Below are 478,440 nucleotides of genomic sequence, written 5' to 3'. Positions count from 1 at the left end.
CCCAAGGGCCTTAATTGGGCATTCATGTGAGTCTGTATCCTCCTCTCAGTATCTTACACTCTTAATTCCATATACCACACTCTCCTTTATTCAAAGCTTACCTGCCAATTCTATGTCACCTTATAATGCTTAGTGGTATCTTAAATGGTCAATTTAATTACTGATTTCTAAGTTATTTCATTAACTATTAATTACCTCTACATGGTTTGAAAAGCAACAGAGAACTTATGAATTACTTGCTCAATTAAAAATACATACTAGGGGTGTCTGGATGGCTCAGTCATTTAAGTGACCAGCTCTTGATTTCGGCTCAGATCATGATGTCAGGGTCTTGAGATTGAGCCCCACATCAGACTCTGTGCTGAGCATGGAGCCTGCTTAAGATTCTCTCTCTCTCCCTCTGCCTCTCCCCGCCCCCAACCCCCACCTCCGACTCTCGTGTACTCTCTCTCTCAAGAAAACCCACAAAAACCCAACCAACCAACCAAACAAATAAACAAACTAAAAAACATTCTAAAGAACAAAAGGAGAAGGATTTCAAAGGTGCAAATTTTGGTGATATTCTCAGTCAAGTGTTTTTTTGCTGTCCCTCAAATCATACCACATAGACAGCCATCATATGGTCTTGTGCTTTGCCCAGCTTGATTACTTCAGAACCATTTATAACACAGGACACATGTTCTTACACTTTACAAACCTGGAGAGGGGAGGAAAGTCAGCAGAGAGGAGTACATCTAATTCCTAGGAAACCCTGTGTCTCATAACCCATCTATTCACAAAGATGGCAGTTCTCTCTAGCCTATCCATCTGTATGTCCTAGTATTGGCATTAAATACTTAAAGCACAAAACACATCTCATTTTCAATTTTTCAGCTGCAGAGGGATTGACTACACTATCGCTACCAAGAGCAAAGCCCAGAGTCCAATTAGGAGACCTTTATTTTCATTATGTTTTCACACCTTCAAATCAAGCCTTTTTTCTCTTACCCGGATTTCCTCTTTTGCCTGTTTCTCTCTTTGCATAGTTTGTCATAACACATGAAGAAAAAACATTTAAACTCAGAGAGATAAATGGATGGTAATCATTATAAATGACTGATGAGAGTTGAAGCCATTCAGTCTGCTTATTTGAACATGCAAAGGCATTTCTCTCTCCTGAAATACCACACTGAACAGACAGGAGTGTATTCGGATATAATTTCATGTGATTACCCTATAATAGGAGCTCCTCGCCACAATTCTCTATCAGGTGTTGTTAAGCACACAAACTGCCTACCAATAAATCCTGTCCATCAAATCTTTTTCTTCCTTCCTTCCCTCCTTCCTTCCTTCCTTCCTTCCTTCTTTCTTTCTTTCTTTCTTTCCTTCTTTCTTTCTTTCTTTCTTTCCTCTTTGCAGGCAAAGGCTGGCAACATTGCCTACCTATTAAAATGTCAAGAAATGAAAATCTTAAGTTGAAAGAGAAGAATCTGGAAGAATCTTTATCACAAAAATTTGTCCTGTATCAAATGTATTTCCTCCCTTCGGAAAAACTATCTAACAGGCCAGAAAAAGTAGTAGTAAAAGGCAAAATTAAATAATTAAATACAGAAGCAGAAACATAAGTTGGTATTATGGACTTATTTGGCAGCTCAATTAACCAATTAATGTTTTTAACTAATACTGAAGAGAGCACAGCCCAGCTTGAGAAGACTGATTTAACAACTACTTTTATAGGGCGCCTGGGTGGCTCAGTCAGTTAAGCGTCTGCCTTCAGCTCAGGTCATGATCCCAGGGTCCTGGAATCAAGTTCCGCATCGGGCTCCCTGCTCAGTGGGGAGTCTGCTTCTCCCTCTCCCTTTATCCCTCCCCACTGCTTATGCTCTCTCTCTCTCAAATAAATAAACAAAACATTTAAAGAAAATTACTTTTAAATTACTTTGATCCAATATTTACTCCTGAAGCAGGGATTCTTATCCTGAAACCTTGAATGTACTTCAGGGTCCTGTGAATTCTCAGAAATTTGGGGGTGTTCTTATGTATATTGGGTTTTTTTTTCCCCTCTGAGAAATGATCTGTAGTTTCTGTCAAATTTTCAAAGGGGTCTAGTCTAAGAATCAGTGTTCTTACAAGATTCTTTAAGGCATATGGAAAAGTTGGATACAATGATTTCAGTTAAACCTTGGTGTTTGTGAGATCACAGATGTGCATTTGAGGTATCTTTCTCTGGAAGACAATGAGATCAGGCCTGTCTGGATAGTTGCAACAAAACCTGATGGGAAAATCAGAGAATAGCTGAGAATTGGAGAATAGCAAGCCCCTTGTATGAACTATGGTAACACTCAATGCTATACCCAAATCATCATCATCATCGTCACCATCATCATCATCATCTCAGTAACTTCAGGTAATAAACATTTACTTCTCATTCGCACAAAGTCCGATTCCTGCTCAACAGGCAGCCTTCCATGGGGTCACTCAGGGACCCAGGATCTGCATCCTACGGCTCTGTCGTCTTGTATGGTCTTGGATTCCTCTGTTAAAACCTCGGTATCTTGCCAGTAGGTAACAGAGGAGAGAGAGGACATGGAGGATCACATGAGGTTTGGACATCATTTTACCCACATTCCTAAGGCAAAATTCAGCCACATGACCAAACCTAACTATAAGGGAGGCTGGAAATTGTAGTCTAGCTGTATATTTAGGGGGGTAGAAAAAATGACTTTTGGTGAACACAATAGCATTTCTGCCCTATGCTCTTAAATGAAGCAATAGGACCAGGACCAGGAAGAGGTTGGAGGTGAAGAAGACATGCTGCTTCAGATACTGGGAAAGTCCATTGTCATCGGCAGACACATGTACTTCACCAACAGTAAGCAGTAGGGGCAGGAGGTGGAAGAGTGTTCAGAGGAGAGGCCAGGCATAATGGCATAATACTTAGGAGCAAAAATGCTCAGAATGCCCGGCATGGAGGCAGGAGGAATTTGGGAATCCAGTGATCCGTAGCAGAGCCCGAGTCACCTAATGAGTATTCAGGAAGACCCAGGGCTAGGAGTGGAGGGTAAGAGCCCGGTCAGGCATCTCTACCTAGAGTGAGATAACCCAGAGCAGCGGGGTTACATTACAGGGGCGAGGGCTGCACACCAAGGTAAAGAGCCAGGACAGAATATTTGTGAGGTGACTCCTTCATGACCAGAATGCTGGACAAGAGCTATCTAAACTCCTCCTGACCGAGGTCAGGAATGGTCCTAGAGATGTGCAGAGCCTACGGACGGGGTTCAACTACCCCGAGAAGCTCACGGGAACCTGTCCAGGCCTGACACGATCCACCCTCAAATGTTACCAGTAACTTCATCCTCACAGACAACAACCCAAACTAACCCCAGCTTCCTCACAAACGTCCTGGGATGAAAAAGGGCAATGAATCAGTACAAACCCTTCAGAGAGCAGAGCAAATGCCTTATTAACAGCATGGGGTGGCAAACTTGCTTATAAGTAATAACTAGTAATTAAAAGTGACAGCTGACATGAACAAGACATACTTCTTGGGCTTCAATATATATTTAACCACTTAATCTTGACACAAATGTTTATTTGAAGGAGGTACCTTTATTACCCCAGTTTTACAGATTAAAAGCTGAGCAGGGAGGCTTATACGTAACTTGCTCAAGTGAGTGGCAGAGGTCTGGCTCCAGAGTCAGTGACCTTACCCAGTATGCATACTGCTTTCTGAGAAAGTCAAATCCGACCAGAATTTCAGATAACATTTTACTCACTTAGTGAAGGTGCCAGTGAGGACCCACCATGTAACGCTCCCCAGAAATCTCATCCACCATTTTGCTTCCAGAGAACTGCCCCATCCTTTTAGAATGAAGACTAAGACATGGGTATCCAAAGAATGTCTTGGACAGTTCACTGGAGGGGCTGTACTCTTAAGGAATGTGTGCTCTGGTGCAGTGATAAGCTTTGAAGTAAAATACGTCACGAATGAACAACTGCAAACTGTCAGCATTAGAAGGGCGACAGTCCTCCCCGTTTTAGTGCCGTGAGGTTGACTCGCTTGCATACTGTCCCTTAGGAATAAAAGCAGGTTGTCCTAAGGTCCACGATAAAATACTCGCCTCCTTACCTCAGGCCATTTTCTGTACTCAGCATACAGGATCATGAGGGTTAAAAGCCAGAAACTGCTGACAGTGATGTCACTGCATTCATTCTTAGGTTGCTAAAGGGACTGTGAAAAAGAAAAGGGTTCAACTTCACAGAACTTATTTTCTAGGAAATGAGAAATCCAATATCTTATATAACTAACCAGGAATTCTATTCATCCAGGCATTTATTCATTCATCCCAGCCTTTATCCTACCATTTATTCATCCGTCCACCCGTTCATCCAGTCAGGCATTAATTCACTCATTGGGAAATATCTACTCAGCCAAATTTGTGCTAAATTCTGGGTATTTTTAGCACCCTCAATCAGTAGTTTTTCTTTCTGTCTGGTTTTCAAATTGTGTTAATAAGCCCAGTGTATGGGATTCTAGTACATTTCATTATAGAATGACCATTATATTAAATATGTTTCAGGAATCATAATTAGGCCATTAGTTGTGGTAGAGTTTGCAGCTTCTATCCACTAATCCAAAGAAAAGAGTTCAGTGAGGAGTATTTCTTTTTTTGCTCAGGACCTCGTTTTTGGCCCTAAGCTGTATTTGTAGACCATATGATTAGTCTCCAGCCAAGTGTGGACAAGTCTTAGTCAACAGTAAATTGCCCTCTGTACCAAAGAAGTCCCCCAATATCTGCAAATGTCTATGAGAGCTATAAGGCCCTGGTTGTTCTTGTTGAGAAACACCCCACTGGGACAAAAACATGTACTCTCAGTTCTCTTGGAGGACGTGGAAAAAGGCTTTCTGAACTAGTTAGTGTTGTTTATGCAAACACTTTTGCTCTAAATAATTCTACCCCAGTGGCCCAGAGTTCTACTGGCTGTAAGAAGTCTAAAATGAGGTGCGCCTGGGTGGCGCAGTCGTTAAGCGTCTGCCTTCGGCTCAGGGCGTGATCCCTGCGTTCTGGGATCGAGCCCCACATCAGGCTCCTCCGCTGGGAGCCTGCTTCTTCCTCTCCCACTCCCCCTGCTGTGTTCCCTCTCTCGCTGGCTGTCTCTCTGTCAAATGAATAAATAAAATCTTAAAAATCTAAAATGATTTAGCTCAGCATTCGGTTCTGCATCACACAAGAACCTTATTTTCTGATGGTAGTAAAGGAGGGGACTACTCAGGAAAGCAAAGCACAATGTCAAGGTGCCAACATTCTGATATATTTATTCAAGTTTGTATTTGTGGGTGGAAAATTTTTCCATGCTACAAAGTTTTGTTAGAAGCAAGATGCTACAAATTAATAAATAATAGCTATAGTTATTGCCTACTATAAACAGAATAACAAACAGAAAATAAACAGACGCAACTACTTTGGTATACACAGACATTCAACTGTTTTCTGCTCTAGGACTGATATGAACACCACCATTTTAATTTCTTTATAGCATTTTCCCTGGAGATACAACTTTTTTTTGGAGATACATTTTCTTATTGTCCATTGTTTGTGCTTCTCTTACCAGTTCAGGTTTGTAGCATACCAAAGAATTACAGAAAACTGTTTTTCTACCAAAGGTGGGCTATTTGCTGCCATGTGGTCATTCATTTATTACAGTGAAAAAGAAGCGAAGTACAAAAATTAATGCGTGCTTGTGCACACACGGGTGTGTGTGTGTGTGTGTGTGTGTTGTCTAATGTGCGCTCAAGCCTGGGAATACTGGCTGGTATGAAAGGCTTTTAACTAGCTGGTCATCAAAATCATATATAATAGCCATTAAAAACTCACTTAGCTAGCAGCATGTAAATCACTGGGGTTGGTTACTCAAACACTAGACAGACAGATTTCTTGGATACTGTTTCCACTTGGGTTTTCCAGTTCATATGGTTCCAGCTGGCGGTACTCAAAAGTCACACGATTCATGTGCTTTCCGCTGGAGACCATGCGCACCACCGTGTTGTCACAGCCAATTTTCATTTGGGCTATAATTCATGAAAAAAGTAAAAGTTTCCCTGAAGGTTAGAAACCATACAAACCATTTCCATCGATAAGACCATTTAAACACAAAGAAAGCGAGGGGATGTAGCTTCCTCTCACATAGTCAAACCATGCACCTGCCATCAGGTGAAACATTGTTTTCATTTTTATTATATAATAACTGTAGAATACTGAAAGTGAACTCAGTTTTCCTCATGCGCAAAAACACTGTTAGCCAAATTAAAGGTGGCTGGAAAGAGGAATTAAAAAGAGAAATCACGGGGCGGGGTGGGGGGGAGGAAAAGAAAGAAAATCACAGGCCCAAAATGGTGTCCTTTAGACCAAGGTATGAAACTGGGGCTTCATACCTAATGTAATTGTAATTTCAACCTCCCCTGGAAGGGTAGCTTTAACCAGTCGGTCAGGAATTTTTCTATCAGTGTCAATGAGTCAGCTACAGGGGCCCTCTCCGTTCCCCAAAAGGAGGATGAGGCGATCCGCATGACAAGACACCTTGCTTTCCCCCTAAAGGAAAGTGGCCTTGTCTGGAACAATATTTTTCTTTTGCCAAATTTCTTGCCCCACCTTCTATAAAAACCTTCTATTTGGTACAATGCCTTGGAGACCCCTCTACCTGCTAGATGGAATGCTGCCCGATTCATGAATTGTTTAATAAAGCCAATGAGATCTTTAAAATCCATTCGGTTGAATTTTTGTTATTTAACAGAGGCGGTAAGATGTCTTTGCACTTTTCATGTTCTCCTACCTGCAAGGCTTCCCTGGTAAAGGCAGGGAAGGCAAGCCGGCCGTCTACACGGCACCTCTGCCCTAGCTCAGTGTTCTCAGCCGGAGCAGTGCCGCCCTCTAGGGACAGGTTGGAAATTTGCAGGGGCAGTTTTTAGTTATCTGAGGATGCAAGTGCCATTTAGTGGCCAGGGCTAGAGGATGGACGGAACTGCTGGATTTTATGTCGACTAAAAAAAAAAATCACCTGTTTATTATTTCCTGAGCCTAGATAATAACTCTGTTTACATTTAAGCAAAACATTATTTGCATAGTTTAGATATACACTAATATACTTGTTTTTGTTCTATTGCTCACCGCTACCTTTTCTCTCTCATTTTTTCAGTGCTTCTTATATGGAATGGCTTTTGATATCCTTACTTCTCTTAAATCCAATCTTATTCATTATTCATTTTTTTAAATTTTATTATTTGTCTAAGCATCTGGCAATGTTTATGTATTCTAGTGCAGATGTGACTGAACAATCGTACATTGAAACTCATAGTAGTTCTATCAAAAATTTCTTTTATTTCTCCACTGTCAAGCTGGTTCCTGAGGCGAGATTTATCTGCCCAACAATCATTTTTTCTGCTGTTTTAATTTTGTCTATTTCCCCCCCACCCTACCTGCTTTGTCTCTGTCAGGCCTACATCCTGAGAAACACCAGCATTATTATTGCATAACAGGTATTTCACAAACCTGTGCCTGGGTTCAAGAGAAGTGAAACAGCCAGGTATTTGAGGAAAGTCAATTTCGAGACATAACAAATATAAATCCTATAACTGTTTTTATATAAGTACCCGGGAGTCTAGGTTAAGCTTCTTTGAGGAGGTCCAAATTTAATTTTCTTTAAATGATTTGGAAGATTATTCTTTTTTTGATCTTACTCTAAACTTTAATATATATAACATGCTGCATTTGTTAATGTGTACCTGATTTACTTATTATCTGACATAACTGTGCCAAAATTACTCTGGCTTCAATTACCTAAATTTCAAGGCACAAGTATTCTTTACACCTTAATCTACTCTTCTTACCCAGAGCAAATGCATCTCCTCACAGGTGCCCCTCCTGCATGGAAGGATCCAGTGCTTCAGAGAACACAGTAAGAGGCGAGAAAAGCCACATGCACTGACAGTTTAAACCAGCAATTCCCAGCCACCCTCACCCCACCTGACCATCATCCAGTGGAAAATCCTCACTGATCGTTCACAAAGAATATGTGGTTCTGTTCGGCATGCTGTGCGTTCAACTGCTCTTTCATTGCCAGTGACCATTTTTAGGTTTCAGAATGTATTTCTGTTTTTGTACTGGTCTTTCAGAGGCTGGCTTTGCCCCTAGAAGTTGGGGACATCAGCAGTTCTGAGAATTTCTAATAAAGCATACCACTTTTTAATTTATGTACTATGAGTAATACACACGTATACATATATATGGAAAAGTTATTTAGATATTTCTCCATTACTTAAAAAAGATATTACTTCATTATCATACTCTTACTAAAATTGATGATACATCTATTCAAAGCATAGTTTTCGGTTAGTAAACTCTTTGGTCTCTAGAGGATGAAAGCAGACACCTTCAAGAAGGTGAGAGGGAAAAAAAAAAAAAGGTGGAAGGAGCACAGAATATAAAAACTGTCATTTTCACGGTTTTCTTAGGGCCAACCTTAAACACGCACCCTTCTTTCTTCAGTGGCTCCTCTCCCAGTGTTAGATATATTGGTAATGCCTTCTCAATACCGTACATATGCTCAAATGTAAAAATCCTTACATTGGCCCAAGGTGCAAACTCCAAGTGTTTTGGGTGGAACTTGCCTTCCATGTATAAAAAAATCTGAGGTGTTTTACTTAAGGAAGTATCAAGTTTTTTTAAGGAATCTTGACAGGCTGATAAATACTAATCAAAGAAATATCTCACCAGGGCCATGAAAGGAATAGCAGAGGTCAGCCAAAGGCATCATCTTGGAAGGGTCCAGCCCAGGTCCTCCCAGCAGCTCCACAAAGTCTCCTATTCCCCCACAACCTGCTGAGGGCTTCTAAGAGAATAAAGCAGCAGAGAAAGATATATTTCAACCAGTTACAGAAGTCAAACCATTTGACCAACCGCAAGTTGGTGAATTCACTCAATCAGCCACTGACATGTTGGCAGTGCCGTTTAATTGAACATCCGGGACTCCGGAAATGAAAAGACGTTTATAAGGAAAAAAATCATAAGAACTGCTTCTGCATCAGTTGAGTAATCATTTTTTTCAAACGTGTGTGCATTAAAAAAAAAATGTCATAATCTCAAGGACTGGAATGACGAAATGGGAATCTGTAAACTCCACATAAAATGAATGAAAATCGAATCTGAAAATGCTTTGCTTTTTAAATCATTTGGACATACATACAGAATTATTCGAATTTCTTAATGCATGCAGTCAGTATTTATAAATAGGGCTTTCATATCACTTTTTCCTTCAACTTACCTCTTTTCCTCTTCTTTAGAAAGGACTTCTCCTGCTCTTGGGACAATCCTTATCATTTCTACTAATGGGCATTTAGATGAGTTCTAAGAAAGGAGAAGCCTACTTCCGGGGCTCAAGGTAGGTAGAGATACCAGTGTCTTTCTCCTCCCAACTAAAACAAACTTATTTCAAGCTACTGAAAACCAGAACGTATTGCAGAGTGTAATCCACTGTAACTGTTGTAAGTGTAATCCACTTCCCTTCATCCTTTCCACCCTGCCTTGTCCACAGCAATTCCTACATTTCACTTTCCCACAAAAATAAAGCAGCCACTCTCAGTCCCGAAGGTTGCACTTTGGGCCGCCCATCTCGTGTGATCAGGGCTGCTGGCCTTGTCAGCATGGTCCCCTGTGCCCACAGGGCCCACACTTATAAGGGCCTTGTGCTTGGTTTAAGGATCTGCTGTCACATCCTGAAATTCCTAATAATGCTAAAATAAGGGCCTGCACATTTTCATCTTGCACTGTCCCCATGATTACATAGCCAGTTTTGCCTGGGATCTTCTTCACTGAGGCATACTACCGCGAGATCTAGTGCAGAGCGGCAAGGTGCTCAGAAGTGAACCAGGCAGACTCTGCCACATGGGGAACATCTGAAATAGAAAATGTTAGGGGCACCTGGGTGGCTCAGTCAGTTAAGTTTCCGCCTTCAGCTCAGGTCATGACCCCGGGGTCTTGGAATCGAGCCCCACATTGAGCTCCCTGGTCAGTGGGGAGTCTGCTTCTCCCTCTCCCTCTGCCCCTCCCCCTGCTTGTGTTTTCTCTCTCTCAAATGAATAAATAAAATCTTTAAAAAATAAAATAAAATAGAAAATGTTGAATACACACACACATAAACACACACATTCAAACATCTAGAAGACACTGAAATGCAACTACAACTAAACAACAAATTAGGAAATAATATGTAACACCAACGGTTTGGCTAATACAAGGAAGGGGTGGGGACATACGTTTTTTTTTAAGTGCCCACCATATCCTGGGTCCTATGCTTAGACGCTCTATACATAATTTCATCCAATAATGAAACAGAGGCTTAATTAGCCTTCCTGTGTACACAGCTTATGTTCTTGTATGAAGAGCTGAATGAGAGGTGAAGGAAAGAAACCTTAATTGCCTTTCCCTTCAGGAGAGGATGTCCAGGGGGAACGTCTCTCAAGACTAAACTTTCCACTTGGTTCTTCAGGTTCTAAATTTCAGCAGGAGGTGATGAAGGGAAAAAGGCAGGCCCCAGAGAGAGAAATGGGAAGTAAGGAAGTTGGGAAGAAGTAGGAGCTAAAATGAGGGGATCCAAACAGACACAAAGAAGTTGGATAAACCTGTTCCTTAACGTTCAATGACTTCGCTCTGCTCTTCCCAAACCTCGCAGCTATTCTTAGGAATGAGAAGCACCTCACTCCCTGCTGTGTTCAGCTGCTCAGTAGTGATCCCCTAGGTTTCTCTGTTGAGGTTCTAGCTCCCTGGACAATGCTGCTACCATCTCTTGCCTAGACTCTGACAATGGCCCTCCTTGCACCACTCTGGCTCCCACAGCCCATTCACCAGCCAGAACAGTCTTTACGTAATTGTCTCCCTCCCCCTGTGGACCCTGGTAATTAATTTGGTCATGAGGTCAGCAATTCCCAACCACCCTCACTGGACCTGAGCATAATCAAATGGATTATGTCACTTTCCTGCCTGTCCCCATTCAGTGGTTTCCCCACTGCACTTAGAATAAACTCAAACTCCTTCTTATGCCTTGCTGGGCTCTCCACACCCAGGCTCTGCCCTTCTCCCTGATGCTGTCCAATATCACCCCGGCTCTCCCTACCTTCCTACCTACCTTCCTTCCTTTTTTTTTTTTTTTTAAGATTTTATTTATTTATTTGACAGAGAGACAGCGAGAGAGGGAACACAAGCAGGGGGAGTGGGAGAGGGAGAAGCAGGCTTCCCGCTGAGCAGGGAGCCAGACTCAGGACTCAATCCCAAGACCCTGGGATCATGACCTGAGCTGAAGGCAGACACTTAACGACTGAGCCACCCAGGTGCCCCTACCTTTCTTTCTTTCTATTTCTAGAACCCAGCAAGCCCATCCCTCCCTCTGAGCCTCTGCATTACCGTCCCCTGTGTTCCCGGCTCTTCCAGTGGCTTCTGAATCCTTCCTACCTATCACTCACATTTTACTTCAAACGTCTCCTTCTCTGAGGTTTTCTTTCCTGACCACCTTACCTCAAGGAGCTCCCCCCACCCACTCCCTTGTCTATCACAGCACTCTGCCTCATCTTCTGCTGGGCACTTATCACTATTTCGAATGCATTACACTTCTGCTTATCTCAACCCACTAGAAAGCAGGTTCCATGTGAGAGGACCTGTGTTGCTTCTTGCTCATTTCCAGCATCTAGAATAGTGCCTTGCACATAGGAAGCACTCAAAAACTATTTTGTAAAAGAATAGATGCCTAAAACACTGCAGACTTCGACACTTTTTCAAGAGGAAACACCAAGATTACTCCTCACAGCCAAGAACAATTAAAGTGCAGCTCTCCCAACCTGGGATCACACTTGCCATGGTATACATCAGGACTGACATACAAACAATCTCAGGCCAAGAGGGCTATGCCAAAGACAGCTGCTTATTCTGGTCTTTATCAAAGGATTATTCTTCCACTAAGGCCCAATCAACCAAAAAAAAAAATAAATAAATAAAGGCACTGGCCCATGAAATTAGGGCTTCATGGAAATTAGATATACACCTTTTTTCAGTGCTCCTCCTATTTATTCGGTTTTCACTGAAATCTGCCTGATTAGGAACAATGACTGTCTTTGATGTCAGGAAATATATGAGATATCTTAACCTAGGAATATGAGAAAGTGAAAGGAAATGAGAATGACTCAGAGCAAAGCAGCTGGAAGTGCACCCCCCCCCCAAAAACGTGGTCAAGCTCAGCATTAATTGTAAAATCCATATAGAAGTTCATGGAAATAAAGATTGATGGAGACTCTCAACTAATATTTTCATGCAAAATATACTGAATTAAATGTAATGTAAAAAAGAGACGCCTGGGTGGCTCAGTCGGTTAAGCGTCTGCCTTCAGCTCAGGTCACGATCCCGGGGGCCTAGGATCCAGGTTTGCACTGGGCTCCCTGCTCAGCAGGTTCCCCGCTGCCTGCCGTTCCCCCTGCTTGTGCTCACTCCCTCTCTCTTTCTCTCTCTCTGACAAATAAATAAATAAAATCTTTAAAAAATGTAATGTAAAAGAAATCTTCAAAACTTTACTGTATTTTGTAACATAAAACTCCAATTTTGTATTTTATGCTACACTTAGCGTTCCTCCGTCACACAGCTCTGTCACCGAGATACTGCCTTCATGTCATAAAAAATTCCAATAATCAGAAAAACAGCTGTGTCGATGACTCACACTAGGTTCTGCTAGGAGAGAATTTTTGCAAAAGAGGCAAGTACAAGAGAGTTCAATTGTAATTATATGCCACAACTTTCCCAATTGAAAACATTTCTTATATCACAAGAGAAGTATTCAAGTAATCAGAAGGGGCACCTGAGTTTGCAACATGCAGCGTAAGGGAAATAGAAGGGGGCTTTCATCAAAGCAGCAAGGGCAAAGCACATGTGGGACTGACAGTCAACAGAAGGACATACGCCCGCAATTTGCTAATGTCCGCGTCTGCCCTGTATGCTTTCTCCTCCTCTGATAAAGCCGTGGCCTTAGTAAATGATTGGGAAGTAAGAAAGCAACTTACCTTTAACTGCAGACCATTTAAGTGTCCCAGGGTGAGATCCGATATTTTGATCACCACGGGATAAATTATGGAGAAGCTGCAGTTTCGACGCAGATGTGGGACAACCAGGGTAAACCTTCCACTGGGGGTCTGAGAAATCGCATTGCAGGCTTTGTGGAAAAACAAAATCACATTTTCACTATTTGGTATGCTGGGCTTTTACAGAAATTTATCCCATCCTTATTCTAGGCTCCTATTCATGGTCTAGGGCCTCGTGGCCTGGACAACAGGTATCATCACAAGGGCAATTTGGAGTCAGGAAGCAGTCAAGGAGATATAAGTCACCAGTGATGTATGGACATTGTCAGAAGGTCCCAGGCGGCAAGGGGCTTCTAATCTCAATCTCAAGGAGTTACCTTGTTTACAACAATCGTAAGACATACATTAATAATCAGTCAAACAACACTAGCTTGTAGAAGTTCTGGAAACACTTCATTAACTAGGGTCCAAGTTTGAGCTGTAAATCTAGAAAAATAAAAGCTCAAAGATAAGGCCAGAACTCAAACCCTGCCTGCCTGAAACCCTCGTTCACTGAACTTGGAACCATAATGATATTTTTTCTTTTAAAGATTTTATTTATTTATTCGACAGAGATAGAGACAGCCAGTGAGAGAGGGAACACAAGCAGGGGGAGTGGGAGAGGAAGAAGCAGGCTCATAGCGGAAGAGCCTGATGTGGGACTCGATCCCGGAATGCCAGGATCACGCCCTGAGCCGAAGGCAGACGCCCAACCGCTGTGCCACCCAGGCGCCCCCATAATGATATTTTTAAAATAATGAAGTCAATAAATAAAAAAACAGTTACAAAATAGTCTGAGAAAAATAGAAAGCAAGCTTATATCTGAATAAATATTTGCTGGGTGTTAAGTGGTAGATTGACTAAAAGGTAAAATATTTTTAAACATAGTGTTTAGCCCTATCTAAGACGTTCTGATTTGTTTTGTATCTCAAATCTAGACTTAAAATAAATTTATTCCCCTAGCTATGAAACTAGAAGTATCAGAGTTTTGCTGATCATGGGCCAAAGATTTCCGATTGACCAGAATAGGTAAGAACTACCTCTTCCTCCTTCCTATGTTTAAATTACACTTAATTTCAAAAAGAACTGAAATCCCTTCATGATTCTAGAAGATTTCTGACTTTTAACCACACAAAATATAGGAGAAACATTTCATGTTGCTTTCTAGAGTTATTCTGCTCCAGTCCTGAAAAATGGACTTGCGGGGGGGGGGGGCTTTTTTTTTTTTTAATAAAAATTGGAAGGTAAATCAATACATTATTCTTTGGCAGATTAGACCCCATTCTTCCACCATTTGAAGTGTTAATACTATTGTATGCAGCTAAAAATGAGTGATTTTTTCTTTCCCGATTAAAAAAATTTTTTTTTCTTTTAGTGGAGATAAACAATAAGCAGATGAATGAACTCATTTTGACTAGAATAACATGTTTTAGGCTTGGGCTGTTCAGCTTTACAGCATCTATGTGTATAACCAACAGAAATGAAGTAAGTTAGAGTGGCGTGCTCTGAATTAGAAAGCAATGTTGAGGTCCCTCAGTCCAACCCTCTGCTTAAGACATGAAATCTGTCTATTGCATCCCAGATAGAGCCTTTGCCTAAATATCTCTAAGATGGCAACTTCAGATCTGTTTCCTCAAGCTAATCCCAGATCAATGGAATGACTCAGAAGGATTAAAGTTCGTCACTGCATCCATTATAGTGCCTCAGAAGATCAGAAACAGACTAAAGAAAAAAAAAATAAAATTCTACTCACCAAAATTTAATATCCTATCTAGCTTGGGAAATAAATTAAAAACTGTGAATTGATTTTCAGAGTAATGAATAGGAAATATCCTTTAGGTCGTTTCTAATGACAAAAGACTTTCCGTTCAAATCATTCCTCACTTCAAATTTCTTAAGTCTGGTGTAATCCCACTACCTTTGAGAAGCATATCTGACACTCCCTCCAAGTCCTGCCTTTCCACTGAGAAGAGAGGGAGTCTACTTACGAAAGATGTTGGGATCTGTCTTTATGGTGAAGGTGAATCCATTTCCTGGTTCATGAACCCGGAAGAAGATCATGGCCACGTTCTGGGAAGATCTGATGCTCCTTCGGCTAAGACCACTGTCACAGAAATCTATGTACCTCTCAGTTGTGGCGAGAGGATGATCCTGGGAACTGGGAAACTTCTCCCCCTTGAGAATCCAACCATCAAATACCTTCCGACAGAAAACACAGACATAGATGATCATTCCCACCAACTCCTGAAGTCACAGTGTGCTGAAAGGGGGGTAAAGTTACCTAGCAATGAGCCTTCAGTCATAAGTTGGCAACTGACAACCTGAACTCCCTTGCCTGCTTGCTTTCCATCAGTATGTATTTTGACTATGAAGGTTGTTTGCAAGTATTACTATTAATGATTCTTTTCTTCATAAACCTTGAAGTATCCAAAGTAAGTAAACTTTGTTATACTCTATTTTATAATTTCAGCCTCCTTGATAAATGAAACTATAGACAATACACATTTTTGTCTTGGTCACATTTTCCACACACCCCATCTTCAGAAGAATTCCACACAAGCATAATTTGGATTTCAGCTTGTCTCTTCCTTCTCCTTAGTGACATATTAACAAAATATCTCAAAACTAGCAAAAGGAAAAAAACTGGAGCAGCAGGTTTCCCTACCTGCCAAAGGCTGTAATGAGCCCACTCACCTCATTTTGTAACTCTGATTTCATAGTAAACTATCAAGAACCACTTCAACACTCAGACAGCAAGGGCGGTTGTGCCACTTGGGACTTCTTTCCCTTCACTTTGTCAACGTTTGTGGTCAGATAAAAGGTCAGAGTCTACTGACAGGACTCTTAAAATCACCCAGGTCTCCAACTGAATGAGTCCAACCTAGTTCACGTTAGCAAACTCACCAGCTACGGACGACTTCACCAGACTAGTCGCCCTCTAAGGCGCCTGACGGGGACATTCTAATCACGACCAGTGTAACGGGACAGCGAAGCCCCAGCAGCCGTCCCCCGCCGACGGTCAGACTCAGCGGGACGACTGGGAGTGGGCATGTGGTAAGGCTGGGGGACTCGCCTCGCCTCCCAGCTGCCTCCGACGGCAGAGCCCTACCGCTTCCCAACCGGGTCACCGGGCACTGAGGACGGCCCCCGCGAGCCTGCAACAGCTCCACACAGACGCGGGCCGGCCTTCTCAGCTGCCGGGCCCTCTAGGCGGCCCGAGCGCCGGTGCCACTTAGCTTGTATCATTTTTCATCTAACACAGCGCTCCACGGCGCGAGTTCAAGTCTGGAAGCGCCGGTCCCGCGAGCGCACGGAGGGGAAGTTAAAGCACCGCAAGGGGGGAGGCTGCAGGCCCTCGGCTGCGGCGGCGAGGCTCGCTCCGCCGCGGGTCCGGGAAGCGCCTCTGCCGCTGGGGCACTAGCTCCACGCCCCGCAGCCCCACGCTGGGCACCCGCCCCGGCCCGTCCCCCCTTCCCGGCCTCGCGGCGGAGGGCGGGCGCGGCCCGGGTCGCCTCACCTTCAGGAAGTCGCCGCCCTGACAGTCGATGGAGACCAGGTCGTAGTGGATGGTGACGAACTCCTCGGGCTCGGCGATGAGGAAGGCGGCGCAGTGCAGCTGCGGCCGGTCGGCGGTGAAGGTGAACTGGCCCGGGAGGCTCAGCATGTCCAGGCACCCTGCGGGAGAGCAGTGGGGCCGGGCGGGCCCGGGCTGCGGCCACCGAGGCGCCCGCCCGGGGCAGCCCCTCTCACGTGCCCCGCTCCCGGGTCTGCGCGCCCAGCGCCCCGACTCCCCGGCCCGCCTCAGGCGCGCCTCTCGTCCCCAGCGGGACCCCGAGATGCCCTCCCCACCCCCGGCGATGCCCGGAACCTCCTGCCCTGGCGCAGAGCCCAAGCTCGCCACCTCCCCGCTGCCCGCGGACCGGCGCCGGCAGCCCCGACTCACGCAGAGCGCGGCGGTACACAGGCTCCCCCGCCAGCTCCCGCTTCAGGTTGGCGCCGAAGAGCAGGAAAGGGTCGTAGTCCGCCGCTTCCCGCAGCTGGCAAGGCAAGTGAGTCAGTCGGGAAAAGTTCAAGAGGTGGGAAAGGGGACTGGCAGCGGGGCACTCTCCCTGACCCGCAGCAGAGAGAATAAAGTGACGGGATACATCTCCCGCGTCCAGAGAAGAAAAGGTCTTAGACCCTTTCCATCAGACCAGGGTATCCCCAGGGGCTCAGGGAAGGACATAGAGACCGGGAGGAAGACCAGTCCAGGGGAAACCAGGAGAAAGAAGGGGCAAAAGATAGGGAAGAAAGAGCTAACCCCAACAAAGGCTGAGAGCTGAGGCAGCTTATCCACCCCCCAAGGCTGGACACACACACAGAAGATGTGATGGGTCAGTCTGGAGATCGCTCACCTCTAGGTACCGGTTCTCCCCTCTTAGAGCCATCAGGAAGATCAGAATGAAGTGACACTGAAGTTTGAAAGAAGGAGACATGCTGGCCTTGCTTCTGCAGCTGTTATGCTCGGCTCGGAAGGTCTCAGGCTTTGCTTCCCACACCTTCGCCCAGGCTGAGAGCTAGAAGCTGGTAGGGTCCCCTTGCTGGGTCTCTTTTATAGAGCAGTGAGGAGGGGAGGCTCTCTGTCCCTTAACTGATCTGAGCTCAGTAACCATGGGTTACCCTGTCTCAGTGACAAAGTGCGTGCTGATGACGAGGGTCCCCCTCTCAGCCACAAATTTTCAGAGTGGTCCAGCATTATTCACCAAGAATGATTTCAGGCACTTACAACTTACTGAACTAAACTGTGGGAGAGAGAATGAGGTAAGACTAGAGAATAGAGGAGGGCATTTTGCTGGATCTGCCAAATGCTGAATTATCTTCTCCTGTGGATATTTAGGGAATTCTTGGTGTTGAGAAGCAAAATGACAAAGTTACACACATGCATAAAATACCCAAACACATGTAACCTTATCATGCAGGCTTGTCACAGAACCTTGGATGGAATCATGCTGGAAACTATCAGAGAATACAGTATTCATGCAATTGCTCATGTCTCTCAGGAAGAAACGTGAGGTGTTTTTAGTTCCAAACAGAAGCTGAACAGAAGCTGAAGTCTGATTTTGCAGAAAATGGCAATGATGCAACTCAAGCTTTCTTTCAGTCCCTTCGTCTTTGCTTTATCCTTGTCCAGTTTCTTGTAAGCATTTCTCTAATGGAAAGCTAACTCAGGCATCTATGAACTTCTGGATTTTAGCCGAGCTTTGGCATTTAGCCCAAATGTATACATGGTAGGACACACTCCTGGGCCAGCTAACTGCGGCCATGACCTTGGCATCCATCTGAACCAGTGAGAGATGAAGTCATTCTATTTCACACCTCCAAACACTTAGATTAATTTAATAATCTGGTAGAAAGAAGTGTCCACAAGCTTTATTATAACTGCTTATCAGCAAAAGTACAGGGCTAAACAAATGACTTAGAGATATAGAAATAAGTATCTTTGCTGATTAGATAGACAACAGTTGCTTCCCCTTTATGTCAAAATTTGTGGGAAATATGGGGATGCTAAACTTTTGGCTTTCCAGTTTACGTGCTAAGCAAGGCAACTAAAAATTCTAAAACCATCATGTTGTTTTACCTCTCTCTGCTTGAAAGAAAGCATGATACTAGCTTGCTTTCTTAATTAAATTAGTACAAATAACAAGACCATAATACAAGTTTTCACTCAAGGAAATGGTTGTATTTTTGGTTTATAAATACTCAAAATTAAGCAGTAATTTACCTAGTGGTGTTGATATTTTCATATTTAAGACTGTTCGAGCTCTAAAGGGGCTGCCTCTTAGTTGTTTAACTGGGAGGCCTTCTTACCATACTCCAATTTTGGAAACAGTCCTCAGACCAGAGAGCCTGAAGGGGAAAGGTACCCAAAGGTCATGAATCCTGGCCACCATGTTCTTCTCCCCATCTTGGGACTGTTTAGACGTCTGAATTTCAGAGAGGGTATAAAGAAACCTGAGAGAAATAGTACAGTAGAAAAAAAATGGTTTAACACCAGCTTGCTTGGCCTCGAACATGCCAGGCCATCTTCAGGCCTCTCTCCCTCCCTGTTTGTGCCTCAGAAAGCTCAGGCACACTCATCCCACATGCCGTGGGCCCATTTTCCTTTTCTGTCAACCTAGCTATAGCCTTGGCTTGCTCCCAGGATTGAGCTCAGACTCAGCTTGGAGACTCCTGTTTATCCCACTTTGGGGGTCTGGCTTTGGTAGCATCACCATGGAGATGATCTTCTCCAATGTGCCCCTTCACACACACACACACACACACACACACGCACGCACACACACACACACACCCCAACAATGATGTTGCTAACATGCATTCATGTTTCCTCCTCAAGAAGTGCACGCAGGAAGAGCTGGGATAAATGAGGGCAGACATAGCAACAGATAGATAATATTGTATTTTATATAACAACCCACAAATTATCACATATCGATGAACTTTATTTCCACAAAATGTGTTGTGTTCATCAGCCTAGCAAATATTTACTAAGCCAGTAGAAATTGTTTCTTGGTTTTTGTTTTGTTTTTTTTTAATTAAGAGTAACAACAGGAGAAGATATTTGCAAATGATATCTGACAGGAGGTTAATATCCAAAATATATAAAGAACTCATACAAGGCAACATCAAAAAACTCCCAAACAATCCAAAACAAACAAACAATCTGATTAAAAAATGGGCAGAGGACGCCTGCCTGGCTCATGCAACTCTGGATCCTGGGGTCGTAAGTTCGAGCACCATGTTGGGTGTAGAGATGACTTAAAAATGAAATCTTAAAAAAATAATAAAATAAAATAAAATGGGAAGAGGAGCCGAATAGACATTTTTTCCAAAGACATACAGATGTCCAACATGCATACATGAGAAGAGGATCAATGTCACTCATCATTAAGGAAGTGCAAATCAAAATCCCAATGAGGTAGCACCTCGTGCCTACTGGAACGGTTAAAATCAAGAATACAAGAAACAACAAGTAGAGGATATGGACAAAAAGGAACCTTCATGCACTATTGGTGGGAATGTAAATTGGTATAGCCACTGTGAAAAATGGTATGGAAGTTCTTTAAAAAATTAAAAATAGAAATACCATATGATCCAATAATTCTACTATTGGGTATTTACCTGAAGAAAATGAAAACATTAACTTGAAAAGATATATGCACCCCATGTTTATTGAAATATTAAATATAATAGCCAAGACATGGAAGCATCCAAAGTGTCCATCAACAGATGAACAGATAAGGAAATGTGGTATATATACACGATGGAATATTACACAGCCATAAAAAGGAATGAGATGGTGCCAACTGATACGACATGGATAGACCTAGAGGGTATTATGCTAGATGAAATAAGTCAGCCTGAGAAGGACAAATACCATACGGTTCCATCAATCAATCAATCAATCAACCAATCAACAAACAAAAAACAGAATCAGAACTGTAAAATACAGAGAATGAACTGATGGTTGCCAGAGGGAAGCAGGGTTGGGTGAAATGGGTAAAGGGGATTCCTGTTATGGAATGAGTAAGTCATGGGAATAAAAAGCAGAGCATAATGAACACACTCGATGATACTGTAATAGTGATTTAACAGGACAGATGACAGCTATAGCAGTGGTGAGCAGAGCATAATGTATAAACTTGTCAAATCACTAAGTTGTACACCTGAAACTAATGTAACATGTGTCAACTCTACTCAAAAAAAAAAAAAGGGAGTAAGTAAAGTATAAAAACTAGAACCTATTGGGGGAAATTAAGAAGACTGAACAGGGGAAAAAGAGAAGCCAGGTAGCCATTCTCTATGAGCAAAAGGATAAAAAATGGGTGAAAGCAATGGGAGAGTAATTTGGATGAGACAGAAGAAAAGTTTCTGGAAAATAAGTAGGTCTATATCTGCAAACAAAAGATAAATTGGGGGCACCTGGGTGGCACAGCAGTTAAGCGGCTGCCTTCGGCTCAGGGCGTGATCCCGGCGTTCTGAGATCGAGCCCCACATCAGGCTCCTCCGCTGGGAGCCTGCTTCTTCCTCTCCCGCTCCCCCTGCTTGTGTTCCCTCTCTCGCTGTCTGTCTCTCTCTCTGTCAAATAAATAAATAAAATCTTAAAAAAAAAGAAGATAAATTGTTTTCATGGACTGATTTAGTCATTCAAAAAACTAGCTTAATATTTCAAAGCCAAATTCAACCAAATTGGTTATTTTGAAATACATTCTTAGTAAACCCAGAGTCCCTAGACATGCTAGTTTGAAATTATCTGCATATTCACCTCCATTCTCTGTACACATTTTTTTTCTCTCCATATTTTCTGAGACAACCTCTTTAATGTTGATGTTGATACAGTCCCCGATCAGTGCTTTTTAGGTCTTAAACTACTGCTGGGTGGGGTTAAGACGTTCTTTTTGTTAGGTAGGATTAAGACATTTTTTCTTTCACAAATCCTCAGAACAAACTGTCACCTGTGTTAAGTCTGAAGGTCAAGGTGGCCACACAATATAGATTCATATTCAATTCATGAACATGGGCAGTTGGGCGGGATTTTAAATTGTGCTGAGACTGAAGAGGCTCACCCAGACAATTTCTGAGTATGCAGAGGGGACTGTGTAGTCACCCACACGGTCTGTGGTGTGACTGTGACAGCAAGTGTAAACTTATGGAGAGGAGTCTATTCAGCTCCTCTTCCCATTTTATTTTATCGTCAACACGTTATACACTGAGGTATCAGGAAAAGCAGGGGATTACATAATCCCAAATCTCTTTCTATTCTAGGGTCAATCCCAAGACCCCCTTAAGTATTCCCTGATTGTAGCAGTAAACTTTTTCTTTTGTTAATCACTTTAACAGAGAACACCACTGATACATGCTTTAGAAGATCCTCCTTTTCCCTTTCCTGAATGATATGTTGAAAAGTTGAGAAATGGTACATATGATTGAGTTCTTTAAGAAATAAAGATGACATGGGGCACCTGGGTGGCTCAGTCGGTTAAGCGTCTGCCTTCAGCGCAGGTCATGATCTTAGGGTCCTGGGATTGAGCCCCATGTTGGACTCTCCCTCTCTCTCCCCCTCCCTCTCCCACTGCTTGTACTCTCTCTCTCGTTCACTTGTTCTCTCTCTAATAAATGAATAAAATCTTAAAAAAAAAAGAAAGAAAGATGACCGAATAAAACTCATTGTTAGCCAACAACAACAAAAAACTAATTTTTAGTTGCATTCAGGATGACTTGCTATTTGAATAAATTTGGCTATTTTTTAATGCAACTGCTTTTAATAGATAAGATTTATTTTTCAGATGTATTTGAGATCAGGAAGGAAGAAACTAAGCAAATACACTTGGGGAACTAGTATAAACCAACCTTTGAATGAAACCCTCATGTGTCAGTGATTTTCAACCCAAATCCATTATCTTGTTTTGTTCTACTTAAGATGACCAGCAGTGATATGTGGAATTTAAGAAACAAAACAGAGAATCAGAGGGGAAGAGAGGAAAAAAATAAAACAAGATGAAATCAGAGAGGGAGACAAACCGTAAGAGTCTCTTAATCACAGGAAACAAACTGAGGGTTGCTGGAGCGGAGAGGGGTGGGAGGGATGGGGAAACTGGGTGACGGACATTAAGGAAGACACATGATGTAATGAGCACTGGGTGTTACATGCAACTGATGAATCACTGAACTCTACCTCTGAAACCAATAATACATTATATGTTAATTGAATTTAAATAAAAATTAAAAATAAAAATGACCAGCAGTGAGTAAAGATTAGGACTTTGGGGGGTTGCAAGTGACTGATACCAAGTTTGAACTTAAGCAAAAAGGGGAACCATCAGGACGCACGGACATCCTGTACCCTGCATGGGCAGAGAACTGGAGACAAGGGTTTGAACTCCTAGTTTCCAGTCTCTCTGCCTCAGGCTGCCTTCCCCTCCGATGTGCAGTGTCTGTGGCAGCAAACTGGCCACCGACCATTTCTAAGCTCTACATGTTACCATTTGACAAATAAAAAAAAAATACCCTGAATCAATGTTCTCATCATCTCCAGTCCACACAATTTTGTGGGAAAAGGCTCAGAGCCCAGCGGATAGGATCCTATCATAACATAACTGCTCTCATGACAGCCATATGGATGGAGAAGGGAGAAGCAGTTTCCAGAAGGGATGCTGACTTCACAAAATAATAGGTATCTTCAAAAGACTGAAAAAACAAAACAAAACAAAAAACCCTGGTTTAATGACTTCTTTGATCATAAATTTTCTCATCTGTAAAATGATGATCTACAATGTGTATTATTTTAGATATTAAATATTATATGTCCCACACAAAGGAAAGCTGCCAAACAGTGATGATAGGAGAAAATGAGAGATTAAATGATCTGCCCACATTATCACCATGAGTCAGAAACAATGTCTAGACGAAAAAGATCTCTCTATCTCCAGCCAGGTAATTGACTTTTCTTTAAAGACAACAGCCCTGGAAATTAACCCCCAAAATTTTATTTTGTGTTTTAAAAATGACAACGCTAGCAGCACAAAGTGAGATGGCACAGCACAAAGCAAGATACCGTCAGGCCAATAAGCACAAAGGAGACTGGGGACCGTTCGTGTTTGTGCGTTGGCTTCCTTGACTTTGGAGTGACATTGTTATCTCAACTTCCTTCAGGCTTACTCCAGAATATGCCATGACTAACATCTAGCCAATAGATCATAATGAAATGCAATTTAATAATCCCTCACTGCATGCATCAAAGGGAAAAGTACAGCCGGGTCCAGGACCGTTGGTATGTTTGTCATTAGGTAGCGGTGACGCGCATGGGCACGTCACATCAGCCTCTTCTCTGACGGAAGAGAAATGAAGTGTAAAAAGTCTCTTTTCTTGGTGCCTTAAAATAAATCTAAAGGAGAAAAGTCTGCCTATTATGTGGAGTGAGAGGAGATGTTCTAAATACAGAAATCAGTAGGGTCAGCTGCAAGCTAGGCACTGGTGAGCTCTCTGTGGCGCCTTCTTAGCACACTTTTGTGAGACCCCTGCCCGTGGCCAGCTTGCTTCACCCCTCTGTCAACCCTCCCTGCCTTCGAACCCACCTTCCTTCCTCCCTCTTTCCCTCCCTCCTTCCTTTCCTTCCTTCCACAAACTGTGAGCAACAGACTGAGTTGCTCTACACTCATAGTAGTGTACGGATACCCTGAAAACCCTTTATCACATTTTATTATAACTTTTAATATCCCTGTCTTTGACTCTAAATGTAAACCCCTGGAAGTCTGGCCGGGTGGCTCGTCCTGTCCTGTTCTCAGCACGCGCACACGCGCACACACACGCGCACACACCCCTGGAACTCGTGGATGGTACCTAAAAGCAAATTGAATGGAGGGGCTTCTACACTTCCTACCAAGTTACAAATTAAAGAACTGTCCCCACTACGATATTGGCTGACCACATCCAAAAATGTGGCAGCAGCCACGTGATGAGAGTCAAATGGTAAAGCCCCAGGGAAAGGGAAGAGAGGAGGGTTGAAGCCGTCGGAGAGTTGGCTTTGCAGGACCACAGACAGCTGTGTGGTGTGGCAGTAAGAAAGGTAGGGGAAGCTGGAGGGACAGGGCTGGGCTCAGGTGGGGCACAAAGACTCGGTCATCATGACAAATAATTTTACAGTGCAATACATAATAAAATGAAAATTAAAGCCATGATGAACAAAATGTCAAAGCTTTAGATAAAGACGCCCTTGGTCTTAGTGATACTTCCTTTTGCCCGAGGCTCCATTCTGACCCAGCACAGCACTGTGGAGACAATACCCCAAAGGAGTAATCAAGAACTGTAGGGGTTTCATTCTGGTTTCCATGTGTGTTAGCTATAGAGTGGAAACAAAAGGGCTCTAGATTCAGGGTCTCAAGTCCCAGATCACTGGGAGTTTGGACAAGTTATTCCCTTCATCTCTAAGATGAGGAGGAAGTGGGTGTAAACAGTCAGCATCACAGCAAGAAACAGACGGCGCTCTCAAATGGGTCATTTTTGGGGAGTTTAATAAAAGGACTGTATACAAGGCAGGGGGAGGTGCAGCATTTCGGGACGAGAGAAGAGAGGAGTTATCTATCGCCCAGCCTCCGCGGCCACAGGAGGGTGAGAGAGGAGAGAAGGGGTCAGGGGAAGATGTCTAGCCTCAGAGGTTGGTGGGTCCCTAAGGTCCTGTGATAGCTTTAAAATTTGTCTGAAATCCTTTAATGGCCCTGATACAATGTGATGAAAAGGCCCTTTGCCTCTGTGAGCTTCCTCCCATAAACCCATAACCCAGTCTAATCACGAGTAAAACAGACAAATTCCAGTAGACAGGCATCCTACAATATATCTGATCTGTACTCCTCACAACTGACAGGGTCACCGAAAACAAGAAAAGTCTGAGAAACCATCGCAACCAATAGGACCCTAAGGAGAGATGACGACTAAGTGTAATCTCTTAAAAAATTAACTCTTTATTCTATTCATACCTAGTCATGCCTTGGTTTTCCCTCAGCCTCCTTTGCTCTGGCTTCCAGCTCTACCAGGCAGCAGCAACTTCCCTCACTTAGGTCATTCCTAATTTTACATCTGCTGATCGCTTCCATCACTCCCTGACTACTTTGCGTTTTTCAACACTTTCCTGTTTTCTTCATTTGGAACTCTTATTCCTTTGATTTTAGGTAAACTTGATTTTCTAAAAAAGCCAGACATATACTAACTTTGAAAACACCAAAAAAATGATCTAAGTACCAATTTTATTTCATAGTATTTCACCACACACACACACACAATTCTGAGGCGCGAAACTCAACAACTGACTTTGTCTGCATCTTAAACAGTGGAAGGGCAGAGTCAAAGAAAAGCTGAAAAGTTTTTTCCTTACAAAATCTTTTCTCTCTTTAAATTTGAAATATATGATTCTAAAGAAGCAAATCACTTGTAATTGGGGGATATACTAATTTGTACTTAAAGTTATTGGCTGTGCTTTAGGGAGGCAATATGATGTGGAAGACAAAGATACAAATCCTGAGATTTCAGGTTTAGGTTTAGAATACTTTTTTGGGAGCCCCCAGGTGGCTAAGTCAGGTTAAGTGTCCGACTCTTGATTTTGGCACAGGTCATGATCTCAGGGTCACGGGACTGAGGCTGGGTTGGTCAGGCCCCATGCTCAGCAGAGAGTCTGCTTCTCTCCCTCTGCCCTTCCCCCCGCTCATGTGAGTCGTCTCTTTCTCTAAAGTAAAATAAATAAATAAATCTTTTAAAAAATTGAATACTTTAATGTATGATGGGCAAAGGGATGTAGGCACATTCAGTCAGTTTAAAGGCATGAGGTGCTGGTACAACTGGATATCTGTATGGAAAACACACACACACACACAACTTGATCCCTACCTTACACCATACACAAAAATTAATTTGAGATGAATCACAGACATTGACATAAAAGCTAAAACTATGAAGTATACAGAAGAAAACATAGGAGAATATCTATGTAATCCCAGGACGGGCAAATATTTCTTAGGTGACAGAAAGCACGAACCATAAAAGACAAACTGGTAAATTGAACTTTGTTAAAATTAACCTTTCTGCTCATCAAAAGATACCATTAAGAAAATGAAAAGACATGCCACAGAATGGGAGAAAATACTGTGAATTCATATATCTGACAAACCAGTCATATAAAGAAAACAATTCTATTTTTAAAATGGGCAAATGCCGGACTGTCTGAATGGCTCAGTCCATGATGCGTCTGACTTTGGCTCAAGTAATGATCTTGGGGAGGTGGGGTGTCCTGGGACGGAGCCCCACATGAGGCTCCCTGCTCAGTGGAGAGTCTGCTTGTCCCTTCCCCTTCCCCCCAACTCCTGCACGTGTGCCCAAGCAGGCTCTCTCTCTCTCAAATAAAATCTTTAAAAAGTAAAATAAAATGGGTGAATGCCTTGAATAGTCACCTCACAAAGGAAGATATATAAATTGCCAATACACACATGTGAAGGTGCTTGGCATCACTCGTCAGCGGGAAATGCAAAATAAAACCACAGTGAAATACCACTTCACATCCACTGAAGAGCTGAATTAAAACTAAAAAACCCCTGATGACAGGTAGAGACTGGCGCCAGTTGGGTCCCTGGAGCATGGAAGCCCCACGCCCTTTCCCCATAGCTTGCCCTATGCATCTCTTCCAACTGGCTCTGAGTTATACCCTTTCATCATAAACCAGTAATCTCAAATTCACCATTCACGAAATGCAGTGTGAAGAGATCAAAGCTCATACTCAAAGAAACTAATGCAAAAGTCCTAGGACCAGTGCCTCTGGGCTCTCGCCAGGCTATTAAACTATTATGGCCTAAAGTAGAGACAGAGCAGTGCGCCCCTACCTGTGTCATTGTCCCAAATACGCAACCATCTGGAAAACTAGAACCGCACCAGGGTAAGAAAAATGAAAAAAGAAGACCTGGGTTATGTCACATTTTCCAGGTATTATTCAAGCCCACAGCTCAGTAAATACAAGGCTGACATAAAGATCTACTAATTTCCAACTTAAAAAGAAAACATTAGCTTTTTAAAAAACTGACATTAGGAAAAATGTAAAGTCAAACAAATTGTACTTATGTAATGGAAAAGTACTTGGCAATAAAGAAAAAAAAAGAACTACTGATCCATATGTCAGCACGGATGAATCCCAAAAAGTTACAATGATAGGGGGAAAAAAGAGTATATGCTGCGTGTTTGCAATGTTCTGGAGCTCAGACTTGGCAAAACCACTTTGTGGTGATAGAAATCAGAACACGGTTTGCCTCTGGGGTTGGGGATTGACTGGGCACAAGGAAACTTCTTGGGAGGAAGGAAATGCTTTATATCTTGATTGGGATGGGGGTCACATGGTATATACATTTGTCAAAACTCATGGAATTGTACAGCTAAGATCTGTGTATTTTATCACACATAGATTACACCTCAGTTAAAAACACTGAGGGATAAAATCATGGTGAAAAAATGCACGATACCTTCTAAAAGCTTCATGAGAGACACCGACACTTTTGTTCCCTAAGGAAGGCTACTGAGGTGTAACTAAGAGAGCTAAAGTAAAAAATAAGACAAATTAGAAAAAGGAAGAGGGGATGAGAGAACAGAGGAAACAGAACAGGAATGAAAAGGAGAAAGGGAGAAAGACAGGGAGGAAAGAGGTCTGGGGGTGCCCCTCATAGTCCTATCCCAGTGCTACCTTCTGAGATAGCACCAACATTTTTTGAATTGTAAAATACGTAAGGTGCAGAGAAGAGTGTGTTAAGTGTACATACAGAGTTTAAATGAGAATACTACTAAGTTGTATTACCATCCCTCTTCCTACCACTCAGTTTAAGAAACAGAACACTACCGGGCTCTACCCCGGAGGCATCCCCCTTACTCTCTGTCACAGGGACCAAGCGTTTATCCCTTACTTCCCTATGGTTGTGGGTCACCTAGATTTGTATCCCTAAGTGCTATACTGTTCCAGTTTGAAGGCTTCAGGAACAGGCATAAATTTAGTCTGTAAGGAAGCTTTTCCCAATCTCTTACCTAGAAGGGTAAAGTCTGGGTGCTGGTGTTCTGGAGCCAAATGGAAAAATCTGGAAGGGCTCTGCATTTGGGATTCAGTGTGCAAAAAGATCACTCATTTGTTCTGGTTTTGGTATGGTGCTAGAATTTCGAGAGGCTGGTGTCCATAGTACAGAGGCGCTCTGCAGAGAATGAACCTTCAAACTTTTTTTTTTTTTTTAAGATTTTATTTTTATTTATTCGACAGAGATAGACACAGCCAGCGAGAGAGGGAACACAAGCAGGGGGAGTGGGAGAGGAAGAAGCAGGCTCATAGCTGAGGAGCCTGATGTGGGGCTCGATCCCGTAACGCCGGGATCACGCCCTGAGCTGAAGGCAGACGCTTAACCGCTATGCCACCCAGGCGCCCCGAACCTTCAAACTTCTGGGGAGCGGGGGAGGGGGGATGGATAACAGGCTCAAGGACTGAGAAATGATGAGAAACTGCATCTTGAGATCTAGCAGCTTCTCCGAGGCTTTCAGCAGTGTTTATTTTGGTGCCTTCATCTCCTCCCCACTCCGTCCAGCACACCCGCCAGGCTCAATTTCAGCAGCAATCCCTTTGAGGGTGTTGGTCTGTAGCTTCCCCCACTGCTTGCCTTGACACTAGGCTTTCTCTAGCCTGAGCAGAGAGCCCAAAGTGGGTTTGGATCCCAGGACCCTGGGATCATGACCTGAGCCAAAGGCAGATGCTTAACCAACTGAGCCACCCAGGTGCCCTCTCACTATGGAGTCTTAAAGGTAATATCTCTTTGAGTCTAGGATCAAGAATAAACCAACAGCAGGGAGAAGATACAACAATTTATAGTCCTGGAGGAGAAACAAATCAATTACTTCTCATAAAGTCATGAACACTCAGAATTGGATGCGTCCCCCAGTATTCACTCATTGCCTTCTTGTCCATTTAGAAGAGAGCTTGAAAGGAAAAGAGTAAAAGCATGAGGCATGCTGACAAAGGAGTTGCTTTATTTATGAGGCTAAACGGTGGATTTTAGATTGCCACATACGGCATCTCATAGCACAACACGCCTGTCCGTGAAGACCTCTGGGTATTCTGAGAGTGAGAAGGGTCAAATTAATCTCAATGATGTGTCAAATTAGTGATCATATTAATTCCATATTGTCAGCTGCTCTTTGGCAGGTTTGATAAACCACATGTTAAATTGATTATGCAAATTATCATAGGTAAATTAAAACATCTGCTCCACATATCATCAGATTTCAAGGTGAAAGTCTTCCTGAAGGTGAGTTCTCAGTCCCATACTAAATGTGCCACGTCCTCTGGTTACACTGTGCATTGGTCTGCCAGCGTCTCTCTGCACCGGTATGTTTTTTTTTCTGACACCACACATCAGATGCTACATTTTCACAGCTCTGAACAATAAGCTAGTGTGATTTTTCATACGTAATGCAAGCTGACAGGACCCATAAAAATGAGAGTGAAAAGTATAGCACAACTATAAAAGATTTACCTTTTCATCTCATAAAAGGGTAAGTCATGAGGTCGCAAAGGAGCTACAGGGTGGACACAGTGGAAATCATCCCAGGAGAGGCCACCTGAATACACAGGCTCTGAGAACTGGAACCTTGTTTACTCACTTCTTCCTGTTAGTGAGACCACCTGGCCTTGCCCATGTTACTGGGCATTTGTTTTCTCCACTACCATCGCTTCGCATGGCACTTTCAATAAAGAAACATGAAGTAATACTCAAACTTTAGTTTTCCATAAGAATCAACTCAGGAGCTTGTTAAAATGGCAAAGATGATCATTTAGTAGGATGGGGGTGGGGGAATATAAAAAAACAACAAAACAAAATGGGGATACTGTAACATAGATGACCTTTGAAAACACTATGCTAAGTGAAATAAGCCAGACATAAGACAAGCATTGTACGATTCCACTTCTATGAGGGACCTATAAAAGGCAAATTCATAGAGACAGGAAGTAGAATAGTGGTTAACTGGGGTTGAGGGGAGGGAAGGAAGTTTTTGTTTAATGGGTATAGAGTTTCCACGTGGGATGATGAAAAAGTCCTGGAAATGGATGGTGGTGATGGTCGCTCAGCAATGTGAATGTTTGTAATACCACTGAATCATACACTTAAAAATGGTTAAAAGTGGTAGATTTCATTTTATGTGTATTTTACCACAATAAAAAGAAAGATGTAGCCATGAAGAAATGAGAATCGATGAGTTGTATTATTTAAAAATGGGGATAACAACTCCTGTTCCCTAGGTTGTTGTGAATATTGAGCGAGACAATATTTGAAAAGTGCCTAACGCCGGGTCTGGCGTGCAGCCAAAGTTCAGTAGATGGTGGTCCCACCCAAGGAAGACGCAACTGCTCCTTCCCGTCCACAGCAACACTGCACGGGGTGTTCTGGAGGGTGAGTCGTTACGTTCCAAGGCTCATGCAGCCCAGGCTTGATCAGATCAGCGACTTCCCAGTGCTCTGAGATGCCTTCAAACTGTCCAGGGGAAGGACCCCCCCCCCACCCCCCACAGGTTGTTCCACTACTTCTAGAGGAGGCTGATGGGCACTCCAGAAGATTCTCCCTGCACCACGGCTCCCATGAGGGAGAACACACCACTAGGATAACATTCTCATCTCCTGTGGTCCCTTGAGGGAGGCAAAACTGCCCAGCAACACAGCTGAGAAGAAGATGGCGGGGCGGGCAGGGGGGGCACACCCTGGGGACCCAGCTGACCTCAGGCTTCTTGCCTGGCTTCTCTGAGGCATCTACCAGCGACACAGGTCTTGAGCAACTGCTTGGATCTCACCTCATCTCTCTGTGCTGATGCCCTCTATTCTCCCTCCTTTGAACCACCTCAATTCTACACAAAACTTAGCAAATTGTTGACTCTTTACAAAACATATCTATAAACATTCTTTTAAAGAAAACTCCCACGGTTGCAAATAGCAGGAACTAAATTAAATTTGATTGCAAAAACACCTCTTTGTTTTCTCTTGGATTTAATATTGATGAAGCAAATATAATTTTGATTTCTAATTAGTTTTAGCTCCCACTGGTAAGGAGCTGCTTTGTTTAAGTCTTAAATATTACAAAGAATCATTAAAGGCTTTTCTTTTCCTGATTTTTATACTCTTATTTCCCAAACCCCACCAACAAAAAAAAAAATCAAGCTTCATTTCCTTTTTATTTTAAAACTGTTGATGAATAAATAAATGGCTTTTCTTTGAAAAGGGTAATAATGAAGCATTCATCTGTGGAACAAGGATAGTGGGAAGCTCAGTGGGGCTTTCTTTTTCTTTTTTTTTTTTTTAAAGATTTTATTTATTTATTTATTTGACAGAGAGACAGCCAGCGAGAGAGGGAACACAAGCAGGGGGAGTGGGAGAGGAAGAAGCAGGCTCATAGCTGAGGAGCCTGATGTGGGGCTCGATCCCATAACGCCGGGATCACGCCCTGAGCCGAAGGCAGACGCTTAACCGCTGTGCCACCCAGGCGCCCCGGGGCTTTATTTTTCTAATGAGAGTTTCATAAACAACCTTTACTCCTAACTGGTCACTATAAAGGCATAAAAATCTCATATTGTTGAAAGCCTGGGGAAAAGCTCAGAGAAACACTTTTCCTCCAACCTAACTGACTTAGGTCACCTAGGCTGTACCTGTAGGACATCAAAGGAACTGGTCGGTCTTGCACAAAACCAGATGAACAAGAACACAACCTCACATCAGTGTGAGGGGAAAAAAACAACAAAAAGAGTCAACATTAAATGCCTGAATTTACAACCTGCTGCTTTAAGATACGCAGACACAATACAAGTGACCTTTGAAAAACAACTGACATCTTGTGAAAAGATACTGGGAGGATTTGGGGTATAAATTATATATATATGAAATGAATGAAGAAAAAATAACTCATAATTTCCCCATCTAGAAATGGGAAAACGGGTTTTCCCAGAAAACCACTGTTACAGACCCCAACCCTATTTCTCTGTGTCTCTGCACGTGCATATGTGTGCATCTGAGTGTGTACGTACTGGTGTCAAATTTTATACACTGTGTCTTAGGTGTGCAAAAAAAAAAAAAACAGGAAAGAAAAGAAACTTTCTTTTTTCCCTATAAGTGATCTCATCTTGTTCTCAAGACTGCCACTTGCCTTTGGGTGCCAGGCTCCCACAATCGGTGGTCTCCCAATTCCAAAACCAGTGTTGTCAGATTCCCTGCCCATCTGGTCCTTTCTTCATTCACGCCATGGTTCAACCACACAAAGGGGCTGAAAGTGAGGATGCCTGCTATGAATTAAACGCTTTTATCCCCCCCCAATTCATACCTTGAAGCCCTAACCCCCAGTGGGATGGTATTTGCAGGTGGGCCTGTGGGGGGTGAGGAGGTGTATGTGAGGTCATGAGGATGGGGTCTGGATGATGGGATTAGTGCCCTTATAAGAAGAGGAGGAGAGCCCAGAGTGTGCTTTCTCTCCCTGGCCCAGTGAGGACATAAGGACGGAGGCCTGCCTCAGGAACCGAATCTGCAGCCACCTCGGTCGTGGACTTCCTGAGCTCCAGGACAGTGAGAGACCAGCGTGTGCTGTTGAAGCCATCCCATCCAGGCTATTTGTTACAGCCTCCTGAGCCGACTGAAACCACACCACGTCCTGGCTGTGCAGTTATTCACCTCCGGGTGGCTGGAGCTAATCTCTAGAGGGGTGATAATCCTCCCTATTTCTGCTGAGCTGTAGAGAGGACCAACTAAAGTAATATGCTGGAAGCTTTACAATGCTTCCAGGTACAAAGCAGAATCTAACAAATGCTGGTTCCTGTCTCCACTCTTTCTCTGCCTGACACACAGACTCCACGTAGCTGACGACTCTGTTCCTCTCTCAGGAGTTCACTGAATTGCCAAGGAGGAGCTCAGAGTACTTAACCATAAAGAGAATAAATCACTTTGAGTTTAAGGCATCAGTGTGTGTTCGGAGGGCTTTCCGGCCCCGAACAAATTGCTCCTCCTGAAATGCCACTGGCCCTGCAAAAAGCAGAAGTACCCCATCAACTGGGATCTGCCTGTCTCTTGGATTACTCTTTATTTGCTACCAGTGGGTTCATAGGTTTCGAACCTACTCCCGCTGACTTCAGAACAGCCTCTTGACCCCACCTCAAAACCACAAATGGCATATTACATATGTGCAAAAATACAAGTTAACATCAGTTATGTTTTGTAAGTTTGGGGATTCTTTTATGACTCTACTTAGGATAAAGGCAGAAACCATAGGTTTATACCAAAAAAAGAAAAAAAAAGGAATGAATATCTCTACCATAAATTAATATCTTAGGCAGAAAACACACTAATATAACTGAATCCACAACTGTATCTCCATCATAGATCACAAATCATCATTGAAAGGACCCAAAAGGGCCCCTTTAAAGACAGATCTGACTTCCTTTGCTTGTTTGCAGTTTCCGTAAGTGTGCAGACCTCAGCATCCCACTGTCTCCACAACTTCCAGCACAGAGCTCTTAACTTTGCAGACTCCTTTCTAGCTCTCTAGGCTGCTCCTGAATTAACCTGGGTATCCATTTCCACAGAAAGCTTGCCATGCTGCATTTTTTTAAAGAAGTGTCTCCTCTAGGGACGCCTGGGTGGCTCAGTCGGTTAAGCATCTGCCTTCAGCTCTGGTCATGATCCCAGGGGCCTGGGATCCAGTCCCCCACTGGGCTCCCTGCTCATCAGGGAGCCTGCTTCTCCCTCTGCCTGCCGCTCCCCCGGCTTGTGCGTGCTCTCTGACAAATAAATAAATAACATCTTAAAAAAAGAAAACAGTCTCCTCTAGTGGACTCCTGAACCATCCCCCAGATGGGCAGCGTATCTGGAAACTGTAGGAGCACACACACTCTTCTTCTCCCTAGATCCCCCCTCCCCCAAAGCGCACCTCTGACAATTGCTTAAAACTATCAGTGGTGAGTCAGACCGAGCGATCAATAGAACAGAGATCTGCTGTATTCAACAGAGCTATGAGCTGCCTTAGCTGACGGACTACTCAGGAATCCTCAGAGCTGTTTTCGGTCAGGAGCTTGGGAAAAAACTTCCTGCTACAGACTGAACAGGGGGGTTAATCCCAATTGCCTCCTGCCCTACACAACCGCATCTTCGGCTCTGTAGCCCAAAACCCACACGGTGAGATCTGTGCCTGCTTACTATGGAAATCAGGTGAGACTAGGATCTACTGTGCTTCCCAGCCCAGTTCAGGCCTGGCTCTGCTGTGCCCTTGGGTGTGTCATGTGCGGACCCCCACTTCCTCCTTTGTAAAATTCAGACTTGCACTCACACACTCGCCAGACCTGCTGAAGCAGAGGAATAAGAAAGGAGCTTGCTCAGCAACAAAGAGAGTCCCACCACTGCTCCGAAAAGGCTGGCAGCGTCCAGGCCGGACTTCACACATGACTCTGCTCTACAGGAGAATTTAGGAAACCCTGGATTGGGAGCTTGCTGGGTCTTCTCTAGCTTTCGGATTTCTCTGATTTACAAATGAAGAACTCCTCTGGGCAGAAGCAGCAGGTGTGTCTTGACCGCAAGTGCCTTGCCCTGTTACAGAAAGAGCAGGCCAGCAGCGGCTTTACGCAGTAACATCTCAGGGTGTGAGGCTCCAGATGCTGTTAGCACCATTTGCCTCTTCGCATAAAGCTGTACACAGGCCTTCTTCCTTCCCTTTCGTCAGCTTCTGGTGCCTTCTATTCATTGCACCTCTTTCCTTTAGCAGAAGGAGGTTGGCATCTCTTTCCCTGAATTAGTAATGAAGTTTCCAGGTGAAGAGGCCCCCCCCCCCACACCCACACGAGCCTCACTCAAGAAGTTTTTTCAGCAAAAAAAGTGCACTACGCATGTACTTTCTCCCTCCCATGTAACAAGCCGGGATGAATATATAATTCAAAGACCAACCTTCCCTGTGTGTTTGCACGTGTTGGGGGCACTGTCTAGCTAGAAGCCTGCATTCCGCCCTCGTGGCCCTGTAATTTGCTCTCTAGGGTGTCCATCAGCCAGGCGGACGGGTAAGCTCCTCCACCGCGGGTCAGACTCCAAGAGCGAAGGAAACACCGGAACGAGCTAAATAGCTTTTTTTTTTAATAATAATTTTTTATTATGTTATGTTAGTCACCATACAGTACATCCCTAGTTTCTGATGTAAAGTTCCATGATTCATTACTTGCGTATAACACTAAATAGCTTCTAACCCAGTAAGTGACGCTGGGAGGTTGCGGATGATAGAACCCCACGTGGACATGAAAAGAGCTCTTGTTTTTCACTCATCCCCTATCATTCTGGAAGGGGAACTGGCAGCTGTGTGTGGCTTTGCCGGTTTGCTACTCTCTGCACCAGAATTCAGAAGGAGAGCAGCGTGTCTAAGCGGCTTCCCCCTCCTGCCTCACCCCTTCTCTGTAGAGCCTCTGTTGTTATTCCATACAATACGACAGGAGGGACAAAGGATTCTCTCTCCCGCGCCCTGAAGACGTATTATCTCATTTTCAAAATGGGCTCCGGAGCCGCAGGCACACCACCACTCACATGTAATTCTGCCCAGTAAAGACTGCTCGGGAAGCAAGCAGGTTTGGAAACTTCAGGCATCCTTTGTGGCTTACACGTCCTCCTCCTCCGCACTGGGGAGATTACGCAGTTACAGTCCTTGTTTCCTTTGCAACTGAAAGACCAAAAAGCTCTAATTTATAGAGGTCTCTATTGTGTAAAAATGACAGTGAATGAGACCCTTTGTTTCAAAACAGAGGAGGCGGTTCTGACTCAGGTGCTTCTAAAGGATGCTTGAGGTCTTTGGAGATGGGAGCGCAGGACGCGGTCCTCCCTCTGTGCTCCCATGCGTGTTCTAACAGCCGAGGCATGTCAGCGCCCCGCCTTCTCCGCCCTGTCCTCGACCAGAGAGGCCAAGGGTGTGGGATGGGGAACACACACACACACACACACACACACATACACAGAGAGAGGCTTGGCGTCAGCAGAGCTCAGCCTGAACCCTGGCCTCACCATATCAGCTACCTATGACCCTGAGAAAGGTGCTTTACTGTTCTGAGCCTCGGTTTGCACATCTGTACAATAGTACTAATCCTCACCGCACAGGCCTGATGAGCAGATTCGGTGTCATGACACGGGCACAACGCAGGGACAAGGCCTGACCATCACAAATGTCAGTCCTCATCTCCCTGGATCCCCCCTTTGTACACCTGCCACTTCATAGGTTAAAATTCAAATCCTTATCTCATTTCTTCCTTCTCCAAATGCCCTTTGGGTTTCCTTGTATAATTTTCCAACAGTTCTCTTCAGGAGCCTGAGCCACCACCCGGGGGGGCCATGAACTTGCCCGAGCCCTTGAGGTGAATGACCTGGCAACGCAGGCTGCTTGTCTGAGAGTGGCTACGGAGGCCTAGCTTGTTACCAGGAAGGGATTTAAATGTCAAGGGAAGGGGCGCCTGGGTGGCTCAGTAGGTTAAGCATCTGCCTTAGGCTTGGGTTATGATCCCATGGTCCTGGGATCGAGTCCCACATGGCGTTCCCGCTCCATGGGGAGCCTGCTTCTCCTTCTGCCTGCCGCTCCCCTGCTTGTGCTCTCTCTCTCTCTGGCAAATAAACAAATAAAATCTTTTTAAAAACATGTAAAGAGGGGCGCCTGGGTGGCTCAGTCGTTAAGTGTCTGCCTTCGGCTCAGGGCGTGATCCCACCGTTCTGGGATCGAGCCCCACATCAGGCTCCTCCGCTGGGAGCCTGCTTCTTCCTCTCCCACTCCCCTGCCTGTGTTCCCTCTCTTGCTGGCTGTCTCTCTGTCAAATAAATAAATAAAATCTCAAATAAATAAATAAATAAATAAATAAATAAATAAATAAATAAATAAAAAACATGTAAAGAGAGAAGGATGGGGCAGCCTGACCTTTTGAGACTTGGAACTCCTCACCATTCACAATGCATTCAGTAAATCATTTTGAACACGTACTATCTACTAGGTATCATTCTAGATGCTGAGGAAAAGAGCAGTAAACAAGGCCAACTCAGGTCCACTCTCCTGGACCTCAGTCTGGTGAGGACAGACTCTCTTAGTCAGGCTGCAGTAATAAATACCATAGACAGAGGGCCTTAAACAACAGACATTTATTTCGCAATTCTGGAAGCTGGAAGTCTGAGATCAGGCTCGCAGCAAGGTTGGGCTCTGGTGAGAGCCCTTTTTCTGGTTTATAGACAGCCACCTTCTTGCTAGGTCCTCAGCAGAGAGAGAGAGAGAATCGCTTCTTTCCTGTCTCTTTTTGTAAGAGCACTAATCCCATCGTGAGGGCTCCACCTTCATGACCTAACTGCCCCCCAAGGGCCCCACCTCTAAATATCATCCCACTGGGAGGTGGGGCTTCAACACATGAATGGGGGAGGCACACACTTAGTCCACAGCAGACACTTTATGATCAACCACATAAACCAGATAATTCTGATACTAGAAGTGCAATGAAAATAAACCAAGAAATAGGACCAAGAGTGATTGGTGGAGGGTCCTTTGGAGAAGAGATCAGAACAGCCTCACTGAGGAGGTAACATCTGAACAGGGTTGAGAAAGATGACAAGGAGCCAACCACACCACGAGGACCTGGGCAGAGGGACAGAACAGCTTGGTATCCCTGACTGCACACCCACCCCCAGAGAGGGGCCAGGTGACTGGAGCTCAGGGGAAAATGATGTGAGGTGAGGGTAGAGAGGCAGGTAAGAAGCCAGATCGGAAGGGCTTAGTAAGCCAGGATAAGGAGCATGGGCTTTAGAATAATCTCGCCCAGAACGTGAAAGGACCTCAGAGATTCAAACACCACTTGCTTTGGGGCGCCTCAGACAAAGACAGTTACTGCACAGTTCACTTCTTGTGGTCAGCATCTTTGCTTTGGGTCCTAATGTCTTGCTCCCATTTCTATCAGTATAAGAAGAAAGCAGCAGAAAAGCCCGAAACCTGCACATACCTCCGAGAATCACAAACAGACTGAATGAGGACAGTTGCCCCAGCCACCGAGCATTTAGCCACTGTCCTAACTCACGATGAAGTCAGTAACAGGACACTCAGAGGAACAACAACCAGGAAACACAGACAGGAAGCTGGGAGAGAGAATTTCTAGTCCTTGTATTTACTGTGGAAATTTCTAAGAAAAGAAAATCATAAACCCGAGAGCTTTGCAACTCTTCAGGGGGAATCTTTTCTTTTCTATTTTGAAAGGCTGACTCTACTGCCTTGATCCACACACTGTTACTATGTGGAGAAGAGAGTTTCAATCTGGTCTCATCCGCCCATCCCCTCTCCCGCACCCCTCTCATCCAGCCCTTCTCTTGTTCTAGGACTGCTTCCCATCTGTTCCTCACGTATCTGCATCGGGGGGTGTTAAGCTTTACACTGAGTTGTCTCTGGAGTCTCTCTCCCCAGCCCCAGGGCTCCTGCTGGGGTGATGGGGTGCTTTCCAGTAGGTTCTGCAGCAGCTCCCCAGGGGAGAGGGGCTAAATGTCAGTCCCACTCACTCCCTCGGTCCTTGCCAGCTCCCCTGATGCGCTACCACTTTCATCTTTCCCCCCAAACGCATTGTCTGAATATTGGGAAAAACTGAACTTGGTTTGTATTTTCCTTTTTTTGGTCACCCACCAGATTGGATCATTCTATAGCAGAGGAGGACACCAGGTGAGTTCTACTTCTCACTCTTTCCAGAAAGAACAAGCTTCTCCACGCTCATGTATCTCAATCATCTCCCACTACTCCCAGTGACTTGCAGCTCTGGTCTGAGCCCGACAGCAGCCTCGGGGAGCTGTGAGCCAGAACCACCCAGCTAAGCGAAGAAATCACTCCTGACTTCGGACCCTCAGGAAATATGTGAGATCGTAAATGTTTATTTTTTAGGCTACTAAATGTTGGTGTGGTTTGTTACATAGCAGCAGACATCTACACAACACCTATCACCCCTCTCATCCGTACCTAACTTATCTGGGGTCCTAGAGACCAACACTTCTTAAATTTTAAAATGCATGCCAGTCACCTGGAGAACTGTGTTAAAAATGCATGTTCTGCGGGGGCGCCTGGCTGGCTCAGTCAGAAGAGCATGTGATTCTTGATCTCTGGGTCTTAAGTTCAAGCTCCACATTGCGGGGAGAGATTACTAAAAATAAATAAACTTAAAATTTCTCTTAAAGATTTTTTATTTATTTGAGAGAGTGGGGGGGGGGGGACATGAATGGGGGGAGGGGCAGAGGGAGAGGGACAGAGAGAATCCCGAGCAGACTCCCACGAGCAGGGAGCCCAACCCGGGGTTCGATCCCAGGACCCTGGGATCAGGACCTGAGCCAAAGGCAGACGCTTAACCCACTGAGCCACCCAGGCGCCTTTAAAAAAATTTTTTTAATGTGTGATAATGGCATTAAAAAAAAAAAAAGGTCCACATTTCCCCCTACAATAAACTTTTATAACTTCTGTAAGGAGAAATGGTAAAAGGCAGTTGTGAATTTCAGGGTAAAATCAGCGAATCCGTGTCACCCTGCTCTTCACGCCACAGTGCTGACATGCTGCCACAGTGCTGACATGCTGCCACAGGGCTGACGTGCTGCAGCACTTCCTCACGGCCCCCTCCCCAGTTTATCAGCGTAAGCAGTTTGCTCCAAAGCCCCCAAGCGCTAGGCACCGCTTGAGGCAAGCTAGTCCTATTCCAGGCAGACCCCCTCCTGAGAGTGATGCTTTTCAAAGAGGCTTTCCACTTTCTTTAGCCCTTGATGAGCACTCAGGAACTTCCTGACATCACAGGCCCACACAGGCGCTTGAAATCCAGCCAATGGCTGTGTAGTACGTTTCTTGCTGATTACTGTAACATTTAAATTGGGCACACTGACTGTAGTTGATGTACGGCTCCGGGTGACTATTTCTGCTCTGCGTTGCACAGAGTAAGTAGCATCCATCATGCTCAGATGCACGGCCTTTCGTGGAAGGTGGGCACGCATGTTCCAAGTTAGGCGAATTCCAATGAAGAAAGCATCGTATACATCATTACGCTGGGCAGCAGGTGGGAAGAAGCCTCAGCAGTGGATCAACCTCTAATGCTGATTGAAGGAAAATGTGCATTTCAAGAAAAAAAAAACCATAAAAGGTACTCTAAAACATTCACAAAATTTAAAACACAAAGTAAAAAACCTATTGGCAAAAAGGAAACTGGGATAATATGCATTGTTAGTGAAGATACAGAAAAAAGACTCACATGAAAATTCTGAGAGTATAAATTGGTAAGAAGTTTTTGGATGGAAATTTGACACCATAAATAAGAAATTTAAATATAAATATCTTTGACATAAAAAAATCGATTCCACTTTTAGGAATTAATCCTACAGATAGACTCTGCTATTGAATTTTGTTCCCTCACAATTCATATGTTGAAGCCCCAATCCTCGATGTGACTGTTTTAGGAGACAGGGGGTTTAAGACGGGCTTTAGATCTTCAGTCTAACAGTAAAAGATGTCTTCAGACATAGCCAAATGTTTGGGGTGGGGCAGCTGTCTTCCATTTGAAAACTACTGAGTTAGGCAAAGCCTTCTCTGATAAAACATCAAAAGCATGATCCATTTTTTAAAAATGATACACTTCAGGGCTGCCTGGGAGGCTCAGTGGGTTAAGTGTCTGACTTTGGCTCAGGTCATGATCTCAGGGTGCTGGACTGAGCCCCACATTGGTCTCCCCATGGAGCAGAGACTCTCCTTCTCTCTCTCTCCCTCTGCCTCTCCCTCCCCACCACTCGTGTGCTCCTTTCTCTCTCAAATAAACTCTTAAAAAATAATAAACTTGACTTCTTTAAAATTAAAAATTTCTACTCTGTGGAAGATAATGTTCAGAGAATGGAAAGGAAGAAAATATTCACAGAACACATTTTTGACAAAGGTCTTATAATCTAGAATATATAAAGAACTCTCATAACTCAAGAATGAAAATATAAACCACCCAAGTTTTTTAATGGGTCAAAGATTGGAACAGATATCTCACCAAAGAAGACATATAGACGGCAAACAACTATATGAAAAGTGTTCAACATCATTAGTCATTAGGAAAATCCAAATCGAAACCACAGGGAGACACCGCTTCATAAGTTTTAACTTAAAAGTCTATAATGGCTGGTTCACTGGGTGGAGTGAGCAACTCTTGATCTTGGGGTTTGTGAGTTCAAGTCCCACACTGGGTGTAGAGATTACTTAAAAATAAAATCTTAAGGGGCTCCTGGGTGGCTCAGTCGGTTGAGCGTCTGACTCTTGGTTTCAGTTCAGGTCAGGATCTCAGGGTTGTGAGAGCAGGCCCTGTGTAGGGTTCAGTGCTGAGCGTGAAGCCTGCTTATGATTCTCCCTCTCCTTCTCCCTCTGCCCCTCCACCCCCCACCCCAGCTCACATGTGTGCTCTCTAAATAAATAAATAAAGTAAGTAAGTAAGTAAAAGTTATAAATCTAAAAAAAAACAAGCAAACAAAAATCTAGGATACCACATTGCCCAGCAAGCCCCTCTTCGGTACAGGAGATATGAAAACTTACGTCCACACAAAAACTTGTAAATAGCAGATTTCATCACAGTCACTCAAAATTAGAAACAACCCAAATGTCCTTTTATTAGTTAATAGAGAAGTTGTGGTATATACGTATAATGAAAAAGACTATTCAACAATAAAAAAGAACAAACTACTGATACATACAAAATCAGCAACCTCAAATGTGTCACGCTAAGTGCAAAAAGCCAGACTCCAAAGTTATGTAGTGTATGATTCCATTTATATGACACCGGAAAAGGCAACTATCAAAGCAAGCCTGATGGATTAGTTGGGACGGAGAGGGTGGGAGGGGCAAGAAACAACCAGGACCCCCACCCCCACCCTTTTTCAATCCTGGGATGTTTCTTGTTTTTAAATTATCTTCCAATTAAAAAAAAGGTTTTAATGCAAGCTAATAAATGGACCGTCAGATGCCTCTGTGGCCAACGCCAAAGCACTCGCCTAACTTGCAAGATGCATTCATTTCCCAAAGTCGTAGCGTACCCACACGTATGAAAAGGGAGCCTCTAAAAGTGAAACTGCTTACGTGGACATCAGGGGTTTTAAAATGTTCTTGGGCCTTAACTTTCGATTGTTCTTTGACGGTACTTGATAACATGTGATGACCAAATTACTATCACTTAGGAATTTTTGATAGAGATTTTTGCCACTAACCCTTTAAAAAGATCGTTTCTTGGGGCGCCTGGGTGGTTCAGATGGTGAAGCCTCTGCCTTTGGCTCAGGTCATGATCTCCGGGTGTGGGGGTCGGCTCCCGGCTCTGCAGAGAGTCTGCTTCTCCCTCTCCCTCTGCCTGCAGCTCCCCCTGCTTGTGTTCTCTCTCTCTCTCTCTGTCAAATAAATAAATAAATAAATAAATAAATAAATAAAATCTTCAAAAAATAAAAAAAAAGACAGGTTCACTTAAAAAAGCATGTGCTTAACTTCTCCAATTTGTGGGTGCCATGACAGGTGCCCAGGTTAGAAAGAAAAGTAAGGCAGTACAGAGCTGAGGACGTCCTCTCGGAGAGAAAGACATTCTCATAAGCTGGCAGTAAGGGAGGAATAAAGATGTGGGAGCGAGAGTAGCAGGAATTTCCTAATAAAAATCAAGAGCGCAGCAGTATTTTCTGACCCGTGTTCACTGCTGAAACATCAGAAATTAGGTAAAAGTACAAAGAAAATATTAACATTGCTTATAATGCCGCCGTCACGGTGAACACCTTGGTGGGCTTCCTTTCAATCTTTTTTCAAGGGGTACATACCCAGCTGTTAGAATTTTGGTTGAGGGCTCAAGACAATAGGTGTTATAGTCTGAAGGAAAGTTGGAGAACACACTGCAAGACTTGTAAGAGATGGAAGAAAGCCCAGAGGGCAGACTCAGCTCCTCGCCGACCTCCAGGAGTGATAAACGTCAAAGATGCAGAGGCTGAGAGAAGGGTAGACGTTAGAGGAAAATTCCAGGGAGAGGTCACCTGAACACCGTGAGGCCCACACTCCTCTGCAAACCGCAAACCCCTCTTTCTCCTCCAGGGCTCAGGACGTCTCTTTTTAGTCTCAGAGGAAATCTTTTCCTCTGGGATAATTCCCTCTCTCGACATGTTCCTTGGAGGCACTTCACAAAATTGCCTCCATGGCTCAGTTTCTTAAAAACAAAAGTGAGGAAGGGAAGTGGTTTTCAGGCAACTGGTACTTTCCACCCCATCCCAGGCCTTGCCTTTGTAAGGGAGCCCTTCTCCTGACTGGGATAAAGAAAATGAAAAACTGCAAGTAGAAATGAAAGAGGACTTCAGCTACCTCATTTTAACCTTGCGCTTTCTGATGAAGTTCTTCCCGATGCATCTCTTACAAGGACTGGTCTCAGCCTGCAAGACCACGACCGCGTGACTGACCCCAGGACAATGACCGATTTGACCTTCACTGCCCGCCTGCACGGACCCGCCCACCTCTGTCCCGTATTTCCCTTCTATAAATCAGACAGTATTTTCAGCACTTTGGAGACAGCCCCTAAGACACTAGTCCGCTGTCTTGGAAGTGCTGGCCTCACTAAATTAATTCCTTTCTGGTTTCACCACCACGCGACTCTCTGCCTTTGGATTTGTCACTGGTGAATGGCCCAACCTGGTGTGTCTGAGACGCCAGGAGCCAGGTGCTCTTGTATCCCTGTGCCCTGCTATAGAAACAAGAACTTTAAAACTTACAAATTCATGCTGAAGCACTGTTTTAAAACCCATTTGGGACCATGCCAAATACTGAAGTTGGTATTATATAGTAGACGCGTCCCATCAGAGTAGATGTTCTTTGAAAACATAATGACTGCATAGCAGTCCATCTTCTTCTTCTTCTTCTTCTTCTTCTTCTTTTTTAAGATTTATTTACTTAAGAGAGAAAGAGCACTCACGTGAGGGGGGGATGGAGATGCAGAGGGAGAGAGAGCTCAAGCAGACTCCCCGCTGAGTGCAGAGCCCCGGGCCGGGCTCCATCTCACAACCCTGAGATCAGGGCCTGATCCCAAATCTGACTGAGCCACCCAGGCGCCCTGCAGTCTGTCTCTGGAAAAGAAACTCTCTGAGAAAGCTAGAGAAGTCAAGGGCTGAACAGCCTTTTCCCACTGCAAGCATCTGGCTGGTATCTCTTGTGGGCACCAGCTTGAGAGAGCAGGTTGGATAAAACCCACGAGCTGCAGACTCTAGGCCAGACCACAGATGTCTGCCGTGTCACCATTACCACGGTCTTCAACCTCATGCTACCACTTCCTGAGCGCTCGCTGCGTCCCGGGCACCTGCTATCTCATTATAACCCCTGGAGCTCTAGGTCTGACACTGAAGCCTGCGTAATAATCATCACCAGCAGAAGCTGCCCTCCCCCCTCCCCGCTTTGAGTCACTAGGACTGGGGTGGGGCCCGGGAATCCCAGTGTTGATGCTGGCCAGAAAAGTGAGGCGGAAAGAAGTTCAACGACTTGCCCAAGACCTTTGACCTGAGGTCGACTGGAACACCCTTTCCCTCCCCCTCCCCCAGGACCCTAGGGAACACTCTGTCCTGGTTTCTCCCACCTCTCTCGCCTCTTCCCCAGCCCTCTCTGAGCCTTATGTCTGTATTGTCTTACATTCTTCCAAAGGGAATATGCCAGCAGGACTATCTTACAGGTGCCTGCTTCCAAAATGACACTTCACTCTTTCCTCTTCACCCTAGAGTCAAGACCACCTCTATCAGCACCATCAGCATCACCTGGGAATTTGTTAGACATGCAGAATTTCAGGCCCATGGCCCAGACCTACTAAAGCTGAATCAGATCCCTAGGTGAGTCACACACACATTAAAGTCGCAACAGCTGCCGTTCTAGACACTTCTCAGTCAGATGTTGATCTGATTGTTCAAGTGAATCACCACAAAAGCAGTGATTTTCAACCCTGGTGGTGTTTAGAATCAACTGATGCTCGTTTAAAAATGCTGATGCCTGGGCCCCATCCCCAGACCAAATGAATCAGCATCTTTGTGGAAGATGGACCTTAGTCATATATATTTTTAATATATATGAATATAGATATTAAAGTGTGAGTGTAATGTCAAATTAGGATGCAAAAATCACTGTTTTAAAGATTGAAAAATTTATGGGAGAGTTTAGAAACCAACAAAACTGCTTTAAGTAAAAAGCAAATATGCATAAAATTATAAAATGGTTTCCCATAACATTCAGGATAAATTGCAAATTTGTCACCTTAGCACCAAATGCCCTTTCTGATTATGAGTCCTGTCGGCCTCTCCAGCCCCATCTCCTGCTATCCCACCGCTACAAGCTGGGGGCACCAAACCACTTGCATTGCCCTCAAAATGTCCCTTCGCTTCACACTTCCACGACTTTACCCAAATTCTCTTTAATTAACTTTCCCATTTCTTTCCCTTGTCAAAGACTCAACTCCAGGCTTCTGCCTCTGGAAGGCCTTCCTGGACCCCACCATTTCTAGCTATTTGTATTGCCAGCCACATTTCAAGGGCAGGGCCCCAATCAGACCTAGGCTACTGTCTCCTGTAAGTCTTGTCTTCCAATAAGAACATTGGGGAAGGGATGCCTGGGTGGCTCAGTCAGTTAAGTGTCTGCCTTCGGCTCAGGTCATGATCCCAGGGTCCTGGGATTGAGTTCTGCATCTGGCCCTTGCTCAGTGGGGAGTCTGCTTCTCCCTCTGCCTGTTGCTCCCTCTGCTTGTGCTCTCTCTCTGACAAATAAATAAATAAAATCTTAAAAAAAAAAAAAAAAAAAGAACATTGGGGGAATGTTAGACATTAGAATGTGCCAATGCAGGGACGACCCTTGAATATTGTTTCAGGTTGATTTAAACAGCAGCAAATGCACAGACCACTGCCTGTGGGCATAAGAAGTAATCAGTTTTGCCTCCTACAAACTTACTGTGGACGCCTAACACACACACACACACATACACACACACAAAAGAAAGCCAGCCCCACCCCCTCTTCACTAGGAAAGAGCTTTTGGTGCATGATGTAATCCTTACTCATTTGATACCTAATTTCACACATAAATTGCTTTTCCTCCCTATTGATTGATTTTTAGAAACAGCATGAAATGAACTTTTTTTTTTCATTTATTTCTCTATGTTGAGAATGTCCTTCCTTGAACTGGACAGGGAGAAAATTTTGAATTTACTTTTCATGTTTTGGTGACTCATTTTAGAATATACAAACTTCGGCCCAAATTAAAACAAAATGTTTAAAAGCCCCGGAGAAACGTTCAGATCTTCTCTTGCGTAAACACAGTGCCATCTTGTAAGAAAAAAGTCTGAACACCTCTGAAATATGTAGTCCACTTTTTTCTTCTCATTTCCCCCCAACCTTTCGAGGGACAGGAGTAAACACCAAGAGTATACATTTCTTCTCTTGAATGCTCTGACATCTAAATTCTCCCTGTCCTGCCTGCTCAGAACTGGCTTGAGAGAGACAAAAATATTACGTAAAGAAAAAAAATGGCAGGTCTTAGCACGAGGAAATCAACAACAGGCAGGTTCTTTCATCTGTTCACTTAAATATTTATTGAGCATCTCCTGTCTGCCAGGCTGGGGGACAGACACTTTCGCAAGAGAAATCACTCTCATCAGGCTTCTGATGATCTCTACCTTGGCGAATGTAGTGGTCAGTTCTCCGTTCCCACCTGACTCCTTCTCTTTATAGATTTTACCTTCTTTCCTTCTTCAAACACTTTCTTCTCGAGGCTTCTGAGGTACCACACTCTCCTGGTTTTCCTGCTATCTTTCTGACCATGCCTTTGCTGTAGGATTTGCTGGCTCCTTTTTCCTGACAGCAAACTGTTGGCCCTTTCATCTCTCCTATCTACGTTCTCATCCTAAGTGATCCCTCAGTCCTGTGGCTCAGCACCATCTATGTGTTAATGACTTCCACATCTGAGTCTCTAATTCCTCTCTTTGCCCAGAGCTCTAGACTCTCATCTACCCAACTGCCCACATAATATGTCCACTTGGATGTCCAATAGGCATTTTAAATGGAGCTATTCCCCCAAGGGTCCCCACCACAAAGCTGCTCCTCTCCCAGCCTTTCCCACTTACTAAATTTGCTTGACCAAAAATCTGAACGTTAGAGACTGTGTTGGGCTGCAAGTAACAGAATCCAACTTAAGCAGAGAGCAGTCATTCTTTTTTCACATAATGAGAGGACCAGAAATAGGCAGACCAGGGCCATGGAGGGCCTCCTCAGCGCCAAAAATGTCCCAGTTCTTCACTGTTTTCCTTCACTATCCTCATGGTTGCAAGCTGGCAACCTCACCTCCAGCCTCGCATTTACATTCCAACGGGAAGACAGGGAAAGAATTAACAAGGTGGAAGGCACAGAACCAATATGCAAACAACAAAACATTCCCAGAAATTCCCAGGAGACCTCTGCTTATGTCTCAGTGTCCAGAACTATGTTATAAGCTCCACATCAGCTGCAAGGTAGGCTGGGAAATAGAGCTGGGCACATTGCTACCCTGCACAAATTAGGCTTCTAATATATGGAAGAAAGGGAGAACAGATATATCCTGTACTTCCTCACCAGTCCACTGGCATGTCCTGTCACTCCCACCTCCAAAGCACTTAACAAATTGATATTAAAAACAAAAAAAACTGATCTCCATTGCTTGATTCTGGGGCTGAGACACCATTGTCTCTTGCTCAGAACACAAGGATAGCCTCCTAACTAGTCTCCCTCTTCTGCACTGGCCCTCTCTATGGCCCTTTCTTAACACAGCAGCCAGGGCTATGTGTTTAAAAGTATAAATATAGGGGCCCCTCGCTGGCTCAGTGGGTAGAGCATGCAACCCTTGACCTCAGGGCTGTGAGTTTGAGCCCCACAGTGGGTGTAGAGATGACTTAAAAATAAAATCTTAAAAAAATAATAAAAATAAATTTATAAAAAGAAAAAGTATACCTTTCATTACACCATTTTCTTTCTAAAAATCTCCAAGAGATAGGTCACTGTCTGGTTTCCCCCAAGCGGACAGTGAGACAAGGACTTGCATGCAAGGTGTTACGTGAGAGTGCAGACACACAGGGTGGGGGGATGCAGTGAGACAAAGAAAGGGAGGGAGCGCAGAGAAGGTGTGACAGCAAGGCAGCCTCCCGGGCAGGTGACTGAAGCTTAACCCCAGGGCAAGCACTAGGGGAGTCCTGTGGAACACTTGCCCCAGAATTAGGGGACCCAAGGGGCAAGGGAAGGAATTTACACAGCAGCCTTCAAGAGTTGCTGGCTTCAGCTCTCTTGGCTTAGATACCGAGCCCTGAGTGCACCCGCTCTCCTGACCCTCTCCTGACCCTCTCCTGACCGGTCTCACCGACAAAGCCAGCACTTTCTTCTGTGGGTCAGCCTTTCTGCTGACAGACCTGCACAACTTCTTCCATGTGAAGCAGAACCACAGATGGGGGGAGAGCCACTTAATTTCGTTAATAGGCTAAGGAGTTCCAAATACAATTTAAGGGTGATAAATGTCTCTTAGAAGTTTGCTAAGCTTTAGTCTCATTTGAAAGCTGCTAAATTTTGTGGTGCTTGCTCTCTGACAGATTTAAAAAAAAAAAAAAAAAAGCATAAACCTCCTTAGTAGTATAGGAAAATTTCCAGTACAGTATATAAGATTTAGAGTATTTAAATCAGTGTATTAAGGTACACATCATTTAATAATACTAGTAATTAATTATAGTATATTATATCTATAGATGGCATCACTGTAACTACAGGTCTGAAGACTATAGAGGAACAGGAAGCAAACAACTATGGCTATATTTCTGCCCTTAGATAAGCTTACTACTTATTTGTATTTTCCTTTCTTCTTCAGTTGTTCTACAAAGTAATCATTACAAGCAACTGTCAGAGCTGCCACCATGACCACGAATTCATTGGTTGGTCCTGCATTATCTTATCAACCAACTGGGGGTCCTTTTGGCACTAAAAGGAAAAAGAAAATTTCTAACTCCCAGGCCTTGAGGTTCATGACAACTGAAACTGCATTTTCCTTTTATTTACATTCAATTTTTTATTTCCCTTTTAGTATCTAAGGACAATTTCCAAGAGACCATATGCAGGTGGATTTAAACCAAGGACCAGTTCTAGATGAGTCTAGCCTTCTGCCCCAGGGCCATGTAATTCTGGCTTAGATCTAAACACCAAGAAGAGCAAATAGCATCTTAGCATCATGAGCTGCGGGTTCTGAAAATGCATTTACACAACTTCAAAGGTCAAGGACCAGGACTCGAAACACACAGAACAAAGCAGACTTTAAAGCCGATAGGGGGAGAGTAGGTGGCTCTACCATTTACCAACAATGGGAGTTTGCGCAAAGCATTTAACATTTTTTAATTTCCTTATTTATAAAATGGGAAGACTATCTCCCCAAGAAGTTGGGGGAGACATCAACACTTTGAAAAGTGCTTAGCACCAGGTTGCTAGATTTAGTAAATGAAAATGCAGGACATTCGGTTAAATGTGAATTTCGGATGAATAATGAAAAAATTGTTAAGTATGTCCCAAATCTTGGATGGAACAAACAATAGTTATCTGCAGCCTTACCTAGCACAACAGCAGACACAAAAAAAGAGGCACCTGATAAAGGGTAGATCTTAGAAGGATGACTGCATTATAGGGGTGGAAAGTAAAGCAAGGAGCCCATGGAAGAGGTCAGGCTTCAGAATGGGTGGGACTGTGAAGCATTCACTGGTCCTATGATTATTGGGTGCTGAGAAATATTTCTAAAAATAGTTCATTTCCTCCAGGAATTCTTGTTGCCCTCTCAACAGACGCCAACCATTAAAAGGCTGGAAATTTTAATTGATCAAGATCAACTTGATCAAAAACAATGATACATTTCACTTGAATAAATCAATGTGCCAAGTTTGACCTGCTGAGCCTTTTATCCCAAATCTTATATAATCCAGTAGCCAACTGTGAAGAATTACTGTGTTAAAAATTTTTTTACTGTAGGGGCACCTGGCTGGCTCAGTCGGTAAAGCATGTGACTCTTGATTTCACAGTCGTGAGTTCAAACCCCACAGTGGGCATAGAGATTACTTAATTTATTTTTATTTTTATTTTTTTTACTTTAAGGTTTTCCTATAGAGGGTAAAGGAGAAAAGCGTGTGTAGTTGCAAATACTGGAGTCTTAATACAGGGTTTGGACAAATAACGTCATGCAAGGATAACACACTCTGCTAAAGGCAATTCGAGGCGGCTGCATAACATCAGAGTAAAGGGTTTTGCTCAGAAGGCATGAGCCCCCGAACACTCCAGTGTAAGCCCTCATGTGTAGGCTTATTGAACTCTTGGCTATTCTGAGATGTGAACCTCTTTGCTACCCACCCTGTCACTGGCTAGACACACCCTTTCTGTCCCTCGCAATCAGCCTGTGCTGGTCTGACAAAGCTAAGGATTTGTCATTCACTAGAAAACTTGCCACCGCAGCATAAAAGACCCTGGGCTTCATTTCTGGCCCAATACGTGATATTAATTTTACAACAGGTAGACGAAGCTCTAGCTGTAACTCGTGCCACTAGTCATTAACTCTCCTTCCTAGTATAACCAGCTGTGTCTTGGCTGCACCAGGATGTTGCATCACTGAGGAAAGCCGAAATAGCATTTACGACCCTTGGAAGCCCCAGCCACAGGCAACATGGAGAAGGGGACACGCCTATGAACAGATGACCCTCCGGCGACATGGGGGTTGGGGTGCCGAGCCCCCCCCCCCCCGAAAATGCTGCCTACAGCTTATGACTTTCTGACTTCCCAGATACTCAACTGCTAATAGCCCGCTGTGGGCAGAAAGCCTACTGGTAACATCGACAGCAGACTGACACATGTTTTGCGTCTTCCAGGTATTATATACTATATTCTTCCAATAAAGTTCGCTAGGGAAACGCTGTGAGGGAAACGCTATGAGCAAACACACTCAGTCCTGCATGTGAAAGATCCACAGAAAGAGGCCCCCCGCGGCTCAAACCTGTGCTGCTCAGGGATCAAGGGCACACAGAGGACAAAGGCCTCCAGCGTTCGCTTGCCCTGGCCTGGAACCTCGGGACCAACGGCACTCTTGGCGGCAGCCAGAGGCGACGGTACAGAGAGGCTCTCCTTGGACGCCGACCTCATCCACCCTCCACCACACGCGACGGGACGCTGCGACTCACCGGGCGGAATCCCGTGAGCTGTCGCTGCAGGAGCATTTTCGGTGCCCCCCAGGGTGAGCTTCAATCTGTCCCCTTCCTGGCGAGAGGACTGGGGGGAGATCCCAATCCTGACGTTCATGTAACCCCAGCGGAGCGGGCATGGTAAACGGACGCTCCGGGGACGGACCACCGAACTCAGGGGGGAGAACACTTGTTCAAAATAAGCAGGCGCGGAAGCCTCGCCCCTTGCGTTGAAGGAGAACATGGCCTCCCCGCGCCCAGCCCACAGGTGACGCCTGTTCACCGCCCTCTCTTCAGTCCAGCGCTCTGGGCGCCTAGGGCAGGCTGCACGGGAGACCTTGCACGGGGGGGGGGGGTTTCTCCTCCCTAATCCCCGCTCCCCCCAAATCTAGCACTTCCGGTGTGTTCGCAAGTCAGCCACCAGACAACAACTACAGAGTCATATCAAAACACAGGTTAAAAAATAATAATAATAAATCAAAATAAATAAAACATAGATTAAAAAGAAGTAGAAGATGAAGAAAATACCCAACTTCGTACCTGTTCAGCCAGGGCACGGCTCTGTCAACAGGTGGTTATAATTAAACTCTACTCGTTTATACCCGGGGTTTCACCTACGCACACCTGTTCCCCAAAAGACCAGAATTACCAGCGACGAGAGGTTCAACTGGAAGGGCCTCTGTGTCTGTTTTTAATCATCAGGAGGAACAGGTGTGAGTTCAAACCCCAAGGTGCTGGCCCGAGGGCCCCCAAGGAAGGCCTGGCACCCACTGTGTGCATCAGATGAGAAAGCAGGGAGTGGCAAGGAGGAAGCCTTCTGTACCCCCACGGTGGGGAATATGAGTGGAAATTGCAGTCAGTTGCTAGGAAGGGGATGGCTGGGGAGAACGCTGAAAATAGAGTCTGTATAAATGGGATAGCAGTAGTACCTACCTAACAGAAAGCACTAAATGAATTAAAATATGTGCCTGCAACATAGTAAATGCTAGGTGGCAGCTATTGTTACCCTTACAGAAAAAAAAAATATGTGTACAATGTATGTAAGATACATAATATTACATATGTGTCCTTAAACATACATATACCTGACAGTATCAACGTGTGGTACACCTTATTTTTTTCACTTAACATATCCTAGAAATCTTTTTATATCAGCATATAAATCTAGCCCATTCACTGAAGTTGCATATTATCCCACTGGATGAATATACCTACATATAGGCAAGAAATATTTTTCAGGCATTTCTGTTATGCCAGGCCCTGTGTACGGATAACAGAAGAACCTTGCTCTTGGGAGCAAATCTTGTTATTATTTTTTTAAGCAGGCTCCAGGCCCAGTGTGGAGCCCAGTGCGGGGCGTGAACTCACGACCCTGAGATCAAGACCTGAGGTGAGATCAAGAGTCCGATGGGTAACAGACCAGGCGTCCCCTTGTTAGTTTTCTCAGATGGTGTTAAATGTATAGACTGCAGGGAACACTGGGGCTATTTTATGCTGGGTCTTCCTATACAAGAATACGCTTATGTCTTGTGACCACACTTTTCTGGGCCTCCTCTTTTCTAAATGTACTCTTTCCTCTCCAACGCTTAACATTTACCCCACCACTACCCCGCTGTGATCCAGCTACTCCTGTAATTTCAATCACTCCCCAAATCATATGTCTTGGCCTACATCTCTCTGCTAAGCTCCAGAGCCAGCTTCAACCGCCCGCTGGACCCCACTCCTACCTCACAATGTCGCACAAGCGCCTCAAGCTCAGTTAAGACCAAAGCGAAGCCCATGCCCCCCGCCCCCCCCGACCCCGCTCCCGCTGCGCTGACCATTCAGACGTCCAGCCCCACCCGCCGTCCTGCTGCCCTCACTATTTTAAAACATCAAATGAACTCACCCATTTCTCTCTATTCTTCCCCACCTCGGGCTTCATAATTTTGGTCTCTATCACCAAAATAGAGGTGGCTTCCTTACTGCTCTCTCTGCTTTCTGTTCTCCATTCCCATCTCCATTCTGCTGTCAGACGAGTTTATTGAAAATGCAAATTAATGCCCTCACCCCTGGGCCTTCACAAGTCCGACCCTGCCGACAAACCGACCAGAATGCTGTGCTCTCTCATTCTTCCTTGCCTTGGCACTCTGGGAATGCTCCTTCTGTCTACCCTTGAAGCTCAGTTCAGCTCTCTCCTCTTGGACGTTTTCCAGCACTTTCCCAACTTCCAACCTCCCCCCTCTGTCCTCTCCTACCACTGGAGCATCTCTTTGTCATTTTTATCATTTCTTTTAGCACACGTTCCTGTAATCAGGGTGGTGGTGGTGGTGGTGGTGGTGGTGGTTGTTTTCAGTCTGCCCATCTGTTCCCCGCTCTCCAGGCTTTGAATGAGTCCCTTGATGACAGATCTGATTTCTGGTCCATCTTTGCATTCTATAGCATTTAGCACAAGATCCAACACTATGAGGCAATGCTCAGAAATCTTTGCTGTTGGATGGACTAGTGAGCAAATGACCCAGAAGGGAAACTGTAAGATCTCCAAAGAGTTTAGCCTTGTTGAGTTTGTCTAAAGAATTATTTGATTACCTTTATTTCACACAAAAAATTTTTGTTTCATCAAATGGAGAAAGAGACAGACAACAGTCATTTCAAAGAATATAAAGAGTCTGAATTTGGAATTAAATATTTTCAGATTAAGCCACCGAAGTTATAAATGAAGTCAAATGGGTAACTCTTGCAGACTCTGTATATCTCAGAAGCATATTTAAATCATATTGGATCACAAATTAATTTACTTGGAAAATTCAGTTGGCAGGCAAAACTCTTAATAGAAAAGATATTTAAAATTGTAACATTATAATCTGATTCAAGAGATGAAAATGTTCTCTCTACATTCTTTGCTCTTGGGGTTCGAAACAAGTGGCTTCTACTTGGTTTGGGCTTGGCTTCAGCAGAGCTAGATGTTTCTTTTGGTACATGCTGCCCCTTAGTGTCCGACTGCATAACTGCATCTGGAAGCTCTCTAATTTCCAGAATATGCTGGAAATTACGTAGACTCCCGGCCCTTCAGGGGCTTATCTGTGATGTAAACCAGCCCCAGCCTCTGCCCTCCAGGAGCCTTTCAGAAACAAAGATAATGTCAGAAGCCTTAATAGGACCCTGTCATGCTAGCAACACAAATTTACAAGTGACACGAAATCCCAGGGTGGGCAGGAAACACACAAACGTTTATAGCACAGAAAGGTCATCTGGTAGCACTTTACAGATTCTATTAATTATTACAGTTTTGCTCTTTCCTTCTTTCTTTCTTTCTTTCTTTCTTTCTTTCTTTCTTTCTTTCTTTCTTTCTTTTCTTTCTTCTTCTTCTTTTAAGATTTTATTTATTTATTTGACAGAGAGAGAGAGCACAAGCAGGGGGAGCTGTAGGCAGAGGGTGAAGTAACAGGGAGCCTGATGTGGGCCTCAATCCCAGGACCCTGGGATCAGGACCTGAGCCAAAGGCAGACTGTTAACCGACTGAGCCACCCAGGCTCCCCTACAGTTTTTCTTTTCAATTTCTGGCATGAGTCATAACCCTTGCGGCTAAAAGGGTTACAAGTGTGCAAAAGAATTAGAGAAATGGAAATTTCAGATTGGGGGAGTTCATAAGGGCTATTTTGGAGGAAAAAAAAGCTAGTACAAATCCACAGGTAGGAGGCAAAAACAGTAGAGCTGTTTAAAGTGGGGACTTGACCCTGGGGCCTGAAAGAAAGGAAGTACATGAAAAATTGGCCATCATATTAACTGGGATTGAGCCTGCCACAAAAATCCTAGGAGGGTCTGCCTCTGGGGCCAAGGCCAGAGTTATACAGGAAGCCAAGTTGCCTCCTTGCAAAGTTTCCAGTTTTTGTCTTTTTATGTAACCTGATTCAAATGTTCTGACATTTTCATAGCAAGGACATGGACTAATCTACAATTATGTGGGGTACGAGGGAGGGATTACAAGAGGGCATAAGGAAACTTTTGGGGCTAATGGATATTCTCACTGTCTCTAATGTGGTGATGGTATATACACATATCAGAACTTATCAAAGTATACATTTTAAATATGTGTGGTTTTTGTATGTCAATTATAACGCACTATTGCTATTCAAAGAAATTTCCCAGAATCACATAACTAGATTATATCATGCTGAAGTTCAAACCCATGTTTGTCTGACAAAAAATAAAATTAAGCACCCATTTAAAAGTAGAATTAGAAAGACTACAGAAAGTAAATTTTTTTTTCAGCAAAAAAAAGTGACAATAGCAAAATAACCACACGTGTGCTATATTGGGAAAAAAATCTGTGTACATATAGAAAAGAAGGAAAATACAAATAGTTTTAATAGTTATTTAATGAATTATGGGTGGTTTTTAAAATTTTCAATGCTGCTGTTAAATTGTATTTTCAGAGGCACCTGGGTGGCTCAGTCAGTTAAGTGTCTGACCCTTGATTGTGGCTCAGGTCATGATCTCAGGTTGTGAGATGAGCCCCACATGAGGCTCCGGGCTGGGTGTGGAGCCTGCTTAATATTCTCTCCCTCTCCCTCTGCTTCTCCTTTACCCTCTCTAAAAAAAAAAAAAAAAAAAAAAAAGTATTTTCAATTTCATCAGTTGTTAGTTGTACAGTATTTAAAATTATAATTTACCTCCATATTAGGCAATGTCTTTTAAGGTATAATGTTAAATTTTATTTTATTTTATTTTTTTAAAGATTTTATTTATTTATTTGACAGAGAGAGAGAGACAGCCAGCGAGAGAGGGAACACAGGCAGGGGAAGCAGGAGAGGAAGCGGAGGAGCCTGATGTGGGGTTCGACCCCACAACGCCGGGACCACGCCCTGAGCCGAAGGCAGACGCTTAACAACTGAGCCACCCAGGCGCCCCATAATGTTGAATTTTAAAACTTAGCATATAAAATTCTAGATTCAAAATGATCATGTTATGTTTTTATAGATGCAAGAGAAGACAAAAGGAAATATGCAAAGATGTTAATAGGAGTTTTTACAGGGTGATTTTTCTTTTTTCTGCTTATGTTAGTTACTCTTGGTTTTAGTAAGTTTAAATCTTCAGTAATAGCTATACTTTATTTTTATAATCAAAAAAAATGAAATAAAGTGTTTTTAAAAACCACAGAGTTGACAACGCATTTGAACCACCTGAACATAGATTTTTGGCTGTAGTATCCACTGACATTCCTCAAGTACTTTCCGGTTTGCAAAGCCCTTTTGCACACACTATTAAGTAGCACATATTTGCCCAGTGCTGGACATTGTCTGTGGGAAATTATGTAATTCAGGACAAATGCCCAAATACTACTGAAAAATACATTACAGATTATTATTAAATACTAAACCAACCATAAGGTACATACATAACTGGACCTCCTTTTTCACAAGAGAAAAAGGACAACCTCAAGTTAATGCCCTTGAAGTTCCTTTTCCCTTGATAAATTTTTTTATTCCAAAATCAGTTTAAAGGGGCGCCTGGGTGGCTCAGTCGGTTAAGCACCTGCCTTCGGCTCAGGTCCTGATCTCAGGGTCCTAGGCTCAAGCCCCAAATCGGGCTCCCTGCTTGGTGGGGAGTCTGCTTCTCCCTCTCCCTCTGCCCCTCCCTCCCAATCATGCTCTATTTCTCTCTAAAAAAACAAACAACAGACAAACAAACAAAACAACCCCCCCCCCACAAAATCAGGTTAAGGATCAGCTGTGTGTTCACGTGTGTGAGCGGGCTGCCCTGCATGTTTCTCATCCTTCAGAAAACAATTAGGACAAGGACGTAAAGGGCAGAGGTCCCTCGAGGAACTCCTAGGAGAATGGTGACTACACACTTGTCCTCACCCTTGTAGTCCAAAAAACAGCCGTAGGGGACTGGCCACACATTTCTGTCAGGAAAGCCTGTCTCTGCTCCAGGAACTGCAGGGAGGAGACTTTCCCTCTCTTTCCCTTCAATGATGTCTCCTACATCCCTGAGTTCACTGCTGAAAGAAAGGTATTTCGTCTTGCTCTCTACCTCAGGACTAAAGCTGAGAGTCAAAAAGAAGAGGAATTATAGGGGCGCCTGACTGGCTCAGTCAGTGGAGCATGTGACTTGATCACGGGCTTTTGAGTTCCAACCCCACGCAGGGTGTGTAGATTACTTAAAAATAAAATCTTAAAAAGAAAGGGATGTCTGGATGGCTCAGTCAGTTAAGCATCTACCTTATCCTCAGGTCAGGATTCCAGGGTTCTGGGATGGAGCCCCACACAGAGCTCCTTGCTCAGCGGGGAGTCTGCTTCTCCCGCTGCCCCTCCCCCTGCTTGTGTTCCTTCTCTCTCTCTCAAAATAAATAAATAAAATCTTAAAAAAAAAAAAAAAAAGACTAGGGCATAAAATACATTGTGGCTTCTGCCTTGCTTCCTCTTGGATCATGTGCTCTGGGGGAAGTCAGTCACCACCACGGAGAGATCCGTGTGGCAAAGAACAGAGGCCTCCAGCCAACAAACCGCACCAACCTGCCAGGCATGTGACGAGGCTCCTTAGAAGAGGGTCTTCCAGCTGGAGTCGACTGCAGTATGACCTTCTGGGAAGCCCCGAGTCACAACCACAGCTACACAGCTCCCAAATTCCTGTCCCTAGATATTATATGAGACAATACATATTGTTTTTAAGCAAAATTTAGGGTAAATTGTTACAACACAATACACATCTAAAATAGCTTCTTAGTTAAGTCTTTTTTACATGACTCTTCAGAGAAAAGGTGCCATGTCAATTAACAGGTTCTATTAGAAGTTCTCAGGAATCAAAACGTAAGTGAGGAAATTCTCATATGTTGTTTCGGAATGGACAAACATGCTAAGCTCTTACAGGAGAGGGCACTGTTTCCTATTCTCTACGGCACCTTTCCCCACAAAACAGCAGTGAAAATTTAGAGGAAGTAACAATGGGTTCTCTGCAAGTGACCTCCCTGAACATCTTAACAGAGTTAATACAGGGCTTTAAAAAAATGTGCAGATTAACCAAAAATCACCTCAGATCCCAAAGTACCATTGCTTCGTCACTCCTCAGAGTCCTCTGAGCAACATCTGCTTAATAAAACTTCTCTTGATTATTCCCCAAGTTCTTTGAAGTACATTAGCACTGATTTCTCATTTGTCTGTTTTGGTGATACACAACCCAGAACTCCGAAAGCCTTCCACCAGCCCCTTCCCAGCTTCCCACGGGAGAAGCGGAGAGAGCAGTGCCCATCTCAGGGTCTTCCAGGACAAAGGTTCCTCCTTCCATTCTGCCTCCTCCAAAAAATGGCAACCCCACAAGTTTTCTGTTTCTGAAACCTGATCTGTAGCACGAGCTCACGTCCCCCTCTATCCTCTACCACAGAGGAGGTGAGAGTTCCTGGTGCAGACAGGACATACATACTGGACCGCACTGGCAATCGTTGCAGAGTCGAGCAGTGCAATGAACTGTCTGCAGGGCTTGTGGGCCACAGAGGGAGTTCTCTCAACCAGCCAATTCCGCAGTGTGGTTTTGGACATAGTTCATGGAACATTCCCCTCCAGCACGGTTTCCCTACAGCTCTCACAAGAGTCTTGAGAGCCACTCATGTTTATTTCAATGAGTTCCTTTTCTGCTTCAGCAGCTAGGCTCGGCTTCCATTGCTTGCCATTAAGAACCCTGAGTGATATCCCCCCATTCAAGGCGCTGCTGTGGGGGCGCCCGGCTGGCTCAGTCAGGACAGCACATGACTCTTGATCTCCGGGCTGTGAGTTCGAACTCACATTGGGTGTAGAGATTACTTACAAATAAAAAAAGTAAAAGAGAGACTTCTGCTAAGTTGATCACATCTTCAGGGAGCCCTGCCCTTGGTCCAGAAAGCGGCAGACTCTCCACAAAGAACTGGCCGGATAGACTGGATCTGCCAGGTTCAGGTGAAGTTACAAACCTATGCACAGTTGCAGAGCCTCATTATGGTTGCATCTTCCTAGACCACTAGATTGCCCGGAGTTTGGTGTTTGCCTCCCTGTGACTAAGGCTCCTCACTTTCAAGCAAAGCAGGATGGAGTCCTGGGTGTGAAGGTCCTGCATCATTTGTTTCTCTTTTGAGCTTTAATACATATGCCTCCAAAGGACTTGGACTCCAAGAAAGTTATTTACTCATTTTCAGGCCGTGAACTCCTCCTTTTCCCAGCAGCTCAGAAATAGACTGGTGGTGGAAAAAGTTGCTCAAATAGCCTAATCTTCGTCAACTCTGAGTACCCAAGTGCATATAATAATGATATATTCTGGGTGCCTGGGTGGCTCAGTCGGTAAGCGTCTGCCTTCGGCTCAGGTCATGATCCTGGAGACCCAGGACCATGTCCCACATTGGGCTCTCTACTCTGCGGGGAGTCTGCTTCTCCTCCTGACCCCCACCCCACTTGTGCTCTCTCTCTCTAATAAATAAATAAGTAAATCTTAAAAAAAAAAAAAAAAAGAGAGATTTCTCCTACCTTGATTTGGCTCCCAATTATAGGGACACCATATACTTTAATGTTTCCTTTTCTTTAGCCAAAGCAAACTATTTGGTTACAGTTGAATACTCCTCTAGATTTTTAAAATATTCTATGTGTCCACCAAGTTGAGACATTTCTCTTTAGAGTCTACTACCTTACCAAAAAGTTTCTTATGTATCATCCCTGTAAAGGAATGTGAGTTGAAAAACTCCCATACTTACCTATAAATGTAACTTATAGTTTTGAAATAAAAGTTCAGAGACCAATTCTGAAGAAATTGTTTTAGATTCTAGAATGATTAGCCCCCACCCTGCTTATCACTGTCCTTGGATGACGGCACATTGGATCGCAGATGGATCAGCCATTTCCCCTCACCTTACTCTTGGCCTGATGTTCCCTGAGCCAGTCCGGACCATGACTTGACTGGCGAGAGAAGATGGCAGAAGACTGAGAAGGAATGAAGGACTCTCGGAAATCCCTTGAGTTTCATATACTTCTGGAACTTCATTCTGATGGCTTCAAGAGAGAGGCTCCACCCTCTTTGTACCTGTCAGAAGGTAACTGACAAATTGAAATTGGTCCTGGCCATTCCATCCTTCAGCAAGCAACATCTTCACAGCTTCGAGTCCTGGATAGATAAGAACTTCCACTGAGCCCTTTTAAAAACTGGCTAAAGAAAACGGCAGGCAAATTTAACTAAAGATGTTCCTAGGAGCTCATGGACTTACAGTTTATTATAAACAATTTTTATTTTTTCTAAAAACCTTGGTAAGAAAGTTCCTGCAGAAGATTCTAGGTTTGATTATTAAAAACAAGAATGGCATGGATCAGGAAAATTTTCATGTACAGAATTTGTTTCAGAGAGAGAATGAATATATGGAAGCCCAGATTTCACTTGATAACACGCAAATCCTATATGGGTGGGTTGTATTTGACACTGTTTCCTATTCCTACCTTCCTGAAGCTTCTGTTCTCTTTGTTTCCATGATCTCTTATTATGCTGGTTTCCCTCCCACCTCTAACTCTTCTTCCTCCATGTCCTTTCCTCTGCATGAATCTTGCTTTCTAGTTTCTGCCCTTTAAATGTGAGCATTCTCCATTGCTCTATGTGGTCAATGTAGGCAATTTTAACTACTGTGATGGTTTTGTCTTCAAACTTTAAAATTTTAATTCCCAAGTCTATTTCCTCAACCCTGACCCGACACCCCTGAGAATCATATCAATACTATTTTACTCGCATTCACCTACAATATAGACCTACAACTTCTTGTGATACGCTGGTGTTTTGTATAGCCTAGCTATTTTGTATATCGTGGTGCCTAAATGGGGTATCTCTCAATCGGAGGCAGGGCCCTCAGATGTGGGGCAACCATTGGGTAGAAACCAATGGCACAGAAGGTGAAAGAATTCACCTGAGACAGACAAAAGAGAAGTTTACTGAATACACCACTAGGGAGAAGCTGAGGAGAGGCTGTCTGCAATGAGGCAGTGGTTGAGGGCTGTTCTTAAATGGGGAAGATGAGGGGCACCTGGGTGGCTCAGCTGGTTAAGTGACTGCCTTTGGCTCAGGTCATGATCCTGGAGTCCCAGGATCGAGTCCCAGGATCGAGTCCTGCATCGGGCTCCCTGCTCAGTGGGGAGTCTGCTTCTCCCTTTGACCTCCCCCTTCTCATGTTCTCTCTCAAATACAAAAATAAAATTAAAAAAAAATGGGGAAGATGAGGAGGTATGGCGACATACAGAATTTTCCCCTTTTTTGGAACTGTGCCTGTGTGCCTGGGTAAGTAGCCCATTAGTCAGTTGAGGGCCTATGGCTATTTTGAGCTGGGTCGCCAGGTGGACCTGGCACCTTCTACATTCCATTGCTCAAGCCTGTTTGCCTAAAAGCTGGCCTCTACATCTATCCCTTTTATACTTACACCCCTACTTACACTTCTAGGTTGTGAATTTTATTGCTCCTTCTTTGGACTTGAATTGGTTATAGGCTATACTAGTTAGCATGCATTTGTCAGCAAGTACTAGAAAAACAAAAGTACTTAAAACTTAATAAGGACATTTGTTATCTCACACCATAAGGGTTGATTCAGTGTTTCAGCGATGTCAGCAAGGACCCAAAATCTTCTGTTTGTCCTCTTCACCATCTTCTGTGTGCTGGTTCTCATCCCTGACTTGTCCCTGGTCACAAAGTGACTATCTCAAGTCCAGGCATTGTAACTTAGGATGAGCTGTGGAAGATTATTTGGAGAAATCCATCCATGTCTCCAGACTTTCTAAATTTTCTAAAATTATCGCTATATTCAGTCCACACAGTAGAAAAAGAAGTTTCTGAACTGTATCAGACTGGCCCTCCCCCAAAATTGCTTAAGCAATTTGGTGTTTTGGGAAATTGCCACTTGACTATGTTGAGGGAAGCTGCTAGAATTAGCCTTACACCAGTCTAATGGGGGATGGCTGTTGTTTGAACATATCCTTCCCTCTCTATAAAAACTCTCGGGAGAAATTTCCATGTGGTCATTGTGTTGAGACAGTCCTGATCTCCCTAAGCAATTATCTTATGGACATTGAATTGGCTGGCTGATAAGGTGTCCTCTTTTTCTTTAGCTGTTAGAAGGACTAGAGTCAAATCTGGGGCCCCTGAGGCCAAACACCTGACTTTACCACCTAATTATAAACTCAAATACCCACCACAGGGGTTATGCGGGAACGGCTAAACAAGTACAACACAGGTACCCATCAGAACTGACAGCAGTTACAAACAGTGAGCAGGGTCTGCCTCGATGGCCGGGCAGCTAACACAGACGGCAAAAGAGAGAGAGAATAAGAAAAAAAAAAATCTTGACTTATTTTTGTTTGACTCACAGTTGAGAGAGATCTGAGTTCAGAGAAATGGTCCATGATGATAAATGGGAATGACACTCTGCCTCAGAGTTGGGGAGCCAAAGGGACTAGAGGGGACTCTGGTCAATTGGACGGCCACGCCCGCTTAGGAACGGGGACTGCACCTGAGGATTCAGATGATTGCTGCCAGACTAGAATATGGCCCAGAGCTCCCAGGACTTCCACTACTTTCAGAAAAAAACCAGGAATTCTAATTTTTGAGAATGCCTGGATTTTAACTACAATTCAAAACAACAAACGAACACATGGAACCGAAAATAAACAGACAAAGCTGCAGGCCAATCCGAACAGTCGAGTTCAGCTGAACCCAGCCAGCTGCGACTTCTGCTTTCTGCGGTGTATTTTGTATTAATCTCACTCCACCCCTCCCCATTTTACGTTTCAGTCTTGTTTTTTCCTCTTCTCTCCTACTTAATTTCCAATTTTTTACTCTATTTTTTGTATTCTTATGTATTGCTTTAAATCCTGCCTGGGGCAGAGCAGAGTATAAATAAACAGACTGCAGGACACCCCCCCTCCATTGCACCATCAGCATCTCACCGCCCCAAGTCACACCAGACTGTGTCATTTGCACTCCAAGGCATCCTCACCCCTCTAGTCCATATGGGACCCTCCTTGATTTGCTGTCAACAGCAATTCCCCGACTCGCCTCACTGCATAAGTCAGAAACCTGAGGGTCAGGCTGTTTCTGGTCTCTTCCTCGCCTGTGACCAGGTGCCAGGTTTACCCCCTCAGTCTCCCACCCCCTCTCTCACACTAGGCAGTGCTACAGGCCCTTGTGGCATCTGGATGGAGTGACCCTAAGAGACGCGGACTCACCTTCTACACTCACTTCGATCTTCTTCAAAATCAGTCTCCCCCAGCTATCGGGGTGCACACCTGACCTCCCCACCTTCACCCCAAAAACAGTCCCTGCCATCTCTGAGTTAAATCTAAGCTCCCTGGGGCGCCTGGGTGGCTCAGTTGGTTAAGCGTCTGCCTTTGGCTCAGGTCATGATCCCAGGGTCCTGGGATCGATCCCCACATCAGGCTCTGTGCTCAGTGGGGAGTCTGCTTCTCCCTCTGCCTGCAGCTCCCTCTGCTTGTGCTCTCTTTCTCCCTGAAATAAATAAATAAAATGTTAAAAAACAAACAAACAAACAAAACCTAAGCTCCCTGAAGTGCTTCTGTCGGTCTCACCTGCTCCATCAGTCTCACACTGAACACTGCTCCTGGGACCCTCAGTTGCCCAGCTCAGGCATCAGTGCCCCACAGAAGCCTCCCTGTCATCCCTCAGCTCCTCTGAACACTCAACCAGCCCTCCCACAGCTCCTGCACGGCCTCAGGCTTTCCTCTATCAATGCACAGGAAGTAGATTAGAGGATAATAATAGGAACTAACATGAATGAACAGATACTCTGACCAAGCACTGTTCTAGGCAGTTTAAATGTACTCACTTCATCCTCGAAAAAAAAAATTTTTTTTAAGTAAGCTCTACGCCCTACTTGGGGCTCAAACTCACCAGCCAAGATCAAGAATCCCACGCTCCACCAACTGAGCCAGCCAGGTGCCCCATCATCCTCAAAAATCTTAACAGGAATAACTGGCCCTGGTTTACAGCTCTTTAAGCAAAGGCACCAAGAGGTTACAGAGCTTTCCCAAAGTCATCGCAGTGGCGAAGTGAGGATGTCAACCCAGGGCATCCGGCTCCAGAAGAACTTCATCTTCGCCACTAGGGGGCGCGCACACGGTTGGGAGGAATCTATCTCAAGCTGTTTCTTGAGAGGCTCAGCGCCCTCCCTCTCTGTTTACTCAGAGATTGATGGGCTCCAAGTCATAAATTACAGCAATTCCTGCCTTCCTTGGCGATAAGGAACATGCCTGCCACGCCCTGCATCTGAGCGATTCCCAGCCAGAGCTCCTCACTGCCCCAGCGCGGAAGGAAGACTGCTCCAAACTCCACCCCCGGAAATTTAGATAAGAGCGTTCTCCTTACCTCATCTCCCCAGAAGGCAACTGGAAGGTCAAAAGAAAAAAAAGGGAAGACTCTTGCTTCTAAATCTAGTAGTTGCGTTTGAGGGAGGAGGGCTTGGGGCCACAGAGAGTAGGGTTGGGGAGTACAAACAGGTGCAGAAAGCGGTTCCCGTGGGGCAGCCTCTCTAAAAGGTGCCTTTACCTTGGCCACAAAGAAACACACACACAAACACACAAAGAGCCAGCCCATGAACAGCCTGATGGAGGCTCAGAGCCCTGGGGTTCTGAGAGGCCCCTTGCCCTGCAATGCAGTTAGTTTCTTTCCCGGCTCCTGTGACCATCCTGGTTCCTGCTTGACTCTCACCTCACCTTGAAAGCTTCAGGGTTTCCTGTTCCTGTCTAGGCTGAAGGATCCAGAAGTACCTTCGAGGTACAGCTTGGGCTCCCTAGATCTGGTCAAGAGATTGAACTTAATCTCATGTCTTCCCAGACATGTCTTGTCATGTCTTCCCAGGTGCCACTCCCCAGAAGACACAGCAGCCCTGTGTGCCCCTCCTTGGGGCGGCCAGCACGCGGGGACTGCATAGACCATCAGTGCTGGGCTTAAGATCTCTCCTGGCCTAGAGAACCACTGCTCCAAAGGAGACAGAGGGGCAGACACAGCTCAGGAAATGTCCAAAACACACAACACCGTCTCGAAGGAAGGAACTCCATCATAGGTTCTGAAGACTGGAATGTTTCTCTTTCTGAAATAACTATTCTATCCCACCTGAAAATGAAAATTAAGAGGATCTACCCTGTGTCAGGGGACAATGAATGAATGAGTTGTGTCAAGTAGGTAATTAAAAAATGACACAAAAAGGCATACACGTGATTTATCACATGCTCTGACCAAGGTATACAAGCATCCCTCGACACATGCTGACATTCACACTCAGGATCTTGCTTTGAATAACCAACCCAACTCAACACCCCTGACACCGTGACGACGATGGAGGCCTGTGCTATGGCTGTGGCTGAGGCTACAGACAGGGGTGCTGCCACCCACGGTGCTATGGAGGATATGGATTCTCCCCTTCTACTGAAATTCTGCCCCGAGAGCCCAACAACTGAGGCCATGAAAGGATTCTCCAAATCTGACTACAATAACCAAACAAGATCATTCAGGACCAAACCAAGATCAAAAGCACTGAGCATCTGAGATTTTAGGAATATTTCTGACTTCATAATGGTCTCTTTCATGTCTCCTAGTTTCATTTATTTGTGCTTTTATAACTGTGAGATTTCTCTATTCCTTTTGTAATAAATTTTCTTAAGTTAAAACAGCAAAAAAGGAAAGAAGGGAAGGAGGGAGGGAGGAAGGAAGGGAGAAAGGAAAGAAGGAAGGGATGGAGAAAGGGAAGTTTAGAGTATGCAAACTGTAGAATTATAGAATGACGGGCATTCTAGGGAGATCAGAACGAATGTGTAGGAGCGAAAGGCACATGCGAAATGTCCACATTGCCAGGTCATGATAAATCCTGTCAGAGTGGAATTCTTAGGCTCAGCCAGCCAGATCCAGATGGTGGCTGGGCGGGTGGGGGTGGGGGGTCCTGTTCTCTGTTTTTCCCTATCTTTAGAAGCATATTAACATCACCATGAGGCAGCAAAGCCATAAGACTTTTACTGTTCTTAGCTGCTCCCCATAAGTGCGAAATGAACAGATACATAATCAGAGTTCTTGGGTCAACAGGGCCCTTTAATCCCCGTAGCATGCTTTTTCTATTAGCAAAATCCAGAGTGGGAACAACTGCAAACAGCCTGTTTTCCTCCACAAATACATTGCAAGGGGGAAAAAAGAGAAATTAAGAGACTTAAAAGACATTAACCAATTGCAATGTGAGCTTTATTTGGATTCCAATTATTTAAAAAACTAAAAAAAGAAACCAGTTAGAATATTTGAGACAAGTGGAAATTTGAACGCTGACAGGGTGCTCGTTATAAGAAATTGCCTTTTGTAAGGCATGATTTTTAAATTATCTTTTAGAGCACTGAAACATTTATAAGTGAAATAAAATGACTTCCAGGATTGGCTTCAGAATAAATGAGATGGGGAGGTGAATGGAGTAGAATTTAACAATAGTTAATGGTTGTTAGGACTGAGTGATGGACACATGGCACTTCCTTAAACAATACACCATCTGTGAGGGTACAAAATCCTCCATAATTAAGTTTTTAAGAAGTAAAAAGACAAGAAAAAAGAATTCTAGTTTTAATTAACACCCATTATTGAAAAATACTGTTTTCCTCGTTGCCCTGCAATTTTTTTTTTAACCACAAATTCTGATAAAGCAGTTATACTTTTAACAAAGTCTCCCATCTACAAAAATCTTTGGAGGGAAAATCTGTCAACGATAAGAACAAGACACAGCCCCCTCCAGGTGCCCAAGTGGCTTCTGAAAGAACTCAGAACACAAGGCTTGGCTACAACTGCTTTCTCCTGATTAAGTAATTAAGTCTACCCAGTGCTACATAGAAGCTATAATTAAACTCTTTTGTGTACTGAAGTCATTCACCCCAGGCTACACGGTGAAACTGGGGTGAGGAACTTGGAACTGAGCCAAGTTGCAGCAAAGTTGAGAATTAATCCTTCATCTGCAGGTGAGCTGGCCAGGGCCCAGGCTCTGAGTCCAAGCTCTTAGGTATCAGCTGTGGTGACCAAGACCACGCTCTCACATTCTCCATAAAAGAATGATAGAAAACTTTCCAGAATAAATGACATTTGAAAGAGAACAGAAATTTTCTGCAGCCCACCCGGAAAAGCAATTTAGATTTCCTCTCAGAGATAATACAAAGAGAAATGGGACCAAATTCCACACACACACACCCCCTCCCCCGCCAGAACCTTTCAAAGGTCACTGCCTTATTGGTGAGAAGGAGTGGGAGGAACATATAAAGTAAATAAAGGAGGAAAGACACAGCTTCATTTCTTCCAAGACGCTCAGTTTGGCCAATATTTAAGACTGGGAAAAAGGTGTTTACAGCAGAGCGGGTAAATAGACACTCACACACTGTTGACGAGTGTAAATTGACGCAACATCTCCAGAGGATAATTTATCGTGATCAAAATTACACATACCCTTTGACCAAGAAATTCTATTTCAAAAAAAAAATTATATTTCTAGTAATACAGTATATCCAAAGACGCTCCACCCTCAACAGTTCCCTCTCTCCTGAATCACACTCATTAGCATATTCTAAAGATAACAGAATCGCTCTCATTGCTTGCCCTGTCCCACAGCCTCCGCTCCCTTTTGCAATTAAACTTGCTATACGAGATCCTCTGTCATGACTGTGTCCATTTCCGTACGTCTCCTTCTTTCTTGAACACACCCGTTGTGGCTTCCTATTCCCACCATGTGATTCCCAGCGCCTGGGGATCTCGTCAAGGTCACCAGTGCTCTCCATGCAGTAAGATGCACTGGGTCACTTCTCTGTTCTTATCTTTTATTCCACGTCGTTCACCACTCTCTCCTGGACATCCTCCGCTTCCCTTCTTTGGACTTTCTTCCTTCCCCAGTGACCAGTCCTGTTCAGTCTCTTTAACTGGTTCTTTTTCTGCTCAAAAGCCAAGTGCCAGGGGCGCCTGGCTGGCTCAGTCAGTACAGCATGTGACTCTTGATCTTGAGGTTGTGAGTTCAAGCCCCATGTTGGGTGTAGAGATTACTTAAAAATAAAATCTTTTGTAAAAGGTGCAGCAGCCCTTTTTGCCCACCGGTTCTGTCCCCATACTTTAATAAAATCACCTTTTTGTGTGTGTGCACACACACGCACACAAATCTCAGAAGAAAAAAAAAAAGAGGTAAGTGCCAAAGTCCTCCAACTTAAGCCATTTCTCTATATTCTCTCCCCTAGGGCATCTCGCCAAGTCCTTTGCTTTAAAAAGCTAGTGGGGTGGATGGCTGGCTTAGTTGGTAGAGTGTGCGACTCCTGATGTTAGGGTCATGAGTTCGAGCCCCACTTTGGGAGTAGAGCTTAAATAAAGAAAAGAGAAATAAAAATGCTAATGATATGGCAAAGACTCAAACGTTTATCTCCAGCCCTGATTAAAAGAAAAAAAAAATCCAGATTCAGATATCCAAATGTCCTACTCAATAGTTCTAGATGGCTGTGTTAACAGGTATCTCAAACTCAAGATGCCATGGCTGGGGCGCCTGGGTGGCTCAGTTGGTTAAGTGTCTGCCTTTGGCTCAGGTCATGATCCCAGGGTCCTGGAATCGAGTGCCGCATCAGGCTCCCAGCATCAGACTCCCTGCTCAGTGGGGGGTGTTCTCCCTCTGCCTCTGGCCCTCCCCCCTCTCATGTTCTCTTGCATGCTCTCAAATAAATAAATATCTTTATTTAAAAAAGAAAAGATGCCACGGCCAAATAGTACTCTTGACTTTCACCCCCCAACTTGCTTACTCCTAATTATTTCACCGTCATCCATCAAGAAAAAATCTAGGCATGGTCTTCAATTCCTCAATTCTTTTCCTCACAACCGTCAACTTTTCATCTAAAACAGTCCAAATTAAGTTCCCGTCTCTCCATCTCTATCTTCACCCTAATTCAAGCCAACATCATCTCTTGGTTGGATTGCTGGAATTTCCTCACTGTTTTTATTTCCCCTCTTGCCCTTCTATGATCCATGTTCTATAGTAACTTTTCAAATTACCAGTAAAACAACCCTCTGGCACCCTACCTTGAATCAAAGTCAAACTCCTTACTCCCTTCCAAACCCTTTCAATGATCTCGCGCCTGCCTCTCTCCAAACTACCAGATCACATTCTCTTCTCCCCCTCACCCACCCGCATAAAGCCCTTGCTTGGGATCCTCTCATGGCTGGCTCTTTCTCGTCCTAATGTTGCAACTTAAGTTTCACCTCCTTAGAAACTGTCCCTGACCTCCTAATACAAAATTCTCTTAGCATTTAGCATCTCCTAGAATTTGCCAGTATTAGATATTTTTCTTAATTTCAAGCTCTCTCCAATTAAAAAGTGCACTCCATAGGAAAACGGTTCGTACCTATTTTGTTCTCCACAGTATCCTTCACTGCCCTGAACATGACTTGGCACACAGTGCACAGAAGACTATTGAACGAACAAGTATTCGAAAATATAGAAAGATATTCAAAGATCGCTTGCATAGCAATACAAGTATAGCAAAGAAACCGGAAACTACTGAAAAGCTAGAGGATTCCTTACAGTATAGGTATACAACAGTACAACTATTTAAAATAATGAAGTCAGGGGCACCTGGCTGGCTCAGTCAGAGATCATTTTGCTTAATCTCAAGGTCATGAGTTCAAGCCCCATGTTGGGCATGGAGCCTACCTAAACAAACAAAACCTAAAATAGTGAGGTCGATCTATAAATGCTGATATGGAAATAACGTCCAAGATGTGTTTAGATACACAGTGTGGTAGCCAGCCTCCAGGATGGCTCCCGATGGTCCTTGCCTGCTGGTAATTATGCTTTTATGTGGTCACCTTCTACATCGAACTGGAGCCAGTCTGTGTGACAGAGTATGCTGCCGAAGATTGTGTGTGGTTTCTGAGGCTAGGTTCTAAAAGACATTGCAGCTTCCCACTCGTTCTCTTGGAGCACTCGTTTTGGGGGAAGCCAATCTTCGTGTTATATGGTCATTCAAGCAGACCTGTGGGCAGGTGCACATGGAGAGGAATGGAGACTTCCCACCAAAAGCTGGCATCAACTTGTGAGCTCTGTGAGGGAACCACACTGGAAGCCGATTCTCTAACCCCAGTTAAGCCTTCTAATGACGGTAGCCTCATGAGATCCCAAGCCAGAACCTTCTGGCTAACTACTCCTGAATTCATGACCCGCAGAAACTGTGCATATTTAGTAAATTTTTATTGTTTTAAGCCTCTAAGTTTTGGGTAAGTTACTTTATATATACTTACACACACACACACACATACTATATATATATATATATTTATATATATATATACATACTTAATATATAGTATAATAAAACTCTTTTACTTAAAAATCATATTGGTATGCATGCTTATACATGTACACAAAGGGAGTAACTGGGTTCTGATAAAGTGGGTAGGGAGGGAATATGCGCTGTATCCTTTTATATTCTCATATTTACTTACTAGACCACTTACTACTTTTACAATTTTTACAAGTTTACTTTTTAAAATGTTTAAGCAAGGGGCACCTGGGTGGCTCAGTTGGTTGAGCGTCTGACTCTTGGTTTCGGCTCAGGTCATGATCTCACAGTTGTAGGATCGAGCCCCACGTCAGGCTCTATGCTCGGTATGGAATCTGCTTCAGATTCTTTCTCCCTCTCCCTTAGCCCCTCCCCACTCACGCTTTCTCTCGAATAAATAAAATCTTAAAAGGAAAATATTTGAGCAAAACAGTGTTCAGAGGGATAAACCATAATGATGGCCTTTCCCAAGCCTTCTTGTCTTTCATGTTTTCCTTGACTTTCTCCGACTCTCAAGATCTGATTTTGGAATAGGCTGATACTCTTTAAAGGCTTTCCGGTAGCCCAAGTACTGGAGGACTGGTGTTGTGTTTAGTATCACTGCATTTCACTGAGAACATCGACCCGTGACTACTGCTAACACAGGAATCCTCACGTGATTATTCGCATGTAATAAGCAATAATGTTGCAGTAACTGTTTGTGGCATGGAGAAACAAACCATTCACACTGCTGCTGGGTGCTGACGGCTTCCCTGGAGCTCACCCTGGAGCCTGCAGGCGGGGACAGTGGTTTCTGCAGGAGGGGATGGCTCACAACTCTAGTTGTGCCTCATTTCTCACCAATAAAGACAGAGCCTGGGAAATATTCCTCCAGATGACCAACTGGTTGGGGCAAGAGTAGCTCACACCCGAGCCAGCTCAGACTCTCCTTCATAAAGACAGGTGTGGTATGAGTGACTCCTATCACTTCCATTTAGAGAGAGACACCATCTCAGTGAAGTCCCTAGGCTTAAAAAAAATGTGGGACTTGATCTGTCAGCGTCTGTTTTTTTCTTTCAGAACTGGGGCTGGATGACACATGCCTCTGACTACTGGAATCAGGAACTTCTCTCGTAAAGAACACATCCCAACTCTGCAGCGCAGAAACCTAATTTTAATCAGTGAGACTGGGGGGGGCGGGGACGCACTTTACCTTTGATTCTGTAGCATAGTCCAATCCTCCCAAGGGCCTCCAGTGAGTTCCAATTCCAGGAAGAAACTGTAATCATTCAACTATGCATACTGATGAGATTACAGCCCCAGGATTTATGAGATCTTGATAACCAGGAAATTAGTCTGAAACTGCTGCTACAAACAGAAGTGACACCCCGGAAATATCCACAAAACAACTCCCAACCAGGCGGTTTAGCGTTAGTGCCGGCACAAATCCACATTCGCGTTCAAATTAAGAAGGCCCTCTCTTGAGTGGAGCCAGTGGAGTGCAAAATATTCAAATTTGCAGATCACCTTAAAAAATTTGGACCCCACTGGTGCCTGGGTGGGCCAGTCAGTTAAGGGTCCAACTCTTGGTTTCGACTCAGGTCGTGGTCTCATGGGCCATGGGATGGAGCTCTGTGCCCAGGGGGAGTCTGCTTCCGGATGCTTTCTCCCTCTCCCTCTGCCCCTCCCCCCGCTTGCTCGCAAGCACGTGCACACTCTCTCTCAAATAAATCAGTCAATCTTAAAAAGGAAAAGTTTGATGAAAAATGAGCCAACATCAACAACAACAACCCTCTTCCTCAGGGAACTAAATGATGATGATCCATACACGGACTACGACCTGGTCACTAAAAATGGGGAAGGGGCCCCTGGGTGACTCAGTTGGTTAAGCATCCGACTCTTGATTTCAGCTCAGGTCATGATCTCAGGATTCTGAGACTGAGCCCCGAGTGGGGCTCTGCACTCAGTGAAAGTCTGCTTAAGATTCTCTCTCTCCCTCTGCCCCTCCCCCAACTTTTGCATGCTCTTTCTCTAAAATAAATAAAATCTTTAAAAAAACATTTAAAAAATAATGAAGAAGATCCACATTAATGGATTTATAAGTTAACATATGTGTGTACATGTATATATTCATGTATTTATCTCGAGAGTATAATATACGTATATATTTTATAGATAAGTTATTATAAAAATTTGTTTCCTTTGGGAGATGAGAACGGGCATAGGTAGGAAAGAAAATTTTCATGTCATATGTTCTTGTTCAGTTTAATATACCAGCATTTATAAAATGCTGTATTATAAAAAAACCAGTATTATAAAAATGACTAATGAAGAAATGGCAAATACCAAAGTAAGTTTTTTCACTGGATCAGTCCATACACCACCTGCAGGGCCCCTGTGAGCCATCTGCTTCTGCCTCCTTTTCTTCTGTGCCCACCATCTTTTGCTTTCTTACCTGTAAAATGAAGACAACCTAAGCCTGCTATGAGACTCAAAGCAGAGAGTGAGGGGAAGGCAAGGTATAAACTGGCACTGAAGGGGAAAGGGGGTGGAGCAGAAAGGAAATCTCATTAGTCAGAGAGTAACAGTCGCAGTGCTCCGTGATATTTATGAGTGCACACGTGTGCCGAACATTACGTAACTCTATAAGGAAAATATCATTATCCTCATTTTACAGATAAGAAACTAAGGCACAGGGAAGGATCTTCCCTTAGCTCACAAAACAAGATATGATGGGGTCAGAGGTCAGCCTCGCCTGCCAGCTCAGGAGCCGCACTCTTAGCCACTCGGCTATGCTGCTTCAGTACAAATTAGAACAGTAAGATTTTGTTTCTAGTCAGATTAGCGAAATTTCAAAAGACAGATCAAATGTGGATAAACATTTCAGGAAACAAGTGCAAATGTACTATTCTGGTTAAAAGATAAATTATTGAAGGCAATTTGGCAAGAGTTACCAAAATTTAAAATGGTCATCTGACTTTTGACCTGGTCATTCTACTTCCACAAACTTATCCTAGGTAAACACTCGCAAAGATGTCTACACAGTCCAATGCAGCACCGTTTTAATGACAACAACAACAAAAACAGAAAGAGAGACTTCAGGAGACATTGCTAGGGAAATGACTAAAGACATCACAATAGATCCCCAAATTAAAGTCTATATCCATTAAAAATGGAGGTCAACACGTAGATACAGAATGGAAGAAATGCTAAAATGTTAAGTGAAAACAACTGTCATCAAGCAATATGTACTGCCTGGCCTTATGTATCTAAGAAATATGGTGTGAGCATCGCATTTCTTTTTATAGGAGTGATGCTGGGGCTTCCCTTTCCCCACACCCTCCCTCAAAAAAACCCACCAAAACACACAACGAAAAAATAAGTTGTTTAAAAAAAAAAAAAGGGTCGTGTGTTATTTATAAATCAATCGTTACAATAAAACGATTTCAAAAGTATCACAAATACAAGTTATGTAAATTCAGTCTGGAATAAGTATCCCCTAAATATATTATAAATCACATCTCTTTAACATTCTTTTCCAAACAGATGTAGTTCAAATCCAGTGAAAGCATTACAATTTCATATTGTGGCAAGTGAAAAAAAATGACAATAAATAATCCAACTATAATTTTGGAAAATACTAAGTGGTAAATAAATACCCCTCTTGCTTTGAAACATCTATGACTCAGACTACCCGAAGAGTCTGAGTCAGTACAAAGTTACACAACCTTTGTATTTCCATATTTAAAATCTTCAGTGTATATTCCTTGTAGTGAGAAGGACAGAGACAAAAGCTCAAAGGGCTGAGAAGTAACTGAAAGTCCTAATGAGACAACAAGCGGATCTCATTACAAGCTGTACGTAAAAGAGACATGCAGCAGCTGGCTTCTTCCCTAGCACCCAGACCAGTGGTTCTCAAGCCTGGGTGTTTACGAGCACCCGCAGCAGATGCTTGATAAAATGCAGGTTCCTGACTCAGACCCTGAGCTCTCTCATTCCTGAGCTGACAAACCTGCATTTTTACACAAGATCCACAAGGAGGTGGTAGGAGAACCCCACTGAACAGTCTAAGTCTAAGGTTCAATCCTAAGCGGCTGTCCCTGGTTGGAATGGAAGCGACCCTGACTCCGCGACCTTCTTCACCTCGTTACTTTCCTCAGCTGTCCAGTCCGTCCACGGGTCTGATCATCTCTGAGGACACTGGAGCTCTACCATGGCTGTAAGAGAGCCCGGACGTAAAAGAAAAGTAGTTTCAGCTAAGAACCGTGTCTTCATGCCAACACTAGTTCTTACCAGTCACTGAGGTGCTGTTTTTCACCGCCTTCTGAAAAGTCCGCTTCTGTTAGTTCCATTTCTGGGAGCACATGAGTAGAGGAATTCTACAGCTGACACCTGTGTTCATTTGGGGGACTTTCCTCATGCCAACAGGGAAGCTTCCAGCAATCCTGAGGGGTGCTACATACACATGGTACGTGGTGAGACCCACGCGGTCAGGGAACAACAGAAACATGCCTGTAACATTAAGCAGGCTCCAAATCCTCCTGTAAAACCACCAACGGAGATGCTGAAAACCTCAGTAAGAGGTTTTAACGCTGGTTGAACTTGAAGAGTAAGAGCTGGATTTCCTGGAGAACTTCTTTGATGTGAGGGATATCTGCATCTGCTGTACGGTACGCACACTTCGACAAAGGAGAGCGTTCTTCACATGATCCCTGAAGTCTTGAGAAACAAAGTAATAGACGAAGGGGTCAATGCAGCTGTTGAGGGTGGAGAGGCACAGGGCTGCAACGTACAGGGCGTACACGTGGCTCTGGCTCCTGGTTTTAATCAGGAAATAATGTACCACAAGCAGAAGGTTACTAGGCGTGAAGCAGATCAGGTACGTGGCCAGGACGGTGACAATGAGTTTGATGGCTCTCTGCCTCTTCTTTTCCGAGTTTTCATCCATAGCAGAAGATCGGAGAGTTCTGATCATTAGCACATAGGCCGAGGCTGTGAGGAAGGCTGGGAACAGAAAGACTCCGATGGCCAGAGAGAGGAAATAATTGAACATGTCCCCTACCAGCAGCTTCTCAGGCAAAACGTCGTGGCAGGTTGTGATGTTAAGGGCTGGAATGTACACAGTCTGCTTCATGACGTACAAGGGGATGGTAACCAGCAGAATCAGCAGCCATATCCCCAGTGAGACTCCAAAGGCAATGTTTGCCTTCTTCTTGGGGTGCACCAATGGATTCACGATGACCCAATACCTCTGAACACTGAGGCAGGTCATGAAGAGAATGGAACAGTACATGTTGCCATAGAAAAAGCCAATGAGGACTTTGCAAAGAGCTTCCCCATAAATCCAGTTATTGCCATGTATGTGATAAGCAATCTTCAAAGGGAACCAGATCACAGAGAGGAGGTCTGCCAAGGCTAGATTGGCCATGTAAATCACAGCAGGGTGCTTCTTCTTTGTTCGGAAAAGAAAGACCCACAGGGCCATGCCATTGCTTGGCAAACCAATCACAAATACAATTGTGTAGACAATTGGAAGAAAGACAGTAGTCAGTCTTCCAGTGAGGATGGAGGCAGAAAAGTCATCCACAGAAAAGCCTGTTTCCACTGTAACTCCTTTCCCAGTGACATGAGATGAGCTGTCAACCTTACCAATGAGACTTCTTCCTTTAGAGGTTCTATTGGTTCCTATGCAAAAAAGGCAAGGCAGACAAGTGTCATTACAGAGATCAATCTTTCAGCAGTCATTGTTTAAATAAAAGTACTTTAGGGGCTTCTGGGTGGCTCAGGTGGTTAGGTGTCCAACTCTTGGTTGCAGCTGAGGTCATGATCTCAGGGTTGTGACATTGAGCCCTGCCTCGCTCCATGCTCAGTGTGGAGTTCGCTTGAGATTCTTTCCCTCTCCTCCCTCTCTTTTTTGCCCCCATCCACGTGCACGTGCTCTCCCTCTCTCTCTCAAATAAATAAATAAAATCTTTAAATAAAAATACTTTAGGCAAAGACAGAGGAAGTATACAAAAGGCTTACAATTGCTTTCTTTGGGTGATGGGATTATTGGGTTTTGTTTCTTTGTGTTTTACAGGGTTTTTTTCCGGAAAGTTGTGGGGTACATGTGAAATACAACATTGATTTCTAGGACCCAAAAAAACTGACAGTATCTCAGTTTATTTTTACAAACGACCCACAGTTATTAGTTCATAACTGTTGTTACAATGGCCATCTATCTCATTCCGGCTGTGAGACAGGATCCAGCCTTGCCTGTCATTCCCCCTCCCAAAGTCTGACAGAGGGAGATTTCCAGAAACACAAGGGACAGGCCCTCTCCACTCACAAGGACAGCGCAAGCCATGGGCAGGGATTCCCTTGCTTCTGTGTGGCCTCCTGGAAGCCTTCCTACGGAGGCCAGCTGGCAGGCAAGTCTTCTGACCTCACGGTCGCTGAATGGGTCAGCGCACTATTTGTGTTCAGAGAAATTTGTGCTGACTTCCAAGCAAGTACCATGGCAAGCGTAACAATTTGTGCTGTCATTCCCATATTTGCATTAAACTTTAGAAACCATACACAAATGGCATACGCAGGCTACATCCTGCCTAACCAAGTGTTCACGGAGCTGCAGAAGAAAATGAGGGAGGGCACATGGGTGGCTCAGTCAGCTAAGCATCTGCCTTTGGTTCAGGTCCTGAGCTCGAGGTCCTGGGATCAAGCCCCGTGTGTGGCTCCCCGCTCAGCAGGGAGTCTGCTTCTCCCCCTCCCTTTGCCCCTCCCTCCTGCTCCTGCGTGCGTGCAGATGGCGCACACACTCTCTCTCTCTCTCAAATAAATAAAATCTTTAAACACTCCCTTCTTTAAAAACCAAACCAAATCAAATAAAGAAGAAAATGAGGGACAACTTGATGACACTAATTCTGAGAAACAGTAGGTCTTCACCATACGAAGAAAATATAGCAAATTGCATCACAATATGTCAGCGAGGAAGTTAAACTATTCACAAGTTTGTTTGAAAATTTTTATGCTTAGTCATTCCTTTTTCCTCTCCTAGGTTTGCACCCATGTTCAGCAGGATTGTTCACTTCTGGTGAGGTTTCCCTGTTAAGAACTAGCAGTGGAGGAGTAAAGGGTATGGAAGTCATTATTTCACCTTTTGTTCAGTGCAGTAGATTGAAAGGTAACCTCCAAAATGAGACGCCCATGTCCCAATCCCCAGGATCTGTGATCATTACCTTATTTAGAAAAAGGATCTTTTAACGCCTGGGTGGCTTAGTCGTTAAGCGTCTGCCTTCGGCTTGGGTCATGATCACAGGGTCCTGGGATCAAGTCCCACATGGGGCTCCCTGGTCAGCGGGGAGTCTGCTTCTCCCTCTCCCTCTGCTCCTCCCCCTACTTGTGCTCTGTCTGTCCTATCTCTCTCAAATACATAAATGGCATCTTTAAAAAAAGAAAGAAAAGAAGGAAGGAAGGAAGAATGGATGGATCTTTTGGGGGTACTTGGTGGCTCAGTCAGTTGAACATCTAACTCTTGATTTTGACTCAGGTCATGATCTCAGGGTCATAAGATCGAGTCCCACATCAGGCTCTGTGCTCAGTGGGGAGTCTGCTTGAGATATTCTCTCTCCCCCTCTCCCTCTGCCTCTCTCCCTGCTTGTGCACTCATGTGTATGTGTGTGTGTGCGTGTGTGTGTGTGTTTGTGCATGCACACATAAATCCTTAAAAAGAAAAAAGGACCTTTGTGGATATAATTAGGGATCCTGAGATGAGAAGATCATTCTGGATTATCCAGGTGGGCCCTAAATCCGATGACAAGAGGCTTTATAAGACAAAGGCAGAGGGAGACTTGAGAGAAACAGAAGAGAAGATGGAAAGGAGAAACACTATGAAAATGGAGGGAGAGGTTGGAACGACGCTGAGGAATAAGCCAGGGAACACCAACAACCACAAGAAGCAGAGGGAACCAGGAAGAGATTCTCACCGACAGTCTTCAGGCATGCTGACGCCTTGATTTCAGACTTTTGCCCCCCAGAACTGTGAGTGAATCCACTTCTGTTGCTGAAAGCCACCTGCTTGCACCGATCATGACGGCAGCCACAGGAGACTGAACACTTAGGATACACGCATCTCTTGTTCTAGCTTATTTCTTTTATGATGTTTTAAAAAGAATATGGATTCTTTTAAAATTAAAAATAATAAAATATTGCTACATATTACAGTGGTCCTCCAATACCTGACTAAAACCCACAGTAAGAAACACCCAGTTTTAACACGTATTATCCATAATGGAAAAATTTTCACAAAACAATTACCCTTACTACATGGGCTGCACTCTAATACTTTCTATTATATTTTATTTCATCCTTATAAAAAGCCAGTCATGACCCTCTACCCTGACTTCATGAACCACTTACCCAGGTTTTTCAAAACCAGTTAGCAGAGCGACCAATTCTGAGGCACCTCAAGAGGCCATTTCTTATAGACAGATGCGATGTCCGTGGAACTCTCCCCAGACCCAAAATGGCAAGGGTCCCTGTATGAGATTATAGGTTTCTTTAATCGTGGGATTGTGTCCTAATTTTTTTCTAGCTCCCACAGTCCCTGGCATAGCCCTGACATACAGCACGTGCTCAACAGCCCTGAGACAGATCAAGAAGCTCAGCGAAGGGGCTGAAGGAGACAAGGCAGAATCCAGAGCCCTCCCGCCCATTTCTTTAGCACCTGCTCCAGTCCTGCCCAAGCCAGCCAAGGACAGCAGCACCAGCCGGGCTGCTCCAGGGGCACAGCCCTACACAATGAACTCCCTTAATCCCAGTCCGTGCTCTTCCTAGGGCGCCTATCGTGCGTCCGACATTGCTTCCAGCACTTCAGTGTATTAACTCACTTCACTTTCACAACAACCTTGCGAGGGGGTGACTATTACCAGATCATCGCTGTACAGATCCATAAACCGATGCGCGAAGAAACTGAGTAACTTCCCCAAGGCTAAACAATTGTTAGGCAGGAGTCAGGATTCAACACCTAGCGGTCTGTTTCTAGAATCCACTTTTCTCACCGTTATACCACACTGTACCTCTGAGGCCCTGACTGAGTTTACATGCTGTGATCCATCCAGACCAAACTATGCCAGCTCCACACGGCAATGCACCTGAATCCAACTGCCAAGTTAATGGACATAAAGGAGACAACAGGACATATTAAATACGGCACGACTGGAGCCAGCAAAATCCAGAATGTGGAAACCCTGCTACAGGAGCAAGGATCTAATTTCTTCAAAATACAAATTACAAAGCAAAAATAAGAGATAATGAGGTGTAGAGGAGGGACTCTCAGATTAAAGACTTTAAAAGACCTATTAATCTATGTAATGTGTGGTCGGCCTTATTTGGATCCTGATTCAAACAACTATTAAAATAGTACTTAGAGAGGCACCTGGCCGACTCAGTCAGTAGAGCATGGTGTCTTGATGTCAGAGTAATAAGTTCAAGCCCCACACTGGGTGTAGGGCTTACTTAAAAAATTTTTTCTTGAGGTGGTGGGTGCCTGAGTAGCTCAGTCGGTTGAGCACTCTTGATTTAGGCTCAGATCAGGATCTCAGAGTCATGGGGTGGAGCCCACTCTACTTGAGATTTTTCTCTCCCCCCCTCTCTCTCTGCCCCTCCCCCTCCCCATGCACACGCTCTCTAATAAATAGAAACTTTAAAAAATTTTTATTAAAAAAATAGTACTTGTGACGCTCATGAGACAGAAATCTGAACACTGACTGAATATTTGATTATATTAAGAAATTATTTTTTAAGTGGTTATGTGGTTATGTTTAATAAAGAGATCTTCACCTTGTATGAATACATACTGAAATATCTTGAGATGAAATTGTATCTGGATTTATTTCAAAATAACACAAGGACTGGTACCTTCTGATACTTCTGGCGGGAATGTAAAATGGTACAGTCACTACGGAAAATAATCTGGCAGTTCCTCAAATGGCTAAACATAGAGCTGCCAGATGAGCCAGCAATTCCTACTCCCAGTACATACTGAAGACAAATAAAAACACATGTCCAGGGGCACCTGGGTGCCTCAGTTAGTTGGGCGTCTACCTTTGGCTTGGGTCACGATCCCAGGGTCCTGGGATAGAGCCCCACATTGGGCTCCCTGTTTAGCAGGGGGGTCTACTCCCTCTCCTCTGCCCCTCCCCCCGCTTGTGTCCTCTCTCTCTCAAATAAATAAAATCTTTAAAACAAAACAACACATGTCCACACAAACACGTGTACATGGATGTTCACAGCACTATTCATAAGCATCAGAAAGTGGAAATAGGGGCGCCTGGGTGGCACAGTGGTTAAGCGTCTGCCTTCGGCTCAGGGCGTGATCCCAGCGTTATGGGATCGAGCCCCACATCAGGTTCTTCCGCTATGAGCCTGCTTCTTCCTCTCCCACTCCCCCTGCTTGTGTTCCCTCTCTCGCTGGCTGTCTCTATCTCTGTCGAATAAATAAATAAAATCTTAAAAAAAAAAAAAAAAAGTGGAAATAACCCATGGGGTACCTTGTTGGCTCCGTCAGGAGAGTATGCGACTCTTGCTTGGGGTCCTGAGTTTGAACCTCACACTCGGTGTAGAGATTACTTAAAATTTAAGAAGTGGAAAGAACCCCAAAGTTCATCAACTGATGAATGGATAAATAAAACGTGGTACATGCATACAAGGGAATATTAGTTGGCAATAAAAGAAATACTGATACATGCCACAACACGGATGGGCCCTGCCTGTACTAAGGAAAAGATGACAGTCACACATTTGTCCTGAAAAGGCAAATCCATAGATAGAAAGTAGAATAATGGTTGTCAGGAGCTGGGGAATGCGGCAATTTGGGGAGTGATGACTAAAGGGGCGGGGTGGGGTGATGTGGGGTATTCTTTCAGGGTAATGAGAATATTCTGAAGTTGATTGTGGTGATGAATAAACAGCTCTGTGAATATTCTTAAAGTTATGGAATTGCAGACTTAAGGTGGGTGAATGGTATGGCAGTCAAACTGTATCTTAATAAAGCTGTTAAAAAATATCACAGGGAAGAAAGCAGGAAGCTAGGGCATAATTACTGACCTTGAATATGGGGTACACAGGATTCACTATTATCTACTTTCAGATGTTTAAAAATCTCTATAGTACCAAGCACGTATCAGGTCAGGAAGGTTCATGTAAACGGATCAAAATTTGTTTTAAGTAAGAATACTAAAATAAAAAGGGGAAAAAAGAGCAAGAAATACTTATTAAAAAAAAAAAAAAGGAAAGGAAAGGAATGGAGGGAGGGATTGAGAGAAATTCCCTAAGAATATTCTAACATACGACCTTGAATTGTCTCAATCAAAAACAACATTCATGTTAACTGTGCGCACTGTACCAGTCACAGAGCACATGGACAGCATGCTGTTTAACACTAAAAACATCCAGATGCTACTCAAAGATCCTCAAAGCCCTTTCAGCATAGTGCATAGACGTTTACCCCATACAACATTCTATACCAGTCACCAAGACTCACAGAACTTGTCCAGAACTGATACTCTCCCAGATCCCAACTATCTACCTACCTACCTACTTACCCGTATCTCCCACCTGTAAACCAGGTAAAATCTTTTTTTTTTTTTTAAAGATTTTATTTATTTAGGGGCATCTGGGTGGCTCAGTCAGTTAAGCATCTGCCTTTGGCTCAGGTCCTGATCCCAGGGTCCTGGGATCGAGCCCCACATCGGGCTCCCTGCTTAGCAGAGAGGCTGCTTCTCCTTGTCCCTCTGCCATTCCCCCCGCTTGTTCTCTTTGTCAGATAAATAAATGAAATCTTAAAAAAAAAAAAAAAAAAAGATTTGATTTACTTATTTGAGATAGAGGGCATGTGTGTACAAGTGAGCAGCGGGAGGCAGATGGAAAGGGAAGGATCTCAAGCAGATTCTGCACTGTGTGATGGGGGCCTCACTTCTACAACCCTGAGATTATGACCTGAGCTGAAACCAACAGTCAGATGCTCAACAGACTGAGCCACCCAGGTGCCCCCCCAGGTAAAATCATTTCTATTTCATAGTGGGGAAAAAATTATAAATGTACTTCTGAATTTTGAACACATAGGAAGGACTGGGTATAAAAGCATCCTAATTTATGGGCTATAATCAACAACATTTGCCCAAGTATGCAAGAATACATACCTGCAGATACTCAAGGCAGCGTCCCCCACCCCCACTGCAAGAGGAAATAAGCAGTGTTCATCAGCCCCTGTTCCTACCTTACCATATCCCCAGCTGGTCCCTAACATTAACAGTAGCCACTATACCTACTATTCAATAATACTGAAATGCAAAGATAACTACGATTTACTGTCAACTGAAAAAAGCAACCAACAGAACAACATGCTTCCATCTGTGTAACAAAATTATAATTTATATGCAAAATCTGAAATCTAGAAGGATATCCACCAAACCACAAATGATCATCTCTGTGAAGTAAAGTTGGGTGGGGAGGGGAGAACTTCCTTTTTTTTTACTTCACATGCCTCTATGTTGTTTGGATTTCTTTGTCAAGGGAGTGTAAATTGGTACAATCTTTCTGGAGGTCAACGTGGCAAAACATCAAAATTTAAAGTGTACTTGCCCCAGGACCTACCGATTTACTTATAGGCATTTGTCCTGCACGTATACTAGGTAAGGTGCACAGAAATACTGTATGTCCAAGCATAGTTACTGCAATATCGTTTATCAAAACAAAACAAAAATGTTAGTCTCAACAACCATTAAAAAGGAGACTCGTCCAGGGCGCCTGGCTGGCTCAGTCGGTAGAGCGTGCGACGCTTGATCTCCAAGTCAGGAGTCCGAGCCCAGTGTTAATCACAGAGATTACTTAAAATAAATAAACAAGTAAATAAATAAAATTAAAAGGAGATTCGCTCAATAACTTATGACATTTATACAATGAATAATATTCCCCCGTGTAAAAGTATGGACAGAGTTCCCTACAGCGACCATGAGCAGATAAGGTTAAAAAAATAAACCGTTGCAGAGTATATACAATAAAATCCTTCTATTGTTACAAAATATATACATTTGTCTGTAGAAGTCTGTTGAGGCTGGAAAGGAGAGAGAATGGGGGATTTTCACTGTTTTAAAACGTTTCTGATTTACTTTTGGGGAAACTGCATGGAAAAGTTTTAACTTGAAAACTACTACTTGTGGGGTGCCTGGGTGGGTCAGTCAGTTGAGCATCTGACTCTTGGCTTTGGCCCCAGTCATGGTCTCAGGGTTGTGAGATCCTGCTCTGAGCTCAGCAGGGATTCTGCTTAAGATTCTCTCTCTCTCTCTCTCTCTCCCTCTGCCCCCACCCCATTCTCTAAAATAAGTATATAAATCTTAAAACTACTACTTGTTCTTTGCTATTTTAAGCGCCCTTCTGTAGCCCACCCTCCCCACCAAACCAAGTACAGAGCAAGTACTTACGTTAACTCTTTCTCTACTATCCCCTCACCCCAAATCTATTTGTTTCAACCTGTGGGAACACAGGCTGAAAACTAAAAGCTTCAATGACCAGAAACCCCTCCCTAGGTACACATTAGTACATTTTCATGTGTTCTCTCAGGATGAGCTGTTTTCTTCTCAACACTTGCCTAGCTAATAAAACCATAAGAAAGTCAAACACAGACTTCACCAAAACATCATCTATCCAGGTTAATTAGTAACTACGCACAAGCAAGCAAGAAACCAAACACGAATTTAGAGTCCCATCTTCATATTCATTACAGTATCCTCTCTTATTACAAAACACTGGAAATACTCCATGTGTTTATTAACAGAAGACGAATTTAAAAATTATGATAAATCCTCCTAGACCATGTTGTAGAGTTTTAAAATGTTTTTTATTTAGGGGCGCCTGGGTAGCTCAGTCCATTAAGCCAGCGGCTGCCTTCAGCTCTGGTCATGATCCCAGAGTCCTGGGACAGAGCTCCACCCGGGGCTCCCTGCTCAGCTCAGCAGGGAGTCTGCTTCTCCCTCTGCCCCTACTCCCCACTCGTGCTCTCACTCGATCAAATAAATAAATATTTTTTTAAGAAATAAAGATTTTTTAAAAGATTTTATTTATCAATTTGAGAGACAGAGAACACAAGCAGGGGGAGGGGCAGAGGCAGAGGGAGAAGTAGGTTCCCCACTGAACAGGGAGCCCAAGGCAGGGCTGGATATCAGGACCCTGGGCTCATGACCTGAGCTGAAGGCAGGCGCTCAACCGACTAAGCCACCCAGGTGCCCAGAAATAAAGATTTATTTATTCCGGGGAGGGTGCAACGAGTTCGGGAGAGGGTGCCAAAGGAGCAAGAGGTGGGGCTTGATCCCAAGATCCATGAGATCACAACCTGAGCCAACACCAAGAGTCCACGGCTTAACAGACTGAGCCACCCAAGGTGCCCCACAAAAAGATTTTCTATGTTTGTGAGTACATATTTTACACATGGATTATGAAAGAATGGGAGAGGATACAAACAAAAATGTCAGCAATGGTTTACTTTGGGTACTGAAAATGATTTTTTAAAAAAGATTTTTAATTATTTATTTGTTAGAGAGAGAGAGAGAAAGAGAGAACACGTGAAAGAGCAAAAGTAGGGGGAGCAGCAGAGGGAAAGGGAGAACCAGGAACAACGCAGGGCTCTATCCCAGGGCCCTGAGATCACGACCTGGGCCAAAAGGCAGACCTTAACTGACTGAGCCACCCAGGCGCCCTGAAAATGATTTTTTTTTAAGTAGGCTCCACGCCCAGCATGGAGCCCAAAGCAGGGCTTGAATTCACTACCCCGAGATCAAGACCTGAGCTGAGATCAAGAGTAGGGCACTTAAAGAAATGAGCCCCCCAGGTGCCCCTGACTACTGAAATGATTTAATTAAACTCTTCTTTTTTGTGGGGTGCTTGGGGTGGAGCCTGCTTGGGATTCTCTCTCCCTCTCCCTCACAACCGTGCTTATTATTGCTCTCCAGAACTTGGTTAGATCACATACTACCTGCATAATTCATAATCAATTACAAAGAGGGAGAAGGAATCAATCAAGCCTCCAAAAGAAAACCAGAATGCATCATAGGGGACCTCCCAGGTTTGTGACATGGTAGAAAGAAGTGCCTAAAACAAGCTGACATAAACGCCCAACTGCCATCACCCTACCCGGCCACTCTGGGCAAGCCCACTCACTCCATTCCTCATTTGGTATTTACTGAGCTCCTATAGATGATAAGACTCTGCTGGACCATGGTGATGAAGATGACACTAGGGTCCCTGGCCTCCCAGAGTTTATGATCCAGTGGGGAGACAAATTAAACATATTTACACAAATAATTATCAATTACTGTGCGACAGGAATGCACACGGTCTGATGGAGTGTTTTCCTTGCTCCGAGCCCCAATTCAGTGGCCCCCTCTGTAAAATGAGAAGGGTGTATCCTTGGTGGAGTTGCCCTCCAGGAGTCAGTCTTTTGCCTGCGATCCAAAAAAAAAAAAACCTGAGAAGCAAATCAAACCCAGTATCTGCCCTGTAGCAAACCGAGGAGCACTTGTAAGGGTCAAGCTAAAAGAGTATGAGCAAAGAGGTACGCTAAGGGGCAGAAAAACTTTGGGGATGCTCTACCTCTTAATCATACTCGATTTGGTTTCAGGTTGGGAGGAAAGCTCCATCTACCTTAATGTCTGTCACTTAACTAACCCTTTAAGAAAGTTACCATGCAAAATGAACAAAAGTATGTGGAGTAAAACCCCCAAGGTGCAATATTAAATAGTTCTGGTTAACAAGTAACTTGATTTTTTGTTGTTGTTGTTGTTAAACAAGTTCACCATATTCTCCAGGAACCAGTGCCCCCCCCCCCCACAGCCCAGCCCCCTCAATTTGTAAATGACAGCAAGTCAAATGCTCAGGGCTATCTTCCAAAAGGGCTGTCTAAATCAGCAAAGCATTGGGTCATCTACACCTACATATTTTTTTAAACGTTTGCACATCCTTAGTTTTACCCCCAAAGTTTAAGTTTCCAACTTTAAATGACAGAGGCAAAACGGAAAGTGTTCACCACAATTTCAATGTTTCTGGTCATAAATAAAGGTCTTTATTTTAATGCTGACCAATAAAATGTATACAGTGGTGCAGTTTTCAAGTATATACTACAACATCCTTTTCTGTAACTCCAGAGGAAAAAGGATCACATTCTTCAGTCTAATTCAAATCCACAGTGATTTGCTCTTTTACAATGTTTTTACGAAAAAGATAAAAGCGACACACTGCCTTTTACAGCAGGTCGGCAAATTTCGCAAGGAAATGAAAACCTCCCTTTTAAGGCTACCCTGGCTGCTCCGAACAGCCTGACACCGGTTAGCAACGCAGAAGCGTGCTATCCGGCCAACGAGCCCCCACGCCCCCAGGAGGACAAGCTGGAGCACAGCCGGGGCTGCACAGCGGCGGAACCCAGCAGCCCGGCACAAGTTAGCACCTGAGCACCCCCGGACGGCTCCCGTGCTGTTCCACTCCCGGAGCTGGCAGCCTGGGGCATACACACCTCAGTGCCAGCCAAAGTACGTTACGTGTGGCACCAAAGGCCCGGAAACCCAGGGCCGTAAGGTCACCCCGCCGATAAAGGACACGGTCCAAGAAATCCCATTTGTAAAATCCGCGTGACGCGCAACTGGTCTAAAACTTGAGGCTGAGCGCTCATTACCCCCCAAACCCTGCGGGGTCCGGCCCTTCCAGGCCCGGGCCATCCGCAGTGCCGGAGGAGCTTCGCGCCCCGAGAGGTTTTGGAACTACGTGAGCCGACCCAGAAGAGGCTTTTCCAAAAGCTGAAGGGGGTCGCGAAAAAAGACGTAGATGTTTCCCTGGCCTCGGGCTCTCCCCCATTCCACACCGCTCTGAGCCAACTAACTCCAAGGGGTCCTGCGGGGCCAGCCCCTCAGTATGTGCGGAAAATTCCTTAGTTCACAAAGAAGCCAACCCGGGAGAAGGGAGGCTGAGCCCTCTAGGTACCCTTTAGACGCGAGCACTCCATTCCCTCCTCTTCCCTCCGCGGACCTCAGCCTCTCTCGGTTGTCCCAGCTAGTTGGCCCTCCCGGCGCAGGGATCCCCGTCAAAGTCGCCTAGCGGGGGATGCGGAAGGTGGTGGCAGCAACAGCAGAACACCCTTCGCGCACCTGCCCTCTTCCACCACCTGCCCGTGTGCCTTGGAACGCCGCTCCTTAGCTTCCAAGAGCCCTCCTTGACCGTTTCTCACCTTGGACGGTGCGATTACAGGAGACAGAGGCCGCCAGCAGGATGGCGCCCCCCAGCAGCCACGCCACGCTCATGCTTCGCATCCTTCCTGCAGCTCCGAATGCCCAGGAGGGCATTCGCCGCCACTGATTCGAAATCCGGAGACCTACTCGCGGCGGTCTCTCCTGCTCTAATCCAAGCCAGTCCGCGCGCCTTCCGGGAGAGGGTAAGTTTCAGTGAAACCTGAGCCGCTCGACGCACCTGCGCGAGGCCACGCCCCCCGGCTGGAACGCGCGGCTCGGCCCCGCCTCTGCGAACGTGGGACGCGCGGGTCCGGCTCCCGGCAGTCTGGCCCGGCGCGCGAGCCCCCACCTACGCGCTGCAGGTGCTCCAGCCGCTGGCGGGAGGGTGCGGGAGCCGCCCGCGGGCGGGGCTGGGCGGCTGAAGTAGCTGTATTGGAATGCAAATGACAGGAACGCGGGGACCGCGAGTTCTTTTAGACCCGGCCACGCCTAGACCTACCAGTACCCTTTAATTAGTGTTGGGGATCCAGGGTCTTCCGGGTCTTTCCCTCCCCTTTGATAAGTGGAAAAAAAAAAAAGGCCCGAGCTCATGGACTTTTTTGTCGCTAATTGGTAGAGGCTTCCCAGTGTAGCGGGCACTGGGGGGATAAGGGGTGAGTTGTTAGATTTTTTTTTCTGCTTTGGTGGGGTTTTTTTCTCTTTCTTTCTTTTTTTTTTTTTTGAAGGGGTGAGTTTTTAATCTGCGGAGACCAGGTGGATGGCTGCGGACACCAACGAAAGCGGTGGGGAGCAGGAAGGAGTCTCAGAGAGGGGTCAAGGTTCTGGAATTATGTTTCCGCTCTGCTGTTAACTAGCTGTGACCTCGAACAAACCTCTTCCCCCCCTTCTAGGCTCATTTCCTCGTCTGTGAGGTGGCGCGGGTGAGGTGATAGTTGGGACAGCTACCTTAAGCGCCAAGAGCTAATGATTTGGAACAGGAGTTTAATACCGACCGCAAGGCGCGCATTAAGTATGTTTATTATTCCCATTTTACAGATGAGTAAAGGGAGTTTAGAAAGGATGGATAAATTGCCCACAGTTATGCAGTTTATAGGCACAGTTTATAAACGCACACCACATTTAATGTCTAGTCTATGACTGCCACTTTCTATTAATCACTGCAGGATAAATGCTTCGGCCAGGGTCTCCCCCCATTCGGAGCTGGTAGTCCAAAGAAATATAAAAGAAGATAAAGGGGGTGGGGAGAAAAGGAGTGAGAATTTGGGGATGGATGCACAAGAGCCAGCATCATGCTGGTAATCCTTTTTACTTCCTTTGAAAAGTGAAATAAATTTTAAAGTTACCTGCTAAACTACTGGGTGATGGAAGGGCAGAAAAGAGAAACATTAGAATTGTCCTCAGATGTTTGAAGGATTAGCTCATAGAAGAGGATTAGGCAGGTTTCAAGTAGCTCCTGAGAGCAGAAATACATGGAAGCCACAGTGGGAGGCTGATTGTGGCTCAGTACAGAAAGAGATTTCTAGCAAGTCCCACTGGTCGCAGTCCTGAGAGCTGCCTGCTGAGATTGAGAGCCATATCACTGCAGGACTTGCAGCAAAAGACCAGGCCATCCGTGTGGCATGTTGGAAAGGGGAGTTCCCTCCCCAGGTGAGGGCCCAGATTGGGTGAGTCTAGGCAGCCTCTTGAGAGGCTTGAGCCCTGAGAGTCCACCATTCTCCTTAGAGGACTGAAGTTTGGGAAATCAGTTGCTGGTGACTATCGTGAATTTTTGAACAACCATAAACCAAATGGCCACACCTGTGAGTTTCTGAGATGGAGCTTACATCTGATAAGGGCCCTGTGTGACTTTTTTTTTTTTTTAAGATTTATTTATTCGACAGAGAGAGACAGCCAGCAAGAGAGGGAACACAAGCAAGGGGAGTGGGAGAGGAAGAAGCAGGCTCCTAGTGCAGGAGCCTGATGTGGGGCTCCACCCCAGAACGCAGTGATCACGCCCTGAGCCAAAGGCAGATGCTCAACAACTGAGCCACCCAGGCGCCCCCCTGTGTGACTTCTTACCCCACCGTGGGGCCACTGAACAGAACTAATGTAGGCTCCAGATGATTAGGGCAGACAAAACTGTATAAAATACGTTAGCCAGCTGTTCCAACCATATCCCCAATAAGACATCTCCCAGGTTAACTAAGTGGATGGTTATTGCATTCTGCCTCTTCCCTCCGTCCTGACAGAGGGGCTCGCAGGAGTAGGGAAATAAATGGTTGAAAATGAAGAGAAGCAAATGGCCCTGAACATGCCATGAGAATGGAATAACTGCTCCCTGAATAATAGGCATGGACTGCCTCTCAACACACATACAACCAAGAATGGCCGGGGAACGCTGTCCAGAATTCTTTTTTTTTTTTTTTTAAAGATTCTATTTATGAGGGAGAGAGACAGACAGACAGAAGAGACAGGGGGTGGGAAGGAGGAGAGAGATAAGGACAAGCAGACTCCATGATGAGCACAGAACCCCACACAGGACTCCATCTCAGGACCCTGAGATCATGACCTGAGCCAAAACCAGGAGTCAGACACTTAACTGTCTGAGCCACCCAAGCGCCCCCAGAATTCTTTTGACTGTCTGCCTTTCCGTAGCACACATCTAGGAATCTCTCGTTGTTATGTTTCCAGTTCTGTGAGGCATGTGATAAGAGCTGAGCCTTGAAATCATGTAACTGTGGGCAAATTCTGGTTTTTCCCCTTGCTAACATTTGTGTGACCTTAGAGAAATTACTTACCCTCTCTAAGCTTTAGGTTCTTTACCTATAAAATGGAGTCAATATTTTTTTTAGTTTAAAGGTGTCTGAGGATAATACAGTGACCAAGTTTGATGCCTGGTGAAAGCTTAACAGATGGGCTTTTTGTTTCCTTCCCTTCTCTCTGCAGTCTTCTTTACACCCCAACCTGCAACCTAGCTCTCAGGGTGCTGCCTCCAGGGCCACTTACCTCAGCTGATGCCTCCCTCCCTCCCAGGCCAAGCTGCCTTCTAGCAGCAGCACAGGGGTCGTCCTCATCCCATCCGGGGGACAGTTCTCATCATGAGGATCAGTCCTCTCCTAAGGGTCTCTCACTAGGGAAGACACTCAATCCCTATGATGTCCCTTCAATCTTTCCCCGGGCTCCATTTTGTTATCTATATTCTGGGGATGTCCATAGTACCTTTCTTGTAGGATGGTTGTGAAGATTTAGTTTGCTAAATGCCCATAAATGCTTCTTAGCGCAGTTGCTGGTATAGGGTAGATACTCAAGAGATTACTCAAGAATGGGCCAGGGAGAGTCTTCCTCTTTGCAGAGAACAATGCATAAAACTCCAGCTGCTCCAACTTAAATTTTCACTGGTATTTTATGTAAATATGCCTTGAATCATCAACATTTCAAAGAAAATATTTTACTGAGCACTGCTATGAGTTATCTCATGAGTGTGTTTTCTCCCAACTGCCTGATTAAATGAATTATATTATTTAAGTCTGCTTGCCCATGTCTTCCAGTGATTTTTTTAAAAGATTTTATTTATTTATTTGACAGAAAGAGAGAGCACAAGCAGGGGAAGCAGCAGGCAGAGGGAGAGGGAGAAGCAGGCTCTCTGCTGAGCAAAGAGCCCAATGTGGGGCTTGATCTCAAGACCCTGGGATCATGACTTGAGCCAAAGGCAGATGCTTAACCAACTGAGCCACCCAGGCGCCCCTCCAGGGATTTGTTTTTTTGATGTTGATGACTTCTTTGCGTGAAGGGCTTAGGGTACTGTATGATGCTGTGGAACAGTACGGAGAAATAAACACAGCCGATTCCAGAGAGCCTGGCTTCCAGGGATTGGGAAGTTTATGCAGTTTCCCACCCTCTAGTAGGAAAGGGATAGGCCAGACACTGAGGGAGAAGCCATTTCATTCAATCAATTCTACAACCATTTATCAAACTCATCAAATTCTTCATGGAGAAACAAAGATCTAGTCCCTGCACTTGGGTCCTGGCCAAATATAAATGGTGAAAAAGTTACATCCCTTCACTCATTCATTGAGCAAACACTTTGAACGAGGTAAGCAATGGCCTTCATTTGGTAAATCCTTTGCTCAATTCTGGCTTCAAGTTACTTAACCTAACTGTGAAATTTGACACAATTGTGTTCTCTCTGCTGGAATGCTATATGCACTTGGGCTCCAGGACCACTACTGTCCTGATCGTCTTCCTACTCACTGGCAACTCATAAGGAGTTCGTTCTTTTCTGATTCTCACTAGCCTTCCTGAATTCTCTACTCTGGAGTGCCCCTGATTTTGTCTTTGGACTTCTTTTCTTTTCAATATACACTCATTTCCTTTGGTGATCTAAACCAGTCCTGTGGTTTTAAATACCATCTATATGCAGACAACTCCCCAATCTGTAATCCTAGCCCAGATTTCTCCATTCCAGACACGTAACACACACCTTCAGCTCCTCAACATCTCCACTTAAACCTGACTATAGGCATATCAGGCAAAAGTCCAAATCTCAATTCCAGATTGACCTCACCCCTGTTAGAGTTTTCTCATCTCCTTAAATTGCACCTCCGTCCTTTCAGTTGCTCCGCTCAGAAATGCTGGAGTCATCCTTGACTTCTTTCTCATATTCCACATCTAATCTGTCAACAAATCATACCTTGAAAATACATCCAAAAGAGCATGCTGGTTCCAGTTACCATTGTTTTTCACCTGGATTCTTGCAATAGCCTTGTGACTTGTTTCCCTCCCTCTGACCCTCTACACAGTCTCCTCCCAATACAGCGGTCAGAGTGAACCTGTTAAAATGTGCATCAGATCCGATCACTTCCTTATTTCAAAAACTGAAGTAGTTCCCCACTTCCCTCTGAGTACAAACCAGAGTCTGTCAAGAGTGTATGCATCCTGCCTTCCTCTCCCCTCCCCCCTCCACACTCCCTTTTACAGCATCTCTCTTATTCCTCTCACTCATTCTGCTTCAGCCATGCCTGGAATACTTTTCCCGCAAACACCTGCACAGCTTTGGTCTTGACTTCTTTCAGGTATTTGCTACAACACTGTTTTCTCAGCCGGGCCTTCTAAGAACTACCTATTGCAAATTAAACTCCTGGAGCGCCTGGCTGGCGCAGTCAGTGGAGCGTGCAACTCTTGATCTCAGGGTTCTAGGTTTGAGCCCCATGTTGGGTGTAGAGATTACTTTAAAATAAAAGAATAGGGGTGCCTGGGTGGCTCAGTCGTTAAGCGTCTGCCTTAGGCTCAGGTCATGATCCCAGCGTTCTGGGATGGAGCCCCGCTTCCGGCTCCCTGCTCAGCGGGAAGCCTGCTTCTTCCTCTCCCACTCCCCCTGCTTGTGTTCCCTCTCTCGCTGCCTATCAAATAAATAAATAAATAATAATAATAAAATAAAATGAAATAAAAGAATAATAAAAAATAAATAAAATTACACTCCCACCCTCTGCTTGCCATCCTCCCTCCCAGGTTTATTTCCATCTCTGGCACGCAGCCCCAGTATGCCACTCTACATGCATTTACTTACATCTAGTCCCCCCACTGCGATGCGATGCAAACTCTATGACTACAGAGTTTGTTTCTTGTTTTTTGGGTTTTTTTTTACATTTTAGCTTGCAGAATTGTTTAAAAGATTGAGGAAGTAACACTATCGGAAGGTGGCAACAATCTCTTACACACTCATTGCTGTGATGTCAAATTGGTAATGAAGTCCCAGTTTAAATCACTCCTTAAAATACAGGGAGGCCAATGTCTCAAACACGGCAAAAGTCAGCTTTTAAAATGTAGAGGGACGGGGATTTTTATCTGTTCTCCCCACTGCTGTATTCCCAGTGCTAGAACTGTGTCTAGCACATAGAAGGAACTCAACACATACTTGTGTTTTTATATACTGCACACCTACTGCCTTTCACTCTGCTAAAATCTAGAATTTTTATCCACTGCACACCTACTATCATACTGCTATAACCTAGAACTGCGAAGATCCGTATCTCCGCTTCCATGGAGTTGATGGTCAAATGTGAAGAGAGATGCATAGGTAAGTATTGGGGGTGGGAGGAGAGGTAAGAGCTGCATCTTTGAAGGGCTGTGCACGCACATGGAATGACTCCTGCCTAGGGGAATCAGAAAAGGCTTTCTAAAGGAGAGGGCAGGGGAAGAGAGCCTTGAAGCTTGAATAGTTCACCAGGTAGATTATTTAAGGCTAGCTGCTATAGTAATAAATCTCTAAGTCTTAGTGACTCACTGCAATAGATGTTTATTTCTTACTCGCTTAAAGCCAAATCCAAGGCTCAGTTTGGTGGGAGTCTCTCTTCCAAGTGGGGATAAAGGAGCTGGGCTTCTCCCATCTTGGGACTCAGCCGTCTTCAACTGAAGGCTTCCAAGGTCACACAGAAGGAAATATGAAGGGTTGTGTGTACAAGGTTTCCACAGCCCTGGTCTGAGAGTGGTGCACAATCATTTCTATATTCCACTGAGCAGAACTCAGTCATATGGCCACAGCCCACTGCAAAAGAAGGCTGTGTGCCCAGAAGGAAGAGAAAAGGAGCTCAGTGAACAGCTAACAATCTGTTATTCCAGATATGATCGAAGTGTAGTGGAACACTTCAGTGGGAAACCAGTGTTATGTGAAGGAAAGTGGCTGGTGATAAAACTAGAAAGGTAGCCAGGACTTACCTATAAAGGGCGTTCCATGAAAAAGACTTTGGACTTTAATCCTCAAGCCACTGAAGACCGAATTATCCGTTCTCAATCCTATCTTCATAGCACTGAGATTGGCAAGATGGCCTTTCTGGGACCAAAAGAAAAGAATAAATTTGGTTGGAGTTGTAGATGGAAGAAACTGGGAGAGGAAAAGGGAAGAAAGGAGGGATGAACTCCTACCACATGTGCTGCCTAAGAGAGCAACTCAGCCCTTCCAATCAGCTGTTTCCATCTTTTTAATCACCATGTGGCATAATGGCCCTTCTCCACCCCTTGCCCCCATCACGTGCTTATTTCATGAAGTAAGCATAGATACAGGTGATGACCCGACTCTTTATGAGGGACTCTTTATGCCAGTTCCGCTCCCCACAGCGTTATTTGCTCAGAACAGTGACACTGACGCTGTACTTCCCATAACATCACACTAGTCTCAGTGATGTATCGTCCCATCACACTTCCAGTCCAGTCTGACATTCTTCCTAACTCCCGTCCTTAAAAAATTCCCCCAACTCGGGGCACCTGGGTGGCTCAGCCGTTGTCTGCCTTCCGGTCGGGTCATGATCCCAGGGTCCTGGGACTGACCCTGCATCAGGCTCCCTGCTCAGCAGGAAGCCTGCTTCTCCCTCTCCCACTCCCCCTCCTTGTGTTCCCTCTCTCGCTGTGTCTCTGTCAAATAAATAATTTTAAAAATCTTAAAAAAAAAATTCCCCCAATTGTTTCAATGGCAGAAAAAAAAAATCTAAAAAATTAAAACGCACACAAGGATCGTAAGCCTAGACAGTAGTTGGTCACAATGCCTGAAATTATCATTTGTAATTATTTCTCTGGGTCCAGAACCCCTTTCGGTAGCTGAAGGGCCTCCATTATCATTCTAGTCTTTGGCTACCATCCAGACCCCTCTGCTCCACTGCTGACAAGCTGAGATACAAATGGGGATGGAAGCATCCCTCAGCCTCCTCTTTATCATACTAGGAGGCTTCTAAGGACCCCTCCACCTCTAATTTATAAGTCAAAGTAAACACCTCAGACAGATGAGTTGAAAGCATGGGGAGCAAGGCCTTCTGGGACACAGCCCAGTGCAGGGCAGGAGTGGCCGGCTTGCCATGGGACAGGAGGGCGGTGCCAAAGGCGGACTTTGCCACGCGGCTCCTCTCCAGAGGCTCTCAGTGGCAGAAGGGAGTCAGAGCTCGCCTGGTCTGACCACCAGATGTGAAAACCACCCACCCAATTTCGAAGAAGCCTAATTGCTGACTTTTCTTGTAAAATCAGTCTCAACATCCTCTTTATTTATTTATTTTTTAAGATTTATTTATTTATTTTAGAGAGAGAGAGAGAGAGCGCGCAACAAAGCAGGGGCAGCAGCTGAAGGAGAAGGAGAAGCAGACTCCCCGCCGAGCAGGGAGCCAGACCCAGGCGGATCCTAGAACCCTGAGATCATGACCTGAATGGAAATCAACAGCCAGACACTCAACCAACTGAGCCACCCAGGCGCCCCCCAATATCCTCTTTAGATAAGTGGCCCAAAAAAGAAAAAAAAAAGACCTTTCAATTCCAGAATATAGTTATTTTCCAATTTAGTTACTCATAGACTAGTTCTCCCTTCTCTGCTTCCAGTTTTGACTGCAAGCTCTGCCCACCGCTTTCGGTGGTTCCCGAGCAGTTAATTCTTACGGTCTCATCTTAAAAAGAAAGGTTTCTCCTTTCTGATCACAAATGTAACACATGGTTATTAAGTTTATTGAAGGGGCACCTGGCTGGCTCAGTCAGTTAAGCGTCTGCCTTTCAGCTCAGGTCCTGATCCCAGGCTCCTGGGATCAAGCCCCACATCAGGCTCCCAGTTGGGCTCCCTGCTCAGTGGGGAGTGGGCTTCTCCCTCTCTCTCTGCCTGCAGCTTCCCCTGCTTGTACTCTCTCGCTCTATCTCAATTAAATAAAATCTTTTTAAAAAAATGTATTGAAAAGAGACTGGAAAGTACAAAAAGAAGAGAGGGAGGGGAGGGAGGAAGTGAGATAACTACTCTTGAATAGTTTGACAGCTTTCTACTTCGAGCTATCTTTTTAAAAACCAGGTTAAGATTATATTAACTGTTTTGCTACTTAGTTTTACTCACTCGACAGTGAACATTTCCCAAAATTGTTAGTCTTCCATAGCACCATTTAAAATTACTGCAGAATATGTCATTTTCTTATAGATCTTAATTTATTTGACCTGCTGAACAGCCAGATTCTTTCAGGTGTTTGCTGCGTTTTAGGTAACACAGAGAAAAGGACTCCGGAGTGGCTCAGTTGGTTAAGCGTCTGCCTTCGGCTCAGGTCATGATCCAGGGTCCTGGAATCAAGCCCCACATCAGGCTGCTTGCTCAGTGGGGAACCTGCTTCTCCCTCTGCCTGCCCCTCCCACCCCCCATGCGCGCTCTCTTTCTCTCTGACAAATAAATAAAATCTTAAAAAAAAAAAATCCATAAAGATAAACATATCCTAATAAATGCATCTCTTTCCGTAGTCTCAGACTATTTCTTCAGAAAAAAAAAAGTTTTTAGGGATGGGTGGATATGACACATCAAAGATTGTTTATTTTAGAAGCTTTTAATGATTACTATCAAATCGCCCTTCAGAAACAAAGCACTAATTTATAGTCCCATCAACAGTGTTATGAGCTGTCCATCTTCACCAGCATTAGGTGTTACTGTTTGTTGTTTTCTAAGTAAGCTCTCCACCCAATGTGGGTCTCCAACTCATGACCTCGAGATCAAGAGTCACACGCTCTAGGGACTGAAGCCGCCAGGGGCCCCGGGGGGTTACTGCTTTTAAAAATCTTTACTAATTTGATCATTCTGCCTTACCATTAACATTCCCATACTCAAGCCTCAGAGTAGGGAAAAAGATCTCTTACGGAGGTGAGAGAACCTAAGAGATGGGCAGCTGTGACTTCTAAAGCATTGTCTAAACAGGAAATCAGTAAGTAGCTGCACCTCTATGGAAATCTTTCTCAGCGGAGCTGCTTTAGGAGGGTGGCTACATTGCTGGAGGAGGGGTCCTGCTTCATAGTCCACAGCACTGATGAGCTCCCGGACAGGCAGCCCAGAGTGAGACGGCGGTCTCAGATTTCTTTTATGTGAAATGGTGATAGAACACTTCAAGCTGTGCATCCCACAGGTTGCTTGTGACAAGGAAAGAAGAAAATGTGCCTAAGAGTCCTTTGGAAACCACGGAAACACTATATATATATATATATATATATATATATATATATATATATATATATGCAGGGGATTGTGACTCCTGCTGTCACTGACCACAGTGAATGACATTATAGCTGATCCTATTGTTTTTAGACAAATGATCCCATAATCCCTAGTCAACTACAAGTCTTCTCTCTGCAGCCCAGCAGGATTTGGCCAACATCCTGGAGATCTGCTCGACTACTCCGGGTGAGAGGGGAGTGCTCAGAGCCACTTCCTAACCACCCAGGATCTCAGAGCTTCTGGAAGGAACTCTGTGTGCAGGAAAACAGATGTGTCAGAGAAGGAGCGGAGGACCAGTGTGCGCTCTCATCCCTGGGCCCTGAAAGCTATTTATTGTTGGTGTCAGGGACCAAGTCCCACCAAGGTCTTGGGAGGGAGGGGCTGGGGAGAGAAGCGGGGGCCCTCAAACAAGGCCAGATTTGAGGTCTCTCTCAGGTAACTCTGTCTCTAGGGACCTCCATGGACCTGTTCTCATCCAGACTCAACTGCCCCATCACTCCTTCAATCAGAAATGTCTCCGGCCTTTAGGGGTGCCTGGCTGGCTCAGTCAGTACAGCATGCAACTCTTGATCTTGGGGTTGTAAGTTCGAGCCCCACCCATGCTGGGTGTAGCGATGACTTTAAAATCTAAAACAGAACAAGAAAAAAAGAAAGAAGAAAGAAAGAAAGAAAAGAAAAGAAAGAAAAGAAATGTCTCCTGTCTTTAAAGAGTTATGTAGTAAGGAGGAATGGTCTTGGCCAGGGAGTCCAACGGGCCTGAGTTAAATCTCAGCTCTGTCACTTGTTCACCCTGGGTCTCTGTTCCTCGTCTACAAAATGGGGACAACACTACCTACCTTACAGGAACGTTGTATTCAAAGGACTAGAAGGCTTGGCCCAGGGGCCCTCCTCAAAGGTGCTTTGTTCTTGGTGGGGGATGGTATGAAGCTGTCGTTTGCCTGGAATCCCCGGCAAAACTGTAGAGAATGACAAAGGCCTGTGAAAGGCTGGCAAGGAGAGCGAGGAACTTAGGGCGTTTGGATTTGAATGCGAAAGATAGCGGGGGCCTCGCAGGCCGGGAGAGAAGAGCTCCGGCGGCGTCCGGCTCCCAGCAGCTGCCGCTCAGCCCTGGAAGCGCGGAGGAGGGAGGGTCTGGGCAATCTCGGGAGCGAGCGCGCGGCAATGATTCCCAGCTGCTCCCGGCAGGATGCAGAAACTAGTTCGATCCTGCTGTTTACCATTTGTGAGCTTCATTAGCATGTGAAGGAAGTGCTCGCAGAATGCCTGCCGAGCGTTTAGAGCCGCACAAACGCTGGCCCGCTGGGCGTGGGGGCAGGGAGGGCGAGGACCCCGCCGGCAGCCTGATTGCGGGGATCCAGACCCAGCTGAACTGCCAGACTCCACGAGGCCCTGACTCTCTTTCTGTCCCAGCTAAAGCCAAAGTCCATGCTAGTTACAAAACTCCCAAGTTCTCAGCTACCTCTGTGATTGATGCCGTATAGAAAGCATAGTGATTTTGGAAAGAAAAAATATATATATTGTAATAGGAATAGGTAACATGTTGAATTATTTATTTTTATTTTTTAAATTTTTATATATGGAACGCTTCACCAATTGGCCTCTCTTTCTAGCGCAGGGGCTGTGCTAATCTCCTCTGTGTCGTTCAAATTTTTAGTATATGTGCTGCCGAATCCAGCACCTGTTGAATTATTAACTCACTTTCACTATTTCTTATGAAATAGGGACTAATATCGCCCTTGTTAGAAATAACATGTATCAGAAGCACATCCAGACACAGATGCCAAACTCCTAACCTTACAGGGGCCGCATTCCTTTAACCACTATGCTTGAGTTACCAGAAGCTTCCCTGAATGCTTGCACTCTAAGAAGAATTTTACTTCTTAGGCGGAAGAAAATCAGGCCAATTTTGGCTTTGGAGCCCATGGATGGCAAGCAGGTGTATCCAGGGATTCAGGACTTGGTTCTCGAAGGCACTGCATCTGAGACTGTCTTGTCTTCCTCCTCTGAAAGGGAGAAAGATGGAGTGGAAGAGCGGGGAGTTTAAAGCACAGAGAATCCCAGCTTTGTCCTGCCGGCTCTGCCCCCCTGTTATGTGGCTACAGTTCAGCCCAGTTATTCTGAAATGAGACTCACTTTAGACATGCAAATGACTCACCCAGGAGTATGGGATCTTAGCGTCTGACTAGTTGAACTGTGGCTTTGAAGACCATCTGGGAGCCCGCTGTGTTCTGCCAGGAATACCTCCCGGGGTTGCAGTTGGAGCTAAAGAATGATCAGGACTACAAATGGGTTTGGAAAAGCGGAAAAGTACTAAAGGAACACTCAGTTTTATAAAGCGCCGAGTCCTGAATAAGTTGCAGGCCATTGAACCAGTCCACGCAATAGACAAGATTTTGCAAGGACTCTCCTCTGTTGGCCAGGGTAGACAGTCTTGGTCTAGAGCTGCTTCTGTTCCTGATCTCTGATTTCCAGTCTTTCTCTACTCCTCTCCCCTTGTGCCCTGCCCCCACCATCGACTGGGCCCTCTCCTGGGTGTGATCCTCTGCTGACTTTAGCCAAGGCCACTGTGGTCAAAGAGAAAAACAAGCCTGTGCCCCCAACAGTGAAGCGTGAGCGGGCAGAGTAAAAGCGTCAAAGGCACGGCAAGGTGAGGAGGGGGTGGAGGAGCCCGCAGAGGAGGGAGCTGTGAAGACACTGGGAGGAGAAGCCCAAGGTTTCACACGCCACAGAGGTGCCCACTGCAAACTCCTTATTGCTTCAGCGAGCAGCGGTCTCCGCAGCCAGCCTTCAAAGCTGCTGCTGGCTTGTCGGATGCTAAAAATCCCTCCTTCCAGAATGAGTCATTTCCATTTCCAAAGGGACTTTGCATTTCAGAATCACTGTGCTAGACAAAATAACTCGAGAGACAGCATGGCCTCATTGGTTAAGAGCTAGGCCTCCCCTGGGGAAAACTGCTTGGGTTTGAATCTCAACTTTGTCACTTAGGAGCTCTGGGATCTTGGGCAAGATAAATAATGAACCTCTCTGTGCCTGAGTTTTTCTTTACTGTAAAGCAGGGATAATAGTAATAGTACCTGGTTCTTGGATTATTATACAAACGACAGGTGTTAATCTTTGTGAAGTGCTCCGACCATGTTCTGGCACATAGTTTCTTTAAAGTTTTAAAATATGTATATATGATTATATATATGTATATATGATTACTTTCTGACTACATCTCCCTGCCTAGATGTAAGCGCCGAGAGCAGGGGCCCTGTGTGGGTTTCCTTGTCCCGTACACCAGCGATCAGCCAGCACAGCTTATGGTAAGCACGCAACTCTTTGGAAAAAGAGAACCTCCAAACTTCATTCCTGGACTCCAGCTACAGAAAAGAGGGTCTGGGGCCCCAGATCCACTTACCCAAGAAGTAAAAGGCCTCCTGTTAGCACTCAATAAAGCTGAAGTAACCCCAAGAGCTATGCCGTGACATAGTTCCCTGTTCTCAGACCCTGGGACTTCTCCTTGTCTTGACCACACAGGATATGGGGCCAAGATCTTATCTGACTGAAGGAAGCACTTGGTCTCTGAGTCAGGCCTCTGCTGCCCAGGTTCAGGTGTGAGCCGAGCGTCAGTTGCCTTGTCCTTGGTCTCTCATATTCCCCTGAGGAAGAACAATCCTCAAGCCCAGACAGCTCTGTACCTTGTGGGCAGAGGACCAGCCTCCCTCCCCCACTCTCCAGGCACCTGGACCCTTCTTCAGAAGTTTGGGCTGGATGCATCTATACCAGTGAGATAGCTACAGTCCAAAGTTTCTTACTGAAAACGTTGACATCTCCCCGTTGGCTCACAATGTGAACGGCATTTGCCAGGCCCTGCTTGGCCGCCTCTCCGATGGACAACTCTAGTTAGGCCCAAAGAAAAGCGAATCTGAGTCACCTTTGATGTAAACTCTTCTCTGTTGTGTGTAGTGCTGAGAAAGAATACAGTTGGCCCTTGAACAACACAGGTCTGAACTGTGCGGGTCCACTTATACACACAGCCCCAGGTCAGGCTCTCCGCTTCTCCATCTCTGTCTGCCCCTACCCTCCAACCCCAGCGCATGCTCGCATTCTCTCTCTCTCTCCCTCAAATAAATAAATAAAATCTTAAAAAAAAAAAAGATATATTCTAATTTCATAGGTTCTAGAATGTGGAAAAGTTGCATCTTAGAATTCATGAAAACAGTACCATTACTACATACAAGCAGCAGGAGGAAAAGATTAGCAGTCAGAAGAGAACATTCATATGTTCCACCAACAAATCCACCCACCACAGCCTCTGACCTCCCTCTCCTGACAATGGGTGAGCTGCCCATGCTCCCACCTGGGCCACCCCTGCACACATGCACTGGGTCCCCTCCCCTCTCCACAACAGAAACACATTGCCCAGCAGTCCTCACTCCTCTTCTCTGCATGAATAATTGTTTCCTCTCAGCTGGCTCATTTCCAGTGCCTAATGTTACGGAATGATGTCTTCCTTCTTGATCTTCCTCCAATTTCATTTTTAAAAGTATTTATTTATTTATTTATTCATTCATTCATTCATTTAAGTAATCTCTACACCCAACATGGGGCTCGAATTCATGACCCTGAGATCAAGACTCACAGCTCCTCTGACTGAGTTGGCCAGGCACCCCCCCGACAACAATTCCATAACTGCACTTTATGCAAAATTCCTTAAAAGAGATGTCCTCTCTTGTCATCTTCTCATCCTCTCTTCCCACATTTTTCCTTGAACCCTGATGGGAACACCAGGCTTCCATCCCCCCCTACTCCATCTAAACAGGATTCTGCCAAGGTCTCCGGTGACCTTCCATTGCCAAATCCAAGGGGTAGCCTGACTCCTTAGCTTATTCCCCTCTCAGCAGCAACTGACTTCCAAGACGCCACTCTCTCCTGGTTCTCCTCCTCCTCCATACACTGTCCTGCCCTGAGGACCAGACCTCTCCCCGCCTGCCCCCACTCCCGGGGTGACTTCACCCAGTCCCATGGCTTTAATTACCTGTCCTTACTTTAATAACTACCGTCCCCAGCTCTGGCCTCTCCCTTGAACTCAGGGGTCATGTATCCTAACAGCCACCTCAAATTAATATGTCCAAAATCAAGTTTTTTGAATTCCAACCTCAAGAAGTCCTCCTGTCTTAATAAATGGCAGTTTTCCCAGTGAGTCTGGCCCAAATCCTTGGAATCTGAATCATCCTCAACTACTCACTCTCTCTCACATCTAATCCACCAGCAAATCCTTTCAGACTTCAAAATATCTCTAGAATAAGGTCATCACACAAATTCTGCTTGCTAGTCCCAACTATCATCTTCCTTCACCGGGGCTGTCTCAACAGTCTCCTACTGGTTTCCCCGGCCCAGCCCGTCTCCTGCATTCTGTCCCCAAGCGACCCTTAAGAGCTACGCCAGACCCTGGCACATCTCAGCTCCCACTGTCCGATGCTACTACCCCAGGTGGAAGGAAAGCCAAAGCTTCCAGCAGGATCTAGTCCCTGGCTCCTCTGAGTTCCCCTTTCCCTTGATCGCTCTGCTCCAGTCGCGTTGGCTTCCTGGCTGTTTCTAGAATAGACTGAACACTCTCCCACTTCTGCCAGTTTCTTCTGAACACTCTCCCACTTCTGCCAGTTTCTTCTGCCCCCACTCATCTAATCCCCCCTCCCCCTTCAGGTATTGCCTCCTCACTCCATCAGAGCGGTCCCCCACAGAATAGCCCTCCCAACATCATTCTCCCCCTTTCCCTGCTTTCCTTCCCTTTGCATGTCACCCCCTCACATTTTGTGTATCTATGTTTTTCCCTTGGCTGTGTCTGTGGCCCCCATTTGAATGTGAGCTTCGTGAAGTCAGGGATTTAATTCACTGCTGTGACCTCAGCACCTCAGATCCCATCTGGCATGTGGAAGGCACTCTGTGAAGATTTATGGAATGACTTCTGATGCTGAAGAAAACTTTATGCAGAAAGGTTAAGAGCATGACCATTTTTCCTAGTCTTTTCTATAACAAGGTCACTGGGAGATAAAAGAAAGATATATGCATAAGTGTTTCTTGGAAATTGCCTGAAAACACAGAAAACAGCTGCCTTGTTAATCTTGCAGAAGGATCGGTTCTGAAGGCATCTATGTGTTCATGGCCTGAGAGTGCTTGTGCAACTGAGGAATCTGGCCAGGCTTCAGCTGGGTCGCTGAAATAACCCAGCTGCTGTCCTCTGCCAAGGATCTCCTCATTCTCGCCGCTCACCCCACCCCTGCCCTCTTCATCTCACTGCCTGTAGGGGCCTGACCATCCTTGCTCAACTTCTCTCTCTCATGCCCCAACAGTTCTCCCTCTATGCACCCTCAGCTCCTTCTCCAGACCCTTCTTAAGCCACTTATAAGCCTATATGGCACACATCTGTGCCTGTCTGTCCCCTCCTCACCAACCCCCACCCCCACCTTGCCTCAAAACTGTGAAGCATCTGAAGGCTGGGGTTGTGTCTTATCATGTTTGTATCCCTAACCTCAAACACAGTGCCTGGCACATTGTAGGTGCTCAAGAACTGTTTGCTGAATGGCTGAATGAACTCTCCATTTTCAACAGGCTGGGTGTTTCAGTTTCTCCAACACACATTGAGCTCATTGCTGGCAAATTTACGTGCCCTCCAAACAGCATTCCCCACCCCCTTATTTCTACACACACACACACACACACACGCGCGCACACACACACACACACACACACACACACACACACACACGTCTACCGTTCAATAGCTAACTCTTAGTTAAGCAGAATGTCTTCGCTCGAAAAACATTTGTCAGGGCACCTGGCGGGCTCAGTCAGGGAAGCATGCAACTCTTGATCTCAGGAGTTCGAGCCCCATGTTGGCTGTAGAGATTACTTACCTAAATAATTAAAGCTTAAAAAAGAAGATGTTAAAAAAAAGCGGTTACCGTCCTACTGTCTCTTTACATCGTTCTGGTACTATACCTGGCGGTTACTAACAATGAGCTGGCGGTCGATTTATTGGCTCAAGGTCTATCAAATATCCTTTTCTTCATGAGGCCTTTCTTTGTAATTCTAAGCAGTGCACCTCTTTCCCCTGCCCCAGGATGCACAGCGGGGAGCACTGGTTTCAGGGAAGGCAGTAGGACCGGGCGTGTGTAAGAGCCCGGCGACCCCGTTTCCTGGTGCAAACCCAGGTTTTCCTACTTACTGGCTGCCTGACCTTGGCAGGCAGTCACTTTGTATCAGAGAATCTGTCCCCTCTTCTTTACTAGAGGCTTAGTAAGAACCTCCTTCTGAGGGCTGTGGGGAAGATGACATGAGATACCCCATCTTAATAAAGTACGTAGGTCATGAGCACGAAGGGGAGCTGTTACTCTCTCACAGTTCAAGCCTCTGATAGGATTCATCACTTCATGAAATCGTGTGCTGCTGTATTTTCTAATTCTGCCATATATGTAAATTATCTCTAAAAGGACAGTTCCCGCTCCTGGAAGGCATGGGTCATGAACAAATAGTAGGCCGAGAATAAACATGGAGGAATGAAGTTGTTCCAATTATATGAGTTAATTCGTGGGCTCCTGAGGCTGTTTGGTTTGTTTTTTACTACTTGGGAGGTCTGTTTCTCAAACTGGGATTAGGGAGGAGGGGGCAGGCCTTTCACCGAGGATTCTGGGTCCCCGTGATTGTAGGTACCTGGAAGTCACCAGGCTGCCGGCCCGGTCCGGTGAGGGGGAGTGTGCAGGGACGCCTTGGCCCGGAGCTGCCTTTCTCCCTCCTGCTCGGTGGGAACACTGACTGAAAGCGGGGCTGCCCGGCGTCCGCCCACAGCCACTGCGGCCTCTGCCCCGGTGCCGGCTGGGCCTTTGTCTGCACGACCTCCCGTAAGCTTTTCATCTGCATTTCCGCATTTGCCGAGTGAGCAGGCCGGTAATAGTCCCACCTTGTGGGGTGACCATAGACGCTGAGCGGCATGGGCCTGGCACAGCTAAGTGCTCAGTATGTGGCTATTGTCTTCATGACAACGTCTTTATTCCTTTGCTCCAGCTCTGGGGCCGGTCTCGGAGCAGGCCACCGGGGGACCTGCTTGAACACTGCCAGACCTCAGAAGGGACCCTCTGGAGGGTCACATGGGGGTTTTATAACTATGGAAGCTTGTTCCTGCTCTAGCCCAGGAGCCTCCGCCCATCCGGAGAGCGCCCAGACAGCTCTCAATACTCTTCCATCAGGGAGCCGCTGGGGCACCAGGAAATGCCAAACTTCTTAATGCTCTTATTTTATTTGTATTCTTCAAATTAACCTGGCATGGGAATCAAAATTTTAGAGTAGTGGGAGCTCTGGGGGCAGGATCTCTGAGAAGTGATTAAAGGCACAGGCTTTGGGGTCCGACTGAAGCTAGGCTGGGAGCCTGGAGCTGCCCCTTTGGCGGGGGGGGGGGGGGGGGGGGGGACGGACCTGGGAGCAAGGACCCAAGCTCTCTGGCTCTTGCTGCTCAGACTGGGAGTTCATTAGACATGCAAAATCTCATAGCCTCACCCCCAGACCTACTGAAGCAGGATGTGGATTTTAACAAGATCCACAGGCAGTTCATAGCACTTTAAAGTTTGAGAAGGGATGATGGAACCCCCCACTCTTCCTGAAAAATGAATGAGTGAATCAGGTCCAGGACTATTTCCTACTCATTCTCTGCGGCACACCCAGGACGGGCATATTGTGTAAAACAGGTGCTCGACGACAATAAATCAACGACTTTATCCCATCCCACTTCCTCATGTTACAGATGAAGAAATTTATGCTTAAAGTCCTTAAGTTATTTGCCTAAGTCACCCACATCTGTATGTTCCCCATCTGGGGGCACGACAGGTGCAGTCTCCTCTGTAGACGTGTTTACTTTCGACACCCCCCCATATAGAGCAGTGCTCCAGAAGACCGCCCTTCTGAATTAGAGGTGGAGTGAGTGCTTTTGTTTTTCAGAACTAACATATTTAGAATGAACCCATTTGCCATAGAGGTTGCTTTCCATAGTTATGACAGGGATTTTGTTGTTAGTGCTGCCTACTTATTTATTTTATATGTATTTATTCTGGATAATATATGTAAATATTCCTATCTAATGGAACAGCATGTCTACTACTGTTGTTTCTACAACAGCTGGATATCTGCTCTCTTGGCTTAGCTTTGCTAAGATATCACTGTCTTCTAATTTATCTTTAGGTTACTGTTATCCCTATGCCCTGAGGTCTTTGTAGAACAGTGTGAATCTGTTTTTTCACTCATACAAAATAAGAACAACCCAACAACCAACAGTGCTAATACTAGTAAACCCACTGCCCACTTAATTTTCAATGTGGCACCAGAAGAAAGTGGTTCCTCCACCTCCCTGTTCTACACCCCGATATTTGGGAGATCTCTATTTTTGCAGCATATTCTCGATTTCAGTCATCAGATTTCTTACGTTATCCTGCTAAATTAAAAATAAATCACTTCCTTGTTTCTTTAACTACATTATGGGACCCAGAGGGAGAATAAAACATGGTGTGGGGAACAGGGAAGGGAAGCATCAGAGGAAGAAGGCAGATGGGAAAGAGGAAGAAGACAGGTAGGAATGAAGAAGAGACGTGCATGAGCAGAATACAAGGGAAAAGGCAGTGAATGCAAAGATATACTTTTAGTACAAGATTATTTTTATAGAATTATTTAACCATGTATAGTACGCATAAAAAGACTGGATGGAAATACACCAATGTGATAACAGTGGTTGCGGTAAGATTGGATTATTGTTCTTTATTCTTCCTGCTACATAAACTTATAATGCCCTGGGCAAGATGTGGTTCTCTACCCCATTGATATTGGGCGTGGCCAGATGACTTCCTTTGGCCAATGGAATGTGGGTGGTGGTTACATCATGCTAGTTTCAAGTGAAGACCTTAAGAGGCATCATACTTTTCTGCTCACCCTTTCGCCTTCTTGTTATCTTCCATGGCAAAAAAATATCTCCCGGAAGCTGCTGGTCTGAAAGATGAGCAAACATGCAGGAGCAGAACTAACCCAACTCAGCCAGAACTCAAGCGCAGCCAAGCCCGGCTGGGGACTTGGAGCCTCCATAGACCCAGGAAAGAGAAAATAAATGTTTGTTGTTGTAAACTCTTTTTTTTTTTTTTTTGTAAAGTTGCTTATGCAGCAAAGGCTGATTTATTACGATCATTTCTGAATGATGAATTCGTTGATTCTTAAAAAATATGTAATTAATTTATTTGACAGGCTGGGGGGCAGAGCATGAGCAGGGGAAGAGGCAGAAGAAGGAAAAGCAGACTCCCTGCTGAGCAGGGAGCCCGATGTGGGACTCGATCCAAGAACCCTGTGATCATGACCTGAGCCAAAAGCAGATACTTAACCGACTGAGCCATCCAGGTGCCCCGAATTAGTTGATTTTTATTTTCTACCTTATTATTTTCTGTATTTTTCAAGTACATGTGCATAAGTTTGCTTTACTTTTAGGGGAAAAGAATCAATAAAGCATGAGGAAACACGCATTTCCTACTAGGTCCTTCGCTATTATGATACGAGATGAGACTTGCTTGAACAGTACACGCAAGGAACATACTTCATAAGAGACCTCACAGACAACTTCAAAAACACGAGTATGCTCATTCCCATGCATTTTCTCTCCTATTCCTCTTTCTGCAGAGTTACAATTAGGTTCACATTTCTATTGCCTGAGCAGATATTCTTAGTGTCTTGAAAGAGCAGCTATTTCTGAGGTTGTGTTTGCGGATCTGATTACATCACGCATGACGGCAAGCTCAGGGGGCCTGGGAGATCGTCACCAGTTTGAGAGAATTAACAGAAAGGTAATTCTCTGTCAAGGGGTAATTCTTGAAGAACTCCTTCCTTTCCAATCAGCCTCTGGTCAGAGTAATTTTTTGCTTTATGGATTTTTCTCATTCATTTGGGCTGTAGTGGTGAGAGAATAAAATAAAAGGGTCAGGAAAGGAACCATCAAGGGATAGGATGGAGGAGGCAGATGGGGATGAAGAAAATGAATCAGAAGGCGGAAACTGAGGAGGAGGGGAGAAGTGGGAAAGAGGCCGTCGTTAACCGGGAGGATCTGGGGCAGCAGGCGGGAGGACCACGGTGGCTCCAGATGGTGGGTGGCTTGGCTGCTCCCTGTCCACACCTGCACTCACTGTCTACCCTGTAGTGAGCCAGCGCCACCAAGCCAGACCTGCCCCGACTTTCCAGCCTGACCTACCTCTCCCTCCCCGATCACGGCTTGGTCACTCTGTTTCCTGTCTCCCTGTTCCCCTCCAAAATTCCCTCCAGTTCTTCTCAGTCCTTCCAAATTCTGACCATCCGTCAAGGCCCCCCTCAACCCTCTTCTGCTCCCTGAGGCATCCCCAGCCCACCAATGTTGCCCTTCTCTGAACTCGGCTAGATCTCTTCCCTGAGTCTCCAGACTCAGGAATCTATCTCCCCCTCAGGGTCCAGCAGTATCTCAAATACGTCTGACTTTACCACCCCTACATCAGGAGGCAAGCTCTAGGAGGCAGGGATTTGGGGTTGGTTTGTCCACTGCTGTATCCCAGTGTCCAGAAGAGTGCTCGGCACCAAGCAGGCGTTCGGTAACCAGTAGGTGAATGAAGGAATTTATGAACGATGGCGGGAACAGCCAGGAGCACACAACTTGCTTCTATTGCATTGCTTATGAAGTTGCTTGGTTGTCTAATTTTCCCCGCTGACCTGCAAGATGCCTTTAGGATCAAGGACCCTGTGCTTTCATATTCCCCTGGGCTTTTAGCACAAAGCTGTGCACATAGGTGATTTATTCACTGATGGAGCAGCCAAGTCCCACAGCAGAACAAGCCTGTGACTAAAGCCATCTTCCTCAAACCCTAGGAACCACACACTAAGTCAAGAATAGCATTCCTATCTGCTAATTTTGAGCCTTGTTGCTATGTCAGTATAATATTTTCTTCTGTGTGTTTTGTTCTCATCATTTTTTTAATTTTTATGTCTTACGTACACATCTGGATCATAAGCAGGGTCTGAGTCTCACTTCCCTTTCCCCCCCTCCGGACCCGCCAGCACACCCTGAGCCCATAGGAGCCGCTCAGCGCAGGCCTGCAGTGGGCTTCTGACCCTGATTAAGGAGAAAGGCACGCAGAGCCGGAGGCCGCTGCCTTCTAGGATCCAAGCCCTTTGCCCCCCGGGGAGACTGAAAGCAGGGGCTGTGATGTGCTGCCAGGGACATCAGCCTTCCAGCAGCTTCCTCCCCAGCTGCGCGTCTGCTGTTTATCTGAGGGCCTGGCTTCAGGGCAACAAGACACAACAGGAAGCAAGCATCGAGAGCTGTTCCATGCCCCCCAGTTTGAGACACAAGAGCACTCCAAGTCAATGACGTGGGCCTCACTGGGAACTTTTTCCCACCGGGTGCTGTGGTGGGTGGAGCACTTTGTCTTCTGGCTTATTCGCTCTCTACACGGTGCTGTGGGAATGACTAAGACTCACATCATCGCTACATTAGGAAGCAATTATCTGAAAACAGATTTGTTCCCTGAGTCATCCAGTTTGTTTCGCTGGCGTCCCCCTCTCTCTCCTTTCAAAAATCACCCCAGCAGTCAAGAAAGCCGAACTTTCCATAGTGCCTCCTGCTGTGTTTGTCAGGAGATGACATACCTGGTTTAGATGGCTTAACGGAGTTACTACTTTTGCTTGCACTGCTAAGGCTGCCCTGTTCTAATCCTAGATTTATTTTCAAAAGAGGAATGGTTTTCACGATTAATTTGTTTGCCTTTCACTCCTTTGTGTGATAGATGACTAATAATGCTTTCATCAGCTCACCAACTACTTGGCTTGGTTTCTTTTTCTTCTTCTTTTCTCTTCTCTCTCTCTCCCTCCCTCTTCTCTCCCCCATTTTATTATTTTTTAAATTTAAAACATTTTTTTGAAGTAATCTCTACACCCACCGTGGGGCTCAAACTCACACCCCAAGATCAAGAGATGCATGCTCCCCCGACTGGATCAGCCAGGCACCCCTTCCATTATGTTTTAAAGATATGAATATTTGTTTTAAAGATACGAATACTTTTGGGGCACCTGGGTGTCTCAGTCCGTTAAGTGTCCGTCTTGATTCTGGCTCAGGTCATGATCTCAGGGTCATGGAGTGAGTCCCACATGGGGCTCCGCACTCAGCGTGGAGCCTGCTTGAGATTCTCTCTCCCTCTGCCACTCCCTAACCCCACATGCATGCGCGTGTGCGCGCACACACACACACACACATACTCTCTCTCTCTTTCTCTAAATACATCTTTAAACAAATAAAGATACGAATACTTTCATCTTATCTCGATAGTCTGTATGAGTTTCCTGTGGCAGCTGTAACAAATTACCATCAACTTTGAGTCTTAAAACAACAGAAGCATAATCTCTCACAGTTCCAGAGGGCAGAAGTCTGACATCAGTACTGCCTGCTGGAAATCAGGGTGTCAGCAGGGCCGTGTTCCCTCAGGAGGTGCTGCAGGAGAATCCGTTCCTTGCCTCTTCCAGCTTCTGGCGGCAGCCGGCGCTCCCTGGTGTGGGCCCCCATGCCCCCACCCCTGCAGTCTCTCCTTTGCAGTCACAGTACCTCCTTCTCTTCTGTGGGATCTTAATCTCCCTCTGCCTCTCTTGTATGAGGACACTCGTGAGCCATCAAGGGCTCACCTGGATAATCCAGGGTAATTTCTCCATGGCAAGGTCCTTCATTCACTCCTCTCTGCAAAGACTCCTTTGCCTTGTAAGGTACCATTTACAGGTTTCAGGGATTAGGATCTGATATCTTTTGGTGGTTATTATTCAACCCACTGCATTTTCAATTCCCCGCTCCCCACGATGCACAGGATATTTTGTAGCTACATGAAAAGGTTGGTGGAGGAAGATAATTTTAAATAAAGATGTATGCTTTAGCATATATATGGATACCTAGGACTCCATTAGAGGACTCCACATCTTTATAACCCGCAAATATACACAAGTGAGAACTATGCCCCACTGAATGAAAAATGCAGATCACAGAACGAGGCACAGAGTATGATTAAAGCCTTCTGAGAGGCCGCAGGTGCATGTATGCCCCCGCGCGCGGATGTGCGCCGGCGGGGAAGCGAGCGCCACGATGTGTTGGCTGGCGTTAGCTCTGAGGAAGGAAGCGCTGGGGGAGTGGTGAGGAAGAAAGAAGGGCTTTCACATTTTGTTCTCTCTCTGTATCCTTTGTGCCATTAATAAAATTAATGTGTTACTACTTCTGCAATAAAAAATGTGAAAGGAAGAAAAGAAAGTGATCAGAGGGGCATGGTGTGCCACAAGCTTTGTGGGAAACAGCCGGATGAGAAGAGAAAACAGAGGGGTTGGGCTAGTTTCCTGATGGAGACTCGCCAGCTCCAGAGACGACGATGCCTTGTTTTCTGCCAAGGTCATCAGCAGGAGGTTGGCAGTTAGTGGTGCCTTCATCATGAGCAAGGTCACCTGCCAGGCACACTGTCCCGAGTCTGAGGCGCTTCCTGATTTACAGCCTCACGGTGTTGTTTGTGTTACTGTGACGGCATTCCTGGGTGCAAGTCCTTTCCTGTGGAGCTCAGGTTGCTGTCCAACAGGTGGTCCCGCCGTCACCCAGGGCTCTCCGATGGCAGTTCATCTGCCCTGTGGCGATCTTCCGGCCAGATACCGGGAAGTGCTGCTTCTTGGGTTTATTCAACAGACATTAATTGACAACAAAGCTAAAGAGAGCACTTCTCTGCTCACCAAAATCTAACAGCTTTGGCAACTGGCATTGGATTTAAATTCCTGTGCTACACCTTCATATTCCCTGAGCTTTCCTTTCCTTGTCTGAAAAATGAGGATAATAATGGGGCGTCTGGGTGGCTCCGTCGGTGAAGCGTCTGCCTTCGGCTCAGGTCATGATCTCGGGGTCCTGGAATAGAGCCCTGCCTAGGACTCCCTGCTCAGCGGGGAGTCTGCTTCTCCCTCTCCCTCTGCCCCTCCCCATGCTGGAGCTCTCTCTCTCTCTCTCTCTCTGTGTCAAATAAAGAAATAAAATCTTTTAAAAAATGAGGCTAATAATATATTTACTTTAAAGGGGTTGTTAGGAGTAATAGATAATGTATATCAAGCACAAGTTTAAAATACTGAACGGGGATTTCAGCTGCTGTCCACTATGAAGAGGACAGCCTCTGGAGTCTGAGTTCAGCCACGTCAACTGCCTGCTAAACCAAACATCAGGAATCTCCAGGGGAACGTAACAGGTCCATAATCCTTACAGTTCAGAATTGTATTAGTCTGGGTTCTTCAGAGAAATAGAACCAATAGGGTATATCACAAGGAATGAAGGCTGAGAAGTCCCAAGACTGGCAGTCAGCAAGCTGGGGACCCGGGAGAGCTGAGGGTGTCGTTCCAGCCGAGTCTGAAGACCTGAGAGCCAGGGAAGCCAGTGACCTCAGTTCTAGTCTAAGTCCAAGTCCAAAGGAAAGGAAGACCGACCTCCCGGTTGGAATACAGTCAGTCAGAGTGATTATGTCTTACCTGCCTTACCCTGTGTTACCCTGACTTTTTGTTGTACGCAGGCCTTCAGGGGATTGGACGAGGGCATCTACACTGGGGACTCCAATCGGCTTTACACAGGCTACCAATTCAAATGTTATACTTCCACAAACACTCTCACAGACACACCCAGAATAATGACTGACTATCTGGGGCCCTGCGGTCCCAGCCAAGTCGACGCATAGAATTAACCATCACAACTACGTCCAGGTTAAAATCTGGACTCTTATAGCAGAAGGGGGAGGCGGGCAAGTTTGTTAAAATGAAGACTCTTGGGCTCTACGTGTGACCTACTGAATCAGAGTTGTTGCTCAAAGAAGTCTGTATTTTTAAGAAGTTCCCCAAAGGCTTATTTATGTGAGAGTCAAAGGACTGCTGCTTTAGATTCTCACCAGATTTGGCAATCTGGAAGGATGTTAGAATCACAACAATAATCACAGAGAATGGAATGTGGTATATACCTATGTGGAGGACAAAGACAGAAGGAGATGTAGATAAAATTAAACTTCCTTATAACTTACAGCCCACTGACAAATACTTGAGACAGGCAGAAAAGGACGTTCCTCCAGGAACTCCCAACTGTCCTAACGGTAATGTCCTGCTAGAGGAAAAAACAACCTTAGCTTGACAATAGCCAGGCCTCCAGGATCCTGTAAGTGTCCTTTAACATAGGAAAATCCTTTTGGAAACTTCCTGTGTCTCTACCCCTCCCAACTGAGAAATATACAGTCAATCGGTCCTCACCATCCCGGTGCAGCTTTCTGCCCATGGGTCCTGTCCCTGTGCTTCCAGAAAGGTACCTTTTGTGCACCTAAAATGTCTCAAGAATTCTTTCTTGACTCTTTGCTCCCAGACCCCACATCCAATCACATCATCTACCTGGTGGTATAAGAACTATTTTCAAATGGGAAGGGGGAGTTGATGTGGGATGTAAGTGTTGATTTCCCACAGGGCAGAACCACTCTGAGTACACAGTGCTCCAGGACGCACCCCCTCACTCGTCTGCACCTCAGAATACTGTCCCCAGCTTCTGTTCAGAGTCCAACTGACAAAGGACAGTACGGGATTGTTCCTATTCTTGAGTGAGTCATACTTTACTGCTGACTAATTCCCTTTCCTCTTCAAGCCTGCTTCCTTCCCACCTCCTGAGGCCTGAGGGGCTTGTTTGTCCCCCAAATCAAACTCATGCTCCACACATGGGTGCCTTTTTTTCTATATAGTACCAAGATCTCTCCCTTCCCCTGGCCCCACCACGTGTGCGTGCGCGTGTGTGTGTTTCTGAACTTTGGAAAGCTTTTATGTTCTATGTGATGTAAGGATCTCTTTTTTTCTCCCACAGAGAGTCCCACCTTTAAAATACATATGCTTATTTAATTTTTACAATGGATGTGAAATTGATGAAGTGTCACATGCTTACGAACAGTGGACATGAGTGTGCAACTTCATGAAGTTTTACAAAGTGAATATACCCATATACCAGAGCCCGGCTCAAGAAGCAGAACGTGACCAGGACACTAGAAGGCCCCCTCATGCTTCCTTCCAGTCATCAGTGCCCATCAGCGTCACAGCTGTTTTAACTTCTAGAGGATAGATTCATTTTGTCACTTTCTTTACTTTTGAATTTGATGTAAGTGGAATCGTGTTCTCTAGCTGCTTCTGCTCCTTTGGTCAAGGAGATGCCCCCTGTGGCTGCTGGTGGCTGTCCCTCCTCCCTGTCACTGCCCTCCACCGCATTTTCATGCGGCTATCCCACCCGTCATGTTATCCATCTGATTTTTAATGGGCATCTGAGATTCCAGTTTTTGGCTACTGCGAATAGTGTGAGGCATAGTTTTTACTACTGTGTCCTGGCTGTAAGCGGGGCTGTTAGATATTCAAGTTAAATAAAAAAAACAAAGACTACTTGTGGCAAATAATAGAAACCAATGAACATTCCACAGATTCCTCTGCTCACCCTGAAAATGGCTCCCAGGGTTGGAAGCAGGATGGGAGGGAGGGACAAAAAAGGAGAGTCCCCAGCAGAGAATGATTTACAGTTCCTGCGCCTGCCATCCCTATTTGCATCTCCAAGGCAACCCCATGCCGGTCCTGCTAGTTTGGCCTAAATCAGTAGCTTTTCAAAGCACCCGCTGTGCATCCAAATTGACCCATTTAGAGGCTCTATGATGGATTCATTGTTATTTGGCCAAGAGACCAAGGGAGAGGCTCCTCATCAGCCAGTCCAGTAGGAAATCTTACCAAGTGCTCTTGGGTGTTCTCACCTTTCCTTCAGGGGTCACCAGCATCCGGTTCCATAGGAGGCAAGGGTTGAGCTAAAGGACCCGAGGGTGCATCTAGTCCAATGCCTCGTTTTACAGGGTAGGAAACTGAGTCCCAGACAGCTGAAGTGCTTGAGATCACACCTAGAGTCAGGGGGTGAGCTGGGGTGATTTAGAACCACATCTTCAGCTTTTCCAAGGTTTTTGCTTGGTTCTGGTTTTGTTTTACCACATGGTGGTAGGACATGACTTTTCCATAGTATTTTGCTATATGATGCTTGCAGCCAACCAACCCAGACTCGTGGGAGAGTCAGGGGAGATTCCCAAAGGTGGTGCCTGATCTGTTGGCTGCAGTAGAAGAAAGTCAGCTAGTTAACACCTCCTCAGGTCAGGGCGGGCCGGCAGCTTCTGTTTGTGCCAGGCCCCACTCTCCACTCCCCACTCCCGTTTTCTCCCTCTTACAGGTACCCACTTATCACCAAGGTTTGAAGCCTTCTCCATATTTTCTAGGTACAAATAGTTTGGGGCTTCTAAAACCTGTGTCGTATTTCATAGGGCGTGCCCCACATGTTACTGTTTCCATAGTGATGGTCACCTTGGTTACTCCTGACCCTCACCACCACCAGTCATGATGCTAAACTGCCTCTGTGTCCCTAGGTTCTGTAAGATCACCTCTCTAGGATGTATACTCAGAAGTGGGTTTCCTGGGGCGCCTGGATGGCTCAGTCGTTAAGCGTCTGCCTTCGGCTCAGGGCGTGATCCTGGGGTCCTGGGATCGAGCCCTGCATCAGGCTCCTCCGCTGGGAGCCTGCTTCTTCCTTTCCCACTCCCCCTGCCTGTGTTCCCTCTCTCGCTGGCTGTCTCTCTCTCTGTCAAATAAACAAATAAAATCTTAAAAAAAAAAAAAGAAAATAGGGGCGCCTGGGTAGCGCAGTCGTTAAAGCGTCTGCCTTCAGCTCAGGGCGTGATCCTGGCGTTCCGGGATCGAGTCCCACATCAGGCTCTTCCACTATGAGCCTGCTTCTTCCTCTCCCACTCCCCCTGCTGTGTTCCCTCTCTCGCTGGCTGTCTCTCTGTCACATAAATAAATAAAAAAAAAATCTTAAAAAAAAAAAAAAAAGAAGTGGGTCTCCAGGTCAGGGGGCACGCATATACCTACTTGGAGTAAGTACCATCAGAGCGCTATGCTGGCTTATACGCCAGTATGGGGGAGCCAGTCTGCAGAGGGGGAAACAGTGTGCTGAGGCTGCATAAGCTTTTCTGGTTTTCAAATTTTTAAATTTTTAATTTTTTAAAAATGTTTTATTTATTTATTTGAGAGAGAGGGAGAGAGAGAGAGAGCACGAGCTGGGGGCAGAGGGAGAGGGAGAAGCAGGCTCCCCACTGAGCAGGGAGCCCAATGCGGGGCTCGATCCCAGGACCCTGAGATCATGACCTGAGCTGAAGGCAGATGCTTAGCTAACTGAACCACTCAGGCACCCTGTTTTTGTTTTTTCTTTAAAGTGAACTCTACACCCAGCATGGGGTTTGGACTGACGACTGCAAGATCAAAAGTCGCACGCTGTACGGACTGAGCCAGTCAGGCACCCCGAGAGTTCGCCAGCTTCTTAAAGGCTTTGTCATGGACGTGGCACATACAGTTCATTGGCAAGAAGTCATTGTGTGCCATTTAGCTGCAAAGAATCTGGGAAATGTGGTCCTGGGTTTGGCAGCTGCTTCCCAATGACAAATCAATTATGCAAGATGAGAAGGGACTTCCATGGGAAAAGGACCTCATACAGCTTTGGCTTCAACTCCGAGTGAGAAAGGAAACTGAGAGCTGGCTGCTGTTATATTCCACCCCTGAATACTTCAGCAGGGATCTCCTAAAATAGGGACACTCTACACAACCACAGTATCATTACTAGAACATTAACAATAATACCCTAATATCATTTAATATGCAGTCCACGTTCAAATCTCAAATTGTTACGTAAATAATTTTGGAAGTATTTCTTAAAACATGTAAATAAATGCACGTGGAGTCCCAGTTCTCCCACCACGTCCTTCATATTGTCTCCTCTTAGGCTCAGAGGATTGTTATTACTATTTTATTTACTTATTTATTTCAAGATTTATTTATTTATTTGTCTATTTCAGAGAGAGACAGTGAGCGTGAGGGAGAGGGAGAGAATCTGAAGCAGACTCCGCATTGAGTGCAGAGCCCGACATCATGACCCGAGCCACAACCGAGAGTCGGTCATTCAAACAACTGAGCCGCAGACGCTCCTTATTTATTTATAAGTAGTCTCCATAACCAGTGTGGAGCCCAATGCTGGCCTGAACTCCTGACCCTGAGACCAAGACCCTGAGACCAAGAGTTGGCCGCCTAACCAACTGAGCCACCCAGGCACCCCATATTATTGCTATTTTATATTTTTATTTTTTTAAAGATTTTATTTATTTATTTGAGAGAAAGAGCGACAGAGAGAGATAGTGAGGGAGAGAGTGGGAACAGGGAGGACAGGGAGAACCAGGGTCCCTACTGAGCAGAGAGCCCAATGTAGGACTTGAAACCAGGACCCTGGGATCATGATCTGAGCTGAAGGCAGACGCTTAACTGACTGAGTCACCCCAGGCGTCCCTATTATTGCTATTTGAAAAAAAAAAAAAAAAAAAAAAATTCACCCTGAAGTGCTGCCCAGGAAGCTGCAGTTTGCCACAACGACAGTAGGGGGCCCCACAAGCCCATTCTGCTATTTGCAAGCTCTGGTGAGTTTCCCTAGCCAAAAGTGGGTGCCCAGGTGTCTGGGTAATTCCCACTGTGTCACACGTGCACCTGTGATTTCAGGGTACACCCAGGAAACCATAATGTCACAAGTTTCCTTATGGGAAGTTATAAAGACTTCAAAGCAAATTTTATTTCATTAAAAAGTCAACTGGAGCCACATATCACTTTTTATGGGTGATTTTCAAAACTGTGCTATGAGACCAAGTAAACAAAAAACTATAATTCATTGAGTTAACTACTTAAAGGCAATGATGATGGTAATTTCAAAGATAGATATGCAAGTCAAATTTCCAGTAGCTTCCATAATTCAACCATTATATACCATTACATCAAAGTATACATGGACATGGTTAAAAGAAAAAAAAAACCTAGTTAAAAGGGTCTTTAAAAAAAATCAATTGTTTTCTCTCTTCTGTTTCTTTCCTCCTACTTTTCAGAAACAATCACTTTTTAAAAAAAGATTTATTTTTTTTAACAATTTTATTTATTTGATAGAGAGAGAGGACAAGTAAGCAGAGCAGCAGGGAGAGACAGAGGCAGGCTCCCCACTGAGCAGGGAGCCCAATGTGGGACTTGATCCCAGAACCCTGAGATCACGACCTGAGCAGAAGGCAGACAATTAACCAACTGATCCACCCAGGCACCCCCAGAAAAAAAATCACTTTTTAACAATATCTGGTCTTAATTCTTCTGGATGTTACCACCATAAGCTGCCTTTTTTTTTTTTTTAAAGCAGGTTCCATGCCCAGCACAGAGCCCAACATGGAAATTGAACTCACAACCCTGAGATCAAGACTTAAACTGAGATCAAGAGTCAGACACTTAAGTGACCTATTTCTATTTTTTTATTCTTAACTTCTAAAAGGTATCTATTAACTTCTAACAATGAGAGATTAGAATTTTGTTCACTTACACTACATCTTGCCTTTCCTCTCCCTCTGTTCTCAATTTTGTCCGTAGCCAAATTATTGCTTCAAATTATTTTAATTGGTTATATTCATAACTCTAAATAATATACTTAAAAAAGATTTTATTTATTTGAGACAGAGAAGGAGAGAAAGAGAGAGAGAGAGAGAGAGAACCAGTGGTGGGGAGGGACAGAATCAGACTACCCACTGAGCTAGGAGCCCAACCTGGCGCTCGATCCCAGGACCCTGAGATCATAACCTGAGCCTAAGGCAGATGCTTAACTGACTGAGCCACCCAGGCACCCCTAAATAATATACTTTAACTCTTATTTCTTATTCCATCCATTTTACAAACACCAGACTCCCCACAAATAGAAGGAGAATATTAACATCCCCATTCTTCCTACCTCCTCTCCCTCCTCCCAGCCTCTGCCACGTGTGCCTTCAATTTTACATTATCAAAGCTGACAACATTTTCATTCTGTTCTATAATCATCAAGCTGTCCTTGTTGGGTAGAGTCTAAAAGTTGAGAATCAGCGAACTGATAATATTATGTCTATGTAAATATTATTCACATAAAAGCCAAGTGCTTTGAGCAATGATTATGTTTCCCTCTTCATAGCTGTAATGTCATATTGCCTTGTGCTGCTATGAGTGAATATGTCTAGCATTAAGGTATCAAGGTTCTTCTGTCTCACATTCTATCAACTGCTCAAAATTATGCTATAATTTAGTTTGCCTCATATTAGGATTATCAATTTTTTGCACAGTTTTTTCCTTGGACTCCTAACTTCCTTTCTTAACGAAGAAGAAATATGCCTTTGCCACCAGTTTCCTCCTCTCACTCCCCACCCCCGGTTTCTTATGTTATATATTGCCTGGAATCCAGGCTGTATTTTTTTTTTAAAGACTGATTTATTTATTTGAGAGAGAAACGAGCAGAGGGGCAGAGGGAGAGGGAGAATCGCAAGCAGATTCCATGCTGAGCACGGAGCCTGATGCGGAACTCGATCCCACAACCCTGAGATCCCGACCTTGGGGGAAACCAAGAGCTGGCCACCGAACCGACCGTGCCGCCTGGCGCCCCCAGTCTGTTATTCTTAGTGGGGTTCTTCCCGAGGTCCAAACAGTAATTGGTTGCAGCTGACTTGGTTCCTCCCTTGTTTGTATTTCATATCTTTTTTTTCTCTTCCTTGTGTCTCTCCCTTTTTTACTGGAGCACATCCTCAAGCAAACTCATTTGAAATGGTATGTAGCAAGTGAACTTTATCTGCTTTAATTTTTTTCAAAAAGATTTTATTTTATTTTTATTTTAAGTAATTTGTACACCCAACGTGGGGCTTGAACTCCCATCCCGGAGATCAAGAGTCTCCCGCTCCACTGACTCAGCCAGCCAGATGCCCTGCAAATTCTGCCTTTCAGCATTCCATCTTCAGCCTCTTTCCCAGTGTTCCCGTTCTTACGTGCAGACTTCAGTTCAAACCCACTCTGGGCATCTGTCAGGCAGACAGGACCCACTGCCGTGGGGCCCTCCTGCACACACCCTGTACTTTGCTCCCTCGGTCTACACACTCACATCCTCTTTCCATCTCCCAGAAACTAGTTGCAATGTCTTAACTGCTGATGCCCAACCCATCCTTCACTGTCTTTGTGACTATGGATTTAGACTCTTTTACATTCTTTATCACCCAGCAGGATCTTGGGAAGGAAGGATGACAAATCTAAATGCTCAGAGCACTTCTGGAATCAGAACCTGTTTTTAATTTTATTTTTTATTTTTTAAAAGATTTTATCTATGTTTTTGTGACAGAGAGAGCGCAGAAGCAGGGGGAACGGCAGCCAGAGGGAGAAGTAGGCTCTCTGCTGAGCAAGGACCCCGATGCGGCACTCAATCCCAGGACCTCGGGACCATGATCTGAGTAGAAGGCAGATGCTTAACCAACTGAGCCACCCAGGTGTCCCTCAGAACCTGTTTCATGGGGCACCTGGGTGGCTCAGTCAATTGGGCATCTGCTTTCAGCTCAGGTTGTGATCCCAGGCTGAGATCGAACCCCGCGTCAGGCTCCTTGCTCAGCAGAGAGTCTGTTTCTCCCTCTCCCTCTGCCTGTCCCTCCCCCTGCTTGTGCTCTCTCTCTCAAATAAATAAATAAAATCTAAAAAAAAAAAAAAATAACCTGTTTAAATGAAGGCATACAAATGGCTAACAGACACATGAAAAACTGTTCAAAATCATTAGCCATCAGGGAAATTCAAATCAAAACCACACTGAGATACCACCTTACGCCAGTTAGAATGGCAAAAATTGACAAGGCAAGATACAACAATTGCTGGAGAGGATGTGGAGAAAGGGGATCCCTCCTACATTGTTGGTGGGAATGCAGGTTGGTACAGCCACTCTGGAAAACAGTGTGGAGGTCCCTTAAAAAAGTTAAAAATTGAGCTACCCTATGATCCAGCCATTGCACTACTGGGTATTTACCCCAAAGATACAGACGTAGTGAAGAGAAGGGCCATACGCACCCTAATGTTCATAGCAGCATTGTCCACAATAGCTAAATCGTGGAAGGAACTGAGATGCCCTTCAACAGATGACTGGATTAAGAAGCTGTGGTCCATATATACAATGGAATATTACTCAGCTATCAGAAAGCATGATTTCTCAACATTTGCTGCAACATGGACGGCACTGGAGGAGATAATGCTAAGTGAAATAAGTCAAGCAGAGAAAGACAATTATCATATGGTTTCTCTCATCTATGGAACATAAGAACTAGAATGATCAGTAGGGGAAGAAAGGGATAAAGAAAGGGGGGGTAATCAGAAGGGGGAATGAAGCATGAGAGACTATGGACTCTGAAAAACAAACTGAGGGCTTCAGAGGGGGGGGTGGGGGAATGGTATAGGCTGGTGATGGGTAGTAAGGAGGGCACGTATTGCATGGTGCACTGGGTGTTATACGCAACTAATGAATCATCGAACTTTACATCAAAAACCAGGGATGTACTGTATGGTGACTAACATAATAAAAAAATATTATTATAAAAAAATGAACACTGAAAAAAAATAACCGGTTTCATATACATTTGTTTTCCCTTGCCTTTTTGTTTGTTTTTATAAATACCAGAACTGTGTTTAACTCTATTTTGCTAAACAAACAAACACCCCCCCCAAAACCCGGAAACTATTGCCACATATTTGTATAACAGTTTTGCAAACTTCACTAGGTCCCTTGGATATTTAGGAATTACTGATTTATTAACTGATGGTTAAGGTTAAAAAGGAAATATACAAGCAATGTATGACTCCTACAAGTTAGAAGATACAGCCCTGATTATTTCTCAGAACAAGCCATTAGGGATCCACAAGCTTCCGGAAAGTGCACTCTATATAGAAAAATCTTTGCTCCCATCTCGATAAAGTTTATAATTTCCAAAAGCAGAACAGATACTTGTGTTTACACCCCCAGCTAAAGAGCAAAGCCAGTGAGGAATAAATAATGCCGCTTAGCAAAGTCATCATGATTCAGAGGCCCCTTTCGCTGTCAATTCTAATCATCTGTCTCTTTGAACAAAAGCCTGTCTTAGCAAGGTAGTCGTGACTGTAGAAAAATGGCAGTGTTCAGTCTCCCGCGGAGTATGTATACATTTCACGGACCTTACTTTTCTTGGAAGGACTGAGGATCAGTTAGAATTTTCTTATTTAGGTAAGGAATCTTACTTGAGATCCATTAGTTAGCCTTCTTACAAAAGCCACAAATAACATTATAAGAACAAATGTAAGCGATACAGAATAATAGTACTTGATCTCTTTAATTACACCAGCTGTCTACAGATAAATTAGCAGAGGTTTGTTAGTTCTCTGTAAGAACATCTCAATATCATGGGTTTTTTAAAAAGATTTTATTTATTTATTTGACAGAGAGAGAGCAAGAGAGAGATCGCACAAGCAGGGGGAGCAGGAGAGGGAGAAGCAGGCTCCCCGCTGAGCAGGACTCCATCCCGGGACCACGGGACCATGACCTGAGCTGAAGGCAGACGCTTAACGAACTGAACCACCCAGGTGCCCCTGAATATCATGTTTTTATATTGATAATCATCTTAACATAATGTTACACCCATTGTAAACTGTTGGAATGCCCACATTTTAATTGAGTTCTCCCCAGAGCCTGCTGGACCCACCTTTCCCTCTGTGGTTTGATTCCTTGGGCTCCAAACTGTACTTGGAGTGAACGAGAGAAGAGCCGGGGGGTTTCATAGGTCAAGGCTGGGATTTGACCCCACGGCGCAGGGCGAACTGTGAGAGTGCGAGCTTGGACGCGGTGCCAGCAGAGGAAAAGGGGCAAGGGAACAGAGTCATTACATGGCCTGTGGTGGCACAGATGTGCTGAGCTCAAACAAGAACGTGCCCTGTGGCAGTCAGAATACTGCAGTTTGTCCAGAAGAGAAGCCCTGGGTTAGGCTTCCTGGTGTCAAAGCTGGTCCCCTGCCCCCTCAAGACTGTCTCGTTAGCAAGTGTACTCCCTTCCCTGGGCCCACGGTCCTTCTCAGCACTATGGGAGTAGTAACAGTACTTAACCTCTGGGCCGTTGTGGGGTTGAATGAAGTCATGTGAAGTACTTGAGCCAGCACTCCATTATTCTTTTAGCCAGATCCTTCTCACCTTAGCAAGCTCACCCATAAATTAACTGGGATTGACACCCACAGAGGGTATGAGTGGGATAGAAACGCATGTCACTTTTTGAGGAATGTGGACATTGCATTGCCTGGAAAGGAAAGAAAAACTGGGCTGAGTGACGTAGACATTGTTTGAATGGCCTTTATCAGTGGAAAGGTACAAGCCCTGTCAGATGCTGGTTACGGAAGACCACGGATATCAGCTTCACTAAACCCTGCGAGGCTCCGTCTCGGACCGGAAGACCGAAGATGCCTTGTTGGTCCCTAGGCTATAACACCTCATGTCTCTCTCCTTTCAGAAAATTCCGTGCTGCTCTGCGGAAGGGGAAACTGACCCTTCAACAGTCAGTCACTCTTCTTTTTGGTCATTTGTGAGGATCTTAAGTACTGCTCAGGTCTTAATCCTGGAGCAAGGGGCCATTTTTAAAGGCTGTGTTCACAACAACGGTCTCCTCAGACAAGAATCACCTCTCTGCACACCCAATGTGGCTCCCGGCCAACTCTAGAAAGATACTCTGTATGAGGAAAGAAAACCAAGCAAGTGAACATAAATCAGCCCCTCACCCTAGACCCACGCAATGAACAAACCCAGGTTCTGGCTAGTTGCCAACACTTGCAAATTCTACAGTCTGGACTCTTTGGCCAAGAATTTTGTCTTCTGTCCTTTCGACTAATGGTGGGGGCTGGGGGTGCAATGTGTGCTTGCACACTCACGGTTTTCAACAGCCAGAGTGTGCGGGGACACAGAGAGACCCAGGATTCTGCACCCATCCTGAAAAGCTAACAGAGGGCCTCCAAGGTTAGAGTAACACCCTGAACAACCCACCGTCCACAACACACCAGAGGCCAACACACTCCTGGGAGGCCAGCTCATTCAAATGCTAAGTAAATGTTCCCTGAAAGAAACTGACCCCAGGCATGAGATTCTTTCCTAAGTTAGATCATCAGCAAAGTGGTTTAGAGAAAGCCAAGTGGCCTCTGGACATGAATGGGTGACCTTTCGAATAATATGTAGTTTGTGGGACAGAAACCCATTGCTTTAAAAACGAATCTTGGCAGAGCTTTCCGTGTTAGCGCTGTCTTACCTTGGCCTGAGTCCGTCAGATGCACAACCTGAAACCCTGTCCTTACCCCGCCACAGGCAGGTGGAGAGGGACAGAGAACTCAGGAGATCACTTTCAACAACAGCTAAGCAACAGCTGGGTGTGGAGCTCTTTGTGGTTGTCACAAAGCAGATCGGATTTTAGGTCCTTTTGATGCTTTGTCCTTTGTTTTACTTGAGAGTTTACCAAGTGCAAAGTGTGTGAAGTGTTATGTGAAACTAAACCTACATCCCAGGTCCTACCTGTCAGGAGTTCACAGTCTCCCCAAACAAAAGGTGCTATCTTCCCTCTCTTGCTTCCTCCCAGGTGGTTTTACTAAGTCTTAGTGGAACCAGGAAGGAGGATGAAACAAATCACATTCTATAGTGTGCGGTTTTTTTTTTTTAAATTTAATTAATTAATTTGAGAGAGAGAAAAAGAGAGCATGAGTGGGGGGAGGGGCAGAGGGAGAGGGAGAAGCAGGCTCCCTACTGAGCAGGGAGCCGGATGTGGGGCTTGATCACAGGACCCTGAGATCAGGACCTGAGCGGAAGGCAGATGCTTAACCAAATAAGCCACCCTGGTGCCCCCGGATTCAGTCTTTTTTCTTTTTCTTTAAAGAAAACAAGTTTTATTTTTATAATCAGAATGTTCTAATAAAAACCCGGATTCAGTCTTTAAAAAGAAGAAACTGAGAGTCCTGGGATCGAGCCTTGCATCGGGCTCCCTGCTCAGTGGGAGTCTGCTTCTCCTTCTCCTTCTCCCTCTTCCTCTGCCCTCCCCCTGCTCATGCTCTCTCTCTCTTTCTCTGTCAAATAAATAAATAAAATCTTTTAAAAAAATGAAGAAACTGAAAGCAGTTTATGAAAGTACGGTCTTTACATCCACATAATGCAACATCTGGAGGAAGAGAAACTATCTCTTCCTTTTAAAATCCAGGAAACTTCTAGGGGCACCTGGGTGGCACAGCGGTTAAGCGTCTGCCTTCGGCTCAGGGCGTGATCCCAGCGTTCTGGGATCGAGCCCCACATCAGGCTCCTCCGCTATGAGCCTGCTTCTTCCTCTCCCACTCCCCCTGCTTGTGTTCCTTCTCTCGCTGGCTGTCTCTATCTCTGTCAAATAAATAAATAAATAAATCTTAAAAAAAAAAAAAATCCAGGAAACTTCTTTCCCAGAAGTTTCTAGGATACCTCCCTTGGGTGTCATTGGCCTGACTCAGGGCACACACCTATTTCTGAATGACCCCTGGGTCCAGGGGACTGGATTACTTTCCAATTTACCAGGCCCACTTCTGGGTCTGGGGTTGGAGTCACCCTTCCTTGAAACACACAGGCTGTGTGGGGTGGGGAGAGCTTTGTGAAACTTGGTAAGAATCAGACAACTACTACGAAGGAAAAAAAAAAAAAAAGAGAAGAACAACAGATGTGGGGCTGGTGACCAAAACTACCTGCCACAATTTTCTGAGATAACCTGTCCGAACATTTTAACTGGTGTTCCTTACGCTGCCGGGCAGGGCAAGGAAGCCCGCACTACCAGCAGTATTTATCATATCTGACTACCTGCCAGGTGCTGTGTGTTACAGATACCTTCTCATTTGAACCCTTAAAACTGTGTGTGGGATGCATGTATTTTGCTCCCATTTTATAGATGAGAAAGCCAAGGCCCGGGGCGCCTGGGTGGCACAGCGGTTAAAGCGTCTGCCTTCGGCTCAGGGCGTGATCCCAGCGTTATGGGATCGAGCCCCACATCAGGCTCCTCCGCTATGAGCCTGCTTCTTCCTCTCCCACTCCCCCTGCTTGTGTTCCCTCTCTCGCTGGCTGTCTCTATCTCTGTCGAATAAATAAATAAAAAAAAAAATCTTAAAAAAAAAAAAAAAAAAGAAAGAAAGCCAAGGCCCGATGAACGTCAGTGACTTGCCTGAAGACTCAGGACTAGTCAGGGTGGGGATGAAACTCACAATGTGGGCCCTGTGTGTGTGAACACTTAGCTACTAGCCGCACTGCTTCCCTGTGCACCCACCACTGAACCAACCTCACAGCTTGCTGGGCCTTCCCTGCTTCCGGCCTTTAGCCTCGGTTCCCCTCTACAACCCACTCCTGGGTCCGCGGTGCCACCTTGTTGTGTCCCCAACAGCCCCTGCTCTGAAATGTGGGACTCTTCCTTTTGCCTTTGTTGCTCACACCATCCTCCTTCCCCATCAAAGCCTCTCTTTGACCCTGTGGTTACCACGTGTCCCTTGTCTCCTGCCCATCTTCCTAGCCTGTCAGCCCTCCTGCTTCCTTTCCTTGTCTAACTGGTTCAGACTCCATGGCAACCATCTCACTGACCCCTCTCACGCACCCCTCCATTTCCTGACACCCGGTCCACCCAGGGTCCCGGCCTTGCTAATCCCCACCCATGAACACTTCCCTCCTGAAATTCCTGCACTGGAGTGTCTTTCTTCATGCCGTGGGAGAAAAGTCATCATTACTGTTTCCAGGTCCAGCTGGATGCTTGGGGCGCTGGTCGGGAGGCTCTCATAAGCCCCTCCCCTGCCGCTGTCCCTCCCAGCACAAGATGAACACTGGGCCTTCTGCTTTAGTGAGAAGTGGGGGCCTCAGGGGTGAAGTCGCCCCGAGCAAATGTCACCCCAGCCCCGGCACACACACATTCACACCAGGCAGGAGCTGGGTGACCGGCAGGCTTGGCTGAGAAAAGGCCTGGGGCTGTGATGTTGGGGTGCTTCTCACTTAGGAATCTAGCAAACAGATTCTAAGGCATACGGTTCCCAAGAGAAACAACAAAAATAAAAGCCCAGAGAGCGACTCCTCCACTAGGTCACTAAACCTTGACGCTGGGCAGGTGGTGAGAGCTGAGGCCTGGAGCCAAAACGGGGCCCTGAGGGAGGTCACAACACCAGAACAGCCAAGCATGAGGAGCATTAGAAGCAGGGAGAGTTGGAGGAGCTGAGTGGGGACGCCTGTGGCATTTTTCCAGGGCCCGGGCCTGCGATGCAGGTTCGTTTAAGGGCAAGAGCAGCGCAGGCAGTCTTCCTCAGGTCCATTCTGTGTTCTCCTCAGGGCGTGTCTTCCCTCCTCAGAGGAAGCCACAGTCCTCTGGATTTTCTCACCCCTTCAAAGCTTCCTCCTTCCGTAGGTCTGCGTTCTTTTTCTTTTCACAAACCTGTTAAGAGCTTTTTCACGCTAAAATACGTTATAATCTCAATTCAACTCTGTCTCTTTTCCAGCACCTTCTCTCCTTCCTGTGAGAGTGGTCCCCAGGAGCTGCTGACCTTCTCTCCCCCAGGGCCTCCCCATTCCTACCTAGCTGCCACTGCTCTCACAGGTGCAGCAGATGGCACACCCCGAGTTTCCTGGCCCAATCCAACGCCTTTTCCTGGATGGCATCCTGTCTGAATCCTCTAGAGCGCCTGACACTTCTCTTGGAAACTTGTCCACCTTGGTTTGATCATAGCCCTGCCTTCTGGTTTTCCTCCTTCCTCGCTGAGGACAGGTCTCCCTTAATGGATTTTCCTTTTCCTTCTACGGACTTTTTTTTTTTTTTTTAAAGATTTTATTTATTTATTTATTTATTTGACAGAGAGAGAGAGAGAGAGAGCACAAGCAGGGTGAGCAGCAGGCAGAGGGAGAAGCAGGCTCCCCGCTGAGCAAGGAGCCCAATGAGGGCCTCGATCCCAGGACCGTGGGACCACAACCTGAGCTGAAGGCAGACGCTTAACCAACTGAGCCACCTAGGTGCCCTCTACTGACTCTTAAATGCTCACGTCCCCCGTCAAATTCTGGCCCTGAAACTCTCTTTTCTGCTCTACATCCCCTTCCCCTACAATCTCATTCACTTCAATGGTTTCAACTCACCCATACGCTGAGGACTCCCTTCATCTATTTCCTTCAGCCGCAGGGTTGGGATCAGCATGCAAAATTTAAGGGAGTGCTAAAAAATCTCAGTAATCACACCAAATAATATGTCAATATAATATTGTAAAAAATCAAAAGTAATCCCCAAAAATTCACAACGGGCAAAATACCAGCATTTAAATAATGATAGGATCAGTTAATAGTGCTGTATGGAGCCACATCAGAGCCTGAGGTAGAAAGAAAAATCAGTATACTGATCCCCAGTCACCCTAGTGACCCCCCAGATTAGTGGGTCTCAACCACAGCGGGGCATTAGGATCCCCTGGAGAGCTTTTCCTGGGGGAGATAAAAATTCACACAAGTTCACCCTTTAAAAGCATATAGTTCAAAAAAAAAAAAAGCATATAGTTCAGTGGTTTTTAGTATATTCATAACGTCGTGCAATCATCACGACTGGTTCCAGAATGCGTGTGGTAGTCGTTTTTGTGATTTTTCTAGGTTTCATTTTAGAACTCTGACTAGAGAGTAAGCGAACACATTGCCCACCGACTGATCGTGTCCGTCACCACCACCGTCTTTGAGAGAGGGTGCCGCTGGCGGCCAGCTGTGGTGTGGGAGACTGTGGCTGACAAGACTCACACTAGCCCGTGACTTGCCCTGTCTTCCTCCATGGCCTCCGAGCAGTGAGTGGAACACTGGGCTCGTGTCCAAGCTGCACTTCGCAGCTTTGACTTTTACCCTTCAATGTAACTGATGACTTTGTTCCAAAACAAAATAACCACGTCAATTCTGCGTTAGAACATGGCCACCCCTTATTCTATTTTTATGAATAAAATCCTACTCTGCTCTTTCTTAATTACTTCCTTTAAAAAAAAAGATTTTCTTTATTTATTTGAGAGAGACAGAGTGAGAGATCATGAGCAGGGGGGAGGGGTGGAGAGAGAAGCAGACTCCTCACTGAGCAGGGAGCCTGATGTGGGATTCGATCCCAGGACCCTGGGATTATGACCTGAGCTGAAGGCAGACGCTCGACCAACTGAGCCCCCCAGGCGCCCCTTTCTTGATTAATTCTAACAAAGCTTGAGTTCCTCAGGCTTGCTCTTCCTTATAAATTAATCTAATGATATTCTGCAGTCTAAACTTTAAAATTTCAAGTCTTCCTAATTAACTAGTAAACCAAAAAAAGTCTCAGAAAGAGGATGAGAGGATATTGCCTATTCTCTATAGCTGCAGAGAGATGCCAATCCTGTATCTTCAAACTAATTCCAAGAATATTATCCAATAAATTGTCCAATTGACAGCATTTACAGGAAATCCCTCTTGTTCTGTTCAGTGTAGACATGTAGGGATTGTTTATAACTATTATCAAGTTGTGTTTGGATGTATTATTTGAACAAGGGGGGGTCTTATGAGATACTGTAACTTCAGAAATTTCTGTCATGGCCTTTCACCTCTCAGTTGAGGCTTGTAATAGGCTGTCTTACTTGATAATTTGCTGCGCTGGTAATGAGGTTGTAATTGACATGTGTTTTCCTAAATGGTCTGAAGATGTTTGTAAGATTTATTTGCCACACTAGTCTCACTGGCATGTCCCTCTTCTTCAGCATGAGTGGAGGTGGTAGAAACCTATGATTCTGCTAACATTCTTATGTAAATAAAGAGTTTGAGAGCCTAGGTCTCCTGTAAATGTTTTCTTCCTGTGGCTGCCTGTGATTTCCCAGGAGTCTACATCACACCACGTACTTCAGAGCCAGCTCCAGTGATTCTCCAAGACAGGACCTGATTGCTTAGGTGTCACCGTCCCACTTTGCCTGTAATAAAGCCAGCCTCTCTTTCCGTGGCCCTCTTTGGCTCTGTCACGTGTCTCTGCCACATGTCTCCGCAGTGATGACGTGTGGTCGCTGCTCCTGTCTGAGCCGCAGTCCAGAGGCACATGCATTTCCGTACGAGGAATCCCTCTGGTCTCTTCAGAAGTGAGACCCTCTACTTGTCCCAAAGTCGTTTCTTCAACAAAGTCACAACATCAAGCCAAACTTTAAGGAAGAGGCAGAAATGGCTTCTGATGGGCCAGAGGACATGAAACTTTTCAGGACGCTCACAGGAGGTCGCTTGCCCCTATCGCCATCTTTTCCCTTTTTTTCAATCCTACTTCCAGCAAGCCTGATTCTGCCTCTGCTGTCCAGCTCCCAGCAGACCAGTCAGGGGCTGAGAAGGAGCAGTGCTGCCGCTGCAGGCTCTCGACCTCACCCCTAGGTTTAGGAGGAGGAGACAGGAGAACTAGCAAAAGCAGTAGCCAGAGCCCGTGACTTCCAAGAGGCCGACAACCATGCCGCTGGAAGCAGGGCCTTCTGCCGCCTCGACGGCAGCGATGCCAGAGAGACTAAGGTAGCCGAGCTCTTGAGGACGCTGCCGAACCACGAGAAAAGGGTTAAACCGTGTTCCACGTACTGTGTGAAAACATTTCAGGAGGGCTCAAGTGAGTGTGGGATTAACAGACGGAGTCGATGCTCTCAGTGCCCTGCTTGCCTTCCTTGGACCTTGCTGACTCTCCTCTGGCTGACTGCCAACCGCCTATCTGCGCACCGATAGGTTTTTCCGAAACCAGAACATCGCTTCCCTAAATGTGGTCCCGCACAGAGCTCCAGAAGTGCCAGGGAATGACCACCCTCGACCCTAGGAGTGGCGCTCGGCCACTATGCAGCAGACATTGGTGTGTAAATACATCTGCTCCCTTGCCCAAGTAGGATAATTTTTTTAAGACCTTATATTTTTATTATTATTATTTTTTTTAGATTTTATTTATTTGTTTGACAGAGAGACAGCCAGCGAGAGAGGGAACACAAGTAGGGGGAGTGGGAGAGGGAGAGGCAGGCTTCCCGCTGAGCAGGGAGCCTGAAGCGGGGCTCGATCCCAGGACCCTGGGATCATAACTTGAGCCAAAGGCAGATGCTGAACGACTGAGCCACCCCGGCACCCCTTTAAGACATTATTTTTAAGTTATCTCTGCACCCAACGTGGAGCTTGAACTCACAACCCCAAGATCAAGAGTCATGTGCTCTACCGAATGATCCAGGCGGGTGCCCCCCAAGTGGATCATTTAACGGGCTCCCAGAGTTGCCCCACTAAGTTAGGCTCCAGTCACTAACCAGGTGAATAGGGTACCTTCTGGAGGCTGCTGTACCAACCTGTAGCTTTTCCCCACTTCCCTAGAGCTGTTCCCTGTACTTCAAGATAAACTCTTTGTACCCACATCCTGTCTTGGGATCTGCCTCTGGAAAACTTCACACCAATGTGGGAAGGTAAGCTTCAATTACGTGAACACTGACACATTTGAAACAAGACTTTTTCTCCAGTGTTGCTCAAAAATGAGGTGCACGTGCAATACCAAAATGCCCTTTTCCCTGGCCACGCTCTTACAGAGAATTCCTCCGTCCCCACCCTGCTTCTCCCCTTCCCTCCTTCCCTCTGTCTACCAGCAAGTCAGCTCACAGATTACTTAGGGACAACCAGTCATTTTCCTTTGAATTCTCCCAGGTCCCAGAATTGACCAACCTTAAACAATAGCCAGGTCCACAGCATTCTCTTAAAGTTTAGCTAAATGGCCCCAAACCCTCTAGCTCCCTTTACAAGAAAAGCTGAACGAACCTTCCCAGGGCAGAGTTTTCTTCTCTTGGCTGTTGGATCTTGGTTTCCAGGAGTCCGCTGGATGGAGACCAATGCCCCATGGCTCCAGGGCTGAGCTGGGGGCTGGGGGGCGCGGGCCGCCAGGGGAAGGTGAACGGCAGGAGGCTGCGGTGGGGGAGCACCCAGGCCCGCGCCGCTCCTCTCTGCACGGCCGGCCGAAGCCTCTGCGGGGCGAGCAGCAGCTTGAGTAGTGAGCTCGCGCATCTGCTGTGCTGGGAACCCCTTCTCCTTCTCAAGGTAGCAGCCGTGGCTACCAGCGGAGCAGACAGAGTCTTCATGGCATTTTGCACACTTACCTGGTCATAAGAATCATCTGGGGCACTGGCGAAGCCTAGAGATTCCAGATGCCGGAGTTCCCGAATCATCGTCTCCGGAGAGAGGCCTGGCCATCTCCGTGCTTCACAAGCCTCTCAGGTGATTCTCATGACCTTACAGCAGACAAGACCCAGGTGTTCAGGTACGTTCCCTCACGCTGATGTCTCTTATATCCAGAATGAAGCGAAGCGAAGTCATTCCCTTCTTCTTCCTTCTTCCTTCTTCCTTCTTCCTTCTTCCTTCTTCTTCTTCTTCTTCTTCTCCTTCTCCTTCTCCTTCTCCTTCTCCTTCTTCTTTTTTTTGGAAGTCACTCATAACATGGGGGCTGCCAGGGCCTAGTATGGTTCTGAGAGCCCAAGGACGCTCTGGTCTAAATAAGACTTGTTTAAAGCAACTCTCATAGCCCAGGCTGACCTTACAGGGGACAAGTCTTCTGAAGTTTGCTGCAGGAGAGTAATTCTCAGCTGAGCAGCAAGTTGGAGTGAGGAGGAAGAGAGGGATGGCATATCAGAGATTTGAAAAGCTAGAGTTGAAAGCATGTTTTTTTTAATGAAAAAATATTCTTAATTAGGAATCGTTCTTATTTTTTGTTTTTTACTTTTAAGTAGGTTCCACACCCAGCATGGAGCCCCACAGGGGGCTTGAACCCACAACCTTGAGATCAAGACCAGAACTGAGATCAAGAATTGGATACTCAACCAACTGAGCCACCCAGGAGCCCCTGCTTTGATTTGTTTTTAGTGAAAAGAAATTTATTTTGAAATTTCTGACATGTTAAACGGTGTGAGAATTTAATATTTTTCAGGATGATATATGAATGTAAAATATCTGCAGTTGAGTGGGACAAAGCAAGAACTACAGGTCAGATTGGCCGGGGCAGCTCTGGAAGAGCAGAGCCCTCCTGACGCTTACCCTCCGTGGAGCTCTCCTGATTCTCCCCCTCCAGCCCATCTCTCCTCAGCCATCTTTCAACAACTCATATCCCCTTAAGTCAGTGCCCAGCTTGAAGTCACTGGAAGGTTCACTGCTACTCATGAGACAAAGTCAAACAACTGTAAGTATGACCCTTAAGCTCCCTCTTTATGGGCCCCATCCTACTTTTCTGACTTCATTTCCTGACTTGGCTCAGCAGGTGCACTTTGTTCTTCTGACATGAGGCTACTGAAGTTCTCTGAACCTTCGGACATGTGATTGTACCTCTGGACCTTTGCTTCTGACTCTACCCCATTTTCTCCTTGTTTGATAGTGGCTATCCTAATGGGTACCATGGATCTCTGTAGTTTTGATTAGAATTTTATTAATGATTAGTGATGTCAAATCTCTCTTTTTTGAAAACATCCATTTTATTGAGGTGTGATTTATGTGCAATAGACTGCGTCCACGTTAACCGAACAATTCAAAGGACTTTGACAAATGCATGCACGATGTAACCGCCACCACAATGAAAATACATAACATTTCTATCATCCCTTCTCGACCCTTAACAGTCAATTCTCCCCTCCACTCCAACTATAGGCAACCTCTGATCTGCTTTCTGTCAGTATAGATTGATATGTGTTTTCTAGAATTCCATCTAAATGGAATCATACGATATATACTCTTGCATTTGCTTTCTTTCACTCAGCATAATATTTGAGATTCATCCATGTTGGTGAGCGTATCACTAGTTTCTTCCTTTTTATTGCCAAGTAGTATTCACTATATGAATACATCACAATTTTATTATCCATTCATTCATGAGAGTCATTTGGGTTGTTTCCAGTTTTAAGACACTTATGAATACAAGCTGTTGTAAACATTCTTTTATAAGTCTTTTGTGGAATATGTTTTTTATTTTTCTTGAGTAAACACCTAAGAGTAGAATAGCAAGATTATAAGACAGTGTATGTTTAACTTTATAAGAAACTGTTTCCATATGGCCTCCTAGCTGAATTCTACCAAACATTAAATTAAAAAAAATTTTATTTATTTATTTATTTTTAAATTTATTTATTTATTTATTTATTTATTTATTTATTTATTTATTTTTTATTTATTTATTCGACAGAGATAGAGACAGCCAGCGAGAGAGGGAACACAAGCAGGGGGAGTGGGAGAGGAAGAAGCAGGCTCATAGCGGAGGAGCCTGATGTGGGGCTCGATCCCATAATGCCGGGATCACGCCCTGAGCCGAAGGCAGATGCTTAACCGCTGTGCCACCCAGGCGCCCCAAAAAAAAATTTTTTTTAAATATTTTATTTATTTATTTGACAGAAAGAGACAGAGAAAGCACAAGCAGGGGGAGCAGCAAGCAGAGGGAGAGGGAGAAGCAGACCCCACTGATCAGGGAGCCTGACGCAGGGCTCCATCCCAGGACCCTGGGATCATGACCTGAGCCGAAGGCAGACGCTTAACCAACTGAGCCACCAGGCACACCTCTATCAAACATTTAAAGAAGAATACCTATTCTTCTGAAGCTGTTTCAAAAAATAGAAACGGAGGGGCGCCTGGGTGGCTCAGTTGTTAAGCGTCTGCCTTCGGCTCAGGGCGTGATCCCAGGATCCTGGGATCGAGCCCCACATCAGGCTCCTCCGCTGGGAGCCTGCTTCTTCCTCTCCCACTCCCTCTGCCTGTGTTCCCTCTCTTGCTGGCTGTCTCTCTCTCTGTCAAAGAAATAAATAAAATCTTTAATTAAGAAGTTGTGGTCCATATATACAATGGAATATTACTCAGCTATCAGAAAGAACAAGTTCTCAACATTTGCTACAACATGGACGGCACTGGAGGAGATAATGCTAAGTGAAATAAGTCAAGCAGAGAAAGACAACTATCATATGATTTCTCTCATCTATGGAACATAAGAACTAGGATGATCGGTAGGGGAAGAAAGGGATAAAGAAAGGGGGGGTAATCAGAAGGGGGAATGAAACATGAGAGACTATGGACTATGAGAAACAAACTGAGGACTTCAGAGGGGAGGGGGGTGGGGGAATGGGTAGGCCGGTGATGGGTAGTACGGAGGGCACGTATTGCATGGTGCACTGGGTGTTATACACAACTAATGAATAATCGAGCCTTACATCGGAAACCGGGGATGTACTGTATGGTGACTAACATAATATAATAAAAAATCATTAAAAAAAAAAAAAGAAAAAAAAAAAAAGAAAAAAAAAAGAAATAAATAAAATCTTTAAAAAGAAACAAAACAAAACATCAGCAAATCAATCATTGTGATATACCACATTAATAAAAGAAAGGACAAGAACCATACGATCCTCTCAATAGATGCAGAAAAAGCATTTGACAAAATATAGCATCCTTTCTTTATAAAAATTCTCTGCAGTGTAGGGATAGAAGAAGGAACATATGTCAACATCATAAAAGCCATATATGAAAAACCCACAGCGAATATCATCCTCATCGGGGAAAGACTGACACCTTTTCCCCAAAGGTCAGGAACATGACAGAATGTCCACTCTCACCACTGTTGTTCAATATTCCTGGAGGTCCCAGCCTCAGTAATCAGACAACAAAAAGAAATAAAAGGATCTAAATCAGCAAAGAAGTCAAACACTTACTCTTCACAATGACGTGATGCTCTATGTGGAAAACCCAAAAGACTCCACCCCAAAATTGTTAGAACTGATACAGGAATTCAGCAAAGTCACAGGATACAAGATCAATGCACAGAAGCCAGTTGCACTTCTATACACTTACAATGAGGTAAAAGAAAGAAATATCAAGAAATTGATCTCATTGACAACTGCACCAAAAACCATAAGATATCTAGGAATAAACCTAACCAAAGAGGTAAAGTATCTGTACTCTGGAAACTATAAAACACTTAATTTTTAAAAAAAGACTTTATTTATTTATTTGAGAGAGAGAGAGAGAGCAAACACAAGCGGGGGGCAGAGGGAGAAGCAGGCTCCCTGCTGAGCAGGGAGCCTGATGTGAGACTCGATCCCAGGACCCCAAGATCATGACCTGAAGTGAAGGCAGAGGCTTAACTGACTGAGCCACCCAGGTGCCCCTAAAAACTACATAAAACTTGTAAAAGAAATTGAGGAAGATGCAAAGAAATGGAAATGCTCATGGATTGGAAGAACAAATATTGTTAAAATGTCTATGTTACCCAAAGCAATCTACACATTCAATGCAATCCCTATCAAAATACCATCAACATTTTTCACAGAGCTGGAACAAACAATACTAAAATTTGTATGGAACCAGAAAAGACCCCAAATAGCCAAAGGAATGTTGAACAAGAAAACCAAAGCTGGAGGCATCACAATTCCAGACTTCAAGCTCTATTACAAAGCTGTAATCATCAAGACAGTATGGTACTGGCACAAAAACAGACACATAGATCAATGGAACAGAATAGAGAGCCCAGAAATAGACCCTCAACTATATGGTCAACTAATCTTTGACAAAGCAGGAAAGAATATCGGATGGAAAAAAGACAGTCTCTTCAACAAATGGTGTTGGGAAGACTGGACAGCCACAAGCAGAAGAAGAAACAGGACCATTTCCCTACATCATACACAAAAATAGACCTAAAATGCATGAAAGACCTAACTGTGAGACAGGAAACCACCAAAATCCTAGAGGAGAACACAGGCAGCAACCTCTGTGATCTTGGCGACAGCAACTTCTTGCTAGACCCGTCTCCAAAGGCAAGGGAAACAAAAACAAAAATGAACTATTGGGACTTCATCAAGATAAAAAGCTTTTGCACAGCAAAGGAAACAGTAGACAAAACTAAAAGGCAGCCTATGCAATGGGAGAAGATATTTGCAAACGTCTTATCAGATAAGGGGCTAGTATCCAAAATCTATAAAGAACTTATCAAATTCAACACTCAAAAAATTAAAAAATCCAGTCAAGAAATGGGCAGAAGACATGAATAGACATTTCTCCAAAGAAAACATGCAAACGGTCAATAGACACATGAAAATATGCTCAACATCACTCGGCATCAGGGAAACACAGACCAAAACCACAAGGAGATACCACCTCACACCAGTCAGAATGGCTAAAATTAACAAGTCAGGAAACAACAGATGTTGAAGAGGATGTGGACAAAGGGGAACCCTCCTACACTGCTGGTGGGAATGCAAGCTGGTGCAGCTACTTTGTAAGACAGTATGGAGGTTCCTCAAAAAGTTAAAAATAGAGCTACCTTACGACCCAGCAATTGCACTATTAGGTATTTAGCCAAAGGATATAAACATAGTGATTTGAAGGGGCATATGCACCCTAATATTTACAGCAGCAATGTCCACAATAGCCAAACTATGGCAACAGCCCAGATGTCTATCAACAGCTGAATGGATAAAGAAGATGTGGTGTATGTATACAATGGAATATTACTCAGCCATCAAAAAGAATAAAATCTTGCCATTTGCAATGACGTGGGTGGAACTAGAGGGTGTTATGCCAAGGGAAGTAAGTCAATCAGAGAAAAACAATATCATATGATTTTACTCATATGTGAAACAAAACAGATGAACATAGGGGAAAGGAAGGAAAAACAAAATAAGATGAAAACAGTGATGGAGACAAACCATAAGAGACTCTTAACTCTAGGAAACAAACTGAGGGTTGCCAGAAGGGAGGTTGGTGGGGGAATGGGGTGGCTGGGTGATGGACATTAAGGAGGGCACTTGATGTAATGAGCACTGGGTGTTATAGGCAACAATGAATCACCAAATTCTACCTCCAAAACTAATAATAAAGTATATGTTAATTAAATTGAAGTTAAATAAATTTAAAAAAGAAACAAAAGAGTAAAGGAAAAAAGAGGCAAAACGAAAGAAAGAAGGAAAGAAAGAAAGAAAGAAAGAAAGAAAGAAAGAAAAAGAAAGGAAGGAAAAGAACCTGCCAAACCTTTTTCAAAAGAGGTTGTGCCATTTAAAAAAAGATTTTTATTTATTTATTAATTTTAGAGAGAGAGCGAGCGCACGCATGCACCTGTGAGTGGGGGGAGGGGCAGAGGGAGAGAGAGAATCCCAAGCGGACTCTGCGCCAAGCGAGGAGCCTGACATGGGGCTCCATCCCACAACCCCGAGATCATGATCCGAGCCGAAATCAAGAGCAGAACGCTTTCACTGACTGAGCCACCCAGTGCCCCTGAGGTTGTGCCATTTTAAATACATGTGCCACCAGCAGTGTAGGTGAGTTTCAGTTGCTTCACATCCTTGTCAGGGCATCCTTCCGTCTGAAAGGTTCTCTGACTTCCTGTGACTGAACTCAGAGGGCCACCAATAGTGGGTCCTACACTGTGCCTGGGGGCACCAGTGGCAAGTACAAAGGGAAAGGACAAAGTGGAGAAGGCACGTGTCTACGTACGATGACGCTGTGTGGAGTTCGTGGCAGTCGGGGTAGCTCCAATCTGATGTGTGTCCAAAGGAAATGCCTGTTGCATCCAGTGCTGCTATACGCCCCAAGCCCATCTCCAAACCTACAGAACAGGCGTGAAGCTGGGAAGTGCTTGTCTAGACCCCCTGAACTATGTATGCCCTGATCACTGTGTGTCACCAAGTCCTACATCTCACGTCTTATCAGAGACGAACGCTCCCTTTCTAGTTACTGCACACCAGTCGGTAGTACTGAGTACGGGCGGGTCCAGAAATGTTAAATGTCCAAATAATTCCACAGGCAGGTTAAAGTATTTGAAAATTCTAGTTAAAAGGTCATTATTACTATTATTATTTACATCTGGATGAGGCTACTGATAGCATCTGAGGCAGTGTTATCTTAAGAAACAGAGTTTATTAAAATCAGCAAAATAGCAAATTGTAATTAAGTTAAATGGGAAGCAGAAACCAGTATTACCTCTGACATTTGTTTCATAAACCTTTCTTAAGGGTAACTTTGTGAGCATGACTATTCCGATTTTAAACACGCCAAGATTTGAATCAGTATTGAAACACTAAAAATAATATTAAAAAACATGTTGACAAAGAAGGGTGAAAACTGTATGTGATCACATCACTTTCCCCCAAGTGGCTTGTTAGGACATCAGCACCCTCGTCCAAGGAAGTCAGAGAGTTAAGAGCGAATCTTCCATTCACATCTTCAGTTTTCTTTGGTAGGATTTAAAGTGTTACACTTCATGTCTCCTCAACGAGTCCCCGGGGTCAGTGTAACACGTGTGCTGGCTGAGCTAAGTCTGGGACCCAGGGCTTTGACATGTGTCTTTATAGTCTTTCTGTTGACCTTAAAAACTACCTAAACAATTAAAAAATCTTCAGCGATCATGGCCATGTTGTTATACAAGTACAATATCTGGATGTTTAGCCATTTCTTTAGGATCGTGGTTAAGTTCTCAGACATTGTGTACAGATTTCAACAACGACGTCAATTCTTCACCACTCTTTATAGACATGCCTTTGCCCTGTGACTTTGAAATTCCTTTTACTAAAGAGGAGGGGTCTATTTCTCCATCCCCTGGAATCTGGGACAAGCTTGTGTCTTGCTTTGTCCAAAAGAATATGAAGGTAGTGAGGAAAGGCCACTTCCAATCCCAGACTGACCATAAGATGTCCTGCACGTTTCCTCCTTTTTTGCTTCTCTGCCATTGCCATGGGAACACGTCAGGATTAGCATGCTTGAAGATGAGAGACCTATGGAGCACAGTTAAGTCACCCCAGTCATCCCAGTCAAGGCCTTCCTAAATCAGCTAACAGATGCCCACAATACGTCAGCAGACCTATCTACCCGACTATCCCAGAGCACGAGCAATAAATACTTATTGTTATACCTCTGGGGTTTTGTGTGGATTGTTACGCAGCAATGCCTGATTGATATCTGTATGTCAACAGGAGTCATTGCTGTTTTTAAGTAGGCTCCATGCCCTGTGTGGGGTTTGAACTCAGGACCCTATGATTAAGAGTCTCATGCTCTACCAACTGAGCCAGCTAGGCACCCACTCAACAGGAGTTTTTAAAACCCAAAGATACAATTTAAAAATAAAATGGCCAATTATATACTCTCATTTTGCTCCTTAAAAGTGATAAGTTTCCAGATTATTTTCAAAGTTTTAGTTATTTATTTATTTGACTTATTTATTTATTTTAGAGAGAGAGAGAGAGAATGCGAAAGCAGGAGCTGGAGGGGGAGAGGGAGAGGGAGCGAGAATGGTAAGCAGACTCCAAGCTGAGCAGGGAGCCCAATGTAGGGCTCGATCTCACGACCTTGAGGCTCACTCTCACGACCCATTCTCAGGGTCATGAGATTATGGCCTGAGCCAAAACCAAGAGTCAGCCACTTAACTGACTGTGCCACCCAGGCGCCCCTTAAGTTTATTTATTTAAGCAATCTGTTCATGTAATGTGGGGCTTGAACTCATGACCCCATGATCAAGGTCACATGCTCTACCAACTGAGGTAGCTCAGTGCCCCATTTCCAGATTATTTTTTAAATATATCCCGCACCATACTCAAGAAGTTGTTAAGGGTGGTTGCCTCTGAGGAGATAATAGGGGTGTGAGGGGAAATTTTCACTGTACATCTTTTTTGAACCATATGAGTGTTACATATTCAAAGCATTACATTTAAAATCCTACATGATGGGGCGCCTGGGTGGCTCAGTTGTTAAGCGTCTGCCTTCGGCTCAGGGCGTGATCCCAGGGTCCTGGGATTGAGCCCCACATCGGGCTCCCTGCTCCGCTGGGAGCCTGCTTCTTCCTCTCCCACTCCCCCTGCTTGTGTTCCCTCTCTCGCTGGCTGTCTCTCTGTCAAATAAATAAATAAAATCTTAAAAAAAAAATCCTACATGAATATAAAGCACTGACTAGGATCTCTAGAGGAGAAGGTATCCATTTCTATACATAAAAGGCAAAGCAAATGATAGAGACAATTATTTGTAAAGCTAAATCTTTCAATGGATATAGTTAGATATTTAGGAACAGTATCAAGAGAGAAATATCTACAAAATCTTAATAGTCTGATAGCTTTGCAGATAGACACGATAAAGGATAATGGAAAATGTTAGCATTTTAACAGATAAATTGTGGTTTTCTACTTCCTGACCACAAAATATACTAGATCAGAGATTTCTTTTAAATATTAGTTCCAGGGACGCCTGGGTGGCTCAGTCAATTAAGCGTCTGCCTTTGGCTCAGGTCATGATCCCGGGGTCCTGGGATCGAGTCCCGCATCAGGATCCCTGCTCAGTGGGGAGCCTGCCTCTCCCTCTGCCTGCCGCTCCCCCTGCTTGTGCTCTCTTTCTCTCTCTGACAAATAAATAAACACAATCTTTAATAAATAAATAAATATTAGTTCCATTTTCTTAAAGTTGTGTGTGCACAAGAATCACCCCTGCCCCTTGTTAAAGATATCGATGGTCCAGGCCTCATTGCCGAGATTCTGATTATAGGTGTGAGAGGGAGCCCAGAAATCTGCATTATCACAAGAAGCTCACATAATTTTCATGGATTCTGTTTTGAGAAACACTCAGCGTAGTCACTTCGGTGTGGTTCTGTCAAGTACCTATGCTGCCTCCACTGTAGAGAAATATCTGGACTGTGGGTGCTTGATTCACTCCCACCAAATAGATCATTTAATTTGATCTATATACTATAACAAAAGAAGTAAGTGAAATTAAGTACCCCAAAACATGGGTCAAGTAAGGTAGAAGTTAAAGAAATAAAGCGCTAGTATTTTTTTTTAAGAGTTATTTATTTATTTATTTATTTGGGGGATAGGACAGAAGGAGAGGAAGAGAGTCTCAAGCAGACTCTGTGCTGAGTGTGGAGCCCAATGTGGGGCTCGATCTCATAACCCATGAGCTCATGACCTGAGCTGAAACCAACGGTCAGATGCTTAACCCACTGAGTCACCCAGGTGCCCCTAAAATCTTTAAAAAATGAATAAAGGAGCTTATGGAATAATTAATTAGATTGTTCAAATAATAATACGTGGGTTACATACAGAAATTAATTTAAATAAGAAGAAGACTAACATAATTATGCAATCAGTCAAAATAAAGCTTTAGTTTTGAGAAGACAGTATTTGCTACTTGCGGAAAGATGAATTCCACAGGAAAATAAGCGACCCCCCCTTTTGGTGTAAGTATAAAATTTATTAGAGGAAAAAGTCCAGCTCTGGTTACGGACTTACGTTGACAAAATGCTGTGCTGAACATTCTGGTAGATGTGGGGACAAATAGAGATGTTTCTGGTTTTAGAGTCTGGCTGGTTAAAGACATTGTTATGTTTTCAGAAAGTTTTGGAGAATTCCAGTGTTCCACCAGATAATTTTGGAATAATCCTGAAGATGTCAAATGTGGGTGTAAAGTTAGAATTTTCTAACATTTTTATCCCCTGCTTGAATAACATATTGAGACATGAAGAACTGATTATGGCGAGGAGAGGCTCAAGATGGTCCGGTAAACAATTACAGCAGGGGTCACGCCGCACGTCTCCGCACTTTGGGAAGAGAAGAATGTGGTAACAGGGCTTTGTTTTGTTCTTTTGTTTGTTTTTTACAGTTTGCGTGATTATTTGATTTTTGTTTTGTTTTAATATGATTGCTCTTTTGTTAGAGAAGTAGTACCTACTCAGGAAAGAGGTGGGAAAAAACATAAAAGGAAGAAAGTAGTCCTACTCTCCAAACACAAGTTTAAATACGTTGGTATATTTCCCATTAGCCTTTGTTAATAGCCCATTAGATCCCACACAGACCTATTTTTTTCCTCCCATTCTGTTGGTTTCATACCGTATATACATCATTGCATCTCGCCTTTTAAAAAATTAAATATTATAGGCACTTCTCAGTGCCGTTATATGCACATCATACGTGCCTTTAAAATGGGTATAATTGTCTAGGATTGAACGCATAAAGGGTTTCCAGACTTTTACTAATACACAAATAAGGATGCTATTAAAAACTAGAAGTCTACTATTTTTTTTGGATGTTGTTACTTAAAATGATCTCTTGAGGATTGATTTCCAAAAGTCATGCACCTGGGTCCAAGGTTATGGACATCTTAAGGTGATGACATTTTGTCAAATTGCTTTCCTAAAGCATGCCCACCAGCTTTCTCTTACTTTCACAGTTTTTTTTTTTTTAACTTTTATCTATCTATTTGAGAGAGAGAAAGAGAGCGCACAAGCGGGGGTGGGGAAGGGGCAGAGGGAGAGGGGGAGAGAGTCTCAAGGAGACTCTGAACCGAGTGCGGAGCCAGATGCGGAGCTCCGTCTCACAACCTCAGATCACAACCTGGGCTGAAACCAAGAATCTGACGCTTAACTGACTGGGCCACCCGGGCGCCCCGCGCTCGCTGGTTTTTATATTTTCCTTCTGGCCCTCCTTCCTTAGGAAGCTGCTTATAACCATCATAGAAAAAATCCACTGCTAATTAGACAGGAGCTCTCTGATGTGAAAGTGCAGAGAAATGATTATTGTCAAAATACAACATTATTTCCATACAAGTGATAGTTCCTCTTTTACCATTTAGCAGTTTTTCATCAGCTTGTAAAAGGGCTTCCAGAATGAAGAATTTACCCCAGAATGTATCGCACATGAACGTGCTGCAAATGCAGGTTCTGAGACTTGACCTCCTAAACCTTTGTTTTCTCCCAGGCACAGTGGAGTCATGGATCCCTTCAGGATGACCCGTGGGCTGACTCATTTGCCTGAGGGTTTTCATACCCACTCATTCCAGCACCATCAAGACTGAAGCTCCTGATGCTGACTAGTATCCCCAGCATGTCCCTGAGGTCACAATTTCTCGGCCAGACCCAGAAACAAGAAACACATCTGCTCCGTGGTAACCAGGCCCTGCTGCTATCTGCCAGGCACTATCTTTACAAACGACAGTCGGAGTCGCCACTCTAAATCCCCAGCCTCCTGTGAATTGGTTTTATGTAGGAGATTAGAACCTTTTAAGCTATCTCTCCCCCTAGAAAAGAACCGAAGAGGGGAGGGAAAAAAAATACAGCAAGATAGATACCACATAAAACAAATTTCGATTAAGCACCTACACTCTCGCTACATTAAAAATCACCCTAATTTTACCACTATTAAAAATAATGCCTCAGAAAATGATTTTAAGGCGAAGAGAATTGAATTTTTTGAGGGCCTAGACCTTAAGCATGGCCAAATTTTGCCTCAGGGTTATCTCTTAGGGCCCTGGTCCTCAAAGTCCGAGGAACCGCCGCCTCAACAGCCATGTCAACATTGCCTGGGAACTGGTTAGACACGCAGACCCCACCTCACGCCTACTGCTGCTAAGAAGATCCCCGGATAATTTGAATGCATGTTACATCTGAGAAGCATTTTTTTAAAAATGTAAGCTCTATGCCCAATGTGGGGTTTGAACTCACAACTCCGAGATCAAGAGTCACATCCTCCACTGACCAAGCCCACCAGGCACCCCAAGAATCACTCACTTAAAGCAGTGATGTGAACTCTGGCTTACACATTAGAATCTCCTGGGGACCCTGAAAACAACAAGTTTCTGTCTCACAGTGGTTATGAGGACTGGACACTGGAATTGTTTAGCAGCTCTAATGACTCTATGTGCAGCCAGAGATGGGAACTGACCTAAAGTTTCCAAAACCTTCTTCTAACAAGGTAGAGTTGCTAAAACTCTAAGATGAGGTCTTCAAATTCCATGCTTCTTAACAAAGTATTCTGTATGATGATTAAATCCAAAACCTGGTTAGCTCCTGGAAAACAGGGATACATTTATGTGTGTGTATATATATACATACATACATATATTTTTAACATCATGCAGACTGGTTTCAAGAGCAATTACATTATGTATCTTGGGAAAAGAAACAAAACAACAAAAACATGCGGAACAACTGAGGTCTTTTTTTTTTTCCCCTAAGTAAGCTCTAGGCCCAGTGTGGGACTTGAACTCAAGACCCTGAGATCAAGAGTTCCTACTGATTGAGGCACCCGGGGATCCCACTGTCTTAGTCTTTTTTTTTTTTTTTTTTAGGGTTTACTTACTTATGAGAGAGAGAGCACACACAAGTGCAGGGAGGAGGAGTGGGAGAGGAAGAGAATCTCCAGCAGATTCCCTGATGAGCGCGGAGCCCCAGGCCTCCCTGAAATCATGAGCTGAGCCGAAATTGAGAGTGGGATGCTTAACCGACTAAGCCCCCAGGCGCCCTCCAGGGTCTTATTCTTACGTGCATCACAGTATTGGCTATCCCTCCCTCGGTCATGTTCTCACTTCCCTGCATGGGTCACACAGCGGCATGCTAAAAAGGCCCAATACGGTGGTTATTAAAATGGGCAAAAGAGGCCGACGGGTCCTGCCGCCACCTGATGTCTTCAGGCTATAAATGCAACCTTCAAAGCTGCTCTCCACTGTGCTTATGAGTCACTTCCTGAAGTGATGAGCATGCAGCCAGCTGGGTGAAAACAGTATTATCTGAATCCCAAGATGCTGCTGAATCTGACCTCTGGTTCTCTGCGTTTCCAGAAGAGCAGCATGCAGGCGACAGTCCCCATGATGCGAAGTGCGGAGCCTCATGTTTGTGCTAGTGAGGCTGCCATGGGTGGTTCACAGGCGCTGACTGCAAAGCAGGCCTCACACAAAGCCTGCCAACTGCGGAGCCAGGCTGGACCTGCTCGAATCAGCTGCTCTGGCTGTAAGGTGCTCATCCTTTCAGCTGTGAGCCGCCAGAAACCCAGTGTGGTGGCTTGCGACTGTGAGCCAAGTGGTGACCCTCCTACCTGCTTTCTAATCATGACTGATCTCTAGGTCTTCTTGAAGGCAATAAAGCTGGGAAATCTTGTATTAGAGCAGGGTTGTCCAACTTTTTTGGCTGCAGAGTCCTTAATACACTTAAAAATTATTGAAGGCCCTAAAGATTTTTCATTTATGAAGGTTATATCCAATGTTGGAGTCCGCTTGTATCAGAATTCAATATTCAGGAATTTTTCAAGCCCAAAGTCGAACCACTGAAAGCTTCAAGCTGGCAGCCGAGAAGGGTGTTTACACTTTGGAAATGGGCCAACGTGCCGTACTGGGGCCTTTTTCTTTCTCTGGAGAGCAACAGCAAACCATACTGATTATACCCACCATTTACCATGTTAGACATCAAAATGGAGACCTTTTGAAAATATTTCTTTCACTTAAAAATAACAAATCCATGACATGTTAATGTAAATATATTTTTTCACAAAAAAATTTTCTTCCCAAAACAATGATTTCTTGGGAGTTGCGCTGTTTTCTATTTTTGCAAATTTCTTTAATGGCTGGCTTTCATAGAAGATAGATTTTCCTATCTCCTGCATTCAGTTTGTCGTGATATCACATGTCATGCAGCCACTGGAAAACTCAACTATATGGTCATGAGAGAATTAGACCAAAAAAAAGACAAATAACACGTCCGTGTTTTAAGATAGTTTTGACCTCATACATCTCCTACAAAGGTCTCAAGGACTGCAGCTTAACCACGCCTCCATCATAAAACACAATTAGGTTTTTCCTGTGTTCAGTTACTCTCTACACACACACCTGGTCTAGTAGTTTTGAAAGGAATAACCACATGGTGATGCCAATTCCGTCAGGAAATTACTCTTGGTGACTCTTTTCCCCCCTTAATTTTTACTATGACACCTGGGTAAAGATAAGCTTCTAGTGGAGAGTCCAGGCCTCACACACTTAAAAAAGTTGGTCATAAACACAGCTTAACTTTTTCCACTTGCTCTCAGAGCTCAAAACTTCCTGAAGGATATGCCAACATTTTTCTTAATTTCTTATGTTCATAAGTATAATCTAAAATTTTCCATATTTATATTCAACAGCCAAATACTCTATTTCCTTAAAAATCCTATTTTGACTTGGTCAGAAAAATAAGCATTTTGTGTTAAGAAAATTCAACTGTGTGTACTTTTTTTTTTTTTTTTAAGATTGTATTTATTTATTTGAGAGAGAGCAAAGACGACCAGGGCAGAGGGAGAGGGAGAAGCAGACTCCCCACTGAGCAGGGAGCCTGATGTGGGGTTTGACTCCAGGACCCTGGGATCATGACCTGAGCCGAAGGCTGACGCTTAAATGACTGAGCCACCCAGGCGCCCCTCAAGTGTAGGTTTTTTTTAAAACTTCAAACGTATTTTGAAAAATAACAATAGAAGAGTTGAAAGGTCACTTTCCGGTTAGGGCAGGGATCCTGTTTCTGGTGGCCACGAGCTGGGCCTCCTTCAATGTAGCCAATCCAGAAACACTTGCTGAGTGTCCAGCCTCAGAAACTTAAGCTTGTGTATTCTCTGTGTTCAAAGAATTCTTCTTCAGCTGAAAACAATTTTTCTGTGGACTATGAATCTAGAAATATATTAGAATGTCTAGGACTCTCAGAGATACTTATCATTTTACTTTTAATTCCCTCTCCTGCCCCCTGCCCTGGGAGCACTGGACGGCAGAGGGCTGCGCCTCAAAGGGCAGTCTTCCTTGGGGTTTCATCACAGCCTCCTGGCACTGCCATGTAATTTGTTTCTCTCTTCCCTGGCAAAGAACTGCAGACTGTGGGGGCGCCTGGGTGGCGCAGTCGTTAAAGCGTCTGCCTTCGGCTCAGGGCGTGATCCCGGCGTTCCGGGATCGAGTCCCACATCGGGCTCCTCGGCTGGGAGCCTGCTTCTTCCTCTCCCACTCCCCTTGCTGTGTTCCCTCTCTCACTGGCTGTCTCTCTGTCACATAAATAAAATAAAATCTTTGAAAAAAAAAAAAAAGAACTGCAGACTGTTCATGATGCCTACAACCCAGGAATCTGAACATATTCTCAATGATACAACCTCCAGTTTTCTTAAGAAGGGATTTAGAAAAAAAAAAAAAAAGACACAGAAAGCTCATCATCCAATTCCTTTGTTCTTCTTCCAGATACATTCTACATGACCCAAGATGCAGACCTTTATGGACTAAAGCACTCAGGTTCCCTTGACCTCTGAGTTTCGGTTAAGACCAGGAGCAAGACCAGGAGGCACAAGTGGGAGGTCAGAGGGTTGAAGGAGAGGAGGTCGGCGTATTCCCTCCTCCACTCCTTTGGGCCTGGGGTGATAATGGCCTCCCCTAATTGCCTGCCCCTGGGGTGCTTCACCATGCCCTGGTGGTTCCCTCAACCCTGTCAGTTATCTCTGCACATTGCCTCTTCATTAAACACTCTTCAGCTAAGCCCTGAGACATGGCCTTCCTGCCAGTGGCCCTGATAGATACAGTCTACTTATTTATTTATTCCAAACAGATACCAAGCAAACGTTCATCTTTATTAATATAGGTTACATACATTTTTTTAAAAAGAGAGAACATAAAAACAATCACATAAGGACAGACTGATAATATAGTAATGATAGCCATATTAGGTCAGAGGTATTTTAATATTTCAGACTGAATACACAAGTAAATTTCCACTGAGTTGGATAAAACACAGTAACTAAGTTAATAAAATCAATGCTAAAAGAATAAAATCAATGCTAGCTTATACTTACATTATTTTTTTTTTAAGATTTTATTTATTTATTTGACAGAGATAGAGACAGCCAGCGAGAGAGGGAACACAAGCAGGGGAGTGGGAGAGGAAGAAGCAGGCTCCCAGCGGAGGAGCCCGATGTGGGACTCGATCCCATAACGCCGGGATCACGCCCTGAGCCGAAGGCAGACGCTTAACCGCTGTGCCACCCAGGCGCCCCTACATTATGTTATTTGATGTAAATTATTCTATGGCATTTGGAAATAGTTTGCTCTTTTAAGTAGGTTAAGCATCTGCCCTGCAACTTTTCACTTTTTTCGTTTGTGTAAAAGGCCAACATTGCCTCGTTAGAAAAAAACATAGATTTCAACCTAGCTTTCAAATTATTTTGTGAAATCCATGAGGATTTTCTGTACTTGATACTAATCAGGGGGTTAAAAAATGCTTTTAAAATCATCTCATTAACTCTTTTAAAAAGTGAATGGAAAATATAGAATCATTTTCCTAGATTTCAAAGTCCGTTTCATTTTCTTCTGTTATTTCTCATCAAACTGGCATAACGGATTTTTTAAAAAAATTTTGATTTGTAAATAAGCCATGTCCAATCAATACAGATCAGAGGACTTGTTTTTTAAAAATATGCTTCCTGTATTGTGTTATGTTTTCATCTCAAGTTATAACCACAGGAAGCAGTAACCTAAATATTCAGTGTTCTTCAACTGACAATCCTTGCTTGTATGAAACTTGCACGGTGACATGTGGCCAAAAAAACTTTTTTATAGAAGGACATATTTATTTATTATATACATACCACACTCTGTATTGGTCTACTTTGTTTTTCTTGAGGGCAGGTCTCAGTTTTACTCAACTCTGTATGCCCAGCCCCATCCTTGTGCCCAGAGCACAAAATGTGTGTTCATGTTTGCTCCACGAGTGTTTCCATTCCAGAATGGTCCTTGGGGGATAATTGCTGGAAGTGAGTGGGCCTTTTTTCTGTGTTCTTAAAATGGGCAGAGAAGTCTTTCATATCCATTATCCTCTGGGATAGCACGACCTCCTTTGCCAATTTCTAATAAACAAGGTAGTTCACAGGAACCCCGTAAGGGAACATCAGGAGGAGAGAGCAACTGTGGTGGTCCCAGTCCTGACCTCTGGGAGGCTCAGCTGGAAGGTTTCTGGCCAGCCCGTGTCTGAAACGGCCCTGCTTTGTATGCAGTGCTTGGAGTCCTCCATCCAGGGGCAGGTTACTTTGAAAGCAAGACTTAGGTTCTTCGTGGGATCTTACGCTCATTCTCGGTTTACAGACACGGAATGTAAAACATCAAACATGCTACCCATATCATATGTTTTCATAATTTAAAGAAGTCAAACCTTGCTACCTTTAAAATGAAAAACAGTAGAACTTTTTCTACACACAGATAGTACTAAGTCTTATTCCCTAATAACTTAAACATTGCTGTTGAACAATTTCCAAATACACTTATTTGCAAAAGCTATGTAAGTTCCACCACAGAATCCCTCCCTATTGATGAACACCTTTAGATGTTCAGGGCTAAACTCCACCAACCTAAACGTTTCTTTCCTTAACCTCTGGTGGAAAAAAAGAGAGGGTTCCAAAGTGCTTATTCTATACTGCACTGCAAATGATACAAATATGTGTATATACACCTACACACACACACACACACACACACAGAGTAAGACACCTACGTGTATCAGAAAATGACATTCAGTTATTGCAGCACTGGCGATACTCTCTTGGAATGACACTGTTTTCCATTCTTTCTATCTTTTCCTGTAACTAACAAATAGATATGATCAATGGCTCTCATAAGAAAGAGGCATGCAAGTCACAGGTTTGTCATTTTTGATCGTAAATACCTTTTTGGCAGAGACTCATAGAATCCCCAGGCTATTCGCTTTTCTAACCTCTTCTTTTTCACTCCCCAGCGGTGCCTTTTCCTAAGTTAAGAGCTTTTTGTATATGCTGTTATTCAGGTTACTGGAGCACGTATCCATTTTACTTGCCATCAACTGGCCGCTGCTGTTGTAGCTGCTGGGATCAGAACTTTCTTTGCAGCATAAGATGCTGCAAAGGTACCTCTGGCACTCAGAGGAAGCGTAATAGTAGATCAAGGGATCGACGCAACAGCTTATGCTGCTGACACAGACACAGAGGAGGTAGGCAAAGTAGGCAGCCTCGGTCACGGCGTCCTGAGAAAGGAAAGAGTAATGCAGAATCAGGAGGACGTTTGTGGGTCCAAAGCAGATGATGAAGATGCAGAAAACAGCGAGCGACAAGAACAGAGCCCGGGACTTCTTGCTCCGGTTGGCAACGGCGGACGAGCTAAGGCATCGAATGATAGACACGTAACAGACCGTGGAAATGATCAGGGGCACAAAGAAGAAGACGGCAGAGAAGGCGGAGAAGTAATAGGCATAATAGCCTTCGAGCAGGGTCTCATTGAGCACGTCATGGCACGTGGTGATGTTGAGCCCCGGCACCTGGGCGGTTTGCTCCTTGAGGAGGAGCGGCACCACCCCCGCGACGGCCATAGCCCAGATGGCCAGACAGGTGAAGGAGGCCCTCCCCAGAGTGCGCCAGGAGAGGGACTGGATGGGGTACACCACGGCCAAAAACCGGTCAATGCTTATGACTGTCATGAGCATGATGGAGGCGTACATGTTACAGTAAAAGGCTGCGGTGACAAAGCGACACATTTCGGAACCGAATTGCCAGTCGCTGCCGGAAAAGTAATAGCTGATCTTGAACGGCAGCACCGACACGAAGAGCACATCCGCCGTGGCCAGATGCAGCATGTACACCACTGCGGGCTTCTTGACCTTCATCTTCAAGACAAACACGAGGATGGCCATGACGTTCAGAGGGAGGCTTACTACAAACACGCCAGTGTAGACAGAGGGGATAAACAGCGTCAGCCAGGCGCTGGTCAGATATCCCGAGGCATGTTCCGAGATAGACGCAGGGGGCCGTTTTTGAAGAGGACGGCTTATATTGATGGAGCTTAATCTGTCTTCAGGGAACCCGCTCCCGTTTTTCTCCTCATTGTCCTCCAGGGGGAACGGTTCAAATCTATCATTGGTATTCCTGAGAAAAAATGACCGGGGATCCACAGTAGCATTCGTTGCTTTTGATGCTTAAAAAACAAAACAAAACAAAACAAAAGAACAAATTAAAACGTCAAAAAGACAAAGAGAATACATTTTACTTTTATTTTTTGTGCTCTTACTAGGAGAGTAGGTGGTAAAGAGCAAGTCATGCACAAATGGATTAGCTCCATTTGTGCAGGGAATTAACTCACTCAAAATATCGTTCAGCATTTTTTACTGGCACAAGCAAACACGTAAAATTCTGCTCCTCAGAAGGACAGAGGCGAATGATACACTTTCAGAGATGTACAGTGAAGACATCAGGAGAGGCTGAGTGCTTGACATGAAGGAAAAAAGCAGTGACTTCTTTTCCATACTAGCCACCGTCTCTATGAACAAATCCCTCCCAGGCTCTATGACTTAGCTTTCCTCCATAGGCCTTCATGTGCACATCTCCTCCACTTAGTTTGCAGACACCCTTGGAAACCCATATTCCCCGTGGAAACAGCTACTCAGAAAGGTGAGGGGACCTCTTACGTTACGGAGCTAGAGGCAAATTCGGAGTAGGATGGAGGGCTCCATTTCCATGGCCACTGTCCATGTGACAGTTTCCCTCTACTAACTTTAGTGTGGTCACACCATAGGATGTTCCAAGTCTCTCGGCATATTTGGACCCAAACAACAGTCCCTCGGGTTATCTTTTAGCATGACCACAAGGTGCACACCCCCTCAGGCATCTTCCTGTCTCCTTCCTGAGCAGGTCCGAAGAGGAGCAGATGTTCTGGGCTGATGGCCTTCCTCAGCTCAGGTCCAGAAGGCATCAAGCCAGATGCCAGGCCAATCAGGCTTTCTTGAGCGTCAACCAGAAGTCAAAATAAAGTCTCAGTTGCAAACTTCCTCCTTTTATCACCCTCTTCCACCAAAAGCCTCCACTTAAAGTGTTCATCAGAGAAAGGCAAGACTTAGCTGCTGTAATTCAACCAGCTTTTCCTTCTGAGGAGCTTTTGCTCAAGTTCTGGCATCGAGGAGAGGTGGACAATGAGCTTTGGTGGGCCCTGGGAAGCTGAGGACCAGGGAGAGAAAGCACAGAGGAGGAAGGGCGAAGCCTCCATCACTGGAAATGTCCACAACAGACAGTGGACATGCAGGTCACTTAGAAGTGATGTGAGAGGATTTAAAATCTGGCTGGAAACTGCATTAATACAAACTTTTGGTCATATTTTTCAGTGGTGGACGCACTGTACAAACAAAAGCTTACACAGAGAGGCATAATGCAATAAAAGAGATAGTTCTAGTTCTGGAACGGCTCTGTAAGGACACTGGACCCAACCATCTCTTAGATAAAAATTAAAAACCCTTCACCTCCTTCCTCCCCCGAATCAATGACCTGAAGGCATTTAGGTTCCTAAGGTGGTACTGGGCAGTGGATAAATGAATCTCGAAAGAAAGGATGGCACACGGTGACTTTCTTGTTTTCTTGACTTTTATGGTAAGCTCAAGAGAAGGCCAAAGTCAATGCCACAAAGGATGGCTACAACTCAGATAGAAAACCCACAGTTTCCGGCCTGAAGAACCAGAAGACAGAGTTCAGGGCAACCATAGTCACTAGAAAGTGAGGAGAGAATCCCAAGGAGGAGAAGTCAGAGAAGGGAGCCAGCCCTAAATTCCAGTGTGAATTTGCCCCAGGTTTGGCTGACTCCGGAACCATGCACATGTAAGGGACGATGGAAAACAGCTCTGCTAGAGACAGAAGAACTGAAGTGATATTATTGTTCAAGATGGGAGAGTTTGCACTTTGAGTCCAACCAAATTAACTGCCTGCTAAAGCAAAAACACCAAAATCCTTTGGAGAAATAAAACAAAATCCTGAGTCTCTATAGTATGGCAATGTCTGGGGTGCAGTTCCAAATCATTTGATACAAAAAGAAACAGAAAAATGTGACCCAGTCTCAAGAAAAAAAGATAATCAGTGGAAACCAACCCCAAGAAGACCCAGATGTTGGACTGAGCAGATAAGGATTTTGAAGGATGTATTGCAATGAAGTAAAGGGAAATAGCTTATTGAAATGGATCAAAAAAAAAAAAAAATAGAAACTAGCAGCAAAGAAACCAACCAATGGAAATACAATAGAACTAGAAAGTACAATAAAGTGGCATCTATTTTCAAAATAAGGAGAGAGTAGAGTAGAACAGGGCTTGGTGGTGAAAGGTGAAGGTGTGGCTCTCTCAGCAAGGTCATGACTGGGCTCCTGAGGGTGAAGGGGTGGCCTGGCAGGACGTCTGTCACAAGGAAGGTAAATGTCTCCAGTGATGAGCTTCTGAGAAAATAGATACGCCTAGATTGTTCCTCAAGGGTAAGAAACAGTTCCTGTTAATCTCTGAATCTCCAGCAACCTACACATGGTAGGTGCTCTTTAAATTGGCTTTTAATCACAGATTTGCATTCTTTTTTTTTTTTTTTAAAGATTTTATTTATTTATTCGACAGAGAGAGAGACAGCCAGCGAGAGAGGGAACACAAGCAGCGGGAGTGAGAGAGGAAGAAGCAGGCTCATAGTGGAAGAGCCTGATGTGGGGCTCGATCCCACAACGCCGGGATCACGCCCTGAGCCGAAGGCAGACGCTTAACCGCTGTGCCACCCAGGCGCCCCACAGATTTGCATTCTAATATTGGCTTTGCCAGGAGTTACTTAACCCCTCTGAACTCAGTCTCGGAATCGTTAAAGTGGGATTCCGATACCTGTCTGACCTACATACCTGGCAGCCAGGTGTATCCCTTGTGAAGCAGGACATGTGCTTACTTTGTAAACTATACAAATTAATCAATGTAAGAAATTAATCTTATCCTTCTCTTTTCACATCGGAGCAGCTTGCTTTTAGACTCAATTATTCGCTCTCATTTATTTTAAATTAAAATGGTATCTATGTTCCTCTTCCCTCCTATTCAGCAATATTGAGTTTTTAAGTATGATGAGGAACACAAACAGGTTGTAAAGTAGATAGCCCCAGCATTCAAAGCTGTATATCGGATTTTAAATTCATAGCCTTTTCCAGAAGTATCCTTTTCTTCCCTTTGTGATGCATCTAACTTAGAAAAGAATGAACGGGTTCTGGCATTTTAATACCACAAAGATAAGTGTCCTTAAAAATGCTGACCCAGAAGAACCTGAAAATAACACAATTTTCCTCTGCACTTTGGAAAGCTGGCTAGATTAACCTGGCTAGAAACCTCTGTCATGCAGGGAGCGGTAAAGTACACATACAGGCGTGCACACACAGGTATGAATCCAGGCATTACCTAGGGGAATGATATAATTTGAAAACTACTGAACTCTCATAACTAAGCTTTTCAAATACTGTCACTTTTCTGAAAATAAAACTGTCACTGGATTTTACTCTATATTTAGTACTCTGGCATTAAGAATTTGTTTTGAAAAATTTCTTCCCTGGCTAGGCCTTTTTAGGCAGTATGGTGTTTTTATAACAGAAACATTATACCCACTGAAACATGAAATTTTTATAGGCTGTAACACAGGAAGAATGCATAATCCTTTGATTAAATATCATTACCTAAGTTGTCACCTTTTCTTGTTCCCACAGGTTTGATATTTTGGCTTTTGTGGAATTAAAAAATGTCAGCAAAAAACTTTTTTTAAAATTTAAGTATACACCATCATCAAAGAAATAAAACCCATTCCAAGTAACTAGACATACCCAACTAGCTCAAGCCCCTTAGGCTGCAACTTGAGTTTGCGTATCTCCCTTTTCCTCCCATCCTGGCACAGCTCAGAGGTCAAGGAGAAAGTGCCTGTCAGTGTGCCAAAAGCTCTTCTAATTCATCTGTGGTTTTGTTGTTAAGCTATGATTTCACATACAAAAAAGGCAGCTCAGGTCCTACAATCAGTTCTCATGCTTCTTGCTAAGTTTTGCTCAATTTAAGTTTCTCTTAAATGGCTCTAGAGTAGTTTTGTGATTCAGTGTAGCACACTGCTAAATGCTTCGGTATGGACTCTCTAACTCTGGAAAATGTTAAAAACTAGAAAGTCAGGCAATGCTTCTTCTTTTTTTTTTTTAATTTTAATAATGATTTTTTATTATATTATGTTAGTCACCATACAGTACATCCCCGGTTTTCGATGTAAGGCTCGATGATTCATTAGTTGTGTATAACACCCAGTGCACCATGCAATATGTGCCCTCCTTACTACCCATCACCGGTCTATCCCATTCCCCCACCCCCCTCCCCTCTGTAGCCCTCAGTTTGTTTCTCAGAGTCCATAGTCTCTCATGTTTCATTCCCCCTTCTGATTACCCCCCCTTTCTTTATCCCTTTCTTCCCCTACTGATCATTCTAGTTCTTATGTTCCATAGATGAGAGAAATCATATGATAGTTGTCTTTCTCTGCTTGACTTATTTCACTTAGCATTATCTCCTCCAGTGCCGTCCATGTTGTAGCAAATGTTGAGAACTCGTTCTTTCTGATTGCTGAGTAATATTCCATTGTATATATGGACCACAACTTCTTAATCCAGTCATCTGTTGTAGGGCATCTCGGCTCCTTCCACGATTTAGCTATTGTGGACATTGCTGCTATGAACATTGGGGTGCATATGGCCCTTCTCTTCACTACGTCTGTATCTTTGGGGTAAACACCCAGTAGTGCAATGGCTGGATCATAGGGTAGCTCAATTTTTAACTTTTTAAGAGACCTCCACACTGTTTTCCAGAGTGGCTGTACCAACTTGCATTCCCACCAACAATGGAGGAGGGATCCCCTTTCTCCACATCCTCTCCAACAATTGTTGTTTCTTGCCTTGTCTATTTTAGGCAATGCTTCTTCTATCTTTGATGAGATCTGGCTTGGAAGCAGAGTGGTGACTAGATGCATTGTCAAGGTCCCATGTGATCCTGGGATTTATACCATGCCGGCCTCCCCCAAAGTACTGGCCTTGGTTGTGACTCAGAGCTCTGCCCTACAGGACTCACGTATTAACAAAGCAGAAGTCCCAGGACCTAGTCCACATTCCCACACAGCGCAGAATAACTGTATCCTGCAATTCTCCACAAGTGAATCCACACTACGTGATAGAAGAGAAATAAAGAAGACAAGGATGGCAAATTAATAGAAACATATTAATTCTATAAATGGAAAACAGCAGTATTATTGCAATATTCCACTGCCTTAAAGGCATATGCACACCATTTTCTAATGCAAAGAACCACTGTACCTGGAAGAAACCGCTGGTTCCAGATCTGGGGTAGGAAATCTACAAAATGAGCCTTGAACATCTCTAAAGAATATTAGGGTCAGGTTAGAAAGACTCTGGAGTCAATCTGAAGGGGGGTCCACTGGCCAAGGTGCGACACAGATCACCAAAAGAATAAGGACAAAAGTGAATTAAAACACATTTGAAACAGGTCATATATGTTAAGATCCATGAGTTGATAATGATACTCGAAGGAAAATGCTGTATTTTTGGTCACCTTTGGAGGAAATTAGGGGGCCCTGTATGAAAACTGGTAAATAAAAGCAAGATTCAAGCACTTATCCTGCCTTTTCTACATAAATGCTATTTCAGGGAAACAAAATAGTCAACGACAGAAAGTTCTTCTTTGTAAAATAATTGCAGCTCCTAAATGCAGAAACAATAACAGATTTAGGAAAGCATCGTTTGGAAGCTCTTGGCGAACTAATGCACTGAGTCTGATCACCAGTGGTCACTAAAACCACTGGGTGAAAGTTGATGCAACTCGTAAGAGTTGGAGCAAGCGGACAGTGCCTGAATCCACTGAGTAATCAAGCTTAAGATCACAGGAAGAGAGACAGTCCTGAGATGCAGCAGGAAGTGCACAGCACCGCTGCTGATGCCGTCTTGCAAAAAACCAAACCCGAATCTGAACAGGCTTCCCGCTGTACCTACCACATGACAGAAAACGCCAAGGACAGACGGGCATGCTACGTGCCCTACTGAACGAGCCTGCGTGATGCAGCTGGCTGGATCCAGGGTGCAGGGGAGTCTCTACAACAAATGACCCAGTTTCTTTGAGAAACAGCCATCAGAAAGGAGGAGATGGGAAATAGTAACAGATTAAAAGAGATTTAAGAGACATACCAACCAGACGCAATGGTTGGCCTTGTTTGATCCTGATTCAAAAAAAACAACTGTAAAAAGGCATTTATGAGTCAATCACCAAAATCTGAATGCTGACTGAATGGTGCAAAATGTTAAGAAATTGATACTCATCTTTTTAGGTGATGCAATGGTATTACGGTTATATATTTAAAAAAGAGGGGTGCCTGGGTGGCTCAATCAGTTAAGCCTCTGCCTTCGGCTCAGGTGATGATCTTGGGATCTTGGGGTTGAGCCCCAGGTGGGTCTCCCTGCTCAGCCAGGAGTCTGCTTCTCCCTCTCCCTCTGCACCCCCCCCAATTGTTTGCGTGTGCACTCTTTCTTTCTCAAATAAATAAATAAAAATTAAAAATTAAAAAAACCAAAAACTTTCCATGCGAACACTTATCTCCCATTGAGACTGAGACAAAAGAGGGACACCTGGGGCAGAGAGTGGGAGAGAGCAGGAGGAGGGGCAGAGGGAGAGGGAGAGGGAGAGAGAGAATCTCAAGCAGGCTCCAGAGCCAGAGGCTGGGTTTGATCTCAGGACCCTGAGATCATGATGTGAGCCAAAATCAAAGAGTTGGACACTTAACCGACTGAGCCACCCAGGCGTCCTCATGAACAGTTTTACATTTAATAAATTCATGTGATACCAACTCCTCAAAGGCTTTTCTGGAATATGGAGGAATTGTTATGAAAAGCATTAAAGATTTGTTGAATACCTACTACATACTACGTACTTCATACCTTACCTCACGTAACTCTACCATTTCTACAAGATAAGCATTACGATCCCTGTTTTATGGCCAACATGCAGAGACACAGAGAGGCTAAGTAACTAATCCAAAGTCACAGAATTAGAAAGTGGAGGGGCCAGGATTTGAACCCAGATCTTCCTGGCTCCAAAGCTCATACCCTTTGAACCACAGCACATTACCCTGTCTCTTTAAAAGGCTTGAGATTCATGACCTACTCCTGAAACGGTACAATTATTTTCCTCTAACCTTTTCACCAAATAAATGAATCTGTCCATCCTTGTAACGACAACAGGCAGCACATGACCATGTGAATATGGAACTTAAGTTGATGATGCCCATGGCTATTGCTTGGGAATTCAGGAGTCCTGCTGACCTTGGCTACACACCAACCACATGCTAACAACCTAGTCCTCACAGACACATCCGCTGTAGTAGAGAGACATTGAAGGACAAGACAGAAAAACACATCTTTAAAACAGTGTTCAAGATGGGGCAGAAGCAAAAGCAGCAGGTGCACAAAATTCTCTGCTATGGGAAAACCAGAATTAAAGGTAGAATAAGGCAAACACTGACTGCAGGGTTAAGAAAAGGTGGCCCGTATCAGAGGCTGCTTCCCCTCCTAGCCCACATCCTGCAGTAGGGACTCGGCTGGAAGCACAGGAGAGCAAGCCTAACTGGGACAGGGGTGACAGGGGACGGGAATGTACGATAAAGACAACCAGAAAATTTAAATGTCAGCGCGCTCAGATAGAACAGGCACAAGGATGACATAAGAGAGGCGTGTGGGGCTCTGGCCTGGAGCCTCCTGGAGGCCAGGGCCTGACGTGTGGGGTCAGGGCAGTAGCAGGCCTCTCCGGAACGATTCTGATTCCCTGGCTTTTCCCATTCTTCCAGGCCTGTTTTGCACCAAAAGTTGCAGGCCCTGAGCTCCGTGTCCTGGGAATGTTGCTTTCTAAAACAACAAGCTAAAATGAAAACTAATTCACCATAAAGGATGTTAATAATCAGCAATTCCTCCCGGTACCAAGCTGTCTCCGTTCCTAACCCCGCCCCAGTGCCACTGCGGTTCATAAACCAGAACTCAAACAAAGCAGATTCTAGGTGGTGATAGAAACTGTCATAAATGGCACTTCCTGGAAAGCAAACTCTTCTGGTAAAGCTAGTAAGGCCATCAATTCCGCCAACCATGGGACAATTCTCTGTGCCTGCTACACTAAGTTTTAAATGATGGTGGAGACTTGATAATGGTTACCAATTTACAGGGTTTAACAAGCATTTAGAAAAACAGAATAGTGTAGAAAATACTGGAATGCATAGCATGTGGTCAAGGTGAGTATGGTTTGGTAGAACTTTTGTTTCAAATCTACACAGACACAACAATTGCCTATGCATATTTACTGCACACACAAAAACTATTGTGTCACAGTGTAAAGTATATTTCTTACAGTTTTTTCTGCTGGCTAGCAAAAAAAGAAAATACTGGTAAACACTATTCTACAATACTATAATGCCTAACTTCTAATTCATCATGGATTTGAAATATAAATGATATAATGTCCTTTCTTACAGTTAAATAAATTTGTTTTCACAGCAAATTACGGTTATTCTTGTTATTTCAAAGGGCAGATTTTTTTGAACCTCAATAAAGAATGCATAAAGGACGCAATGGCCTTTTACGACAAAACTTCGTTGGATGCCTTGGGATGAAGGAGGCTGTAACTTCAGTGGGTTGCTGCAAGCACCACCACAAGGTCAGTGGGGGAGAGAGTATTTGGAGGAAGGGGAAGCTCATACCCAGAAAAAACCACCTCAGCCTACAGAGAAAGCTATTGGCTCTGAAGGTACCAGGCATAAGCAAGAGAGGGCAAAAGGCAGAATGAAAATCCCAAAACAGGGAAATAAACAGAAAGTTCTGAATATTGAAACTGTGGAGCCCCCAATACCAGCATCATAGTAAAAAATAAACCACGGCTGTGGTTCCTAATGACTCTTCCAGGGTGTTTATCTGAGTATTCACAGCAAACGGGGCACCCACACACTCATGAAAACTGGTGAAAGGGGAGTCCTCCAGACCCAAAAGGCCACATACTGTATGCTGCCATTTTACGAAATGCAGAGAAGAGGTAAATTCACACACACACACACACACACACACACACACAAATCTGTGATTGCCAGAGATTGGGGGAGGGAGAATGGGGGTTAAGTGCTTAAGGGGTACAGGGCTCGTTTTGGGGTGATGAAAATATTTTGGAACAGACAGAGGTGGTGATTATACAACACTGAAAGTGTACCAAATACCACTAAACTGTACACTTAAAGATGACTAATTTAATACTATGTAAATTTAACCTCAATTAAAAAATATAGGAAAGAAAGGAGTTCTGAGGGAAAAGAGGGATGTGTGTCTAAACGGAGGAGAGGGGGGGAAGATTAGAAACCCAGAGTCATGGGGACTCCATTGTCCCTGTGGAACTCCACCCAGCTCAAGGCTCAGCTGAGTTCCAGTGTGTGACGTGACAAGGACAAAGATGAACTGGCTGAGGGAGGGGAAAGGGTAGAAAGGGCACGGGGACAAAGCCTGGCCAGAAGCCTTTTGGAAAAGGAGCAAATGCAGAGCTGCTGAGAAAGTGCAAGTTAGGGTTCACAGCACACCGATCCATTTAGACATAAAGAGTCGAGAAGCGCTGAATTAGAAAGATGGAGAGGGGGTGGAAACGCATCCAGCAGAGAGGACATGAGAATATTCCTGAGAAAGGGCCCCCATGCCTCAAAAACGTCATTTCATACAAAGGAAGAGAGGGCCAATTTAGGCAGGAACATAGTATCTCCATATGTCCTATGAAAGTAAAGTCAAAGGCGCTAGGGAATGAAAAAAATGAATGAATGAAGGAGAGAGAGGGAGAAGGAAGAAACTAATTTAGACAGATATTAGAGTAGAAATTTACTTCTTGCCATTTCCTAAGAAATTTGGTTTTCAGGCTTTACAGAGGTTTCTGGTCAGCTTAGGGCAGAATCATTGTCCTATTTTGTGTCTTTTGTTTAGGCTTAGGACCACAGTCTCTTGGTAACAGCCAATTAATTAGCATATTCATGACTAGGGAATCCACTGATACCCTCCCTGCCTTATCATGTGTCTGCAAAAGTAAATGGCAGGATGCCACGACCCAAGTGTAAATGTTCACTAAACACCTCCATGTGCCAGGCCTGGGCTACAGACCAATGGGGCGCACACTTTGCCCTCTAGGGGTCCTGGGGAGCACGGGAGAGTTACTCTTCTCCACTGCTGGGTATCTGGATGGCTTCCTCTCTATAGGGGTGGATAGAGAAAGCCTGCACTTAGGAAAGACAGGCCTGTGGTCAAACACCAGTTCTACTTCTTGCTAGGCCTGCGACTTAACCATTTTGGCCTATTTTCCTACCTGTAAAATGGGGATGACATCTACTCAAAGGACTGTCGTGAGGAATAAACAAGATCGTACATGTGAAGTGCGTAAGCAGGATGCTGCTGTAATAGGGGCTTGATACAGAGTGGCCGTTTTTAATTAAATGGGAACGTGTGGGGTGTAAGGGAAGGCATTTTGGCCAGAGGGAGCGGCATGGAGATAGATGCCACAGAAAGCATAGCCCCTTGGAGGAGGAACTAGAGGGTAGGGCTGGGTGGAATATAGGTAATCTAACAGCTTATGTTACAGAGGAGGCTGGATGGAGGCTTGGGACCCATCCTGCAAGGGGAGGGGCACCTCACTCTATGCTAAGGAAAGGGGCTTGAGCCTGTGGGCATCCGGGCAGCATGGGGCATCTCCCACCCAACCCCCGCCACAGTCAGCATCAGCCATTCTTGAACCCTTTCATCCTCCAGATCCTTATAAAATTCACAAACGTCACCTCTTGGATGCTGGCCCTCTTTGATGAAGGCCAATCATCTCACTTACGTTGTCTGGACAAAGGAAAGGAAACTGGTTAATGAACTTAAGAATTTCTCAAGAGCCATTTGCTGAGTGGACACTGGTTCTAGACTTCTGGGGATACACGGAAGTTTATAATCTTGGCCGGGGAGATGAGATACCCACATAGTGATGGTACAGCAAATGCCAAAATGAGTGGGGACAAAAAAGTCCTGAGAGCTTCAGGAAAGCTCAAACTGGTGGGCAGGGCCACCAGGGCCCTCCAGAGCCTGGAGGGTCTTTCCGCGCCTGGGGTCTTACAGTTCCTCCCGTCACATACAACTGGTTATGACACATACTCTTTAGAGCTGCCTGTGAATGGTGCTAAGAAAAAGCAGACCTATTTTTTGTTGATTTTATTAGTGATTAAAACTCTCTGAAGACGAGGCCCCACTTACTTCCTGCATGCAGAGCTCCCTCCTCCATTTGAAATTTTGGTATACTGTCTCTGAGCCTTAGTTTCAGGATGGCAAGGAGGTATAAACACCTGCCTTAACAGTGTCTTCTGAGACGGTGAAATCAGATAATCTGAGGTGCAAATGCCTCCCAGCCCAGCGTTTGACACAGAAGAGGACACTTAGCACCCGCTCTTTTTCTTGTCTCATCCTCCTTTCTTCTTCCTTTCCCAAAGTGGTTCCAGAATCCAGTATAGATAAATTAGCCACTGTTTGTTCAGTCACCTGTCTACACTAGCTTGTCCATCTTAGCATACACCTTTTCCGTTCACAAGAATGGAGAGAGAGCACAAACAGCAGCTTTAACTTCACTCCCTACCCTGAACCAAGAATCTTCCTGGAGGTCACTTTGAAGAAGGGTGACTACAGGGGATCAGCGCTTGTATAAACTTATTCCCGACCCCACCATCCAAATCTCAAACAACAATTTGTATTCTCAAGAGCTTGGCCCAAAATAAAAGTACAAAGTCACATAACACAGCACATATAACACCATACAGTTTTCAGGAGTTCTCCATGTTTCCTCAAATGCCCCAGGAGACAATGTGAATGTTATCACAGCAGCCCTGGGAGCTGCTACAAAACTGGGCCCCTATCTGGAGCTTGGAGTTTTCCCAAAAACACCCCCAAAAAACTCATCCTGAGCAAAGATGGAGAGCAGAGAAAACACTGTCTTTGTCACCTCTTATTCTTGATGCATCTATACTAGTTCCGGTGTGAAAACAATGTAAAGGATACAATCTGTCCCTGATAAGAAAACCAGCTAGAATCTGTTTCTACATGAAAAAAAAAAAAAAAAAAAAAAAGGGCTAAAAGCTTATAAAGCCCTACCGCTATAAAGAAATTGAAACTTTTTTTTCCTCTCAGTTTCTAACTAGTGTCTTTACCAGTTAAAACCAACTTCTCTGTCCTGCTTTTATGGGGGAAGTTTGGAAAATACATTTATTTGGCCAAGTAGCCAGATACTTAAAAATACACTATGGTGGGAATTGTACTCTCGGTGAGCAACCTCTCCTTGCAGCAGGCCAGAAACGGAAACACTGAAGTCCCAGGGCGTCGAAGGGAGCCGGCTTCTGGGGACGGAATCTCTTCCCTCAACTCAGCTTGGAAGACTGGGTTCTACGCAACCAAACCTCCCGGCCGCGGGCCGCCGCCACCACCGCCGCCGCCGCCGCCGCCCTGTGGCGACCCTGTTATCACCCCGTATTCTGCACCGTGAGCACGTCCGGTACTCCAGGCTCGTGTCAGAGCCTTCTCTACTGATGTTCTACTAAACGTCCACGGTACTGAGCTGCTCTCTACACCACTGTGAAATGTGCAAGAAAACCAATTTTCCAACAAAACCAAACTTCAACGGAGCCCTTCTCCACTTGATACTGAAAGGGCCAGAACGCTGACTGGTGCAGCAACGCGAGACCCGTTCTTTTTGGGGTGGTCCTGGGAGAAACAAGTCACACAGCGCGACGAATGCCACGAGGGGCCAGGCGCCTCAGGCTTCCCCGGGAAAGTCGGACCTCTTCCTCCTCCCTATCCAACACGGCGTCTCAGGAAGGCTGCACCCTTCGAAACCAAGTCCAAAGGAGCAGGGGTCATATTCCCCGCCTGGATTTGACTGGGGGAGAGTTCGGACCTCAGCCCAAATATCCGGCTTCTGGAGGAACCTGAGGCAGAGGGTGCGGCCAGGGGCACCCCCGCTCCCCGTCGAGGAGAAGGCGCAGCCTGTGCCCATTTGGTCCCCTCTCCCGCCCGCCCCAATCCCGCGGGGGCCCCGGCTGCCGGACCCGACAGCGGGCCGGGAGGGAATAGCGGGGCGGCTCTCACCTGGCTTGCGGCCTCTGGTGCGGGCAGACAGCAGGGGGCCGCACAGACTGAGTCCCGCGGCGACGAGCAGCAGCTGCCGCGGCCCCATTGTCCCGAGGCTCAGCGCGGCTCGGGTAGACGGCCCGGCCTTCCACCGGCTCGCGCTCCGTGCGCTCTCCCTGCGGCCGCGGGGTCTAGTCGCCCGCCGCGGCGCACGTGCGGGCCGGCAGAGCGCTCGCTGCCCGCCCACAGGAGGACGCTCGCGTCGGCCCGAGAGCTGGCGGGTCTGCAGGCGAGTCCGCTGGCGCGTCCGGTGTCTCTCTCAGAGCGCAGGCGGGGGCGGGGGCGGAACCCCGGCGCGCGGGAGACAAGCGGCGGGAGCGGGGAAGGGCGCCCCCCGGCGCCGAGTGTGCGCCTTGAGGCGGTGGCAGCCCGCCGCGCGCTCCCCTCCCCCTCCCCGCGAGTCCCTGGGCCGCCGCTCCGCGGTCTCGGGCTTCGGCGACCCCGCCGCCCGTTGCCTGCTCGCACCCCCTCCCCCGCCCCCGCCGGCAGCCGGCCACTGCCCGGCGGGGGAATCCAAACGAGACAGTTTTTCCTCTGGGCGCCTTTGACCCGCGAAGCTCTCAGTGATTCAGACTGGTGGGGGCTTCGAACAGGGCGGCGCGGCCTGGGCGGCTGCTCCCTTCACTTCTCATTACTGTTCTGCGGCGCAAAGGCGTTCGCAGTGCACCTCCGAGCAGGGATGCGCCCCAGACCTTACCGCCCGCGTGCCAAGCGCCTCACCTCGGGCCGAGCGTGGCTCTCCATTCGGAAACTGGGTATTTCGCTGAAAAGTTTCAAAATGACTCGTGGTTTTAACTTAGGGACAGGGGATTAGAAAGTTTATCCTCTAGGGATAAGGTGGGCCCTAATGAGACGGAGCCCTTATGTTTGGAAAGATTTCTTGACATTTCTTTATTCGTTTCTCTTTATTTGGTGAAGTTAGCGCTTAGTGTTTCACGGGTAGGCCGCCTGCGAGGGGAGGTAACCAGGCGGAGGCTGAGCGCAGCTGCTCCGCGCTCCGCGCTCCCGCCCCGCGCGGCTGCAACCTTTTGTCCTCCGCCCACGGCTCTCCGCCAGGCCGCGCGCCCGGGCACCTGCGCAGCCTTTCCCCCGGCCCCGCGGCTGCGCGCTCCTGCGAGCGGGCACTGCTCCCGCGCCTGCCGCCACGCGGCTGCCGGGTGACCCCCGGGCGGTCCCTCACGCTTTCTGGGACCACAGTACGGGAGTTTGTTTGGTACGGTGTGGCCAAATTCGAGTGGCAGGGCGGCGGACACTGAGGGACATCGGGGCTGGGCGGGGAGGAGCAGCACGCAGTTCCTTTGGCTCAGGGAGCTTATCTGGTGAGCCCTGCGGACCGCAACGGGAAACGGGTCCCCTCCACCAGCCTTTTCCAGGAAAGCTCACCCGCAGCCCCGTCTCCTCTTGTGCGGGCCTGTTCTGCACCCTGTGGCTCATACACTGTACTTGAGAGTCACTGGCCAGGTGCAAGCTTTTTAAAAGGGGAATTTGGCTTTGAGAGTGTCCTTCCCCCGTGAAAGCCCTGACACTTAAACTAGGAGAAAATACCGCAGAGACTGTCTCAGTATCCCCCCCCGCCCATCGTCCTCGCAGCACAGCACTTTGTGTGCAGAAGCTGATCAATAAATTACTGAATAACTCCGTTATATAACGTTACTTAATTTTTTCCCTATTCAGTTCTGCGAGGAAAACATATCCAAGAGTAGATGTGAACCACTAACATTATGTATTACCTCACTAACTTATACTATTTTTCATCAATCCTAAAATGCCATCAGTTTTAAGACTCAGTTTATGTGCTACAAGCACACACACAGAAACGCTGCCAATTAAACTGTTGCATACCGTTGATTGTAAGAAACATCTCAATTTCAGGATTGTTTAAACATGAATAAAGACCACCTGAGAATCAATGAAGTAGTGTAAAATGTAAAAGTAATCAATACATGTAGCAAAAAATTCTAACAGTGCAAGGATATTAAATGAAAAGAAGTATCTTCAGCGCCCCCCCAAGAACCACTTACCCATGATGACTATAGTTAAAAGTTTCTGTCTGTCCAGAATTTGTATCCACAGACAAGTATATATGTACGTATCTCCTTAAAATATGAATGGGATAAGCCTATGAGGATACTTTCAAATTTTAACTATTTCAGTGGTGGAAAATGTTAACCATTTTACAAAACTGAAGTTGAAAGAGCACTTTTTTTTGCTTAGTTATTAGAACAGAATGCACAGAGAGCTGCTGAAATGCATGCTTCATTCTTTGTGCATTATTAGCTAGATTAAAGCACCCTTTAGAGTGAGGCTGACATACAGTGAAGGGGGGGGAGAGTGGAACAGAATGAGGCATTTCTTCCTCACTTTAGTGTTTTCTGTAAGTTGGGGATTGCTCGAGAAGCCACCAAAAACCTACCTTCAGAAACAGTGGTTTTAACTTTCATCTCACAGTGCCCGCGCAAGTGAGAGATTCCTGAACCTCATCCCAGAACTATGAAATCAGATTTTATATTTCTGACAAGCAGCCCCAGGTGATGGTGATGTTTGAGGGTTCCTGGTCAAAGTTTAGAAAAATGTTATTCTGAGACAGTGGTTCCCAAACTTTAGCATGGATCAGTCACGCGGAAGACTTGTTAAACTGTAGTGTTGGACCTCATCTCTAGAGTTTCTGATTCCATAGGTCTGCGGTGTGGTCTGAAAATTTATATTTTTTAACAAGTTCCCCAGTGATGGCAGATGCTGAAAGTGATGGGGCAGGGGTGGGTAGGATGGACACACTTCAAAAGCTGCTTTGAGAGGTAAAAAGAGCTGAACAGGATTTCATATAGTTTGTGTGACCTTTAAATTACACATTTCAAGCATATAGAAAAGTACAGAGCCTAATATCACATCCATGAGCCTACAACCTGGCATTAACATATATATATATGTAAAAATATATTTATCTTTTACTGGTTAAGCTTTTTTGGTACCCTTTTCTGATTTCATTTTTTCCTGCCCAGAATAACTTTCTTATTCATGTTTTTGTACTTTTATATTTATGTTTCAAAAAAATTAGTATTGCTTTGTATGTTCTAAATATTTACACAAAGTAACATACTCTAGGAATACTTCCGTAGTTTTCATTTTTCTAGATTTACCTGATGGATGTACATATATGTAATTGTTTTTAAACTCTTTATGGTATACTTTTGTATGTATATACAGCATTTTATTTTTTTTTTTTTAGAGATTTTATTTATTTATTTGACAGAGAAAGAGACAGCCAGCGAGAGAGGGAACACAAGCAAGGGGAGTGGGAGAGGAAGAAGCAGGCTCATAGCGGAGGAGCCTGATGTGGGGCTCGATCCCACAATGCCAGGATCACACCCTGAGCCGAAGGCAGATGCCCAGCCGCTGTGCCACCCAGGCGCCCCACAGCATTTTATTCTTCTAAAGCTATTTTATCTGAAGTTTTGTCCAATTTATCTCCCCTAACAGCGTATTTTTTCTTTTTTTCTTTTCTTTTTTAAAGATTATTTTTTAAGATTTTATTTTAGAGAGAGAGAGAGAGGGAGAGGGAGAAAGCACGAGGTGGGGGGGAAGGGGCAAAGGGAGAGGGAGAAGCAGGCTCCCTTCTGAGCAGGGAGCCTGACCCAGGGCTCTATTCCTGGACCTCAGGATCAGGACTTGAGCTGAAGGCAAATGCCTAACCGAATGAACTACCCAGGTGCCCTAAATATTTTTATTTTTTTAAACGTAATCTCTACACCCAATGTGGGGCTTGAACTCACAACCCTTAGATCAAGAGTGGCACGGTCTTCTGACTGAGGCAGCCAGGCACCATTGCTTTTCTTTTCTTGATTAATCAGGCCAAAGGTTGGAAATGGCCATTTTCCAATGCCCATCTTGTTGTTTTGTTGCTTTTATAACTTATTTTCAATAATAATTATTATTCAATAACAATTTTCACACAGGCTTTTTATCATTTTCTTTTTTTCTACTTTCTTTGCATTTACTCTTATTCTCCTAACCTTTTGAACCAATTGCTTAATTTTCACTACTTCTCCCTCAAATGAACACGTCACCTGCATTTTGTAAGTTTTGGTATGTACATATATGCAATTCAACTGAAAATATTTTTATCAATTTCACTAACTCTTCTGGAAGTTTTGACTGGCTTTGTGCTTAATTTTTAACTTTATATTATGGTCTGTTGGTAATGTTCTGTTTTCTGTTTTTTTCTGCATACTCTACGAAATTCCTGCAATATTTGTGTGCTCCTTAGAGCTTTTGAAAAAGCTCTCTCTCTAGTTCATTTGTTCTATATCACCCATACCAAAATCCCTTTGTTGACAGTTTTTAGAGCAAATGTATGTAGGTTCCCCAGAGTAGAAAATCTACCTAACCAGGCGGTCCCGGAGGTTACCTAACATGTCGATACTCCTCAGAAGTGAAATCTCAACATTGCAGCATCATTCATATTGAAATAATCTGATACTAACTCTCCGTTTTCATTTACTCCGAACTTATCTGGCAGCAAAGCGTATGAGTCATTAGCTACCCTTTTATAGTGTTTGTGGTATTTAATACTGTTTTAAAACAAATGTGACATCAAAATGGTGAAAATTTTAATCCCAAAATGATGTGAAAGCAGTTTCTTTTAAACCCATTAGGCGATCTACCTGCTTCTGGTATTCTGGTTACCGCTCCTCTATTTGAAGCCTCCAAAGACAGCAATATATTCCAAGAACTTCCTTAGTAATTTCCTTTTGGAAGCTAATGGTGGTGATAGCAGGGCTCCTATCTCATAGGAACTAATATCAAAGAGTATTCAAATTAGGTGTGAGATACTCCCAGATTCTGTGCAGGTATCTCTACATTTGTTTTTGAAGCAAACATGTCTGTAATCGAGTTACAAGCTAGTCCTTAGGAGACCTGTCTCTGCCTTTTGTTGTTACAAATCTGCTTTGGTATTTTGAGTTTAGAAATAAATTAAGCTCAGGGTGTCTGGATGGCACAGTTGGTTGAGTGCCAGACTCTTGGTTTTGGCTCAGGTTGTGATCTCACGGGTTATGAGATAGAGCCCGGGGTCAGGCTCTGTGCTTAGAGGGGAGTCTGCTTGAGAGTCTCTCCTTCTGCCCCTCCCCCCACTTGCACATGTGTTCTCTCATTCTCTAAAATAAACAAACCTTAAAAAATAAGTAAAATTAATCTCTCATAATGGGTCAACAAATGTATTTCCACTAATTAAACCATGGGTAGAAGGGTAGACTACCCTGTGGTTGGGGTGCTAAGAAAAGGTCAAATTCAGTATCTGTTAAAGAGAAAACAACTACAGAATCTTTGGTTCCAGGTATATAAGGTGAACTCAGTATCTTTTACTTCTCCTATTAATTTCCCTTCTGTGTTAGTCTGGGTTTTCCAGACCAAAAAACCCAACAATCTCTATCATCTATCTCTGTCATGTATATAGATTTACATAAAAAAGAAGATTTATTACAGAAACTGGATCACTCAGTTAGAGAGGCCAAGAAGTTCCACAATCTGCTATCTGCAAGCTGGAGAACCATGCTAGCTGGTGATAAAATTCAGTCCCAGTCCGAAGGCCTGAGAACCAGGCGGAGCTAACGGTGTAACTCCCAGTCAGAGGCTGAAGTCCTGAGGAGGAGCAGGGGTGCTGCTGGTGTAAATTCCAGAGTTCAGAGGCCTGAGAACCAGGAACTACAGTGTGTGCAGGGAGGAGAAGATGGAGAGAATTTGCCTTCTTCTGCCCCTTTGTATTGCAGCTCCCAACAGATTAGATGATGTCTGCCCACAAAGGTGAAGGGACCTTTACTCAGTCTACGCATTCAAATGTTAATCTCTTCTGGAAACACTCTCAGAGACACATCCAGAAATACTGTTTTACCAAGGAAGCATCTGTATGAGCTATTTTATTTGGAGACTAAGTGGGGAGCATCTGCCCTATGAGACTCAGATAATTAGCCATTGCTGCATTCATCCAAGGACCAGCCAGCCTGAAGCAAGACTGTGACTCCTGAGCGACGGGGGATGGTGGCGTCTGTCTCCTTCTCAGCCCATCACAGAAGCAGCCTTTCAGCCTCCACCTCTGCACCATTTACAAGGCCCTGCCAAGCTCTGGACTTAGAGCAGTGGCTGAAAAAGGATGACTTTTGAGGACTCTATCTTAACCTGACTTTTGAGGACTCTATCATAACCTGTTAACCAAATCCCGGTTTCAGTAACAGAGGCAATAGGTTTTCAAAAACTGATCAGCAGTGTGCGATCCAATGCTCACCAGACTCTCTTAAAATACAGCCAACTATCAACATTCAGAGTTCCGTGGTTCACCTCTTGGAATGTTTGAGGAGTACCACAAATCCCTGCTTAACCACAGGCAAAGTCATAAAAATTACATCATGAAAAAGGCACCTCTAATTAGGCCCCCCCCCCACCCCCCACGTTATGGTTCTGGTCTTTCAATGACTTCATGTCAGACAATGATCACATTGAGCTGGTCTCTATTTCACCACAAACTTCCAGATTATTAAAATATGCACAGGTTTTCTCTCTATTGGAGACTACTAGAACACATCTTTAGAGAGTAGCTAGAATGCAGCTTAAGTCCTTATTGCCTTTTTAATGTCTAAGTGCTAAAAAGTGGAGTTCACGGGAGCATGGACTCAACCTTCCAACCGAAGACCATTTTTGTAATATTGGAAACATGACTAGGCATCCATCAAAGTAAAGGAGTCTGCTTTAGACTGAGTCAAGTTAGAGTTTCAATTGCTAAGTGTTTCAAAAGTAAAAAAATATATATATATTTTTTTCTTCTGAGTCAGGGAAGTTATGAGCTCTGGGGAGGAGGCTGGTGGAGGGTAACAGAATGTGCCACTCCAAAATGGGCCTCTTTGGCATATGGCTTATTTTGAAGTGATTATTTTGTGAAACTGCTCACCAGAGAAGCTCTGAAAATACAAGTTATCCTTCTGTAATGGCAATTTACATTTGTGAAGAAAATTTACACTAGAAAGGGAGGCTATACCAGGAAGAGAGTTATTAGGAGACATCACTTATTCACCTGGCTTATCTTCCAGGCAAGGTCAAGCTCAAGCTCAACTCACCAAACTTTTCCTCTTCTCACCTTCCCTGGAACTGCACACTGCCCCTCCCCCATCTCAACCCCAACATCCTTCTTTTGTGTTTAGCGAAGATAGTAAGGTGGGAGCTTGGGCTGTTTCAAGGAGTTTTTCTCAGTTTTCCTGGGCCTTTCCCATGTATACATGTGGCATGCATTTTAAACTTGTATTTGTTTTTCTCTCGATAATTTTTTATTACACAGCGTCTCAGCCATGACGCAGGAGGGAGGGAAAATTATTTTTCCTCCCTTAAAATGGTTATGAGTCTTTAGTGGCTTAGGGTTATAAGACACAACTGTCCCTGGCTTGGGGTTCAGTCCTTCTGGGAGGGGCGTGGGCCTTGGCTTCAACCATCTCTACATCCATACCTCCATTGGCTTCTTCCTGTTCACGCTCCTTTTCTTCATCCCAGTTCTCCTTCTCTGGGTCACTCATTCATTCATGTGCCTTAAAGATTTCAAGTAGCCCTTGGTAGTCTCTTCAACAACAGCCATACACTGTGGGCCAACAGAGAGAAAACATTCACCCCTTTCCTCGGGGGTACTGGCAGGATAAAAAGGTCTATATTAATACAGATAACACTCAAGCATAATGTTCAGTGTTGCAGTAAGACAAACTCCCTTCAGAGATACTATGAAAGGTTAGCTTTTGCCTGCCAGCATTTTTTCCCTTAAGTTTGGCTCCTCTGACACATTTCCATTAACAATGTCTCCTGGAGCCCAAGGGAGGAAGTTTAAGCTACCTCCTACTGCCCCTGGCTCCTGTTCCTCAGGTAATCATGTCGCTGCAGGGGAGGACAAGGTCTATTCACAAGATGACACCTAAGCAACTGTATGTTTATTTGCTTCCTTTTAGGTATGCAGGTCTGAGTCCAAGGTTAATGCATCACCCCCCACCCCCATCCACGAACTGTTAAGCTAGTGAGCACTGTTTTGAGCATTGTTTAGACAAAGAGCATTTTCTCTTTGTTAAAAATACGTACAGCTGGAAACGGTCACTAAAGGGGCAGATTCTATTTTAAAAATGGGAACTTTCCAAATTCTGCTGGCCTCACACTTAAAGTTCATTTGTGTCAAATGTGCCTAAGTTACACTTTCTCAATGTTTTGTAATCTCTGTGGAAAATAAAGCCTGTTGAATGAATGAACAGTATATAGAGTGTCCGGGGTTCCAGCCTGAGAGTCTGGATGACTATAGCTGAGAGTCATGGAGATAGCTACCCTCTCCCCAGCAATCACTCATTCAGTACTAGCACCTTTTCACTGGGTACCTGGCTGCTTAGCTGGGGAGCTTCTTTCCCAGCCTCTATTGAAGCTAGTGTGGCAGCATGACTACGTTTTGGCCAATTGGACGTAAGTAGAAGTGACACACGCAGGCACTGGACTTCTTTCCCTCTTCTGGGGCTGGGAGTCAGTGATAAGGACAGAGCCAAATGGCCAGTCTGGGCCCTAGATAATCTCGTGGGCCTGCTCACTTACCTTTGAACTGCTGAATTTGACAATAACAAACTTCTCTCTTGTTCCAGCCACAGGGTTTTGGATCTCTTGGTCACAGCAGCTTCACCAGGTACAGCTTCAGGCGTACTGTTTCTTTTCCTGATAAGTCCCATCAAGAACCTTCTACCCATTACATGATTAAGATTTATTAAGACAACTAAAAAGCCAAATTTATGTAATTCAGTAACATTTATTTTACATAAAACAATTTTCAAAGAATACATTTAAAAACCATCTAAATACTGATTTTATTGCATTACAAAAAATTGTGAGGTGAATTTAAGTATTCAAATAAACTGTGAGGGGTGGAGGTCGGGGCTTAAGATCGCTACCGTGGTGTTCCTTAGTTACTTCAAGGCTCTGGGAACAGGAGTCTTTACCATGAGGCAGTAGTGCACTTCATTTAGTAGGAATAAATCACATAAAATATATACTTTTATACAGAAAGTGTTATTGTATTATCACTTTCAATTATAAAAACTTCACTTTGAATTGCACAAAACTTCTTTAAAATTGGTAACTCCCAGAAGGTAGGGCTTAGAACTAAGTATCTGTGTAAATAATTCATTACAAATAATTAGCTTTCCATTTCTCCATAGACCAAAAAAAAAAAAATCTATGAAGAATTACGTTATTCAAATGGGACATTTAAAATTTTTTTCATAGGAAAATAGGTTTACAGATTTGTCTCTAGTCATCTAAACTTATTTTTTCCCTACTTTAAAACAAATCACAGAATGTCCAAAGTTTTAAATCAGAGTACCTATACCACAGTATAATGTGGAAGTGTTTATGTTAACTCATTGCTTTTGGATTATTCTACCATAGTATCAGATTATCAAAAAGGCACATGGGTACATTCTTCAGAATAGTTTTGGTCTTTTTTGTTTTTTTAAAAAAATCACACATTTATAAGCAGTGATTTCAATCATGTTTAACAACAAAAATATTAAACAGATTCATTTCTTAATCCAGGTGATACAGATTCCATGAAATTTCTGTAGGCACTTCACTTTCCATAGAATTTCTTGTTCAGCAGGTATATGAGAAGGTTCACATTCACTTTAACCTTATCAAACATTTTCATTACAGCTACTCCTTCATACTGCATCTGAAGTAAATCCTGAAATTGTGAAGATCATCATTAAATCTCAAATTTGACATTTTTGCACATTTAAAAAACATTCTAGAAGAATCTGTGGACAAAAATAAGATTCAGTTGACCTAACTATGGAGTGTGCATCAAAATCATCCCGTTAAATACACACGCTAGTTAGAACACAGATCATTGGGCCCCACCCACTGGAAGTTCTGACTTTTCAGCTCTGGGGTGAGGCCCAAGAATATGCATTTTAACAAGTTCTCATGTGATGATGGCATGGTTGGTCTGAGTGCCATACTTTGAGAATCACTTACCTAAATGAAAGAAAATAGATTTTTAGAATTGGTAAGCACTGCATAACAGAAAACAATCATCAAGTTAATATCAGATTTGTAATTATACTTTTTAATTGAAAAATTAAAAATACAAATATTCAAGCAAGATGGAATATAGCCTTTACAATAGTGGTGCTTTCTATAGTGGAGCAAGCAAGGCGATTCCTTGGGGAGCAAAAAGAATATGAGAACTCCTATTCTTATTTTTTCTCATCCTTTAAACATTTAAATTTTGTATATCTATTTTATATAGTATATTTTGAGTATAGTAGTAGGGGCATGTAGACTTTATAAATATGTATGTAGAAATGGGGATAAATGATCATGTTATGTACTGAAGCTGTGTGATAGAAATTTGGACACCCCCCTATAAAGCAAGTCCTTCCTGATCTAGACTACTTCTGTTCCTGTATTGAGAACAAGTCCTTACTCTTAAGTCAGTCTATCATTCTATGTTCCACTGCCACCATATAAACAGAGGAAGTCAACTCTTGCTAAAATTAGGACCTGGGTCACACTACTCAGATGCATGACATAAACGGCAATGTTTCCTAATACCACAGGACAGGGGGTCTTTCCCAAATAGATCAGATCATTCTTGAGCTGCCATAGACTAATATTCAGACCTCATTTTCTTGTTCCCAGCTCTGGAAGCTTCTTAGTTCTTAATGATAATGTCTTGCATCTACATTAAGCAAGGCTACTTGCTTAACTTCCATTAAGAAGTTGGAATCATCTTTGAGAGAACTTTGGCTGTTTCCAGCTTCCTCCTCCACTTCTTCAATTACCTCCAGCTGTACTCTGCTCTAGGTTAAGAGACACCTGAATTAGATGGGCCCCCAAGGTGGAGAGCAAAGAAAATGACTGCACTTGTGGATGGAAGATCAGATTTGAGACTTAACTTGACCATTTGCTATCTTATGACCTTGCAACATCACACAACCTCTCTGAAGTTCTGTTTTTTTTGTGTGTAAATTGAGAGAACACTGCCAACTTCACGGGGGTGCTGTTGGGCATAGGAGATCAAGGGCTACAAGCTCTTTGTAAGCCATCCATGCCTTGTCAGGATTAACTGGAATCCTGTGAGGGGGCAGTGGAGCCAAGCATGAAGAACTTGGACTCCAGCTGCCTCTGGCATAACGAGCTCTCTGAACCTCAGTTCTTCATCTGGGAAAGGAAGAGAGTCAACCTTGTAGCCCTTGATGAACACTGGTCATTATCTGTGCAAGGAGAACATACTCACTTAAGTCACACCCTCCTGTTAGGTATACTGCCAATACCTATAGGATTTAATTAGGATATCATCTTTATGAACTGAAGAAAGAGTGGAAGAAGACAACCTAGAAATAACGTTAGAAGTGATCTCCCTTAATTCTCTTAAAATTTCTGTCCTGTTGCCAATCCTTGTCTCACTAAAGACCTGGCCATCATATCCTCTTTGGTAATTCATGTGATAATGTAATTGTCTGAAGGCCTTATGGATAAACAGAAGTCTGACTTTATTAGCTATTAGGTGCACGGCTGGCTACTGGGGCATTTAACCTGTGCGGGGTCCCATGATCAGCAGGGCCCTGCACTTAGGTTAAGGCTCTGCTGTTATTAATTTGAAATTCTCAATAATTCTGAATAAGGGGCTGTACATTTTCATTTTGCATCAAGCCCTGCAAATTATGTAGCTAGCCCTGGTGATATATTAATGACTTTAAGAATCTGGGGCATATTAGCCACCTGTATGCAGCTAAGGAGTAAAATTTCACAATCAATTATGTGTACAGATGAATGGCGTGAATAGCTAATCCTACTGAATCCTTAACAAAGGAGCAAGTGAAGCTTGGAATTTGCACCACTGTTCAAAGGAAGTCTCATGGAATTCCTGAGGCCTCTCTGGACAGGTGTCTCCTGGTCACGTGGAATTCATCTGTCCAGCTGATGCTGATTGGCCTTGGGTCATTTCCTTCTTGACAAACGCACGGTATGTCTTTGCCACTTCTAAAGAAGAAGGACTAACCGAGACAATTCACTTGGGAGCACATTCTTTTCTCTTCCCATATTTATCTAAGTGGTACATAAGGTCACTCAAGATTTTCAGTTAAATTGTTAGATGGATATATTTAGTGACATTTAAAATAAGGTAGAAAATAATACTGTTCACTTATGTATACTTTTCATAATAACACATTATCTTTCATTTTCTCTTTAGACTCTAATTTACCCCATGATCTCAATGGCCTTATCATACTCACTTATTTTTCTTTTTAAGCTACAAGGAATGCTAGACCGAAAAGAAGGGATTGGCATCTTCTCCTAGGAGGAGAGTCATTTCAGGGCTCTTGGCCACTGGCTCAGTGGGCAGTGAGGCTAGAACCTGTCACTTGCAGGGGCTCATCAAGATGGTTTGTATACGTACGTACAGAATACCTGGGAACCATTTTACAAGTAATTTGGGACCCAAGTAATTAGGTGATATTTCCATTTAAAATCTCTTATGTGAAAAAGAAAAACTCAAATAATTCTTTTTCTTCTTTTTTTTTCTTTAAAGATTTTATTTATTTATTTGAGAGAGCGAGACAGAGCGAGGAGAGCACAAGTGGGGAGGAGAGAGAGAGGCAGACTCCCCTGCTAAGCAGAGAGCTCAGACATGGGGCTCGATCCCAGGACCCTGGGATCATGACCTGGGCCGAAGGCAGACGCTTAACCGACTGAGCCACCTGGGGCCCCTCAAATATTTCTTTTAACCGATCCTACACTAAGGATTAAGAAGAGGTTGGGAGTAAACATTTGGTTGCACACTCCCTTTATTTTCTGTTGTTGTGGTGGTTTTTGGACATGAAAATAGGATGTCTCACTTTTTACTCAAGTATATTTAGCTTAAATGTGGTTCTTATGAGAAAAAGGCAATAATTCAGACTACGGACACCATTTTTCTACTTACAGATAACTATTTTGCACAATGTCTTTCATTCTTATCATCCTGAGCATTCAACAGATATTTTAAAAAAGATACATTTATTTTAGAGAGAGAGAAAGAGAAGGAGAGAGAGAGAGAGAGCATGCATGGGGGGGAGGAGGGAGAATTTTTAAAAAGATTTTATTTATGTATTTATTTGAAAGAGAGAGAGAGCATGCAAGCAGGAAGGAGAGAGAGAGAGAGAATGCAAGCAGGAAGGAGAGAGAGAGAGAGAGAATCTGAAGTACACTCAGTCCTGAGCACAGAGCTCCCACGACTGACTGCGAGATTAGGACCTGAGCCAAAACCAAGAGTTGGAGCTCAAAAGACTGAGCTACCCAAGCGCCCCCTAAGCATTTAGCTGATTTAATACACTAATGTAAAAATGATTCTAAGGAGAAAGAAGGAGAAATGAGATAAGGAAAGTTCCAATCCTGGGCATATGTACTCTTAGAAAGAAATTCAAGTTCCTCATAAAAGAAAACTTTCCAACCTTAATAGCTCTCAATACTTTTATACTATATTAATCCTCTAAGTTTCAAAATGGAAACATGCCTTAACACTGACCACTATGGTTTGCCATCTAAAAGCATTTTGGGTTCCAATATTTTGAAAAATCAGAGCTTTTAAAAAACGGAGCGCCTGGGTGGCACAGCGGTTAAGCGTCTGCCTTCGGCTCAGGGCGTGATCCCGGCGATCTGGGATCGAGCCCCACATCAGGCTCTTCTGCTATGAGCCTGCTTCTTCCTCTCCCACTCCCCCTGCTTGTGTTCCCTCTCTCGCTGGCTGTCTCTATCTCTGTCGAATAAATAAATAAAATCTTTAAAAACAAAACAAAACAAAACAAAACAAATTTACATTTAAAAAAAAAAAAAAAGATCCATGCTTAAAAAGCTAATATTGGCAAATAAGTCTCGAAGGGGCCTTCTGGTGAACTTCACTGTTACGAAGGGTAGAAGCCAGGGGAGGCACAAAGGCCCCATGTTCTAAAACTCACCCCCATTTTGCAGAAATCCCTGCTTACCTGAATATTGAGCTGTACCTTTTCCATCTCAACACCAAGGAATTTTGATCTGACATCAAAGATGCCCACATCTTCAGTAGATACAATATCAAACGTAACATTTTTAAACCTAGTGAAGAAAGGAACACTCACACACGTGGAACTGCAACTTTATGTGTAAACCTGATACAAGTTAGTGGAATCTTTAGTTACCATGCTTAGTGCAAGGTCCCCTGGGAAAATCCTAAGGAGGTCCCCCAAACCTCCCATCACACCCCTTCCCCACTCTGCTCACGAAAACTGGGTTTGGAGGCCCTTGTTGGGACTGTAGCCGAGAGCACTGAAGTAGGTGCTTTATTACAAAAGAAATGCTATTAAAATATGGTTGGAAATAGGAGGTTCGCAGAACATGAGGATTAAATATTGACTTGAACTGCTGAGAGGCCACTTGAATTTTATTTTATTTTACTTTATTTCCTTTTAAAGTAGGCTCCACCCCCAACATGGAGCCCAAGGCCGGGCTTGAATTCACGACCCTCAGATCAACACCTGAGCTGAGATCAACAGCCAGACACTTAACCGACTGAGTCACCCAGGTGTCTCCGGCCGTTGAATATTTTGGATGATTTCTTTTACTGAAACTACAAAGATGAGGAAGCATGTTCTCTGAGTGGGTGTAGTCGAGAGAAGGTTTGCTGGGATAAATGGAATAGAGGCCAGGCCCGGAGAAAAGGCAGGAGTTAGAGAGGACCGCGCACAGTGAGTCCGGCTCCCCCCAGTAGTGATGGGGCGCAAGGCTCATGGTCCCTTTAGACAGTGAACCCACTGACACGTGGTGCGGGGCTGCAGAGGAGGGGTTCCATTTTCCCCTCTAGGTCAAATACACACACCAACAGCACATGCAGCTGGTTTTGCCCCAGGTGTTGGCACACAGTCTGTGGCTTTGAAAGGAGAAAGGTACTATTTTGCACTTGTAAATAACTCTTATCATGCAAGACCCAAAGACAGCTTTTGGTTCTCACTGATATGACTCAGTTCTTTTGGTGGGAAAGGGGAGGCTGGCAAATCCAAACGCACTGGACCAGCCATGGGAAACCCAGTGACCTGCTGGGCACTTCCTACAACCCACGGCACCAGATGCTGGGGGTCTGATGGGAAGACTAGGATTACAGGATGCGTATTTCCCCCGTCATCTGGAATCGGGGGTAAGCCTGGACAGACATAATGAAGCTCTCTTCAAAGGCCACAGGAAACCAAAGAGAAGGGAGTCAGATTTTATGGGAGTGATTAGAGGGCGCTTGTGTTCTGTGCAGATTGCCGGTCACACTCACTGGTTTGTCTGAAGGTCGTCTATCCCCAGGAGGACACCTTTCTCATGCAGCTTTGCTGCCGTGTACCTCACCGGCTTAGATCTCTTCATCCCTTTGGGTTCTCCTTTTCCATCTAGTTTAATTGACCTTCGAGAATTTCTGCAAAAATAAGAATCAACTGTCTGTTGTCATGACGGCAAAGTCAGGTTTCCGGTGGTGCAATAACCCGGCCCGGGTGCCCACCACTGCTCACACTGGGCTCCACTGCTCTGAGTATGAAACTTTTTTTTTTTAAAGATTTTATTTATTTATTTGATAGAGATAGAGACAGCCAGCGAGAGAGGGAACACAAGCAGGGGGAGTGGGAGAGGAAGAAGCAGGCTCCCAGCGGAGGAGCCTGATGTGGGGCTCGATCCCAGAACGCTGGGATCACGCCCTGAGCTGAAGGCAGACGCTTAACGACTGCGCCACCCAGGCGCCCCTGAGTATGAAACTTTTTACCATAAAACCTCACTACTGAAATATTAGAGAAAGCTATTTTCAAAGTGACCGAAGTTTGAATGACAGATTAACATTTTTCATAAAACTTGTCCTCTATTTTCTCAGGCATATGGAGCTACGTGGCTGTATTAAGTCATTCTGCAAGCAGCTGTGGTTCATTAACCTCAGCTACATAGTCCTAAGTAAAGGTATTATTAAGAGTTCTTTAGTTTACTTAATGAATAACGATGTGGCCAGCAATGTTCTAAGTGCTTTATGAAGATTGCCTCACATTTGCAAAATTGACATTTCCATAGTGCTTTGAAATAAATCAAGTCCTTTCTTATTGTTCGTTTAGATCTCATAACAATGCTTGTGAAGCAGGTACTCCTCCTGCCACCTTAAAAATGACAAAATTGAAGTTCCAGAGAGGTTCACTGGGCTGGGTCACAGATCACACAATGTAGGAGGAAATTAGAATGCAAATCCAGCTCACCTAACTGCAGAGCTTGTAAAATGCCTTCAAGTAGTTGCAATAAATATGTAAAAAATGCCCTCTAACAACCTTATTTCTACTGGTCTTATTAGCTTGATCAACTTCTTCTTCCCAGGAACAGAGTAAAAGTAATTTACAGCCTGCAAGCAAATGAATTAAAATGCAGAGCTAGTGGGGCCCAAATAGATGGGGTTTAAATTTGCTTCCCTCCCTTCATCAAATCTTCTATGATTAACGCAGTTGATTTTTCCGTATAGCACCATTTCCTACTGTCAATCTGACTACATGGATTACATGAAAATACTGCATGACATATTTAAATGGGTAATTAAAATTCGATTAGTATCGACCTTAGTCTAGGAGTAAGAACAATTACGAGCCAAGAATACTCATTAAAAGTGGCTTTGTTGTGTATAAAAACTCTGTAATATATACACTAATGGGTAATAGGAAACTGCCAAATTTTGTCTTTTCTGTCAATAGTAATTTGTTTTTAAAGATTTTATTTATTTGTCAGAGAGAGAGAGAGAGAGCACAAGTAGGGGAAGAGGCAGGCAGAGGGAGAAGCAGGCTCCCTGCTGAGCAAGGAGCCCAAAGTGGGACTGGAGCCCAAAGTGGGACTCGATCCCAGTACCCCGGGATCATGACCTGAGCCGAAGGAAGACACTTAACCAACTGAACCACTCAGGCGTCCCTATCAATAGTAATTTTTTAAAACCACTAAGCAATTTTAAAGGTTTTTAAAATTTATTTGAGAGAGCGAGAGAGAGCACACACAAGCGAGGGGGGTGGTTAGTGGAGGAGGGGTAGAGGGGAAAGAGAATCTCAATCAGACTCCATGCTGAGCACAGGAGCCCGTGTGGGGTCTACCTCACAACCCTGAGATCATGACCTGAGCTGAAATCATAACTGACTGAGCCACCCAGGGGCCCCACTAAGCAATTGTAAATCATTAGGCTGCATTCCACGGTTAGCAAATGCTTGGAGTTATCTAACATTGATACTGTTTATTGTAAACGTTCAAAAAACAAGAGTAGCTTTAATTTTTATCGTAGTGTTCAAAGACACCTTTGACTAAAACAGACAAAAGGAAAAAGGAGAGTGCTTCCCCAAGTGTTATAGCTACTTGCTTAAAATACAACAGATTCAGCTACTTGAACTCCACTGCTGATGGGCAAAAGTTCCCAAATGCACTTCTGACTTCTTAGATCACAATGGCAAATCACAAGATTGAGATTCTAGTGTTTGGTTATAAAATAGAGCAAGCAGTTTGCTTCCAAGCCCCACGGTCCAGGATTGTAAAAGAACAGACACCCCTCTACACCAGGACACCACTAACGGACATAGGATTTTAACTTACCTTCTTTTTAGGTTGTCTAAACAAGTCTTTATGTAGGTGTCATAATAATTAATCTGCTCTTCATAAAATGCTGCTTTCTCATTAAGTGCCTTCAGGGTCTGCTGAAGTTTGGCCAATTCAGCTTTTCGAAGCTTACGATGTATTCTTTGATTTCGAATGTCCTACAAGAACAAGCCAAGGCTATAATACGAGATTTAAGAAGGTGACTTTATGATACTGCCAATGTGGGACAAGAAGCATGTGGACTATTAAATCCCTATTTGTGACCATTAACCTGTAGCTTCCCTGTGACCTTAATCTCTGAACACTAAAGTGTCCCTCCTTCCTTGCTTATACTTCAGACTGGCAAGGGCCCATATTTCACTTTAACAGAGTTGCTAAAGTTTATTTGTTTCCTTGATGGAAAAGCAGAGAATAATTTTTGGAATAACCATACAATTAAGGAAAAATTGTGTTTTAAGAGGGGCCTGAGGAAGACTTTCCCAGGAGACAGCAATGTCTTCAGAATGTGTTCAACATTTCACTTTGAAAAATACTTTACCTGGAAAGGTTTACATGTAATCAATGCATTCATTTTAGAAATAAGTAAAAACAAACAAACAAACAAAACCCTTTTTAATCTGGAAAATATTTCTCAAGGTTTCTAAAAACAACTGAGTTCTCAAGACTGATCGGAAAGATTATTAAATAGAGTTCAGAGAACATTCAGTTGTCGAAGCTTCTTACAACTTACAGGAGCTAGGCTATATTTAAACTTACAGACATAAAATTTATTTATAATTCTAACTGATAAACGATGAAAATGTTTCATTTAAGAAAATGGTGCTTGTTTAATATGATTTTCCTTATGTGGACAAATTAAAACACATTCCCCTAGGAATCTGGGCAGACACACATATACCCTTAAATAACAATTCTCCAGTAAACAGAATCTTTTGGAGGATGCCTTTATGGTAGCCCCCTCTTTTTTTTTTTTTTTTAAGGCAAAAGCATTAATTTCTCTACTAATTATTCCCAGAGAGAAATATTTTCCACCCCAGAGCCATGGAAAGAAATGTGACTTCCCTTGAGTCACTTAGGCTCGGAGGACTAAGTCTACTGCTGTAAGTGACCATAACTTTCCATGGAAGAAAGCAGCAGAGTTGATTTTCCACCAAGAAGGTGAGGACATTTACTTTTTTTCTGATCACTTAATTGCCTTTAACCTCCAGACCCATTTTAATTTGCATATTTGGATAAAAAGAATGAAATGTCCTTTTGACACAAATATATACGTCCTTATCCTTGGCAAACAGATCTCAGCCATTTCCTGTGATGCTTCCTTACACTAATTTGAGATCCTTTTCTCAGGAAGTTTCCCAACTGTAAAAGTATGGGATGAGAAAACAGAAAAAGCACGCTTGAAGTCTTCACTGCATTTAGGCTCAACTGCTCAGAGGCACATTCTCAGGGACACAGAGTTACTGTCTCAGTGGCAGGTCCTAAGAGCAACTGGGCTATATGACATCTAACAAGAGACCTCTCATTGAAGTATCATTTTTAAAACTATTAAGTATTGGGGCACCTGCCTGGCTCACTCAATAGAGCATGTGACTCGATCTTGGGGTTGTAGGTTTAAGCCCCATGCTGTGTGTAGAGATTACCAAAAAAATAAAATCTTAAAAAAACCCCCAAACTTAGTAGGTATTGCTTAAAGGTATAGATGAAACTTGTCTATTAAATTTCCTAAGCATTTATTTCTGGTGTGTGTCAAATGTCCTAATGACTTGGGGAAGTTGTGAATTTTTTCTATTAAAAGTCATCAATAGCTTTGAAGTCTTTGAAAATCTATAATATTGACCATGGCAATGCAACTATGAATCTGTTATGTCACTTCAGAGACTGCCTAGCATGTGACCAACGATTAGCAAATGTCTGCTAAGTGAGGAAGGAAGAATACTATTTCCAAAAACCTTGGCAATCTCATTGAGAATGTCTTGGTATTTATTCTCGGAGGACACGTGTCCAGTTTGTTCCAGTGTCCTAAGATTCCTCTGGATTTTCCTCTTCTTCTGCTCCAGGGGTAGCTGGGCATCTTCAACCATAGACTGACTATGCTTCATTTCTTCTGGAGCCTGGGAATCTATAATTGCACGGCTCACCATATCTCTGGCATGATCTGTTTCCTGAAAAAGGAATATCAAGATGGTGACTTTTCTCTGATTCCCCGGTCTCACAAATCCATAAACTGTACCAGGCAAGTTAATGTCAAAATAAAAGAAGTCCTCAAGTCAGAGTCCAAAGACCAGAATCAGCTTACGTTCTTCACGGATTTTGAATAGGTCTTTGGGAGGGGATTATTTCATCTTTTTGAGAAATACAGCAATGGTGGCAGGCTTCCTTTGAGCAAAATCCTCAATGGCTACTCTAGGGCTAAGATGAGAAATCACCTGAGTAATGAACATGTGATAGTGGATAACTGGTATTTTCTAATTCCCTGGATGGAAGGAGTTAAATTCCTGGATAGCTCAGTCGAGGAAACTAAAACTACATTCTTCATTAAAACCCAGCTATGAGAACACCCAGAGCATCCAGCACCCGGCTGAACTCTCACCCATCAGCCGTATTTATGGAGATTGGTAGCTACGAGGGCAGAGACCTTTATTTTAGTAAGGGAATAATGCTCAAACTACCAACTCTGAAAAACCTGCAGGGGTCAGTGTCTTTGAACCAAAGGGAATAAGACTACTTTAGTTCATACTAAGTTCCCAAATAAATGATTTGTAAATGAATGACTGAATAGAATTTGGACGGGTTGTTCAAAAAAACAGTAATAAAAGGAGACTGGTGATATTCCCATTTCATTAGACAACTGACTGACACAATATAAAGTCTGAGGACACAAATGTTATTAGACAACAGGTAGGTCAGCATCCTGTACATGGCAATAGTGTACCAGCTCAGTGGTCAACACTAACTGCAGCGCGTCATAGGTTATTGGACACCTACTATGTGCCGGTTATTATTCTACCCACTTAACATGTTTTAAATCATTTATTATTGCGGTGAATTACACACTATTATTATTCCCATTTTATAGATGAGGAAACTGAGGCAGAGAAATCCTTCTAAGTGCCTAGAATTACATAATGAGGTGCTGAGGACTATACTTGATCTTGGGAGTCTGCATTCTCATAACTATGCTACATTTGGGGAAAAATTAAATATTCAACAAGGACTAAAATTCTCTTACTAAATTACTAGGATATTCCACCCACGTTGTTTAAACATATTCACACGTTAGCAAACACCAGATAACTTGAAGTTTCATTCTACATATTTTTTAAATTAAGAACAGTCATTTCTTGGCAACCAATTAAATGAAGAATGATTCAGGAATGGGGCGCCAGGGTGGCTCAGTCTGTTGGGCGTCTGACTCTTGATTTCCACTCAGGTCATGAGTGGAAATCAGGGGATTGAGCCCCACGTCCTACATCGGGCTCTGTGCTCAGCAGGGAGTCTGCTCGAGGATTCCGTCTCTCCCTCTTCCTTTGCCCCTCTCCCCACTCACGTGCGCGCATTCTCTCTCTCTCTCTCTCTCAAATAAGTAAATAAATCTTTAAGGAAAAAAAGAATGATTCAGGAAAATTATGTGTTGCTCTGCTAAGAAGTCCCTAATGAGATAATTTTGCTAACTTTTGTTTAGTGAGTGGCAATTATTGATACGAAAGCAACAGCAGTGAATTAATTCAGAATGAACTAAAACAAACAATGATGCATTTTAAAAGACGCTGATCACAGCTTTAATGCAAGATTGTTAAGAACCTTTAGTTATTTACAGCACGATAATGCTGCTCTGACCTGATGGACTCAAGACATTCACTTCTGAAGCATTTGGAAAACAGTTTTAATGTGTGAGATGCTTGTTTCAAGTTAGCAAGTGAGTCGCAAGATATGAAAGGTATTTTTTGACATCCCATTGACCAGAACTTTTAACTGACTTATCTGTCCGCCCACTGTATGATAAGGTTTATGATGAACATTAAGAGGCTTTAAAAGACCTATAATTATCTTCCTAGTCTAGGACAAAATGACATTGAGCATACATTTGGTGCTGCATCTTATATTTCATTCCCGTCATAGCGATTTTATATTTATGACTGAACTCAGCTGGCTAGAGTAACATAAATTTCCTGACTTCAAACCGGGTCAGTTACACTGTCTTTGCCGTAACCGTAAACACCGGACATGAAGATTAAGAAAGTCAACTCACATACATGGTACTTATTATTTTACACTCAAAGGCCAATTACCTGTTGTGTCGTGGCTGGTGTCTCCAAGATTTCGGTCAATGTGTTCCCTGGTTGGTTCCGGATCACATCAATAATCAGCTTTTTGGTCCTTACAAAAATTGAGAAGGAAGAGACAGACTTTCAGACAGCAGTCCCGATGCTCGGCCATCTACCTCTCCCCTATGCTTCTTTGCATGTGTTACACGAACGCACACAAAAATGAAGCTTCAAAGATAATCCCTTAAAATAGAAGAGTCTTTTGGAAATTCACATCTGCTCTGAGGCTCCTGCAAGTTTGTGAATGCTTGATAATCAAAGTCTGGGTTTTACACAGTGGATGTTGTGGGATTATGCTGTCAGTAGCAGGGGGACAAGTATGGCATTAGAGTCCTTCTCTATGTACTCTTTCTTCTTTTTAGACCGAGACTGCTTTTGACGAGCAGGAGGGACGTGCTGCTGATACAGGCTGCTACTGTATAGGACGCAGGAATGATATCTAATATCCTCCCCCCTTCCTGCCGTTACTAACATTTACGCTTCTGAGCCTGTTTAATACTTCAGAAGACTTTAGGAGCCAGTCCATCGGTTACTCTTCCTGGTCTGAGAAAGTTATGGAACAGCTGGAAGGCCAGTGGGAGCAGCGGTCCCAGGTGGGCTGGGGCGGTTTTGGCTGCCGGCTGGCACAGCAGCGAAGTGGATGGGGTTCAAGAACCTCAGGTGTGGTGGACGAGCTAACGGAAGGGCTGTGTCCTTATCTTCAGGTGGCAGAAAACAGAGGAGCGGCTCAGTAAAACGTTAACAGCTAGGAAACCCCACTCAAAGTGCTAAAACCCCATTACTTTCTCACATGTGTCCTTCATGGCAATCCTACTCAAAGATCGGGTTATGTAATGATGTGAGAAGATTTCAACATAAAAGGCAAAGTTCAAGTGTGTGTACTTTTACATGAGTGGGAAAATTATTAGATATAGCTTCCCTTCCAAAAAATAGCCACATAAAAAGAAGCTGCCTTCAATTATAAACAGGTCTAATCGATGACTGAAGTTTCACTGATCTTGCCGCCCTGTTGTGTTTAACATCATTTCTTTCAAAGGCATTGCGTCCCATCACTGCGTGATGTATTTCTTCTTCATCTACAGCAGGAAATGTTCACACGGCATGAAAATGGGAAAATGAAAACAAAACACTGTTCATGTTTTGAAGCATTGGGGCACACGGCAGAGGAAGCCCTCAAAGTGAAGTCCAAATATCTGATTTTTAAAAATAGGAATAATGCAATAAACCATCTGTAAACATTATTTTTGTCATTTCTTATTTACTGCAGGTCTGTATGAGAAGAATGATTACAGCCATTTCCTCTGACCCATGACCTTTCACTGCTGGGGATTTACAGGCTGTCTGGGAATGTCCAAACACTCCCCCGAGGGTCCAAGGTGGATACACAGCTAATTATAGCCATGCGGGACAGGGCGCTGTTCTTAAGGCGGCTGTAGCTTAGAGAGCCAAGTCTGGTTTCCTTCTCACACGACTCCCTCTTCAATCATCATTGATGTATTCAACAGGCACATCAAGTTAAAAATAAAAGCACTGGATGATTTTAAAAGTGTAAACACAGTGATAGTTTCATATTTGAAATAATATTCTAGGAACCAGTTATGAACTATCTTTCCAGAAAACTCCCAGCTCATTTCTTTAGAGAGGTATCTGATGACCAAAATGACTGGGGTCATTAAAGCATGCCCTGCCAGGGACAAAGAATGTGTGTTTGTTAAGGAGTTGCTTGAGGACAAACTGCTATACTGTGTCTTTCTCTTGGAATTCAACTTTATGTCAAGCCTGTGGAATCCACTGCCAAAGTTCCACCCCAGACATCTTGCATGTAAGTAACCATCCTGTTTCTGGACGGGGAACTCACTATTGCCCCCTGCAGTATGCCTAATGGTTAAGGGCACTGGGATCAGACAGATCTAACGTCCATTTGGGGCTCTTGTGGCTTACTAGTTGTGTGGACGTATGCAAATTATACAATCTCAATGAGCGTGTTTTTTCATTTATAGACTTGGAATCTCTCAGAGGACTTAGGACTGAATGAAAAGTCTCACATAAAGCCGCTCACTAGGGTCTGACACGTGGTAAGCATTCACAGGGTCATTAAAGCTGTGCTGCCCAAGATGGCAGCCACCGGCCACAGGTGGTAGTGGACCACTTGAAACACGGCCTGTCCAAACTGAGATGTGTTACAGGTGTAAAACACACAATGGATTATGAATGTTTAAGTATGAAGAAGTTAATAACTTTTTACACCAATTCCATATTGAAGTAATGACATTTTCAATATATTGGATCAAATAAAATATACTGGAATTTCACCTGTCTCTTTTTAAAATGTGATTTCTAGAAAATTTAAAATTACGTATGTGGCACGTGTCGAATTTATTTTGGCAAGTGCAACACTGGAACATTCCATTCTTACACAGGAAGCTCACTCCGAGAGGCCTGCCTTCCAGTGAATCCCACTCACTGGACCTGGTTAGTCATGGGATTTCAGCACTGAGGGGAACCTTTGGGAAACAGTTCAATCCCTGATTATACAAACGAGGCAACTAAAGCGTAAGAGGCTCAAGAGTTACACAGAGGTCACACTATTTTCTAGAGTTGCAAAAAACAAGTTGAATTTACTTTCCATATCCTCAGTCCCTCACAAACATGCAGAGAGGGGCCCAAATTCTGTCCCCATCCCCTCTTCCACTCCTTTCTTTTTGCAAGTGAAACCCCCAGTTCCTTAAGCCTCTTCACAACAGGATTTAAACAGAGTCCACAGTTTTGCTCCCATCTGTTTGCCAATGATCTTAAGATGTGTCCTCTCCTCACCCCAATGCAAACACGATATTCTCGATATGGTCTAACCACCATAAATCAACTAACCTGGGTGGAGGACTGGCTCCCTGGTTGTTCAAATAATAGGTTAAGACAGGCCTATCAAACCACGGACCTTAATTCTGAGGAAGAATTAAGAAGAAAAGAAATACAGCAGGGAGTTTGTTCATCACAGCTCTGTTCAAATCCTGTTGTTGGTAAATGTGGTGCTTGTAAACCAGTGCGGGGCAGGGGGGCCCTTAGATTTGGCCACTGCACTCATGTGGCATCTTTGACGATGCTCCGCCTGGCCGCACGGCTGAGCCTCCCCCTCCGCCATCTGCCTTACATTTTGTCCAAGTTTGAAAAGGAATTCATGTTTGTGCAATCTAAGGGATATTTCCAGTTGTTTAAAATTCTTCCCACGTGATTACACATTTTTATCACCAGACATCAAATATCACCTTAGCCATTTAGCGCCCATGCTTGTTTGTACCAAAAGCAAAGAAATCTTTCAGGTGGGATGACAGATGTCTCCACTGAGTCATGGGCTAGGAAAAAGTCCTTGAGAAATGATGGCTGAAGCACCCAAGCAGCTAAGCTTGATTAAACCCACAGATGTTGCCTTCTACTGAAACACGCATACTTCTGCAGAAAAACAAGCTTAATAAAGGTCATGAGGATCACATTTTTTTTTTTTTTAAGTAAGCCCTATGTTCAACATGGAGCTCAAACTCATGACCCCAAGATCAAGATCTCTACCAACTGAGCCCGCCAGGAGCCTCAAAGATCACATATTTTAAGTGGAATCATGAGTCATAATGAGAAAGATTTACAATTGTGTAGTTTTCTGTAATTTATACAGCGTTAATGCATGCCTGCTTTAGCTCATCGTATCCCTTCCTTCCCCTCTCCCTCTGCCCTCTTCCCCATTTTAGAGATGAGGAAACTGATGCTGAGGTGACTTGCTCAGAGTTCTACAGCTAGGAAGTGCCAGATTGTGGCTATAATCCTAGGTGTCCCCAGAAGGACCCGACCAGGCTTTTCTGGTTTGTTCTTTCAGTATTGGCAGGCTTGGTAGTACTGGCAAAATGGCAAAAGCCCAAACTGAGGCTCCTTATTCCATACACACACCGAAGGGAAACACAATGTTCTTCCTACCCCCGTCTCTGCCTTCGTGTCCCTCCCATTGATCAGTCAGTCTTTCTCTTTGGCCTGGAAAGATGCCCCAGCATCGGTTATAAAGTAACTGCTCTATCATTCTCATTATTTATTCTAAGACTCCTAAGAGTACAAAGAGCGTGGCCTTGCCCTTGATGAGTTGTAAAATCTTGGGATCAAGAGGGCAGGCCCTGGAAGAATTAAGATCATCTGAGTGTGAATCTATTCTCCTCTTACTAGCCATATCAGCTAGGAAAGAGTTTTTGTCTGTTCTGTACCTCTAAGTAAAATACAGGTAATCACCTCTACCTATTATGGTTGCTGAGAGTATAACATGACAAATTTCTTATATATATATAAATTTCATATAAATATTATATATACATGCAGTATATATGTATATAATACACATATATATTATTATCTATAGATCTGTATAAGATGGTCCCTGTCATGTGGTAAGCACTACATAGGTGTTGGGTATCATCTTCAATTAATTACGAAGAATTATAAAGCTGGCATGGTATAAAGTTCACAAGCATAAGGATTAACAATGTCTCCAAGTCTCCTATGGCAGATGCCCCTATAGAGATGTGTTACTCATCACTGTAAGGCTAGTTATTTTGTAATTAATCATAAGGGGATATTTCTGAAAGTTAAAAACACAACCTGTTTAAGGAGGAAGCAGAATAGCTTTTTTTTTGTTTTTTGGGTTTTTTTGATAGAGAAAAGCCAGGTATCTTCATGTCCCAAATGCTCTGCATTCCACGACTGGCCATTTCACGCTAGCTTCTGAAAGGTGTTGTCTGATTTTAGTTAAATCTGGTTCTGTAATGAAGATCTCCAAGAACTATATATTTTGTTTGAGTTAGGACTTTGGTTTATTAGCTTTGAAAAAAGACATCCTCTTAAGAGTTTTCAAATCGATATTTAACGTTATCTATTAATGGAATATCCATGATAATGGGCATATGAATTTAAAGCATGTCTTTTAAAGCAAGTGACTAGCTACTTGCTTCCCAAAATTTCAGACTTAAATTACCTCACCTGAAAGATATAGACATGGACTAGAAGGTCTCTGAGCTTGCTATCACTGACACATTTTATAACTATCTATTATTAGCATGATTTTCAAATATATACGTAAAGTATAATGTCTTTGAAAGTAAGGTTTGCCTAATATAATGGAACTAATCCTATTGAATATTTTGGGCAATACCCAAATTCCACTTTCATGAAGACTACTTGGTCAATCTTTGTCTCAGGTGGTCATCTCACACAGACCACTGACTGGGCTGCTTTGTGAAGGGCTCTGCCTACAGCAGGATCTCAAAGTATGCCCAGAGGAAGGCTCTCCAGACCCCAGAGGTCTAGGAAAGCAGTGAATTACCAAGAATTATTAAAACACTAGCCCAAAAGCCTTTCTGTAGAAATGAAAAAGTTGATCCTACAATTCACACTGAATTGCGAGGAATCCCACGTAACCAAACGAGTCCCGAAAAAGAACAAGTTGGAGAACTTACCAATTTTGAAACTTATTACAAAGCTACAGTGAGCAATGCAATGTGGGACTAGTGTAAGGACTGACATATAGATGGATGGAATAGAATTAAGAGTCCAGAAAGGCATACATGTGTGTAGACCATCCACTTGGGAAAAACAGTGTCTTTAAGAAATGGTGGTAAGACAAATGAACATCCGCATGCAAAAGAAAGGAATCTGGACTACTGCCTTACGCCAAACACAAGAATTCGCTCACAAGGGGTCATATACCTAAATATAAAAGCAAAAACTATAAAACTCTTAGAAGAAAACATAGGAGTAAATCTTTATGACCTTGGATTGGGCAATGATTTCTTATATATGACACCAAAAGCACAAGTAACAACAAAAAAATAGATTAACTGTCCTTTGTCAAGTCAAAAAACTTTTGTGCATGGAAGGATATTACCAAGAGAATAAAAAGACAACCCACAGAAGGGGTCAAAATATATGCGAATCATAAATCTGGTAGGGGTCTACTATCCAGAATATGGAAGGAACTCTTAGAACTCGGCAACAGAAAGACAAACAATCCAATTAAAAACCAGGCAAAAGACTTGAATAAACATTTCTACAAAGAGGGTATACAAATGGCTGACAAGGACACGGAAAGACAATGTTATTAATCATCAGCAAAATGCCAGTCGAAACCATAATGAGATACTAGTCCATACACACTAGAATGGCTGTAACAACAGCAACACAAAACAGAAACTAAGTGTTGGTGAAGATGTGGAAAAATTGGAACTCTTACACCTTAGCAGTGGGAATATAAAATGGTAAAGCCACTGTGAAAAAAGTTTGGCAGTCCCTCAGAAAGCTAAACTTACATTACCTTAAGATCCAGCAATTCCGCTCCTAGGTTTACACCCAAAAGAACTGTAAAGAGGTGTTCAAATAAAAACTCGTTCACAGTGGTACTATTCACAATAGTCAGAAGGTGCAAACAACCCAAATGTCCATGATAAAGGTGGTATATCCATGCAATGGAATATTATTCAGCCAAAAACACTGTGCGGAGTCAAAGTCAGACGCAAAAGGCTACATAGTGTATGATTTCATATAAGGCTACATAGTGTATGATTTCATTTATATGAAATACCCAGATAGGCAAGTTTACAGAGACAGAAAGCACCAGGGAGCAGGGCCTGGGGAGCAGGGCCTGGAAAGATGTCCGGGGGGTAGTGGAGAGTGACTGCTTAATGGGTGTGAGGTTTACTTTTGGGGTGATGAAAATGTTCTGGGACTAGAAAGTAGTGATGGTTGTGCAACATTCTGAATGTACTAAATGCCCCTGAATTGTATACTTTTGAAGGTTAAAATGATAAATTTTATGTTACGTGTATTTTACCACAAAAGAAAAAATGAGTGGCTCTACTTAGTATGGTGGTTAAAGGAGGAGACAGCATTTGTTCCCGGCACAGAGTGGGGAGCTGCGACAGACCCCACAAGGGCTGAGGCAGGTAGGACAACAGACCAGGTTTCTCCAGCTAAGACATACGGCTGCCCAACAAGCCTGAACTCTATGGTGTTGCTTTTTAAAATGAATTTCAAAAGTTTGCAGACCCAAGGAGACTCGTTCAGAAATAAGTAGAAATATATATAAACACAGGATATTGAGATTATTTGATATTTTAGACTACCACATGTGATTTCCATTCATTAATGCATATTTGAGTTCACTGCCTTTAGAAAATGATGTTCAAATAAGAGCCAAAACCAATTATGAGAAAATTTCTTCCCATTACTTCTAAGGACAAAGCGTATGAGGTCATAGGATGCTTGGCCTCATTTAATTTGTGTGGCAGAACCATACAATCTGCGTTTCCAGGTACCTTTATAATTGGCACTTTCTCCGAGGAACCCAGAGAACAGACCCGTCTTGTCTCTGGTGCTCTGCCCTGTGTTGTGTCTCTGCAAATTCAACCTGACTTGCTGCTCAGTAGTCTAAGGAGCTGCCTTCACCTCTTCCGAGGGCAGGCTGTGTAAGAGTCCTGCGGCTTGGGGCGCCTGGGTGGCACAGCGCCTGGGTGGCACAGCGGTTGGGCGTCTGCCTTGGGCTCAGGGCGTGATCCCGGCATTGTGGGGTCGAGCCCCACATCAGGCTCCTCCGCTATGAGCCTGCTTCTTCCTCTCCCACTCCCCCTGCTTGTGTTCCCTCTCTCGCTGGCTGTCTCTATCTCTGTCAAATAAATAAATAAATAAATAAATAAATAAAATCTTTAAAAAAAAAAAAAAAAAAAAGAGTCCTGCGGCTTGGCCTCTGTCCTGCTCCCCGCCAGCACACTTTGGCGACCGTAAATGGCCTGCTGACGGCTGTATCCCCAGCATCAAGCCGGGGCCGTGGACGCAGAGCTGGGACTGAAGATTTGCTACGTGAATAGGTGAAGCCGTAGATGATGTGAGCGCAAACTCATGAAGCCGAATAGAAGCAGCACAGGCTGCAACATGGGACACTGATTACGTTTTTTTTTTTTTTTTTACCATTTTAACGGATGATGATGAGTATCTGGAAAAAAATTAACTGGACATGAGCGCTGTTTGAATGCCGTCAGCGGCAGAAAGGTTAGCTCTGGTTACAAATGAAAACCACCTCAGAACTCAGGACATGTAACTCAGAAGTAATGTGTGAAGTATCTTTTAAGTATGTAATTATTCCATTGTGGCCCCATTTCCCCATTTTCCATTCTCCACCTCAGTCCAATACTCAACTCATTTAATATGCTTCCATTTGTTTATATAAGTTCTTATAAACCGTACTGTTTGGTGAGCATATGTTTTGGTTTAGGGTGTTTTGATTTATGGTGATGGGTCTCATGGTTTCTTATTGTGTGTGTAAAGGACTGGTGTGGACCATCCAGAGGCCTGGATGGAAACAATACAGCGTGAATGCTTCACTGTAAATCCGCGGGGGCAGGAACCGGGGTGTTAAGTCAAAGCTGGTAAACATATCCGGGCTTAGTGTAATAGGAAAGAAGGTTAGTAAAGCAAATGACAGTGTTAGGTCTTACTATGGTGTGCTTTATATCTCGACACTGGATACCAGACATTAAATATGGTTTAAAGTATTTCCTCATTAACATTTTCCACTCTGTAAAAGTTATTTGCCTTCAGTTACCTAAGGACTTTTAGAGGCAGAATTAATCACTTTGTTTCTTAAAAGAAAGGAATCAAATTGCTACATGGAAAACTGAAAAACAAGACAGGCTTTATAAATAATTATAATGTTTAGTTCCCTCTTAAATGATAAATAGTCTGTTATCATTTGGCCAGATGTTTGATGAATAAACGACATATTTCAGTATTGAGATATATTAAAGTGAATTATTTGGGGATCCAGTCTACTTAAACTTGCATGTTTTAAGATGCATCATCAGAGACACAATGTGTCCGTTATGCCCCAAACTTACTTTATCATGAGGCTTTGGCCGTCTATAGCTTCACCGTCCCCTAGGTCGTACTTGCTCGTCAAATAAAGGGAAATCTCGATCTTTGAGAGCTGATTTAGTGTATTTGCCCTGTTAGGGTCATTGGGGTCAACTGCTCCTTCCCCTGCAGAAATAAAACATTGTTATTCTTACCATTCACTCATTGTGCTGGCATTAGCAGTGCGAGATAAAAGTTCTATGGGAAAAACAGGCTCTGTTGTACAGGAGATAACGGTCCTCATAACCAAAACAAAACACATTCTAATATATTGCAAGAGGCTTTTAAAATCTCTCTCTCTCTCTCTCTCTCTCTCCTTTTTTTTTTTTTTTTTTTTTAAAGATTTTAAGTAATCTCTACCTGTAACATCGGGGCTTGAACCAACAACTCCAAGATCAAGAGCCCCATGTTCCACCAATTGAGCCGGCCAGTAGCCCCTCAAAAATCTTTGATTTAAACTTTAAAATAACATGGGGGGGCGCCTGGGTGGCACAGCGGTTGGGCGTCTGCCTTCGGCTCAGGGCGTGATCCCGGTGTCCTGGGATCGAGCCCCACATCAGGCTCCTCCGCTATGAGCCTGCTTCTTCCTCTCCCACTCCCCCTGCTTGTGTTCCCTCTCTCGCTGGCTGTCTCTCTGTCAAATAAATAAATAAAATCTTAAAAAAAATAAAATAAAAATAAAATAACATGGGGCATAGCTACTCAAAACATGAAAACATTACTAAAAGAGAGAACTTAATAAAAGAAATCCTTATAAAATACAGCAAAGACTTTGTAATCTGGCTCTTTAATGATCTCTTTTCTTTATGATATAGGTTGACTAATCCCTTTTGATGCATTAGAGTTTACTTTCAAGAGTATCTAATTGCTTTGTGACCTAGGACACTATGAATTACAGAACTCTTAATGTAGGAAGGGGCTACAGTAGTTATCTTCTTAAGTAAGGTTAAGTATTAAGATTTTTTGGATCTAGACTAGGAAAACTGAACAACTCAACACCAACCACAGAGTAAGTAGAAGGCAGAAGCTCTTACCAAGAAAAGACTCCACACTAGGTACCTCTCCCAGCGAGTCCAGTAGTTCATTCAGCAAGTCCTGTTTGTCAGGTGCGATTGCATCCTGGTGCTCCAAGAGGAGCTTTGTAGAGACAGCAATAAACACAGACACACACACAATTAAAAGTAAATTCGTAAGTGCTACCATTTTTACATCAAGTTCCCTTTCCAGTTTTCTAAGATAATTTTCTTCTAATACGGTTTGATTCTTATTTTTATTTTTTTTTGAAAGTAAGCTTTATGCCCACTGTGGGGCTTGAACTCATGACCCTGAGGATCAAGAGTCCCGTGCTCTAATGACTGAGCCAGCCAGACACCCCTATTGTTTGAATCTTAATTACAAGTTTGACATTTATTAAAATTAGAGGCCACAGGGAGACACAGTTTTTAATATTATCTTACAGGTAAGTGCCTACTTTACATGAAGAAATTGGAGCTTTGTGAAAGGTGTCCACAAACCCTCTTTCAGCATGATCTTGTGAGATACGCCTCGGAGCAGCCTTCTACCACTTAACCCCTGTGCTCCAGTCCACCTTGACAGAAAAGGTCAAAGTGGGGGAGGAAAGAGCCAAAAATGAGGCAGAAATCTCTTGGCTAACACTGGTAATAAACTGGAAGCCCATTTCCAAATCTCTTCAGGGAAAAATTATGCAGTAATCAAACACTAAGGTTATAGAAAAAAATCACCACTATTAGCTATTTTAATCTGCGTGGCATTGAAGATCTTGCAAGGGCAGGGATCACAGAAACACCCATGTGGTTCCTTGGCCTGAGACCCAAACGTACCAGGTGTTGCTTCTGGTATGCAACTCCCAAAAGGATCCAAGGTGAGTAAAGAAAGGCATTAGAGAAGTAATAACGGTGGTAAAAGGACATAGTGACATCTGGAATGGTAGTACGTATATTTTTGGAGGAAGGTAAATTAGTGACAGAACAAAAGAAGAGATAAATTTATGTTCTTGTTCTCCGAAGAGACGGGTGAGCTGATTTGGCTGCTGTCTCTGGGGAGTGATGTTTTAGGGAGCTAGCTTCGACCCTTTATTCTGGTAATTACAGAACATAAGAATTTCTTGAAAATGTCTCTTTAAAGAGCTTATTTTGAGGGTCTACATGTTCCTTAGAGGACAAGGGGCAAGCAAGGGGCCACAGACGGGGCGGGCTGAGCTGATGCCAGGCTTCTGAGTACATGTGGACACCTCCTCGTTTGAGACAGACCGTAAACACAATAGTCTTTCTCTGTAATTACAATCCTCCCACGTTATACATCTGCTTCCAACCTAACACATGAAGAAAATCCAAACTGGTCACAAGCTAGATTTCCCAGAAAACAGAAACTTCTGTTTTCAATTTTTGTTAACAAAAAGAACAGACGATTCCTCCTTAAAGAGTAACAGTCTAAATTAATACAGTAACATTTTTTTCTCTGCTATCCCTGGGAAAGAATGTCTCATTCTAAAAGAGAACTCCCCACCACTTTTTCTGCATAAAGATACTGCCCTCGACAAATGTGTGGCCAACATGCAGACATTTTTTTGAGATGGATAACCTACCATAAAAATAGACAAGAGAGTCGTTGCTGAAATATGAACGAGTCCACTTGCGCATCAGAAAATTAGTTTTGCAAATGTTGCATTGCTGGACATGTTTTATGATTTTGAGTGTTTATATATAGAGAAAAGAAGTATAACCTCTTCACTTAATCAACCAACTCACTCCTTCGGCTGGCCGTTCAGACCTGCCTTTGTTTAAGGTCACTCAAAATACTCACAGAGAGCTTGTTGCAAATGTGAGGGAGTTTCCCTGTTCCAACCCTGAAAGAGGGAAATCAAAAGTAGATCCAATCTTTCTTCCAAACCTGTATTCAAGCTTTAGTTTGTTGGAAGAGCTTAATAATACGGACTGAAATTTTAGTGTATCTGCTTTGACGAGGGCAGGACAGGACCTTTCAGAGGTGTGTGTTTGTTATGCTTTCCTCCTAGTTGTGTGTAATCCAAACTGGGTATATTCTTGATGAGGGCTTTTAGACCCCCAGTGTGTATCTGCAGAACCTGGGTTCTTGTTAGAGTGTAAGTTCTGATTCAGGAGGTCTGGAGTGCGTTTCTAACATGTCCCTAAGACCTTGCTTGGAGGAACAAGGTGGTAAGCTATTTTCAAAAAGGTGATCTTTTAGGAACCAGGTTTTTCAGGAAATATGTTCTAACTGGTCTTAAAAAAAAAAAAAAAAAAAAACAACAACAACAACCACCAAACCAAAAAGACCCCCCCCAAAAACTCTCAACACTTAGTTTCTCTTTTTACTTTCAATGACCGAGGAGCCATCTAAGGCTTTCCCATGCTGAGCCAAGTGCCCTGACCCCAACAGACGCTTAATATTCCTTTCATGGCTGATGATGGTGATGTTTGCACGCCATCTGGATGGAGACATTATGACATACCACAGACTATGAAACTGCCTTTGAGACACGGGGTTTTCCAGAACAATAGAATTGATTCTTTGCAGACGGCTAATGTTGGGTGGGGTGTCCTCTCTTTCCTAACCTGGAACAGCCTACTTTCCCTCTCTTTATGTCCAACATTAGAAGGGAGAGAATATTCTCATTATCCCAGAATTTTACTGGAAAAGCTGGGAAGATTCTAGAAAGGGGAGGAGAAATAGTGTGGGGGTTCAGGCAGTGTAGCCCTGGTGGGTGGAGGAAAGAGCAGGGCCTATCCCTGCTCAGGACTTAAACTTCACATTCACAGTCTGACTTTGATAACAGATCATGTGAGAAGTAAACTTTTCTTGTTTGGGAGGAGTTTTATTATGCACTAGAGGGAATAAACGCACCATGTAAAAAGTAAACATGACTTGTATGGAAAAAGGAATCTTATTCGTGTATAAGTCAGGGAATAAATAATCAAAGGTTTCTTAGGATTCTGAGTATGAGTATTATTAGCGCATGCTTACAGGAAGCCCCATAGAGACTAAGCATTTTCAAGAAAATGGCATCTGAAAGATGCTAAGACCCTTTCCCAACCCCACTTACTGAATGTGTGTTGATGATTTCTTCAATTGAAATGTAAATGACCGGTTTGCTGACTGTCACCACATCTGTGTATTTATCCATATTAAACTTTTCTTCTGGCTCAGGGACATTACAGGCTTCTTTGAAATATTTCCTAACAAAGAAAACAAATTCTTAAGACAGAGTTCAAATTTCTGAGGTAAATAGCTTTGTCAAAACACTGAGGAAATCATGAATTATGATTATTGCTTTGTTCTCCATCCCAAACTTTGTGTGTGTGTGTTGGGAAGGGGAGACTTGTTACAGCATCTTCCAGACTGGCTCCTAACTAGGGGAGCTGAGTCCATGTTTCTGGATGGTGGACCCAGCTCCTCGCGCAGGCATGGAGACAGCAACACAGCCTCAGGTTCTGCTAGTGACTCAGTGTAGTCAAATTATGGGCAGGTTATTCAAAAAATGTTATTTTGAAAACAGGGTCCCTGAAATTTAGACAAAAGTGTCAAGACTGATAGTCTTTGATCTAAGAATCAAGTCTTTCTAGAGAAAATAATCTGGAAAGCAATTTATCAAATGTGCTACTTTATTTTTTAAAAGATTTTATTTATTTGAGAGAGAGAGAGAGAGAGAGAGCAGGAGCAGGGAGAGAGAGAAGCAGACTCCCCGCTGAGCAGGGAGCCTGATATGGGGCTCAATCCCAGGACCACGGGATGATGACCTGAGCCAAAGGCAGACACGTAACGTACTGAGCCACCCAGGCGCCCAAATGTGCTCCTTTAAATGGCACAAGCTCCTGGGCCTAAGAACCCTTCAGAGCTTCTGGTGCCAACATGACCGAAATTCAAGTTAAGTCTACTCTACTCCTAGCTGATCTCAACAACAGTTGCTGGCTGATGGAAAGACTGTTAAGGCTAGACACACGAATACAATCTCCCATTCCCCCAGTAATCAGATTCTAAAATGTCTTTAAATAATAGCAAATTGAGACAGGGAGACCAAGAAAGCCAGGGGTCTGATCATATTTTACAAGTGATCCTTTTGCACAGGTAGAGAGGTATTTCATTCTATAATGTGGTCAATTTTCTTTCTTTCTTTCTTTCTTTCTTTCTTTCTAGAGAGAGTGCAAGTGGGGAGGAGCAGAGGGAGGAGGAGAGAGAAACTAATTTTTTTTAAAGATTTATTTATTTATTTGAGAGAGAGAGGGAGCATGTGCACCCTGGGTGGGGGTGGGGTGAGCGCAGAGAGAGACTCCCTGAGATCATGACCTGAGCCAAAATCAAGAATCAGACACTTAACTGACTGAGCCACCCACATGCCCCTGCAGTAAATGTTCATATGCCTGAAATGATCCTTGGTGTATCTCCTAAGGGTACCCAAGGCTCATAAACCAAAAGGCCTCTACCTTCCCAGCCCAAGGCTGAAGAGATTAAATGGCAGGCAGCATGTTGGCGTGGGAGAGGAGCATGTTTCCATTGACAGTTGGTCTTCCTACACTTTTTCGACACTTGGGCTTCCTAAAGTTTTAATAGGCTGTTGAGGAACACATAGGATAAATACAAGTGTGAGAGGAAAAAATACGAATTTAAGAGGAAGTGGTGGGGGGGGGACTTTGGTTTTGTTTCTTTTTGAAGAAGAGCTGGAACCACAGATGTTTGATAAGAATAATCTGAGAAAAAAGGAAGTAAAGGGAAGCTGTAGTAGCAGATAAGGATTTGCAAGAAATAGTACATTTTTCACCAGGGAGAAGAACTAAAATTAGCAGCTCGAGATATCAAAACTTCCTGTAGTAAGAGGATTTGGAGGGAATTTTCTCACAAGAGGCCACAATTCTAAGTAGAAAGTACTGATCGTGAATATCTTTGTGAGCAGATAAATCACTCTTCCAGAGGAAAACAGAGGAATGGAAATCAGTTTTCCAAGGGAGGCGTTACAGGGGCTGCATTCCTGTCTTCTTTCTATGACCTACCGATTGAATGGCAACAAGAGAAAAAACAAACGCCAAGTTGAACGTGCTCCCTCGGAGAGCTTCAGGGTCAGAGTATCTTCCTACCAGACTCACGCCTTTCATGTTCCCATGGAAAGATCAGTGATAGAATCTGGAAACGCCTATCAAGGCGACGGACGTACAACTTACACGGGGGTAAGAGAGGTTAAAGAATAGAACACACTTATATACACCGCTCAGCAAACATAAAAGCTGGATTTCCCTAGCCTTTTGAAAACCAAATACTCAGTGTCCTACTATTGTCTGATGCAGAGAAGCAAACTCTTTCTCACTGGACACATTCTTAAAGAAAACAGAACAAAACACCCTCTTCTTAAGTTCAGTGAAGAAGAAATCAGCTCTTCTGACTTTTATTCTAAGTCCAATAAGCCCAGAGCACCCCAGGAAGAATACAGATTTCATTGTGTCCACGGGAGAAATCAAACATCTGGGGGTGACTCGGGGTAGCAGGGGCACTGGGGGCAGAGGTGGGACGGGGAGCCCCAGCAGAAGTGACCCAGCCTGTTCTTTCCCCACCGTGTCAGCGAGAAGAAGAAATGCATGCCATCACCTGAGGTTCCCGTCCCTCACCCCCAACTTCACTTCTGAGTACAGGACATGCATGACTCTTGCTCATCACCTTGCAAGTTTCTCCAAAAGTAGTGACCCCTCTCACCTGAACTCTTGATAGGTCTCTGCTAAGTAATTGTTCATAGATGAGAGGTGCTCGTTCTCTCCTTCGAACATCTTGTTGGAGGCGGCATGCTGAAGAACCTTGGCCACCGATCCCAAGTTTCTCCTTTGGTCGGGATTTATCTGACCTCCAGCTGTCATGTCAATGATGTCAAAGCCATCAGGAGCTACGATAGCTGGGTTCATGTATCGGTAGTACAGGAGGTTTCCCACAATCTGCAGGAATGCAGGGAAAAGACCGTTCTTAAGAGAAACAACTCGAGAGTTCTAGATTGTTAGAGACTGAAGTAAATATTCATTGCCGTTTCCCAAGAAAGATCATTTTCTGATCTGAATCCTAAAAAGGAGTTCTGTGAAGGTGTGAAAATAGCCACGTATTACCAATACAGTTAACCAAATTATTTTTGGGAAAAAAATAGCATAATTCGAGCATATTGCCCCCAAATGCTCTAATATAAAGAATCTCAATTATGTGTAAGATCTCTGAAGCAATTTCAGCATCATGAATGACCTTGACAGTCATTCAAAACAGAAGACCTGTAGCTTTTTATAAAGTCATATGGAGGGAAAAAAATCTCACAAAATGTTCTGCTGTCATTATTTTGGTTCATGCCCCCGAGAGCAGCACTGGTGAGATGACCATTGAAAATCTACCTTTAACAGCTCATCTTCTGTGGCATCAGGAAATTTCTCATGGATCGAATTCTTCAGTACTTTGGCTATATACCTCAATCCATAACTACATGTAAAACAGATGACAAAAGAAAAGAATGGGAAAAGGCTAAGTGAGAAAGAAACACAAAGCAGTTGTTCTACTCAACTACAGTGGAGCAGTTTTCTTAAAAATTAAACATAAAATGAGATGGTAACAATCACAGGACCTTCACTGATGACAGTCACTGAGTACTGTTTCTAGTGTGTCCTCTTTGGAGAACAGTTACGAATTTAAAATGCAAACGTAGGCAAACTTTTAAAAATAGTCTTAAAATGGTAGCAGGGAAAATGCCTATGTTGACTGCCAGGATTTATTTAACATAGTGTTGCAGGAACTTTCAGGGAAGAGCGTTCAAGTCGCTACATGTACAACTTACGGCAGGAGATCAAGGGAAGAGATGATAGAATTCAGGACTTTGTCGGTGACCCTTCTCAGATTCTCAATGGAAGCTTCCAGTTTATTTTTCACTTCTGGGTACGTTAGAGCTTGTTCTGTGGTCACATCATAAGGTAGCTTGCTGAAAACACAACAAGGGCTTTCAATTAATTGGGGGCTTAGGGACAAGCATTTGTGTCCTTGCCAAGCTGTTTCTACAACCAAACTTTGTACAGTGAAGTGGACGTCACCCACTGATCTCAGGGACAGAATGTTTGCCAACTGAGGGGAGGCCCAATGTGCCCGGACAGTCCCTCTGCCACTGGTGGATGAAGGGGACTCCAGGCTCTCTCTTGGGGCTCTCCTGGGAAAATAACAGGCGACTCAAGTGATATAGACCCAGCTAACTTTCTCTCTCTCTCTCTCTCGCTCGCTCTTTTTAAGCAGATTCCCCCCCGCATGGAGCCCAACATGGGGTTTGAACTCACAACCCTGAGATCAAGATCTGAGCTCAAGACCTGAGCTGAGATCAAGAGTTGGATGCTTAACCCACTGAGCCATCCAGGCACCCCTCTTTTTTTTTTAATTACAAAAAAGCAGTATATTCATTATAGAAAAATTGCATATAAACAAACAAGAATACAATATCAACCCAGAGACAACCATCTTTCATATCTTGGTGCTTAACTTTCTAGGTCCTACTCTATACATATGTGTATGTGGGCCTAACACACACATGGGTATAATAGAGTTGATACATATACGTATTTCGTACAGATCCTACACGTATGTGTGTATGTACATACACACACATATCTGTATTTTTATAGAAAATGGTTTATTGCACGCAACTGCAACTGAAAACTATACCACAAACATTTTTTCCATGCCAATAAAAATATTTCTATACCATTACTCCAAACAGTTACTAAGTCTACTATGTGTTACACAAACATTTATTTAAGAAATTCCTCAAAGCTAAATATTTTGACTTTCCCCAACTTTTTGCTGTTACAAACAGTGCTGTGAGAACCATCCACGTAATTCTCTGTGCGTATCTTAACGATTGCACAAGGCGTCCTTTTGCAGAAGATAAAAAGCTGAGATTGCTTAGAGCTACACTCTACCTCCCAGAATAAGCCCATCCTCTCTGGCTTATTAATGCTTACACAGAAAACTCACTCACTTGGTAACTGTTAAAAGTATGTATCACCAGGTGAAGAGAAAGCCTGTACTATTTCTAGGTCTAGGTTTGGAAACACACAAAGAATAACCAAGGGAGAGAATTACAGAAGTTGTGGCTTTGGGGATCAACTGGTACTGAAAGTTGAAAAGACCGTGCCATACTGAGCTGCGCAAGGGTCCAAGGACGCGGCCTGCGTGGGCACATTACAGGGAGGGAACATCTTCAGCTGAAAACTGCCTCTGGACAGTAAAGTTTGTTCTTTTAAGAGAATTTAAGAGTATATATAATAACCATGTAAAAATGATCATAAAACATCTGGTACCTGGCTTCTCCAGTCTGTGTTTCTAGCTGGTTCACCCACGCCTTGTACACCTCCACGGGGCTCGTGTTGATGGTCAGGGCCTTGTCCTCCAGGATCTCTTTCACCACGGGAGCCAGGAGCTGGCGCAGCGTGTTCTGTCCTCGGGCGCCTCTGTTGAAGCTCACAACCATCTTGATGACCGTGGGGTTCCCAGTCACTATGTCCTGTACCTGATCGACCTTCGATCTAAAAAAAGCCCAGACCAAAACAAATGGGTTGCCTCGACGGATAGAGTTTTAAACAGCCCATGTTCTCTCTGGCAGGCAAGGACTTCATGGGGCTCTACTTCCTCCACGAAAATCAAAGGCGGCATGGTTTAAAAGCAAGCCATCCTTTGTAAGATGTGTGTTCATTATGCGAGGGACTCAAGGATGTAAAAACAAGTGCTTGGCTTTAATCCCGATCTAGAAGGCAGGAAGGAACCGAAAATGGACGGACACTAAGAAGAATCCAGGGGGTCACTGTGCAAGTACTGTGTCCCATCTAGTTACCAAATTTCGAAAAACTTTCTCGATTCAATGAACTAACTCCACTTCTTCAAATCGGACTCAAATTCACCGCAGGGAAGCTTCTGGTGGAGACAGCCTCACATGGCGGAGAGAGCCCTTCTAGACTGCTGCGTGCCAACTCTTGTGAGCTTCCCTGATCCACCTTCCTTTCACCTCCATGCAGCCTCTCACCCTTCCACGTGACCACGTGCTCCCTCTGCACCCCCTTTTCCCTTCAGGGCCTCAGAGTGCTGTATTCCAGTCCTCATTTTACCCAGTCGTCCCCTCGGTTTCCTTTGCTGGGTCCTTTCCCCACATTTTAACTTGCTCTCACATCTTTCTACATGCTCTACCCTCAGACCTCACTCATACGTGCCATTCAGTGACTGTCTCCTTGGAACCTGTCCTCTGAGCTCAGCCTCTAATCCACCTCTCTTTCCTGGAAGTTGGTTTTGGATTTCCAATTTGCTGCAGCACTTTCCCCCCCTCACGTTCTACACCTGTAGCTCATACGCACTGTGCTAAAAATTCAAACTGTATCTTTTTTCCTTCTGACTCCCCCATTTCTCTGACCTGTGCAGCTGCTGTTAATTCTCTTCATACACAGGAGCAGATCAATCCTCTAAAAACCCAGTCGATGGCCATGTCCATACGCTGCCTGAAGACCTCTCAGGGCTTCCAAGGAAGTGCACAGTGCCTTAGCACTTGGGCCTGGACTCCCTGGCTCCCACGATCCGGCCCAACCCATCTTTCTAGCTCCATCTCCTGTTCGTGACTAGTTAAATCACATTTTGGCTAGAAAGATCCTATGGTCTTTCGCAGACTTTGGCCCATGCTATTTCTGTCGACATTGTGCCTTATTTCCCTTTTCCGTTTCTTATAAAAAACTGTAGATATTCTTCAAGGATTTGGATCAACTACTTCCTCTCCCATACAATCTTTACTGGCTGACCTAACTGGAACTTCTCTCCCTCCCTCCCTTTCTCATTTATTATCTTTTGAGTGGAACTGACACACATTACATTAGTTTCAGGTGTACAACTTAGTGATTTGACAAGTTTATACATTATTCTGTGTTCCCCACGAGTATAGTTGTGTCTGTCCCGTTACATTGTTACGTCGCTATTACAATATCATTTGTAACTGGAACTTTTCTTTCCATCCCTCTGATGTTACACTGTGTGTGTCGTTCATTAGGACTTGTTTATTCCAGTGCACACATTCCTATTTCTCATGTATCCTCTTTCTCCAGCTGGCTTACAGAGACGCTGAGGGCAGAGGTTCTCAGCTCACATGCTTCTGAGATCCAAAGGAACCACGATAGCTCAAGTTATAAGAAGCTAGGAAGGCAGTTGAGGCCCATCTCGTTGGCCAAGGGCATTTTTCCTGTATTTTTTTGGCTCCTTTAATATAGGTATCTGCACTTTTTTTTTTTTTTTTACATTAACTGAATCAGAAAATAAATTAGCAAAAATCAGTTTAAGTTTCAGTAAGAGAAGTAAAAGAAGACTTTTTGGCAGAGACAGTTAACCCCATCCGTTTATAGCATTACTACTCACAGAATTTTAATTAAGTTAAATTTTTTCCACTGACTTTCAAAAAATACTTTTGATTTTCAAGTTGCTGTTTACTTGCAAAATCAGAAGCTAATTTAGCTCTAAAAAAGCTATTAATGGTGGGAGAAAGGTGTACCAGGAAATACCTAAAGTGTTGTAGAGATTTCTTTAGCAATTTGATATACTTGAATATGTATGAATAACTTATAAGAATAATTTTAATATTATTTTAGTAAGTCAGAGATAGCTGCCACTAAAATGATCTATTCATTGATATTTTCACATATATATTTATATACATACTTTATTTCTTCCTCCAGAGCAGTCTTAAAAAGCTTGAGGAGTAGATATTCTTCTCGCTGATTGGAAGCATAATTGTATAGTGTGAAAATAACAGTATCCATAAATTTAGTTGACTTATTCTGTGGCATCTGGAAAATCAGCTTGGCCAGGTATAAAGGGTTGGTCTAAAAGATAAGAAGGAAGAAGGACAGAGTCCCCCCAAAAACTGTATGTTAATATATTATTAAACCAAAGAGGAGTACCCGATTCCCTTTATTTTTTTATTTTATTTTATTTTTTTAAAAGATTTTATTTATTTATCTGACAGAGAGAGACAGCTAGCGAGAGAGGGAACACAAGCAGGGGGAGTGGGAGAGGAAGAAGCAGGCTCCCAGAGGAGGAGCCCGATGTGGGACTCGATCCCAGAATGCTGGGATCATGCCCTGAGCCGAAGGCAGATGCTTAACGACTGCGCCACCCAGGTGCCCCCGATTCTCTTTAATATGTATAAAGCATATAGTGGAGTATCTGACACATACTAAGACTTTAAAAGGTGTCGGCTAATATTATACTATAGGAAGTTATATTATAAAGCTACAATAGGATTTAAGCCTTATATACTGTATATTTAATGAAACATAATTATATTATGTACATTATGCACTGTTAACCATTTCAAGCTACATTAATATTTATTGTAGAGACACAGAGGAGAGAGCGGTTGGCCAATAGAATCCGGTATTTGAAGAGACTGGCAGTAATGAACCAAGAGCCCAGCTACATAGATTATTCTAGAAGGACTGATGAATGAACAGAAGGAAATATACCCCATATTGTGAGACAAGAAAGAAAAAAGAAAAGGATATGTTTACCTGTGGAGACAGTGGGATGGCGAGGATGTTTTACAAGGAGAGAGAAGGTAGGAGTGACGTAGGGAGGCTGAAAAGAGGGGTGAAGGTCAAGATAGTTGATGGATGAAATGGCAGAAGAAAATGACAAGAAGAAAAAAGATGACTTAAAACTCAAGATTAAAAAAAAAAATTGACGTGGATTCCTGAGGGCTCTTCTGAGGATGGGGTTCCTGAGATGCAGCGGCAGCCTTCATGTATTATGGGATTTCTCCAGTAGCCACCCCAACCAGATGAGGTTAGAGGAGAACAACTACTATATAGGTTATAGAGGAAAATATTTACATAGAGAAATTAAATATCCCTAACTCTTCATCTTCCTTCTGATGAGAAAATTTTCCACACATGGGAACTCGTCTTCTTTTAATACACGCAAGCAGTTTGGCTGTAAAGTTTCTAAGGAAAACCCGAATTCTAGTTTACTTTACTGCTTAGGTGTACTTTCAAGCTCATCATGATCGGCTGAAAGTTCATGAAGCAGTAGCTGAGGACAACGTTTTCTTCACAGTTCTGCAGGGATTCTTCTCCCACACTAAGCATACGGATTAGGCGAAAGGAAACTCACTCTAAAGCTAAGGCGAGCCTACTCCTCATGCCTCCCAGACGACCTGAGCACTTTCCAGGGAGGCTGAGGCGGAAGAGGCAAACGCAAAGGAAAACTTATCCTAGCCGACCTGTGCTTTGGCTCAGACTTCTTGCCAAGGCATCATTCAAAGGCCAAAGCAATCCAGACCATTTGCTTTTCTGTAGTTTCCTCAGTGATCTCAGGCTCATGTCTCCAAGAAATGTAAAGAAAAATACATGATTTCAAGAGACACCTCTATGGGTACAGCTGAGTGGTCGAACTCTGGCACTCGCAGTTTGGGGCTGTTTGGGGAATAAGACTTGGTGGACTTATTCTCAACATGTTCCTGTGCTATTTTTACCCTTCCCATTCATGGGTCTCCACTTAGAGAACAAGGTAAAAAATACAAGTCTTAGGCCAATGACCACAGTTTCACTTTCCTTATGACGCAAATTCTTTCAAAATCTAACACTAGAAACTAAATCCTGAAGAATCCTCATACGTTGGGAAGTTCATGGATATCAAAACAAATAAATGCCTAAGATTAAAATTCCAACTGGTGGATGACTACTATTCTAATTTAGGTCGATAAAAACCCTACCCTAACCAGGGGGGAGCCCCCTTTCTTTCTGGAAAGTTTGCTGGGGTTAATTAAGCAATGGATTCTGCGAACAATACTGTTCTAACATTTTCCTTCTATGCTGCCACACTGTGGCCATCTGCGGCACTACACCTGCTTTCCAGTCTATTATTCCAGACCGAGAATTCTCCTCTGTACCTAACCTAACTTCTTTCATGGGGCAAACCATGCTCATTCATGGTTTGGGTAACATGTTCTCTGTATACCTAGTGTCAGTGTGGTCCCCAAGGAAGGATTCAGGGCCCTTCAGGCCTTGAGGGCGTCGCCAAAAACAGCAGCAGCATCTCCACACAAAGGGACACCTGACTCATGGAAGAACTGCTGACCCACCTTTTTGGGGAAAGTTTTCCTGCCCAAGGGAAGGCTTTGCTTATCACTAACACTTGCTTACTCACTTTCCTTTGGAACTACGTGGATGTGCTGGTAGGGCAGATAAGGTGAATCAGTGATTAACCAAAACAGTAACTGGTCCACCACAGTCCAACCGTAAGCAGTTCAACTTATTCTCACCTGCACCCTGGAAGCAGTGGAAAGTGACCGTTCATTGACATCGCAGTAATGCCATGAAAATAATGAAATCAAAGAGATGCCCTCTTGCCCTAATCCGAACTCTCTGGCTCTTTTCTCAAAAGAAGGGCAGGCTGGTTCAGGTAAAGATCCATTTTGCACATACTTTAATTTTTTCATGGTGGACAGCATCTGCTTATATTATGGATAGGTTTATGCTGTCTCTGCGGATAGCTGTAATATAACACAGTCTCAGAAGCAGGGGCTCCGAAGTCAAACTGCCTGGGTTCCAATATCCCTGCTTTACCATTTACTGGCTGCATCTCGGTTTTCCCATCTATAGTATGGGAATAACAATAATTACTATTTTCTCAGGGTTGTAGAAAGAATTACATGAGACGATGTATGTAAAGCATCCAGAATAGCACTCTGTACTTAGTAGGTGCTCAAACATGTCAGCGACTACAACTTTACACTGGGAAAAGATCCACTGCAGACCACCAAGGAATACAGTATTGATCCAAAGCTTGTAGTGAAAGCAATTGTTCTCACCTGTAAAAGATAAAACAGCTGCTGATATGTTTCTAGTGTTTTTCTCCTCTCCTTACTCAAACTTTTAATTCCCTGGTTGTCAGTGTTATTCAGTATTTGCATTTCTCCACCTTTTTTCTTATTCAGCTTCGTTCTGTGTGAAATTACATCCTGAAAAAAAAAATTATGAAGTGATTACGTTTTATTTTGCTGTTTTTTACCTCCTTCCTTCACACACACCTTGAAACACATGCGTTGGAAAGATTAATTTTCCACATTTCCCTTAGGAAGAAACAAAAGATAGAGAATGTTAAATTAAGGAAACTCAGCTTGTAGGTGAATTTGGCTTTTGTAATATTTGTTCTCCAAGCTGTACTTAGCTGTTCTTAAGATGTAATGTAGGCACCAATATATTTCAATAGGGAAAGAATGGTCTTGTCAACAAATGATTCTGGAATAACCGGATATCCACATTTACAAGAAAGAAGTCAGACCCCTACCTCACACCATAAACAAAAATTAACTCAAAAGAGATCAAAGAACTAAGTGTAGTTAGCGCCTATAAAACTTTTGAAAGAAAACCTAGGCATACATCTTTGTCCCTTTGGATTAGGCAATGGTTTCTTACATGTGACACCAAAAGCACTAGTGACAAAAGAAAAAATAAATTGGACTTCATAAAAAGTAAAACCTTTGTGCGTCAAAGGACACTACTAATGAAATAAAAAGACAACCCACAGAAGGGGAGAAAACACCTGCAAATTATACATCAACTGAGGGATTTAAAGAACCCTTGAATCTCAAAAGTAAAGGCAGCCCAATCAAACATGGGCAACAGATTTGAATAGACATCTTCCCAAGTCATACCTTGCTGGTGGGAATGTAAAATGGTATATCCACTTAGAAAACATTCTGGCAGTTCTTCAGAAGTTAAACACAGAGTTACCATATGACCCAGCAATTCCACTCTTAGGTATACGTATCCAAGAGAATGGAAGACCAATGCCCACACAAAAACTTGTACATGAATGCTCACAGCAGAATTATTCATAATACCCCCAAAGAGGAAACAACTCCTATGTTCATTAACTGATGAATGGATAGACAAAATGTGGTATATCCATACAATGGAATGTTCTTTGTCAATAAAGAGGAATGAAGTACTGATTCAGGCTAAAACATGGGTGAACCTTAAAAACACTATACTAAAGGAAAGAAGCCAGTCACAACAGACTGCATACTGTGTGATTCCATTCATATGAAATATCCACAATAGGGAAATCTGTCTGGCCAGAAAGTAGATTACTAGTTGCTCTGCTGTAGGTAGTAATTGTTAACGAATATGGGTCTTGTTTTTATGAACTGGAATGGTATTCACATATGCTATCTAATCTGAGAACATTTTCTCTGGGGTTTCTTTTTGGGGTGAATATTCTAGAATAATAGAAGTTATGGTCCCACAATTTTGTGAATATACTAAACACCACTAAAGTGTACACTTTTAAAGAATGCATTAGATCTTCTCAAAAAATATGCAACGTAGCAATTAGAGATGGAAGTGAAAGGAATCCCCTAAATATTTAACAAAGTTTATTTTTCTCAATCATGCTCCTTTAACCATTTACAACAGAATCTTGGGAAAGGTGTGGCTGCAAACCTTGTCAAGTGGTCACTTCAGGCTACTGTGTCCCCTTCAGGTGCATAAAGGGTCAGGAACGAGAGCAGGACTCTTAGGTAAGGGCCTACCAAATATTTTTACAGGGACCCACAGCACAAAAGACATCTTGCATCTTTTGCTGGTAAGCACGCATGCACCGCAATATGAAATCCTTATCCATACTACTGGGATACACTTTGATATCTTCAATTTGCTCTTATTCTATTCAACTTTTTAAAGATTGCTGATGTGACTCATTTAATTGCTTTCATGACCCACCAATGGCGCATCACTCAAATGAATGCCAATGCTCTAGAATGCCTGCCTCCTCTGCCACTAACAATGGGCCGCTGTCCCACAGAGCAGGCGGCAATAAAGCTGTTTTTCCTAAATCTTCCGTCTGCTTCCCTGGGCTCTTAGCCCGGCCTCCATGGGAGGCGTCGATCTGTAGCCAGCAGCAGGATGTTTGACCACAGTTCCTGAGGAGGGGCACTCTGGGAATCTCAGCCAATACAAGGCTTTACGGTGTGTGCATCACTGGATCAGTGGTCATCCAGCGTCCCTGGCCCCTGTCCATCAGACGCCCGTAGGGACCCCTAGTCATTCTGATGACCAAAAATGTGCCTGCCACCACCTCCAATGGCCCCTGGGAATGAGAACAACCATCAGCTTTTGCGTACGGGTTCTAAATCTGTTTATGTCCTAGCACCCTGTTCTCCCACAGCAAAGGTCAGTCCACAGGTAGGGGAAACAACAACAACAACAACAACAAAAACCTTGGAGTTCTGCTGTCAGATAGTTCCATGTGGTTATAACTACTGTCTTGTGGGTCAGTGATTTTTCTCTTTGCCATTCTCAGCTTAGGGAGGGGCTACTTGGACTTCATCCCTTACTTCTGTCCTCCTAATGCTAGTATGCAGAAATAGGGGGATTTGATTTGATTTGGTTTTTTAAAAAGGTAACATTTTCACCCTATTTCATAAGCATATGAAAAATGTCAGGATGGAGAAAGGAAGTGTACTAATAAGCACCAGCTGGAGGTTAAGAGGAAGTCTGGGCAGGCAGCTGCTTGACATCCTTATTGAGAAGAAGTCCTAAAACATCACTAGATTAAGTCTGGCTTACAGCTCCATATATCCCAGCTTTCTTTTCTTCAAGTCATCAGTGAGGCACAGATCATTCAAGTCTCTCAAATACGTGCAGTAAATACATTACCTGGTTTTACATATGTGGCAGACAAAAAATCTTGGTATTTAACTCCCCCTCCAATTATTTTCAATGGAGGTGGCTCTGGAAACTCAAGACTTTTCATTTGTTTTGTTCCTAGACTTCTTTATGTTATGGTTCTGGACATACACAGAAGAGAAGTGAGAAGAGAGGGCGGGAGTGGCAAGCAAGCTCTGGGGCAGAACTAAGTTTCTTCGCATTAGAAAAGACACACTGGGTGAGGGCAGGACAGGGAGAGGAATCCAGGGTGGGAAGCTGGAGCATCAGATGCTGAGTCCTGGAGGGGAAGGGGTGGGGGAGCCAGCAGCTGGGCAGCTGGAACACAGTGTGGGTCATGGCAAAAAGCCCACCTTCCCTCTTCCTACTTCCCTGAAATGATGCCTTGCTCAACACTGCTCTTGTCTCAACAGAAGTTTTCTTTGGGAAGTTTGAAGAAGGAGCTGAAGGCCAACCAAGCAGGGGTTCCAAACGCATATGCTTTTCGCTAATAGAAATTTCATGTCCTTTATTCTTACCAATAAGTCTTGAACATGGGAGAACAGTGGTTTGAAGGAGCAACAGTGTTTAACTTGTTCACGATATTCCCTCATTTTGAGGTTGCCCTGATGGCCACCATTTTGTCCCTCCCCCTGACCACAGGACACCTGCATGCAGGCCCCAGGCTGTAACATAAAAATTGGTATTGAAGGCGTAGAGTAGTACAAAGCTTTGGGCTCTGGAGACGCAAAAGCAGGGGGTACCTGCACAGCCTTGTTAGATCTGTGACCTCGCCCGGCTTAACCTCTCCAAGCCTGTTTCCTGAATCTATAAAATGGGCTTGTTAATAGCAGTCTCAGTTGCTGTGAAGGTTAAAAACAATGTATGTGAAGCATTTGGTACATTTTTCAGTGAAGAAAACAAGGCTCAGAGAGGTTAAGAAACATGCCCAGGGAAACATGCTAATATCTGCAGTGAAGTGGTAAAATTAAGCTGTAAAATTAGCCTTCCCCTGGGTTTTCAGTAGGCCTGGCCTGCACGTCTGCCCTCCTATTACACACCACATTCATCAGTGAACGTTTCAGGGATTCAAGATTCTTCTTCTCTTTTAAAAAAAGATTTGCTTATTTTAGAGAGAGAGCTCGTGTGCACTCGCGTGTGAGTGGGGAGGGGGGCAGAGAAAGAGGGAGAGAATCTCAGGTGGGCTCCCTGCTAGCGTGGAGTTGGATGAAGGGCTGGATCCTACGCCCTGAGATCCTGACCTGAACTGAAATCAACAGTTGGACGCTTAACCGTCAGAGCACCCAGGCGCCCCAAGTGTATTTTTACTTTCTATTCAGATTTTCTTTCAAGCTAGAGTTTATACCTTTCTTCCTTTCTACTTCTCTAAGAAACTGCTACTTCAGTTGCTTTGTCTCCATCTCTGAGCCTTTTTTTTTTTTTTTTGTCTAAAACCAATGTTAGCCATTTTATTCACCCACTGACTTTCTGTGATTTCTGGGAGGAATGCCTGCCTGTCTGTCTATCTGTCTGTCTATCTATCTATCTATCTATCTATCTATGTCTATACCCAACATGGGGGGGCTTGGATTCATGACCCCAAGATCAAGAGTTTCATGCTTTACCAACTGAGCCAGCCAGGTGAGGAAATGTCAAGTTTAGAAAAATTTTAGATAGCTGGAGTTGTTCTTTATAAACTAAGCTACTTCCTTTAAAAACCTTTCTTTCCTCACTAAACACATGCTCAGTTTGTATGCATGTATGTATTTATTTAAAAGATTTTATTTATTTATTTGACAGAGAGAGATCGAGAGAGCACAAGCAGGGGAGCTACAGGGAGAGGGAGAAGTAGACTCCCTGCTGAGCAGAAAACCCAACGGGGGCTCGATCCCAGACCCCAGGATCTTTACCTAAGCTGAAGACAGATGCTTAACGGACTGAGCCACCCAGGTGCCCCAACATGCTCAGTAGTTTAAAAAAAAAAAAAAAAAAAAGAATCAAGAAGTTTAATTTTACAAGCCCCCCCAAAGAAAAATCACTTAACTTCTTTTTCTAGCTTGCTAGCTTGCTTTTACAACAAATGGAATTGTACTGCTTTAGGCACTGCTATCTTGTCTCTTGTATTGCAAACTTCCCCCCCCCCCCGCCCTTAAATGTTCTTTGAAAACATTATTTTTAGGGGCTATGTAACCTACATGTAAAACTAACTCTGTTGTTCTCTGTTCATTGTTTTTGTGTTTGGGTTGTTTCTCACTTTTTCACTGCTATAAATTAAGCTTCAACTGTACTGTTCTTATCATCAAACGAAAAAGGCTACTATCAGTAATAAGACTAAAGACCATATACTTAACAATCATTGGCTTGATTTCCAATAAGTAATCAATATTTAGTACTTGAAAAGATAAGTTGAAAAATTAGCTCTGTTTCACAATGTTATCAGTTGGGAATACTTTTAAAAAATCTTAAGCATTCCTAAGGACCTGAAAATTTGCCGTGATTTCATTTTCCACATGAATAACAAGCGACATGTTACGCCTACTATTCAGTGTTTTGCAACTAACTAGCCTTTATTTTAAAAGGCAAGGCATTTCCTGTTTACAACTTTATGGGAGTAGGGTAAAACAGCAGTTGAAGGCCAAAAAAGGCATTTTCTGAAGGACCTTCTGGAATATATTAAACTTTACAAATTCTCATGTTTGTCAAATAATACAAACACATTTTTTTTTTCTTAAAAAGGAGAGAAGTACTATTTTTCTGGATAAAATAATAAAAACAGACTTAATACAGAATGTTTAAATTGTACTTTTAACAGTTAGAAAAGACCATCATTTCCTATCTTATAAATTGCTCTGTTTTCCTTATTTTCTGTGCACTATTTCACTATTTCTCTCTGAGGGCTGGAGACAAGAGTGGGGCATTCACGTCCACTTCTCTGCTGGCCTCCTGAGCCGTGCTCTTCCCAGTTTTCCAGAACCACAGACTCAAGTCAGTGGCAGCTGGCACTCTATGTTTGACACACGGTAGCTTTCTCAGAGTTTCCAGAAGGTCAACTTCTTATGCCCCTCCCGACCTATCTGTTTTCTGAAAACTGATGTGGCACTGGGCCAGGGACATGGAGAGACATCTTACTCTACAAATCAACTTTCTTGGGTAAAAATGAAACTTTTCACATGGTTTGAGAGAGCTCTAAAGTGAACAGGCTTCACAGAGGTACAAAACTATAGCACTATTTACTTAAAGGCTGTTTTGGGGGCAGTCTGCTCCGTAGGGGCCGTTTTGGAAATGCGTAAAGGTGTTTGTTTTTATTTTTAAAAGATTGCATTGATTTATTTAGGGGGAGAGAGAGAGAGAATGTGAGTGAGGGGACGGGTAGAGAGAGAGGGAGAGGGAGAATCTCAAGCCGACTCTGGACTGAGCACTGAGCCCAATGCAGGGCTTGATGTCACGACCCTGAGATCATGACCTGAGCTGAAATCAAGAGTCGGACCTCCAACCGACTGAGCCACCAGGTGCCCTGTAAAGATTTTTTTTCTTTTTTTTTTAACATCTAACAAGTGGAAGGCACTACTGGTTTCTAGTGGGTGGGGGCGGGGATGCTCTGTTGTCCTGCAGTATGTAGGACAGTCCAGCATAAATTCCTCACATTTTGCATGGCTGGATTTTTCAATGTCCTGCTGGTTATTCACATAGGTCGAAATTCTGTGATTATTTGAGCCTAAAAACTAATTGTTTTAGATAAAAGCAAAATACATTTCTCCCCAATTTTAATATACACTGACTTTTCTAAGACTGCAATTCTGTGGGGGGAGATCAACTTGATTACTCTGAACTTTACAAAGAGTTGTTTTCCATTCTGGAAAATGCAATCAGACAGTTCCCCCACTCACTGGCATCAGTCGCATCTGCCCCTGTCCGTACTTTGTTCAGTCTGTGGTTACTCTGGGAAGAGGCCCAAGCCTCAGGCAACTTGCTCACATCTTCTAATGGCACTGGCCCCATGTACTTTCATGTTGAAATCTATGCTTTTTTAATCCATTACTTTTTTATATTCATGGAAAGGCCTTAGTCTTATTACGAAGATACATATGTAAGTAGGCTTTGTTTCATATAAGTTTCATTTCAGAATGGTAAAGAGGTCTTACAAAATATGTTATAAGGGGCAGGGGTCTAAAATTTTGCAGGTCTGAGAACCATGAGAAAAACGGTCAGTGAATTTGGACAACGTGTTGTGGATTCCTAATGAGTTTAGCTAGACAAAGGTGTTGTGGGCAAATACACGTGCCCCTTCTCTCTTCTGGGAGCTGAAGGCCCCGTGGATGGCACTGACCTCCAGCGTGATCCTGTTCTTCACCAGGAGCCCAATCTTGATGTCCATCAAGTTCAGGTCTTTCTCGAGCTGTTGATTGCCTCTGATCTTGGTCACCACTTCTTCCCTTAACCGTGCTACCTCCAGCTCCTCCTGGAAATCCAAGTTACTTTGGTCCAATAGGTGTACAAATTTTCGGATCACCGTTAACGGTGGGTTTTCAGAGCCAACTGTGGGTAAAGGAAGAGGCATGCTTTAATTAGGCATGTTTGGAATTATCAACAATAGGAGAGGAATCAGGTATTTCACTAAAGCATTACTACAAAAATACAGCAGTGGAAGTACTTGGTCACTGGAGTGACTCACTCTGCCCATGTCAAATCCGGACAGGGAAACTGATCATGTAAATAACTGCACACCACTGATGCCGTATGGTCTGTCTTCTCCTTATCTAATTCTCATTTATCAGCCTTCTCCCACACTGCTTCAAGGACTCTCCCACTGAGAACATAGTTCTACCTATCTGTGCCTTATTGATGAGGAACGTGAGAATGCATGTTAACTAAGTTATCTCTGAGGCCTTGTGGCTGAGCCAGATAAGAGATTTCTGTTCTTGCCACAGGAAACGGAAAGCGGCTTCTCTCAGCCCAAAAGACCATGGGGGAGAGAGCAGGAATTAGGTGAAAAGTGAATTAGAAAAAGTCAATGAGGGCAGAACTGTAAGTCCGAACAGGAGCCAATGGAATGACAAGTGGAACACACCTTCTACGTGGCACAAATAAAAGGATTTTAGAAATTGAAATTTGGTCCCTGTCCTTTTAGCACGGACCAAGGGAGGGCACTCAGAGTCTGGGAGACCAGCCTCGGCTGTTGAGAGGGGGGTCTAAATTCTAAAACGGTTTCCCCTCAGTGCTTTGAACATTCATTATGTTTTAATTCCCTGGTACTCTGACTTCACAAAAAATACATTTGTTAAAGTGTTTCTGTGAACACGGGTCAACTGTTAAAATAAACGACCTGGACCTTCAGTGATGAAAGGTCATACACAACAACACGAAGATGACTTGAAAGAGCTCAGCCCCGTTGTGGCAACTTCCATCGCCATCCTCTCCCTTACACTGAGTCCCTAACCCATCTTCTTTTTACTTCCAGCTTGGTTCTGTGCTGTTTTGACATTCAAGAAATAAAAAGGTTTAAACCAACAACACAAAGAACAGCATGAACCCCACATGAACAACCAAATCTAGGGGCATCTATATTAGTATCTTGCCACTTCTGATGGGCTTTATTGGAGAAATTACTTTGGCCCTTGGGACCCTTCCTTTCCTGATCACTGAAGCACGTGTGACTTTATTTTCTACCATTTCTAACAATGACGTTGCTAACGACATGGCCATTTCAGAAAAAGCCTGAGCAATGCTCTAGCGCTCATGTATGTAGCTAAACTGGGAGAACACGAGCCAGCTCCTCTGGTCTCAAACTCTCTCTCTCTGTTCCCAAGGACCATTTATCTCTGTAGGTGCCAATAAGCATGTTAGAAACAAATTAGTATTTTAGCTTTACTAATTATTATGGCCCAAATTTAGAATTTCCTCTGTCAACAGTAGGCTTGTGACATATTCAGGCTGGGAATCACTTTGGGGTATTTTAATTTCAGAGAATCACCTAACTTGAGTCAGCACTGAGAAGGAGCCATATCACAGTTGCACCAACTTCCAAGCCTGAAGGTACTCAATGACTTTCCAGAAGGAATGGGTGAAAATGGATGATGACAAACTAATAAAAGTGACTTTTTTTTTTTCAGATTAAAAATGCCTTAGTCTTGGGGCACCTAGGTAGCTCAGTCGGTTAACTGTCTGCCTTCGGCTCAGGTCATGATCTCAAGGTCCTGGGATCGAGCCCCATGTCGGCTCCTTGATCTGGGGGGAGCCTGCTTCTCCCTCTCCCTCCTGCTCATGCTGTCTCTCACTATCTCTCTCTCTCTCAAATAAATAAATCTTAAAAAAAGTGCCTTAGTCTTACAAAGATGCTGAATTGAGAAAGAAATGAAAATTTACATTTCGGTTACCAGAAAACCACCCTATCTGCTAAAACCTAGAGCAGCTTCCATCTAACTTATTCACTAACATAGTTTCTATCTACCTTCTATGCTTTAACACAAAATCACCTGGGTTTTTAAAACAGAATTTCTTCTGTCTTTGTAATAAAAAAAAAAATGTAAAGGGGTGCCTGGGTGGCTCAGTTGGTTAAGTGTCCGATTCTTGACTTTGGCTCAGGTCATGATCTTGGGGTCATGAGATCGAGCCCTGCATTGGGCTCCATGCTCAGCTCAGCGTCTGCTTGAGATTCTCTCTCTCTCTCTTCTTTTGCCCCTTCCTCCTCTCACACTCTTTCTCTCTCAAATAAATAAGTTTTTAAAAAAATGTAAAAAAGTGAAAAGCATCCCCACAACTGACCACAAAAACCTGTTACCTATGATAAAATGAAAAGCAGCCTGTGTTCATTTGGAAAATTTATCCTTAAATTGTCTTTCATGAGCAAAGGCAGCAGCAAACCTGTTTAAGCATGTTAGGGCTCAGAAAACAAAATCCCTATTTAGCCTTCTTGTAAAACACTTAAAGGTATCCACCAAGTGAGAGATGAATCTCATTAATTCAACAATGGAGAAGTGTGGTCCTGAAAAGCCTGGCTGGCCTTTCCTCACTTAGTTTGCACAGGGGATTCTGAGTCCAGCAGAATGATGTGTTATCCAATGCATTCTGCAGGCCGGAGGCAGAACCTGGTCTCTAAATCTTCCTGAGGCTGTCCCCTTAACAAGTACCAGGGAAGACCTTTCTTGAGCCACATATTTCATCCCAAAACTCAGATGGACTTCAGGCAATAAAGGGTACTGGCTAAACTACTTCCTAGGCACTGTGCTGGTTACATTACTCAACTTTTACTTCCTCCAAAAAATAAAAATAAGAAGCAAGGCAGAGGTACACACAGCATAATGGCCATTTTCATGACTAAGATGCACAAATCTTGATTTTTTTTTTTTACCCTCTCAAAACTAATTTGGAATGACCTGAGCAAAATATTGTAAAAGTTTGTGCAATACTATTATCACCAAGTTCTTAATCTATCACATGTTCTTGTGATAGTAAGAATGCTAAAAATTCAGCATATAAAAAAAGATCTTCACTATGCAAAGAACAGAAGAACATATGCAAAGTTGGGATTGTAAATAGTGCAAAATGTGAATGTTATTTCTGGGTGATTTTTATTTTATTCTGCTGTTTTAAAATTTTCTAAAAATGTCATATATTAGTATTATAATAAAAAATATTTAAAAACCTATAGTGACCACGGAAAGTCTAGAATGAAATTATAAGATGTTCATAGCCATCTTTGGGAGATGAGCTTTTTCCCTTCTTATTCATATTTTTTCCTTCCTACTCATGTTTCCAAAATTTCTTATATGGACATATTTCTTATATGAACACTGTTTATTTTGCTTGTTTGTGTATTTATTTACGAGGAGAAAAAAGTCGTAGGCCAACAAAACAAATTAAACAGTCCAAACATAAGTTATTTTCTAACTGTTGTGCATTAGATTTCTGACTCTAGCTCAAATTTAATATAAAAATATCAGCATTTATGCCAACTCCATTCTTTCTGAAGAAATCATGTCACTCTACCTATCCCTTCCTCTCATAACAGGAAGGCCCACTTTCTGCCGTCAATGTTCCTTTGTGTACCAGTTCAGAACGTGCGGTCTGAGATGGTCAAAACCTACTGGAAACAACGGACAACTTCTGTTCCTCGAGCGGCCTCTAAAGTGACTACGATGTTTTTGTTTTTGCCTCATTTATCAGGAATCCATACTTTGTTTCAAAATATAGATGATCCCCAGCTAGTGATGGCTTGACTTACAATGTTTTGACTTCAGGATGGTGCAAATGCCATGCACATTCAATAGAAAAGTACTTTGAATTTTGAATTTGCATCTTTTCCCAGGCTAGCGCATGCCACAGGATGCTCTCTTCTGATGCTGGGAGGCAGGAGTGAGCCACAGCTCCCCGTTAGCCACGTGATCACGAGGGTAAACAACCCATGCATTCAGGACCACTCTGTTTTTTCACTTGCAGTGTGATACTCAAGAGGTAACACGAGCTATTCAACTCTTCACTATAAAATAGGCTTTGTGTTAGATGATTTGTCCAACTGTAGGCTAACATAAGTGCTCTGGGCACATTTAAGGCAGGCCACGCTAAGCTATGATGTTCCGTAGATTAGGTGTGTTAAATGCATTTTCAACTTAGGATAGTGTCAACTTGTGATGGGTTTATTAGGACATAACCCTATTGTTAGTGGAGGAAGATCTGTACTCCCACTTACCCAATGTTTTGTAGTCATCTCTAGCTTTGTTTGCTCTCAGCAGAGACTGTATTTTCACAATTTCATTTTTCTGCAAAAGAATGAGACCAGTCATGATCTTCCCAAGGCTCATCTCTTCCACAACTGTAGAACTCAGAACTACTTAAGAACTGACAGTATTTAAGAATGGACACTATTTAGGGGCACCGGGCTGGCTCAGGTGGTGGAGCATATGACTCTTGATCTCAGGGTTGTGAGTTTGAGCCCCATCTTGGGTGTAGAGATTAAATTTTTTTTTTCATTTTATATAAAAGAATATTTTAATTCTTGTCCTTAGGAACTATAAAGACTACACATGATTTGGAAATGCGACTGTACCAAACAATAGCTAAAGAACCATCCACTCTATGCCTTGTCTTTGGTCTGGTCACTCGGAATTTTAATTATTTATTTTAGAGAGAGAGAGTTGATGGGGAGGGGCAGACAGAGAGAGGGAAAATTGAAAGCAGACTCCCTGCTGAGCACGGAGCCCCACGCAGGGCTCGATCCCACCACACTGAGATCATGACCTGAGCTGAAATCAAGTCAGACGGCTCAACTAGTTGAGCCGCCCAGGCACCTCTGGTCACTCAGAATTATGTTATCAGCTATGATGTTGTTGTTTGTCACATTATTTTCATCTGTGTATTTACCATAGTCTCTTTTGCCTTCCACATAAATTTGGGACCCCTTTTCCACATACTGATATACCACCTCTCTGATGCCTGGTTGGAATACAGATATTCTGTGCCACGTTGTCTTCTGACTGACATCACCCATTTGGTATGCTTCACTCTCCCCTGACTGCCACATCTCATTCGTTGCCAAAGAAGATACTGTGACTGGGTTCCCCCCCTCCCATCTGTCTCATGACGGGGTCCTGACCCACTCGCCTGAGTAGCTGCACATGGTTCAGAGATCTTTCAAGAACCAAGCTGCTCGCTATTTCAGACTCACATCTCACGAACTGATGAAATGCCTCTAATACAGGTCTTTGAAACATGGCTTCTACTGGCTTTTCCGACAAGCTAGTCTTTGGTCTTCCCCTAGCCAAGGACTTGTGGCTCCCTCCCTCCCTCTCTGGATACACCAAAAATAAAACTTTTTTTTTTTTTTTTTTAAAGAATGAAAACTATTTAGAACTATTTAGATGGAGTGTATTCAATGTTCATTTTTTGCATTTTCTTTGCAGACAAAGGGTCAGATAAGTTAGCTAAAAGTATTGACAAGATTATATGGGACTGTTTATATAGGGATCTAAAAGGGAAAAGACCTTTAGTCCCAAACTGAGATGATTCAATCTATATTCACTTATCTATTCTTTAAAGATTCTGAAAAAACTTCTTCCTGTGGGCTTCTATTTAAGTTTATCAGTTAGCAGTTAGAAAAACTTTACAAGCAGTATTGGAAAAGACTCATCTGGAATCTTTTCTCTTTGGCATTACTAGTCCACATCCATTTCTTCTCACACATTTCCTATGCAGCCCTAACTAGTGAAGTCTTGCTCTGAACATGAGTTCTGAATAAAAAAAAAGTAAGCTTCCAAATATTATCGCACTGAGTTCTTAAGACCTGTCGTTTCCTCCTACTGTTCATTTCCACCATTTAGCTCTGGATTAAAAAAAAAATGTTAGGTTACTGATGTATAGATTGCAACTGTCCATCCAACTAAGTAACATGGATGTTTTAGAACTTGAGCCAAAGGCAGCTGGGGAGACATGAAAATATCACTTAACTCAATTAAAAGCTTTGGTGTGTGTCTTAGGACAAAAGGAAGCAATTGTGCATGAAAAATATTTATGAAAGAAGACATTTCATTTTCTCTGCCTGAACTGACAAAATATTCTATTTAATATAAAGACTAGACAGGAACACATGCAGCCAGCATATACAATATACTAACAGTCTTCCATTTGGTTCTCTTCTAAAAACATTTCCACCGTTTAATAGAAATCATTCAATGCTAACATTCAACAAAGCATTCATTCAGTTCACTCTCAGCCAGGATGAGAATTCCCTTGCATGTCTCTTACATGATCTCTGAAATACTGCAGTCGTGCAAGGTAATTCCTCCGTGCTACTATCATCCGGAACCAGGACTGAATCTAAAAGAGAGTTAAATAGAGAAATCAGGCAATTACTAAACAACCTTTAATATCTTTTCATGCAGTCTTTCTAAAGATCATATTGATAATTTGATAAAAAAGTAAGAGTGAGCAGCCCACCAAATAATTAACATCCTAAGCCTCATCTTCATCTCCTACTTCTTTCATTGCTTTTTTCCTAGGGGTTCAAAGCATTTTATACCTTATGGTGGGGAAGGTAATGTAGCTTTGTACCATTTTGCTTTAATCTCAGTAAATAAAAACCAAGAGGGCAAGGCATTTTGCTGAGAGTAGCTATTGCTACTATTACTCAGGGAATCAAAAACCAAGTCCAGAGTTTCTTCCACCATCCCTTAAAGGCATCCAGGATCCTTTAGGTCTTTACAGGAAAACACGTCCAGAGTTCTCATGAGGGACCAGCCGGGACCTACAGTTTTCCGAGACAACGGCGTGTGTTCCATGGAAAGCACAGCACATTACGAAGGAACACGATGGATCTAGATGATGTCATTCTCTGCCTTCACAGTTTAAAAGGTCTTTTGAATTAATCTCATTTGATTCCAATCTCTCTCCAGCCCTGCTATTCCAACTCTAATCTGGATTTCCCCATCGTCTGCAAGTCCACCTCTGGGCAGTCCTCTGGTTTTCAGCACTGGGCAGTGGCACCCCAGTGCCTTTTCTTTTTCTAAACTCAGAGCCATCAGCCTGGGTTGAGAGCTGGGTTAGACCTGCTCGCCCCTCACATACAGGTCCTAACTTAGTTCTGCCTCTTCTTGTCACTGGTTTTGCATTTGTCTACAAGTTGGGTTTTGTACTGTTAAGCTTTGTAAATATTATTAGCGAATATGGTAAGAGGCATGTGAAATAACACAGTTTTCCCCCAGAGCTTAAAAATTCAATTTGGACTTCCTAGAGAAAGAGCATTTACAGGTTATGAAATACTTGCACATTTGATTCTCAAAACCACGTAAAGGACCTGAGCCACGTAGAGTGTTTTATTAAGAGACTCGAAGATGATCAGCTAAGTGAGTAATGGATGTGGGACTCAAACCTGGGAATTAACTCCGACTTCGAGACTCCTATGTACTCTTTCTATAATTTGTCTTCCAGGAGCAAAACTAAAATGAAGAGAAAGGTTTAAGTCAAGCACTTGATAAGGTAGGAAGGGATGTTTACCTTCACAATAGAATCAATATTATCAATCAACATTTGCCGCCTGCGCGAATATGCTTTCCGTTGTTTATGTCCCTTCCAAAAAGCCTGTGGGGAAGAACAAGTAACAGAATTACTTATGTGCAACAGTTTCCCACTTAATTTCAGAAAACGCAAGAACAGAGTACATCTCAGGAGACACTGCGTTGGGACACTGTCAGGGGCCCTCCCTTCCAAATCTCATGTAGACACCGTCACTGGGAGGTGGACATTATACTGAACCAGCTCACAGCTTGTCCCAAACTTGGGACAGCACATGTACCAGGTAGAAGCCCAGTTTCCCATTTGAAAGCTTAATTTTACTGAGGCTCTGGGTGACAAGAAGTAATAATAAAATGGAATTTCCCTGAAACATACAAAGAGATTAACTGAGTACTGCTATCATGTGGTAACAATGGAAGATGCTTCGGAATCATGACTAGTAAGTATCTTTACTCCAGCAAGGGACCCACGGTGGCCCAGACCCAGGAAGATAAAGGCTTGACGAATTTGTAACTCTGGATTCCTGAACAAAGGAGTGCTGTGATTGATCATTTATTATCTTATCTATTTCTACATGATGATTAGTGATGCTTCATCAACAAAGCTTTACTAGGTTATCACCATTAAAGAGGACTTTTATAGGCGACATTTACAAAAACTAGACACAAACTGGTATCTTTAGAATGATTAAATACAAAACTAATTAAAGTTTATTCCAATTCATTTTTGAGAATCTTTTTATTGAAACATAACTTTGTAACTCATTTCAATTCTCTGGTTTTGTTTTCATGTTGGAAATGAAATACAAGTTTCTTGTTAAAAAAGACAAATACAAAAAAAATTATTTTTACAAATTTCATGTTTACATATGTCAATCTACCTCATTCATTCTTTTAAAAACAAGGCATGTGGAATTTTATTACCACTTAAAAATATGTCTTATAATGATTAAAAACAAAACAGTTACTATGGTAAAAAAAAAAAAAAATCAACTGAGCACTTGTTCCAGACTTCTCTCAATTCAAATCCCTAGAAATGACAAAGTATTGAAAAAAATACTTTCCTTTTTGAAATAATTAGAAACTTACAGGCAACTCCAAAAATACTAGCGCTCCATGTAACCCTCACCCAGCTTCCCCTAATGGTAACATCTTACAAACAGGCTTTTAAAGCAATTCACTATAGTGTTAGAAAAGAAAGCATATGGATCAACAACGCTGAGGGGTCCTGGAAGAGAGAGGATAGCTGGAATTGGACTTACAGAGGGGACCCCAGAACCAACATCTACAAAAATGTCAGAACATCTACAAACAATGTGGGATGGCCCTACGCTTGAGGGAGCCTCAGGCTGTGGTCAGCATGACTTTGGGAAAGTTGTTATCTTATCCACTTGTCAAGCAGTGAATAAAAAAGCAGAGATGGGGGGGGGGGGTTCAGGTAAAGTACAAAGGAATACAGCCTTTTTGAGGGCATTTAACAATATCAGATTTAACATTATTTAGCCTTTCTCCTAGTATTTCTAATTTTCTTCGTATTGAGCCCAAGAAAAGCACCAGTAGAGAAGAACTATATAGAAAGGTTTTCGCTGCGGCATTGCTTGTAGTACTACACATGTGCATAGAGCAGAACGTTTACAAAGGGGGAAACAGATCGACTGCAACCGCACTCTCAGGGAGGGATGCTACCTGGCAGTTACGGAGAATGAAACAGGGTCATGTCTACGTATGTTCTATACCTTGAGGAACGAGAGGGTCTCCAAGATCCAAGGCAAACAAGGACATTGTAGTTTGCCACACACACTAGGATATGACTTGTTAACAAAAAAGAAAAACATAAAATAATAATATATATCTCCAAGCAAAGAATCTGTACTCAATGCAAGATGATGTATTAGCATATAATAGAGAAAGGGTGTAGAGCAAAATGTGCCTATGTACCTACCCCTACGTTGACCTACTCTACAAAAAAACTATTAATTTTTCGTTATGTATTGTCTGAAATGGGCAAACCTAGGGGTATGCATATACAACCTATTATTGTAAACAACCTGTATGCACAGTATTAGGTATTTTGTATGGATTCTTCCATCAAGATAGGCTAAGAGACTGGGGATTACTAGCTAAACAGTTGATATTTAAAATGGATAGCTACTGTCAAATTGCCCTCCAAAGAGTGTATGATAGACATTTGTTTTCCCAGGGTCTCAGTGAACTGACGAAAATTAAAAAGATTGACGATGTCCAAACTGACTGATAAACACTGCTGCTTCATTTTTATTTATACTTTGATCTTTAGCAAAGTGTAGAAACTTTACCTTCCTACACATACTTTTACCCTACCCCATTTATGATACTTTATTTTGTCTATATACATATTTAGAACCACATAAGACAGTGTTACATTTTTTACTTCAACTGTCAAACATAATTAAAGAAATTCAAGAGTAGAAGGAAAATGTGTTTACTCACAATTTTACTTTCATTGTTCTTTTTTCCTTCCCGATTTTCCAAAATTCTTTTATCATTTTCTTTTCTGTTTAGAGAACTTTCTTTGTTATTCTTTAAGGCAGGGTATGCTAGTGATAAGTTCTATTAATTTTCCTCTTCATCTGAGGATGCCTTCATTTTCCCTTCATTCCTAAGGATTATTTTCGGTGGATAACGAATACTACGTTGGACGGTTCTTTACTTTCCATGTTGTGCCATTTGTCCTCATTTCCATAAATCCTTATGAAAAAATCTTCTGTCATGAGAACTGTTTTCCCCCCATAGCTAAGTTGTCATCTCTATTTCATTGCTTTAAAGGTTTAAAAAAATTTTTTTTCAGAAGTTTGTGATGCGTCTTTGGGTACATTTCTTTGAATTTATCCTCTTTGGGATTTACTCAGCTTCTTGAATTTGTGGTTCTGGGTCTTTGACCACACACAGGAACTTTTCAGACAGTTTTTACTTCAGGCTTTTTCAGTACTTCCCCCTTTCTCTTCTCCTCTGAAACTCTGATGACACAAACGTTAAATCTTTTGTTATGGTCCCACAGATGCCTTGAGGCTCTGTTCATTGTTTTTTCAAACTTTTCTCTCTGTTGTTCAGATCTAGCAATTTCTATCATTTTATTCTCCAGTTCACTAATTTGGTCCGGTGCTCCCTCCATTTTGCTGTTGAGTCCACCAAGTTTTTTTATATGTTGTTCTATGTCTTAGCTCTAATTTTTTTTTTCCCATCTCCTATTTCTTTGCTGAGACTTCCTATTTTTTCCTTTGTTTCAAGTGTGTTCATAATTGCTTACTGTAACACGGCAGCTTTAAAATCTTTGTCAGGTAATTATAACATCTCTGTCATCTGTATTGGCATCTTTTTTTTTTTTTTTAAGATTTTATTTATTTGCAAGACAGAGAGAGGTAGAACACAGAGGGAGAGTGAGAGGGAAAAGCAGACTCCCTGCTGAGCAGAGAGCCCAACGTGGGGCTCCATCCTAGGACCCTGAGATCATGACCCCAACAGAAATCAGATGTTAACTGACTGAGCCAACCAGGCGCCCCTGTATTGGCATCTATTAATTGTCTTTTAAAATTTACAGTTCGCTTGGTTCTTGAAATGTTTGTTATTGATGGAAATGTGGACAAATTGGATATTATGTGATGACTAACAAGACACTGGATCTTATTTAACCTATACTAGGTGGTTTTCCCTGATATTGTTCTGGGAAGGGAAAGGGGTGGTGTGCTGCCTCATTACTGGGAACCAGGGGTGGAAGTTCAGGTTCTCTACCTAGCCTCTATTGACATCTGAGGTGGGGGCTGCTTATTACGGCTGTGTGGCAGCTGGGAGCTCTAAATACCCCCTCATGGTTGTGCCAACTCCACTCTGCCCAGGAGGGCAGTGGTGTCGTGTTACTGCTCCTCATGTGGCCTCCACTGAGAGCAGAAGGCTTTACAAAAGGTGGCCTCATTACTACTGGGTTGTGATCAAAGTCCTGACTCTCCATCATGCCTTCTTTGACATCACCCAGCAAGGAAAGGGAGGGTTGCCACTTTACTGTTTGTGAGCACGGAAGTTCATGCTCTGTGGGTACCTGGTTACCTTGTTAGAGACTACCAGGGTGGAAGGCCGAGCTCTCGACTCTGTGGCATGATTGGTGTGGGGTCACAGTTCTGTGGTTTTTTTTTTTTTTTTTTTTTTTCTGTGCTGTTTGGCTAGAGTAGATGATTATTGTCTAAAAGGTTTGTCTTTCTGGGCTGCACCTTTCCCGGTCCTTTGGCTACAGACAACAGGCTTTTGTTGGAGTTTCTGCCTGCACTCACTGGCATTGCCATGTTGCCAGTCTCTGCAGCAACAAGTCTGAGATATATGAAGCTAAAAGAAAACCACAGAACGCACCTCCATGACCTTCCTTGGGACTCAAGGTTCCCAAGCCAGTCTGCCTTTCCTCTCTCATTCTTTTCACAGTGTTATGTTTGTTTACAAATAATGTCTGGGGCTTTTAGCTGTGCTTAGAGGAAAGAATAGGGAAAAGTAGCTGTATTCTGTATTCCCAGAAGTGGGAGTTGAGCCCAAGTAGTTTTTAAGTACCCAATGTTTTAGAGTTTCCTATACTATTAAGGCCATATGAATTTATTCCTTGACAGATTACAAGATTAAAAAAAATCAGAAATGTAAAAAGTAGTTATGATTCATGAGGGCCACCTGAAAAACTATTAAAACTGAGTTCTTATAACTTGTAATTAGTTATAAAAAATACAAACACACACACACACAAATTTTCTGCATGTGAAAAACAACACAATAAAAAAAGATGACATTTATGATCGCAAAAAAATAACTAATGGAGTAAACTTAAGAAACGGGAATAAATTTAATGCTATATGGTGGGAAAGATATATACTGATTACTGAACTGGAAAAATTCATTATTGTAGAGATGCCAATCTTCTCGAATAAACTAAAACCTCAATGTAATTATTACAGAAAATTCAGGAATGGGTCTGGAACTTTACCAGCTACCTTTGCACCAACTATTGAAATGAGCATGTGTTTTTGTCCTTTAAGCTATTATGATGATAAAGAATTATACAGGAAGGTAAATTATTGAGGATTTAAGACTGGAGTGAGCTTCACAGTCCTTCTCAAACTGTAATATGTACACAAGATCATCAGATGGTCTTTTTAAAATGCAGATTTGAATTTTGTGGGTCTGGGTGGGGCTTCCAGGTAATGACGGTGCTAGCAAATGCTCCACATTTCAAGTAATAAAGATCTAAGCAAAGATAAAGGATTTTTAATTGATGGCCCATTTAGTAAATGCCACCGTGGGATCTGTCGGTGTGGCATCTCCGAGGTGATGGGAAAAGCTGATCTCTGATGTCATCAACAATCGCTTGCAAAAGTGGCCTGAAGGCTATAGCGATTAGGGGAAGGGGACCCTAACTGTGGGTTACTGGATTCCATGGCAAGTTAACTAGTAACACATTCATTGGGATGGGTCTCATTGGTGCTTCCTATGTTTTAGTGGGTAACACTTTTAAAGCACAGAAATGTGAAAAAATATATAAGACATATCCTATTTTTAATCTAAACTGAAAACAAATAAAGTATTAGGATTAGTTCAAGTTCTTCCTTCTGCTTTTCTGGAATTATCTAAACTCCAGAAACACTCTGAATCTCATTAGCTCAGATTCACAAATCTTCTGGAAAATCTGTCACAGTGAAGGCTGATGTAATACTGATGCATTCTTGCAGTGGTAGAATGAACCCATTTGTCCATTCTGTACAATTTTTTAATGTACTAAGGATTCAATGCTCAACAAGAGGATTTTCCTGGAGATTTCATTTTGTATTTCATCTGTTTATTGATTACATAGATTTTTCTGGAATCATTCTACACTTACAAATATTTTTATTGTTACTTTCCCAAACCAAGGCAACTTTGCTGGGTATAGAATTTTTGGTCTACAGAAGCAGAATACTATTTGCCTCTTATTTGTCAAAATACACATTCTTTTTTCAGTTTGTGAGCTTTGGTTCCACCACAACTGGCTTTTCTTATTCAGTGCTAATAGAACTCCTGTGGTATGCCATGAGATTGCGGGCTTTTCTAATTAGATGCTGTTTATTAAAAACGATTATGGTTATAAAGTTGGGAGAAAGGAATTATTGATGAAAATGCAAAAGGAGACAAAATTCTAAACCATAAAGCCATTCACAAGCAGCTCTTTGCAGACAATTAGAGACAGAATGTGTTTACAGAAGTGTCAACCTCCTTCTCTGACTGGTGTAAGAACTTGTGGGAAAATTTTTAACAGCCATCTTTTTGTTACTTTTCTTTTTCTTACCATAAACATATTTTCTGTGTAATGCATATTTAACAACATACTCTTTCAAAATATCTAGACCTCAGAGGTTACTGCTCTGTTTTACAGATTTTATAATTGTCGAATCTCTAGAAAATCTGGCTTGCTAAATTGGTTGCCTTGTTTGGTAATTGGGCACCCAGCACAGTAATATTCAAATTGCCAACTCCAACTCCTGAAGCACAAATTCTTGTGTGATCTCTTCACCAAGGATCCACTGATCTTCCAGAGTAGTCACTTACATTAACACAAAATGATGAAGGACTGTCCCATCAGGTCACCCCCTTCCTCCCCACTCTCTTGCTGCTCTGGGCAATCTGAAAGTTGCTTCAGAGAACCTGGCTTCTCTTTCTTTGCCAGGATGTTTGTGGCGCTCTCTGAAGTTCAGTAATTTCCTAATTCCCAGGGCTAAGTTTGGGTGTTTGTCACTATTATGGCTTTTCCTAAGAAGTGGCATTCCAGCTTTCCTCAGTTCAAGGAAAAAAAAAATACCACAGCTATCTATTTCTTCCCATTCAGTTTTGCTGATCCCTTCCTGTATCATAGCAGCAATCTCAATGTTGGCCCTGTCCTTGGAGCCAAGATCTCTTCATTTCTGACACTACTGAGCACCCAAGGGCCACACACTGTGCCAAGTCTGTTATGTGAATTATCCCACCTCATTCTCACAACCCAGCCACAAAATGAGTATTACCATTTTCAGATGAGAATGTGCATTTCAAACGATCTATTTTTTTCCACAACTTTTTGTGAGAGTTTTTTCAAGCTGTCCACATGCTGCAGTTATTCTTTATATTTGTTGTCATTCTGCAGTCGTGAGTTCATTTACATTCTACAATGTCACTATTTCTTTTCCTCTCTTTCGATATCAGTTTTCTTTTGATGTTTTGTCTTGTTTCACTAAGTCCATGTCTTATTCAATTCCTTGAAAGCATGAAAGAGCTTCAGCATAAAAATTCTTCCGTCTCTTGGAGTAAGAGTGTTCTTAAATGTTGGTTGACTTAATTTATATTTATAACTTATATCCATTTTCCTTTTTTTTTTTTTTTGAAATAAAATACTCCTTTTTGTTTGAGATCATTTCCTGGCTCACTCGTTTGTAAATGTAGGCAATGTTACCAGGGCCTTCTCACTGCTCAAAAATAGTATGGCTTTTTCTCTCTCACTGCTCTCAAGAGATTCTTTGTCTCTCTGCAGGGAGAGAGATAGGACACCTTACCTTACAGGGGAAAAATCATATGAATGACAGTGAATTTCTCATGAGTCACCTTGGGTACCTTCTGATATATTCTATAAGTACTCGAGACAGAGGACTGGGTAATGACGCCATAAATTCTCTGTACCACTATTCAGTTCTTTGGGAGGAGACCCAAGCATGGTGGAGCTGGGGTGTGGCTGGCCTCAGCCTGGGAGCCTTCTCTCTAAATTTGTTAAGACTACTGTGTCTGGGACTGATTCAGTCAGCTAGGAAGGTTGAGCTCTTTTATGGAGGGGAAGTCCTCACATTTCAGATCATCCCCTAATTCAAGGTGAATCGGCCACAATGACAAAAAAATGAGAGTAGCATAATACCCTTTGGGTCATGGTCTTCTGGTTTTGTGGGTCAGCAAGTTTATGCTGAATACGTTTTCATCTCCAGTCTATAGCTTGCCTTTATACCTCCTGCCCTCATTAGAAAACCCCCAGAAGAGTAGGAAAAAAAAAAAAAGGAAGTATGGGCGACTTCACGGTTCTATGGCTTCTTCTCCAATATTACTGATTCTGCTGAGATGGAGGAAAAAAGGCTCCAGATCATTGCTTCTGCCGTTCTGCCAAGCCCTCTCATGACTTCGGCCCTGGGTCCCAGTATCAGACGGATTTTATACCAGTATGCTCCACAGAATGTCCTCCAAATACAACACTGCACCATGCGCTGAGACTGGACAGCGTAGCGTTGGTCCAACTTGTGTCTTAAATTCTGTGTAAAATTAGAGCTTTAGCATCAGTGTAGAGGATTCTATCTTCAGGCCTTTTTTTTTTTTTTCCACTTCCTGTGTGTTTTGCCTACCATTTGTTTAAAGAAGAAATAAAGTGGAAAACTTACGGGTTCAGCTAAGAAAAATTCTTCGTCAAGCTTATGGGAGAACTTTCTTCTAAAAATTAATCAGGTTAAAATTAGACATCTTAAGCTCTGAGGAAATTCAAATATTTGAGCACCTATCATACACAAGACCCAAGAATATAAAAATTTTAAAAACTTATTTTCTGCCCTGGATGATATTAAAGTTAGGTGAAGAAAGCAGATAAGTACACCAATGATCACAAAAGAGGGATCTTCAACTTAAAAACTTCCATTTGGGGAAATTTCTCAGTTATTGGCCAATGCAAAAGCCCATCAAATGCTGTCCATCAATAACAGTATCACTTTGGATGCACACACGAGAAAGACACACAGCCCTTTGGAAGCCAGCATGGTGGTTGGTAGAGCGTGGTAGCGAAATACAGAGGAGAAACATCTAAATTTGGCCAGTTCCTCTCCTGGCAACCAGAAAGTTCAGAGTAGTCATGCAAGCTTAAGAACAACTCAAAACCAACCAGTCAGGAAAGGAGGACTTCTCCTGCAGGCCTAAATGAAGAGTATGTAAGGGAGAAGATATTCTTGGAGAGGCTAACTCCATTTCATTAGCTCTTCTACTCTTTCAGTCTAGAAGAACATAGAAACAGGTGTCACTCAATATCCACTGGCCACTGAAAAACCAATTCATAAAGCACCTGGTTAAAAGTAGATGACACAAGGAGATCCAGCTTTTTAGAGAAACAGGATTTCAACTCTGATCTGAGAAGTCCCTCTGGCTCCAACTAGGTTGGTGGCAGGCAGACCTTTGCCAGTCTGCAGTGGCCCTTGATGGTCTCCAAAGGTGAAAGATCATTCAACGTCCTTCTCATCTCTGAGCCTTAATAAAGCAGATTTGGGGGCAATGATTAAGGGAAAAATCTGCAGTCAGATTTGTTAGTTAGAATGCTGGTAGTTGACTGTCACACTACCAGATGGAAGGTCTTCAGGGGACAGGACAGTTTGCCGTAACTAGTGGTAGGTGGTTCACATACCTGTATTTTGACCACAGGCTTTTCTTGTTCATACAAATATGATTTCCTAGCTTCGTACTCTTTCCTAAGAAGGGATCCTGCACTTGTGGCTTGAAGGCGAAGGAGCAAATCATCAGACGCAGACCACATCTTCTCGCGAACATAATCTGTTGTGACTTTCTCAACAATGTCCTGGCAAGAGATATTTCTTATGGTTACACTTCACACATCAGGTGAAAGGAGCATAGAGAATAGCTTCTGGAGATTATATCTCTGAGAAAATGATATGCATAACTCTTTGTGGCCTGGTTTAAAAACAGATTTGACCAGAGCCAAGGGATGAACTGGCTGAGCTTCCTTCTAGCGACATGCTTTTGGAATCCTCTGAACTTGGTGCTGAGGTGCTCTGAGAATTTGGTTGAGCGATCTCAGGATCTGGAGGCGGAGATGCTGTCAAGGACCAGGTGTGAAGCCTGAGCTCCCGGAGTGTAAACGGGACAAGGATGATCACAGTGTAAATGCGTCACCTCCTCCCTCCCCAGGCTGCCAAGGAAAAGACTGCAGTGGCCATGAAGCCTTCTGGCTCCTCTGCCCCCTTTCTTGTCCAGGCCAGCGTAAGCAGACCTCTGCAATGAGCCCGGAGCCGCTCAAAATAAACTTAGGGGAAAATAAAAGACTTGGGGCAGAAGGAAAGGGGGTGGGAGAGGAGAGACAGGCGACCATGGCCAGACAGGGGAAACCCTGTCTGAATGAGAATGAATGAGGAAAAAGGAGAAGGGGGACTGTGAAAAGTCTTTATGCGGATTACGAACTGGGTTTGCTTTTTATGTTCTTCGAGAGATGTGAGCCAAGACTGGACTCGCTTCTGTGGCCGATGCCTCTCATCCAGTGTGACTGGAATCAACGGTGCTTAATTTAAAAAAGTAAAACTGACATCACAGAAAATGTTTAAAAGCCTTTAAAAGAAGACATATTTATTGTCATGAAATCAGTACTTTTAGATTGTCTGGAAGAATTTTTTTTTTTTTTAAACAGTGTAGACCTTCCACTTTTTAAGAATCCTAACAGAAAGATGCTCAGTTTCACAAAGTTACTCCTAAGGCATCTTTGGACCCCACTGGAGCAATTGTTGGCTTCGAATGTTAACCCTTTGATGCTGCTCTTCACAGTGCGATACCTCTTTTCAACTATAGCATCTGGTTTTTACCTATTGTCCACAGTTTCATTTTTCTACAAAGTAGCACTGACAATGCACTGCCACCATTGTATTTTCTTGTAAACTGTGGCAATGTTGAGTATTTGAAGTGAGTGAATTAACTATCTTCTTCACTGTCTTCTTGTCATTCGGGATTTCTGGTGGCACTGTCAGCCCCAGGCCACAGATTTGTCTGAGTTTTAGCAAATATCATACTGGTGATTCACTCCACAAAGTTGCTATCCTGCAGTATCTTTGATGCTGGTGACTTCTAACAATTTTATAAGACTTATGTTTGTGTGTTTTTTCTTTTCTTTTTTTTTTTGTTCCAAAATGGAACTAAACTATTATTAGTATTTTCTCTTTAAACATACTACAGTGCATGGATCAAACAGCAATTTTCACATCTTGTGGGGTTCAACTTTGGTCTCAAGTCCAAAGCAATCTTGTGAAGATCTTTTCGAGAGTATTTCCCCCACAGAAAGCATTACTGACTTTTTTAAAGGACATACATATCTCTGTGACAGGTTGTGAGGGGGAAAGAAATAAGACTTATCTAAATACTGACCATCAAGAAATTATTACTAATTGAGTTTTGTGTCAAGGCAAACCTGAAGATTGATTTTTTAGGATAATGTACCATTCCAAACAAACTACAAAAGCTTTCTTCCCCTTGCTCTGTCTGATGGTCGTATGCCAATATGGAAATCATTGTAAAAGTTAGCAGCCATGCAGCTGTGTCCAACAGCATTCATGAAGACTTTACTCTGTGTCCAGGCTTTGATAAGTCAGTTATTTCCTCTCGTCACTTTCATGATTCAAAAATAGAAAAGAATCACACTTATTTTTTCATAGCACAGATTCATTAAACACGAACCTCCTACCTCAATTTCTTTTGCCATGAGCCACGATTCTTTAGGCAAGTATGGTTCAGGTGTGACCCAGGAACTCTCTTTTGAATCGATGTTGTAGTAGTACTCATATTTATCCTGCAGGCTGAGTTTGAGCCATGAACCTTCAGTAGACACTAAAGAAAGAAGTTTGTTACATTCTAGAGAGAAACACTGAACCCTTCAACATCAATGTAGTTGCTCCAATACGTAAAATAATCTAATGAACAATTTTTACCAAGCATTCAGATGGCCTAAGTTAAAATAATGAGAATCACTAAAATGGAGTGAATTCTATGTATTCAATGGCAGCTCAACTCAGCCAAATCAAGAGGAGGACAGAGAAATGTCTAACGCTAGGGCTCTGGACCTTAAACTTCTCAAGAGGACGAGAGGAGTCATAAATGGCCAACAAGAAGGAAATCAAACAAACAATATATGTCCCTGGTAGATGTGAACAGCACGACAAACGGACAGAGGAGACCAATGAGCAAGAATCTTCCTTGCTTAGGAAGTCTTTCAGCGACTTCTCTGAGAAGGAGTGACCTGGAAGGACTGTGATCCATTATTTAGGGAAAGCCAATGATCTGCATTAAACCAAAGCAGAAGTGACTCATCTTTGCAGACAACTTTATCCAAAGTAAAAACACTAAGGTCACTAAGTAGGGAGAAGGAAGATGTCCTGTTTTGACTCACCTTGTTCTACACAACCACACAAAATTAGAAAAAAAAATTGCAGAAAGGGCTTAATTTGGGGGGAAGGATGTACTAGAAAAAAAAATCCCTGGCACTCATGGCTTAATTAGTTAAGAAGAGTATCTCCTCCTCATGAATCCCTGGGCTTTATTTCCTATTTAGAAATCTTTTTATTTTGTTGAATGGCCATGATTCCTGTCCCAGACCAGTGAGCTGAAAACAACAAAAATACACATAAAAATGATCTGACCTAGATCAACCTAAGCCCACCGCTATCAAGTGAGCCTTAGACTAAATGTCTTTATAGGGTAATCTAAGTTCAAGTGAATTTCCTTACAGAATATTTAAATGGATTCACATAACTTAACAGGGGTAACTTCAAGGCCCCTGAATGTGTGTTGATTCTTTATTTGGTTCTCAGTGCTCCTCAACTGTTCTGTTTGTCACTGCCCAGGAAAAGAGATGTATCTCTTTTCAAATGGGCAGCCGGACAGCTGTTATCTGTGCAGAAATGCTGGCCTACTAGAGCATACACTGTACAGTCAAATTAGTATGATCACAAGTAATCATTATGGATCTCAGGTAACTCCTAGGTTTCTGAATTGGGAATCTGGGGATATATGACTACATGCACCAGAACATGGCACAAAGGAAGAGCAGTAGGCAAGGGTTGCAGAGAGAAGATAAATTAAGCTTAGGCCAAGGCGGACTTGAAACTGAACTTAACTCCTGCAGTAATACTGTTGTACAATTCTTTCTCCATGAAGGATGGGGTTGGGGACACTATGCTGACCCTGGATGAAGAGATGTGAAGGGAACAGAGAGGGGCTCAAGGGTGATCAGATGCCAAGTAAGAAAGAATGGCCAACAGCCCTCCTCACGCTTCACTAACGGGCAATTTGCTGAATTGAAGGGTGCAATCTCTGAGTTGGAAATACATCAGACTGACTTAGAAGTACATAGGCTACCATGGGAAAGACCTCCAGTTGAACTAAAAAAAAAGAAACTTTCCTCCAATTCTACTTCTCAGGCCATACACTGTCATAGTAGCTTTCTAAAGAAGAGAAGTCCATGACCTATGATGTGGTGCAAATAAACACCAGCCTGTGAGTCAGGAGACCCCTGGATCCTTGACAGGACACGAGGGTCTCAGTAACAATGTACTGAAGGAACGGTGTACTGACTATCAAGAATTAACCTCTTTAGGGGCGCCTGGGTGGCACAGCAGTTAAGCGTCTGCCTTCGGCTCAGGGCGTGATCCCGGCATTGTGGGATCGAGCCCTACATCAGGCTCTTCCGCTATGAGCCTGCGAACTCTCCCACTCCCCCTGCTTGTGTTCCCTCTCTCGCTGGCTGTCTCTATCTCTGTCGAATAAATAAAATCTTTAGAAAAAAAAAAAGAATTAACCTCTTTGGGTTTGTCATAGTCTCCCTGTGACCACAATCTCATGAATGTGCATTAAATCCGAAAACTGAGTGTAAAAGGCTCATGATCTCAAAGATACTTTCCAGAGCTAACATGTCATGGTCTGCCATTGGACTGAACAGGCATACATACTCGCCGAGGTTACTGATCTACTCCCTTGGAGACCAGTTCACTCTACTTTATTCCAATATTCAAAATTACTCTTTACTCCTACTTAAGACTGTGTGCAATCACGTACTTGTTTCAAAAAGGATAAAGAGAAATATGTGTGTAAAAATCAGTTTGTATCACTAGAGAAATGGATCAACATGGAAACCCTAGATAAAGCAGAATCTCCTTAAATACTGTATTTTCTCAAGTTTATGATAACACCCATGCACAGCCACCAAGTTAATTTGAGCTATTCAAAAAACCAAAAAGCTATGTCTAAAAATTTTTCTTTTTCAAGACAAAAAAATATTTTATTTTTTTCTAAAAGATTTCATGTATTTATTTGAGAGAGAGAGAGAGAGAGCTGGGGGAGAGGCAGAGGGAGAGGGAGAAGCAGATTCTCCGCTGAGCAGGGAGATTGATGCAGGATTTGATCCCAGGATCCCTGAGATCATGACCTGAGCCAAAGGCAGACGCTTAATCAACTGAGCCACCCAGGAGCCCAAGACAAAAAAATATTTTGGAAATGTTCATTTGAAAGCAGTATTTGTCTTAAAATTAATGTAATACCACAGACAGCATCATATTCAAAATGAAATTTAGCTGGTGTTAAATATCTAAAAAGCTTACCACTTTTAGATTTGTGCTCTTTTGCCTTTGCAAGGGCATCACAGTACCTGTCAGCACACTCAGGTATTATGTCATTTGTGTTAGACACAGAAGACTTCAAAACAGACAAAATATCACTTGGCTTTTCTTTCTCCAAACACTGATTAACATCGATGACCAGTGTAACCCCTGCATAATGAAAAAAAAAAACTTCTGTTAGTGGTTATCTTCTACTTACCCTAGAGGTGTGCAAAGATATAATTAAACCTTTCAGGAACGCATTGGCATTACAGCTTGTTACCCTTTCAGAGATTGCAACACATATACCCAAGAATCACCAGCTCACCTGCCAGGTTAGGTTTAAGAAGAACAAGGTCCCACCAGAGGACAGTTTATTAAAAATCATGGTATGTCCAGGTTACTCTCGTGTGGTGTGAAGGCACCAGGTCCTACTCACTGTGGTGATCGCTAGGTGGGGTAAACGCATACCAACAGTAGATATGCAGTCCTTGCGTAGGTCATCAATCAGTATTTTAGAACTAATTTTAGAACTAATCTTATGAAGACATTTATTTATTTTAGAAGAAGTAAAAATCCTGATATTCTCTTGTACACTTCACAAGATTTGTCATTAACAACCTAAACAAATGTTCCAGAAAGGCAACAGGTATAGCTGGTGGACATATGCAATCAACTTAATTCTGAAGCCAATTTAGACCTAGAAAACATCTTATCCCATTTAAAATTTCTGCCTCTCCCCACACTGAACTCTTCATTGTCTAAACAAAGTTAACATGGTGAATTCTTTATTATTCACTTTAGTTCCAGCTAAGACTATTCTGGTCCAACCAATGAAAGTACTGTTTTCACAAACCATAAAGGCACTGAATTAGAAATCTAGAATGAAACATGAGAGACTATGGACTATGAGAAACAAACTGAGGGCCTCAGAGGGGAGGGGGGTGGGGGAATGGGATAGACTGGTGATGGGTAGTAAGGAGGGCACGTATTGCATGGTGCACTGGGTGTTATACACAACTAATGAATCATCGAGCCTTACACTGGAAACCGGGGATGTACTGTATGGTGACTAACATAATATAATAAAAAATCATTTAATAAAAAAAAAAGAAAAAAAAAGAAAAAAAAAGAAATCTAGACCAAAAAAATGGAAGGAACCAGGTTAAAATACTTTGTGGACAAAAAAAGTTTTTGATAAAAAGGCAAGAGATGGATATTCTTTCTTTTTTTTTAAAACACACACATGTCAAACTCTACCATACAAATGCTTAATGGTATATTGATGTCATCAAATTATGTTCACACATCCATGAAAGTACGAAAGCTGAAGGGTCAAGAAAAATGGAGTTTGACTTTCAACCGCCTGGAATCAAGGTTATGCAAATCTGGAAGAGCACATTTAGAATCAAGAACTGTAGCAAACTTTAACTGCGGCAGAACAAATGGGATAGCAGTATGCCCTTGTGCTTATAGGAGTTAATAGGAACAGACCAACAGTTCCCCTTTCCTCTTCTCCAGGAAAGCTTTCCAGGATGGGAGAAATGTGGTCCTGGTGTTTGAGAGGTCTGTGGTCTCAGAGAAGCAGAAGGAAAAAGTAAATGACAAAGAATCCTCACATGAATTACATCTGACAACTTCATCTAACCCAGGAAAACGGTGTATTCCCTAAAAGATGGGTATAATAAAGGCACACACTTCTTGGATCTAGAAATGTGCTTTATCATCGAGTACTGACAAATAGGGGGCCCACAGTTTCATTTTCTAGGGAACTGAAGCCTACTCCTCCTCTTAAAAGAACCATTTTCCATGAAAATCTAAAGCCCTGGAGAAAACCCTAAGAGAACAGTGTCTCTTCCTGCTCATCATTTTATCCACAGTCCCTAGTACACTATAGGCGCTTAATGTTTGCTGAGGGCTGCCAAAAGAGTCCTTCCTGTCACTCTACCGTGCTATAATACCCTGAGTGATATGTTCACATACAACGGAGGTGTTTGGGCTTCTCTGTTCCTGCACTAAAATGGCCTTAAACTCCTCTGCTTTTTCGTTTTCTCTTCCTGTCCTGCCAGTTCTCTTCTTGCTGCTGTATGCTCGCACAGAGCAGCCAACATCTCACTGCCTGGTAATTCGTGTATTCTGATGTGCTCTGAGCTGGGAAGAGACGCAACCAAACTTGTTAGCATTATGCCTAAGATACGCACACACAGGCTCCAGGTATCTGTTCGAGGGGGCCCCAGTGAGTAGAGGACACCAGGTCCAGGGGCCAGGCTTTGAGACATCTATTCTGATTGCTTTTTTGCTTCATCTGTGGATGTGGTTTAGTTCCAGTAATGGAAGATGTCAGAGGGATGATCTACACAAAGTCAGGTATGTTTGTGGTAGGGGACAAATTAAGAAACCTCCCCTAAATCTCCTAGGAGACCTGAAAGAACTGTTTGTGTTACATCTTAAGCCATATACTGGCAGTCTTTATCTAAGGCATGTATCCTCTCTGAAATAATCCCTAGCAGGCCAAAAAATTGGTTCTTGGGGAGAACGGGCAAAAATACCGTTTTGTGTATAAAGCATAGCCTACATATGGTACATAAACAGATACACAATATATCTGTGGTATTAAAATTTCATGGTGGGAAGTAGTTAGGGCAAGGCTATCTAAAAAGATTCCTCAGGGTACAATAATGGGAGAAGGTTGGGAAATACTGCTCTCAGGAGTCAAAAGTAGAGACAGACCTACTTTCAGAAAGCAAGACCTCCAGTGGACATGAACACGGACCCAAACGTAGGAGACTTGAGTTACTCTGCCCTTTTAAGTCTTGCCTGTGGTCGCATACAGGGCAACACTTTTTCTTTTATCAGATTGTCTGGGAGTGGGTTTGAGGCTTACGACACGTGAGAAGAATCTGTTTCAAGTCAATCAAGTTAAGTTAATCAAAGTCAAGTCAAGTTAATCAAGTCAAGTTAATCAAAAAGATTAAAATCCTTTTTGGCAAACTGGAAAAATCTCATCTCAATGTCGGAATACGGAACGTTTTACTTCAGAACATCTTTTTGGTGTTACATATCATAGACGATACTAGGCCAACCCTTCCAGGCACAGGACAGAGATGCAAGACAGGATTTTAAATGTGCACCTTTGGATTACACGGTCAACATACTTGAAAAAGCCTCTGCATTTCAGAGTCAGTAGAACCATGAGCCTCAATAGAAAAAACAGAACCAACTTCACATTTTCAGGCCACATGTAGGAGGAACATGAATAAAATGAATGAAATGACTTCTGAATTGGTTTGGTTTCTAAGCGAAAGAGTGTAACCCTTTCAGGCTGTTTGAGTGTCTATTCTACAAATCTCATTTCTTAAAAGTATTTCTTCCAACTATGGCTTCCTTCAGTTTTATATTTAAATCTAAATCTCTTATGGACACACCTCAAATTTACTTTATTTTTCCTTAAGGATTAGAGTGCTAGGTCAGAAAGACTTCAAAGACCCTAAGGGTATAAAAGTTCAGGTTGGAGAAGGGCACATATTTTTTTCCAGGCTAAGGAAATAAAAACCAGATGTTCCCCAGGGATGTTTCCAAAGTTTAAAAGCACATCTTTGGGGGCAAGACTAAGCCATCTCAACAGTATTCTATGACCTGATACAACAGGATACACCCTAACTGTGTCATGAATGGACAGGTTAATGAACCACACTTCCAGGAATCTTCATTTAGGTAAGTTATTTGTATATGCAGAGTGTTAGTAAATCATTCTTGAAGCTGCTTTAGGACACCATGTGATTTTTCATACTATTCCTCTATGAATAAAAAGGCTTAGAATAAAATTAAAAGCTTAATCATTTGAGCCAATGAAGGGATTCGGCCAGTTGCTGAGTATGTCTATTCCGCTTAGGCATTCTAGCCCTGCGGAAGTAATCGTGGCTGGTTTGAGGACTCACTGGGAGAGAGAATGAACTAAAACCCCACCAATCACCTGTGAGCCCCTGTTCTGACTGGTGGACCACAGGGACATTTTGAGTTTCCTAGAATTAGGGTCAGTTCAGAGACAGTGTCCTGTAATCCCTGAACAGTCTGAGTGTGTCCTTTCCCCTTGGCACAGCCGCCACAGTCAAAGATCGTAGACCTCCTTAGGGGAAGCTCGGAGGAAAGATGAACTGTATAAAATTTTGATAGTGTAGCAGTCTGTTCTCAAGAGGACCTGGTCTCTCCTTCATTCAGGGGGTTCTTGGTCTGTAAATGGCTTAAGTATGGGAATCGATGTAGGGGCCATGGCTGTCTGCTCTTGTTATTCAAGTTACACTCCTATTCATTTGACCTAGAACTCCTCTCCCACTTGTACAAATCAAGTATGAATTTAGGAGACAGTCTGTTTCATTTCTAGGAACACCATAGTCAATCAGCCAAGTCCACTGGTCTCTGTGAGTCATTATTCTTTTTCTTTTAATGTTTGTTTATTATATTATGTTAGTCACCATACAGTACATCCCTGGTTTCTGATGTAAAGTTCGATGATTCATTAGTTGCGTATAACACCCAGTGCACCATGCAATACATGCCCTCCTTACTACCCATCACCGGCCTACCCCATTCCCCCACCCCCTCCCCTCTGAAGCCCTCAGTTTGTTTCTCAGAGTCCATAGTCTCTCATGCTTCATTCCCCCTTCTGATTACCCCCCCTTTCTTTATCCCTTTCTTCCCCTACCAATCTTCCTAGTTCTTATGCTCCACAGATGAGAGAAATCATATCATAATTGTCTTTCTCTGCTTGTGTGAGTCATTATTCTGATGACGGCTTTGACTCTGCTGTCCATTACAGTAAGCACACCCCCTTGCCTTTGGTGATAAAGTGCTGCCACCTGGCCTCTGGGGCCTGCTACAGATTTTGGACTTGAGAGTCTCTCCAAAACTGCATGACCCAATTCCTTAAAATAAATCTCCCTCTTTCTCTATATATGTGTGTAAGTAGATACTACATGCTTTCCAGAGAAAAAACTATTTATCTACACATGCACACAGATACAGGACTATATATGCAGCTCTGTTCCCCCCGCCCCGCCCCGGCCCAGAGAAAAATATATATGTAGTTAGTTTTGTTTCCCTGGAAAATCATGACTAATACAATGGAAGGCACGGGAGGGAGGAAAGGTATTTACTAAGCAGATTGGGCTCATTTCCTAAGGATCGAGATATAAAAAGGGCTTGATCACACTACACATTTGAGAGCTTAGAAACCATTTTTTGCTTTCTGGATTTTGCTCAGCATTAGTACCTAACCGTTGAAAACAGTGCCACCACCAAGGAATCTTATTTTTGTACATACATTCAACAAATGAAATTGCTAAGGATCCAAATCTTTTCAGATATTAAAACTACATAATTTAAAAAATTATTTAAATAAAAAATAATTCAGTGGCTTAACCAGCAGGGCACATGGGGCCAGCAAAAGGAGATGAGGGCTTACATTGTTTTGCTTTGTCCTTGTCCATGTTGGCCTCATTGACCGCATGCTGTATCTCGTCCAGCCAAAGAACTTTGGAAACACTCTCAGGGTCCTGGGAATATTGTCATAGAATACAAGAAAGAACAGTGAATGATGATGAAGCAGAATCAATAACTGCTTTGCAAGAGCTCATTTTTATAGTTTCTACAAACTCTTATTCAGCACCTACCAAGCACTGTCATACACTGTACAAACTATTAATGCAATAACCCCCAAATCCAACCTCTTCTCCCTTCTCTGCTGTCACCCCTTCAGTCCAGCCTACCATCATCTCCCCCCCCCCCCCCCCCCCCCGGACGGGAGCATTGGCCTATTTGTCTTTGTTGCTTCCAAGACCGCCTTCTACCACAGTGGTCCCCTACAGAGAAGCACATGATCTCTTTGAAATGGACATCTCACTGGAGGATCCCTCTGCTTAAACTCCTCCACAGGTTCCCCCCCCTCCCCCCCGCACATAGGAGAAAACAAACTTCCTTCCCAGGGACCGTGGGGATCTAACAATGCAGTCCTGCTGACCCCTCTGGCTTCTCTCACACTCCTCTATCGCCTGTCCCAGACCTGCACCCCAGTCTCCTTCAGATCCCAGCATTCTACCCCAGCTGTGTGGTTGTTGACTCTTTCTGACCACTCAGGCCTTAATTCAAATGCCACCTCCTCCATGGGGGGGGGGAGCCTTTTCTGAATATTCTCCCCCTTCATCACTAACTGTGGTACCCAAGGTGGCCCCAAGTACCACAGGATCTTTTAAATTTGAAGGATACAATGACACTTGACATTTATCAGACATAGAGACAAAAATAAGGCAAAGAACCCTCAAGGAGCTAACAGTTTAGTAGCAAAGACAAATTTATCTAAAAATAATTTTAACACAATGTGATCAGGGTAATAATAGCTATAGATACATAATCTAGAAATAGTCAAGAAAAGATTAACTTATAGTAGGGGTGAATTACAGGGGAAGAAAATAGTAGCCAACGACAGCTACAGAATGGAAGTGATAAAAGCAATCAAAAGCTATTAAGCTATCTTTATGATTTATTTTACTTTTGGGTTGATTCTGATAATCATAGTACTAATATGGTACTGGCATATAATGTAATTAAACGGGACTTCCAGACAGCAACTGCCAAGATTACACAAACTTGCCCAAGATTACAAGTAAATACTATCAGGAAAAACGAAATATTTTCAGGGAAGAAGAGACATTCATTTTTAAACAATGGGGACATTTGCCCATGTGTAGTATTAAGTATCATGTGCTAAGTGCAAAAGCAAGGTTGTGACGAACAGGAAGTATCTCATCAGAGCTACGGAGAACCAGCTTTATCACTTCGGACTCATGATGGATGGATGGGTCGCAGGAAGGAGAAATAACATTCACCACCTCCTCCGGGAGGCTTCAATACTATTTCCCTCAGAGACTAACCTGAGATAACGTTTGTGGAAAGCACTCTGAAAATGAGACAAAGAATATATTATTTCATCCTGTGACATCTGGGCTAATGGAGACCATTGGGGAAGGCTTGGCACCTGCTTCCACAATCATCTCCAGCTTGATCTGTCACATGGGAACTTTCACCTGTTAGCAAGAGTCTCCATTTCTTAAGAGAATGGATGGGAAGGATTCAAACAGGAAGCAAGATAGGAAGTTGAAGACTACAGGAAGAATGAAGAGACAGGGGAGTAGGAGCTATTTTTTTCTTTTTTCAAGGTCAAAGAGAACACAAACACTTCTCCCAAGCTCAGCCTAAAAACTATCTTCCACACAAGTTCATTTATGTTTCAGTTTTTTTGGAAGAGTATTTACCAAATTCCCTCATAACTTACACTGTAGAAGATGCACCATACAAACTTTTGCCCAGATGAGAAGTTAACCACCCCACTTCGAAGCTTAAAGTATCCATTTTATAGGGCAAAGCAAAGAGAAACTTGACAAATCAAATGAATTTAAGTCAACAGTCTAAATCATGACTCATTACACTAAAGGATGCTAGAGTTAAATACAAAACCAGGAGTAAAAACCGAATCCTATCAGTTTAAGGTCTCCTTTTAAATTGCTCACTAGAAGCCTGGAACTATATTTACAGGATGGTCAGGGCTCCAGCTCTAGCTGAAGAGCCAGATTCAACATATGCGTTACAAATGGATTAAGTAATGAGAAGCGAGGCCATCTGTAAATCAAATCATAAATTCCTGAATTTAGAGGAGTCCTAGACAATTAAACAAAAAAGCATCCTTTTCAATATTTTGTGGCATTTGGTTATTATTTCTGCAATGAAATAGCTTTCAGTCTAAGCTTCTGTTACCATGTATTATGTAGTTGAAATATTAGACGCCAACTTTTGATGGTAAAACTGTTCTTTGTGTGATGAAATTTAATCAAGTGTGAAAAGTTTACACAGATCAATTCCTTCCTGGCTTACCTCTCAGCCTGGAAGTCTTATGTGAAACCTACATTTTCTGATTCTTGCTGCATTTTATATGCAACATGCTGTTGGATTGTTCGGCTTAGCGTTAACCTTAAGTTGTGTTAATTACAGAAAAATCTGTTACAATGCAGTTTTTTTTTTTTTACTACACGTTAAATCATATCCTCCAGGAAATAACTACTCATATAAGTTTATATGTTGTGCAACACTGTGATCAGACTAAACACTACTGAGTTGCACACTTAAGATGGTCAATTATAAGTTACACCTATTTTGCCGCAATTAAAAAAAAAAGATTATAGACCTGCTCACCAACAACCATGGAATAAACAGAGTTCTCTGCATTTCAATGTTGTATCGTGACTTCAGTTTAACCCACAAGTATGTTGAGTTATGGCAAAGTCTGGCCAAGGAGTGATGACAAATTCAGACCAATGCGACACTGATGGAGAATTTTCAAAGTCGTCAAGCTCTTACATTTAGCTTCCTAAAAAATGCTTGCTTTCCATGATTCATTTCATTTATAATTATGTAAAGAGCTTAAGAATTAAGATTTCAAAGAGCTGGGAGGATAAGAAAAGGATAATTTCTGACAGCTCAATTACTGAGTAGAAATTACACTCTGGAACTGTGTGTTTTAAATGGATTGAGATATGTGACAGAGTCAGCCTGCTTCTGTAAAGGACTGTATGTTACCTACATTCTTTCCAAGCACAGAAGTAAACTGGTTGGGAATTACAGCATCTACTCAGAACAGATTATTAGGGGTGGGTAAGAGTTAAATGATTTTCTCCGGGGATAAAGTAATATGCTCAGAGGCTCAGCCTGAGTCATACGCACGGCAACACGAGTACCGTCACACCCTTTCCCTCCAGAGGACCTGGGCAAGTTTCCCAGTCAGCGGAGCCCGGGACAGCACACACTTCAGGAGAGAACAAGGTTTCCATTTGCTGTTAGCAGATGAAACTGAGGTGGAACTGTGCTCGCTAGTTCTACACAGTTAATAACATCTGGGAAGCGGGACTCAGGTCACCAAAATGAAAGCCCTCATCCTTGTTGCTGCTGGAGTAATGCTTCTGTCGCCCACTTTTTGTCAAAGCGGTAAGCTCTTTCCTTATGGGGCATGTTGGGGGTGCTGGTTTGTGTAGCAAGAATGAACTGTTTCCAATTTTCTTTGCATTTCACACAATCTGCAACCCAAAACGCAGAGTTCAATGTTTGGTATTAAAAGGGAGCATCATGGAAGTGAATAGCTATGGTCTGTTCACTCTATTCAACCCTTGCCAAAGGCTAATGTTCTCTGCTTAGATTTAAAAACTTAACAGTGGGGTCAAGATTTTAGATCTCTAGAATGAAGACTCAAATTTCTTTGTGAGAAGATTCTGATTTTCTATGAATTTCCTCTGAATCAGCAAAGATAGCACATTTTCAAGAAATTAAAAAAAAATCCTATGTATACATTCTCTTGAAGGACAAATGGGGGGAAACAAGAACATTCCCAGAAAGAATGAGTGGTCTTTCAGTAAGTAACACTGGCAAGTTAGTGTTTCTTAATGAAATCCCTTCTTTTGGCTTTCTCTTGTATCATGGAGTTTTCCCTACATTCATGTGATTTTTCAGTTTTAGAAATAAGATCTCCCAGATACTATTATTCAGCTCTTAATGTGTTTCCTATTTCACTCAACACAATGTTAGCCTGTCACCTCCTGCTTACTCCAAAATACGCCAGTTTGCAACAGATCTGGATCCACAGGTTTTTTTTTTGTTTTTTGTTTTTTTTTACTGTTAGGGCATTCTCCTGCCAACACCGTCAGGAGCGGGAGAGCTGGGGTGAGGGACAGCGATGAAGCAGAATACACAGAAACGCAACAAAAGCAAGCCTCCATAAAGGAATGTTACTTCAGTCGCCACAGTGGTTGTAGGAGAGTCCCAAGAGAACCCACTCCGAGCAATAGCTCATGTGTGATTCCTGAACAGGACAAGTGTGTTCTTTCTGGGTGTGGATGAACGCAAATACAGCAGAAAAGCAGAAGAAAAGCGGTTTGTGGAGGGGGTTCCTTCAAGATGCTGGTGGGGTTTCATACAGGTGAACAGGGGGCATTTAAAGGTGACAGAGGAAAAAGGCAGGGTATCTGCTTTCTTCCATGAGGTGGGGGAGAAACGTGAGCAAAGAACCGATTGTTTAGAGGCTGAAATCTGGTCCCCTTGGATCAGTCCCTTTCTAAGGGCTTTCCCCAAGTTAAAAACATTTCAGAAACGTTCTGCCAAATGGAAGACTGTGTTAAGAATTCAACGCAGTTTTTAAAAAATATGTACAATTTAAAAAATGAGTACTATTCTGAAAACACACCAGACTCTAAGGAATAAAAGACTTATTTAAGTTGAACCAGATCTGGAAATCTCATGGAAAAAGGAATCAAGACTTTTTCACAGAGTCACTGTTGACCCTGTTTTTAGGCACCCTGTCTTGCTTAACCACAGGAATTTTCTGCAAACTGACAAGCACTTTTTCAACAGCTCTCTTATCAGATCTTGAAAGGAAATAGCTTGTGTACCCTGTTCTTCAGCCACCGTCTCCCCGCTTTGCGCCTGCTTCACAAGACACTTCTCTACGTGTGATGTCAAATTTCAGCATTTTCCAAAATGCAAAATTGAGAAGGGTTTGTGTGGCTGAACTGAAGCGTCACGCAACACACCTTCAGAGTTCACATCTAAACACAGGCACAGACGAACACTTCCCAGAGTTTTCTTTCTTTTTCATTAATCTATCCTCCCGTAAATGACACCTGAACACCTCCCTGTCCCTACTTGTTCAGGTAACACTTTCTGTTTTATATACTGAATTCAGTTTGTGCAATCACAAGGTTATGAGGAAGGCTTCAATTTCACCTGGGGGCGGACTGCTAGAGATTAGAGCAGGAAGAGAAACTGGCTTTGAATGAGAACCAGGTTACTAATCACTAGTTCCAAGTATTCAACATGTAGGAATTCAGAGGTCATGTGAAAAGATGTAATTGGCAGAGCAATGGTATTTTAAATTAATATGAGGTTTGAAATCAGCATGAAAGGCCATCTTAGAAATTTCACAGGATCTACTTTCTGTACATCACAAAGATTAATTTATGGAAAATTATATAATGAGAAACAGGTCTGAGTATTAAGGTCTGTTGTGTTTTTGAAATTGCTCTTCCATGAATTAGGGTTATTAAAATTAGCCTGTCAACCAAGGCCCAACATTTAAAGTATGTAGTTGTTCTGTCTCTATTCCTTTTTGTTCCATTTCCAATTTTCATAGTTTTTGAAATTGAAGTATAGTTGACATACGGTGTGTCCTTAGTTTCGAGTGCACAACACAGTGATTCAACAATTCTACACGTTGTGTAGTATGATTACCATCTGTCACCCTACAATGTTATGTGATTATTGTCTATATTCTCTATTACCATCTTTTCTTCGTTTCCTCTACTCTTGTCCCTTGTCCCATCTTCTTGCCCAACATCATCTAGAGTAGAAACCTGCCTCTCCCTCATTGCCACCAGAGCCATCTGGATGCCAAGTCCTCAGAGCCACCATCAGTCTCAAGTGTTCTTCTTTGCCTTTCTACTGCCATTGCTCTAATCCGTTACTGACCACTCTGAGTTTGAATGACTACAGTAGGCTCCGAATCAGTCCCCCTTGCCTCTAATTTCTTACCTTTTCAGTCTGTTCTCTACGCTGTCACCAAACTCAAATATAAGTAGAGCAGAACAACAAAACTAAAAGCTGGTTCTTTGAAAGAATTAATAAATATAAGTCAAATCAGGGTTCTATTAGCATGTTATTGCTACCGGAACAAATTACCACAAACCGAGTGGCTTAAAACAACACAGGTTATATTTCTGGAGGTCACAAGTCCTGAAGTCAAGGTGTCAGCAAGGCTGTGTTCATTCTGGAGGCTCCAGGGGAGAACCTATTGTCTTGCTTTTTTCACCTTCTAGATGTCACTTGCATTCCTTGGTTTATGACTCCCCCTTTCCTCCTCAAAGCCAGCAGCACAGCATCTTTAAATATCTGACATTGACTCTCTCTTGCCTCCCTCTTATAAAGAGTGTTAGGATTACATTTGGCTCACTCAGCCAATCCAAGACACTTGTGCCATCTGACGATCCGAACTCACATCTGCAAAGTCCCCTTTGCCATATAAAATAACATATTCAAAGGTTCGAGGCATTAGCAGGTGGAATCTTGGGGCCCATCATGCTGTCTATCACAATGGCCATGCCTCTGTTCACAATTTTGTGTGTGCATAACCCCAGCATCTAAGAATGGGCACATCATTTCTTAGTATAGTTTAGAGGCCCTTCAGAGATTTGGCTGTAACCTACTCTTTCACCTCTTAGTAAGACGACACGTTTTTGTGCATCTTCTCCACTAGTCTGACAGTTGAAGACAGACACAGAGTTTATTTAAAACTCTATCACTGGCATATAAGTATGCAATAAACATTTGCCGAATTAACTTCTCTGACATTCTCACATCCCATACCAGCCCACACTATGCCTCTGTCCATATTTCACCTACCAGATTCTTACTCATCTATTAATTTCCACCTCTTCATGAACCTTGCTCATCTTTGCTCACGTTCGTCTTTCTCTTGACATTCTGCTCCAACATTTGAATCTGTTAACTACTCTCTGAATGCCTGTACGATTTATAGTCAACATGACATTGGCCTGTATAGGTCTGATGGGCTATTACTGTTTTCTCCGGCAGTATTATAAACTTCCAACATGCAAGGAGTTGCCGTCTCGTTCTTGTTCCTGCATGGCCTAGCACAGTGCTGGGGCGTACGATACATACTAAATGCAGTCCTGTTGATTACCTGATTTATAGTGATTTGTGAAAATAAAAATAATCCTCACTTCTACAACTACAGAAATTACGTAGCCTTAAGCTTTTAGTTTTATTGTCTCCTGAACCATAGCCATGGGCTCAGCAATGATCCATGTGAATACTTCTCAATTACAGGCATGGAAAATGATGTACGCACCTTGGCAGAACCAACCTTACCTATTAAGACCTTCCGCGGGGACCCATTCGATTCTTTTGAAGACTTCCCCCTTTCTGCCATAGAAGGCTGGACAGGAACTACCACAACTGTAAAAATTAAGTGCCCTGAAGAAAGCGTTTCAAATCTTCGCGTGAATAACGCTACCATGGGGTACCTGAGCAGCTCCTTAAGTACCAGACTGATACCCGCCATCTACATCCTGGTGTTTGCAGTAGGTACGCCAGCCAACGTGGTGACCCTGTGGATGCTCTTCTTCAGGACCAGATCTATCAGTATGACCATCTTCTACACCAGCCTGGCCATCGCAGACTTTCTTTTCTGTGTCACATTGCCCTTTAAGATAGCTTACCACCTCAATGGGAACAACTGGATCTTTGGAGAGGTCATGTGCCGAGCCACCACAGTCATCTTCTACGGCAACATGTATTGCTCCATTCTGCTCCTCGCCTGCATCAGTATCAGCCGCTACCTAGCCATCATTCATCCTTTTACTTACCGAGCGCTGCCCAAGCGCACCTATGCCTTCGTAACGTGTGGGTTGGTGTGGGCAATGGTTTTCTTATACATGCTGCCATTTCTCATCCTGAAGCAGGAGTATTATCTTGTCCAGCAAGACATCACCACCTGCCATGATGTCCACAACACATGCGAGTCCTCGTCTCCCTTCCAACTCTACTACTTCATCTCCTTGGCATTCTTTGGATTCTTAATTCCCTTTGTGGTCATCATCTACTGCTACACAGCTATCATTCGGAGGCTTAATACATATGATGACAGATGGCTGTGCTATGTTAAGGCGAGTCTCCTCATTCTTGTGATTTTTACCATTTGCTTTGCTCCAAGCAATATTATACTTATTATTCACCATGCCAACTACTACTACAACAACACTGATGGCTTATATTTTATCTATCTCATAGCTTTGTGCCTTGGGAGCCTAAATAGTTGCTTAGATCCACTCCTTTATTTTCTTATGTCAAAAATCATAGATCACCCCACTGTTTACCTTACGATGGTGAAATCATCTAAAGAATAAGGAAGGCTATCTGTGAAAACATACATTCTTGGGAAAACATATGCCTAGTGCAAGGAGTTCTAACCTGCAGCTCCATTTTTGAGCTCCTAAGAAATACCGCTTCAGAATAAAACATTACAGTAGTACTTTTTTACTTTAATACTTTTTCAGTGTTTCAAGAATGTCACTACAGGAGCAAAGACATCACCATTTTCTTTAGGGCAATTGACACACTTGCCTGACTGGTACTTCAAGCTCTTTACGTCTCCATCTGTCCCACTCCTATGAGGCTGTTGCTCTAGGTGTCGTGGTAGAGGAGGTGGGGCAGGACGAAGCACAGGGAGAAGCTAAGATCTTTGTTTTTACTATCTGGCATCATTTTTAATCCTTCCGCCTCCTTCCACTCTCATGCTGGTGGCTACCTCGTCAGCTCACTCTGCGTGGTTTTTATCACTGGGGTCCAGTACATTACTGGACTATGGGGGCCATACTCCCACCTTTGCCTTCTTGCCATTCTCCTCACTGCCAGTCTATCCTCCATTCCACCGGCCACCACCAGAGTAATCTTCCTCAGATAGCAGATGGAGCACATCACTCAAAAACCCCAGTTCAAAAGCTGTCATTAACTGTCCACTGCTTTGGAATAAACTATAAATCTCTTGCTCGGCATTCAGGGCTAACCTTCTAACTTTACTTCCCAATAAACCTTGCCTGTGAGGTAGGCACTGGCCGACCTTCTTGCTTTGCTGTAATCTTGATTTCTCCACTCTTTGCTCTTGCCTCTTAACTAAAAAGCTGTTTTTAACATGTTTGCCTTAATTCTTTCCGTCTCTTAAAGTCTTCGCTGGACCACTCTTCTGATTGTCAAGCTAGAAGTTCATTTTTCTCATCTTCCTTTCTTGTATTTTTATTCTGACACTTACATGTAGATCCTTTACATACAAATATTAATTTCATTAACACGTAATTAAGCACCATATAAAGAAGGGGCTCATCCTCTCCTTTCCTTAGCTTCTTGTAGATCTAAGTCTTCTCAGGGTCTGTGGGGCCCAGATCCACGCTCTGTATATCACGCTGCTGAGTGGACGAATAACATCCCAAACATCTAAGCATCGTGCAAGTCCCTTCAAGTCTTACTGAGAAGGCAAGGTTCCCCGTACAACATCGGACATCATTTTTAGTTGGGCGTGTAAAAAAAAAAAAAAAAAAAAAAAAGCTAAACTAGAACACATTCATGAGGTCTTTTAGAAGTTTAAAATAACGTCTCCAATATTTTTTTCCTTATATGTAGCTTTTAATGAGGAAATATTTTATTATAAATGCCCAGGATAGTCCTGTAAGTCAATGACAACATTTCTCTTAGTTTAGGGATTCGATAGGAGAGGGAATATTAGTGGGTAAGGGTATGAAGGATTGCTGATATAAACGTTCAAGTCCATGGGAATGTGCATAGACCATATGCTTTGTAGTGACTATCAAAACAATAAAAAATTTAAAAGAATTGTTTTATTGTTTGGACTTTCCTATTTGGTTGGATTTAGTTAGAAAAAACCTACAAAAACCACACACATGAAGATCTTTTATAGTAGGTATGTGGTTACATGAAGAATACAAATCGGTTAAACACTAAAGCAAGCAAGAGAAAGAAACCTGTGGGCATCTACCTGGCTGGTGGGGCATGAGACTCTCGATGTCCGGCTTGTGAGTTTGAGTCTCATGTTGGGTGTAAAGATATGGTGGGTGTAGAAATTACTTAAAATTAAAAAAACTTTTTTTAAAAAAGAAAAAGAAACCTATATTAAGTTTTAAGATGACAAAAACCTCAATGAAAGGAACTGGTTTCTGCAAATAAAGTCACCATATGGAATACAGTTTTACCTAGGGGGGGAAATGCAGCCAACAGTCACTTGTTAAAAGCACACAACTCTTACGTAGTAAATATACATGTAGCAAAACCAAACTTTTTTGGGGGCGTCTAATTCCTAAGTTCTCAAGGAAAGCCTTCGATTTTAAAATAGCTCACAATTCACTGCTTCTAGTGAAGAGATATAGAAAATGTGTTTTCTGCTAAGTATGTGCTAACATGCCCACTACCCAGACTTTCTCCATGAGACAAAAGGAATTTGGTGCCCAGGCAAGGTTACACCTGAAATACTGTTAACAAGGATCAAGAATTCTCACCAACCTACATCAATGTCCTCAATCTTTCATAAAGCTGGCCACAAGTTCCATGCAGACACTATCTATTGTGATCTCTAACAGCTGTATACTTTCACACAAACTTTATTTTATACTGACAATACTAGTAATATAATTTTTTTCTATTATTTTCCAAGGCCAGACCTTAGGAAGGCAATACACAGAATTACCTCCATCAAAAACTGGCATTTCTAGGTAACAAAATAGCAGAGATTAAAAAACATACACAGAGACCTCACCAAATAAACAACAGAATCAGATTTTTTTCCAGGGAAAGAACAGGCTGAGAAAACAAAGTTTCAAAGTGAATGGGCAGAGAAAGAAAATGGTGTTTAAAAAATAGCCATTTAACCAAATCAGATTCATCGCTTGGAATGGGAATGTTTTCAATATGTTAGCTATTGCCAATACAGTTCAAGCTCCTAATTTTATAGACCAAAGGTGGTTTAATGCCTGAGCTAGAACCCAGACCCTTAGGCTCACATTTAGTGCTCTATTTCCACTACTGAAGCTACTGCTCTTAGACTTAGGAAGCAAGCCTGATAGACAGCTGGCAAAGCGTGGACACTCAGCAAAGGCTTCCGAGTGTTCTGGCGAGGTCCTATGACATTCCACCTTGACCTAAAGCCATTAGACTGGAAAGCTCTGGAGGGGACTTCCGCAGCCTGCCTGTGAAAGGTGTGTGGCATCAGGCTCACCTCAAGGACAACCCTCACGTGGCTGTGGGCAGAGAGGAAGCCAGGTCTATCTTTATTCTGTACCCAGAAGATCCCAACGGTTGGTTTGTGGATGGAGCAATCTGTGTGTCTAGTAAGGACCGTGTGACACAGTTGTCACTCAGCCCTTACTTATGTGGCAACCGTCAGTGCTCACAATATTTGCTACATTTAAGTACTTTGTTGGGGTGTCAAGCTCCATGCAAAATGCTGAACACTCTAACACACATATATATTCATAATTAATGCAACTATATATAATTATAGGTTGATATATAGAAATAGAAATATATAAACATACAAAGACATATTATTACATCTATATATCATCATTTGACCCTTACCATAATCCTGTAAGATTGGCACTACTACACCCCTTTGGCACATGTGGAAATGGAAGCACAAGGAGTATGAGGGACTTGACTAAACTCTCTGGTTATTTTGTGACAAAACCAATCCTGGAACAGTGCCTGTCTGTCTCCAAAGCAAGTAACTTTATCTTCCAATGCTGGCAAGTGTGGCTTGTGCCACAGCCATGGCTCTATCCGTGGGAACAGCAGGCGGAGGCCCATTCTGCCCTCCCTGGGATGCTGGGACCCAAGGCTTGAGTTTCAGTCTCTCCGTCTTATTCCCTGGCCTGAGATTTAACCTTCATGTTCTCTCCAATCAGGTGAGAGGGTGCCCACCCTCACAGCTGCTGTGAGGGTCAAATGAGGATGATTTACCTGATGGCATCCTTAAAGCACAGGGGGTAAGGCAATGCTAGGGCCCTCCCTGACAGAAGCTTAACATCTCAGAAGTCCCCACGTTGGGCGATATTTTTCTTCACCTGTAATGAGGCAGTTCAGTAGTGTGGAGTGACTAGAATGTGTGTGTGTGTGTGTGTGTGTGTGTGTGTGCGCGTGTGCGTGCACACATGTGTATGATTACTTGTATGTGTATATATATAACATATATAAATACACATACATGTAAACATAGACACTTCAATTTTTATTAAAACTATTTTTGTATAGGTAGTATATGGTACAAAATTTAAAATGCTGAAAAATATTTTTTCTTCTTCCCTCACCACTCAATTCTCTGCCAGAGGCAACACTTCTGTATGCTGCTCAAGACTACATTATGACAAAATATTTCTAATAACTTGCATTGAAGTTAACTGCTTTGAAGGGAACACTTGGACTGGGACAGTAGGTCCTATTCTGGAAACTAAGTTACAGGGGAAACTATCCTCTGTGAGTTGTTTACACTGTTTTTTGTTTTGTTTTTTAAGTTTAGAAACATTCAGCATGTAATACATGCACTCTAAAAAATGAAATCCAAACAGCGCAACAACAGAGTAAGAAAGAAGTCTCCCGGGCCACCTGGCTAGCTTAGTCAGTAGAGCATGTGACTCTTAATCTCAGGGCTGTGAGTTTGAGCCCCATAGTGGGTGTGGAGATAACTTAAAAATAAAATCTTAAAAAAAAAGTCATCTCCTATCTACACCAGCTATCTAGTTCACCTTTCAGATGGTGTTTCCTTCTAGAAATATTTTACGCACATACAAACATATGTTTACAATTGGTGTGTACTCCATTTTGAGTCATGGGGTTTTTTTTTGTTTGTTTGTTTGTTTTTACTTAATGATATACACACTGAAGATTGTCCAATATAGATTCACTCATTCTTTTTAATGACCACAGGAAATTCACTATATGGATATACTGCAATTAACTGGCCTGCTCTTGATGGATATTTATGCTGTTTTGGGTCTTTTGCTATTACAATGCTTCAGTAAACATCCTCTTCTATCTGCCTTAATGCACAACAATGTATGTTTCTGAATCAGACAGACCAGGGCATGGTCACAGAACTAATTATTTTTTGGATAGCTTTGGACAAATTACTTCGTCTAAGTTCCATTATCTGTAAGAGGATAATACAGATATTCCATCCGTATGGCTGTTATGGGTAATGATGGTTATACAAGACAGTGTGCATCTAAGCACTTCATACCATGTGTGGCAAACAGCAAGGGCTCAGTAAGTGTTTGTCTTAGTCAAAGATGTTTCTCCTATTTCAGATGAGGCAATTTCTGGGTTGTGAAGAGCTATACAGAGGATACATCCACCCCTTTGGGGTTTGGTTTGCACCCGGGGACATGGCAGCTACAAGTCGGGAGGGCCCAGGTAGCACCACTCCCACTCTCAGGGACGAGGTCCTAAACTTCGCCACTCAGTACCCTTCCAAGAGGCGCCAGCATCTGTGGAATTCCTCCCACGATCAGTACAAGCTCTGCAGTGAGGAAGAAACCCTCTGCTCTTTAAGAGGACTGTAGCAGGTCTGCCTCTCCCATGCAGAGAACAAACCATGCTCACACCCCCCTTGCCCTGTGCTCCCTGCCTGTACCCTCCTGCTTTCCACCCACCTAACCAGCCATGCCTTCCCTTTCAGGTGCAGCTCCTGGTCTGTCTCCACGATCACTCCTCTTAGGACGCTCGTCCTCAACAATCCACTGTCCCTGCATCACGCTGAGCAGGACTTGTTTTGACATACACTTCTCGCACTGTTATGTTACTATTCTATAGGAAAATGTCCACTGCCTCAGTTTCTAAGCATCTTAAGGATAAGGACAGAGAACTTCAAATATCATATGTTCTTTGTATCATATCCCCTCCCCCCCCAACCAGATGCTATACACGGTACTATGCACACAGTACGTGCTCAGTAAATATCCAATGACTTGGACTCTGAACATGAACTTAACCACTGATGAGTTTTTAGTTAAAGCAGAAGTAGTTATTAGCTCTGGAGCCATCTTCCTGTTTATGTTTGACACAAGAGTAAAAAAAGCCCTATTATTTCCATTTGGATCCATAGGCAATGGCTGGGACAAGCAGCTCATAAGCTTTAGGAAAAACGAGTAAAGCAAATCCTCCCTCCCAGCCCCCTCCCCAAGCCACTCTGTAAATTTAAAAGCAACAAAACTACTAAGACTCACCATGAGTTTCTGTGATTTAGCCTGATATAAAACATCCTGGTAGTGCTGGGCGTAGTCCGGATCCACATTTTTAATCTTAGCAGTTGGTAACAGCAGAGTATCTAAAGTTTTCAAAGGATTCCCTTCATCAATAGCTTCATTGATGTGTCCTACAGCTACAATTCCTAGGGGGAAAAAGTTTTCCTCTTAAGTCACAGTCTGTTATAAGTTTTCTAGAATCACCTATGACAAAGATTTAGTTAGAAAGGGGAATGGAGAACCTCCCTTCCCCCAGGAAACCATAAGACCTAATAAATAAGCACACAGCGGCGGCAGGATACAAGATCAATGCAGAAAAATCAACTGTATTTCTCCATACTCACATGCACAATCTGAAAATGAAGTGGAGGGGAAAACTCCATTTGGAATAGGTTCCAATCACAAATACACTATAATTACTTAAAGTAAACACAGGAATAAATTTAACAAAAGAAGAATGAGACATGTTCACTGAAAACTATGAAACACCATGTAAAAAAATTAAAGATGACCTAAATAAATTGAAAACTCAGACCATGTTCTTGGATCTGATGAATTAATACTCTTGAGATGGAAATACTCCTCCAAGTGCTCTATAGATTCAGTGTAATCCCTATCAAAATCCCAGTTGCCTTTTCCTTTCAAAAAGAAATTGACAAGCTGAATCTAAAATTCCTAAATAAATGCAAGGGACCAAGAATAACCAATGCAATGTTAAAAAACAAAACTGGAGTTCTCTTCTCATTTTGAAAACATACTACAAAGGTACAGTTAATACTGCACGGTGATGACTTAAGGACAGATGTACAGATCAATGGAAAAGAATTTAGAATTCAGAAATAAATCCTTACATTTATGCTCAATTGATTTTTGACAAGAGTGCCAAGACAACTCAACAGGTCAGAGTCTTAATAACAAACGGCACTGGGACAACTGGACATCCACATGTGTAAGAGTGAAGTTGGACTCACTACATCACATCACACACAACAAAATAACCCCAAATCATTCACGGACTTAAGTGTAGAAGCTTAAACTATATAACACGTAGAAGAAAACACAGGAGCAAATCTTTGTGGCCTTGGGGTAGGCAGTCAGTTTAGCTGTGACACTAGACACACAACTGAAGAAAAAGATAAATAAATGGGATGTTGTAAAAATTGAAACTTCTGTGCTCAAAGGACTCCAAAGAAGGTGAAGACAATCTTCAGATTGGGAGAAAATACTTGCAAGCTCTGTATCTAATAAAGACTTGTATAATACTTTATATACATGCATACCAAATTTAAGGAATTCTTATAACTAGGCAATAAAAAAAAAACCCTAATTTAAAATGGATAAAAGCCTCGAACACACACTTCTTGAAAGAAGATCTACAAATGGCTAATAATCACATGAAATGATACTCAATATTAACTATTAGGAAAACGCAAATCCAGAGTCCATAGTCTCCCTTCCTTCTTCCCTTCCTTCTCCTACCGATCTCCCTGCTATTTCTTATGTTCCATAAATGAGTGAAACCACATGATAATTGTCTTTCTCTGCTTGACTTATTTCACTTAGCACAATCTCCTCCAGTCCCATCCATGTTGCTACAAATGTTGGGTAATCGTTCCTTTCTGATGGCTGAGTAATAAAACGCAAATGCAAATCATGAGATACCACCTTATACCCATTAGGATGGCTATAATAGAAAAGACAAATGATAACAAGTGTTGTGAGGATGGGGTGAAATTGGAACTCTCATACATTGCTGGTAGGAGCAGGAAATGGTACAGTCGTGTGGGTAAACAGGCAGTTTCTTAAAATATTAAACAAAGAATTACCATCTGATCCAGCGATTCTACTCCCAGGTATAGACACTCAAGGGAACTGAAACCATATGTTCACATAAAAAAAATTATGCATCAGTGTTTACAGAAATACTTTCAACAGCTAAAAAGTGGAAACTACCTATATATCCATCAACTGATGAATGGATTAACAAAATGTCTGTCCACAGAATGGCATATTACCTAATCTGGAAAAGAATATGAAGTACTGTGATATGCTTCAACATGGCAACATTGAAAACATAATGCTAGTGAAAGAAGCCAGACATAAAAGACACATATTACATTAGTCTACTTATATGAAATATCCATAACAGGAAAATCCATAGAAACGAAGTAGACGAGTGGTTGCTGGGGGATGGGAGGGGGAGGAGTGACTGCTAACGGGTACCAAGTATCTTTTTGGGGTGATAAAGATGTTCTAAATTTATATAATGGTGATGGTAGTACAGATTTTAAATACATAAAAGTCACCATAAAAACACAATAAATGGGTCAATTTTATGGCATATGGATATAGATCTCAATGAGGCTATTATAAAATGGGAGGATAACTTTACATACCAGCAGCAGAAGGGATGCTAATTTCTAGTGTGAACCTCACTTAGCAGTGCCAAGATAGTGGATGACGGAACCGCAGAATAACAGAGCTGGAGGAAGTCAACAGAGTTGTACAAAAAAGAAAACTGAAGTACAGAGAGGTTTCGATTATGTTCTATCCTTCAGATCACTCTACTTCACCACTTTGTAAAGGATGCCAAAACAGAGATAGTTCAAAATCAAACAATTCCCTGTAGCAGCAGTAGAGTGAATTTCCAGGTCAATGGAGTCCAATGCTGTCCAGCGAACATTTTGTGATGATGAAAATGTTCTCTATCTGGGCTGTCCAATATGGTAGCCATTAGCCACATGTAATTATGAAGCATTTAAAATGTAGCTACTATGACTGAAGACTTTAATTTTAAATTTTATCTAATTTTAAAGTAGCTACATGTGGCTTCAAAGTATAGGGTAGGCTCCATAGAAATTAATATCATCACGCATGTTTTAGGATATTTTTAAGGTTCAAGTATGGCTAATTAATATCACAAATTGTTTCCATAATACCGCCTGGTAAAGTAACATCTGGAGCCCTAATTCATGGATATACCCAAAGAAGAATAACCATATTCACCAGTTCACCCTCCTACCATCTCCACCACACCACAGGATCTTAGGAAACAGACCGTAAGGTTCAGGAATGAAAAATACAGAAGCCAACCTATGGAATTTGACAAGTTTTTGCATCTCTAGTAAAGGCTATCTATTTGGAGGCCCCTTCTCAGTATGACCTAATTATTAAAAATAAACTATCAGCCAGTCATAAAATACTACAGCGTATGCGTGTATATGCATGGATATACTTATGTATGGTGGACCCTTGAACAATGTGGGGTTAGGAGCACCAACCCCTCCAACAGTCAGAAATCCATGTGTAACTTTTGACTCCCCCCAAATTTAACTACTAATGGCTTACTACCGACTAGAAGCCTTACCGATAACAGAGTCAACAAGAATCTTGTACGTTTTTACATATTACATACTGTTAATTCTTACAATAAGCTAGAGAAAAGAAAATGCTAAGAAAATAATAAGGAAGACAAAATACATTTACAGTACTGTACTGATAAAAAAAAAATCCATGTATAATTGGGCCCGTGCAGTTCAAACCCATATTGTTCAAGGGTCCACTATCTATGCACACACATACACACACTAACAGGGAGCTTTTGCTTCCCAGGTTAGTGCTGATGGATAAGAACTAGTAAAGAAACTAAACATTAACAAGCAGTGCTTACAAAATAAACATTCTTAAAGCCAAACTTACTGTCATTTTGTTAGCTCTTTTTCAAACATAATCACAAGTCACTTTACAAATGTGACATGCTATGAAATAAAACACTGTAACTTTTAAGAACTATCTTCATCTTGATGCTGAAATTAAGTTAAATATTTAGCTAAATATCTCCTGAAGAGATGGCCCATAAATACTGCCTTGCTAAGAATGAAAAAGATTTATCTGTAGAAGGGACAATTTAAAATGCCCAGAAATTATTCCAGATTATAACACTTAAATATATTTGAAGAATAAGCAAAAACACTTCTCTAGTATGCAAGTTACATTATCTCGAAACACTGGAAGAACTCAGGAAAGTAAGTACAATGCACGTACAAGGTATTATCATTTTACCCCATAGGAGTTATAACCTGGAGAGCATAGAATACTTCTTGTCATTCCCTGGACATCAAGTCCCTTTGGTAGACTGTTCTAAATACTTTTAAACACTCCATCCAAAAATGATCTTAACAGAACTATGTCTGAGAAACAGAATGTGTGTTCTAATGGCCAATCACCTGGGAATGAGTGCATTCCAGCTGACTTGATTGAAATCACTTGTTTAAGTTTTTGTTTGTTATGTTTCTAAGAATACAGGCTGCTGAGGTCATAGTAAATGACCTCATAGGAGCTGAAAGACCTACCCAGAAGCCCCCTGGGCACATCTGCGGCACTTCCTCTGTTTATAAGAAAAGGGAAAATCCCACTGCTGAGCCTCAGTCTATGACCCACTTCTTTACTTTTTTGAGGGGAAAAGAGGTTTATTTTTGAGAACATTATTAAACATTTATTAAGCACTGACTATATCCCTAGGAATCTGCTAAGCCATCTGCATAAAAAAAAGTAAATAAAAGATGGCTTTTAGAAAAAAGATACTCAATTACTGTGACCAAAATCAAAACATAAGATACAAGAAGCAGAACAGAGGAATTAGAATGTCTATTGCTTACATAAGATGTCTCCCACATGAAACAACACATCCAAAACGGAGGCTCTTTTTTGTTCTCCAACTATTTTTTTAGTATTTGAAGTTTTTATTTAAACTTTTGTTGGTTAACATATAGTGTAATACTGGTTTCAGGAGTAGAATTTAGTGGTTCATCACTTACCTACAACAGCCAGTGCTCATCATAACAAGTGCCCTCCTTAATCCCCATCGCCATTTAATCCATGCCCCACCCACCTCCCTCCATCAACCGCCAGTTTGTTCTCTATCATAAAGAGTCTCTTATGGCTTGTTTTCCTCTCTCCTTTTTTTTTCTTTACTCCTTTTCCATATGTTCATCTGTTTTGTTTCTTAAATTCCACATGTGAGTGAAATGATATGGTATCTGCCTTTCTCTGTCTTATTTCACTTAGCATAATGCACTCTAGCTCCATCAGATGATGCTGGTGGTATTTTGATAGGAATTACACTAAATGTGTAGAATTTTGTTGGTTTCGAGGGGGGTTTTTTTGTGGGTTTTTTTTGATTTTTTTTGATTTTTTTTTTTTTTTTTTTAGAGACAGTGTACAAGTGGGGCAGGGCAGAGGTTTGGGAAGAGAGAGAGAATCCCAAGGAGGCTCCTTGCCCAGTGCGGAGCCCAGTGAGGGGCTCAATCCCATCATCCTGAGATCATGACCTGAGTCAAAATAAAGAGTCAAATGCATAACCAACTAAGCCACCAGGTGCCCCTGTTGGGATATTTTTGATTGCTGATTCAATTTCTTTGCTGGTTATGGATTTGTTCCAATTTTCTATTTCTCCTGGTTTCAGTTTTGGTAGTTTAGATGTTTCTAGGAGTTTATCCATTTCTTCTAGATTGCCCAATTTGTTGGCATACAATTTTTCATAATATTCTTTTACAATTTTTTTGTGTTTCTGTGATGTTGGTTGTGATCTCTCCTTTCTCATTCATGATTTATTTGGGTCCCTTCTCTTCTTTTTGGTAAGTCTGGCTAGGGGTTTATCAATTTTATTAATTCTATCAAAGAACCAGCTCCTAGTTTCATTGATCTGTCCTACTATTTATTTGTTTCTGTATCATTTACTTCTGCTCTTTATTATTTCCGTTCTTCTGCTGGCTTTAGGCTTCATTTGCTATTCTTTTACTAGCTCCTTTAGGTTAGGTTGCGTATCTTTTTCTTGCTTCTTGAGATAGGCCTGTACTGCCATCTATTTCCCTCTTAGGACCGTTTTTGCTGCATCTCAAAAGTTTTGGACTGTCATGTTTTCATTTTCATTTCTTCCATGTATTTTTTATTTCTTCTTTAATTTCTTGGTTAACCCATTTATTCTTTAGTAGAATGTTCTTTAACCTCCATGAATTTGTGGTCTTTTCAAATTTTTTCTTGTGGTTGACTTCAAGTTTCATAGTGATTGGAAAATAAGCATGGTATGATCTCAATCTTTTTGTATTTGTTGAGGGCTGATTTGTGACCCAGTATGTGATCTATTCTGGAGAATGTTCCACGTATACTTAAAATGTGCATTCTGCTGGTTTAGGATTAAATATTCTGAATATATCTCTTAAGTCCATATGGTCCAGTGTGTCACTCAAAGCCATTGTTTCCTTGTTGATTTCCTGCTTAGACAATCTGTCTGTTGCTATAAGTGGGATGTTAAAGCCCCCTACTATTATTGTATTATTATCAATGTGTTTCTTTATGTGTGTCATTGACTTATATATTTGGGTACTCCCATGCTGGAGGCATAAATATTTATAATTATTAGATCTTCTTGTTGGATAGACCCCTTTATTATGATACAGTGCCCTTCTTCATCTCTTGTTACAGTTGTGGTTTAAAATCTAGTTAGTCTGATATAAGGATTGCAAAACCAGCTTTATTTTGATGTCCATTAGCATGATAAATGGTTCTCCATATCCTCAAACGTGCAGGTGTGTATAGGTTGGAAATAAGTCTCTTGCAGGCAGCATATAGATGCATGACCCGCTTTTTAAAACCATCATAGGAGACCATAATGTTCTAGTCAAATGAAAGAGTGGGCACTCTCCTACAGATTGTTTATTTGAGACACCAGATGAGGTAACTTACAAAGAAGGGTACCTACCAAATTAAAAAAGCAAAAATTCAAAGAAAGAAAACTACCTTGTCTGGGCAACATAGTTAAAATGAAGCTCCGCTATGGCTCTACTGGGAAAAGTAAACTTTCCAGTAAGAAATGAACAGAGCATCCAAGTCTGAGGAAAGGTACTTAGCACCCTCTCCATTAAACTCTCCTTCCACATTTATCGTGTCTCATTAGCTCTATATCCTTATCCACATCACAGTTCAGACACAAGATTAGACCTTGAAGTGTGTGACAGGGGTGGGGTGGGAAGGGTAATGCACTTTCAAAATGTCCAAGAAAAATCCTTAGCTCTTTCAGATGATTTAATTACTATATTGTGCAATTTATGCCAGTTCATAATAGCATATTATTTTATGTAGCTTTTAAAGAAATTACTTAAACATGGGATATCAAACTCAATACTTCAAGAACTTTGAAAATACCTCATTTTGACATAACAAACCAAAGCATAGAGATATTAAATATTCTGCAGTGAATTCTACAAATTCCAGAAAGGAAATATGATAAGGAAGTCTCTGAAATAACTGTTGTGGTTATGGCATGTGCCCTTCATAACATGATAATCAGAAGAAATGTGCTAGTGGCCATGTGATACGGCCCATGGAAAATAGCAGTACTGCAGTTGCCTAGAGAGATAAATGCCTTATCAATCCAAAGATATTTTTGCTTAAAAATAATATCCACCTACAAAAAAATTCTTTTTTTTAAGTTATATAAATATTACTTGTTTTTCTTTTCCTGAAAAAAATTAAAGCTTTATTTGATAGTCTGGGACAAAATGGCATCCTTCACCCAGCTTTTTAATCAAAGGTAAGAATGAGATTAAAGGGGAGCCTAGGTGGCTCAGCTGGTTAAGCGTCCGACTCTTGGTTTCAGCTCCTCACGATCTCAGGGTTGTGAGACTGAGCCCCACGTGGGGCTCCACGCTCAGCAGGGAGTCTGCTTGAGATTCTCCCTCTCCCTCTACCCTCCCCCTGCTCGCACTCTTGCTCTCTCAAATAAATAAATAAATCTTAAAGGAAAAAAAAAAAAAAGAATGAGAGTAAAAAGACAAACATTTAGCACTGAGAACTAATGCACCTTTGCCATAGTAGCAGAACATATAGAAATCACCGAAGCAGACCGGGACAGGGTATTGCCGGAAAGAACTAGGGAAAAATTAGAAAAGAAACATGGGACCTGATTCTTTGTTTTGCTTACCCAAACAGAGGAGTCCTCCCCTTGAGTTGCACTAGCCAAAGCACCCAAACTGCCAGTGCAGGCAACTCAAGGGTGGGCAGCTGGGGGTCAAGTAGCAGGGCAGAAGGGCAGAGGGCTGGGGGCCTGAGCCTTGCAACCCCCCCCCCCAGACCAGACAATGCTGAACATCTGCCAAATTAGTGCCTTCCTCTTGACTAACATCTGGCAAGAACCACCAGCAGCCGAGGCGATGTGTCAGGGAAGAGCTAAGTGGGCTGTGTGCAAAGCATCTGATCGCAGGGATTCCTGCGACGCTCCCTCCAAGGACGTGCAGGGGCAGCATCGAGCTGTGCGGTCAGAGAAGAGGAACTGGAGATTTAAACAACTTAAAAAGGACACAATGAAGAAACTGTCCAGGGATCAGTGTAACAGTGGTACATCTGTGAACTGGGTGTCGGGGCAGCACATCTGAACACCTGTTATCTATTAGGGACTTAGAGAGAGGTGTTTAACTACAACAACAACAAAGGAAACCCTGCCTTGATGTTGGGCACAGGGCTCACAGGCAACAGTCAAGAAAGCAAAGAAAGTTATGCAAATGCAATCAAGTAAAAAGTCCTATGTTTTATTCCAAGAGTCATTTTACTCTCCCAAAGTTAGATGCTGCTTAGAAGTCCAGACCTAAGACCTCACCGAAACACACCAGAACAGCCTAAGCTTGTGAGAGAAGTACCTGCCTCCTCTGTGGGCAAGCTTAGGACAAGTTAGAAAAACAGGTCAAAGCTGGAGGACGGAGGGGAGGTCAGTGACATCAGCCATCTTAATCCAAATGCTGCCAACAAACAGAACAGCTCAGACGAAGCCAAAAATGATGGTGCTGGTTTGTGTTTATGATGGGAAAGACCGCTGGGCACTTGAATTTGATAGTTCAGGCTACAGAAAAGCAGTGGCTACACTGATTGCTGAGTTACAGAGCTCCCCATGTTTCGCTGTTTTTCTAAGCAAGAGGCAAATGATAAGGAGGCAAGCTGGCATTCAAGAGTGCATGTTTCAGGGCCTATCCTCCTGGGACTGCCCACGTTCACACAGGTAGCTCATGATTTCTAGATACACAGTGAATCATCATGATTTGTGATCCTAAAGCAAAAGTTAGTTTGCATTCCAATTTTTTCCTAGGGCAGGAACATATGTTTTATTAAAAAAACAAAAAGCCCAAATGAAAGGTCAAAATAAAGTTGAGAGCTAAAAAGCTGAGTTAGAGTATTCATCTCTGAAGTATGAATAAATAAGAAAACACGAGGACTTTTATTTACACGTTTTTGTTCTAACCTTTCATGTCTTTTTATGTATGTTTTGTAATGCATGTAATATGTTGGTACAGTATTATAGGCATAAAACTTACCTATAAATATATACATGTCTATCAGGGGAGTGTGCTCTCATAAGCCCCATGAGCAAAAATCTGCAGCCCTGATTCAGGGAACTAAGCTGTCCGGACACCTTCTTCTCTCGTTATACTAAGACAAGGAAAATGTTCTGTACTTACGGTCATTTTCTTCTTGAATTTCAGTATTAACCATATCAATGCAATTCTGAATTTCATTCCAGCTTAAGCTATCTTGCCCTTGGGATAAGGCTTCCAGTTTAAAGGCGAGTAGTGCCTTTGTGTAACTGCGGAAGAGAAAACAATCATTACACTCCTCAGAGACATTCATTCTTTGTTCATCTCGCGCATCTTAAATTTGGCACGTGGCCAAAAGTAGATGTTAGGAGAATCAAAGCAGAAGAGGCACATGAGATTGCCTTGTGCAGTTTTGTGAACACACAGCAAGCTCACTTACATTCATGGTGTTTTTTCTTAAAGATACTGGATGAACAAATACTGTTGAACGAAAGTGCCTCAAAATCCAACCTCATGTGTAACTCAAGCAAAAAGCAAAAAAAAAAAAAAAAAAAAAAAGACCCGTAAGTTCTCAACTCTGTGAAATCACTTTGTTCCCCTCAGTTTCTCATTTTTCCCTCCCTTCATGTTTTTTCTTCGCTCAGGCTTCAGATAATTTTTATGTGGTAAAATTTAGAACCACCATGGTTTTCTCAACCTTTGCATCAAGGGTTCTTTTGATTATTTTTCCTGTTCCTTCCAAAATCTGAGCTTTAGAACCCTCTACCCCTGTAACCTTAACCCAGCTGGGTTACCTAGAGGCCTAATGGGCCCAGCGAGGAACCAAATAAAATACAAATGCAGTTCCAGAAACCTCGCTGAGTAACACACACCTTCAGTGTATGTTTTCTTGAAGACTAGGGACATGAGTTGAATGAGAATATTGTCAAGTCCCTCCTCATCTGTCCATTTCTCCTAAGGCTTCCCAGCAGCTACTCAGAAACCTCCCTCTGTGTCCGCTCACAGCTATGGCATTCTTGCCCCTCATTGCTGACCCTTGACCCTCCTCACTATGCACAACCCTCTGGCAAAGAGAGCTTGCTCAACCACTTCAATAACTTGTTTTGTTTGGGGAGATTTTAGGGAAAAAAACTGTCCATCTTGGGCGCCTGGGTGGCTCAGTCAGTTAAGCATTTTCCTTCAGCTCTGGTCATGATCTCAGGGTCCTGGGATCAAGTCCTGCATCGGGCTCCCTGCTCAGCGGGGAGTCTGCTTCTCTGCCCCTCCCCTGGCTGGTGCTTTCTTTCTCTTCCTCCCTCTCTCCCTCCCTCCCTCTCTCTTGCTCACTCTCAAATAAATAAGATCTTAAAAAAAAATTTCCCTCTTGATAGGGTACTAAGAAACCCATTTCCCAATAGTCGATTTTCCCGTTTAAAAATCACAGAGCCAATGTTACCAGCATAAGCTAATATGAGCTGTCCTAGCCCCAAGTAGAGAAATTCAATAGTTTAGTTTGCTTTTGCATTACACCAGGGAAATAAAGACCAATCCTCTATGTACGTACGTATTCACTATGCATTTTGACTTCTGAATAGCACCTTTGGATTGTTAACAGCAGAGTTTAGAAAAAGTAACAGCACATTGAGTTTACAACTGTTTTCCTGGTTGTGACCGATTTTCTCAAAATTCTGCATGCTTTAAGGCAGCACTTGGGTGCCTTCTGTAGAAGGTAGCTTGAGAGGGAAAAACACCATTCAGAATAGGAAGTGGTGGCGATGATCCTTTATCTGGGGCTGAATGAGGCATCATCAAATTCAGGCCTGAAAGCGGCTAACAGTCACGTTTGAGATTTTCCCCTAACCAAAATTTAGAAGCCCAAGAAACACTCTGTTACACTAGTAATACATAAACAGTAATATTGAGTAACAATAACAAAACGTCAACTTGTACTCCTTAGCATCCCTTTTGGACGGCAATCGTAGGTGCAAAATCCTTATGGGCATTTCACATGCTTAATGTCTAAATGATGATCCAATGGGAGTAAAATGAGAAAGCTTAAGGATGAACACAGGAAAAACCCCATCCTCACCCACCATTTCTTTAGACACGAACAAACAGTAGCCAAAGGGAAGAGATGTTAGGAGTCACACAACAGAGCTGTAAGGCTTTTCCGTGTGAGCATTAGTCTCCGGTACTAAGGCATCAGCCATAGAAAACACCTGCAGTTCACCCTCGCAGAGAGGTGCAGTCCTGCCCCTCCACGCCTCTCAGAGCCCTCCTCACTGGCGGCTGTGGGCAGAGCAGTAACATCGCATTGCTAACAGCCTTCTGAAGCTTTGAGAACATGCAGAGTAGGTGAGGTGTTTTTGCGCTTTACAGACGAAGAGAAAAGGCTGTCCAAAGTCAGACTCCGATATTTTTGGCCCTGATGCTATCTGTGTTCCTTTAACCACATCACACTAGTTGTCAGGAGAGATGACACTAGCTGGGGTGGGGAGAAGCATGGAAATAATCTGTGGAAGCCTCATCTGTGGTAGGCAGCTCCAGGAGCGTGACAGCAGAGGTGCCAGTTACCCATTCCTGGCGGTGGGGGGAGCACGCACAGTAGCAGACAGGCCAGAAAACACGCAGTGTGTTTGCAACCAGCCTGATGGCAGCTCGAGGCACAAGGAGAGCTGGAGCTGGAGCCAAGGTCAGAACAACACGCTTAGAGAGAGGAGTCTGTTCTTATTTCAGATGAGAACAAGGAACAGTCAAATGGAGAGCATTGTAACCGGAGCTCCATTTTAGAATAATTAATCTGGGACAGCAGACGCCTAGAGCCAATACCAACTCTACACCACTTTTGTGAGAATTAGAAGAGTCTTTCTGGGGAACCACGGGCCCGGGGTGGAAGCCATGGGAAACAGGTAGACACTTTGTATGACTTCATCAAGGTGGCCCTGCCCAACCCCTGGTGCTATGAAGAACCTGAACAACCGTGGGGAGAGGCCCAGATGGAGCCCCACGTCTTCAACTTGAAAACCTGCAAACTTGGGCTTCCAAGAACCAGGTTAAAAAGCAGACCATGAAGGTAAAATGCCGAGGCTGTGGAAGATCACTTGGGGCCGATCAGCAGTCAGCCCTGGTACCAAAGGGACCCTGAAATCTCATGTTGGTACTGGTCATTCGGCTGACCCAGGAAGTGCTTAGGTCAAACTCTAAAAACATGATTAAAATGAACAATTTTTTTCAAGTTTCCCATATAGAATACATGAACTCTGAGGCTGTAAAAGTGGTTCTCAAATGGGGTGTGAGACCATTTCCTTGATGGGTTATGTGCAAATTGGGGGCAGAAAGGGAGGAATTTCGGTAATCAAAATTAGTGATCTGATGGGAGTCAGTACGGTTATTTAGAGGGCAGTGGCCAGGATACAAAATCTGTGGGACAGTCGTGACAGTTACCTCACCAAGGTGTCCCCCTAGAGCCCCACTGGGCTGTAAGCTTCGTAAGGAAGTGACCAGCTCACCAGCTGTCTTCCACTCAAGCACTGAGGGCCAGCAGCCAAGTCTGGTTAGGTGAGAAAGAGGGTGGACATTCAAGACACAGGAGGACTAACTTGGAAGTTATTACAGAAGCAAAGGTGACAAGTCCAGTGAGCTGGTTGCTGGGAAATGGCAACATTTTGCAGAGGTGTTACACACACCCCGGCTGCTGATGGGGAGAAATGTGAGGGTGTTCACAGCACAAGGGTGCCGGCAGCAGAAAACAAGTAGAACTTGAGCTTTCTAAGCCTGGGGAAGAGAATGGTGCCATTAGAAACAGTGGAGGGAGACATAAACCACCCTGGGGACAGACTCAGGACTTATATATTCATCAGGTGGCCAAATTTAAGCAGAACAAGAACAACCGTTTCTCCAAGAAGACTCAAAAAGAAAATCCACCGTCCTACTACTTTGGGGCCATTCTCCACACAGACAAGTGGTCAAGCATTTTTAAAAAATCTGAAGTCTTCTACATTTTCTTGTACAACCGTGCATGATCCAAGAGAATGACCCAGCCTCTATTTAAGCAGTTCGGCTAGAATCCGTATCTGAAAAGAGCCTTTGTCAGGATCTGTGCAGACATCGCCCCCTAGTGGTTAACAAGAATCCAGGCTGCGAAAATCACTCCTTTTAACTGGGGCTTTTGTCTTACTGAATCTTTAATGGACTCCTTATTCTGGCCCCTTAATTTTCTCTCTAGAGCGGCTGCAGTGTTTTATACTATCAAGTGTACTATCTGGTAGCATATTTCAGAAACATGATATGGAAGATACTAATTGAGACTGTCACCCACTGCCCTGTCACCCACTACCATGATCCACTCTCGTCTCAGGATTCCTTGGGTTTAACAATCAAAACAATGGGGTTTGGGGTTCAGTTGCCCAACTGTAGGTCCATAAATCCAAATTTAGTTTCCTCATCAGTAAAAGAAAATAACTGGACTGGATCATTATTAAAGTTTCTTCCAACTCTTCTACATTCAGTGGTCTCAAAAAAAAAAAAAGCCCAAGGGAAGTTATGTTTTTAATAGCTCTTTTATTTTTTAGCCTATCACATCATTTTTGGTAATGACAAAGTCAGTCAGTAATTGTCACAACACAGTCATTTTTAGATTCCTTCTCCCCCTAAAAGAAATACTGTAAAAAAGGACTCATATTAGAAGGACTGTTAAAGTAGACTAGCTTTTGAGGAATTGAGTACAGACATATGGATTTCTTCAGCAAAGAGCAGATCTTTCATTTGCGAGATCTGCCGAACACACATTCCTGTATTAAAAGGAGGCTTGGAAGATGTTCCCTTACCGTTCTACATACGATTCATCCAGATTGTTGAGGCCTATTGTTGGGCTTCTGAGTTGATTCTGCACAGACACAAGATCATTGTTTTCCAAGGCCTGGTTTAGTAAAGCAACAGCAGACAGCATTTCCACTGCAATCAAGAGCTCCTCATGGGCCAAGTAGTTCTGTGGGAAAATATATGCAATACGAGTTTTCCAAAGTACACGCCTCATGTATGTGATGGGGTTTTAGAATGTGTATTTCAAAGAACAAAGAAAAGTTAAAGGTTTTGAGAACCCAGGAGAAAGAAGGCTCAAGGGCCACCTGCTTTTCATTGGTTTAAATGAACAGGTGAGTGGGTTCTGGGTTTTTATTAGCTAATCATTTTAGGGACAGAGTTAATGGCAACCAACGGTTCTGATTCCTCAAACATCTGCATTTCCCTAGCTGATTCCCAACACTGGTTATATGAGCTGCTTACAGGCTCGGACTGACCAAATAATTAAGTGAAGGATTAGACAACCCTGTCACTGTGTGAGAGTGTGAGGTCAAGACTTTCAGGAGTGATTTTCAGTTTCAATTAAGGGTAAGGAAAAGAGGGGAGAACTTTACCTACAAGTTATAACCCAAGAAAAGTAAACCAAAATCATTAAGCTAAGAATATCAATTCTAGTCCCAAAAAAGTTAAACTGAGTCACTTTTAAATAATTTGGTAGAATTTTTTTCTTTCTTTTTTTTTTTTAAGATTTATTTTAGAGCAAGAGTGAGGGAGTGGGGGCAGGAGCAGAGGGAGACAACCTCTAAGCAGACTCTGCGATGAGCATGGAGCCCGATGTGGGGCTCGATCTCATAACCCATGAGATCAGGACCTGAGCAGAAATCACAGGTCGGATGCTCCACTGGCTGAGCCACCCAGGTGCCCCAATAATGGGGTAGAAATTTTAAAACAGTCAATCTTACAGTAAAACAAGTTATGATTTATAATTCTGGATTTGGCTTATTTTTAAAAAATACATCTCATGGTAGCTACACTTGCAGTGAGCATAGCTGAAGTATAAACTTGCCAAGTGACTATCTTGTATAGCTGAAAGCAATGCAGTTGTGTGTCAACTATCGTCAACTAAAATTTAAAAAAAACACAACCGAGACTTTCGAACACCTTCCCGCTTCAATGTTCTCTTCCATTTAACCATTTTATACTGACTCAGGCTACCTTCAAAAGGGTTATTTCTTCCATTATATTGAAGGAACACAGAGGGAGCATAAAATGAATAGAAAAAAAAGTGCTGATAACTGTATTTATATTTAGGATATTTTCTGTATTTAATATATACAATGTAATATTTATATTAAAATGCATTATAGTTTCTGGATCTCCACAGGTATCCCACAGCAATGGATTTTAGAGTAACAAGGTATAATTCTACCTTCCAAAGCAAATGGGAAGAAGGGGTTATCATAGGGAGCATGTAAGCAAATTTTATCCAAGTTTCTTATATGAACTACAAGTTTAACACATAAAGAAGGTGTAAAATTACAAGTAAAAAAGCAGGATGGAAACATCTGAGGTCCACCTCCACTACCCCTTCTGGTAATTGTCCACAAGTATCTCACACGGTATTCAGCAAAAGGATAAGGGAAAACAGAGCAGCAGCGGGGCTGGACAACCTCAGGCTGACCATTGACCAGTTAGGGGTGAATAGGGCTGGGCTAGAGTGTGAGTAGCCTTGAGCTTCAAAGCTGGTGGTGCAGGAGAAACCATTAATGAAAGAACTTAAGTGCAATTTCCGAAAATGACCTCTTTTTCTTTTATTACAAATTAATATCTTTCTATTTAGAGAACAAGAAGTTTTGGTAAGCAAGAATAAGAAAACAAATCTTCCCACCCAAGCCCTTTCGTGTATATCCTTATTTATTCTTAATTCATACAAACATTTGCAGAGGTTTTTTTCAACAGGATTTTCATATTATGAAAACCCCTCTAGATAATGACATTTTAATCTCATTTTTTCCCACTGGATATTAGCGCGGCAATCTGTTGTTAAACACGTGGTTTGTTTCTGGCTTCTCAGTATTACAGAATATGTTGTGAAATAATCCCCGTGAACACAACTTTTTGATTCGTATTCTTCAGGCTCTTTTCCTCGCACTATAACTGTCAGGATAACGGGTGAAAGACCTGCGTTCACGTTACTGAGACCATCCTCCAGAAAGGGTGAACCATTCATGCGTCCATCGGCTGTGCAGGCGGTGCCCGCTGCCCCAAATTTATGCCTACACTACGCTGGCTCTCCCAATGCTACCAATCTGAGTTCCCAAAATAACTGTATTTGAATTTACATTTACTTCTGATTGAGTTTGAACACTTTTGCTCTGTGTCTGTCATTGTGTATGCCGATTTTTGTGAATTGGCTCTTCATGTTTTTGGCCTCCCTTCCTCCCTCTCTTTCATGGAACAGTGACCCGTTTCCCATTTTTAAGACCCAACGTTCTTCTGCATTTCCTTAGAACTTCAATTTTTTAAGTAACTTTGTACGTTCAACTTTTTATGTTGGGACATTATTCTGATATGTGTAGTGAGGTCGTGTTTTCTTTTTCAAATGGTTAAACGCTTGTAAGGATTTCATTCTTTTCTTTACCTTTTTGAAATACTAGCGCTCTCATATATTTAATTCTTGGCTCTGCTTCCAGGACTTTTTATTCTGTTCCATTGTTTGGGTTAATCCTGTACTAGTACACATAGTTTAAATTACTGTAACCTTATCTATTACTGTTTAATACCATTTGTGTATTAAGCAGCATTCAATTTACAAACATTAAAAGTCATGGTACTGATGTTCTTCATTTCTAGAAATGCAGACTCATAGCTAATTATTCTGTATTAAAAAACATGACAGATTTTTAAAAAATTTCAGTACAGTTAAAAAATTATCCAAAGTGCTTCAAAAGTTAGAGAATAAGATAATAAAAACAACTTGTTTGCAACGTGTATTTGTGTAGAATGCTGCCTGCATTTCCTAACTACGTAGACTCTTTATGGAGATGAAAAGCAGGAGTTAGAGAGGAAGGCAGCCAAGGACGTGGTACAGGGAGGCCAGGGGAACGGGGATTGGTACAAGTTAAAGACTCTGCATCCCGTTCACCTTTCCTAAACAGCCTTCCTCATAGCTCTGACTCAGAATTGACATATTCGTAGTTGGGGTCCCCTCAGACTTACCATGGCATTCTGTTTCTGGAGGTTGAAAAGTTCATTCTGATACATCACAGCAGCAAAGGGGTAAACAGCAGGCAGCTGGGCCTCCGGTCTCTTCAGTGCAAGCAGCGTATTCTCGGGGTCACCTTCCCGAATGACAGCATTGATGTGGTCCACGGCAGCAAGCCCTGAGTGGGGATTGGGGGTGTCACAGTCCGTCAGAACGTCCACTTTTTCTACTACTGTTTGCCCCAAGCATCCCATCTTTCCAAGGACTAGAATCGACGCAGTCCCTTTCCATGAACTCTGAAAAGCTGCAGCTGGAGGGCAGGCAAAAATTTGAAGATGGTAGCTAAGTAACTGGAGGTCAGTGCAGTCCTTGGAGAAAGTCGCTAAAAGGGCCTCAGCACTGACAGAGCTGGAGTTATGAGATCACTCCTGTCTAGCATGACTTCCCTACGAAATCTTGCCCTTCAGGATCAGCTCTGGTCTGCCCTCTTCCACTGTTCTAGTCCTTGAGGATTTCACACCTTGGGGAACCCCACAGTATTTAGAGCTGGGCCGTAAAGATCCCATAAGCATTGTTCTTGAATGTTCCTTGTGTATTAGTACTGCCTTTGCAAGGAGACTGAAGGTATGTGAACGCCCAAAGCCAGACTTGCCCCACTGCTGTATCCTCCCTCTGAAGCCGCACCCCTGGAAACCTACAGTTAGCACTAGGAGTCAGTGCTGCTTGAGGCTGATGGGATTTTTCTTGCGCGCTCTCTCTTTTTAAAAAAAATATTTTATTTATTGATTTGAGAGAAAGAGACAGAGAGAGCATGAGTGGGGGGTGCAGAAAGAGAGGGAGAAGCAGACTCCCCGCTGAGCAAGGAGCCCGATGTGGGGCTCGATCCCAGGACCCTGGGATCATGACCTGAGCTGCAGGCAGCCACTTAACCAACTGAACCACCCAGGCACCCCTTGATGGTATTTTTCTCAGAACATTCTCCCTCATATCTTGTGTTCTGTGAAGTATGATTTTTAAGAAAAAATCATTTCAGATGTGTTTTTTAAAAAATATTATAACCAAAATTCCTATGATTAAATAAGTCTGTGCCAGTATCACTTCACCTTAAAAAACAAAAACCCGGACCACAGAATGTGTTGGCTTACATTATCTGATCAGATCGTAAGCTCCGTGAGATCTCTACCAGTTGCAATGTTCAGATTATGAAGACCTGAATTGTATTTTATTTAGTTAGTTACTTATTTACTTATTTCTTGAGAGGGGCAGAAAAGCAAGGTTTATTGAGCGATAGTAAAGTTTATTGAATGATAGAGTACAAAGCTCCCAAAAGGGAAGAGACCCCAGAGGGTTTCCCAAAACCTGAATTTTAAAAACCAAACTGAGGGTAGATTTCTCATAGTTTTCAGAAAACAGGAAGAGAACTGCTGACAACTGGGAGAATGAGCGATTGACTCTGCCAGCAGGGAACAGCAAACTGGACAGAAACAGCAGCATTTCACTCCATAAAGAAGGTTTCGGGGGCTCCTGGATGGCTAAGTCAGTTCAGCGTCTAACTTTTGATTTCGGCTCAGGTCATGATCTCAGGGTCGTGGGATTGAGCCCTGTGTCAGGCTCTGTGCTCTGGGCGTGGAGCCTACTTGGGATTCCCTCTCTCCCTCTCCCTCTGCCCTTACCCCACTTGTGCTCTCTTTCTAAACAGATAAAATCTTAAAAAAAAAAAAAAAGTTTCAGGATAGCAGAAATAACACAGACCCACAGATTTCTAGAGCTTTTCAAGGATTAGTTTGTCTCCCTAATACACGACTAGATTGCAGCTAAGATTGCTCTAACCTTTTAAACAGATGACAATTTACCTTCTGTAACTCATTCACAAGGAGCTACCCCTCCATAACCTTTCTCTTGAGACACATCATTCAACAGCAGGAAATACTTACAGCCAATGCAATCCTCTTAGTTACACCCACAAAAAACTTCAATGTATTCTAAAGGACTCTTAAGAACCCAAACCTATTTTTCTGTTCTAAGAATTGATATGTCCAACAAAAAAAAAAATCCCAGAAAGGTCGGTCAGTGGACATTCGTGTCCTCTGCTGTTCTGTGAAAGTCACCCACAGCCTCTCAGCTGTGTCTGTCATTATTTTGGATAGGATCCTGCTTCCTCTCTGAAAACTCCATTATGTGTTTGCACCACTGGATGGTAAGAGAGTACCAGAAAATCATACCCTTAAGACACTCTTTATGAACCATTTCTTCTAAAAAAAAAATAAATAAAGTGAGCTCTCCCACTCTTTTATACTCTGCATTTAACCAAACTTCCAGCCCTGGTCTTAACAGAATATGTCTTGTAATGAATGGAATGCATGGGCCAAACCCAAAGTTAAATGACTGCAGGTCAGACAAAGCTGCAGCCTCCACCGACAGATCTGGTGACACTGCTGTCAAAGCTGTCCCTTATGTCACTTCTCTGGCTATTATGCACACAGACACCTTAACATTTTAGTATAATAACCTACAGGGCAGAGAAAAAGCTTGTCAAGTAGCTATACTCGTATATTTTAAAGCATACAGTTGTCTTACTGTCATGTCACTGATTAAAATATACTTGAGGGTTTTTTCAAGACTCTTCTGAGTTCTACTCAACTATAAATTTTCAGATGGAGAGAGAGAAAAAACGTCAGAATCATCATGTTCTCCACAGTTAAAGCCATCGAACACGGCAATGCCCTTCATAATTTAAGCTGGTCATGCATTAGTGCAAATCCTCTCGTACTTTTTATTTAAAAATGTATAAGCAACGTGGCATTAAATCTGTGGCCAGGAAATTATGTCAGCAAGTATTTAAACATTTATACAAGGCATTTTGTTTAAAATGAAGAAGAAACCTGTGTTAGTGGTTATAAACTTTTCAAAAATAAAGGATGGCAGAAGGCTACGGAATCATTTCTTCACCAAGTGTATGGACCTCAGCTGTCTTGCTGGCAATATTAATTTCTTCCTGCAATTCATTTCTGTCGAGCGTCACGAAATTCTCAGCTTTCCAATAGAGCAGAAAGAGAAACTTAGAGTTGTATTTCATGTGTCATCACCAATATGTTCAAAATTGAATAAGAATAAAAGAAGAGGAACTTGCATTCCACAATGTTAAGGTGTTCCCTTAAAAAAAGTTACTGGGGAGCTCTCAGCAGTTTTGTGTGTGAGGGAAATTCTCAAACCTACTCAGATGTTAACTCCTAGATATTTACATCAATTTTCTCAGGGCCTCCTTGATTAGTGTTTGAACCCTTTGGGTAGGTCTCTACAAGGACCTGGGAGCAAACTTCTGGGTAAAACCTATAGTTTCTTTGAAGGTGTTCAGAACATTCAAAGATCATCTATGAGGTGGAATCAAAGACGAAGTTTGGAGTGCTGTAATTAGTGGATACTCCCAAGTTTAAATTTGACAGATGGTTCACAGGCTTTAGTAAAGGGGCTAAATGGCCTTTCAGGTATTCGTTTTTTGTGTATATACGGGCTCTTTAGGTTGCCCTAGGGGAAATAAATGTCAAGTAGAATTCCTTACTGCCTCAAGTAAAACCAAATTTTATTAGAGAGGGAGAAAAGACTGCTAAAGAGACTAGTCTCTCTGACCTTGCATAGGCTCATTTTAATTACCTGAGCTTTCTGTTCCTTATAGTCACACAACAGACACAGGTACAGAAAGGAACTGAACTGTGAGACTCCATAGAGGTTCAGGGACGTGGGATTCGAACCTGCCACGGTGCCATTTCATTGGCCTATCCAGTCTCACTCACGTGCCAAAAAACTATACGAGCTGTAAGAAAATAATTCTTACCAACTGCAGACTAAGTAATTAAGAGCAGCGGCGTCAACAATACCTTTTCGATTCCAGTCAAACACTGTCACATAATCATGGGCAAGAAATAACAATCTTTAAGTCATAATCTTTTACTAAATAGCTTTCCATATCAGCCCAATAAGGGATAGGTTCAAAATACGCCATGCATACACTGTACCTACGATAAAACAGGAAGGGATAGCTAAACTAGCTTCAAGACACCTTGAGATCCTTGGCATGAGCAAGGGGACAAGATCGCCCAAAATTTCCATGGAAAACTGCCACACGATGCACCACTATTAAGAATAACACTGGCGTTGAGTGGAATTTTCATCACATAAGGCAGTTTTACAAGGATACCAGTTGAGAGTTTTGGTGAGATTCTGACAAGGACAATTTGCGTCTTCTGACAGTATCCATTTCCTTCACACAGTCCATTACTTACTGTTGACTTTATTGATGTTGCCTTGGATTTCTGCTTGGGTCAGCAGTTCTTCATATGCATCTCTTTCTTCTTCTGAAATACAGTTATTCTACAAAACAAAGTCTTTACTGATTCCTGAGGTTAAATAAAATGTTCCCAAAGCTCGCTATTCAAAAGCAAAATGCAAAGAGTGAGAAGAGCCGTTTACTTATATTCATTTGAATTCAATATAAGCATTGAAAAGTGCTTGCTCTGTGCAGGGCACCAGGGTTAGATACGCCTGGCAAAGATTACACAGACGAACAGCGGCCCCGGCGACTCTCTGAAAGGGCCCGATTGTCTAACGTGGCAAACATCATGCTGGACCACTTGACCATACCGCCATTTTGTAGATGGAAGTCAGTGGAATGTTGGCAATTTCCTTTGATCCAGTCTAATAAAACTGACACCATAAATAACAAATATACATAGAATACATTTTAGAGGAGAATTGCATATTCTCCTCTCAAGTAACACTTGAAAAAGAGAAAACAATTGAGGAGGGCTTGGAGGAACAGAGCAATTATAAAGGCAGAGTGGGAAGCAGGATGGAGACCACAGGATTGGGTCACAAAGGTGAGAGAGCTTCGCACGCTGGGCTACAGCCTAGTGTATAGGGTTAGCCAGAAAGATGGGGAGCTGGGCGGGCATTCCAGAGGCTTTTTAAAGCCAAGCGAAGGACCTGTACTTAACTCAGTAGGCAGTAGGGAGCCCAGGGAGCTTTCGGGGGCTGACATCCGATCTGTAAAGATTAATTTTGCAACCTCTAGGTCCGAGGGGGGTTGGCTGGCAGAATGGGAGGAAGCAGGGCCACCTGTGAGGAAGGTGAGCAAAACACTGAGGCATGGTGGGGGCGGGGGCAGTGCTGGGGCCAGAGTGGTAAGACTAGAAGGTGTGGGACAGATGTAAGCCTGGCAAGAAGAGGCAATAGAATGCAATGAGGGATAGGATACGGGGGTGGGGGGACATGGACAGAGTTCTGAAACATCGTGGAAATCATTTCAGAGGCAAATCAGCATGGGCACACGTGTGAGAAGGGCAGGGTAGAAACAAGCACTCTCGGGGCGCCTGGGTGGCACAGTGGTTAAGCGTCTGCCTTCGGCTCAGGGCGTGATCCCGGCGTTATGGGATAGAGCCCCACATCAGGCTCCTCTGCTGGGAGCCTGCTTCTTCCTCTCCCACTCCCCCTGCTTGTGTTCCCTCTCTCGCTGGCTGTCTCTATCTCTGTCAAATAAATAAATAAAATCTTTAAAAAAAAAAAAAGAAATAAGCACTCTCCCTACTTGGTGAAGGGCAAGGCCCATGGGACAAAGAGATGAAGTCGTCTGGAGGAGCATTCGAGGGGCCTGGTATCAAGCTGACAGCTGATTTCCCCAGCAAGTGGATGAGCTTGTCTGAGAAGGAACAGAGACAGAAGTGACTCCAGGTCAGACCTTAAAGAATCCCCGTAGGCACAGGGAGGATGGAGAAGAGCCGCTGAGAGGCAGAGGAGGACTGTGCCCTGAAGCAGCAGGGGAGCCCGCTGAGCAGCCAACCTGAGGCAGGTGGGCGGGGCGGGGCAGGCGGGGCAGGGTGGGACAGGTGGGGCGGGGCGGGGCAGGGTGGGGCGGGTGGGGCAGGCGGGGCAGGGCGGGGCAGGCGGGAGGGGCAGGGTGGGGCGGGGCAGGTGGGGCAGGCGGGGCAGGGTGGGGCAGGCAGGCGGGGCGGGCAGAGGCCACCAGGTGAGAGAAGGCAGTAAGAGCAAGTGGGAAGTTTTGGTAATGGAGCTGAAGCTGACACAGCAAGAGCCTAAGTAGGAGAAAGATGGCCAACAAGAGCTGTCCTAAGTAATGCTAGACAGGAAGGCAGAAGTCAAGGTCAGGCTGCCTCGCAGAGGAGGGAAGGCGAAATATGAGAGCGACTTCAAAAACATCAGCTCTCAACTTCACCACACCGAACCATTAACCTCTGTTAATCAATCTACAGGTAACTCGGCTAATACAAGGTCTGCAGACGATGCCCAACAAGGGACGATCTTGAGCCATTACTTTCACACTTCCCAGGTAAGTCATAAGTTTACAACATGACTGTCAATCCTTGTAACCCGTAAGAATAAGCATAAAAGGAAACCTCTTTTCTTTACATAGTGCGTGGTCTGCTTTTACCCCCACATTTCACCCCAGCCAACTACCTATGGCTACAGAGATCACTGCCAGGTGATTTAAAACGATCACTTTTAACACCAAGGCTTCTTCAAACTAGCTACTCAGAGCTGTATGACTGAGAATCTAATTAATACCTTCAGTCTTGCATTCTCCTCTTTCCTCTTCTTGGCTTCCCAGAGTTCCTTCTGGTATTCCTGTGCAAGGCTGTCATCTACTAAAGTTAAAACTGCGTTTGGGTTTCTTAGCGTTTTAATGGTTTGTTCTGCTATTCCTTTTTCAATAGCTTCATTAATGGCTATAACTGCAGCATGCACTGAAAAGAGGGGGAAAAAAAAAAGATTTTCATGAGCCAAAGACAACATGGAAAGTTGCACAGACACAGCGTAAACGTAAGCAGTTTTACTTTCTTCTCTGGCTTCCAGTTATAAAGGCCAGAGAAGACCCCCGAGACACTTCACAGAGCACCCCTCTGACAACCTCTCCACCTGCCCATCTCACTTGGGTCCTGTCTCAGCATCTGCCCTGTGACCTCTATGAATTTATGAGTGGCTAAAATGAACCAAGAGGTATGTCAACCCCCAGGGGCTGACAGGGGATGTGGACACTGTTAAAGTACCAGTTTGTTTCCAAATGATACTGGCAATTGAACTTGCAACACAGAAGGACAATATAGCAATGTACTCTACCAATAAAATCTGATGACGCAAAAAGCAAAGACATATTGTGACTAAAGGTATTTATGAAAACTTTTAATTCACATTGCACAAGTACATGTGTAAAGTCTAAATCAATTACAGGGTTATGTTCTCATATGCTCAACTTAACCATCTACAATACATCCAATAAAAACTTCGAAAGGGGGCTGAAAGTATCTTCTAAATATGCTCCTTCTTGGAACGGACATCAACAAAGTGTAGGTTAAGTCTCAAGTCAACAGTAAGCTCTGATTTTAAATAGACTCACAAGCAGCTTCATCCACTGACAGTTCATTAGCCAGAATACCACCTATTTTGCTGAAAGATGGCATTTGTATTCCATATTTCTCAAGTTCCTTTCTCATATTACTAATTTCCTCCTCTGAAAAAGAACAACAACAACAAACAACATCAAAGAAAGACACAGAGATGGAAGCAGGAACGAATATATTCACATCAAGAAATGTCTTCACCCCACAGTCTCGCTCCCAGAAACGTGAGGCTTATTTTTCTGAATAAGGAATATGAAAGGGGGCATCTGGGTGGCTCAGTCGGTTAAGTGACCAACTCTTGATTTTGGCTCAGGTCATGATCTCCATGCTGGGTGTGGAGCCTGCTTAAGATTCTCTCTCTCCCTCTGCCCCTCCCCCCTGCACGTGCATGCTCTCTAAAAACAAATAAACAAAAAAAAGAAAATTAAAAATGCCATGCCATTATTTAAAAAAAAAAAAAAGAGAGAGAAAAAAGTGTCTTCATCAAGAAGGTGGGGCACTTCTAAACAAGAACCTGAGGAAGAAGTCAGCCTATTTCTCATTTCACCAATATGGGGAAAAGGAAAACTGGTTGAATACAAACAAGATAGTGATGTTTTCTCCTCTGATCAATATAGAGGAAAAATGGGAATCGATGCTATCAAAAGGAAAACAAAAGTATTGATACATTTTTCTTAGTAAATGATAATGTAAAAATCATAAAGAGTAGTACCTGTGAAGTCTACTTTTCCCAACAAATCCTGGATCTGGGGTGCTATTCCTAGTTTGAACAGGTATAAACTGAAAGACAGAACATAAAATCATCAGTTCAGAAGTTTGATCATCACACATCTTAGCATAAAAAAATTACTTAAGTCCTAAGGGTTTTTTAGTTAAGAAAGACCTAAGAGATTATCTCATCTAATCCATTCATATTATAGATGGAGAAACTGAGGTAACACAGTCCCTGGTGGAGGGGGACTACAACCATAGTCTAAGTCCCAAAGACCGGTCTGCTTTAGAACATGGCATTTCCGTTGGGTCAACTAACTCTCTACCACCCATTTGTAGGGAGAATAAGAAACAAACCTTATACAAAATAGCCAGTAATAAATCCAGCGAACATTTCTGTCGATACTCCTTCTATGATTATTTTGTTGAAAGTACAGCTCAAATTATATATTCCTTTTCGATACTCCTTTAAGTACCACACACCCTTTGAAGACCTATTTGTTTTACATTTTCTGAAACAAATAAATAGAGTGGCGAGACTATCAGCAGATGGGGTGATAAACCACAATATGGGCATACGACTAAGTGGAAGATGGAGAATAAATTGTGTGTGTGTGTGTGTGTGTGTGTGTGTGTGTGTGTATTTAAAACTCCTTAGGAAGTAACAATGGCACGCACTAACCTATCCATAACTTGACAAAAGAGCAGAGGGCTGGCATCTAAATTTTACCAAATGTGCAAATATATGGTTATATGGCTTTCCCCATCTAATCACTGAAGTACAGTTTCTTTCCATGATGATCCTAACTTCCTTACCCCCAAAGAGTAATCCTATAGACCAACTAAAAAAAAAATCTGTATTCACTTTATTATTTTTTATAGGTTTGTAATTTATGAGATTTTAAATAGAATTTAGAAATTATACAATAAGAGAAAATGAACTAAGAATGATTTCATTGGCTCAATATATTTCAAGATCATCACTTCAGATGCTGAGGTGAGATGCACCTGGGGAGATTATAAAATGCATAAAATTTCATTGAAGTTCAAGATCAAGCCTTTTCAAATGGTACTTGATGCTGTCCTGCCAGCTGATTGGGTTTCCCGGTTTCTAGATCCTTCTGAGCAACTAGTACAGACATGGTTTATGGCAATCAGGAGACACTGAGTGCTTAGCTGAACCTAAGAATCCGCTGAAGGGTGTGACCTTATTTTACCACCAATACATGACAATGCCACTTTCTTTGCCTGCTTACCACAGAATACTAGCAAAGAAAATCCTGCAATGGGATAGGCTGGTGATGGGTATTAAGGAGGGCACGTATTGCATGGTGCACTGGGTGTTATACGCAAGTAATGAATCATGGAACTTTACATCAAAAACTAGGGATGTATTGTATGGTGACTAACATAATAAAAAAATATTATTATTATTAAAAAAAAAAAGAAAATCTTGCAAATCTGATAGCCAAAAACATTACGTCTGCATTCCCTTTTGTTAGTTGTAAGGGTAAACATGTTTTTAGACACAAATTGTTCCATGTCTCTTTCTTCCAGGAAATGCCTATTAATGAATTTTTGAATTTTAAATATTTTTTTGGGGAGGCAAGTTTACCTTTCTTTGGTTTCCCCCCTTTTCCATCAAAACCACAACCAAAGAACAAAGAACAAATGACATTTTAAACATATGGTAATTGTAATTTTAGTACTAAATTCCAATACGATTTTCGTATCTTACCCACAGGTGGAAAACATATTAGACTCTGAACATTCTTCAATATAAAATAGGCATTATGTATTCATAACTCAAAGCTAGAAAGATGGGATACATTCCTTAGTTTAAATTCTATGTCTTTAGAGATTATCAGGGATATAAAACTATTTACACAGCCTCTGAAGACTTTATTACCAAAGGTTCACTCCAAACAAGTCATTAAAACTAGAAAGCTGACATTTTCAAAACTATAATATTTTATGAACCACTTCTCAACTCATTATTACGTGGAAAAAATATTCCTGTTAAAAGGGAGCCCATATCATGCGGAACAAATGAAATGTCAACCTCTTCAACTGTTCCTTTGTACTAACAGATATTACAAAATTAAACAGAATTAAATGGATAGGTATGGCAAAACTGCAAAAGAATTCTAGGAAAATAAAAGCCACACATTAAGAAATGACAAAAAATCATCCTCCAATTTCTTTCATAGTATCTGATTTACCTCTTTCTCTTCTCTTTTTACAACTAAATTAAAAAATATACATGAACTAATCTACAAAGAAAATAGAAACAATTTAATGGGAGAAATTTTGAAAATGTGACAATAAAATTTAAGTAGGAGGCATCCATAAAATGTCTTCTAACAACCAATTTTCTATCTATAATTAAAGTGTTTAACGCTGTGTGGGGGGGGGTTTGTTTGTTTTTAAGAATTTTTATTTATTTGAGAGAATGAGAGAGAACAAGCAGAGCGGTGTGGAGGGGAGGAGAGGCAGAGGGAGAGGGAGAAGCAGACTCCCCACTGAGCAGGGAGCTGGATGCATGCGGGGCTCCAACCCAGGACCCTGAGATCATGACCTGAGCCAAAGGCAGATGCTTAACCAACTGAGCCACCTGGGTGCCCCCCTCCTTTTTTTTTAAGATTTATTATTATTATTATTTTTAAAGATTTTATTTATTCATTTGACAGAGAGAGACAGCCAGCGAGAGAGGGAACACAAGCTGGGGGAGTGGGAGAGGAAGAAGCAGACTCCCAGCAGAGCAGGGAGCCTGAGGCAGGGCTCGATCCCAGGACCCTGGGATCACGCCCTGAGCTGAAGGCAGACGCTTAACGACTGAGGCACCCAGGCGCCCCTAAGGTTTCATTTTTAAGTAATCTCCACACCCAACGTGGAGCTCGAACTCACAGTCCTGAGATCAAGAGTCGTACTATCTCCTGACAGAGCCAGCCAGGTGCCCCCTCCAGTTTTCCTCTTTCTTAATGTTATCTTTTTTTTTGTTGTTGTAAGCTTAGGTATTCAATAAGTGATGAGTTGAATAAATTACCAATAGCACCTATTTTAATATTGTCCTTTATTCCTTGGCTGGCACGTCTTCTTGTTGAATCTAATGCCACTTTCAGAGGTTGGTTTCCCTCAACTGTCTGGCATTCCCTGATCTGGGGCTCATCGTGGGGCTTGGGACTTGCTTTTTGCCATTGTGGACCACAGGTTCCCATGACAGGAGCCAGTCTTAGGGAGACCACCTGGGAACATGGGGCTGACACCATGAGGGTGCCCATGTCTTGCCTTCTCACATTGGGGCTTCCGGGGTAACGCTGGCTTTGGGATCTTTTTTTCTGGATTGCTTGTAGCAAGCCCCAGGGCAGCTCCTTGCTCTGCTGCACCCTGTGATTTCTGGGCTGTGGTCTTCTGTCTTGTTTCTCAGTCAATCCCACCTTGTCTGTGTGGTCAGGGGATGGCATCCTTTCTTACTGGGAATGATTTTTTTTTTAATTACTACTTTAGTAATTTCATCTCAGTTGTTTTCACATTTTTTCCTCTACTGATCCATTCATTTAATTACTATGCATAGGATATCTACTCCATAAAAAATATTTTTCTCTGCCACGCTGTTCCTAAAATAAGAGCGTTTAGGCTTCCACAAAATATAGGTTTGTTGGTAATAGGAATTATAACTATTATACTAAACAAAAGTGCTAATTTTCCCCTGTGGTACTGAAGAAATTGGGTGACTATTTCCAATTACACTTTCTACTTCCCCACTGCTCGCTGTAATACTAACATAAATCCTACAATAAGCCAACATCCTGGTTTAACTAAAAGTTACCACAAGGTGGTGCTGAGAAGTTACCTTTTGGATCAAACAATCTTGGCTTTTAACGCGATTTGAAATAAGAGATTTTCTGAAATTGGTATGGATCAGTTAGAAATCTCATTTGCACATACATACTTTCACCAAAAATGTTTAAATGTTAATGTATATTTTTTATCTGGCTTCAATTTTCAACATTTATTGCCTCCAGTGTTGAAGCTTCAATTATTAGCTTTTTGAAAAGCCCCACTTTTCACCGTGTGGGAGTTTTATAACGACTTTCTGCGTGGGAGGCACTTCCAACCAGATCACTCAGAAGGGCAGGTTACTGTGTACTCATCCATTCTTCCCATGCTGAAGAGAATCAGCCACAGCAGCCCACTCCTTCCCAAGCATTTAAATTCAAATGAGGCCATTCACTACCTGCAGCGCATAGGAAATCCAGAGTCTTGATCTTAAAAGAAGAGCCTGTCCAATATAAAAAAAACACCAATTTCTTGGAGCTCTTCGACACAACTTTTTAAGCACCTTTCGTGCCTAAGGGCCAATACAAAGTGCGAGGGCAATTCCAAAGGAAGCCAAGGACACGAATGTCACCATCGCTTAGCTTCCCCCAAATAAGAAAGTACTTGGTGTGAAATAGGGAGGCTCTTCTCACACCAGAGGGACAGCACACTCGTGTAGCTTAGAGGGGCCAGTTACAGAGAGGTTGCCCTGAGGTAGCAAAAGCCTCTCTGGCCCATGTGCTCCCATTTGTACAAACAGTATCAGTTCAAGTTCAGGAAGCAATACGGTAAAAAAACGAAAAACAAAAAACAAAACACCAAAAAACAAACCTATCAGGGCTTTTCCTACTACTTTCAATGTACACATTAAAAGGTGCAATAGTAATGAAATGCAAACTTACAAGGTAGGAGCTGAATTTATTTCAGCTTTTCTGGATCAGATCCTGTGCAGTTCACTTTATGGTGTGGCCTGTGAGATGAATGCTTACAAATCCAAGCCTCAGGCGAACCAGAAAGACCATGGGAGCAGCATCCTAAGACCCAGATCCTGGCTGCAAGACCGGCCCCATCTAGATGTGGAACTCTGAGCAAGTCACATAACCCACTGCTTTCAGTCCCCTCATCTCTGAAATGAAGACCTGGACAGAAGTAACTTCTCAAGGTCTTTCCAGTTTTGAGGTTCCACGATTTCGCATCTTAAAACTTCCTAAAATTAACAGCTGAGAGGCCTATGCTCAAGTTGGATGCTGTCTTCAGTTTTCTTGGTAGTAGGCAAACGCATGACTCCCTTCTGAGGCCAGTGACGAAGCCGGTAACAGCCCAGGACCCGGTGTCACACAGCCGAACTCTGCCATGTACTAGATGTGTGACCTTAGTCTCTCTGTACCTCAACTTCCTTCATTAGAAAATGGGATTATTAACAGGATGTACCACATAGGTATATGGGGAGGATTACATGAGATTGCACCTGTAAAGTACTTTGAACAGTGCCAGGCATACAATTGTTTGCTTTCATTACTACTATGATCCTTGTTAAATGATTCTGTCCTTTATTAATAACCAATTAATAATAATTAACAACTTCCTAAGAACTAATCCAGGAGTTTCTGCTTATTCAACACAAAGAACCTTTTACTATTTTCCCTCACGAGTACCATGTTTCAAATAGTTTCATCCAGAGAGCTAAATTATTTTTCCATCTTAATCATATACATTCCTGCCAGTATCATGTCAAAATCCAGTGTTCTTCACCTAATATTCAAGCAAAAATAAAAAGAATTCTGAGGCACCCTTACCAGCTAAAAACTTAAAAATATGAACTCCAGAGACTTAATTTGGCATCAGGGCTGTGTATGTGCTGTGTTCGGCGACAAGGCATGGCTCACGATCTCGAAGAGCTTACAATTGAGTTGGACAAAAAGATGGAGTCCTGATACTATTTCAGGATAGGAAGAGGAGGACACAGTATGGTCGAGAGTGTGGGGAGAATTTTGAACAAGGAGCGATTTGAAAGCTACATAAGGTATTATCATCCTTCTCATCTTAATCCCGAATACTGCCGTCTCCACATATCCCTCCTGAGACATAAACGCAGAACCTGCCCTCTGGGTTAGAAACTCTGTCTAGGGGGCGCCTGGGTGGCACAGTCGTTAAGCGTCTGCCTTCGGCTCAGGGCGTGATCCCGGCGTTCTGGGATCGAGTCCCACATCAGGCTCCTCTGCTGGGAGCCTGCTTCTTCCTCTCCTGCTCCCCCTGCTTGTGTTCCCTCTCCCGCTGGCTGTCTCTCTCTCTGTCAAATAAATAAATAAAATCTTTAAAAAAAAAAAAAAAAAGAAACTCTGTCTAGGAGGCTTATTTGTAAGTGCAAGCATGCTCTCTGCCAGACCCGCCATCAGTCTGGTATAAGCCAACAACCAGTTTGTTGTTGTTGTTTTTTAAAGATTTTATTTATTTGACAGCGAGAGAGAGAGCACAAACAGGGGGAGCAGCAGGCAGAGGGCGAAGCAGGCTCCCTGCTGAGCAAGGAGCCCAACGTGGGGCAGGATCCCAGGGCCCTGGGATCTTGATGTGAACGGAAGGTAGACGCTTAACCATCTGAGCCACCCAGGCATCCCATTAACTGGTTTTTTAAAAGGTTAAACCTCCTTAGGGCATAGAGCGTAAGACAAAGAGAGTTCTGGATCCAAGCCTGAGGGCCAGATACATAATTAACCTGGTAAGCAAGGCAGCTGCCTGCCTGCAGGTGTGCTGTAGAGGGGCCCTTCTTCCCTAAGCAGTCAGTGCATTTGGAACGACAACTGGTTAATCGGGAGTGGGGTCACCAGAGCCATTATCACAAATGCAAGCCCCAAATGTGTGCTATTGCGGCACCATCACTGCATTTGAAAACATGACTGCTGGGGCAGTCGGGCCATGATCTGCAGCAGGAACACCAGCCACGAAACAGAGGGGAGGCGGCTGATCTTCAGCCTGCTGTTGTCAGTGCCTTAATGGTCCAAGAAAGTTGGTACAGTAAGAAAAGCAGAATCCAGACCCCTAATCTAGGAGGGGAGATTATTTCATGTCTCGAAGCAGAAATAATTACGATAGGCCTTGAACATCCTGTTGTGACCACAAAGCAAGGATCTTTCCAATAATGTCAGGGACAAATGCTACAAGGACAAAGGCGCTGGCCCCAAAGAGCTCCCGCTGACCAAAGTAAATCAATCTGATCCATCAGAGCAGAAGATACCAACCCTGGTTAAGTGTGTGAAAGGCCAGGAGTTCACAACCATCATCAAAAGAGAATGGTACAAAGTGTACAGAAAGGAAATTATAATACAAATTGATAAAGTAAGACATGGATAATTGTGCTGATTTTAACAAGATGGGACATGTTATTAAAATACAGGTGCTTGGTTTTTTCTATATCTGTCCACGGAACATAGATATTTTTATACTCTTTATATTATACTTATACCGTAAGAATCAAAACCAGGAACTCTAAGCCAGAATGTCATGGAAAACCAAGGAAGTGACCTAAGATAAGAAAGGCCTAAAGAACACACAGAAACAGCCAGGTGGGAAGAGGGTCTGGCACTGACAGTCACATCATCATCAAGCAGACAGAGGATCCAGAAACACAGTCTGAGATGATCAATCAGCCAAATGAACAATCTACCGAAGAACATTAGGTAGAGTCAATCCTTCATCTCGTGGGTGAGAAACCTCTAGAATGCCCAACTAATTTCAAGAAAACATTCAAAAGGCATACCTAAGCTTTTAATAATGTTAACAGATCAGGCCAATACATCATTATGACAGGACAATGGGTTATGTAACACTGGCCAAGCGAGACTTAGGCGGTCAATCATTTCTGGGGGATGAGGGGGTGGGGGCCAGAATGAAAATAAAAACCTACCCGGAAGTCATATACTGAAAATTATAAAGGTCTAACTGATGCCTGGTAGCCAGGGTCTGACTCACCTTGGGGGAAGAAGCCAAACCCGGACCATGTGCCGCTTGACAACTGACCAGTCAGAAGCCAGATCTATAACCCAGGCAGGTGTGAAGGTCTTTGGTTTCTGGTGCCCTTATGATCATGTCAACTCTGGCTAAGGGTCAATATATTATAGTCCTGGGCTGAGTCAAAATTAGTGCATCAATAATTAAATGAGTGAAACTTGCAGTGTGGATCTTTCAGAATGGGTTTAAGTGTGTTAAGGTGGTAATGATACCTCCGGGTATTTCACCTGCCCTTTAAGGTATCTCAAGTGTCAAAATATCAGTCCTACTAAAATTTTTCAACTAATTTCATTTTTTATTTTTTTATTTTTATTTTTTAAAGATTTTATTTATTTATTTGACAGAGAGACAGCCAGCGAGAGAGGGAACAGAAGCAGGGGGAGTGGGAGAGGAAGAAGCAGGCTCCTAGTGGAGAAGCCTGATGTGGGGCTCGATCCTAGAATGCTGGGATCACGCCCTGAGCCAAAGGCAGACGCTTAATGACTGCGCCATCCAGGCGCCCCTAATTTCATTTTATAACCAATGTTTAAACACTGAACTGTTGTTTCATAAATTGAGCAACGAACGACATACAAAAAGTGTTCTTCTCCAGTTAAAAAATCATTAGCAGTAACTTGTTAGCAAGGCTCTCACTTCTTGAACTGGTTTCTTTTCATTGCAGACTTTCATACATTCCAAATGAAGCCACAAAAAGAAAACATGCCAATACACGTTTTAAGTGCAAATACACCAAAAGAGTCGCAATATACTGGTGTTGCCATAATGGGTACTTTAGCTAGCTTTTCCTTTGGTATATCTTCCAAGTTTCCCAATTTTTCCCACAATGGGAATTTAATATTTTATTTTAAATAAGAAAAAGGTAAACACTTCTTTGGAAAAAGAATGAGGTCACCTATCACTGAGGTGAGTCTTTCTACAGGAAGCAAAGTATGAGGATTTCCCCTGGGGCTGCTGTGCTCACACTCCCTGGTGGCATTTCACTGAGAGCATCAAGCTGCAGACAAAGGGAGCAATGAGTGGCAAGCAACAAGACCAGGGGCAGAAATAAGAGTGAAAACGTGAGGACCAGGCCAGAAAAGTGGAAAGCAGATACAAACAGGAAGCAAGGGTGAAAGCCCAGAGGATCTTAATGAGGTTGTTAAGGCCAAATGAAGAAGACAGGGAATAGAAGACAAGTTGGCAGGACTGGGAGCTAACACTGCAGATCACACCAGGCCCGCGGGCTGGGGTAGCGGGAAGGCAGTGCCTGGGTACCTGGGAGATCTTTCCACCTGGTTTCTGATCTATACTCAGAACCTTTGACCTGCCCAATTCCCTGTCCGGTAATGATGACTTTCTACACCAGCCATGTTGCTGTATCCCCAGCCAGGATCTAATGGCCAGACACGTATGTGTTCATTTCCAGCATCACTTGTAATTATCCAGTGAGAGGGAACCCACTTACTGAAGGCTACCCAGCTCCCAAAGGTGTCTCGGTCAACAGAGCAGAGTATCAGCCTCATTTGAGTAACTGTATTCTAAACCATTGAGGGAAAACGTTTTGATAGAAAAAACTTTAGATATACTTGAGACTTCTCAGTTCTATACCAAGGAGAAGTCACGCGTACGTTTAGGACAGAGAAAAGTGAAGGAGATTCTCCCAGGGGATGCTGTGTATTAAGTCAACAGCTTAAAGGTCCTACCTAAGGTCAGATTTGGTGAGGGGCAGGCTCAAGAGGAATCTCTGGAATGAGTAATAGTAATGGAGACTTCCATGAGTAATTGCATGACTGCGAAAAGCAGTCCTAGAAAATATCACCCCAACATTCGCATACAAGTGGCAAGAGTAAGAAGTTGCCTTTTCTTCATTTCCCAAGCTGCTGAAGCCATTGTTGAAATGATCACAAACCATTTGTAAGCCTCAGTGCAGTTCTACATAATTTCTGTGGAAGAACAGTGACATCACTAGAAAGGAACTTAGCACACCATTTCTTTTTAAGCAGCTTAACATTAACACCCCAGGTGTCCGCACTGGGAAATCAACTTAAGCTTGTCCAAGATACTCCAAGAGCATGCCACAGATTTGGAGATTAGCACAACGATGGGTGGATGTGATCGTGACAATAATGAATGGGAGCTGGCTTAGCAGGTCACAAAAGCAGTACTAGGTGTAGTGTTAAGTGAACATTCTAAGCTCTGAAAAATATTTGACAAGGAATGTTGGGCAACACATTTGAAAATATTCCTCGAGACAAGCACTTTTGCACAGAAAGCTTTTAGAAACGCTGCTGGCATTATGATATACTAGCCACACATGAGGAGGCAGGCAGAGAAGTGATCCCGCCCTCAAACCCATTCTAAATTACTAGAATAAAAAGAAATCGCAGTAAGGCGCCTACATTTGGTATTTCTAGCAACTGCCATCTTCCAAAGAAATCTCATAAGTACCCATCAGGGGGAAAAGTCAAATTATATGACATAATCAAAATTCTTTTCTAGTAGGCCGCAGTGCAATGAATTATTGTAGAAACCTTTTCCTTTGGAGAGGAAAAGAGCCAGGAAGAAGTTAATATAAACCTCTACTCAGAAGACTCTGCCAGGAAAATGACTTCTAGTGATATAAACATAAGGCAGATGTTCTAGAAGAAATTTAAAATTTAATTAGACATGAAGTCTTCCAGCCATTACCTGCATGAATGCAAGATGACAGCCATAAACCGGATTTTTAGAATCATCTTTTTACCATCTAAAAATAACGTTTCTTCCAGGCGAGTAAGATAAAAAATGATCTGTGAACTAGCACAATTTAAGCGTTTTCAAAAATTAAGTTATCAAACAATTGCTTTAAATTAACGAACGATAGTATCTTGGGGCGCCTGGGTGGCTCAGTTGGTTAAGGTCCGACTCTTGATTTTGGTTCAGGTCATGATCTCAGGGTTGTAAGATTCAGCCCCGAGGCTGGCTCCATGCTGGTCATGAAGTCCGCTTAAGATTCTCTCTCTCTCTCTCTTTCCCTCTGCCCTTCCTCCTCTCCTTCTTTAAAAAAAAAAAAAATGAACATATCTCGATTTGACTAACTCAAAGCAACTCTTATGTTTCTTTTTTTTTTTTAAAGATTTATTTATTTATTAGACAGAGAGAGATAGCCAGCGAGAGAGGGAACACAAGCAGGGGGAGTGGGAGAGGAAGAAGCAGGCTCCCAGCGGAGGAGCCTGATGCGGGGCTCGATCCCAGAACGTTGGGATCACGCCCTGAGCCGAAGGCAGACGCCCAACGACTGAGCCACCCAGGCGCCCCTCTTATGTTTCTTCTTTACCCTTACAGTGCAAGTTCTATTGAGCAAAGTCAAAAGAAACTATCCTTATATTGGACTTCATTAGTTTATAATAAGAATTGAAGCAAAATGATAACTTAAGAGTATCAAAATTAAAATGACCATCAAAGCTGCCCATTTGATGTATTTTGGCTATTCCCTGAGATCCCTAGAAGTTTCAACTTACATCTTCTCGTTACACTTACAGGTCTTTCATTCATTTTCTGGTATTCTGTTTTGAATTAGATTTAAAAAATCAAAAAAATATTTTCCCAGTTCAAGGACCATATTTACGTGACAATTTAAAAAACTTGTGCCAAATTCAAAACAACACAATGCAGTTAAAGTTCTCCAGATTATTTAAGTAACTTAAGATCCCTCTTCTAAAAGAGAAACTACAGGTGCATTGACATCTACTTCTTCGACTCTTAGCTGTGTCTTTTTCCCCACCTCAACGCGTGAATGCAGTATATCATTCGCGGTATATTTTTCCGGTCATAGACATCTGTTGTTTCTGGATAAAATATCTGGAAAACAAAAGAAACAACATGTTTTCTTATGTTTTGCTTTGCACAGTTATTTTAAATCTCCCAAATGATGCTACTTTGATTGTCTTTGCTGTACTTATTTAAACGTAGAGGAACCCCTCTCCGTTGTTGCTCTCTTTCACTCTACAGGCAGACCCATCGGTGCGTCTGGTCCCCTGACAGCACACCTCCTAGGGGGCTCAGGAGGGGGGGATTCCCAGGCGGCCACTGCAAGGAGGCTGCATCCACAGGGCTAGGTGGCAATTCCACTTCACTCGTGGCAAGCCCAGTCAGGCTCTGCTCTCTGTACAGGGTCATTCCTGTGACTGCCTACAGGTACTCTAGCCTGAGAAGGGTGTCCAGCTTACAGTGTTTTACTATAACGTTAAACACCTAGCGTCGCACTTGTGTAAACAGGTATGCACACACAACACACACTGATGTCATTTCCCGCTGGATGGAACACATTTTACCAAATAAAATCTGGAAAGTAAATGAGGTATGAAAGAAACATTACCTATAATCTCACTTCCTAGGTTGTTTCCACTAGCATTTTGGTATATTTTCTTCCAAGGTTTTTTCAATATGTGCCTCTGCCTTTTGTATGTCTGTATGTAATACTGTAACCCCAGTAACACTACAGTACGGTATTACTGTAGTACTATAGAACATGACTGTTGTCCATCCCCTTCATTATTCTATTAGAACATTATTTCTAATAGATGTTTGTGATTCTTTTATCTTTTTGAACGATAATTTAAGCCAGTTCTCCAAGGCTGAACTCCCCCCCATTTGTCCCTATTAAATTTGTCCCTATTACAAATCACTGCAATGAACATCCCTGCATTTCTGAACACCTGATTACTTTTTTGGATAAACACCTAAATATGGTGCTACTTAACTAGTAAGTTTCAACATTGAGGCTTCTAATACACATTTATACCACTTTTAAGCCTGAAACTAAAAGCTTGATAAGAAACAGATTTCAGGATAGGGCACCAAACCTCTCTGTTCCTAAGCACCAAAAAATGAATAATTAGGCTTGAAGCTTCTAAGAAAAAGATAAGCATACTGGCATTGCTGGCTTTCAGTAGTTCTTTTATCAAAGTTGCCATAAAAACTAAAATTATATCCTCTATCATATGGTAGCACTTGATACTCAAGTGCAATTTTCTATTGGATGTTGAAAAAAGCTGAGAGAAGAAAGCAGCGAAGTTTCCTCAGCCACAATGTGTAGCCCCTGAGCACTTAAAGAAACGACCGCAGCCTAGGAAACTTCGAGGGTCTTTTCAACTTTCCCTCAACACATTTGCTGTTACAGCCTCGATCGGAAGAGGATTCCCAGTTCGGAAGAACAGGACCAGGTTTCAAGGTCTACTGGGGAAGCAGAAGAACCCTACAGCTCCCCACTCCTTTTCAACAACTTTCTATATTTCTTTCTATCTCTCCATACGGAAATGTGTACTTATATAAATATTGCTTCATTTCTTTTGCAAACTCTTTATGAATAGGTCTTCTTATGGCAATAAGATGCGATCAATTCACAGAGTTGTCCAGAACATTTTATTCATCACTGTATCCTCAGCGTTAACACGATGCTGAGCACGGAGTAGGCACTTAATATTGGTTAAGTGAAGACATTAGTAGTCGTCAAATACATCCGTCAATTCAGCACACTATTGCTGTCTCATCCCTGCAATGTAATGTATCAATCACTTCACAAAAATCAGTGTTAAAACAGCATCTGCTCTATGGATCACTTATTTGGCTTAAAATTAAGGAAAACCTGGCCCAACACACAAAATTTGAAAAGGTTTAAGTCAAATCTATGAAACAAAATTATCCTAATTTAAAGTATGTTGACTCATACAGAAAAATTCTATTTGAATTTTTTTCTTTCGTTATTAATCTGCCTACTACCCAGTCAGTACTTGCTGAATGACAACCCAGAAATATGAATTCTATATTTTAACTAGTGCCCAGATGGGAACAGCATTTAATGTTCTGGGCATTTTAGGAGAAGGGAAAGTAATTTCATTAAAAATGGAAGAAGAAATCAATATTGACTATTTTGAAATAAAAGAAGCGAACTAAATCAAGTATAACCTCAAGTAGATTGAAAATAGGCATTTATAATTTATATTAAGGAATCCTCTGTTTTTGTTGTGGTGCGGTTGTTAATTCAAACCCGGATTAACAATACCACCACCAACACAGGTCTTACATCAGTAGCCTGTCCCCTTGCTTTCAGGCTGGACCACTCGATATCATTTCTTCAAAATAGCTGTACCTAATAAGCTCCAGAGAGGAGTGAACTACGATACCTACAAAAACCTGACTGGTCTCGAGGGCATCATGCTTAGTGGAAGAAAGTCAATCTCTAAAGATTCCTTACTGTATGATTCCACTTCTTTAACATTCTCAAAATGATAAAACCATAGAGATGGAGGACAGATTAGTGGCTGCCAGGGGACAGGGCTAGGAAAGGATGCGATGTCAAGGCCTACTCCTCTGTGGTATCTGTATCTTAACTGTGGTGGTGGTCAAATACATTCATGGCATAAAACTGCACAGAAACACACATGCAAATCATTGCATATAAAAATGGTGAAAACTAAGTTAAGGTCTGTAGCCTTAATAGTAACACACCAACGTCAATTTATTTTACCACAGTTACGAGATGTCACCACTGGGGGAAGCTGAATGAAGAATAAGCACAGATGTACTATTCTTGCAACTTCCTGTGAATCTAAAATTATTTCAAAAGAAGACGTTTAAGAAATCACTCTACAATTTCTAACAAATGTAATTATTTCCTCATTTCCTCTACTTGTCTATTTGTCTCTCAGGCTTAAGTGTGCCCGCTCTTTCAATTTAACAAGCTCTGAATATTTGCTGAGTTTTATTTGGGACAGCTATTTCAAGAGGAAAGGCTAGAACCCTCTAGCTTTTAACATTCAAAGTGATAATATGATCTATAATAATACTTTATAAATGCCTTTGTCATTATAATGTACAGTGATACAATATATGGTAGTATAATACAGAAACTGAAGTAAAAAAGGAGGTGGCTATTTTAAATTAACTATCTACCAGCTGAAGCTTGTTGTGACCTTGTGAATTTATACAGGGCATTAACTTAGCTGTTCTCCATACTTCATTCTGAGTTCCTGCCATATATTACTTTGTACAGGCCTTTCCATATTTCTGTGTAGTCCTCACATTTGTCGTGCCTGAGGCAATCGGGCCATCTGCCACATTAACATATCCCAGTATGCCCAATCTTTTTTCATAATGAGGTGTTCGCATGACCCCTTTTGGCTTCCCAGTTCAGGCTTACCTTGGGTAGACCAATAGACTCCATTGCTCTTAACCACTGGACCGTATTATCTGTGTGTCGAAAATGAAGGCCGGACTTCTAGTGTGGGGGTGGGGAGGGGGGGGGGGGAAGAAGGGACCACACGAAAAGTGAGTCATTTGTAGCAACTTTTTTTCATTAGCAGGCTGTTTTCCAATTGTATTTCTCTTAAAATAGCATTATTAAATCATAAAACAACTGGAGACACAATGAAGAAGACTGGGCTATCTCAGCAGCACTGTTTGTAATGGACCATTCCGGTTTCCACAGTTCACATATTTGAGGTAATTCTGCACCAGAATTTCAAAGACCATTTAATGTCTAGCACATGCCTAAGGATGTTTTGTGAGACGCGTGTGCACACGCACGCACGCACAGATACACACACACGGTGTCAAGATTTTGGCAACTATGGCTGAGAAACCTAGCAACTTCAGGAAAAACAGGATTTTTAGAAGACTAAATGCCTTTTTCCTGGTTTCTGGTTCTGCCAAAACCTTTTTTTCTGATCATGAATAGGATTTCTGTAGAAAACCTGGAAAATGTAGAAAAATACGTAGGAAAAAAAACAAAGATGGAAACAAAAACCACCCCACAGTTCAGGGGTAATTTCAGTATTTCATTCTCCTATCATTTAATCCCAATTTTTGCCTGTGTAAAAAGTAAACCTTCAGTGGAAATGTTTTACAAGACCTTTTTCTACACGTACAATGACAGCAGGCTTTCTATATCTTCCATTCTTCTTTACAGCCTTCCTCGGCCGTCATTTTTTCCCTGCCCAGTCTGTAACTGTGGTAACCTTTCCTGTATCGCATCAAGTTTTATTAGGTACGAAATGTTGAGAGCCTTAATGCTACCTTGTATTTTTAATTAGTTAAATGAGTAGCATAATGTTATGTATTTTTTAAATTTTAATATATGTAAAACAGCAATTATGGCAAGTTTCATTATATAATATTCAAGAGTAGAAAATCACATTCAGAAAGCCTGGCTCTTCCCATCTTCTGTGACCTTCCACAATCAAATAGTTTATGTAACAGAAAATACGTTTGTTGCTGTTAGACTTATACTTTATAAAGTATAAATCAAATTAACATTAGACAAATGTTTATGCCTTTTTAATAGTGGTCAGACTGAACTCTGTGTGTCAAGCACTGTATGTAAATTATCTCTGATTTTCAAAACAGTCTGCAAGGCAATTATCATTTCCCATTTTTTTAGAGATGAAGAAACCTAGGCCAAAAAGATCAACAAATTTGCCTAAGGTTAAAGAGGTGTTAAATGGTTGAGCTGAGATTCAAGATGAGGTCTCTCTGAATCTGAAAACCTTCCTTGTGCTAACATTCCCCAGGGACAGATCACAGGACCTAATGATGGTGGGATTATTCTTTGGATGGAAAAAAATCAGCCCTTACTTGAAATCAATAGAGGGAGGAAAGAGTGGGGGAGAGGGAAGGGGAGGGAAAGAGGAAGGAGAGGGAAGAAGAGCAAAGGGGAGAGAGAGAGGGAGGAGGAGGGAGCCCAGAGAATCAAGAGCCAGGCGGTACTGTCTGAGGGTGACTCAGAGTAAACAACTTCTACAGAATACAAACAATTCTCAGACACAGCCACTCTGTGACCATGGAGGCACAAGATGGAAACAATCCACAATCACAGCAAGAGAGAGAAAAGGACCCTAGGCACCACAAAGTAACCAAATGTCCCGCTGTTCTAAGATGAGCAACTGTTTTGATGGATGACAGTCTCGTCCCTTATCTATCTCTTCATCTCCTAGATAAAAATTACTGAAACACCACATTGACTCTGCTTCCTGACAACTCCCCAAAGATAACTGGTCCTTGCTTCCCTAATCCATATTAGAGTCACCAGTACAAGCCCAACTCTACACTAAGCCCTTATTCTCTCCTGCTCATAGTCTCATGGGGATGTACTTTTTTCTTGCCACACAAGTTAAATAAATTTAATTTTGTTGGGCCCTTGTTTGAAGGTTGGTTTCTGGGCAGTCTTCGCCTGATGGGCTTCAACCATCCAAATCATGAAACAGACAACTCCACCCATTTAGTGGTCTTATTAGCTAGGTAACCTCTGGAAAGTTACCTATCTCTTTGAATCTTGGTTCCTCAGCCATAAAATGAGTATATAGTATGCTTCTTTCAGTTGAGATGAATTAAGAATACACATAAAGCAGTTAATTGCAAAGAGCACCTAAGAAGGCAATAAATATTAGCTATTATAATCATTATACGCTGTAAGACCAGGCTTGCAACTTTTATCCACTTAAGGTCAGAAAAAGGTTTAGTGCTTCATGTACGAGGCACTGAAGGAAAGGGAGGTTATTTCAGTCCTATTTCTGCAGTAAACGAAATGACAGATTTCAAATCCTTTGTCCATTTTATTTATTTTTTTTAAAGATTTTATTTATTTATTTGACAGAGATAGAGACAGCCAACGAGAGAGGGAACACAAGCAGGGGGAGTGGGAGAGGAAGAAGCAGGCTCCTAGCAGAGGAGCCTGATGTGGGGCTCGATCCCATAACGCCGGGATCACGCCCTGAGCTGAAGGCAGACGCTTAACCGCTGTGCCACCCAGGCGCCCCTCCTTTGTCCATTTTAAACATCTGAGGAATGCTGACTTCAGAAGCCTATGTTGTACATACTTAAGAAAGCTCAGTGTGTGATGTGCGTTAATATCTTCAATTTATTTACTTCAATTAGGACAAAAAGAGTCTTCTAAACATTCTTATATCTTAGTCCAAAATAATCTTAGTCCATGATAACCACTTCCACCTTGTCAATTTTTTTTCACCAGTCCTACGTACTCATACTAGATGAGGTGGCATGTCTATCGTCTTATCTAGGCAGGGGTTGTTCATGTCCGTCCACCTAACTTCTTCCAGCTATTGGACTAGAAAGTACATGCTGATTTTCTTCTGCTATTTCACTAGCAAATAAGGTTATTCTAGCTTAGACTGAACAGATGAGGAATTATTGAAGTCTTCTCTGGATGGTAACTTCTGACGCAAGAGACTCAAAGCTCTTTGGAACAATAAGGTAGCTCAGAAGCCAATAATTATTCTGATTTGCTTAAATGCTCTGTAGAGGATGGAACTGACAGCAGGGTCCAAGTATTTAAGATACTTGAATTGCTTTGACTGGTTAAGTTCAGGGTCAAGACTAGGTTGTAGGACTCCTGACTCCAAGTCCAAATAAATAATCTACTCGATTCACTGCTCACAGAGCCTCACAACCACACCTCTAACCTTCATAGCTCACTCACCTCTATCAGGCATTGTGCCAATGCTTTGCACGGATGATCACATTTTTTCCTCACAATATCTCTACAAAGGTTGATACTATTATTATTATTATTATTATTATTATTCTTACTTCTCAGGTTTACAGGTGAGGAAACAGGCTCACAGAGGTGAAGTTAGCGAGGAAGCCAGCCTCTGAAGTACTTTGATTCTACAGCTCACACTACTAACCACCGTAGATGCTCTCCCTATCTAAGACTCACCTAAAGAGTCAACATCCCCTCTAAGCCCACAGTTACCAATGTACTGTCTGGGAAGATGCTGTTTTCTGTTCTTGAGCTTCATCAGGCTCAAGGAATGCCCTTCTTCCTCCCTTCTCCTCTTTCTCTTGCCCATCTTAACCACCTTGGGAACACACACTCATCTTTCAAGCCTCCACCATGGAAGCCTCGGCCTTTTCGACACTGCACTCCCTTTAGACTTGACGTTCTCTCCTTGGTCACGTCCCACTGTCCACCCAGCCATCGTCTCTTCATGGCCCTCTACCCATTTCTAATCCCTCTCCAGGCTGTTTTCCCTCTTGAATCCATTTACTTCTTGGCTATTCAGGCCATTGTTACCTGTCACCTGGGCTGAGTTTTCCCCTCACGGGACTGCCTCCACCCTCATCCTCTAATTACTCTCCACATAGCATCTTTGTAAAGCCATGATGCCTCTGTTTTACATTTCAATGGCTTCCTCTGTAATTACTTATGATGAAGTCACATATCTCCCATCCTGGTCTCATTTTTCACTACTGTCCCTCACCACAGGCTTTCAGCCACCCTGTCTGTCCAAGCTCTTTTCTTCCTCAAGGCTCTCAAAAACAGGCTCCTTGTCTCCAGACTGTCCTCCCAGTAGGAGTACCCCACCCTTAAAGCTGCACATGGATGATTTTCTTCGCATTCTTCCTGTCTCAGAGGTAAATGTTTCCTCAGAGAAGCTCATCTTCTGTCCATTGCTATCAATAACACTGGCTTTAATTTCTTCCTTCATACACTCACAACCCACAACTATTTATTTACTTATAGTCTGTCTGCCCAACTCTAACTGCCATGAAATCATGTCTGCCTTGCTCACCACTCTGCCTTGAGCGCACACAACAGTGCCTGGCACGTGGCAGGTGTTGATAAGCGCTGTATGGATAAATGAATCCTACCCTGTATGTATTTCTATCACAGTAAAACTTTATCTTCTGTCTCTATAATTTTATTAAAATTTATTATAGTATTTATCTACCATTAGATAATGGTTGATTATGTCAAACCCAAGTAATACATAAGAAAAGAATCACCTGGGGTGATTAGTAAGAGTGTAGCTTCCTGGGTCCCTGGCCAAGAGATTCTGCCTGACTCAGTAGTCTGAGGGGGGCGGGCTCACGAGCCCACATTTTTACACACACCCATTGAGTGGTCCTGCAGGAGGTTTTAGCATCACACTAGGAGGAAGAGTGTCAGACTCGAAGCACCCCAAGAATCAAATAGTCTTGGCTTGTTTGAAACTACTGTCATCCGTTTTTTTTACCCAACAGCTATTTCCCTAGCATCTATCATGGGCTACATCCTTCACCATTCACTGAGGACAGTGCAAAGACGACATACACGGTTCGTGCTTTCAGGACAAGGCTATCTTTACAGCACACCATGATGTATCCAAGAGGGACAGTATCAGGAGCCAGAGCACACATGGCATGGCCACACGGTCCCAGAACTGGGACCTGGAGTGGGTGGTGGAGGTGGCCACGGAAAGGATATTCATCATTAGAAGGTTTAACTCTAATATCTAGGCCATTTTTCTGACCTTAAATTCATGAAGGACCAGGGTTGTACTTAAGCTGGCAGACAACAGGATGAGAAAGGCATTGAAAGCTTTTCATCTGCTTAACTCAGAGCCATTGGTGCCCAAACTGAGGCCTTCAGAGTTCAGGGACAGAGCTCTTGCCTCAGAGACACGTGGCGTAACAGGCAGGTCATGTTTTATGGCTGCAGTTTAAGCAGACCTGCTGTCAGAGCCCATGCTCACTGAACTCATGGTTGCCAGATGGTGTATCCAGGGGCTAGGGCTGGGCTAGCTAGCATTGCCTTGTGTCTCAACGTCTTTGCTGCAGTTCCTTGTAAAGGAACACAGGACAGGCTTTAGTCCTAAGGAACCTAAGAACAGGAAGCTAAGTCTCCTGTTCACTAATGTCTGACTCCTTTCAATTTTGTAAAATGAATGAAATGGCCCTAAAATTTTCTGATTACAACAGCAATTCACTAAAAATTGTCTTTCAACGACATTAGGTATTCTCAGAAATTTAGTAAAAGAGGGAAAAGGCTCTTTTGTCCCGTGAAGAGAGAGGTAGTTTCCATTGGTCCCGTACTCTTTCCCACGTCATAGCTGGAACTACCCCCCTCCCCCCGCTACACCCCCCTTCTCTCCACCCTTCTCCTAGCATCATCCCTTCTTCTGTATATCCGTCCTCCGGGACCTGATGGGCAGGGGTGGCAAACACAATACTTCCGTCTCAGTGTTTTGTTCAGGAATGTCATCACCTGCCTGGGCTCCATGGGTATTTTATTTTGTAACAGGAGGCTGGAAATATTTCCCGTCTCCACCCCAAAGAGAAGTTGTTATTCATTCTAACGGTAGGCTCTCTGATGCCAGGAGGAAATGGCGCCTGTTTGAGTTGCCATGAGAGGGTCCACAGCTGAACTGGAGACACTTCTATTCAAAGGTGTATGATGTGCCAAGAAGAGAAAAGAGGTAGCCCACCCTCTACTTGGAGGCTCACCATCCACTGACGCTCTCGCTGGCCTGATTCTCATCTCCCGCAATGTCAAAACAAAATACCCACAACCCCCTTTCCAGACGGACTGGGGCCCAGCCCAACTACTCTTGAACTCTGTCATCAAATCTACATGGCTCTTAGTAGAAATAGGGCCAGAGCATGGTAATAACCATTATAGAAGCAACGAAGAAAGAAAAATCGGGCTGCAAAATGTGGACAAATTAATTTATTTTGTGTTGTAGAGATATAAATAATTTTTTTCTTTTCTTTTCTGAACTAAAATATTTTTCAAAATTAAATAATTTTGCCTGACTCGATCACTGACTTTACTAAGACTTTACTAAGTCTTGTGAAAAGCTAGCATAATGAGCTAAGACTCTAGGGAGAACATATGACTTGATCAACTCAAAAGTACTTTAACAAACACAAACACTTTTATTCCTACCATTATCCAAGGCAGAAACTTTTGCTCAGTTATCTTTAAGACGAGAATATGAAAACAGACTCATAAATGATGTCTCAATTCCTCTTATTTATGGTTAGCCTAAATGATTATTCAATCATTTGCTCTGAATTAAATATACATTTTATTTTTAAAAAGATTTTATTTATTCATTTGAGAGAGAGAGAGAGAGAGAGAGAGAGAGAAAACACAAGCAGGGGGAGAGGGAGAGGGAGAAGCAGACTCCCCACTGAGCAGGAAGCCTGACGTGGGGCTCCATCCCGGTACTCCGGGATCACGACCTCAGCCGAAGGCAGATACTTAACCAACTGAGTTATCCAGGTGGCCCTAAATATACACATTTTAAAAAATAAATTTTGCTTATTGGTCAAGGGTCAACTGTATAATAAATTAAGAATATAAAGAATCAGGGGCGCCTGGGTGGCACAGTGGTTAAGCGTCTGCCTTCGGCTCAGGGCGTGATCCCAGCGTTCTGGGATCGAGCCCCACATCAGGCTCCTCTGCTATGAGCCTGCTTCTTCCTCTCCCACTCCCCCTGCTTGTGTTCCCTCTCTCGCTGGCTGTCTCTATCCTGTCGAATAAATAAATAAAATCTTTAAAAAAAAAAAAAAGAATATAAAGAATCACATTTCAAGGGAGGTTTAGAAATCCTGGCCCAAAGTGCATAAAAAAAGACTTACTCCAGAAGAGAACACCACACATTTAAAAAGTCCCTTTCAAAGACACATCTAATGGAGGAGTCTTTTAGGTTGGTTCTTGCCTTTTCCTCTTTCATTCCTCTTTCATTTCTTAATGAAAAATGTCAAACATAAAGTTGATGAAACAGTATAATGAACTCCTATGTACCCATCACCTAACCTCAATAATTATGAACTCACGGCCAGTCTCAAATCTCTCTCCATCCTCCTCCTGATTATTTCCAAGCAAATCCTAGATATATCACTTTATCTGTAAATACTTAGACATGCGTCTCTAAAATAATCATTTTTAAAGTCAAGTCAAGATTGTTGTTTATTTTGGTCTTGTTTTCTTTCTCCCCATGTGTCCTCCCAAATTAGCCATAAAATAATTAAAACAAGTTGCATAAAAAAAAATAAGTCTTATTTTGTTTTAAAGCTTCAGTGGAACAGAATTCCCACCTGGCTATTTAATGATACTACTCATTTGATCACATTGGCCCTCACTCTTTGGGGCCACAAGTTCAAGTCCCAGCTGGGTACTTTACTTCTTGAGGAGAACAAAGGGAGTAATAAACTGCATCGGTGGTGGAAGAAAAAGGAGGGTAGAATGCCCTCATTTTTACATTTACTGGGGCTAATAAAAATGACCTCCACGAAGGAATAATGGAAGGGGGCTGGGAAGCCCCACAAATCAGATGTGTCTCAGCCTCAGCCCAGAAATAGAAACGTTCTGCTTTTAAAACTGCTGCTGCCTCAGGAATGATTATTAGCAGGCTTCAAAGACCAAGGACACCCCCTCCCCCCATTTCACAAAATCCTTGTAGGAACACTAAGAGTAAAAGCACGGAAAGGAAATGAAATACTGAACTTTCACTTTTAGATGGAAGCCAAAACCAATTAGATCTCAGTTACCTTGTAACGCGTTTGTTCCACATCATAGATCTTTTTCTCTGATACCATTTTTGGGGCAAAGAACTTGGCTAACTTTGCAAGGTAAACTCCATTCCGGAGCCCTTCTTCCAGTTCAGTGGTTGGTGGCAATTCTTCAACTAAGCAGACTTCCATCCACCTAGAAGGATGAGAAAAAAACTTTCAAGTGATTCCAGGTGGGTCACTTCGTGTAGATGAAGAGACACAGCATCTTGCTACGTGTGTTGGTGATTATTGACAAACGGAGCAGGATCTGAAACATCTTTAGCTGTCTGAGATGGGAGGAGAGGACTTTCTGGGTGGGCAAGGATTCAGAATACGAGATGAGCAAGGGGGATGCAAAGCCCAGAGCCACTGAACTCACTTCCACGCCAGAGCTTGTCAACTTCATCTGTCTGAGTCTCTGCCAATTCTCTTTTGTGCCAAAGAGGAAAATGGCCAAACCATTTTGTATGGGTGGAATTAGTCTGCTGACATTATAGAAAAAAAAATAATTCCAAGTTTATGAACCCAGAGTGGAGGAGATACTTTAGGGCTGATGCCTTGGGGAAAGCATAGTCCAAGATACTGTAAAATCTGCAGCTGCCTCAGTCCAGAAATGGCTACCAGAAAAGCTAAAAAGGTGTGGAAAAGTAGCATCAAAAATTCAGAATGTTGCCCTCAATTAATATACATTCCATTTTCCAATACCAGGAACTTATTACAACATTCTTAACTTTTGGGGGGAAAAATGCAATATTTACTGAGTTATGAAAAAATATCTCAGAAAGAGATCAGATTAAATCTTAGGACATTGTGCCAATATTGTAGAAAAGAGAGCAGCAAGGTCATTATGGGCTCAAGGACACACGGTGGGAGGCGAGAGCGGGCCAGCTCACATTTCACACTGGTGTGTCGAGAGTTTGCCAGACTTATGAAGATAATGCTATTCCTATCCATTGTCAAGCTACTGTTACCTATTGTAAGATCCAAGAGGCAGATGTGCAGGTGTTTAGTGAAGGAGCCCCCACCTCCCTGCCACTGACCCGCAAATCATGAACTATTAGTGTGAGTACCATACCTCTATGGCCAGGCCCTGCCCGAAGACCATTCACACATCTGCAGCTGATTCTATCAGCATTTGGCACAGGAGGACACTGTTCTGCAATATTAGCAAGTGATCCTGATCCAAGCTGTGAACACTCAAAGCATCTCAACTGCTTGTAGCTCTGGACAACAGCTTTTAAAAGCTCAGGGAGTCCCTAATAAACTATTTACTGGCCACTTACTAGTCATCGTAAAATGTGGAATATATGAGAAAAATAGAAACATAAGCCCTACCTTCAAAGAGGATTAGATATAATTGAAAAGGCAGTGAGATTCCAAGGAAAAAAACCACAGAACCACATAAGAAAGGTTATTATGCCCAATGTTACCCAGTAGTGCTTCAGAATAAGGCTGGGAATAAAGGAGGGTGCTGGACTACTCAGGGAAAGCACTGAAAAGATGATGGGACCTGGATCTGGCCTAGAAAAATGGAGTATAAGCAAAGGCAGAGAAGCACTAGAAACTGGGGAGCAAGAGAGACTAAAGGCATAGGGGAAACATGGGCTGACTCATGGAGAAAACCCAGAGAAGACTTTGGGCTTCTGGGGTTCAGGGCGAGAAAGGAAATGAAGCTGAGTATATAAATTCAGGCTCTGGAGGACCTAGCATAGGAGAAGTGTGTTATCTGCTGCCACAGGAAGCAGGGAGCTCCTGGCAGCCTCGCAGCAAAGGAGTGACACGCTGACAGCAGTAATTAGAGAAAATTCATCTTGTGTGATGGATGCCGCAAGACACAGCGCTCTTTCAGGCCTTTTCCATTGTGAGGAACTGAGGGACTGGATTAGATAGGAAGCGATGGAAAGGAGGGAAACCAGGAGACACGCTGAGGAAGCAGTAACAGGACTTGGTGACAGCCTGGAAAAGGAGGTCAGAGGAGAGGAAAATATTGCCAGCCAGGGCGAGGGGTCTGGGGTGAAGAGAGCTCTGTGCACGGGGATCTAGCCCCATTGCAACTGTGTGACCCCAAGAACGTCCCCTAACCTCTTGGGGCCTGTTTTCTCCTCTGCTGAGGGGATAGAGAATTAGAAGGATGGGATGATCAAATTTTTCCCAGACTTAAGATCTTCGGGAGACTGTGACACTGGGAGAATAAGGAACTGGTAAAACGAGATGAAGAACTTGGCTTTCATATGCCACGTACAAAGTGTATAAGGGATGTTTGGTTTATACAAGCCTTGCTTCAAATTACTGAAGAGTACATAGCCTTGAGAAATTCTTTAAAAATTAAGAAATCAATAATAATGTTGCTTTTTAAATAAAAATCTGGCCAAGTTAAAATCCACTGTACTAGGCTAATTTTCTAATCTACATCAACTACAAATCACAGCATTATGCTAATTCATATTAAAACACAATCTGCTTTTGAATAATTAGCTTAAAAATTTAAGACATTGTTTTTCCACACAATATATAAATGCTCTAATAATCCCATGATTGGAGTATATGTGTGAGGCGTGAGTGAGAGGTAAATTGACAACTGGTAGTGGAGGGGGTTAAACTGACAATAGGGAACAAAGGGCAGTAAGCTAAAATAAAAAGTGATATATGGTTATTTTAGACTTGGGCTTGCTAAAAAAAGAGATCATCACATTTACTTCTGTCTATATTAGAATATATGTGCAGTTGGCTTCCAACACTACTGATACCAAGAAGTTGGGTTAGTTACAGCCTATTTAAAATATAGCCACTGCTAATGCTTATGACATTACGAATTACTCAAGGCAAAGGCCATCTCTTCTTCCACTTTATAATCAATCCCTTTGTGTCTGGCAATGTGTTTAACATAGTAGGTCCCCCATAAATTGTTACTTAATGACGGATTCTGAGTGCATAAGAAAAACTTTTGCAAGCATCACAGCTGCACCATGAAATCTTCAGGACCCCGCCAAAGATACGTCAATGTAGCATTTTTGCAACATTAAGCATAAATGGGGAGATCTCCTTTCACTTCCTTGAAAGTTAAACGATGAAGCCATTATCATCAATGATAACTCCTACTAAAGTACTATTTTGTGCTAGAACCTGTATTTAATACTTCATGGGGATAATCATTTAATCTTCAAGATTACCTCATAAAGAAGAGGTGCTATTAAGATCGCCATTCTTAGATGATAATCTGAGGCTCAGAAAAGCCCTGTGCCAAACAACTGGTAACCAAAAGACTTCAAAAAGCTGCCAGGACCTCTGTTCCTCTCATTTTAACTTTGAACTTCTCATGACTCACCCAGGCTACTTCCAGAGTAGGAGTAGGAGTTCCATGGTTTGGGGACATATGTGCTACTACTGTCTCAGTATAAGGGATTGAGAAGAGCATAGGGACTGTCACAATTGAGTAAATTTCCTGGGGTTTCATTTAGAATTCCCTCTTTGTCACCTGCCTTGAAATGCTGAATGGTGAATGGCATAGGCTGCTTCTTCTGGGTGCTGTTTCAAGCAGAGTATGAAAAGCTTCGACCCTCTCCAAGTGGAGTCACTTCCTCAGAGAACTCCTGTAGGCCTAGACAAGATCTCAAAGAGTCTTTAAAATATACTACTTGGAAACTCCTCTTAATTAGTAGTCAGTGGAGGATGAACAAAAACTGACTGAGAGCAAGACTATTCTTCTGGGACAGGTGGTAAACTCTGACCAAAAAATCAGAGACTGGCGACTTAACCTTGTTCTAAAGGTATTAAAATACCTCAACAAAGCACCAATTATAATACGCGAACTTCTCAACTAGGACACAGTCATGTGGGCTGAGAATCCTTTCGATTTACCTTTCAAAAGTATAACAAAAAAAACTTGGAGCCGAGATACCAAATGGCTCATCCCAGAAGCTAGGAGACAGCTGGGAGTGGCTGCTGGCCAGGGTTGACATTTCCCAGTCCCGCCGTATCTGTGTGAAGCCAAGTGGCGGGGTTGTGACCGCAGACTAGGAGAGGAAATGATGTGCGTGGCCCCTAGGCGTGCGTGGTGGCCCCTAGGCGTGCCTCAGGAAAAGTCTCCCAGAGTGGAGCTTCCACTGTCTCCCCTGCTGTCTACTGCCAGGATACTTAAGCTCATGGCAAGGGGGGAGGCACCTGGCTGGCTCAGTCCGTAGAGCATGCAACTCTTGATCTTGGGGCTGTGAGTTCAATCCCCACGCTAGGTGTGGCTCCTACTTAAAATAAAGAAGTAAAAGAAAAATAAAATCTTAAAAAAAATAAAGCTCATGGCAGCTTTGAAAGAGAAAGGAGAAGCAATACCATCAGCCTGGTTCCCCAAATAACTGTGGTAAAGAAGTGCCTGTGGCCCCTCGTCCTTGTCCTACATTACTGAACTTTACACGAGCAAGATTTAAACTTCTATTGTCAACCTCAACTCAGTGGCTTATCTGTTACAGAAGCCAGGGCTATCCCGCCAAACCAATCCAAGTCCTTAGCGTGATTTCTATGGTCTGTTGGGGCCAAATTTCCTCTAATGATCACAATGCAGAGACAACTGGCCTGATGTTCAGGAAGTCTGTCTCTGCCATCAGTAGCTGGATGTACTGGAACAAGTCATTTAACACTTTAAACTGAGTTTTAGTCCATGAGCCTAAAGTTATAATGGAATTCAACATGACAGTGCAATTATGCAATATGATTTTGTTTTATTAACAGTTTTATTGAGAAATAATCCATACGCCATACACTCACCCATTTAAGATGTACAATGCAATGATTTTTAAACATTTATAGGGTTGTGAGATCATCACCATTATCAATTTTGGAACATTTTCATCACTCCCAAAAGAAACTCTATACCCATTAATAGTCATTCCCCATTTATCCCATTACTCCCCACTCACTAATGTATTTTCTATTGATTTGCCAATTCTGTACATTCATGTAAAGGGAATCCTACGATACCTGGCCTTTTGGCACTAGCTTCCCTCATTTAGCATACTGTTTTCAAGGTTCATCTATGGTGTAGGATGTAGCAGTACTGCATGCTTTTTTATTGCTGAGGAATATTCCGCAGTATGGCTAAATCGCATTTTATCAGTTTATTGACATCTGGGTTTTCCCCACATTTTGGCTACTAGGAACAATACTACTAACTTGTATACTAACATTAATGTGCTGGTTTCAGATGGACATAGGCTCTCATTTCTCTTGGGTATATATCTAGAAGTGGAATTGCTGGGTTTAAAGCAACTCTGTGTTTAGTCTTTTTAGGAACTTCCAGATGGTTTTGCAGAGCATCAGCAACATTTTATATTCCCACCAAGAATGTAAGAGGATTCTAATTTCTCCATTCTTGCCCACACTTTGCTGTCTTTTTGATTACAGCCGTCCTAGTAGATGCAAAGTGGTACCTCATTCTGGTTATTTTCATTTCCTGGATGGCTAATGATACTGAAAATCTTATCTGCTTATTGACCGTGTGTATATCTTTGTTAGAGTAGTGTCTATTCAAATCCATTGCCTGTGGTTTACCTGGGTTATTTGTCTTTTTATAATGGAGTTATAGGGGTTCTTTATATATTTGGTATAGAAGTCCTTTATCAGATAAATGATTTGAATACCTCTCCTCACTCTCTGTGTTGTCTTTTCACTTTCTTGATGTTGTCCTTTGAAGAACAAAGAGGTTTTAATTTTGATGACGTCCCATTTATTCTTCTGTTGCCTGTACTTTTGGTGTCGTATGTAAGAACTGAAGGTCACAAACATTTCTTCAAAGAGCTTTACAGTTTTAACTTTTACGTTTAGGCTTTTGATCCAGTTTCAGTTATTTCTTGTAAATTTTGAGAGTTAAGGGTCTGAATTCATTCATTCGCATGTGGATTTACAGTTATCCCAAACCATTTGTTAAAAAGACTATGCTTTCCCCCATTAAATTGGAGTCCTTACAAAAAAAAAAAATTGACTGCAAATGAAAAGGTTATTTCTAGACTTCTATTCTATTAATCTATATATGGATGATTTACATATGGACAGGACATACCGTATGTACACACAAAATCAAGCTACAAAGACCTCACGTCATCAAGAGCCTGTTTTAAAAAAAAACAACCTAAAAACCCTCAGAAATGAAAAGCAGAATTGGTCTGTGCCTCCTTCTGATGCCCTTACATTTACTTCTTCTTCCCTATTCCTTCTACTGATTACTACTATTGAACCACAACACCACTATGTGAACATCTCATCCTAAAGCAGAAGTCCAAGCTATTATGAGAATCTGAAGAGTTGTTACAGAACTTCACCTCCCTTTTCAGGATAAAGGGACTGCTTTCCTATCCACGTGCTTGTTTTCCCTTCTCTCTGTAGGGAAAGTTCAGATCACTCACTGGGCACAGAGAAATGAGAAGTAAAAGGAATTTTCCTTTTTTTTTCCCATGCAAGCAGCCTCTCCCCATCTTTTATTTTTTTAAAATTTTCTAGGTTAAGATGAAAAAGAGAAATAATTAATGTCATTTTGTCTTGCAAGAGACCCAAAAGACAAAATTAAAAAGACCCTTCTAAAAACCATGAGACAAATGATCCATTCTACTCTGTTACTTTGTGCCTTGCGGAACATATGAAAGTTGTTTCACCGAGGCATTTGCTCTCTGAATTGTTATTCAGGAAATCACCAACTATAAATCTTGGTCTCTATCATACAGCACTGTATGGAAGAAATATCCCGAAAGCACAACTGCTGGCCAAAAAACCAGAAAGTGTGTGTGTTTTTTTCCCTGTACAAACATTATTTTACTGCAGTGCTCTGTTTCGTGAACTTTCAAGTATTTTAAGTCAATTTATCTCCCTAAATGTTTTGAAAATAAGTTTAGGAGGTAGTTTTTCAAAGAATAAAAGCAAAGACCAGATATTTTTATACATACAGTGCAACTGATCACCTTTTGAGCCAATAGGAAGTAAAACGTCAGAGGGACTGTATTGAGTTTTCATGGTTAAACTTTCTATTTCGCTGGAGGCTCATGCAAAATGGTGACCACAATTCCATCAGCCTTAATAGCTCAGGGGAACAGGGAATCACCACTGCAAAAGTGAGGCGGATCCATCCTAGTCTCATGCAATACTTACTTTTAGTTCACTGTAAGAAAGTGACATGAAATGTTAAAAAAAAAAAAAAAAGCACTAATTATTTTCCTTAAAACACAGACATGCAGTACCGTGAGAAGAATCAATAGATAACTCCATGATCTAACAGGAATGGAGCTGACTTCGCTGGATGTATCTCTCACTCTCCTCTTTAGGAGAGAGAGGATACAGCAGAACCTGTTGAGTTTGGCAAGCATTTCCCCAACTGTGTTCTACAGAATGCTGGCTCCAGGAGATGCTAATATAGTGTCCTGGGGGAAACGGGGACCAAGTAATTTAAAAAACGCTGCGTTCTATATCCTGTCTTGAAGATTCCTAAGTGGCAGTAGTATGCTGAAAGCTCAGAGAATTCCTAAAGTAGGAAACCAAGTTTAATTTCCTTTAACCTAATGTTTCCCCAAAGTTTTGGGCCACAAAACGCCCTTTTCCTACAACAGTTAGCACCATTTCATATAATGAAATAGCAGGCAACTAATAGACACAGTATAATTTACTGACTAAAACCATGGCATTAGGGGTTACACTTTTTGGGCTCAAATTCTAGTTCCAGCACTACACCCGTGACTTTTCTTTAAAACAAGGATGTTTAAAAGTATCTGTCCTTGGTGGTGGTGGTGGTGGTGGTGGGGCTATTTTAAAGAGTTAATTAGTATACATTACAATGTTTGGCACTGTGCCCAGCACTCAGTTAGAACCCAGCAAACATTCGCCACAATTACTAGATGGCCTCAAGTTTGAATATGGCCTATTCCCTTACCAGTTGCAGAATCTTGAGAGATTACTATTAGGTTACTAGAATCCAATTACTATTTTTGTTATATTTTTATTATTATGTTATGTTAGTCACCATACAGTACATCATTAGTTTTTGATGTAGTGTTCCATGATTCATTGTTTGCGTATAACGCCCACTGCTCCATGCAATACGTGCCCTCCTTACTACCAATTACTATTTTTGAGAATCTGCTCCTTTCCGGACATTGTTCCAAGCGGTGGATCGGGAAAAGCCGCTCAGCTTACAGAGCAGAGTCTCAGGTTATCAATGATGTTAGGAAGCCAAGGGTTCCAAGCTGCTTTGTGGATTAAATAGAACAGCACCAGGACAGCATCTAGCAGAGAGCTGGCCCTCAGAAGTCATGCATACGGTTCCCTTCTCTTCAAACATTTTTTTTGAGAGAATCCTTGCGGGTGAGTTATTTCTTAGAGAAGGATACCGAATGTACGAATGGTACTGTCCTTCCTTGTGTTCCCTTAGATGTGGGATAAGAAAGAAAGAGAAATAAGCAGACCGGCCTGAGTCAATGATGGGTATAAGAAAGGCTGCAAACTTTGGAGCCCAATTTCTAACAGGTTGGATTAGTTTTTGAAGATTTTGGAAAAAAGGGTGAATTATTTCATAAAATACAGTTGCTCATGTACATGCCCTATTGCTCATTCTTAGCTCCGGGCGCCAATCGGACTTTCACTGTACTTCTATTTAGGCTTGGCCCAGAGAACCACCTGCCTGGACGTAGTATACGGAGGGTACAACATGCTTGCACACATGGCTGGCTTGGCATATACAAATACACAAACAAGACACTTACATGTTCTAAAATTTCTAGGTAGGCAGACACTCCATGAAGCAAAGAGTCTATAAGGTTAAAAAAAAAAATGGAGCCCAAAACATGTACTTGTTTTTAATGTGGGGATTAAAGACATATATATATATGTATGTGTATATATATATATATATACACATACATACATATATATATATATATATATATGTATGTGTATATATATATATATATACACATACATACATATATATATATATATATGTGACAGGCATCTGGGTGGCTCAGTTGGTTAAGCATTGGCCTATGGTTCAGATCATGATCCCAGGGTCCTGGGATCGAGCCCCTGCTTCTCCTTCTCACTCTGCCCCACCCCCCTGCTCGTGCGCCCACTCCCTCTCTGTCTCTCTCTCCTAGCTCACTCTGTCAACTAAATAAATAAAATCTTAAAAACAAAAAAAGACACACATATACTCGAGAACAAGTGTTGGGAATCTTGTAGCCTCTGGGATCCAGAGATCAGGGCAAGAATGAGAGGGGCCGCAAGGCACACCTTCTTGGAATCTTCCAATGTTTTTTGCCCTCTACTGGTGTCCAATATACATTGCCTGCATGTTCTCAGATATACAATCTTCTCCCCAGTACATTCAAACAGTTATAGTCTACCAGCACAAACTTTCTCAAAAGCAATCTGATGATATGATAGTAAATAATTATTGCGCACCTGTTAAGTTCTGGGCACAGTGCTTCATAAAGTTTCATTTACTCTTCTTGTAACCCAGTGAGTTATCATTAAGAACATGTCGAGTCAAAAAAAAAAAAAAAAAGAATGAAAAAAACAAAACAAAACACCATGAGGAGTCAGATACCAAGGAAGATGAAATGTAGCGTTCAAGATTGTATATAAGTGGGAAAAACAAAATATGAATTCAAAGATCACTCTGAAGTTTGTACATTACCCACCACACTATATGTTTCTTGAAAGAATACATGAAGAAACTTAAAATATAACCCAGATGTTTTACTTTGTGAATACGATTTATTAAATACAGCTATGGTCCAAGATTTCTGTTCAACACAAAAGCTGCAAATAACCTATGTGTCTAACGAAATCATGTTCTGACCATTGTTGACAATATTATATAGCCACTCAAGATTCTTTCAAAAAATATTTAAGAAAATGGAAAAATAGGGCTCCACACTGGGTGTGAAGCCTACTTGAAAAAAAAAAAACAATAAAAAAAAGAAAATGGAAAAATATTGGTCAATTTAGGAGAAAAGGACAGGATGCAATATTATAAAATTCATAATTCTGTATCTAAAATTACAGATATTTAAATAAGTGCACATGGACTGGAAAATATATTGCAAAATATTAACAGCAGTTTCCTTGTATAATCACATAACTGGCAGACTTTTCATCTTTTCATGTCTCATTTTTTCTCCTAAGTATGTATTATTTCATAAAGAGAAAATAATGAAATAAAGTATATTCTCAAGTTCCTGTCTCTTCTGCATATGTAAAAATAAGAACTGGTTTGCTGATTATACCAGACCACTCAAGCTAAAATAGAGTCTTGTGGTAGCAAACACTAAGATACTGACAAAAGCTGGGGTAATGGGAGTCGAGGGGAAAATGGTGGTTTGTGATGTAATCTAGTTTGTGATGGAGGATGGAAACCAGAGAAGACTTAAAAAAAAAAAAACAAACCGCTCTGGCATTTTTTTTTTTTTTGAAGCAGCATATTGATTGACACACCTAACTAATATAACTCCCTTTGAAGGAAAACATTAAGTGCATGTCTCTTTCCATGTACCTCTAACCATATCCACAATCTGGCTTCAAGGCTTGGAAAGTAAAGCAACATTCATCATTAATGCATACAACAAATGAAACAATAACAAATCGAAAGCACGGCTTGGATGAGCCTTGCTGCTTATAGTAAAACACGAGAGGAAACCAAGAAATTGAAGAAGGAATCATTAAGCAAAAAGGCAAAACTTGAAGATTTGGAAAGTTCTCAGGTTTTCAACCTTGCAAAAAATGAGAAAGTGTGTTCTGGAGGGAACACCAAGGGTGTGGCTGGATCATCAGTGCATAAGAATACCCCTCATTCATCTCATCAGTCAGGAATGCATACGGATGTGGCGAGATATAGCAGAGACACTGCCCACGTGGACCACGACAAGAGATTAGGCAAAGATGAAGACAGGCTGTCAGACCTCTGGGATTTTATGGATGGGACAACAGAATTACCTGGCTGTGAACAAGATAAGGGAAGAATGAGCCTGAAAACGATTCAGAGGTGGCCAGGGCTGCCCTCCCACTCTACGCCCAGCCTCTGTCTGCTCCTTGGTTTCAGTGGGCCATGTTGCTGCCCTAGGGAGTCTGGAAGGCAGGGCCACCGCCTTGATGGCCTGAAGGACAGAGTGTCAAGCAGATGATTCTTGAGCCTTAAAATCTAATGTAACTTGCCCTGCTTGGTTATGAGTTGCTTGGGATCCAGGGGCCCTTTCTTTCCAGTTTCTCCCTTTTAGAACAGGAAGGCCTGTGCTCCTCCCCCACACTGTATTTTGGAAGCACATAACTTGCCTGGTCTCACAGGTTTACGGCTGTAGAGGAATTTTTGCCTCAGAGTGAATCTTCCCTCTAGTCTTACTCACACTTGATTTAGGTATTTAGGTATTTAGGTGAATCTTCCCTCCAGTCTTACTCACACTTGATTTAGATGGTATTTAGGTGAGACTTAGAGTTGACGCTAGAATAGTTAAGATTTGAGGGCTGTTGGGATATAGACAACTGCATTTTGTATATGAGAAGAACATGAATTTGGGGGTCTAGAGGGTGGAGGCTTATGGCAGAATTGTGTCCCCTCCAAATTCGTATGCTGATATCCTTATATCAGACTTAGTATATATATCCTTATATAAGACTTAGTAGCTCAGAATGGGACTATGTTTGCAGAAAGAGGAGAATAAGTTAAAATGAGGCCATCAGAGCAGTCCCTAAATCAGAATGACTTGTGTCCTTATAAGAGCAGATTAGCACAGATAGATACCAGGGCTATGCACACGCAGACGGAAGACAGTGTGAGAACACAGCAAGAAGACTGTCGTCTACAAGTCAAAGAGAGAAGCCTCAGGAGAAACCAAACATGCTGACACCTTGATCTTGAACTTCTAGCCTCCAGAAACTTGAGAAAATAAATTTGTGTTAAGTCACTCATCCTACACTATTTTGTTATGGTAACCCAAGCAAATATACTAGCTAGAACCCCAAATGCCATCATCCTCTAAAACCCCTTACCCACTTCCTTTTCTCTTCCCTGCATTTATTACTACCTGGCAGATTATATCATATTTATTTGTTTGACTGACATCTACTTTAAATGTAAACTCTGTAAGAGCAAGTTCCCTGTACCTGAGAGGCATAGAAAACAACAGTTAAAAGCACAAACTCTAGAGCCAACTAGCTGACATTGAACCCAAACTCTGCCATTTACCTGTCCTGTAGCTTGGTTCAGTCACTAAACCTGTATGTGTCTCAGTTTCCTAATTTGTAACACGGGCTAATAGTATTACCACTTCAGAGAGTTGTCAGTTAATAGAAGAAGAGCATGACCTCGGCTCTTCGGGCAACTAATCTTTGACAAAGCAGGAAAAAACATCCAGTGGAAAAAAGACAGTCTCTTCAATAAATGGTGCTGGGAAAATTGGACAGCTACATGCAAAAGAATGAAACTTGACCATTCTCTCACACCATACACAAAGATAAACTCCAAATGGATGAAAGACCTCGATGTGAGACAGGAATCCATCAAAATCCTAGAGGAGAACATAGGCTGCAACCTCTACGACATCGGCCACAGCAACTTTTTTCATGACACATCTCCAAAGGCAAGAGAAACAAAAGAAAAAATGAACTTGTGGGACTTCATCAAGATAAAAAGCTTCTCCACAGCCAAGGAAAGAGTCATCAAAACAAAGAGGCAGCCCACAGAACGGGAGAAGATATTTGCAAATGACACTACAGACAAAAGACTGGTATCCAAGATCTACAAAGAACTTCTCAAACTCAATACGCAAGAAACAAATAATCAAATAAAAAAATGGGCAGAAGATATGAACAGACACTTTTCCAATGAAGACATACAAACGGCTAACAGACACATGAAAAAATGTTCAACGTCATTAGCCATCAGGGAAATTCAAATCAAAACCACCTTGAGATACCACCTTACACCAGTTAGGATGGCAAAAATGGACAAGGCAAGAAACAACAAATGTTGGAGAGGATGTGGAGAAAGGGGATCCCTCCTACATTGTTGGTGGGAATGCAAATTGGTACAGCCACTTTGGAAAACAGTGTGGCAGTCCCTCAAAAAGTTAAAAATTGAGCTACCCTATGACCCAGCAATTGCACTACTGGGTATTTACCCCAAAGATACAGACGTAGTGAAGAGAAGGGCCATATGCACCCCAATGTTCATAGCAGCATTGTCCACAATAGCTAAATCGTGGAAGGAGCCGAGATGCCCTTCAACAGATGACTGGATTAAGAAGATGTGGTCCATATATACAATGGAATATTACTCAGCCATCAGAAAGAACAATCACCCAACATTTGCAGCAACATGGATGGGACTGGAGGAGATTGTATTGAGTGAAATAAGTCAAGCAGAGAAATACAATTATCATATGGTTTCACTCGTTTATGGAACATAAGAAATAGCAGGAAGATGGGTAGAAGGAAGGGAAGAAGGAAGGGGGGGTAAACAGAAGGGGGAATGAGAGACTGTGGACTCTGGGAAACAAACTGAGGGCCTCAGACGGGAGGGGGCTGGGTGACTGGGATAGGCTGGTGATGGGTATTAAGGAGGGCACATATTGCATGGAGCACTGGGTGTTATACGCAAGTAATGAATCATGGAACATTGCATCAAAAACTAATGATGTACTGTATGGTGACTAACATAACATAATAAAAAATTATTATAAAAAAAAAAGAAGAAGAAGAACATGAGAACAGTACCTCGCAGGTTAGTGGTAGCTCTCCATGGCTTTTATCGCTCACTGCTATCTCCCAGGACCACCCTCTGCACAACCGCCAACACAACCCTTGGATCGCATCTGTCCCTTAGCGCTATTTCTTTAGCTGTCCCCTGCCACACATACTCTCCTGAGGCAGCAATTAATGCCAGACTTTACCATGTCAAACATGCCTTTTCCTCGTCAGTCTGTGGCAGCCCCTTAGCTACCCCAACCCATCCTAGCCACCCCCCCACCACACACACACAATTACCTTACACAAGTTATAGACTTAAATGGTATTTAGTAGAGGTATACAAATATTTAAACGTGTGCGTGAGAGCCAGGTTTGCACTCTGAGGGGGCCCCCAGGAGGCCAGCAATGCCATTCTCAAACGATTGCAGCGCAAGGCTTAGCACGCTCAGCACTCAGCAGGCACTTGGGAGTTCTACGCACATATTTTCACGCGAACCTGATGAGGTCGGTATTACTTCCCCTTGACAGAGAGGGAAAGAGGCTGGGCGAGGTAAGTACGAACTTGCTCACAGAAGCCAGTAAACAGACTTCAGTCCAGCTTGTCGCCTCCACAGTATGCGTGTCCTCCACACTGCGCTCTGCTCTGACAGACCATTTATGATGAATGGGCTCGACAGGGCTCACACTCACTTTCTGGCAATGTTTGCTTCGTAAGCAGACACTCACTGGGAAGCCTTCTCTGAAACTAAAATAAGCCAGTTCAGATCTTCAGACTGGTTTTTCCCGAAGTGAGCTGTGCTTGTGTTTTAATACAAGATGAAGAAAACATATTCTTTGGGACTGGCTGAAGAGCCTTTCACTTTCAGAGGTGTCTGTGGGGTACAGCTCATCACTGGGCTTTGGGTTCCCAAGAGCCTGGCTTTAAGCTTGGTTCTACAACTTATTAGTCATGTTACCTTGGCAGGTAACGACCAACCTGGACCAAAACTCCCCCTTTCAGAAATTTGAGTACAACACCCGTGACCTCACAGAGATGTCATGTAGAGTCACCCAGGAAAGAAAGGACCTGCCATGCAATAGGTGTTCAAAAAATAGTTGTTCATAAAAGGGAAGAAAAAGGAGGTAAGCAGGTGAGCATTAGTTTCAAGTGTAATGTTCCAGAGAATCCATCAGATTTCACATATTCTCCAAGGAGAGTTTCTCCTATGCATCCAAGCCATCTGGCCACACTGACCTGTATGTGTAAGGTCCCAAGTCCTCTGGAGGGAGACTACTGGAGCATAGGACACCTTGTGGGAAAACCAGCGAAGCAAAGTGCCGTGGCAAAGTGAACTAAAACATTGGATTCTGTCTAGCTGGCTTCTCAGAACTAGCTACAGGTGAGAGGAGGCTGTAATGTTCATATGCAGTTCAAAACACCTTCCATTTGGCAAGCCAACCATGAGCTGGGTTGCAGAGAAAAAGAACTTCAAGTACTAGGCAGGAGCAGTTTCCTGGCAAATCAACACTCATCTGAGGCTTCCGCATAAATTCTGGCCTCAATAACAACTGAAGGCTTGATGAAGCAGATTCTCCTTCCTGGTTTTGTCTGCATTGTACACATGACCTAACCACAAAATAATCACTGTCCTTGCACTTTTCAACATTTCTTTGCCTCAACATCGCAGGAAAATGAAAGCAGAGGTTAATAAGCCCATTGTGAATTTAATTTGCCACAACTCCTTTCTACTCTCAACTCTTTTTACAACCCTCTCCTACTTTCTATCCAAATATTCAATGTCAAGTTGTTAAACAGACATTCTAGAACACCAAAGGAATGCCATAGCTAAAGCCAGGCCAAATTCTAAAACATAAGAACCTAACTGGCCCAAACAGCATCCAGTGTGGATTTCCTTTCTTCTCTTCCTTAAGCAACAGGTATCTCGTGTTCAAAGTTCACCCTCTCCTAGAGATGGGAAATGAAACAGAGATATAAGGACTAGTTCTTCTAGAGTTCTACAGATCCAAAAAATAGTAGTTCTCACCGGATAGTACTGAACGGCAGAGAAGACACTACTGCAAAGTTGACCTGTCGCACTTGTCATTTCAGTACCATACCCAAAGCCCCTTCCCCCTCCAGCTATGTCCTTTGCCTAGTCATTATTGATTTCCCCCACCCCCACTGCCAGCTGTACCGAGGAAGTGACAAAAAGGGACTTGCTCGATGCCATCAATCATTGTCACCAAGAGGAGAATGAAAAGAATCCAACAAATGTTCTTGCAAAAGCCTTCCATGCTCCACTCCCACACCACCTCCTCTTCACCAATATACAGCTTTATAAGCAGCCAGCCACTTTTTAACAGCCCCTCAGCTGGGATACATGAGGAGCAGAGAGTAGAAGCGGCATCCCGGGCACCATTCTTCTTCACAGGCATGACCTCGTTTACAGTTCCCAGCTCACATGCTCCCCAGGCCAGACCGAGGCAGGGCTGTGCACCAACTGGCTACTGGTGACCCAGACGGTGTAGGGCGGAAGGGTTCGTGATTCACGCGGTGCTGTGCGTGCAGGAGGCCTGGCGGCAGAGAAAGGGCACACAAGCAGGTAGCAGATGGCACTCTCCACAACTCCTTCTCCACACAGAGAACCCGCAGCTCCTCATTTCTCCGCTGACCATCATGACACTGATAAATCAATTTCCATGGCAACAGCTCTAACTATAACACTCTAAAAATAAAAGAAGTCTGCTTTAAATGGAAGACAGACATTTGCATTCATTTCTGGAAATACAGCGAGAGGCAGAACGTGGCAACGTGCATCATAAAGCCACAGAACAACTTTCCTCTTTGACTCCAGAATCCCCTGTTGCCCATCTATTCTGGAAAAATAATAGAATAAAACAACAATAACAAAAGACCAACTGCATGCACAAGGATGTTAATTACAGTGATATTAAAATATCAACAACCTAGAAGTTGTTTCACAGAAGAGACTGTGATATTATACAGAGGAAATATCATGTAGCCATGAAAATTTATGATGATAACTTAGAAAAATGGAGGAACAATGATGTAGTGACGTGAAAAAAACAATAACACCAATTTATGGGTTTTTTTTTTTTGTTATAATTCTGCCAGGTACATCCGCCTATGAAAAGGTTAGAAAAGTTGATATACTAGGTTGGTAGAATTTTAAGGTTTCTTACATTTCTTTTAAAGTGTTTATGAAAAACAAAAACTAAGATCAAAGAAAAACTGTGGTGGAAGTCACCACAACTGCTTCAACTACATTCAGAATCTCAGTTCTGCCACACAAGGACAGGTAGCAACGAACTAGAACTAGATGTACACCTAGCAATATAAATGGAACTTTTGGAGCCCAGCAAAACAAAACAAAACCCAAAACCCTCAAACTAAAAATCACTAAAAGCTAAAACTAAGATAGCCTTACATTGGTCTAAATTAAAAACAGTCGATCGACCCTGGAACAATGTGGGGGTTGGGGCACCGACCCCCGCCCCCACAGTTGAAAATCTGCATATAAGTTTGACTCCCTAAAAACTTAACAACTAACAGTTTACTGCTGACTGGAAGCCTTACTGATAACAAACAGTCTTTCAACACATATTCTGTATATTAGATATATTATTTATCATATTGTTATAATAATAAAGTCAGATAAAGAAAAAAAAAGGTTAAGAAAATCCTAAGGAAGAGAAGATACATTTACAGTCCTGTATTTATTGTATAACCCCCACATTGTTCAAGGGTCAACTGTATTTTTAAGTTCAAATCTGTGTTGTTCAAGGGTCAACTGTACCTACACACGAGATACAAGAATGCACACAGACCTAAATGATACATTTTATACATATCCCACTAGTAGCCTCTGGGAAGGAGGAAACAAGGGCTACAAAGAAGAACTTAAAGAGAGCCCAGCACAAAGCCGGGGCCACCACTGTGTGACCTGTGAGGCTGTGTACCCCTAGCTCAAGAGTGTGATGGGCTCAACCTCTGCACCTGTCATTTCCTCTCTAAGACATGGTCCATGGTCCCCAACAGTAGTTGCTTTATATAATGGCCATTCCCTTCAGTCCCAGATTCTAACTTTCCTTCTGCTTAAGTCACAATTAAAAGATTGCAGGAAATCATCATTACTGAAAACTCTCTTATTATGTTTCCTATTGTGTACACAATTACATAACAATTGTAGAATAAGATGTGAGTGTATGAAGTGTTTATATATTTATATACATGGCATTACAACTCTATGTAACTATTCAGAATTACACTTGTAATCTTCAAAAGAAACTATCAACAGTGGCTACCTCCGGAGGGGAACTGGAAAAAGGAAGACCTAATTCCCACCTTTTAAATTTTTGTACCTTGAGCATATATGACCAAATAAACATTTCAAAGTTCTAAACAACACCCACCCTGTATATATAATATTACAAAATAGGCTTGAGAAGCAAAATGTTCCAATTATACCAGAATCAGGAAGACTCCAACCCAGTTCTCTCTAGCTCCTATATAGGTAGATGGTTTCCCGCGGCCAGATAGCGTTCCTCCCAGGTCCTTTGCACCCTGCTCAACCAGAATCAGCTCACCAGGTGGCAGCATTTGCTGCTGTACTTGGCTGGACATCTTTGATTTTATATGCAGGTTAATTATTAATTATAGCCACCTCTGTGATCTTCCCAGGACCAAAGGCAGCTGGGGACTGCAATCTCTGTTAAATGTCCCCACCCTTGAGCCTGTGGGTCTTGGCACTGAGAAGTAGAGATGCCGCTGTGATTTGATGGCAGGAGCCCCAGGGGGCTTCAGGATCATTTTATCTTAAAGCCAGGCTAAAAAGTTCTTCAACTCGGATCCTCTTCTTTTCTTTTTTTAAGATTTTATTTTTTTATTTAAGAGGGAGAAGGAGAGGGGGAGAGAGAAAGTGAGCGGGGGAAGGGGCAAGGGAGAAGGAGAGACTCTCTCTCAAGCAGACTCCGCGCTAAGTGCAGAGCTCAATGTGGGGCTAATCTCACAACTCCCGAGATCATGACCTGAGTAGAAATCAAGTGTCTGTCGCTTAACTGACTGAGCCTCCCAGGCGCCCCAACTTGGGTCCTTTTTATCGAAGTCAATTTCTTTACTGTGTGCTAGCTTTTGAGTCAAAATGGTGGCTAGCTGGGGTGGAGTGGCCATGAAGAGGGAGGAGACAGGCTCATCAGGCCAAAAGTGCCAGTGGGACCTGCTCCTATAGCACGTCCGAGAACTGGGCACCTTAACTGCCATCCACAGTGAATTCTCACTCAGAAAGCCTTTGAGATACGCCAGAATTTCCAGACAGATAATTAAGTACTACTTCACTTCTCTAACAATTTCATCATTGTTCTGTATTAAAATGGACATCAGAAATAGAGAAAAATTTTTTCCGTGGCAAACCCTTAAAAGAGGAGGGGAATGCAAGTCCACCACATGAATAAAAAGGAATCTTGTCCCACCCGCCATGGGGAAAAAATGACACACAAGTGGCGTTTGTAGGGGGGAGGGGCAAGAAGCCAGAAAGGAAACTTCTAGGGTAGTGAGAAAATGAAGTTCAAAAACGACACTGCAGAATGTTATGCCTGGTCAGGAACAAGACGACTGACAGGCAAAGAGTGACAGACACAAAAAGCAACGGGCCGGCAAGCAGGAGACGCACACACCGCTGAAATCCACGTGACGGTTTCCCCTCTGACAGGAAGCACAAACCATCGGGGCCCACTCAGTTTCTGACAACGAGCTTTCCAGCTCAGCTGCCTGGACAGATGACCTAGAGCTTCAGAGAAGAAACCTGGAGAGTGGAGGCTGGGCGGGGAGTCCCCCTCGAGTACCAAGGGGCCGCCTCCTTCTAGCACTCCCCTCCTGTTCCCTTCGCGCTTCCCCTTCAGGGAAGAAGCCACTCGCTACCACACAGGGAGAGCCAGGCTGCAAACCACAAGGCGAGTCAGGCCAAGGTTTGAGGAACAGGAGCTGCTTGTAAGAGAATATGATCACACCCTGGTGTTCTTAGGTTTCAGGAAACGTGGCTTGATCGACAGTCCAGCCAGCTCCGTGCAATAACAAATCCCGCTGCGAGGGTGTTCTGCGGCCGGCTCACGTGTCACAATGCCTCCACTTCCTGGCCGCCAGGCAGCCTCACCTAACACCTTCCCGTCCTGATTATCTGCAAGATACAGGATCCAAAGCCGACCACTTACCATCTTCACATTCGAAATACCTACGGATGTTGCTAACTGTGTTTGCAGACCACAGGCATCCCCTCTGTTTATGTCTGAAGCCGTCGTTTTGGAATCCACACAGAATATTAAGTGCGTGGGCACACACTCACAAACACCAATATCAAGCCTCTGTGAACGGCAGTTTTCTCGGTATGATCGCTGGCGGACCAGAACAACAAGCAGGGACTGAGGATGAGGCTAACACACCGAAGAGCCCTATACCAGCCCACGAGAGAGCTAGAAGCGTGTGCCATATGCATATAAAGAAACATTTCAAACTATCGCAGCTAAGAAGAAACACTCTGATTTGAAGCAACCTTTAACCAGTTGGGACCAATCTGTTGGCAAGATTTGTGCCAAAGGGCTTCAGGTGTGCCACGGCCGATTTCAGAATTTACTGGAAAGTGCCGGTGGAGGTAGGAACTAGCTAGCTAGAGCGTTAAGTATCAGTCACTTCTTTTTTTTTTTTTTTTTAATGATTTTTTATTATATTATGTTAGTCACAGTACAGTACATCCCCGGTTTCCGATGTAAGGCTCAATGATTCATTAGTTCTGTATAACACCCAGTGCACCATGCAATACGTGCCCTCTTTACTACCCATCACCGGAGTATCAGTCACTTCTAATCACCTAAATTATGAATATAAACTGGAATAAATGGAGACTAACTTCAGCTTCAGCAAATCCATTCTATCAGGTCCTGCAAACAGATGCCTGCAGGGGTGAGGCAGTTACTGGCAAGGGGCAAAGCTGGCCGGGAGAGGGCTGTGTGCTACTCAGCCCTGCTGCCTTGTGAGAGCAAGAACCACTGGGGCCCTACCCTCACGATTTCCTTTAAGTGGGAAATCCAAGTTTTTACAAGCTTTTCTGATTTTTAAACACTCAGAACTAATTAAAAAATAGTTAAACACTCGGCATGTCGAATGAAACACATCTTAAACTTTTATTACATTACAAAGGGAAGTGAAAACATGCCCCGTGAGTATGTTTTCAGATGGGTAAAGGTTTGGCCATAAATTTACAAGGCTCACAGATGTTCTTTCTTAGCAGATTCTTGAAAAGTATAGTTTTAAAAAGGGGCAAGACACTCTATTTACACAATTAATACGTTTATGATAAAATACATTAGAAGCTGCATTAAAGTATAATAGGGACATTGAAAAAATGCACATCACGGCCACAATGATGTATCACCTCACCCAGTAGGATGGCTGGCTCAAGAAACACACAGAAAATAATAAATGTTAGTGAGGGCGTAGATCAGTCGAAGCCCTCGTGGATTGCTGGTGGGAATGGAAAACAGTGCCGCCACTGTGGAAAACAATTTGGTGGTTCCTCCAAAAAGTGAGGCGGAATTATATATGACCCAACAATTTCACATTTGGGTACGTACTCAAAAGAAGGGAAAGCAGGGACTCAAACAGATACTTGGATTCCAACGTTCATAGCAGCATTATTCATAACAGCCAAAAGGTAGAAACAACCAAAGTGTCCATCTGGATGAATCAACAAAATGAGGTAAATCCACACAGTGGATTATTCAGCCTTAATAAAATCCTGATACATTCCACAACAGAGATGAACTCTGAAGACATTATGCTAAGTGAAATCAGCCAGACGTAAAAGGACAAATACTATCATTCCACTTACAGGAAGTACCGAGAATAGTCAAATACTTTGAGACAGAAAGGAGAATGGTGGTTACCAGGAGCCGGGCGGAGTAGGAATGGTGAATTAGGATTTAGTGAGGAGTGTGTTTCAGTTTTGCAAGATGAAATAGTTCAGGAGATAGAGAGTGGTGACATTTGTACAACATATAAATGTATTTAATGTCACTGAATTGTACATTTAAAAAGGGTTAAAATGGCCAATTTTCTGTTGCATATATTTTACAACTGGAAAAAAAAGAACAAAAGGATGTACGCAGAGAAGGTAGGCTTTCTTACCTACTAGCTTTCTCAGCAGCCGATATGGGCCCAAGGATTCCACCCCATCCCCCCGCCCCCAGTGCACGCATGGGAGACACACACACACACACACACACACACACACACACACCACCCCTTACATCTTACAGCCTGGCTACGGCACTGAGGAGGTACGGTGACCACAGGAATCTCATTGCTCTACCAGAATCTTCCGCAGGGCCATTGTGTATGGTTGTACAGGGGGCACCCTGTGCACAGGATCCTGACCCAGGGCACCAGCCTGTGCTCCCCCTGCCAGGCCCTGTGCCTGGAGGAACAGGTGCCTTTTCCTGCTCACAAAAGCACTTTAGTCTAATGGAGGCCCTGATCTTTCCTACCTTCAAACTGTTCTTCCTTTCTAATTCTCTATTTCTGTTCATGATGCAATGTCCCTTCCTGTTCTCATTCCAGTCGCCGCTTGGCTTCTACCAACTCTGTGCTTCTCACTCCCTTCCCCTCTCCTGTCCCCTCTACTACATTGCTACCTACCCTATTAAGGCCCTTTGACCTCTGGTCTGGCCTTTGACCTCTGACTAGGGGTCCGTATCTTCAGCAACCCCTCCCCAGATGATCCAGTTTACATGCTGCTGCCAGATTAATTATCCCCAGTCAGGGATCATCATTTCACTCACGTACCTCCAGGGGCTTCCCTTTTCTCTCTTGTATGTGTTGAATACAGGAACAATAAAGTAGCTTACTCACTCCCAATTGTCAAATCTATTGTTTGAAGTGACTGTCAGTTTATTTTGATTTTCCCTTTCTTAGGTGAGTGTGAAGAAGCAGCAGTTATCAATCTTCTAGCAGAACATACCTTTACATTTCCAAGTTACCGACAAGGAGTCAGTAGATAGAAATTGAAGAAATCTCAGAGAAGCTTGAACTTCCCATCCCTACAGCTAATAATAATTTTGCGGGGGGGGGCATCAGTGGCTCACTTGCTTAGGCGTCCAACTCTTGATTTTGGCTCAGATCAAGATCTCAGGGTCATGAGATCAAGCCCCGCATCGGGCTCCATGCTCAGTGGGGAGTCTGCTTGGGATTCTCTCACCTTCTCCTTCTGCAGGGCACCCCCCTGCTCGTGCTTTCATTCTCTCTCTCTCTCTCAAATAAATAAATTTTTTTAAAAAAATGATGTCTCTCTCAGTTCTAGAGGCTGCAAAGACCAAAATCAGGGCACCAGCATGATCTGGGTAAGGGGTCTCTTCTTGGTTCATGGCTGGCACCTACTCACATATTCTTACATGGCAAAAGGGACTGGAGAGCTCTGTGGGGTCTATTTTATAAGAACACTGATCCCATTCATGAGGGCTCCACTCTCATGAACTAATCATCTCCCAAATCCATTTCTTAATACTACGACATTGGGCATTAGGATTTGAACGTAAGAATTTTGGAAGGACACGAATATTCACCCCATAGCAAAATCCATGGAGACTCCTGTGGTTTCTTCCTGAAGTTAGATTTATTTTTAAGCCTACAACTCAAATCCTACACCAGTAGCACTAAGTATTAACCTGGTTTTGCAAAAAAGGATGCCTGGAAAAAACCTCCCCAGCACTCGATGGCAGGTCTTTAAAGAAAGAGAGTATTACTAATGTGAAGAAGCTACAACTGAATGGGACTTTTTCTTTTATCCTTAGCTTTATAGCCAAGGCCCAAGACTGAGGACAACGAGGCTAGGCACTCTACTTAGAAAGCCATAAACATGTAAGGACAGACAAGGCCCCATATTGCTTACCCAGGGGTCATAGGACCAGCCCAACCAGCTGACCACAGCCCCTCTTTCCATCCAGCCCCCAAGAAAAGGGAGAAGAGTTGATGTTGGCTTTGTGTGGAGGGCAAGTTTCCAGTGCAGGTTACTACCTGCTTCTCCAATGAGTTAGGAGCATGGAAGGGGTTCTGAGACAATCCCTAGGACAGATGGGGGTACGTGCAAAAAGGGGAGACAGGCATCCTATTCCTTGTCTGGCTGCTTGCTCAGCTGCAGAACCCACAGGCCCACTCCTGGCTGGCAGTGAATCAGAAAGGTGCATGTTACAGACTTAGGAGACCTTGGCATCCATTACCTGGACTGGGGGAGGGGGTACCCATCAACACACACACTGGCATCCGTTTCTGAGCTAGAGATATGGAAGGTGGGAAGCCCACTGGAGGAGCTCCATGGAAGCCGAGCTGAGAGGGATCCAGGTGTAGTACCTCAGGAAAGAAGGTGGGAATATTCCAGTTCATTCCAGTTCATTCTAACCCTGGGCAGGGTGGGAGGGGAACCCTAGAGTTTGCAGAATTCCTTTTCAAGGAATGTTCAAGTTAGTGGGGCAGGAGCCCTAGGGTTGCCAGACGGCTGCTGAGCCAGGCAACAGGCCACTGGACTTGGAGGAGGAGGTGGCAGCATGAATGGGACAGGAACACCCAGCAATGCCCAAGTGAGACGCAGCACCCCCTGAACAGGTCCTGTGCAGAAGAGGCAGAGGGGAAGCTGAGAACAGCCCCAAGAGAGCCGTATAAAGTATCTGCAGAGACCCCTAACCTCAGAACGAACCAGATGGAAGTACTTTCTCACCACCGACTGCGACTTGCAGAGTTAAATAACTGCTGGACCCTTGCTCTGTTTCCTGTCACGGGGGGAGGAGCTAGAGCTCAGCAGAGAGTGGGAGACCTACACAGTTTGAACGGGATATGAGATGAGGGAGTTCCAGAAAGACTAAAGAATTAGAGAATATGGCCAATATATAACCGGGATTCGACAGAGCACAGTTGTAAGCAGTGCCTAGAGAGAATGAAAGTTATTTCATGCTGTTACCCTGAGCAAACTGAGGGAGGCTCCCCAAGAAACCAGCCATACTGAAAGTAGGTCTAAGTACACATAAATTATAAACTCTTCCTAAAGTCCGTGCAGGTGAAAAACTACGGTAGCATTGTATTGTAGCTTGAGGCAGGCCAAGGTTCGCTACGGGCCACTCCTGGTCACTCTGTAAGGGAGAGGTTTCAGCTAAAGGCCTCTGCCAACCCCCAACGCCCTGGGAAGAGAAAGGACGCACAGCCAGACTCACACACGTCTGCACTCAGACCCCGCCCCCTCCCCTAGTTGTTGCACGGGTGCATGAATGTGCGTGCCATCCCCCCATGTAGCAGCAACGTGCCGGTCACTTGAGAGCTCTGCCACGTCGTGCTGGTACCCACATTACAGAAGCCACTTAATCTCAATGTTACATCGATGGGCCCAAAGATGAGACCAGGATTCCAACTAAACCCGACTCTAAACCGCATCCACGTTGGCTCTGGCCCATGACGCCAAAGAGCGGTGGGGGGGGGAAGGGGATGAGCTCAGAGGAGACCTACAAATGTCCCAAGGGATTTTAGAATCAGCAGCTGCTCACCAGCAGTTCTAAAATGCAGATGACTTTATTTACATTTTGAAATTTATAAAACCTGGTGTTGTGACAGCTTATTATACATAATAAAACTTAGTATGTCCACCCCCCTCCCCTGGGCTCACAAAGGAAAGCCACCAGTACTGGACAACTGCAGTCTGACCTTTAGCAGAAAGACAAAACCACTATTGAGCAAAAAAACACAAAAAACAAGAAAATAGTTCTGAACAGAATGCACCAGAATCAAACTTGCCAAGCTGTCTGTCCTGTGGAATTTTGCAGTGTTTAATGTCAACTGTCCAGAACTGGCCTTGTGGGTCTCTCTGAAAGAATACTTAAATATCACTATTACTACCCAGCTCTGTAGGTAGCACTTTAGATAATCACAAGTTCCTGGAAACCACTGGAGAGCACACTACTCAGGAAAAACCTTTATGAACCTTTTAAAAGCATTAACCAGAGGACTTATCTTAACCAAATTATCTCAGCAGCCAGTCTCCTTGCTGGTTGAATCACTATGCAAATATCAGGGCTCTGAGTCATTGAAAATTACTGAAAAGGATTTGGTTAGTGAGCACAAGGTCTTTTCCCTAGAAATGTATGCTGTGCTTTAAAAGGTGTTCTCACACTTTGCCCTTAAGATATCTCTGGTAGAGAGCTCACCAAGACAACTTATTACCAATAAAAAAGACAGCATCCCATTTCAGAATATCCCAAACGACAAATTCCACAGCCACGATTCTTCCCTCTGTGCTATTAGTAGGTAAAAAAAAAAAAAAATATATATATATATATATATATATACACATACATATATGTATATATATATGTATACATTATACTTTCAATTTTTGGAATTAAGGAACCTGAAATTTTTGATATGTCCTCTGAAAAGGCCAGCAAGTTCTTCACACCATTTTCTAGAGGCACCAAACAAAAGGAGAATGGTCCTAACACTTCAAATTGAGATGAAAAGCTGTATCTTAACCAATTCTTTAAAGAAAAAAAATTTTTTGGACAGGAAGGAATCCTTTTGCCCAAACCAGTGTTTCCCAAGCCATGCAAGAATATGTTCTCAGAAAGCCAGTTAAATGGGTACGTGTTGGGAAGGAATAGTTCTAAGGAACAGATTCAAATAGTACCTCCCTTTCCTAGTTATGTTTTCATCAGCCAAAGCCATTAAACAAGAAATAATAAACATTGCTAATTTCTACCATCATCCTCACTCAGCGAGCTCAGTCATAATACTTTCAATTTGGCATTCAACCCTCTCTGTAGTTTATGTATCACTAGTAAACTTAAGAAGGGCTTTGAGCTACACGAGCTTGCTTCCTTCTGTCTTTGCCCCTTTGCCTACAGCAAGGGAGTCACCAGCCTTACACTGGAATAGGCAGAGAAGCTTCTCAGGGACTGACTCAATCACCCTATCATACGGATTCAGGGTCAGCTACAGGGCAGTTCCGTGGGCTCCACATTTGTTTTAATGCTCTGTTGTAACCACCTTGAAATTCTTAATTTTGAACAAGGGGTCTCATGTTTTCATTCTGCCATGGGCCCTGCACGTTTTGTAACCAGTCCTGTCCAAATCTGATTTTTAAAAATGGCATTGAGGGAAATGGATGAAAGACCTAAATGTGAGATGGGTATCCATCAAAATCCTAGAGGAGAACATAGGCAGCAAACTCTCCCACCTCGGCCGCAGCAACTTCTTGGTAGACACGTCTCCAAAGGCAAGGGAAACAAAAGCAAAATGAACTACTAGGATTTCATCAAGATAAAAGGCTTTTGCATAGCAAAGGAAACAGTCGACAAAACCAAAAGACTGACAGACAGAATGGGAGACGATATCTGCAAATAACATATCAGACAAAGGGCTAGTATCCAAAATCTATAAAGAACTTATCAAACTCAACACCCAAAAAACAAATAATCCAATCAAGAAATGGAAAGGAGACATGAACAGACATTTCTCCAAAGAAGACATATAAATGGCCAACAGACACATGAAAAAATGCTCCACATCACTCGGCATCAGGGAAATACAAATCAAACCACAATGAGACACCATCTCACACCAGTCAGAATGGCTAAAATGAGCCACTCAGGAAACGACAGATGTTGGCGAAGATTTGGAGAAAGGGGAACCTTCCTTCACTGCTGGTGGGAATGCAAGCTGGTGTAGCCACTCTGAAAAGCAGTATGGAGGGTCCTCAAAAAGTTAAAAATAGAGCTACCCTACGACCCAGCACTACTGGGTATTTACCCAGAGGATACAGACGCAGGGGCACCTGCACCCCAATGTTTATAGCAGCAATGTCCACAATAGCCAAAGTACGGAAAGAGCCCAGATGTCCATCGACAGATGAATGGATAAAGAAGAGGTCGTATATATATACAATGGACTATTACTCAGCCATCCAAAAATGAAGCTTTACTGTGTGCAACGATGAGGATGGAACTAGAGAATATTATGCTAAGCAAAATAAGTCAATAGAGAAAGACAACTATCATATGATTTCACTCATATGTGGAATTTAAGAAACAAAATAGAGGATCATAGAGGAAGGGAGGGAAAAATTAAATAAGACGAAAACAGAGAGGGAGACAAACCATGAGAGACTCTTAATCATAGGAAACAAACTGAGGGTTGCTGGAGGGGAGAGAGGTGGGGGGATGGGGCAACTGGGGGATGGACATTAAAGAGGGCACATGATGGAATGAGCGCTGGGTGTATATATACAACTGATGGATCACTGACCTCTACCGCTGAAACTAATAATACACTAGATGTTAATTGAATTTAAATTAAAAAATGGCATTGAGGTTAAAAAGTTTTACTCTATACCTTACTTATACTTTATAGGGCTTTTATTCTACTTTAAAAAATACAGACCTCATGTTTTTTTCAAAGATTTATTTATTTATTTGAGAGAGAGAGCAAGAGCAAGTGGGGAGAGGGGCAGAAGGAGAGAATCTTGAAGCAGACTCTCCACTGAACACGGAGCCCAACATGGGGCTCGATCTCAGGACCCCAAGATCACGACCTGAGCTGAAACCAAGAGCCGGTCACCTAACCAACTAAGCCACCCAGGCGCCCCAATATTTTTATATTCTCAAACATAATTAAGGTAAAGTACTCAAGTATCTTTCACCTGGATCACTGCAAATGTTTCTCAACTGTTTCTTTGGGATCTACTGCTCCCCAATGCCAATTTGCCTTCACAGAGTCAGAATTCTTGTGTAGTGCAAACCTGATCTCACTCTGCTTGAAACCCTTCAATGACTTATCCACTGTCTTCAGCACCAGGCCCACTAAAGACTTCGGGTGGCCACAAGCCTCTGAGCTCCGGCCCCTGCCTGATGCTTGGCATCACTGGCCTTCTTTCAGCTTCTAGAAAGTGTCTGCTCCATCCCCACCTCATAGCCCTAGCATCTGCTGTCCTCTGCCCAAGTGACAAATATTTCAATCTGTCTATGTGCAAGGATTTAGATAAAATAAGGCAAAAATCCTGGACTCACATCAGCAATCACTACTGGCTTTTACATCATCGAAGAAACACAAGAGAGGTTTGAAAAAGGCTTAGAATTCTTAGTAAATATGTTTTTCACTTATGCTAGGCCTTGGGGGCTGCTTTTCCAATGGTGAGGACAATGAGCCTCCATCTACCTATGAAACCTGAAGCAATGATGGGAAGATGCAGGAAAGGTCAGTTTTCAAGTTTTTCAGCTCAGATTAACTGGCCATCTTTATCATCTTTCCTGACCTCTTAGACACAATGTTTGTAAAAAAAATTAGAAGGGTTTTGGAAAAATAAACTGGAAAGTACTAATGAGACTTCACCAAACAAGATATACAGATAGCCAATAAGCTTCAGAAAAGATGTTCCATATCTTACGTCATCAAGGAAATACAAATTAAAACACTGAGGTATCACTACGCATCTATTAGAATGGCCAAAATCTAGAACAGTGTTGATACCAAATACTAGTGTGGATGTGGAGCAAGAGGAACTCTCAGTCTTTGCTGGTGGGAATGCAAAATGGCACAGCCCCTTTGGGGGACAGTCAGTTTCTTAAGAAACTAAACCTACTCTTATCATACAATATCAGCAATTGTGCCCTTCTATTATGCACCCAAGGGTGTTGAAAACTTATTTCCACACAGAAACCTACACACATGTACATGCACACGTTTATAGCAGCTTTATTCATAATTGCCAAAACCTGGAAGCAATCCAGATGTCCTTCAGTGGGTGGATGGATAAACAGAGTGTGGTACATCAAGATTATAGAGTATTATTCAGAGCTAAGAAGACATGAGCTTTCAAGCCACGAAAAGATATGGAGGAACCTTAAACACTTACTATGAAGTGAAAGAAGCCAATCTGAAAAGGCTACATGCTGTATGATTCCAAGTATATGACATTCTGGAAAAGGCTAGACAATGGACACAGTAAGAAGATTGGTGGTTGCCAGGCGAGGGCATGGCATGAATAGGTGGAGAAGAGAGAATGTTTAAGGCAATAAAACTACTCTGTGTGGTACTCTGATAGGAGCACCCTGTATTCATAATGATAAATATGTCATTATATATTTGTTTAAATCCACAAAATGTACAACACCCAGAGTGAACCATAATGTCAACTATGCACGTTGGGTGATTATGATGTGTCAGAGCAGATTCACAAATTTTAAGCAATGTACAGCGCTCTGGTGGGAGTTGCTGAGAAGTGGGAAAACTGTACACGTGGAAGCAGGACGCATACGGGAATCTCTGTGCCCTCTGCTCAATTTGCTGTGAACCTTAAATTGCTCTAGGAAAAAAAGTCTTAATCTGGAAAAAAAAATGTTACTGGGGATGAACAAAGGGCTTGCTTAAAAAAAAAAAAGAGTATCTCATACATTCTTTGAAGAGATTTCACTATTAGAGGTGATAAAATATTCATGTAGAAAATGCTTAAAAAGGCTTTTCTTGCTCAGAAAGAAATGGACAATTATGGATAAGTTGCCTGCAATTTTAGTCAGCCTCTATTTCAATGCTCTGACGGTATATCCGTCCGTTAGTATACTGTGGCTCTTCAAAGTCCATTGCTCCAAGAGCTTTCCCAGAAGAGCAGCATCTTCTGGACCGAGAGGTCTCTTCACCTTGGCCTTTAGGATGTTTAGCAAAGATGTGCCTTTCTCCCCTACCCCGTTCTCTTTAACTAGCTCTTTGAACACTCTTATCCCAGTAACCAGAGAACATGCTGCTGGCTTTTCACAACAGTGTTGAGAGAACTGACTCTCCATGTGGGAAAAAATTAAGAGTTCTGTTCACAAAAATATTCCAGGTGAATTAAGGCTCTACACATTAAAAAATTTCCACTATGAAAACATTAGAAGAATATATAGGGGAATAGGTCTATAACCTTGGAGAAGGAAGGTCTTCTTAAGCCAGACACAACAAAAAGCACACAAAGGAGAATTATTTATGGTGTCTGATACCGTCCAATTTCCCAAAGTTAAAAGGCAGGGCCAGGCTTAGACAAAGTATTTACCACATAACAAAGGATTAGTATTCAGACAATACAAAGAACTAGAAATCAATATAGAAGGCATTTTTTTAAATTGAGCTAAGGATATTAAAAGGCAATTCACAGAAAACTAAAAATGGCTGGCAAACATTTGAAGAGCCGCCTAGTAAAGAAAAACTTTTAAAAGTGAGACATAGGTTTTTATTTAATGGATTGGCAAAAAATTTAAAGATCAATTTTATGAAGTGTTGGCAAGTGTGTGGCATGTACATGAGACCCTACTGGTGAATAATTTGACAGTCTTCTATCACAGAACCCCTACAATACAACAGTTGTGTTTGTCCTCAGGGAAGAGAAAAACCAGACCTTACACACAGAGGGAGGATGCTACCCTGGAAGTTTTCACTGTAACACAAGAAACTAGCAATACCACGTATCCAAGTGAGTTATAAGACAGGCCACCCTGGAAAGTGTGCCAAAGGGAAATAATGAAAAACCAGACTTGAGTCTCTCTCCTGTAATGAGCTTCCAGACAAAGATCTGAAGAAGGATTTCTTTGGAAAAATCTTCTGTGAGACCCCTACACAGCTCCTTCTCCCCTTCAGATGAAGGGTGGGACCATCAACTTCTTGCCTCATGAGACGGTTTTTGGTGAGACCAACTGGGGAGTTGCATAGCAGTTCTCCACGGTTAAGGAAGCAGAGAGCTGGTGTCTGACTTGAACCCTGGGAATCCAGAACATGAGAGGCAGTGTGGCTGGCTGCCTTGATGACTAGGGAGTGAAGGAACGTTGAAGCTACGCTGGGACTGGCTCATCTTTTGAGTCTGTTCGAGCAAAGAGTGCTACATGTTTCCATGGGCCAGGGATGGTCTGGCAAGAATGAGCCAGTACAGGGCTTGTCTAAGGTTAGACCTGTGAGGCTGTTTGCAAGGGCAACATGACCTCATGAGGCAGAACTGGAGGTGGACTACTAGACTCCCAGGGGCTGACAGGGAGGAAGGGATGAGGGCCTTGAAGAGCATCCCATGAGAGAGTCATCATTAATTCTCTATCAGGCTTTGAAAATGGAGGCCAACTTACTACAGAATCAGTCACAGAAAGATTTTCCCGTCCCCTCTGCCACCCTCTCACCCCCATTCTGAAGAAAACATGGCCAAAATAAAGATCTTGACCTGTGTTTTCTAAGATGTATTTTTTTTCGAAAGGCAATTTTCATTATAATCCATATGATATGATTCAGTTTATATTAAGAAACACACTTTGTGAACATTCATATACAAAAACACACAGAAAATGGTTTGGAAGGACAGAAATTGAGAGCAGTTACCCTGCTGTGGAATAATATGGGGGGCTTAATGTCAAATGTGAAATTAGACTCATCCTCATTAAGAACACATTCATGTATTCCTTGCATAATTAAATGTATTAAAAACAACAACAACAACAAAAACACTGTTCCCAGGAAGAGAATCCATCTGTCTTAATCTGCGAACCATGGATCGGCAAAAGTTCTCACCAGGACACGCACACCTTTGGGCTGTTTGGTTAAGGTCTGTCTGCCACGTTTCAGCTCTCTCTACAACATGCTCCCATTTGAGTGAATTCTCTACCTGGGGCTTGGCTATCGACTGTGGACCTCGGACTCTGATCCTTCTCAAAGTAGACAAGATTCACAACTGAAACTACATTGTTTTCTTAATTTTAAGAAGTCTTTTTGTGATTTCCTCTGTCAGCCAGAGTGGGAAGAAATAGGACTCTAGCAAAAGAAAACTAAGATGTGCATCTAGAAATAAACTGCCACGTGGGTAATAAATGAATGAAGAACCATCGAGCGGTGGCTAAAAAAAAATTAGAAGAACCTGAAGTTTTTAAGGTAAGGAGCCCTCCCTCTGATGTGCATGCGTGTGTGTGTGGGGGTGGGTGGGTGTGTGTGGGTGTGGGTGTGTGTGTGTGTGTGCACACACATTTGTGTACATACACAGTTTGTTCTGCAACAGGAGAAACCTCATAATACTAAACCACAGCCTGTGAATCCAGAGACAAAAACAGTAAAAAGTTAAAAATTGAGCTACCCTATGACCCAGCAATTGCACTACTCAGTATTTACCCCAAAGATACAGATGTAGTGAAGAGAAGGGCCATATGCACCCCAATGTTCATAGCAGCAATGTCCACAATAGCTAAATCGTGGAAGGAGCCGAGATGCCCTTCAACAGACGACTGGATTAAGAAGATGTGGTCCATATATACTATGGAATATTACTCAGCCATCAGAAAGAACGATCACCCAACATTTGCAGCAACATGAATGGAACTGGAGGAGATAATGCTAAGTGAAATAAGTCAAGCAGAGAAAGACAATTATCATATGGTTTCACTCACTTATGGAACATAAGGAATAGCAGGGAGATCATTGGAGAAGGAAGGGAAGAATGAAAGGGGGGTAAACAGAAGGGGGAATGAACCACGAGAGACTATGGACTCTGGGAAACAAACTGAGGGCTTCAGAGGGGAGGGAGGTGGGGGATTGGGATAGGCTGGTGATGGGTATTAAGGAGGGCACGTATTGCATGGAGCACTGGGTGTTATACGCAAATAATGAATCATGGAACAGTACATCAAAAACTAAAGATATACTGTATGGTGACTAACATAATAAAAAATTATTATTATTATTATTATTATTTTTTAAAGATTTTATTTATTTATTCGACAGAGAGAGAGACAGACAGCGAGAGAGGGAACACAAGCAGGGGGAGTGGGAGAGGAAGAAGCAGGCTCATAGTGGAGGAGCCTGATGTGGGGCTCGATCCCATAACGCTGGGATCACGCCCTGAGCCGAAGGCAGATGCTTAACCACTGTGCCACCCAGGCACCCCAATAAAAAATTATTATTAAAACAACAACAACAAAAACCCACAGTAGTGCAGTTAGAGACCAAGTATCTTAGGACAGCTGTTCATCAGTTCGAAGAAACCAGCTAAGAACATCATGGGTTCTGAAAATGAATAGTGTAACAAATACCAGTTGCCAAGAAAAGGGGGAAGTTCCCTTTTGCACTACTACAAACATACAGCAGCCTGTATATTGTACTGTTTCTTCCCTCAACCCATCCTATTTCTACATTATACCCAAGAATTGGCACATTCCAGTCTGTAGGTCAAGGGTATTTTTTATATTTCAAATGGTGGAAAAACTTTGAAACAAGAGTATTTCAGGACACATAAGTTGATATGAATATTGCAGGTGGTATCCATAAATATAAAGTTTTATTGGGACTTTGCCACATGCATTTGTTGTTGTATTGTCTACAGCTGCTTCCACGCTACAAGGGAAGTTGAGTCTTTCCAACAGAGACACTGTGGCTCTCAAGAATATCTGATCCTTTACAGAAAAAATGAGCCAATCCCTGCTCTAGACCAAGTGAATGTTCTTTAATCCCATTTGCAAACATCACGACTGGTAGTTCCAAAAAGCTACCCATTCAGCTTCTTACATACGTTTGGCGATCATCAGTTGCTCAAAGGTGGTAAGCCCTCCTTTATCAGCCCATCGATTAGTATTTATTCAACCAGCCTTTCTGAGCTCGACCCACTTCAAAACACTCCCTAGATGCTGCCCGTGGGACAAAGAAGGTCCTCAAAAACATGTAGCTCTAAGCTTCTAAAAATACGCAGTGTTAAAAGAGTAATAAGCTGTATTCTGGGAATTAATCCCCCACAGCTTCTGCCAGTTTAGAGTATAAAAAACTCATTATGATTCACATTAAACTGTACTTGTAAAATAACCATTTTATGCCTATATATATATTATTCTATATACTCTAAAGTTCAATGTAAAAAAGTATTCAGTAAAAGTAGTTTGAGGATAGCTTATTCATAACATCCCTTATTCATATGAAAATTACTGGCCCCATCAACCTCAGGAAAAACCAACTTAGCAGACATCAGTCATACTTATCTTCCAACGCTATCCCCTCCCCTCAGCATCACACAGCATTCCCACCTGCCCCTTCCAAAATGCCCCCCCCCCCACCTTACACAATCACACATGCTCTCAACGCAGTGACAACATTCATCTCATGCACAAACCTCATCCGGTCACATCCCTGGCTATACCTTGGGCAATTCTGATCCAAACCCTTTTTTTTTTTTTTTTAAAGATTTATTTATTTATTTATTTGACAGAGACAGCCAGCGAGAGAGGGAACACAAGCAGGGGGAGTGGGAGAGGAAGAAGCAGGCTCCCAGCAGAAGAGCCTGATGTGGGGCTCGATCCCAGAACGCTGGGATCACACCCTGAGCCGAAGGCAGACGCTTAACTACTGAGCCACCCAGGCGCCCCTGATCCAAACCCTTTTGAATGCATATGTGCTATTGTCTAAGTCACCTTCCCTTTCCTCCCCCAGCAAATCAAATCTGGCCTTTAGAATGCCACTGACCAGGTCTTACTCCCAACTGTAGAGATCAGCCCTTCAATTGCTAAAAGCAGAGCCATCCACTAGGAAGATATGAAACTCAAGAGCAAGAACTTGGCACTGTGTCCCAGGAGTCTAGAGAGCACAAGGCTACGGTTTCGGAGCAGCTTCAAACCAGTAATCCTGGCCAGCCAGGGCCCTAGAGCAATCTTCTGGCAACCCTGCCTCCAGGAAAAGGATGCACTCATCAGCAGACACAGACAGTCCAGTTGCTCAGAAGTTAGACTTCTTACTGTGAGTAAACTGGCAATCACTAACCTGAGCTTGATCCTTTTTTTTTTTTTAAGATTTTATTGTTTTGAGAGAGAGAAAGAGCGCTCACACATGAGCTGAGGGAAGGGCAAAGGGATAGGGAGAAGCGACTCCCCACTGAGCGTGGAGCCTGACGTGGGGCTCGATCTCAGAACCCTGAGATCATGACCCAAGTCGAAATCAGAGGTGTAGCCAACTGAGCCACCCAGGCGCCCCTGAGCTTGGCTTTAATAAATTAGTTCCTTGAGCTGATCCTGGATCAACTCTGAATAAATTGGGGAAGACTGAGTTTCTGGTTCTATAAAACAGACGCACTTAATGCTGATGACCACATGAAGGCTCCATCTCCTCCCGTGAAATATCTAACTCTCAGCACCTTTTGTCAACTTCCTCTAAGTATATATTGAACACTTACCATATCCTGGTAATTGGTTGGCAACTCTAACATGTAAAATAAATAGAGCAGAGTCCACTCTACTGAGGAACTTTTACTTGCTGGGGAAACAAGTCAACCAACTTATGTGAAATAACAAAAGGCCAGTATAAAACCCACTTTACCAAATAATCCGAATGTGTGAGAGGGGGATGGAAGGACGCCGGTGAGGCACTGTGGGCCAAGACACCCGCTCCAGGACAAACCAGAGTGGAGTCTGGGAGAACGTGTGGAATTTGGCAGAGAGAAAATCCCATGAAAGAAAGGATAAAGAGGAATGAGCAGTATCTGACCATGACCAAGCCACCCTTGTGAAGCCAAAGACCCCTGCTGATGATCAGAGAACTATGAAATAAAAGGGCATCACCTGAGGGCCTGAGGAGTTGAGACGTGATAGGGAAGCAAAGGAAGATTCTTAAACAAGAGGTTGATATTATGAAAGTAACACTGGGGGAACATAAAATCTTCCTTCTGATTGGATATGTTGGATCAGAAGAAAGAAAATCATGAGGCAAGGAGGTAAGTTAGCAAGTTAACACAGGATAAGGCATGAGCTTAGGTACTTTGAATTTAGGTTAACAGAAGAGTTAAAAACTGCAGAGAGCCAAGACCTAAGTTCTCATAAATGCAGATAACAGGTTTCTTGCCTTCCCTTGTCCTGAGAGCTTCCCATCCATATGTACCCAGGAAACTGGTTAGTAATAATCAACAATGGGAGGGATGGGCAATGCACTGGAACCTCCTAAAAGTCCTGCTTTTACCTTGAGATTATCATGACAAGGATTGGTCCTCACCTTTGGTGATTTAATAAATGATATGTTGAAAATTAGTGACCTCTACGCCGTGGATTTGGTAATTCTCTACAAATTGCAACACCTCATTTTTCTAACCATACCATGTAACAGTTTAGTGTATTTGCTCTCTGTACCCCACTTCTGCATTCAGAAATGTCCAAGAATAGGAAGTCTGCTGTGGGCATTGGGTGTTGTCGGAAGCGCTCGGCTGAGAGGGTGGCTGGCAGGTCTGGGGAAGGCCAGCAGGTCCCCAGCAGCTCTCCTGATTCTAACAGCCCCTGGAGACAGGAAGTGCCTCTGAGACGAGCAAGAGCACACCTTCTCGAAGTTGTTTAGATACCGTCTCCATCTGTTCCCCTTAACAGCTTCCTTCTGCCGAGGCGCAGCGCTCCCATCTTATCTGGCTTGAGTTACTGCCAGTTTGTTTTCATAAAGATCACTATCTCGGCCAGACACTGGGAAATAAGTGAGACGACAAATCTGGTTTTGATGAAAAGGAGACATTAAATGGGGTGTTAGTATTACCCAAGGGACAAGGAAACTCTGAAACTCCACTGCCTCACAGACTTCACGCCCCCACTGAAGGGACGGATCAAACACGATGGTATCCTGCCTTTAAAAGTCATCAGAGAAAAAAGGATCGCCCGGCACTGTGCACAGACCTTCTCGTGTGGCCGGCCAGAAAGAGAACACATCCTCGTGCCCCCCCCTCCAGAAGTACGTTTGCTTAGGAAAATATTCATACAAAACCAGGGCATCCACCGTTCTGAGTTTCTCCTTAAGTAATAAAACTAGACTCATACCTCACATATTAAACCAGACTCTAATAGAGTAACCAGACTTTGGGGGGCTCTGTAGGTATAGTACGTGTGATCTAAGAAGGTAGTCAATCTGCCCCTTCTAGAAGCAGCCAAGACAGGCAGCCAGTCAAACATCAGGGGACCTACGGGACAAATGGTAAAGCTCGTGCCCAAATGGGCTACGTGGCAAAGTCACTTCGAGTTCCAGTTCAAACCTCTATAATGAGCAGAAAGCTATTTCTTTGCAAGTGAAGGCTGTGGATCACAAGGCAAGGAGATTTCTTAATACATTCCTTCCCCCAAATTTTGTAATGCTTCCTTTCCTTCATATTATACCATGACCCCACACTTTATGCCCCTTACAGGTCAAAACAACCATTAAGAGAATCTAAAGGTAAGAGGAGTTTTCTTCTCTCAGTATAATCTATTTTTGGTTTCTCTCCTTAGTAGAAAGTCTGTCCCAATCGGTCAGCAGGAGTGTTATTTCATCATTTAACTACTAAAGGAAAGACCATCAGAGGAACCAACATGTCTACGATCTTGACACAAGGAGTTAGGCTAGGCAAACTATTCTAAAGTTTTCCATCAACTCTGCAAAGTAGGTATCATCTACCCTCTACAGAGGAGGAAACACACTGTGTATGGTTAAGCTAGCTTGGCCAAGGTCGAATAGCCAGTAATGGTCCAATGAATATTCAAGCCAAATGCCTATCACCAGGGGGATCTTAACCTGAGATCTATGGACTCCTGGTTTGGGGACTGGGGCAGGAAAATAATTACATTTTATTTTTCATTAATCTCTACCTGAAATTTAGCATTTTCCTTTAATGATGATATGAGCAACCAACCAGCATAGGTACTGGCAGTACCTGACTTTGTCACCATTAGAAATGTCCTTGTCACTCTGCAATTGCCGTTGATTTCAGGGTATTATTTAAGCTCATCACTACTTATAAATTTTAACAGTCAACAGATCTACCACTAGAGCTTGTGATTTTGTACATTAATAAAGAAGCACATACTACTCCAATACAAATTCGTTTTCTTAAATATTTTGGTTTCTTAAATATTTGGTTACAGTGTTAACTGGCTTCCTCTAGCATCATTTTTGCCTTTTTTAATGCATTTAAAACATAATTCTGGGGGCACCTGGGTGGTTCCGTCAGTTAAGCTCTGCCTTCAGCTCCGGTCATGATCCCATGGTCCTGGGATCGAGTCCCGCATCGGACTCCCTGCCCTGCCAGGAGTCTGCTTCTCCCTCTCCCTCTGCCTGCTGCTCCCCCTGCTTGTGCTCTCTCTGTCAAATAGAAAAATAAAATCTTCAGAAAACCCCCATAATTCTGAGGGGAGTTCCACAGACTTGTCAGCCTGCTGAAAGAGCTGCTGGCGTACATGAAGCAGAAGTGCTCTAAGCCTTGAACCTCTCTCTCTGATCGTTTCCCAACCTAGCCTGCTTCATCCTCTTTTCTTCCCTGGCTCTCTCTTTTCTCAGACTATCTTAAAATGGTTCCCTGCACAGAATTAAAAAAAAAAAAAAAAAAAGGCAATCATTGAAGACTCAACCACTAAATCAACTAAATGTACTGTCTACTATTAAGGAGTACTTGTATTTATAAATTTGCATGGCTCCAGATTTTCAGTCTCCAATTAGCTTTGAGTATGATGGCCCAAAACCCAGCTTATCATCTTGCTGACATGAAGAATGCCACGGGCAACTCCATTTATCAGAAATCCTAGAAGTGCCTCACAACGGCCTGCCAGCATGAAATGATTCCCATCAGCAAACAATGGCACAATCAGTTAACACAAAAAGTAGTATTATAAAACAAGAGTAAACTAATCCAGAGATGGCCGCCGAGTCGCAGCCAAGATTCTTCGAGTATCAGGTAACATCTTTCTCATGTTTGAAAATGCAAAGACGCAGCTCTCCCCGACGTCCAGACTTCATGGCAGTCTCATGGGAGTGTGCTCAACTAACACACCAGACTCATACATAATGTACAGGCGTGGGTTCCCTCAATGAGAATAAGACAGAGGAAAAGAGAGCTTCCTCTCTGAATACGTTGGCACAAGGCATACATTTGTGATGGGGCATAGAGGAATCACAGGGTGTCAACATCCTGATGTTATCATAAACATATGGAAGATGAGTCGGAAAGAAAACCATATTACAGATTTTCAATAGTGAGTCTTACATTACAGATTTTTCCCGAAAGCTTTAACAAGGCCATTTATGTTAACTTTCTTTTCGAAAGAATCTTCCATTCAATACACAGAAGAATGTGAGTGCTGAGGTTATAAGGTTGAAGAATTCCTTCAATATAAAAATATTTCTCAGTTGATTCAACTGGGCCATGATATCATTTCTTCCTCTGGCTTGTTCAACCCTATGTTCCCTGATTCTTAACAAAGAAATTCCTTGTGGTTCCATCTTAGAAGCAAAGTGAGAAATTATGGCCACCATTGTGCCCAGACACATGGCCTGAATGGTCAGCACTGCCTTCAGTTCTGTTTTTCCATAATCCTCGCGTTTTAGTTTGTGCGTCACTGGATCCGGGTTAGCTGACTCCCCAGCACAGGGAGCCTTTACAGGGCAGCAGTGACAGAAACCCTGGCAGGGTCTCTGCGTTTGTTATTAATGGATGATCAAGTGGATTCATCGTGCTATACCAATTAGCCCAGGCTTCATGAGTTTCGAAAAATCAAATGTTTAGGATACACAGCATAGATAGTTAAGCCATGCATACGAGACATCAGCTAGAGGTTGGGAGTGAGACCTTTAGCTAAGGTGCTGTGTTTCATTCAATTCCAAATGCTATTTGATTCCCTATATGATCAAGACCAGGATTAATTCTGTTGAACTCCAAGGTGAACTTGAAAGAGGGCTGTCCTAGGCCTTGCAGTAGAACCCCTTCCTACAGTGAGTGACCCCACAAAGCTTATATCCATCTCAGAGAGGGTGCCCCAAATTTACAGATTCATCAAGAGATCAGGCTGAGTGCAGATTCCTGCTTGAGTTTAAGATTTCTTAAATCTATAGGTAAAGGATCATTGGGCAAATGGCACTTGGTATCTATCTAATCTCGTCTGTGTCAGAAGCAGGTAAGTAAAGCCCACGGTGTGTCCTAGGCTCAATGTACATATAATCACCCAATCAGGATGCCACCAGTCTCTAAAATCCCAAATCTTCGTCCCACCTTTGTTTCCTCCTAATCATCTCAATTTAAGCCAATTAAAAGAAACATGATTATTCATCAGGAGCTTTTCGCTACTTACTAGATGAAAATTCTTCTCTTCAAAGCACTTTAGAAAAGCAGGCTCCAGAATAGACTCTATCATTTTATTCAGGATGAAGGCTGAGCTATTACTACATAGCTGATAGGACAGAAAGTATTAGAAACTCTTCCCCTTACTATACTTGTGACAAGCCACATCTCCATTGCTGATTCAGCTGGGCCTTGTCTATTTGACATCTGCAGATAAAAGTAAGTGTGTGCATTTTAGAAAGATGTGAGAATTCTGTATTTCAACACAGGCGGTATGAATATGATATGGCAAGATCGCTAATGAACAGAACATACAGCATGGCTCAAACAGCTCTTCTTTTGAAAATTAAGACTGAAAGGAAATTCTTGAGTTTGCAAATTACATGTCCTCTCCTTTTGGTATCAGGGTGTTAGACAGTTCTCAGAAAGGTACTCAATTTATAATAAGGATGAACGGTAGTAAGGGATTAAAACAGGATATCACTTCCTCGGTTCTAAGTAAACAGAAACAAAATCTCAAGGCCAGAGAGGAACTTAAAAGACAAAAACTCCTGTTTCCTGACCAAATCAAGGCTCAAGTAAACGAAATGACTTATCCAAGGCCACTGTACCGAGTGTCCGAGGCAGACACACCACCACACAGTTCCTTAGTTTATGGTTCACCCTTCCACTCTATCCTATTATCCAAGACACAAAGAAGTCAAGGTGAGCATGTTAGAATGAATCACCTAGTCCACTTGCAAATACCTTCTGAATACTACTCAACTCTTCTCCCTGCATCCGAGTCAGGTCTGCTTTCAACCTACAAAAGTTAACATGAAATTCTCTGACTAAATGAAAGAAATACAGTCAAACATCCTACACCCCCCACAGCCAAGAGCACCTAATCGCCAATCTTAAGATAATAAGCAGTTAAATTTCTAGGTATCCATCCCACCTTGTTGTGACAAATGCATAAGGCAACATGACACAGCTTTCTTTCCTCCCTCCACGTTTCCAATAGACTGGGCTCTTGAGTGGAGGAGTTTTTGTTTCCTTTCAATAACCCAAATACTTGAGAATGTCATTTATGAGCAAGATTTCATTATAAACCAGATCTTAGGGAGATTCAGTTGGCTATTTTTTTAAAAAATATCAAGTCTTTTTGGTGACAAACTGAAGGAATGAATCTCAAAGGGGTCCCCAAACCGGCAGCCTTAGCAATTCCTGAGAATTGTTAGAAATATAAATTTTAGGGCCCATCCCAGACCTTCTGAATCAGAAAGTGTTGTAGTGGGACACAACAGCCTGTTTTTAAACACGCTCTCCAGGTGATTCTGAAACAAGGTAATGCTGGAGAAAAAAGGAACGAGAACATTCCAAATGCTACACTGACTTGTGCTGATGGACTGATAACCCTGGCACACAGACATGCATACAATGATCTCTAGTTCCTAATGCTTTTTCTACAGGGCCCCAGAAACTTACACAAAGCGTCAAGCTTATCCAAGTTAGATCACTTTCTGGCATCTATCTATGGCAGACGCTGCCTAAAAATGACTCATTTTCCAAAAGTATGGAGGAGTTTTATGAAGACAGAATTTATGACTCAGTTTTCTATTGTTTAAGTGGACAACTAGTTCTGTCCATTACAAATTAGATTTTGCCTGCTTTCCCCCAAAGACAGAAACTGTAACTTTAAGTGAAGAGAAATAGGAAATAGTGATGTCAGGACACTCTCTACTCTGTTGTAGCTTATAAAAAGCTGGTTTGAAAAATAAAACTGGTCTGTATGGTCACCAATCTACTGAAGGGGGACATTCTATTATTAGGGGCCTGGGTCCAGCACTAAATAAGATAAAAATCTAGAACGCCTGAGTTTCCTGGTGTTCCTTGCTTCAGTACAGGAAGATGAAATCAGATGTTTAAAAAAAAATTTTTTTTTGTTAGAAGAAAGGTGAAAAATCCTAAAGCATCCGAATCAGTGAATGCTTTTACTTTAAAAATAGTGAACTATGAGGGGCGCCTGGGTGGCTCAGTCGGTTAAGCATCCGACTCTTGATTTCAGCTCAGGTCATGATCTCAGGATCCTTGGATTGAGGCCCACATCGGGCTCCCTGTATTCTCTCTTTCCTTCTCCCTCTGCCTCTGCCCCTCATCCCCCCTTTTTAAAAACAAAGAACTACAAATGGTGATGAAAGAACCCAAAGATGATCAAGACAAATGGAGAGACCAGTAACATTCATAAATTAGGGGATTTCATCAAGTTAAGATGTCAATCCTAAAATTGATCTATGGATTTAAACAATTCCAACAAAAATCCCAGCAGATTTTTATTTCTGAAGTAGAGACAAGCCAATAATAAACTTTATATGGAAAGGTACAGGGATTTAGATAACTAAAACAATTTTAGGGGAAAAAAAGCAAGGGAACTCATGCTACTGAGTTTTAAGACTTACTGTAGTATTTACAAAAGGAGAGACCCCTAGATCAAAGAACTGAATAGAGTCCACAAATAAAAGCACACAAATATGACGACCTGAGTTTTCACAATGTACAACAGTAATTCAGCAGGAAAAGGGTAGTCTTTTCAACAAATGATGCTGTTACAATAGGAAATGAAACCCAAACTCAAAAAAAATGAAACCCAACTTATACTCGATATCTTATACAAAAATTAACTCAAAATGTATCACAGACCTAAATGTGAAACACAAAACTATAAAACTATTAGAAAAAAAAAAACACGAAGAGACTTTTTGTGATCTTGATTTTGGGCTAAGAGTTTTGAGACAGGACACCAAAAGCATAAACCACAAAAGAAAAAAAATGATATATTGGACTTCGTCAAAATTGAAGACATTGGCTCAGCTGAAGATCCTGTTGAAGAGAGTGAAAAGACAAGGTACAGACTGGAAAAAAAAAAAAAAAGGTAATCATATGTCCAACAAAGAACTGGTATCAAAACATATAAAGAAGTTCCACAATTCAACCATAAGTCTACTTTTAAAATGGGCTCAATATTTGAGCCAAGAACTTTACTAAATAACCATATGACAAAAACAGCCATTAGGAAAATGTAAAATAATAAGCCACACCAATATATAACAACACACCAATTAGAATGGCCAAAAAAAAAAAAAAAAAAAAAAGGAAAGAAAAGAAAAGAAAAAAAAAAGAAAGAAAACCACAAAAAAAGTGACAATATCCGGTAATGAGGAAGATGCAGAACAATTAGATTTTTCATTTCTGGGAGGAATGCAAAATGGCACAGCCCTCCCAGAAAATTATTTGGCAGTTACTTACTAAGTTAACCATGCACTTTCCATATGACCCAGCAATCCCACTCCTAGATACTAATGCCAGAAAAATAAAACCTACCTTAATACAAAACTCTGTATGTGAATGTTTATGGCAGCTCTATTCACCATTACCAACAACCCAAGACATCCCAACTGTCCTTCAAACAAACTGTGGTACCTGCCTCCAATGGAGTACTAGTCATAGCCATAAAAACAATAAAATATTGTTAGCTACAACAACACAGATGCATCTCAAATGTGGTCGGTGTGCTAAGTAAAAGAAGCCGGTATCCAAAGGTTACTACTTTATGATTACATTCATATGACTTCCCGGAAAAAACAAAACTAGAGATGAGCGGTTGCCAAGGGTGAGGCGTAGGGAGAAGGTATGATTACAAAGGAGCAGTGCAAATGAGATATTTGGGGGGATTTAACTGTTCTGTAGCCTTATTGTGGTTCTGGTTACACGAATACATACAATTGTTTAAACTTGTAGAACTTTACACCAAAAAAGTAAAATTTAGTGAATGTTACTTTAAAATGTAGTAAAAATGAATTTCTGAGGATAGTCAACTTATTGTCCTATGTCTTCTGGTGTGTGAGTAGATCTTAGTTTTAAAATGCTAAGTTTCGGACAGGAATTTCCTGACTCACAAGTTTCAAACACATGTAAACCAAAAACTTGAAATTCAATCATTTTAATTTGCTAAAATTAACACTAGACCCAAATGTCATTTTTGATGAACTAAATTCAAACGTAAAATTTTAAAGATCTCTTTGAGAACTTTCATTATTCCCCTAAAAACTGAGCATCAAGTGAAAATATCCTAAGTGATACTTTTCTTTGGTTCCACTGACTCCATTAATAGTTTTGAGAAGATAGCTGATAAACTCAAGGTGACTTTGGGCAGATAACCTTAGTCCAATTACTACTAAATATCAGCGGGAAGAACCACCATAGGTGAATGTATGTCAAAGTTGAAATCCCAAACTCTCCTTATTTATATCTTTTTTTCCACTTACGCAGCACTGCCATTTCAGTGAGTTCCTACTATAAACTAGATGCTGTAGGCAGGTTTTCACTCAACCCTTACAATAGCTCGTGTTCCGGTTTAGGAAACAATTCAGTGATCACATAATTCAGTGCTGCTAGATCTAACTTCTATTTGTTGCTACCCAGCTCTCTAATTCCCAACTTCTCCAGGGAAAAAAACAAAAACAAAAACAAAAACAAAAACAAAACAAAGAAAAACCTCTGCTTTAGTTTTCTTTCCTATATACCTAATATTTTCAATCATTCTAGAAATAGAACAGGTTGAAATGCAAAACCCAACAGATCCATTACTGCTACTTGCATACGCACGTTGTATCTTCTACTTATGAAGTTGACTCCAGTTAGAGGGAACAAAATTTGGAGTAACAGTGAGCAGGGTCAAAAGGAGTAAGTGTGTACTCATCTCCCTGAAATTATATCACATGGATGAATCGTATTTGTGCGGCATCCAGTGATACATTAAGTCAAAAATATTCTGGACTAAGGGCATATGAAATCCCTAATGCATTTCCTTTATCCTTTAAGCATTAACCTGCCTCAGGGGGAAAACAAAGTTATTTTATTCTCCTTGTAGATTAAACAGACCACTGAAATTATTCCCGACCACCATTACTTGGTATCTGGCTGCACTTTCTTCACTAGCTGTCTTACCAACAGTTCCCTCTATCTTCAACTGCTTAGGAATACCGTATTTACAGAGAAGGGGATCACCATCTTGCCTTCTCTGTGTGTGTATGTCTATGCTTAAACAAGCAGTTACAAATGGAATCATCTTCACCAATTTTTAAAATGCAATGTTTTCTGGAACTGGCAATAAAATTTCAAGTAAGACAGCAACTCTTCTTGGGAAAGCTACCAGACAACCAAAAGTGACCACCTACGGACCACTTGCAAAGGAAATTCACTTGTAAATGTTCTAAGATCAAATTCACAAATGTCAAGCAGTCACTTGACATCCTCTAAGGCTTCCTTCTGCTCCATTTTAAAGCACTGAGAATGCTTTGGACAACTTTCCATTTCACCCATCTTTTCCCTTTCCCCACCCCCAACACCTCTTCTATAATTCTCATTATATTTTGGGCTTTTCTGACCAATTACTATTTCTCTCATCTTGGAGAATTAAGAAGTAACTTTTTTTTTTTTATTAATAATGATTTTTTATTATATTATGTTAGTCACCATACAGTACATCCCCGGTTTTCGATGTAAGGCTCGATGATTCATTAGTTGTGTATAACACCCAGTGCACCATGCAATATGTGCCCTCCTTACTACCCATCACCGGTCTATCCCATTCCCCCACCCCCCTCCCCTCTGTAGCCCTCAGTTTGTTTCTCATAAAGAAAGGGGGGGTAATCAGAAGGGGGAATGAAACATGAGAGACTATGGACTAGAAGTAACTTTTAATTCAACTATAATCCAATAAAGGCTTGAAATTTGATGAGAGACATCAAATTTGATGAGACAAATACTGAGTTTTGTCATACCTTTATCATTTTTGTAAGTCAAACAAATACAAAACTTTAAAATGTATGTAGCACCTGAAGCCTTAATAGGATGCTTACCTTTCCTCGAAACAGTGAAACAGATTAAAACAACCTAATATTTTAGTAACTTTTTTTTGGCACCAAATTGTGTTATTGACTTGAGTTTACAGTCAACTGAAATCTTAAGCCCATTTCCTACATATTATTAAACTGCATCTCCTTTTAAAAGATTACTCCCTTTATTCCTCAATGAGAACATTTCTATCTCCAAATCCACTTCTGTTCTGACTTTCCTGCTGATATCTCTCTTGACCTTTATTTTTAAATAAACAAAAGAAAACCAAAAAAAAAAAAGACTATTTTTCTAAAAGCACAGCATATTCAGTATTTGGAGTCCTGCCATTTAACATCTGGCCATCTCTCAAGCTGAAATTCATCTTGGTGAAACGTGCTTCACTTAAACAGTTTTAAAAGCAAATAAGAAACAAATTTGGTTCTATAGATGCATACTTCTTTATTCTTTCCAATTATTTTTCTTCAAGCTGAACTCTTAAATGTTGAAGGCAATAACTGAGCTACTAAGTATTTATATCTCATCCCACCTTCTACTTGGGATAAAGAAAAAGACCTAGAAAATGGATACAACTCCTTTTACTCCATTGAAAATCTTTTACTGGAATTAAGCCACAAAAGGTAAAAAAAAGAATTTAAGAATTACTTGACAAACAGTCACAAGAATCCTCAAAGAATGTAAAGTTTTCAAAGCAACAGCATCTTTTAAATATCATTTTCAATCTTCTGATAGGAAAGATAGCGAAAGCACCCATTTATTACGCAACAAGAATTTCTTCCGGAAAGACACGTGGATAGATGTTTAGTTCAAAATGTACTGGTTAAAGCTGTTAATGCTAATCTAAACTACTTTTTTTTTTTTTAGATTTATTTATTTATTTTAGGAAGAGAGAGAGCGCGCACGAGTGGGGCGAGGGGCAGAGGGAGAGAGAAGCAGACTCCATGCGTGGAGCCTGACACAGGGCTCGATCTCAGGACCCCGAGAGCATGACCTGAGGCAAAATCAAGAGCCAGATGCTTAACCTAATGAGCCACGCAGGTGCCCCGTTAATCTAAACTCTTAATTCAAAACACAATAGGGCAAAGTAGTGGCTACAAACCGCACATAAATGTGCCAGTGATCAAATACCAATAAATTACAACACTGTAACATGAGACATCTCAGCCACTATTCTGTGTATTACACTGCCTGTCATGTGGGCAATGGGTTTCTCTTCCATTTCACCTAAAGCAGAGCTCTAAGGAGACTGGGAACATAGACACACTGAATTGAGCTGAATGCAACCTTCTAGGGCCTCTGTATTCAAAGCACTACAGTGATTCAAGAACAATGGTAGAGGGAAAATACAGTCCCTACCACCAAATAACATTGTCCAACTGGATAGGGAGAGAAAAGCAGTTACAACATAATGTTAATGTAAGACCATGAGAGTCAATGTCAACAAAAAGTTATAAACAGTGTACTGATAGAGATCACTTCGGATTTCAAGAAACAATTGCTTCTAACAAGATTTCAAAGAGTAAAGGCCGCCTGTTGCTGATAGAGAAATTTTGAGTTGGGAGAGGAAACTAAGGTTTTCGGCCAAGGGAGGGAGACAATCAGGGCTACATTTCAGGAAGAGGAATCCGACGTCAGCATGCAGGACAGGCTGAGAGTGGGTAGATCAATACTGCATACTGGCAGCCGGAAAGACAGAGAAAGCGTATGTGAAAAAGCTCATCCGCAGACCTAGCAAAAGACCAGGAGTGGGAGGAAGGACAATGGGATCTTGAACGTAACCAATGTTTTAGGACCCAAGGTCAGTAATTTTAAAATGAAGGAAATACTGAAATGAGAGGGAATGAGTTGAGATTAAAAAATATATATATATATTTTTTTTTTGGAGCAATTTTAGATTTACAAAAAACCAAGGGAAAAGGACAGATATGCCTGCCACCCCCACCTCCCAGTTTCTGCTATTATTAACATCTTGCATTAGGGTGGTACATTTGTTTCAACTGATAAATATTGAGACATTATTATTAACTGAAGTTCATAGTTTACATTAGGGCTCACTCTTGATATCACACATTCTAACACATGGGCTTTGACAAATGCATAATGGCATATCCACTATTAACAGTACTGTACCCACTGCCCTAACAATCTTGTCTTCCAACCATTCATTCCTCCCTCCCTCCTCCTAAGCCCCTGCCAACCACTGATCTTTTCACAGTCTCCATAGTTTTGCCTTCCCCAGAACGTCTTATAGTTGGAATACATAGTTTTTTTAGATGCCAGCTGGCTCAAAAGCTTCCCCTAACTCTACTACTAGGTCAGATCAGTATTTCTGTGGCTTATTTGGAAGATGGGAAGTTACTGAACTTCAGTATCACCAATATATTTTATAAGGAATTCCTAGAATTCCCACATGAAACATAACCACAAACCAATTTAGTTGTTTTAATATACTAAAATTTACCACAGTTCCAGACCATCAGCCTTATTAAGAGTGGTGCTTTGACGGCAGACAGACCTTTGTCAAGCCCAGAACTTCCTCTTGGTGCTTTGACCTTGAGCAAGCTAATCTCTGAAAACTCAGGGGTTTTTAAAAATGCATTTCAGGAACAATACCAAGCCCCTCCAAGGAGTGCTATAAGGACTGAGATTATGTACCTAAAACACAGTGCCTGGCACAGATGAAGCACTCAATAAATAGTAATGATTAATTTTTTTTCATGGTCTGTTAATTTTCTACCAATGAAGGAACATTAAAATTAGCCGAGGCTATGAGAATCCAAAGGCAACATTCTATAAAACTCATATATGTAGTAAATAGCTGTTAGGGGCAAAACACTGTAATAGTTAGAAGGAGCTTTTTTTTTTTTTTTTTTTAATAAAAATTGTGACTTATAGCTTCTTTGTGAGTCTAAATACCAGTAAAAATCCACATCCTCAGTTCAGGCGATAGCATCCGAGAAGCTCTCCGGTCTCACTGTAGTTCTAACTAGCTTTTTTCCTACTGCAACAGATGATATTACACCTTAGACTGTGGTTTCTTTACAGAATGACCCCAAGCAGCCCAAGTTCTCTCTTAAAGGTCACCAATAAAGGAGGCAATTGCAAGGTTCTGATTTCATGGAATACAAAGTTAGGTACTAAAGCAGAAAGATAAGCATGCATCAATTTGACATGGAGGAGGGATCCGTGACACGCCAAGGCCAGGGTTGCCTGCGGGTTTTAAAAGGTTCCCCTCCAATGTTACAAAAGCCCTGTACAAAGTACGAGATCCCCACTTTGAGTCTTACACCATCTGTGCCTGGATAGCCCAGTAATTCTTTTGGGATAAGGCTGGAGAACCCTTTGCTCTAGTAGCATATTTTATCTTTCGGTTAATGGTCAATTTCTACCAAAATCTGTCCTCAAATAGTTTGTTTTTCTAACTCTGACAATGAGAATAAGAATTAGAAGAACCCAGCTCCAAAGCAGATTATCTGAAATGTATTATGGTCTTGCCCTAATGATTTCTGTAAGAGGACCATATACCAATCATTTCTACACATTCATTTAAGGTAGATGCTTTATTGTAGTTACCAATAGTACACTGGAGAATTTTTATCAGTGCTTTCATTTAACATTCAATCAAGAAACCTAAGAAAATACTTTAAATGTATACAATGTAAAAAAGAAACTCTCTAAATACCATTTGTCATAATTTTAAAAATATGAAAAACAGCTCTTGGGAATTGTCTGGTGGGAACGAAGTTTACTACTCATTCAGCATTGTCTGTCATAGGCAAAGCACTGTGGATACATTTATCATGCACTGTAGTATAAATTAGCCCATCTCTGCCCTTGGCACTCCCAAGTCTAGACATAAAGACGGTCAAGTAAGGACAAGTAATTTCAGCACAAGGTGACAAATACTATAATAGAGGTAGTCTATAAGTACAATTGTGTCTTGCTTTTCTCAACATTATAATCAAACATTTTCTGCTATTATACAGTCTTTCTAACCATTGTTTGTAATGTCTACCTAATGCCTCCAGTGACTTGCTAGATTAAATATGATAACGGGGCGCCTGGGTGGCTCAGTCGGTTACGCATCAGATTCTTGGTTTTGGCTGAGGTCATGATCTCATGCGTCATGAGACGGAGCCTCACATCGGGCTCTGCGCTCAGCGGGGAGGCTGCCTGAAGATTCTCTCCCTCTGCCCCTCCCCCCAACGGCACACACTCCCTTTCTCTAAAATAAATAGATCTAAAAATATGATATGTCATCAGTGATGCTAGGACAGCCATGTGGCTTTTACTGTATCTGAGATTGCTTTCTCAGACAGAATTTAAAGAGAAACATTAGTTTTATAGATGTGTATATATATTACATATATTTTAAAAACAGGTCAGGATACACGCATGCACCCATCGTCAATCTGTTTACCGAAAGCATTCCACACAAGAGCAGTCGGATAAGGATACCTAAGACAGAGGGCGCAGATGGGAGCTTTATCCATGGGGTGTGTTCTTGCTTTGTTTTATTAAATTAACAGGTAAAAACAAAACACATCTCAGTGGCTTTACGTCATTTTGTAGAATTGAGCATGTTGCAGAAGTTTAGTCGTTTTACTTTTCTGTGAGTTGGCCTGTTCTTTGGCCGCATATCTTTTAAGTGTTTCGTTTTTTCTTATGAATTTGTATGCATCTCAGTTGATCTTTATTCAGTTCGAGGAGTTGGTCTTCAGCTTTTGGAGGGGCTCTGAAAACCACCCTTGTATCACCGTATCACGAAGGCCTTCCTTTCTTCAACTCCTGCCCTGCTTCCAGCGTAGCACAAACTGGTGCTAAGCAGGGCCCTGCCCTCATGTTCTTTGCCCTTCTTCCTTCATTCCTTTTCCAGTTCACTTTGGACCTTTATCTGATTTCTCAAAAAAAGACACACCCAAGTTTTATTTTGACAGTAACTCACACATACAATCTAACCTGATTTTTCCTTCATTTTCCGCCTCACCCTCCTTACCTAAGGATATTCCTCCCCAATAACCAGTAGGACCCTTACTCTATTTTTTTTTTTTAAAGATTTTATTTATTTATTTGACAGAGATAGAGACAGCCAGCGAGAGAGGGAACACAAGCAGGGGGAGTGGGAGAGGAAGAAGCAGGCTCCCAGCGGAGGAGCCTGATGTGGGGCTCGATCCCGGTACGCCGGGATCACGCCCTGAGCCGAAGGCAGACGCTTAACCGCTGTGCCACCCAGGCGCCCCAGGACCCTTACTCTAAAAAGGAAGAATCTACCCTTCCCCCAGTCCCTCTTACAGGCAAACCTCATCCCTACAGTATGATGATCGTACCACTAACAGTGAACCAAGTACTGATTCTGCATCAGTACTTCTCAAACAATGGACTCCAACTTTCTTTTTTTTTTTTTTTTTTTTAAAGATTTTATTTATTTGACAGAGAGACAGCCAGCCAGATAGGGAACACAAGCAGGGCGAGTGGGAGAGGAAGAAGCAGGCTTCCAGCGGAGGAGCCTGATGTGGGGCTCGATCCCATTAACACTGGGATCACGCCCTAAGCCGAAGGCAGACGCTTAACCGCTGTGCCACCCAGGAGCCCCTGGACTCCAACTTTCTTAATCATATATTCCTACTAGTACAAGTACTCTGAGCACATGTACGCTTATTTGCAGATTCCATGCACGTACTACAGCTTAGCAGAATGCTGAAGAGCAGAGCTGTGGCGCCAGGCTCCCTGGCTTGGCCAGCCTCCGGCTTCACAGCTTCGTTATTAGCAAGTTACTAAACCTCAGTCTGCCTGTTTCCATATCTGTGAAATGGGGATAAAAACCGCACTTCCTAAGGCTTTTATGAGCATCAACTAAGGTATGTAAAGAACTCACAACAGTGGCTGACACAGAAAGAGGAAAGTGAATGTTTGCTATTGGTGCTTTAAACTAACATTGTCTCCATTTTAAAAGATAGCTTTGAGAGTAGTTTTTAATTTTAGATTCACAGCCAAATTGAGAAGATGCAGAGGTTCCTCGTATATCCCCTGCCCCCACACATGTACAACCTCTCCCGTTCCCAACATTCCCCTACCAGAACTGTACATTTGTTACAGCCAATGACTCGGTGTTGACCCATCATTATCACCCCAAGTCTACAGTTTGCCCTAGGGTTCACTCTTGGTGCTGTACCTTCCATGTGTTTGGACAGATGTATAGCGACATTCATCTATCACTATAGTATCATACCCAGTATTTTCACCTCCCTAAAAATCCTCTATCTATTCATCTCTCCTTCCCTGTTCTAACCCTTGGCAACCAGTGATCTTTTTACTTTCCTTGTTAAAAAGACCATCTTGGTTCTATTGTATTGCTTTGCTCTTTTGCCAAAGATCAGTTAACTGTCCTTAGGTGGGTCTATTTCTGGGCGCTCTGTTCCTTTCCATTGATGTACTGTCTACTCTTTCACCATGACCACGCTGTCTTGATCACTATAGCTTTATAGTAAGTTTGAAGTCAGGTACTATCAGTCTTCCAATTATTCTCCTTGAATATTGTGTTGGCTATTCTGGGTCTTTTGCTTCTCTGTGTTAACTTTAGAATTAGGTTGTCAATATCCACGAAACAACTTCTGTGGTTTGGCCTAGAATTGCACTGAATCTATAGATTAAGTAGGGAAGAGTTGACATCTTGGCAATATTAAGTCTTCCTATCCATTAACAGGAAGTATCTCTGTTCAATTTGTTCTTCTTTAAATTTGCTTATCAGAGTTCGGTAGTTTTCCTCATATAGCTCTTGTATATATGCTTAGATTTATACTTAAGTATTTCATTTGGGGAGATGCTCATGTCAATGGTGTTGTGCTTTTTTTCAAAAGATTTTATTTATTTGTGTGTGAGAGAGAGCTCATGCGCCCAAGCAGGTTCCTGGCTGAGCAAGGGGCCCGATGTGGGGCTCGATTCCAGGATCCTGGGATCATGACCTGAGCTGAAGGCAGATGCTTAATCGACTGAGCCACCCAGGCAGGCGTCTCTATGGTGTTGTGTTTTTAATTTCAAATTCCACCTGGTTCATTGATAGTGATCGACTTTTATGTATTAACTTTGTATGCTTCTTTCTTGCTATAATTATTAGGTCCAAAATATTATCTACATTTTGTCTACAACAAAAAATAAAATTTTAAGAGGCAACAGCTAAAAAATAGATGTCCTAATATATTTTTTCCCACTTTCCACTCTGAAGATCATTGCTTTTGTCTATTGTACACAGGACCGCGGGCTTAACTCTTGGGTCAAATCTCAATAGGGCAGATAGATGTGTGCTCAATGGTTAATATTTTTTCATTAACTTCAAGTGTGAGATAAATACATGTCACTGCTTCCTGGGGAAAGACAGTAACATTTACAAATCGCCCACTAAGTGCTAGAAACTTTCATATGTTGGGAACAAGACACTTATTAGCAGTGAACTAACTGTACTTAGATAAAGGGGGTATAGGGAGAGGAGAGTGAGAAATTGATAAGGAAAATAAACTTGTTCTTCTTCCTGCCCAAATATGAGGTCTCTTAGGTTACATTCTGTACCATGTTTGAACCAGGAATGGATGGAGGCCTCAGAGGTGTCCGGGAGCTAAAACCAGTACAGTGTTGGTGGATTCTAAGTACTTCCTGGTTTTACACTAGTTATCTGCCCATTCCTGCCTGGTTGCTGGTAGTACAAACAGACTACAGAACACTGAATGTGTCTATTTCTAAACTTCCAAGCCTAGTACAGTGCCTGGTATACATAAAGTGCTCAATGTTTAAATAATAAGGCTTTGCCCATTTGTGTAGTCAAGACCTGATTACATAACTAATGACAGTTGCTGTTAAAAGTGTGGTGGTTGCTGAGGAGAGGGACACTGGTGGGGAAATGTTTACAAGTGTCAGGAATAAAGGTGGGTCCCAACCCGGTGGGTTGACAGATATTTCTTCAGGGGATAAATAAGGTCTCAGAAGACAAGAACTACAATGGCGGAGAATAGAGGCTGACAGTGGTTTGAAAGCTACAAGCTTGGAGATCAGGAATAGAGCCGTGTGGCTCTGAAGGACAGACATCTGAGGAAGCAGTGGAAGGTGCCTTGGAACATCACTTAGAGGTTTGGCAGGAACATCTGCTGATCCAGTTCTACAGTTCCCCAAGTTGATGATGTAGAGGATTTTTTTTTAAAGAAACTAAGGAAATTAGCACCTGTAAAATTCAAGTCTCTTTGAACTCTCCCTCAATTCGCCTTATGAGAAGAATCCCTGCTCCTGTCTCCTTTTATCATCACTAACTTATTAATTAAATCTAACAGCAGCAACTCTTTCTTCCTTGAGGGAGCAGGTGATGGGAGCAGGAAGAGCCTAGACTTAGGTAACTCCCTGGCCCTGGGGTGACTCCCTGCTGTGTTTTGTTGCTTCCAGAGGGCCTTGACAAGCTGTTTAAGAAATCTGAACAGGACTTTGAAGCTCAAATGGGATAATGTATGTAAACTGCTAGATACTGAGTCTGGCTTGCTTGCTTGCTTGCTTGCTTCCTTCCTTCCTTCCTTCCTTCCTTCCTTCATTCAACAAGTATTTGCCAAGTGTTTACCTAGTGCCAGGCCCCATTCTGGGCACCAAGCCTATGCTGAGAGCAAGGGCACAGTTCTTATTCTTATGGGACTAAACCTCTTCTGAGAGAGCCACATAGGGCCTAAGAGCTTATACCACGAAGAATGAACTCCTCTAAGCATCAAGGGAAGGTTCCTCTTAGGACACAGCCCTTAACATGAAACCAATAACAACGGTGTGCAGCAGGCAGGAAGAGAGCACTTGTGTGAGGGCCCTAAGGAGGGAAGGTCCATCTGAGGGCCAGCTGAGGAGCAGTATGGCTAGTGGGGGTGGTGCTGGAGATGAGTGAGGGCGGCAAGGACCAGGTCACTAGATGGAGCCCAATGAAGGGCAGAGATTGAAGAGACGGGACTGATAGAATGTGGGCACTACTGAGCACAGAGAATGAGGGAGAGTTGGTGGTGTAGACCCCTGGGCTGTGGAGTTGAGTGTTTTCAGGGCAAGAGGACATGGAGGAAAGCACATCTGTCGCTGGGGGAAGGATTACGGTGGTGGTGGGGCATTAGAAAGTCATGAGTTTGGATCTGAATGCTTGTTTGAAATAGCACACAGAAGCAGAGGATGTTGAGTTTGCAACAACAGCCAGATCCGGGGCTCAGACAAGTGGCCTGGCCTAGAGACAGACACGAGTCATCTCCCAAAGAAGAAATCTCATTTTCATCCACCTGCATTACAAAGAGAAAGTATAGATTAAGGAGAGAAGGGAGCCCAGGACTGAGTCTTGATGAACTTTAACATTTAAATGTTGATTAGACAGAGTAGCACACACATGGCGGGGGCGATGGGGAGAGGAGCAGTGGAACAGCAGCAATAACAAAAATCAGGACGGCAAAGAAGATCTACGAGTAGGGAACCTGAGCAGTGGAGAAACACAGTAACAAGTGCCCTTGCCCTTGCTCACTTTGAAGCTAGTGACCCTAAGATTTTGCCTGCCTCCCCAGCACCAGGATAAGAGTTGCCACAAGTCAGTGGCAGAAGGCTGATGAAATCCAAGGGTCGGGGGACTGGGTGGGAGGAATGCACTAGTGGGCCTGATACCTAAACATATCCTGACATCGTTTTAGTGAGGCACACTCTCCTGTCAGCACACAACTGTCTGAAAGTCAAAGCCACTGCCAAAGATGCTGCCAGCTCTGATGGTTCAGGGATTCAGCAGCTTTAGCGAGGCATTTGAAAAGAATCCATCAATGAGATCAAGTTTTGTGAGATGTCAAATTCTAGGTAGACCTGTCCAAATAGCATGAACCAACAGAATACCTGCCCCCCATCACCAGTCTAGCGTGAAAGAAAAGCAACCTGTGAGACTTGCTTACTAAGACTCTACACCAAGATAGGAAAGCATGGCATCAAAAGTCATTCGGGGGGGGGGAGGGGCAATGTCATTCTGTAGCACAATAAAATTAAAAATTTAAGAATAACTTTTTTTTTTGAGAGACAGAGTTAGAGTGTGCAAGTGGGGTTGGGGGGAGGGGCAGAAGGAGAGAGAGAATCTTATGCAGGCTCCACACCTAGCATGGAGCCCGACACAGGGCTCCATCTCACGACCTTGAGATCATGACCTGAGCCAGTATCAACAGACACAACTGACTGAGCCACCCAGGCACCCCAAGAAAATAAAGTATTTTATAGAATAAAAAATTAAAAAGTCAGTCTGAGCTTCATTAGGTTTGTTATATTTAGGTACCACTCGTAAGAGAACGTTCTGAAATTCTCCAAGTTTTTAGATTTCACATTTCAGACATTAAGCCAAGATACACCAAACTCTTTTTAGACAAGATTTTACTCATTTGAGAGACAGAGAGAGCGCATGAGCAGGGGGAGGGGCAGAGGGAGAGGGAGAAGCAGACTCCCCACTGAGCAGAGAGCCCGACACCAGGCTCCATCCCAGGACCCCAGGATCATGACCTGAGCCAAAGGCAGACGCTTAACCCACTGAGCCACCAGAGGCCTTCCCATTAAATTGTTTATGATGCATTATTCCCACTAAGTTTCGAAAAACCTATTTTAATTCAAGCATGAACTCAAACTGCTTACAGCATTATTTAGGTTGGACGTCCAGAGAGTAAGAATTCAAACCTATCAATATGTTTGTTTAATGGCGACTACTTTCCTCCACGGCTTTTATTGTCCTCAGCAAGTGGTGGTGGCTGTCGGCATTTAATGGCTATTGGAGAACCATCCTAGCAGCGCTCTGCAGCTCCCTGGTCTCAGCCAGTGGATTACCATACCTCGAGCCGCTGCAGTGAAGCTCGAGGTGAGGCGTGTCTGAACGAACACTCCCGTCCGTGGAACCCCGTGGCCTCACTAACTTTGACAACAGCTACGGCACAACGTGCGAGAACGTCACGTTATTTCCAGGACACAGGCTGTTCTACCTAAACGAACACAGCCTCTTCTTCGCCTTCTATTTCTGAACACATCACGGAGTAGACTGAGGAGGCCACAGTGACAACACCTACAGAATATAATGAGCAACTGTAACCGTGCCAGACTGAGTCTCCGCCCTTCCACACGCAGCGGCGTGACTTTCAAGTCCCACTGAGCTCAACATTGTTGCTCTGCGGCAACCATAGCAACCATTTCAGTCTTTGAGACTCAACAAGGCAGTGTCTCCCTGGGCAAAGCAAAGAGTGGAGCTGTTCCCCCAGGTTGCGCCCGTAATTACAGATGCACAGATGTAGAAAACACAGCGGGAGGGCTACTTAGAGCATAAAAGCCCAGACTTCACTTCACCACAACATGGGGTGGGGTGGGAGCGCGGGACGACCAGACAACCCAACACGATGGGGCCGCCAAATAAAAGCAGACCTTTTACATGTAATACCATTCAGATGATCAAGAAACGACTTTTTTTAAACCCACATTTCTTGTTTAAGTTTCCCTCCATTTGGATTTCTCTGGCACAAGCACCATCTAAAAACTAGAGCCTCGTCATGTGTGTTATTCTTCTTGCTTAGAATTAGGCAGAAATACTACATTTAATGGCCAATTCCTTCAATGTGCGTGACACGTCCAATATATTGTCCATAAGGCAGCTTGGTGGGGGTAGAAATGACAAGGAATTTGGAATCAGACAGCCTTGGGCTCCGATCTCAGATCTGTTGCTTATCACATCACCTTGGCAGCTTAAACATTCTGAAGCTCCCTCTTCCCACGAGTTAGATGAGGAACTACTGGCCCTCATAGGGTGCGGTAAAATTAAATATTTAGAAAGAGTACCCAGCCTGTATTAGGTACCAGCAGCAATTATCATTAGGATAAGGCCAGTCCATGATCTAGCGTTGCTTTAAGCTCTAAAGACAAAAACCTGAAATGATGACATTATAGGTAATCGCATATGATAAAGCAGGCAGAAGAACACAATATGAAACTATATGAATCGAACTTCCTTGATTTAAAAAAACGAAATAAATGAAGAGCCAGGTGCACAGGTTTATAGGAACAGGCGATGTTCTAGTTCTTCGATCGAGGAATGGATACCCACATAGGTAGTATTCCTTAAGCGGGGCATACGCTGTATGTACCTTTGTAGGCATGACACGTCTCACGTGCAAAAATGTCTGAAGTTAAAAAACCACAGGGAGCGAAGACACCAGGACGTCTCATTACTTCTATAAGATAAGGTTGTAAATCACTTTTATGCATTTCTGTATTTTCCAAGCTCCTATATTAAGAAAAAGGAATTGTTATGACAATGCTACCCTGCCAAGCCCTGGACTACAGGCGCATTCCAGCGGCGCCAAGAAGACACTCCCTTTCTCTGACCACTACCTCCCCCGTGAGCGAATGCAGCGCTGCTAACCAGCATCCACACTCACCTTTATTTAGGATAGATGTCCACACTCAGCAAGCAGGGGCAAGCAACAGAAGAAAGTAAAACAAGAGCTTCTAGGTACGAAAACAAACAAACAAACAAGAAAAACGTACATTAACACTTGAGTTCTTACTGAGAGCTTATCTTCTCAGTAACAGTTCTAGGAGGCAGCTCTTCTTATTCCCATTTTATAGGTAACTTGGAAAGTTTAAGCAACTTGCCCAAGACTTAAGTTGGGTTACAGCACAGATTAGCTTTTTGGATGATACTGTCTTACCTGGAAATCGTAGCCTTTCATCAAATGCAGGTGGGCACATGTGCGTGCATGATGCCACGCTTTAAAAAAAAAAAACCCTGCACAGATAACGTGCTATGGTATTCACATTTAAAAGAACTCAGAGAATTCCATTTTCCACGCCATGTCTCAGATCTCATGCAGGAAAGCAGAGGGATCTCTCCTCATAAAGGAGTTGCTTTATTTTTGAATGGGTACCGGAAGATCCAGATACGGGGCAACAATGCTTCTAATGTGGTTCAAAAGACATCCACTCAGAAGTCAAGGGGTATAACTTCTCTGTGATTCAAAGACAGCGGGCAGGACCGAGGGCCCAGATGCTTGCATTCCGGAGGCCACCTTCCTTGCCATACACATGAGAGACACAGACTTCAACACAGCAGGACACGCGTTGTTGGTGCAGGAGATGGATTTTGAGAGTGGGTAAGAAGAGACGGCTTCTTGTGTTAATGCAGTCATGATTGTGTATCTGCACTAGTGACAAATCAGAATTGAAATAAATCCCTGCCAGGTGGTCAGAATTCCCTTTCTTTTTTTTTGGATGCCACACTAACTAAAACCGATCATATCCCCCTACTCCATCTTTCTTTAAATGGATTGCTAATCTATCTGGACAGCAAATCCAAAGGTTTGCCCAAAAGCCACCTTCCACTTTTTCTACTATGCTCTGCTCACCCTCTCGCCTTCACAGGATCTCATCCCACATCACAGCAACTCTCCTCTGGGGGGGGGATGATCTTGGTCCCCAGAGATCAAGCCACTCCCAGTTGTAATAACCTTTAGGGAGGCAACAGCATTCTCTCTTTCACTGCCTGTGGATTATAGGCCTAGAATTTTAGATACCCAGATCCTGTGGGCTTGAGGAAGATACACCAGGGAGGCCAACCAACACCTCGGCTGTGAGAAGAAGAGCAGAATAAATTCTATCGATGGCTGCCACGTACTGATTGCTCACCGGATTTAGAGACTGCACTTAAACTGTCCTTTTGCCCTAATAACCCCAGTCTCTCCACATCACACATAAGAAAACCGAGACTTTGAAGCCCAAGGTCACCGAGCTGGGATGCAGAAGAGGTAGGATTCAAATGGACTTCCTGCCCTTCACCACAATTTATTCAGAAAAGGTATCCGGGGTTTGCAACGAGGTGGCCTTGGCTCTATTTCTGTCTCTGTGTGACACGGTCCTGGAAAGTCAAGCCTTTGAGCCTTAGTTTCCTCATCTATAACATGGAGACAATACCATCTGACTCATGTCCACAGTGTGGATGTGTTTATTCAATCAAGAAAAGATATGAAAACATTCTGAAAAGTTAGGCACTGGGCACACGTGTGGCATTAAGAACAATGGAAATGTGTAGATACTTGTTCTCTAATCCAATGTTATCTAATCTGGCAAAGAGTTGGCCCAAGAGAATGCGGAGCATGTCTCTGTTCTGAATTCTAATACAGATGCCAGACATTATCAGAATGTCTACAGCGAGGACTACACAGTCTCTTCGGTGTGAGAGGTGGGAGGTTTGGGTTCTCCTCACACAGGAGTTCTACTCTGTAAGGTGGTACGTGAATGAGAATGCCTTGCTAAGTGTGGCCAGGCAGCCGCACACTGAGGCTATGACAAGCAGATGTTCTAAAACATTCCAGAGTCTCATCACCAAGAGTCCATCCTACAGCCACTAGAAGTGCTGTAATGGGGCAGCTGGTACATCCGTTCACGGCAGGAAAAAAGTTCCGATATTCATCAGGGCCTCCACTGGCTTGGTTATGGGTGTGACCCATCCCTCAGCCGCATCTCGTGGATTACAAATAAACCTCCAAAACATTACGTTCGTATTTTGGTGTGTTCATCTCAAATAGCAATCTCATTTGGGCTTTTATGAAACCCATGAAATTCTTAGCATTCTTCATCAACATCTTCCCATACAGAGGAGAGTTGACTAATCATAACTTGAGCCAGTGCAAGGAGGCGGGGCCCAGCAGAGAACACAAGATGCCTCACTTCTCATTTGAGAATGCCAAGTGAAAAGCAAAACAAATAGCTTGTTTTCAATCTAGAAGACAAATGAAAGTTTATAAGCTTAACGATGACTCTGGGTGAGACAAAGCAAAGTTTATTTTCACTGAAACGAGTACTTACTATAAAGAGTGCAGAAATAACAAAAGAATAAAGTTCTACACTTTAGAAAAGAAAAGTCACCTTTGAAGTAATGTTTCTATTACCCATAATTATAAAGTAATGAGCCTTGAGATCCGGAAAAGCTCCCTGGGTTGGAGGAGAACCAGGTTTTTCAAGGAACATTGCTTCCCAATCAATGTTATTAAGATGTAAGCCAATATCTTCCTCTACCAAATCGCTTTCTAAAACAGCCCATTCCCTTTGGTGTTTGGAACACATGTGAATATCATCTGCAGCAAAGCAACCCCTCCACACGATCCCCCTTCAGGGTATTCACAAGTTTGCGTCATCACCTTCTCTTGAGGGCAAGCAGCACCTGTGACTTACTTCTAACCAACAGAATATGGGAAAGGTGACATAATGGCATCCCCACGATTACACTGCGTTATGTAAGACTCTGCCTCGCTATCACGAGCCTCTGTGCTTGTCTTTACTCCTCTCCCCACTTGCTGGCTCTGAAGAAGCAAGCTGCTATGAATCCTACAACCCATACGCAATGCTGCCGACAACCACACAAATAAGGAAGGAGCTGCTTCTCTAGCTGAGCTTCCGGATGAGAACCCAGCCCCAGCCACCGTGTTGGTGGGACCCTCCAGCAGAGGATTCAGGTGCGCCACGGCCAGCCTTCTTACCCACAGAAACAATCAGCTGATAAACGTGTGCGCTTTAAGCTCTTAAGTTTAGGTAAGAGAAAATGAACACACCATCCCAACTGTCATTTTTTGTACAGTGAGTAATCACTTAATTAATGGCTTTCAAGTCTGGTTCTCTTAAAGGAAATGCTATGCCTCTCTTGAGAGGTTGCTCCTCCTAAGAAGAGCCACCTGTTCACTGAGTCACACTCTGTGTTAAGGGCCCCCCACACAGGAACTGCACCCCACAAGAGTCCTATGAGGATGGAGATGGTTAATAGATCCATTTCACAGGTGGGGAATTTGTAGGTCCAGCACCGAAGGTCCCACAGCTATAGCCATGATCCCAACCCAGGATCATCTAAAGGAGAAATGCGTGTTCCGTCTACGATTCCATGCTGCCTCTACTTGTTTCCGTTTCAGTAACCTACTAAACACTCTATGTGAACCTTAAGTGCTTTTTATTAAACTACTTTTCCTTGTTTAACCGCTGGGGAAGGACCTTTAAAGAAAAGTCATCATCAATATGTTATAGTGATGTGTCATCTATTAAGTAACTAAGATTGCTCTCATTTCCATAGACTGTGCTATGTATTACCAAATAACTTTCCTGATTATGGAAATGATATTGCCCTATTATAAAAACAAGAAATTTTGAAAATTATCAAGAAGTGTAATTTGTGATCCAGTAATACATATAATTAACATTAAGGAAAATATACATTTTTCTAAATATACCATATACTATTGATATGATTCTGTATGACTGTATTTCAGTTACACAAAGTTAGACTTCACAAACTTGTTGTTAATGACCAAATATCTATCATTTGCTTATATCATTTAATTAAACAGTCACTTATTCCTAGCCAGGCAGGTTTGCTTATATTTTCTCACTTTCGTAAATGCGGCAAACATTCTTGGGGAGGAATGTGCTGAGTCATAAAAATATTTGTTGCCAAATTATCCTCCCAGAAGATTATATATCACTTATACTCCCACATAAGAGGTATGAATACCTGCTTCCCTTAACCCTATGAGTGACTATCAGGTTTTAATCCTTGACAATTTGATAGGCAAAATGGGGTGCTCACACAATTTCTCCAATGAGTCTGAACGTTTCGTAAGTTTCTTTTTTAAAACATGAATTATGTGTTAAGGTGGGCAAAAAAAAAAAAAGCTCCAACTGAATGTTCTTTTCTTATTTACTTGTTTGAAAGAGACTCTATATACTAAGGAGATTCATCTCTGTCTTACTTACAATTGCAATTTTTCCTCCCTTTGTTTTCATAATTGAGGCTCAGAAATTTTTAATAAAAATACTCTCAAAAAGTAACCTAATAAATATTAAGATGCAGACCTAAACTCTAAAATAAGGACTCCTTATAGTCTGACTTGAGATAAATGTTTTGTAGCATTTGTCCTTCGTTGATGTCCAAATTTTCAGAGTTACCTATTACCTCTTCCATGAGCAAGCCCACTGTCTTATCATGTAATTTACTGGAAAGTTCCCAAGTGTCAGATGCTGCAGTAAGTGCTGAAGAAAGAGATGAAAATAATAAGCTCAACCCTCAAGCTCCTCACAATCACTTCCGGGAAGAAACCATACGAGCTGTAAGCGCCATGTCTGAGATACTTGGCAAGTCTGGGCAAACTTTTCCTCTCCTGATGTTAAGGAATTAGACAACCTTTAAGATGCTTGAATAAAACTGTAAAATTAATTCTTTGTCCAAGTAGATGCTGAAAGAAATCCCAATAAGAAATCCTCAGTGATGACCATGTAGGTCAAACACTCATCCCAATCATTCAAACCTCCTCTCAGGCAGGTGAAACCTCAGGGTGCCCACGCCTCACTCTCAGGAAGCTACGTTCACAGGGAATCATGACCACAGTCACCAGAGGAGTGGCCTCAGGAAATTCCTCAGTCACAGGTAGCTATGTCCAGACCCTGTGTGGCACCCTCCTCTTCCTATCAAGGGCTGACCTGGCAGCTGACCGAGCGCTGCCTGTCTTCAGTGGCCATGGGTCTGGCCTGCTGGCCACTGCATTCACCTCCCCTCAGATGAGGATGGCAGGACTACGTTGTTTCGATTCTCTCCCAGGACTTTGAAACAGAAATGGGGAGAGGATCGGTGAGTTAGAAGAAGAAACTCAAGTAGGAAGAATCACAAGCAAGCAAAGGGAGCGACATTAATGCAGAGGCATCAAGAAAAAGGGATATACTGCTTCTTGGGGAGGTAGCTTACATGGGACATTCCAAACACCCTTCACATTCCCCAGTGCTGCTCCTGCCTGCCAGTCCCCGGGAGCCCAGCGAATCCTCCGCTCAGCCCTGCAGGTTCCCAGGTAACCTGAGCAATTCAGTCCGTTCAACCGGAAAGCCCGACACATCAAATGGATCCGCCTGTTCTGCCTACAGACTCAAGCCCTTGGACACAGCTCAGTCCTCAACCATCAAAATAACTCCCCCTTCCCCACACAAAAGCAGGAACGTCCACAAGAGGCCATTCCCAGGCTGGTGCCTCTGAGTCTAGGTCAAAGTGGTGTTACGTAACCATTATTTTTATTACTGCTCCCGCCGCCAGGAGTTTAGATTTTTCCTAATTACCCTCCCGTGAAATTTTAATGCCATAACAATGTTGTGCATTTATTTATACACCGTGTGTATATCTGTCCTTTATAAATTGGTTTTTTCCTTCCCCAAAACCAATGTTTGCCCCCCCTGCACATAAGTAGCCCCACTGAGGAATGAGTTATATGATAAGAAGGTGTAGTAATAGCTCTTCTGGAAAAGGAACTTTCTCACTTAGAGAGGAAAAAAAACCACTCACATCATCTTCCTGGAACTTTTCCCTCTGAGACTCTAAAGAGCCCCCAACTCACCTTTGGAAGTTACTTCTAAGATGTCAGGCTACGTTATCCAAAGGTCTGCACATCTCCACATTCTCACCTGTGATTTCCTCAATTTCCTCTAACAATATTTTTTGATGGGGGTGCGTGTATATGGTGTTTCAATAAGTGTACACAGAAGAAAAGCAGGTGAGGTGACAAAAAGCAGAACAAAACAAAACAAAAAAACCCAAACTGTGGTCCTTTTATGCAATGATTCTTTCTCTACCTTATATTCTGTCTTGTTTGGTTTTTTTTTTCAGGGTGTGTGTGTGTGTGTGTAGCGCCAGAATTAAGAGGTAATAGAATGGTAAAGGTCATACACAATTGTGGGGGTAACAGACATTCCCCAAGGCAGTCACGATGGAGAGCTCGTTGTCAAGCATTACTGAAATGCATCAAGGAATGCACGCTAGAGGAGCAGAGGACCGTACCTTCCAGCATCGCCGGAATCTCATAGGAAAGCCCATTTCAGCCTCGCAGATCACAAATCCTCTATGATATAATATGATGGGACCCTTTTGCCACATAACTTTCTCTTATTTGAAAAACGGACTTCAAATTTTCTTCTCTAGTTATTGTACATATTTCATAAGATTGCTCTAAACATCTCCAAGAAAGCGGGTCATTTGAAGAAAAAAAATGGGTAAACATACAGAAAATTAAGACTATGATAGGATCAACTATTCTTTCCCATGACCAAAACCCATTTAATATGGGGTGGGAAGGGGTAGTTACCTAGGCCTTATGAATAACAGCAGGAAAATCACAATGCATTCTAGTATTTACTGGCTTCCAGTTTGCACCAGGCACTTTTGCAAGCATTTGTGATGCATTAGTTAATGAAAAGGTAACGATTCCTGCCTTGAAAATGCCTACATATGGGTGGAGCAATGTGGAGAGACCTAATGAGGAACAGTATACTAGTGATAGCAGAGGTAGTAACCCATGATGTATTGTGTCTGAAAGCAATTAAAGTCATGAATATAAACAGAGTAGGGTCAGAGGGATGGGGAGGGTCAAGGCAAGGGACTGGGGACAGGTTGCAATTTCAAATAGGATGGTCAGGTGACCTATGAGCCGACTTCAAGGAGATGAGATTAGACATGGGGACACGCAGGGGTGAGGCCTCAAGGGAGAGCATTCTAGGCGAATCTGAGCAATGCCAAGTAGGCAAGAGTGGCCAGAGCAGAATAGGCCGTGCAGGAGGACTTGAGACCAGAGACATAATGAGTAGGGTGCCTTGTGGACCGCCTTGAGGACCTTGGCTCCCACCCTGAGACAGGAGCCACTGCGGAGTTTGGGGAAGAGAAGTAACATCACTGGCCTTGCAGTTAAAAAGGCTCACCCTGGCTGGGTGCTGAGAACAGAGTATGGTAGGCGGGGGGCCAAGGAAAGAACCGGCAGGACCAGTTAAAGGGACCAGACTCCTGGCAGAAAGTACCAGCACACAGAGGATACTACTCATTTTACTGTGAACAGAAGCCCTATCTACCACGAGTGACCGTAGCATCATCCTGTGACCTGGCTGCAGTTTCTGTCACTTTACTAGGTATCACCACCCATGTCTTTTCCTGTAGGTCACAATTTACTATCAGCCTGACAATGGAGGTGATGTTGATGTTTTCGCACCCTTTTCTTGCAAAGGCACCCTACACTTCACTTACATTTGAATCCCCATTGCCTGACATGTAGGACTCAGTTTTGGAGGGAATGGAAGGGGGGGCTTAAATGCTGTTTTTGCTTCCTGCTTAGACTATTTTAAGAGCCTCCTTCCCTGTCCAGTCGCCCTTCCCTCTCCTCACTCTGTTGGCTTCTTTCACTTTGCAACTCCCAAAACATTAAACATTTCTCTGCATACCAAGGTAACACCCGAACATCTTAGCCTACCAGTCGAGGCTGTCCAGATCCGGCCTCTTGCGTACTGTGCCATCTTCCCTCCCACTACTAATTCCAGAACAGGAAGTCTGGGCTCCAACCTTTTGCCCAAATACCTTGTCCCTTCTCAAAGCTAATCTTTTCCTTGTGCTCCTCCCCCCTCTCCCCCCCAGCTTAAAGAACACCCATTCATCTCAAGGCAATACCCCAGGGCTACCCTTTCACTCAGTTTCAAATCTTGGCACCACTGGCATGACTGCTCCCCACCCTCTGGGGGACGGGAGGTGTGAGCACTCCTAGCCTCACACTCAGGTGAGAGCAAGCCTGAACACACCCACAGGTCTATGCTACCCTGGCCCACTTTACGGCCTGCCAACTCACCAACTCAGCCACTCTCCCCCAGGACATGCCTTATTTCCCAAGCCTGAGAAAGAACTACTGGGGCCAAGAGCATCTCAGACGTCTCTGAATCCCTTTTCACAGCCTCAATAGACTCACACCGTTGGTGGGTATTCACTGATGACCTGCCCTTGTGACGTTATTACTAAGGTAATCAATAGAGCTGTGTCTTACTGCAGACACTGCTATGTGTGCGTCTGGGGTGGCCACGGGAGTGGGGCGGGGCGGCAGGGGAACAAGCCAATAATGACTACTCGGTGCAGGAAGGGTAAGGAAGGTGTATCGGGGGTGGCAGGAATCTAAGAAGAGGTAAATAAGAATCACTATGTGTGCAGAACTGCCAGAGGTGACAAGTGAAAGCCAGGCTGAACGTCTGAAGGCCAACTCAAATGTCCTCGGGGACATGTCAGACATAGTGATGCAAGAAGGAAGGGGACAAACATTCAAAGCAGAGGGGACAGTGTGTTCAAAGACGTACAAATTAGGCAGAGAACCACAAGGAGCTCACTTTGAAGGAAGGAGGCAGTGGGAGAGCAGGAAAGGGATCGAACAACTGATGAGAATCCTATTTATTGACGACAAAGGTTCAAGTGCCTGTTAGGACACCAAGAGCAAGGTTACGTAAAGATAAGACACACTGTGAGGGAATTGTGCTTATCTTCTCAAATAGATGAAAAGCCCTATAAACCTGTAACACTGTTACTAATTCTATTTCACACAACTAGCAAAGACATCTATTAAACGGTGTCAAATTTTTTCATAAAGAAGTGTGAGAAAAAAAAAAAAACGCATCTTCCCAGGGTTTCCCATTACATTCCATCTAACCAGACTTTTCAAGATCTGGCAAGCAATTAAAACACACATCCACATCTGACCATTTGGAGAAGCAACAGTGACAACAGGGTTTCCTCAGGTCTATAAAAATGCGACATCAAACACATCAAGGACAATGTATGAGAGAGAAAGCAAAGTTTATGGAAGCAGAGGAAGGGAGTCCATTTTATTTTATTTTATTTTATTTTAAATTTTGGTGTTTTTTTTTTTTTAAGATTTTTTTATTTATTTATGTGACAGAGAGACAGCCAGCGAGAGAGGGAACACAGCAGGGAAGTGGGAGAGGAAGAAGCAGGCTCCCAGCGGAGGAGCCTGATGTGGGACTCGATCCCGGAACTCCGGGATCACGCCCTGAGCCGAAGGCAGACGCTTAACGACTGCGCTACCCAGGCGCCCCAGGGAGTCCATTTTAAAGCACACACTACTTACGTCACACTCACTACTACTAGATAAACACGTGATTATGCCATTAAAAGTTTCCTGCAGGGGGTGCCTGTGGGGCTCAGTCAGCTAAGCATCCGAATCTTGGGTTTTTTTGCTCAGGACGTGATCTTGGGGTCATGAGATCAAGCCCCTCATCAGGCTTCACACTCAGTACAGTCTTCTTGAGATTCTCTCCCTCCCCGTCTCCTCCCCCCTCTGTCCTTCTCCCCACTCACTCATGTGCACTCTCTTAAATAAAATCTTTTAAAAAAAGTTTCCAACTGATAAGCCCAAGGTTTTAAAAAATGCAAGATAAAAATCTCAAATACTACATGCATTTTACTGAACTTTCCTGTCAGGGGTGCTAAGCAATACACTTTTAAGCTTATATATTTAAAGAAAAGTGCTTAAGGCTGCTCAGCCCTTTGGTCCTGAAGCCTTCCGAACATAATTCATGCATCTTAAATATATGGTGCCATAAAGATTCAATACTGTTTTAAAAATGGAATGGTCGTGTTTGAAAGCCACAATAGGAATAAAATGGTATTCAGAAGGAAAGTTTTGAAAGGACCTAAAATATACATAGCGCCTGCTGGCTATTATAACAACAATAACAAAATTGCTTTTATCTTGCAGGCTCTATTATGCTTTAGGCCATATTTTTTGTACTTGAGTGGTACTTTGAGGTCTTATTCAGTTATTATGGAATCTTTCCTTCTCTCCGTTTATACCTCACCCCGTGCAAATCCCAATCCTCTCTAAAAGCACTGCAAACACAGGACATTCAGTCCTAAGGCATTGTATTTTCACATTTAAATCACCATTTGATAAACGCTTTAATGTACTTCACAGGTGGGTAAAGGAACAACTGAAAAGAAAATTGGCATTCCAGGGTGATGGCAGCTTATTAATTCAGGAATTAAATCCTAAAGTTACCTTTCCTCCCCCAAATTACTAACAATCCCATAATGGTAAAATTCCTGAGAATATGTTTTTATTGTTGTTAGATATAAAAACCTTTATAGCGGACCAGAACTGTGTAAATCAATCATCTACAATCTTGTTATATGCTTAAAAAAGAGATCTGAGGAGAAAGGTTATTTCTTGAACACTGCTCACGTAAAATGAACTTTCTTCCTGGGAATTCTCCAAGAATGAGAATGGGTACAAGGCAATTTCCATTTTAATGAACAATATTGCTGAAAGTGAGTTGTTATTTCCAACAGGCACACTCAAATTTGAGGTATCCATTTCAAACAGCAAGGCAGAGTGCCAACAGAGCTTTCTCCACACATACGTGGAGAGCTAAGAGATTTCCTTACAGCCGGGTTAAAGTCTCATTTTGAAGTGACTCATCTTGAAGGTGGGCGGTGACCTGTGTAGTGTGTGTATGTGAGGCGCGTCCACGGATGGCGTGTGCGAATGGGAGTGAGGGTGATAAGGGAAATGAGAAATAGGAGTCAGAAATAATCCTCATGAAAACAACAGCCGGAATCAAACTGAAATGGGCTCAACCCAATTTTATCAAGACAGAGTATTCTTTTCAGCAAGTTTATGTCACAGAGGTCAGAGAGAAAGATGAAAGGCCATCTTAACTGGCAAAAGATGCTCTCCTACAAAAAGTTACTTCAGGACCTGATGAGTGTCAGAAAACAAAGGAGTGAGGTCAAGCAGACAAAAACTATATGGTTGAAACCAGGGAACACAGAAGCAGGTGCGACTCCCTGCAAGGACTGCGTATTCTGTTTGGAATGAAGGGACCTTTCTGCTCCCACCAGGCCTACCTTCTCCAGAACGGCTTATCCACAGGTCCAACTGTTAAAATGTGGGTTTCTTGCAAGTCTGCCACTAAGAGGAGGGGCAGGGGTGGGGAGAACGAAGTTGTATCAGGCCCAAGGTAAAGAGGTGTTTCAGACATAGTTGGACAGCTAGGATGGGAGCCTGACCTCACATCTGGAGGTCTTTTTTCCATGCTTTTCCAGTCATGTGACCTTGAAAGATTATGTAATCTCTTATCACTGGTTTCCTAACCAAAGCAGGGAGTAATGCCTGCATCAGAGGACTGCCGGGGGACCGGCTGTATCAATGGATATAAAAACCTAGCTGGGTGCTCGGCCTTTCAAGGGAGGTGGTATTTGTTAGCTTTGCCCCTTCCCAAACCCACACAGCAAGAGAATCTGGAAGTAAAGATGTCTGCCTCTGGTTTTGAAGCTGACAGATGGGTAATCTTACTAACAGAGGCTGCGGATTAGTCTGGCGTTACGGGATTGCAGGGAAAGGGCAAACCTACCGCCTCTCCCTCTGAGGCAACATGTACCTTGGACCTTCACGCCTCCCTTACTAAGGCAGAACGTCACCACACTGTTCCCAAAAATGACCTAAACAAACAGGATGGATTCCAGAAAGATGAATTACTGAATCTCAGTTTCTCTTCCCCTCCCTAAATTGGGATATTTTCAGACCAGAAGAATTTTATTCCAGGAAGCTGACCTTTCATCAGAATCAGAGAATACTTTGTAGGGCAATTATGAATTAGATTCTACCCTACTTCCTTAGACCAATGTTAAAAGATAGGTGTTTATTATAGATTCTTTTTCCCCCCTGGGCTTATTAATTGGTAATTCTTAAAGAGAATAGTCAAGTCTACAGAAGAATAAAGGTTTGACCTTAGCTGTGATTAATAGACACGAGAAACAAGTGTCATGGATAATTTGATACTGAATAGCATACTAATTACTAACAAGAATTTCTCCTTCTTTTCACCTTACATTTATAATAATTTAAGTGGGGATTAGGAACTGACAAGCACTGGACTCCCAGTCTCCAAGGAAACCGTGTGCAAACTGCTCAGTTTCTATATGCAGTGTTACTTCTAGTCCCACAACCGTCCCATGACATGGGTATTATTCTCCCTTCAGTTAGGAAACCACTGATAAGAGGTTCATAATCATTCAAGGTCACACGGCTAGAGAAGGGTAACCCGCAGATGGGAGGCCAATCTCCTGCCTTCTCGCAACTCCACAGAGCCCGGAACTCCTTTCCAGCTTCTTTGGCTTCTCCAGCTACTCAGGACTTCCCAGTATGGGTCCATCATTTTGAATTTTGAAAGCACTGGACACACGTGTTTTCTAAATCACTGTTTCAGTTCAGCTCTGGGTTTTCTGTTCTTGAGGGAAGATGCACCATGCAGTCCCCCAGCAGGACAGAGGGGAGAACACAATGTCTGCCCAATGTGCCCTCAATCCTCATTCCAGGTGTTTCCCATTCCCAGCCCACATACACAGTCAACAACCCTGAAACGAGAGCTGGAAGCCAAGAAGCTTAACTCCTAAAAGTAGGGAACTATGAGTACCTAAGCTTATGGTGACCGCGTCAGTCGAGTCCCCTCCTGTGTATAGGGCTGTTTTTCCTGTTTTACTCTTACAAGTCACTCGTGATTGCACTTAGGGCTCTCCCAGACAATCCGGGAAACTCTCCCATCTCAAGATCCTTAATCACATCTGCAAAGACCTTTTCTCTGCATAAGGTAACATTTATAGGTTCCAGGAATTAGGATTTGATATCTCATACAGACTTAATATCACATGCTGACATACACTCATAAATTTACAATAAAAAAAATTTTTTTAAGTAATATTCACCTAAAAGATCCACAGTACAACCTTAGAACTGATTGTAAACTCTATTCTCAACACTAACACGTTTTCCCCAAATTCTCACTCTATCTTCCCAACACCTCTGAAGGCCAATTTTATGCTTGCTTTACTGATCGGCCACCAAGCAAAGGGGAACGCTCAGGGATAGCAAAAGATCATTCTCATGTCTATATATTCAGCTGAGTGCTATTTCCACTGACGTATCTGACTGATACAGGAGGCTGGACTGGCAGTACTTTAACGGAGAACAAAATCAGGCATATAAACCAATGCTGGGGAAATGATTTCTCTTTTCTTGTAAGAACATAAAATAATTCGAGAATCAGTTGTACTACCTCACAAGGTCCTCTGAGAAATAAATTGAACCATAAAGCTCCTCACAACCACCAGTTATTACATACAAATAACTACACTCACTTTGTTTTTCCATTACAAGGAAGCGGGCTGTGAGGAAGACTAGCTACGCAGGTCTGCTGGTTATTAGTGACTATCTCACTGGCTAGGATCTTTCTCAGTTAAATGAACAGCACATACTATGGTATGGACCTGACCTTACCAGCCATTAATTTTTAAACACCTTCTAAGAGTTTCATTTCAGAAATACATACCACCAATGAAAGCTGACTGTTCTTATTTGTCTTCTGATTAGGTCTCCCTGTCATATGCTAATTTAGCACCCTCAACCTTCCCTTCACTGAAATAACCTGGGCAGTTGTCTGTTGTGGGATCCACAAGGGCGGGCCACGTGTGCTGCTTACAGCAAAGTCCCCCCCCCCCCATCTGGCCTGGTGTGACGTGGCACAGCAAGGAAGAGGCAGAGCTGCTACTGCCTACCCAACATCTGTGTGTCCCCTTCTTTAGCAAACAGGACTCTAGGTACTGGATGAGCTTGACGTTACTCAGAACGATGACCATATTTTCCAGACAAAATAGCTTGTATACTCCCAGCCATCACAGATACATACTACTATACATCATAACGTCCACTGTTCTAAAAATATCCTCACCTGGTCCATTTCGAGGTGCTTCCTGGTCTCTTGGCTTACCTCCACAAAAATCACAGGAGATCAGGTTTTCACCCAACTTCCCTTCAGCTAGTCTGTAATCTCTCACCGAGCACAGTTTAAGAACATCAGGTTATTTCTACGTGAGAGAAAAGACCCTGCCCTCCGCCCTCCAACCCTGTCACAGGGAAGCGTGCGCATGTGCCCCCAGCTCCACGTGCCCCCAGGTCCCGTGCGCTGGGATGGCCATGGACAAATGGGAGGAGACAAACTGCCACGTGATGGAGTCTAGCCCTTCTACTCCTTCAGCAGCCAGTTTACAACATCCCCAAATTCAGATTTTCATACCAGTACATAAACAAACAACCACCTCAACAAAGGACAGTAAAAAGCTCAACTTCTGTCTTAGAGTAATACTAACTCCTGGGCTTCAAGCTGACAATACTAAATACCAATACACACACACACACACACACACACACACACACACACACACACACTGGTCACACTGAGTAAGAATAGTACTACTGAGTTTGGCATGGAGTAAGCACTCAGTTAAGATAAAATGCTGGCGACTAAAAAATTTAAACATCTTATATTGCAGGTAGTTTATAGGTTAAATGATTACACCTCGTAGGTGAAAAAATGTGCTTGGGACAGGTGTGAGAAGGAAAAGCAGTCAAGAGTGGGAACAGCTTGCTTATCTCTTATAACTGTGCTTCTAATGGTGGCTACAGGGACAAAAGAGTACATTTTTTGGAGGAAGTTTAATATCAGTCATCTTTTATATAGTATTCAAATATGTCATCAGCTTCTTTTAAATGGTTGTCACTTTTGGGGATATGATAACAATCTACTAAGGGAGTAACTATTTTTTTTTAATTGAATTGTAATACTCTTTGGGCTGCCAAGACCAATAATATATCAAAATCCCAGATAGTTCGCCAAGTGTCCAGGAAGATATTTAGGAAAATTCTCCCTAATTAACTTATAGCTGTTCAGGAATACTTAAAGACAAACAGAAGCACCTGATAGGCTCATAATTGCATCAAAGGAGCTGAAACTGATGAAATTTATGTTTCAGGGGAAAATATGAGTTTATTTCAACATAAAGCAGTACATTAATATGAGCAAGTATGAATTATAACTAAAATTATAAGCTAATCTTCTATGGATAAAATTGTGGGGGGGGGCAGAGGGAAATAAATTGGGCAGAATTTTAAATCAATGTCTTGCAGACAAGAGCAGAATCTAAACTGATACTATTCTTGGCTGTAACCAATTCAGCTTTATTTTATTGAAAAGATGGCTAAAGGAGCAAGGAGACTCCAAAATGCAGAATAAAAGATGAAGTCATTAGAAACAAAAAAGATGGCTAAAATTTTCAGGAAAAGCTATTCAAGCTACAAGCCTTTTGGGTTTTTTTGCAGTCCTTCTCATCCTTCTCAACGTTCCCCACGAAGATTCAGCTGCACATCTTTACGCCAAAGTTAATCCCCCCACATTTTAAATGCAATCTACTATTCAAGCATATTGGCCTTTGCATTAATATGCTTTCTCAATTTCTCCAAAGTTACCATAGCGACTCTAGATAATTTGGCCTTGGTAGGATTTTTACAAGGAGAAAAAGGTGAATCTAAACATTAAGGACTAAATTTTCAACAAAACACTACCACCAAATATTAAAACCAGAAAAAGTCTATGCCCTGAGGAAGTCATTCAAATCTTCCCACAAGGCTGTGAGAAACTCAAAATTAAGACTCAAGGTTAAAATGTACTTTAAATATGTCAAGTATCTAAAGTATAATCGGAAAAGATCAACTCCCACCCCCCATTCCAGAAGCAACAGAGAACAGGCTGTGCCTGATAGCCTACACCTGTTTTCTCCCTGGAGCCTTGCCCAGGGCACGGAGCACACGGAGCACCTCGACAGGAAGGACACACAGACACGGAGGGAATCTGGCCAGACCTGCTCTGACACCCAGCTCTGACCTTTTTTCCTAAGACCACAGACTTCTGACCCCCAACGGGTGCTTGTATTACACAGAAAAGTGATTTCTCTAAAAACCCCAAATGTAGGGCCCCACTCAAGGTTTTAAGAACTAACACCCAGACAAATGAAAAACTAGGCAGTTTTCACTAAAAACAAACAAATAAGGAAAACTCAGATTTGTTTACTACCTATTGTAATGAAAAGGTAGGAAAGAAAAATTCTTTCCTTACCACACCACAATCAATCAGAATCTACCACTAATGTAAAAATATTTCAAAGCTATAGCAAATAGTGCTTTGTTGTACATGTCTCTGTGTGTTATTTAATAAATCTTTACATATCAAAAGGTTCAAGATAGTTATGGAGGAAGCACCATCACCTGGAGAACTGGATTCTGGCCCAGGCTCCGAAAATCAGTTTTCTTGCCTCTGCCCATCAGCACTCAACCTTACCATGCTAAAGAGAAAACATAGATGAAACTATTCGAAAGAATTAAAACCACGATAGGCCTGATACATTTAGCCACTGCTTCACAGGGTGGAAAAGAGAACTCTCTCCATGTTCTGATGTCTTCCAACGAGACAGGGCAACACCCCAGAAAAGAATGAAGAACTCGGTGCTCAGGTTTGGGAAAGAGAGCATTAGAGGATGGACAGAGGCCAGCTGGCATTCTAGACACCCCTCCCATCCAAGGGGCTTTTCAGAGCCACCTGTCATAAGCTGCCCCACCCACATCTGTAATGACAGCTGGACTAGATTATTCCTATAAACCCAAGATGATGTTGGCACTTGGGTGAAGCACCCCCATAAGTCTTTATAGCACATAAAATTACATGCTCTATTTTTGGTTCTTTGAAGTTTCAGTTTGCTCTTTTGGGCTTAACTGAAATTTAGGTTTTAAATCAGGACCCGTCCAATGGAACGTCTGGGACCCAAGCTGAAAGTCATTTTAGTTACCACACCTTTTAAAAGAACCTGCTGGAAAACAGGTCCTGCAGAGCAAGACAAGAAATACGATCAATGAGACAGTCTCTGCCCTCAAAAACCTTGCACTTCTGATACCCCAAGTCAGGCAGGCTTCTCCCTGCTACCCACCCTACAGCCCCTTATTACTTTAATAATTATAGAAGGTTTCACAGGGAGGTGGAAAAGCTTTCATTCTTGCCCATTCTGGGGCACCTCCTGGCAGTCCTCTGAGCAGCCAAGGAGCTGTCTACCTGGAGTCCTCCATCCAACCTCCCAGTTCTGCTTGACTGGCATGGGGTGGGGGCAAGGGTGGAGAGAAGAGGCATCCGGACTAGCGTAAAGGGACACAAGTAAGAACAGAGCTAGGGAGGAACAGGTGTATATGGACAGTCCACCTATGGGGCAGCACGGGAGCGGCGGTGAGCCGAAATGAGCTTGATTTCAGATTTCAAGAACTGTGCTGTCGTGCAGTGCTGCAGAGGGCCAGGAGGAAACCTGCAGCATTCTCTGCACCTGACTCAAAGAAATCCAACCGACCTGCTGCCCCAGTCACCGCTCACAGTCAGGAACTAACTTCCAGCCCTGCCCAGGGTGGTAGGGTCAGGGGTCAACACTTTTTAACTACCCTATTTTTCTTCTTGAAAGAGATGATGACCTGTCCAGTAAGAATTATATTGAAGAGCTGGATTTTCTATGCCACATTGGTCACAGTTTTTCCACTATAGATGCTCTGCCATGAAAAGGTATTGTTAACCGGTGTGTGTCTTTCCAGGGTTAAAAAGCAATCTCCTCCTCTCCTCACACTATAAAAGAGGAGCATGTATGTGGTATCGAATACACTGTTTACAGAAAGACGATCCCACTTCTAGGCTGTTTGGACGTGCTCATTCTTCCCTGCATAAACCGACTCCACGTCTATGCTAGACAGGAAGTAAATGTGCAAACGGAATCCACAGAAAGCAGCTGAACGCACACATTCTTTGACTCTAATTAAGGTGGGATGCCTGATTCACAGCTGTTCCTACCACTGACAATGTTTTCGTAATAAACAGTGGAGTTTAAGAGGTATTTTGTTTCATGTTTCAACTTTTTATAATTTACACGTAGTACTCAACGCTCAGCCTGCTATCAAAGGTACAGTTAGGGATGGTAGTATGAAAGGCAGTCCTGGACCCACCTCATAAATACGGACGTTGAGACACCAAGACTGCGCTCGGCTCAAGGTCACTCAAATACTCACACAGTCAGGACTAGGGAAATCAACGATACAGTTCATACAGTGAGGACGACAAAATCAGCATGGCACCTCTGCCCCTGCCTTTCAGAACACTGATCTTGCTCGTTTTATTTAGATAATGCTGCTCTGATAACAAGGAGGCTGTATTTTCTGTCGTTTCTACAGCTGCACACAAGGAACTGTCTTGTGAGTAAAATTTAGAAGATGTCCGCCTAGGTAGAAAGAGCATCCTTCTTGGCCTTTATTAAACAGTAGAGACTTTGTTTTTAGTCCTGGGTATTAAAATGTTGATACTGGGCTGACTTCCTTCTTACGTCTGTACTACCCACCTGGTCTCTTTCCATCACCACCCTTGGAAAAATTAAGCATTGTAGATAGGTCTTAATTTAACTGCGTGAAGTCTCAAAATACGATGGCCAATTTTGTCATAGTCCATCATTAAGTCCTTTATTAAGTAAGAGCAAAGGACAAAAGTGACATGGATTTGATGCCCACGGAGGCTGCTAGTCAGTAGGTGACTTCCTGCTCACTACCTTCTCAGCGTCTATTCTGGTTACTGAGCTTCATGAGCAAAGCCAGAAACCATCAGAAGCAGGGGACGAAGTGGCTGGAATCCCCACCCCTCCATCACAACGTCTCCTGCAGAGACGTAGTCGTATTATCTGCTCCTCCCCGGAAAAGGTGAGTCAGGTGCGTGTAGAGCTAAAAACAGCAAAGGGGAATGCACTGCATATCACTTACTATTTCCTCAAGAATCTTGGCAAGTTCATTTCCATTCTAAATGCGAAGGTGGGAAGGAAATGGAGAGAAAAAAGTCAAGTTCACCTCGCCAGTGAATTCTTCGTTTCTACTCTCTTAAAGCTTTACTTTGCTTCCAATGTACACAAAACACATCTGTCTCTGCACCCTTTCTCATCTTTGCTTGGCGTGGTCAGAAGTTCCCTGGAGGCCCCCATAGACTAAAGCATCCAACATATAGGGCCTGTCCTGACCTATGTGGTAGCCCCTAGTCCCCGTGGCTATTAAACACTTCAAGTGCAGTTAGTCTGAGTTGAGTTGTGCTGGAGGGGAAAAGACAGGAGTTTATCTCAATAGTTTTATACGGTGATTATATATTGAAATTATATTTCAGATATACTAGATTAAATAAAATTAAAATCACCTACACTTTTTTCCTGTTGAATTGTTCATGTGACTACTAGAAATGGTGTCACTCCTGCCTACCCCCCTCCTGCCATCCCCAAATAAGCCTGACTACTTTCCCTTTGTTCTGTCTATATCCAGCCTGGGAGGCACATCAGGAACAAGAAAAGAATATTCCCTCTACTGTTTTTGTCTATCGGTTTCTCAAAACTCACATACACACACAGGTCCACACCACATAAATCAATTTATTTCATTGTCTGACCTAGCCGCTGGACTTCTGCGTATCCCCATTTATCATTTAAGTTTGCTGAACCTTTGCTAATGCATCCTCAAATCTGTCTTGTTATGTGTTAGACCGTAGGCAGTTCTGATCCACAAAAAGCCTACTTCAACTTATTTGTGCAAAATGCATCGTCAGGGGTGGGCAGCTCTCTCTGCACAGAGGTCCTTTAAAACTCCTATCGCATTACGCCACGAACACGGAACACCACCTAGACAGAGCATCCCACTAAAATGGAAAGGTGAGCAGCACCTGGTCCTACGTTATCCAAAACCATGAGAGGCCAGGCATGGTCACCACGGAGTACTGTGGGTAACAGTATATATGGAACATGACTTCAACCACTCTGGGACCACCGTTTCCACAATAAAGTGCCAAAGCAGTCGGCTGGTCTGTGTTACCCAAAGGGACCCATACCATTCATAAGTGAAAATCACCATTCTCAGCAAAAACTATTCAATAGAGAGACTTAGCACCCCTCACAAGGCCCCTCTAGGCTAAACCACCCTGGACAAGAAACCACAGGCAGGACTTCTGAGATCCCTACATCGTTTGCTCAGCCAAACCAACCTAATACCCATTTTGTGCCAGGTCCTGGATGAGGCACCGGGGGTACTGAGAGAAAAAAGTCTACCTCAAGGAGCTCCTTGATGGCTAGGGAAGGACAACATGTACTAAGAATTACCATCAACTCCACTAAGTATAGTGTGAAAAAGACAAGGAGGGAATGATTAACCGGAGGAAGACTTCATCAGGTAAGACAAGTGTGGACCTCTGTGCGAGGCTAAGGGGGTACATTTCGATCCCGTTGGAGGTGTGGAGCCAGGAAAGATTTTAAGCAGGAATACCTGATCAAACAGGACTCCTTGGCTTCTTCCTGATCATACAATAAGCTCTAATTATGATCAACAAGAAGAAAATGAATATTCTTCATGCATGAGATGCCCAGGAAACAGCACCCAGTAACCACAGCAGGCTTAAGGCACCAGACGCACGTCTGTCCAGCAGCACGCGGAACGCCGCATACATCATGAATCAATGGATCGTGACCCGCATTTTCTGAGAAAATGAATTAGAACAGAACAGGAAGTGTCAGAATGTGTTGTATATATTAACGGCTAAGTGAGGCTTTGTGATTGTTGTTTAGTTAGACACATGCATACATCATTACACAGCTATCTGGGTCATCATATAAACCTGCTTGACTCTGGGTCACAATGTTTTAAAGTCACTTGCTGGAAGTGTACGTCACAGTAATAAATTAGTAACAGAAGATCTCTAAGGAGCCTGCCCATAGTTAAATAAATCTAACCTTGTTTTTCAGTGGTTTCAGTCTCCTACTTAACTCTGACAAGCACTGACCCACAGCACTCTTTTGGATACATTCATCTGTTTCACGAAGTCCTACTGAACAGTCCTCCTGTACGCACCCCAGATCTACTAATTCCTTCTGATGTGCCTCTGGAACTCTTGACCTGTTTTAAAAATGTAATACTCCTATATTTTCAACTTTGTTTACACTTTCGCTACCTGCTTGTCTTAATGGCAATCTGGCCTTTCCTTCCTAATACTACTTCCCATAAAGCACGATGGTTGTTCCCTAAACTCCCTTAACTCGCAGGGCCAGGGAAGAAAGGGTCCCTTATCACCCTTCCAGTTGAGCTTACTTACTCCATTCCACTTCCGCCACACACAAGCCCCACCTTGGACCTTATCATTACCCCAAAACACTCCACCTTTACGATCTAGGCTTCCAAATCTCTGTACCTTTCCATTTACCCACTTCTCTACCTCTTATTCTGATAAGTCCGGTCCTTCATCCTCATCATAGGCAGTTCCTTGACTCTCCCTACTGTCCCACTCCATCTTAGCCATCCTGGCTGCATGAGCTTCCTTATCAAGATGGGACTTCAAGGCCATCCAACGTCAGTGATGTTCACACACTGAGGTTCCTCTTTCTGTGACTTTCTTGGAGCCAACATGCCAATCCCTGAGCCCAGCTGCCCCATTCATATCCTCTCGTCTTGTTGGAAAAACTCACATGAATATGCTGATAGGCTCCATGAGGAAAACTCAAAAGCCAACCAGAGTTTTAAAAACTGCACAGGCTTTCTACACATCCCTGGCTGACATACTATCACTTTTTCTACAGCAGCTGTTTTCATTCCTGCATCCTTCTCACTGCAGCAGAGGACACCCTCAATACCCTGCCCCTCCCCCCTCCGGTCACACAGCAAGGGGTATCTGTGTTCATCTGAGCTGAGGTGGGAAAGTCAGAGCTGCTGAGACAGCATCGGTCATAGATGTTGGTCTCTTCTCTCTTGAGAGAGTGATTCTCCAACTTCGGTGTACATAAACATCTATCTGAGCCATTTGTTAAAGTACAGACGTCAGAGCCCCACTTCCTGGAGGGTCTGGAGCCTCATTTGCACCTTAGAAGCCTGCATTTGCACAGGCGCTCCTGTGATCCTGATGCAGGAGCCAAATGGATTTGAGCATCGTTTTCCAAAGTCACCCTCTCACTCAGGTGATGTGGCTGCCTTAACTTTTACCCGTGAAATCTTTGAGGCAGGAACAACTGTATCACAAATTCTTTGAAAAGAAGAAAAACCAATGACCATTTAAGCCAAGCAAGACTAAATGAGGAGAGTATGGAAATGACTAGAACTGAATTCTTGAATTCCTGTTGTAGCACCTAAATGGGCTCAAGTTTCTCAGCAAAATGTAAGACAGGTGACAAATAATGGGCAAAGGCTAACTTCCTCACACTATGAATTCAATATATAACTAAAAGAAAGCTTCAACTGAATTTACCAAACAACCTAAGTTCAGTATTTTTATTTTTGTAAATTTTCACCATTGAGCTTTCTACTAATACTTTTTCTAATTAACATGAGTTGGAATCACAGGACTAAAGAACAGGTGTCTAACAGCCAGGAGACTTTATCCTGATCCCAAATCTGTCAGGAACTCCACCATGAACTAGTGAGTTGATGAACTTCTCTGAGACTCACTGTCCCCATATACCTAGTGGAGATTTTACTCTGCTAGAGGATAACAAGTCTTCAGACCAAAAAAAGCAACAGAAGACCATTCTACATTCTACAAATGGAAGATACGGAAAAAATAATTCTCTAGCAAACTTCTACAACTGTTTTTCCCCACCAGCCCTCAGAGTTCCCCTAGGGCCTTCAAGAATGACACTGTTTTATGAATTATAAGCATCACAGCATGAGGCAGCATCTGGTGGGGAGGTGCCGACAGGAAGGAAGAGACCTCAGCGGTGTTTGCTATTTGTACCTTTTGATGTTTCAACAAGAAGGCAAAGCATTCTTGCAAGCCAGTTTTAGTAGCGGCAGAACCAGAAAAACAATCGATGAAATCAGTGTAGAATCTAGACCCAACCAAGAACAGAGATGCACCAGAACTAGCTTGGGTGACAGGAGAAGAAAATCCACATCACTGAAAAGTGCCAATTCCTACTAAAACTTCAAGAAGCCTACGAGAACACAGACAGATAAGAGATAAGAAAGGGAGGGAGAATACGAGGTAACTTCTTCCCAGAACTACTAGTCGAAGTACTAGTTAAAACAAAACAGAAACAAGCAAGCAAGCAACATAAAAGATTTAAACAAAGAGAGAGAGAAAGGTAAAGAAAATTAAACACACACACACACACACACACACACACACACACACACACACAATGGCTGGTCATACTGTGTTAATTCCATCAAAGTTCAAGTAGCGAAAGCTGATCAAGACCTAGAACAAAGCTAGCCTATACAACACCTGAAAACCAAGACCACCAAAAACAAAGAGTTCTGAACTTACAATAAAGACATGATAAAAACACACTAAGAAATAAGGAAATGATACAGTGTGTGAGTTTTTAAGCACAGTCTTTGAAATCAGACAGACCCGGTTTGGAATACTGTTTATGTCGCCTATTTGCTGTGACCTTGGAAAAATAAGTTTTTCCAGGACTTGTTTCCTCCATCTATAAAATGGGGATAACCCTTTGTAAGTTGAGTGCCTCGGGCATGTGCTTGAGAACTGGACACCCACCTGATAACGCTTATAGTAAAGTATGTTTGAGACTGTGTAAAATTCCTAACTGTCCCAGCTCTCCAACTTCAAAGAGCCCGAGAAACAAATATAAACTTTGGGATCAAATACGCGTTGCTCAACTTCTCTTTGGCTGGAGAGGATTAGTATTGATTATTTATATTTAAAAATACCAGCACTCTGAAAAGTTAAGCTCTGATCTGTCAGATCACACCTGACTGGCACCTGTCCAATATATACCCAAGGCTGGGACCCAAAATATGTGAAACTGAGGAAGTCTGTCAACTATGTGTTCCGACCCAAGGCTCGCCTGACAGAGACCGTACAGTCTGTGTGGCTGAGTCAGGTAAGTGAACCCAAAGCATCTGACTTGCCAGTGTCCTCTGCCCTTCAAATCAAGTCCCCAGCCAAACCCTTTGGCTTCTCCCTTTACATCCTTAATATCTGACCCTTCTACTCCAGTTCCACAACACAATTCCTAATTACCACCCAGCTGGACCTCAGCGCCAACGCTGCCCCCGAGGGCCCGGCCGCAAGCATCACAGCCTGGCAGGCGGGGCTGGCTGGTACCCTGCCTCCTCTGTGCCATGGATGCACCCCATTAAGACCAAATCTTATCTGAGGTGATCCCCTGATGGCTAACCTTAAAGACTTGTTCTCCTCGGAAGTGAGTCCATCTCCCTATTGTTGATACGTACCCCAGGGGGACAAGCCCTGGGCTGTCAAAAAGGGCCTGGACCTCTGTGACATATGGCTCCTAAAGCAAGCTAACTGGAAAGCAGGTCCAAACAGGCCACTCCTCAGAAGCGGGCCCTCCTCCCCTCACCCAGGAGCCAGACCCTGAGAAAGGGCCCTGCTGTCAACTCAGCGGTAGCCCTGCCCCACCAGCCTGCCCGCCACTGCGCGGAGTGACCCCGCACTTCATCTTGTTCCCTCGGACAGCCGGCGAGAGAACAAGGAGGAAGGGGGAAAGGCCATGGGAATATAAAAGCTTTTTGAAGATTTGAAAATGCCACTAAGAATTCCTTAGTGTATCATTAACCTTTTTTGTAAAGCCACAACATGTCTCTTAATGGGTTGATGACCAAGAAAGCTATTTTCTTCCAAACTCCTAGTTTCTATCAGAGTCCTTTATGAGCACAGCCATAGGCAGCAACCTTCTGAAAAAAGACAGTGAGAACCAAGCCTGTAGAAGAAATCCAAGCATTCCCCAGTCATAAGATTCATTTTCTTAAATCAGTCGAAAATACTCAGTGTTAAGTAAACCCATATTCACGGCTCTCACTGTTTAAACATTTGAAGCATTTCTCCTTTCACATCTAATTCTCTACCTCCCTACTAGCTAAGGCCAGAGTTTAAGACTTGAACTAATCAATGAGGTGTCTTTCTGGTATCTGAGTTGTAAGCATGGACACAAAAGGAATCACACCCGTGTTTTGTTTCTCTTCCAGGATACATATGAAACTGTCCCAGACTCACTAATACAAAGAACAGCTTGGCTCACATAAAGATCGCTTTGAAGATAATATTTCTAAACAAGTCCATCACCAAGGGAAGGATTTTTTGCTTTGTTTATTTTCAGGAGTAGGACAGAAAAAGTAAGCACACCAGAGGATTTGCAGCATTTTCTCTTTCCTTAAAGAAATATAATATTTCAGGAACTTCCTTGGGAAACAAACAGCAGCCCCATTCATAACTATTTGCTCAAGTGTAATTTGCAAATTCCCTGTCCTTTTCTTGCCAAGATACCTTCTCCCATTCCCTGAGCTTCATAAGGGCTCCAGTTTGATTTCCTTCCTCAACCCAGAGATTTCCCAAAGAGAACTCTCCATCTTAGATTTCTTGCACAGTTGTCCTAAAAAACTAAAGAAATGAAGTTCTTAACATAGATTCATTTTCATTATTCAAATGTATTTTGCAGAGGTTAATATGAAATCTATTCAGCAGAACTAATTCTTCTTGGGGGGAAATTAACTCCTTTAATTTAAATGGTGGGATTTCTGGCATCAGAGAAACTTTCAAAGTCCATATGAGTAGGAGACTTGTCCAAACAGTCCCGTTTCAGCAAAATATGCACAGCGAAGAAACTGTCAAGACAACTTTTAGGGTCTACCTGAAAAAACTTAAAAATCCATTTGGTATTACTTGAAATGGCAGAAGAATGAAAAGCTTAGTCCAAAACAGTTCACAACTCAAAAATATCAAGGAATAAATAACCTTAGTACCATAATCCTTTAGTCCAAGACAACATGCAATTCCTGATTTGGTTTCTGATAGTAATAAAGAGGATTTCCCCTCCTTATGTACTCTTTCTGGGGTCAACTACAAAAGGATATGTGCATACCTTATAGGAGGAAGCTTGTAAGGTGGCCCTAATGATTCCCGCCTTCTAGAATTCATGCCCCTTGAACACATGCTGGATTTAGTAACTTGACTCTAATGAATAGAATACAGCAAACTATGGGACACCACTTCCAAGAATAGGTTACAAAAGGGCTCTGGCTTCCATCTTCCTCACCTTCTCGCATGCTCACTGAAGGAGCCCAGCTGCCATATTGTGAGCTACCCCACAGAGAGGCCCATCTGTCAAGAAATTGAGGGAGGCCTATGGCCAACCACAGCAAGAAACTGGGGCCCTCAGTCCAAACATCCATCAGAACAGAATCCTGCCAACACCATGACTGAACTTGGAGGCAGATCTGCCCTGCTTGAACCTTGTGATGACTGCAGCTTTATGAGAGACTGAATGCCAGAGGACCCAGTTCAACTACGACCAGATTCTTGACTCTTAAAAATTGTGAGATAAATGTTCATTGTTTAAAGCTGCTACGTTTTAGGGTAATTTGTTACATGGCCATGGGTAACATATGCCAGATATCCTCTGCCTCCCAACAAAATTATGATGGGCTCTTCACGAAGTCATGTAAATCCTTTAGCCTATAGAGAAACACTGGGTCAAGAGCCACTTATAAAGCAGTTCTCTCTCTTTTTTGGTCCTAAAAATATGCCTTTCATAGTTTTCCTTGTCGTTAGTATTGAGACTTAATTAACAAGTCCATATGCCCAGAAGTCATAATTTTATCAACTAGGAACAATAATTTCAGTGATAAATCATCTTAATATACAGGTGACCTTTCCCTCTCTGTATTCAGTCAGTCATCATTTCATTCACTGAAAAATACTCTATGTCCTTCTCTGGTGAAGTTCTACTTCACTGTGGTATCATTCAGTGTCTAGGATTTCCTCATAACCTATTGGGTCACATAGATGGTGGGAACCATCTAACTGCAATGCAGAATTTTTCAGTGAGACTAAGATTAAATTTTACCTTTAGGCTGGAAGTCTAGCCAAATCATCTAGAATCTCATCTATCATGAATCTTATGCACATTCTACTTCTTACCTCCAGGAAAACGAAAACATACAGAAAACAAAGCACAACTAACCCTAATTAGTAAGCAAATGATAATAATCCAGTACTGGGCATTAAGTATTTCATTCAAGTATGTGACAGATAATGATGTTATGGTACCTCGTAATAGGGGTATTTGACCTAGATGGGCCTGTCAAAGAAGGACTCCCTGAAAAAGTGAGCTGAGATCTAAAGGCAGTAGTAGCTGACAAGATAAGCAAGAAAAGGGAATAGTACATGCAAAGGTCCTGCACAGGAAGGAACATGGAAAAGGGGTCAATGTGGCTGGAATATAGAGCATTTAGGGAACAGGGCACAATATGAAACTGGAGTCTAGGCGGTAAGCATGGGACTATGCAGAGCTAATGAGGCCCTGTAAGAGGGTTTAGTGTTTATTCCATGAGAATAAACCACTAAATAATCACTGGGTGGTTTTCAATGGGGTTGGCCACAACAGTTCAGAGTTTTGAAGAAATTCATCTGACTATGATACAGATTAAGGATTAAAGAAGTCAGAGGAGTGGGGGAAACCAGTCAGAGATCACTGCAGTAATCCAGCAAGACAAGTTAGAAGGCTTCAAGAGGCTCGTGGTGAGGGAGAGAGGTGAACACAGCAGAGACATTTAAGAGAATGACGGGCTGGATACAGGGAGAAACTCGTGTACACACATGCAGAGAGAGTAGCAAAGCAAACGTCAGTGAAGGAGGGAATTTAAAGCTCACGAGGAACCGCTTTAACCAAACTTTTTTGGTTTTTTTGAGCAGATTATTAGTTGCTTTATCTCTGTCCCCCAAAGTGACCCTACTGTACCTGTTTACACATGGTGGATGCTCAAAAAACTAGAAAATGAACACTTTTTAGAAAATCCATGCATCTTAGGCATACCTTCTATTCCTCCTATTTTGTTTGCTAAATACCATTTAATCTTATTTAACAGCTTTACTAAGGCCTTCTCCATGTTAGCCTGGTCAAAGGACCTTTAATAACAGGTTTAATAAGATATAGTTTATGTATCATAACTTTACCCTTTTAAAGAATACAATTGGGTGGTTTCTAGTACACTCAGAATCATGCAACCATCCCACAATCAATTTGAGAATATTTTTGTCCTTGCCGTAACAAATTTCATACATTACCAGTCACTCCTCACCCCCTCTATCCCCCCAAGCCAGGCAACCAGTGATCTACCATCCGTCTCCATGGATCTGCCTTTTCTGGACACTTCATATACACGGAATTATACAATTCTGTGGCCTTTTGTGCCTAGCTTCTTTCATTCAGTATATTTTCACTGTCCATCTGCGTGGATGTATCAGTATTTCATACTTTTTAAAAGATTTTATTTATTTGTGAGAGAGACAGAGATAGTGACAGAGATAGCGAGAGAGAGCACAAGCAGGGAGGAGAGGGAGAAGCAGGCTCCCCACTGAGCAGGGAGCCTGATGCGGGGCTCGATCCCAGGATCTTGGGATCATGACCTGAGCGGAAGGCAGACGCTGAACTGACTAAGCCACCCAGGCACCCCAGTATTTCACTCTTTACAACCATGTTTTTTTATAGCAGTTTTAGATTCACAACAAATTGAAAGGAAGGTACAGAAATTTCCCCACCCTCACACATGCATAGTCTCTCCCATTATCAACATCCTGCACCAGACTGGAATATTTGGTCTAACTGGTGAACCTACATGGATCCATCATAATCATCCAAATTCCATTGTTTACATCATGGTTCACTCTTGGTCTTACACATTCTGTGGGTCTGGACAAATATATAATGACATTTACCATTGTGCTGTCATACAGAGTATTTTTACTATCTGTGCCCCATTTATTCATCCTCCTCCCCCAAATACTAATAATTTTTACTGTCTTCACAGTTTTGCCTTTTCCAGAATGTCATAGCTGGAATTGTATAGGATGTAGCCTTCTCAGGTTTCACCTCGCAGTGTGCATTTGAAGTTCCCTGAGGTCCTATCATGGCTTGATAGCTCATTTCTTTCCATTGTCTGCATATGCCACAGTGTATTTATTTTTTCACCTACTGAAGGTCATCTCAACTTTTATTATTATTTAAAAAAATCTTTCAGGGGCACCTGGGTGGGTCATTCGGTTAAGCGTCTGCCTTTGGCTCAGGTCACGATCTTAGGGTCCTGGGATGGAGCCCTGCATCAGGCTCCCTGCTCAGCAATGAGCCTGCTTCTCCCTCTGCCCCTCCCCCCACTTGCGCACGTGCTGTCTCTCTCATTCAAATAAATAAAATCTTTAAAAAAAAATCTTTCATCAACATCCACGTACAGGTTTTTTTGTGTGGACCTAAGACTTCACTCCATTGGATAAATAATAGGAGCACAATAGCCGGATCATATGGTAAGAGTATGTTTAGTTTTTTAATAAGCTGTCAAACTGTCTTCCAAAGTGCCTATACTGCTTTGCATTTCCATGAGCAATGAGAGAGTTCCTGTTGCTCCAAATCCTCACAGTATTTGGTGTTGTCAGTGTTTCGGATTTTGGTCATGCTGCTAAATGTACAGTGGTTTCTTGTTTTATTTTGTACCTCCTTGATGACATATGATGTGGAGCATTTTTTTCTATGCTTATTTCCCATCGGTATGTCTTCTACAGTCACGTGTCTATTAAGGTTTTTAGCCCGTTCTTTAATACAGTGTTTTTCTTTCTGTTGGGTTTTAAGAGTTCTTTACAAATTCTGGGTAATAGTTCTTTAACAGATAGGTTTTTTGCAATTATTTCCTACCAGTCTGTGGACTGTCTTATTCTTTTGACATTGACTTTAGCAAAGCAGAAATTTTTAATTTTAATGAAATCCAGCTTCCCAATTTTTTCTTTCATGGATCATGCCATTGGTGCTACATTTTAAAAGCCACTGCCATACTCAATTTTATCTAAGTTTTCTCCTTTGTTATCTTTTTAAAGTTTTATACTTTTTCTTTTCACATGTAACTCTGATCCATTTGAGGTATCTTTTGTGAAGGATATAACGGTATATTTTGTGAAGAGTATAGGGTCTAAGATCCAGATTCATTTTTTGCATGTCCAGTTGTTCTAGCACCATTTGTTGAAAAGATCATCTTTGTTCCACCGTATTGGTTTGCTCCTTTGTCAAAGGTCAATTGATTATATTTATAGGGGTCTATTTCTGGGTTCTCCATTCTCTTTCACTGATCTCTTTGTTTAATGTTTCACCAATGCCACTCTCTTCATCACTGGAGCTTTATATTAAATGTAAAGACCGGAAGTGTCAGTTCTCCATCCTTATTCTTTAATACTGTGTTAGCTATTCTACGTCTTTTGATTCTCTATGTAAAATTTAGAATCACCTTGTCAATTTGCAAAATATAACTTGAGATTTTGACTGACATTGCATTCATAGATCTAGATGGGAAGAAATGACATCTTAACAATATTAAGTCTTCCTACCCATGAACATGGAATCTCTCTCCATCTATTTAGTTCTTCTACTTCATCAGAATTTTATAATTTTCCTCATATTTTGTATTTTATTAAAGTTTTACCTAAATCATTTCTTGAGCACTAATGTAAATGGAGTTGTATTTTTAATTTCAAATTCCACTTGTTCTTAGCTGGTATATAGAAAATTGATAGACTTCTGTATATAATCTTGTATCCTCCAAGTTTGCTGTAATTGCTTATTAGTTCCAGTTTTTAGTTTCCTCAGGTTTTATTTTTACATCACCAGTCATGTCATCTGTGAAGAAATACAGTTTTGTATCTTCCTTTCCAATCTGTATATGCTTTCTTTGTTTTATCCTATCAGCTAGACCTTCCAGTACAGCTTTGAAAAGGAGTGGTGAGACAACATCTTTGCCGTGTATCTGATCTTAATGGGAAAACTTTGAGTTTCTCAACATTTAAGTATGATGTTAGCTTTAAGCACGATGTTTTTTGTTCATAGTCTTTCTCAAACTGAGCATGTTCCCCTCTATTCCTTTTTAACTAAGAATTTTTATCATGATTGAGCGTTGGATTTTGTCAAATGCCTTTTCTGCACTGATATATTGACATCATCATGTAAATTTTCTTATTTAGCCTATTAATGTGATAAATCACACCAACTGATTTTCAAATGTTCAACCAGCCTTGCAGACCTGGGATAAATCTCCCTTGGTTGTGATTTATTTAGTCTTTTTTTTAAATACATTATTGAATTTGATTTGTTAACATTTTTTATAGCTGAATATTTCATTGTAGGGATATACCATGTTCTGTTTATTCATCAATAGATGTACATTCAGATTATTCCATTTTTTGCCCTTATGAATAATGCTTCAATGATCATTTGTAGGTTTGTGTGCACAGAGGTTTCCAGTTTTTGTGGGTATCTACTTGGTAATGCAATTGCTGGGTCATATGGTAACTCCATATTTAATTTTTTAAGGAGATGCCAGAATATTTTAAAAAGTAGTTACACTGGGACACCTGACTCTTGGTTTTTGGCTCAGATCATGATCTCGGGGTCATGAGATTAAGCCCCGTGTTGGGCTCCATACTTAGCGGGAGTTTGCTTGAGATTCTCTCTTTCCCTCTCCTTCTGCCCCTAACCCCATTCTTTCTCTCTTTCAAATAAATAAATCTTAAAAAAACAAAAACAAGTAGCAGCACCATTTTGCAATCCAATCAGCACCTACCCTCGTCCTTGCAAATACTTGATATTGTCAGGCTTTTTGACTATTTTTAACTATTCTAGTGTGAAGTAGTACCTCATCGTGGTTTCACTTTGCATTTCCCTAACTAAGCTGATGTTAAGCACCCTGCCCTCTTCTAATTGTACATTTGTATTTTACTTGGTGAAATGTCTATTCAGAACCTTTGCCCACTTCAAAATTAGGTTTTTACTTTTTGTGTTGAATTATAAGAGTTCTTTACCTACTCTGGATACAAATCTTTTATCAGATATCTGATTTGCAAATATTTTCTCCCATTTCATGGGTTGACTTACTTTTTTGATGATATCCTTTGAATCAAAAAAGCCTTAATTTTTACGATGCTAATTTATTTATTTTCTTTTTTGCTTGTGCTTTTGGTGTCAAGTCTCAGAAACCATTGCTTAACCCAAGATCACAAAGATTTGCTCTTTTTTTTTTTTTTTAGGGGGTTTCATAGTTGTGGTTCTCACACTTAGATTAGATTATGCATGAGATAGGGATCCAAATTCATTTTTATGCATATTACCAGTTGTGTCAGGATTATTTGTTGAAAAGACTGTTTTATCTTCACTGAATTGTCTTGATTGATTTTTGAGTTAAACTAAACTTGCATTTCTAGGTGGGATTTATGTTACTGGACTTGGTTGCTACTATTTTGTTGAGGATTTTTGTATTTGTATGCATAAGGGATATTATTAGTCTATCATTTTCTTGAGGTACCTTTTCCTTTATTTTTTTTTAAAGATTTTATTTATTTATTCGACAGAGACAGAGACAGCCAGCGAGAGAGGGAACACAAGCAGGGGGAGTGGGAGAGGAAGAAGCAGGCTTCCAGTGGAAGAGCCTGATGTGGGGCTCGATCCCAGGACTCCGAGATCATGCCCTGAGCCGAAGGCAGACGCTTAATGACTGCGCTACCCAGGCGCCCCATGAGGTACCTTTTCCTGGTTGTGGTATCAAAGCAATACTCGTCTTAGTAGAATGAGTTGGGAAGTGTTCCCTCCTCTAAAATTTTTTTGAAAGAATGGACGATTTTTTTGATTACTAACTCAATCGTTTTGCTTGTTATAAGTCTATTCACATTTTTTCTTTCTTTTTGAGTCAGTTTTGGTAGTTTATCTCTTTCTAGGAATTTGTCCATTCCATCTAGGTTATCTTATGCATATTTGTTGGCTTATAATTGTTCATAGTAGTCCATCATCCTTTTTGTGTTACTACTGGTATTTCCTCTAAATGAAGTAACTTTTAAATGGTTTAATGATTATCACAGAATTTTGAAATTAATAAAAGCAAAGTTAAATATATAACAGACTACTACAATTTTGAGTTTTTACAAATTCTGAGTTACAGGACATACAAACATATCCTTCCAGCTCTCACCTCTGGAACGAAAAGAGAGAGGCACAAAGACAGAACCTACACATTTTTAGGTAAAATACACCAAAGTCCGTTCAACAGAATTAAGAAACAAGAAACAGCCAACCACACTCTCATTTACACATGCGCATGCATGCATTATAATAAACCCACTATGACAAATTCTGAAGGCATGAGCACTGTAAAACAATCATGTGCCAAACCCTCTCAATTTTTTGAACAGAGACTAATTCACCCCTTTATTTCTTGAGTTCAGGAACATCAGAATTCTATACATTATGCTTTCTGAAATCAGAGTTCACATACTAATATACATATATATGTATGTTATATATATATATATAATATATAACACACACGCACACACACACATATATATGTATTAATGACCACATAATTTTTACAGACTCCAAGACCAAGAATCAGGTTCCCTGAAAGTCACAAAAGAAGTTCAGATATTAACAAGATTCACAAATGCATATTATATCTGATCTCTTCTTGTAAAAAAATTTATAAAACCATCTTACAGGAAAAGTATATTTTATAGTCTTTTCTTTCAAAGAAACTATTCTTAAACTTTCTTCAAAGAACCTGAACTAATTGTTATGTTGACTTTCCTAAAACAAAATTCAGTGACAAAATTTTGAAAACGTTAAAGAATATGGCAAGCTTTCAAGTTGTACTGATACATTTGATACATTCAGGAGAAAACTATGCTTATCACTATATACCTGACTGGTACTCTAGTTTATACAACACTTACGCCTTTTTTATTTTAGTTGATTTTTAGGGGGGGAAACCCCAGGATGTAGAGCAGGGGACACTAAGAGATTTTTTTTTTTAATTTAAGCGTTTTATTTTATGACACAATGAAAACTCCTTACTACACGAACATCTTTTTTTTTTTTTAAGATTTTATTTATTTATTTGACAGAGAGAGAGACAGCCAGCGAGAGAGGGAACACAAGCAGGGGGAGGGGGAGAGGAAGAAGCAGGCTCCCAGCGGAGGAGCCTGATGTGGGGCTCGATCCTGGAACACCGGGATCATGCCCTGAGCCAAAGGCAGACGCTTAAGGACTGAGCCACCCAGGCGCCCCTACACTAACATCTTAATCATCCCATTAGAGAGGAGACTAAACTGATGTTCCCATAGGTAGATGACCTGCCCAAGGTCACAGAGCTCCTAAGTGGTAATGTTGGGACCAGGACATCCAGTCCACTGACTCCCAGTCAGACATCTCCTCTGTGTGACCCTACTGCTCACTTAGAAAAAACAAGGGGCAAAAACTTAGAACACAAAGTGTGCTTAAGGAGAAAATTTCCAGTAACTCTCCTTCAACTTTTTCTCTGAAAGCATGCTTATTTTGAATGTTTATGAATCACTCTCCTTATCTTACTTTGTTATCAACAATTTGACTAAAAGCATGTTTTTCATAATCTTACTGATATGGAGTCTTCAGTGACCTGCCACCTATCAACTTCACAGGCATATTTAATAACCTTTAAAAGTAGTCTTCAGAGCTTAGATCTACAAGATACTGGCACTGGAGGAGATAATGCTAAGTGAAATAAGTCAAGCAGAGAAAGACAATTATCATATGATTTCTCTCATCTATGGAACATAAGAACTAGGAAGATCGATAGGGGAAGAAAGGGATAAAGAAAGGGGGGGTAATCAGAAGGGGGAATGAAGCATGAGAGACTATGGACTCTGAGAAACAAACTGGGGGCTTCAGAGGGGAGGGGGGTGGGGGAATGGGATAGGCTGGTGATGGGTAGTAAGGAGGGCACGTATTGCATGGTGCACTGGGTGTTATACGCAACTAATGAATCATCGAACTTTACATCAGAAACTGGGGATGTACTGTATGGTGACTAACATAATAATAATACAAAAACATTAAAAAAATATTAAACAACCCAGAGAAATCCCCTTTCAAGCAATTTCGAGGCCAAAGTAGCTCACGTGTCACTGAATGCTCTTCTACACAACACTGATTTAAAACCTCCTTTGCAACGAATGAATCACTGAACACTCCATCAAAAGCTCATGATGTACTGCTGTATGTTGGCTAACTGAACATAATAAAAACACCTCATTCTTCTAGCTCTGTAGATAGCTATTTATCAGTGATTAGAGATGTTTAATACCGATGACCATTACCTAAATATTTCCTACGTACTTAAGAAAGCTGGAACATACTACCGTGCCACAATACTGTTCCATCACAGCACGAAGCACTAAATGAAAACATCGCTCATGGCGAATGGGCATCATAGCGGTAGTCACCCAGCACAGGACAAAGGCCTTCTGATTCCTCTGACACAGAGGCCTAAGTACAAATTAGTTTATCTTCATTTTCTCCTCAGAGAAGCCGACATTTACTTATAATCGAAAGTCTTCAAGAGTCAGTATGATTTAAGAGACAATGCATCCTAAGTGGTCACACACCCATGGGTTAAAACGGAGATGGCAGTCATAAACCTACTCTCTAGCCTAGTGACCGATGGACTTCAGTCCAAAATCACACCGTCCTACAGCGCATTTATAATTACTGGGGTAGGGGTGAGAAAAGCATCCGAGGAAGCTCGGGGGGAGAAGGATTAAAGTACATTTGTGTTGAGCACTGAGTAATGTACAGAATTGCTGCATCGCTCCACTGCACACCTACAGCAAACACTGTATGTTAACAGCATTGGAATTAAAATAAAAAACAAAAAAAAAAAGGAAGCTGATTTAAGTCTTTGCTGCTCCCCCCACATCCAAACCAGTGCGATGAGGAATTGGAAAAAATCTGCACTTTTGGCCCGAGATTTCCTGGGAGAATCTGAGGAAGAAGCAGTACTAGTGGCTTCCCTAGTGCCTTGACCCTGGTCGTGGCAGCAACTTTTTCTCCATTCGCCTGACCGTTTACAAAAAAAAAACAGGGGGTCCTTCTCCCATTACGCTGCTACGGACGAGACTGCAAGTGAGTTGTTCCAAGGCTAGGATCCCAAGGAGCAGCTAAGAGAAGTGCACAAACAGATGGTGTTGGGACCTTACCTTTTGGCTTCCTCGAGGTGGCACAGATACTCATAAGCAATGTTCTGCCGCCTCCGCTCATCCATCTCTTCTGCAGAGAGCCTTTCGTCGTCCACGATAGCTAAAAATAGAGGAGAGCATCGCATTACTCGTAAGGGCAGCGTTCATCAAATAAACACCTGAGACGACAACTAGAAAAAAACTCATGCGATTCAACACTGGACACTGAAAGACAGCGGTATTGAAACATCGCGCATAGTAAGATTTGCCTTTGGATTCTTACAGTATGTCACTGATAGCCAAAAAATAAAATGCAGCATGGGTCAAAACTACTGCACAGAATGAGAACAGCCATCATCGTTCGTAGACATGAAGCCACAGAATTCAGACAGCCTCGAATCAATTAGAGCGTGGTCCGCTTGCAACAACTTTCCTTAACAAGCTTGTAGAATTGGCCCAGTGGCTCAGCTTGGACCTTCCTGGGAATTTTGAGGTTTAACAAATAATCGACAAGGACGTGTGTTTTCCCACTCCTAAAGGGAATTAAAGCGTCTCATCCAATGCAAACCCTCTTTTATAGATGCCAAAGACTCTGAGAGTCCTCCTTCGTATTTCTCGGCCTTTGTGAGGCTAACTTTCCTGGTCAACAGCATCCAAAAGAACAAAACAAAGGAGACATCAAGCGAGCAGTTTCCAAGCCCACACCCTTTATTCTAACACAAACCTAGTTTATAGACTTCCACACTTCAGCTTTGCTCTTCTATAGAGAACACGGCCTCCCCATTTCCTGAGTGCATTTCCTCTGCCCAGAGTCTCAACAGCACTCATCTGTCACATCAGCCAGCTCCTAGCTATCCATTTTCATGACAACATTCCTTTCCCATAACAAGGCACTCCTTTTCCTTCTTCAATCCTAAACTTTAATTCTGATAGCTCTAAAATCAATTTGATTTCTAGTTTGTTACATTATTCATCTAATGAACACAAGGTATGTGTGTAGCAGGGATATGGTCACATGGGGCAGGAATGTCAGTATGCTCTTTTCTTCCCCAGCCACCAGTACCAATCAGCCATTTCATAAATGAGACCCGTGGTTCCAAGCAGAAGAGTTAAGGTCACCCGTCCCACCCTAAGAAGGGCCAATCCCATGCCCCACTGATGAGGAGTCCAAAATATCATCATGGCAGACAAAAGGAATGGAGACCAAATTTTGAACTCTTACTGGAGCAAATACAATGCTAAATGCTTAAGATCTAAAAATAATACCAGAACCCTTAAGGAACTCAAAAGAGAAGGGCTTAAATTTACATCAATATAAAATATGGCAGAATTCCATAAGCATATAAAAACATGCTAGATGCTTATATATCAAGTGCTTACTTTGTTTCAAGCCCTTAAGCCGTGTTTCTTATGAACTGTCTCACCTAAGTCCCATGACACCACAAGGCAAGTAGTTTGTCCCACTTTACAGAGCAAACATGTTTGAAGTCATTTGCCCAAGTGAAAAGTAGAAACATTAGGGCTGGAAATGTGTGGATAGGATGGAAAAAAAAACAAAACCCAGTACGGAAGAACTTAGGGAAATGTCTCTTTCTACAGATGAGGAAGAAAGGGAACCGGCAGAAGAGAGAGGGGAGATGTGCGAGAGCACCAGGATAGGCTTGGATATCTCAACCCTGGGGGCCAAAGAAGCAGGAGTCTCCACACATGTCACCACCCTTTTCCTACCCTCCTTCCTACCACTCTCAGTTTCCCAGTGTGGCTGCATTCCTTGAAAAAGGAGACCGCATCCCGGACCAATGGCATCAATAAGGGTCAACAAAGATTTGTGTTGTCAAAAGCATTTTCTTTTTCCTAATAAACTCAATCTGCTCTGAACTGTAGAAGAGAGCTCTCGAGTTGAGGACAAGGACCAAACTCTGGAACCACCCTCCTCTGCACCTCTGCCCCAAGCACCCAGGTCTTCGCTGTCTCTCCCCTGGACTCTTGTGACCATCCTCAAATAGCCTTGCAGCCACCCCTCCCCCACTCATTCTCCTCACCACCACCAGAGCATCTTTCGAACACACAGTCCTGCCGATGTTATTCTCCCTCACAAAACCTGCGATGGATCCTCATTTCCTCCAGAACAAAGCTCGAGCAGACTTTCCCACTCCTGCCCTGCAAGAAGCCTGCATTCCAGCCACTTCTTCCAACAGCACTGCGTTCCAGGACCACGTCATGACCTTTTAGGTTTGAGTGCTTCTGCGCTCCACTTTCTCTGCCTGGAAAGCCATTCTCCCACCTTCCGTGTGTGACATCTTCTCAAGCAGAATTCTGTGGCTCACCAAGTGCAGATCCATCTACTTGCCCAGCACTTTGGTTCACCTTTCTATTACATCATTCATCACAGAAGCTCAGTCACTTCTCCCTCTACAAAATGGGGTTTCTGTACAAGAATGGACTCTTGATTCACCTACATGTCCCCCTCGCATTTATCACGAGCAATGTTCTGCAGAGAGAGAACACACAACCATGTGCTGAAAAGTTACCTTCATGAAGTGAGCTCACCATCATCCCAAAATGAATATATTTTGCAAATTAGGTTTTCTTATCCTGAGTTCTCTTAGAAGGTAACTGGCACGCCCACGTAGCCTCACCTACTCCTGCACCTCCACTGTTCCTAACACTTCATCCCCAGGACACCTCATGACTTCCGGTTTCTCGTTCCACTATCAGTCTAAAGACCGGTCTCCTATTTCTGACAGGATACTATCATTTTATAGTAACTTCAGACACATTAAAGCTTGAAAACAATATAAAACTCCTAGTATGAATCCATGTGATCATCCTACCCTTCCCAACTTTTAAATATGAGTGCAGGAATCACATTCTAAGGGAGCCACTCTCACTGCCATCTTCCTTTTCGTCTGCTACCTCCTTCCACCTCCATCAACCTACCCCGGAGGAAGCAGAAGCCTTAACGGCACTCGGTTCCTAGGCCTCGACCCCCAACTCCCTGCACAAGCCACCGAGAATCCACCAGTCCGCGAGAGCTACTGATAAGCTCTCAAACTGTGACATCACCCTGTCCAAAGAGAAGATTTGACTCAATGTTTGAATTAATACACACACACACACACACACCACAAAGCTTTAAATGGCAGTTTCAACATATTGGCCACAGCTGACAGAATTCTGCCCATCTTTACAGCTCAACTCAATAATCACTTCCTTCCCTAAGTCTTCCCTGTTTGCTCTCACTCAAAATGTGCTCTCTAGTGGTACCCCCAAATACTGCTTCATTTAATAGTAAACTCCTAGAAGGCAAATTTGTGTCCTCAACGTGTCCAACTCACTATCCTGCACAGGCTATGTGCTCCATAAGACTATGTGATAAAAAAATAATCTCCTATGAGGAATGGTGAATACAAGGGCTCTAAAGTATTTATGTGGGTATTCTGATTTGCTTGCTCACGCTGCCTAAAATAAGGATACGGTCATTGATGGAGCAAACACAGCACCATTCCACAGACCTCACTTAAGTCATGTTCGACTCATAGATTCTCTCGGCCAGGCTTGAGCCAAAGCACCTGGGATCGGGCAGCGAACAAAACAAAACAAAGAATGCTTGCCCTCATGGGTCTTGCTTGAACACGTCACTTCCCTCCCTTCTGACCTGGCCCGTGGGACCACCCATCTGGCCGCTGCCCTTGCAAGCTCCTCCGCTGGGAGCCTGCTTCTTCCTCTCCCACTCCCCCTGCTTGTGTTCCCTCTCTCGCTGGCTGTCTCTCTCTCTCTGTCAAATAAATAAGTAAAACCTTAAATAAATAAATAAATAAATAAATAAATAGCCATCACAGAACGGATAGAATCTTCGGCACTTCGGCATGACTTCAGCACCCACACAGTGTTCTCCTATGTTACTGTGAGGTCCTCATCATCCCCCTGAGGGGCAAACATGATCTCCTTCTCACAAATGAGCAAACAGGGGTCATGCGAAGAGAAGGGAGGGCGTGCGGTTACTCGCTGGGTCACCTCAGCTCCGCAGCCGCTGCTCTTTGCCCCGCGCCCCGCTGCTGCTCAAACGGAGCGAGCCAGGAGAGGCGCCTGTCACCGCCAAACCCAAGGGCACATCGTCTAAGTGCCTTCAGAACTGCTTTGATCTTAAAGCAGCTGGACTAGCTGCGATTTCCTCTGAAGTTCATCTTTACTTGCTGCCTCGAACCCTAGGAAACACGAGGACATTGTGAAGAACAGCCTCCCGAACTACGAGCAACTCACAAAATGCCTTTTGTAACATCAGCGGACGCTGGCTAGAAGATGGCACTTTAAAGTGGTAACATTCTGGGGAAATGACACGAGAGGGCTTACTCAGGGGTGTAAGGAGCAAAACAAGCATTGGTAGAGAAGGTTTTGAAGTAAAACTCTTAGTGATGGAAGGAAACTTAAGGAGTTCATTTTCCAAAGAATACCCCCCAAATCCACTGTAAAAACAGCCTGAAGACCGACCTCATTCATTAAGGAGTTGGCCTGGTCACTTAACTTCTGCTACTCTACTTGCTCCTTCACGCGCACAGACACCAAAGCCGCCATCTCCTTGGTATTAAAATTCATTCACTTGTTCGACCAGTATTTGAGGGGCTGCTTTGTGCCCGTCTGTTCTATGGATCAGATACAAAGTGACAGGTGTGACACAGGAAGTCCCTCAGCAAGTTTTTATTATAGTTAAACAACTGGAAGTGTGACATGATTGTAGGATGCCAAGATAGGTAGGGATATACTCCCTCCAGCGGAGGAAGGGTCAGCAAGAATCGCAAACACCAGGATTGGGAAGCCCTGTTTGATGAAATGGTAGTATTTAAAACACGTTCCTTAAAGGAAAAGCAGGTTAAAAATACGGTATAAAGCATCAATTCATAGAAATCTACTGGAGCTTAGCATTTTATATACACGTTATTATTCTGTGTGACTCAAAATTTCTTTAAGGAGCCCCACGAATCTTCAGTCCTGAATATATAATTCAATTCACATGTGTGTTGAACCAGCTTGTAACATGTGAGATCAGCTTTTAGCAGGAGAGAGCATGGTCCAGTGGTTATCTGCCCATTCCCAGGACTTAAAGAATGGCTACCAGAGATGTATACACCAAGGAAGGAACTAGAAGGAAGAGAACTGATTCCAAGACCCTAAAATGGGCAAGGGACAGGGATGGGATATAAAGATGAGAGAACCCCAAGTCCAAAATTTCCACTAAGGCACAACACTCAATAAACTTGACCCATGATATATTCTGGCTTCACACCAGCTTCCTGAAGCATCTTCCAGTTGCTTGATCTTAACATGATCCAACTTCCCTAATCTGAATCGTCTTTTGAAAAATACGCAAACCTGAGGCTGGAGCTGTTAGCAACCGATGCATATAATCAGGTATGCTAAAGAATCTTTAACAACAATACAGAGTGCCATGACATGTGTTAAAAACATTCGAGGTTTTTATCAAATGACTGAAATTATGAGACCCTGAGAGCAGGGGCTCCTACCTCATCCACCCCTATCAAGTGCCAGGTAAACAGTATGTGCTCAATAAAAGCTGCTACATGGTGTGCTCAACTTTGTGCTCGCAAGCAGAGATGTCGGGCTCTTTACAGGTTCAGCTGTACTAAGTCCAAAGTCCTGATGGTAACACAGCCATAGTGGCCAGATCCTAAGGGAAGGTGAACTTTAAAGCCCACCCTCCACGCTTTTCCTGGAACTTCTCTCCCATCGCCCACTTCTAAGAACTCTCCAAAGTTGTAAAGCAACACACAACTTCAGAGGATATTCCGGTTAGACGGGGTTATCAGACACTGTGACTGCTTCCTCTAATAAGGCAAAGCCCTAAATCTTCAAGCTCAGCAATGGAAGGAGAATTTCCTAGGTGAGGAAAGAAGGTAACCCCCCCCCCCGAAACTACTCTAGTTACTTAAAAGAGTTAGAGTGTCTGGCCACCCATCTCCTTTCCCAGTGAGGTTATTAAGGCCCAGAAGACTTAGGAAACATCTTTGTCGTATTTATTCAAGAAAAAGAACAAAATATTTCAGGCTTTGTGAAAATGGTTAACCCCCTTCTGCAAATATGCTTTAAAAGTACATTGCTTTCAGACCTACCTATGAAAGAGGGTTCTTTGATCCCACTTTGATATGAAAGGTTCCAAACATCTTTCCCCCAAGAACGTGATCATGCTTGAGCATCTAAAATACCACTGGTTCCTATGAAGCCTGACTCTCAAAACCCAGGACACCTTTTCAGAACAGAACCTCATGTCTACATCTCCACAGACCGTAAAATCAATTTTGGTCCACTATGCGAATCTGAAGAATCTAGAAATTCAAAGCTGGCCATAGACATTGTTAAGGTCCACCCTGCAGATGGGGATGGGAAGGATCTAGGACTTTGCTCCATTTAAGGGAAGAACTAAAGGCAATGATGGCTAGATTTGGGATTTCTTAATTATCATTTCAAAAAATATTTGAGGATCAAAAAGCACTTATTTTGCTTCCAAGTAGGCACAAGTAAAATTCCATTTGTTCACCGCCTGCTCCTACATGCTCCATCATCCTTACGCAGATCTCAGTGAGGAAGAAAGGACTGTCACGTTTCCAAGGACAATTTAAACATTTTAGCTCCAACAGTTAAAGTTACAGAAGGAATTGTAAAACCTTTAGTCTGGATGAGCTTCTCCTATTTTTAAAAGAAGAGAAAGGAATCCAAGTCATCTCTACTTGAGTATGAACTTTTTATGCTTAAGATGGTCAGTACAAAACACTCCAGACTATGCAGAACCAGCGCTAATATTATTCTCCCTCTTCTCTATAGATAAGGACACAGATTAGTTACCCTTTTTTTTTTTTAAGATTTTTTTTTTAAATCTATTTTTGGAGAGAAAGAGACGGAGAGAATGTGCGTGAGCAGGAGGAGGGGCAGAGGGAGACAGAATCCCAAGCAAACTCCATGCAAAGGGCAGGACCCCACACGGGGCTTGATCCCAAGATCATGACCCAGCCAAAACCACAAGTCCAACGCTTAACTGAATGAGCCACCCAGGCGCCCCGTACTGTAACTTTAATACCCCATAGGAATTATCATATTTTACTATTGTTTTACAGACTTAGCAGGTTACATAATGACAGTTCCCTGGGCTGTTCTCAGGGAGTAGCAAGTCACTGCTAACACTCTGTCCCTATCCTCTGAAAAACTACCCCAAATAAACCAGAATATCAGAGGTTTCTACAAAGCTGTTTGAGCTTTAGAAGACAATAGAATACCGAGGCTTGGTCTCCTTTTTCTTCAACTATTAGGAGAAAATAACCAATCACAAATAGTTCAAGAAAACCAAATAACCTCTTGGCTTTGAGCAGGGTATTTTTCCTGCATGTTTCATGGCCATTGGTCTCTTTTTAAAAGATTTTATTTATTCTTTTGAAAGACAGAGAGAGAGAGAGAGATTGAGAGAATGAGCGGGAAGAGAGGCAGAGGGAGAAGCAGACTCCCTGTAGAGCATGGAGCCCAACTTGGAACTTGGTCCCAGGACCCAGGGATCATGACCTGTGCCTAAGGCAGATGCTTAAACAACTGAACCACCCAGTCACCCAAGGGCATAGGTCTTCTTTCTCTAATCAATGTAAGATCTTTGTAATGCATACATCAAAATAGCAGACCGAAGAGATGAACACTTAATGAGCACTTACTATGTGCCAGACATTTGACATAGTGTGTATCTCCATATAACTTGCAAATTGAATGTATATGAAATCACATAAATTGAAAAGAGCAAAATTTGAATTCCACACATGTATACACATACTCAACATATATATGTAATGGGTATATGTTCTTAAAAATTATATAAGGTTATGTTACTACATGCAGTGTAATTAAGGGGGAAAACACCTAAGAGGAAATAGCAAATGCTAAAACACTTGTTTTTAAAAGGAGCGCTCTGTGGTTAACTTTTTTGAATCATACACATTTTCCAGATACTCTATACCATTGATGTGTATTACTTTAATAATAAAAGATTAAATGCGTTTTCATGTTCAGTAACAGAAAAAAAAAAAAAAAAAAGAGAATACCGTGAGGAATAAGCCTTAAAGCCAGTTCCACTGTGGAGCGCCTGAGTGGCTCAGCTGGTTAAGCATCTGCCTTCGGCTCAGGTCATGATCCCGGGGTCCTGGGATTGAGCCCCACGTTGGGCTCCCTGTTCAGCAGACAGCCTGTGTCTCCCTTTGCCCCTCACCCCCGCCCCCCCGCTTGTGCACACACCCTCTTTCTTTCAAATAAATCAATAAAATCTTAAAAAAACAAAAAGCCACTTCCATTGTGAAGCATGCCTTCCATGCATTAATTGCCCCATTTGAACTTCTAGATAAGGATCAGTCATTGAAAATGTGCAACGATTATTAATCAGCTTAATGAGGAAAAAAGGTCATGGAAGTTCAAAGACAGCAGAGAGGAGAGGAAGACGACTAAGGCCACGATAATCTGTCTGAAGGCTTTAAGTGCCTAAATGCTTTGGGGATGACAAAATGATCAGAGAGAACAGGTAGGGTTAAGACCAAAGTGAAACAGAACGAATGGAAGGGGTCCTCATCTGAAGAATGAAGAGAAGGCTCCAACACACCCATGTGACATGAGCCCTTACAAGTCTGAATCAGGGAGAAGAAAGAAAAACGTAGTGATGCTTTGCAAGGGCAGAATCTGGCAAAAGAACGAGCAGGATGAAGTAGAGCATGGTACGGGGGAAGAAGAAGGAAGCCAACACACAGCAGCCGACTCATGTCAGCCACTCACTTCAGATAGTGGAGGTGGAAACGTCTCAGCGCCAGAAAGTCCCCTGATACGCCACTTTACATAAAGGCAAGTTTGTTTAATTAAAGAGGAAAAAAAGTGGAAGCATCCCACTGTTCTAGCATTATACTAAGGAGCTGCTTTTCAATCTCCACGTATATTTAGAAGACAAGTTTAATGTAACAGACTCAATTAGAAGGCTAGGACGTAGAACAGAAGGGCACTATTAATGCAAGCATATGCTGTTTGTTAGGGAGTATGAATTAACACATGATTCAGGACAGTCAATTTTTAAACTATGCCAAAAACTCAGCTCTCAAACAGATCCTACCATGCAAATGGAGATATTTTGACAATACAGTCATGGATCAAGAATACATTTCAAGTGGATTGTTGGGCTCATGCAATTTAGGCTAGTTATCATGATCAAGAAGTTTGTTTTTGAGAAGGACGTGCCAATCACCATCATTTCACACACTGAGGGTTGTGGGAGACCAAGAAATCACATCACACCACATACAGTGCCAATATCAAACAGCAGCACGTGAACGAAGTCGGGCTCTTTTGTTTCGGAGAAGTCCTACACATCCATAAAGTGTTACTGCGAACATTTTCTCCCATAACTGCAACAGCCCTCAGATAGATGGATGAATACAAATTACTTCCTTTTGTCTAAGACTAAAATGTTTGTTTAAATGCTTTGTTCAAGGTCCCAGAGCTAAATCACAGACCTGGTTTGTATTTAAAACCAACTCTTGGCTCGTGTTTAGTTTTTATCAAACTTTTGGAGGTACCCTATTCTCTTAGAGCAAACATATTTTTATTCTTTTCTGTCAACAGTCCAGGGAGCAGTAGGAGGAAGTGGAATGGCTGATGTGGGAAGGGAGTTGAGTTGGCAAGAGGGGGTGAAGCCAACGTCAAGTCTGCAAGCTGCAGAGAATGTATACAAACCCTGATTTTGTAAACTTCTTGAGAAGGGTATAAAATACCCTGGGAACGGCCCTCTTGTGGGAAAGAATTTACCCCACTTGGGCAACAAAGCTGAAAATATTTTGGTTTTGGCTTGTCGTGTGCTTTTTGTTCTAACACGCAGTACAAGGTCCTAAGTTTAGAAAAGAGGATATTCTATGAGCACAAATGAATGACACCAAGGTTTTCAAGATCTTATGCTTCTTTAGTCCAAAACTGAAAAGCTTTCTACAACAGCCAGAACAGCAACCACGTTAAATAGAATTCATGCTCTTCTGCTTCGGACTTAAATTAATAACTGATCTCCCTCCGGCAGTTCTTTCTTGGCTGGGGACCGGACCACGGTACTGTACGTAAACTACACCACATGTTTACTGCACATCAGAGGAGACAGCCAAAGCGTGTGTCAGCCACCAGCTCCTTAGAGGATTTGAATACAATTTCAGAATTAAGTCACTGTTTCTACTCCAGACATGAGAACCTCGCTAGCATTTGTGCCGCACAAGTGTCCACGATGATGAAGCCAAGTGAGGATGGAAACTTCCTATTGGTCCACTAGGTGCAAAATGCTGACAGAGAATTATGGAGATGCAGAGTCCTCAGATGCCTTCCAAATGCCTTGTAATTAAATCCAATCAATACAACAACAACAGAATGTGTTTCTTTTGGTATGTGGCAAAGTCCCTAACTAATGGCTAAACAGTTCCAGTGACGGTGGGGGCAGAGAAGGGACGGAGAGGGGTGGGTGAAAGGACTCTGTGCCCCTCAGAGTTTACAATCTGACAGAATGCATATTTAATGCCAGATACATGTTGGAAAACTCCTTTGGAAAAAGTACAATTAATTACAGGACAGAGAACAGGAAAGCCAAGGGGAAGAGCAAAGATTATTCAGTAACGGGACTAATCAGGGCCAGTTTTCTAGAAGTCAGGTGTGAAAAAGAGGAAAGTTCAGCTGGGAAACAAAGGTACAGAAGTCACTGAAGAAGAATAAATGAAGCGCACACGGAGCTCAAGATGCAGTCTTTTTTTTTTTTTAAGATTTTATTTATTTATTCGACAGAGATAGAGACAGCCAGCGAGAGAGGGAACACAAGCAGGGGGAGTGGGAGAGGAAGAAGCAGGCTCATAGCAGAGGAGCCTGATGTGGGGCTCGATCCCATAACGCCGGGATCACGCCCTGAGCCGAAGGCAGACGCTCAACCTCTGTGCCACCCAGGCGCCCCTCAAGATGCAGTCTTATGCTTTGTCTTCTGCCCCATTCCTTCGCCTTCAGAGTCTCCCCTCTGCCCCTCCCCAATCTCGCAAAGGTCTCTGCATTTCTTGCGAGGAACGGGGACCCTATCCAGGACGCTTTGCAGCGGCTTCTAAGCAGTGCAGTTGAAAGGAGTACGGTTGTTTGATGACAGCGAAAAGACCACATGATAGCTCATGCTGCAAGAGCAGGGCAGAGTTTCACTGTTGATAAAAGCTCTTTTAACAAAGCTAACCCTGCACATCTAATAACACACATAATTACAAGGGAATCAGAGAGAGTTCATTGGGCCTCAGTTGTTAAAGCAGTGACATGAATTACTGTAATTACTATGAAATACCCAAGCCAAGTTCCTTATTTTGCCAGTTCACCAGTGCTCAATCAACAAGAACTTGCTTTCCCTTGGAACATACTCAGCATTGCATCCGTGGGAGCTAGGGATGGAGAGTAAGCCAACAGTCTTAGATCTGCTCTTCAAAGTCCGTGCTTCCCATTCCCTCTCCGAGTCCACCGCCCGCTGCCATCCCGACGCCTCCCCTAGTCAGAGAGCCCCGGGCACCACTACGCACGTTTCTGCCCTCCCAGGGGGATTCCTCTGCCGTGGTCTTGAGCAGCTCCAGACCCTCCCCCTACCCAGCTTCCCTTCCCTGCTGCCATCATGCTGGAAAGAATAAGAGATATCTAGATGATGATGAAGGGCAGAAAGAAGTAGTCCAGAAAGAAAACAAAGGCGGCTGTGACTGCCAGCGTGGAGAGGCCAGCCTACAGGGCTGAGTGAGGAGAGGTACCGGTAAAGGGGCTGGTGGGAGCTGCTGGTGAGGCTCTGGCTCCTTCCCATCCAACCCCTTCCACCCCCCCCCCAGCCCCCGCCCCGAGGGCTCACATGGCAGTTTCTCCTGGCACTGGTTTTGCTGCACTGAGCCCACAGTGATCCTGTGACGTTCTACAGATGTGGAAACAGAGACTTGGAAGCGCTGAATCATTTGTCCAGGATCACGGCTGACACGTGGGAAGCAGTCTAGCAGCAGCCTGGACTTACTGGCCCATCGCCCTCAGGAGACGCAAACCTGCCTTTCTCAGCCCTCTCCCGGCCCCTGCACACTCCTAGGTTCCCCACACCGTGTAGTCATGACTTGTATCATAAAAAATCGCCCTCAGGGCAGAAGAGAGTGAAACACATGGAAAAAACAGGGCATGAAGAGAAGTGCCCGGGGCACAGGTTCAAGGCCAATAAGCACGAGTTGTCTAATTTCAGTCTCACTTTCAGAAATCTCCACTGTACATTTTAGTCCCCAGCTCATCTGTGGTGCAGTATTTGAAACAGGAGTCCCCAGCTCCGGACTCAGTAAGGCTGGCATTGCAAGCAGCCGTGTCCCGGGTACCGCGCGGGCTGCACGGGTCTGCGCACCGCCCGCCCCGGGTTTCCCGGTGTGCAGGTCCCAGCTGCTGACTCCGCTTAGCTCACGCTTGGCTGCGCGTATGCAGGCAGCCTAGCTGCAGAACCAGCCGGGACGTGTCGTTCCTGGGAAGCATCCGATTCGAGGCACTTGACCCACTTATCCCATAAGTGGGAGAGCTCATTCCATCTGTTTTTATACATCTTTTTTCAGAGATGGGCTGGTTTGATGTTGGAAGCTCCAAGTCTGTTCTTCATTCAAGATATTCGAAACTCCTGGAAGGTAGATGTACTCCAGTTTGGTAGATAAAACTAAGCAAGCTCGTTCTCTACACACTCCAGCACACAACCCAAAAGGTCTTCGTTCTAAAGAAGTTCTTGGTGCAAGCATATCTGTTATGAAGTATCTTTATCCTCCCAAGTAGACAGCAAACCCCATGCTCTTCCGTTCACAGCTCTGTCCCTCTGTATATATAAAAGGGGACAACGTTTAACTTTAAGGTTTATATATCTACCATAACCTCTGCTTCTACCCATTTTATGGTCAGATAACTACATTTTTTAAGATTTTATTTATTTATTTGAGGGAGTGAGAGAGAGCAGAAGCAGGGGAGCAGCAGAGGGAGAGGGAGAAGCAGACTCCCCTCCGAGCAGGGAACCCAGTGTGAGGCTGGATCCCAGGACCCTGGGATCATGACTTGAGCTGAAGGCAGACACTTAACCAACCGAGCCATCCAGGCGCCCCAGACAGCTATTATACTGAAATGAGGTTCTATAATGAGGATTTAAAACTCTGGAAATTATTAACTTGATTATATTTTCTCATTATAAACTGTGGAACTGCCATTGTACAGCCTCTTCCAGAAAAAGTTTTCAACCAGAACATGGTTTATTTAAGCTTTCAATACATCTCTTTAGATCGAAGCAGAATATTCTATTGTTAGACGATTATAAGCTTAGAAAAAAAAAAAAAAAAGAAGTGGGGAGAGGTTCTGGCTGAGAGTAGTGACTCAGTAAGTGAGGAGACAGGTTCACACACACCCAATGTTTAACCTCTTCAGTCCATATGAAGGTAGCATGAGTGGCCAGGCGTGCTCTCAGACCTGTCCTGTGGCTCTAAAAATACGTGCAGTTTACTCTGCGTGAGTAAGGACTCACATTCCTTCCCCTCCCCATTCCACACACACAGCACGCACACAACTTACCTTTGCATTACTGGAGCTATTCGGGGGGATAAGTCAATCCACAGGCCTGCATTAGGACCAAGACTATTAATGTTATAACCTAGTTTTACTGGAGTACTCTTTTCTTTTAAGGAAATGAGATCAGGCTATTGGAAGTTAAGAAAAAGCTCTTGTAATAAATCATACCATACGTTTTTATATTAATTGGAAGGGTGGGAAGAAGAGAATTATAACATCCCCTACAGAAAATGTGAGAGGTGGAGTAGATCACCAAAGAGGGCCCTATAGCCCAACCCCGTTTTATAGCTCCCTTAACCTTCCCCACCAGTTTAAACAACCTTGTGTTCATGTCTGAGGTGCAGGGGCTCAGATCACACGGGTGGGAATTCCACTACCTCATCTATGAGTGACCCAGCTTTGGGTCCCAGTTTTTGGCCAGTTCCTCTCTTTTCCCATGGCAATTCCCTAGCCATGGGAATTTTCGACTCCCCACTTTGTGGGTAGAACAGCTTCTTCTGATTCCCAGAGATAATACAGGGAGAGCTGAGTGCCATTTCCCCACTCCTCCTAGGCCCGAACTTCATTCCCCATGTGCCGTCCGCACCAGCTCCTACTCAACACTCAGGCTTTGAACGCCCTCTTGATTTACGGCACAGGGGTTTCTCATGCTTGTTTTCTTAAAGCAGAATTGCTTTCCCTTTGATAGCTATTACATGTCCGATGCAAGAGGGATGCTTGTCTGCAACAGGTCCACCAAGTTAACCAGAACAAGGGAAGTAACAGATAATAACAACACTTTGCAAGCTGAAAACACAGAAGCGCAAAAGGTAGTGACTGAATGGCAAAGGGTACCCGGCTTGTTAACAGATGCAGTAGAAACCACCCCACACGTGCCTGAATCTGAAGTACTAGCTTTGTAAAAACAAAGAAAGAAAGAAACAAACAACAGCATTGTTAGAGGTATGCCTTCTCTTCCCAGCATGCTCACTTTCTCACCAGGCTCCTCATCTCTTCTTTCTCCTTTCCTTCCTTTTCTCCTAGTCCATGATTTAGACACGATCTCTTCAAAAGTAGGAAGGATAAGGAGTTAATTTCTGTATCTTTCCAAGAAGTCATTCAAGTTCGATGGACAAGGTCTATGAAGGAATGTTATTTACACAAAGGGCAGAAGAATCCATGGAGTCCAAGCTAAAGATGGTGATGATGATCAGAGATAAATAAAAAACCTAACATGCTAACTACTGTTTAGCATTTATAGTTGTGCTAGACATTCTCCTAAACCCTTTACATAATTAATTTAATCCTCACAAAATCTGTAAGGTAGCTACCACGATTTCCACTTACCAAATAAGGAAACCAAGGCACAGAGCCCCCATGACATTGAGCAGGCATTCGTGGAGCTCGGAATGGCACTAGGGCAGTCTGGCTCAATGACCCAGCTCTTCACCATTGGGCTATGTTGCCTCAAAGAGCGTTCTCGTTATAAGACAATAATGAGTGGCACGCCCTCAAGCACCGTCTTCCTAGTTGGCCTAGAGTTCCTCTGCAGGTCAAGTAAATGAATACAGAGTCAGGATGCAGTGAGAGGAGACTCAGGTAACATGATTAGATTCTGGTATTTCTGAGTCAAGAGATCACACATAGAAATAAATATTTTATCTTTCAAAATAGCTGCCCAAGAAATTCTATGTTCATTCCAACTTGGCTGCCATCACGGAGCACATTTTTAGATGTCTCTTTTGGAACGCCCTTCAACTCAATTATGCATTTCTTTCAAATGTCCTGAAACTTGGTCCTTAAAGATGGGATCAGATGTTTGCAAACACCCAGTAGTCAACCCGAGCCAAGCCTAGAAAATTAAGTGGCAAACTGAACATTACTTTAGATTTTTTCCCTTTCCTGGATGATAAAATGATCTTCATGGCAATTCCAAAAGAAAGTAACAAAACCTCTCAACTACAGAAGTTGAAGGAGGTTGCTTATTCAAATGTGTAAGAGCTCGTTTGTTGTTTACTCTCCAAACAATGATCGTATGTAACAGGTGGCAAAGTTCCCTGGGTTTCTTTTCCATTTTGAGAGGACAATGAGAATCTCTTAGTCACTACAGGCAAATAGTCAAACACTGAGTTTATGAATTAGGCTTTGACACAAAACAGACTGGATTCTAATCCCAGTTCTGAGCTTCACGGACTTCTAAGCCTCAGCTTCCTCATTTGGGGTATTATCTAATTATTCAGGTTACAGGCCAGAAAGAAATGGTAAAAGGACTTTTACCAGGGTAAAAGGAAAAAGTTTAATGAAAGCAACCATTTACAAAGGCATGGACAAGGTGAAGGAAACTAGCAAGGATTTGAGATCCCCAGGCGCTAGCCACAGCGAAGCGCCCTCGCCGCTCTTAGGTCTGAAAGACAAGACTACGAAGTAGTTGCATCAAGAACTGAAATGCAGCAACAGCAGAAGAGGGCCCGCTGACAGGAGCTGCGTCTTTCAGCAGAGGAAACCAGCACCACCTCTAACCAACAGCCCGGGGATGGGGGAAACAAGGAAAATAAACAGCCTGACTTATCTCCCAAAAGCCAGAGCGCAAGGGAGCCCACGGACTATCGATAATGGCCTGCCTCCGGGACACAGAGTACGGCATAGCATATCCAGCCCCATGCTGTAAGCCAATCCTGTCGTAACCCCTTATTTTAGGTGTCTGTCTATCCTACTCAATGGTAAATGCACAAAGGGCAGAGGCATCCGCCAAGCCAGGACACAGCTGAGTCACTGCATTGGTTAAGTCCGTCTTACCAGCTCTCATTATGGTATTATTTTAAATACTACCACTGTTCGAAAAATCAGGTATGATTGGGTTGTGTGCAAGACAAAAAATAAGAAGGCTTATACCTTGAAAATACAGACCGGGTCTATATTCATGCTTCCACCCTGTTCTCTTAGTTTGAGGACTATGTGATGCTCAAAAGAACCAAGCCCAGAAGAGTAGCTCAGAAATAAACCAGTTTAGGGGCGCCTGGGTGGCACAGCGGTTAAGCGTCTGCCTTCGGCTCAGGGCGTGATCCCCGCGTTATGGGATCGAGCCCCACATCAGGCTCCTCCGCTGGGAGCCTGCTTCTTCCTCTCCCACTCCCCCTGCTTGTGTTCCCTCTCTCGCTGGCTGTCTCTATCTCTGTCGAATAAATAAATAAAATCTTAAAAAAAAAAAAGAAATAAACCAGTTTAAATCTTATTAAAACTGTAAATCTTTTCTAATGCTACTGAATTTCCCCAATTTGATTATAGGAGTGTAGTTAATTTCATTTAAGACATAATAGAAGCTTAAAGATTCAACCCAACCCGAGTATGTCTACTCTTAAGTTCTACTAAAGCCCTTATGGAAAGGTCACTTGGAACCATTACGCATTTCAGGAACTGTGCGGCCACGAGGAGACTTTTTGGAGAAGAACAGAGAAGAGAAAGCAAAACTAATAAAAAACAAAAGGACAGGTTTTCTTAAATCTCTCTGGCATCTGCAATGCACGCTGAGTGGACTAGCTCCTCCTGCGTAAACAGCACACTTAGAGCAGCGGCTCACGGCCTCGAAGACAAGGAAAGTGTTAACAGCAGGCCCAGAAAGAAGCAATCCCCTCTCCTCACTTACATGTTTACCGAGGCCATTTTATGACATTTTAACAGTTAAAACCTCAGAGCACCCAGGTGGCAGAGTCAGTTAGGCATCTGACTCTTGGATTTGGCTCAGGTCATGACCTCAGGGTGGTGGTATCAAGCCCCGAGTTGGGCTCCACGCTCAGCATGGAATCTGCTGGAGACATGCTCTCCTGCCCCTTCCACTCGTGCTCACTGGCTTTCTCTAAAATGAGTAAATAAATCTTGAAAAAAAAAAAAGTTTAAATCTCACATAGCAACTCCTAAGAGGAAGAAAAATGGAATACTAAAGTCACTATTTTTTTGCCTCCTAATTTATATAAAGAACAAAGCAAAACAGGTGTTATATTGTCCTGGAGAAAATGTACTAGACAAAGCAACAGGTGCCCTACATCAAAGTACAATAGAAATACATCTCCCATATTTAATACTCAAATAAATTGTCTAAAAATCCACACAAAAAGTCACTATAAAATTTAAATAGCATAGAACTACAGAGAGTAACAAATGAGTTCCCCCTCCCTCACACATAAGACCCACCCAAATCATCTTCTAGTCTCTATTAGAAACTCCCACTCACAGTTTGGCGCTCCTTTAAGATGGGTTCCTAAAATTTCACAGATACGTCTAAGTTATATTAAAATGTTCACGAATCATCGCATACATGTTTTTCTGTAAATAGTATTTTCACTTAATAGATGGACATATTTCCATGTCACCCCATATAGAGCTACGTCATTCTTTTTAAAGGCTGCATGGTATTGTTAAGACACACATTTTATAAATTAAACCACTCTTCACTGTCAAGCTCTTAGGTCAACTTCAATTTTTCTATTCACTTCAACTATTTTCATTATTTTTCCATTAAAGTATAGTTAATACACACTGATGTGTTAAGTTTAAGTGCACCAACAGTGATTCGACAAGTCCACACATTATACTGCACTCACCCCAAGTGTAGCTGCCATCTGTCACCATATAACACTATGACAGTACCAGTGACTGTGTTCCCTGTGCTGTCCCTTTTGTCCCTGTGACTTACTTATTCCGGAACTGGAAGCCTACGATGCCGCCCACCCCCATTCACCCATTTCACCCATCCCCCTCCCCACTGGCCACTACCAGTTTGTTCTCTGTATTTATGCATCTGTTTCTGTTTGTTTTTATTCCACATATAAGTGAAATCATATGGTAATTGTCTTTCTGTGACTTCTTTCACTCAGTATAATAGCATCTAGGTCCATCCATGCTGTGGCAAATGAGCTCATCCTTTTTTACGGCTGAGTAACATTTCAGTGTGTGTGTGTGTGTGTGTGTGTGTGTGTGTGTGTGTACACACACTACTTCATCATTCATCTATCCGTAGACATGGATTGCTTCCATATCTGCAACAAACAGGGGTGCATATGTATTCTCCAATTAGTGTTTTTTGGGTTAATACCCAGTAGTTGAATTACCGGGTATGGTATTTCTGAGATTATTTGTCAGAGAGAGAGAGAGTAAGCATGTATACAAGCAGGGGGAGAAGAAGGCTTCCCGTTGAGCAAGGAGCCCGATATGGGACTGGATCCCAGGACCCTGGGATCATGACCTGAGCTGAAGGCAGACGCTTAATCCACTGAGCCACCCAGGCATCCCATATGTTCGCTCTCTTTTTAATTTCTTGAGGAACCTCCACTCTACTTTCTACAGTGGCTGTACCAGTTTATATATTCCCAGCAAGTCCACGAGGGTTCCTTGCTCTTCCACATCCTCACCTACGCTTGTGATCTCTTGTAGTTTTGATACTAGCCATTCTGACGTGTGAGGCGAGAGCCCACTGGGGCTTAGATCCGTATTTCCCTGGTGCTTAGTGACGCTGAGCATCTTGTCACGTGTCTGTTGGCCATCTGTAGGTCTTCTTTGGAAAAATGTCTATTTAGGTCCTCTGTGCATTTTTCAATTGCATCTTTTTGGTGTTGAGTTGTAGTATAAGTTCTCTACATATTCTGGATATTAACCGCTTATCAGATACAGCATTTGCAGACAATCTTCTTCCATTCAGTAGGCTGCCCTTTCACTTTGTTGATGGTTTCCTTTGCTGTGCAAAAGCTTCCCAGTTTATTTTTGCTTTTATTTCTCTCACCTGAGGACACAAATCTAGAAAAATGTTCCTAAGGCTGATGTCAAAGAAATTACTGCCTGTGTTTTGTTGTAGGATTTTTACGGTTTAAGGTCTCACATTAGGTCTTTAATGCATCTTTAGTTGATGTTTGTGTATGGTGGAAGAAAGTGGTCCCGTTTTCCCAGCACCATTTATTGAAAAGACGGTCTTTTCTCCATTATATGTTCTTGCCTCCTTTGTCCTGGATTAACCACATAAACACGGGTTTGTTTCTGGGATATCTACTCTGTTCCATTGATCTGTGTGTCTATTTTTTGTGCCAGTACCATACCATTTTGATTACCAGAGCTTTGTAGTGTATCTTGAAATCTGGGACTGTGATACCTCCAGCTTTATTCTTTCATTAGGTTGTTTGGCTATTCAGGATCTTTTGTGTTCCATACAAGTATTATTTGTTCTGGTTCTTTGGAAAATGCTATTGGTATTTTGAATAGGGATTACACTGAATCTGTAGATTCCTTTGGGTAGAATGGACATTTTAACAATATTAATTCTTCCAATTCATGAGCATGCTGTATCTTTCATGTTTGTGTCTTTAATTTCTTTCATCAATATTTTATAGTTTTCCAGGTACAGGTCTTTCCAACTTTATTCCTAGCTATTTAATTTTCCCCCCTTGCTCTTCCAACTACAAATGGAATTGTTTTCATTTCTTTCTGCTACTTCATTATTAATATAGAATTTGTACAGAAATTCAAGAGATGCCTGTATATTAATGTTGTTTCCTGCAACTTAACTGAAGTTATTTATTCTAGTAGTTTTTTTTTTGTGGTCTTTAGGGTTCTGCAAATAGTGACAGTTGTGCCTCTTCCTTACCTATTTGTATGCCTTTTTTTTTTTTTTTTAAGATTTTATTAAGTAATCTCCACAACCAATGTGGGGCTCAAGCTCACAACCCACAATCAAGAGGCACATGCTCCGCTGACTGAGCCAGCCAGGCCCCCGGATGCCTTTTCTTTATCTTGTCTGACTGCTGCAGCTTTGGACTTCCTGTACTGTGTTTAATAAATGTGGTCAGAGTTTTCATTAATTCTTCACAACATACACAGCACATCTTTTCTTTCCCTATTTACCATGAACTCATTCTTGATACGGCTTTGCTAACTTCAACTCAGGCTCATTTTTTATTGAATCAGCATGGCAGCATAGTGTGAATTAAATAGTTTATGTGCCTTTTGAAGTGGTTACATTGTCTTTGATTCCTTCCATTAAGAGGTAGAGTCTAGGTCCCATCTCCACAAATCTGGGCAGACTCACAATGGCTTGAACCAATGGAGGTGGCACAAGGGGTAGTATCGGACTTCTGCAGCTAGGTTATGAAAGCCCATACAGCTTCTTCTTGGTCTCGTAGAACCTTCCCTCTCTGAAGCCAGCCACCATGCTACACGGAGAGTCTACCTATAGGAGACCTGGTGAACAGCCCCAGCTGAGTTCAGCCTTCAAGTCATTCCAGCCCAGGTACCAGGCATATCAGTGGAGAAGTTTCTGGATGATTCCAGTCTCCTCTCCCACCAGAAGTTTGAGTCTTTTCTAGCTAATTGGTCCAGCAAATAGAGCAGAGGCATGTCCTTTCCACTGTGCCTTGCCTGAATTCCCAACCCAGAGAATCTGTAAGATAGCGGTGGTTTTATTCCATGAAGTTTTGGGGTAATTTGTTATATAGCATTATAAAAGGGAATCAGCATACATAAGCCTATATGGCTAACTCAGGCAAGGGACATTTCTCTCATCCCAAATCTTATTACTTCTTGCTGTAAAGACATGTTGAAAGACGTTGAAGTCTGGACTAGTACCTCCAGTTAGTCTTTGAACCACTGAAACTCTCCTGTCCTCACCTATAAATTAGAGGGGCCTATGCTTTCCCTTCTTAGAGGGATACTATGAGAGAACTAAAAAATGTGCTAAAACCTGACACAAGCAAATAGTTGTGTGTGTGTGTGTGTGTGTGTGTGTCCCTTTTCATTCAGCTGTAGCAAAGACATTCAAATGCAAATCCCCATGAACTTGGGGTTTAAGATTTAGTCAGGATCTCTAGACTTCTGGAGAGTGGAAGAACTCATTGATTTCCGTTCTCCCACAAAGACTTTTGTAGACTGGCATTCTTCTAATTTTGAAAAATTAGAAAAATAATAACAAATTTACTTTTAACACCCTCATTAGGGTGATAGGAATGTTAACTAATTTTAACATAGTAAAAAACAGATACAGAAGGGGAAAAAAACCCCAAATATGTCTAAGTCCTCACAATGATTATATTTGGGCAACAAAATTATCAATTCCTGAAATTTTTTTCTTTACGTTTCAGGTTTTTTGGCTGGATGACAATTTATCACTTCTACAATATATATTCTTGAAGTGAGTTGGTTTACTAAGCCCGGTAAAGACACTGCTGTCCTTGCAGATTGATATCCAATCCCAGCTCCAGGCACAAGAACAGTGGGTGGCCTGGGCTCCCACCCTCCCTTACATCGCCAGTTGGAAATGTTTTCCTCTCTTCCCACAGTTCCAAGTGCCTTCTCCCACTCCATCCCTGGTACCAGCAGACCCGCAGAAACAAAGGCTTCGGGGTAACGAGAACAGCACCAACTGCTCCTGTTGCCCAAAATCCTGGGAGAGAGTCCCTGGCTAGGAGAGCAGGTGTCTGACTGCTCTCGGCCCTGCAGAGCTGAGCAAAGACAAAGTTAGGCCAAAGCTGTTCCGAGGGGCCTGTAACCCTGTGTGACTCTCTCTCCTCAAACTGAAGCCAGGGAGCCAGCAAACAGCTCGGAGGTGAAAATGGTCTCATCTGCTGCCTTTCTGGAGCCAGCCTGCCCCTCCAGGGCCCGCTCAGAGGGTGCAGCCATCTGTCTCAGGCTGTCCTGTTCAATTGCTCCGCCCAGTGCCAGGTAAGTGGCTGCAAGCACTGGGCCTCCTGCTGCGCGACAGCCTGCAAGGCCACAGACGGGCGCAGACAATCCCTTCCCGCCCACAGAAAGGTCTGTGGGCAGCCCCTTGCAGAGCAGACTGCCGAAAGCCTGATGCTGCCCCCCGTTCAGAGTGCTCCATCAGCTTGCTGGAACCTATCTGCCAACTTTTAACTGTCAAGAGTTGGTCCTTCTTGGAGCCTCACCCCTATGAACCCACCGTGTGGGCAGCACCTGGAAGCTCGTCGGACTTACAGAATCTCCCACCCAGCCCAGAACCCTTTCTTAAAATTTAATGTCTTCCTCAGTATAAAACCTGTTAGACTAGTCATGGTAGAAATACTGAAAAAAACGAGTTTTAAAAGGTGGGAAAAAGCATAATCCCATTCCCAGCAGAAAGGCCTCATTATTCCTGCACTGGGGAAAGGGGAGGGGGAAGAGCTCAGCTCACTTTATTTCCGAGCCAAATCCCAGCGCATGAAAGTGAGGCTATTTCATTTTAAATCGCCACCCACCATCACAAACACTAATTGGTCCAGTAAATGGTTTTATAAAAGCTTAAGGTGGGAGCTGGGCCAGAACAAAACCCAGCAACAGAGAAATATCCCGAGAACAATTCTGTTTCTTCACCCACAGCAGATTCTCGACTGGGGACGTTCAGCAATGCATGGAGACCTTCTGGGTCCTCATAACGGGGGTGGGGGTGAGAACTACTGGCAATCCTGTGTCAGAGACGCCGCTCGACATCCCACAAAGCACATTCCCCACCCTGCCCCTGCACCAAGAATGGCCTTGTCCAAAATGTCCCAAGTGTTGAGGTTGAGAAAGCCCCACCTAGAGAATTAATTGTACTGTCATTTTCTCTTCCCTCTCAGCATCCCTATCACTTACTCCTCACCCCACCAAGAAACCCCCCCTCTAGTAAAAGGCCTACATTCCCTTCCTTCCATGGCTTTCCACCCTTGGCTCTGAGAGGAGTGTGCCACTGAGTGTGTGACAGCCCGGGACAGAGGACAGAGGATCTGGGACCCCTCCGTTTCAGCAGGAAGCGTTCCTGCTTGTCGCCTCATTACCCATGCAGTGCAGGCCTTATGTTACCTATTATAAAATCACAGGCTCAGAGAGCTTCGAGAGGCCTTGGTGATCTTCTCATCCAGCTCCCTCGGCATATTAAAGGGGTTGCATCCCAGCCGAGACGCAGCATGAAGACCAGCTCCTTTGTAACACAGAGGAAAAGGAGACGGACTCACGAGGAATGCAGAGAAAAGGAACAATGGCACAAACCCCAGCGTCTGAAGTGTCCAAGCAACTGTTGAATGGCCACGCTCTATTTTTAGCTCAACTTTCCTGAAAAGGCACCCTGCCTCCCTTTTTCTCAAATGCCCCGCATACTCTCCAACTCTTTTGGCTTCTCTTCTCTGAAGGTTGCTGTCTAGGAAAGGGCAGTTCATGTCACAGAACAGAGAAAGACCCATCCTAAGGGGCAGGGGAACCCTAGGTCTCAGTTTGCCCAGCAATGGCCTAGCTGACACCTTTGCCTTGGCGTAATTAATAGACTTCGCCTTTCCCCACAAATGTGTCTAGGTTTGGACGATGAATTCCACGGTAACCTTTCTTCTGGGGCGTGCTATTCCCAGGGAGAACAAAGCTCCAGGTCTGGCGTGCTCCTGCAGCACAGTAGGCCACAGACCTGAAAGTAAAGCTGATGTGCAATTATGTCTAATTTGGCCCTTTCTGGTGATGTGCCAGCTGACCGAAATTCCACTCACTGAAAATGGACGCCGATGAAGGGAAACCCAGAACTCAGCCAAGGCATTCTAATCTTATGACTTGAGGGTGTCAAGAAAGAGGTTATTGGCACAGGCCATGGGAAAACCTACTCTCAACCTGATCCGTGAAGTTAGTTACACAACCATTTCCAATTCAAATTCAGTCCATCCTCCACCCTCTAACACCAGCACACATGAAAAACTCCCATTTCCATGTGACACATGCACTGACCCGGAGGTCTGAACGATCTTATAGAGCTTCCACGCTCAGGGAAAAGGGAGCAGAGAAATCAAGGCAAGATGATTCACCAGCAACTTGCTGCATCACACCAACAACGTCAACCTGAGGCTGTATTTACCCAAGTCCAGATAGGAAAGGTCAAGTCCAGATAGGAAAGAACTTAGTCTCTTGCAATCAGAAGGAATGATATGAAATCTCATGTGAGAGTTTTCTCCCGTTTTCAAGAGCATTACAGGTCTCTCTAGTAGAGATAAAAGAACGGGAAACCACTCCATCTACAACAACTGTTAGCAATTTGATGTACTTCCTTTCAGTCTTTTCCCCCATAGAAGTTCTAACTTCCCCATAGTACATCCTGCCATTTCACTTAATTTTATAAGCATTTCTCTGTGTCATTGGAAATCCATCAGTTGTCAACTAATCTTCGACAAAGCAGGCAAGACTATCCAATGGACAAAAGACATTCTCTTCAACAAATCATGTTGGGAAACCTGGACAGCAACATACAGAAGAATGAAACTGGACCACTTTCTTATAACACACACAACTAGACTCAAAAGGGATAAACGACCTAAATGAGACAGGAAACAATCAAAATCCTGGAGGAGAACACAGGCGGCAACCTCTTCCATCTTGACAGCAGCAACTCCTTGCTAGACATGTCTCCAGAGGCAAGGGAAATAAGAGCAAAAATGAACTACTGGGACTTCTTCAGGATAAAAAGCTTTTGCACAGCAAAGGAAACAATCAACAAAACCAAAAGGCAACCTATGGAATGGGAGAAGATATTTGCAAATGACCTACCAGATAAAGGGCTAGTATCCAAAATCTATAAAGAACTTATCAAACTCAACACCCAGGAAACAAATAATCCACTCAAGAAATGGGCAGAAAACATGAATAGACATTTCTCCAAAGAAGATATAAAAATGGTAGCAGACACATGAAAAAATGTTCAACATCACTTGGCATCAGAGAAATACAAATCAAAACCATAATGACTACCACCTCACACCAGCCAGAATGGCCAAAATTGAAAGGACAGATATTGGCGAGGATGCAGAGAAAGGTAAACCCTGTAACACTGTTGGTGGTAGGAGTGCAAACTGGTGCAGCCCCTCTGGAAAACAGTACGGAGCTTCCTCAAAAAGTTAAAAATAGAGCTACCCTATGACCCAGCAATTGCACTACTAGGTATTTATCCACAGAACACAAACACAGTGCTTCAAAGGGGCACATGCACCCCAATGTTTAGAGCAGCAATGTCCACAATAGCCAAATGAGTAAAGAGCCCAGATGTCCATTCACAGATGAATGGATAAAGAAGAGGTGATGTGTGTATACACACACACACACACACACACACACACACACACATACACTGGAATATTACTCAGCCATCAAGAAGAATGAAATCTTGCCATTTGCAATGATGTGGATGGACCTAGAGGGTATTATGCTAAGTGAAGTAAGTCAGAGAAAGACAAATACCGTACGATTTCACTCATCTGTAGAATTTCAGAAACAAAAAGATGAACATGGAGAAGGGAAGGAAAAGTAAAGTAAAATAAAAACAGAGAGGGAGGCAAACCGTAAGAGACTCTAAAAACTCTAGGAAACAAACAGGGTTGCTAGAGGGGAGGTGGGTGGGGGGATGAGGTAACTGGGTGATTGCCATTAAGGATGGCGCACGATATAAAGAACACTGGGTGTTATATGCAACCGATGAGTCACTCAATTCTACCCCTGAAACTAATAATACACTATATGTTAACTAAATTGAATTTAAATAAAAAACTAAAAAAAAAAATCAGTTTATTTTAAGTTGCGTCTTGTGGTTCTCCAATGGTAACACTAACAGCTGTCTGCTATGCAGACTTCAAAAGTTTATATATAACAGAAGGCAGTAAATAAAGAGGATGGAGAAGAAAAAGCAAGCTAAAGCAATAAAATTTTAATGAGGAATCCATCTCCCAAAATAGTCTTGGTCACCAGTATTACGAGCTTCAAACCTCGCCGTCAGTTGTGTTGGCACCCGTGGATAGGGCAGGCCTCCCGATTTCCTGAGCTAGCACATGCTCCAGATGGAGCGGACACAGGGGCAGACAAAGCAAGGTGCACATGGGCTTGGAGTCAGGTGAGAAGGAATGCTGGAGGAGGAAGGAGCAGGAATGATGCCCCAGTCACTGTGTCTGTGCCTAAGAATCCTTGCCTTATGGCAGCCAAGCTCCCCCATCCCCTCCGCCCTCCTCTCATGAGTCCCACACGCATGCACACATTCCCAACTCTGGGCTCAGCTCACGCCATCCCCTCCCTGGAACTCTTCTTTGCTCCTCTGAGCACTCTGTACATGGCAGGCCCTGTGCTAAGTGCTGTACCCTTGCTATCCCATTTTGTCCTAATGAGGTCATCTGATAGGTACACTCGGATTTCACAGGACAGCAAACCACAGCCGAGTGACAATGAGCGATAGAGCCAGAGCTCTGTGACACCGCGCTGTCTCCTTGGGCAGAGGTCAGCTCTCGAAGGGCAGCTATCTGCCCTAAGTGCTCCTTCACTGCATGAACACTTATGTCTCACTTCCTTCCTCAGAGTATTTGAGGTCAACCAAGATAGGTATTTAGTAAAACAAAACAAAAACAGTATAAATATAAAGAAATGGGGTAAAAAAAAAAAAACAGTAAAAGAGCAATGAAGGGAGGAGTACAAATACACTGAAAACAGCGCCTCACGCCTTCACAAGTCCTATAGATGAGCCGCAAGTTTGCTTCTGTGCTTATCAGGCCAAAGCACAACATGGAAAGCGGATATTCGTAAACTTGAGTTATGGACTTATGTCAGACGGTCCTGTTGCCATAGAAATTATGCTGGGAACAATGTATATCTCAGCCACCCAGCCTGATCAAATGACTTCTAAATGAGCCTATTTTCTGCCTAACTGTTGGCTAAGCCTACAGACACTGCAAAGTAAACTTGATACAAACTGCTCTAAAAAGGACCACACACCACCCATTTCTCTGAATCAGCACACGCTAAGAAGCCTTTAAGTCACTGAGAGAAGGTTTCAATTATGAGGCTGAGACGCTGGCTGCTCAACGGCGTTGCTATTACCGCTGTCTTCCACTCGGTGGGCGCCCGCCATCACATCTCTGCCAAAGCCTCTCTTTGCTATCTGCTCCCCCTGCACTCTGCTTGCACCCCCTTCTTTCATCTGTTTGGTGATAAGCAAATGCTTGACTGAACAGCAGGTACCAGCCACCCCCCCAACTCACCACCTCTCCATGGCTATACTCACTGAATGCTTATGAGCAGCCGAAGTCACTGTGCCCAAAATTTACCATGTCTACAGTTCCTCCTTTTCCCCAAGTTAATGGCTGTACTGGGTTGAACAGCTCCCCCCCCCCACCCCCCAACACACACACCAAAATTCACACGTACTCAGAACCTTGGAATGTGAATTTATTCTGAAATGGGGTCTTTGCAGATGCAATGAATTAAAATGAGGTCACAGCACATTAGCATGGGCCTTAATCCAATGACTAGTGTTTTCTAGGAAGACCGAACAGACACGCGGGAGAATGCTATGTAATCACGGAGGAAGAGATTGGAGTGATGCATCTAAAAGCCAAGTTACGGTCAGTGTTGCCAGCCACAGCCAGAAGCAAGGAAGACAGGAGGCAAGAAGGGACCCTCCAGCAGAGACTTCAGAGGGAGCATGGCCCAGGTGACACCTCGACTGTGCTTCTAGCCTCCAGAACTGTGAGAAAATACACTGCTGTTTTCTCTCAAGCTGCAGGTAAGCCCCCAGTTTGTGTTAATCTGTTATCAATAGGAACTAATACAATGGCTAAATGGAATACCCAAAAGACAGAGGACCAAGAGCCAAAAATGGACTTTTTAACTTCTATCCAACCGGAATGGTGGGTGCAAAATCTGGAGTCACACTGCCTGGATTCGAATCTCGACTCTGCCCTTTAATCTCTCTCTACCTCACTCTGCCCTCCTATAACATAGGGATAACATCACCAACCCGGAGGTCGGCGTAAGGATTAAATCAGGAGATCTGTATCAAATGCCTCTCAAGGCGCCTGGCCCGGAAAAGCACTGTGTCCCCATGTTATCATCAGCTTCTTCGGAAGTTAAACTGACAGAACGAGGCAGAAGCCCCTCCGTCGGTTTCAAGCTGTGTACATATTCTCCACCTCTCGTGGTCCCGTCCCCTCCCAGAAGACAAGCAGCACTGAGGGACGTCTCTCCGCAGGCTGTGCAAGGCAACCAGAGACAGGCCCAAGACCAGGGTTAGATCAGGGTTTCCCACTCCAGGACAACCACCCAATTTTCAATACTCCCAAAGCTACTGGCTCTGCAGAACCAACATTTTCTCTTGTTAAATAATCCCTGGGACTTCGCAGGCTCTATTTAGCGCAAGCTCCAAACTTATCATTAACACACAGCAACTTGGTTAGATGCAGTAGGACTGATGTGGAAATTCTCAGCTCACGGTCAACCAGGAAATAAAAGAATAACCAGCATTCCCAAAGAGCCGCCCGCCCAGTCCTGGACCCAATGCCGCAGGGTACAGTGAAGCCCAAACCCGCCGAACACACGTTCTTATTGCGGACCCCACAGCTGCGGCTGTAGGTAAAAATGACCCATCCGCGCCCTGGGAAACAGTCTGCCCTTACTTCCAGTCCACAGTTGTTCGCTAGCGCTGGCTCTCACTGGCTCCTGCCACTCTTCAGATTAAGAACCCTCGTTCTCGAGGCCTCAGGCCACCCGTCTCAGACTGCCCCACAGAGATGCCAAGCCCAGTAAAACAGTCATAACTCATTTTAAAAATACCCGCTTTCAAATACTTTCAAAGACAATCAGATCTAAATAACGTCTTTGAAACTGATGGAATTATATTCATAGCTTGCACTGAATGAGTGCTTTCTCTTGTACCAGAAACCAAGGACTTTACACAGACTAATTCATTCCAGTCATTATCCCCGTTTTACAGTTGCCCAACATGAACCAGGGAAGTCAAGACTTTGCCCAAGGTCACACATTTAGTATTTGGAGGAGCTAACTAAAATATTCTGTTTTAAAAACCCAACCGGCCCCAGAGAGGCAACCTATTACCTCCCTTCGCATTACTTACAGAGACGAGGGGCAACTTGTTTGCTATGTACTATTTATTTAAATTACCAGTCCCAAACTAAACTCTTTGAGAAGTTACGCATACTGGTTTTTTTTTTTTTTTAATTTTATTTATTTATTTGACAGCACACAAGCAGGGGGAGTGGCAGGCAGAGGGGAAGAGAGAGAGAAGCAGACCCCCTGCTGAGCAGGGAGCCAGGACCCCGGGGTCACGACCCAAGCCAAAGCCAGCCCAGTAATCAACTGGGCCACCCAGGTGCCCCAAGAAGTTACGCATACTGTTAAGGAAATACTATACTCTAACCCTTATTCTGCATACCACCTGAGGCTGTAAAAAACTAAGGATTTCCACCCTTGGTCTTTATCCCTATGAAGAGATCAATCCTATTACCTTGGGGAAGGAATAGGAACAGAAGCCTGGAGGCCTGTGGGCTTACTTCTTCCTCAAATTCCAAGATACTTCACCCTTCTAAAGCTTCTTAATTCACTTTATTGAAAAGTGAGAGGTGGGTGGTAGTTTCTCTAAAAATTAAACAGAGCATTACCATATGATCCAGCAATCCCATTTCTGGGTATACACTCAGAAGCAGCAAAAGCAGAGACTCAAACACATTCTTGTACACAACTATGTCCACAGCAGCGTCATTCATAATAGCCAAAGGTAGAAACTAAGGCTCATCAATGGATGAATGGATACACAAACTATGGTGTGTATACACACACACACACACACACACACCCCATATATATTACTCACCATGTATATTATACACACCATGGAATATCATTCAGCTTTAAAAAGCAGGTTCTGCTTTACATCGGAAACCGGGGATGTACTGTATGGTGACTAACATAATATAATAAAAAAACATTAAAAAAAAAAAAAGCAGGTTCTGCTACATGCTACAACTTGGATGCACCGTGAGGACATTCCAGCAGGTGAAGGAAGCCAGATGCAAAGGCTAGAAATCACACATCCACCTACCTGCAGGATCTAGACTAACCAAAATCAGAGAGAAAGGAGAAGGGGGGGTGCCAGGGCCAGAGAGGAAGGGAAAACGGGCAGTTGGTGCTTAATGAGTACAAAGTTTCGGTTTGAGAAGATGAAAAAGCTCTGGAGATGAACGGTGGTTATGATTGCCTAACACTGTGAACGGACCCAATGCCCGAGCACTGTACCCTTAAAAATGCTTTAAGTGGTCAATTTTATGTTGTGTCTTTTATGGCAAACACACATACACATGGACCAAGGGGTTTTAATTCGGTGGATTTCGAACCTTGGCCGCCCGTTGGAATCTCCTACGGAGTTTTAAAAACTGTCTATTCATCACCAGTAGCGGGAGGTGGGACCCAGTGGCCTCCTGATGCGGTGCGCTGGGAGGAAACCACATCGCTCCTAAGACATTCACGCCAGGAAATGGGCCTGGGCTCCAAGGAGCATTCGGTGTCCTTGACCCGATAGGGAGGCAGCAGCGGCCGTTCAGGCTGGGGAAGACCAGGGTGAGGGTGGGCCCAACAGCCAGAAACGATGTGAGAAACTTGACTGGACCATGGATCCATAAAGCTGGTTATAAAGTACACCTGGGAAAAATCCTAGTGCTGCATTTCAAACTGGACCGTGGACTTGAACACACGGTGCTGGTGGTCCTGGGGAAGCAGCTGGGGAGGAGAAGGTCCTTGCTGGCGTGTAAGATGGGAGCTGAGGATTTGGCGGGGAGAGGCCACAGTGCCTGCACACGGACTGGGGTGGCAGGAGGGTAACAGCCAGTGAAGCTAAGTGAAAGGAATGGGTGTTCGCTGTATTGTACTTTGAGTTAAAATATAGAAAAATAAAACAAAACAAAAATACCTATGTCAGAGTTCTATACCAAAACAAATCAACAGAGTATCTCGGGGACGGGATCTGGGGAATCAACACTTTCTTTGTAAAGCTCCCGTGGAGACTGGGCTAGGAAGCCAGGTTGCCAACTACGAATTACACGAGCCCTAAACCAAGAGTACTATTAACCTAGCAAGCTGGCCCACTGTTGACACCCAGCAGCCCTGAGAATTCTTCTCAAGCCCCAAATGACCCCAGCTGTCCTGCCTTCCACCCTTCCTTTATTTAAAAATAAATCACAGCATCTCAACTTTGGAAAGAAAGGAATTTTTGTTGTTTTATGTAAGCTCCACACCCAGCGTGGAGCCCAACATGGGGCTTGAACTCATGACCCTGAGATCGAGACCTGAGCTGAGATCAAGAGTTGCATGCTTAACCGACTGAGCCACTAAGGCACCCCCCCAAGGGTCTTTCAACTCACTGTTGCCTGTTGGCCTTTTCAGGCATCTGTTTTCTGACTGGATGCCCCGGAAAGAAAGCAGTTATCATAAGATTGAGAGAGAGAGTTGCATTCCCTAGCTTCATCCCCCACTGCTGAACACAAAGGTTTCCCATGTCCCATAAAGTAGTTTCCCTTCATGAAACACTTGCCTACAGCACAGTCTCAAAGACACTACTCTCGAGAAGTCTTTAAGTTTAAAGATCTTACTATTCACTTGTGTGTGCATTATAAACACTTCCTGGTAAAAAAAAAAAAAAATGTTCAGCTGGACAAGGAAGGATCTGGCCAAAGAGCCTGTCTTAGGATTTAGAAAGTTTACATCACTCAGATGATGTTACCACAAGTCATAACTTTGCCTTTCAAACTAGAGCAAGAAGAAAAGAAATCTCATTTCAAATATGGGTCCAAAAACAGCATATGTCGCAAAACTCAAGTGGCACTGCCTTTGAGGGCAATTGATAAGTGATCAACACTAACATGAGTGAGACTATACCAGAAAGTTACTCAGGTTAGTGGCAAAATTACTCCCAAACACGATCACACATATACCCACTTGAATCATTTTCCACATAATCTCCCATACCGCGTATCCCTTTTGGGGTAAACAAACTCATTTTTCAGATACAGACAGGAGCTCAGGGAAGTCATAGGCAATGTCACAAAGCAAGGGACACCTTAACCTGAGCTCTCCAATGCTAGATGCTGCCCTTGTCCTCACAGTGCCTCATGTTTCTCATGGTTCCAAGGGGACAATTCTTCCACCATAGCTGCCTGGGTTGCAGGGGACAATGGCAGCTTCCGAGAAGCCAGTAAGCTTCTAGACTCCTGTGCACGGTTATCTGCTTACTGGTCACAATTATTTTACTCCCAATTTGAGTGCCTAAGGCAGCAAACGCAGTCTCCAATTGAAGGACACTCCAAAGCTTATTTTTATGTAAGACTCGATCACACGTGACCTCTGAAGGCATTTGGTCTGCAAACTGTGTGAATTCCGTCATATACACAGCATCCTGCACCTCTTGTTGAATGAAAGAAAAATAAATAGGGGTCTACCTCTTTACAAGCTGTTGAGACTTCTTACGAGTCAAGAGAATAATCCCCTACTGTTACGTTGACCATCTTTATTGTCTCTGTGGACATTACTTTTGGGGAAATTATTGCTTTTGACAGATTAAGTTCCTTAACACTTACCCTTCACACATTTTAAAACCCTGAGGTGCCCCGCTGGCTCAGTGCGGAAGAGCATACGACTCTTGATCTCAAGGTCTTGAGTTTGAGCCCCACCTTGGGTGTGGAGATTACTAAAACAAACAGAAAATCTTAAATAGCTACTGCCCACCTAGGATTTTTTTTCTTGTCACCATTGTTAAGTTCACCTTGCTGATCTTCATGTTTTTCATCCGACCTCAAGTGATCTCTATCCCAACTCCAACAACTTAACAACTACAAGTCCTGGACCTCTGAACACTTCAGCCCCTCAGTCTGTCTCACCATTTCTCTTTCTCTCTCTCTCACGCATGCGCGCGCGTGCACACACATACACACACACACACACACACACACACACAAACTGAAAATCAGATCTCCACTGAATCCTTCCATGACAACAGAACTGTCTTTCAGACTCTGATTTTCTCCACAAGAACTTTGTATCCTCATCAGATAAGGGTAACTATTATAACCTTTCTAACTATAAAAAAACATGTTTATAAAAAAATTTGAAGAGAAAAACCTTTTTTAATTCACCCATTACCTCATTACCTAAATAGACCCACTGCTGACACAACAGTTGACCTATGTCCCAGATACTGGGGACAGAGCAGTAACCAAAACATAGTCCTGACCATCAAGGGTATTTTTTTTTTTAAATTTTGTCCATGTTTTCCCTTAGAGTAATCCATGTAGTACACTATTTTTCAAAACTCATTTGTTTTGAAAAGTGATTCATGGTAGATCAATTTAAATTAGTATTCCCACCCCTGCCAGAGCCTACATTGAAGAGGAATATGTAAGCACAACCCTTCAAACTACCGGCTAATGCAAACAGACAACAGCAAACATTTTATTGGAGAACCAAGGAAGAAATCTGAGACTGTACCCAGATTTAGTGCCAAAGGACAGGACAGGACTGGCGTCACCGCAGTTCCCATGGACAGGTATCTTTATATATGTTTTTTAAGTAATTGTTTTTCCTTCAGAAAATCTCAGCTACAGAATGAAAGCTAAAGGACGTTTGTATCCACTCTGTAATGACCCTTTCTCAGACGAACTTCTAAGGGTTCAGTCTGAGCAAAGCTCTGGGAAGCCGCCTGCCTGGATCTCATATGGGGGCAGCACAGTTTCGGGGGCGGCTAAAAGGAGAACTCATAACCCGTGAGGCTGACTATATGACCAACACTTCCCAGCCCCCTCACCCCACCCCTGTGAAGCCTGCTTGGTCAGCCCAGGGCTCAGGCCAAGAACGAACAAGTGGCAGACGTAGCCAATAGCCGTGCAGCAGTCACTGAAGTCTAGCCGGTCTCAGCTCTCCCTTTCTGAGACAGCACTAGAGTGGTTGATAGAAAACTTTTATAGGCAACGTGCTAGAATAAAATGCCTGGTAGAGAAGGAGAGCTGAATGAATGAGTCATCTCCAAGTGCCAAGGTGAAAACCAGCCAAGATTCTCTACTTCTCCTGGCTCCAACACACACCTCGGGTATTCCTATCCGTTGAGCTTCACTGGGCCCATGAATTTAAGCTTCACTAACTTTCTAGAGGCAGTAAGGCCTGAGGGAGGTCAGACGAACCCAGTGCACTTCCTCCTCTTCCTCGCCTCCCTTCTAAACCCCCACAGCACAAGGTGGACCCTGCTCACCATGCCCAACTCTGCAAGGGGAACCAAGCATAAAGACTAACACTTATTTCAAGTAGTTCCTGCCCATCTTGAGAGCATCACGAACCCTTGGGCTTCCAAACCAGCAGCAGCCACAACAGCAATCGACTTAACCCTGAAAGAGATGACAAAAACCTTAGTAACGCAGAGCGAAAGTTCCTCACTGTGTGTGGATGTGTGACTCACAAGTCCACGATCATTTTTAAGATGACAGAAAAATGCAGTGCAGGAATCCAATCCCAGTCCAACTTGATTTGGAAACAGCAATGAAATGCATTGGGATTTTTTTTTTATGTATACATAAACAAGGATGATTTGATCTCCACCCAAAGTAAGATTCACTCAATTTCCATATAGATAACTAAAAAAATGTTCCCTTGAGTATACACTTTCATAATAGTATGGGTCCAGGATTTTTTTATTTTTTTAAGTAAACTCCACCCTCAAAGTGGGGCTCGAACTCACAACCCCAAGATCAAAGAGTTGCATGTTCTACCGACTGAGCCAGACAGGTGCACCTGGGCCCAGGATTTTAAGCCCACTTCCTGTTCAGGAGAGAAAAGGGTAAAGAGCAAGGGAGACAGGCATGGGGCAGGAGCAATGAGGGGGTACTGCCACCGCCATCAGCCTCGCCCCTCCAGCATCCAAGCTCGGACTCTCCAGAGGCACATTCGGAACACGTACATTTCCATGTATTACGTCACTTAACCCTCTGAGCATGGACCTTCCCACTTGCAGCTTGTAAGTATGGAAACTAAGGCACAGAGAAACGGAAATAACTTGACTAGGTTTCACACAGTGTGAAAACAAATCTAAACATTAAGTATTTGCCTGGCACTTGAAAGCTGACCTGATTATCTTTAACAGATAACAGAAACAAGTTCCTCCTTTAGAGAAACAGTACAGACACTTTAAGCAAAACCTGTAATAACAGCAAATATTTACTGAATGTTTCCTCAGTGCCAGGATACCAAGCTACCAGCTAGATAATGAACATAAACATCACTTGATTGAAATATATGTTGCTTCCATCACTCGCAAATCAAGTCTTTTTAGGTAGAGATGACTAAGGAAATGCATGAACATTACTTAAGACTGAATTCGTATCTGTAAAAACAAAACAAAACAAAACAAAAAAAACAACAAAAAACATGTGAGAATGGAAAAAATTACCAGGAACTAATTGATCTTAATTTTTTAAAATGATATAAAAAGGTCTTCCTTCAGAAATTTGGTAGTAATGGATAAAGGAGAAAAATTAAAAGTCATCTTTCGGGGCACCTGGGTGGCTGTCAGTGGAGCACCCAACTCTTAATCTCGGCTCAGGTCATGATCTCAGGGTTGTGAAATCGAGCCCTTTGTGGGCTCTGCACTCAGTGGGGAGTCTGCTTGAGAGTCTCTCCCTCTCCCTCTGCTTGCTTTCTCTGATAAATAAGATCTTTTTTTAAAAAAGTCATCTTTGGGGACCCCAAGCAAAAAAGAAAATCAAATCAAATCATAGGAATGTCCTCCTGTCCATAATCAGTAGCAAAATAAACAGATTTGTAGTTTCCCTGCAGTGTGCGGATGACCTAAATCCAATAGTGTTTCTGCTGGCATGCTCAACTGTTCTAAAAACCGTGAATAAGTGAATGAATTGAAAACACTTGAAGTTGTTCTGAAGAAAAAGATGAAGAGGACATCCTTAGCCCTTTCTGTCCAGGCACCCATGCCAGTATTAGAGCTCAGAATTGCCAACTTGGTGCCTCCCGTTTACACAGAAAGTTTCCCCAGTGGCTCCTAAAAACACCACCTCCGCCTAGAAAGTCTTGGGAAGTGGGTCTCAATCCCTCCTCCATGGAGATTTTGGACTTTATCTTCTACATCACATTTGCTTCCCAGAAGAGAGAAAAGCAACCTTCAAGACAGACAAAAATAAATCCTATAAGATAAACACAAATTTGTCTAGAAATCAAGTCCCCGGGCTTGTATGTGGTGCCAGGTGTGTGCTCAAATCCAACACACAAGGAGCAAGTTAAATAAGGCCTTCGGCATTGTAGCCATGTGTTTACACTCATCTGACAAAACCCGGTGAGTCCGGTGACGGGGGCGCCTGTGTATGAGGAACATCTTGTCACCTTTGCCCTTGACCAGGGCGACAGAATCCCCTCCAAGGCTCACTGAAATGGTGTGGGCCCTGCCCCGGCTGCTGATTCAGAAGGCCGGGGGGGGGGGGGGGTGCCCAGAAATCTGCCTTTGCATCAGGTCTCAGGTGATGCTCTCTGTTGCTCCTCCAGGAAGCGCTCCCTGAAAACCACCGCCCTGGCCAGAGGAAGAGCGGTCAGGTGCATTCAGGCACGCTGACACCCGCGGCCTAACCCACGGTGGCAAAACGACGGGAGAGTCCATTCAGTCTCGTTACACCGAAACGATGAATTGGAAATACGGTATTAGCCATCTTCCCACACAACTGAGATGCAGGCCGTCGAGGCACGGAATCTCTAGTAAAATTTGAGAAGCAAAATTGCCTCAAGTAATGGAGAAAATGAAGAAAAAAAGGAGGTAAAAAAACCCTACTGCCCAATAATTTGCATGTCAAGATTCCTGTCCTGCTGTAACTGTACCTTTTCTTCTCACTGCTCTTAGAGAATCGACCTTCGGGGATGGTTAGCTGTCCGTCTCCTGGGCTGGAGTCGACGAGTGCCCAGGAGGGTCCATGCCTACCTGTCTCTGTATTCATTGAACGCCTTCAGTACCATAAGCATCATCATCATTCAGCAACATGTCCTACGCTGAACAAAACTCTGACAAACCTGCCCATCCCCAACCGTAGGAATCCCCAAACCTCGAAGCATGGTGAAGGGACCTCTGAGCAGCAGAGTGAGCAGACGCCACATGCCCCGTGCACGAGCCTCACCTGCTCTCCTGGAGTTTCCAGCACCAGGCACTCCAACCACACCTAACCTTCCCTCCATTCCCCCACTTCACTAGGCCACTCACCAATCCAAATCTAATGAAAAGTTTAAAAAAAAAAAAAAAGAAAAAGAAAAAAGAAAAAGATATTTCAGTAAGAGACTGAGCTGAGCTACTTTCCTCAAGACGGGCTCACTGGTCCTACCATCTACGCTTCAATCCCTCAACTAATACATGCAAATGCCTTCCACTGTTTCCTCCCACCTTCCTCAAGGTCTTGTTCAAATTCACATTCCATGTGAAGCCTTCCCGTTGCCCCACCCATCACTCTCGTGTCTTCACTTCCACAGAACTAGGAAGTGCACTCACAGAAATGTAAGCGTTATTATCTCCCGGTTTCTCTCGCAGCTGTTACCATCTTAGTCATTTTTCTTTCACCCATCATCTGTTGTACATATTAGGTGCTCAATTAATTGAGATTTCCACAGTTCGTTTGGGAACGTGTCCCAAGAACCACATCAGCCACCATATAAAACACCCCCCTCCGAGGCACAGGAGAAAACCCCAAGGCTACATAGGCACTCAGTGCTACAGTAAAGATGCAAACCCACATCTACTTAACTCCAAAGCTTTTGCCATTTCACAGACACCATTCTGCCCTTCAACAGAGAAAAATAAACTAGAACAGTTAAGTGAAAAAGTCCTGGCTCACTTGTGGGTCACCTCGCTGCAAGCTTCTGCCTGATTTCTCATCAACCCCAGATTTGAAGGCATGGCCAGTATACGTAATCAAGTGTGTTTTACAAATTATCCCATTTGCAATCACTGGAGCATACCACTGTATTATGGAAAAATCTTTCTTTCATTTCAGTGCCTCACAGGGAGATGGGATGTCTCTACACATACATAAAACCCTTTGATGAAGCCTGGATGTACTCTATAAAAAGCTCATGTATTCTTCCACGCTTTCCTTGGGGACGGGGAGGAAGCAAAATCCAGTTGAGACGATATTATGCCTCTACTTTTAAAAGATCACACTATCCAAATAGCTACAGGTTTCTGCAGTTTGATAAAATCATGGCCAACACCTGAAACAGAAAGAGGTGAAACCCCTCCGAGTAATTCAGGGGAGACAAATTGACAACAGCTGGGGAGAAGAGCCTTCAGGTTCTGACAGCACCAGCTTTCACGTTCCCACTGTCACCAGCCAGCTGTGTGGCCTTGAGACATTATCATGGATTGCAGCTCCTTTGTGAAATGGGGAAACACTGTTCCTCTCTAAGGTAATAATGAGCAGATGGTAACAGCTGTACATGAAAAGCACCAGCTCTTGGAAAGTTCACTAGCCTCAATTCCCCAGGCTGCAATGCCTACCGTGTAGGACTACACTTGATTATCAAATCCGAAGTTGAGTGGCCTTTGTTTCTCCTTTGGTTACCATGCAGACTTGGTGCATTTGATCTGTTTGTATACTAGGCTTTTAAGTAAAATGAGCTGTTAAAAAGATTGCATAGTGGGAGGGTAAGGGGCAACAGCAGACCAACGGTTCCCTAGAGAAAAAAGGGGTTAGCTAACACCCTAAATACTAAATTCTAAAACAAACTTGGTATTACAAGCTTAAACTCTCCCAAACAAGTCATTTTGACTAACAACATGTGTAATTAAAGTTAAAGGCATACTAAAATAACACTTTAGCTGTTGACCTTGAAGATCCTTTTGAAAAACTCAACCAAAACAATAGCACACGAAGAAGTGACTTGACTTTCGGTCTAATGACAGCATCACGTGGCAACACAGCAGATACCTTACACCTTTTGCACTCACATGAAAACACCGATGTAATGTTGAAGCCAAGATGCACTAAACAGATGTAACGCCTGAGTTCAACCTGTTCAGAACTCAGATTTCTTCTCAGATTCACACTGAGAAAGGGTTAAGAGGTTTACATTACCCACCCCAATACTCCAGTTACCAGGTGATTTGGAAAAATCTCGCCATTCGAACAGGAGCATTATCAAAGGAAGGAAGGAAGGAAGGAAGGAAGGAAGGAAGGAAGGAAGGAAGGAAGGGAGGAAGGGAGGAAGAAGGAGGGAGGGAAGGAGGGGAGGGAGGTCAAAGCATCAGCCAGTATAGGCCCCCCACCTGCCCAACACACACACACACACCACACACCCCTTCTATTAGGCCCAGGTTGCACTTTTTAAAAGAAACAGTGAAACATTGATCACTATTAGTTTTACAATGTTTCTCATGAGAGAAAAGTTTTGCTGGGGGCAGAAAACCACAGTTCTTGCCGAAAGCCCATTGATTACCCACCCACCGTAGGCACTTAAATGGTGAGTGAATTATCAATTCTGAGTGAGATCATCGGAGTCTAATCAGGAAGCCCCTCTTTTATCATCAGTGGTATTCTTAACTCTCAAATAACTGGAAGAAAACTTCTGACAGATCATGGCGCCAATATGCTTTGAGCATTACTTTGGCTAATTTGTCATAGTTCATTACAACAGCACAAAAATTGTTTGCAAATCATGCCTAAGCTTAAGTATCATTTAAGTTTGGTTTGGGGGTGCATGGGTGGGGGGCTAAGCGTCTGACTTTGGCTCAGGTCATGATCTCAGGGTCCTGGGATCCAGCCTGACATCTGGCTCTGTGCTCAGCGGGGAGTCTGCCCCTCCCCCTACTCATGCCCTCTCTTCCTCCCTCAAATTAATAAATAAAATATTTAAAAATAAATAAATTTGGTTTTGAGTGTAGAAAGATATTCTGGTTATGACAGTATATCATACAATATTCTGGTTATGTCTAAATTAGTAAAGCAATTTCCACCTTTACCTTTTGCCACTTCTTCCCTGCAGCACACGTGAATGAGCAATTATTTCAGCTTTGTTCTCTAGTAACGGGACACAAATTTCAAAGGTTGCAGGAGAATGTGGCCAAAATGGAAAAAGCAGGAATTAAATAGAAAATGATCTATTTAATTTTAATTCAGTGCTCCAGTGTGCCCATCAGGACGACTTCAACAATCTCTCATGCCAGAATCTGAGAAAGGGGCCTTCACGGAGAACTCATTGAGAAATCCCTCAAGTACAACTTACTATGTGGTGTTTTACAGACACTCAGCCTGGTGAAAAGAGAGATGCCCTAACAGCCCTGAGCTCCGTGAATTTACTTCGTCCAAGAATTACAGAATTAAATGACATTACAAGGGGAGGAGAGATAGCAGAACAGAAGACCAGATCTAAAACAAGTTTAACAGTTAATACCAATTACTAAAAAGTTGTTTTCAAAGCCCAGTCTCAAATACCTTTCACTCAGAATGTCCAGTACTAAGACTGAACCAACAACAATGTATGGGAAATGTACTGGGACTCGTTTTTAAGTGTCAGGGATAAAGCCTGTTTCGTGTAGTTCAGGGTTTTATGGAACCTGTACTTACCAAACCCACAGACAAGAAAAACACAATTCTTTCATCAACACAGCAAGGACAGGGCATTTTCCTTGCCCAGACTTTCTGTGAAGAACTCACAGCACTATTTACAGTGTTGTGTTGACAGAGCCCTTTCCCCCCGCCCCCCCCCCCCCAAAAAATCAATCCACTAGCAGAAATTCTGTATTCTGGTACATCACACAGTCTCCTTTTGCATGAATAATGCATGTTACCTAACACTGGCTAACACTAAAGTGTATTCAACTAGATTTTTTCAAATAAGCTATGAACCCAGTAGCAAATTACAGAATGTTCATTTTAAGGACTTACCAGGCTACTTTATTAAAGCCTTAATATTTTAGGGTGACCATAAAGTCTGGAAACCATCAAACATTTTTCTTTTACTCCGTGACCAAAGCACTTCCTGAGCTGGGGGAAGGCCAACAGGAGTGATTCCAATAAGGTGGCACACCACGCCATCACACCAGCCTCGTGAGAAAAGCTGGACAATGATTTCCAGAGAAAGTAGCAAGGTGTAATGTTCTTTGCGGTTGCAGAATCTGAACCTCCTTGGCTGCTTTCTGGAGTATGCTAAGTCCGCAGGTACATTCAACGGGGAAAAAAAATAAATAAATCAAGCAAACATGACACATCTGTCTCTGTGTGTGAAGATGGTGCATTAATGCCCTTCATTCACTGCAACCTTGCACAGCATATTGAACTAGTGAGAGATGACCCCCCAACTACACCAGGCTTTAAATGTGGTATCTAAAGCCATTTCTTGGTGTGCATGGGCCTCGTTTTCAGACTTTGTGGTCATCTCATAGTTTGACACAGGGAAGCTACCTATGTTCTGGGAGCTCGTCACATAAATAAAAGACTTTCACCAACCCGTGGCTGACACCACACACTGAATGACCACAGCATGCCTGCTTGGATCCAAGCAGCTCTGTTGTCCCTGTGGCTTACTAAAGTGTAATCAAGGGGGCAGGGAGCTGGGTCGGGGTGAACTGTTCTGTGCATTTCACTACTGTACAGAGAATGCAGCTGGCTCCTCAGGCTTCTTCCTCATTGCCTGACACCAAAAGGGTCACATGGCACAACGAACTTCCTATCTCTGACACTCCATCCCCAGCCTAGTGCGGAGGAAGAACTTACACAAGTTACTCCCCTTTTTTAATGAGCCGAGTTGGTGGCCCTCCCGACCAGCCACCCCACCCTGCCAAACACAACCGCGCTGCAGCAGGAATCACCACCTTAACCCCAAACTGACTCCTCGGCCAGCCAGGGCAAAAGATTAACCAATGGTCTTCGGTCATGGGTTCACTGACAGGGCCAACCGTGGAGACAGAGCGCCAACTTTTTGTTTGTTTTAAAGGAAATACTTCCTGGCACACGTTTAGCGAAGACTCTGAACTCTGTGCATGAAGCCACGTGGTTGGTGCTAATCTGGCTCCATCCCCTCATGATCCGCCAAAGCAACCTCTGTCCGAATGGCAGCCCCTGGCTGGGTAATCTACACCATCTCGGTCAAGTCACGCGGGCTCGCGCCGGATCCTGGGGAGCCTAACTCTGCATCCTCTCCCCGTGGCAGTCCCGACAGGGTCACAGGGAAGCGGGCAAGAGAGGGGCTGGGCCCAGCGCTGCCCCTTGCACCAGCACCGGTATGGGATTCGCGTCAGTGGGGTGCCAACGGGCCCTTGCCGCTCAGGTGCAGTCCGAGGGAGCAGGGTAGAAGGAGACGCCTGCCCTTCCAGGAGAGCCGACTTTGCCACTGGCGGAGTGCGTGGGCACAGCACTTGCGGTGCCCACCTGTAGCCACAGCAAACAAACTTTCCTGGGGAGTTGGAACGATTCGGTCCCTGACGCCACCCCCTGGCCCCAGGCGGCAGCGGCCCGGAGCTCTGAGGGCTCCTCACCTGATACCTCTAAGCCCCCAACCTGGCCTGTCCCAGAGCGCAGACCCAGCGCTGCCCACACTCCCCCGTGGGGTTTTCCAGGCGAAGGACTGGGGTTACCAGCCGAGGCACAGGAATTTGTGGGGAGGACGCTGCTCACTACCTTTCGCAACTTCAGCTCTCAACTTTGCCAACCCCACAGCCGCTGCGCTCCCGCTCCCTCCGCGGCGTGTACCCGGCTCCCTCGGCTTCTCCAACGCCGTCCCGGGGGAGGGGGCTCCCCAAGGCCGGCGGGAGCCGCGCGCACGCAGCGTACTTACAGCCATAACGGGGTCTCTGCAGGGACGGCAACTCTTCGTGGGGCATCCTGCGCGGCTCCGGGGGCCCGCCTGAGGCGCGCCGCCCGCGGCTCCGCTCGCTGGCCAGGCTCGCCGGCTCCGCGCCCCGCTGGGGCGCTCGTATCCGGCCTCTCGCTGCCCTCCCCTGGTCGCCCCGAGATGGGCGACCCGCTCGCTCGGTGCTACACGCTCGGCGCTCGTTGCAGCCGCCGCGCGCTCACACCCAAGCAAAACTGAACTCCCGTCCCTCGCTCCGTCCCGGCCGCCGCCGCGTCCCGGGCAGGTTTCCTTTCTCCTGCCGCCCGGCCCCGTTATTCTCCGCGGTGGGAGCGCGCGCCGCGTAGCAGCGACCCCTACCGCGAGCGCGGCGCAGCGCCCTGGCCACCTAAGCCCGCCCCTTTACCCGCGCGGCGGAGGAAGGGGCTGAGCGGGGCTCTGGGCCGGGATCCCCTGCAGCTGGGGCCCGCGCTCCGCCAGCCGCCTGGGGGCTGCGGCCGCCCCGCCTGATTTTTCACTTCTAGAGGGTTCCGAGGGTGGAAGTGAACCCACGCGGGGAAGAGCAAGAAAAACCGCAGAAGATACAGGCAGGCCGGTCGCCCCGGGGGTGTTGCTCAGTTACAGAAGAACAAACAGCGCGGTTCTTTGCCCTCTGGGGAGATTGCGCGGTGCCCTTTTTTTTCTTTCTTTTTTCTTTTTTTTTCTTTCGAAAGTTGCTTCTGCGACTCTTTGTCTACAAAATGCAGGGTTCCCCTTTCATGACAAGAAACTGAGAGTGTGTGCATGTGTTGGGAGAGCAAGATAAACACTACCCAAGCAACCACTCAAAACACAACTGCGAGTGCTCCTCGGCTCCGCTTCCGCGCGCTCCCCCTGCCACGCCACACCCGCGGTGTACGGAACCGTCGCCCGGCCCAGGTGGGGTCGCACACCACAAAAACCTTTTCCGGCTAAGCTTTAAAGGAAATTAAACTGCTTGTGGCTCTTTTAAAGGGGGTTTTCTAATGCGGTCACCCGGAGCTTTTTTTTTTTTTTTTTTTCTCTTTATGCCCCAGAGTGATAACATCTGGAGGCATGTGAGACTGTTCTATACCTGTGCCCTCACCTGTTTGTCAACTGTGGGATGCGTGGGTGACCACGTGCTGGCAAAATAAAATAATTAAGGAAGAGTTGTGAGATTATTTAATTGGAGAGAAAGTGCATAGTGACACTCTTTTGAAGTATACAAAGATACAGACCGCGGCCAGCTGTTTTCCAAATCTCAGATGGGCGATGCAGGCCCTTGAAACTCAGATTTTTGGGCCCGACCCACAGAGTTTCCAATTCAACTGGTGTGGGCTGGGGCCCATGAATTTGCATTTCTAACAAGCTGCGGGTGATGCTGACAGGGCAGATCGGCAGACCATGCTTAGAGGGGTTCTGGGAGAGAATAGGCACAAGGGATTTCAACTCCCGGAACTCTCAGACCAGCAAGAGGATTCTTTCCCCCATCCCCCCCTTTTTTTTCTTTTCTGGAAGTATTAGATTCTCACCTGATTGGAATGGAATGAGTGGGGTTTTTATTCCCCAAAGAGCAGATGCCTCTAATTATAAGAGCAATTCAAGGGTGAAACAGCCACAATTTAAGTTACAGCACCCTGTAAGTCAGTGTTCACCCAGACAGGAACATGTTCGAAGAGAATTTTCTACACTTCGGAAGATGCCGAATTGGAGGGTAATCTAAAGTTCATTCCATCTCTATGACTCCATGTATTAAGTGCTAACTGTGAAGCTCTTACTTGCACATATCAGTGTTCAGTGTGAGTGGAAGATTTAAGCCCCCCCCCCAAAATGTGTATTCTATCTCTTTAGAGATGAGGGGAATTCATAAACTTAGAATGGTCAAAGAAGGTGACAGGATTTGAAAGTGTGTCTTGAGGTGGACCTTGAAGAGTGGGTAAGAGTTGGATGCACAATGTTCAGTCCAGGAAGACCCACAAGGACAAAGGCCAAGGGGTGGGGCATGAGGGTCGGTGAAGGTGGGAGCTTCGGAGCTGGTATCAGATCATGGAGGACACTGACGTCAGGCTAAGGGGACTGGATGCTATCACAGGGGCATTTGAAAGCCCTTGAAGTTTTGGGTATGGGGGCTGCATGATGAAAGGGAGTTCAGGGACAGTAAATTTTATAGCAGGTTATGGGCTGGATTAGAGAAGGGGCTGTGGCAGAGGTAGAAGAGAGGAGAGCTTCAGTGACATCCACGCCAATAAGTGATAAAGGGGGAGTTTGGATACAAACAAGTTGGTACCATCAACATTTACATGCATATCACAGATTGTAATAAGTACATACCTGTTAATGCGAGAAAGTGAAGGTTAAAGCATAAATAGGTGCTCTGCGGAAAAGTCATTCTAAGTTCATGTTCGAGCTGGTCAGTTCTTCTCTGAGGACTCTGGGATGGTTTCAAGCTCTGTCACAACTAATGTTTCTATAGAGAACTTAACACCAAGAAGAAACTGTAAAAGAAAATGCTTCTGATTTTTTTGCAAGTGCGGGAATTCATCTTTGGGATTTCCATCTGCATTCACTGGGTAACAGTACTATCTCTCAGTTCTCTGCAGAAGCTCAGAAAACAAATTTATTTGCAGAATTCTGGGCTCTTTTCTCTAGGATTTGACATTGGAGAGGGAGTCAAATAAATACAAGGCAATGTGCCAGTGTACTCTGCCATCTGATTGTGCTTGCAAGAATATTAAAAACAAAAACTGAAGCCATCCAGTAAAAAATCTTTTTTTAATAAAGCAAGAAGAGTTTTTTCTTTAATGTGAAACAAAAGATGACATTGAAAAACTAGACCTAGTAAAACAATTTTAAAGCAACATCGTTTTTAAAAGATGGTTTTCTAAGACTTACCTCTTGACGAACTGAAAAGAGCATGAAGGTGTTTGGAAAAAATGCAACTTTGTTTTTATAGCTATAACAGATTAATTATATCAAGAGCATCAAACAGGATAAAAAAGTAAGTTTAAGTAAAAGTCTTGGCTTGCAACTCTAACATTCCATTCACCTTTGAAATAATTTGGTGATTTCCCAATATCATGTTATTGATCATTTTAACATTACCAGAATAGTGAACAATGTGCTTTCATAGCATCACCCAAAAAAGTGAAGCATGAAGCAATGACAAGAAAGAAATGATTCAAAGCTTTTCCCTCGAGTTGTTAAGATTTTCTAACTCATTCCCTGTCCCAGAAAAAGAGAGAGGCCGAGCAGGAACAGCGTTTCTTTGCAAGGGGGACTTCTGTTGCTCAAAAGGAAATTTACAGTCCAACAGTAGATTAAAAAAAAAAAAAGAAGAATCAGAACAAATAAATGCAACCATCAGTGTTTCAGTTCTCAAAAACAAAGGAAGGAGTAGTCGTATCCGGGGGTCAAATAACTGTAGGATTGATGGCCTCTTAGCATCATTGCATGGACAAGGCTGAACAGCACAGAGAGGTTGTGTGATTCCAGGGCTATGGAAGAAAAGGGCCTCCTGAGAGTCTCCATGCATTGCTTTTTGTACTTTACATATTTTTGTTTATATATACTATTTTTTTCCATTCAGGTCCTTTTTTCACTCCACTAAAATCTGTATAATTTTGGACAACTTTCAACTATTTTGTTAATGTTAAATCAGTAAGCAATCGTGCCTTTTTCTCTTTGCTTTAAAGTGAAAGTTCTAAACAAATCAAAGTTTGGAAAGACTGTCTAAACTTTAAATTTAGCAAGTAAATAAAACCACACACGATTCCATTATTATTTTCCCATTTCACAGTTCAAGAGGGTTAGAACTCCAGTGACTCAGAAGATGATTCCCAGGGCAGCCTGGCAATGAGCAGGAGGAGAAAGCAGCATTGATTCGAGGTGAGCCCCTTCCATTTCTGTCCCTTTTACACCACATTCATTTTCTCAGCTGCATTTATCATCTGACATTCCACATAGTGGATTATTTGTTCATTGTTTGTCCCAGGATGTGAGCTTCTTGACAGGTAGAACTTAATCTAATGTTCAGTGTTCATCGCTGTGTGCCCAGGACTTGCAGCAATGCCTGGAATGTAGTGGTTGCTCAATTATTTTGATACAATCATGAATTTGTTACATACTTAGGTGTACCAGGCAGTAGACTGGAAATAGTTGTTACTTTCAATCCTGTAGCAATTCTGAAGAAACTGAGACTTGGAGAGCCTCATAGCGATAACTGGCAGCACTGGGTTTATCTGAGTCTAAACTTTCTCCCCCAGCACAGAAGCCCTTCTCCCTTCTTTAGACTAATAAATTGAACCACAAATTTCAAGATGCTCACCTTCTACTAAACACGTTTCCTTTTCCCAGGTGAATGCCATAGAACAAATAACAAATGCCCCCAGGTTACCCTCATGTAGATGCCATCACAAGGAACTAGAGACCTGGGCTCCACTTTGTGTCCAGGCACTGATTTTGACTATGATTTTACTGATAATCCCTTGCAGTTCCCTGTTGGTCTTATCTGTATTAATTAGATAAGGTCTGAAAGGTGCTCAGCAAAATGATTTTTAAAAATCATCCACGCTTTCCGCCTGACTGGAACTTCAAGTATGGTTTACCTTAATCTCAGCTTCGTCTAGCTTTGGCAGTAGTTCTCAGTCCTAGCTGTAATTTTCTCAGACTCTTATACTCCCTTTTCGAGCACGTTGTCTTAATTGGTTGATAAGAGGCAAACAAACTTCTAGCTGACTTAGAAGAGCTTGGATATTTTGAAAGAAGCTTCACTCTTTACCAGGGAATGAAAATGAAAATACCCACTAGGATGACAAAAATTAACATGTTTGACTAGTGTGGAATATTAGGGATGCTCATACAGCATTGGGAGGGGTGTCCTCCGAGCAGTCATTTAGGGGAATGACTTGGCCATCTCTAGTTAAGGTAAAGATGTACCATTCCTGAAATTCAGTAATTCCACATCTACTAATATCTTCTAGAGAAGCTCCCACGTTCAGGTAAATGTGTACAAGGATGTTCATTCCAGGAAAAAACTGGAAACAGCCTAAATGTCCCTAAGTGGCAGAATGGATAAATACATTGTGATATATAAAAATACGATAGAATAAGAAAATACTATGTGATGTCATTTGTGTGCAATTAGGGACAGACAAAATAATATTATGTGATACATCTTGGGACAGTCACATGCAACAAAAGTATAAAAACGTGCGCAGGAAGAACATACCAATTTCAGAACAGCAATATCCTCTGAGAAACCAGGGGACGGAAAGGAAGCTGAGAAGGTAGACAAGGAACATCAAATCTATAGCATTTCATTTTCTTTTAAAAAACTGAAGCAAATATGGCATTTGTTGTATCCAGGTGGTATACGCATAAGTATTTGCTACTTTATCTTCTACGTCTTTCTCTGTGTTTGGAATGCTTTTCAAAATATTTTCTAAAAGAAATATGCATTCTGTTAACATAGTCAAAACACATATAATGTCTTAGAATGTTGGTTTACCAGATTTGAAGTTCAGATTCATTTACTTTTCTTGATTAAGGCAAATCTATATTATTTCAAAATGAAGCCTCATTGAGATATTGGTAGGGGCAATTTGAATATGCAAACAGACACATGTTTCTAGCAAGGTACTCATTATCTGGTGATGGGGTTATAGTTTCCACCCCAAAACTCATCTGCTCCCTAAGGGGCTGCTGAGGCCCATTTCCTGATGACTGCTTTTCCATTTGGAGATTGGGTAGTGATTCCTGGTTCTGCTGTGAAGGCTCAACAGGGGATAACTGTTCACTTCATGAAAGAGTGGGAGGTTGACCAAATGATTGGTCTATTGTCTAAGTAGATATTGCCACACTTTATCACAAAGTACTGCTTCAACTTTTTAATGGTATCCCTTGATTTTAAAGCCTCTCCAATTTCCTGTGCTGTGTTGTGTTGGTAGCTAAGCAGCTGCTAAACTCAGTCACTCAGCTTGCTAAGAGTTAACTTCACATCTGGATCTGGTCAGCCTGAGGCCAAGGGTAAAAGCCAATAGTGAACCAAGGAACACAATTGCAAGGAAGGCAGATAGGACCAATGCCTGACTTTTCCATACTATAAATACAACTGTCACTTCAAACTCAACAGATAAAAAAATCAGAATCAACCAATTCCACTTCAACCTCCTCCCCAGCTACTAATGGATCTTTCTTCTGATTGCCATACTCTGTTAATACAAAATTTTCAGTTACTTAGATTTAAAACCTCAATCTTTTTTGATTCCTCTAGAATCATTCCTCAGCATCCAATCCCTCACTGAGACTGGTGGTTCTTTGTGAGTAGCTCTCGTGTCCGTTAATGTCTCTTCTTTCTTTCTTTTTTCTTTTTTTTAAGTTTTTTAAAAATATTTTTATTTATTTATTTGACAAAGAGAGAGAGAGAACATGCAAGGGGAGTGGCTGGCAGAGGGAGAGACAGAAGCAGGCTACCCACCAAACAGGGAGCCTGGTGTGGAGCTTGATCCCAGGACCCTAGGATCATGACCTGAGCTGAAAGCAGACGCTTAACAGACTGAGCCACCCAGGCGCCCCTCTTCTTTCTTCTTTGCTCTCATCCTTATCACTGCCACTCAGGTTCAAGCTCTTACCTGGGCTGTTCCAATGACTATTCCTGTGCTGACTTTCTCCTTCTTTCAATTTAGCTTATTTCCTCCTCTAAATTCCTGTATCAAATATTTTTTAAAAGATATTTATTTATTTGAGAGAGAGAGTGCACATGCTTGAGTGTGCGGTGGGGAGGGGCAGAGGGAGAGGGAGACAGAAACTTTTAAGAAGACTCCACACCGAGAGCAGAGCCTAATGAGGGGTTCTTACCTCAAGACCCCGAGATCATGACCTGAGCCAAAATCAAGAGTTGGACACCCAATCAACTAAGCCACGCAGGTGCCCCAAATAATTTTTAAATGAATTTCAGTTGTTTTCACTCCGCGAGTGACTTCTACAATCTCTTGAGAGAACTGAGAACATTCCAGGAGGTAAAATTAAACAAAACAGAAAAGAGTTAGGAATTTATCTTTTTCGAACTACAATGTTAATTCTCAGTGCCCTTTAAAATGTGGCAGGTCAAGCTCTTCTAAATCTGGAGTTTATATCTTCACAGAAAAGCTGTTAATTAGAATAAACTTGAGGTTTAAAAAATACTTCATTGAAATTGTATGAGACACTCTTTGAAAAAGAAAGCATTTAGCTGGAACTGCTATAGAGAGGATTCCTCCATTGGGTGGAGTCTTCTTTATTAGGCAACAAAAATTTTGATCCAAATTTTGAAAATCTGTCCCCGGTTCACATGTCATTCCTTTTCAAGATCACCACAGATGTACCTAGAATTCCAAACTTCCAATGGGCCAGAAGACCCAAGCTCCCCTTGATTTTATTTTTGATTTTTGCACTAATTTCTTTGTAAACACATTTACAAATAATCTTAAATCTTAAATGATTTTCCATTTTTCATTCTATTTTAGCATTAAATTTTTTCTAGTTCCTCTATTTAAGCTAGTGCATCTCTGTGATAATATAATTTTTAATAGAATTTAGCTAACGCTGGGTATCTTATCTGTGTTACGGTCTTGGTCAGTTTTATAGTTCTTGGTCTCAAAAATTAGGTTTCAGAATTCCACTCATGTTTACTTCTCTTAATAAAGTTGCTCGTCCCTTAAAAAATTTCCAGGAGCAGGGGTGCCTGGGTGGCTCAGTCAGGTGAGCATCCCACGCTTGCTTTCAGCTCGGGTCATGATCTCACGATCATGAGATCCAGCCCCGCGTAGAGCCTGAGTCAAACCCCACATCAGGCTCCGAGCTCAGCAGGAATCTGCTTTCCCTTTTCCTCTCCCCCCGCCCACTACCATGCGTTCTCTCTCTCTCTTTCTCTAAAGTAAATAAATAAATCTTGGGGCACCTGGGTGGCTCAGTGAGTTAAGCGGCTGCCTTTGGCTCGGGTCATGATCCCAGGATCCTGGCATCTAATTCCCTGTCCGGCTCCCTGCTCAGCAGGGAGTCTGCTTCTCCCTCTCCCTCTGCCCCCACCCCTGCGCTCTCTCTCAAATAAATAAATAAAATCTTTTAAATAAATAAATAAATCTTTTTAAAAAAATCCCCAGTCTCTAGTGTCTAAGGACCACAAAGAGAAGAGGTCACACTTCCCCATGGCTCCTCCTGTGTAATCTTATACCAGGTGGGCATTGATTCTTCTCCCATGATACTTCTGTCAGGCTTCATTGATGAAAAAGCCCTATTTTAAGACTTTTTTTTTTAAAGGAAAAGAGAAGAGCTAATATATAAAATATAAAATCACTATTTCTGGATACTTTTCATTTCTTCCTCAAAGAGTTCTTGGGTCTCCCTGTCTTGGAGCTCTTAACAAATCATCTGTTGTTATGGTTTAACTGCTTTCTAGTTTTATCATTGCTTATAAACCCAGTGCCTTGCATAGAGTCGAGACCCAATAAATAGTCATCAAATCGACGAGTGATTAACTTCAATCTCACTTTTCTCCAAAATTAAGTTCTTGAGACACCCACACACTGGGGTTCTGAGATCAATTGCTTGCCTCTCCCTGGCCCTTTGATGCCAACAAGCCATGTTGCAGAGGAGAAATTCAGTAACGGCACGTGTCTGGTGAATAGCCAATGTTCAGGCAGAAGCTGGTTGCAGCAGAGAGCTAACTCCTCGCATGCAAAGTAACACGTACTTGCATCACAATAGCTCCCACCTAGAAGAACAGAGCAGCAGCATGGCAGAATTGTACGTAATATTCGGATGAAATTCAGAAAAGAGGGATGACTGACATTTCTGAGAAGGAAAAACACTTTGGAGCCCCTTGGAAAGTCACTTATGTGCTCTCAATGCAAGATTGTTCCAACCAGCCAACCTGTTCAACTTCCAGAAAGAGGACGCAAAATGAAGCAAACGAGATGATGGATTTGTCTTTTCCGGGAGCTGCCCGTTGTGGACAGGCCCACGTGGCGAGCATGACTCCAGTGAGAGAAAAACGCTGCAGAAGCAGCGGGTCATCCTTTGGAGGCTCCAGCTCCAGGAGCCACAACAAGGGGCAAATGTTCCATCAGCACATTCTAATCACTCCACTGTCTAGGGGCCAGGGCAGAAGAAAAGGGCCAGGAAAAACACAAGCTGCAGAAAGAAAGGTAGAAGAATGGTAGATTATGCCTAACAATGGAAAAAGAAAAGTCTTAGGGGTCATATGTGGCACAGAGCCTAGTGCAGCATCACGAAAACACTTTCTAGGGCAGAGTATGATGCTGGTTTCCACTCACTGGCTAAGGAGAAGAGAGCTTCCATGGAATTCTCTGGGCCATGTCGTTCCTTACGGGTAGCTACCAAATGATTAAGCAAGGCTGTATGTATTAGGGAAGAATCTAGGGAAGGTGATGAAAATGATCACTTGGGAGAGAGGAAGAAGCCAGAAGGGGCTTGAAGAAAATTAGTTGACTTCTTAGCACAGAGGCAGGAGAGCTGAGCTAGGAACAGGGTGAAAGCGTGCCCTGGAAAAAGTATCTGAGAGGGGAGCCCCGGGGAGGTGCAGGAAGGATGCGGGGGGCGCTCTGCCCAGAGCTGGGATAGCTGGGGTTCACCCTGCCTTCTGTTCCATTCTCATCCTCATGCATCATCTCCCTCAGCAGTTGCGGGAATTTTCTCTGGTTCAGTTCTGCATATTCGACAATTTTCTTTCTTTCTTTCTTTCTTTCTTTCTTTCTTTCTTTCTTTCTCTTTCTTACTCTTTCTTTCTTTCTTTCTTTCCTACTTTCTTTCTTTCTCTTTCTTTCTTTTCTTTCTTTCTTTCTTTCTTTCTTTCTTTCTTTCTTTCTTTCTTTCTTTCTCTTTCTTCTCTTTTTTCTTTCTTTCTCTTTCCTTCTTTCTAAGATTTTATCTGTTTATTTATTTGAGAGAGAGAGAGAGAGAGAGCACCCACAGAGGGAAGGAGAGAGGGAGAGGGAGAAGCAGGCTCCCCGCTGAGCAGGGAGCCTGATGTGGGTCTTGATCCCAGGACCTGGGATCATGACCTGAGCTGAAGGCAGATGCTTAACTGACTGAGTCACCCAGGTATCCCGCTTAGTTGGGATAAGGTATCTTAGCCCAATTTTTATGCAGATCTGTCATTCCAAAAGGCCAGCTGGGTCCCAAAAACGTAGGCAAAGTAATAAAGGTGGGATGGAAAGTCATTCTATTCCCCAGGGTGATAATGTGATATTCTCAACAACCTTGTTTATGTGTTTGCTTTCACAAAAGAGTAGTTCAAAACTAAATAACTGAATGAAGAAGGCAAAAGAAGGGAATTTCAGAAAAAAGAGCTCATTTTTATCACCTAAACATGTCCCTATATTTACCAAAACTCATGTCCTTTATCACGCTGAGCTTCGTTAAGGTAGCAAGGTGGTATTCAGGACAGAGAAATGTGTCTGCTTGTCCTAAAAGTTGCCTGTCCAGTCTTGCTGCTTTTAGAAGTTGCAGAGAATCTCACTCTGTGAGTTCAGATACTTCCTTTTATGCTGAATAAATACACTTGCTTCCAAGTCAGGATGAGCAGATAGTTCCAAACTCTAAACACTTCATGGTTTTCAGCATGAAAGTCCTGAATGTGATTTCTGAAATGAGTGGTTAGGACATTCTGAACCTTTAAAAAAAGGAGCACAAATTCATCATGTAGGTTTTGGTCCAAGTGATATTCGGATGAACATAATATTCCCTATCTTTTTACGTTCATATACATATACCTTGCTGTGTCACTTAGTAAGATAACTGGCTTTTCATTTAGTTAAGTGTCACTGGGGAATCCGGCATTCAGCTGGGGCATCAGGTAACCAGACCTGACAGAAGGTAGGTCGAAGCTCAAAGAATTCGAACGTCACCCATTTCACACTCTGGCTGGAGGGCAATCCTGATTTCCACAGAGGGGAGTGCTCTGTGTAGAAGGCTGTGACAGATCCTTGGCCCTCCAAGGCCTTAGGCTTGCTCCACTAGTTTTATAGAGGAGTAAACTGAGGCACACGTGTCTGGAAGACAATTAGCCAGTCTTGCTTTTGTGCTTTTCTTGCCTGAGAGTAGTTTCTCTGAGTGAGCAAAAGAAGGGAATCAGATAGGCTAAGAACCTTGCCCACGGTCATTCAGGGCTTTGCTCCAAGTTCTAAATGTTGTTGGCTTGGAGATTCACCTGGAACATTCCTGACTAATGACTAGGGAGGCAAAGGTCTTCTCTAGAATTAAGTGCCACCTCTCCAGAGAAATTTTCCTGCCAAAGCCTTGCATTTTAGTTTTTGGGGTTTTGTTTGTTTGTTTGTTTGTTTGTTTAGCTTGGAAGAGAAGAAAAAAGACAAAAGAATGGATTGAACTATTTTTTTTTCAGGGGCAAGACATGGATCTGAGGTGTAAGAGGCTGACAATATTGCACTTGGCTCTTGGCTTAAATGGGTTTGATTGATCGTGAAGGGCCTCCTGCCTGTTAAATCATTTTTTTGTTACTCACTAGAGCTGGGAAGAACAGCATCTGAGCTACGCCCTGTATGGCCCTGGGCCATCTCCTCCTTCACTCTTTCACTATTTCCTAGTAGCCAAGTGAGACCCACAGATTTAGCTTGTACAATGCAGGCCCATAACAGTGTTTGTAAATTAAATTAGTTGCCAACATATAAAAAAAGCCGGTTGTGGTTCTTCCCTTCTCCTTAAAAAGAAAAAAAAAAAGCCAAAGCTGGCCAGTGGGGGCCATGTTCTCACGCAGCAACAATGGCTGGGAGTGGTCGGTGGCGGTCTCTTTCAATGGGACACGGACCCCCATTCAGCCAAAGCCTGCAGGCCCTGCTACTCCCCTGGGCTAAGTGCCCAGCCTGGTCCTGCCTCACAAGCTCCCCCCCCACACACTTTTATCAGCACCAATGTCTATTGAGAACCTGGGGCTGCGGCTTTTTCTGACTCACCTGTGCACTCAGACTTACCCCTGCTAAGTTCCGCCCCATTGCTCCAAGCCCTGCTGTCTTCTTGGTGGTATCCGCACACTGGACACTCTTACTGGCCAGTCAGCACAGAGCTTCAGTCCTACTCTCAAATGACACCTGTTCATCCTCATAGGGTTTTCTGGACCGGCTGGACAGAGTACGGTGGTGTGAATTTTAGACCAGGTGACAGGCCGGGAGGAGAGAGATTTTTATACAGGAGATCTGGCTGTTGTGCCAGCCTCGGGTGTGTGTGTGAGTGGGGGGTGCCATCCCTTCTTGAGAGTGGGACCCACCCAATATTTGAGAACCGTGATTAGGTAGTCGGGTGGTGGAGTGGTTACACCCCTCCCCAGAGCCATCTCAAGAAAGGAGAGAAGGGCTCCCCAGCCCCACATCCACCTCCCGAGGTCCCCTCCAAAGCACTTTAATCCGGGCCTCCTTCTGGGGCCAGGCCAGCCTTGACCAGAAGTCAGGGAGTGAGGAGCCCGTCAGAATCACCTGCGACGCCTGCAGGGCGCCAGGCCCCCTGGCAAATTACCAAGCACTGCTGGGGGAAGCACATGGCTTCTCCCTAGCCCTGCAGGTACAGCTCCAAGGTCAGGCAAGGCTGGACGGCTGCCAAGGTGAGGACAGGCATGGGCTCCCACAGCCCAGAGAGAAAGGGGACTGTTTAACTTACATTGTCCCCCCTGGTTGTCCCCTCCTTCATGGCTGGCCCTATATAGGTTCTGTACTATGATCACCAGACTGGCAGCTGGCTTAGTTCCTACAGCTTTTCCTTCTCCTTCTCCAAACTTCTAGCTTTAGGAAGTACTTAACAAGTCTCGTGTTTAAACAAGAACATGCTGGGGCCTGGGAACCCTAAGGAACAATAGGAGGCAGGGAGCAATGACCTTTCTCATAGTCCCTTCGTCTTTGTTCCCATCCCAGAAGCTACTGTATGAAAAATCACACTGTGATCCAAGGGGCGACAAGAGAAGGAAGGAGAGGAGAGAGACAGACAGAGACAGAGCAAACACAGAGTTTGGAAATAAGTTCTTAAAGCTAATGTGTCCCTGGCAAACGTTTCTGATTTCTCTAGGTTTGCAGGGACAGGAGATTTACAGAGCTGCATGTCAGGTTATATGACAGATTATCACTCTACACACGGGGATTCACAGTCTGATTTAGGTCCAGGAGAAAAAAATGTGATAGGAAAGCTGACAGCATGCACCTCAACACTTAAAAATAAAATTGATGAGTTGTGTAAATGTGAACATTTTATTCCACAGGGAAATGACTGGGCGTCAGAAATGATCTGTGTGAAGTCAGAGCGTATTTATTGAGCGGCTGGTAAGTTCACAACCTCCGCTCTCGAGGAATTCGTAGGTAGTCTCCCCGGTTTCCGAAGGCATAGCTTTTGGAAAGGATAAATAAGAACACAAATGTTAACCAAACAGACAGAACACCGTAGTAATGGGGACATTTCTTAGCAAAAATCAGTGTTAAGAGTTTTTAGGATAAACAGAAAGTAAGATCCTTCAGGGAGGGTTTTGCTGAATTTGGCTTTTACAATGTTTTACCGTCCGCACGATGTCAACCCAGCGTTTGGCCAGACAGGAACTATGTCTTATTTCCAGCATCTGGAACATGTTGACATAGAGTAAGTGTGTGTGCCTGTTGAATGAATGAATGAGGGAATGAATGAATTCAGAGAAAGAAAGCAAATGGGTCCCACTGTTTTCAGGCATTCTACGGAGGTCCCGGCCCAGCAGAAGCAGAGAGTTCTCAGAGTCATCAGCCCTCCCCAGAGCCACCAAGCCATCACTCTTGGTGAGGCTCCTTCACGGAAGCAAGACAGGAATGACAATTACACTACTTAGAACTGTGTGACTGGCAAGTCTACCTGTCCCTCAAGCCACTGTGCCACCATCTGTCAAGTGATACCTATTTCACAGGATTGTGGGAACGTCAGAAAACACGGAACAGCTCTTAGCAAAATGCTAAGAGGAATATAGGAAATGGACCCTGATTTCTTACAATCCACTCTAATTTGCATGGAAGAAGGTCGCACACTTATATGCCTTAAAAGGCTTTTCTAATTTTTTTAAAAAAACTTTTTTTTTTATTGGAAAGGAAAGGGCAAAAAATGTTTGTTTGTGGGTAAAGGGAATTTTCTGGGGAAACATGTAGCATTGCCAGCCAAGAGAACCATTACAGAAGGACTTTCAGCCTCTCGCCAGGGTCTCTTGCTTTCCAGGGCAGGCCAAGTGCCGCCCCACCACACAGAGGCAGCGACAGCAGGGGGGGGGGGGGCAGGGCCAATCCTGTGGTGAATGTGGAGCGGCATTTCCCCGGCAGCTGCTCCATAAGCCACAGCACCCTGCAAGCCGCAGCTCTCCCCCACCTTCCGCTTAGCTGGAAGCAGGCCATGAGGGCGGCTGGCTTTGGTGTATGAGCTTATCAGTGAGAAGTTATTTAAGTGGACAGGTTCGAAAGGAGAGTGTACAAAGTCCAGGTATTTGGTCATGCACATATGTCTCTCCTCTCTGAACTGCCCCCTCAAACCACCATCAAGCCAGTCTTTACTGACTGTGAGTGACAGCCATCTATGTGTCCACTGTCTTGCTGTCCATGGAGGACAAGAATGACACCAGCTCATAAGGCCGTGGTGAGGATTACCTGTGGTGATGTATGGTAACCCTCAGCAAGGTGGGCAGCACACTGTGGGCACTCAGTAAATAGGAGCAATTATTAGGGCTAATTAATCTTATGAAATCCCACAAGGTTATCGTATTTGTTTGGGGTTTTCCAGAGAAACAAAACCAGTAGGATATATACATACATAGAGAGGTTTAGTTTAAGGAATTTGCTCATATGACTAAGGCCAGCAAGTCCAAACTGCAGGGTGGGCTGGCAGCCTGGAGAGCTAGGGAAGAGCTGATGTTGCGGGCTACCTGTCTATCCATACCTTCAACTGATTGCATGAGGCCCACTGACATCATAGAGGGCAATCTGCTTTACTCGAGGCCACCAATTTCAATGTTAATCTCATCCAAAAATACTCTCATAGAAATATGCAGAACAATGTTTGACCAAATATCTGGGCACTGTGGCCCAGCCAAGTTCACACACAAAATTAGCCATCACAGTAAACTTTACTAGCCCTATTTTAAAGAAGCCGAAGGGTCTGAGAGGTTAGGACCATTATACCCAGGTAGTAAGCTGAAAAGCTAAGATCCAACCGCTGGAGTAAATGACAGCCTGGCACAGAGCCTGGCTCACCACAGTCCCTCAGGGTGTGCTGAATGTATTTATGTCTCCAGAGTCCCAGTTCATACCCCGACACTGGATCCTGGAGAGACAGGACACAGGGAAAGATGATTTTTCTTGAGGAAGAGACAGGAGGGAAAAAGAACTGGGAGGATGTTTGGCAGACTTCGGAGGAATGCTACTGAGCTGTGGAGTGAGATGAAGTGGAGTTAGGGACCTGAGCAGGGGCTCTTAGTAGGGTTGTGGGGGAAAACATAGGAAGAGAGGCAAGGTGGCAAGGACAGACCTGTGCCTTGACCTCAGGGCCCTTGTTCTAGGCTGCTCCAGACCAGGTGGCCAGAGACAGTCTCTGAGTAGGTGAAATGTAAGTGTGAGACCTCAAACAAAAAAGAGGCTGCCTAGAAGGGAAGGTATCCAAGGCAGCCAGGGAGAAGACAAAGGACTGAGGCAGGTGTGGCTGGAGACGGCAAGGCCCAGGGTTTCGGATTTTGGAGGCAGGGCAGCTTGTGCAGTACTTTGGACCCTTCTAGAAGAGATGGGAAGCCACAGGAGAATTTCAGCCAGGAATGACATTATCTGGTCACCCCACTTGCCAGGGAGCTGAGAGGTCAGACTCCAGATTTCATTGCTCACCGAAGATCCAGGTGCATAATGGCTGCCTTTGAACCTGAACACAGGCTCTTCACAAATAAATACTTGAAAAGTTACTCAATTTAAAGTCTAAATATTAAAGGAGGAAGGCTCTTCCCAACCCACTGGGACATTCTTCTGCTTCCTGCTTCCCTCTGGCTTCTGAAGGCCCATGAGGGAGCACAGGGCGAGGAGCTTCAGGGATTCCCTCAATCCTCGACTGCACACCCCTCCATGGGGCTGGGGCTGGGGCCGGGCACTGGGTGTGACAGTGGCCAAGAGAATTGCTGGTCTAGAACAAATGACACAGGCCAAAAAGAAAGAAGTGGCTGGACCTTCTGCAGAGGGAGCAACATGAGGCTGAAGTCAGCACCGTCCATTTAAAAACTTAAAAAACCCGCAAACGAAGAAAACTCTGTGCCTAGGAAGTATAGACTGCAAGCTGAATTGATTTCACAATGATCGATCATCCCACAAATACAATGCCAATGAAGGCTGTAGGAAGCAAATTGGAGATAAATGTGTGTGAAGGAGAAACGGAGGCCCCAGTGTTTAGAGTTCTCTGAGGACAGAATGGAGTCCTTCCTATCAATAAAGAACCACTCAATTTAGCCCTACAAACACAGGATCACTGACGGAAAAAAGACTCAACAGCAAAGTGAGACCCTATGAGGGGACTATAGGATTCAAGTTCAAAGGGGCTATCTGGGGAGTATCTCGTTGGGCAGAAAGCCCACGGGTTCCTGAGTAAGGAGGATGGCCGAGTCCAAGCTGCCTTTGGCTGTGACCCCGGAGAAGCACACAGCGTGTGCCAGCTCCCTTTCCCTGGTCTCTAAATTCCCCTCGCATCTGGGGGACCTCCTGGGGTAGTGCGGTCAAAGTCCGCTGGGCCCCTGCGCTCTGGGTATGATACACCAGCGGCGAGAAGCAGCCCTCCCACTCAGCTTCACAGGGTGAGCCCTGGCACAAGACCCGGACCCCTTGAGAGGAGGACGGTGGGCAGGTTCCCGGAATGGAGGGGTGCCTTTGGAAGAACCCACTTTCTGAGGCGTCCTCAGGGCGGCAGCTGATGCCAGGAAGTGAGAAACCCCACCAAAAATAAATGAAATCTTGGCCTGCAGGACTGGAGTCCTTCAGACATCAGATTGAGAGTATTTCCCTTTGAAACTTTACACAATTTAGCTGAAGGCAGATGAAAAAAATATTACCCCCAACAAGGGGGATGGTGAGTATGAATTCAACTGAGATACATCCCAATTCCTTTCATGGGGATGGCATGTAATACTATAATAAGAAAGGCTTGAAAACTCTTACGAGGGGTATAGAGCTATTATGGTGGGGGATTCTGGATGCGTTAGAGGGCTCAGTCGTCAAATCGAGCCTGACTTCAGAGCACGTGGGGGTATCTTGCACCCTGCACGGCGCAGGAGTGCCTTCAGACGGCTTTGCCCTGTGCCAGCTGATGGGATCCTCACAGAAACTCCACGAGCAGGTTTTTCTTCCCTCATTTCATGGAAGAGGAAACAAAAGCTCAGACAAGTGCCCAAGGTCAACTCCTTAAACATACAGCCAGGACTAAAATTTGATTCTACTTAACGCAAACTCTGTTCTTTTCATCACATCAATGTCAAAAATACAGGTTGCTGGGGCGCCTGGGTGGCTCAGTAGGGGAAGCGTCTGCCTTCAGCTCAGGTCATGATCCCAGGGGCCTGGAATTGAGCCCGGCTTCAGGCTCCCTGCTCGTGGGGAGCCTGCTTCTCCCGCTCCCTCTGCCCCTCCCCCTGCTTGTGCTCTCTCTCAGTCAGCACACATCTGGGGAAGACTGCTAGTGTCGTAAGCAGCATCCTGGAGGCTGGGCCCTGTTCTGAGCATGTTCACACGTACTTCCATTTAAGCCTTACAACCACGTTTCCAGGTTGTCTGTCTCCATTTGACAGATGAGAAGCCTGAAGCACAGAGTCACTTATCCAAGGCCAACTATGTGTTCAAGGTGGTTCCACTACACGGAAGAGCTAATTCACCAACTGGCTAAAGGACTCAAGGAGGACCAAGGAAAATGATCAGAAGCCAGGAGGTGAGTGGCAGGGCAGGGCTCCTGGGTCCCAGGTCAAGACCTGAGGTACTTGCACACCCATGGCTACATTCTTCTCTTCATCCCAAGAGCCAAGGTGGGCCTCACCCCTGTCTAACGTTCATCCTCCCACCATGCTCTGCATTGTATCCCCTTTGGTTTCTTCCAGAGCCTTCACACCATTGACTCTGGGCCCCTTTCCTTCTTTGTCCTTAACCTTTTCTTCTACTGGGGCTCTCTCAGTAATCTCTGAATAGGATCCAGTATGTTCCACCTTTAATAGTCTCTCCCCTCAGCCTCACATGCCCTGTATCTCCTACAACTAATTTCTTGCCTCACTCCACCCCAAGTCTGCCTGTCTTTCCTGCAGTCATACCTTGGTTAATGACATCAGCACGCATCTGGCTGCCCAGACCAGAAATCTGGGCATCATTCTTGATCCCTCCCTCTCTGTCACTTTGTCCTCTAATTCACTGCTGAGTCTTGCAGATCGCATCCTTCAATCATTCCTCCAATTCCTCCCCTTCCCTCCACTGTCACCACCTTCAGCATGGTGCTGTCTGGACTGCTCTCCGCTCTTCTAGTTCTTGCAACCTCGCCTACCTGTCATTCATCAGTTCTCCACACAGCAGTCGTGGTGATCTGTTCAAATACAAAGCTGATCCTGCCACTCCCCTGCTTAAACTCCTGCAGTGTCTCTGTATTATTCCCAAGTTAAAGACCCAACTCTGTATTGTAGGACAGAGATCCTCGGAGGTATGAACCTTCTCACCTGTCCAGACTCATTTCCCCATCTCCCTAGACGCCGCTGCCGTAGCTGCCACCACTCAGTCCAGCCCATCCTCCCTCACCCTTCCAGAATCAATTTGGATGTCACCTGCCCAGGATGTCTCCTCTGATCTCTCTTCCCTGATTGGACCCAAAGCTCTCATCAGATAGATGTGTCCCATCACATCATAGTTGTTGACTTATTTATATCGCTAACTACCGCATAGCTCCTGCTCCTTGAGAACAGGGACTGTGTTGTAACTACCGTGTCTGGTACTCGGTGGAGGCTCAGTGAACATAGGTGGAATGAATAAGTGACCTAGCAAGGCCATAGGGAGTGACCAGAAGCTGATAAGAAGGACTCTGGGGTTCAGAGTACAAAATACTTTCCTCCTTTAGGGGCCAGGCTGGCAGCAAACAGGGACTGAAAGCACTGACATCTGCTGAGCATACGTGCTGTGCCAGCCTCTGTGCTAGGTGCTTGCTGTCGATTATTTTCTCTTAATGCTCGCAGTAATCTTACAAGATAGATACTGGTTTTGTTCTCATCGAACAGATGAGGAAACTGAGGATCAGAGAAGTTAAATAATGTGCAGAAAGTCACTCTGCGGAGATGCTAAGATTCCAGCCCTGGTCTCTGCACTTCGTCGGTGTTACAGTGAAGCTCTGCAGCTTCCTTTGGCCGCCACCTCCACCTACAGTGCTGCTGGAATCTTGAGGGAGAGCCTCTGTCTCACCTGCAGAACTACCACGGGGAAATGCCTTGTGCCCCTAACCCGAAAGCAGCTTCCCACTGGTTGGCCAATGACCGAGGTCTGGCGCAAGAACTTTGTTAGGGTGACAGGCTGAACCCATCAGACGCCACTGTTGGGGAGTCTGTGAGGTATGGAAAGGGAAAAGGACAGTAGGATGGTACTAAAGAGGGACCACAGGGCAAAGGCAACAGAAACGGGAGGCAGAGAGGAGGGTGGCAGAGAGAATTAGTCAGCAGGGAAAAGTAGAGATAGAGAAAAGCTGAGTCAACCCAGTGGAGGAGAAACCCCAGTCTGAAAATTCCAGAGAACGACTCTGGAAACTGGGGTTGAGATATTGGAGGGGATCTACTATCTGGAATGATGTCTTGGGGCGAACCCCACAAAGCCCAGCTGTATGGCTGGGTCCTTCCTCCTTAGTTCTCTGCACATCCTAAAAATAGCCCACCATTGGCTAACCAAACCAAGGGGTCTCTGGATCCTTCGGTGAAGGCACCTGACAACACAGGCTGGTACTCAAGCCCTGGTGGGGGCTCCCAGCAACTGGTCCGGGCTGGCTCTTGCTGCTGGAGGGAAGGCACCTGCACTGGGGCAAAAGTGCCAAGGCTGGGGCTGGGGTAGATGTCGTCATCCACTCCAGGCAGCGATGCTCAGCTGAGGTGTTCCCTTTAAAGCCTAGTGATCCTGTCAGGAAACCTGTGCAATTCCACTTTAAATGCGTCCTTCCCCTTTATGACTGTGCAGAGAGAAGGTCAGAGGGAGGCCTTGTTATTAAGCCAAGTCGGCAAACAGAATCCCATGTTTGATGTTGCAGTGTGGCCCTGCAGCGGTGGCAGCTCTGAGGCAAGGCTGGGGGTGAGGCGGGGAGTCAGAGGGTGGATGGTGTGCAGGTAGGGGAACGTCACCTCTGCCCCCTACTTGTTTCTTGCTTGATTCACTGCAGGGCCTGGCCCCTCCCTGCCTGACTGCCAGCCGTTTACTCTCCGAGTCACTTCCCAAGGATGTACCTGGAAATCGTCCCGCCAGTCCAGATATAAGACCAATTTTTCTTAAGTTGCTAATGCAGCTCTAAAACATTTTATTTGGATTCTGCTCAACATTGAGATTGTTGGGGTTCACACCTTTTTCTTTCTTTTTTTAAAGATTTATTTACTTATTTAAGAGAGAGAGAGAGAACAAAAGCTGGAGGGGCAGAGGGAGAGGGAGAGAGAACCTCCAGCAGACTCCCTGTTGAGTGAGGAGCCCAACTCGAAGCTTGATCCCATGACCTTGAGATCAAAACCTGAGCCAAAACCAAGAGTCTGACACCTGACACTTAACTGGCTGTGCCACCCAGGCACCCCCATACCTTTTTCTTAAATGAAAAACATTCTGTTCAGATAGCATGATAACAAAAGCTCATTCATTCCATGAATATTTATTAAGTTCCATTAAGTGTTAGGAGCTAGACCAGATATTGAGGAAACAGCAGTGACAACACAGAAACCCTTATGCACTGTTGGTGGGAACGCGACTTGGTGCAGCTACTATAGAAAATGCTATAATGGGTCCTCAAGACATTAAAAATAGAACTACCATATGATCCAGCAATTATACTTCTGGGTATTTATCCAAGGAAAACAAAAACACTCAATCAAAAAGATATACACGCCCCCATGTTCTCTGCAGCAATAGCAACACCCAAGATATGGAAAATACCTGTGTCCGCTAATGGGTGAATAGAGAAGAAAACGTGGTACAGGGGCCCCTGGGTGGCACAGCGGTTAAGCGTCTGCCTTCAGCTCAGGGCGTGATCCCGGCGTTATGGGATCGAGCCCCACATCAGGCTCCTCCGCTGGGAGCCTGCTTCTTCCGCTCCCACTCCCCCTGCTTGTGTTCCCTCTCGCTGGCTGTCTCTATCTCTGTCGAATAAATAAATAAAATCTTAAAAAAAAAAAAAAGAAAAGAAAATGTGGTACATACACACACACACACCTGGAATACTATCCAGCCACAAAAAAAAGAAATCTCACCATTTGCGACAACATAGACAGACTTGAGGGCATTATGCTAAGTGAAGTAAGTCCGACAGAGACAAATGCTGTATGATGTCACTTATATGTGGACTCTAAAACAAAACAAAAACAAAACCAAAACACCCCTGAGCTCAGACATACAGAGAACAGATTGGTGGTTGCCAGAGTGGGGGTGGGGCAGAAGAGATGAAGAAGGTCAAAAGGCACAAACTTCCAGTTATAAAATAATAAGTCATGAGGATATAACGTACAGCATGGTGACTACAGTTAATAACATTGTGTGGCATATTTGAAACAGAGAGAAAATCGTGAAGGTTCTCATCACAAGAAAAAAAGCTTTGCTATGTGTCATGACAGATACTAATTAGATTTAACATGGCGATCATTTTGCACTATATACAAATAACAAATCATTATGTTGTATACCTGAAACTTACATGTTACATGTCAATTATACCTCAAAAAATAATAAAACATAAAAATTGCTGCCAATGTTTTTTAGCTCTTGTGTATTTTTATGTAAAGAAAGGGAGACATCATTTTCACTTACCCATAATGCAGAAGTGAGTGTCTCATTGGAAGTGGTGAAAAGTAACTTCATGCACTGATCTTTAATTAAATATAATTAACTGCCTACTTACCAAAACGTTTTTCAGGCTTCTTGACAATCTTTTAGTTGCTTTGGTTAGCATTAGACTCAGCTGACAATCACAGGGAATTCCAGCATCATTAGGAAGTCAGGCTCCTGCTAGCTTCTTGCTCTGCCGTCCTCAATTTGGCTTCAGCGCAGTGGTCTGAAATGACTGCTTGAGATCCAGCCATCAGGCCCACATTCTAGGCAGCCTGATCTGTCTGGACATTATACATGATACTTCTACTTATATGCCCCTGGCTAGAACTTAGACACACGGCTCTTTCTGGCTACAGGGGAAGTTGGGAAATGTGGTATTTACTCTGTGGCTGTGTATCATGCTAAAAACAGGTCATTTATTGCTAAAGTAGAAGAAAACAGATACGGGGGCCTCTGGAAGTGGCAGTTAGTGTCCTTGGGGTTTGGATGATATAAATATTCAGGAGGAAATGCTTTTTAAAATTATGTTATAATAATGATAATGACTTTCCTAAAAAGGTCAAGTGGCTCTCATGTATTACTCTAGGGCACAACATTGCCACTGTCAGAACGGAGAATAATTTCCCACAGAGAGGCCATACTGAGCTGGAGACTGAGAGGAATGGATTTTTCAGAACAGAGTCGGGGTCCGTGTCTAGCCTGGTTAGCGTCAGCGGTCAGAAGGAACGCAATGTCTGCAGCACTTCCCAGCACCAGCGGCTCAGGTCACCTGCTTCTTATCTCTTGGAATCAGGACAAATCATGAGTTTTGATGACTTGAAACTCAAGCTGTGGGAAATTTAAAGGAGCCTGTAGTGTTTAAAATCAAATGAACATATTAGGGTAATGAAACACATCTGTGTCCTCCAGACGATGCTGTGGCTAATCCCTACTCGATTTGCTAGGCACCAGCCTCCCGTGGTGGGCTAGAGCTGTGTGTTTCATGTAATAGAACTGATTCCATGGAAAATGAAAATGAGTGGGCACACAGTCTCTCCTTTGCTCTCCCGCTGGCTGCTCCCTTGCAGTGTATTCCATAAGCTTCTATCTCCTTTGTTCTGCCTTGGGTGAATCCCTTCATAGCCCGAGCCACCGGTTCCCACCCGATCGGTCGCCCCACCTTTGGTGGCCCTCATGGGGAGCCTCTGCCAGCTTGGGACTCTCCCCGGATTCTCCAGGGATTTCTTTGGACTTTTCCTCAGTGGACCGACTCCAGGACTCCTCTGGCTGAGGTTACTCTGCGGGGAGATCTGAAGCTCCAGGGGGAACCAGCCAGGCTGCCCTTGCTTGAAAGGATGAGGGATTTCCCCTCTTGCCCTTCAGAGGGACCCTTCCCTCCCTCTCCTTTCTCTTTTCAGACCTTAACCCTAGTACTCCTCAGACAGCTGAAGATCTCTGGCCAGTGTGCCTCCCTAATGTGGTCTGAAGGTCTGAGTGTGAACAGTCCAACTGCTGGTGCCTATGAGGGCAAAGGATCCCTTTCCTCTCCCTCTCCATCTGCAGCTCATCCAGGGTGAATCTGCACCCATTGTGGGCTTGGTTGGGACCCTTTCCTGACGCTGGCTGACTCTCGGCTCCCTTGCTTCTTTGAGCCGCTCCCCTTTCTCCTTTGTTCCTATGGATCCAGCTGCCACCCTGATCTACGGGCAAAATACCGTCCCACGTGTCTGAACGAATCCAACAATTCCATATACGAATGATGATTCAACAAGGATCCCAGCCCATACCGCCGGAGGGTCCCCTCCCCCTAAACCCAGTGGACCTGGCCACCAAGGAATTTCACTCAAACGGCCTGCCAGCACATTCATATAATCTCGCTCTGGTAACTGCAGAAACCCTGATGGACAGACAAGTTTAGGGAGGAACAGTGCACCTGCACCTCCGGCCAACACGAAGCAGCTGCTGAAGACGAGACTTCTGCCTGGATGCCAGAGATTCGTCATTGCAGCTCTGTCGGGGGAATGCAGACGCCGCTCTAAGCAACAGGTCTGAGCGATGGACATCTGAGCCAGGTAAAAGGGCCCCCAGCGACCGACCACGGGGCTGAACACAAACAGGCTCATTAAGCCACAGGCTCTACCTGACCAATGGGCTACTTACGACCAGGCACAGTTACTGAAAAAGGAAAATTCCATATGTCCCCGGACTCCCTCACTCTGCCCTATAACTGTGGCCCCTCATCACCGCTGTGTGGCACACAGTCTCTCCTTTGCTGTCTGGCCTGCTGCTCCCTTGCAGTGTATTCGATAAGCTTCTATCTCCTTTAAAAAAGAAAAAGAAAAAGAAAATAAAAATGAGTGGTCAGAATTAAAATTATACCCTCCGTTGTTAGCGAAAGGTGGCTTTTAAATGAATCCTACTTTTTCCCGGCTTAAACTATAATTTGAAAACTGATTCATTCGCTAGGTCAGGCATTGCTCGGATGTCTCTGAGCATTTGGCAGGGGTACAGAGATGACCTTGAAAAACTTAGCCAATTCTGATGATTTGCAGGCATCCTTGGCTTCTAATGACACGACACGTTTCTCGGCTCTTTACTCAGTTGAGAAGACAGTGCACGGGGAAGAGCATTGATTTAGGAAACCTGAGTTTAAGTCAGGCCCCATGTAATCTTGGACAAGTTTCTTACCGTTTTGGGCCCGAGTTTCCTCAACTTACGATTCATGGTTGAGTTAGATAAGGAGTCCCAAGTTAATTCCTGTAGTGGCTAGGCATGTAACAAATACGTGAAGTGGACCTGGCTTGAGAAAAATAGAGGCAGAGGTCTGTTTTGCTTTCCCCTCAACTCAGGTTTAAGAAAACAGCAGTCTGAACCCAGTAGTAAATGGTCATGAACACTCAGCTTCTAAACCAGAAAAGGCATGGGGGGCGGTGGGGACAGACATCACCTGCGGCCATGATTGCTTATCTTCAGTTAGGAATGTGGGCTGAGTGCTGCCAGGTCTTTTGAATTTTCAAGAGAATTGAGAAATATGGATTGGTTTTCTGATGAAATTTTTGATTTTTTTCATTACGGAGCAACCAATGCAAAATTTTAAAAACCCTTATGCCAGTTAATCTTTTATGCGCCCAACTAGAATAAGCTGGGTTTGTAGGACCACACATTGATGATTTCTGGGTTACGCTGTAGTCAGTGGAGCACTGGTTCTCAAGCAGAGATTTCTGGACCTACTAAGAGTGTCAGCCAGGCAGAACCCTTAGAAATTACACAGTAAGTTCTGTGAGCATACATTTTTGGTGCAAGTGGACTCACCAGTTTCATTTGAGGTAGGAAGTCATGGCCAGCAAACTTAGGTTCACCAGTGAGCCTCGCACAGGTTTCCAGCTCCCACTCTTCAGAATGCCAGGACTGATGATGGAGTCAGACACTTGGTTCATTCACTCCCTCGTTCACTCAGCAATAGTTATGGAATATTTACTACGTACGACGCATCTTCTAGGCACTGGGAACACAGAAGCAGACAGAAGAAACAACGTCTTTGTTCTCATGAAATGTACATTCTACAAGAGGGACACAGATATTATCTATAGAAACTAAAAAGGCACATGTGGTGTCAGGCAATGGGGAGGGGTGTACAAGGTAAGAGGAGAGAGAGCGACAGGGGCAGAGCAGCATTTTAGGTGGGGTGAGGAGAGAAGGGCTCTCCTGCAGAGACCTGACTAAAGTAAGCAAGCAAGCCATGTGATTTTCTGGAAAGAGCATTTTAGAGGAGGGAGAGATAAAGACAAAGGCCTGCGGCAGGTGCATAGAGTGGTCTGTTTATGGAGTAGCAAGGCTAAGGTTAAATTAATGTTATATAACCACCAGTGGGTTTAAATGAAGGCTTTGAGATTTTTTTTCTCTATAAAACAAGGAATTCCTTCAAATTGCAGCGCTTTATCTCTTTATACGGATAAAGCCCAGTTGAGAAGCAGATCTAAGAGGCACATACCTGCTATTGGCCAGTGCCATAAACCGGCTCCATCTTTCCTGAGAGCTGTCTGGTAAATTTAACGAGAGCTGTAAAACTGTTTACACCCATTGACTTGGTCACTTCACTCTGGAATAGTTCCACGAGGCAAAAGAGAAGGAAAGAAAAAAAAAAAACAACAACCACCACAAAGAAAAACCAAATCTACCACATGTCCTTAGCAGGGGCTTGTATAACACACACAAATTTCAAATAATCTGTCTTCAAAAATGTAATAAAAATAAGCAAAAATTAACGAAGAAATTCACCATATTTAGATTCTCTTAAGCTGTTAAAATGACACTTGGGAACAATATTACTGAGGGGAAATGTATTATATGAAAAATGAAAGTAGAAAAAACAAGGTACAACCTGTGTATTGATGCTGATCAAAACTGTGGAACATATATTCTTGCCCCTTAACGAATATGAAAAGAGCATCAGGAGGGGTACAAAAATCTATTGTCCTGTGAGTGCTCTTTTTGAGCAGGGTTGCTGACATTCATGATGAGTCTTTCGGTTTTTTCTGGTTGTTGGGTAATGTGAGATTTTTTCCCTGTAGGCTGAGGTTTAGCACCCACAAGGTACCATCCCCCTACAACAGCACTGAAAGGGACAGGGCTGTTCCTCAGGCACTGAGCTTGCCGCACAAGCAGACTCTACAAGACATCCTCTGCCAGCACCACAACGGGGGCTATGGAACAGCAACATGGCTCTTGGTCACAATTCTGCTGTCTGCACTCTGGACGGATCTGGCATCTGGGAAGGAGGCCACTAAGGTGGGGTGAGGAGAGAGTGGCCAACTCAAGATGGCCGCGTGTAGGGGAGCAGCAAGTTCTCTTTGCAGCCAGAGTCCTCACTCCCTTCCTGATACAGCCCAACAGCTAATTTTGTAGCTGTCTCCTTGTGGGGAGAGGGGGTTCCCTCGCTTAGAGAGTTCCAAAGCAAAACACACTCTAGCCCAGACTGAGCTTTGAGATGTTTTCTTGTTCTTCAGGCCAATGTTCACCTCTTCAGAGAGGGCTTCCCCGGCCATCTGATCTAAACTAGCTCCTACCTGGTGACGAAGGGTGTATTATCCTGCTTTGTGTTTTGTGTATCAGTCCTGTGTGCCATCTTAACTAATTTGTTTATTTGTTTCCTTATTGTCTGTCTTCCCCCCATTATAATGTAGGCTTCTTGAAAACAGGACCACGTCTGTCTTGTTATTGGTGACTACAGTGATTTCTGGTGTAGAGCAGTTCCTTGGTATTTATTTATTTTTTTAGTGGATTAATAAACTTGCAATGATCAGCAATTTGGGATCTCTGGACCTCTGCAGCCCATCTGGATATCATTTCTTGAGCCAACTTGAATGAAGGATTTCACACGGGAGAAATGAGACCATATAACTTGGCTGCTGGATTCATTAGAGTCTCAACAGGACCGTGACATTATCTTGGGCCTCAGGAAAAGGGTTGCTCTGGAGAAGGAGGGGAACCTGTTTGACTTTCCCTCTTTGGAAAATCCCCATTTCCATATTCCCAGTCTTTCTTCTGACTTTCCTTCCCTTTGCTTCTTCTGGGGAACGAAGGCTAGCAGTCGGGTAGGTGATGGTGTACTGGTAGGAAATCTCCATAGCTCTAGGGCCCTTCAAGAAGATCTGCCTGCATGGAGAGTGGGGTGGGGAAGTAGGCACACAGGGCAAGCAGATCTGTGGTTGTTTGATTCTTGCATCATTTTCAACAAACGGCTCAGAAAATAGCTCAAGACAAAGAGGATGACATGTATCCTTCATTGCATAGAACTGGAACCTGGTGTCTCAATGTCAGCGGGAAGAGATGGCTGGGGCTGCGCCATTACTGACATGGAGCTGATGTCTGTTGCCTGTGCTTGCAAATGCTTCTGACTCCCACACACTGAAGAAAGTCTTCAGCTGACTACCTGGAGTCATTGCTCTGGAATGTCTGGTACATGGCTTCCCAGTGTGTGACAGTGCAAAAGGGTTGCAGTGGAAACGAAGGCTAAAAATCTCTCTAAGAGTTCCTGTTGAGAGCCAAGACTTGCAAGGGCTTTTGTCTACTTGGTCATTTCCCCACAATCTAAACAGAATTGCTGAGAATATGCATGCCTTTCGTAATAGTTGCTCACATTAATTGCAAGCTGTGTCTGGCACTGCTCTAAGCATTGCACATTGACTCAACAATCCTAAGAGGTAGTTACTATTTTTTTGTTTTTGTTGATGAAACACTGTGCACAGAGCAGTTAAGCAACTTGTTCAAGGTCATCCAGGTAGAAGTGACAGAGCCAGGAAATGAATCCAGAAAGCTTGGCTCCAGCTCCATGCTCTTAACCATTATGCTGCACTATCTGTATTGAGAAATAGACACCTGGGGTGCCTGGGTGGCTCAGTCAGTTAAGTGTCCGACTCTTGATTTCGGCTCAGGTCATGATCTCAGGGTCTGGCGATCAAGCCCTGTGTGGGGCTCCATGCTCATCGTGGAGTCGGCTTGAGCTTCTCTCTCTCCCTCTGCCTCTGTCCCTCCACCTGCTTATACACACACAGACACACACACACACACAGACACACACACACACACACACACACACACACACACAGACACACACACACACTCTCATTCTCTCTCAAAATAAATAAATCTTAAAAAAAAGAAATAGAGACACATGTAGATTTAGTTTTATTATATAGAGTCAAATTACGAATGCATGGCCTCTGGTCCAGCTAGGCATCAAGTTAAGTGTGTCAGGGAGACAAAGGTAAATGAAATATAGTTCCTCCCTCCAGCTTTTAGCCTGCTGGAGGAGACAGGCACACGTGCTCCTTTAACACAAGGAGGTGAACCCTGGAGGTGATGGAAGTTCAGCTGCTGAGGGGCTGGTAGAGGCAGTCGGGGTAGGCTTCTTGGGCAGGGGAGGCTGCAGTTGGACCATTTCTTATCTGTGAGAAATGCTGAGGTGCTGTGCATGCTGCGACGCACAGCCCAGATCCTGCTTTGAGAGCAGAGCACTCGCTCCCCAGCTGCCCTGAGTGCTGTCAGCCCACGGCTCACAGTTGAATCCCTCCCTGGCCTTTCTCTTGTCAAAGGGAATTGCTTCACCCAAGGTTGTCCACTTCCTCAGATGGCCTCATGCTATAGGTCATTGGTGGGGGTACAAAGGCCCCATCCCCTTGCCACAGTTTGGGGACAATTCTGAAAGCCGTCCCATAAGCAGAGCCACATGGGCTCAGCAGAGACCTCTGGTGCAGTCTGTCACAGTTAACTTTCCTTCTACCAAGGGCTGCTTTCTTCTCTCCTTTATGGGTGTTATTCCCCAAAGCACTCACCGATACATTTCCTTCATCAGAATCTGTCTCCAGAGTCTGTTTCTGGGGAAACCTGACCTGAGAAGGCAAGCAAGGTGCAAGGGTCTTCTAGGTGGAGGGCAGCATGAGCAAGTCTTGGCAGTGTCTACCAGCACCTAGGTACCAGCGAGACGTATGCAGTTAGGTGTAGAGGGGAAGGTGGCTGGTGAGGGGGCAGGGACAAGATTATAGAGAGCCTTGTATGTAGTCTGAGGGGTTGGACTGCCTCCTCAGACTGTTCATTCATTCATTTAACAAATATATATATATATATATATATTTAATATTTTACTTATTTATTTGACAGAGACAGGCAGTGAGAGAGGGAACACAAGAGGGGGAGCAGAGAGGGAGAAGCAGGCTTCCTGCTGAGCGGGGAGCCCGATGCGGGGCTCAATCCCGGAACACTGAGATCATGACCTGAGCTGAAGGCAGCCACGTAACGACTGAGCCACCCAGGCGCCCCTAACCAATATATTTTTTAAGGATTCATTTATTTATTTTAGAGAGAGAGAGCACAGGGAGTGGGGAGGGGAAAAGAGAGAGGGAGAGAGTTTTAATGGACTCCACACTGAATGCAGAGCCTGATGCAGGGCCCAATCTCATGACCCTGAGATCATGACCTGA

General features: G+C 43.2%; 5 protein-coding genes, 2 long non-coding RNA genes, 1 other non-coding gene and 1 pseudogene across 17 annotated transcripts; 2 read left to right on the top strand and 7 right to left on the bottom strand.

Moving 5' to 3' along the window:
* Positions 1-5,280: 5,280 nt before the first annotated feature.
* On the bottom strand, positions 5,281-21,236 carry CRHBP (corticotropin releasing hormone binding protein). Its single transcript, XM_026498757.4, has 8 exons — positions 21,092-21,236; positions 17,524-19,120; positions 17,073-17,166; positions 16,647-16,804; positions 15,118-15,328; positions 13,073-13,221; positions 8,748-8,865; positions 5,281-6,049 (listed from the first exon to the last, which is right to left on the bottom strand). The coding sequence occupies exons 2-8, from the start codon at positions 17,602-17,604 to the stop codon at positions 5,892-5,894; spliced, it is 969 nt and encodes a 322-aa protein (XP_026354542.2). The 5' UTR covers positions 17,605-19,120; positions 21,092-21,236; the 3' UTR covers positions 5,281-5,891.
* Positions 21,237-39,931: 18,695 nt separating this feature from the next.
* LOC123001038 (uncharacterized) lies at positions 39,932-65,761 on the bottom strand. Of its 5 annotated transcripts, none has more exons than XR_008957548.1 (5): positions 64,805-65,761; positions 60,781-64,402; positions 58,429-58,548; positions 42,933-43,106; positions 39,932-40,796 (listed from the first exon to the last, which is right to left on the bottom strand). It is a non-coding gene; the product is annotated as an uncharacterized LOC123001038 (long non-coding RNA). The 5 variants fall into 5 exon arrangements; XR_008957549.1 differs by lacking the exon at positions 42,933-43,106 and having other exon boundaries at positions 60,781-60,952; positions 64,123-64,402; XR_008957546.1 differs by lacking the exon at positions 42,933-43,106.
* An 8,493-nt stretch (positions 65,762-74,254) lies between these two features.
* On the bottom strand, positions 74,255-99,585 carry F2RL1 (F2R like trypsin receptor 1). 2 transcript variants are annotated; one of them, XM_026498755.4, is made up of 3 exons: positions 99,264-99,585; positions 95,157-95,271; positions 74,255-76,899 (listed from the first exon to the last, which is right to left on the bottom strand). In XM_026498755.4, the coding sequence occupies exons 2-3, from the start codon at positions 95,242-95,244 to the stop codon at positions 75,788-75,790; spliced, it is 1,200 nt and encodes a 399-aa protein (XP_026354540.1). In that variant the 5' UTR covers positions 95,245-95,271; positions 99,264-99,585; the 3' UTR covers positions 74,255-75,787. The 2 variants fall into 2 exon arrangements, with proteins under 2 accessions (XP_026354540.1, XP_026354539.1); XM_026498754.4 differs by lacking the exons at positions 95,157-95,271; positions 99,264-99,585 and adding an exon at positions 88,463-88,652.
* Positions 99,586-99,997: 412 nt separating this feature from the next.
* Positions 99,998-100,105, bottom strand: LOC113255410 (U6 spliceosomal RNA). Its single transcript, XR_003316289.1, has one exon. It is a non-coding gene; the product is annotated as a U6 spliceosomal RNA (small nuclear RNA).
* Positions 100,106-149,732: 49,627 nt separating this feature from the next.
* Positions 149,733-166,491, bottom strand: F2R (coagulation factor II thrombin receptor). Its single transcript, XM_026498753.4, has 2 exons — positions 166,162-166,491; positions 149,733-153,114 (listed from the first exon to the last, which is right to left on the bottom strand). Exons 1-2 carry the CDS (start codon positions 166,247-166,249, stop codon positions 151,919-151,921), a joined length of 1,284 nt encoding a protein of 427 aa, XP_026354538.2. The 5' UTR covers positions 166,250-166,491; the 3' UTR covers positions 149,733-151,918.
* An 8,495-nt stretch (positions 166,492-174,986) lies between these two features.
* Positions 174,987-448,764, bottom strand: IQGAP2 (IQ motif containing GTPase activating protein 2). The gene is made up of 36 exons (XM_026498758.4): positions 448,425-448,764; positions 405,237-405,336; positions 309,709-309,865; positions 301,574-301,651; positions 298,157-298,233; positions 286,592-286,659; positions 285,876-285,989; positions 285,047-285,225; positions 282,751-282,838; positions 278,485-278,648; positions 275,292-275,452; positions 270,631-270,755; positions 261,107-261,270; positions 246,673-246,763; positions 241,215-241,382; positions 238,307-238,449; positions 236,249-236,419; positions 226,799-226,882; positions 225,551-225,622; positions 223,500-223,569; positions 219,141-219,349; positions 211,975-212,124; positions 208,824-208,987; positions 206,438-206,662; positions 204,931-205,071; positions 204,494-204,578; positions 203,823-204,055; positions 201,187-201,319; positions 198,140-198,242; positions 197,090-197,231; positions 188,142-188,229; positions 185,802-186,014; positions 183,850-184,010; positions 181,535-181,672; positions 180,225-180,333; positions 174,987-175,939 (listed from the first exon to the last, which is right to left on the bottom strand). The coding sequence occupies exons 1-36, from the start codon at positions 448,468-448,470 to the stop codon at positions 175,826-175,828; spliced, it is 4,728 nt and encodes a 1,575-aa protein (XP_026354543.3). The 5' UTR covers positions 448,471-448,764; the 3' UTR covers positions 174,987-175,825.
* On the bottom strand, positions 223,576-225,544 carry LOC130542766 (single-stranded DNA-binding protein, mitochondrial-like; annotated as a pseudogene).
* Positions 249,960-260,304, top strand: F2RL2 (coagulation factor II thrombin receptor like 2). 2 transcript variants are annotated; one of them, XM_026498759.3, is made up of 2 exons: positions 249,960-250,241; positions 254,148-260,304. In XM_026498759.3, exons 1-2 carry the CDS (start codon positions 250,178-250,180, stop codon positions 255,224-255,226), a joined length of 1,143 nt encoding a protein of 380 aa, XP_026354544.1. In that variant the 5' UTR covers positions 249,960-250,177; the 3' UTR covers positions 255,227-260,304. The 2 variants fall into 2 exon arrangements, with proteins under 2 accessions (XP_026354544.1, XP_057163250.1); XM_057307267.1 differs by lacking the exon at positions 249,960-250,241 and adding an exon at positions 250,930-251,226.
* LOC113255193 (uncharacterized) lies at positions 447,387-477,009 on the top strand. Of its 4 annotated transcripts, none has more exons than XR_008957559.1 (4): positions 447,387-447,870; positions 452,236-452,324; positions 466,243-466,379; positions 467,701-470,355. It is a non-coding gene; the product is annotated as an uncharacterized LOC113255193 (long non-coding RNA). The 4 variants fall into 4 exon arrangements; XR_006409522.3 differs by having other exon boundaries at positions 447,388-447,870; positions 467,179-470,355; XR_006409523.3 differs by having other exon boundaries at positions 447,390-447,870; positions 468,840-470,355.
* Positions 477,010-478,440: the final 1,431 nt, after the last annotated feature.

Source organism: Ursus arctos, unplaced genomic scaffold (genome assembly GCF_023065955.2).
Source record: "Ursus arctos isolate Adak ecotype North America unplaced genomic scaffold, UrsArc2.0 scaffold_5, whole genome shotgun sequence".
Lineage (NCBI taxonomy): Eukaryota > Metazoa > Chordata > Mammalia > Carnivora > Ursidae > Ursus > Ursus arctos.
The sequence above is the reverse complement of the archived record's forward strand: the minus strand, read 5'-3'. Positions and strand labels throughout refer to the sequence as shown.

Coding starts and splice junctions, on each gene's coding strand:
- F2RL2 (XM_026498759.3), top strand. CDS start 250,178: ATGAAAGCCCTCATCCTTGTTGCTGCTGGAGTAATGCTTCTGTCGCCC. Junction 250,242..254,147: donor GCCCACTTTTTGTCAAAGCG/GTAAGCTCTTTC, acceptor TCTCAATTACAG/GCATGGAAAATGATGTACGC.
- CRHBP (XM_026498757.4), bottom strand. CDS start 17,604: ATGTCTCCTTCTTTCAAACTTCAGTGTCACTTCATTCTGATCTTCCTG. Junction 17,167..17,523: donor GGGAGAACCGGTACCTAGAG/GTGAGCGATCTC, acceptor TTGCCTTGCCAG/CTGCGGGAAGCGGCGGACTA. Junction 15,329..16,646: donor AGGGCGGCGACTTCCTGAAG/GTGAGGCGACCC, acceptor TTCTGTCGGAAG/GTATTTGATGGTTGGATTCT.
- F2RL1 (XM_026498754.4), bottom strand. CDS start 88,577: ATGCCCTCCTGGGCATTCGGAGCTGCAGGAAGGATGCGAAGCATGAGC. Junction 76,900..88,462: donor CTGTAATCGCACCGTCCAAG/GTGAGAAACGGT, acceptor TTTTTTGCATAG/GAACCAATAGAACCTCTAAA.
- F2R (XM_026498753.4), bottom strand. CDS start 166,249: ATGGGGCCGCGGCAGCTGCTGCTCGTCGCCGCGGGACTCAGTCTGTGC. Junction 153,115..166,161: donor CACCAGAGGCCGCAAGCCAG/GTGAGAGCCGCC, acceptor TTGTTTTTTAAG/CATCAAAAGCAACGAATGCT.
- IQGAP2 (XM_026498758.4), bottom strand. CDS start 448,470: ATGCCCCACGAAGAGTTGCCGTCCCTGCAGAGACCCCGTTATGGCT. Junction 282,839..285,046: donor AGGAGAATGCAAGACTGAAG/GTATTAATTAGA, acceptor TTTGTTTTGTAG/AATAACTGTATTTCAGAAGA. Junction 236,420..238,306: donor TCATGGCAAAAGAAATTGAG/GTAGGAGGTTCG, acceptor ATCTCTTGCCAG/GACATTGTTGAGAAAGTCAC.